Source organism: Pieris brassicae, chromosome 11 (assembly GCF_905147105.1).
Source record: "Pieris brassicae chromosome 11, ilPieBrab1.1, whole genome shotgun sequence".
NCBI classification, from domain to species: Eukaryota; Metazoa; Arthropoda; class Insecta; order Lepidoptera; family Pieridae; genus Pieris; species Pieris brassicae.
Genome location: NC_059675.1, coordinates 5,922,543 through 6,490,500, shown reverse-complemented (window position 1 = coordinate 6,490,500; position 567,958 = coordinate 5,922,543). Strand labels below are relative to the sequence as shown.

At 33.0% G+C, this 567,958-nt stretch overlaps 47 protein-coding genes and 3 long non-coding RNA genes across 104 annotated transcripts in view; 28 read left to right on the top strand and 22 right to left on the bottom strand.

Moving 5' to 3' along the window:
• Window positions 1-5,538: 5,538 nt before the first annotated feature.
• On the top strand, window positions 5,539-27,469 carry LOC123716320 (long-chain-fatty-acid--CoA ligase ACSBG2-like). Of its 5 annotated transcripts, none has more exons than XM_045672005.1 (16): window positions 5,539-5,638; window positions 12,354-12,429; window positions 13,058-13,259; window positions 13,440-13,574; window positions 14,001-14,202; window positions 15,150-15,251; window positions 17,029-17,178; window positions 17,613-17,722; window positions 18,164-18,304; window positions 21,667-21,732; window positions 23,060-23,278; window positions 23,497-23,731; window positions 23,993-24,133; window positions 24,316-24,441; window positions 25,021-25,141; window positions 26,859-27,469. In XM_045672005.1, exons 2-16 carry the CDS (start codon window positions 12,384-12,386, stop codon window positions 26,933-26,935), a joined length of 2,073 nt encoding a protein of 690 aa, XP_045527961.1. In that variant the 5' UTR covers window positions 5,539-5,638; window positions 12,354-12,383; the 3' UTR covers window positions 26,936-27,469. The 5 variants fall into 5 exon arrangements, with proteins under 5 accessions (XP_045527961.1, XP_045527965.1, XP_045527962.1 ...); XM_045672006.1 differs by lacking the exon at window positions 5,539-5,638 and adding an exon at window positions 5,761-5,928; XM_045672007.1 differs by lacking the exon at window positions 5,539-5,638 and adding an exon at window positions 5,761-5,932.
• A 969-nt stretch (window positions 27,470-28,438) lies between these two features.
• Window positions 28,439-40,396, bottom strand: LOC123716324 (patj homolog). The gene is made up of 17 exons (XM_045672012.1): window positions 40,210-40,396; window positions 40,033-40,123; window positions 39,733-39,889; window positions 39,328-39,491; window positions 39,030-39,156; window positions 38,313-38,425; window positions 37,480-37,616; window positions 36,845-36,993; window positions 36,201-36,278; window positions 35,380-35,581; window positions 34,448-34,612; window positions 33,942-34,081; window positions 33,016-33,201; window positions 32,356-32,504; window positions 31,475-31,604; window positions 30,023-30,189; window positions 28,439-29,329 (listed from the first exon to the last, which is right to left on the bottom strand). Exons 1-17 carry the CDS (start codon window positions 40,227-40,229, stop codon window positions 29,186-29,188), a joined length of 2,319 nt encoding a protein of 772 aa, XP_045527968.1. The 5' UTR covers window positions 40,230-40,396; the 3' UTR covers window positions 28,439-29,185.
• A 1,124-nt stretch (window positions 40,397-41,520) lies between these two features.
• Window positions 41,521-42,928, top strand: LOC123715913 (RING-H2 finger protein ATL8-like). Its single transcript, XM_045671283.1, has 2 exons — window positions 41,521-42,047; window positions 42,242-42,928. The coding sequence occupies exons 1-2, from the start codon at window positions 41,865-41,867 to the stop codon at window positions 42,470-42,472; spliced, it is 414 nt and encodes a 137-aa protein (XP_045527239.1). The 5' UTR covers window positions 41,521-41,864; the 3' UTR covers window positions 42,473-42,928.
• Window positions 42,367-49,774, bottom strand: LOC123715911 (zinc finger protein 592-like). 2 transcript variants are annotated; one of them, XM_045671280.1, is made up of 3 exons: window positions 49,753-49,774; window positions 45,409-45,566; window positions 42,367-45,299 (listed from the first exon to the last, which is right to left on the bottom strand). In XM_045671280.1, the coding sequence occupies exons 2-3, from the start codon at window positions 45,540-45,542 to the stop codon at window positions 43,517-43,519; spliced, it is 1,917 nt and encodes a 638-aa protein (XP_045527236.1). In that variant the 5' UTR covers window positions 45,543-45,566; window positions 49,753-49,774; the 3' UTR covers window positions 42,367-43,516. The 2 variants fall into 2 exon arrangements, with proteins under 2 accessions (XP_045527236.1, XP_045527235.1); XM_045671279.1 differs by lacking the exon at window positions 49,753-49,774 and adding an exon at window positions 45,812-45,960.
• Window positions 47,144-48,588, bottom strand: LOC123715912 (cartilage-associated protein-like). Its single transcript, XM_045671281.1, has one exon. The coding sequence runs from the start codon at window positions 48,405-48,407 to the stop codon at window positions 47,307-47,309; it is 1,101 nt and encodes a 366-aa protein (XP_045527237.1). The 5' UTR covers window positions 48,408-48,588; the 3' UTR covers window positions 47,144-47,306.
• Window positions 48,465-57,545, top strand: LOC123716471. Its single transcript, XM_045672235.1, is given in 13 exon segments — window positions 48,465-48,471; window positions 49,205-49,323; window positions 49,592-49,681; window positions 49,765-49,837; window positions 50,338-50,494; window positions 50,969-51,053; window positions 51,386-51,544; window positions 52,114-52,203; window positions 54,052-54,214; window positions 55,109-55,353; window positions 55,864-56,022; window positions 56,758-56,847; window positions 57,378-57,545. Coding segments are annotated over 13 exon segments (1,530 nt in total). The 3' UTR covers window positions 57,471-57,545.
• Window positions 57,546-87,971: 30,426 nt separating this feature from the next.
• On the bottom strand, window positions 87,972-130,136 carry LOC123716254 (band 4.1-like protein 4). 12 transcript variants are annotated; one of them, XM_045671904.1, is made up of 23 exons: window positions 129,789-130,136; window positions 120,146-120,255; window positions 117,078-117,182; window positions 116,393-116,514; window positions 111,865-111,962; window positions 103,552-103,672; window positions 102,659-102,746; window positions 102,311-102,463; window positions 101,236-101,390; window positions 100,533-100,630; window positions 100,165-100,179; window positions 99,649-99,727; window positions 99,532-99,552; window positions 97,746-97,934; window positions 97,115-97,264; window positions 95,896-95,968; window positions 95,334-95,419; window positions 94,229-94,411; window positions 93,357-93,485; window positions 92,426-92,659; window positions 90,657-90,888; window positions 89,476-89,648; window positions 87,972-88,983 (listed from the first exon to the last, which is right to left on the bottom strand). In XM_045671904.1, the coding sequence occupies exons 2-23, from the start codon at window positions 120,230-120,232 to the stop codon at window positions 88,968-88,970; spliced, it is 2,607 nt and encodes an 868-aa protein (XP_045527860.1). In that variant the 5' UTR covers window positions 120,233-120,255; window positions 129,789-130,136; the 3' UTR covers window positions 87,972-88,967. The 12 variants fall into 12 exon arrangements, with proteins under 12 accessions (XP_045527860.1, XP_045527859.1, XP_045527867.1 ...); XM_045671903.1 differs by having other exon boundaries at window positions 129,793-130,136; XM_045671911.1 differs by having other exon boundaries at window positions 90,822-90,888; window positions 129,793-130,136.
• On the top strand, window positions 101,970-104,995 carry LOC123716257. Its single transcript, XR_006754531.1, has 3 exons — window positions 101,970-102,258; window positions 103,577-103,726; window positions 104,578-104,995. It is a non-coding gene; the product is annotated as an uncharacterized LOC123716257 (long non-coding RNA).
• A 9,339-nt stretch (window positions 130,137-139,475) lies between the features above and the next one.
• LOC123716559 (regulating synaptic membrane exocytosis protein 1-like) lies at window positions 139,476-155,992 on the top strand. Its single transcript, XM_045672359.1, has 5 exons — window positions 139,476-139,676; window positions 151,234-151,390; window positions 151,524-152,335; window positions 152,865-153,009; window positions 154,086-155,992. Exons 2-5 carry the CDS (start codon window positions 151,237-151,239, stop codon window positions 154,214-154,216), a joined length of 1,242 nt encoding a protein of 413 aa, XP_045528315.1. The 5' UTR covers window positions 139,476-139,676; window positions 151,234-151,236; the 3' UTR covers window positions 154,217-155,992.
• A 509-nt stretch (window positions 155,993-156,501) lies between these two features.
• LOC123716523 lies at window positions 156,502-185,488 on the bottom strand. Of its 3 annotated transcripts, none has more exons than XM_045672306.1 (8): window positions 185,327-185,488; window positions 179,245-180,980; window positions 167,002-167,066; window positions 158,826-161,137; window positions 158,397-158,522; window positions 158,078-158,153; window positions 157,610-157,780; window positions 156,502-157,452 (listed from the first exon to the last, which is right to left on the bottom strand). In XM_045672306.1, exons 2-8 carry the CDS (start codon window positions 180,924-180,926, stop codon window positions 157,283-157,285), a joined length of 4,602 nt encoding a protein of 1,533 aa, XP_045528262.1. In that variant the 5' UTR covers window positions 180,927-180,980; window positions 185,327-185,488; the 3' UTR covers window positions 156,502-157,282. The 3 variants fall into 3 exon arrangements, with proteins under 3 accessions (XP_045528262.1, XP_045528264.1, XP_045528263.1); XM_045672308.1 differs by lacking the exon at window positions 185,327-185,488 and adding an exon at window positions 181,079-181,357; XM_045672307.1 differs by lacking the exon at window positions 185,327-185,488 and adding an exon at window positions 181,150-181,357.
• Window positions 185,489-188,356: 2,868 nt separating this feature from the next.
• On the top strand, window positions 188,357-194,697 carry LOC123716524 (neuronal acetylcholine receptor subunit alpha-7). Of its 2 annotated transcripts, none has more exons than XM_045672310.1 (11): window positions 188,357-188,435; window positions 189,358-189,497; window positions 190,041-190,085; window positions 190,319-190,428; window positions 190,869-191,049; window positions 191,122-191,197; window positions 191,324-191,518; window positions 191,829-192,025; window positions 192,252-192,463; window positions 192,736-192,838; window positions 192,915-194,697. In XM_045672310.1, exons 1-11 carry the CDS (start codon window positions 188,357-188,359, stop codon window positions 193,065-193,067), a joined length of 1,491 nt encoding a protein of 496 aa, XP_045528266.1. In that variant the 3' UTR covers window positions 193,068-194,697. The 2 variants fall into 2 exon arrangements, with proteins under 2 accessions (XP_045528266.1, XP_045528265.1); XM_045672309.1 differs by having other exon boundaries at window positions 192,252-192,496.
• Window positions 194,698-196,031: 1,334 nt separating this feature from the next.
• On the top strand, window positions 196,032-203,441 carry LOC123716532 (acetylcholine receptor subunit beta-like 1). The gene is made up of 9 exons (XM_045672320.1): window positions 196,032-196,144; window positions 197,752-197,888; window positions 198,533-198,687; window positions 198,853-198,943; window positions 199,032-199,379; window positions 200,017-200,210; window positions 200,531-200,689; window positions 201,072-201,333; window positions 201,939-203,441. Exons 1-9 carry the CDS (start codon window positions 196,084-196,086, stop codon window positions 202,101-202,103), a joined length of 1,572 nt encoding a protein of 523 aa, XP_045528276.1. The 5' UTR covers window positions 196,032-196,083; the 3' UTR covers window positions 202,104-203,441.
• A 202-nt stretch (window positions 203,442-203,643) lies between these two features.
• Window positions 203,644-212,902, bottom strand: LOC123716696 (DNA-directed RNA polymerase II subunit RPB1). 2 transcript variants are annotated; one of them, XM_045672553.1, is made up of 7 exons: window positions 212,756-212,902; window positions 211,126-211,395; window positions 210,677-210,983; window positions 209,516-209,807; window positions 205,768-209,195; window positions 205,310-205,501; window positions 203,644-205,164 (listed from the first exon to the last, which is right to left on the bottom strand). In XM_045672553.1, exons 1-7 carry the CDS (start codon window positions 212,900-212,902, stop codon window positions 204,035-204,037), a joined length of 5,766 nt encoding a protein of 1,921 aa, XP_045528509.1. In that variant the 3' UTR covers window positions 203,644-204,034. The 2 variants fall into 2 exon arrangements, with proteins under 2 accessions (XP_045528509.1, XP_045528510.1); XM_045672554.1 differs by lacking the exon at window positions 212,756-212,902 and adding an exon at window positions 211,613-211,716.
• A 142-nt stretch (window positions 212,903-213,044) lies between these two features.
• On the bottom strand, window positions 213,045-214,005 carry LOC123716271 (ubiquinol-cytochrome c reductase iron-sulfur subunit-like). The gene has a single exon (XM_045671929.1). The coding sequence runs from the start codon at window positions 213,899-213,901 to the stop codon at window positions 213,104-213,106; it is 798 nt and encodes a 265-aa protein (XP_045527885.1). The 5' UTR covers window positions 213,902-214,005; the 3' UTR covers window positions 213,045-213,103.
• A 1,671-nt stretch (window positions 214,006-215,676) lies between these two features.
• Window positions 215,677-219,290, bottom strand: LOC123716564 (potential E3 ubiquitin-protein ligase ariadne-2). The gene is made up of 8 exons (XM_045672367.1): window positions 218,861-219,290; window positions 218,505-218,751; window positions 218,019-218,194; window positions 217,667-217,852; window positions 217,195-217,380; window positions 216,985-217,101; window positions 216,343-216,495; window positions 215,677-215,964 (listed from the first exon to the last, which is right to left on the bottom strand). Exons 1-8 carry the CDS (start codon window positions 219,080-219,082, stop codon window positions 215,794-215,796), a joined length of 1,458 nt encoding a protein of 485 aa, XP_045528323.1. The 5' UTR covers window positions 219,083-219,290; the 3' UTR covers window positions 215,677-215,793.
• Window positions 219,291-219,411: 121 nt separating this feature from the next.
• Window positions 219,412-228,907, top strand: LOC123716067 (ATP-dependent 6-phosphofructokinase). Of its 3 annotated transcripts, none has more exons than XM_045671586.1 (15): window positions 219,412-219,539; window positions 219,682-219,992; window positions 220,101-220,305; window positions 220,679-220,833; window positions 221,586-221,694; window positions 222,068-222,256; window positions 223,164-223,307; window positions 223,586-223,720; window positions 224,389-224,552; window positions 225,106-225,247; window positions 225,594-225,776; window positions 226,113-226,182; window positions 226,496-226,720; window positions 226,865-227,066; window positions 227,931-228,907. In XM_045671586.1, exons 2-15 carry the CDS (start codon window positions 219,709-219,711, stop codon window positions 228,070-228,072), a joined length of 2,349 nt encoding a protein of 782 aa, XP_045527542.1. In that variant the 5' UTR covers window positions 219,412-219,539; window positions 219,682-219,708; the 3' UTR covers window positions 228,073-228,907. The 3 variants fall into 3 exon arrangements, with proteins under 3 accessions (XP_045527542.1, XP_045527544.1, XP_045527543.1); XM_045671588.1 differs by lacking the exon at window positions 221,586-221,694 and adding an exon at window positions 221,294-221,402; XM_045671587.1 differs by lacking the exon at window positions 221,586-221,694 and adding an exon at window positions 221,081-221,189.
• Window positions 228,908-230,519: 1,612 nt separating this feature from the next.
• LOC123716367 (translocating chain-associated membrane protein 1) lies at window positions 230,520-234,740 on the top strand. The gene is made up of 9 exons (XM_045672078.1): window positions 230,520-230,621; window positions 230,719-230,871; window positions 231,055-231,243; window positions 231,355-231,508; window positions 231,681-231,858; window positions 232,328-232,443; window positions 232,833-232,978; window positions 233,286-233,400; window positions 233,590-234,740. Exons 2-9 carry the CDS (start codon window positions 230,740-230,742, stop codon window positions 233,682-233,684), a joined length of 1,125 nt encoding a protein of 374 aa, XP_045528034.1. The 5' UTR covers window positions 230,520-230,621; window positions 230,719-230,739; the 3' UTR covers window positions 233,685-234,740.
• A 2,347-nt stretch (window positions 234,741-237,087) lies between these two features.
• Window positions 237,088-242,097, top strand: LOC123716632 (fibroin heavy chain). The gene is made up of 4 exons (XM_045672473.1): window positions 237,088-237,229; window positions 238,484-238,645; window positions 240,593-240,710; window positions 241,839-242,097. The coding sequence occupies exons 1-4, from the start codon at window positions 237,175-237,177 to the stop codon at window positions 241,963-241,965; spliced, it is 462 nt and encodes a 153-aa protein (XP_045528429.1). The 5' UTR covers window positions 237,088-237,174; the 3' UTR covers window positions 241,966-242,097.
• Window positions 242,098-248,057: 5,960 nt separating this feature from the next.
• Window positions 248,058-252,166, bottom strand: LOC123716091 (GATA zinc finger domain-containing protein 14-like). The gene is made up of 3 exons (XM_045671640.1): window positions 251,947-252,166; window positions 248,524-251,370; window positions 248,058-248,229 (listed from the first exon to the last, which is right to left on the bottom strand). Exons 1-3 carry the CDS (start codon window positions 252,041-252,043, stop codon window positions 248,216-248,218), a joined length of 2,958 nt encoding a protein of 985 aa, XP_045527596.1. The 5' UTR covers window positions 252,044-252,166; the 3' UTR covers window positions 248,058-248,215.
• A 3,668-nt stretch (window positions 252,167-255,834) lies between these two features.
• Window positions 255,835-268,451, bottom strand: LOC123716063 (serrate RNA effector molecule homolog). 6 transcript variants are annotated; one of them, XM_045671580.1, is made up of 16 exons: window positions 268,118-268,451; window positions 267,653-267,904; window positions 267,289-267,489; window positions 266,596-266,662; window positions 266,257-266,449; window positions 265,959-266,056; window positions 265,095-265,182; window positions 263,909-264,228; window positions 262,958-263,098; window positions 262,127-262,321; window positions 261,565-261,849; window positions 260,076-260,189; window positions 259,206-259,349; window positions 258,782-258,921; window positions 258,452-258,550; window positions 255,835-256,024 (listed from the first exon to the last, which is right to left on the bottom strand). In XM_045671580.1, the coding sequence occupies exons 1-16, from the start codon at window positions 268,255-268,257 to the stop codon at window positions 255,946-255,948; spliced, it is 2,556 nt and encodes an 851-aa protein (XP_045527536.1). In that variant the 5' UTR covers window positions 268,258-268,451; the 3' UTR covers window positions 255,835-255,945. The 6 variants fall into 6 exon arrangements, with proteins under 6 accessions (XP_045527536.1, XP_045527537.1, XP_045527532.1 ...); XM_045671581.1 differs by having other exon boundaries at window positions 265,095-265,173; XM_045671576.1 differs by having other exon boundaries at window positions 265,095-265,254; window positions 268,118-268,450.
• A 105-nt stretch (window positions 268,452-268,556) lies between these two features.
• On the top strand, window positions 268,557-271,013 carry LOC123716064. Of its 2 annotated transcripts, none has more exons than XR_006754511.1 (3): window positions 268,557-268,900; window positions 269,140-269,286; window positions 269,571-271,013. It is a non-coding gene; the product is annotated as an uncharacterized LOC123716064 (long non-coding RNA). The 2 variants fall into 2 exon arrangements; XR_006754510.1 differs by having other exon boundaries at window positions 268,557-268,962.
• A 60-nt stretch (window positions 271,014-271,073) lies between these two features.
• On the bottom strand, window positions 271,074-277,588 carry LOC123716714. 3 transcript variants are annotated; one of them, XM_045672580.1, is made up of 6 exons: window positions 277,397-277,588; window positions 273,527-273,671; window positions 272,240-273,261; window positions 271,889-272,089; window positions 271,522-271,641; window positions 271,074-271,449 (listed from the first exon to the last, which is right to left on the bottom strand). In XM_045672580.1, exons 3-6 carry the CDS (start codon window positions 273,228-273,230, stop codon window positions 271,220-271,222), a joined length of 1,542 nt encoding a protein of 513 aa, XP_045528536.1. In that variant the 5' UTR covers window positions 273,231-273,261; window positions 273,527-273,671; window positions 277,397-277,588; the 3' UTR covers window positions 271,074-271,219. The 3 variants fall into 3 exon arrangements, with proteins under 3 accessions (XP_045528536.1, XP_045528535.1, XP_045528534.1); XM_045672579.1 differs by lacking the exon at window positions 273,527-273,671; XM_045672578.1 differs by lacking the exon at window positions 277,397-277,588 and having other exon boundaries at window positions 273,527-274,182.
• LOC123716713 (sphingomyelin phosphodiesterase) lies at window positions 274,327-293,867 on the top strand. Of its 5 annotated transcripts, none has more exons than XM_045672577.1 (13): window positions 278,041-278,266; window positions 283,852-283,939; window positions 284,216-284,694; window positions 285,301-285,532; window positions 286,031-286,191; window positions 287,812-287,984; window positions 288,247-288,441; window positions 289,267-289,520; window positions 289,965-290,074; window positions 290,713-290,897; window positions 291,986-292,168; window positions 293,123-293,174; window positions 293,528-293,867. In XM_045672577.1, the coding sequence occupies exons 1-12, from the start codon at window positions 278,258-278,260 to the stop codon at window positions 293,142-293,144; spliced, it is 2,091 nt and encodes a 696-aa protein (XP_045528533.1). In that variant the 5' UTR covers window positions 278,041-278,257; the 3' UTR covers window positions 293,145-293,174; window positions 293,528-293,867. The 5 variants fall into 5 exon arrangements, with proteins under 5 accessions (XP_045528529.1, XP_045528530.1, XP_045528528.1 ...); XM_045672575.1 differs by having other exon boundaries at window positions 278,042-278,266; window positions 291,986-292,177; XM_045672573.1 differs by lacking the exons at window positions 278,041-278,266; window positions 293,123-293,174 and adding an exon at window positions 274,327-274,701 and having other exon boundaries at window positions 291,986-292,177.
• A 36-nt stretch (window positions 293,868-293,903) lies between these two features.
• Window positions 293,904-298,150, bottom strand: LOC123716716. The gene is made up of 2 exons (XM_045672581.1): window positions 296,888-298,150; window positions 293,904-296,575 (listed from the first exon to the last, which is right to left on the bottom strand). Exons 1-2 carry the CDS (start codon window positions 297,920-297,922, stop codon window positions 296,306-296,308), a joined length of 1,305 nt encoding a protein of 434 aa, XP_045528537.1. The 5' UTR covers window positions 297,923-298,150; the 3' UTR covers window positions 293,904-296,305.
• Window positions 298,151-298,391: 241 nt separating this feature from the next.
• LOC123716620 (zinc finger protein 708-like) lies at window positions 298,392-305,877 on the top strand. Its single transcript, XM_045672458.1, has 11 exons — window positions 298,392-298,664; window positions 298,790-298,984; window positions 299,097-299,124; window positions 299,576-299,810; window positions 300,172-300,396; window positions 301,140-301,313; window positions 301,920-302,123; window positions 303,391-303,561; window positions 303,904-304,093; window positions 304,604-304,765; window positions 305,734-305,877. The coding sequence occupies exons 1-11, from the start codon at window positions 298,542-298,544 to the stop codon at window positions 305,788-305,790; spliced, it is 1,764 nt and encodes a 587-aa protein (XP_045528414.1). The 5' UTR covers window positions 298,392-298,541; the 3' UTR covers window positions 305,791-305,877.
• A 4,179-nt stretch (window positions 305,878-310,056) lies between these two features.
• On the top strand, window positions 310,057-323,821 carry LOC123716656 (delta and Notch-like epidermal growth factor-related receptor). The gene is made up of 12 exons (XM_045672502.1): window positions 310,057-310,189; window positions 310,649-311,209; window positions 312,935-313,110; window positions 313,576-313,748; window positions 314,264-314,382; window positions 314,744-314,897; window positions 316,001-316,252; window positions 319,317-319,459; window positions 319,776-319,898; window positions 320,173-320,275; window positions 321,955-322,130; window positions 322,648-323,821. The coding sequence occupies exons 2-12, from the start codon at window positions 310,712-310,714 to the stop codon at window positions 322,861-322,863; spliced, it is 2,133 nt and encodes a 710-aa protein (XP_045528458.1). The 5' UTR covers window positions 310,057-310,189; window positions 310,649-310,711; the 3' UTR covers window positions 322,864-323,821.
• A 713-nt stretch (window positions 323,822-324,534) lies between these two features.
• On the bottom strand, window positions 324,535-393,990 carry LOC123716004 (protein grainyhead). 3 transcript variants are annotated; one of them, XM_045671463.1, is made up of 15 exons: window positions 393,932-393,990; window positions 391,693-392,324; window positions 357,289-357,492; window positions 351,157-351,316; window positions 350,397-350,810; window positions 347,828-347,982; window positions 343,468-343,630; window positions 335,295-335,406; window positions 331,869-331,963; window positions 330,254-330,310; window positions 328,736-328,834; window positions 328,281-328,615; window positions 327,842-328,043; window positions 327,352-327,416; window positions 324,535-327,037 (listed from the first exon to the last, which is right to left on the bottom strand). In XM_045671463.1, the coding sequence occupies exons 2-15, from the start codon at window positions 392,226-392,228 to the stop codon at window positions 326,896-326,898; spliced, it is 2,739 nt and encodes a 912-aa protein (XP_045527419.1). In that variant the 5' UTR covers window positions 392,229-392,324; window positions 393,932-393,990; the 3' UTR covers window positions 324,535-326,895. The 3 variants fall into 3 exon arrangements, with proteins under 3 accessions (XP_045527419.1, XP_045527420.1, XP_045527422.1); XM_045671464.1 differs by lacking the exon at window positions 327,352-327,416; XM_045671466.1 differs by lacking the exon at window positions 350,397-350,810.
• Window positions 393,991-396,274: 2,284 nt separating this feature from the next.
• Window positions 396,275-398,593, top strand: LOC123716615 (probable elongation factor 1-delta). 2 transcript variants are annotated; one of them, XM_045672448.1, is made up of 7 exons: window positions 396,275-396,410; window positions 396,594-396,680; window positions 396,763-396,852; window positions 396,996-397,184; window positions 397,708-397,843; window positions 398,163-398,404; window positions 398,513-398,593. In XM_045672448.1, the coding sequence occupies exons 2-7, from the start codon at window positions 396,594-396,596 to the stop codon at window positions 398,549-398,551; spliced, it is 783 nt and encodes a 260-aa protein (XP_045528404.1). In that variant the 5' UTR covers window positions 396,275-396,410; the 3' UTR covers window positions 398,552-398,593. The 2 variants fall into 2 exon arrangements, with proteins under 2 accessions (XP_045528404.1, XP_045528405.1); XM_045672449.1 differs by lacking the exon at window positions 396,763-396,852.
• A 603-nt stretch (window positions 398,594-399,196) lies between these two features.
• Window positions 399,197-406,850, bottom strand: LOC123716157 (casein kinase II subunit alpha). Of its 3 annotated transcripts, none has more exons than XM_045671749.1 (7): window positions 406,716-406,850; window positions 404,868-405,151; window positions 404,028-404,215; window positions 403,765-403,957; window positions 403,451-403,680; window positions 403,182-403,330; window positions 399,197-402,973 (listed from the first exon to the last, which is right to left on the bottom strand). In XM_045671749.1, the coding sequence occupies exons 1-7, from the start codon at window positions 406,780-406,782 to the stop codon at window positions 402,885-402,887; spliced, it is 1,200 nt and encodes a 399-aa protein (XP_045527705.1). In that variant the 5' UTR covers window positions 406,783-406,850; the 3' UTR covers window positions 399,197-402,884. The 3 variants fall into 3 exon arrangements, with proteins under 3 accessions (XP_045527705.1, XP_045527706.1, XP_045527707.1); XM_045671750.1 differs by lacking the exon at window positions 406,716-406,850 and adding an exon at window positions 405,504-405,729 and having other exon boundaries at window positions 404,868-405,290; XM_045671751.1 differs by lacking the exon at window positions 406,716-406,850 and adding an exon at window positions 405,504-405,728.
• LOC123716158 (cytoplasmic tRNA 2-thiolation protein 2-A) lies at window positions 399,654-401,336 on the top strand. 2 transcript variants are annotated; one of them, XM_045671754.1, is made up of 4 exons: window positions 399,654-399,915; window positions 399,994-400,355; window positions 400,541-400,807; window positions 401,122-401,336. In XM_045671754.1, the coding sequence occupies exons 1-4, from the start codon at window positions 399,654-399,656 to the stop codon at window positions 401,332-401,334; spliced, it is 1,104 nt and encodes a 367-aa protein (XP_045527710.1). In that variant the 3' UTR covers window positions 401,335-401,336. The 2 variants fall into 2 exon arrangements, with proteins under 2 accessions (XP_045527710.1, XP_045527709.1); XM_045671753.1 differs by having other exon boundaries at window positions 399,654-400,355.
• Window positions 406,851-407,120: 270 nt separating the features above from the next.
• On the bottom strand, window positions 407,121-421,328 carry LOC123716156 (trafficking protein particle complex subunit 8). 3 transcript variants are annotated; one of them, XM_045671746.1, is made up of 19 exons: window positions 420,940-421,327; window positions 420,676-420,837; window positions 420,298-420,586; window positions 419,836-419,989; window positions 419,681-419,768; window positions 419,346-419,437; window positions 418,636-418,821; window positions 418,168-418,268; window positions 417,491-417,739; window positions 416,410-416,692; window positions 415,561-415,746; window positions 414,720-415,020; window positions 414,219-414,504; window positions 412,213-412,336; window positions 410,853-411,060; window positions 410,317-410,534; window positions 409,422-410,203; window positions 408,851-408,965; window positions 407,121-407,443 (listed from the first exon to the last, which is right to left on the bottom strand). In XM_045671746.1, the coding sequence occupies exons 1-19, from the start codon at window positions 421,085-421,087 to the stop codon at window positions 407,303-407,305; spliced, it is 4,113 nt and encodes a 1,370-aa protein (XP_045527702.1). In that variant the 5' UTR covers window positions 421,088-421,327; the 3' UTR covers window positions 407,121-407,302. The 3 variants fall into 3 exon arrangements, with proteins under 3 accessions (XP_045527702.1, XP_045527703.1, XP_045527704.1); XM_045671747.1 differs by having other exon boundaries at window positions 419,346-419,434; XM_045671748.1 differs by lacking the exon at window positions 408,851-408,965 and having other exon boundaries at window positions 407,368-407,443; window positions 420,940-421,328.
• A 467-nt stretch (window positions 421,329-421,795) lies between these two features.
• Window positions 421,796-425,298, top strand: LOC123716225 (protein mono-ADP-ribosyltransferase PARP16). Its single transcript, XM_045671858.1, has 7 exons — window positions 421,796-422,054; window positions 422,345-422,489; window positions 422,581-422,736; window positions 423,400-423,609; window positions 424,163-424,343; window positions 424,618-424,788; window positions 425,037-425,298. Exons 1-7 carry the CDS (start codon window positions 421,927-421,929, stop codon window positions 425,201-425,203), a joined length of 1,158 nt encoding a protein of 385 aa, XP_045527814.1. The 5' UTR covers window positions 421,796-421,926; the 3' UTR covers window positions 425,204-425,298.
• Window positions 425,299-425,895: 597 nt separating this feature from the next.
• On the top strand, window positions 425,896-428,224 carry LOC123716470 (acetylcholinesterase-like). The gene is made up of 6 exons (XM_045672234.1): window positions 425,896-425,903; window positions 426,649-426,980; window positions 427,090-427,295; window positions 427,384-427,552; window positions 427,741-427,826; window positions 428,219-428,224. The coding sequence occupies exons 1-6, from the start codon at window positions 425,896-425,898 to the stop codon at window positions 428,222-428,224; spliced, it is 807 nt and encodes a 268-aa protein (XP_045528190.1).
• A 10,204-nt stretch (window positions 428,225-438,428) lies between these two features.
• Window positions 438,429-447,082, top strand: LOC123716195 (aryl hydrocarbon receptor nuclear translocator homolog). 4 transcript variants are annotated; one of them, XM_045671811.1, is made up of 14 exons: window positions 438,429-438,633; window positions 439,122-439,170; window positions 439,765-439,845; window positions 440,598-440,758; window positions 440,910-441,082; window positions 441,526-441,673; window positions 441,848-442,030; window positions 442,130-442,206; window positions 442,622-442,832; window positions 443,484-443,634; window positions 444,124-444,269; window positions 444,669-444,817; window positions 445,105-445,267; window positions 445,634-447,082. In XM_045671811.1, the coding sequence occupies exons 1-14, from the start codon at window positions 438,606-438,608 to the stop codon at window positions 445,813-445,815; spliced, it is 1,902 nt and encodes a 633-aa protein (XP_045527767.1). In that variant the 5' UTR covers window positions 438,429-438,605; the 3' UTR covers window positions 445,816-447,082. The 4 variants fall into 4 exon arrangements, with proteins under 4 accessions (XP_045527767.1, XP_045527765.1, XP_045527766.1 ...); XM_045671809.1 differs by having other exon boundaries at window positions 442,118-442,206; XM_045671810.1 differs by having other exon boundaries at window positions 439,753-439,845.
• A 4,383-nt stretch (window positions 447,083-451,465) lies between these two features.
• LOC123716252 (splicing factor 3B subunit 6) lies at window positions 451,466-452,237 on the top strand. The gene is made up of 3 exons (XM_045671900.1): window positions 451,466-451,666; window positions 451,758-451,876; window positions 451,950-452,237. The coding sequence occupies exons 1-3, from the start codon at window positions 451,637-451,639 to the stop codon at window positions 452,179-452,181; spliced, it is 381 nt and encodes a 126-aa protein (XP_045527856.1). The 5' UTR covers window positions 451,466-451,636; the 3' UTR covers window positions 452,182-452,237.
• Window positions 452,238-452,732: 495 nt separating this feature from the next.
• Window positions 452,733-464,191, bottom strand: LOC123716511 (tudor domain-containing protein 7B). 3 transcript variants are annotated; one of them, XR_006754568.1, is made up of 21 exons: window positions 464,011-464,191; window positions 463,259-463,352; window positions 462,932-463,146; window positions 462,721-462,855; window positions 462,369-462,524; window positions 462,064-462,228; window positions 461,809-462,003; window positions 461,359-461,573; window positions 461,137-461,251; window positions 460,925-461,065; window positions 460,753-460,844; window positions 460,105-460,267; window positions 459,063-459,299; window positions 458,564-458,763; window positions 458,139-458,286; window positions 457,521-457,732; window positions 455,999-456,209; window positions 455,545-455,696; window positions 455,073-455,233; window positions 454,552-454,626; window positions 453,872-453,998 (listed from the first exon to the last, which is right to left on the bottom strand). XR_006754568.1 is itself a non-coding variant. In XM_045672275.1 (20 exons), exons 2-20 carry the CDS (start codon window positions 463,341-463,343, stop codon window positions 453,757-453,759), a joined length of 3,240 nt encoding a protein of 1,079 aa, XP_045528231.1. In that variant the 5' UTR covers window positions 463,344-463,352; window positions 464,011-464,191; the 3' UTR covers window positions 452,733-453,756. The 3 variants fall into 3 exon arrangements, 2 of the variants coding, with proteins under 2 accessions (XP_045528231.1, XP_045528232.1); XM_045672275.1 differs by lacking the exon at window positions 454,552-454,626 and having other exon boundaries at window positions 452,733-453,998; XM_045672276.1 differs by lacking the exon at window positions 454,552-454,626 and having other exon boundaries at window positions 452,733-453,998; window positions 461,809-461,985; window positions 464,011-464,190.
• A 448-nt stretch (window positions 464,192-464,639) lies between these two features.
• Window positions 464,640-467,665, top strand: LOC123716514 (polyadenylate-binding protein 1-A). The gene is made up of 3 exons (XM_045672286.1): window positions 464,640-465,153; window positions 465,429-466,213; window positions 466,333-467,665. Exons 1-3 carry the CDS (start codon window positions 464,961-464,963, stop codon window positions 467,182-467,184), a joined length of 1,830 nt encoding a protein of 609 aa, XP_045528242.1. The 5' UTR covers window positions 464,640-464,960; the 3' UTR covers window positions 467,185-467,665.
• A 4,973-nt stretch (window positions 467,666-472,638) lies between these two features.
• Window positions 472,639-474,479, top strand: LOC123716515 (60S ribosomal protein L13). Its single transcript, XM_045672288.1, has 5 exons — window positions 472,639-472,758; window positions 472,886-473,152; window positions 473,490-473,639; window positions 473,769-473,921; window positions 474,330-474,479. The coding sequence occupies exons 2-5, from the start codon at window positions 472,910-472,912 to the stop codon at window positions 474,447-474,449; spliced, it is 666 nt and encodes a 221-aa protein (XP_045528244.1). The 5' UTR covers window positions 472,639-472,758; window positions 472,886-472,909; the 3' UTR covers window positions 474,450-474,479.
• A 2,256-nt stretch (window positions 474,480-476,735) lies between these two features.
• Window positions 476,736-481,406, bottom strand: LOC123716513 (zinc finger protein on ecdysone puffs). 2 transcript variants are annotated; one of them, XM_045672284.1, is made up of 13 exons: window positions 481,306-481,406; window positions 480,867-481,103; window positions 480,673-480,747; window positions 479,580-479,938; window positions 479,090-479,195; window positions 478,852-479,013; window positions 478,287-478,616; window positions 478,078-478,195; window positions 477,897-478,000; window positions 477,568-477,754; window positions 477,304-477,420; window positions 477,113-477,221; window positions 476,736-477,025 (listed from the first exon to the last, which is right to left on the bottom strand). In XM_045672284.1, exons 2-13 carry the CDS (start codon window positions 481,101-481,103, stop codon window positions 476,908-476,910), a joined length of 2,022 nt encoding a protein of 673 aa, XP_045528240.1. In that variant the 5' UTR covers window positions 481,306-481,406; the 3' UTR covers window positions 476,736-476,907. The 2 variants fall into 2 exon arrangements, with proteins under 2 accessions (XP_045528240.1, XP_045528241.1); XM_045672285.1 differs by having other exon boundaries at window positions 479,580-479,926.
• A 3,134-nt stretch (window positions 481,407-484,540) lies between these two features.
• Window positions 484,541-488,613, bottom strand: LOC123716516. Its single transcript, XM_045672289.1, has 6 exons — window positions 487,998-488,613; window positions 486,979-487,077; window positions 486,499-486,624; window positions 486,157-486,228; window positions 485,302-485,445; window positions 484,541-484,953 (listed from the first exon to the last, which is right to left on the bottom strand). Exons 2-6 carry the CDS (start codon window positions 487,057-487,059, stop codon window positions 484,870-484,872), a joined length of 507 nt encoding a protein of 168 aa, XP_045528245.1. The 5' UTR covers window positions 487,060-487,077; window positions 487,998-488,613; the 3' UTR covers window positions 484,541-484,869.
• Window positions 488,614-488,746: 133 nt separating this feature from the next.
• LOC123716512 (exostosin-1) lies at window positions 488,747-495,090 on the bottom strand. Of its 7 annotated transcripts, XM_045672278.1 has the most exons (8): window positions 493,983-495,089; window positions 493,626-493,827; window positions 493,321-493,440; window positions 492,607-492,924; window positions 491,298-491,419; window positions 490,196-490,376; window positions 489,279-489,523; window positions 488,747-489,042 (listed from the first exon to the last, which is right to left on the bottom strand). In XM_045672278.1, the coding sequence occupies exons 1-8, from the start codon at window positions 494,843-494,845 to the stop codon at window positions 488,862-488,864; spliced, it is 2,232 nt and encodes a 743-aa protein (XP_045528234.1). In that variant the 5' UTR covers window positions 494,846-495,089; the 3' UTR covers window positions 488,747-488,861. The 7 variants fall into 7 exon arrangements, 6 of the variants coding, with proteins under 6 accessions (XP_045528234.1, XP_045528237.1, XP_045528236.1 ...); XR_006754569.1 differs by lacking the exons at window positions 488,747-489,042; window positions 489,279-489,523 and having other exon boundaries at window positions 490,240-490,376; window positions 492,702-492,924; window positions 493,983-495,090; XM_045672279.1 differs by lacking the exons at window positions 488,747-489,042; window positions 489,279-489,523 and having other exon boundaries at window positions 490,264-490,376; window positions 491,281-491,419; window positions 493,983-495,090.
• On the top strand, window positions 492,038-492,925 carry LOC123716517. The gene is made up of 2 exons (XR_006754570.1): window positions 492,038-492,193; window positions 492,705-492,925. It is a non-coding gene; the product is annotated as an uncharacterized LOC123716517 (long non-coding RNA).
• A 965-nt stretch (window positions 495,091-496,055) lies between the features above and the next one.
• LOC123716305 (probable leucine--tRNA ligase, mitochondrial) lies at window positions 496,056-500,673 on the top strand. The gene is made up of 6 exons (XM_045671979.1): window positions 496,056-496,531; window positions 496,615-497,064; window positions 497,301-498,648; window positions 498,730-498,974; window positions 499,271-499,504; window positions 499,617-500,673. Exons 1-6 carry the CDS (start codon window positions 496,445-496,447, stop codon window positions 499,845-499,847), a joined length of 2,595 nt encoding a protein of 864 aa, XP_045527935.1. The 5' UTR covers window positions 496,056-496,444; the 3' UTR covers window positions 499,848-500,673.
• A 1,412-nt stretch (window positions 500,674-502,085) lies between these two features.
• On the top strand, window positions 502,086-504,525 carry LOC123716361 (FUN14 domain-containing protein 1A). The gene is made up of 3 exons (XM_045672065.1): window positions 502,086-502,350; window positions 502,423-502,618; window positions 504,193-504,525. The coding sequence occupies exons 1-3, from the start codon at window positions 502,208-502,210 to the stop codon at window positions 504,373-504,375; spliced, it is 522 nt and encodes a 173-aa protein (XP_045528021.1). The 5' UTR covers window positions 502,086-502,207; the 3' UTR covers window positions 504,376-504,525.
• On the bottom strand, window positions 504,521-506,170 carry LOC123716360. Its single transcript, XM_045672064.1, has 5 exons — window positions 505,977-506,170; window positions 505,637-505,818; window positions 505,022-505,120; window positions 504,852-504,944; window positions 504,521-504,744 (listed from the first exon to the last, which is right to left on the bottom strand). The coding sequence occupies exons 1-5, from the start codon at window positions 506,079-506,081 to the stop codon at window positions 504,540-504,542; spliced, it is 684 nt and encodes a 227-aa protein (XP_045528020.1). The 5' UTR covers window positions 506,082-506,170; the 3' UTR covers window positions 504,521-504,539.
• Window positions 506,171-507,487: 1,317 nt separating this feature from the next.
• Window positions 507,488-509,330, top strand: LOC123716176 (nuclear speckle splicing regulatory protein 1). Its single transcript, XM_045671783.1, has 5 exons — window positions 507,488-507,653; window positions 507,747-507,888; window positions 508,109-508,306; window positions 508,385-508,550; window positions 508,727-509,330. Exons 1-5 carry the CDS (start codon window positions 507,640-507,642, stop codon window positions 509,260-509,262), a joined length of 1,056 nt encoding a protein of 351 aa, XP_045527739.1. The 5' UTR covers window positions 507,488-507,639; the 3' UTR covers window positions 509,263-509,330.
• LOC123716175 (negative elongation factor D) lies at window positions 509,278-514,042 on the bottom strand. The gene is made up of 13 exons (XM_045671782.1): window positions 513,949-514,042; window positions 513,731-513,817; window positions 513,296-513,521; window positions 512,926-513,035; window positions 512,515-512,622; window positions 512,200-512,349; window positions 511,877-512,007; window positions 511,150-511,337; window positions 510,702-510,942; window positions 510,382-510,592; window positions 509,774-509,914; window positions 509,483-509,612; window positions 509,278-509,406 (listed from the first exon to the last, which is right to left on the bottom strand). The coding sequence occupies exons 2-13, from the start codon at window positions 513,785-513,787 to the stop codon at window positions 509,384-509,386; spliced, it is 1,716 nt and encodes a 571-aa protein (XP_045527738.1). The 5' UTR covers window positions 513,788-513,817; window positions 513,949-514,042; the 3' UTR covers window positions 509,278-509,383.
• Window positions 514,043-517,884: 3,842 nt separating this feature from the next.
• LOC123715938 (potassium voltage-gated channel subfamily KQT member 1) lies at window positions 517,885-557,746 on the bottom strand. The gene is made up of 17 exons (XM_045671320.1): window positions 557,540-557,746; window positions 556,934-556,989; window positions 541,432-541,611; window positions 538,620-538,754; window positions 535,709-535,791; window positions 534,814-534,989; window positions 532,374-532,502; window positions 531,945-532,055; window positions 531,224-531,411; window positions 530,312-530,463; window positions 527,446-527,544; window positions 526,507-526,577; window positions 524,631-524,758; window positions 523,375-523,471; window positions 522,795-523,090; window positions 522,183-522,289; window positions 517,885-521,205 (listed from the first exon to the last, which is right to left on the bottom strand). The coding sequence occupies exons 1-17, from the start codon at window positions 557,582-557,584 to the stop codon at window positions 520,958-520,960; spliced, it is 2,301 nt and encodes a 766-aa protein (XP_045527276.1). The 5' UTR covers window positions 557,585-557,746; the 3' UTR covers window positions 517,885-520,957.
• On the top strand, window positions 549,896-553,194 carry LOC123715939. The gene is made up of 2 exons (XM_045671321.1): window positions 549,896-550,524; window positions 550,622-553,194. Exon 2 carries the CDS (start codon window positions 550,885-550,887, stop codon window positions 553,000-553,002), a length of 2,118 nt encoding a protein of 705 aa, XP_045527277.1. The 5' UTR covers window positions 549,896-550,524; window positions 550,622-550,884; the 3' UTR covers window positions 553,003-553,194.
• A 4,904-nt stretch (window positions 557,747-562,650) lies between the features above and the next one.
• The window catches only part of LOC123716351 (solute carrier family 12 member 8), a 5,582-nt gene continuing 274 nt past the window's right edge, over window positions 562,651-567,958 (top strand). The window contains exons 1-11 of the mRNA XM_045672047.1: window positions 562,651-563,074; window positions 563,147-563,327; window positions 564,125-564,270; window positions 564,343-564,571; window positions 564,642-564,843; window positions 565,068-565,302; window positions 565,525-565,718; window positions 565,872-565,971; window positions 566,046-566,186; window positions 566,500-566,678; window positions 567,015-567,958. The exon at window positions 567,015-567,958 is cut by the window's right edge and continues 274 nt beyond it. Of these exons, the coding sequence (XP_045528003.1) occupies window positions 562,889-563,074; window positions 563,147-563,327; window positions 564,125-564,270; window positions 564,343-564,571; window positions 564,642-564,843; window positions 565,068-565,302; window positions 565,525-565,718; window positions 565,872-565,971; window positions 566,046-566,186; window positions 566,500-566,678; window positions 567,015-567,177 (1,956 nt within the window). The 5' untranslated portion in view covers window positions 562,651-562,888 and the 3' untranslated portion in view covers window positions 567,178-567,958. The remainder of the gene's footprint in view (window positions 563,075-563,146; window positions 563,328-564,124; window positions 564,271-564,342; window positions 564,572-564,641; window positions 564,844-565,067; window positions 565,303-565,524; window positions 565,719-565,871; window positions 565,972-566,045; window positions 566,187-566,499; window positions 566,679-567,014) is intronic.

The following is a 567,958-nucleotide window of genomic DNA, read 5'->3' as shown; positions in this document are numbered from 1 at the left end:
AAAAAGTGTCAATTTTATAGCTTAAAAAAGGGAGTAAAATATGTGTGGTTGAATTGGTTATCATCAATATAAAAATTCATTAAAACGATTGAAGGTATGCAAGAGCTATGGAAAATTTTGTCCCAAAAATATTCTTTTGATTTCATGCTTACGACAAATTTCAACCAGGATCTAGTCGAAAATTTCTTCGGGAACATCAGGAGCTTTGGGGCGAGGAATATTTCTCCTAACACAGTAAATTTTGAAGGAGCATTCAAAGTCTTGTTGCTTAATAATTATAACACGCCCCATTCAGTGCAATCTAATTGTGTAGAAGATACGATTGCCTGCAAACCTTAGACTTTTTTCTCAAAGCAAATCAACTGATAGAAGCTGACGTTCCCGAAGAAAGTAAAATTTCATTTAGGTAGGAATTCATACACGACGCCAGTGAAGGTCATTGTGATTTAGGACAAGGGGCATACGTTTGTGGCTGGGTCATGTCCAAGTGTTTGAAATTTATCATTGAAAGTTGCAAAAAAGATGTGTTAGGGCATCAAAATGAAACAAACAACAGCTACATGTGATCAAAAGAATATTTAAAAAATAAGAAGTGGTTAAATTAGGGTTTATTTGTTAAATTGGAGTTAGACCAATGTTTTAAGGAAATACAAAGTGTATGTGTGACACATTAAAAAAAATGATCCAAAGTGTGCTGTAAAAGGTATGATAAAAATGTACACTGACATATTTGTGTCATTTCCCTTCAAATGTGTAACACATAAAGAGGCTCTCAAAAAATTTTAAGAAATGACACTGAATGTCTTAACAGTTAGTGCATGTCAATCAACCAAATATTATGTGGAAAATTGACCTACTCTGGTGGTGATGAAATGAAATCATCAAAAAAATGTTTTTGTTAATGGTCTTTTATTTAATTAATTGTATCATGTAGGTAAATAAAGATTTTTGGCAGTTTATGGGTATTGTAAGTAAGTGGTTAAGTAAAGCAGTTACAAATAAATATTGTAATACAACCAATATGAGTTACTTTACTCTGTGATTAAATTTGTTCTCAATCTCTGATGTAATCCAACTTTTGACTGAAATAAAAACCATTTCTAACTCTGACAACAATGTAACCGAACAACGCCGCCCAACTATTGCTTCCTTAGCTCAATTAAAATCCTCTTATGCGTCACGAACGCGAACAAATAATCCACTGGAATTGCAGAAGCGCTATCTGCAATAAAAATGATTTAATCCATTTGCATAATAAATTTGAACCATTTGTCTCAACTCTGTCTGAAACATGGTTTCGCCCGGAACTGATATTTCGAATTCCAGGTTATGTTATTCTCCGACAGGACAGACCTGACGGCTATGGCGGTGTTGCCTTAGTCATCAAAAATAATTTCCCTTATTCCTTATTTCGACTCTCCTCATTCGGTGATGACTTGTCAGTCATTGCTGCTATTGTAAATAAAATTTGTATAGTGTCTATTTATTTTATCGTCCCAATGTAAATATTTTTTCTTATCTCAATCAACTGTTCTCCATCCTTCCAAGAACATTCTTCCTAGCTGATTTTAATTGCCAACATTAATCCTGGGGAAGCACTTCTTCCAACTATTATGGAGATCAATTATTAGATATTATAGATTCTCATTGTATCTGCATTTTAAACTCTGGGCTGCCAACTTGTGTTGCTGGTCCAAGTGAAGGTGCAAGTGCGCCTGATCTATCTTTATGTTCACCTGATTTAGCTTTAACTTTGGGCTGGCACTGTGCAGCTATGTGTTACACACAAACACATACATATAGTTAGTTTTCGATATCGATAAGAGATGGCGTTGTATGTTCATAATGACGTATAGATTAAGTTATGACAAAAAAGCTGTAAGATGGCTCTCTATTCCCAGTATATATTATATGCCTCAATATATCCCGCGAAGACGCTAGCCAATCACAGAAACAGCTTGGTATGTGCTACTTTATACAACAATATCTGGTGATAAATATAAGTTTGTTATAAATCAGGTAATTTAATAAATAGATGATTTGTATTATTAATAGCTTGAATTGTGAGTAGGTAAAGTAGAAAAAAAATTATGTATATTTAACGTAGTTTTGTAAATAACAGTTTTATTGACAAGCCTCACGATTGGTTAATTTTTCTCAAGTAATGACGCGGTAAAATGTCGGCGTAATTGATTAAGGACGGAACAAACAAGCGAATTTCATACATGACACAACGATCAAAACACGCAACTGGCGGCGGGAGGGATCTCTAAGTAAATTTTCTTGGATACCTCCATACCATTTTCCTTTAATTTTTTATCTTCTTTTCAAAAGGATGTCCATATATTTTTATTGAATTATTTATATCATGATAATAATATGTCATAAGAAAATATACCTCATTTCGTACATTAAGAGTATTAGTTCCTTCATATGCAATTGTCCAGGTGTACAAGTATTATTAAGTACCTTTACCAGTAGGTATGCCAGGTTCCATATTGAAAATGCACATATAGAAATATATACATTTTTAGCATTTCTCAGGTTGAATATGAGGTAAATGAAGCTATCATACAAATTCATCCCTATTTAATTTATTACCAGTTCTGATACCCTTAATCTTTTTAATGAGATCCCAAATTTGACTAATGGGTAGTTCTATTGAAACTGTTGCAAAAACCATTCCAACTGATTGTTTATGCTCCTTTATAGTGTGTTTTTTAAAGAATGATACATTTATAGTTGATGTAATAATATTCTGTTGAATCGTTTCAATACAATTTCCGCGCTTCGTTCGCTTTTTAACGGCTTGTTCACATATACTGTTCCACCGGGGGCTGGTGCTGGAACAGTCCATCATGTCATGAAATAATGAACCAGACAATTTACTAAACTATGTCCAATCTGTTTTATCATAAAAAATATCTGTCAGCGTGTTTATTAATTGTGTATCTTTCAATGCACATTGTAATTTTTGTTACGTTTGATAATGATAACTACCCAGAAACACCATTCACAAAGTTGTGCCACATGTCGGCTTACAAAGCTTAGATCTATTCCTGACGGGTTGCGTGTAGGGTTATTTACTGTAGTAAAACTACCACTATTCAAAATACATAAATCACATTCATCAATTATATTTTATTAATTATTCCCTCGCCTTTTTGTAGACCGACATCCAAAAGCAATATGATATGCATTGAAATCACCACTTACAAAAGAGGTTTTAGTAATTTTCTTAATATTGTGCAGTCTATTCATTCTTACGTAACATTCCTACAGGATGGACAACAATACACACAAAGAATAGACAAAGTAGTATTTTCTGCGTATATACCCTATAAGTTAAGTTAGGTACATATGAAAATGCAGTTGATAAGTGAAGTAATTTAATATTATTAAAATTTATATCTACATATTTATTAAAGTTTCCGCAGAAAAGTGGCGCAGAATCCTGCAAGAAACAGAGGTTTCACTAAGTGAAGTCTCTCACTTAGTGAAGAGGATATTATAGAAGAACAGCGCAAAATCTAAAGAACATTTAAAAAAAATACGTGTTCCAAATTCAAAATAATTAAAAAGTTGTAAAGAAGAAAAGTTTTTATGTAACACTATTTATGGCCAGACTACTTACTTCTGGCTATTGTTTGTATATATTCATAAAAAGTAGTACTTATGATATTGCGTTTCAAATATGAATATTATTTTCATTTAAGAACTTTGTAAGATGTTTTTTTTATGATTTGCACCTTTAACATTGAATTGCGCAATATGTAGAGAGGGTGGGGTATATGGTTGTGTATCCATTATGTTGATAGATTTTTAATAAGTATATCTTATATAATAAACGTTGTGATATGTTCATTTTCATTCCTATTTGAACCAGTGTTTGTACTAGGGCCATAAATACATCGCTGTTTGCAATTATTTGCGATTTTATATCGTTAATACTTACAGCCTGCGAGATAGGCTTAATATTTACAGATTTATTTACATGTTTGGGTACATTATTTACACTAATCACATTTTTATTTACAGGGTTGGAGCGTGGTAGAAAGGGATGGAAGTCATTATTATCTTTTGTGACGGCAAAGCTTGCATATGGTATTTTACTTTTCTTTTCTAGAATTTTCTTACTTATAATGGGATACAGTTTAAATATAGCTAAATGAGGTCCACTGCAATTTACGCAGAAAATCTAATTTGGTTTACTGCAGTCTTTATAGGAATGTTCACCTGATCAAATAGAGCAACGCTGTTTGCCATTACATCATATTTTTGCATAGTGATTACATTTAAAACATTGTTGGAGAGGAGAAACATACTCAAAAACTCTGTAAAAAATTAAATCATATTGGACACTCGGGTAAAGAATTTGCCAGAAATGTGTTGCTAACAGTTTGTGTGCCTACTAATTCATAACCAACCTTTTACATAAATCTTCTAACTGCAATTATCACATGTATAGAAGACGACTTAGTAAATAGTTCTTTCTTTAAAAAATTACCTGGAACAAATCTAATATTACCTGATTTTGCAATTTGAGCTGCTGGAATATATGCTTTCGTTGTGTATTAACTTGTTGGCCGTATTGTGTTGTTTAAAGATGGTAACAATGTTATTTGCGCTAATACAAGGCGTACCACAACGTTAATATTAGAATATTATATATTTAAACAGAATGGAGTTTTATCCCAGTCTGTCTTGTATGTTTTTGCATTCAATGAAAATCTTAGTTTCCGTATTATTAGAATTTTCTATATATGTATTTCCTATAATATTTCAGGACACATTATTTTTAGGACTGGACTCTCCAAACCTCACCTCTTTTACGTTATACCTTTGCATTTTTACCTTGAACAATATCGAGTGTTGACTATATTCTATATATAATGTGCTGTATGTGTACTTATTTTAAACCAATCAATGCTACATTGAAATCTGTATATGGAAGAAGAAAACAATACCACTTAGTAATAATGTTCCTTTTCGGATTATATTTTAGTTATAGGATTCTCCACTTAGAATACCACCCGAAATTCTATCCAAAGTATTATCTACTCATTGATTAAATTTTTAATGACCTTTAAAAGATGTCTCACTCAACGTAATGCACAACCTTAGTTATTAATGCAATAATAATAAGTAATAACTTAAAGTCACGCAAAGAAGTAAGAATCTTAAGAAAATACCTTATTTTAGTACCCATGAGCTTGATGTAGAATTTGATCGTTAAAAGAAATAATTTTCAAATATTTTAACGTATAACATAGTATTAGTAACGTATCACTAGGTACTAGTTCGTGAGATTTTATACCGAAGAAAAAATCATTGTTTAATCCACAAAGTCTTTTACCAATTTCTGCCTTACCCATATTAATTGGAAACGAGTTTAACCTTTTATTTGATATCTAAATTACTTTAGAATTATTAATACCGTAAATAAAAGGTGAGATTGTTAATTTCTTTTAATTTAATGTCTACGACTGACGCATCTACTTAGTAGATAAGATTTCCTGTATCTATAAACACTGATTTTAGTCAATTTTATAATTACCGATACGAAACTCTTGACGCAGAACCGTGTCGCAGCATATACTCAACAGACGTGAACTAAAAGAAAAGTATTTAATATAGGGTATGTACTTGTATATACTTTTTTCTAGTGTGGTACTAAAGTTTTTTTACAAGGTATTTAACCTTGCGGCAGGAAAATAGGAAAATCTAAGATTGAACTTTAAACCGAAATGTGATGTAGGGCAAGACGCCAGTTGGCTGGCGTTCTCATGCCAACGCGGTCGTGAGGCAAATTGGCATTTCTAATTTTCTATTTTCCGCGCATTTGAAAAGTAAACAACTGTGAATGATATAGTTCAAGCCAGTGATCTTGTGTGAGTGTGATACAAAGGTCGAAGTACTGCATTAACTGTAGGTAGAGATTGATTTCTTTAAATATTTTGCGATAACACCTATAAATTCTAATCTAATTTGGTCATATTTATCCCCACAGAACATAAGATATTGATTAGACACAACATTTACATCAAGTATTCAATTGTTATTTTAAAACTTGATTTAAATAAGACGTTTCATACAATGTTTAATTAAAATATATTTTTATTATTATTTATCTATAGTTATAGCAAAAGCTAAGTAATCTACTGATACAATTTCTCCTGCACGTTGTAAAATTGTACTTTTTTTCATTGTTAGATGGTTTGGTGCACAATACATAATAATGTAATTCTTACCGTTCATACACTTTATTAATGTACACGGACTACTTTGATGGTATTTACAGTATTTTGTCAGCATGCCGATGGACAGTTCAAACATATGATGAAACCGTTACAACCGTTATCTGGCCGACTTACCGATTTTTTCTGTTTCTTAACATAAATTAAATTTTTATAAAATTAGCAATAAAACTTGGTAAATAAACTATTTATCTATATTTATTATTTAAGTAAATGTACTTCTTGTAATGTAATACAAAAACAAATCATGTCTCCACAGACTAATAAAATGTTCATAAATAGTCTTTATTTTTCTACTTTAAAGGTTAAAAGATGGAAATACAGAAGATAGATTTTTAGAATGTCGTGCACCCAATTTATATCAAACCAATTCGTGATTCATGATATAATATCTTGAATGAAAATGACTCCACACAACGTCTTTTGGGAAGTGATTACTATCCAAGGAGCTATAGGTACGGATCGACCAAATCAATTATAAAATTGAATGATCCACGACTCCGAGATTTTTACTGTACAGTTGTCAAACTGATAATGTATGATGATAATGATGAGTTTTTTATCAAACATTTTATCGATATAAGCTACATATTGATAAGCATAGTTCTGACTGCTTCGTCAACCTCTTTTGGTTGTATAAAACTTCAAAAACCTCTCCAACTTTGGAAAAGCTCTCCAGACTTGTTTACAATTTGTATTATATAAAAACTGCTTGTAGGTATAGATATATTTCTATGTAAGATTACTGATGCTTTTGTTCATTCGCTATTTCATATAGTTTTTGTTTTTCAAAAACTAAAATTGCTATACTACTACGATGTCTCCTCTGCCTAATCTATGACTGTGATTTTTACTACTTACTTTAATTCTTGAACAACAATTTGGTATTGATTATTTATGTTATTAAATACTTATTATAATTTTGTTAATTATATAGATACTAATTTAAAATAACTAAATTGAATTGGTTGTGAAACAAAAATATTAACTACCCCGCAAATTGATAGAGACTGTTCGCTTTTCTGGAATAAGAACCGAGAAAAAGTACTACATGAAGCTAGATTTTATTATTTTCCAATATCTCTCCACAACAACCTTCATTAAATTCCAAGGGATAAATTAAAAAAAAAACGTACGGAAATTGGTCCAGCCGTTTTCGAGTTTTACGCTGGCAAAAATTAATTTTTATTTACAGAAGATTAGAAAAAATATCACTAAATTATATGCCTATATTGGATAAGAGATTTCATTACCCATAGTCAAAACTTAAATAGATTCTATCCTATTCTAAAATCCTTTTTAGAAATTATTTGATCTTTCTGATATCGAATAATCGGTATTCATTGTATGTACCCTTGCAAAATTTGATCTACGTTCATAGGTATCTACTTCTTAGTTGTATATTGAGTAACATACAATTTGTATTCAAAAATGATAACATCGGCCTTACCTACTAGGAAATTGTAGACGAAGAAATGTTTTTGTATATTTATTTTATAGACTATAACTACAGCTGATTATCATTATCTAAGTAATTTACTGTACGATAAAGTGGACTTTTACACCACCTCATTACCCGCTTTAGATACAGCAGGTTATGTAAAAATAATCGTAGGTAGATTAACTATTGTTATTTAATATACAAGTACTTATTCAAGTTTCCTTGATTTTATTACAACCCAAAGATACCTAGGTAACACTGAAAATTAAAAACGGCTTGATGTAGAAAGTTGCCAATACTTTTATTGTTTTTCGAAGTAATCGCCGTTCCCCTCTACACATCGTAGTATTCGATGGAACCACTGAAAAAAGCAGTGGTTTCACCATTCTTCCTTCCTTCCTTCTCTTCTGGCATTTTCGTACGCTTTTACCGCATCTTCAAGGCTCGTAAGGTAAGGTAGGGTGGACTCAATGTCCGCACTTAGACGCGTAGTCGATCCGTTGTGCGTAAAAGCCCTGGCTAATTTAGCAAGCCTAACTCCTTCCAGAAGCACAGAAGTCTCCCGGGCACTTCACAGGCTTCGCGGAGCGACCTCACTGTTCCGAGGATTTTTGTACGTTGATTAGCCACAGCCTCGCATTTCAGGATTACGTGGGTGACTGATTCCTCTGCGCTGAAACAGCCTCTGCACAAGGGGCTATCTGTCGCGCCTAGGACGAAAAGATGTTTATTAAGGAGATAATGGCCCGTGATTGTCCCTATCATTGTTTTGAGATTGGTTCTGTTCAGGTTTAGAAGTCGCTTAGTAAGTTGCGGGTTCACAGCCGGCGGAGCCATTTTCGACTGTTTGCAATCTACACTTCGCGACCATCGTTGATTCTGGAGTTCAGCGGATCTGTGGCGAATCCAGGTTCAAACTAGCAAGAAGGGCAAGGGGAGGAGCGGATGCGGGCCAGCAGGCATCATACCAGAGCCTCTTCTCGCAAGCTCGTCGGCAGCATCATTGCCGAGAGACACTGTGTCCCTTTATCCACTGTAAGGTAACTCTATTTGTTAGAGCTATTGCCTCCAGTGCTTCGTGACACTCCAGTATTAATTTACTGTTTATGTTTTCGTTACCGAGCGCCATCAGCACGGATGCACTGTCGGATATGAGCTTAATGCAAAAGTCATTAACTCCCATCCGCTGATTGCTGATGATCCATTAGAAAATTGTGCTTTGTGTGCCCAGAGGTAGGTGTATGTTGATGTTGAGATGAAAGGCGAAAATACCAGCGCCTGAGCCACACCCTGTTTTTGATCCATCAGTATATATACGTAGCTCATTCAGGGGCGACTGATCCTGCTCCTCTTCTCTCAGTTGTATAAGATATTTCTTGTTGAATATTAGTTGGTTAGTGATTCTGTCACATGGCGCAGCTATAAGAGGTTGGTACCCTATTGCCCTGTTGAGAATCACTGTGTGTGAGTTGTAATGGTTTTTTCCCCATAGATCCAATACCATAAGCCTGATGGCCGCTAGTGCTGCCTCCTGCTGTATGTGTAGGTCCAGAGGTAAGATTTGCAGGGCTATCTCCTTTTGCTGCGGTCGGAGTTGTTCTCATATAACCGCTAGCAACGGACAAGACAAGCCTTTAAGGCTCGTAAAGCGAATACCTCGAATTTTATCTTTAGTTGTTGGTTATAAATGAAAGTCAGAGGGCGCCAGGTCAGGACTGTATGGCGGATGACTCATTATCTCGACACTTGCCATAGTCAAATATTCACCAGTCCATGCGAAGGTGTTTCTGGTCGTCTATTCAAGTATGGGGAATCCATTTAGTCAAAGCTTCCTGACGCCTAAATGTTCGTGTAATATTTTTTGAACTTGACTCATACCAATGCCTAGGCTTGCCCGTATCTGCTGAAAGGTCACTCTCTTATCTTCCTCTGTCATGCGTCGCACAGCACTGATGTTATCTTCATTAGTCGCTGTTAAAGGATCTTCATTGAGATTGCTATGTCTACACTTAAACTCGTTAAACCAATTATAAATAGTGGCACGATGGGATGGGGTTTCATTAATAAATACTAATCGCAGCTTTGTTGTTGAGTAAGACCACAACGAAAGTCATAATAAATCATTGACCGAAAATTTTCTCGCGTTAGTTTCATTGTCACGTGTACCAAGAAAGACATTTGCCGCCAATTCACAAAAACAAATCACAAATTAATGCAATATACTACATTAGGTTACCAAAGTTCTAAAATTGAAATTCAAAAAAGTTTTCATTAACAATGTTTCCAACTGGCCCTTTCTAAACATTTTCAGTGTTAACTACGTAACATTATTCAGAATATTTTATTAGAAAAATCGATTTATTGATATATGTAATCGTTTGGTATCGATAAGGCCGCTCGTTGTTTAATTACTTATGTAACCTGCTTTTTTAACGTAACGAAGTCTGAATAATTAAATAATACTTATAACTCGTTCGAACGAGATCGTTAATTCGAGATCTCGTGATCTCGATAAAGAATTACAATCTCGCGAGATATCGGTACTTACGACAACTCGAGTAGTTTTCGAAATCCAATTGTTTTAATCGAACAAAATGTAATGATAACACGATAAAAAGAGTGCTATTAAAAGCAGTCCCATCTTACGAAGTGTTTCTTTGGAAATAGACCATCTCCAGTTGCTTTTCCCTGTCGGTCAATCTCAGTTTTAGACAGGCAAAACCTTGTCATTTTGGCAAAATTCCGACAGTTCCTCACACCGGAAAAGCTTTCTAATCTTTATGAAACTCTAGTCCGTCGTGTATGGAGTAATAGTCATATCTGGGCCAGTGCTGCCAAACGTCACCTGGGTGCCTTGGATGCCATTGAGAGGCGGGCTAAGAGAATTATAGATGGCGTTTCACTAGTTGAATCTAAATTTGAAACTCTTAAGTCGTGACCATCACTATTTAGTCGCCTGCTTCAGTCACAAATTTACAGTCAGGTTACAAATTTTTGCGATTCCTAAGAAGAATGATTGATTAAGTAGTGACTAAAGAAGCTTAGCAGGTCCGATAGTTCATGCTTTCTCTCTTCTAAGACTATTAAGTAACAATTTGTTTCAATTAGCACCGTCCAGTTATAGCTTCTTCTACCCAGTTACCCTTATTCGGACGTGTCTTAGAGTTAAAGGAAGTGCTTATAAAGTACAAGCTGTGTATGCTTCTGAACTCATTATGTCTGCATTTAGAATTATCTCACAATAAATATTAACCTATGACCGAAGATAAAATGACACCAGATACAGATGTTTGAACAGTAATATTATTATGAAAGTTTATCTATATCTAACATTTGATTTTTAATGAATTTGGTGCTTCTGGTTTTAACTTAGCTTATAAATACAAGCCGTTACGTGGCTGCATTAACATCGACTAACTTAGATAACGGAGGTTCTAGGCTTGATTTCTAGTATAACAATAAATGTCTACGCTGGGGTTCACACCGAACATATGATTTGTAATTACCTTGTAAGCATCAAAGTATAAAACACCGATGTCGTGGCGATAACCGTTTCACATAAATTATCACTTCATAGAGTAGATATTAATTACGGATATCGTAGATGATATATGAATCCACCGCATTGCTATTTTTCTCAATTTAAAAATAAAAACAGTAATACAAGAAGGTTTTTTTCTAGTATAAATTGAAGAATTTAATTTTTATAACGTAGAACGTTGTATCACTGTGTACGTTTTTGTAATGAGGACGCGCAACTCTATAATGGTCTTTAATCTGATGATATAGCGTGATATTTAACAACCAATAAAATATTTTTATTATATTCTATAAAACAAAGAAAAAACGTATTCGTCAGGGAAATAACATTGACATAACAATAGAATCTAGTGAAAACGTAATACTGTAGTTTTTATTCTGTTTCTAGATAGATTTTAGCTATTTTAAATAATGATTTAAAATAAGAATAAAAAATGCACCGTATTATCACTTAAGATCCGGTGGATGTATTAATTGGTAACCCTCATCGTTATCATTAATTAATCGATCATTATTGGAGCAAAGCATTTAGTGATTAATTTTTTAAACTTCCGATAAACTGGTTAAACTATAATAGGTGCATAGTTGTAAAAAAATACTTACCTCGCATGCAATAAATCAATTTCACAAATCGTGATAATAAAATAGTTTTATGCAACTGGTCGAAAAATAAACATGACAACAGCACAATAATGCAAAAAATATTACTAATAAAGTCTTAACTCTTCAAGTTTAAAATATAAAGATACATTTACATTCATGACGACTTGACTGAAATTTCCTGTTGTAAAATAATTATACAAAGCGTATCAAAACGTAACACTGTGCCTTTGGATTTATTGATAGATATTGATAAACATATTTACAACCTTTTTTATATCCGTATTAATCCTTTAAGACCTACAAAGGATTATGCATTTAGCGCTATAAAAAGATAATTGTTATTTTTATTATAACTGAGGAACCATGAGTTGCGTCAGAGAACTCGTGGCGATCGGTAGTGGCATTTTAGCGGCACAAGTAGTTATTAAGCTATTATTTGCGACCTCGCCGATTAAATAGCAGCTTCATGTCGTCTCTAAGTAAGTGTTTTAATTATTACCTCCTTCTAACAGGTATAAAAGGGAGACGTGAAAGTTAACACAATGCTTATTGTAAATGGTGTTGATAGTCAAAATAAGTACTTAAATGGTAAGTTTTTTTAAATATAAAATTTATACTAAGATTCATATAGTAGCACAAAGTTCAAAGTTCTAATGTTTATAATTAAGTACCGAAAGTGAAGTAAATTTAGAGAGCTAACAGCTATATGTAAAAAGACACTTATTAACGTTTATAAATAAGTATAAGTACTATGAAAGATATATCAGGAGCATCTTAATTATAAGAGACGGAAAAATTATTAGATCTGTTTACATAATGTTAATTTTGTTGACGTTATTAAATTATTGTTGTGGACAACATGAGGTAAACTGGAAGGAAATTTTAAACATCCTCTCATAATATCCTGTTTGCTTTTGACAAACACCTCATGTAGATATCATAAATACCAACATAAATAAAAATATTGATTATATTATATGCTAGAAGCTTATCTCACAAATTCTATATTTGATTTAAAAAATGTTTAACAGTGTGTTTCATTGAATCCAAGAAAAATTATAGGTGAAAATTTGATGAAGAATTATTATTCAATTGTATTAAATATCTGGTCATGCCCTGATAGAAAGAAAAACTATTAAAAGTAAATTCCATTTACACAGGAAAGAGGCGTAAGCACAATAATTTTGGTTATTTTTAAAAATAATTTCCTATATAGGACCAGACCAGTTAGTGCCTGTAGATGATTACATAACATGGAAACCAGACGGCCGCGTTAAGTTGCGTATGAGTAACAGGGGGTTTGCATCAGAACCGCCTATTTCCGTACCAGGTCTGCTTAGCAGAACTGTAGCTAGGTACCCCGACGAAACGGCTTTATGCACGAAACGAAATGGGAAATGGGAAAAACTTACATATAGGTAATGTTTAAATGTTTTTTTCCTCAAATATAATATGTCTATTCCTGAACGTTCTCTGTATCATTATTCTGTTAGTTATATGTTAATTATAATGTTGCTATATTAAAAAAATAGTAGGATTATTAAATTCCGATATCTTTCTATGCTGTGTATATTTAAATCAAACATGTTTGTTTTCAGGCAATACCAAGAAAAAGTCCGGACGATAGCAAAAGCCTTTTTAAAGTTAGGCTTAGAGAGATACCACTCAGTTTGTATCCTTGGTTTTAATTCTGAAGAATGGTACATATCGGACTTGGCCGCCATTCATGCTGGGTATTTATTGTTTTCAATTTATTATAATATAAAGTAATAATGTAAAACAAAGGTAATTTTTTCGTAGATCTGCAAAAATATGGAGATTAACCAAATATAATATCCACGAAATTAATTATAAACTGCATAAAATCATTTACATCAACTATACGATTTTGTATAAATGTATGTTTTCGTTCGATTTTGTTTAAAAGCGATAATGAATATGACATAACAATTTTGTGCTGACTCGAGTCTCCAAAATCCGACTCACATTACCTTTATTACCAGTAATCAGTAGATACCTACCTTAATCATTGCTTTCAAAATTTAACTCGTGTAATTAAACAAGGAATATAATATTTGTATTCACATATATAATAGTTGAAACACCAAATGACAAAGGATTCATATATTATTCGTGTTGACACATTTTAATACTTCCAGAGGCTACGCAGCAGGTATCTATACTACAAATTCGCCTGAGGCATGTTTCCACTGCTTGGAGTCCTCTCGGGCAAATATATGTGCCGTCCAGGACAAAAAACAATTGGACAAGATATTGTCTATTCGCAGCAGACTTCCGCATCTGAAGGCGATAATACAATGGGAAGGACAAGTTGACACCTCTATACCCGGAGTTTACAATGTAAGAATTTTTAATAAAATGTTAACAACGCGCTTAAAAACCTCAAAACCTGGGCTTTATATTCTACAGGAATTACTCCTAAAAGTAAAAGAATACTAAAGAATTACCTACGTGTTCAGCCACACCTGCTAGCTATCTTTTATATTATATTTTTGAAGTCGATTATCCCAAATTCATCATCGAAAGTTGGTCTTGGAATGAGATATTTGTCAAGACAAGGTTTGATAACATTTACTAAAGACAGAAGTATAATGGAAATGCTACACTTAATTGAAACTTTATCTCGAACGATTGTGAAGAACTCAGAAAAGTTCCATAAAGTTAAGAAAAACACTTTTTGAACGGATTAAAGCTATGTATTATTATTAAAAACTTATAATTATTTACATAATTCTAAATTTCCATAAAGTTATCAAAAACAATTCATATTACCAATAGCGAATGTGTATATCCAAAGGGCTCGATTTTAATTATCCTCTTCGATAAGTCTGATAATATGAGAACCAAACTATTAAACATATTGGAACAGATATGATTTTATCATTAAAAAATGACGTTCAATGTATGGAAGACGGTTAAGAATATCAGTTTCATATATATTTTTATTACATATTTATAAAATTAAATAATAAAATGGTAACTGTAGGATAAAACTATTGATACTATTAAATTTCATAAGAAGTATGATAACAAATATTGCCAATTTACATAAAATAAAATAGATGAAGACTTAAGAACGGTACTTGATACAAAATCTTTCGTCCTGGTTTTTTATTCCTTGATTATTCAACTCCTTTAATTGACTGAGCATTCAAAACATTTTACATTGCATGAATAATAACGCAGTTAGAACAATTTGTTTCGCATGCTTCTTCCATACATACTAAATTAAATGTAATAATATGAATATAATCAAAACATGACAGTAAAACTTTTTTGTTTGCCAGTGGAAACAACTCATGGAAATGGGTGCCAAGGAGCCAGACACGCAGCTAGACAACGTGCTCAAGACTATTGCTGTAAATGAGTGCTGTACCCTTGTGTACACTGTAAGTAACGTTACTAAATCTAGACGCTGGATCATACGATTTTAAACTACGTCTTAAAGGTCGATGGAGTTACATTGTAGGTAATGATCTACACGTGTTTATAATTATAGAACCTATCGTGTACAAATTAATAAATCTTTATGGTTTAAAACGAAACTGAAAAGTTTCTCTTGTCAGCAAATTTCCTTGTGTAGTTCAGTAGTAAAATTTAAGAGACGTTTTGCTCTTTACGTTTACAGTTGTTTACTCAAAACTAAGAATGGTCGAACTTTAGAGGCATGTTAAAAAGCGATATCAGGAAACTTTAAAAATTTCATATACCTTAGGTAGTAGATACACATAAAATAAATTATGAAATTTATATTGTAAACTAATTAAAATATCATGATGTTAAAGTTGAACAATGGTCATAGTCCTTCATTACCCTTAACATACTAAATTATATAATTGTTTGTATTTGTTATGTAACAATTACTAAAGTTCAGTTAAAATAAATATAATAATATAATAATATTTTATATATTATTTTTTAACTATTATTATGATAACCTTTCTTACGCGTGACGCCCCGTACGTACAAAGTGCAAAATCGTCCATGGTAGATATATATATCATTATATATTTTAGTAATTAGATCAATATAGATTATACTAGAAAAAAGCGGTTTATTTGTTATTACGTAACCTTTAGCTCTTGAGCTGATTAATTTTTACATTTTGCCAAAAAACTTTGACTGTGCTCAATTTTGTCAACTAATTAATAATCGATTACCAAATACAAACTCATTAATATCAAGATCTTTCATAAGCTTTATCGATAGGGAAATTTGTTATGATATTTTTCCTTGTTATGATAAAAATTGTGCTAATCATCATAAACTGTCATTACAGAGGTCGTCTTATATTTTAAACTTGTCCAGCCCCGAATTTACATAGGTAGATAGAAAAATAAATGTAATAGAGAAACAGAAAAGAAAAACAGTGCCTTACCCGAAGCACCTTGTACCTTCACTGTATTAAGCATGACAAAAGATTGTTTACGTCATAACTATAGTAAACATATTTACATTATTAATTATTAATAGTTTTGGCAGCACACGCCAAATAGTGACTTGTATCTGCAACGGTATTAATAGTATTTTTCTTATTTTTTGTGTGTTCCTATCATTCATCACAGACTTCTGTTCTCTGTGGAATGTTCTTCGTAATATAACGTTACGTTACGTTACGATAAAATGTTATAGGTCGCCGGTTTTAGAATACATCTCTGTACAACTCAATGATGCATCTGTTTTGTTTTCTTGTATTACGTAAGCAGATTTACTGCAATTTAATCCCCCCCCCCGCTCTTGACATGAGGAGGGGAAAAAGTAAACAAAGTTCTCCAAAATAATAGTAAGTACATATTTTATAGGAATCCTCGAAAATGCATTTCGTTTTCAAGCATAGACAATGTGTGGGTAATCTGTTTAAAGAAGTAAATAATTACTGACGTTATCTTAATAATTACGTGATAATAAATAATAACGTACGTAATTGACGTAATGTCTTAAGAGAAGGGAAATACCTAGGAGATGAGATTGTAAAACAAAACCGTTTGATTGGGATTGGTCAAACGGACTTAATAACATGACGTATCGTGTCGAGTGTGAATGCGTTTTGGACTAGAGATCCTGTTGACCAATCACAATTGATCGAATAGGTTTCATATTTCGTTTTAAAATCTTGACCTGACTAACATAACTTTATATTTTAAGATTATTTTTAATTTATTTTAGTCTGGAACAGTTAGTCAACCAAAAGCTGTGATGTTATCACACGACAACTTAACATGGGATGCTTATAGCTGCACACTGCGAGTAGATAACGTCCAACCAGCAATTGACAGAATCATCTCATATCTACCCTTAAGCCATGTAGCTGCACAGGTTAGTTTTATCAATTTCTTTTCTAAGGTTGTGTTAAGTATAATTTGAATTATTTATTTGTAGGTAGGTATAATAATATTAATTTGTTTGTAGGTATTAAACAAAATGACCTCGCAGTTTGCATGGGTGCAATTATATTGTTTTGATTATTATTTATCTTCCACTTTATCGGATTATTAATCATTTTTTTTAAATTAAGCAACGTCTATTAATAAATTATGTGTTGTTACTGTGGCAATTTTTATTGTTACAAGCAATAATGAAAATTTATGCCATATTGGGTTCACAACAATTAAATATTTGGGAGACTAGTATGTACATGTAGTATGAAATAGAGAATGCTGCGAACAATCTAGGACCTCCCGGTTCAGCTCAAATTGTACTTTACGCGTATACTTCTCATATATTTTGAATATTTGAATAATACTTTCCAGGTGATAGATATTTACATAACATTAGGGAGTGCCGTTGCGGTGTACTTCGCGCAACCTGACGCACTGAAGGGCAGCTTGTTAGAAACTCTAAAGGAAATTAGACCTACGAAGTAAATATGTATTCATTTATTTAACCATACATAACTCTTTCAAGCAGCTTGTTGGTAGTGGTATCAGCATACGACGACGTCATTCCTGGTCGTAGGTTCGACTCCTGGCTGTGCACCAATGAAATTTCTGTCTATATGCGCATTTAACTCACTCTTACAGTAAGAGTCACATCGTGAGGCTGGCATGGCTTAGACCCAAAAGGTCACGGACAGAAGGCTCACCTCACCTACTTGCCTATTATTCCTATTATCTAATTATCACAAAACAGATACACAAATCTGAGGCCCAGACCTTAAAGGCTGGTTTGTTTTAACTCGTTAAACTAAAAAGTCCAGTTTCATTATAATACAGTATGATTCTCATTTCTGAGAACTATAGTTCATATAACATATAACAACAAAATAGTTTACTACAAGATATTCAGAAGAATGTGTCCACAGGTTTATGGGAGTACCGAGAATATGGGAGAAAATGTATGAAAGAATAGTGGCAGTGGGGTCATCTAGAGGTGCAATGACGAAGTACATAGCAACGTGGGCGAAAAACCAAGGCTCAAAACATCATCTAGCTAGGATTAATGGGTATGTATTTAATTTTGCATATCACAGTTTCAGAGGACATATAAAACAGTTTTCTTATCTTTAATAAAATATCATGCTTTTACCTGTGTCTGTGCAGTTCTTAGCAGAGCCTGACCGTCTTGAAATTAAATTTAGGCTTACCTCATCTTTATATGACTATACATATACAAAACAGGTTACATAAGTTATTAGGCAAAGTGTGTATTTATAATTAACAAAAAACATAAAATTACGAAACACTGGAAATATACTAACTAAAACAAATCTAATATCTAAAAAAACATTAATAAAAGCTAATATTAGAGTTAATGAGTCATAATTGATATATTATACATATAAGTAGATTAAAGATATAATAGATACATAATTATTAAAATAAGTGAGAAAATTACTTTTACAAAATACTATCTGGAAATAATTCATATTAAACTGTTATTTAGGTACTATAAATATCTTAGATAACATGCAATGCGTCATTATGCTGTTTTTTTGACAAACATGTTTATTAAATAATCACTGCAACTATTTCACCAAAACGTGGTGGTTTTTTGATAACAGAAACACCTGATGTTAAGTGATACCGTCCTGCCGCCCATGGACATTTTCGATGCCTCTAGAGGGCTCGAGTGTGCTTTGCCGGCCTTTTGAGAACTGGTACGCCCTTTTCTTGAAGGACCCTAAGTCGAATTGGTTCTTAAATACTTCCGTGGGTAGCTGATTCTATATAGTGTTGGTGCGCGGCAAAAACTGACTTAAATAACGTTCAGTTGTTGAAGGACGCACTCGACTTCTGAGGAAGTGGGTTGAAATCTTAATTGACTTAAGTATTAGAAATCGAATAAACATTTTGTGCAAGAGCCAAGGGAATGGGTACACAGAAATTAAAATGATTACCTACTAATGACAGATTGGGGTTACATAAGTAATTGGTATCCTTATCTGTGTAAACGCTGCATTGATAACAAATGGATTATAGCGATATACGCTTTGATATCTTAAATCTAATTAATAAGGTAGAAATTCTATAAAGACAATGCCACCCAATGGCGCAAATCTTATTCAACACTTATATTGACATATGTAGGAAGGCAAAGTAAGCATTAACTCGAGACTCATCAGTAGGATGAGTCTCAGACTCAAGTTAACCGACTGTTAAGTAGATAATAATGCGCTTTATTTTCGCAATTTTACAATATTTGAATTTGATATAAATCAGTCAAATCGTGACCACGCTTGCTTTACATACAAAGGACAGTTTGCAATAAGCGAGCCCTCTGGCATTGAGTGTCCATGTGCGGCGGTATCACTTAACATCAGGCGAACCTCCTGCCCGTTTCCCCTACTATAAAAAACGAATTTGTAGGGTCACGTGTCAAAGGGATTTTGTCTCAGACCTAAGATTAGTTTATTTTACTATACCTATTTTGATTCTCACCATTCATAACGTCACATTTATTGCTGTACTAATGTATATTTTACAATACAATAAAAATAGTATTATTAATAAGTAATAATTTTTGTTCCAAATATAATTATTTTATTTTGAATTGAAGAAGCCGTTGGACGTAATTAATAAATAATTGTATTAGTATATTCGTATTCGTTGTTTTGTAAAACTAAGACCTCTGAATTGGTACGAATCATTTATATACCTAACGACATCAAGAGCCTGTATAATGCCGTTGACCTTGGGCGAATAGACGTGATCGCGCATTAATAAAAAAACACATAAATTAACATACAAAATGTTTGCATCAGATTCATATTTGAACTCTGTAAATTTGACCATATTTCGAAGTTCCGAAGAAAGCTTTATTGGCTACGCATTCGATTGCGGCGTAAGATGCACATTTTACAACTTCTATATTATGTTGTTTTTAATACTAAAACTCCTAGTTACTTAAAGCAAATATTTATGTTCCTCTCTGGCGGTGGTTTTCATTTGCGTTCCCTAGACAATCTTATTCTTAAAACTTCTAATACTGAATTCCATAACTCCTCCTTTACTGTGCTAAGTATCCTGCTATGGAATTCCTTACCAATTGATATCAGACGAGCTCAGTCTTTAAATTTATTTTAATATCTTCTTTTTGATAATGTTTCTTCTACCTCGTAATTACCTACTTATATATATTAATTGTTTACACTTGGATTAGCTTTTACATTTTTGTTTATACATATTATTTGCTGTACCTATAAGTCTAAAAATAGACGATTTTTTATAATATTGTATATCCAGCGTTACGAAAAAGCCTAAATTTTAGCACCTGCCGCGCTCTTAAAGATTAATTGAAATTAATTTTTGATGCGTGCAATGACCCAGTAATTAAGAATAGATGCAAAGTCCAGCTTGAATACATTAGTTTTTTTCATACATAATATTAGCGTAATCATGCTTATGCCGTATACAGCCGTATTCGATACGCAGAGATCTGTACATTTAACTTACATTTATTTATATTTTTATCAATATTTTCAAACTATTTCGTTTGATGGAATACGCATGTTAATCCCAGTGAATGTGAAATTTGAAAAACCCTATTCCACATATCGTATAGCTAACTATACATATAGGAACTATATAATAGAAAGCAGCTAATATATGATTTATCGTGATAATTTACACACCTACATAGGTAGGTCATAAAAAGTTCTCAAGCATTAAGAACATCTGGAAAAATTATAGAACATTAATAATTATCAAAAGATATAATCAGTTAATATTTATCATTTGTTTTCGATACCATTCAAACAATACATTATCAACCCTTATCTTTGAATACTGACTTATTTTAAGTAACACAAATACCTATTGTTATATGTAATTCTTCATTAATATAAAAATATAGGTACATAGCCTAAAAGTAATACAACTGATCATATAAGGTTTTGTCACGTTTTATTATATTCAAAGTAATACGAGAGTTATAAGAAAACATGATAAATGTCAGTTAGTGTTTAAACGAAAATCTATTTAATGCTTATAGCGTAGACGACGAGAAATCCTAAAAACTCATGAAAACATTGTGAGTAATGTTATGACTTAGGTTTCCCCACGACGCAGTGTGTCAGGCACAAAATGAGACCTACTTGCCTACTTAGAAAAAAAAACAAATGATTTGTGATCATACAGATACAGAATTCTGTCCTCAGACCTAAAAATGGCCAGTGTTTTTTTTTATAAAACGCAATTAAGTTTAATTCATTTGTAACGTACATTGCGTAATTATTAAGCAAATATTCGATCCTCCCATGCCAACAGGACATTAGCAAAATCCACTTTTTATATGTATATTCAAAAAAACAGATTCTAATTTTACGTATCGATTTCTAAACTCTAATATTCTATATTTATCGATTAGTGCCTTCTCTGCTGATATGATGGGTCTACCACAAGACTTTTCTATAAAGGAAATGTTACGTTATTGGTACGTAATGCGACTTGCATGTTGCATGTAAAAATGTAGAGCAAATATTCATTTTACATTGTTGCTACCTCGTAGAACTTAAACACGTAATACATATAATTACTGCTCTTTAAGGTTTGTTTAATTTATATACAGTTTGCATGACTTCAAACACAACAATAGTATTTTTTTGCTTTAGACAAGGAATTTATTAAATTGTCTGTAACATATAATTATGTGAATGATAGTTAATGATAAAATTATAATTATATGTTAATCATAGTTTAAACATAACATAACAAATGTGGATTTCATTATGTAATTGCATGACAATCATACATAGGCCGTTCAAGTATAACGTTAGCAGATTTACTACAATTATTATTTATTTAGATTTATTCCTCAATCATAAGGAATAAATTTATTTAATTAATTGTTACAGCTTAAATTGTCTAAGGTCATAATATCTACTGATCATTAAATGCCTAAATCAATATTTTCTTTACAAAATGTAAAGAGAAAGTTCTTGGCGATTTTTAATATTTTTAGTGCAATGTTTCTGGTCTTTAATTCTCTTAGAGACAATAATATCAAGTTCCTTATCGGAATTTGCTTGTAACTTATAATTACGCCACACTTCGTTTAATAACTTCTGTACAATTTGAATTTTTGTATGTAATTTTTCTAAACTTTCGAACAGGCATCTTAGAAAATGCATTTCGATATCAAGCATACAAAACTTGTGGGTTATGTGGAAAATAATTACTGGTGACGTTATCTAGATCCGGGGGCTCTATATTGTGATTACGAAAAGTAAAAGCCTCCCTGCCCCCTATAGTGCTTACGTATTACTTGATCGGCCCCATACCTATATGAATTGGTAGTTTTAAGTTTTTATCTAATATCGTGCTATAACCAGTAATTTAGTTTACCGTTAGTTTTAGTAATTTGGAATGTTGTTCTATGCATGAGACACGATATTATGAACAATTTTCTTTTAATTATAAAATTCCTTGTACACATAGGTTTGTTTTAGATTTTACGTTCATTCTTTATAACTAATGTGGATACAATTGTATATTTCTATCTTTCAAACGAAGAATCTCAAAACAAACTTCCTATTGTAGTAACCTGTAGACTAGTACCGAAATTGGCAAACTATTTCTAACTCACATTACTTAACGGAATCTTTATGTCCAACCCTATAATCTAACGATATAATCTTCCCTTATTTATTTTTGGAGAACAATTAATAACATTCTTTAATCGAACATTGGTCGTAATCTTTGAATAATTGCAACATGTATCTCTAATGACTAGTATAGAAATAAAATATATTTTTTCGTAGGCAAGAAGGCACTACTTGCGGTTACAAACTAGCAAAATCGCTGGTATTCGATAAAGTGAAGGAGACACTGGGCCTGGACCGTTGTGATCTGTTTGTGACAGCAGCGGCTCCTCTTTCACCCGATATAAAGAAGTTCTTCCTCTCTTTGGATATTCCTCTTATGGACGCGTTTGGTATGAGTGAAGCCGCTGGGGCGCATTCCCTGAGTAGGTATCCCAGGTAAGTTTTCATCTAAGTGATTACAACAGCCTTTTCTAGCAGCTCAAATTGTATCAAAGTTTTCGTTGATTATTTTAATTTTTGTTCCTAGCTTAGCTTCTTTTATTAACATTACTCTATTATTAAATATACTTTTTATTCTAAAAAAGTCGTTCAACGCTACGAAGTCAAATACTATGTTTTTCTATGTTTGTTTTAATATATGTAAACATTTTCAGATTCAAATTAGACAGCGCTGGGGAACTCCTCGAAGGAACGGAAACCACCTTCGCCGGTTCCGACAGCGTTAATGGACCTGGAGAGATCCTCATCAGAGGTCGTCATGTCTTCATGGGCTACCTTAATAGTGAGGAGATGACGAGAGCTGCCTTCAACAAAGATGGATGGCTCATGACTGGTGATGTAGGGCGGGTGGATAGTCAGAACTTGCTCTATATCACTGGTAGGATAAAGGTAAGGTTTATCAACCCACCATCACGTAACACACATCACGGAAACATGACATACTTTTTTTGCAAGATACGTTAATAAAATATAAACAAGTTCTTAGTTAACGTTTTAAAAAGGATTTGTTTATAAAAAAAAGTATGAGTAACACAACTAAATATAACAATAATAGGCACGGAAATGTAAACACAGTATTACACAAAATACAAAACAATTACAACGATGATATGATGTGATACAAATTGCAAACCAATCTTTTGTTTTTAGGAAATCCTAATTACAGCTGGTGGTGAGAATGTAGCGCCCGTACTCATAGAACAAACGGTACAAGCTGAACTACCGCACATAGGATATGCCGTGCTTATTGGAGACAGGAGGAAGTTCCTGTCAATTCTACTGACACTTAAGGTAACAAGTACTATATAGAAGCTAGGTTCTGAAATGTAATTCAAAAATTTAGCTCAAGATTCAAGAGTAGTTATATAGTAGACTTATAATCTTAGATTGATACGGGTTTAATAGATCAAAAGTAAATTATTTTTGTTAGTATCATAAAAATAGCGCAGTCCAAGACTAGTTATTTTTCCCAGGCCAAAGTTGATCCCAACACTGGCGATGTCCTGGACGAGTTGGACAATGAAACCAGGAAATGGGTCGCCGGACTCGGAAGTAAAGCTACTACCGTCAGCGAAATTGTCAAGTCTAAAGATCCTCTTGTAAGTACATAATTAAGATTCCATTATGATAGCTTGAATTACAAAAAAAAATAGAATATTAACATTACTTTAAAATAAATGTTTTTTTTCCTATATAAACATGGCAACACTTTAAATCCACCCTTTTATAATACAATTGTTGTGCTTTCACTACGTCTTCGTTTTATAAGTGATGTTTGTGTGATAACAGTCAAGAATAAGATGCAAAATTCGTCCACCTTAGTGCTTAGGTACTTATACCTAATAATATTTTTGTAGTTTTTATTTTATAGTTTATTGTTGTTTGTATTATCATTGTTTTTTGTGTACTTGATTTCGCTAGTCGTAGCCGCAGGTTGTAGCGACGGCACCGCATTTCCTATTTTTGTATGAACACCAATTTGTTTATTGTATGTATCATGTGTTTGTGTTGTTAATTTTGTGATCCCAAAAAAAGTACGACTCCCAAATCCAAAACGTTTTTGACACACAAGACATACTTAGCGTTAAGTATTTACTCTGAATTTATATAAAAATATTTTTACAATATGACTCTTATTAAGTTATGTCTATGTTTAACAAGTACTTCATCTTCAATAGGTGTACAAAGCTATAGAGGAAGGAATAACTAAAGCGAACAAGCTCGCGATATCAAACGCACAGAAAATTCAGAAGTTCGCGTTGCTACCCGTCGACCTATCCTTGAACTCCGGCGAATTAGGTAAGTGTATAGTCTAGTTGCGCACTAGTGCGCACGCGCATTTTTACTAAAGATATGTGCGAATTTACCGCGTTGAATTAATAAATATTTTAATTGCTATTGTTATTGTCAAACCAAAATAAGTGATTATTTTAAATAATGTAAATATAATTACATTACGTATTTTGTAATTTATGAATGTATAATTTAATACCTATATATACCAAAATTAGAACATAATACATAATAATATGTAGTACGTATTATGTTCCATATCCCGCATAATACGCTTTCTCGCTTAAGACGCGTTTTTGGTAGGGTCCCTGAAAAATCGTCTTAAGGTTGTATTTACCTAACAAATATGCTTTAAATGGATTAGGCATAGCAACGTGGTACTTTAAGTTAACATGTAGATTAAAACACTACCTTCTATGAGAGAGTATTTTTAGTTTGTTTGACGGACTAAAAATAAATAGCAAGGGGCAAAACTATTATAGATGTAAACTATATTTATTTATACTAAGTAGCAATTCAACCCATTTTTATAATTATTCCTACATACGCTATATTGCATGACTGATAAAATTTCACCACATCTAATTAAAATTTGTTCACCATATTTGAATTATATTTGGTTTAAAGTATTAAAAATTGGATTTGGATTAATATTATTCATGTACAATAATAATGTGCTAGCTGCCTCCGCGAACTTGGCTTTGAATTTTTTTGAATAAATAAATAAAAAATACTCGAATAAATTAAGCGCTCCTCAAGTTTTCCGCTTAGCAACATATCTTGCGATTCCTTTTTATTTATATTGATTAAAAAACAGTGACTGGCCGATATTCTCTGATATGTCTTTAAGATTAAATTATAGATGTAATGATAAATAAATTTTGCGCAACGAAGTTGTCAAGATACGATTTGTAGTAAACGTGAATAATCCCGATTTAACATGAAATGAATGAATGTTTGCTTTAAACAGAAATGTATTTATCACTAATGGCTTATACATGTAAAACGATAAATAAATTGCTTACAATCCCTATCGGTCATTTGAAGATTATGACTGTGCGTATATTGGAATTGATACTAAGTAGGATAAAATGGATTTGGAAGAATTTCATAGTACAACTTTTTCATTTGTTATCGCTTGGTACTAAACGTTCATAACGTATATAATTGAGAATTTAATTTTGATTTCGTCATCGATATTGGATACGAAGTTAATCTACTTTTAAAGATATTAAAAGGTAGATAGGTACGTTAGGATTTACTAACATTTGTTTTTTGCAATGGCCTACCATCCTACATTTTATTAAACTCTTTTGTCTCATGAAATTTGTTACGTTATAAAATACTTTTAATAGATATTAAAAATACATAGCAAAAACAATATTTAGAAATTGTATGACGTGCCTTATCAGTTAATAATAATTTTATCGATTCAGTGGATGGTTGGGCATTTGCATACAAGTTGCAAAGGCAGGCAAGATTATGGGGGTGATATTATATTATATTGATACCATTTCTGCCGTTAGTCAAATTCTACACATTTTTTGGCATAACATTTAGAGCTAAGTGCCGTGACTGAATCTTGAATGTATCCATGTGCGGCTAAATCGTCCCATAAAACAACAAAAGCAACTTTTAAATCTACTATTTAGAATTAATTTATGGTCCATAATTGTGTACATAAGCTGTGCTTTTGTTTTTATGTTAATTTTATCATTTTCAGGTCCAACGCTAAAAATCAAGAGAAACGTAGTGTACGAGAAATACAAGGACATCATTGAAGACTTCTACAAAGATTGATTAGGTTATGTATAAAAGGTGTTATAATTAAACTTGCGTTATAATTGCCATCTTAAAAATATTATATTCCAAAGTACTTATTATGTATTATTTTTATTTGCGTTCGAAAAACAACCAATCGTAAGATAGGTCTGACAATATTTGTTATATACGGTGATCTGGTATAGGTGCAGTCATACTGCATACTATGCTAAATTTTGTCAAGGTCATTGAAGATCGTATCAGTTTCCAACTATAATTTTGGTTCCAATATATTTTAGAAGTTTCCAATTATCTACAGAATAATGTAATATAAATCCAAGTGCCTAATTCTATAAGCTTTTTATCGCATGTTGATGACGTAAATACAATATTGAAATCAACATATCAAGGTATTCATGCAGGACGATTTTCCTATTTTATAAAATAAAAAACGCAAGTATTATTACGAACGTAAACGTTTTTGCTCAATAAGGGTGATGAAGTGTTGTGATCGGTTCTTTGATAGAGGTGTAAATAATATTTTCGTTACCTTAATATAAATTATTATAATAATTGTGTTTTATTTTGATCTTTCCTTACTCCTTTTGTTTATACTGTGCTACTCCAATGTTATTATTTAACAGTTTTAATCCCAAAATAATTAATCGTTAAATTTAAAGTTATTAAAAAATGCTTCATAATATGTTTAAACATATAATTAAACAAATTAGGGAACATTTTTACATGGCAGTTTCGACAATAAATACGTTTTTTGTCCATATGTCTCACCAGCCTTTCTCTATAATAAGCTTTTAGAAGTAGAGCTTATTCTTGTGTTATGTTTTTATGGCTATCAAAAAATAATAAGCTTAACTTTACCTATAACGTTCTAATCGAGATCAAAACGAGGTCAAAAGACGTATGGGCATCATGAGAACGGCTATGGACAAGATGCAAAAAATATGGAGAAATAAGAATATAACAAAAGCCACGAAGACCAGGCTCGTGAAGAGTCTTATATTCCCCATATTTCTGTACGCGGCTGAAACGTGGACCTTGCGAGATGTAGAAAGACAGAAAGAAGACGCTCTGGAAATGTGGTCTGTTTACAACAGTACAATCTCGCATCCTTACATTCTTCGGCCAAGTATCTCGGCATGGTGTTCAGTCCATAGAAGGCCTTATCGTCCAGGGGAAGGTGTAAGGCACTAGATCGCGCGGAAGGTCACCTACGCGTTGGACTGACCAGATCAAGTCTGCCGTAGGAGGTACACTCAATGAGTGTAGCAGGATGACCTCTAATAGGCAACGACGACGAAACGTCGTGAAGCGCATCACATTTGTCCCTTTTAACACCACTACTACATAGCGATCACGACCGCTCTGTCAAGAGTGTACCGGATAAGAAGAAGAACGTTCTAATATATAATTCAGCCACTCGAGTCTCAATTGTTTTATCTATTCGTTTAAAGACAATAAATCAGCCTTATTAAACGTAGAAGATGTTTTGTCTTTCAAACTCTCAATAATGAAATCACAATATATTTATTCTACTTTATTTTTAATTCGATATATTTGGAATGATAACAATTAATAATCATATATACTTATAATCCAACGATATTGGTAATAACGCCAATCATAGAACAAATAACAATAATACTTTTTAACTGTTTGAAATTTCGCCTATATATAAATAAAATCTCTTATTTCAATAAGTACAAAACCGATCACTATGGCTACAAAGAAGTATCAGCCGTAAAGGATATTTGAAATTCATAGTTTTTTGCCAGAACAAATATACAATAAAATCTTCTTATGATACTTTGTCTATATTAAATATAATCTGGCGATTTAGGATTTTTTAACAATTTAATACTAAACATAGATATAGGGACATTTACAAACTGTATTATAACTTGGCGTTTGAATTTACACTATTTGTAGCCATTCAATTCAAATGTATTAGTAATACTAATAAGTTTTTAGGGAACATTCTTTAAAATTTTATTGAACTCAACAAACGAACCGTCCAAGACCACCAAACTGACAATTGTCATTTGTCAAAATGATGGACTGTATATGTCAAAATTTATAGATGGCGGCGCGCAAATGCAATATTCGAGAGAATCTTTATACTTTATGGCATGTTGTAATTTTGGCGCCATTACATTGATCTATTCTTAATTAGGTTCAATTTATAAAATAAGATTAAATACTGTATGAAACTCACTTATAAACGAGTCATTGTGAATAAATTATTCATTTGGGTTTAGGTATTTAGGAGGTTTAAGCCGATGGCGGAGGTGTGGTGGGCGGCGGCGGTGGGTGATCAGCCAATGGCAAGGGCTTAGCCACTCCGATGCGGACCACGCCTCTTGGGGCGCCCTTTAGAGCCGCTACTGCCTGCTCTAGACTTGCGTTTTCCAAATTCTAGAAAATGAAAAAATAAAAAATTTAATGCACAACTTTTGTGGTAATCGGTAAACTGTAGTTTTATCCAATTTCAAAAATAATAATAATATAAAATTGTTTTAGGTCGGTAAGCACAGGACTTCCTAAGTAAAACCTGATATACGGAATACAAATGGACGACAAAGCCCTTTGTCACCCACAATAATCAACATCCCTTTAACTCGTCTATCCACTTATGTTTTTTTTGTGCAATAATAATACACTTTATTAACAGCCTCACATCAACTTCACACACAACATCACAATAACACGGTAGAACAAAATATAAATAAATATATAATATGTAAATAGGCGGTCTTACTGCTAAAAGCAGTTCTATCCACATGTAATTAAATTGAAGACAACCTTAAAAATTTTAAATTACAAATTGCATGCGTAAATTAACTTTTTACAGTTAAAAACTCGCCCAACGTTTTAACGAACGCATAAACACAGTCGTACTAAGAAAGTAAAAGAACTAACCAGGACAAAAAAAAATAAACCCATAATTCCTGAGATCGATCTCGAAATAGCGTAAAAGGGAAATAATTTTTCCCAATTTTGAATCATTTTGCATTCATGTTCCGCTCCTGTTAAGTTAAATTATCTCAATCTAGAGAGTAACATATCAAAATCTATATTTGTATATGTTAAAATGCCCCTAAACCTCACCTGATCATTAACAAATAGTAATCTATCCCCGGGTATAAGTCTTCCATCTTGTTGAGCCACGCCCCCCGGGACCAAGGAGCGAATAACGACCAACGTATGCGCAGGACGCAGCGGGTCCTGATAATCTAGGATCGAGAAACCTAGACCACGCTCGCCTTTTACTAACTCTGAAATAAAATTAACCTTTTAATAATTAGTTTTAATCCGGTAATATTAATATAAAAGATAAATCTTTTGAGAGCGTGATAACATAATATCACATGATAACAAAAAAAATTACAATTGTAAATTTAAAAAAGAACTTATAACGTATAAAGTAAAGTTTTGCGTTTATCTATTTAATAATAAAGATGAGATAACCATATCTGACATTATGAAACTATAAAATGTAAATACAATATAAATATAATACAATAGAAAAAAATATTTTTTTTTATTTTGTATTTATGATAGTATTATTCATTGAAAATTCTTCTTATAAAATAAAAACGAAATTGACGATATATCGATTGTTTACTTAACTATAGCATTATGAGCCGTATGAGTGGCTTTAGCGTGCGACTCATATCCTTGAGGTCGTAGGTTTGAAGCCCGGCTGTACACTAATATAGTCCCTATGTGCGCATTTCACACACTGTTGTTGGCCCCCTACCTACTTGCCCATAAAATTAATACGAAACACGTACATACCACTAAGGCACAATATTTTAAATTTGTAAATCCACTTTTTTTAAACTACAGCCTAACACGAAATTACATCATCTTCATATAATCTAGCTTCTACTTTAATTCTAGACATTGATAGAAAATGCATATTTATTAACCAATTCAGCAGTAAAAACTAATCTAACCAACCACTACAAAATAACCCAAATGATTACTCATTTAAAAAATCATATGGTTGTTCGATATAAGGAATATTGTAACATTTTTTTTATAGTAGTTTAATATATTTACGTTTGTTTCTGCGAGTAATATATTTAAACAAAAAAATGTGTGCGTGTACACTAGTACACGTAAGAAGTGGAACTTCTTTATGACCTTATTTTCCGAAAAATGATCTACTATATGCAACTTTACAGAAATTGGTTAGATAAGATAAAGTTTAACGAAAGTTATTATGAATACTACAATTATTACAGAATTTCATTAATTGGAATATAATTATTACTATGATTTTTATCGTAAATATATATTTCTATTATTAATGGCTTCGAATCAACCGCAATAGGTACAAGATAAAGATGCGCGTAACGGAAAAATGTGACGCGTAACCAAAAAATGTGACGGCAATTTTTTTTTACAACGCCGATAAAGAAGTTTCACTTCAATAAAACTTCAACAACTTCAATAAAGCGTATTCAATACACAATCTCACATTGCATATTATGTAATAAATTGGCGTTTATAACCGTTAAAAGGCTTATTTGACCCAGGCTCACAAATACTTACCAATAATCTGGGGCTCCGAAGACCACATGGCCAGGCCTGTTAGTGGTTCTAGACTGCGCGAACGAACCTTTCCTGTGTTACCGTCTTCGACACCTGCGCCTGCGCCGGCCAGACTTCCATCTGACTTTGCCTATAATAATAATCCCCGCTATATATATTTTTATTTTTAAATAAATGTCAATGACACCGATTAAATCCTAACTGGACACCAGTATTGTTGTACAGCTTGCCAGCCAGTGGACTTTATTATCGTATTTAAAATTGAATGACTGAAATATACCATGTAGTGTATGTATCAGCAAGCTGCACTAGATAACTAACTACATGTGAGGGTGACACCTAAGAATATAACCGGATCCCTAATCCCACAGATGTACCCTAATACATTAAACAACAGACAACAGACGGAGCCCTACGCGTTGGACCAAAAATTCAAGGTGGTGGGATTATTTTGAAACAAACGGGCAGGGTTACCACGATTATTAAGGGCTTGAAGGAATCTTCGCAACTTTGTTAACAATAAAGTTATTATTTATAAAATTCTATTTATTGTAAAATTAGTGACTATTCATGTTTTTGTAGTAGAATCTACTACAATCATCATTATTATTACAAGTAATTTGTAATTTATTAGTTCTCAAGACCAAGAATATTAAAAGAACAATAAACCAAATACATGTTAACTTATTATTTACTTACGTACTTATATTATACACGATGCCTAGTAATGCGTAATCTTAAAAGCTACAGAACCCATTTTGATAAAACTAGGACCCTAACTTGAATAATATAATAAACAACTGCAATCAAAAAGTATTATATGGATTCCGAGAAACAAACAAAACTGATGATTTCCTCTTTGAATTCAGTTAAATGTATACCTTAACAAGTGTAGGCGCAGGTGGAGTCAGGTCTATGGCTGGCGTAGGTCTAGGTCTAGCACAAACCATGCAGACCTCACTTGACAACTCCTTGAGAATAGATACGACTTCCAGGTGATTCATGCCTAGCAGTCTGTGGCCGTTCACCTCTGAAATACATCAATAGACGTATCAAAGATCAAAGTTATTAACATTTAGTTTATTAGTTTATAAATCTTAACTTTTATTTTTTAATTACTCATAAACATTATTTAACGAAGGAAATTTATTAGATGGCGTCCACTGAACTCACTAATGATATCGACGGTGATAATATTTCTCCGCCATTGATTTATTTTTATAGTTATTTCTATATTAATGTTTTGTAAGCCAAATATAGTTAAGGAACGTCCAGCTTTCAAAATAAAAGTATATATTTGCGAGCGTCACCGCCAGTTTACAAACAACGGGCGCGGCGCAGATAATGTCATTTCGTCACGTTTCACAATATTTTTTTTATAGATAACAAACAATTATTTGACAACACAAAGACAACAGTGATTTCCATAAAAAACAATATACATTATAAAATATCAAGTGGGTACATAATATATAATAACAGAAAATAAATATAGACAAATATATAGACTGTGATATAACACAACAAACATATTCACTTACCAAGTAACTCATCTCCGGGTCTATGGACACGTGCACGCCCCACTGGTCCTTCGGGCAAGACAGACCGGACATAGTGATGGGGTCGGACCTCTCTACCACCTTCCACGTCCACGGTGCCCTCCAGGGAGATACCCAGGCCTCCACCACCACGGACCACCACACCTACCACTATCTCAACGTCATCACCTGAAAATGGCAATTATCAGCCAACAATTATTACTTTATTAGTGTTTATGTTGTTATATACTGTCTAAATACTTTAAAATTAGACACATTGCAATGCTAACAAACTTAATTCTGTCGAATTCCTTGAAAGTAAACTAAGTTTGTGTAATGTAATTGATCCTTTAGCTTCTAAGAAATATTGTAAAATTGCCTTAAAATTATTTTTATTTTATTAGTGGTGGGTCAAGAGTAAATACAAAGGTAACCACCAAACAATGCGATTTTTAGATCATTTGTCAAACGCTATGAAGAGTAGACTGAACTTGGATTTAGGATGTGATTATCTATTGTCTTTTGTTAACATGGCTTTTACACATTAAGAAAACACTTTTTAAACGGATTGAAGCTATGTATTATTATTATAAATTTATAATTATTTACATAATTTTGTGCTTTACAGCGTGCGTATAAATTTAAAATTGTGTAAAGAATTATAAGTTTATAATAATAATACATAGCTTCAATCGGTTTAAAAAGTGTTTTCTTAATATGTATGCTTTTACTTATTTTTTGTGAGTTTGTACAAATTATCAGTGTGTATCACACCTATATAGTCATATCCATTGTAGTTAATCATTATTATATCCACGTTCTTTCCGTGTTATACTTCCTGGTTACTTGACATTTACCACATGCTAAAACGGTTCGTTTTATAAAGTTTAAAAACATATTTTCTATGTAAATAATATATTTCTACTAACCAAGTATAGCCTGCCACTTCCTCTTAATAGCGTCCTTTTGCTCCTGTGTCCGCGGCATCTCAAAGGCCGGCTGCGGGCGCTGTATCGTCGACACAGAGCTGCGACCGCTCTCACTCACATCGTCGACACTAGTCTCTGAACTGGAAATAAAGAAAATTAAATTACATGAATTTAATTTTTTTATCAAGTAATTTATTTTGCTTTTGCTAAGACAGCACATGAGCATACAAGAATGTATATATATATATATATATATATATATATATATATATATATATATAAACAATTATTATTATATATATATAATTATCCATAAATGGCTTAACTTAATATAAAAACATCTTCAGGGTAGCCTGCTACATGTGATATATGTAGTAGTAGGCCGTATCTACTAAAATGATCAATAAAACAAAAGTAGAAATGTTTGTCCCATCATACAGTAAAATATTTATTAACAGTCCGATTTTAGTAAATTAATTCAATGGAATTGCGGAATGTTAACGTACGTAGTATTAAGGTGTGTCATCTGTATGTGGTGTTCGCTGGAATCAGAGTTATCAGCGCGATGCATGTGCAGGAAGGGATTGCTGACATTCATCATTCCTGCCGCTGCAGTCTCACCTGCCGCTATTGCCTGTTGGAGTTGCTCGAATTTCGGACCACGAAGATATCTAAAAAAAAACATTTACTGTATGAAAGATGAGATAAAACCTTCTTGGTGTAAACATTCTGCTCGAAAGAACTAAATATTGCACTTCAATTCAAATAGCGTATTTGTTATGAAAAATAAAATGATTCTTAAAAAAGCGTTAAACAGTAAAATAAATTGTAAATTATAATAAGATTTTGTAAGATTTGCAGTAGATTTAGCATTATGTATGATGTAGTAAACTTTAATAAATAAATAGGGACTGATGCAACGCCATCTTGCCAGAAGCGTTGTGACGGGTTCTTGGAGTGGTTGGATTTAACAGAATTTAAAATAACAAATTGCATAAGGTTCTACAGACACTAATAATAATCTGTAATGGTTTTTAAAATGGTGTCAAATAGCCCATTGTGAGTGTGACGATTGTTCTATGAAAATTTTATGCAGTTCAGAATTAGTGACAACCTCAAAAACGTGCCAGTATTGCCTAGATGTAAGCCTCCATAATATTTACGTCTATTTACGCTAACTCCAACGATATAAAATGTTGCGAGGCTGTTTTACCTCAAGAGCCTGATTATATTAATAGTAATGAAAGTCATGATAAGTGCTAAATATTAATATACCCAAAAAAATATAGATGAATTATTCTTCGGACAAGATGTCCATTTATTTAGATGAAAAGTAAAAAACAAATGTAAGTCACACTCACTATGCTGGTATTAAATTAAGTCACAACAGTAAGAGGTTAGCTGTTAATATCAGTAAGTATTTTTGTCGTATGCTCACCTCTCAAGTTCTAGGGTAACAATGTTCCCACTCTGCTTGAGAGCGTCCACTGCCCTTTGGTTTGATTTACCCGCGAGTGAGACGCCATCAACTGCTACTATGCGGTCATTAACGCGCACTTTACCACTGAGAGCAGCCGCACTACCCGGAGTCACTGATTTCACAAAAATCCCGGACAATTCCTCTTTTTCACACACATACCCTAAAATGTAGATATATTGTAATGTTTCGCGCTTTGTTAATTGTTTATGCTAAAATCTTGGAATAACAGACGAAAATTAGCAAGAGTATTAAAAGGTATTTTTAGCCGACCAGGAATATGATTGCTTGGCTTCATAATTAAAGATATAACGTATGTTACTTCGTAATCTTCAGTTTATAAGGAATACAAAATGTGTACGGTGGTGGCTACACCAACTACTTCAAGCAACAATGCACCCCTTGGTGGGTTTTTGGTGTTTTCTGTACTTGTAGTTTATAATAATTATATTAAGCTATTAATAGACAAAAAAAACATGAAAAGGAAGATTTATATTTTCGTATGTATGTAAATGTGGAAGCCCTTAGAGGAGGCTTATGTTCAAGGACAAGCTGCTTAACAAAAACCAACCGGCTTGCCGATTAATTTTATTATTTTTATTTTGTATTTTACGTTTCTTATCTACTGGTATATTATTGTGTTTGTAAATCGTAAATTACTGGACCAATAAAAAAATAATTGTTTATTTTTTTATTGGAACAAATAAACAAAATTCTAGCCTTGCGAAGTGGGTTCAAGACTTGGTGTGGGTTAAGAATAAACACATACAGTTGAAGCATACCTGCTATGGTGATACCCAATCCATTTTCGTCCTTTTTAAGTTGCACGGTAAACCTATCTACTTCAGGTGACTCTGCGTCTAAAACATTACATTAAAAAATTTATAAGTGGTAAAAATAGTTTGTATTGTACTTTGAGTACGTTTGTAGAATTTGGGGTTAGTTGACGGTATGTATTATATTGTGACATTTAAATAATCTTTATTTAACTAGATAATGCGTCATAACAAAACTTTCAATGCATTAAATAACTTTTTTCTCTTGTTAGTGTCGTTTTTTCTACAAAATAATAAAAAATTATATCTAGTTACGCCAAAGAAGTATAACATCTAACGCGTGTATCTAAGTGCACACACGTTTTCCATCCTTCCAGATCCATGAGTTCTATAAGAATAGGATAAGACAGTTTTATGTATGTTTCATAGTTTTTTTATAATAATAATATAGCTTGTATTAAAGCGAAGAGTTTGACAATATTAAACTCAATACATCATAGTGATCTTGGCAAAAACTTGGCGATCAAAAAGAGAGGTGCAGAGTTTTTGGTATTATTTTAAAACTTGACGATCGTAATTATACATACCTATTACCAGTACCTATATGAATAAACGAATTTTAATTTGAATTAAAATAATAATGACCTCACCACTTTCTGGCGGCGGAGTGATGGACTTATCGAAGACAAATCTTGTCGAAGCCGAGTTGACATGAAGTGGTGTCGGTTGTGTTTGGAATACTTGCTCGAAACCGGCTTCCATGAGATAGCGGTCCAGAGCTTCAGGGCTTGACAGAAGTCTGTAAAAAAGTAATAAGTCCTAAAATGGGTATGACATGTTATTTGCAGACATGCTATCTTAAAATGTATAAAAAATGCCAATCTCATATTTTTTTATATAAAAGCATTTAAAATTAAAATTCGACCTTATAATTTATTGACAAACTCAAACATATAATAAATTAATATGAACATTTACTATGTGACAAACAGTATAGCACATCACCGCTAACGCATACCACAAAGTAAAAATTGGAGTGTGCCACAGAGAAGAGACGTTTACCATTTGTGTTCCACTAGTAAAAATGAGTATAGATACCGGCAAACATCTTGAACAAATGTCCTTCCCTGCGCTGAAGCGATTTTTAGGTATCACTGGGAGGGGGGAGGGGGAGTGACGTGTCGATCGCGTGATTGGTTGACGTTAGTGTCCCTTAACTTTCCCCCACTACCTTGTTTAATGCTCAAGAAGTTTGCCGGTATCTGTACTTGTTGTTGATTGTTACCTAGCCGGCACGACAGGTGCAGTTGATGGGTGCAAGGCCGCCGGGTCTACCCCACGAGCCACTACCAAACGGACACGAGAACCCGATGCCCGCAGCACCCCTGCCACTTGCTCAGACCCCATTTCCATGAGGCTTACCTAGAACCAAATCTTTGCCGTGTGAAACCTGTAACTCTTGTGGTAATTACCAATGTAAAGGGATGTCACAACTTATGAAAAAATAAAAAACTTCCTAGGCAGGGTCAAGTGGCAGTGCAAAACATGGGTAAGAGCACCATTTGCAATCCTTTAAATAGCCACAGAAATATGTAAGCATTGCAATGTCGCAAAGGATTCAAAGAATTATTGAGTTATATGGTAGAGACTCAAACAATTATTTCATTTTAATAAGTACTACACATAGCAATAAATGTATATGTATATTGTCATGACACCACTTCTGTTCCTTGAATGAACTAACAAAAATTTTACTATTTGTACTGGCTATAATTAATGTTTTTTTGTGTAATTCTTTAGCTTGTTGTTGCTGCTGCATGCTGGTAAATGAAATTAAATTTCAACTTGGTTAGACATCAAAAACACTTTTAGAATATTATTATCCCAGTTGTATTTTATATATAATATTACTGTGAGATAAATTACTTGCTTAGCAGAGGATTTAACATTTTTTTTAAATAATTTATCTTAATTATGAGCATTTAATTAACTATTTATAATTTAAGAACACAATAATTTATTATTAATTAATCTAGTATAAAAGTTAGTAGTAGTACTAAAATAAGTATTGTCTTGTTTTAGTTATTTCATTAGATCCAATGGAAACAAGTTACATACATCTCCAATTTGCAAAATATGGTCACCAGACTTTAATCTTCCATCACGATCAGCGACGCCACCGGCAAGAATAGTTTTCACAATAACACCACTGGTTCTGGCGCCAATTATACCTGGAATAAACATGCGAAAATCATAATTATATAAATGTATATATGAATATGTGATCAGTTTTTTTGTGGCTCCATCTTAGAACAATTATTATTGAATTTATAGTTACTTGTTGGTATAAAGCTATGCGTCATTACAATGATGACATTAGAAAAATTGGCATTACTAAATGTTAATTAGTAATTAAGTAATTGTTATTTTATGTAAATTGATTTCCATTATATTTCCATATTTAGTTTGAGCTAAAATCAATAATTTTAGCTCAAACTGCTTAATGTTTTCTGATGCATGAACATAAAGAAGGTCCATACTTCAGCTCCTCAGAAATAGTGATGAAATCATTTGAAGGGTCAATCAGGCAGGAGGCTCACTGCTGCAGATACTGCCGGTATCACTTAACAGGAGCCGATGGGGTCGTCCCAATGCCGAAAAATCCTAACTTCTAAGTAATGTATGTGTTTATTATAATTATGTATTATTAAATTAGGGAAAAGTAAACAATTTGCTAGATTTAACAAAAGTTAATAATTGAATCATAGTAGAGAATTTATAATCTTTGGAATTTATCAACAGACAAAAGTATTCATCTTTTCTTATACTACTTACCAAAACCAAGACCAGTGCCATCATTGACCAAGTTTATTATCTCAACTTGTGCCCAATCTCCAATGACAATATTATTAGTAGATGCCAGTGACTCGTCATTTCTAGCTATTTCCAAAATACCCCTTGTCTGAAATAGGAATTTATTTGACTATTGCAATTTTTTATTAAAGCTTTGTAATTTTTTTCGTTTTCCTGAAATTCTTTTTTATAAAATTATTTTGAATACAAAACATCATGAGTTGTATTCTATTATTAAATATTATATATATTATAAATTTACCTATATTTTTAAATATACCTGTTTTGGTGATTCAACAGATCCTGTATCAATTCCTAATATTCTTTCGGTCTCCCCAGAAGAACCAAATTCAAGACTTTGTGGTGGTGAAACCTGAGGAACTCTTTGTTCTTCATCTCCTTCATGAATTCCAAAAAAATTTCTTGTTTGTAAAGCAAGGTCACCTAAACATAAGATAACTAAATAAACAAAGACAAACATTTTCAGATTCATTCAGATTTGCATAATCAATTAATATTATTGGACCGTACCATAGGTAATTAGTGAATCTCTTTAATAAGTACAATTTCATCTGAAAACCAAACCCCACACCCCAAAAAGATTCATAAGTATAAGTTTATTTTATTATTATAAGAGTAGAGTGATTTTACGACTAAACCCAATTTATTCAAATCTAAAACATACCTGCAGGTGTTATATCAAAGTCATCTGGAATAATAGAAGGATGATGTGCAACCTGAGTAGCAAGCATGGCCACAGAATCCTGTAGTGTTACTATGCTCCTTAATATTGGATTCTCAAGCAAATTAATAAGCATATTTAAATCATCATTTGTTGCAGCCTAAAATTTATAAAAATATTAGATATATATTTTTATTATGAGTTAGAATTATCGCGAAGTCTCGTTTCTAAAACTAATAAAAGAGTTTGTTACAAAAATGTCCAACTAGGCTGATATTATACTTTACTTTATAATATATTTACCTTTAACTTTGGATCATCGCTCGTATCTACAGCTATTTTGACGCTTTCTAGTTGTTGTAATGCATTTGAAATATTCATCCCTAAATGCATACTGAAATGTAATTACAAATAATGATTTATAACAAACACTAAATGCATTAACACAATATGTATAAAATATGACTGTGTAACACTAACTTTTCGTGTGACTTCAGCATAACTGTTAGTCTTAGTTGTTATAAACTATATATTAGGAAACCTTACGAAATATCACCTTTCACCAAGAACTAAATATTTAATTATAAAATTTATCAAATATTATTAATTTATATATATATACGTATATACATTAGACAGTAGAGTTAAGAATTCTTGTACAGATATCTTTTGAGTTTTGGCATTTGGCACTTAAATGATATTGACAGAAGAGTGTGAGTGAGTAGGGTTACCAACGCAACAAAACACCTTTATTTCGGGGAAATTAACATTAACTTATAACGTAACTTTATTATTAGATGGTTTTTAATTCTTTTTATTTTACTTTTGTACAAAATTTCCTAATGCTTCCGACCTTATCAAGTTACGGAACTCGCGAAGGTTGGCGCAATTTTTTTTTCAATAACATATATTATTGGAGAATGTGGTGTTAGGCGACACAGTTTTAGGTTATTAGAACGGGATAAGCAAAATAATCGACAATTAAGCAAATAATTTTAATCATCCAATCCCGGCTATAGTCCGTAAAAATATTTCTGAAATTGTATATACTTCAAAATTTAGTATTTCTTTTATTTAAAATTTAAGATATTGTAGCCTGTAGATATAGGTACTTAGACATTATGCATGATCGCATGAAAATAGAGCCGTGGATTTTCTGAACGAAAACTACAATTCACTCATTCTATACAAACACAATGCAAAATGCTCAAAGCTCATGTCCTCAAAGTAACTCTGCCACCATATCATTGTGAGCTAATCGCAATAGAATTTATATGCAGTCTCATCAAAAGAATTATGAACACTATAAATATAAGCCAAGAGTCAAATAAAATCATTAATTTGACAGAGGCAGCCTATAGAACTCTGTAGAAGGCAAAAACATTGTGACATACCACCTTGAAGGTAAGTTTTGAGAATGAGACGTACGGACGCAGGTTCAATTCATTTTTGATTTACATATTGACTCAGATATTGAATGTAACAATACACACAATTCACACTCTTCAGGATAATATAAATAGATTCATAAATATTAATAAATTTCTTAAATTATACAAAGTAAATTGCAGTGTTTAATATTAGTATTAAACACGGCACACTTTGGTACCCAAATTGTAGGTCAATTATATAATTTATACAGTACTTTCAAGTTATATTACTCCTATCATAAAAATAGAATTTAAATAAATAAACTTGTTTTCTTTAGTCTGAGAAAATGTATGAAAATAAGTATGGCAACTTTAAGCTCCATTACCAACGTAACAGCTGGAGGTAAAATTGCACAAACCGTGTCAGGGCCAAAGGAAGAAAAAAAATTAAGAACGGAGTATCAACGGACTATAGATAGCCTAGTGTAGTACTACACTAGAGTTTAGTGTCTACATTATACAATATAACTCTTTACTTATGGTTTATTATTCTGTTAACTGTAGTATTTTGGTCATAAAATTAAAAAAAATTGTATTTATGTAGTGAGTTCTATTTTCTATTAAAAAGAACAGATTCTATAAAGGAATTTATAATAAACATTTAATATAAATTTTATCATAGTTTGATGATGACAAGTTGCTAATTCATTTATGAGATACATTTTCTAAGACCATTAACGAGCGAGAGAGAGAAGACAATTCAGTATGGCGGATTATACTACGATTGATTTAACAAATTCTTTGTGCTTAGTAAATCACAATGCTTTGTCTAATTTAATCATTGAATTAGATGATACAGACGAGTCATTTTCCGGGGATATAGCTTTTCAGAGTACACCAATCAGAGCTCCATCGAAAAAATTACGACAATCACTCATAAAAAAGAAGGTAAGTTGTTTTTTTTTCATTTGGAATTGCGATAAAAGAATATCCACATTCCAGACGAAACACTCAACCAATTTCCCTAGATGTTAACTTATTATTTTAGTTTTTATTAAATACAATCACGTAACTTTGTTATGATTTTAACTTTAATTGTGAGAATGAAATGTTTTTATTATCAATATCTATAAATTTTTCAGAAATTAGATAAATCACCGGAGAATACACCAGATTCCAAAATAGGAGAATGCTCTATTTGTTGTGAAAGATTAGGGAAAAGACCAGTTTCATCGACAATTTGTGGACATATTTTTTGCACAGCCTGTATTGAAACAGCATTACGTCATGATAAAAGATGCCCACAATGCAGAAAAACTATGAAAGGAGCATATAAATATCATCCAATATATATACCATTAGAATCTAAATGAAACAGTTTAAAGGAGTATATGTCATTTATTTAACTTAATACTATCCACCTTTTTGTATAACTACTTTAACAATTTAGATTTTCTTTTATTCAGATGTATGAATTAATAAATTGCTATTTTATATATAAGATTAATAGAGAACAATAGTCATCCAATGGTTTTAATATTTATAAAGGGATCAGTATTTTTCTTATCCATTTCCACTATTATCTGCAATCTTAATTTTAAAATATATTTAATGTATAAATTTGATTTAGGTTATAGCTAATTTCAATTATTCTGTTCTGTACATTTAATAAGTATAATTTAAACATAATGTGTAAATTTATGTAATGTGATATTATTTTATGCCAATAGCCTATATCATAACAGAAGGTTTTGACTTTGGCAACTTAGTACCTGTAAATTATAATAAATGGTCACTGCTTGAGGAATATTAAATGTCACTAGTATGAATCTTCTCATTTTAACTGTACCTTTGCCCTGTAATTTAAGTGAGATTGTAATTAAAATGTTATTACTATTTATACATATTTATTTTTCACAGTAAAATATTTCAGAAAAAGTTGATTTGGAATGGTTCAGAAGGGTTAACATAAATTTTATTTACAATCATCACATTCTTCAGATTTCACTGTACTTATAATGAAACTAAGGATGCTAGTTTGGTTTAAGAAGGAACTATTGAAAATTATATACTGTGGTAGATAATTAGCAAGCATCACATCTAACTACTGTAAAGCACAGGTTGTATAAAACATATTTTAAATATTCTGTTGCAAAAACTAAAAAAAAACAGGGCTATCTATCTTATCTGTTATAAAAACCTAACACAACCATACAATAAATGAGTTACAGGAATTGTATCATTACAGATTTCTATAGAAGAAAGGAGGAGCAGAAAGAGTTATTAAGAACAAAATTGTCCTGCTACAACATTCAAAAAATTGGAAAACATTGCAATTTATAAATTAAATATATGAAAGATGAATATAGTAATGTAATGTGAGGGACATGACACTGAAGTAGGTAATGAAAAGTTTCTTATATAACAATATTATCCTTTTCATTTTGTGGGCTCTTAGATTTTTGTGTGTTTTTAATTAAGAAAGCCATACCATGAACTCTATAATGTTTTTCCAAACTGTTTGAATCAATAAATTTATCTCTACACACATTGCACTGATTTTTTTCAAGTGGCAAATTTTCCTCTGGTTGGACTTTCATTGTTTTCTCAAAAGCTGTTTTATTGAAGCAATCTTTATTTTTAACATAATATTCTACATCAGATATATTGTGTTCCAATAGTAGGTGTTTAGAAAATGATGGTTTTACTGCTAAACAATTACCACATTCCATACATTGGTATGCCATATCAGGATCCCTGTGAGTTTTTATATGGGTTTCATAAGAGATTATATCTTCAGTATTATAGTTGCACTTCAAACAGTTGTAGGAATTTTTAAGTATTTCTTTTGTAGAATTATGAATGTTGATTTTATCATAGAGTGGTTTAATTGAACTTGGTCTTTTTTTCTGTTTAAAATGTTTGGTAATTTTTTTTGTTGGTGCATTATGTGACCTGTTTGCATATTTCTGAAAACTCTTCGAGTTTAATTTACTTACAACCAATTTTAAGTCTAAATATTTGATACTTTTGTGAAATTGGTTAAAATGCTTTTTAATATCTTCCCAATTTTCATTTACTTCAATTTTGCATACATGACATTTTATATTATGATGTTTATTAAGCTGATTACTGGATGTTTCCTCAAATATAGTTTCTGAATTGCCATTAAGAATGCAATAAAAACATTTCTTTAATCTTTCATGGCTCTGTTGCCAGTACCATAATGTCTTATGACAAGAATCACAATCTCCATATTTAACAGTCTTTATAACATTTCCTAATATTTTATTGGTAGTATAGGACCAATGTTTAGATATATGGTGATTGAGAAAATCATACACATTAGACAAAGTTAAACCACAACTCCAGCATGGGAATATTTGACTGTCACAATTTTTTTGAGTCTCCTGGAAGTGCTTATCAAGATGCTTATGAATTTGACTTGAACTTAGAAAATTTCCAGGACACTGCTGACATTCAAAATATGTTGGATACTTAGTTTTATTACAACATCTCATTACATGTTTAAGAACAGCATTTTCACTGTAACCAGCTAGATAACAATTAGGACATTTATATATTTTGTTTAAGTGGCAAGATTTCAAATGCATAAGAAAATTATTTGGATGAATTGCTGGACAAGTACCATTTATGCATTTTATTCTTGATGTTACTCTCATCATTTTAAAACCATCACAATCATGATTATATGGGTACATACAGGTTCTAAGGCTAAGGTATGCACCACATTCTGAACAAATGAATGGAGGAGTTTTTAAATGTATTCGGAGATGGGCAATAAGTGCACATGATGAGGGTAATGTGAATAAACACACAGGACATGTCAGCATTCTTGTTGTTTGCATGTAATGTAAAGCTCTGTCTTTTTCAAGAATTCCAGTAACAGCTATATCATCTTTACACTCAAAACATGGGTATTTAAAGTGTTTCGTTATTTGGGTATCATTTTCTTGGTTGTTTTGAGAACTTTGTGCCACTGATGTTATTAATGGTAATGGTTCCACCTTTATATCACTTATGTTTACTGTTGCAGTTTTAGTCACATGAGAGCGTATATGTGATAAAAACTGGCACCTATTAAAGAATTCATTTAGACACCCACAGTACCTGCACAAGTATTTGATCATGAAAGATTTTCTGTTTATATGTACTGCTAGGCTAGACTCAAACAAAAATCTGAAAAATAAAAACACCTTATTATAGTTTCACTCAAGTTATGTATAAATTAGTGAATTTTAAGTCTTATAATTTTACTTGTAATTTTTTTTTATTTTTCTATGCTCACCTGTCTCCACAATCAGTACAGGAGTGAACTTTATATCCATCAGTGGGTATAGGTATTTTATAATTAGGCATTGCCTTTGTAAACAGAATATTCTGAATACTGATTTTTTCATTCATAATTATATCAGAAGCCATTTCCAGATATTGAACAGTATACCTCTGTAAAATTAATTATCTGTCATTTATTACCTATATTAGGAAGGTGGTTGGTTTGTTTTACTATTAATTATTTAGTATTAGGTCATGCTTAGTTGTCAAACAATACTAATAAATCTTATATATACTAAACAATTAAATAGAAAGAAAATACTACAAAATAATTATATGGTAAGTGTTCATGATTTAGAGGACCTTAGTATATTTAATTACGTGTTAATTATTAATTTATTGTAATTATTTCGTACCTGCGAGTTTTTAATACTTTTCTATAAATTATTTGTAATTCTAGTTGAATGGGTATTCATAATTGTAAGAGTAGTTATTTTCTTTTTAGGTCGTCCACAATTTTTGACGGAAAGATAGTGTTGCAATTATCAAAAAATGTGTTTTGTATTGCCATAGTTTCAATATTTTTTAATTATCCTATTGCTATGTTACATAATATCTACAGTTAACAATGTTTATAAATAAACATACATACACAACATAAACAAATTTAGCTATACTAGTTTCTAAGATAATTTTTTATACTTAATAAACTCTGGTATATAAAACAAATGACCATAGACTATTGACTTACTTGTGATTACTGTTAATATAAGAGTTCTTACACTTGGCTATTTGTGTAAATAACACTATACAACGATTTTACAGAACTTTTAAAGTACACTATTTGGATTAGTGAATATGTGTGTGTATTGTTTATGAAAATGTGTGTGCTCGTTTGAGCACATTTTCATATTGTCACGCCTTTAAGGACTTCGTTGGCCAAACAGAATAATCATAGTTTGTCAATGATTTTGTTGATTTCTGGTTTCATTAATAAAACTGGTATTATTCTTAGACGGTTATCTTGTCAAATAGCCATAGAGCCTTGCAGGATCTGTTGAACGTTTATATATTCTAAGTATTATAATAATTAATAGTGTTGGTTGGGGTTTTTGCTTATTACTAAATATTCTATTGGAATAGAGAATATTAGACATTTGTTCTGGCCACATCCACGCTCGGCGTTTGTTGTTATAGACAAGAGATTTTATGAGAGTAAAAAGCGCCGTAATATGACTTATAATAGAAAATACAATTAAAGAAGAGACTAGAGGGTCAGAGCTTGCACAGCATTCATACACCAGCAAGTTTATTTATACTTGCTTATAAGCCTGAAAGGTGGTCTTATATCTTCATAATATTGTAATTTTAGCTGAAATAACTAAATAAAATTATATTTATTTTAATTCATTTATTCTCGGGAAAATTGCATATTATAAATTATTACGGATTTGATGATCGGATCGGCTAGTATTTCTTTAGTGTAATATTTTCATCACCACATAATACACTTATTTAATGGTTTGATTACTTATACTAGATATATGTCAGGTAGTTTTAAATATTACATGTATATTTTTATATAAGTATAGATAAAATGACGGCACTATTGGTATTATTTTATAACATTTATTGTTTAATGCCCCATCGTCTAGAACACAACATGGGTAATACATTTATATATATATATATATTTATAATTTTTATATTATATTTAATTTAATTATAATTATATATATATATATATATATAACAACAGCATGATACAAAAAATATTATCTACTAGTTGTTTTTGATTATTTTGACTAGTTGGTAGTTGTTATATAATCATGTGTCATCACTTAAGTTTGATAATAGGTATATTTGAATAACACGCTGACTTCATATTTTTGTAGTAGTTCTTAGATATTATTATACCTTATTAGTAGTTTCAACGTCATCGCTATGATTCTCTTGACGAAAAAACGTAATTAACTGTTTTTCATATGTGTCCCTTTTTAAATAATGAACAACATCCGATCTGACAACAAAGGCACTGTCATCAATTAATGTGCTGTAAATTTTCTTATTTTCCAACATATCTTCATCATTTGGCAACAGAAGTAAATAGGTGGCTACTGCTTTTCCCATGTCATCCAGCCTGTCTAAATTATAATACGATATTTGTATATAGTTTAATAGGTCGGCAATAAATTCAACACCAGAATTATAAAGCGGTTTCAGTTCATCTTGGCAGGTTTGCTTGCAAATTAGAAGTGACGCCATGTAATTTGATATTGTAATTGTTATTTCTGGTGACCACTCTTGTTCAGGCTGACGCTCGCATTCCATTCGACAGTTGTTTTCCCAAGACAGATAATCATTTAATGCTTCTTCCATATTGGCAATTGTTTCACCCCATTTCTTGGTATGATATGATTTAAGACCCAGTCTGTAAAGGATTTGATAGTCATCACTTTCAAGGTCAACCACCTCATTTATGTCAACTTCAGGCTGATTTAAATAGTAGTCTAAGTTTTTCTTCATTTTTGGATCGTCTGGATTTGTAACTAGAAATGTATAGGAAGCTGATGCTGCTTTTGACATAGCATACATTTGGAAGTAACATAGGTGCAAATATTCATATGGTTTTCTGGACTGCATATTAAAAATTATTGAATCTGATACATTATTATACATACGTACATCTTCAAAAGCGTGATTATTGCAGTTTATCAGACACTGTCTTGCGTTGAAATACAATTCATATATTTTAAGATCTTCAATATTATCTTGGATTCTTGTAAACTGAGCGTCATGCTTGCATTTAAGTCTGCAGTTGATTAAAATCCTTTTATAAACTTTATATAAATGTAGTGATTCTTCTAATTGCACAATACATTCAGACCATCTTTCATTTGAATAGGCTTCCACCCCTTTTTTGTACACTAGATCTAAAGATGAAAATTTTAAAGACTCCACTTGTATAAATGAAGCAATCAAAAGTATTATTCCGACCCTTGACCATAACATTTTAAACTTGCGATTAGTACTAAAATACCCTTTTGAAAAGTAATTACAACACCGAGTATGCACTGTATTAGAATTTAAACATTTAATAAAACTTTGGATATCGATACGTTAGAACAGTTAACAACTATTTCCTTTGCTTCAATTGAAACGTGTGAGCGCTGTAAGCTTGTTCCAGTTTCGAGATCGAATATCAACTACCAGTATAATTATTATTATTCCCTACGCTCCAGTTTTATCGCACACACGACATCTGTGCCACGACCCGACAACATCCCATCAAGTAATGTTTAACCTATATCGAAAATCTAAATTTCTAATAGTTCGGATAGCGGCGACTATATTTAGTATTTAGGTATACCTATTTGCATAATTTCAGGTTATTAAATATATTAACCTTCCTCGTGAAACACTTCGTTAACGAATAAAAAAATTTAATAGATCTAAGCTAGACCTAGACGCGGCGGGTACTTTGTTTTATACTTTGAAAAGATAGACATACATATTTTGTTACTTTAGTGAAAAAAAATTGTAAATATTTAATGTAATTTTCGCCTGCATAAAATCATACGGCGCTAAATTACAACAATCTAAATACTCTTAAAGCAGAGAGAAAAAAGCAGAAACTTGATTTGAGAGTGACTGGTAAAAAAGTAAATTCACTCCTAAGAAAAATGATTAAACTATTATATTTTATATCGCTTTAATCCCAAAAATCTATAAATATATAATACCTAAATATTGTTGTTTTTAAATCTCTATATTATAACATCTGACACGATTGAGCTGTCAGAAACTAGTCACCAAACTGCAAGCAAGTTTTATTTTATTTTTCATACCATATACGAGTATATAGAAAATGACGTACAATAATATGGTTCTCGTCGGTAATTGGAGCGAAGAAAGATTAAAAAACGAAGTAAGTATTTCTTAAGGCGCTAATACCTCAAGAATACCCTCTCCGTGGCTTATTGATCAATACTTGGTTAATTCAATTTAACCATGAAGTCCTGCGTTCGTTTATCGGCGAACTGCTGTAGAAAATTTTAGATAAATAAGCCAGATTTTAATCGTTCAGTTCAACAAAAATGGTGCGTAAAACTACAGCAAAACATTTTCCTTATATTTGTTATTATATCGATGCATTTAAGTAACAGTTTATCACAAAAAAAATATATTTTTCCCAGTATGACTTCAAAATTTTTTTGCGTAAAAGGGAAAGAAAAGAGCTATTGTTACAAAGGTCAAGGACATTGTTTAGTAATTTGCTAAAAGAGGTAAGTGTAATCTAACTATAATGTATCAAATCCAATTTCATAGTCAAAAGATCTTTAATTGACATACTCACATATTTTTACAGAGACCTCTGGCTATAAGTGGAACTTTTGCTCTCTTTGGGTATAATGTTCAGCTGGTTGCGTCTGATATGCCAGGTTGGTATTAAGCCGAGACTGGTCAGAATGTATAATAATTCTCCTAAATATGATATTAATATATTAAATATGCATTGATATTAAATTGTATAATCTAAAGTTTTGTGGTTAAAAGAATAGTTTATCATATTTTTTTGTATTTACTAATGCAAACCATAGGTAAACTATTTATCATAAAATGTTAAATTATAAATGTGAATAGGTTCTAACTATCTCTAGTTATCGTCGATTTTAACAATAAATTAATATTTACATAGATTAGTAAATATTAGTAATAATTAGTAAATATAGAACCTTTTTTTATAATTGTCCTTAATTTATCCTGATTCATTCGATTGTTTCACTTGAATTATATCGGACAATTAAGTAGCTTCCTGGTACTCTAGTAATTTTTTATTCTAAAGTATTCCTTTAATGAATTTAAACGAAAGAAGTTAAAAGGAAACCGCCATTACTTCACACATAAGAAAAATTTCAATATCAATGTGTATAAATCGCAGCTAAAACATGTGGAGGCAAACCTCAATATGGCCTGGCGCTTTCAAGTCTTGTGAAGGAGAGACAAGTTGACTTTATGGAAAATATTAATGACGGCTGTCTCATGACCCTATCGGCCATCACTACGCCTTGTTGCAGAAACACATTTGTTATCTTAAGGTAACGATTTACTGTGGAAGACTTGTGGCTCAATAGGTAACTGGAACCGGCCCACGTTGTCTATAAGAATTACCAGAACAGGGCATGGGAAGGATGTATTTCCGTATTGATTATTATTCTTTGAGACAGCTAAGTGATTTCTCTATGCCTATCAGGCATAAGGTGACAAATTTAGCATCTACCGTACGATCAAATCTTTAAGGGTTTAAGCATCATTCCGTAGTCACATGACAAGTAATGTTTCAATAAGATATTGTAATCTCTTAAAATTGTAACCAAATGGAAATATTGATTCAAGAGCTCTCAATTTATTGAAAAGGGATTTCACTGTTATCCTATACTTACTACCTATCTATAACCGGGTTTATAAGGAAATTCAGTTTTAGCTAAGAGTATGTTTGGATTTCTTTATCGTTCACATAGGTTAATTATAATATTGTTAAAGAAACAAGTATTTTAGAAGTTAATCCACAGCGTAAAGGATGAAAGCTTGCGAGGAGAAAAGATAAATTATGGCGACGAGTTTCTTTTAAGAGCTGAAAATTATGGTGAACCCGAGGTAAAGAACTACCGAGTTTGTGGACTTACGCAATAATATTAAATAATTATCTCGAACTTTAAAGCACGTACTAAAAGACCGGCAGCGTACGCGAGTCGTATTGCAGGTACGACGGGAGTCATAGGTTTCTTTAAAAAAATCCTCGTTAATTTCGGTTTTTTGTAGTCGATTAAACATTATCGACTACAAAATGAAAACGATGAAACAAAACAAACATAGCCTGTAAGTGATGTATAGAAACATAGGCTATGTTTGTCTATACAAGATATAAAAGTCCCAAAATAATTAAAGGACTGTAGTATATTGTATTGATCTTAGTTTTGTTTATCAAGGCAGCCCCGTTATATGTTCGTTACACAACGGAGGCAGTGCCCGGGCCGGCAGATAAGATGCCAATTCGACTGAGTTCTACAAAGGATTCCAATTGTCGATGGACTACGATGCCATTGCTAGCAAAAGACCGACTAGAAGGGCTTGGAAGTCCCATTAAGGTGCTTTGTCTAACGAATTACTACTAACATTACCTACCAATACACACATAGATTTTACTTCGTACATAAGTTAGATTAAGTAAAACAGCGTAAATGTGAAATGAAGCGTCGTTATAAGTAATTTAAGATTATTATTTCCAACTATCATTTTTCGTCGACTAAGACTAGATATACTTTTTTTCGATATCTTTATATATGCGTTCTATCTCGATTAGGATTTAGACTTACTGATTTTTATGACCTAATTATAAGAATGTTAGCTGTAAATTTTGGTACGTTTTCTCGATTATTCGAATATTCTTCATAAATATGGTCGTCATTCGACGTAAACAAAGTGCCTAATTAATATTGTTGATATACATTTGTATTGCAATATCTTCTTTTATAGGTCGCTTGAAAATGGTCTGAATTATGACGGTATCTTCTGTGATAAAAAATGGTTGAAATGCATAAAAACAGGTTTCTATCTGCGACATAATATGCTAACGAGAACTTTTCCGAAGAAGTATATATAATATTTAAAGTAACTAAAATATATGCACATAGTCAAAAGTTTTTACAATTTTCAGACGGGAGCCAAACTCATAGTTAAGAATTGTGTGGCTGACAAAAGTTTGTGTGTGATGAATCAGAATTGGATGCAAACCTTTTTCGGTCCGGTAAGTCGAGAAACTTCATAAGTAATCAGTTTAGTACAAGTATAACAGTAAAAGTTATGCGATTGAGGAAAATAAACTCAGTTAACTGATTTGGTAAGTAAAGATAACGGTGATGTAAAATACTTTGTTTCAAGAGTCTCTTTTCCTATGTTAGAGTTGTTGTTGTCATCAAATTGACGTTTATTTCAATAAAACTAATTAGAAACAGCTACATTTTTGCATATGTTACAATTAATAATAATGACAGTTAGTAAGTTAAAATACACTTTGAAACGCGTTTATAATTCCATCAATTGTGAAGTTGAATTTTAAAATTTAAAACTTTATGGGTGATTTTTAATGTGCAAGTGGAAACCAAGGAGGTTAGACACTTAAAATTTTAACATTTTATAATGGAACTCGTATTATAAGCAGTGTTACCTTGAGGCTACGCGCTCCACTAATCATGAACTCGCGTCGATAGTCATAATATTAAGGCGTTGACTTGATTCTTAACTAATTTTATATCTTACACGATTAGAAACTATTGCATAACTCATTAATATTAACAGTTGAAGATAATGTTAATAAACTAAGCAAACACCCTTATCTGAATATAACTTTATCACTTTGTTTGAGGTAATTGATTCATAATTAAATAAACAGGAGTGTGGTGTTACGTGTCGTGATTATATTAATATTCACAAAATGTACACGGCGGAGAATATATTCACTCTAGTTAGCGATGTCGAGACCAAAACTAAGGATTGAGGAGTTCATTACATGATATGTTTGTGCAAAATTAGTAAGTGTACGTACATAAATGTGGCTAAAATTTTAATAAATAATTTATTTTCTTTGAATCTTATTTTATCAAATGACTAACGTAGCTGTGATGGCTTATACATTAAACAACGATGTTGATAATGTGTATGGAGTTGGATAAATTTAAATATGAAATTTAATAATAAATTATATTCTTAATAACAATAATTCTTTAATTATATCGCTGACCTGGAAGTACTTTATAAGATATATTTATATAATAGAAAATATTTTATCTGCATAAAAAATATGTCGGTTTTGGTACATTAATATTACTTCGTCTTGTATGCCGCATACTTAAGGGATCCTTTGACTAAGAGCTTTTTGTAAAGGCTACGAAATATATTCCCTTGGGCTTATGTTTTAAATGTATCTAAAAAGGTTTTAGATCTGGTTTATTTGACACGTAGTTTCTCGTAATTATTGTTTCGAAGAAAATCAAAAGCCGTAAACGTTATAGGTTTATTACAGGCAAAGCTTTATTGTTTAATCTGTTTTTTTTATATAACATAAGGCAAACGGCTGATATTGCGTGATACCGTCAACCATGGACATTGACTTTTCCAGAATTCTCGCCAGGCCGGCCCTTTAGGAATTGTTATGCTTTTTTAATATTAAAGCTAATCTTCCAAATGGTTATTTCTTTTGATTTGAAACTAGTTAATTAGTATGTAAGTAACGTATCCAGGTTGAATTGTAACATTATTTTATCTATTATTTGGTGATGGATTTATGTCAAAATTGACATATAAGTTCAAAATGACAATTTTGATTGACAATAATTATATATAGTTATAATTTAACCATTTACCTACAACGATCAACTTTGCTACATAGTTTTTATTTATACCATATAACCATCGTTCATATCAAATAATGTCGAAACATGAAGAAGATAAAGGAATTGTATATTGCAACAGAGTACGTCTTGGTAATTGGTATGAAGCATCCAAGTTGGAAGAGGTTTGTAAAAGTAGATTCAGTTACAATGTGATTTGAAAATTTTATACAATGTAGCTTATATTTCCATACATTTCTTCGCAGTATAAACTTAACAAGTTTCTTGCGCAAATGAAATCGGGAAATTTAATGTTGGCTCGATTCCGTAAAATGACTGAAAACCTTAACAAACCAACTGTATTGACTCAGTCGTCGGGCAGTATCGGATTTGGTGCGAAAATAGCCCTTCTCGCTCCCCACGTGCCAGGTTAGCAATAAAATAAGAATGACGTTTTGCGAAGATTATAAGGGCCAAGGGTTCGCTTAAATAAGCATAAATTTTCGACTTACATTAACTCTGTGGAATAGACGATTTTTATTTTTTATTTTAGTCGACGATTAAAAGTATTGGGACCGCACAGATAATTAAATGAATAATACTCTAGTAAACTTTACTTTCATATACACGTGTAATAAGTACGTCATTAATAATGTATTTATTTTCTTCATCTATTAGTAATCTTACAGTAAACACATGACCATATTATAAAAGAAATCACATAGACAACACACGAAGCCAACACAGATTACATTGATAAACAAAATATATGAAACAGAAAACATAAGTACGTTAATAGATAAAAAGAAAACAATAATAACAAATTAGATTACAAACCTAAAAAAATGACAATAATTACTTAATATTAAAAAAAAAACACTAAATTGTTACTGCTAAACAAAGTCAAAGTCCCCCCCGCTTTTTCAAATATTTGCTCACATCCTCTTTAAGGTGGTAAATATCAACATCTTCATAAATTAGTGTCATAGTGTTAAAACTCGAAATATTATATTGCGAATTACACAGATACAGTGTTGGTATGGAACAATTGTTCCATGTGCCTCATACCTAATATCTTGTTTATTCGTAATTACGAATAAACAAGATATTACACACGAATACGGTGGAGGTATTCTTAGAAAAATAAATGACAGCATACAGATATATAAACTATCCATCCACCCAATTAGAATAGCGTTATTATTATTCGGGTAGTATACATTATTTTCCTTGAGTTCTACTTTAAAAGCCCATAAAGTATTCAATCACGCGGCGTCTATATTTCATATCTAAAACTTTTCACCAAGTTTTGCACATATTTAGCTTCAGATCCTCCTGCAGAAGATAAAAAAGGCTTATTATTAGGCGGGCGTATATCATCCAACGAAATCAATTATTCACAAGAGTTAGAAGATGGATGCGCTGTGGTTGGCTTATCAGAACTTGAACCGATGGAACGAAATACATTTATTATAATGAGTGCAGATTATTGTAATAGAGAAGGTGAACAACTTAAGTATAATCAAGAGTTTCTTCTCGCAATTAGCTCTTCTGTTGAAAAGAAAAAGGTAAGAAACAAAAAGAAAACAATAATAGTTTTAAATATCTAGATAATAGGAATAATTAAATATTTTAATAAATAATATTAATAAATCTTATTAGATCGTCTGAGTTGTACTTCAAACTTGTTAGTTTTCGTAACAGTTTACATGTAACTGAAACCTCTAAAACTTAAAGTAACTTAGTTATATAAGTTTATTTAAAGTTTATAGTGAATTTAGTATAGTTAGAAAATGTTGTTTGTTTAATAAGTTACAAATCCTTGTGTATTTAAAGTAATTATACCCTTCATGACCCTAATATTATTTATTATCATTATTTAATCTATTACAGCAATACTTAATAGTTTTTATTGCACGTGTTTGCTCGTATTTATGTGCTTTGAGAGTTTGTTCAGTAACCTTTGTTAAACTATATGCCTTAGATTTTGCTAAAACGTAATAATTTACGTTTGTGTGGTCATAGTTTATCGTTTGCGATTCTATTATAAAAAAATAATTTATTGTTATTTCTTGCAGCCTTTGTACCTCAGATACGATCCTAACCCGATCCCAGGGTTGTGTGGTTTGTACCCTCTGTATTTGAGCAAGCATTACGTATCGAACACTAGATGGCGCATCCTGCCCGTTCAGAGTCCTTACATAACTCGCTTTGAACAAGAAGGAAAACCTGTTATGGTATGTAATTATAATTTTTTTTATTACTTGGGGAAATGCATTGCGCATACCCAACTCACTGAAACCCCAAGGCACCACCAACAATCGCCTTAGGCGGAGGAAAAAAAATTGTAATTATAATCTAGTATCACTGCAACTATTGCGGCCTTGGATTCAGGCAACTAGGTAGCAACTTTCATTCAATTTTTTCCTTCACGTAAGTATGTAATTGCTCACATATGAAAAAAAATAATAGCAAACAGTTAGTCTGTTAAAATTTCTTTAAAAAAATATTTTAAGACTAATAAATGTAATGAAACGTGGTAAAATAAAGTAAAAGTATGTTTTCATTAAGTAATTTGTTTCAATTAAGGAGCAATTAACTTCAGCATAGAAATGTATTTAAAATATTAATTGCGTATTTCTTGTTAAGTGAAAATTGATTTAACTTTTTAAATATATAATTTGAAAGGATTCTTATTGTTTGGCCGTACATCGGTTTTCAAGAATTCATCAAAAATTTACAAACAATTTGCCAGTACTCACTTCACGCGTAATAATTTACACGATTATAAGTATAATGACTACGTCAGAAAATAAAACTTATTTAATTCACTGAAATCGAATTTAGAACGTAAATTTCCTTGGGTGGACGTTTTTTTGCAATAGATTTTATTTTCAAGTATCTTAAACCTGACACTTACGTAATTTTCAAACGTTTTCTATTTGATAATAGATACTACATTGATATTTCAGGTTAATCAAGACATTATAGTAAATCACTGTGCCACAAATGTCAATTTGGGTATAAATGTCGGTTGCTGGGTGATGGGGTTCTATGGAAAGGTAATTAATTAGCAAATTTATTGTAATAGTTTTATCCCATATTAACGTTTCAGGTTCGCTGGCGCTCACTAACTTTTGCTAATATTATATGTATTCGTAAATAACGGTGCAATGACGCTTGACATTGAAAGACGTTGTAGTTTCCGATTGAATCTTTAAGAGATCTTTTAAGTAGCCGTATCTGAAGGAAGGAAGGTGCTTCTACTGCGACCTAAAGGGAGGATCGTCGACCAGTCGTCGAAAGCAACAGTGGCTAATGTATACGAGGGTGGTCCAATAAGTACTTAGCCGCATCGCCCGATAGCACCACTATCGCAAGTACAATGTTACATAGCTTAAAACATTCTCGAACATGACGAATAATGCGGCTGTCGCCGCCACGGAAGCATGCTTTGCTTCAAGACGCCGTTTTTTTCAGACGTGTTAATGAAGTTGGAATATCCCTCGGGGTCAAGTGAATCGAACTCAAAGGAAATAAATCACCACTTTTCCAAAAAGAGTGTTTAAGAGAGTTTACTTTGTGTTTACAGGTTTGTACGCCAATTATGAAAACAAGCTTGGATGTTTACGGGAAGGAGTTACCCAATAATATTTGGCAAATTTATATTCCTATCGCTAGCTAAATCTTGATTGTTTCTGTTTTATAAACATTTAGTTCGGGGTACTGATTTGTTCTCAATAAATATTTTTAATCTTAAGCGTTCTTATCATTATTACAGACAATGGTAGACTAAGACTTGTTATTGTCTCATTTATTATACGCCACAATATCTAAAGATTCCCAACTTTTACGTTATCTTGGCGAATATGAATAAACCATGTGCTTCGTTATGAGATCTGAAAACATCATGAATCACAAATCAATCCCTTAGTCTAATGAGGAGTCTGAATACTTGTTTATATATAATAATCTTATACATAATAATTGATTTTCAACGTTTACCAAACATTTTTGATTTCTATTATGTTGTGTATGTATCTAATAGGCGTTAAAAACTTGTGATTTTGGATGTCGAACATTCACTATGGATTTTTACCCTGAAGCAAAAGGGATAAGTAAAAAGTTAATGTAATAGTTTTAAAAATGTTTTGTCATTTATTTGCGATGTAACATGAAAGTATTGGAAATTTAAAACTTATTGGTGTTATAAACGCTTAATGATTTACATACTGCTCAACACTGGTATTAAATGTTACTGTTCGGTTTCTAGTTAAATTTTACTTTCCAGTACAAAAAAGTAATATTGACGAATTTGTTGTACTTCAAGTTTAATTTAACTTTAGTTAAGCTGTAATTGGATAGTAAGAGGTGGCAAATATCTTAATAGGTCTCAACTGTAAATGATTACTAGAAATTGGGGGCTTAACAGAAAGACTACTAAAAAAACGTAATTTTCGCATAGTCTGTTTTCAATGAAAATATATAAAATACGTAAAATAATGGGGTAGCGGTCATCACGCTCGTTTGTGCATGAAATGTTTGTCAAGTTAATTATACTTTTTGTTTCTGTTAATTTGGCACCATTTCATGCGAAACCCAATTAAAATAAATACTGTTTTATTTATACAGCAGGCTTATCAGACGGGTCAATAATGGTCTATCTCTGTTATTGATTAACGAGAATGCTTTGAACATGGAGAAACAATAGAAACATTATATTTTGTGTTATTAATACAATTCTCTATTGTTTTTTCTTAATATCATGAATTTCTCTGTAAAATATTGACGCATTGATAAGTACTAATGGACTTTTCATAAGGACATTTCATCCTGCTTATTTCCAGATTTTAGTTGACATATTGTGAATGGTAATGAGAAATAAAGTTAAATAGGCCGTACTCTTTTGAAGTTCGAAGTATGTCGGTTCGAGCGCGTTCTACTTTTTCCTTAATTGCAAATGTGTATAATATCAGTGAAGAATTTATACTCGGTGATTTTAATACTAAAAGACATATTTTTTTCTAAAAGATTTTGCGCATGGATAAGGTTTTTTGAAATTAAATACCAAGTAGTAAAAGTATTTTATTCCGTCTTCGCTCTTAAAGGTATAAGACTGAAAATTTAATTAGTCAACGAGCAAGCCGACAGCATTTGCATCTTCATGTCTTTGTACTAGTATCATTAATATATATAATATTTCTTCAAAGCTTATTAAGCTGCCATACCTTGCTTTGCCATCTAGTATTGATTCGAGTGCAGGTATTTCCAGTAAATTGTTCTTGTAATGGCAGCAAAATTTCGAAACTAATATCCTTTAAGAAGGTCGTGGGGTGTACAGACTTGAAAGGATTCTAGGCACGTCCCGACTGACTCTCGCGTGACTGTGCACTTGCAGCTATTTCACGTGTTTGCTCGTATTTATGTGCTTTGAGAATTTGTTCAGTAACTAGCTGTATTATACGACAATTACTTATTCTAAAGTCCAGACGATCTTTTCCTTTAAGTTTTGTCGTGTTAACTTTAACAATGTGAATTGAGGTTTGTGTTATTACCAAGGACTTTCGGGGGTTTAATTTTAAAGAAATGCCGAGACAAGAAAAAAATATGATATTATAAACTCGCTCATCGTATAATTTGTTTTTTTTTAATTTTTAATATTTATTTTACATAAGCTAAAGGTAAAGGAAAAAGTACAAAATAATATAGCTGAAGATTTACATAAAAAAACAATTATTTATCTATTGTCTTTGGTTAACATAGCTTTTACACATTGAAAGAAAACAATTTTCAGCGTGACCATGCACGCTGTAAAGCACGCGAAAAGTCGGAAATTTTTAAATTTAAAATTATGTAAAATAATTATAAGTTTATCAAATAGTTTAACAAATAGTTTTAATCCGGTAAAAAAATTGTTTTCTTTCAATTATTTATCTATTTACATCAACTATTGATAAAACTTCGAGTAGCTATCTTTTATTAGTGAATATTGGGATTAAAATAAAAAGTAATATGGTTCAAAAGTTAAAAAAACCTGTGGCGCTACAATCTTTAAGTCCTAAGCCTTAATAGGCAAGTAGGTGATCAGCCTAAGACCCGGTTTCCTTACGATGTTTTCCTTTCCTCCACGTGTTGTGTCAAATGCGCATATATAGTACACTGGTTCACAGCCGGGGTTCCAACTTTAACAACTCAAGGATAAGAGTGCACGCTGAAGCCAATAGACCAACACTGCTCTGGTTCATAAATTGGTTTAAATTAAAAATTAATAAGTAAATAATCATAAAAGAAAATGTTTAAAAGATATCTCGTATGACAAGCCCACGGTAAGTTTTCACACAGTCGTTAAGATGAAAGTGACGATAATTATCGTCAATTTGCCACCCGTCCTCTGGCGGTTGCCGTGAAATGCCGTTCATTAACGCTTCAAATGGACTCGTTGACAATTCCAGAAAGTACCGCAAGAACAAAGGAAAAAAACAAAGAAATCAAGCTGGCATTGATGCTGCATTGTGCTCTTCACTCGATTACTCAATAGCTCTCTCGTTAATATTATCACAATATTCGTTAATACGCGAACTTTATCTGCGGAAATTTAATTGTTGCTTATTTTATTGTATACAGCGCAGGATTTTTGGAATACCTATATTTTGTGACTTTCGGTTACTATGTGGCGTAACGTCTGTTCATTTATATAGAAACGTACTCCTTTAAATGTTAAAAATTGCTAAACAAAGGTGTTTTAATGTTCCATGCTTCCTTAATTAGTTGGAAGTTCCAACGTTCTGAATAACTATGATGCTATTTAATGGGAGGATTGTGAAGCGTTATAATCTTCGTAATAAACAGAATCTTAATCAATTTACTGTGACTAAATTGTATTTTCCTCTATAACAACGACCAAGTTTATTATTTTGGGGTTTTTCTTTTTGTTTCAATGTTGATACAGATGTTGTTCTGCGGAGTTTCTCACGATAATAATTCATGGTTCACTGTTTCCAATTTAAATTAAATGTAACATTAGTGTTTTGAGTGCAATATTTACCTTTGTTGTTGTGTATCTAGGTGAAGTTTTTTAGTATGAATGAGTTTAATTGTGGAGTATCAAATTTATTTATTACGAGTTTCCAATTTGTTGCAGATGGTATCAGGTATCATTAATTGGCGAAATATAGTTTTAACTAAAATCACGCGGCACTGATAGGAAACTCAAGATAAAATACGACGTTTAGTACAAAAGGCTAAATGACGTAATACTTTCACAGAGGTTTTTGCATATGGTGAGTAAGTACAAAATCAAAGTATTGGTTTCGGTTAGGTTCGGTTATGTTTCCCATCGACTACATTGCTGGGGCGCCTTGAGTGCATGGGCCAAAATCTACCAGTGAAGGAAGGATACCTAAACCGTTGGTCAACCTGCCGGACGCTACCGCTGGGTCAGAGCTGATGTAAATAGATAAGACAGAGTCGAAGAGGACCTGCAGCAACTGATAGGCAGGAAATGGAGGGTAGTGGATCAGGAGTCATAGAAGTTTCTTGATTCGGAGGCCAAGAGTCATTTTGGGTCGCAGAGCTAGCGGGGTGAGTGAGTGAGTGCCGTGAACTAGTACACTTTATTCACAAACACTGTGATATTTACATACAATTTATTTTCCAAAACACAGTGTGAAAATTATTCGCGTAAAATATTTTCGCACAAATTCTCAATTAAGTAACGATGGGCCGTAATTTGCATGCAAGTATCATCTTCTACAAAACTTCAGACATCATTAAAACTTATTACGTGGAAGGATCCCTGTCACGGAAACCGAGAACCCTCTTAAATTATGAATATTTTTTTCAAATGGTCTCTTTTATCGTGACAATTATGGATTGAAGGTATTTCAAATTATCATATGGGAAAGGTATGATGTAATAATGTTAACTTCACTATATGAATAAACGAATTAATATACGTGACTTTGTTTTTAAAATCGACAAAGGGATGTTTTTGATCACATCACAAGGGTTTTTAAATTCGTTGTGTGAGTACGTAGTGAATGAAACTTTATAAAATTAACCTTTCAATTACAATATCTATGCGCGCTAGGCTCCGCCATAGATGGATTATAAAGTAAGTGATATATATCAGAAATTTCGCGGTTACTAGCGAAAAATTGCAATAGAAACTCTTTGGTGATATCAACATGGACGGTTCCATGTTGATATCACCAATCATCACCCTTTTTTGTACTGTTATGAATATTTTTTATTTTCTGTTTAGTAGACATAGAATGCATGCCACCTACTTGCCTTAAATATTACCAATCAAATAGACCTATCAAAATGTGCCTATTATATGCCATGTGTATCACATCATATCATATCTTACTCATGTGGATTTTCTTATACTCTGTCAATTCTCAAGTTATTTTTGATCGTAAGTAAAAAGAAAAAGAAATCACAATCTAGTAAACAATTCATCGCTGAAATTATATTTATTATTTTCCTTGTAATTGTAAATAAAACTCTTCAAATGTGAAATCACAAATCGTGTTTCATTTCAGGATTGAAAAAATAATTTTGATCATGTTTATTATCTCCACTTTAGCATTATTCTTTGTTATTTTATAAAACAGACTAATTAACTTAAAAAACTCATCGTAGAGAGGGTGCTTATTCATAATAAACGATGTCTTGCAGTCGTCTAAAATTCTAAAGTAAAGATTTCTTCTAGAACTTTGTCTATATACAAAATAATAAAGTTAGTGAGTATTGAAACTGTTACGTTGACTTACCAATTAAGGGATTAATTACATAATACATAGTAATGTTCAAGTTCAAGTTCAAATAGGTTAATACAAACAATTTTTGTAAATTTACTCCGGTAGACACTATGTATAAAGCCAAGTAAATATGAAGAGACTGGTTATTATCAACCTGAGCCAACTCTGAATCTACGAACGTCTCTAAGTTTTCCAATATCAACGTTATTAAGTATTTCGTTTCTGCAAACTTTCTGTGACATTTCTAATAATCCTTCCCATGCCAGATGATATTACAAAGTGAACGCAAAGCTTTCTCATATGTAGCAAAAATTGTTTGCAATACAGACTTTTCTAAATATGTTATTACTTTTATGCATATGATTCGAATACTTTTGATTTTTTAATTTTTTTATTGGTTGTGGTTAGAATATAATAAGGCAATTAGTTATAATTATTACAAAACGAGTTTTTAGCATTTGTAGCAAATATAAGTAGCGCTACCCTCTTTTATAGTGTGGTCTTTCTTTACAATAGGCAAGTAGGTGATCAACCTTCTGTGCCTGACAGATGCCAACGACTTTTTGTGTCTAAAGCATGGCGGTGTCATACAATCTAAGAAAACCCCTTAACCGTATGAGCGAGAGTTAAATGCGCACATAGACAGTAAGGCTATTGGTACACAGCCAGGGTTCGAACTTACGACCTTGAGAATGAGAGTCGTTTGCTATAGCCAATAGGCCATCGCTGCTCTGCCGATATTACACACATTTAAATAACAACATTTTATCGCATTGATAATTTCCATGACACTGTATTTCTTTATTAATATATATTATATCTTTTTGTTAATAATTATTTATTCTTCTTTTCAATAATTATTTATTTTGATCATTTATGTTTACATTACTATTTAGAATAATATTGATCAAATTAAATATAAAACGAAATTTTTAGATAAATATACACGTAATATTTTTATGTTAACATCGGCCTGTTGGGTGCGTAGTAGATATTTATATTCGTTGAAAAAAAAAACAAATGTATATTACGTATTTGTACATATTCTTAAGTTTTGGGTCAGTTTCGTAACTAAAATACCTCCGGTAAAAATGGCAGTGATTACTTACCAAGAGATGAGTCACAGGCTCGTTTATCTATTGTATGAAAAAATTAGGGGTTATTTCGTCGCTTATATTGTATTTTAGCGTACAAAGAAAAAGCATTTACATTGTATATAAATATGTACTTATTTTACATCTACACTTTTGGATAGTCAAGAAGCTTAATAAATAGCCAATAAAGCACAATAATTTAGACGCTTATATCGAGATCGCTTGAATCACGGTACTTCTAAACTTTATAACATATAAACATAAAACATATGCTAATTGCCTTAGTGACACTAGATTACGCACATAATTCTATTAAGAATTATGATTTATTGTTGAATAATTTAAATCGATTGGAGAGTTAATAGCGGGGTCCAATTAAACGTTCGCCGATGCTAAAGTAATCTTATTAAAACAATATTGAGCTTATGTTATTGCATATACCTACTTCAGTTTCATGGAAATTATCAACAATGACAAACTATATAATAAAATGAGACAGTTCATAACACATAGTATTCCATAGTATAATGAAAATTGTGGTATAAGTTTGAAAATTGGTAGACATACTTTATATTTTCGGATATTGATATTAATGATGGCCCATTGAAAAATAGGCGTTTTGAAAAGAAAAATTGCGAAGGATAGGCGTAGGAGAGATGTTTATTTGACAATGAATATTTATGTTGGTACCTTGTTTTGCGTGGGCACGCGTGAAAATCATAAATCTATCGTAAATCCGACAGATAGGTGATTGTTATATATTAAGCTATTCCTTTTCGAGGAATACAACCATTTGCGCCAGATATTATGTAAGCGAATATAATATTTATACGATTTGACTCAAATTCTGATTTTAATAATCTTATCTTAACAGTTCTAATATTAACCTATTTAATCGAAGAATAAGTTAATAAAAATGAAAAAAAAGCATTAAAATGTTATAAATATGAAATTGACTTTGCAATTTGCAGTTTAGATTTTTATTGATGGTATTTTTTTCCCTTGAACCTATCATTTTTGGAAATATATAAGGATAAAAATATTTCGATAATAACCGGCTTTCACAGTGGCAATTCTTTGTTACTTTATCATATATTTTATTACAGTAATAAAGTATTCCCGCCAGCTGCAGCAAGCTGTCGTCATAACATGTCATTTGAATGGAGGTTACGTGTCTTGAATTGGGGTTAAGAAGCCATTTAGAAAATTGGTATCTTAATATGTGTTTTTCAGGTAGTCATTGCTCTTAAGTCTATGATTTTTTTTTATATAAGGTAAGATATATATGTGTTATTTACTAATATACAATATAGCTTTGTTAAGAGATAAAAGTTCTTCCAATCGCTGGGCTGAAAAGTTTGTTGGCTGACATAGAAAACATTTTATTTTTGAATTTGATTGGATTATTCAATATGTCTTCGAGAGCGATACAACGATTATAGCAGTCATACGATTCAAATATTAACCTGCGTTGTTAATGTTTGAATTGAATTGTAATGTTAATAAAATTAATATTAATGTACATATACATACAACCATTTGCTTGAGTTCCAATACCGCATCTCACGTCAGTATCTGTTATAATACTTTAACAATTTCAAGTACGAGAATTGCTTTCTGAACTAAATCGTTCTTCATACTGCATAGTGCACCAGCAATTTTAAACTCTAATAGCGAGTCGTCTTTCCTTTGAGGCTCTTTCACGCCACGCTTTGTGTGCATTATTCATACATTCTGTTGGATATCTATAAAATCGAACGTTGTTTAAATGTGGTGGATATCTTGAAAGCGGAATTGTACTAAGGAAAATAAACTCCGTTTTTTTAAAGCCATGTCTGTTATACGCAGCCTGTATTATGCTTGATATTTGTATTTGGTCTTCATAAATATGGCGTGGATCAGTGCTGATAATAAATGTATACAAAGTTATTTGCATCTTTCGTTTCTCACCTATGATTATATAGTCTTTATTTCATTCGTTTTCTGTAGACTTCTATACTACTACTTTAAATAAAAATATCTGAAACGCTTTAATGTAACGCGATGAAAATGGGCTTTGTAATGAATTGATTTAAATGAACAATGTAGAGTCGGCATAGTAGAGTCATCAATCTCGGGAAGGGATGACACGAGGGTCCATTTACCGAAACTCTTCCACCGTGTATTGGTCGGTTGATAAATTGTATAAAGATTTGTATTACAATTATCGTAATGACAAAACATACATAGATTTACCAATTAGTTTATATAAATCTTGTTTAGATTTAAAGTCTTAATGATTAATTGTTTTTAACATTCATTAAATCTTTTCCCACCTATATTGAACCAAGGAAGAATATCTGGTCGCTCAATAAATGACTAGCTACCATATAATTGGGTATTTTTTTATTTAAAAAAATAACAGAATATATATATCAATTCTTACATATTGAAACATACCGTAGGATCTATTTCGGGCATAGTACTCTTTACATCCCTCCCTGATAAATTGATAGTTTTGATACTTCCAAATATTAAGTTATATTTACTTCATTCGACATAACTTGAATCCACAACTGAGGTTCTAAAATAATAAATCAACTACATAGTAGATAAATCTATTTTGAAATTAAGCTAATTTATCATTACGCTAATTAGCGCTTTGGAAGGAGATTTGAGTAAGGTATTATTATTAAGACAATTAGAAAGCGTCGTATGACTTTAACTCTACGAGACGGAACCTCGTTAGTTACTCGACCTAAAGCTACAGACTAGACATAATGCTACGGCGTAGCAGGTATTATCGGAATGAACGGGAAAATATTCTAGCCGTTTAACAAATAACAAACTTCCAAAATATAAATTAATTTATTGGAAAATGTTTGCCAACGTATGGCTTAACATAAAAGGAGCTAGTTTAGATAACTAGTTTTAATGTGGAAGGCACATTAAAACTAGTTATTATCATTAAAAAAAACATAAATAGTAAAAGAAAGAGTATGCATACCCTTATCCATAAAAATCGTTATTTATATTAAATATATGTTACGCCGTTTCGAACAAAATATTGATTCTTATATCTCTCAATTACGTTTTGTTAAAAACAGCTTTAAGCCTAGTACTTTATTGCCGTACCATGTGGCCACTTTTATTTATTCATATATATGAATAATATTATAGTAAAGGGATCAATGAACTATCTATAACATGGCAAAAGTGGATAGATAGCAATGGTACATACATTAATTAATTAAATATATTCTATTAAAAAAATCTACTACTACTTACTTCTCAACTTCATATGTAAGAAAATAATAATGTAATATATGACAACCATTTAAGATATAACTATTATGTATAATATTAGACAGTTTCCGTATTTAATGTGTATTAAAGTTTCCTCAAAGCGTATCGGAACGTTCGGGGACCTAGCAATTACTCTAATATGTAGTTCCAAACAGGACTTGATATAGATCCATAGTCGTAAGGACATATCGAGATGACTTTAAAATAAATTTCAATAAGCCGCTGCGGTCGGAGCCATATGTCGTACTTACATTTAATATTCGCTTCGATTTTTCAATAACTTGAGCATTTTGCTGAATACGTATGTTAACTTAATTTGTTGATATGATTTTGAAATACATTTTTCACTTATTATTTCATATAATCTGAATATATAACATTATTAAAGCGTTAACCAATAATTTACGAACTTCCGGTTTTAGGTAAGTTACGTTAAGGAAAGGGCTAGGAAAAAAAATACTATACATGAAAACTACAAACGTTTCCAATATTTTAAAATATTTGAAAAATCCGAAACACTTTCGTCCCAGACATATAAATAAATATACATATTTAAAACATAAATTAGACTTATTTTGAACATCTTTTAACTTTAAGTACTAAAATATTTACACCGATAAAACAGATTATTAAGTTATTTAATTAAATCCATTTTAAGTTTGATTATTTGTGTTCCCCAATCTTTCAGTACGTGATACATAAATATAAAATGTGATTAAATAAAATTTTGTTTTAAAATTTAAACATATTTAACAGTGTATTAATGAAATGAAACATTAACAGCACTTATGTAGTTCAGGACAAAGGCATATTTGGGAAGTGTGATTGTTCGGTACACAATTACATCAAAGGCTTTATTGAGTACGTACAAAGGCTGTGAGTTGAGATAAATAGTGAAGGGGTGACGAGCTCGGGTAGCGTAAAAGAGCATTTTAATATATAGACAAAGTGTCAGTGCAATATACATATATATATGTAGGTTTCTATTTAAGTACGTTGTTTGTTTAAGTTCGTTTTTTACACGGGAAATCTTGAAATTATTTTTATTCAGGTAATTTCACATAAATGAATAAGTACTTTGACATTTTGGGAATCATAGTATGGAGCAAAATAAATGTATACCAGTATGAAATATTTTCTTTGTGGTTTATTTAATTGTAAATTAAATAGAATATATTATATAACCATTTCTATTGTTTATAAGTTTGGATGCCACTGCAACAACTATTTACCCCTCAATTTACGTGTCGTTTGTTTTACGACATGTATATTATAATTTTAAATTCAACTATGATGTTAAGTTGACACAATTAAACGCATTTTAATTTTTATAATTTATAAAGTTATACATAGTAAAATAACCAGGACTGATTCAGAATAATTAACTTAGTAAAATAAATAATGAATAGATAAATTGCAAAAAAAAACTAATAGAAAAGGTAATAATAAATTTAACCTACTTCAAAAATCTGGAAACGGATCTTACTGATATAATTTACGTAGGTTATTATTATATATCAAGAAACGCATAAATATAACAAAAAGCCAGTTCCTGGAACAGGAACTATTGAATATACTTGATTTAAATCAAAATCGGTACCACCATTCGTTTCCGAGAAATTCGTTGGCAAACATACGTTTACGAACTTTTACACACGCGCTTGAGAGGATCATTCTGAAATATTTTCAATTGTAAATTAAATAGAATTTATTATATAACCATTTCTATTGTTTATAAAATTGGATGCCACTGCAACAACTATTCACCCCTCAATTTACGTGTCGTTTGTTTTACGACATGTATATTATAATTTTAAATTCAACTATGATGTTAAGTTGACACAATTAAACGCATTTTAATTTTTATAATTTATAAAGTTATACATAGTAAAATAACCAGGACTGATTCAGAATAATTAACTTAGTAAAATAAATAATGAATAGATAAATTGCAAAAAAAAACTAATAGAAAAGGTAATAATAAATTTAACCTACTTCAAAAATCTGGAAACGGATCTTACTGATATAATTTACGTAGGTTATTATTATTTATCAAGAAACGCATAAATATAACAAAAAGCCAGTTCCTGGAACAGGAACTATTGAATATACTTGATTTAAATCAAAATCGGTACCACCATTCGTTTCCGAGAAATTCGTTGGCAAACATACGTTTACGAACTTTTACACACGCGCTTGAGAGGATCATTCTGAAATATTTTCAAATGCCAATAATGTCATAGTATATTACATAGAGCAGTGTTGGCCTAGTGGCTTCAGCGTGCCACTCTCATCCCTGAGGTTGTAGAATCAATCCCCGGATTTTCGTTCTATGTGTGCATTTAGCATTGGCTCGAACGGTGAAGGAAAATATCGTGAGGAAACCGGCTTGCCATAGACCCAAAAAGTCAGTGCGTCAGGCACAGAAGGCTGATCACCTATTTCCTATTCGATTAAAAATTATTGTGAAATAGATGCCGAAATCTGAAGCCCATACCTAAAAAGGTTGTAGCGCCATTGATTTATTTATTTAATTAATAATATCACATACCCCCTTAGTTTCACTCGTAGGTTTTGAAATTGATTGAAATACATAAATAAATGTTGGTATAATCACTGAAATAAATCTTTTAATATAATTTAAGGAACACGTGCAAAGTCGAAATTAAGCTGATCTCGTGTTTCGCCACACCTGCTAAATTATTAATACTTCAAGACTTCATTCCGTATATTTGGGAAATCTTTGCATCAAATAGCAGAATAGTGAATCTTTTATCTCATAGCAAAAGTCTATGTGATATTCGACGGCTCAAGGGAAATCATGCGCGAGACATACCGTGATTCACACATATTACCTACATATATAAGATCTTAGCCAATGTATACCTTTACTAAATGTATTTTCTTATAATATAGACAGGTAAAAGGAATGTGAAACCTCATTTTTTTGTAATTAGCATTGTATCTATATTTCCTTTTTTATGTATGTATTCTTTAATCAAATAATTGTTCAATCAAGGAAAATATTTTCTTTGAAATACCTGTCAATAATATCCTGATAGAAATGTGTCGCCAATATCTCAACAACTTTTGAACCGATTTGAATGATTTATTAATATTTAAAAGGAAACTCCAGCCTAAATCTAAGCCCTGCCCACGGGAGTCAAACCTGGTCGTTCATGGAAAGAGTGAAGTCGAAGGTGACTATTGCCTAAAGAGCAATGGAGCCAAAGATCACTGACGTAACAAGGGCGTAACAAAACTTTCACCCATTTGACTTATTTTTAACCGTGTAGAATTAAAGTAAAAAATCTATGGCGCTACAACCTTTCTAGGTCTGGGCCTCAGTTATCTGTATCTATTTCACGATCATTTCTAATCGAATAGGAATCAGCCTACTCTGCCTGACGCACGCCGTCGACTTTTTGGGTCTATGGCAAGCCAGTTTCCTTCACCGTTCAAGCCAATGTTAAATGCGCACATAGTAAGAAAATCCATTGGTGCACAGCCGGGGATGGTTTTTACGACCTCAGGGATGAGAGTGGCACGCTGAAGCCACTAGGCCAAGAATTAAAGTTGCTTTATTAATATTATTATATTTATTTGGATCTCTTGATTAAATAAAGGCATGAATTAGGTTTATTGAAATGTGTGGAACCTACACATACGACAAGTACACGTACTTGTACAGAAACCATAATAATCGTAATTATACTCAATTTTGTAATTATAAATACAGTTCAAACCAGTAATATTTTTTTGATAGCGGGTAAAACAATATATATATATGTACGTGTGTATTAAAAAAATAAATGATGGCGGATCAGATACAGAAATCTGATGCCCAGACCTAGATGGTTGTAGCGCCGCAGATAATGTTTTGTCATCATTCATTTATTATACGGTACATAATTCTTTGATATAGTATAACTTTCAATTGCAATACATTACTATATTACATAAGTTTTAAGTATATCTGTATATAACTGTCTTATGTACCTAAGCAAGCAAGCAAGGCAAGCTTATGCATAGAATTCGTCACTATTATTTGGTTTCCAAAAATCGTGTTAGCATTAATATGATTAGTGTGTTCGTTTTCCTGTGTTGGACTTTGTGAAAATCGTTGAAATTCATGTCAATGGTAGAGAACGCACCTTCATAATACCGAATTCATTGAAGCGGACATACATTTCGGTCCGCTCTTTGTAAATTTTCTATTCATATAATGTCTCTTTAGTGAATATTTATTATTTGAATTTACACGTCATTGATATTATTTTAGAGTAACGGATGGTTTTGATTACTGAATGTATATAAATTTTGTTTTGAATATTTGTATGTGACATGATTTAAGATATATGCTTAATATGAAAAAGAAAATAAAACATATTACGTTTCTGTCGGAAATGCGTTTGGATATCTAAACACAATTGTTTCAGGGCTTTCGATTAAAACAAAAGAAAGAAAGTTTTTTTATTTTTTAATAAATTTGTTTGTTTAATAGACAATTTTAATTTATGTCGAAAAAAATTTGAGATAACCTATATTTACATTAGTAATATTCCTCTCTCTGTCTTTCATAACATCATACAGAATATAATATTTACGTGTGTTTATTTGATTGCAAAAGGAACACCACGGGAACAAGCGACTCGTTACAATTGTGATAATTATAACCGCAAGCTTGCTGGGAACTTATTATTGTGAAGATAATTGCTTGATATTGTTAAGATTTTGATTTATTTTATACAAAACCTGTATTTGTGAGATCTAATATCCTAGCCATTTACTAAATAACGATATGTGCCTTTTAGTAGTACCTATATTTTTAGCCTAATTTTTAAAAACTTTAAACCGAAAAAAGAATATATACCGCAATACAGTATTTATCATCTAAACATAAATAAATCAATGGCACTACAACCTTTTTAGGTCTAGGCCTCAGATTTCTGTATCGGTTTCATGATCATTTGTAAATCGAATAGGCAAGTCGGTGATCAGCCTTCTGTGTCTGACACACGCCGTCGACTTTTTAGGTCTAAGGCATGTTGGTTTCCGCACGATGTTTTCCTTCAACGTTTGAGCTAATGTTAAATGCGCACATAGAAAGAAAATCCATTGTTGCACAGCCTGGGATCGAACCTACCACCTCAGAGATGAGAGTCGGACGCTGTAGCCACAAGGCCAACACTGCTCCTTATCTAAACATAGCTCTTTAAAATAATCATTACTAACTTTACATGTGTACCATAACTTAAGTGATTACGACAATAGATAGATCACAGATAAGTTATTATGTTCAACGTTAATTTATTTCTCAAGGCAATCGTAATAGAATGCGGGATCACGATCAAATGCTCCATGATGGGCTATTGACGCTACTGGCAAACACACCAAAATGAGCTGAGCAGACTTCTCATTCGATACCCGCCTGCCTGGCGGCAAACTCATTTCTATTGAGTATTACCCAAATAGGATCGGTTCGGTTATGATAGTGCTTTATGACTATTGCAGTGATTTAGAAAATCCTATTTTTTATTCTGTTTTCTCGATTCGATATATTGTATTAGAAAAATAGGAAGCTTCGAGATTTTGAATTGAAATACCAATAACATTGAATAAATGAATTATAATTTTAATATTTTCTGTAGACTTACGTAGGAAGTGCGCGGAACGATTTTACTGCGACGTAGAAGGAAATTTGTATTTTATTTCTTATTTTGTTTGCGTGAAAATTCTCATAACTTTCTAAGTTCTTTTTGAAACACTTATTTTTTATAATGCAAACAGTGTTTTGCAAATGTTTAATAAAATTGCATTCAAAACGACAGCTACGACATAAACTGGTCTCACGTAACTTTTTCCAAAGATAATATAACAATAATTACTACTTATCACTAACCTGAAGTTTGGTTTTAAGGACACTTTTAATAACAATCATAGATAATATTACTTTCTGATATAATCGAAGTCTAAAATGGAAATCAAACTCTTATATATAAATATCGCCATGTATTTTGCGCGTCCATTTGCAATATACAAATGGCTTATCCATTGTCGAGCAAACATATAAAATATAACAGAGCTCGTGAAATTCAATTTACACCTCAATGCATACAAGGGTTTATGCAAAGGTATGATAGTAATATTGTTTGATAGTTACAATAATTCTCTATATTTATCAACATAATTGTTTATTCATATCAACCTGTTTATTAACTTATAGGTTTTTATACTTTATTTATTTCATTTAGCCTTTGAGGCTTCGTTCCCATAAAAAAGAAAATGTTTTTGTATATTGACCTATTAATTTAGGCCTAGTAGCTTCAGTGTACGACTCTCATCCCTGTGGTGGTAGGTACGAACCCCGGCTGTACATCAATGGATGCTCTGTCTATGTACGCATTTAACAAAGTCATAACCGGCACCTTTAGACACAAAAAGTCGACAACGTGTGTCACACACACACAAAACTGATGTCTATTATGAAAAACAAATGATCCCGAAACAATATCAGCAATCTGAGGCCCAGGCCTACAAGATTATACGTCACTGATTATTTTTAATCTACGATAGTAATGTATTTACCTGACATGTAAACTGTGGACATAAGTCCAAATCGCAGGATTGAAGAAATGTTTTAGTGAAGCTCCACAATAATACTGGCGAATTGAATGTGGGCCGTTTGGTGGCTTATCCCTGAATAAAAATATTTTGTCACTGTTTGTTGACTTTCATTTACTCCAAGTAGTCATAAAGAAACATCAAATAAATTTTGAAAATTAATAATATCTAGGACATTTCATAAATACTGTAATAAAATGTATAAAGAATATTGCTTAAAGGTTCATTCATATTTATATTTATATATACTTTTATTTTATTAAATGGGAGCGAATAACATCTCTGAAGTCATTTGTGCTGTGCTGTGCTCCAATGCAGTCTATGTCTATGTGCTCTTTTTACTCGCTCGTATGGTGAAGAAGACCATCGTCATGCCTTAGACCCAAAAAGTCGACGACGTGTATTGTCTTTTGTTAAAATAGCTTTTACACATTAAGAAAAACACTTTTTGAACGGATTAAAGCTATGTATTATTATTAAAACTTATAATGATTTACATAATTCTAAATTTTAATTTTTTTCCGACGTTTCGCGTGCTTTTCAGCGTGCGTGGTCACGGTGACTGAAGACAAAAGGTGTTAAATGTCAAAAGTATCACAGCTGCAGAGAAAAAGACGTGAAATGTGTCACCAATTTCCTATTAGAAATAAACGAATGATCTTCGTGATCATTTCTTTACATATACCCACATCACATTGTCACAAATACGGATATCTGCGCTCCAAACGTTCATCATCATCATTATGTTCATCAACAAACCCGAACAACAATGTTATTATTGCAAAAGAATAAAGGAAAAAGGTAATTTTCCGCTTGAAAACATCTTTAAAAGCATCACGAATTTACGAAAAAGATAATACATAACCAGTTTATATTGTGGTATTATACAGTTGAAGAGTCTCATTCCCCGTAATGGATATTATTGGCTTCAGGCTATGCCTGGTTTGCAGTCATTTCGAACCCTGTTTGTGGTTTACTAAAATTTAGATGAGCAAAACAAAGGCGACGTCTGTATCTACGTTATTTGTTAATGCCGAAACAGATTTCAGATTACGTGAATACCAAAGTAAGTAAACTTTTCGGTTAGTATTTAAATGAATACTCGGTTATCTGAGTCATTAAATTAGTCAAGTTTATCTATGTGCAAATCCGTCGTGCATGCATTTGAGTTCTCATTTTTATAAACGATATTGATGAAAGCAGAATCGCCGTCTGTACATTTTATATTTTTATAAAAAACGGCATTTAAATATTAATAATAATAATTGGACACATACAACATAATTTTTGGTATGGACTAATGGAGCGAGCTCATATATAAGTAAAATCTAAGAGTCATTATGCTTCAGGATCCGTGTATTCTCATTTGTATAAGGCAAGAGCTAATAGAATAAAATGAAGTCAATATGTTAAGATACTGAATACTCGGTCGGTCAGTAATGAATGATTAAGTGGAATAAGTGGCTTTATAAATCTATATATAGAGGCTTATACTCTGTTTTGTTCGAGATTCGAACCTTAGGGGTAAGAACATAATAAACGGTTATTGTTTAGAAAATATCATGCTTTGAATATCATTCACTTGTTAGGAGATTAGTAGTATTATTTAAAGTTAATTCCTTAGATCGACTAACATTTACAAGAACATCTATTATAATAGACAAATTAACATTTCTTAACCATAAGAACTCAATCGAAAGTACGTAAATTACTATTTTGTCTATTTCTGACAATTTTTATTCAGGTTTTAATGAAAAGAGTTAGACCAGGGCTTTCGCTAAAATGGTTTAATTAGACTGACTAATTTTTAAGTGACGTTCAGAAACGATTATGTAATTAATTTTATACATTATAAAGATTCCATTCGTACAGAACGTAAAGTACATATATACTTATGATTTTGGGCAGCTTTTTGATGCACGGTCCGATTCTTTATTCTTGTAAAAAAACTTGGTATGAAATTCTTTCATCTAGAAATCTTTTTGAAACATATAAGAGTTAATTAAAATTTGCTTACATTACGAAATACTACTTTGTATTTACTTTGACTGAAATACCTTTTTTCCATTATTATAATGTCCTGGAGTAACTTGACTTGTAATTAAAATCCACGCTTTAAAATAACGCCCGAAAAGAGAAAAAAATCACGTTTTTTCCTATTTAAAATGTTCATTATTAGAGCTTCATACGAGATTTTATCTCAAAGCAAACTAGTTCTTATAACAGTTATTAAAAAGAAATTATTATCATTATTTCTTGAACGGTGAAACGAATTTTTAAACAAAAAATCTTTACTTTGATAACTTGCAGAACTTAGTTTTGTAAATTATTTTAAAAGAGGTTAAATTATTTATATAGCTCTTGTGAATCAGAATATAATTGCTTTAGGTGTACTTTTTTGATATGACAACGATAACTCGAAAAATACATTATTGTAACGACTTACTATAAATATGCTAAAAATACTAAATTCTAAACACACTATGTCCATATACCAATATTTCGGTAGATATACACAAAACCCCCTAAAATAAGTAAGTATATAAACTTACAGTTATCCAAAAGCTGACTTTTCGCCAATAAAGCAAAGAATGACGTAAAACAATGGAAGGGTAAACTTGAAGAATGTTTTAATAGGGGTTAAAAGTTCGTCCTCTCAGCTTATCCTTGCGAATAAAATAAGATAACCTAAGGTGGGTTACATCTGCGCAAGTGTTATTCATTATAGTTTTTACATTAGATTTCGTTGAGCACCAGGTTGAGAAATGCGCTTCAGCGATCCCGCATTTACGAATGCATGTAACTGAAAGCATGTTGTGATAACTATTCCCTAATCGTGTTTAAAAATTAAAATCTCTATTACAACACAACATTCGAACACGTCACGTCATTTTTATCTGTTTACCTTATTAAAAAGCAATAAAACTAGTCTTAGCGTGCTGTCTACACTACCTGGTGTCATTTAGATGGAACTAAACATAGGCGTGTAGAATAAATCGCCAATGTAATTTTGAAGGGATATTGTGTTGACTTCCTCACCTGCTTCCTTTTCCATTTGGGTGCTTGAACGCAATCTTCTATAAATTGTTTTTCTGAATTAAATACCCTCGAGACACGTCAAAACTAGGTTAAACTTTCATTAATTTTAATCTATATTACTTTAATAAATAAGATATTTACATAGGACCGTCGGAAATAGGCTGTAAGCTAACTTTATCTTCATCTTAAAAATTAATTAGAAAAAGAGTCGACTTGTTATACAACACGTAGATCTCGATCCTTATGCAAATACGTTTCTCTTAGGTGCTAAAATACGCACACAATTCATTATGTGCCATACACATTCATTGGCGCTACAGCCTTTATGGGGTTGGTCACATTCCAGTATATTTCACTGATAATTTTCAGTTTCCATTCCTGAGGTCGCCAAGGCAGATATGACATCTGCTATGCGGTTTTATGCTATCTTGTTTCTTCAATATACGAGAACCTTCAAAACATATAAAACAAAGTTAATGGGTTTGAGCCATAGACGATCTTAGACGTAAAATATTAGACTAACAACATATTGAAGTATGACGAAAAAGCATCTTATGAATTAAACAACTATCTAAACTTTTAAATTATGGGACACCTTTTTATCGTGTATAAAGTTGTTATTACTTTCTTTTCTTCATTAAGCATTCGGTTTGTGAACGGCCAACTCATCGAGTATTAAAATTTTATGCAGTTTTTGATAATAAAACTCATTAGGTTTATTTTGATTTGCAGATGATTTTGTTGGCTATGGTATAAGTATAAAATAGGTAACATTTACGTATTGTAAACGGTTATAAGTATAATTTATACTAGGGAAGGTGGTAACTAAGCTGACCGATTGAAACGATAGACAACCCTCTTGCTTCAATACGATGGATTTAGCTTTATTACTGGTAATAAATTTACCCCACAAGCAGCTTATGTACATATAAGCAAGTGTTCAATTCCTTCTATTGATGTTGCCAAGTTTTGGAGAGTTGAAATCTTGCATGTCAAGCCGCATTGATAGGAACATAATCTTCAATCTAGTATAAACAGAAAACAAGCTCAAAAGGTTGTATCACTATATTAATAAACAACATCGTTAACCATTTCTCTACTTTGACGTTTTAGAAGAAGAACTCAGTGCTTAAAGGAAAAAGGAGAACAAATTACCAACGGTGATTAGATTTTTAAAGTGCTTTTATATGTGTGGGAGTTTTAAGATTATAATGAGATACTAACATACAATATTACATAATGATAATTTCATTGCTTTTAAATAAAATTAGAGATTTGAATGCATATACATATATCGCAGATATACTCGTATATAATTCATACGCCGTAATACATACCATTTTCAAAGCAAGTAATGGTTTATTTGTGAAAACTATTATCGCTATTGCCAAGCGCAGTCGTACATTTCAGACATACAATAGTATCTCATAAGTATTGGAGGAGTATGATCCGCTAATCACTTACGAAGGTCACTAGAGGGAGATAGAGGGAGAGGTTATTAAGCAACTATGGTGAATGATAATGGTTAATCAAATTTGACTTTTAGTTTATAGATAATTCCTCATAATCCAAACAATATTCATGTCACCAGTCCTCTCACCTGGTTTGAAGTATTCTTAGGCTATTAACTTAGATATTATAAAAACATTACATAGTACTGTTTTTACATAAATTAAAGTAATGCTTAAGTAATAAATGTAAATTGTATTTATATAAGGCGTACCTTCTGTCCGCAGTCGTCTGTGAAGTTGGAGATGAACAAAGGGTGCTGAAGACGGCTGGTAACAAGTTGCAATAAGTTTCACGGGGAAGGCTGACATCCAGTCGCTACTTTTATCTCAGTTAAAAGGCATTATTACAGTCTTTTTTTAAATTGTTCTTGCGCGGTGAATTTTGTTGTTAAGTACACCTTTATTTTCGCTTAAGTTTTTTTATTTTTACATCGCAAAGTGATAAGGGAAAGTATACTTAAATAAAATATTTATTGTTTTTTTTATATTTTAGGACTCTAATGTTAAGTAAAAATCAGTTTCAAGAAAAAGTAGTAGCATTTTATATTAACTCCACAGTCAAAGACACAATTCGATTTTCCGCTACAAGAACGACCATAAACGGGTTTTCATTCAAAATGGCACCTGATACTCGGAATTTCAATTTTCTAACCACTTTCATATGCTAGCCGGTAGATATACAGAAATTAATTCAAATGAAATTATTTCCGTATGAATTTAATGAACACGGGAAAACATGTAGCGCGGTTTGAAACTTAACGAAACGAAAATTTTTGAAATGATCGTATTATTAATTTTTAAATTATAATAATACATGATTATCAATTAACAAATGTTTAATGCTTTTACCATAATAAACTATATTAAAATTATTAAAACAAACTGTAGAAAGAGGGTTGAAGGAAAATTATATAAAATTAAGTTACCAATAACTTCCTCAGAGACATTAATTATTTAAGAAGTTTTAGCGTTTCAATTCCCCGTCCGCCTAAATCAATATTAATTTAGTGGTCATTTGATAAAATATCCTGGATGTTACTATTCAGAAAGAAATCAATTAGGTTCACTTTCCATGGCGTGTTGACTTTGTCTAATTGAAACCCAACTGCAGCAGACTAATAAATTATAGCCGGTTTAATTCAATATAACTATGGGTTTTACGGATTTAGATACAATGTATAACTACAGTATTTCAATGGCAAGCGGAACGCTGCACCAATTAAGGAAAGCTTCTATTACTTTGTTTTGGACATTTTGACGGAGTTATGTTTTGTCAGAGAACGTTTCATACAGTTTTATCGGAGCATAAATTCTTATAACTACCGAACTTATTCTAATGAGATACTTAAGGCAGTTATATTGTAACTGCCCCAACTTTAGTAAATTGTCTTCAAGTTGATACCTCATTGCAAAGTTTAACGAAAACATACAACCGAGCGTTATTAACTAAATTAAATTTCACCTCAGTTATTACTGTACAATTCATAAAATATAACTTTGCTAAAATATCCATTTATGGATTAAGTTTTCATTTCGATGAATAGAGACTACGTTCATAAAAACTATTGGTTTTGTCAGTGAAGCCACAAAGGTATGAAATGTTTCATTCCGTCATAATAAATTCATGCCTGATAACATACGTGCACGCTGATTTATTACTATCGGAGAGTAATGAAATTATTATATCAACATCGCGCCTCGCCATTGTTACACATTCCGTAATATAACGTGTTGCATGGGGATTTAAGTAGAGTCCCCCTGACAATATGTTATTTGGACAGTGGAAAGGGACTGAGCCGGCCGGCCAGACCTAGACGGGGCAATTACCACAATTTGCAATTAATTACTCCACGACACTGACCGCAACCCGCCTCTTAGCCACAGCCTATTGTAAAGCATTCATCAAAGTGATTTATTTTACGGAAGGAATTTATTTTTACAATCAATTTCATGACAGCTTAAAAAATGTTTACAGCAATCATAAAAATGCTTTGCGAAATAAAGTACTTAGCGAAATTTGAATAACGCTGATGTACAAAATTACGTTACTCGATCCGTGTATATACTTTACATTATATACTTTAATCCGGGCATAACTTTTTAATGAACCTTCTGGTTTGGATAGCCTTTTGTCGATATTCGACCGCTTGTAAAACCATATAAAGTATTTTAATTATTAACAACGAAATGCCTAATAAAGTTTCTCTTGTAATATAAAAGTATATGAGAATTCTTGATTGAACTTGGATTTTTACAGTGTTGTTACTGTTGCGGAAGTAGGATTGTAATTTACGTTGTTTGCTCCTTGTTTATAGGTAAAATATTAAGATGAAAGTTATAAACCAGGAGCTCAGAGATGGGCACTCAAGTTTGCTGCATCCTCATTGTTTTGAATGGAGCGCCTGGGGTATGGGCCACACACGGGCAAGTGACGGTGTCCTTATCTAGCGTCTACGAAACCAGTTAACGCTCCTCACCAAGTTATTCGGTCGGGAAACTTATTAGCAATTCAAATACCCAACCGCAGCATGGTTACTCCCGCTGAAAAGGGGATTCTCTTTCACATGACTGCTTTTGTAAATTATTTATTACTGTTTGGCCAGTTCAAAAAAGTGCTTTGTTTCTCATAAAACAGGTCACCAGTGAAAATGATCCCTAATATTCGGCGTTCCACCTTTGTCTCATAAGCGTGAAAATTAAAAAAATATATTGATTGCGTGGCATAGTCGGATTTTAATTTACTTTGTTCTCTTTGTCTTATAAACTATTGTTAGTATTGCAAATTAAACTTATACAAACTTTTTCAATTTACACAGAATTGCTAACAGGAACAAAGAATTATGTGGAAATTAAAGTCAAAAGATTCAACTTGAGTGTTTTCAGGTTAATTGCCCATCTCATAACAATGCGCCACAATGTAGCGCGTATTGTAAGCAAAAATGTTATTTTTATTAAAGTAACGTTACGAAAATTGGAATTTCCATTAGTTCTTATGAGAATTTTAATAAACAAGCTCACTATAATTTTTTCGACATCAACATTGCATTACGTTGCTCAATCACTGGATTGTGATGGAGTTGGATGAACTTGGCAAGAGAAGAAACAAAATACGATGGTTTGGCAGAAGCCGTTGTTTGATTACATTAATATAATTAAAGATTTGGAAATCACTAATTGCCCAGAGAAAATAAATATGGATTAAGGTTGATTTTGTATAAATTACCAATTATGAAATTCACTATAATTTGCGATATTTATTAGAACTACCTTCAGATACAAAAAAATCATCTCGCAACGATGAACGATCCTAGTCGTTCTTTAGATCCTTGAAGATTTGAGTGACCTGGGTTGTTAGCAATTACTGTAATTAAAAACATCTAAACGGAAGTAGGACTTATGAGAAAAAATTAAACTATGTTGCTGGCAAACAAATGCTCCATTACAACATTTTCAGCTCTAGTGTGTGCAGTACAACCTGCGAATAAAATGTTGCTGAGTCAGTCGATATTTCTCCACGAGTGAAATGACGTTTGCAATAAATTTTCCATACAATATTAACTTACGTTTTTTATAATAAGAAAAGTATTAGTTATACTGTTTGGTTAACTTACAATACACAAATATGAGCTAATTTTAAATTAAGCAGGCTATATGAAGTTAAAGTATCTATCAAATCACCACGTTTTTTTGTTTAATAAAATGTTTGTAAGTAGTTCAAATTACAAACTCAAAATATCTTTATTCATATATGCAAACAAGTACCCTTATGAACGTCAAAAATAAGTTAAATTAATTGTAAATTTACATTTACTATCAGTTCGCAAGTCAAGGGCGTAGAGCGGGTAAGAAGAAATAGCAAGAAACGTTCCGCCACTCTTTTTATTCGCCAAGTATTGAGTCATACAAATTGTTTTAACTGGAGCAACTCAATCCCAAGGATTAAGATCATTTAAGTTGAAACCATGTCTTGCAAAACAATTTGCTAAACTCATCATATCTTGAGATATTTATAATATAAACAGTCACGCTACACACGGTCGGACACAAAGCTGATGTCAACACTCGGTCTTGGCATCAGCTTTTTGTATCTGTTTCGTGATAATTTGTTTAATAGTCAAGTAGTGTAGTCAAGTGATCGACTTTGTGTGCCTGACACACCCGTTGACTTTTGGTACGAGTGAGTGTTATTTGCGCATATAAATTTGAATTAGAAAGTTATTAAAATAAATAAAAAGGACCTTTGTCATAGTGAAATATCATGTCTGATTTAGCAAGTATCAACCTTGATAAAAAGAGAACACCACGAATTCCGTCTATTCCGAATATCTTAGACTGAATAATCGAAAATGTGTGGCCGAGAACGCACAGAAAGCTACTACGATAATTAACTTATAAATAAAAAAATATAAATGCGATATAATAATGGCTGCAGTTACGAGACTTCACACAAATATATCTCTTCCTTATTAAACTACTTGTGTCTCATTTTTTTACAAATAGACTAGGTAGACGTTTTAATATCAAAAGTCGTCGCACATAGAATATATTGTACAACATACAACGTTCAAGCGTGGCAAAGTGAGGGTTTCCCGTTTATTGAATCACGAGGGGGGTTCTGTTACGAGATAATTGGAGAACCGTATAAAGACATTAATAACAAAACAGTTATTACGAAGGATCGAGACATCCGCTTGTTATTTCTAAAACAAGAAAAAGTCGAACGGATGTATTAAGGAAAATCACTCTTCGATGGGTTTTAATCTATTTGTCCAATGCTCATGTCCAAAAATAGGTGGGGTTTGTCGAATTTCCCGAACGATGAAGGAAAATTTACTGCCTTTTTCAGACACTACCAATTGTCAAAAAATCGCACTATATTTTTAATATATTTATATCAAACAATTATCAACCTTAAAAGGCCGGCAACGCATTCGCGAGCCCTCTGGCATTGAGAGTGTCCATGGGCGGCGGTATCACTTAACATCAGGTGAGCCTCCTGTCCGTTTGCCCGATTTAAAAAAAATATATAAAAACTCTCTCTCTCTATTAAACAATTTATGCACACGTTGTTAAAATTTATACCAAAAAGAAGCCCCCGGAAATCGAATTAAGCAACAGGTGCCCTATACAAAGATAATAAATCTCATAAATTATATTAATAGTTTTTAACCATTTTATTTAAACTATGTCCAATTATTTACGAAATACGAAGAGTACAAAATGGGAAACGCCTTCACTGTTCCTGATATAACAAAAACGGAACATCATTTATAATAAAGAATATTATTAATGTAGAAAGTTTTATTCGTAACGTCGTAAGTCGTCGTAGTCACCGGCTTACTTGAACTTCTCGAGTTATATGACAGGTTATCAGGTAGAGGTACTGAAACATTCGTAGACGTTTGTATGTAGTGTAACATTTCCTGAATGTTGGTACAAAGCTAAATCAGACGTTATTTCCAGTGAAGCCTTTAATCACCTAATGCCCTTTGATTACCGAGCACCTTACAAGGCGACTTATTCAATATTGAAGTGTGACATAGATTTACGAGCAGCGTAATTTATCACGACATTGCAATAACATGTATTTTTTTTTTCAATATATATTGCATTATTCGGTATTTGAGAATTGGCGCTTAGTATCCTCCCGCGTGTTAAATGTATTATTGAGCTCTTAGATTACTAGGTTTGGTGCGATATGTAATGTATAAAACTTATATACTACACTCTCCATAATAAACACCTAAAAAAATATTTGCTACCCAGTTAATGAGAAGTATTTAATATCTAAGTCAAAGCAAAGATTAATTGGATGAAATTTTTACAAAGAACTTTTAAAATTTGTCAAAAAATTAAACAACACCAAAGAGGAAATTCTAATTTAAAATCGAAAGCAATTATATTGTGTAGGCAAAGGGTGTTAATTTGTTTGTTAAATTAATTTTGACGTTGAAATATTTTATAAGGAAATCGCGTTCTAATTGAATTTAAATTTTAGCAACCGTGCATTATGGTATTGATTTTTTTAAATATAATAAGGGCCTTCCTTTGAAGTGAGAGACTCAAATGAAAACAGATAAAACGGTTTTAAAGTATATCAATTATCGATTATATTTAGCAAATGTTTAATAAGACAAATCAGAACATTAATATTTAAGATTTTGAATATTTTTGAATACTTATTTGCGTCGATCGCTTATTGGTTACACATAGCCTACAGCGTGGGCTTGGTTTGATTTCCGGAGTAAAATAAATTGAATTGGAAAAACACGCAGTTTTACAACAAAACAATCTAAGAAATTAATCTTTACTTTATTTCATACTAATTTTATAAATACATTTCTGAATAAAAAATATAACCCTTTCATTTAAAATTATTCGAATATTGCCATTCAAAGGCTCACATTGAAAGCGACATACCTGTCGATCTTTTGTAATGAACAGTATGCATTGGACCGAATAGTTTCCGCATTCTATTTGCACTTTTGAATGTCATTGTCACTGTGCTAGTTGCGAGTTATATTACGAGCTATATTCAATGTTACAATTTCAATATATCGCGATTAATTATGATAAATAAATTTGAATTTAACTTTATTCCAATCATATTATTTTGTTATAAATAACTACTTACTTAGACTTCATGTTATTGAATCATTATATCTAATAACTGATTAAATATCAAATGAAGTTCAAACGAACAAAACGAAATTCATCATTCTTGCTATTCAAAAGACAATAAAAATATAGAATTTATATTTCATGCTACATACGTATAATTAGCATTTACAATTTACTTAAAAACTCACCGGTACTTTTTACCAGGCGCCAACTTAAATCTTTAATAAGCGCCTGCGCCACACTTGTAGTGCCCTATGATGCCCCGTTTTACACACTTGAACCCAAGGTGAAGGTCTCTACTGCAAAGGGAACAAAATCGAAGTTGGAGGAAATACTCTTATATTTGTGCCGATTATTATGTTCTGCCTGCTCTGCGGCCGCCCCAGCTGTTTTGCCTGTCCGAAGGAGGCGAAACGGGGCAAACGTGTCCACACAAGTAGCATCACATACGAAGGCACGTCCCGTTTTCCAAGGGATCAACGCCATCCCATCTGTCCGCTTGCCATCTTCTCTTGCGATGCCTGTTGGGTTCAAAAAGCTGGAACATTGGCGGAGGCAAGAGAGCGGCGTATAATGTAGTTGAGCGCGGCGTGGCGAGAAAAACGACCTACACTCTTTTGTCAATGTAGGCCATGGTGTCCAAGGCTACTTACTTCAAAGCCTTAGTGATACTTATGGGGACTACATATGGGTATTCCTAAGCTGATGGCAATGCAAAGCGTCCAAAGGGGTGCCAGTGTTTGGCGAAGGATAAGCACTTAGCCAATGACTGGCTTCCCTAGACCAACAACCAAGAGAACAGCCCACCAACCTCTCGCGCGGTCGGCTATTGAAATGTGACCCAATAACTTTTGGATGGATGGATGGGTCTGGGTTGTATGAAAACCACGCGTTTCTGGTCTGTTAATTCAGCAATACATACAAAAATATATATATTTATAAGCATATAAAAGAGTTAACGTTTCTGCACTAACCATTTACCTATAATGGAATCGTTGAGTAACGAAAAGTGAACATGTGTAACAAGCAGTACAATAATTGTTCCACTTGTCGCGGGAGCAATATTTAAAATCTGCTAAAGCACGAGAGCGATCTTGAAAAGGCAAGGTTGAGGCAAGTTGTAGAGGACCGGCCCTACGTCTCTGCCGCAGCTTCGAATTAATTTTTCCAGGCAGTTGACTTCGAATGTGTTTCCGGCTTGCCTCAACTCGAAAGCAAACTTTTCGTGTTTACATTACTTTAAATTCTTTCAACTCCAAGCTTTGCTGACGATACTTAGCATAGTATCATTTACAGAGTATATTTATTTCTTGTTTCATTTTGCCTTTTCACTCAAGGAAAATTGCACTTCAAACACTTGTTAAAATTTTCCCCTTGTACATATTTGCGCCGTTAAAAAGATAGCGACGTTAATGTTTCAGCCTAGCGATCTTTGATTGCTGTTTTTAGGCGTAAGTTTCTACTTGCTAATATAAGATTAAAAATAATTTTACGTAGAATTGCTTTCTGAGAAAAGGAATCTTAAATAGTAGGCGAATACTTCTTCTCCTTGACACCAAAACATTTATACAACCTCCAAACGAGAACTTAATATTTGTTTTAAATAATGAAAACGAAGTTAAGTTATGAAATGACAAAACATTTCTATAAAAAAAATCATTCCTTTTTTAATATTCGGTTTGACTTGAATAATATCAAAACAAGGAAAATAAAATAAATATACATTTTAATACAGACCTCGTTTCGCTGTAGCAATAAATGCTAAATACCGGGGGCCATAAGCTCCCGCTTAAACATAATATATGATGTGCACTCAGCGAGATTACAGCCAAGGTGTCTTCCCTATAATGTTTAGAATACATACGTAGTATTTTGAATAAATGATATTTTTTATTGTTTCTCGTAATTAAATTATTTTTTCTCCGGAACTCTCCAATAAGGCACCAGGCAGACACATTCTGCATGTTTATCGTTTCATAAGCTTTCGTCATAATTAAACCATTTATGTAGTATAGTAAGTATTTGTAATTTAATAGAAAACAAATATTTTTAAATCAAATCAAAAACGTTTACAAAATTTGCGAAAGAGCAAGACTATGCCATCCTAAGCTGAGAAACAAACTTAGACAATAATTAAAAATTCAGTATTTAACTTTCAAAAAATACAGAATAGCTAATGAGCTTCTGCAAGACAAATTTCACTTCAGTCTAGTTTGAATCTAATTTATGCTAAAATGATAACATGTACGTCTACGCCAACACGCAATTTCACTTTCCAATTTACGGGATTGCCTTGTCTGCACTCTGATTTTACGCCTTTCAATTAACCAGTAATCATACACGCCCCGGGAACCCTTTCATTAAACACTGGTAATGAGTTTTCACCCTTCGTCGAATAGTGGACATCGGAGCAGACGGGATGGCACCGTTTTCGACTTTTTCTCATGCCAGCCAATTGAGCTCGAACGTAGAACATACGAGCTTTTTCAATACATGCATTCAGAACGGACTAACTAGATTAATTCTTTTTATCTTTTATAACAAACTTCGTCTAATTATTTGCATTTAACTCAGAAGTCATATGATACTAATACAGTTTTATGTACACGAGAGTACATCAAGAGCTTCGTGTATGTGGTTGATTCTCACAAAAAAAAACTTAATTTAATAGTGTGTATCAATTAATAATAATTCTTTGGGTACGACGAATAGATTTTGATTTATAAATTAGCTACTTTTATTAAAGTTTTCTTTTGTTTAAATTATAAATATTTTTGTGATTTGAAACGTATGCTAGGGGTTGTATTTATTGATTTCTCATGTAGATACTATTATTTTTATAAGATAATAATAACGATCGTAAGTACTTAGGAAAAAATGGGTTAATATGTATACAACTATACGAGGCATGAACGAATGTAGGCACGAACGAGGCATAACTGTCAGAGAATAAAACTTCACGGTTAATGAAATCCTCATTAGTAGTCCATTCGATATCTGCGACAGTTTAATTAATTCTCTATACCTTTGTCGAATCGATAATCGCCTTCGATATTAACATTCATTAGCAAGGAAGCTGATTAGGATTTATGTCGTTATTATACAATGCCCAGTATATTAAATTAGCATTGTGACATTTATGATACCTTTGTATGGACAGCACGAAATTTTATTATATAATTTATTTATTTCACTGTGTATATTTTATAAAATACTTTTTAAAGGATATGAAACAAAAAGTCGGTGGTTTGTAAATAAGAATTTTAATATTGAACATCATGAATTTACACATAAGTTACGAACTGGAATTTAGGGGTTGTAGAAATTTAGAAACCAATTTCAGTCTTGTACAGTTCTAATTGACTGTTAATTAACTTTTAATAACAACAGCATTTCAATTCTTATGCTTAGGCCGCATCGGGTATATAGCGGTTGTATCGCGTGAAGTTAGACGCAAGTAAATTAGTAGGAGTAGCCGATTACAATTTTCTCTCACGACTCTTTTAATTCGAAAACAGTTACACATAAATAATTTTAATATTCGTGAAGTTTGTTATTCTAAATTTAAAAATAAGCACTGGTTGTGGAACATAAAATTATCTTGAATACTGTAAACATCGACTACGAGAAAAAATCGTATTACAGCAGCCATTGATAACGACTGAATTTTGATAACCCTACGCCTTATACGTAACCTTTAAATCTACATAACAAATGTACACAATTACTTATACTTAGTACTTAGTATATAAGTAGATGCTAGTAATACGTCTATACCCGTTATGGAATAAATAAGTTAGAAAAATATTACACGGAGTACATACAATACATTTTTCTAAAACATTAATTTAAGCCATTGAATATTATTCAGACCACCCACTTCTCTGATAAAAAATAACCGAGGCTCGAACCCGGGATTCCGATATCCTGCGTACCAGAGCGAAGAGCATAAATACTTACAAAAACGAACAGTTCATAAAAAAAAGTATAGACTTAATTATTTTATTTACTAATTTTATACTCAAATACGCATACGTCTAGCAATTCTTTGGCACAAAAATATTTTATATCGTCCTACAAGTAGAAAAATCATCTTTTCCAGACAAAAGATTTTTAAAAGACATTGCTTTTTTATTTTACAAATATATTTACATAGAAATCATCTGCGCTTTCGCAAGCGTAGTTTATAACTCTGTGCTCATTTCAGTGCCTTTGCCATCCGACGTGTCCCCCATCTCCAGATTCAGTTGCTCTGAAGCCTGTTAAAAAATATAAAATACACCTTCTTCTAAAAACCTAGACAATTAGTGACATAAATTAACACAAACACAAATGGGTTCAGTTAGTGGTTAGTTAATTGTTAGTTAAACCTTCACCGGCATGCGAATACCTGCAATCGGGGTGGGGCGAACGTGCAATCATTCCGCTACGATGCAACACAAAGATTTTGATGCGACTACGACTCTTAAGAATTTTAATGTAACGGCAAAAATATTGGTATTAAACAGATTTTATTAAACTTTTATTTATTTGATTTTTGATTATAGAAGAAATAAAAAAGTGATATAAAAATAAAGATAGTAATATTTTATTAAAATCTGTTAAAATTTACAACGACAATAAATTTACATAGTCTGCACATTTTTCTTTTTTTTTTATAAGAAGCTACTTAGGAAACTAAAACTTAAAACCTACATCACACTATATCAATAAGGTCGTAGGTCGCATCACCTGTTCACAATTATACTTACTGTGTGCTTTCAATAAGGGGTTTAAGTATTATGTCGAGGGTGTTGTCGTGTCGTATATGCCTGGCGTGGGTCCGGGGCAAATTCGCGTTGCAGTCACGAGATTCGCGCGAAGGCCGCATATAACGTCTCGCCAAGGAAGCGCTGTCGCCTATGTTGTTGTTGCTAGCGTGTTTCTGCCCAATCATACGACAAACTACCGATGCGTGCAATTTACACGCAGTGAAACGGAACACTTCATACGTGACAAATTATTGATGGAATGTAGTTCTATGAACAATCTTGAGTAGGGTTTTAACTATCTAACTATTTTAATGGTCAAGCTATCGCAAGCAAACCAATTCACCAATTTATGTTCCGTTTCACTGTCAAATTAGAAATATATCAACTTACTTGTCAATATGAAGTTGATTTAAAATATACATATGAAGAACCCAAAATTTTACCCAAAGGCATAGTGTTCATCAATATTGCTTTCTTACAGAAATAAGATTAATATACCACAGACTTATTAAGCCCCCATTTAAAGCAAGTTCAGCGGAGCGTGATTAAATTTAAAATGATCAAGAGTTATGAAATAGAATTTACATTTTAAAATACTTCCGATTGTTCATTACCGGAAAACTCCGCTATCAAAAAGAAGTAATGAAATGGCCTTTATAACATAGCAGCAGCCTGTACAAAATTAACGTTTTAGTGGCCCAGAAACAGGAGCTGCGGTCACGGCAGCCCTCGTAATGTGTTTGAATTTATTATCTGATATATCTAGAAGTCAAAATACTTTATTTGAAATTACTAACTTTTGATTATATGACGCCCCTCACGTTGTTGTAATCGTTTCATAATATTTATATTAACATCAATTATAATATTGAATTAAAACAATAATCATATCCGGCTCGAAGGATCGTTTAGCATGAATTAATTAATTATTAGCTAGTATAAAGTAAGCTTAAACAGCTGGATAATGCACTCTAGAAAATCTTATCATGTGTATCCTCTGTGGGCAACTATACTATTCAGATGTCTATTGAATATGGCTTTTAACAAATTAAAGCCTTTATTGATAATATACCTTCCATCTTATAAAACTTAAAACATTTCTGACCTATTATGGTATAATCGATATTATTTTAGTTTAAAATTACGAGGGCCACCAATCGGTTAGAAAGCAAAGCACTCACGAAGAGAGAGAAGCCAGGGTGGGGGTGTACAGGCGTATGTCTCCTAGTGGCTGCGCTATCACTCGCCACGGAGATAAGTGAGCGCTGGGAGCCTGAAACCCTTCGGGGTGCAGCCGGTGGACGCCGCCACACCCCCACCCCCTCGCCAACCCACGCCCTACTCACAGGAGCCAGGGAAACGCCTGCGCCGCATTTCGCGCTGTCTGAAGATCTAAGGGAAATAAAGCAAAGCCTGATCATAATGACCAGCAAATCTCATCTTAATAAAGCTGGTAATAAAGGTTTTACCGAGAATCTAAATTAATGTTTTTGTCAAAGATGAGAATTTCTATGTGCCAAATAATTTATATTAAAGACGACAGCGACGATTTTTAACTTTAAACACAAATTTATCAGTAGCCCGCGGGGTTAGCCGGAGGAAAGTGGTAGCTTTCGATAGGTGAAGAGTGCGGATTTTGTTATGTCGTACTTTTCTGGCACACACCGCTTGTACGCAGTAGAGGCGTACTTTTGCAATGGGTTTTCGTTGAGTGAAGCACAGCGCAAGTTTTGTGTTCGCTTTGAAATCCGCCGTTTTAGTAACGCCCCGTAGCATTCAGTTAATTATGTCGTGGGTGGAAATTTCAGAGCGACAAGATGTTTTCTGAATCATTCAATTCGCCCACGAAATAGACCTGTGCTATCGTTTGAAACCACCGCCCGCGTCGCCGCTGCGGAGCATCCTCGATGATCAGTTAGATAACATGCTGACTCTTTCTGATGATTTTTTCAGAGGGAAATGGGATGGACAATGTTTTTTTTTAGTACCGAGTCTCAATTTCACCTCGAAGGGTACGTCAATAGTCTAGCAATCTAAAACAAAAACATCAGCAAGCTAAACTAAGTTACTGTATGGTGTGCAATATAGGCTAAGAAAATCATCGGGTCGTTTATCTTCGAGAATGACCGAGGTGGTCACAGTAACAAGCGAGCGGTATCTTGACAAGTCTGGTGTCTGGTTTCATCAAGATGGGGCCACAGCCCACAATGCTAGGGTCTCCATAGACACATGGACACACTAAAAGCGTTGTTTCCGAGAAAAATCATAAGCCGCTTTGGAAACATATTGTGGCCACGTAGATCTCCCGACTTAACCCCAGCTGACTTTTTTAATAGGATTATCTCAAAGCCACAGTTTAGAATAGCCCTCTTTCGATGTTTAGCAGTTGAAGAATAAAATAACGACAGAAGTGAGAGCCATATCAGATGACGTCCTGCGGCATGTCTTTGCAAATTCGTTAGTCCGCTATGAAGAGTCTAGTATGTATAATAAAAACACAAGTACATAAAATCCGCACTAATTCATTATAATTTACTGGAATTATATTACAAATACATTTTTTTTTATATTTAGTATTTAAAATCGGCGCTGAGACACCTATAAGCAGATTTTTGCTTTTTCCAGAACGATCCAATTATTTATTGTTAAGTCTATCACCAAGTCTTCCTGGTCTATACGCAGAGGGCGATACAAACTAAGCCACTGAAAAATCTAAATAAATCCAGGGTATTATAAATTTATCCTCACACATATTACAAATACGTATAATGGATATATTATCTACATATTTTTATACATTATATATGGCACCAAAAATCTACATAGACACGGACTAACCATTGGTTTTATAAATTTTCGCTACGTTCCACTTTTATCAGTATTTTATGGCTAGTTATTTATATATAATACCTATAAATCTGATGTTTTATAGGCTTATGTGTAATCTCACCTCTCGGATGAATATGCGTAGTCCTGGTCAGCTCCCAATCCAGAATCTGTGTGCTCGTGCGAGACTCGCGCGCTCCCAATCAATTCCCCGCTCGAACTATTGCTATTACTGTTTGTGACTGGACTATAAGGGTTGTTATTTACTGGAGTAGTCACTGAGCCCTTGTACCCATTGTTTGTGAGGAAATCGTTGCCTGAACGAAGCGCTGGGTCATCGTAGCAAGGATAAATCCGCCTGGAACAAATTTTTTTGGTTCTTTAAATAGTTGAGAATTCTGACATAAATTATTGCGGGATTTCTTTATGTGTTATAAATTTAACCACTTAGTAGTCAGTTGAAACGTTTAGTCAACACAAATAATCATGAAAACATTATATAATCCGCAACATTCTACCGCAGCTAACAAAATGAAACGTTGGTTGGATAGCAGTTTCTGATAAATTTCAATGAAAAATACTCTGAGTATCTATCATGTCTCATTAAATTTACGAGACTGTCTACAATATTACCTTTTATAGAGTTTATTTTATATAAAAATATTTGCTTGCTAAGACAAAGCCTTATCTTTGCTCATATCTAGAAATTTCGTACTGAAATATTTCCATAAGACGGAAACTGTAAGGGTACGGGATGTTTCTTAATTATTATTCGCATGGTATCGTCAACACAAAATGAAGTTAATTATGTGTCCGCTAGCTATAACCAACAAAGTATGTAATGTTACTGTACTTTTAGTACTATTTGATTTGAAAATAAGTATGTATACTACATACTTATTTGGTGTATTTAAACGAAGGCACAGTACCGTAAGTCGTTCCAAGTTATCTTAGAAGTTACAACAACGATAAAGTTGTACGTCATTAATGTCGTCAAAGATGAGTATCGTTTCAGAGGACAAAGCAATAAGAAGGGATAATAGGCAAAGTCAAACCTTCCATGTTTCTCGTTAGTCCTATGCGCGCTGAGAGTGCTTGAGACCGATCTGAGTGAGCCTTGATTGTGATTGTCGTGATCACTTTTGTGACCCTTCTCTCGCCTTGACAGAGAGCCGTGCTCATTCCTGCGTAATAATAAATAAAAGTAAATAATACAATTACTTTACTCTTATAGGTGATCGAGGGGCTGGTGACGTTAGATTCGATTTTGAAGAATATATGAAATTTATAATACTTATATAGAGGAGAGGAGAGGAATAAGTCTAACTAAGCGAAAAAGTTGCTCGACACGAACTGAAAAAAATATGTTGCAGGCACTTAGATAGGTAAAATAATTTTAAATGCTGAGAATTGTTGGCGAGAACGTCTTAATTCTTATTAAACAATATATACTTTTCGTAAGAAATCCTTCTTATATTATAAATGCTAAAGTTTGGAGGAAGTTTGCTATTGATTACGCCGTAGAGATACAATGGAAGTGGATGAAAATTTACACAGATTGATATAACAATCACTATAGTGTGAAATAGTTATATAGTTAATACGCGAGTGTTATAGTTAAGCGTAACAACAACAACTTTTTCGTGTATAGTTTAGTATGGGTATGTTCTTGAAGTAGTCTAAACTTTTAAAAGATTACATTAAAAAATGAATATTTTAGAGATAATATTACATTCCAATGGTGAAAGAGTTTTTGAAATCAGTCCAATAATTTTTGAGATGGTTTGTTACAAATTGTTTTGTATAGTTAGTAGTAATAAGATTAAATACTTGCCACGTTGGGGTGATTTTCCGTAATGGATAATTAAACAAATAAGTTCTATTTTACAGTGTTTAATTAAATACGTAGTAAATACAGAAGACTTACTGCTTATGCTTAGAGGTAGTCCGGAGTTTAGTGTGACGAGCGTGGCTGGTCTGAACAACTGTGTACGGTATCTCTTTTAACTGCTCTTCTGTCATACCCGTAGTATCCACAAGGGAAAACTCTAAGTGCTGTTTCAACTCAGTCGGCAGCCATTTTTTGTCGTTTGGCGAACCGGACCGTGATCTAAAGGAACATTAATACAATTAAAAGATGAACTTTTTTATTATTTAATAATTTTGTATAAAATTACATGGCTGAAGATGATGGCTTTACGTTACTGGTCTTTGAAGGACCCGGGATTAAAACTATTTTAATTATTTAAAAGAAATATATAACAGTTTTACGTTTTGATCTTTTGTTTATAAACTAAGAATTAGTTGATATAGTATTAAAAACAAACAGAAAAGAAATCGATTGTAAAACTATTTTAGTTTTAAGCTTAAGTCAGAATTTCTTTATAATTAACAAAACCTAGTCCGAATTTTTCAGATAAAAAGCTAAAGTATTTTTAAAATGGGTCTGTTAAACCCTAGCTTTACTGCTAACGGTTTGTGGCAAAGCTATCAAAGGTTAGGACGCGTGCCAAGTTGGTTCGGGTTAAAAGTTAAAATGATACCAGTTTGAACAAACTTCCCGAGCTAGATATAGAGGGCCATTTTTTATAAAATATTTTTTTATTAAAGCTTCACTATTGTTCTTGCTTTATTTCAGTTGACAGTAGAAATATTTGTATCTATAGTCTATAATATTTAACACACATGTACATGAATTAGATTATCCTTTGTTTTAATTGCCGATGTTCGAGAATTTAATCTAAATATAGATATCCACGTTACTGCTATTGATTCAAAAGGTTAATAACTCATGAAACCAATTCCGAGTCATCCATGTAGCCAACCCATTTTCTCTATAAGTTTTGTCTTATTGCTGTATTTAATTGTCAAGGCGGTTATTTTTATATTTAAATGGGTTTAAATCATCATACTTAAAATTTAGTCTTTATCTTTTATGTTTCACTATAAAGTTACATAATCGTAATAAAGAATAATATAATTGCATTGCATTTAACCATTTGCGACGTGTGTATGAGAATGTTAATATTTACCGATGTTTCCTGTGTCTTCGTGGTCTGTGCGATGATCGATGCGTTCCGATTTCCGGCTCCATTTGTGAACGACGAACGTTCGCAACCTGTGCAAATAAGTCTATGAATAAAAGTCAACACACACAGTCATACTGTTGGCTTTTAAATTTCGGTTGCATATTCTGTGACAAATAGAACAAATAGCGTATATTTGAATTTCGATCGAATATCTATATAAAACAAACTCTGTTTCCTGTAAGTGATGTACCTAGCAAGTAGCAACATTATCCGAACAAAAGTGTAGCTAGCAACGATATCAAACTCTGTGCATGTTTTATTTGTAATTATATTATTACAGACAAGACAATCATTATAATTATCAAATATCTCCACTACACTATGCACAATCCTAAATAAAATAAAAAACGAAGCGAACGACATAAACAAATTAAATTACTTAACAGTCTCAAATGTTTACCCATCCTTAATCCGACAATAACACTTAAAGCTGAGCACGAAGTAAATAATAAAGATAATCTGCATCATAAAGTTAATTAAAAGGGCAATCAAGCAGTGCACTTACTTGCACTCCAGCGCCCGCCGTCTGTCTTAATACTTCCTTCCATTGTGATTCCGAGTCGACTAGCTCGTACCCTCTGAAAGAAATTAAGCCATTAATAACCCGCAATGACCAGTTCTTCAAGATATAGATTGAAGTGCTTTAACGAATGAAGCCAATGGTACTTAAGTAGCTTTTTTCTATTGAAGATATGGTTTCCACGAAGTTTCTAGTGTATTTAAGACGCGTTTTGCTTGTCAAAGGTTTTTCAGGAAAAATAATATGCAATGACCAGTTCTTAAAGATATAGATTGAAGTGTTTCAACAAATGAAGCGAAATGTGCTTAGAAGCCATTTTTATTATTGACGACATTCTAGTGTATGTTATACGCGTTTCCTTATTCTAAGGTTTTATGGAAAATTGTATAAAAAGCGAATAGTTGAAATGCACTTGGGACTGTAATTGCTCAGGAACCGTTTTTGACCAATCAAGTAATTTTCTAATCTTATTTTAAACATATTTGTTGTATCAGTCTTTCTAGTGTAATATTACAATTATTTAATATTATAATAACACGTAATAGAAATATTTGGACTTCTTTATCAAACACATTTTTCATTAACGGCTGTATTGACCTCGAAAGTGTTTGATTCCGACACAAATAATTGTTTCGAAAACACGTAAGTCTGATAACGTAGTACTAAAATCAGTGGAATGTTTTCTCCATATCTACTTGGGCGGTTAAAGGCTTCTCTTAATATTGATTGGCTCATACTTTTAGAGCTAAAAGTTTAGACATTGTTTACAAATTATACACACATATATGCGAAATAGAAAATCATGTTACGCAAATATCTATAGTTTAAATTACAAAAAACATTCACAATTTTACAATAATTTTAAAAGGTTTTTAACGAGCACTTAGTATTCGAGGATTAGACACTCCAACCGTTATCGACACGCATAGTAAACAAATATTATATTTACAACATACATGTATTCTTTTAATTTTGATTATTTGATAGCTTAAACACTGTATAAAAACATATATGCTGGCTATCCGTAAACATGCGGACCGCCATCTAATAATATAGATTTTTGCAAGAGTATAAATAAGAGAAGAGATAATAAATAGAAATACAAATTAATTCCAGAAAACGATGTTATATTTTTTTTAATGTAATAATGAACAAATAACATAGAGATACATTATATGTCACGATATCTTTGTGAAATACTCACTTGGATTCAGGTTGTGATTCATCCCTCTCTGAAGCCGAATCGTTCTTATGACGTGACCGGTGACGTCGATGTTTTCGCCCGGACCGGCCGGAGCCGCGGGACAACTCACTTTCCGCATCTGATTGCTGACGCCGCGATCTATGTCTGTGTCTAGAGGTTTTTTTGTTAATTAATCAATATTTCTACCAAAACCACTCGACGTCTCTATTGCTTATTAATTCGCGTTTATATATTAATGTGTATTTACAATGACAATTTTATTAATCCATATACCAGTTCTTCAGCATGTTCATATACATCTACAATACATATATAACCTAGAATTTTGGTTTTTAAAACGACTTTAGTTTGGAAGGTAATTAAATATATATGGTACTAAATTATATATTGAAAAATATAAACATCTTTATGTTGGTTGAGTAAGGGATGTCTTCCAAGAAATAAAATCTAGTAAAATTGTTTTTGTTTATAGTATCTAACGATGGGAAAATGATAACCTCGTAAAACCGGCATGACTTAGACTCAAAAATCCACAGAATCAGGATAATAACTGATCACCTGTTCATCACTGATCATCAGGAAAGAAATCAAAATATCACTGGTTTTAAAAACCTTTTAAGAAGAAACGTACTTTCGATTTGACCTGGAATCATTCGAGCTCTGCGAATCAACCGAAGCTGATCTGTGTCTGGGTGCAGGCGGTGGTCTGTGGGCTGTTGGTGAAGCGGAATATAAACCACGACGGGCCGGCGCTGATCGCGTCGATCGCGGCGATCCACCCGTTGTATGTATGGGTTCACAGTTTGTTTCGCCGTGGATGCTATAAAATATACTACGCTAAGATATAATTTATTAAACTTGGAGTATAAAATGTGTATAGTGTATAGCTAGCTATTAAAATATGTTAGTCTATTCCGAAAAGGATAACAAAAAGCTTGATGATTGATCCTGCTTTAAAACTTCACGTTTGCAACATAAAATAGTATAAGATGTCTTAAAAGAAAGTTCATATTTAGTTGATCGATTAAGAAAGAGTAAGTCATGTATCAAAAAAAGTGTTTATTCATTATTAAAGTACACATTTTGGGAATTTATTTCTTAAAAATAATATCCTCCGAATGTAGACAGTGGTGGCTGTGGTGTACCATTTCATGATAGATATTTTCTTTTAATTGCGACAAAGAAGTCGGCTTATTGGCGTAGACTTAACCCCATAAGAAAAATCCATAGGGGTGGGTTAAAACTTGTATCAATAATGTGCATAAAATGTTAGTTTTTCTCGCCCGCGTTTTTTTTAGTATTATCGATTTAGTAGTTTGTCTATTGCTAGCGATCACAGCTTCATATCCATCTTAACTAAGAATATAATATGTTTTAATATTATTCTCAAATAATGAATTTATTGGCAAATATAGGTACTTATTTATAACAGATGTTGCATTTATTTGCATATATACTAATCAATTCAAAAGCCCATACATACGATGTGTATTTTAGTAGTGAAGCCCTATGCAGATAAATTTAGTACCAGAGTAGTACCACTGTTTATTCCGGAAAATACGTCCGATTTTATAGTAAGTGATAATAAAACAATGTTTTCAATAAAATAAAGCATATTTACACACTTGACATACTACCATGAAAATGCAGTCGAAGTCTGTAAAAGGCTTCAGTTTATTACAATATCCAGGTGCTCGTATGTTCCGAATGAATACGAGTTCGCTTCAAATGAAAAGTGCCACTTAACTAACGTAGAAGGCAAATTTTAAACCCAATATTTGATGTCCGGTGGCTTGTTGCATACTCTAACAGACTGACAAAAATAAAAATGTTGATTTCCTTCTGTTTCCCTATTCCTCAATAGTTATTCTAATATTACGTTTATAAATAGTAAAAGATTTATAATAGAAATACAAATATATTATTAACATAAATATTATATAAAATATTTCAACATCTTGAGTTTCGAGCGGTTTCCATAAATCTAGGAGTCGAGCTATGTTATTTTTTCATCACAAGGACAGCGACTACCAATTCCAGCTTAAATAAAAATTACATCAGCTCTCGAGACGGATTCTATTATTAATAGTCTTTATCCAATTATTACGTTAGTTAGTAACCTTGATCGACTATGTGTTTTTGTTCGTTCGCAATGCTTACTGATTACTAAGCGTTTCTTATTATACTCATTGAAACAATATGTCGTGTAAAGTATTGTGTAATGGTTGCAGTATTGTATAATTTCCTTATAAACAAAAAAATTGGATTGAAAAGAGTGGCAAAGAGAATATTGCCAGTTAACCTAGTCCGTACGCCCTTGATTTGGGAACTGGTAGTAAATGTAAATTTAGAACCATAATTTTGTATTGACGTTCATAAGTGTAAATTATCTATATGAAAATTGAAATATTATTTACCTTGCGCACTTCATGACAGCCCTGTAGCATATAATTCAGAGAAAATATAGTAAATTAAATTGATCAAAGATGTAAGTAAATTAAATTTTTTAAGGCTAAATTCTTTTGAATACTTACGAGTTGGGGCGATGCACTGAGGTAGGTTGTTTCATTTCAGGGGGGCAGTCTTTTATTCTTAAGTCTTCTAACTTTGGAACTGAAAATGTTTAGACTCCAATTAATATATATGCATACGTAATTTCAAATGTAGTGCAATATATGAAATATTGCATGCGTGTTTGCGTTGACCCTTACACTATAAAGATTTATTCGTTGTCAAGATTTATAAACTTGTTTTTGTGTTTAAGACGCTTTATAAATGTTACATACTAGATTATATATGTAAAGTAGCGTTAAAGAATAAACAATCCTTTATTTTTTCAACAAAATTATACTTTTCGCGTAAGAATGTAAATAGAACTGCTGCTGTTAGCTTAGAAGAGTTATCTAGACAACGAACAATTTTATTGCGTATTTGGTTAAGCTTTTTATCGTTTTATAATGTTTTTATTATAAAATATATTTTATTTAAAGTATCGTTTGTAACAAGTCGGTGTTATTGACGTAATTCTTATAATTATATTAATACATTACCTATAACCATGCAGGCTGAAAAGACAATGTATACATTATTTTCGTAGCACAATTATCTTAGGATAAGTTTAGTAAATAGTAGTAGTCCTACTAGGATTTAGTATAAGAGAAAGCCGTCTTACACTATCAATTATTAAGTCATTTATTACAAAGGCTGAACTGTAGATAATATTCAAGACGATCTCGAGAATTTGTTTTTTTAATATTTGCAACAAATAAACTCAAAAAGTAGCTGTAACATTATCCCTGAGTAACTAAGTATATATGTTCAGCCGCGCACGCTACTTTATTCCATTTAAATAATTATGTATAATTTGATTAAAGATAATGACTTATTTTATTAATATTTTTGAAAGAAATATTCTTACTGTCATGTAGAGATGTATATGAAGCATGCCGTATGTAACGCCTGGAGGGAGTCCGCGTGAAGTTAGGCGGTGGTCGGGGCCGAGCGCCGCGCCCGCTACTACAAAGATAAGCTTGTTGAAAGCCAGTAAACATCGTTTGCCTTATAATTCGTTTTGTTCCTCTAGCCTATGAATAATAGGACACTGAAAAGAGGCCATAGCTATTTTCCTGTAGGAAAAGTATTACGTTAAGTAGATTGGAAAACTGTGGTTTTTCATTGCGATCGAAGAAATCTGCACGTTTTTGATAAAGGTATGCGTTAGGCACATAAGTCTGACCACCTACTTGTCAAAAGATTATTAATGTCACAGGCGCAGAAGTCACCTCCAGCAGCGTTTTACACAACTTGCCCTTGTTGTTGTTGTGAGTAAAACAAACCCCTTCAGGCATTAAAAAGTTGATATAAGAATTCATAAGCCTTAGCCATCACAATGTTTACTATTAAAATACGAACTACAAATATATTTGTATAAATCCACACTGTATAGTTTTATGAATAAAAGAATAAGAATTTGGGTAGAAATCTACAAACATGTCTGAAAAATAAAGTTTGCTATTGCATGCAGCTAACACAGCTTCTAATTTTATATAATATATAATTTTTTTTATTTACATTTAAATATTTATGGTTATTTTAAGGAGTGATGTATTTGAATAATATACCTATTTCTCAATCTGGAACCCAATGTGAATATATCCGCGGAAGCCGGCGACGATTGTTGGAGGCGAAAGAAGTTATGGTGATCAGAACAACAACGCCATAAGTGCCTGCATGCTGCTCTCGTGGGAGATTCGAAACCGTAGGTAGATGTGTCATTCTAGAACCAAAACGGTTTTCCCGAGATACTAAGTATTTACCTCTTGAGTAAATGCTATCTCAGGTAAGAGCTGGAACAGCTTATAACGATTCTGTTACACCACGATGTTCGTTGAGTCGAATACTAGAAAAAAGTAGGAAATGCAGAGAAATGCCATAATTTCGGTTTGATCTTACGTTTATTTTCTCAACTTATATTCATCGTCTAATCTAAATTTGAGGCATTTCAGAATTTAAAATAGAAGTAACTAAAAGAAAACACAACGCCAACGAAGTCACGTATTATTACAATTTTAATAGATAAATTTAAAGAGCGACGACACTTTTATAAATAAAATTCTCCAGCTTTGATCAATGCTCTGTCAGAGAATAAATTTAAAAGCAATTTCAAGTTCATTCCCCTATTTTTATACACTTCAAAGGCGTATACAAATAAGGGTGGGTTATCACTTCACTCGACAGTGCGGTAAATGGCACGCTTAGTTCTCTGACTTATCTGTAATTGCCTGCTACGAATGTCTTAAGAAAACGTAGGCCACGTCTTTTGACAGACGTCTTATCAGATAGGAAAACGGGTCAAGCTTTCAATTCTCACAATGTTTATTTTACCAAATCTACTATTGACGTGTTACGCCAGATTTAAGTACTTTCTGACATTAATCACATAAAAGATCGCGAAGAAGTTTCTTTATGTTGTAATAATAAAAATGTGTATATCTTTTTTATGAAAAATCGCTGAAAAGCTCGCACAAATTAGTGCAGAGTTCAGCATTGTTATAAACTGTTCAGTACCTATGTATGCAAGTTCTCATAGAACAAAGTTATGTTTTGTGTTTCTAGACAGCTTATTTAGACTGCAGGACCCTGAGGTATTTAATAGCAGATAATATATACTTGTAGTTAATGCAATATCTCACTCACGTTTTTGTCAGCGACGCGTATCATAAAGTATCGTCCTTTGTAGTAAAGTTTGGAAACTCGCGGCCAATAATAAGTGGCAACTGTGTGCTTCCCTCGTAGAAGCAACAGGCCACTTGGCGCCAGTCCCAAAAAGTACTCCACGCTGTCTTCGCCCTGCATTAAATAGCTTGTTAAAAGAATAACAGTGTTGAAATATGGTGTCAGAAAGCCATTTTTGTGAACTCATATTACGAGTCATTAAATAACCCATTCTTTGCTTAAACAGTCATTCATTTTTTATTAACTTTATATAAATTCAATTCACAAAGTAAGATTGATTGAGTGATGGAGTATACGAAATATATTTACCAAGACAGGGTGGAGATCAACACCGTACATGTCTAGCCATTTCACTTTGTCCAAATAGCTTAACTCAGCCTGCGCGGGGGAAACACCACTGTAAAAATCGCAAAACATTTTCATTGCTGCTTTAGTATCATTTTAACTTAACTTAAGATCCATAAAAAAGTCTGATTACTATAATTTGACACATCCGTAGTACGACTGTTGCTTATTAATTAGCAAGCATAAACATTTCTCTAATTTTTCGTAGCTCTCTATAAGGGTGGGTTATATTTAAATCGTTTCGGGATTTTTCGAGTTTACTTAGACCTCATCTCTATTAGAAGTTATATTATTTTTTTACCAAGTCTAACTAGTTATAAACTAGATATGGGTGGTGCAACGTAAATTCAACATACAGTTGTGTCGTAATTTAAAATAACAAACCATTTATCAAGAAATGCATTGGGTGGCGCATTTAAACGATAGATAAACGCAATTTGCATGTAATTGTGGCTTTGCGATGCCAAATGCTTGCCGCGAGGCGGCATGGCGGATGCAGCTATGCTAGTCTTTTTTACTATTAAATCTAGCTTAGCTATAATGAGATACATTATAATTTATCAGTACTCTTTTATTATGTTTACAAATGACGCACTGATTAGACGTCTACGATAAAAAATCTTTTCTTTTTCGTATAACTATGTAATCTGTGTTTTTGTTTATGTGTAGCTGTTAGATTACCTTCTATTTATTTATTTATAATAAGAAAATAATTTAAAATGTACAAAAAATAATTTTGACTAAACTATTTTCTTTCTATCAGCATAAAAACACAGATTACATTGTTAAACGAAATATACGAAACAGAAGAGATTTTTTTATCGCAAACGTCTCATATTCAATATATCTAAACTTACCTAAGTGTCCTGTGTATGTCGGCAGCTCGCCCTTCAAGTTCAGGGGTTTGATGCGCTAAGAATCGGAACTCGGAAACGTACCCTGGACCATGTCGTCTTGGATCATAATCTCCTAGTTCAGCTGTAATAAAAATAATAATTGTTTAAAAATGCTACACAATTCCAACATTTTAGCGTAAGTAATAGGCATCCATATTATTTGAAATATCAGATTATAGTTTATAAGTTCCAAATGTATTTAGATATATTTTATGTTAGGTAAAAATATAGGTTTATCTTTTAAATAAAAAAAAAACAACACATCACTTAATATGTCGCTTTAATTCTTTGATTCAGCGTAAAAATTGCAATTCAATTAAATAGACAAAGACTAATCGAAGAAATAGGTAATCTCTTATGCACTCTCATTATTCTAAGAGCTGGCTTGACGTATCTGTATTTAGGCCATGTGGAATAAGCCTCATCTCTAATGTGAACAATACGTAGGTCATACGTCATACATTCGTGTGTACAATGACGACTTAAATCCCCCGTAGTAAAACCGTTTACTCAACTTGTAATTAACTTTACGATTATTATATTTAATGCAAGTGATTTTATTGTAATCAATTAATTAAATAATTACGATTAATGAATGAATGAATGATAAAGGAGAATAAAACCAGTGATATTAAATTAAAACCGTAATTAATATGTAATACATGAAGTATCGAATGCATCTCTTAATTATACTATCAAATTATTATAATTCGTTACGGCAGAGATGTAATTAGTAAGGAAATATTTTATTCAACGATCAGAAACGTTTGTAAAGAATCAGGATTAACGAATGTTCGTAACCTGAATCAAAACTAAGTCATGTACGTTTTATTATTTCACTATAACGATCTGTACCAAAACGTAATTAATTTACTTAAGCAGGGAGAATTGCCGTCCTAAATAAATACACACAATGTAATCTTATCCCAGACGATATAAGAAGCTTAATAGTGAAAGCTAACGTGTTGTATTTTCTCGATACTATAGGGAAGTGGATCACTAAGCTACTTGTGAGGGAAAACGGCGGATGTAAAGAGAAAAGAACTGCCATGTTTGGGAGACTAGAAAAAACTAAGGGCGTGAGTGATGCTGACACTTATTTCCCGTCGTTTATCTTTTTTTTCAGCTTCGGAAATCGCATCTGGTGAATTTGTGAAAAAGATTCTTCCCTAATATATGAAGATACAAAATATTTTTGGTACGATACGTTTTCACATATGTGAATCATTACGGCGATTTCATTTATAACACTTAAATCTATCCCATATACGAACTAAGACTAGAATATTAAGTTGCTTTTATTTTTAAAATACAACATGACTTTTTATTTTAATTATCCTAAAAAGTCAAAGGCTTTTTAAATGTGAGACAATAAAGTAGCTTATTTTTATCGCAATATTTAAGATGTAACTTGTTTTATTACGGGGTGGACGGGGAGCATAAATTTTAAAGCTATATTTAAACACTCGTCCAACCGCTTACACTCTTGAGATAGAACAATACAAATTCGACATTTCATTTTATTCACTCATTCTCACTAACTTTTATAATTTGAAAGATTGTAATTGTGTAAGCTTAAAACCTGTACCTACAACTCCAAATCGGTTCTAAAATCGGTTACAAAAATGCCGTTTATTGTGACCACAATTACATTGACTAACAACATTTTTTTATACATAGTTCTTTCCCGTCAAATTAACGGCGGTCCTTATAAGAAAATACAATAGTTTTGTTCTTCTTAACAATTTTTTTAAATACGTTCCTAACGATATATGTTTTTTTTTATATTTTGTAGTAATTCTAAGTTTTCATGCCTTAACGCTCGATTGAATGCTCTTTCAACCATCGCTTGCTGTCATTTACTTAAATATCTACGCAATTGCGCGTGATGTTGATTAATTTGTACTGTTACGAAAGAGCCATTGTCTACAGTCTACAATAATTACCAAACTGAGAACAACTTCGGGAACAGGTCCCTTAAGATCGATGTTCCCTAATAAATAGCACTTTGTTGTTTTATATAATGGTGTAATCCTTGTGGAAAAATCTATACAGCATAAGCAACATAGATAGGGTAGAACTTCGAACAAATACAACTTAGCAACAACCACAACCTTGGTTTACGTCATACCCTAAAACCCAAAGTTATTCCGACTCGTAAGGTTATATAAAACTTCTTGACCGTAGCCACTAGGGCCTTGGAGCTGGTCAGTCAGTGGTTTGACTGGTTGAGAATCCTGCCCTCGGAGGAAGGAGCACCTTCCTTCCTCGACATTGGTGACCTCGACATTATCAGCCTTAATTCGTTCTCATTTTGCATACGTAGTAGCAAAACCACTTAGGGTTATATTACAGTTTAAGGCACATTGTATATCAACGTAGCTATAACTAATAAGGATTTTTCAATGAGATAGTTATTAATTGTTTTTAATTAAACAAAGATTTCAAAAATGTTTAGTACTGAGCAGTCATAATTGAAGTGAAACTTCTGTATCGGCCTTGTAAGAAAAATTACCGTCACATTTTTCGGTTACGCTTCACATTTTTCCGTTACGCGCCATTTTTTTCTTGTCCCTACCATGGTGGATTCGAAGCCATTAATAACAAAAATATATAATAACGATAACAATGAGAGTAATAATTCTATTACAATTAATGAAATTCTGTAATAATCTTAGTAATGACGTAAAATGAAATAATTGATTATTTGTATTCATGTCTATGATAATAAAAGCCTTTTGTTAAACTTTATCTTAATTAACTTTATTTAACCAATTTCTGCAAAGTTGCATATAGTAATTTTTTCGAAAAATAAGGTTATAAAGAAGTTTCACTCTTACGTGTGTACACTAGACACGCACAATTTTTTTTACCACAGCAGATTTACAGCACAGTACCACAATAAATGTATTATCTGAATATAGCAATGATAATGAGTAAAAAAAACTAAATATTGTAATTACTACAGTAACATAGAACATTGCACTTACAAAGTAGTTTAGGGTGGGGTCGTATCTCTTGGGAGCTGAAGCTGGGACATTTGCTGATGCGAATGAGATTAGATGCAAACGATGTACGCTGAGGGCGCGTTTACCTTTTGAATAACCCATTCCTATTACGTTGTCGCTTGGCTTAATAGCAACATATAAGACAACCTTATAAAACGTTATCTAAAAAGTCAATTTGAATTCTAGAAATATAATACGAAATGATATTGAAAAAGAAATCAAAATGTACCAAAAAATGCTAATTTCTTTGACATACATATTATTAATTAATTAGACAAAATTCAAGAAAAGCTAAAATTTCTCACATAACAATATAGGGAGAGATTTAATTATGCTCCCGTATAATTAATACATAAATATTAATGGAAATATTCGAGTCAAGACGTAATTAACTGTCTTCTGGTACCATCAAAGGTCTTTCTTAATAAACAGAGCAAGTAAAAAGTAAGTTAGAATTGCTTATGTTCAGATGAAATAAATAAATTATTCCTATTATGAAAACCTCATTATTTTATAAAAGACATTCCCATTGTTACTTAATACTACCTCTACTTATTATAGAACCTGGATTTAAGTTATTACGGTATTTGTTGCCATGGTTACCATTCGTTATTAGGAAATAACATCGTAACCATGGTAACAAAGAGGGTACTAACTTTAATCCACGTTTTATTATAAGCGCGTAGAGGCAGCGAATGTTTCTTTCAAACCGGAAGTGTTTCATATTTTGTTGCGTTTAATAAAAGCAATTATATACTAATATATGTACATAAAGTTAACAGCTATACTTACTTTGGGTCAAAGAAAAATAATTTTTCAATTATATATATATAATAATAATAATGAAACACAAACCAATAAACGTGGTACAAACAAACTCTATTTCCATATCCCGCGCATTCCACATTTTGTTTTTTTCGTACTGAATTTGCCAACTGATCGTGTATTTGGTGTGTTCGTGATACCTATATTCAGCCAGTTATTTTAATACGTGTTTTTTACTTTTATAAAATGTATTTAATAAGTAAAAAAGTGAAAGCGTCAGTTTTGGGTTGCTACTTGTGTGGACGTTTGCCCCGTCAACGGTAAGTCTCGAACTTCAATATTGTTCTCTTTGGAGTAGAGACGCTTGAGCCGTGGGATTCAAGTGCATAGGCGCTAATTAAAGGGCTAAGTTGGCACCTAGTAGATGGTAGCGGTGACACCACAGCTGGCTTTCCTCGCTCAACGAATAAGTGTCGCAATATAGCGAGGAAATGCTGCCAGCGTTAAAGGTACACAGGGTCCAAACTTTTAAAATCTGCTTCTATTTAGATTAAGATTAAGTTAAGGGATTATTAAGGAAGGGGATTACGTTAAGGTTATAAATACTATTTATTTGATTGTTATAATTACTAATTTAATAAAAACGTTATTTTATAGGTATCAATTTTTTTATAGCTAAATTATTTTTTATATTTATTATAAAATTATTGTATGTACAAGTTATAATGATACTTATTATACTAACCACTGTCTATGGGAAAATACAGGCTATATATATACTGTTTCATAAAAGAAAATGACTTAAGAACAGATAGTTAACGAGTTTATGTTAAACCATTTTAATTACTTGAAGGCACTACCGCGCGCAATGAATTACGTAAAAATAAGAATTCTGTCTTATCGCAATGTGCAGCCACGAAAAACATTTCTAACAAACAGCGTCCGTCAGAAGCATCGAACGAGTTTCAATAGTACATGCCTAACAAAAGGTTTCATTGAACTCGTAATGAGACAATCTTAATAGAAAAAATCAATATTTTTGTTAATTCATGCAAATTCCAGTCATTTTACTATGGATGGCTAATTTAATACCGTGTAGTTAAAAAAGCGTTTATTTGTGTTATTTCATATATTCTACGATATTTAAAAATACGACTAGTAAAATAATACTTGTATGGAAATTGTATTCCTCAATTTATTTTAGTACACTGATACTGTTGAAGTTGACAAATGAGAGTCATACAGAATTTCAGTGGTTAATAGATTTGAATGTGGAATATAGAAGGGCATTGAATATCCGATAATTACATTTTAAATAAAATTAAAATTACTGCTTTTAGTTTCAATGTTTTTAATAATTGTATTCATTTGTTGTCAAATATAATTCTGTTTTTAGCAACCCATTTCCTTATAGGTCAATTACCGATTTCTTATAATATAAATTGTCTTATATAGTTTTGTACGAATATATCTAACAAATTTTACTAACCCAGAACCATAACACAAAATGCTTGTGAACAAAGTTTAGTTTAAAAATGTGAGCCTAGTTCTCAGAGCGCGAGGTTTGTAAAAACATTCGGCTTTTGACGGCAAAAGCTTACACAAGAGACTGGGCGTCTGTACGATATTTTTGCGGACTGTGTTGATTTTAAATATGCCAATCGAATAAGAAAATAAAACAAATCTTTCGTTCAGTACAGACCATAACAGATGTGTGTTAAAAAATGACGCTTTAGCATTTAACCTTTTATTATTATCACTTTAAGGCCTCCTTTACTCCTTCGTCACTTCTAGGCCATGACCCCAATGTCGCCAGACGTTACTTTTTTTCTCATTAGTCAAATATACGAAGTATTACTATGCAATTTGAATAAAGCATTTAAGCCTAAGCTTAGAGTAGTAAGTACATACTAACAGTACCATAGGTCGTATAGTTTATTTTTTAGATTATGTATAAGTAAGCTCTAGCCGCTCAGGAATCTTGCTTTGTTAAAAATTATACAGTTTATACTTTGTTAGATGACGTTGCTGATTTCGCTATATAATTTAAAGCATAATATTATTACGACTCAGTTAGTTCAATGACCTAAAATTAGTTAAGATATCTATTTAAAAAAAATGTAAAATTAGAAGCATTTTATACACATTTCTATTTTTGACGTTCATAAGTGTACATTGTGTTACCTATATGAATAAAGGATTTTGAATTTTGAATTAGCAATATTATTTAATTAATAACTACATTGTAGTGAAATGTTATGGCGTCCTTATAGTGTGTTTCGCACAGTTTTAAGTAATTAACTGTATCATTTTAACCTTTTAATTTTTAATTTATTATCACCTGCCTGTGTTGAGTGATAAGTATGCCCAGGGGAAATTAGGGGCATAACTTTTTATTGTGTAAAGGATTTCCATACCCCATTAGGCTGTTATTTGTTACATACGTTTGGCGTTAGGCCAACTGAACAATGCTTTCATCCACAACCTATTACAATAGGAACTGCTTAATATGCTCCTCAAGTTATCACCACCGTAAAATATCTGTACTTATACCTGACAGATTGTTATCGGAGTGACTACGTGGGACCTATGTAGGGACTATGAATAAAGGGCTATTAATAGAATAGCGATATAAAATTATTAGTTTGTACTTCTACCATAATTATAATTGAGTGCGCATTGCTGTGATAGCGTAAATGGTTAAGCGAATTCATGAGTTTTTCACTGTTCTTTGTACGGTGAAATAAAACATTGAGAGGAAATCATCGCAAGTCAGGTATTGGTTACTCGCCTATGAAGAACTATCATTAATAAAGCAAACTCATAAATCTATCTGTCTCATGGCTCGTTTACGTTCACGTTCACACGTTATTTAAAACACAATATTCATAGAAACATTGTTATATCAACTCCTTAAATGTTAAGTGATTCGTTTTTCAGTAAAAGAGTTATAAGTTATTAGTCGTTAAGTATGCATGCGTAAGCTCTCCAAAAATCTCATACTTAACTGATTAGCGTTGATTCGAGGTTACCTACTAGCCTTCAAGTCTTGATGATTCACATATCAGGCATATTATATGTACGAGTATAATAAATTATATAGGCTGCTTAATACCTACCCGCTTACCGTCTCAAATCTAAATATATGATTAGAGGACTGGACTTATGTGTTCATAAGTCGTACGCAGTACGGTACTGTGTACCTTACGCAGTGTTGGAGATGCTTCTGAGACCTAATATATATAGTTACACATTTCATTCATTCACTCACTCAATCACCTATTTGCACCCACACACTCACTCATGCACTCAGGGGTGTTGAAAACAGTGGAAAAATCAAAAACAAAGATAAATAATGTAATTAAAGATTATATATTTTAAGGAATTTATAATTAAATTTGTTATGGAAGAGCTGGAAACCTTAACACATGTATTTTTTTTTACTAAAAAGGGTTCCCAAATCCTAATTTTAATCTTGTACTTATAATCAATAAGTACATTTTTATTTTATTATTTATATAAGTATATCCATTAAATAAAAATATGTACAATAGACCCAAAAGAATTTTTCGATAGATCAGTCCGAAAAAATATCTAATAATCGGTTTGAAAGTATTTCATGCATATTAATAGTTTAAGTTATGCATTAATTTACATTAATTACGGTTATTTGAAAGTTTATATATTATGATTCAATCAAGTTTTGATGTTTTATGTAAATTTGTTCGTGATTATCAAATTGATTAATATAATTGAGACATTCAATATATTTTACCTTCTACGTTTACATGTCGAAATGTGAATGCTATCTATATATATATAAAAATGAATCACGGCATCACGCGGGAATGGCTGGACCGATTTTGCTAATTCTTTGTTTGTTGTGTTTTTTTTATTTTCAGAAGGTTCTTATGAAAGAAAAAATTAAGAAAATTTAAGAATACTTTTGTTACAATATCAATTTATATATATATATATTTATTTCAATCAAACTTTTTTGATGTAAGGCGTTTGACATAACATTGACAGAATGCGTGAAAAATGAATATTGTTTAAAACATTATGCTTCGATTGGAGTTATTAAACTGATAAAATACATATAAAATAATTGCAGTCCCTAATTGTTTGTGGCATTAATCTTGAACATCCATGTTTTTCACATGGCCGGAATACCAACAAATTTATATATGCGCCAGAAGAACAAAGAAAGAATGTTGTGTATCATAATGCATTTAGTTAATTAAACCAATTCGAAATCAATATTCATAGTTAAAACAGGACTACGTCTGTCGGGTCCGCTAGTATTTGATAAAAACATTGTATTTGTATAGCCTAAAACAAATGTTTAATTCTCCTTAACTCCTTTAATAATTATTTTTTCTTTAACAGAGGTTTATATCTTTACACAAGTTTCCATTGCATTCACAAATATATTAGTTACACACGTAATTGTTACGCAGTATTATTTCAGACTTCAAATGAAAAATAATAAGACACTTACATTGTAAGACATAGGCTGCAAGCTCAGCCGCGAGGTCAAAATTGACAGGCAGCCGGCCACGCAGAACATCTTGCTTTAGTTGCAGAAACAACTGGTACCTGGAAACAACGATTTCCTTTTTCATCTATTTATACAATCCCCCTTCCCATGCTTCAATGATCAGCGCAACCAGCTTGACATCACGGAGAAGACACAAAAACACAAAACCTTTGAGCTAGTGTAATCTTATCGTAAGTGTTAAGTGGATACTGTAGGTAAGTGCTAGTGGACATTGTGACATTGTAGATAATACTTTAAGAATTCTAATGAGTGTTTTAGAACATTAAATTTTAATAGAAAAACCAGTGGCGCTACAAGTCTTGGCCTCAGATTTTTTGTTTCGTGATCATTTGTTTTTTCTAACAGGCAAATAATTGATCAAGTGGCATTTTATAAGAACAGTAATAATAATTAAAAATTATATACTATACTATAATTATAAATTATATTAATTAAACAATTGTTTAAGCAGTGTAGATTTAATGCTAGCAGTATTTTCTCGCTGTATTAGAATAATTGTTCGTTGAGCGAGGAAAACACCGGCTCTGGTCACAGATACTACCAGACGCGAACTTAAATCTTCAAAACAGCATTAGTTTTGCCTAGATATGGTGTTTAAAATTTTGTGATATGTAGAAATACTTTTATAACATTTCAAATATGCCTAATAAAAGCACATGTGTTCTTTATGGTAAATTACATATTTTAGCTAGCAAATTAGAGTATACAAAGTCTAAAACAAAAATACGTCTAAAATAGTCCAAAAATTAGTGTGAAAACAACGACTTTACTTTGTTATAAATAAAAGTCTTAGAAATAAAGTTTTTATTTATTTACACTTCGTTGCCATAATAAAGAAAAATCATACATATAAAAAAATAAAAAAGCAGGTTACATAAGTTATTAGGTAACGGGTGGCCCTATCGCTAACTAGCGATTTCTTCCAGGCAACCCTAATATCGAACAATAAAAAATAAAAAAGAGGGTAAAGCACAAGAAGTGCATAATTAATAAACAAAAAAAACTCAAAATGTAACTATAACTAAAATTAAATAAAATAGAATCTAAAGAAAAAATATAAATACTAATATGTATAAACAAAAATGTAAAAGGTAATCCAAAGGTTAATTGAGTAAGAAAAATGATCAAAAAGAAGATTTTTAAATAAATTTAAATACTGACCTCATCTGATATAAATTGCTAAGGAATTCCATAGCAGGATACTTTGCACAGTAAAGGGGGAGTCGAAGAAATCAGTTTTATAAGTATAAGTAGGAGTTTCAAGAATTAGATTGTCTAAGGAACGCAAGTCAAGTTTGCTTTAATTAACTAGGAGTTTTAGGATTAAAAAGAACATTATAAAGATGTTGTAAAACGTGCATTTTACGCCGCAATCGAATGGGTAGCCAATTAATTAATATTAATCAAGCAACATTACGTACACTCACGGGATCGGGTTCTATATATAAATCTAATTTATCGCTATCTTCAGTAGGAAATAATAATATTCGCATGTTAATTTGAAATAATTAAATAGTTACTAAATTATTTCAAATATAGAACTATTATTTATATAGTCTATATAGAATGATTTGAAGTAAGATAGCGACAATATTTTTCACGACTGAGTTTTCGATCTGACAGAATATTTTAAGAGATATGAATCCATTAATATTTCTTCAGCCAAAGCGGTCTTAATGAAAGCGTCACGAAGCGCCCTTAGAAGGAAATTAAATATTAAAAGACCATCAAGTTAAGACTAGCAAAGATTTTAAACTGAGGCTTTATTTAACTTAAGGGTAGACAGTTTTTCGGAGGACTGACATGGCTTAGCGCCTGTCAGCGAAATAATAAAACAACTGCATCGGTATTTCAAAAATTCCCCTTGAATTTCTTTAACTTTTATAACAAAGTAAATGGAGATATCATTTGTATATATAAGGAAGCCCCCATCCAATTAAAATTGTTTATGAAACTCATAGGACTATTTTATTGAATGTAGCTAACTCACAAGTACTCTAATGCTGGCCTGCTCTATTCAACTATTCATTTTATCATGGTAACGTGTTTACGACCTTACCGGGCTTAGTGAGAGCGCTCTTAGGATTTCTTTGTTACTTCCCCTATTTTAACTTCATGTTATACATATTTATTTCATTTAATAAGTAAGTAAACACTAAAACCCACTAAGGGGTTAACCTTGGTGACTGAAAGACTAAATTAAAATTCATAATAAACTAAAGAGTTACAAAGAAATCAATTAATACAGTAACAATCAATTGTGTGTATCACTCATATCTACAGTATGACAGTTTTAAATAGGAAGCTTAACAATGAAATAGTTAAAACAATTTTATAAACTTATACAAATAATACGGAGCATGAAAATAAATATTTGTATTTTGATAAAGCATACAATTTTCAATTTGAATAACCTTTTTAACATATATATATATATATATGTGTGTGTGTACATCAATTATTACACGAGTTAAATTAATGCAAGGTTATTTTCTTAATAGAGCTTTTGAAAAAGAGATATGTTGCTCTAAAATGGAAGCTTAATGTATGTTAATGTAATTAAATCACTTCTTTATTAACATATGTATACTTTAAGTCAATCGAGTTCTCACAATAAACCTTCGAACTAAAAACTTTAATAAAGGGGCTGTAACTTAAAAATTTACTTCGACCTGACAAAGGGAGAAAGTGCTTTGTAAACGCGAATAGGATTTTACTAACTTTCACGACATCTTCTGTGAGGGGTTGATAGTCTTACTAAGGAACATCGTTCATAAACTTTGTATATTTCTTAGCATTTTAATTAAAGATGTCTGAATTGACGCTAAGGCTGAAATCAGATGTACAAAATCATAAGAAAATTTGTAAAGTAGATAGTTTTAATTAATATTAATAATTCACACATTTCATTTATTTCAAAATATTTGCGGCAAATTTTTGGCGGAAACATACATGCTACTTTCATTATTATTAAAAAATGAGGTTATTGTGACAACTGGCATGCGTTAATAATTGTTAATTTGCTATTAACCGAGAAGTTGACAGTTCTTAAGACGAAAGGCGAATACAAAAAGAGTTTACATAGCTTTAGTTCTTCAATTATTATTTATATATAAAAAATCGACCTTTATTAATATAAAATTTTGTAATACAATATCAAATAAATATCGTCAGCCTTACAACTCAGTAAAAACGCGAGTCGTTCATTAAAAATACCAAAAAACTTGCGTATTTTATATGTAACACGGAGGGTTTTTATTACACAGGTCTCGGACAGTAACGGACACAGCGAGCACTTACTATCCATAACTGTTACAGTTTCAAGGGTAGTATACTGCTGAGTGGACAGTTACACGTACAGGGCACATGTGTTTTATTATCACTTATAGTCGCAAACCATGCTTTTCGTGTTTCAAAAAAAACATTGTTAAAGTTTTCATTATTATTTCATTTATAAAACTAAAATATCATAGTATTGTGTAACAAAAGTGTTAAAATAGCTTTTACACATTAAGAAAAACACTTTTTGAACGAATTAAAGCTATGCTATAAAAACTTATAATTATTTACATAATTCTAAATTTTAAATTAAAAGTTTTTAATAATAATACATAGCTTTAATCCGTTCAAAAATTGTTTTTCTTAACTAAAATATCATTTAAGATACTTTAGATCATTGAAGAGAAAATACATGTTACGGGAGTAAACGCCTATACCACGATTTTTCGTTGTGCATTACTTATACAGACAGAAGTATATATTTTAAGAAGATTGGATGACAACCAATATAAATAAACATATGAATTACTCAATGCATTTTTTAATAATTATGTTTCATAATTTTACCTTGTCGTAACAAAGATTGTAGAGTGGTAAAAAGTTTTTACATTTTAATAAAAAGTTTTAAACTTTGAAAAACTTCGAGTCTTTGCAGTACTTAATCTGAAGTCCTTCATAAGTCACAACCGTGGAAATGTCGTTAGGTAAGATATTTCATATAAAAGCAAATATTAATTAACTCCGTAAAATGATGAAAGACACTTAAGACGTCGAATAACCGTAGATTTCTTATATTTTGCTCATACATATTAGTCTTATAAAGTAGTTATGCTCTGTGTTTGCCTTCTATTTCATTTTTTACGTCTTAGTCGTCTGGAAGAAACTGCTTTTAGTAGTAAGATCGCCATTCTCATCCTTTGTCATTATTATAATTCTTTTATATAATTGTCTTATATAATTTTCCACGTATATATTGGCAATTAAAAGTGGCAGTTTGTCAGTTCTTCAAAGTTCTTCTTCTATTTTGTTCAATTTATATAAGGGTAAACACTGTTGCAAATGTCAATAGGCATTAATTATCATTAAAATATCACATACATCTTATTATTTATATTAAAGAATAAAAAATATAATATGCATGGTCATGGCTCATGATCTCTTCGTAGATATGTATAAGTTATATATGTACCTCGTTATCTCCTCTAAGAGTTTGCATGGATCCGTTGCATAGAACTTGACTCCGAAGTAGAAAGTGTGGGTATCCGACCCACGCAGTTGACGCCGAAGACGTTTTCCGGCATCCAGCCAGTGCTAAAAAAATATCTAATTAACTTACCCATATAATGTATATAAGAGTAAATAATAAGTATATAAAAGTACTTTTAGAGAATAGACACTAACATAAAATTTTCTAATACATATATACTAACATTATAAAAGGAATGATTTTTATTGTTGATAATTATTATTAAGTTATTTTACTGCTGCTAGGTTATTTATTTACTTCCAAAATATTTAATATCTAATTAAACTAGCGTTCAAAGCCGGCTTTGCATGGCTAATAATATAATAATTTGATTTATACTATTATCATAGCAGGCATTAATAACCACAGTATAAAGTGATGAACATAGATTAGATTGCTCTATCTTTTTTAATAGTTTAAAAACATTTAACAAAAACATCCTTTTTTAAAGTGTTCTATATATAAATATAACCTTATGAGTATAGTATATACAGGATTATGTAAGATCCTTATTGTGTTTTTAAGATCAGTCAGTGTTGTAGCTTATTCAAAGCAAACAAATAATCAAATTTCTGGTTGTATTATACTGGTAGTAAAATTATAAACAAAATGTTTAAAACAAGCTTACCGTTTGGTTATCTTGGTCAACGTAGCGAAGTCCGAAATAAGCCGTCTCCAAAAGGTCGAGATGTCTAAAGACAACATCCAACAACGTTTGGCCCGTACTATTGTCCTGAAAACAAAACCAGTATTAGTATCATTTTATAGAAACTGTTTGCCGAGCACAAACAATCGCTTTGAAGAAACTTTTGAAGGAAAAAGATGTGTTATTTACTCATTCATTTTGTTTAGAAGTCCGTGAACATTTCTATTATTTATATTTGTACATAACAATAATAGTATGTGCATTAGTTTTGATACCTTAGTCAACAAAATTCAAATAATATACATATTTAAATAAATAGTGTTTCTCGAAACTTAATCATATTAATTAAATGTAAAACGGTTGAGCAGCAATCATATATAAAAATCATACCGATCAGTAAACGGCAGTTGATCTTTTAAAAAACTACATAAATAAAACTTGAAACGTACAAAATAGTAATAGCGAATAAATTAGTTTAACCGTGGAAAGGCACGCAAAAAATAAAAAAATCAGTTCGAAATCGATCTCCCACGGTTCAGCTATCTCCAATTATCATTTCTCGATACCGAGCTTTCCACAATTAAGCTAATTCGCACGCCAGATCAGGACCTGTAAGACCAGTAGTGATGTTGAACATAATGATGGGGCACATACAACTCTCACGCGTTTCAACACGGGATGATGGCTTATTATATTATAATACTTAAGAAATCGACCTCTTAATTTCCTGTGACAACGTATCATCTTAATCTCAGACTTCCTGTAACTTATCTCTTTAGATAATATTACGTAAAGTACGAACGATATATAAACCATGTGTTGAATATTGTATGGCACTAAAACGAACGCAGCTTTATCACTCAAAATTCAATTACAAATGTCATGGTGTTTATTTTATTATTCTGTCCACAAAAGTAAAATATTTGCCGTAACAAATTAAATCAAATACGACTAAGCGGTCAGTTTCGATATAACACAAACGGCATATATCAACATTCGGTTATTCTGCGTCAGTTTGTGGGATAATTGCGAAACAGTTCGTAGAGATGAATAATAAATGATTTAATAACAGAGCGCGTTTGCTCCGAGCGGGTATGTTCAGTTAAAAAAACAAGTAACGATTTGAAAATCTGACGGTAGACATGGTAGGTTCTGTATTGTGCACGCGATGTGCCTCGGGCCACGCGCACTATCTACACAAAACGACACTGTTTGTCGACAGAAACATTTAATTTTAAACTCTTCCAATATATAGCAACCCTACAATGTCGATGTTGCTTTAAAAACTACATTACCAAATACGTAATCCACTAAATAGCTTGATACAAAGCCACCCAAATACTTTTCTAAACTCCCTTTTATACCCAAAAAAATTACGGTTTTTGAAATAATCATAATTTGACATTAATCAACTTTTGTACTACTAAACGGAAATGATTTACTGTTTAACATTCATAAAAACGTGGAGAATTAAGTAATTACCCATCAATTAGACCCCGGGGAAATATTTTCCAAGTCATTGTTTAAAGAAATTACCAGGGTAATTGTCTTCGTTGCTGGGTTAAAGGCTGTGAACGCCTTCTATATAACAGGCACATCTAGATTCTAGGCAGTAGACCGTGAAATGTTGTCGTCTCAATTTCCTCCCGTGACAATACACTCCGCAATGACCCCGCAATTTCTACGCTTAGCTTTGCTCGTAAATTACTGTGCGCCCTAAGATTTATTTGAACGAGAGTTTTCATTTTAGTAATAGGAAGAGTAAACAGCAATCAATAAGTTCTGTTATATAGAAACTATCATTTATATGAATCGTTTGTATGAGAAAACTTGTCGTGTTTGTGATAAACGCTCCTTTTTAGATAAGGAAACTGAGAAAAGGACGGTGATTTATCTAAAATAACCATACAATTTAACGGAAACGTCGAACTCGTCGTCGGCACTTCGTCCAAATTGGACGATTTTAGCGCAATATATTATGGGCTTCTGTATTTGTTTCGGGAACAACTTACAAGTTTTTACTATTAAGATTTGGAAGAAATGCGAAAAGATTTTCCTTTATAATAACATTAAACAAATTTTGAATTATTCGTTGGTTTTCAGAACTATTAACTACTTCAAGTGGATTTCAATGAACTTGTAATTTTTTTGGGAAACTATGCGAGTAATAACACTAGAAATGTTAAATTCTTTACTATGAATAATTATTATTTTAATTATAAAAAATATTTTATTAAGGAAGGTTAGTAATTAAGCAATAAATGTCATTGTAGAATGCGTTTGTATAGTTCCATAGGATTAATTTACAGTACAATAACGGTCCAAGTTCTGAAATCGACCATGTTTATGCAAGGAGTATGGTTTAAGTAGAATGTAAATGTTGCCACGTGGGGAGGACAAGCAGTCCGTACTCGACACCCGCGATCCACTCTCACATTCACCACGCGACGACAATGCGAGCCAAATAGAATTTAATATTCATAGAGACGTACGATTCAGTGAATTCACTGCTCGCACCTTGGACCCGGGCCCCGCATATAAAAGACCTTTCTTAAGCCCCCGGGTGAACTTCAAATAATTCGCCTCAGAATAGCTGCACTTCACAAGTGATGGAATAGAAATGGAGAAAAAATCCATGCGTTGTTTCATGATACGGCGAAATTGGAAATACCGCTGGAGTCCCAAAGGGCGGCTGTGAGCTTTAAATAATCTTTTCTTTTTGATAAAAAAGCGTATTAGCCTCAGGAAAATATTAATACGTATTTCAACTGTATTAGAATAATTTTTGAGAAATAGTTGAGTCAAAAGTCCCGGAAACAGGCTTTCCTGACAGAAGGCTAAATATGATATTTGTTTTAAAAATAAAACAGCGACGGAAATGTGACTGACTCATCTTTACTGAGGATTTTCGGAACTATTTAACCATTATAGACATCCTACCCAAGATATTTATTAAATAAATTAAAATAGAACAAAACAAATGACGGTGAGTGTATATAACAAATTTCTAACAAACACAAAAAATATGTTTATCTTTATGTTATTTTTACCTGCATTTCGTGAAGTAATTCTCTTTCGTCGAGAAAAACTACACGACAAGCCAGAGTTCGCGGTGCAGGGCACAGACAATCCATCATTTTTCTAGCTTGGGCCGCTTCAACTGAAACAAGGAAAAGCCGAATTAATAAATTAAACAAATTGCTCTAAACTGGAACATAATAATTGCCTACTAATATTTTTAGATTACAAAATGTTTGCATATTTTGTGTTAACATACAAATTCCTTGTTAACGTTGTTTATCTTGTATTACAGGTATTCTAAAATATGAACGTATACATTTTCTCTCTCAAAGCTAAAGTTGTTTGAAGGCAATTACGGAGTTATTTGCAGCGAGACTCAATAGTAAAATCACCAAAGGGTTGGTCGAAACCAAATATATCCTCGTTAAAAGTTAGTCCAGGGAAACGCGAGTGCCGCTTTCTGTTTTAACAGTTTTATTTTAATTAGTAGCAGCACCCTCTCTAATAGGCGGATTTGATTTGACGGGATTTTTCAAGCTCATGTTGGCATACAATTTTATTAGTGAGTATTGATGGACGAGTATTGTGACTACCGAACGCCAGACTTTCCGCAGCTTAATTGAACTTTCCCTTTTCATCCTGCACGTTAATAAAAAGTACTCGGCTCTATCGGATTATACTTTTAAATCTCGTTTTGTGTACAGAGGTAAAGTATCTAATTATTCAATGCAGGATTGTAATGAGTTTGGAACTACACGTACAAACAAATAACATTAAAACACTGTGAAAACTATATTATAGTGCAAGACGAAACTTCTAACAAAGCAGGGAGCAAACTGAGAAGTTGGAAACAAACAACAAAGACGGCAATAGGACCTATTAATCCGAGCGATCCTGCAAGAGATTAAAGTCTCTATTGCCCGACATAACTTGAACCTGAAAGTTCCAAAATATTTTTAAATAAAACTATGATACGACCTAGGACATATATCATTGTTGTACATCAGAATTCATTACTTTTACTAACACTATGATGATCCTAGTTGACAATAATTTAATTGGTGTGTTATTGCCACCAGACGCTTGAGGTCTTTACTAACTGATGTAAAATACTATGAATAAATGCCTTTCATTGGTTAAAAGGAGTAAGCCTTTAAAAGGCCTTTAATCTTTATAAACTAGTGCTCGAATTTTTAAGTAAAATGATTCTATTCCAATTCTTAAACCCCTCTTTTTGGTAGATAACTTAGCTATCAAAGTATCCAGCCAAAGTCTGTAATATTTAGTTCATATATTTTATTTGAAGTAATAAAATCTATAATCAAATTCTTTAAAAGAAAATTATCTCGGTATATGTTAATACTTAAACTGTCTGTACTCCCAAAAACCAATATATATAACAACTTCAGAACTTAACGTTTTGCTTGAATATACATATTTTATATTTTGTGGAAATCGTAAAGTCGGTGCGAGAAGCTAGTATACAACTATGTGAATGCACTTATAGCGAAAGAACAATTGTGTTGGAACCACATCAGAACACATCGCTACAATTTTCTTTGTTTAATAATTCCTGCATTTAATAGTACTGTTGGGAACTCCATTGTATGTAACAATAAAAGTAATTTTCTTGCGTTATAACAGATAACACTTATATGGTTTATGTATTAAAGGAGAAGGCATTTCTTTTTGAATATTTACAATTCTTGGAATTTGGTTGTTTTTAAAAATAAAACTTTGCATTCAAATAAAATGTAAATAAATACGTTAAAATTCGTGGCGCGTTCTTTCTTGTTATTTGGCAAGCTGAGTGGGTGGCATAAATACATTTAACTTTAATAAAATACTCTAGATAAAATAATATAATGGATTCATGCTTCACGATGAATGTATTCTTGTATGGAACTTTTATTCGCACGACGGGATATTAATTTTTAAATATTTTAGAATTAAATAAAGTATATGCTAGTCGGAAAAACATTTTTTAAATCAGTGTAGATGTCTCAAATTTCAGCCGCTTTTTAAAGCACTTTGCTGCGCATTTTTTTGTGTGCGGCCAGTAGTGTTATTTCTGATACCTATAAGACCCATACGATTAAGGGGCTTTCAAGGAAAGAGCGTACACATTTTGCTCATTTTATCATACACCTGTAAGCCTCTTGGCGCTGCAGTGGGCCGCTGGAAGCATTTGTTTCTAAGCCTGCTCCTTTGCCCCCTTAAGATGAAAGTTATTCCCTACAAATATACTACTAAGGACAAACCCAAATACAAACCAAGGTGCTTTAAAATCAATTAACAAAGACCAATCCAGAATATTCCAATCCCAATATGTATAAAATGTTAAAGAGTAAAGACTGATATGCTTATTTGTTTGCTATTTAACTGACTATACACTTTTTTGAACAATGATTATACAAAATTCTGATTATACGTTCTGATTTCTGAGGAAATAGATTGTAACATTTACAAGGCAAACAGTATGAATATGATCCTGTGTACTCATATAACAATATATATACCTTCATATCGACATATGTTATCCATAGGTACATACAAGTAGGTATCCATTTTATCTTATAAGAGTAAATTATTTTATCTCCTCTATTATGTTCTGATTAATCCTCACTGCAAACCGATTGTAGCTATTGCAATTTGGTGGAGGTGTCTACCTCCTTTATATTTATACATTTGGATATAGTTATAAACAGGAATACGACAAAGTGACCAAGTCTTGGTTAAAGCTGATCGTGCACTGCCAACTAAACCAAGTTAAAACTAAACTCAGCGTACTAAACTAAAGTTGTCGGTCCACCAAAATATAAGCTAAAACTATGTTAGTGATGGTCAGTATGTGCTGCTCGTAGAACATTGAGTTATCCAGACGTGAGCAGAGACGAGCTTTGTCGAAAGTTCAGAGGAGGATTACAATCGTCATAGTAGAAGAAGATTGATTATGCTAATTTTATTAAAAACTACGCAAACACAGATACTGGATAAGTAAACACATTCAATGCTGGATACAAAGTAGCGCATTTGTTTAACGAACTAGACGATCATGTATCTAGAGAACAGTTTGATGACTTAATTACAGTGACTGCTAAGGCGCTAAGACTTATAGTAACGAATCGGAAAAGCTGTATCGCCAGTAGCGAGAGGCGCCAGAGGGGTAAGGCAAGCGATAAGGTAAGGCTCTTAGTTTAGGTTACGTTAGGTTAGTTATGAATCCGCCTACACAACTAAGTTAGTTCGACTCAGCTGGGCTAATTGACATAGCTTAGCTGGTATAGTTTGCGGTGTGAATCCAACTGTATGAAAAACTGGCGAGCTAAGCTAAACTAACTTAGTTTAGTTGGCGGTGGACGATCGGGTTACGAGTCCAGACATAGCGCGAATTGACTTCTATTTGTATACATTTTTTACAATGGTAAGTCATTCTTCGTCCTCGGCGTATGTCACTAAACTTGCGAATCTAAGCGAGCTAAGCGACGTTTACGTATACACCGAATATATAGAAGATTCAAAATAGTAATATGACGTTAGCAAAGTTAGGTGCGACGGGCTAAGCGGACGCCACTGCATGCCGTCACGCGTCTGCCTTGTGCATATTGATGTCCAGAGACACACAGTTTTATACCATACCCAAAGGAGTAATAGTTCATAGTGTATGCAAATGTACAACACGGCATCATCGCATCTTTCTGATTTTGTGTGGGTAATTTCAGGACTTATCAATTCTACTCTAGTTCATATAGGCGTGATTAGCTTAGCCATGTCTTGTCAAATGTGTAAAATACAGACTGTTATTACATAATAAATCGGTATAGATTACGACAATTTTAACACTTACCCTCAAATAAAACTTAAATCTAATAAATGAAGCTCATAGTGACATCCAAATGCAATTGAATATGTGTTTATGTGACATTCAATCACAGAATGATTAATGGAAGAGCTGGTATATACAATATACATATAGCTATTATATCAATTCACGTGTAGATCTATGTGGAGAACAGTCAATGCCCAATGACATACGTTTGACTAACAGATCGTGAATTCATTTATTCTACCGTCAATTTGTTGATAAAACGGTATGATGAATTGGAAACATTTTCAGTACTAAAACTAAATACAGATAAGTCCAATCTCTATAAAAGCTTTTCATACGAGTTACATATTTTCAACACTTTTACTAAATTAGTTATATATTCCGAAAACAAAAGATACACAAAACGCTTGGCTACGCAGTTTCAAAGACAAAGCTTACGAGCAAGTCATAATTGAGCAACTTAATAAAGAGTTGTGCGGAATGAATAATTTATCTAAAAAGTAATTTTGCGCACGAAATTTTCTGTTAAAGTAAAAATTGAACTGCCTACGTATTAAGTTAAATGATCCGACACGAATTTTATGTGGCAATAAGTTACACGCAATGTGTGCAGGGACATAGGTGGTGACGTTTCACGTTAGGGAATAAATTGATCTGAGAGGCCATATCTCGGCGGATGTCGCTCGTAAACCTCCACTCGACCACGCACTTTTCGCGCTTCCAATAAACTTGCTTTACCATCAAAAGTGAGTCAATTAGGTTTTCAAGTGTTTTATAAGCAATAAAGCAAATTCATTAATACAACTTCAACGTTTTATTTCAATAGTGCTATATTCAAATAAATATTGTACTATTATCTCCATATTATAATGAGCTGATGCCCGCGACTTAAACCAAATTAAAATAGAATATAATATTATTTTTAATATTCCGTACATTTTCGTTGATTTAATAAAGATGCCTCAAGGAAGCCGAAGCTTTTAATATCCGTTTCATAGTATATAAATATAAACTAACACTATTACAAAACAATTAACATTTGACAATTTCACCTGTCTCAGTTAGTTGTCAAACACCTGGTGGTTAACCCATGGGATTAATACATTTTGGTCACAATCACCTAAGGTAAACAGACGGAGTAATAAATCGGCTATATACCTATATCAAAAAGATCCTTTTCATCATTATGTAAAATTTGTTACGCAATAGCGTACAAAATTTAACCTTATATTATCTATTGGGTAAATATTAGGAGGCTCTTAATATTTTCCGAACTATTGTATTAAGATAAAGAAACAAATGTTACGACAAATATCGAAGGTATCCTTGAAATAAAGTTAACAAATGACTTGAACTCAAGTGCTTGCTTGGAAAGGAGCCAGAAGCACGAATTGCTTACGAATGATATAACGACATACGTTGCTAGAGTAAATTGTTCACAGTGCTTGGGAATTTTAAAAACTAGTAAATTCATATGTATCTAAAAATAATTGTAGAACAAACAATTTTCTCTTTAATATGTTATGTATTCGATGGATATTCACATAACCTATTAATTTAAACTAATATATGTAGTTACAGAGTTTTATAGGGACCTAAATAATTTGAGTTTCAATGTTTCAAAATTTTTTTAACTCTACATAAGGCTATCGATATAATTTCATGACATTGACATGACAAACATGACTCACAAAATGAGGCCAGAGTCGCCGAGCGTCTTCGGGCATATAATAAACGAATCGTGTGAATCAGAACTTAACTACTATTTTGACTTTGACTGGAGCCGTTTTTTGCCGCTGACTTACATTATTACAAGTAATTTCTTGACTCACAAATTACAGCAGGTAGCCAGCGGCGATCCCGATCTCGAAACAATCGGTGAGCCGAGTGAAGGCCCATACACAGTCCACGCCCACAGTTTAAAATTCTTAAAACTGGCATGGGAATTAACTAGTTCGCCGCACTGATTATTACAGTGTCTACACTAATAAGCGGACCAAGATGAAAATAGATTACCCTATAATGACTGTGCTCTGTGATTTCACAATTTGAGGTGAATATACAGGTAAACTTAAACCACATTATATTAAACTAACTGTATGTGCTTGCCAACAAACAAAAAACAATCCCAGTATTCAACGGTCTCCCCTCCGAGCTTTGTAGAGCACCTAGTAACGAAGAACCCTACAGATTACAGAGCTCCAGCGCTCATGCACTCACTTTGTATAATAAGGCCCTTCGCTCTAAATGTTTCAAATTAAACGCGATCGTCGCAAATTCTAACTTTCAACAATGAAACATCTTCGTTTTGTAGCTTGGCGTTTCGGGAACCCGCATAACGAGAGGCTAAATTAAATAACATCGGAACTTTGAGGATCTCAACGTCTGAAGTGGTGTACCGTGAAGCAGATGGAACGATATTAGTTCGATTTCTATCGAAAGTTTTGACCGCAATGTTCCTGACGGCCTCTCAGCGGCAAGTAGACCGCGCTTATGCGTGCTAGTTCACAATAATTACTCTTTATTTCTTTTTATGAATACTGAAAGCATTTGTTTTGGTGTATAGGCCTTTCCATAACTACTTATTTCAGAAACAGAAATGAAAGTTTTCATAAACTTCTATTGTTTCTTGTAAAGGGTTTTTAAATGGGTCACAACATGGATTTACAACAGAAACTTTTTACTTTTTAGTACAAATAGCAAATTCAACAATATGTTACTTACGTTACCAGTTTTTTTGAAGTTTTAATATTATTTTACCTATTTTTATTACAGCGTTATTTTGGACTAACTAAACCTAACTCTAAATAGTAGACGACAATGACTATTTTGCTGTCATAACCATCAAACCAATGCCTGATCGTACCTATGGTCTCAGGTCTGAGTTTTATTTTGACAAAAATATATAGTTTCAATATATATTAAAGACAATTAATATAAATACCAAATATTTTATTTTATTTTCTTACAAAGTCTATGCCACATTAGATACTTATTTTTAGTAAAATACAGAACTAATTCTTGTAGAAGATCGTCCACTTTATTCTTATCAAACGTATCATAACAAGTCCAAGTAGTACAGTAATATATTCTGAAAGTTATTTTCATTATACGTAAGCTCTAGTCTAGTCTTTGTTGCTATACCTCGTTATAAATTTGGAGCGAAGCGGACACAATTGAATCTGCTAATCGGAAATGGGCATTGTCCAACGATAGAAGGTACCTTTGTAGTAAATGCATGACAATCACGTCGCGCCCACGTTCAACTTCGATTTACAACATATATGTTACTGAAGTTATGTATACATTTTAATGTATTCTAGCGTACATATTAGAAAAAAATATTTAAACTAAAAACCGTGTCCGTATTGAAGATAACGCAGTAATGATAAATTTGAAAACACTCCTTAACATAAAGATATTTCTTATTAGATATACAAATATAATTTAATTGTGTTATTCGCTATGAGACAATTCTGGTAATTATGTCTAATATAAAAATGAAGTGCTTTATTAATAGGTGTAATTGAAATGTCTACCTAACATCACCGCAAATTTAAAGAACAACAACAATTTAACAATTTAAAGAACTAACAACTTTGTACTACCTTTAATTAAGAGTACATTTTCTGTGCACCAATCAACCGAATCGGCGCAACAAGTCTTATATTTTTTCTATATTTCTAGTATAAAAATAAACCCTTATAAACCCTAGACAAGAACACAAGACGATATTGAATTATGCAAATATTAACAGGTTTATTTATTTCCCCTAATTTATTCAAGACACCATCAAAGCGTCAATAAGACGCTAAAATATGCGCATTTTTTCTTCCTTTTAATTTGTCTTATAAAGCCGTATTTCATAGATGAAATCTGGATAAGGGAGTCGAAGTGGAATCTCGAGTACGTGGTTTCTAAAGTGGAATGCGATTAACAAATCGCAACGAGGACAAGAGGACTCTTGACCTGGCAAACCTCCAAAGTCGCGGTCCTTTAAAAGTAATTCATACTGTTATTAAATGGTCCCAATGTAATTACTTATGCATTAAAAACTTAATTAACCAAAGTCATTAAACAGCCATAAGTTCAATTAAAAATTAACCAACAGTTCTGTTATACGTGGATATAAAATAAGAAATGTGAAACAATTCTCATATCCCCTCTGTAATTGAATTTCTTTGATTGAATTTAAATATGTTTCTGAAACGTTTGAACGGTAATGGAAAACGCATAGTAATAAACGAACTCGACAATATTTTTATACTTTTCTTCTGTGTATTAACATTGCATATTAGCAATTAATTTGATATGAAATACTTAATTGAATTATAAAACCCTGCTTAATTAAGTATCCAAGAAAATAAATACAATTTGTAACGTAAAAATTCTAGAGAGAGTTTTATTACAATCTTACTTAAATAAACCGTGTTTTTTATGGAACGCTGTTATTTTTGGGTGATTTACTTTAGAAATCTAGCAAGCTTAAATGAATAGTCTTCAACGTACTCGATGTAGTCCTCCGTAGATATATGACATATAACTGAGACGCCACACATTCTATTAAGTCAGCCTTCTGACATGTAACAACGTATAAAATGGTTAATATATATGACTACAATGTAGCCTCGGAAAGGTACCAGATAAATAGGTATAAGGAAAAAGTCGGTGATTACTAGTTGTTAGGGATATAATTGCTTAGAAACGGTATTATTTAAAAATTCGATAGACAGTAACTGATTCATTGTCAGTTGTTTTCATGTCAATCTCGTTATGGATCACAAAATGACATTTTGTTAAAATTGTTGTATTTCGTGAAATACCGTGGTATGGCCTCATAGTTATGGTTATGTGATATTTTAATAAATTTTCGAGTTGACCTTTGCTGCAGTATTTAACAAAGCAGTGGAGGGATAAAAACATATTTAATGAATAAAATCCTACAGCAGCTGCAATTTTTTTTGTGGGATACAAGTAAAAAAATATATTGTTTAAGTTATCATTTATTTTATTTTTTATTTATTATTAATTTCATTAGCTTTTGCCTCTATTTAAGTTAATGAAAAGTGTAGATGCCGAGTAAGGTGGTAACTTACTCCTGCCTAGTAAATTCCCGTTTTTAATTGAAGTTGACTTCAAACAAATGCCTGGACCCAATAGGAAAATTCCTTTTTTGCAAGTGTTTTTTTCTAGATACGTCCAGTATTCTGAATTAATCGAGGAATTTGTAATTCATTGACGAAGCCTGGCCATTTCATGAAATGGGCCACCATTACGTAATAATGTATTAATTAGACCAAATAGGCAGTTTTTTGTTAAATGATTACGTATTTATTTAAGTTACAACGCGATTGAGGCAGGAGGCCCACAAAATAGATTAATTAGAATTGAAATCACGATTACCGATTGATACTTGAATACACTTCAACTTTGATAGCTAAGCACAAAACCAAACTACTTAGGTATTCCTAATGGATACTTCAATAAAGGTCGTCAAACTAGGAATATTATTTAAAAAGTCTAAATGGAGCTCAAGGATAATTTACGGTGGGTCAATTAAGAAATTTTATTAGATAATTGTTAAAGTGAGAAATTAATGCAAGAACTTCGTGACCGGCCTGCCATACCGGCCATTCAACTCTAAGACCTCGTGCGATGACCAGGCTCTGCTGCTCACAAACAATTGTCAGAACTAACATTTGATGAAACTAAGCCCTCCTCATAATTCCTCCCGCGCTCTGATTCACACACAAATTACCCGTTACAACATAAAAAAACTTAGCCCCGGCTACAATATACATACAATAGTGAAGTATTCTCTATCCAAAAAAAGATAGACGTACTTACAAATTCCAAAGGTCTATCCAGTCTCCACACTAATATCCATACGCGGGCCTGAACATAGTTTATGACAATTTCGCATTCAAATCGGACATGACTCGCGGAGCCGGTATTTTCTGTGCACTTTCACAGTACTTTCAAGAAACTTTTTACATGAAGATTTTAGTAAAGTCACTTATCAACCGGTTTGTCCATGTTTATTAGTTTCTCCATAGCAAGTTTATAAACAAAAGGTGGAATCGCGTATACGACTACCGATGAGGGTGTGACGTGCCACCTGTCAACACGACGTACAAATATTCACTGCCGCCTCGACGTTCGAGCAATGAGCGGATGGCGGGACTTTATGATGGCGGGGCCGCTCACCGGAGGCAAGCCGATCCCGCATTTACACCGGCCTCCCGCGTTCACATCTCAATACGTCATTTACAATCATGTAAATCGCTATCATATTTATTATTCTTGTTTACTCCTTATATGATGATCGCAACGCAACCCAAATATATTCAAAATGCAATTGAAAAAACATCATGGTATTCAGTACCAATTATAAGATTTTATTAAATTTTAAAGTGACATCTATATTTCACTTAAAAACAAAAACCCAAAGAATAGTGACACCTATTTCCAAACAACCGAACTACGATGAAATAAAAGTGCAGGGTGGCAAAACAATCTTAGACATCCCAGTAGTAAAATAGTTTCGCTAGAGTGCGCTAAACAACTTTACAGTATATTTCATTAATACGTAGTTAGATTTAGAACGTCTCAGAAAATTCTGACACCCGAGTGCTAAATAGAGGGCTACTTAGTAAGTCCTTTTCAAATGTTAATTATTTAAAATTAAAATAAATATGTCCTTCTCTAGACTTGAGAGATACAGAGCTTTGATTGTAGGAATTTGTTTTGTTCGGTTATTCCATTATAATGAAAATCTTGTCTTTCAGTTTGCTTCCTTTTTATAGTTGAAACGGTCTTAATCTATGGGACCAACATAAAAAAATATAAACAAGAGTTTAGAACGGTAGGATTTCTTACGCGATCTTGGTAGCTAGTTTTTAAAATTTTCCCTTGGGTAACGATTAGATCAACGCGAACGCTACCTGCCGTTACTAGCTTTATATGCAAGAAAAAGCGTTACAGGGGCTTAGTAATTAATTCTTATCTATAGATTAGGTTAAGTAAAATTCACTAGTAATAAAATATATCTAGAGGTACAAAATAACAAACATTAAAAGTAATATTTTATCTGTGATAAATAAATTTTGTCTGATATTATATCTTATAATAGATTGAAATTTTAATAAACGCGTTGGTTGCCAGTTTTAACTAGGTATGATCATTATAATATTACGATATTAACAATTTTATTGTGGTTCGCTTCGTCATCAATTGATCATTGTTATTCTATTGAGAGTCCTTAGGGCAACTTACTTTATGAGTCATCCTCAGACGTGATGACATGTCAAGTACATTTTAAGATTCACCATTTGTAACTGCAGCTTATGTGAATTTAGACCACATTAGTCATATGTATATAAAACTATTCACGTATAATAATATTGTAAAAAGAGAAGATTTTTATTTCTCTATCGATTACTGGATCGATTTTAAAAAATCTTCCACCGTTAGAATCCTCCAATCTTTATTTTTTTATAATTGGGTGGGAATTGCTAATGGAGTGAGGTCAGCCCTGCTTATGCACCAGTGTCCCAGCCAGTCAGAATCACCTGCGTCCTTTTCGTTCACCCTGGAACCTGATGCTCTCACGTGCCGACTTTCGTGCGCCTTAAAACAATATCTACTCACTTCGGAGGGAACCCGTATCGAAGTGAGTTTGTCTCGGAGCTCTAAAGTGGCCCTACCGGACTCGGGCATAGAGGAGATCCCTCTTGCCTGAAAATCAACAACGATTCAAGAAACCGAATCGGTGACCACTGGATCGATAATTTTCCGACGATCTTAAAGCAACAAAGTTGTGCCAACACGAGCTCAGAGCTAGAGACAGATGGAACTCACCCGATGGCGTACCAAATTGACCATCTTGCTATTATCTTGTCCAGCCATAAGTTCTGTTACAAATAAAAATGCATTTTTTAATGAAGCAATGTATGTCTTTTGTTAACATAGCTTTTACACATTGAAAGAAAACACTTTTTTACTGGATTGATAATAACCTTAATATTATTAAAATTTATACCTACATATTAAAGTCTCAGCAAAAAAAAATCTATTCGAAATGGCCACCTTCGGCTTTTATACAGGCCTTTAATCTGTTTGGTCATGTCCTCTAAAACTTACCATAATTTGAATTCTACAGCCTTGAGGTCTGAGCTAGATGAGGCCCAGTCTTTAGCTCTTATGAAGTCCAGAACGTTGTTTTCAAGCCAGGCTTGGGTAGTTCGTGCTTTGTGACTAAGTAATCTACCAGCTGCTGGAAAGTCCAAGGTATATTTTTTAAAAGTGTATTGCTGAGAGGTTTCACAATATGATCCAAGACTGTATCTTGGTACAATTTGACTGAAGTTTTTACTGCTTTTTTACAAAAATGTAGTTTTGTGACTCCTAGATAAGACACGCCCCACGAAACCATTACTGACGTAGCATGATGACCATGAGTCCCCTTCCAACCACTTAAGCAGCTTCATTAGAATTGTGAGCAAACATTTTATCATTTTGCTTATTGTAGTGTTCTTCAATCGTGAAAGTTTTTTCAATGGTAAAGAGGTTATTTCTGTGCTTTTCACGTCCAGGGGCTAGTCTTGTACATCGACGATAAGCATCGAGCTTCAGCCCTTTTTTTATAATAAGTGACAGAGTCCTAAGGTAAATCATCATTTTTCGCGATTTTTTGATTTGAACATACAACTGATACCAAGCTTTTGAAGTGCCTGGAATTTGACCGACGGCTCCATCCTCCATACTCACTTTGTGCAAGGCGATCACTGTAATTATACCATATTCCATATTGTAATTTGATAACTAACACGAAAAAATATGTGAAATGCATAATCGAAAGAAGTTTTAAAAATAATATAGGTGTTTCAATTTCAAAATAATTAAAAAGTTGAAAGAAGGCATTTACATTTGTAAGAGAACTTATGGCCGGACCAATTAGTTCGAACTGATGCTAGTCGCTGCTCGATGTCCGAAACCGAAGAGGTACTGATATTGACAGCGGCCACCATCGGGTTGTTGCCTAAATACGCCTTAATGTTGCGGTTTCGCGACCAGCCGGTGTTTCTGGAGAAGGAAAGACGTAACGTCTTAAACTCTAGTATATTGAAACTATGAACAAGTTCAGACTTGAACTTCGTAACCGCTTCACGCTGACGATTACTCAATAGAAGAAGAGTGGAAACGATTTTAAGACCGGCTCTTTCGTCTTAGGGCACACTAAGTACTCGTGCCATTAACGACCGTAGGAAAATCCTTACATCCCAACATGGGATGGAGCTAAAGAGGTAGGACGTTCCGATACTAAATGAAGCCGGCAGAAAAACCTGCTTTAAAAAAAATTATACGTTCTTTTCATACGTTTCACAAAACTTACATGAACTTTAAGGTGAAGCTATCAACTAAATACCGTGATTGATGTAGTATTTAAGGCATACTTTCATATATAAAATGTCAATTTATTTCCACAGGTAGGCAGGTTTACTGTTCTCATCTTAACGTTTGGCAAGAGGCTTACGCAACATTTAATGCATGTTTGTTCATAAAAGAAACAATGCAATGAAGGTACAATCGTTTCTGGTCCAAAAACTTTTGCTCTAGATGTATTTTACGACAAACGAGCTGTTACAATTTTAATTTATGAAACATTGCTACGCATTTTACTGTACCACTCACTAATTCTTAGTCAACTTTCCTACGCATATTTATCACATTATACTGAGTGGAATGGCTGGCTTGTGGAATCTTCTGCAGGGCAGAACGATCGAACGATCTGGATATTGTTGGACCGCCCATCTGAACATAGAAAGGGGATTCAATTGACTCTTAGGTTCCTTACTTATATTTTGCTTTTTTATCTTTGTTAACTTATTAATTATATCGTAAGCATTACGTCCGCCGTCCGTAATTCTTATTGAAGCCATTCATTGTTTGTGTAACTTGTTTAATTTTATCTGAAGTGTACCTTATTGGTGTGGCCTAAAAGAAATATTTTCCAAGGGGCACCTGGATTACTGAACAGAACATTTACAGATATTTAAGGTTGTACATTTATAAATGAGTTACATATAATCTAAAGCAAAACTCAAGTTGAACCGTAGAAATATTGAATTAAAAGTGAATTTTAAAATTGCTTGTAATCTTGTTGAGATATCAAGAGTATCAAGTCTACAAATTTTCACATGAGGCTATCAGCTATCGGATGCGGGCTCTCGAGCGTATTATAACGGCTATATGACACTTGATGTAAAATTAGTCATTCACGTAGAAACTGGCTGATTCCCATGTAATTTTATATTGTTGAAGACGCCGCGCCGCTCCTAATGTTAGAATTCCTCCCGCATGCTAATAAAAATATTTATTAGAAGCCAAACACATAATGGGCAACCTGCCTGCTTCCTGACCAACAATAATAGCTGTAGGCAAAATAACAAAGTATTGGCATTTGAAAAATATCGTAGTGCTCATTCAAAGAAAATACAACAAAAAACGAACGGAGTAAAATGTTATATTCTGTATTCACGTTTATTAAGTACTATAAAGCATACAGTGTAGGTACTACATAGCCCTTATTTTGTGTACATTTCTTTAAATTATGCATGGAACGATAGGTAGGTACCATCTTCCCACTTCCCACGTTCCATGGCTTGTTACCATACTTACACATCACTGATAATGGAAAAAAGTTGTTACTTTTTCACTACGCATAAATACTTGTTTTACATAACGTAATAATGGTCTTTGTTCAAGGGACTGTCTTAGTTTAATTGTCAGTCATCATCCGTTTTTTATTTATTTTATTTAGTTGAATATTGTTATTTACAGCATACAGATTATAAGCCAAAGAGACGATTAAATATAAGCAATTTTGTATTTTTCTACATAATGTTACTATGTTAATGAATTTTGATAAATCATTTTTGCTTTTTATTGAGAATATATATAATATGTTTTTTATTTGAGAATTGCGGACTTAAACCAGGAATTATTTGTATTGTAAGATAAGTAGGTATTCAAAGGTCAATGAACAGCTCGCTGGTAATTAGCAACATTCATAGATGACCTGAATTAAGAGCGATATCATTCTGATCTAAAAGATGTGATGCTACTACAGGTCGTGGGATTGTCTTTTAAGCTTTGTATTTTTTCAAGTATTTAAATTATTCTAGCGGTTTTTAATTCTAACTCTAGTTAATGATAACAGGTATTAATTACTTCGATTAGGTATTGTATTATATATATAGCTATGTATAATATTACTAATATTTTACTTACGTTGAACGTAGGCACATATTTTAATTGCCATATAAAATGAAATTTAGTATAAAATCCTTCATATTTTTTAAATATGTAAATAATTTTAAGAATATCGAAAAGGTTCATTATTAGGTTTATGTATACATTTAAAGTTTCAATCAACATCATCTGTTTAATCATTGTAGCAAATAGAAAATAACAAGAGTCAGGCAGCATGAAGGTCTTGCGGTGACCTTGAATTCGAGGCGCTCCTTACTAATAATGTTTACAATAATCATTATATAATAGGATTACATACAGCAATCGGCATAATGTTCTGTTCAATTAAACTAAATGTTTAGTAGGGTTACTAAATTTGGAAAATTATGTTCTACCTATACCTAGGCCTATGTATGTGTACCTACATGTAGAAAAGTGAAGGAAAGTATTATCAATCCCTAGATATTGAGCTACAAAAATGTTCGGATGCTTAGATAATAAGTGTAATAAGTGTATTAGTAGTAATTAAATTGAGAATACTTAATGTATGTAAGAACTATGAACCCACACTCAAAACTCTACAAATAACGCAGCTCAAATGTCATTTGTGTAACATTCCTTGAGAGGCGATGGGCTTGTCATGATTCTAAGAACGGCTTGAACTAAGAAATATTTGTGTATCCTTTGTTACAATACGAGTGCAGGAATAATGAGCCCTTTGACAAGAAATGAAAAGTCGGAAGAGCAAGGAGAAATTACATGGTCTATTGAACCAACCTCTAACTCCGTAGAAAAAAATCCAATCAGGGAAATTAGTTTAAAAAGTTTACATAAATTCTATTACACAATGATAATCATGTCAAAATATCTAAATTCCTTACTTATTGGAATAAAAATACGGTAGATGTGTTTACAAATATATTATAACGCTGAAGAGGAATTTTGTTTGGTTAAACGCGTTATTCTTAGGAACTACTAATCATAATAGCATTACTTTTGCTGTATTGTCCAAGTACTTACAATGCACAAACAGACTAACTTACACTACACCTTTAACATTAAACTTAATCCTTTAAATTAGGATAAAATTAACCTTTATTCACTGACAATTTACTAAATAAAAACTAGTGTAAGGGCTATATTTTAAAGATATTTATTTGTTTCTAAAATAAAAATATTGTTAGTATCTATTTATAAAAACATCTAAAATTTGTATAAAAACTACCAACTTTTAATAAAACCAGCGTTATTAGGACAATATTAGAATAAATGAAATATAGCATATGCCGAATTCGTGACTTACCTCTTACATAATGCAGGTTTGATAAATAATGATAAATAATAATCATGCGTTCACGTTTGGTCGTGATCAAAATCCACTACCAATATCAAAATACAGCCTGTTCCAAAATGATCTACAAAGTACTCTACGTCGCTATATTAAAAGTACCAGAAGCAAAGTGCAAAAAGATGTTTCCTACTAGAGGACTAACCACTTGTTAATAAAAGATACCGTTTTTGTTGCAATTGTTAAGTTTTTCTATAAAAATGGTTAATGGTAACATACTTCCTTTCGTATACGTTTTATTTTTCATATTTTTTTTTCTTTGATAAAATGCGCTCGAAACTTTGCCATATCTACGTAACAGAATGTCATAATTCTATAACCTTCCTTCAGCACCATTCGGTCGGTGAAGCAAACATAATCAAGCAGAAAAAGGTAGCATAATCTAATAACAATATCTTTTAAAAATCTTTACTTCTTAGAACGCTGATACGAACCATTGTATTCTTATCAATTTGCAAAAAGACACGGTAAAATGAATACGATAATACAATACGTTTCACATAAATTAAATAAATGATTGGAATTTCTATTCAATGCCAGTATGATCCCATTTAATAAACTGGTCTGTGCAGCAATTAAGAATTGCAACCTCAATTTCTCTTTTATAAAATTGAAGGAAAAAAATATCAAATTGGGTATTTTGATGATAACTTTGATAATCGTGGTGTGGTATATTAGTAATTATTTAGTGCTGTTACCTAGCTGTTAATTTAGCTGAAGTTACTGATTTAATCACCGTTAGTGTTTTCGATATCAAGTTATATTTCAATTGAATGTTATTCCTGTAAATTATACAACGTTTTATCAATTGAACGATGGTACATCGAATGACGGACGATTTTAGAATTTTATTCATGTTTAGTATTCTCGTGTGTCAGTTAGCTATTACAATATATCAACTATAGGTATTCAGATATAGCTATATATAGAAATAAATATTATATATAACATACACTCTCCAGACGCAAAAAGTCATATGTTCACACTTATGGCAAGTATATTGCATGTACAAAATGCAAACAGAAACATAAAATAAAACTATAGATATACAATAAATCCTCATAAACTATCTCGAGGGGTCTCCTAACATCCTGTATAATAGGTGTAGCTTGTTTAATAATTTGGAGTCGTGCACGTGCCCTCCCCGCACGCAGGAAGCACGCGCCACTAGTGACCGCCGCTATCCCCTCCAACCACAGACAACCTAAATAAATTTAGTTGTATGGACTGGCAGGATGTCTAAAACCTAGATTTAGGTTGATTTAAATTAAGATGTAATTTGCAAATATATGTAATATAATCTATGGTCTATGTTCCAGTAAAAATAGTCATAGTAGAACCCTTTTTTCGGTGTTAAAAACAAAACGGTGTTATTTTACTGGATACTTTTATATTTTTTATCAGAACATATAAGATAAAGCCTTTATTTTTGTGCCATATTTATCTAATGAAATAGAATCTTAGGCAATTATTGCTAAGAAATAGACGTACAAAAACATCCTAATAAGCAATAATTTACGTCCGAATGTTAATGACAGCCTTGTCGACAACGCATTCCCGGCGCCAGACTGCGGTATATTCCTCTATATTGTATAGGACCTTGAGGGCTTTCGTCTGACTTATTGTGCACAAAATCAATACCTCATTTACATAGGAACAAAGAAAGAAATATCTTTTTACCAGACCACTTAACCACGTTTCCTTGATAGATTACACTAGTTACTGGAATTATGAAACTAAATTATGACTAAGTTTTTTTTATCTCTCATAATTTCTACGCCTATACAAAGGAACTCTTAAAGTATTATTCTGTAGTAAATGTTTAGAATATACTGATAAAAAATGTATTATTACAAATTATAAAGGAACTAAATAAGATATGGTCTAATAATTACAACTTAAAGATTGTTTAAAACTAAATACATTTTCGGAGTATAATTTTTTTATAAATAGTAAATACTTCATCAAAACAAAAAGTCTTGTAGTAGCCCGCCCGCGGATTAATTAGTAACAGTGCGTATAACCTTAAGTTGCTGTTAGTTTACCGACGAAACAATAACTACCTATTGATTACCTAATTGCCTATAAGCAATGTTTGATGAAATGCAAAAATGGCATTAACCCTAGTAACTGTCGTCGCGTGTGTTTTAATTGAAATAACGAAAATATAATTTTTGGTTCAAACAAGTATACTTTCCACTTGACCGAAGAAACCCGCCTATGTCAAGTGTTAAAACTTAAATCAGGTTTTTATGAATGTGTTACGTCTGTTAAGAATCATTCATTGGATATGGTTGAATGGTTTCGGTTGAAAGGTCCCCCTGGGTGTCGTGCAGGTAGATAATGCCGCGGTACATTTCTTCACCCTCTCAAGGAATAGACAAGGCGTGTACCTGTTTTGCTAGCTATAAAAAGATTTTGATGCCTGTGAATATGCCAATAGGAAACAATAGTTTTTTTTGTGAAAACATTATCCCATATTCTATAAATTCCAGGCGGCAGGCATATTGCGAATTGCCAACTTTATATTTAACTACGACTTCAATAATTTGTTAAAAGTATTTACTAAATAAGATTTTAACTGGAGGACAATGTTTTTTTATTATATCAGGAATGTGTTAGTTGTAAAACGGGGGTATCGAACCCTTATAATTGAACGACGAATGACTTTTTTTTACTACCAATACATATACTAGAACTGCTAATTTACATTTATTTAATTTATTTCGTATTGTAACACTGTAGGCTTAAATTACTTATAAACCATAAGCACCAATTTTCTAGCTGTATCATAATAAGACAACAGTATAGAAATAACCAAAATAATGACTCTCTGACTACACTTTTATTCATAATTCACAGATAAACTCAACGTCAGACAGCGCGGGCTTATTGTAGTTTGAGGTTACGACTGAAGTTCCATGTTTGATGTTAGTGTTAGTTCAACGGTCGTGTGTAACGAACGTGTCGACGTTACGGCCGCTATATTTTATATTTTGTTGTTACTGAGATTAATTTTTAAATGCAACAGTGAATTTATACGATCAATTTTAAATGAATTATGAGTGCTTGTTAAATGTGGTCCGTACGTTAATTCCTTTTAATTGTTTTTGGATTTCATAATATTTGGGTAAGTTCAAATAATTTGAAATACATTTTGGTAATTACAAAATTATTACCTGAAAACATTGCACAGTTTTGGTAACATTTTGAATTGGAAACATATGATTTTCTCTTACGCAACAAATTTTTTTTACGCCAACCGTGAATATAGTGCACTTAAATATGTCTTACTTCACGAAGCTACACATGCTTACATGTTATATATACGTAGTTTTGTTTCGTATTTTTTTATATTAATTTTTTTGTATACATATTACAATACAATGATACACATACACATTACAATGATAAATTATATATTTATAACGTTATAAGTGTTTTTTTTAAGAATTATCAAAACATATTTATGCTAAACGAAAAAGTAATTTCCTGTATTAAATCAGCTGGAACGCTGATAAGTAAATGTTTTAAAAAACCTCGTTCGAACGTTCAACAAGCGCTAGGGCCCAGTCCCCTTGCAATCTGCCCTAACTACACTCCGCTACGCAAATATTAAATTTCTGTAATAAAACTCGTAAATCTATGATCTGAAGGATCAAATTTCCACGGATGTCTTTACCGAAGTATCGTAGGACCACCATCGCAGTGCATTGAAGTTACACCCTCGTTTTATTGCCTGTACGGTATGCATATTGTGGATAGCGCCTTACCAATCCATTACAAGATTAATCCAACGTATTGTTATTAATTCATTGTTGTGTAAATTAAGCATGTTATAAAACCACTTTTTATACCACTATCTGTCGCTCTATTGAGATTTATTTTAGTTTTAAAATGAACAGCTGTGCGAGTAGTGTTGGGACAGCTGTTATGTAAGATCTAGTAATTTTAAAGTAATAAAACATTCTATGAATTCAATAAGGTGAATAATATTCTATAAACTGACCATGGTATAAATCTCTTTTTAGGTATTTTTTAAAAAATTTTATTGGTTGTATAGGTTGTAAATTACTCAAATCAAAACATAAGAATTTTATATACATATAATTTTTAGCAGAAGCAGAAATGGAAGTTAAGGTCATTAGCGCGGATCCAAACACGATTTTCCTTTTATAGGAAACGAGTGTGGGATCGAATTAATAAACGGTCTCCATTCCGTCAGACATTTTATATATTAAAACTGATAATTTTTTATTACAAGGACTTGGTCTAAACTGGTAATCTATAGTCATTGATTGTTTTATGATGTTCTTTACAATTCAAATTTTATTTAAAAGTTTAATACTAATTTTTAATTTAAATATTGTGAGGTTCAATTAAGGTGATAATTTTTATTACACTGAAAGTACTAGTAACTTCACTGTACGTGAATTAAATTATTCGCATTAACCAAGTTAAAGTGCGTTCCCTAGACAATATAATTCTTGAAACTCCTCCTTTACTGTGCAAAGTTTCCTACTATGGAATTCCTTACCATTTGATATCAGACAAAATTCAGTCTTTAAATTTATTTTAAAATCTTCTTTTTGATCAGTTTTCTTCTGTCTCGTATTTAGCTACTTATACATATGTATATTTTGGTTATAGTAAGTGTTACATGTTATTTTGTGTTCTTTTTTGTTATTATTATGCACTTCTGTACTTTACCCTCTGTAGGTGTTTCTTTTTTTATCTTCCATATTAGGGTTGCCTGGAAAAATCGTTTTTTAAGATAAGGCCGCGCGTTGCCTAATTACTTATGTAACCAGTTTTTGATATGTTTGTTTTTGTATTAGGTAAAGAAGTGTGAATTAATAGAGTCCTTTAAATATAACTATTATCATATATTCCTTAACAAACAAGTTTAAAATTATGCTTGTGTTTTTTCAAGAATGCTTACTAAATGATCAAATGACTTGGCAACATGTAAAATTGTCAGTAATTGACTGACAATAAAATCATGTTAAATGCAAAGCCTAAGAAATGCAGGTTTCATTTAAGAAATTCTTTATTAGTCTTGAAACGTTATTGAGTGGCACTTTTACGTATTTAGTCGTATATTAGAACATATTATACCCGTGTATATCTTTGTATATTTCTATTCTCCTTGATCTATAACAAATGCCAATTCTACTTTTGGCTGGATACCTTTCACCTTAAACAAGTCACGACAATTATGATTCGCAAAACATAGTTCATAGCTTAGCTTATTGGTAAAATGTTGATTAAGATAATGCTGATAATCGGCTTCCAATTCCAGAAGGGATTCCCTAATGTTCCATATATAGTCACTAAGGTTATATACCTTAAGACCACGTTGAATTATAACGGGCACCAAGGCTTCATATCTCGATCAAAATAAACTTAACAAAACATGATGAACGAATCATGACATGCTTGTAGCTATAGTTATAGGTACGTGTACATAGGGAGTTCAATTTACAAATTACAATGCTGACGTGTACGAACAATACCATGGTTATGTAACGGTTTAGTATATTACTGCGCACTAGCAGCTATTTATAAACAGAATAGAAAGATAAGTTCATTTCTATTCTTCTTTTGTTTTTTCTTTAAGACTTCCAATATTTGACGATCTTGTGGACGACAAAGGCTGTATGCTTAATATATTTTAGTTTCCAATTAACAAAGAAAATATGAAGGCTACATTAAATTCCTTAAAAATCATAATATAGTTGAGCCCGAAGTACGTTTGTAGTTTCTGAGCTGATTAATGAACTAACATAACCTAACAACCCTAGTAGGAAAGTTTTATGTAGGGATGCATTCGATAACGATACCGATATTTCGGCGATACTTTGGGTTTGCCGATATATCAACATCGGCGATATTTTAATTGCTGACGACACTTTTCAAATTTCGCGCTTTTAAAAAACTAATGTAAACGCGTATCTTCGCGGATCTAATGCGTTGCAAACGAGGATCGGACTGTATATGCCCCTCTCACCCGCTTTTATTGTATTATTATTATTTTTATTGCTTGTATTCCAATTCGCTAGACACTTTACCTTTAGTTGGCTTTTAACTGCTATCGCGCGTAGTATTTCGATACATAATCAATAAAATACAGAATTACAAAAATGTTACTAAAATGGCACTTATCAATGTTAATTTTAATTATTGAGAGTTATTTATTTAATTTTAATTCTTAATTTGAATAACTAAATCTAATGTATGTAAATTTAAATGTATGTAAATAAAAATTAAAAACTTTAATCAAACTTGATGTATTTTACCTTTACAAAGTATTTGTCTAAGAAAAACAATCATTTCTTTCCTAAAATAACCTATATTAACACAATGTTAGATATGTATTGACAATTTTGGCCTTGTGGTTTCTGCTTGCGGCTCTTATCCCTGAGTCTGAGATTTTCACTATATTCAACACTTTCTCGTACGGTAAAGAAAACATCCATGTTAAGTCAAAGTCAAAATCATTTATTCATATAGGTAACACAATGTAAACTTACGAACGTTGAAAAGATATATATATAATAAATGCTTCTAATTTTCATCAAATCAAGAGTGTAGAACGGAAGAGAACAACTGGCAATAAACTCTCCGCCACACTTTTTAATCGCCAAGTTTTTTGTTTTACACAATGTTTGTAAGGTGTTGCAACCATTAACTATGTTCCACATTTTAGGTATTTAGGTAATTAATAATAATAAAATAAATTAAAAACAAAGATTTGTCCTCTATCAGCAGGAGGCATGGTGAAATAGGAGCACGCACTTACGTACTCGTAGGAACAACACGTAAATATATAATATAGTTAAAATAACTAACAGCAACACGAATTCAAGTCCAACCAGTCATCACAAGTAGCATCCGTTCACGAGAGACTGATCATCTACGTGCCTATTAGAAAAAAGGAATGATCACGAAACAGATGCAGCCCTAAAAAGTTTGGAGTGCCACTGGTTTATTTAAATATCTTATAGAAAAAATATTCGTCTTAATAGTCTTTGCTCTTAATTATATATTTATGACAGGTACATATCCTTAAGGATATTGATATTGATAGGACAGCGAATTGGGTTCCTTTAACTTAAGCGTCACATTCATTGAGTAATTAAGTGTTTATTCATTATTGGATCTTCATTTAATTAGTGGTATTGTTATTTTGCCCTTCTGAGACGTAATAAAGGATAAACAATGTTTTCCTGCTCATATTAATTATGCGTCACGTAAATGTTGAATAACAGTTAATACATTACATTAAATTATCCAATCCACATTCAATAGCGTCAATAAGTTCAAATACAAAAAGTTTTTGATAAACAGGAGTCACACAGCGCTGTCTCGACTCTAAATCATACCCTGACACACAATTAACTTGGTTAAAAGTGCAAATCTCAACCCAAAGTACCTCCGTTTGAATTCAGGCTTTGCACCAATGGATGTGTGTGTGCGCCAGTTAGCACGTACAATGAAGGAAAAATCACCAGGAAACTGTCAAAGACGCAAAAATATATGAGGTGTGTACGCAGACAAAACAGCTCATGTCCTATTAGGTAGGGTATGGGAGTTGAATTAGAACATAAAACTTACTATAACTCAAACTTGAGAGTGCTTAAGATACGCAATAAATATTTATAGGAAAAAAGATAATCTTGTAGATACTCTGTTTAACCAATTAACATTAAATCAATTTGAAACGTCATTCTAACAACCTAGATTTTATGTCACGATTTAGCATGCAATAAAAACAAGGCTAAGTAAAAATATTCATTTTCCTTTTTTATTCTGTCCTCCAATACATATTCTTATATATATTAACGCGAATATATTTATTTAAATATATATTTACAAAAATATTTTTCAGGCACTGCGGATTTCCTCACTATAAAAATCTTGAATAATTATATCATTGTATCTTGATACATTTAATGGGGTTAATGACTAGTAATTGAGCAGGTTTTAATACAGAGACTTTTTGTCCAAGCTTTCAATATATATAAAAATTATCTGCTGTTTTCTATTAATAGAATTTACAAACTCCAGACCACTGCAATCCTTTTATGATTAAACTTAGCAGCTATTTATTGTAAATTTATATTACACGGTACTATAACTGTTTAATAAGAAAATAACGGCCATCACTTGCCATCAATCACAAATCCAGCGCACGCAGTTTTCACTTAAGAAATACAAAGACGAAACTTCATAACAAAGAGTGGGAAGCAATTTCCCAGATTTCTTTCTATCTTAGATCTAGGTCATTCATTATGGGAAGACTAGAGCTGATTGAAAACTATTGTAAAGAACGTTGTACCGTGGTAATAAACCGTATGGCCTACTAAACATTACTTGCGATAAATTTATCTAAGACCGGTTTTTTAAATACATATAGTTCGCTTCTTATCGCTATTAAAGAAACAATTGTTCTTGGTTTGTAGAATATTAAAACGTTTAAAATACGATAACCCTAAAGGTACAAAGAAGAGTTATCTCATGAATATATAATAATACATATAATAAAAATAAACACGAAATGGTAAACCTCGTAGCTTCTTACAACAAAATGATATAATAGACAAAGAAATACTCAACACTATAAAGGCCTATATAGTCATCCCAACGTAAACACAATAATCGTCAAAACGGTGACTAAAAATTGTACCATATTTGATGCCATGATAAAGACTTTTTGTAATATAATGAAAACATACTTTGTAAGGACAAGGAGGTGGACTAATTGGTCCATAATTTATATTAAGGTCTAATTTACATTTTTTTTTAATTTAACAATAAAAAAACTTAAGTATAAAACATGTACAGACCGTTCGGAGATGGAAATTACACCGGTACCAAACATGGTACAAGTTGTCGAGTGACGTGTTTCTAATTATTGTATGGTGTTTAAAAGTTCTTCAAAAGTATAATAATAGTTCAAGTAAAATGAAAAGAACAAATAGGTATTATTCATTGCTTTTATTTATAAATAATATAGAATAAAGTAGTATTCTAACGAAACTCACAACATACAAACTTGAACTCTTGTATAGATATAGCGCATGATTTCCACATACTGTGTAAAGCACATTTATTCGGGATAAATGACAGATTGTGTAAAGTTAATGGAGGAATTATGGAGTGAGTAGTTGGTCCAAGGTTTAAGTGAGGTAACAATACAAATACGAGTAACATTCCCAAGGGCCCAGTACCACTATTGCTGTCACTATGCATAAATCTTAGTTACATTAATAAACGTGGGCGCAGCAAAACACGAACTCATACGATATTATGACAAATACCTAAGTTATACTTTTGTTTTGAAAACAATACCCGGTTCTAGAAACTTCTATGTTCCATAATATAGTTTATTCGAAAATTCTAAGTCGTACCCGATTTATTAATTTGTATTGAAGTATTTTGATTTACGATAATCAAGACAAATTTTGAGAATAGAAATTGATAAGTACATATGTACTTATCTGATAATAATAATAAAATAATGTTAAAGCCCTGCAACGCACTTTCAAGCCTCCGGGTATTGCAAGTGTTTATGGCAGGCAGATAGCGCTTAACTCTAGTGTCAAAGTTGATCGACCTACTGGATTTCTCCCTGTCTTATAATTTTTTTAGGGTAAGGGGGGGCGGAGGCTCTTTGTCCCTTTATTAATCGTGTTAATGTCAAAATTATTTTGAATTGGCTTGAAATGTAAAGAATAAAATTTACAACGGCTGTTGGTTCAATAGTGGAGTTTGCGAAGTTTTGAAACCTACAAAGTTTGAGTATTACTCATGCCCTTACGTTAGTTATAATTGAACCACTAACGAAGGAAACACGAGCACTTAAATAATTTCACACGTTTCAATGCAGAGGCAATGAACTTTTATACCGGAATCTTTAATTTGCATTCAATTCAGAATACAAAAACAAAATATTTTTTTGTTTTATTAAAACGTGTGAAAAATGCAATCTATATATGACGTTAATATTTATAAAAGTTTTCCAATAGTAAGCAGTAGTGAGCAATCTAGTCTATTGTAATGACTGCAGGCCAGGCCTCGGTTGATCAACAATCTAATCGTGGTAGGTACAATTATTTCCGGACTTAAAAATAAACAATAATATTAATACATTGAAAATAATATTTATTTAAAAATTACAAGTATATGAATGTTTTAGAAAGTAACAATATATTTTAGCAAGTTCAAAGAATCGTGTTAATATAGTGGGCGGGTATGATGAAATCATTATGTAGGTGTTTATTTAAAAATCGAAGTCAAAAATCAGAAGTCACATTACCTTAGATTTGTAAAACAAAATATTGGAAATCCTAGATCGGGTTAGATGAGACAGATCCAAATTCATATTATACAAATATTACAAACGCATCTACTACAAAAATATTTAACATATAACCTGTAAGGCTCACAAATGAAAGCATGGGTGTATTTTATTGCAATGCTCAGCGGTTTACCGGGTAAGCCTATTTACTTATAGGAGAATAATAAGAATCAATAAGGGAATAAGAATGCTAAATTAGTAATTTCAAATTTAGAATACGGTCACAGACTTTGCAATGTACGTCTGTTGCATAGACCATAAACAAACCGGAAGAGCAGTGACCAGCGTCATCCGAATTCGGCACACAACGGGACGCGACGCCAAATTAACTTCACTTTCCCACCTGACCGCTAACTGGACTCATCTTTAAACGATGGTAATTCATTTTGCATTTTTATTTGGATATTTTTTAGGCTAACAGTGTTTTTGTGCCAATTTTATTATCAATTTAATTACTAAGCACACAACAACTTTAATATAAATTTAAATTTTTATTACCGAATAAATCCATCAGATAAATAAATTATATACAAGTGGTAGTAAACAAAATAACGGTACAAGTTTAACTTTAAGCCTTATTTATCCAAGATTCAACCAATATACTTAATTCTCATAATATATTACGAAAGATTAACATTTGAAAAGGCTAAAATGTTGTAATAAATAAATAGAAACGCTCTTATTACCTACAGGTAATTTGTCTGAAGTTAATAATGTGGTCGTACCTTGATATTATATTAGTTTTTATTATTTAGCACAAACATAAATTTTTCTAAAGAAAAAAATTAATAATAATAGTTTATATATTGGAAACAAAATGATTTCTTTATTAGGTTGTGGATTGTTTTCATTTATTCATAATTTTGTATTTCATCTTTGCAAAATACACATTTTGTAGCAATTTCACGATAACTCGGCTTATAGTTACTTTGGTGAATCTATAATTTATCATCTATCCCCCTTTGTTATTGGACCCCAGAGAGGATTATCAGTAACAGAGATCACCCCGGATATATTATCGCCCTATGGCGACTGGAATTTAATCATGTCTGGACAATTAAATTGGCACAGCTTTTTATATTTTGAGATTATAGTTTAGACACTAAATATATTTACATATATCCAAAACTATTAGATATAATTAATACCAAAAACATGAATTGCTTGTAAATTAGCATAACAACTCTAGTAAATACAAGTAACGGACTTTTGCCAATTATGGAAAACATGTGAAGCTATGAATATAAAACAATAGTACAGTATTTTTTATAAGTGTCTTGCGAAACGTTGTAATATCGTAATTATATCTCTTTCTTAAATAACTGTATGTTTTATCAGATGGGTTTCACTAGATACTTTTATAAAATGCATATAAAATGCGAGCTAACCAGCGAGACACTTTCTTATCATAAATTGAGAGTATTTACGGCATAACATTGAATAGTTATTTGAGGCGTTATTCAAAGCCAGAATATTTTAAGAAAACTTCGTCTTTATCACTTTCGGGTCGCTTTACAAATAAATAAACGCGACCAAACATTTTTTAATTATTGTTATTATTTTATGTATTGAACTCTACCTATATTACTCAAAAGAAATACTATTTATCTTCCCTACATAAATCTAATTTTATATTTGTATGAGTGGAAGACCGCGGCCACCGGATATCCGCGACTGGTCGGTACATTCGGGTCCACATGTCTGTTCACTTAGGACTCGTAAAAGTAACTATTAAAATGTATGTTATCTATTTTATGCTGTATTAAGTTTAGTATTTAATAACGGTCCTACATTATTGAGGCCACGGATAGGTTAGTACTATATTAGCCTAGTTTTTTAATCATTGAACATTGGGCATACGAACGCGGCGAAGTCTAATTTCATAATGATTATGTCCCTACTAAGGCTTTATGAAGAAGGTCCTGGGTTCGATCCGAAACAATATATTTTATGTTGGTGGTGGCACAAACTACGTGATATGAAAAGGATATTAAACAAGGAGTGTGTGTGTGAATGTGCCCCATTACCCCCCAGTACCCCATCACGATTTATACACATTGTTATGTTATACTAGTTATATGAGCACGAAAATCTTTGGATGATTACACATAAAAGCTCAAATAGGTTTTATCTATAAATAAATACCTCTAAATCATCGATCCAAGCTCTTCGATATTTTAAGGGTTGTTATGGCTACATAGCAATATTCTATCAACTTTTAATTGTTATTGGTGTCAAAATATGCCTGATTTTTAATGATACAATTTGAACCATTCAAACACCATCATTACACAGTAGGCTGAGAATTTCGCTTCATAGGTAATTAGGTAGCTATTTCAACGCTTTCACGGATTCGCCTAGAAATGGTATAAATTGATATTTAAGGGTCAAGTGAGAAATATCAAATTGCATATGTAATCTAAAAAATCTATCTATGTATCTAGAGTGGCGGAGGGTTTATTGCCAGTTCTTCTCTTACGATCTACGCCCTTGATTTGAGAACTGGCAGTAAATGTAAAATTAGAAGTAGTTAACATGTATTTATTCATTTATGTTATTTATTGTATATTGTGTGACTTAAATGAATTTGAATTTGTATGAACAACTAATGCCGTATGGTTTTTTAACATTTAGCGACAATTGCCTTAATATAAAAAGTTTTCTCAAGACATGATTAAAGCTGCAAAGCAGTCGCGCGTATCTTGCCACGACTAATATTTATAATCCTTTCGAGACACTAGTATAGGATCTAGTACTTAACTGTAATTTTTAGGTCAATCCCAATAAGGTTGGTATTAAGACTGTTACCGGACGTAGATATTTACGCGACCTAAACCCACTCTATGTGGGTGTTATATGGTCGTCAGTTTTTATGCAACTTTATTACTACAACACACTAAAAGAATCTTTATACTTTAAGTCGCAAGATACATTATTGTTTTTACGATAGAACATTACACGGCTTTTCCAGTTTCAAACGTGTTGTTTTGACACTAAAACGCATTTAAACAAACAAAGCATTGGTGTTGTCTATGAGATGAACATAACCTCTATTAATACATTCCTTATATGTTCAAACGGTTATATTTAGCGATGCGTAGCTCCGACTATTAAATCATTAAACTCGGGCAATGCTCACATAATGAATGCGTAAGAGAAATGGCCTTATATGATGTTGTAAGTCTGTATAATTGTCGGTAAATATATTATTAGCCACTATTGTTAGATACACAGTAGTTGTTTTTAGGTATTTTTCTATTATACATGCGTACCTCCACTCCCGCGGCGTAATCAGATCTAGGTATTTTTGTTTATTTACACTTCTTTGCAATAAATACAGTACAATTAAAAATAATTAAATAATAAGGAGGGCAACGAACCTTATCGCCTTGAGTGATCTCTTCCAGGTAACCACTGTAAGTTACGTAAATATATTTATTCTTGTCAATTAAGTGACAATAATTGTCGATATAGTCTCTGAAAGATAACCGTCGTGGGATTTGTGTTCGCAGTTAAATTACTTTTTTTGTGTACACAGTATCGCCATTTTAGTTCAACAGTTCCAACATCATATTGACACTTTATATGAACAAATGAACAGTGTATATTCTTTGTGAATAAATGAAAGGACGCGTAGCAAATAAGAATTGTATTAGTTCAACGCCATGCCAGTTCTCTTTCCGCACAGACCCAACCACACTTTAAAACCTCAAGGAAATCTTTAATTTAGACCTTCTACCTAATGTTTAAAGACATTTACCACATCGAGAGGAGTTATTAAAAATACCTGCTTGTTTCCATTATTTCTTGTGGGATTTATATAAACATGTACTTCATTTTATAAGCCTTGTAACAGTTATTATAACAACCCACGTCAGTTATTACTTACGATACCTTTAAAGAATTTATAATAAACCTTAAGGTTCAATTTTATATTAAGTAATAAGTAATAATAAGTCTCTGTTGTGAGCTCCATGTCCTAAGCTACCACTACCTAGTGCAGCACGAAATTTATTGAGATTTAATTAAAAATAATATAGATCAGCGTTCTCATTTGAGCTCATGCCTCGGTCGAAGGTTTCTATACTCGGCTTATGAACTTTATATGTGCGAATTTAAGTCTCTCTAACGCGGAAGGAAAAACTCGTGAGGAAACCGCCCACCTAAAAAGACGATCACACCTAAAAAAGTGCACAGCAGGTTGATCAACTTTTAGAATAGATCACGGAACAGATACAGATTTCTGAGGCCCATACATAAACGGTTTTCGATCGTTATAGATATATAATATTTTGGTTCTAAATTGTCATAAATATGTTTTCAGAAAATGGGCGCACCAGCTTGGGGTACTCGCGGGGGCGGTGATAGGCCTCGCCTGCTGCGCATGACCCCGCTAAGACATAGCTTCGCAGCACCTGCTACGCCGCCTGCGCAACCACCTCGTACTCACGACTATGCGTCTGATGCTGATACCAAAAAAGGTATAGTTCAAGGTTCTAGGTGTAAGCTGTAAGGCGGAAGTTTGAAACAAAATATACGTCAGCCAATTTAATAATAATTTAGGAATATTTAACTAGTGTAAATTTTATATAAAATTACTCTTAAATGTTTCAGAAGAAAGCTGGAATGCTAATTTATCACAGCGATGGCGGAAGCTAAGACGTAGATGCTCACGGCTGCGACCTGGTTCAGGAACCCGTGAACCCAGCCCCGTTCGTCGTTCCCCATCGCCACCCTGTCCTCCACCACACTGTTCACCTGCTCCCGCATCGAAACTTTCCTTCAGGCATCGAGGCAAAGTTTACACTACAGCTTCTCTTCGAGTCACTAGTGGAGCACCTGATATTCTCAGAGCACTTGGAAAATTAGGCGGAGGGTTGAGAAGAAGGGCTCTGTCAGCACACGATGTCTTAACACCGCCACAACAACAGCCTTCAACTTTCTATGTTCCTAGTCCTACAGCTATACGAAATCCCCCTTCACCATCCCCAACCAGACAAACCTCTACCGTTCGTAGACGCTGCAGCTCTCCCAATATATATAGAACGAAAAATGGTAGAGACCGAGCTCCTATGAATCAAGAAGATGAAAGCAGAGATGTAGTAGACTATTCATACGGATTAGAACGTAGAAATAATAGTAGAAATGGGCGAAGTAGACCGTACAGTGAAAACGTTGAGATACCTATTTATAAGAATGGATACGACCGATTGGCTAGTGATACTGAAAGGTTATGGGAAGAACCGTACAGATTGCCCAGAGTTCAAATGCGACAGGATCCAATCCAGCAATTAAGGAATGGTGTTTCCGAGTTGCGTGTGAGTTCAACGCCTCGGTCTGCAAGACCTCCTGTGGCTTCACCTACGACTCAGAAAACACCTAAACGACCCCCAATTCCTGAACCTCGAGACACACACACTTTTGAGGTATTTATTTGTTTTTCAATTGATTTAAGATGTAATTTTTGTTAAAGTGGTCTGTCAGGTGACTGAAAGTGGTTGTCTGGAAGAGAACGCTCAAAAGCGACAAGGCTGCCAGTTGCCCTCCTTTTCATTTAATTATGTCAATTGTATTATGTTTCTGCATCGAAGTGTTAATATATATATCAAATAAAATAAATAAATATATCTTACGTAACTATTTATTAATAGACCAACAAAACAACATCGGTCAAAGTTAGTATGTTGGTCGTAAAGTAAAATAAGTTTAATTTCTTACCATCCCTTTGACCTAGACAGCATACCTAGGACGTTATCTAATATAATATTTTAGATTATTATCTTATATAAAAATTTAAATTAAGATAAACTCCCATCATTTAAATTATCTGTCAGAAATGTCTTTCTATAGGACTGAGTGTAAATATCCGTGTTCATTTTTTTATTTACCATTTATTACTATCGATTAATTATTTACAGTAAATCAACATTGAAGGATACCCTTGAACATTTTCAGGTGCGTTTCACAAAGTCAGCTGGCGGTAAGGGTCTTGGGTTTAGTATCGTGGGAGGAAAGGATTCACCTCGAGGAGACATGGGCATCTTTGTGAAAACAATATTCAACAACGGTCAAGCCGCGGAGTCCGGTTTACTTCGAGAAGGTAACGAAATTTCACTTAAAATTATTCATATACGAAAGTGTCAAACCAGTTGTCCAAACTGGATTCTATAATTTTCATTAATAATGCTTTAGGGCAGTGCCTCGAAGTTTTATATAAAAAAAATATTTTGTATTGAGGTCCTTATTGAGGTCCGTCTCGCTAAATAAGTCATCAATGAGTTCAGCTTATGTTTATTGCGAATATATATATTGATATTTTTCAATAGACATGGCTGAAGAGTAATTTAGATGATATGTCTCGTGTACATACAAACAAAGAGTTCAAAGTCTCCTTACATAATGCAAAAGCTATTATGGATTATTGTGTAACGTGCACATTCCTTACTGTCGGTTAATAACAGCTGCATTTCACTGCCCTCGTAATTCAGTTTAAACCACCTGTCTACATAATTTTTTAAACTTTATATGAAGTAATAATTCGACATTTTGAACTATACGTTACCATATACGGAGTATTATGAAGTCGCTTTATTAAAGTCGTGGATATAATGAAATGATTTATTGATTGTTGATACAGTATATCAAAATATACAACATTATATTATAAACAAATTATACAATAAATATTGTAGGTAATGGTTGTTGAATATATATACGTCGAAACTTTAATTTTAAGATTCAAAATATTAACAAGTTATACAGGTGTTTGTTTACGAGCCATAGATTTTTCAAATAATTACACATAAGAAATCTTTTTTTAAAATTTCTAAGTGTCTTCGTAATAGTTGACAGGTTTTATATGATAATAGGTTCATTGATAATATAGTATATTTAATAATTAAATGTTGATTTTTAAATGTATTTTTTTACTCTCTCAGATAAATGAGTTCTGGATAATAAACATATGTATACATGACTACGTATGTGTTAAAAAAAACAAAAACGAACCATAACAAAAGAGTAGAGTCTGTTGTGATTTAAGTTAAGCTTACTTCGGAACAATTCATTCAATAAATTTCTCAAAAAGTCGTTTAATAATAAGTTGACTTCGAATATCCTACCCCTAACATTAACTCTTTCCACTAAGTTAAACAAACGACTTTCTCCATATTTCAGGTGACGAAATCGTAAGCGTAAACGGCCGTGGGACTGCTGGTTTGACGCACGGCGAGGCCATACGGTTATTTAAGGATGTCAGAGCAGGCCCGGTCCTCCTTCGCGTAGTAAGAAGAGCTCCGGCCCGCTGACTGCCCTGCGCCTGCTGTGGCGAAGAGCCACTCCAGGCGCCTTACTATGTCCCTGATTATTCTACTATTTAGATATTGTAATGTTGTTATTTTTTAAACGACACAGTGTAAATTGTGTCTTTTAAAACACTCGTTGTGTTACCGCCGACCATGGATACTTTCACTGCCAGTAGGCAATTGCTATCGCGAATGCGTACCGACTTTTTAAAATCATAATTGAAATGAAGCTAATTTTAGTCAACTAAATAGCTACAAAGTATTTGATGTTCTATAAAGAGTGGAGTGTATATTCCTCCCATATTTTTATCTCAACATATAAACATCTATTTCCATTTTCCACATTTCAGTTATAAACAAAATGATCTTTTTAAAAAGTAGATATATTTACGATTATAAATAAGTACTTTATTTACATTTTAAATAACTGATGGGTTCAACACACTTATTGCTAATAGTAACTGAAAGGCGTACGTAAAGAATTATATTGTATAATATAACTTGAATGAACTCATACAATATATAATATTTTAATCGAGTCGATTGTTAAGGTGTAAAATGAATAGTGTACATAAATACAATACATATAGATTAAATTATTAGAATAGCAACACCTTATGAAATATTTGTATAAAATAATAGTACAAAACTTAATATAAAAATATACGTAAAAAGTTTTTATATTGTGTCATTGGTACATACGCATTCTATTTAATTGAATACAAATATTTAAATTTATTTCCTTTGTAATTCAGACCCTATTTTATTGTCTGTGTGACAAACATGAATAATGATAATAATTTGGGCTTACTTGCTAAATAATAACAAAGTTGTTCCATTGATACAGCATTTTCATTTACAATAAATACCACGGAAGTAAATAGAGAATTGTTATTCTTCTCTAATAAAAATGTATAAAGTGGTTAGTTTTCCGACTTAAATGCTTTTTTTGCTATTTGAGTCTGTGATAATTATTAATAAACCAAATTTAAATATTAGGTATAAACTAAGTGTTGTAATTTTAAATAATTGAATCAGATTTGACAGTATTGGTACCGTAGCTGTTCCATAAATTAGGCAACTATTACACGCAATGAAGACATTTAAACAACACTTGTGTTTTGCAGCATATAGATAAGGCTTTTACTAAAAGAATGATAGTCTGGAGACCAAATTGTAATATATAAGTGAAGCTTTGTACACTTGTGACCAGCGCCTGAGTAACTTACATATATCATATGTATTTTTGATAACATTATTTTATATAAATGTTCTTAAAATATGGTCAAAATGTAAAAGTGTTCATTAGATAAAGCTTTCTGTTTTATGTTGAATCTGAATATATATTGCACTTGTTTTTATGTTACTTTAACTTAAATGTTCCAAACTCAAATTTTAAAATAAAATAAAAAATGGGCTGTAAATAACAAAACAAGCACGATTTCACGGCAACGTCTAGTCATCCTTACGTTCCGATTCTCCTAAAAGTACAAGAACAAGTTTTAGTACCTATTTGAATTGTTAACTTGTATAACCTATTTATTTTTCAGTATATTACTTCGTCAAAAATTCCTTACTAATACCACAATATGTGTTCATGGTGAGGCGTAACTGACCGAATGACCGAGTGTACAAAGTTTTGTCACCTAGTGAGCAAAGATTATAGATATAGCTATTTATTATGAATAAGAAATAATTTATAATAAATGCCTTGATTAATTGCACAACTAACATATTTTTGCATTTTTTTTTTATAAAATCTTACCTAATATAAAAATAAGTATCGTAATATATGACAACGAATAAAGAGAAATATATAAAATTAAGTGTATTACTGCAAACTAAATTATAATAATTGAATAGTATATCAATCTCATGACATATTTATATTTAGCTAATGTGAGTTTATAAAGTTTCTTATATTTAGAATATAATATATTGTTTCGATAAGAAAATGAATAATATATTACCTATATATAAACATTTTTTGCCGCGCCTACTGAAAAAATAGCCTGCCTTAAGATGTTGTTGTAAGTATAGATAGGTATAAAATTTAATAGGAAGAGTATATAAATATGAATAGTCAATGAAAAAGAAGCGAATTTGTTCCTCCAATATAACATTCTGGGCTTACAGCACTTATTACTTTTATTATACTTTAATTGAGATCTGTGTAAAAATCTTTATCAACCAAAAATGTTAATAAAAACAACTTGATTTTTAAGAAAAATTTATTATAAAAATAGCACTTATTTCAATGTATAATTTAGGGACTATAAATATTATGCGGTTACACTTTCAGTGTTTTAACGATATTAGTAAAATATACAAGTTAGAAAAATAGGAAATGTAACATCTATTTACATGTATTAGAAAAATAACTAACAAGATAACATTATTATTCAAAGTTAGGAATGGCAAGGCATATGTTAACTGGTATTCAAAAATTAATAAAAAAAAGCAAAGTTACTATTGCTATCAATAATGAAACATTCGTAGACATAAAAATAATGTGGTCTACATTTTTAAGGAGTGAGTTATTTATAATGGATTAATGCAAATTTTAATATCTGGCAATAGGAATTTTGATTCCAATGGCACGCCCTTAATACAAATACATATTGTATAATTCCTAGATCATACTTACAGCTACTTTACTTCAAGACTAGTATTTTAAATAATAAATAAACATTTGAATAATTCAATTCAATTACAGTCTTCGGGTTTAACTAGGATTTAACGCTTAAAACGCAATCTGCTTCCACGGAATAGACAATCTTTCACAGACCACAGAGATTAATAAGATTTCAGCACAAACCTCATTCTACAGAAATCTCATCTGAACTAATTACCAGTGGCCAAAATCTAACACCAACAGTTTAATTATTTTAAAAGGTCCGATTGCTATTCGTAAACTTGCTTGTCACAAAAAAAAACTTATTTTCTTCCTTCAAAATTCTAGCATTCAATATGAGACCACACCATAGTATTGATATTTATACCGCTGACTGTGATTGATGCAATATTATGTTAAGAGCCACTGGACATCTTTATTTATCTGTATCCAAGCTAGTTATTGGAATTTATGGGGTTTTTCAATACTAAAGCAACTTGTCCAGCAGGAAGAGCTTTTAAAGCCGCCCACGCTTGCGTACGTGTGAATCCTTCGAACGATTGGCCTCCCGCTGAGAGAAGTTCAGCACCAACCAATACACGACCGCTTTGAGCTGCAGCGCCACCTGTGATTCAGACATAAAGTAAATAATAGCCAGCATAATTTAATTTTAGAGGCTATTGATATATTGTATATATGTTGCCTATTGAACAACGATAATAATAATTTCAATGATAATCTTACGTAGATCAAACAGATTGAAATGCAATAATGATGTTTACCTGCAAATAGTTTCTTAACAGTAAGTGGTTTGTCTCCATTCGGCGAGTCCCTCCCACCATCAAGTCCAAATCCTAACCCAGCACCGCCACCGGCTTTTTCCAAAAGGACAGTTACTTCTGATGCATTGGTTTTCTTGTCATCCTTGACAATGGTTTTGCCTTTCGACTCCGCTATAAAAAAATAATTCGTTTGCTTTATATTTAGATATTAATAATAATATTTAAAAACGTGAAGTTTGTAATGCTATCAGATTAGGAGAATAAAAGACTATTAGGAAAGAAGAGTAAAATAAAACTTCCAGCCGGTCGTTCGACCCCATCATTCGTCTTTTTTTTTATATATCTCCATATCTCATGAAAAAGTATTGAGCAAAATGGTTATGCCAAGCGCCTAAGCCCGCCATTTTTACAACTCGGACGAATTAAAACGTAAAAGTATCTTCTTCAAAAGTGAATGTATAAACATACCTTTGTCAGAGCCGCAATTGTTAGAGATTCCGTTTCTTTCATTTTCAAATTCGATTATAACCTCAGAGCGTTGCTCCTGTAAATAATATTAATATTTGTGTTCAAACGATAAACCCTCAAAAAGTCTTTAATGGTTATATAGGTGCATGCTAATAATAATAAGCATTAAAGTGCACACTATAAATATATATATAATATTTTTATAAATATATATATATATATATATATATATATATATATATATATATATATATATATATATATATATATATTCCAAATTTCACTGAAAAGCGTATTAAGTAATAAACTAATATTTTACCTTTAAAATCGTCACAGACTGCGCATGTGTAAGGCCTGTCATTGGGCAGCCGTTAATGCTTTTTATTTTTGTTCCCTTTTTTATTCCTGCCTTGGCTGCAATACTGTCTGATAAGACACGATGGACCTACAAATAACATATTATTGTCAATATTACTTCTTGTTCTTCTCAGTTAAGATGCCATCTACTTTTTGAATCCGAAAATGAGGGTATTACTGCAACTCCAAAAGAAATTATACGATATATAATTACTGGAATCTCTCAATCACGATTGCCCGTCTACTTTGCGTAGTCGGTTCATTAGAAATCATACATGATAAAATGTTTTGAAGTTCTACGGTAAGAGTTTATTATGTTATAATATTTTATGTATTAAACAAATTGTGCTAAATTAAATTAAGGTACTACGGTAAGGTAATAACTACTCACCGTAACATCTTTTGCCTCACAATCTGTACCTCCAGCTAATATAAGACCTACGCCTGAACCATTTTCTTTTTTGAGATGAATTATCTGAGTTTCAATTTTACCAATATCTTTACATTCGTGTTGTTGCGTATCATTCTTAGGCAACTGAGATGATGTGATTTTAAGGTTTAATGGTGTAGTAGATTTTACATTGATTCTACTTTTTAAATCTTTCTGCCCTTGTGTATTAGTATTAATATTTTCTTCATTTTTCACGAATCTATAATTATGATTATTTAGTGTTGTCCCTGGATAAACCTTGCTGTTTTCGGAAGAAGTCTTCTTACTTATCCTATTATAATCATCTAGTCCAGCTTTATTAATCTCGCTCATTATTTTGTCTTTAATGACTTGTGGAACTTCGTCATTTCTATCATTTTCAACTGGTACACCATTTTGTTTTGTTTTATTATTTGCTGATAAATTTCGTTTTAATCTAGAGTTCTTAAAATCAGATTTTCTTTGCCGAATAGTTATTTCACTTTCAGAGTCGGAGTCACTTTCAACAACAATTTTATTGCGTCGCCTGCTGTCGCCTTTATTCGTTATGACACTCACATTTAATGGGAGCGTAGAAAGGCGTTCAGGCGGTCTAGAAATTGGGCTAGGAGATCTGTCATGAGGCTCATGAGAGAATTTAGTTTCAATTACCGGAGAGTTAAGCTTTGCATCTCTACCACTCCTACATTTTGCAGAAGCGAGGATATTCCTTCTATTTATTGTATCGACGTTATAAGTTTTTGAAACTCTTCTCTTGTCTGAGTCTGCTACAGAACTTTCTAAAGAACTACAACTAGCCTGCGATCCGGAGGTTGCACCCGATCCAGCTGAAGAACTGAGAGATACATTTGTTTCTGATGATACAGAACGGCAGACCTTCCGTTTAATGTATTCGTCGGAATTTTTATCAATGTGGATTGGTTTTGCTAAAAAGTCGGACTTAACGTAAGTAGCATAGTGTAAAATTTTAGGTGACATGCGAGAGTTGTCAGATTCCACATGATCTAAGTGCTGCATAGGCGATGAAGCTGAAGATCGATAGCTGGATTGAGTAGAACTCATCGCTGAATCATTGTCACTGTCAACCACCTCAGTTGTAGTACAAATTTTAACTTCAACGTTCTTAAAGTTGTGTGTATTATTAAAATTATTTTTATCGTATTGCTTATATACAAGTGGAGAATTAATGTAATGTGTTCTGGATAACTCTGCAGAAGCCCTTAAGGGCTTGTGCAAACTTTGAACAGCGTTAATTTTATTTATAGTTTCCACTTTTTCAGCAAATTTTCTTTCTGGAGTAGATTCTTTAGATAAGCACGATGTCGGTGTATAAACTTGCAATGACTTCCTTTTAAAAGCAGGCGAATACTTGGGGAGATTGTTAGGCAAGAAATTAGTTTTCCATTTACTATCATTGAAAGTTAATGCTCTAACATTACTGACCTTAGTTTCACTCTTAACTTCTGGTTTTATTGATTTTTGTAGGAACATTTTCGATAAATTGTCTTTGACTTTTATTTCAGGTAAATCTATAATGGGTGCTTGCATTTCAGGTATAACTAAACCTCGTAACTTCGACATTGATTTTTTTCGTTGTTCTATTAAATACTCTAAGTTTGACTTGTGTGATCCAGAATGTTTGGAACTATTATCTTCACTAATACTGCGTCCATGGAAAACAGGTCTTGTAAATGTGGCCTCTGAAGCTAAAGTATTTGTACTGCCATAGAATAATGGTTTCTGTAATACTTGTTTTTGAATACATTTTATAGGTTTAGTTTCTATTATTGTATTTTCACCACCACCTAAAACCTCAGGTCGTTCTGTGTGTCTTTTATACATCCGTGGTGTTTCATCAAGATTATCTTGTGATTTCGTGAGACGCCTATCTAACGACGATATTTCTGTATAGTTTTTAACACAAGGTGTAACACTTTTTCTTATAGTAGAGTGAGATCTAACCGGCAAAGTGCCACATATTTTGTCTATGCGATCGGAGGATATTGCAAGATCTGATGAAAACATCGCTATTTTATCCTTTACACTGGCTTCGCTTCTCGCATCTTGAGATCTAGATGTAAATGAAAGACGTGGGCGAGTGGTCGGCCAGTTTGCGGGCAAGCGTGGGGGTAATCTAGTGGGTAAATCTGGTATCTTCTCAATCGCATCAGAAGGCGTTTCCACACCATCGGGAGGCTGTCGAGGACACGTCGGTACCGGTGCCTCGTCATTTGAAAGGCTTTTGTCTTCGGCATCGCTGCGATTTAGGCGCTCTGAAACATACATTTTACATAATTAATACAACTTTTTCTTATTTGAAACATAAAGATATAAAAAAACATCTTTATAATTGAAATAGATTCATAAAATTTAGTTTATTTCCATTGTTCGCGTTAAAAATATTATAATTATGAAGGGCGAATAAAAATATTGAAAAGTTACTCTACCGTTTTTCGATATGACGACGATAAAGTGTATGCTGCATTTACAAAAAGTACTAGACAATTGCTGCACTGCTTACTGAAATACTATTTTTTTTTTATATTAGACAGTCAAGTCAAGGCAAATCATCAATTGTACTTGGCTTGAAATATTTACGCAAAAGTCAATATTGGAAATATCTACATGATTCACTATCCTATTACAGTTGACCATTGACCAATCTCGTGCCTACTGTCTTTGCACTAAGTTATGCGTCATTTATTACCTCACCATTACAAAATATATAGATGATGCACCTATAAATAAGCAAATAATAGACGTAATGACCATCTAATTATGGATACGTTCAAAATCATTGTTTGATGTAAATTACGTTAGCATAATTATCGATACCTTCCTTTTCTTCCTCAATTGGGTACAGTTTCAAGTGCCGAATATTAACAACAGTGTAGGTCTTCGTTTGAAATATTAATATATTTTTAGTATACATTTATCACACTGACTTCATATAGCAATACTTTAACGCAAACTGAGAGTAGGTTTTGCCTATATGGCACACTTTGAATTATTTGCACAACTGTTTTAAATGTTTTACTAATATTAAAATAATTATAATAATTTTCGTTGAACTCTATAAAGGCATTGAATTCATTTGCACAGTTGTAATTTCAAAATACTTTCGATTACTCCCTACATATTATAAAACGGAGCAATTAAATAAATTGAATATAAATAGAAAATCATAAAAATCAATCTAGGAACGGAAACATAAATAAGTTTTATCGAGATGCATAAAGCAAGTTTTGCTGTCGGAAAAATGTTACTTTTAACCAACCTTCAACAAAGGAGGGTCGTACGTGGTAAGCTTTTTACCATAGGGCTAAAGCCGAGTAAAAAAAATTTTCCATTGTTCAGATGAAAAGACAAGTTTTTTCAAACCCTTATGGGGTTTGTTAGGTCTCAGAAATTTGCAAAAAGAGGATGTACCTCACAATTTTATCTACGAATTCCATACATAGACTTACTTTTCAAAAAGTGTAACAGTAAAATCTTGTTCCCACTTCATATTAATTTAACATTAAATTTTCCATACCAAATAATATTTGTAACCTTTTTATGAACAAGCCTAAAATCAGTGAAATTTAGCTGATTTGTAATGTTCTCAAAGGAATTTTTATTCCTTAAAATCAAAGGGTTTTACCTTTTTTAAATTTATATTATTAAAATAAAATATAAGTAAAGAGTTTTATTATAAGGGTTACGATATAGAAGGAAGAAGAATTCCGAATGTAGAATTTAGAATAGTTGTCCCCAAAACTTCTCTTCTATTGTTCGCTTTAGCAAGTTAGTTTTACTTGTAAGCTATATGTACAAACAAATCTGGATTTTAGAGAAGGTCAGTGTCTGCCAAATATTTCAAATGGTTACCAATCCAGAGAATTGTATCTCCATGATATAGATATTTATTTTATCATACTAATCGTATTCTCTATAGGCCAGAAATTATTTTATAATAAAATTGTAATATTTCAACCATTTTTACATATTCTAAATTTATGATTATTTTTCTTATATTCTGTATTATTATACACGCTATAGGGGCACATTTTTTTATAAATATACAAAAATGAAAAAATACTCCATTTTCGCTCATTTATGTTAAGTACAATTAAAAAATATTAATTTTATACGAAAATGGAATTCGAATACCCTACAAATAGTTATTTGTTTTAGAGATAAAACAATATAATAGAGTTATGAATTATCTCTATAATCAGTTACATTTCGAATAAGTATTTTGCTTGTAACTTTAAAAATATACCAACCAAGTAAAGACATGGAGCGCCTCGGAAGCCTCCTTGTGTCCAACATTGTGTAACTTTAATCTCCTGAATTAAAATCAAATTACATCAATTCATAACACTGCACTTTCGTTTATAGAACCAGTTTTCGGTTCACGTTCATTCACAAACTTACTTTCATCGCTTTGGGAAAAAAATCCGAAAACAATGTGTGAAAAACAAAGGATCGAAAAGCGAGACTCAGCCGAGGAAGATCGAATATGGAATGCGGAACACTTCCATTTCAGTCCGAAATAACAGTTATTTAACATAGGGCTGCGTGTGCGCTTGCGGCTTGCGCGTATGAAGGCTAAATCGGCGTACGCGGTACCGCCGCGGCGGAACGCGATGCACTAAGTCGCCAGTTTGCCACGGACTTGCAGAATTTTGCAGCGTCGCCGCCCTTGACGGGGGCGTTGCTCCGAACCAGGGACGGACACGTCTCCCCGCACCCTCCGCAACACTAGTCACCACTTACAGGACCTCACTGCTAATTCACCACAGTCTGATACACTTCACCTATAATACAGTTTGGTTAGCAGTAACCGAAGAAAGGGAAAAAATATTATTAACTTCTTTTTAAGTTCGATAGTAGACGTTAACTTGGAGCTGTGAGCTATTTTCATAATTAAATGTTAAGGAACGTGTCGCTTAGCAAGTGGTCAAGCCGGCTTTGTTCTAGTATCGATTTAAGTGGACCTAAGCATCGATCACTAAATCTTTCTATATTTAGAGGAAGGCGGAGGGCGGCGACCGAGCGCAGACGGCGCCCGCGCACTACAGATGTCAGGGTCGCGACGCCCTGCGCCATGCTCTACTTCCGTTAATACGTTTTTATTCTCAAGCATTAAAAAAGAAGTTAAAATAGGTTTTAAACCTATTCAAATAGCCCAAAACTTTATTTTGTTAATTCTCATTTAAATTACTAGTTATAAGCAATTAAGGTTAACTTTATTATAATTTCATTTCTCCGTAATTTGTCCGCAGTAATTTAATAGCTAAAGTTAAGCACATCGTAAGGAATGACGTAGCTTTACACGGAATGCGGAAGTTAACTTATTACAAAATCTTTGTAATTTGTTTAGTAGCAATTTGCAACAGCAATACAATTATACAATCAAGGATTGACCCAAGTTAATCAGCTCCGCCTATTGCATAAAAATGCAATAAAAGCTTCGTTTTATGTTGGCACGAAGCCTATGTCAGGTAAGTTGTTTATCCATTAAAATGAATTTGGCAAGCTTTCATTTAATTCCCTCACGGTCCACTGCATACAAGTTAAGCGGAGGCAACTGAGAGAATGCGCAAAGATGACGTCGTCCGGAGGCTGGAATGCCGCTGGACCCTCTCCTCCCTCGCGACTCGCAATCTGAACCGCTCCGACGTGTTTGCTAACTTGTTTGCACATTTTTTTACATTCCCCTCTTGCCATTAAATACTTTTAAATATGTATTTATAATATCATAAAGTGCGTGCAGCCTGTACGCGTGGGAATTCGTTCTTAATACTCAATGGAAACGAAAGATGCAACTAAAAGATTGCCGGCCCAAAAGCTATCATCTCATCTGATCGCGTACTTGATTGATACTTGAATCAATTAATTAATGACCTTTAGCCAGATCAGCGCTTGAAATATCTAATAGATGATCCGGACATCTTGAATATTGAATAATCATCAGTTTCATCGATTATTTAAATAATAGACTAAGATTGAGACTATGAGAGTAAAAGAAAGTTCAATCGATTTCACTTTCAAACTAAATTAACTTTCTCCAATGACATGTCTTACATAATATTTCTAAGATAAAACAAGCCATAATCGCAACATTTGTAACTAAAGGTCGTTAAGTTAAAATATAAATCACTTTCATTGTACTTTAAATAATGCCGACACATCATTTATATTTTAAGAAGGAATTCTATTAGTGTGACTTTAGATTTTTGAATGAAACAATAGTTGGTTATTCGACGTTTCGAAGTTTTTCTTAAATATTAAACCAAATGCGTAATACAATCGTGATTTAATAGTCCGAGTTACATACACCGAGGAGTCTTTCTGAAGTAAACAGCTCAGAATATTAAAATAACCAAACAGACAGACAGCCTTCTTGTACAGTGAAAGAACAGCCAATCACTTTCAATCATAAAATGTCAATCTGAAATTGCAATTTGCGGCATGCAAAATGTTGAACAATGAATTCTGAGGCAGGTCGCGGACAGCAGGAATTCAGTTCGCCTTACTTTCCACAAGATTCTTTGTGTTGAAGGAAATTTAAAATATTTTATTAACAAAAACATCGAATTCCTAAACGATTACGTAATCGTTTCGTGAAGGCAAACACTTTACTTAAATATTTTTAAAAAAGTTTCTTATACAAATTATTAGGCTTTACTACCTTATAATAAAAATGTCATTAATAGCGGAATCGAAAATGTCAATCATTAGTAATTAAATATGTTCAGTATAAGTTCTGAAGTAGGTAATTTTCCTTACAATTTACTTATATGATATATAGTTATAAACGTAATAGGCTTACTTATATATTTTACTTTAGTAATTTTTTTTATCAAAACCAATTTAAAAAAGCATCAATTCATTGCAACGGAAGAGGAAATTAAAGGAATCGCCAAGCTTTATTCAAAGGAAGTTAAGTAAAGGTCACACCATGTGTTGGCAATGAACAGGTGCCTCGAAACAAACGTTGCAAGGTGCCCTTTTGTAAAAAGATAGCGATAAAATAATTCTAACGAACGTTGTTAAAATTTCTGAATACCTGAATTAAGATATTAAATACAGTGTAAACTATTTATAACGACACTGAAGGGAAAGTTTATTTTATGCACTTATAGAGAATTGTCGTAAAATGGACAGAAGAAAAACGTATAAATAATCCATGATTCCCATTTATTAGTCATGGTCAACAACACGTTCAAGCAATCCCTATTTGTAAAGAAAAGAACGAATTTCTTATAAATTTTATTTCGGGCTAGGATAATAAAGCGACATGCAGAGTATGTAGAGTGTATCATTGTATGAAAGACAAGCTAAACCATCTAACAATGAAGCTGAATACTAGTTAAATAATGTATTTTTTATTATTATTATATAGAATAACTAGGTGAATATTATATACAAGTATAAAAAAATATTATCTGTTAAAAATAATTGTAAAAACAAGACAGTTGTATGCATTGATTTATGAAAATGATAATTATGTCCCATTTAAAACATCAACATTTAACAATAAATGTATTATTTAATATGGCTTGTTATTATCAAGCAAATCTAAAAGTACTGTTTCTAATTTTCTATTATTTCTATCTAATCATCATCATAAAACCGTTTGCATAAATAATTTGAAATTATAAGTCTTGAAATCGTCTTAAAAGCTAAATCAGTATTTAGTATCATTAAAATCAGTAGATTTTAATAAGTACGTTTTCGTCTCTTTCGGTCTCAGCGCAGACACAATGTCAGAAAGAGACAAACGAGTACTATAGGTGTATAAGTATGACTAAATTATTTTTATTAATAAAAGGCCTTAGTTAGCACTTTTTATAATAATACGTAGTACATTAAGTCCTAAGTCGAACGTACGGTCAAACAAGTAACATTAAACACAATATTTTTAATTAAATTTTAATTTACATAAAAAACCATGTACGTATGCCAAGTTGAACTTATATACAAGTGCACTGTCGAAGTCAAAGAATTATATTTACAAGTATGATTAAAGGTCATGTGAAAGGTTAGATCGCGAAACTAGTTTTACGTTTAACGTTCTGGAATATTAGACGCGAGAATTGAAATACGAAAACATGCGCAGGATAATTAAAATAAAATCTTTACTCACCATTCCAATAAAGTTTGTCGAATGATGACTTTCGTTTAGGTGAATCGTTGTCAGGTCGTTGTTTCCTGCAAAAAAAACAAATTACTCGTAAAAGTTATCATCACATAGATCTTGGCATGTTTGCAATTCGATTTCCCATAACGACATTTATTTTACAAACTACGAGTTAACGATATCTCGTTAACACATCTGTTCGAGTAAAACCACTTATTTACTAAATTTGTTCCCCAGAAAAATCGTCCCGAAGACCGTTTGTTTTAACGATGATTCTTACTTACGATCTAGGTAATCGGGCTTCGATGGACTTACCAACATCTTCGGTATTCGGATTCAAACCTTTTGAGTAAAAGCAATAAATAAACCAAGTATAGCTAAATAGGCGAAAATAGGAAAAAATAGGTTGGGTACGAATAAATATCCCTTTAATTTGATATAGTAGATATAAAGTGATCGTAAGATTTTATTACAAGGATTTGTTTATAATATTATTATTAACAACGTAGCACGTGCCTTTTAATAACATGTTATCGTCACGTTCTTACCCAGAAGTTGGCTTCATCGAATTCATTATGGGAATGTATAATCCACCATTTACGGCATTAACCAATGTCTAATATAGGTACATACTCTTGTATCCGAAAAGATACATTATGGATATATCATAAATTAATAAGCGTAGGTAATTAAAAAATCGAGTTTACATTATAAATTTAGTATGTAAATAAAAAGAATGAACGCAATTTAAAATGTCAGGGTCCATCGCTGTCAGGGACTACCTGAATGTCAAAATACTGTTGTCACCGAAACATTAAACCAAAAGTTTGAAATGGCTTTTATAATAACGCATATGAGATGGTTTTAAAATGATGCCTGATTTTTTCGGGCTACTATGGGATCATCCATTAATCACGTGAGGCTTAAAGGAAGGCGAGGGGGTTGGGGAAAATATTATGTACAGTGAGATATTTCAACCTTTCAAACAAAAAAAATCAGTCTGATTACGGCAGATCTTTGCTTTAGATTCAACTGTTTTCTTAAGTTATATTTTTTTAACACAAAGAAAACAATCCATAGATGTACATCTGTAAGTCGAACACACAAAGTCGATTCACAACCCAAATCCATATTACATTTGTTATTTTGTTACGTTTAACTAAGATTTTCAAGGGATTCACCAAAATTTAAAACAGACAAAAAAGTACTTTATACTGAAAGAACCATATGCTTCGAAGTATAAAACGTCTCCTTGGATTTTTTAAAGAAAAAAATCAAATCAAATTGATGTGTTATTTAACACCATGCATCATTATTGAACGACCCTTACGTGTAATTCTTACGTAATATACGAAAGGTTGTTAATATTTTTCTTCGAAACGAGACTTAGTGCTAAGTGTGTTCTGTATGTCCAAAACGTATTGGATATTGACAAAAGGAAGACATAGTTCGTATTAAGTCTCGATTCTGAATCTTACCCTAACCTAACGTAGCAAAAGTTCCATAAGTAAAAGCTATTGAACCTTTTAGCTATTAATAGTATAGTTTAACGCTAGATGGCACTATACTCAAACAGTTTTAATAGACGCTTGTGGCTTCTATTAAATAGACATTTTGATAATTTTTGTCTATTTAACATTAGTATAGGGTACACAACTTTTTTCATAAAATTTAAAAATACCCAAAGCACGTAGCTTGTTAATGCCATAAATAAATGTCTAAGTGAGGTTTTTTCTATGAAATACATATTCATTTATAGTATTGTTTGTATATATAAATTCGCTGACGATATTTTAAAAAATAGTCGTATATTTAAAATCAACCTTTCACTTTGGTGATCTGGTGGCCACCAACAGTTTAAAAAATAAACAACAAAATTCAGGAAGTTCGGATTTTTTTCATTTGCTACGTTATGTTACTGTCAAACATGACCTTAGCCACATCACCAGACGAAAAACAATGGCAGTAAAAAAACAAAATGACCATTACTAGAACTAGACTAAACTATTAAAAAATGTGACCAACTTCCTGCTAAAACTAATCTTTACTATTCTACCAATTTATTTACGTCTAAAGAAAAATATATTCTCTATATAAATAAATGTAAGTAATAATAAATATCCAATAATGTAGTCTATATACAATTATCAAGTGTTAAATACTTTGCGAAAGTAAGCTAAGTGTGTCCTAGGTTAACCACATCGTGATACCTCCCCTCTCCTCTCCACCACAGTGGTGCTGCACCTCTCAAGCGCATACTCTGCGTTCACCGGAAAACCTTCACGTTACATTATTTCGTCGCAAACAGACCAATTCAAACAGAATTAATAAAAAGAAATGAATTTATACGCAGCTAATTTAGTTATCTGTATATAATTTTTACTCTTTATGTCAATGGTTAAGTTGCAGATTTTCTGTGTCTTAGCTTTGATTTCCGGCGTTAAACATAATTTAGTGAGACTTGGAAAAATCTACTACAAAACTGATGAATATTCCTTCCTATTGCTCCATTTTTGAGTTTCAGGACTTCACAGTGACTTTTATGCTAATTCTAAGGAAATAATATCGCAAGTGGTAAGTACACCAGACAAAGTCGTTGGCAGTAGGCAGTCGTTCATATATTATTAATAAAAATAATTGCTCTTGTTGAGTGTTACAAATACAATTTGGATTCTCTGTATAACATTTTAATACGGTGGAATGCGAGTAGTTCGCCATGAACCCATAGCTTTAAATATCTATGCTCTTAATCGACGGCAAGTTACGTCTTACATTGCGTTTCAAATGATAATCAAGTCTATCTCGACCATATCGAATATCTTAACGTAATAAAATTAATCTTGCGTAGTGCTCATGCTAACCATGCGCAAGCATTTTAAGTGCTCGATACAAAAAGGTGGAAATGTCTTTATACAAAGAATAACCGATTCTGCTTTATATAAAATGATCTACGTATTATTGATTCTCTGCCGTTGCAAGTATTCATAAACAAATTTACACATTCGGATCTGTTTTGTCTTCTATAGTTTAATCTGTACAAATTAGTAAAGGCAAACGAAAATATAATTAATCATGACCTATTTAATAATATCTAATTAGAAAATTATTTTAAGTCTATTTGGTTCAACAGTAGCCTTTCACATGAAAATAAATAAAATATCAATGTAATTTTAATCGTGTTCCACGAGCCAACCTACGGCCATAGCCTTAGTAAAAGCCAATCTGAAGGGACAGTGTAAGGCAACCCATTGCAAATTGCATGATCATAATTTTAACAAGATTAAACTTGACATTTATCCATTAGCCTTTTTCTTTGTTTGATCAAAAAGGAAACATGTTAATAATAATTTATCAAGATTAAACTTTAATACGGCATCAGATTATCCTTTGACTTTAATATTGTTGTTGCAATTGTAACACAATTAGCTACTAATAATAAAACTGAAAAATGCTATATTTATTAGGCCAATGGTTTCCTAGAAAACCTGAGTTTATTCGCAAAAACTCCAGCTGTGCACCGATAGATTAGATAATAGATTATTTTTCTATGAGCGTATCTTATACTTGTAGATTAACATCGTGAGGCAACGTACTCAGAACCAAAAATGTACAAAATGTGTCTAACACAGTCCGACTAATAGTTTATAAATGCGAATGATCGAAGAAACACATGTAATCTAGAGCAATAAGTTTGTATTGCCATTAAATTATTATTTTTGGTTAATAGTTACTTGCTAAAGAATATCATGTAATTCATAAGTTACACAATAACGTAGTTTTACATAATTAAGATCACTATAGCATATACTTTTTATAACAGTTTTAATTTTTACATACTTACACATAACAATAAAATTTATTCCAAAATAAAATCTTGAATAATGCAATTTTTCCCATATAAATATTAGCAAAGAATCCATAATTGTATACAAGACAAAACATAATGTTGAATAATTATTTAATATTTTGGTAGAATACACGATTTAATAGACTGATTATATCTGTAAATTGCCTTCTTGGGACAAACCGGAATCCACAGGCCAGTCCATGTAGATAACATTGAGCTTTGCAACCTTCCATTTTAGTCCATGATATAAATAAACTTGACTTGTTTTTTCAATTTATGTTTTAATTAAGACAAGCTTATTATCCTAAGCTCATCGATAATAACTTGATGTTTTAAAATTGAACTCGATATTATGTTTTAAACTCACTTATATCGTATTTGAATTGCCTAAAACACTTATTTAGAGAATAAATACCTCTTATACAATATAAAATTTCCAAAAAAAAAAACTGATAAATTCGACTTCAGAAGTACGCACATCTAATTACGCATTTGATTTAATCTTATTTGACCAATTAACCGATAAACAATTCATTCAATGTTAAACATTAGTTCAGGTTTAGATCAGCCCCGGACTTAGGTTTAGGACTTAAGATACTTCTAAAGGTTTGGTTTAGAAGTAGTAACACTGCTTATGTTTAATATTCTTCAAGAACAACACATTTTTGTAGAACTATATTAAAGCCGTTTTATAATATGATCACTTGTACCATTTTTCTCACTTTTTATTCCGATCCTGGTATGTATTCTGTTATCAATAACAATTATTACATCCAGCGCTCCTATTTTCTCACAAGCGCTCATCAATTATTGAATAGATTTGTCATTAGTATGTTACATGATATTTTTTACAACTGTAAATGTATAATTTACAGCTTCATGAGAGGCGGGGAATAAGGTACAAACTGCAAAGATCAGTGCAGTACCGTTAGAACATTTCTCAGAAGCTTCATTACCTATAAGACTTATCTGAAGGACCGCCGCAAAAAATGTATTCGCTCCCACACTGCACTTCGCCAATGTACGGTTAAGACGTAGTTATCTTGAACATACCTTTATACTGAAAATACACTTTGCCTAAAAGAAATAGTTATACGTACGCGGTACGTTATATTATAAGTAAATAGAGTTTGTTTGGTTGTACGGACAGGTTAATAAAGACCATATCGTCCGTTTGTTTAAAAAGTTACCCAGTGCGCTAATTATTTTTAAGAGAAATTTGCTTGTGGTCTTCAAGGCACGTTGCCATTGGCTATAAACAATAATTATTTTAAGTTGACATTGAAATTTTTAAACTTCTTTAATATACTGTGAAAGATAAGGAATACATTTTTTAAACTTCTTCAATATACTCTAGTCTTAAATAAGTATTTGCACATACAAGCTTTAACCAGACCTTCAAAGAATTTGTTAAATAAAAAGTGGCCTGATACCTAATCTTGGTCAGTATGCAGTTTTACATCGGTATTTGCTATTTAGTGCAAATTGCAACTGTTTTACGCAAACGGATGACCTTATATAGCAACGATAGAAATTCAAAACACTTTGGTAATTCACTGCTTATAACCTGCATTTATTTTAATAAGACACTAAATATCCGTTCGCCGTCGAATGCGTATTATTAAATAATATTTCATAATATTTAACAGCTCCTGTGGAATTCCTGTTTAATATATTTAATAAGGATTTTTTGGAGCTGATTCCAACCAAACCAACCAACCAGCCAACCAAACGTTCCCTGTTCTAATTAGTTGACACACACTTACGTGTAAATTAGAAAACTATTTGTCTTCACTTAGTTTAAAAGTATGCAAATAGAATAGTTGACTTTCATCAAATGCGTTAATAAGTTAATGGAACACGCCTGTGAAGTGGGCCGAACATCGTGTGCGAATGTCATCGATCATCAATCAGCTTGGGCTTTGCGAACAAGGTAATTAACATGTTAATGTATAATTTACCTATGTCGCAATAGGTTAATGCTGTTATTCGAAAGGTTAATGTTTCTAAAATTGTTAAAAATAAATAGGCACCTACTCCAGAGACGAGAGCGAAGCCCACCGCTTCCGCCTCTTACTAAAGGAATTCACCGAGATGAAGCTGGATTGCGGATATGTAACCGCATTACTACAATTTCGCAAGCTTTCCCAGCATATTCTATTTAATTACTCTGCATTAAAAAAGTCTTTCATCTTGTATTCGATCTCCGATTGTATCGTAGGTGCCAAAATGTTAGTGGAACATTGATTGTATCGTGATCGATGCGCATAAATTTTAACATAGGAGAAAGTATGCACGTTAATAACAGTATTAGATGTATTGGATGTCGGAGACAAGGTCCGCGATGCAGGGCCAATCGGCGCTGGCGCAACGTACCGTTAGCGGTCAACTCCACATACCTCTGCCGCGATCAAATCATTTAACCGGAGATAATCTTCAAATCATGTCGTATTTATTATCGGCATTATATGACACTACATTATAAACCTTGTTATCACAAGTTTTTAGAATCTACTTCGTACTGAAGTTTGAATTCGAATAGGTTTGTTTAAAATTAAAATAAACTAAGCAAATGAAGTGATTCACAGCAAAATAAATGCAAATTATGCCGCATATTATCTTTGTAGTTTGTACAAACATTTCTTATCAGACGCCGTAAGTAGCATGCAACTAGTTCAATGACCGATGGTATTTAGAATTTACAATTGATCACAACCTGCCCATTGTCCTAGAATTACATACTTGTATAAGCAAATTCTTGGCAAACTGTCGCAATACCAAACGCTTTCCATACGTTGACAGAATATTCCGATAATAATGTTGGGATCTCCTGAGCCACAGTAGAATGAGGTATGTAAGCGATTAACCTCGAATAACATCGATGCGTCTTACAATCCGCGCTGAGAAACAAAAAACTACACAATTATTATTATAATTTATGCCGTGTATAGGTTAATTCTGGGACAACACCATTCTCTAACGATCAATTACATTGAGACTCTAAAACTGATATCGTAATGCCCCATATTCATCACGTTTTCTCTTACAAATTTGAGAATGTGGGACGCAATCATGATGCGGACGTTACTTGATTATCTCGAACATTAAGTACTTGAAGACCACAATGCAGCCAATTTACATAGCAAGTTGTTGCAAAATATTGTGGTTCATATTTATAAATAAGTGAATGTGAAAACCTATTTTGTGTTACTCAATTATTAGTATGGATTTCTTAATTTACGCAACTTGACTTAACCTACATTTTATTAGGCCAGCATATTAGGTGAATACGAGAATATTAGTTTTTTAAAACTGTCCTTATTTAATTTTACGGAGGGAAAATAGTTTCTCCTCGTTTTCGATAGTTCTCCTATTTCGACAGCATTTCCAAATTCACAGTTACCTTCAAAAAATATTTGAATAGAACTTCGATTCGTTTTAGTCTCGACTCTTGATATTTGAATCGAAAAATATTGAATATAAAATATCTTACAGATTTGAAGACCTTCGGGTTTTGATTGAGTTCAATATAATATTTGACTGCCAAGTTGTATATTACGAACCGAAATATGAATTTTGTGGAAATAAAATATTTGCTTTAAAGACTGCAACGGCTAGAACAAGCTTAGAAATTTTACTTTTATGAATATTAAAAAGATTCCTTTAATGAATTTGTACGAGACAATTAACAGCTAATTCATATTACTAGAACACTTACGCGGTGAATTACTTATATGAAAACGCCTATTGTGTATATTTTGTTGTACTCATTTTAAAAAATCAATAATTGTAATATGATATATAAGCCGAACAATTTTCTATGTTTCAAAAACATAAAATGACAAATTGAAAATAGAAACTATATGAATTTGCAATAATATCGTATACTGTTATTGAGTGGGCTGGGTCACTTGGGTAACATAGTGGCAATTAGAAATGGTGAATATTGGCTGCTCGACCGTTCGGCGTTCTACAAAGCTTTTAAAACTATACATAGTTGGCAGTTTATGAAATTGTATTTGAAACCAAATTTCTAACTTATTTATTTTACGCTAACAATGAAACTTGTTCACTTTTTTATATGCTTTCATTTGTTTTCACAAATTTTTTTAACAGTAACATAAATGTAAAGGTATGTTTATGTAAAATAATATGTTTTTTAACTAACGCATAACTGAGCGCAATTGATTGTTGGGAATGCATATAATGCAGTTCATACACGAAAAAGTAAGAAAAAATACAGATTATTAATTTAATAATAATACATTTGGTTAATGGCGAGTCTGACTTATGCAGTCTTTTTGTTTTTCTAAAAATACTGACTCTGATGTATCAAATCGACAAATTATTTTTGTGTTGGACTATAATTTTTCTAGGAATGCTATATCTATCTGTAGATGTTTAAACATGACACTAACGCAAGTGAAAACTTGGAGCACAGCTAGTCGTAAAACATAAAATCTCCCAATTGATCAAGAAATAGATTTGATACTGTCAAAACAAGAAACACGTCAGTAAACATATCAACTCATATTTCAATTGCGTGCGACCTGATTAAAGCCTGTCTATACATTCCATTAGAATAATTAGTTACACGACATTCAATGATTGGCAGAATTTGCAATAGCAAAGGGACTGATGTTATCAATATTAACAATAATAGATTATCGCCTACTACGTCAACAGATTAAAGCTGTTACTGTATTGGAAAATCGAAGCGCGTTAATACAGTTTATTTGCCTTTTCATATATCATACTAACGATGCACCACATGGGCAGAAGATTTGTGCATTTACGTCTGAAGCCTTTGGTAACATTTATTTTTGTTTAAAATATGTTTTGATGTACTAATTTTATGACAGAGGTTTTTGTGACATAAACTCGGAAACTGACCTCCAAATCATGATAACTAGGATATTGGTTTTTGATTCGTCTATAGGCTTTCATAGCGCAAAGTTAAAAAGACATTTTTTTGCTATTACTTCTATTTTATGTAGATTAACTTAATGTAATCATTTAGTTTATTTTCTAGCAAATTTATTAAAAAAGAAGTGTGATAAAATCAATTTCTAATAATGTACCAAATTGGTACCTACATATACTATCAAAGAAGATAACACAAGATGGGGGTCAAAGCTAGCTCATCGGCGAAACGAGCTTTTTAAATCAGATAAATGTGAAAATTTCTGATAGGAAAAGTACACAGTGTAAAACGAATTGGATTTTATACAGGTACCTATATTCACTCGGAATATTCACATCAGATTAATCTCACGTTTTTGATGTCGCAGCTTCAATCACCTGAAACTTTTGTCCTTATGAAACTTTTCAATATTAACGTAGTAAGCTTATACATAACTACTCAATTGTACTACTAACAGATATCTTGACATAATTGGTGTATACTTTAATATAATATCATTTTTATTAGACACCTATTAAAAGTGTGTATCATTAGAGTAGTAGGCATTTTATAAAATCTACATACAATAAAATCCCCAGTTTGCAAGTGCTCAAGTACCTAGATAGGTTACAAAACACTAGGATTACGTTACTATACCTATATCCCTAGAAATATTGCTTGCATTCCTCAGCATGTTTAGGTCGTTGCGGTCATGATGTCAATCATGTTACGAAGATTCACAATAGTAAATCAAAACAAACCAGTTAACCTACCTTCTAACGGTTCTCAATCGAGATGCTATCAATACATTTTTATTTTAATGATTTCTCTTTCTTGTTTAGGTTAACTTTTGTTTCTATTTTTGTTCGAACAACATTCGTTTAATTAGTTGTAACTAAGCTCACTTTTTCTTGTTTAGGTCGCAGTCCTTGCTTTTTAGTTAAAAAAATATCGATAAGTTCTTACAGCTGTTTATTTCCTGAACAATACTTATTCAACTTTTACAATATATAACAACAAATACATATTTTTAAAAGCTTAACAAAGTACCACCGCTTCAAGCATTTTTTTAAAAAACAGCAAAACATCTAGGATGTATGACCTAGGAAATTCGCAATATCGTAAGTACATTGATTCTATTATCTTTTCAAAGGGGTTCTATTCACGAGTTTAAAGCTCGTGATGTCGGCATAGTGCTATGTAGTGCCTATACATGTCGGCGGGCACACAATGGCTGGGTGCACAAGGCTGCATTTTCAGGGTGAGCGGTGCCGGAGAGCAGTTGCCCGTTACCCCCTCCCTAGCCATTGTACTAGTTTGTATGAAAATACAGAAAAAACTTTCCATGTGTGTCACCACTCCGAATAAAATTTTATTTTCTTTCTTTACAATCTGCTCATAGCAACTAGTGCCATTGTTATCAATTCCATAAACGATCTAACTTCTGTGTATAGCAAAAGCTATTATATTCATATAAATAAATTCCGATACAATATTTACTTTATTCAATAAGACTTTTGGGTTAGGATACTACTAACAGTGGTCATTTTCTCATGTTTAGAAACAAGGGGTCTGTAATATACAGGGTATAACTAGTAAAAAAGTAAGTTATTAAATAAACCACTATATATAAAATAAAGAAGAGTATACACACGCTTCATCGGCAGTACCAAAGCGTTTAATTGAACTGAAGATTAACAAATTTGATACAGCAGATAGAACAACGAACAACAAAATAACTTTTTCTGTCGTCATATCTGAAAGTTTGTCGAAATAAATCTAAATTCGAATGCAAATAGCAATGATATTTTAATTTTTATAATATATATTAATGCTTTATTTATAATACACTCAACAATGGCCCTTATGAAGTTAGTTATACTAATTTAATATATATACCAACAATGATAAAATGACGTGCACAAACGATAACAATATCATATGCATAAGTTTAGATCGTAAACGCCCACAGTATCAAATACCGACAAATCAGTTCATAATTAGCATTTAAACGAAGTAGTAGAAGTCTCCCTGTGAAGCTGATGTATTATTAAACTAGGCGCAGTCTGAATCTACACCCTTATTTGCATTGTCTATAAAAGTTATGCTATTTGAATATTCGTATTTCATTTGAAAACACATAGTAAATCTAGTTTAACGTAATTATAACCATGTGCATATTGTTTATTGATTGGTTTCGGTTACAAAATCTGGATTCAGGTCCCATGGAATCAAAAATAAAAAATGTGTTTAAAAGAAAGATGTATTGCATTTTTTTTTATCTTGTTTTTTTTTCATTTTAAGCTTCATTCAATTTTTTTTTAATCGTATACTAAATAGCAATTTCGTATGTTTCAATATTTATATATATCAACCGCGGTAAAGCGTATCTACTGATTTTTATATAAATACAAATAAAACCAGTAAATAACGGACGTTTAAGTTACTGAGAGATAATTGCCAAAGTGAAAATATACTTTCTTTTGCATTGACTAGTAAACTGGTTGAAAATTTCCCCTTAAGATATGCAATGCAATATAATATTGTAAAGTATTTCATATTTATTTTATACATGAGAATAAGTTTATTCATTTCTTATTGTTTACTTGTAAGTTTTGCACTTTCAATTGTCTCTTTTTAATATTTCCTTTACTACCTGGAACGTGAAATACTTAAATATCATAGTCGGTTTGCGTTCATCGACGTACAGCGCTTAATAGTGCTGACCATATGTATTATTTATTGAAAGAAAACGTATTTTTTAATTAATTTTTAATCTTTTAAGCATACAAGGATCTTTTCTAACATATACAAAGCTTAAGCTAGTAATAACGATCGTTAAGTTCTGTAAGGCTTCTTTTATTTTTTACAAAACATAACGTATCACTGAGGAATCCTGCGCCCATACTGTAGCTGTCTGTATCGCTTTTGGTACGTAACAGAGTAAGGGCCCTGCTGGCAAAACTAAAACCAAGCCGTGATCGCCGTACACTATTACTGCGTACCGAAATTAATGATATTGGTGAACGACAGAATTGCAGTTACCTGACACATTATGAACGGGTCAAGCTCACAATCACCATATTTTACGACTAACGAGGAAGCGAAACTAATAACGGATACGTATAACAAATCTCTTGACCGCATACTATTAGCAATGGAATGCTATTGTTTACTAAAAGAGCAACTGTATTAAGCATTTACCTCACATGCTTATTAAAAATTAATAATATCCATAATTAACCTTACCTAACCTTACATGAAAAATTTAAAGGTGTGATGTTTATGATGTTAATGAACTATGCATCTTATTATATGGAGTAAAATACTTATTAGTATAGTAGTTAGTTATTTAAATAATTTATGGCATTCATTGATAACCACGTTTGGTTACTTTCTGTTCACATAAAAATATATTAAATTATGTGATTCTCCGACATTATGATTATATGATATTATAACTCTTTATTAATTACAAATTAATACAATAAGTACTTACGCATTATCAGTGACATCGGAAGATTCATCCAGTTCCCCTATAGTGTCGAGAGAAGCACCGGAACCATCTTCTCGTGGGTCAACGGGTGGCGGGGGCGGCGCCGTAGTAGGTCTTATGCAGGTTTGAGTTTCATTTGAACTCTCTACAAACTGGTTTTTCGGCACGAAATCAATTAAACGAGGTAGTATTTCAGGAACTGCAGGTACCTCCAATTTATCGGCAGTTTTATTATTCATTTCAGCCTCCGACCGTTGAAGCCATGTTTCAATGCAATTTTTCTTTGTCGGTGTTAAAAGCTGATCGACTATTGGATTTGGAGGCGGTTCTGGAATCGGAATCGGTTTACGTTTCCTTTCACTTGCAGACCGTTCCACTTTTGTATTACGAGGCATTGGCTTGGGCTTTTCTTGAACACCGTCTTGTTTATTTGAGACTGTTTCCTTTTTTTCGGCTTTAGGCATAATATTTTCATCTGTGTTATTATTGTTTTTGTCACTTTGCAGTTTTTTATTACTGATTAAATTATTTTCTTCGGAAACTTGTAAATTAGCAGACGCCACCATTTTAATTTTTAAGTTATTGGAAACTAAAGATTTATCTAATATCATACAATTCTCGTTTATATCGGTTTTCTGTTCTTTTAACTTTTTAATTGTCATATCTTTTAAAATATTATCATCGATATTCTCAATGCTATTTAAAACTTTTTGTATATCAATTGATTTTGGTTGCATAATAGGTGTTGACGGGATACTATTTTCAACAGAATTTGCCATTGACCCTAATCTATCAATAACTGTTGATATTGAACTTCCCGTATCGTCTGATTCTGCATCAGCTAAAGCTAAGCAACGTTCCCATTCGTTAGATAACAAATCAATGTAAACTTCAGCTTCTGGAGGAATTGCTTTACCATCTGATAGTCGACGAACTAGGCGTCGCACCTCTTCGGGAGATCCTTTCTTTAAACAAGCAAGGCTTTCTTTGTTTTGTCTAAAAAGGTGACTATCAAATGAAGATTTACGAGATAATTTTGTAACATTCGTATTTTGACTGCTTGTTAATTTTTCAGTTTTAGTCGGTTGGTCTACATTAATAAGAGCGTTTTGCTCACCAACAGTGGGTAAAGTAGTTTTATCTTTAAAAGAATTTTTCTTTCCTAATTTTCGTGGAGGAACCGGTGGTGGTAAAGATGTTGGCCTTGTTATTTCATTTACCAGAGCTGTGGTAATTGGAGCTTCTTTTTCGTTTAACATTTTAATATCCATTTTGTCACTTGACTCAAAATGACGCACGAGCAGAGTTAACTTTTCATCTGAATCTTTAAGCCGACGTACACAATCAATTCTGGTAAGCTCGGAAACTGAAACGCCATCTATAGCCAGTATTTCATCGCCAGGTAAGAGATTACCCCATGGGGTGATCGCGTTCGCTGCCGGGCTGTCATCAGCACATGATTGAACGAGTAACCGCCTTACATTCTCAGCAGCAGCAGATCCACCTTCAAATTTAAGACCCAGGCCAAGCCGAGCGCCTCTTGGTCTCTGAACAGTAACTTCTGCAGCGCCACCCGCCGCACCAACTGTAAGAACAGTAACAAAACTTGGATCCAGTACTGGAGGCTTATTTTCGCCTACTGGTACTATTGTAATAAATTCCTCTTCTGCTGCACTTGTCTCCATACCGCGTCCGACAAGCCGCAACCTTTTTATATAGGCCCAGCTTTAAGTCCCAATCTGAAAAAATAAGAAGGATAATTTAAACTGATTTTATTTATTATGCAACAATGTACGTAAAGCGTCGATTTAAATCACATTAGATTGAAATAACTTACAATATTAACTGCTATGTAACTTTAGAGCTGGCTAAACTTATATTTGTCTTTATTGTTATGGCCTTACTCACGCTAAAAGAAAACTTTCGATCGACTTGAAAGTATTACAAGCGTCAATGAACGAACAGCCACATCATTGGTGACGGAGATGTGGGTCAGTAGTATGAAAGCCAATTGCAGATGTGGTTAGCCAGGTTTGTGGAGATCGGCAACGTACAGCCAGCCACCAAGAGCCAGTCATTGTTATTATACACACTAGAATTCATAATCATAAAAAGTCATATAAGTTACGATTAACTACTCAAGTTTCCGTTAGCTAATTACTTATTTTATCTTGAAATTTAAGTCACGCTACATACACATGTTAATGTGCGTTACAGAAATTAATTAGGTATGATTTTGACTACAAAATAAAGGAAGTTTTATTTCTACATACAGGATATAGTGTGTTAAACTTCTATCAATAAACGACTTCCCACATAGTTCCAGTTAAGATTGAAAACAATTCTAAAGTTATTGATACCGTTCAACAATCATTTAAAACCAATTCACGCAAAAGAGTATTGCACTTCACAAACGACCTCGGCATGTATTCGCCAAAATGAGAATGTTGAATCAGGGCATACATATTATTTTACCGAATAAACAAAGAAAATATGCGCGTACCAAAAATTACATGAAACAGCTGACTACAACCAATAGGTTGTTGTAATTACAACGAAATGTGTCATAACAACAGCAACATTAAATTAATCAAGATATGTTATTGGATAGAACTCGACGCCATCAAACCGTTACGTGTTAATGTCACGAGTTTTATACATAATTTTGACTTGATTGGTGATAATGTTAACATTTATGAATATTTATGTATTTCTAGACTATTGTTCCTCTGAGAAATATGATAGTTTCACAGTCAGTGAACAACTGGGCTAAAACAGTTCAAATCTTAATTTGAAGGTTGGACAATATGTATTCAAATTTCAAACACATGCAGAACTTCAGACCCGATTCTTATTCTTTATCAAGTGTTTATGTGGTATTGTGTCTGAAATACCATACCAGATAGAATATTATACTCACGTTTTAACAACATCATTACTTAAGTGAATATTTTGTATATGTTTTGTCTTATTTATAATTATATTATATTTATATGGTAACATAGATACTAGAGATTAAACCATTATCGGTCATTACATATTTATTCAGTTAAACAATACATACACGAATGCACACGCGTGTTTATGTAACACTTTTTATCCTCTTTAATAGAAAGTGAATTTTTTTTAAGATTGCCAATTACGTTTCGTTTAAAATGTGTAAAACAAGGAAATTATTATTTTTAATGTAAAAAAGTGTATTATATAACAACTATACATTTATAGTTTATACAATTTCTTCGATACTACCAGTAAAATATCTTATTTAGCACTGGAAATCCGAGAATTTTCGAAAAACAAAAACAAAAGTACAAGGTTAATCTCCTTTCACATCTTCAAGTGTTTTCCTGTACCATTCAGATGCGACCCGCAAAAACATTACAACATCCGTTATTATGTAAAATATTATAAATGTTTTCTAAACATTTTGCAATTTAATATTGGCTTTCGAACCTGTGACTCCAATGGCACGCGACATTTACATAGTAGCTCGGCGGGTTTAGTGTCACACCAATCCAATTATAATGTTCATTTCATAAATATAGCATTTTATGTAAAACTACAGACAATCTGGAACACTTGAACTGAATAGAAATATATTTATAAATTTAATCATAAAACTACTCCTGAAATTTTAGTCGATAGGTGGAAAAACCATTACTATATACAGGATGTCCCAAAAGTCGACGTCAAGTCGAAATTTTCTCATAGGTTACATAAAACACTATTCGGGATGACGTAAGAGAAAAAAATTTGGCAAAAAGTAAATATTTGTAACAACAGGAATGAAAAAACTGTCACATGGTGTGCATTTTCTGGAATAACAAAACCCTGTATAGTCGTATTTTTCCTATAAACAACTTAAATAGGAAGAATACGTTTATTTATGTATAGATAATGTTTCTAAGAAAGGCTATACAGTCTTGGAATCACAAAGATTTTTTATTAAAATTATATAGAAACTAGAACATTTTCTGTCGTTTCTGTTGTGTGACATGTTTACAGTCTTTACGTGATAAGGTAAAAAAACATACAAATAATTCATTGGGAAGAATGAACTGTAATAAAGGTTTTGTAATACAACGATTGGCTAGTAATAAAAACCACATCATAACTATACAAGTGTACGTAAATTGTTTCCACAGATGTAGTTAAAAAAGTAACGATATATGACAATGATTTTATCAACGCAAAATGCGTTGCTACAATTTTTAATTATATTCTTATTAAGATTTTATTCGGTGCTTTTTGAGACATTCTTCACTCAGTCTTAAAATTCTGAACCTTTGTACAAAAGTTTGAAGTAAATTCGTTCGTCTTTAATTATGATTGAGAGCCGTTAAAAGAGTGTAAATTATTAATAATTTAATTTATTAACCGTATTTAAATACGATTTTATTATATTTTCACCCGCCACTGATTTGAGAAGTACAAATAATACAATATACTAAATTGGCCTGTGGTTGCAATAATTTTCACCTCCAAATTATGCTGTGTTGATTACAAGTCGCAAAAAATATAGCAAATGAGTCTTTTGCCCTGAATATCATTATACATACATACATGAAAGATCTTCATTAAAAACGAGTTGTTAGTTTTTGCCAATTGATTTGCATATTAAATACTTTTATTAACTGTTACTAAATTGGTTCCCACACTAATCTTATAAATGTAAGTATAATAAGTTCTGATCATATAGATAAATTTTCAACATTGCATGAATTATTCATTCAGTATAATCATATACTATTATGAGACACAATATGAGTAATAACAATCACGACTGTCGTTATACTTTATAAGAATGTAATTAACTAGTGACGCAGTTAATAAATGTTAATAATACTAATACTTTGGCTCGTTAAACTAAATCACCAACATTTTCGTTGGACTAATGAAATGAATTTTGTTTGTTGATAATTTGTACTACTAGTCGAAGATTTACTGAGATACCTCGTTTGATTGTTACATCATACTGCCTGACGTTTCGTAAAAAATCTTGTTATAAGTATCGTTTTTATCACATCTATGACATTCATTCGGTGGTTTTATCACGTTCGTTTAGCTAAATAGAAGTGATTTGTTGATATACAATTTCAAATTCGTTTACCTAAACGACTTTTTCATCTTATAAAAATTAATTATATCCAACTGGCAAAGCTCAAGATTCCTAGTATTTAAGCTTGGTAGTTTAAACCACGAATGACCAGGCGATGGGCGTCATTCGCATGACATCAGACATTGGTTACGGTCACGTTGCAAAGCTGAGTTGAGGTGAACATCCTACTGCCTCAGATCTATTTCCAAATTCAATAACAGAAACTCGTTTTCATCTACGTTATTGATTTACAGTTATGCAGAAATAATGTCTCGAGCCTGGATTACCCTGAATATGTTTTGTGTTTTGCCTAGTACTATTTGCTTTTAGTATTCGATATTTTGTACATTAAAATTTTAAGGTTGTATGGTAGGTATGGAGTATTATTAGATAACGATTATTTATTACAAGCAATAATTTTTACTTACAGATAAAAGGTACTTTGTATATTTCTACAGTCAAAACAAACTGAAAAAAATTATTTTAAACAAGGATACTGTAAATTTAAGACAAAAAGAAAAAACTACCTAACAATTAATAACTGTTGGTCTAAACGTCAAGGCTTAAAGTGAATATTGTAGCTAAATCTGCATAATAAACTAAACAAACTGAATATTAATCAGAGATGATTTCATTGCAAGAGTTATACAAGGGAAACAGCAATGATGACTGCAAAATTCCATTAAATAATTCGGTTTACAGGTATTTTGTTACCTAATATCGTAGAGTTCTTTAAACTATATCGCAACTAATCAATAAAATATTTATGAACAATATATTGGGCGGGCGGAATAGGAAATTCAAGCAATACGAGCAGGCACAGAGGGCGCGTAGAACGCGTGAAAAACCTGGACACGGGATCGTAGCAACCCGCGTAGCTTCCCGCCCCCCTTAGCCCATTAAACGCACGCGGTGCTCATTTCGATTCCACCCGCTTCCCGCGCGGACTTGTCCTATATATCTAACACTCATTTTCCTTCTACTCACCACAACGGTATTCGTGTTAATTTATCTTCAAACAAATCACGCTCTCATTCACGTTAGTCACTTATAGTGAGTTCACAGCTCAAACATTTTAGCGTCGCGTTAGGAAAATGAAAATAAAAGATGAATGGTATAGCGCGGCGCGGCGGTGCGGCTCGGTTCGCACACGGGACAGCGAACAAGCGCGCGAGTGCGTGCGCGCTGGCGGCGGCAGCGGTGGGGTCGACCGGTCGGCCAAGCTCTCACCGACCGCCCTGCAACGTTTGCTATAATCGCACTTGACACGGTCTCGTGTTCTTAAAGAAAGTTTCGCATTTCTATGTCATCCGTTCGCGGAACATGCGGAAAGCAGAACTTAGATCGGTCTCCTATTCAAACAGATATTTTGTTTCGAGTGACGTCTGTTAGCTCGGAGAAGCCAGCACAGATTCTAATTAGATTAGATTATTCCGTAATAATTCTTACCTACTTGGCTTCGTAGATAAACGCTACCATTCTAAGTGGTGTAAGAATACACATCTTAATGGTATTAACTCTCATCATTAAGGATTTTTTTTATTCGCAATATAATTTAGGTTCTGGTAATAATTTGACAATTTTACCTTTTCAGCTCGACTCTACGCACAAAGTAGTTTTACCTTATAGTACGTAATTACATAGATGGTACCCGTATATGATTAACGAAAATTTTATCTAAATCTTACATACAATATAATCAATCAATACATATCCATAGCAGTATTTACATTGGTTACAATATATTATTTGAATTTGCTTTTTACCAAAGTAAATAATTCATCAAAGAAGTAAAATCAATTAGCAAGTCAATTTAGGTCAAAATTTTCAGACCAGTGGCCATGGAAAGTCATTAATATGTAATTTACGAACGGCTCTTATAATACTTTATTCCCATTTTACCATTTAATTTTTATTCTTTGACTCACCTCCGTTTATAACATAAAATCAATGTTTTATTTTGTGAAACACTAACCCGTGTTTTAATAATACATTGATTAAAGCATTTCATTTCACAAATTAAATTTCATCCTTCGATAAATGTTCTCGGTTTTTGGAAGATACTACTGAAATAAGTTAAACCTGAGTTATTTAACATTATAATGTAACTGCCCTGCGTTATTAGAAGATAATAAATTCAATATCAAACACGTTCCCATTCTTGAATTTTCAATTTCCTCCTTGTTACTATGGTTCTTGCGTTATGGAGTAATTTACTGGTATGCAGTTGATGTTCAGTTGCAATTCAGCGTGTAATGTGCAATTTGTCGCTGGTCATTCCACGGTCACGCGACTATATGATTCGTTGACTTCTTAACTTCCTCTATCGAATTCAAAAAATATAAAGATATTTTTTTTAATTATAAATGGACTCTCTTTTAATTCAGTTGTTTATAGCTCTAATTCTATTCATGTGCTAAGAGAACTTTTATTTGAATAATAAAGATGCAAGTGAGCTATTCAAAATATAGTTGTAATGTACCAAAATACATTTTAATTACTGTTCTTTGATCAGCCCACGTCTTCTCTCAAAGCCGCACTATATTCATTGTCTCTGCCAACGCTACGTGGAGGCATCCAACGCATCCCATAGTCTCCAATACTCAGCTTACCCGTAATTTAACTTTTAACCTTTACATTTGCCATTTTATCTATGAAAGAAATACTCTCTGTTTAAGCTCAAGGTTTTGTTGTTTTGTTTTATAAAAACATTATTCATAACAAAAAATCGTCCTATTCCGATGACAAGCATAACACATACGAGTAAGGTATGTCCTAGGACCTAGGACATCTCTTTGTATATTCACAAAATTAAATAGAAATATTTCTATAAATAATATAAATACTTATTCTATACATTCAGATGTCTATATATTATACGACCATTCTTCTTCGTTCCTATCTTAACGTAATCTTTAATGCAGTTATGGCAGTCAAGTTAACTAGGGCCAAATCGCTATAAAGGGCTTCTATATTCTTTTATGTAAAACGACAGCGTCTTATTAAAGCCTTATATGACTCACTTTAAGAGTTATTCAACTATAAATAAATAATACATTGCCGTATTTATTTGTATTATAACAAAATTATACTGCCACTATTAGGGATTGCAGAAATTCAAAATCTGACGCGAAATGTATAATTTTCTGAAGTCTTAGTGATGCTGGCTAGGATGCAGTATAGGGTGAGGCTTGCGGGGTGTGGGAAGAAGAGGGCAGGGGGTGACGGCAGTGCGGGCGGGAGACGGCCAGGCCGCGGCCCTCATTGATCGGGAGCCGCGCAGCATCCCCGCAGCCCGCATCCTCGACTCGACACTACCACAAATTCCTACACTCTAAATTTGAATTGTTAGAACTCAAAGTTTAAACACCCGATTGTTTCATATGCATACGGGTAAGTAAGCGCAGGCAAAGCTCCAAGACTACTCTGGATTTAGTTTTTGGATACTTCCTAAAATTATGAAAAGACAATACTATCACAATAATTATTTAGAATTTACATGAAACACAATGTATATCAAATTTCACATTAAACGCTGCATCCAAAACTCAAAAGCCTGGAACATAAAAATTACAAAGGCTCTGAAATTAGCATAATTAAAATGTTTGGAGAAGCGGTGTCGGTCGTTGCGTCGTGTCGCTGGTCGGGGTGGGCGGGCGGAGGGGCGGGCGGAGCGTCGCTCTTGAATGGGCGGCGGTGCGGCGGCGCAGCGCGGCCTTCCGAGCGCCAGTCCGCACACCGGCGGCTCCGCTGCCCCACGGTCGGCCGCATGCTCCACACAACAATGCTCAAAATCACAACATAACTGAACAGACCTAGCGGTGACGTTGCCGGCGATGCTCGAGAATCGGACGGCACGCGTGGCCGTCGGCGAGCGGTGCTAGATAGAGTTTGATTTATGAAAGCCATAGGAGAATTAACTTTAAGGTGATCGTACTAGCATCGGTATAAAGGCGCGTGTGCGGATGGCGCGGCGAGGCGGCGCGGCAGCGCGGCGCGCGGGCTCGCGGCGCTGACATGGCCGGCGGGGCGCGCCGCGCGCTGCCGGCGGCGCCCGGCGCCCTGCTGCTGCTGCTGGCGCTGCTCTGGCCACTGGGTGAGCTCATCATCACACTTCGTACCATGTACCATACACCCCGTAAACAACATACTACATCGGCACACATTTATTACTGTATCTTGAATAGTTCTAATAAGATATATTTCATTGATTGCAATAAGAGGACAAGCGGTAAAATACTTTTTACTAAGATTCAAATAACTGATCCGCTTAAGGTATACAACAAAAGTAGTACAATTAAATTCATGAAATGTATATACATATAATTACTTACCAACCTCAAGACTAGAATTATATAAGTCGATTTTACTTTCACAATGCAGATATAAAATAAATATACTTACATTAAAAACCATCAAATCAGTCATTTAATTTTCTATTCAGTATTATATTTTCTTATCATTTTTGATGAATACACGCTAGTCGGAAAGTAAAACCAAAAAATTACAACATTTCTTGCAATATGTTAGGATATACTCTACCTAAATCTTCAATATTTAATAAAAGACTTCGTTCAGCGTATATAGATTCGGCGAATACTTTGTTATATGAACCAAATGACATAATTGATTACAAGCGTAACATCTGCAATGCATTACTGCAATTATTTTAATACTGACCATACGTTATATAATGATGTAACCAAAAAAAAATTAACGTCGTCGTCCTGATACATTAAACTTTTTGAAAAACGCAAACGAAACGATATCCGCAACAGTAGCCAATTTATTCAATTATAATTCTCCAGTGTCACAGTCATTTCTCATCGTTCTTCAAATAAAAAATAATGGTCTCTATGTTTAGGTCATAGTCGTATTGGTTCGTATGTCACTACTTATAAGATCCACTGTCTTATATAATTTTGCCATCGCGACCGTTATATCCCTTAGATAGAATAATACTCGTCTCCTGTCTCCTAAACTCTTGTATCAAATATAATAACGGAATGATATTTAAGGGGTGTTCGGTGGATACCACGAAAAGCGGCTACTGCATCATCTGCTAGACCACTATAACGTGTTGGAGCGACCAGTCGTCAATGAAAGCGATCCTCTCCAACTGTCTTTTGGCCTCACACTCATGCAGATCATTGACGTGGTATGTATTTTACTTCTTCATAAAATTTAATGGGCTTTCTCGATATAAGCTACATTTTCCAACATGATTGATAAGTGATAACTGATTAGAACGAACACTGTCCTTAAGTTACTCTTAATTTGACTACAAGTAACAACATCGTCCAGGGTTCAAGAAGAGGAAAAATAAAACACATAATAATATGGCCCCAAATAAACATCATATTTTAGTAGATATTGTGAATATTTATTCTTTATGTTCAATAGGATTACTATTCTCGTATAATAAATTATATTGAAAACTTGACGACGGTGATTTACCTGAATTAAGTTATTATAAAGTAAGCCAGAAGTTATTATATTTTACAAGTGTGTGCACATTATCAAATCAATATATTGTATTTAATAATAATTGTACGAAATAGTAACTTTCGTAAACTTCATTTATGGTCAGAACAAACGTTAGTTTATTGCGTTAAAAACCTCGTAGTCAGTCATCCGTCACAAGGTGCAACTGCCATTAAAGAATATTATGCTAAGTTTTGTAATAACATTTTGTTTGCAGGATGAAAAAAACCAATTATTAATCACCAACATTTGGCTAAAACTCGTAAGTATTTTTTTAAAATAAACCCCATTTAAATGTACTAAATTTCATTAAAACGCATACGATTATCAAAGTAAATACGTATTTATAAGATCAGATTAAATCATTATTAAACTTGTAGATAAGATAACAATGAATTTTGGTGCTCATTTTAATCTGCATAAATCTGATAGAATATAAATTAAATATTAAATTATTCGATAATATAGACCATAACATATAGGATTTTTCAATAGGAATGGAATGATATGAACGTGAGGTGGAATACTTCTGATTTTGGAGGTGTCAAAGACTTAAGAGTTCCGCCACACAGATTATGGAAACCAGACGTCCTTATGTACAATAGGTATGGACCCTGTGCTAAATATATATATATATATTTGTAAATTATAGTAATTGCTAAATTATAGTAACACATTAAATAATTCCTTTATTTTTAATGATTAAACAAATAACTGTGATGTCTCTCTATGACCACCACCATTATACGTATTAGGACTGTTAACGGGCATCACAGTACGAAGGAGCGTACTAAAACTTACTCACAAAATCAAACTGTTGTGTGTGTTCACCCACCGCTAGGCAAACAATTTTTGTCTAATAATAATATGCTTGATAATACAACGACGAAGTTACTGCCACATATCATAGCAAACTTATAGGAAGTGAGAGAACGCACACCTCAGAAATAACAGCCTATCAATGCCGTGTATAACTCATACTTGACGTTACCTCCTAGAATCAACACATTTTCTAAGTATTTACACAAACCTTGTTTCAAAACAGTGCCGATGAAGGTTTCGACAGCACATATCCGACTAATGTAGTAGTACGAAACAATGGATCATGCCTCTACGTTCCGCCGGGTATTTTTAAGAGTACGTGTAAGATTGACATCACCTGGTTTCCTTTTGATGATCAGCGTTGCGAAATGAAGTTCGGGAGCTGGACGTACGATGGTTATCAAGTATGTACATTATTCAGCCAATTACATATTATATAAATTATGAATCAGAAATAAAACAATTATATATTTTAGTTGGATCTACAGCTACAAGACGAAGCGGGGGGTGATATCAGCAGTTTTGTTACAAACGGAGAGTGGGAACTTATAGGTGAGTTAAAACTGAAATTATGATAATTATTATTAATAGGTCAATAAATACGATTACACAATCCAGGTACCATAAGCTTTAGTAAATCTTAAAATTGTGTAATTATTCGATTAATATTTCTAACAGGGGTACCAGGCAAAAGAAATGAGATCTATTACAACTGCTGTCCGGAACCATACATCGATATAACCTTCGCTGTAGTTATACGGCGGAAAACGCTTTACTACTTTTTCAACTTAATTGTTCCGTGCGTGCTAATTGCCTCTATGGCTTTACTGGGTTTCACCTTACCACCTGACTCTGGAGAAAAGCTGTCATTAGGTATGTATTTTTTCCGGCAAATTAATTAACTAGTATCATTTGATACACATATGTAGTTTTGTCGTAACTAAGTACGCAAAATCACGGCACGTAATCGACACATATGATTATAATTAACATTTTTTCCGTCTTTTGTTTGAGGTTTTAAAGACCTTACGATTATCCAGATTAAAGAAGTAACCCGCCTTGTTCAGATCGAATACCGTAACCCGTAACGTAAATGTTTTTTTGTTATAATGACTGACTTTTCATTATTTTTTATATTTTATCCGTTCCGAGAAATAGTGAATTCACATACTTATCTACACAGGTGTGACAATTCTGTTGTCTCTCACCGTGTTTCTGAACATGGTAGCAGAGACAATGCCAGCCACGTCGGACGCGGTCCCACTTTTGGGCACCTACTTTAACTGCATCATGTTCATGGTGGCTTCTTCTGTGGTCTCTACTATACTTATATTGAACTACCATCACCGGCATGCCGACACGCACGAAATGAGCGATTGGGTTCGTTTCTTTAATTTTCTATATAGCTAGTGTATAATGTCTCCAAGGATTTTTTTCTAACGATTCTTTCTTTAATCTACCATTTATATTAATAGAAAAGTGATAAAGGCTCTAAAAAAATATATATATAAACTAATTAGTTGTCTCTTTAAACATTAGGGTTATACATTTCACAAAATTTTAATAACTTACACAGCATCGGTAAGAAAGTATTTTTTATAACCAGATTCGCTGCGTGTTCCTGTACTGGCTGCCGTGGATCTTGCGCATGTCTCGGCCGGGATCGGCAACCACACCGCCACCGGCCCGCGCTCCACCCCCGCCGGACCTGGAACTACGCGAGCGATCCTCTAAATCGCTCCTTGCTAACGTTCTCGACATCGATGACGACTTCCGGCACGCGCATGCGCAGCAGCCGCCCTGCTGCCGATACTACAGGTCCCTCGACGATCTACACGAACACTACTCGCCGTAAATAGAACGGTTTTTAAAACCCCAGCCTCGAACGTTCCGCAGTCACCCGGCCCTAACAGCTAAATTACATCAGAGATCATTAGAAATATCGTCTTCATTTCTTCTGCTCGGGTCTTGGGTCTTTTCTGTATCATTATCAGCATAAGTCCCGTAGTGCCCTACGTTCCTTCGACCAGTAGTTTTTTTTACTCTATATTCGTAACGAGTATCTGTTTTAAAAAGATTGCCTCTTTCAGGAGCGGAGAAGAAAACGGGGCAGGTCTTGCTGCACATAGCTGCTTCGGTGTCGACTATGAGCTCTCCCTCATACTTAAGGAGCTTCGAGTCATCACAGACCAGGTACATTTAATCTTATATTATTAGGAAGCGGTTTGGTCACGAATTACAGAATAATAACCTGAACGATTTGTTTAAGATGCGCAAAGACGACGAGGACGCGGACATTTCGCGCGACTGGAAATTTGCCGCCATGGTCGTGGACAGACTGTGCCTTATTATCTTTACCCTGTTCACAATCATCGCCACGCTAGCCGTGCTGCTGTCCGCACCGCACATCATGGTGTCGTAGCGACCCGCCCGCCTGCGTCTGCGCATGCGAAACGTTCTGTGATACCGCGAATATTTGTTAAGTTGTGATGTGCGAACCGGTGCGGGCGCCGATGCCGCGGCGTGGAAGTTGCCGCCGCCTGCGTTGCCACCCGCGCCTCTTTAGTCATAAGTAACCGCTGACTGCCATCCCCACGCATTAATACTGAAACTGCCTGTTCTTTCTTATTTTATTTCTTCGACGCCTATTCCTTACCCTTTTCATAAATACGGACATCTTGTGACGCATCAACTAAGTACATATGTTCTTCCGAGAAATCACCGTAAATAAACGATATTTCCCCAATCCAAAATCATGAATGGTTTTCTGACTAATCGACTGATTCGATTACGTGGCAGTAATTATCATATCTGGCGCGAAGCAGCGACCAGGCTTTTAGGATTCCACGCTAGTATAGTCGCCATTACAGGAGATCACAATTAGTGACTGTGATCGTAACGGAAAATTGTAGCACAAAAATGTCTTCCTTCATACCTTTTTACGATCTGTCACGTTAATGTATTACATTGTTAGAGATCCTTCTTGAAACTATGTACAGTTTAGTGATCGGGCAGACGATATCGGCCCAATTGTTTCTTTCTCGTTCGATTCCGTGAATCGTGGTTATGGTCCCTAACTTTATTTTCGGACATATTTGTGTCAGTAGCTAGTATAGAACTTTACAAACAATGTTGTTTCAATTGGTACAGGTTGTGATACGCCTCGTTGTGAACGGGATGATATTGTTATAAATAATAAAATATCCAAAGCTATAGCTTATTAAAACGCTCGTTAAAATTGTGTAGTTAATGAAATCATTATTTTATTAAAATCGTACTCGGTCTTTCGAAACAATGTTATACAATTACAATACATGATATCACGTTTGTACCTATGTAATTTTTTCGATACAATCGTAAGTAATGTTAAATTTTTGAAGTTTCGGTCAAAATATATATTATGTAAAGTTATAGCCATTTTTCCACGACGTCGAATCAAACTCCATTCAAATTGATTCATTATCCAAACGTTGGAACGCAATAATTGAACTTAATTATACCTTGGGATCATCTTGTGACGGTGCCTGATAATGGTGATAGACGTTTAGATGACTTCATAATCGCTATGACGTGCATATGTTATCCGTTTTCATGGACTCATTCCCTATCCATTTACCTGCCGTCATTCCCTTAAATGATTTGATTCATAAACGTGGAAAATATATATCCTTTCTGAAAAGGAAAACGTAACGTGTTGACAGGAGCTGCTCGGATACATAATCGTGCGATGTTGTACCCTCGCAGAGCTCCTCCTATGTTTTCCTGGTCTGAAACAAATGCTGCACAATTCATAGCCGTTCCTTTGGAAGTTGCGGAGCGAATATGAATAAATGCAGATGTTTTCCATCGTTCACTTGTTATTTTTGTTAACCAATGCGATCATCACAATTGTGTATCAAACTGTTCGGATCCGCGCATTATTTTGTTTACAAGAAAGCTGTCTTTGATAAAAAAGTAATGTGCGGTGTCTCGGCGGTATTGGGGCGACGTTCGTCTCCATAAATTGTTCAATTGTTAGGGTTAATACTCTGAATTGCACTTTGTTTATTAAATATAAACGAAATAAATTTAGATTGTTTTATTTAAGATTTTTTTCGCAAAGTTCTTCTATTTTCACGATATTATATTCTTCTAATAGCGGACATAATATAGGAACTGTAATATAATAAAGAATGCCGAAATGTTTAGCCATGACCTATATTCCTTAATCGCCTGGGAGCAGGCTCTGTAGCTGAAGACAATCGATGCGTTCCCTAGGGACAACAGCACATGCGCAGAGGTCCTCTTGGAAACACCAACGCAATACTGCAGATACTTTTCCCATCAAAAAATAAAAAAGCATTTGATAAGTGGCTAAGAAAAATGATTTAATCTTTATTGAAGGCTTAAGAAGAAAAAAAATTGCATTGCCTACGTTTATTATTAATTAATATTTTAGTATTACGTTGTTGTTTTACAATAACAGCACAATTGTATTTACTCACTTTCAAACATCAGAAAAAAGCTTCGAGATTCAATTCATACTGAGTTCAGCTTAGCTTTAGTTTGGGGAATATTATGAACGGATGAATATTCTTTTCTTTTCGGCTGAAAACATCATATAATTGTAAATCAAAATTAGGAGTGGCTGTTTAATAGAAATGTATGAGATATGCACACTTACCGTGTGGCATTAAGAAAGATGTAAGTAAGTAAATATAAAATGGTCCCAATAAGTATACGTAGTGTTTATGCAATAATTTAAAAAATATATATTTATCTCAAAAGTTATTAAACAGTACAATAAATATAAAAATATTATGTTTCTAATATTTAAATCCACGGAATTAATTTAAACATATAAAATTATAACTATACTAAACTTATTTACACTCAAACAAGAAATAATTTTGAATTACCCAATAAAAACACTAAAGTCATTATGATATATGTTGGCTTTTTACTGAATACATTTCATAATATTATGACAAAATACCATAGCATATAGTATATGTATAATGGCTTTTCGCCTTCCTCTCAAGTATCTGAATTAAATGAATTAATACGTCTATATAAAAGTAAAGAAACTAATTTAAGCTAAGCTTATAATCAATTAAATAAGGACGAAGACCAAGGAGATATAATTAAAAGCATGAATATGTGAAGGTTACTGTAGGAATATGTTTTTGATTCGTATTAACTAGCATCATTAGCTGTATAAAATTAACAGTCGTGGAAATTTAAATGCAAGTACAAATTATCAGCGTATAAGAAATCATCAGGTGATATTTGTTAAGTTATATTTCCATCTACCAGGCTTCGGATGTATTTTAACAAGCAGCCTCTTTAGGTTAGGAGATAAAGTAAGGTTGTTATACGGCGCAGGGCGTGCGAAGTGCGTGTCGGTAAAGGCGGCGATTCGCGACTCCGGCGTACGGCAGTGGCCGCCGCTCGCCGACATGACGGCTGCCTCGCGCGCCCCGCTACTCGTTTTAGCGTTGCTTACCGCACTATATACAGGTAAATACACACATTTATATCTACTATACTCATTAAACAATACATAATAAATATCCAAAAGCCCTTAACGCGTCGAAAACGACGACGACCACCTACAATTAAATCACTATGTTTTTTTTTATTAATTTGTCAAATTAATGCCAATAAATATATTGGTAAATAGAATATAATTAATATATTTAATCTTAATAAAAGAGGTGGAGAAAGAGTAAGAGGTTATGATGCTTTCAGTTTAAAATAGTAAGAATAAGTTACAACGTAATTAACTATTTCTTCCGAGTGCTTAAACCGATAATTACATCATAAACGGAATATAAACATAATTTTATACATATATAAAAGCTTACAAGTTGATCCATAGAGTTTATCTTGCGTTTTGCTCATTATTGATCTGCTCCCGTTGCAGCATCAAGAGGAACGAATGTTATGAAATTTTAATACAAATTTATTTCATCGGTATTTTAGTACAGATCTGTTTTCTACACTTTATTATAAGGTGTTACCTGGAAAAACCTCCATCAAATCAAAACACAATCAATAAACAGCTGTGTAGGTAATAAATTAATACAGACATATGTACATTTATATGTAAATTTTGTTAGGTAAAGCAAAATAAGCAGTGCATAGACAATAACGAACAGGTTAATACTCCTAAAAATCATGTGTATGTTATTAGCACGAATTTAATTGGCCTATGTAGTCTACACTTATATTTCGTTCCGTTTTATATTATAATTACTTAAATTAGTGCCTATGGACATCGTGATAATTTTCCAACTGCCTTCTTCATCTACCGCAAAGATAATCAAATCAAATATAAAAAGTCACAGTATAAGCCTTCGTGTAATAAAGAAGATTTCTTAATTTGAATGAGATCGATAGTTTGGACTCATTATTAATGTTTCTTTCGACAAGGTGTCGAATTATGTACTGGTTATGGATGATTCAACTGGTTTTGTAGAGCCACGTATGAAATTCTAAAATGACACCCCAGACTTATTCTTGTTTAGACTTAATTGGATTAAATTCAATATACAATGACTAGGTAACCACTAAGTAGGTGCTTAGAAAACTGGTCTTAACCTTTTATAAATATATACAGTTACATAGATTTAATAAAAATACGTAATTTATAGAGGGCAACAATCGTGTTTTGATATAGATTAATAAATTGTGCAAACAGTATCACTTTTTCATTGAATATATAAGGCAGGATTTATTATAATTATAACTGTAAATTATATTTCCTCCTTTTTACATAAAATTTATTATTTGCGTTATATTTATTTCGAAATGACAAGAAATGGTATGGTATGGTATAAACAATCTTGTAAGACGGTTAAAACTTATATTTAATGTGTATATTTTTCTACTTTACATGGAATTGGAATCTCCAATTTATCGCATATTTCCGATTACTTTTAAATGTAGTTACTACATAATTACAGTAATTTCAATGAAAAAATAGTTAAGTATCATGGCATCAAAGTCAGCTCAATTAACACTGATGTGTTTGGAAATTATATTATATTAATTATTCCGTTGTATAAAAGTAATCGGTATATATTTTTAGGATAATTATTTATACATTCGATAATTATTTACAGGATGGTGTTCAGAAGACGAGGAGAGGTTAGTCCGGGATCTATTCCGTGGCTACAACAAACTGATCCGACCAGTCCAGAACATGACACAAAAAGTGGACGTTCGGTTTGGCCTTGCCTTTGTTCAACTCATCAATGTTGTGAGTAAAAAATAAAAGCTTCCCACGTTGATCCCACGTTATTCAAGTTTTGATGTTTATGCAATTATGACGGAGCTTTAAGCACCAGGTTGTTGAAGTAAACAACTTTTTAGTACTTCTAGTCGTGCCTACCACCTGTGTGTTAAATGGGTCATTTGAAATGTTTCTTATAACTAGTAAAAAGTAAAACATGCAGTTTCTATGAATAAATGACCTCCGTTTAGCCAAATACAATAGTTAATATAAACATCGTTTAAATTTTAAGTTGTTTTAAATAAATCATAGTATTAGAATTATATAACAACTAATTATAAATACATATATTTTATTGGTTAAATTCGCGCGACATGACGTGCTATTGCATTAATGGTCACAGAGGTATAAAATAAAAAGGTTCTTATAATTTAAATTAGAGTATGTTCATATGTTGAGGCCTATGTCCTAGGACAAGCTGTTTAAAGAAAACCGGCTTGCCGATTAATTATTAGTACAAAATTTTAATTTTAATTTTAGTTTTTTTTTTGTATTTCACGTTTTTTTTTGTACTATGTGTGAAATACTACAGCAATAAAGGCTTTTATTATTATTATGTTCATATGTATAATATATGAGGTATTGGTTCATTCATGATAATATTTTCGTAGAACGAGAAAAACCAGATCATGAAATCGAATGTATGGCTTCGACTTGTGTGGATGGACTACCAATTAATGTGGGATGAGGCTGACTACGGTGGTATCGGAGTACTGCGACTGCCACCTGACAAAGTTTGGAAACCGGATATTGTGCTGTTTAACAAGTAAAAACATTTATAAAAGCTTTTACTTTTTTATACTATTTAAATATATGTATATACATATTATAATATTATATTATTTCTCGGGTAGTGATAGTCTACATTCATTTTTATTATCTGCATCAACGGACAGTGAGTGAAGAGACATTACATTACATTTTTTTATAGTGCCGACGGTAACTACGAAGTGCGCTACAAATCTAACGTCTTGATTTATCCTAATGGCGAGGTTCTATGGGTGCCTCCTGCCATCTATCAGGTGAGTTACGTAACATAATTCCCCTATCAGTAGTATTCTTTAATTAAAATGAGTTCTTTTATTGAAACGTTGCAATATGTTTTTTCAGAGTTCATGTACTATTGACGTTACATATTTCCCGTTCGATCAACAAACTTGTATTATGAAATTTGGTTCATGGACGTTCAATGGCGATCAAGTATCTTTAGCACTGTATAATAATAAAAACTTCGTCGATTTGTCTGATTACTGGAAATCAGGGACATGGGACATAATAGAAGTGCCCGCCTACTTAAATATTTACGAAGGCAACCATCCTACAGAGACCGACATTACCTTTTACATAATAATAAGAAGGAAGACGCTTTTTTACACTGTCAACTTGATATTGCCAACGGTATTAATTTCATTCCTTTGTGTGCTGGTATTTTATTTGCCCGCTGAAGCTGGTGAGAAGGTTAGTTATTTATTTTAATATATTTGTGGTTATGGTAAAAACCTCACCGAATTAAAACTCTTAGGATGACAATACAAGGATATGCTTCAGTTATATAAGTAAATAGGCATGGCACGATTTGTAATAATAGCCAAACAAGGCTTAAACGTCAATAGAAATATATTTTTGTATTTTATTATACATGTGTATACATTCTTATTTTTAAGCTTACGGCTGCATTTTACTGTCTGTAAGTGTTGTGGAGTTTTCAGTTAAAGGTTTTAAGAGAAGATATAGGCCTAGTTAGCCTACATTAGAATGCGACTGTGAATCGCTGTAGATATATTAATATTTAAGTTATATAGGTACATATTCCACGGTATTAAGTAATTTTTTGTTAGAAGAATATTTGACGGCTAGAAGACACAATGCTATATAATATGGTAGATATAGATTTTGGTATCAAAACTAAAAAGTAGTAAAATATGTATAGAATATATTCTATAGTTTGATTTATTTCTAGATGGAAGTTAACATTGACTAATCCGACTTTCATAACGCAAATACACCAAACCCATTATTCGTTACTGGCGATCACAGATGATCCATTTTGGACTTAAAATTGCACGTCACTTCAAAACAACTTACAAACTTACAGGTTACATTGGGTATAAGCATTCTGCTGTCGCTTGTGGTGTTCCTACTTCTGGTGTCAAAAATTCTACCACCAACGTCTTTAGTGTTGCCGCTTATTGCGAAGTACCTACTGTTCACATTCATCATGAATACTGTCAGTATTTTAGTCACAGTAATTATTATTAATTGGAATTTCCGAGGGCCGAGGACGCACAGGTAAACCTTTATGAATCATCATACTATCTAATGTATTTTAATAAGGTTGCCGAATCTATAGTTTGAAAAAAAAATTGTATTTTATTTCCCTGCTTCCTGAAAGCTGTAGGTATCAATAAGAAATTTAGTATTACATAATTGGTTACAAGAGAAGGTTTCATGAAAGAATCAGGCTATGGCTACGACTATGGATAAGACATATACGAGTATGTCAACTACAATCCACTAGTATTTAACGACTATACATAGGTAAAGTTCTAATTGCGTAAAAAATAAAAAGCAAAAACATTAATCCTGTCAATTAATCTTTTGCCTTGCAGAATGCCACTTTGGATTCGGAGCGTTTTTCTTAACTATTTACCAACGTTGTTAATAATGCGTCGTCCTCGTAAGACTCGTCTTCGGTGGATGATGGAAATGCCAGGAATGGGTGCCCCGCCCCATGCTGCTGCACCCCATGACTTGCCTAAACACATTAGGTAAAAAAATCGGAGGGATATATTGACGTCTGCTACTCGAAAGCAACGTTTGTGTGAATTGCTATATATATAATTCTCGCAAAGGCAATATTACCTATTAGCGTATAAAGAGCGTTTTATTAAACAACGATTCTGAAATAATTGTTTTAATAAAACAAAACATTTTTTTCGAATTTTCATAAGAATTAGTAAAATAAATGATAACTCTGCAGGGGTTGAGCTGAAGAACCTTTCGTAGAACAATTTTTTGCAGCTGATGACCCCATCTAACCGCTAGTTGCATTTGATCCATGACTTTTTGGCTATCCTGTATACATATTACTAGTATGGTTTAAATCCAATTCTATTTTTTTAACAATTATAACTCTTTGGTGATTTTCAGTGCTATCGGGTCTAAACAAAGCAAAATGGAAGCTATGGAACTTTCCGATTTGCATCATCCCAATTGCAAGATCAGTCGAGCAGCTGGTGGAGGAGAAGTCGGTGCTTTGGGAGGCTTAGGAGCACTTGGTGGTCTTGGACTAGGAGAAAGAAGAGAATCCGAAAGCTCTGATTCGCTACTATTGTCCCCCGAAGCCGCAAAAGCCACTGAAGCAGTGGAATTCATTGCAGAACATCTACGCAATGAAGATCTTTATATTCAGGTAATCAATCGTTAAAAGTGTTGGCCTAGTGGCTTCTGCGTGCGACTCTCATACGTGAGGTCGTAGGTTCGACCCGGCTGTGCACCGATGGACTTTCTTTCTATGTGCGCATTTAACATTCGCTCGAACGGTGAAAGAAAACATCATGAGAAAACTGGCTTGCCTTAGAACCAAAAAGTGCACGGCGTGCGTCAGACACAGAAGGCTGATCACCTACTTGCCTATTAGATTAACAAATGATTATGAAATAGATACAGAAATCTGAGGCCTAGACTTAAAAAGGTTGTGGCGCCATTGATTTAATCAATCGTTAAGGGTGCTTTTAAAATAACACTTTCCTCTATTGAATCATAATAGTGATAATATATACATATATTTAAGCCAGAGAATGTTCGAAGCAATTTGCCAAAATAGTTTCAGGCTCGCAAGTAAAAAGTTAAGCTATAAAGTTGCATTCTCAACTTCTAACCAATGTAAACAGATTACTTAACATTGAAGTCAATTATTAGAAATCTTTCATCCTCTTATCCAAGCAAATTATTACTTAAAAATTTCGAATTATATGAATATTAGTAAATTAGTTATCGTTTTAATTTGCATTACAGACCCGCGAAGACTGGAAGTATGTCGCAATGGTTATTGATAGGCTTCAACTCTACATATTTTTCTTAGTTACCACAGCTGGTACTGTCGGTATTCTAATGGATGCGCCACATATCTTCGAGTACGTTGATCAAGACCGCATTATTGAAATTTACAGAGGAAAGTAAATCATATGCTTCCAAAATCACATGAATTAATCCTTTAAAATTGTTATTTTTGATAATTTAAGCAAATTTTAAGAGCTTTAATTTTCGTATCGCTATAACCTAAAATAATAAAACAAAGGTATTATGTAGCCAAAGATGTAATGTATAGGTAATGTAGGCACCTTCTAAATAACTTTGAATAAGAGCTATACAGTGTCTTTAACATAATATTTGTTCTTTATTATGATTATCTTTTAGTAGCAATTTCATATGGGTTTAAGAAATAGTGAAGAAAAACTCGGAACATTGATCCAGAGAGATTACTTCTCACTAAATTATAAAACTCTATATAAGATATATTAATCAGTTAATTGTTATAGTATGTTATATTCAGTAATATATATTTATTAGCAAGTAGGGTATATCTAATTACCACATCCTAGTTATTTACATAGGTATAAATCGCTACTAATTGTACCTATAAGTATAGGTTTAGTACCTATCAAAGTTTATTGTATAATATATAATAACGTACACACGTAGATTAAAACGTAACAGATAGAATTATAAAAGGCTGTGTTCGTTTTATTAAAAATCAAAATATGAAATAAATTGACAACTTTGTGTAAATTTTTATATCGTCTAGAATATGATTAAGAAATACTAGTATTATAATTCATACTGATTCTGTGGTAGCGATCTTTTCGTACATAACAGTCTGTCAAAACCCGAAATTCTATTATCATTTGAAATACACGAAAAAAATTTTTGAAATTGGGGCGCTGATTGAAACACGGTTGATTTAAAGTCTGTTGTAAATAGTTTTTTTTAATCATCGTGTTGAAAATCGCTACTACTAATGTTTAAATAGATAACTACTAAATAATTACGCAAAAAAGTAAGATCAGAAAGTCATTTGCAAAATTTACATAATATTCAGTATTCAATAATTAAATCGAAGTAAGAATATTTCATTAATAGTGTGCTTTTTTACGTAGACATGTTACTTTAAAAACTTGTTGTATAGTGCCTAAGTTCATTTAATTGTCTTCCTTGTAGAAATTCTAATGTATTTAGCTGATTTTCGGTAACTTTGTCCTAGTTTATAACTATATCTTTAGGAATTTGGCTGTACTTGCCTGTTACCCTACATAATATGAATTTAGAAATATTACTACTTTATGAACAATTATGTATTACGTATAAGATTCTAAAACTAGAGTTTGCCTGTGTCCAATGTTTTTTATGGAATACCATCACGTGCCCCAAAGTCTATAATCCAAACTAGTCCAAAATATACAAGTGCATACATTATGTAGGTTTTTGACTAGCCAATTAGGCAATTAAAATAAACTATTAAAGTAACTTATCAATTGTTTTATTAAAAGTCTTATTAGGTATGTTCAATAACTTATATGAAAAATGTATATGTGTATAGAAATCAGTTTGAGACTTAGGCCCATATGTACTCGCTGGATTATATAAAAATACCAGGGCAATAATTATATGAATGCGAAAAATCTTGGCTGTGGCTGAATATTTAAAATATTAAACAAAAACATTTTTAGCAAAACATACTTTATTTGATCTACACAATAACTAGATTATAGTATTGCCTAAATTAATTAAAATAAGTTATCCTAAACACACATTTTTTTTGCCAAAAGGGTGTCGGACACTGATTCATCATCGTATTTTGCTTTAAATCTAGATGTTAGAAAAAAATCAAGAAACTCGTAATTCGTCACAACAGTTTTACATTAAGTTACTTTGAATATCACATCTTATTAAATTAGCAATAAAAACAATGTGCATTTTTCTTTAGTTATTTATAAAGATGAATAAATCTTAAATTCAAAGTACTATCCAGTCCTTATATATAAAAATGAATGTAATTTTTCCATCTCGTTATTTCCATACTCTTTAAAAAAAGTGTCTTAACATTATACAATTCAATCATCATCTTCTTCATAATTAGGTGAAGTAGGTGTATAAGTTGGGGATGTAGGAGAAGTTGGAGAGTAAGTTGATGGTCCACCGGAAGCGGGAGAGTAGGCCGGGGATGATGGCGAATAATTATTTGAGGTTGGCGTGAATGTTGGCGATGTTGGGGAATATTTAGAGGAGGACGGAGAATATCCAGGAGATGAATAGTTTGGTGAAGACGGTGAGTAATTTGGTGAGTAATGCGAGCTTCCGGAATGTTGAGGCGACGAAGGAGAGTACGCCGGGCTTGGTGAATATTGCGGGCTTGTTGGAGAGTACTGAAGACTGTTCGGCGAATACCGAGGACTGCCTCCCGATACGGATGGCGATGTCGGAGAATACTTGGGAGAAGTCGAAAAATATTTGGGTGACGAAGGCGAGTAATTGCGTGATGTCGGTGAATAGTTATTTGGTGAAGTCGGAGAATAAGAATGATTTGTTGGTGAATAGGCTGGTGATGTGGGCGTGTAATTTGGTGATGACGAGGAGTAACTGTGAGCCTCAGAAGTGTACACTGGACTATTCGGAGAATATCTCGGTGAAGACGGCGAGTAGCCCGGAGAAGTCGGCGAGTAAGCTGGACTCGGCGAATAAGACGGGCTCGTCGGAGAATAGGACGAGCTTGTTGGTGAGTAGCTCGGTGAAGTTGGTGAATAACTAGGAGAGGTTGGGGAATATGCCGGGCTAGTAGGTGAGTAACTCGGGGACGTAGGAGAGTAGCTCGGCGAAGTAGGTGAATATGATGGGGATGTAGGCGAATAGCCGGGGGAGGTTGGAGAATAGCTTGGAGAAGTTGGGGTGAAAATAGGAGAGGTTGGGGAATAGTTAGGTGACGTTGGAGAGTAGGACGGGCTTGTAGGTGAGTAGTGTGGGGAAGTTGGGATGAGACTGGGGGACGGAGCAGCATAGACAGGACTTGTGGGAGAGTACGACGGAGATACGCCGGCTGGCGAAGCGTAAGGTGACAACGGGGCTCCAGGAGAACCAGGAGAGCCTGGTTGTGGCGACCAAGCGCTGCTATACGAAGGAGACATACCCGAAGCGTCAGATGCACCTGATGGTGAGAATGATGGACCCGGAGTCATACTGCTACCCACTGAAACAATACATCAAATTTGAGATACGACATTACTATGGTATATTGAATATTTTAAAAGCATTAGCAAATAAATAACACATGAGCACAAAAAATAGTTAATTCACAGCTAAAGTTGTAATAGTTTTTATTTTACTAAACTTACCCGGTCCAGGAGACCAAACACTGCTACCATAGCCAGGAGTATTCTGGTTCGACCAAGGAGTCATAAGCGGAGTCATGGATGGTGTGCCGACTCCGAAGTACATTCCGCCACCTACTCCCAAGCCTACGCCCAAACCACCCATTTCCATACCGTGCTTACATTTTTCAGCATCCAGTAGTAAATCAAAACATCCTGAAAATTATAACATTTTCTTTTTGTTATGTTGATGTTTAATGAAATAAAAGAATGAAAAGATAATTCTTATATTAGATAAGAATTATCTTTTCATATAATTTTGTTTTAATTTTATTGTGACTGCACACCGATGCTTTAATACATATTTAATTTAATGACTAGCTGGAGTGAATCTCTTATTTTTTATGAACAAAAATATTTCGCTTAACACACGTTGCTAAGATTGTAATTAAATAAATGTAGTTACTTAATCTGACACAAACCTGTTCCCATTCTAGGCAGTTGTCCCATGATAATATTCTCAGAAACGCCTCTCATAGGGTCTACTTCAGCGTGGCTTGCAGCGTCGAGCAATACGTCTACAGTTTCTTCGAAGGAACATCTCATCAACGCGCCAGTGTCTTGCCTGTTAATGCCGTGACGAGTAATAGCCATAAGGTGACCTTTAGCAGTCATTACGTCACAAAGCAAAGCCAAGTGGCGGTAGTTTACGTATAGACCATAGAACTGCAATACAGCATTCATTTCTTTTTCAACAGATTTTCGTACTGCCTCGATACCTAAAACTTGGAATATTTCACAGATATCGTTACTGAAGGTTCTTATCGGGTCTACATCTCGCTCGGAAAGTACTTTCATCAAAGATGTTCCATCCGTTTCCAACAGCCACTCCGCAATTGCCTTAAATTCTCCCTGTTCCGTAATAACTATACGTTTCTTAGCTTCAGTTTGTGGCAAATGCATGTACACTTTTGCTATCGCTTCAATACCTTGTAAAGTCATATCAGACAACATATTTGCTTCAATACATCTGAGGAACATATCATCTTCCATCTTATCAACAGTTTCCTCGTCATTGTCTTGGAATTTACTCTCTTCATTGTTCATAATTCTTATACGAAGAACAAGTTTTTCAGCATTATCGTCATTGAATATACAGTTAAGATCATCTCCAAAGCCCGCATTGATTTTTTCTGCAATTTGTTCCATAGTAAGCTTCTTGTCGGTCATTCTCTTACGGTCTAGCTCAATACGCAACAGCCATGGAGATATTTTGGTGGGATCAAAGTCAGGCATTTCATAGTAAACATTGACAAACTCTTGATCTTCACCAATAACAGTATTCTGTGGGTCTGGATCGTAGTATATAGCAGTGTTTGCCGTTACTTTTCGTAAAGTTGTGTGTTCCAAACGACACAAGACGTTTTTAGCTTTTTCTGCATCTCGAGCAGCTCCGCCAGTTAGAAATACAGTGAGAGAGGGAGCTTTAGGCTTCTTGGATATATTTATAATTTCTTTTAGACGAGGCACACCGAGAGTTACGTTTTTGGAGGAGACTCCAGCAAAGTGGAAGGTGTTCAGTGTCATCTGAGTAGCAGGTTCTCCCAGAGATTGGGCGGCTAGGGCTCCTACCATTTCACCTGGATTTGCTTGAGCTTGTTGAAAACGAGTTTCGATTTCTCCTATCAACCACTCGAAAGCTTCTGTTGAGAGCCGATAATCTTCTGATACAAGCTTAGCGCACAAAGTTGATCTCACAAGGCATTGAAAGAGTAAGGTTGCATTTTCATTGGCTTGTTTCGAAAGGCGATCCTCTCCAGCCACAATAACACATTTCTTTAATAAATCTCTTACAGATTGAATAACTTTTATTGGACTTAAATCAGTAGTTGATCTTTTATTAATATGGAAAATTTTTTGCACATTCCAAATCATTCTCTTGAAGTTACAAGGTAACACAACTTTTGATTCTCCACTTGGGAAAATTTCTCGCAACACCGATCTGTCCTTTCCTAGTTGATCCCACTCGCTTTCTAAATCTCCAATAACATATCCTGATTCTGTAAGTTCTTTAATGATATCCTCATTGAAGATTCTCTTCAAGTATCTTTCATTTGTGGGATCAAACTTAAACTTCTTTTCAAAAGCTTTATTTGATAGCTTAATTGTTGGCAGGTTTTGGAACTCGACGGTTTCTCCCGCTAAACCATCTTCTCCATAACGTAACTGGATAAGTTGACCAACAGAATTTCTAACAGTGCCATCATAATTAACCATAACAGACTCCATAGCCTTTATGAGACGCCGTTGAATATATCCAGTTTCAGCAGTTTTTACAGCAGTATCAATGAGACCCTCACGACCTCCCATAGCGTGGAAGTAAAACTCCGAAGGTGTCAAACCAGCAAGATATGAATTTTCTACAAAGCCCCTAGATTCGGGACCATAGTCGTCTTTAATGAAATGCGGCAACGTCCTTTTACGGAAACCGAATGGAATACGTTTACCTTCCACATTCTGTTGACCCACACAAGCAATAACCTGAGAAATGTTAATGTTAGACCCTTTTGAACCAGAGACCACCATAGCTTTGAGGTTGTTGTATTCAGTCAGAGATTTTTTAGCTGAACCTCCAGTTTTATCACGAGCGTCATTCAATATACGATTTACTTGATTTTCGAAGGTTTGCCTCAGGGTATTACCCGGAGTCGGCTCCAATTCCATATTGTGGGCTTTCTGTATAACCTCTATTACATCATCTTTGGCTTTCACAATAGTATTTTTAATTTCTTGATATGTTTGCGGATCGGCAATAGTATCTCCAATACCAATTGAGTGACCTTCTAGAAGGAGCCAGTTGTTGATTACTGTTTGAATATTACCATAAAACCGTCCTGCCGTTTCGTGTCCTAACTCCAACATACAAATATGTAGAAGTGATCCAGCCGAGGCACCAAGTGATTTTTTACACAATATACCCATTAATAGTTCTCCATGGTCTACAATAACTTTTGTGTCTCCCGGCGATATCCATTTATAGGGGCCGTCATCTTCTTCATCAGGATGTGTGGAATGTGTTCTAATCATATTCACATTACCAGGAATGATCAGGGTAAATATTTGTTTGCCAGTCCAGAGCGGTGTTGGCTTCAGAATGCAAGGTTGGGGAATTTTGCCATCCCATGTAGGCAAAAACATAAGAAGATTCATTACCTGTTCTTTTGTCAGAAACACGTCTCGTTTAGTCATTTTTCTAACAGCTGTGAGTGTGTCCTGTACAATACCCATGACAGGTTTATTTGCTTGAGGCGTTATAATCTGTCTGGGTGTAATATGAATGTTTTCAACTTCAGCCCGTGTCTCCATTGACTGCGGTACATGCAAATTCATTTCATCACCATCGAAATCGGCGTTGTATGGCGAAGTACAACTCAAATTCATACGGAATGTTGACCACGGTAAGACTTTAACTCTGTGACCCATCATACTCATTTTGTGAAGTGTCGGCTGCCTATTAAATATAACTAAATCGTCGTCACGCAAATGACGTTCAACTTTATAACCATACTGTAAATGAAGGTCAGAAGGTTTGGGATGGAACCTCAAATCAATACGTTCTCCATTGTCTCGAACTATGTATTTAGCACCAGGATACTGCGCGTTTCCTCTCCTTACTAATTCCTGCATTCTATCAATGTTAAATGGTGTCACTAATTCTGGGAATGTTAAATTTTGAGCTATAGACCTTGGAACCCCCACTTGATCAATACGAAGATTGGGATCTGGTGTAATGACAGTTCTGGCTGAAAAATCTACACGCTTCCCCATAAGATTTCCTCTGATTCTCCCCTCTTTTCCTTTAAGTCGAGCTTTAATGGCTTTAAGTGGCTTTCCAGATTTCTGCATAGCTCTGTAAACAAAAAGAACCCATATATATTTCTATCAATATGTTATACAAAAAACACCAAAAACTTCTGTATATCCTGCAGACAAAAGTATGTTATTTAAAGTTAAGTGCTATCATTTTACTGGTTTGTTATGCAAAGAACTAAATAAATAAATATTTATAATTTTTAAATAAAACTTCTTAGTCATAAACTGATTGACTGACCACAATAACACAGACAACTGAATGACCTTAGCAACAAGAGACTGCCACAAGATGACAAATAACTATTGCTTTTACTATTTGAGTAATTTTAATCACAACAAATAGGCTCCAGAACTTACTTTGGCATGCCAGGCATATCATTATCTACAAATGTGGCAACATGGAACTGTAACATCCTAATATTGTCGGCTAAAACATGAGCTGCTGCACCAGTTTGTTCATTCCTCATCAGTTCATTATTTGCTTTAATAATATCAGCCAGTTTATGGGTCAAATCATCTTGATTTTTGGCAGACCCAAACATGACAACCGCAGGTCTAACAGACAATGGTGGAACAGGTAAAACTGTTACTATCATCCAATCAGGTCTAGCAAATTTTGGGTCCATGCCCAGTATAAAGGACTCTTCATCTGTAACAAACAATAAATAAAATAGTAAATTTATAAATACAGTGTATACTCTATATAGTGGCATTGTCATTCATACATGTGTACATTGTGTTACCTATATGAATAAATATATATTTTTGACTTCGACTTTTAAGGGACTGCATATTTTAAACTGCACAATTCTCGTTAAATGTAGAGAAGAAAAACATAGATAATCAATGAATCCTACTTATTAGTTATGGTCACCAACAGTCTACACATGCAAGCAATACCAATTTGTAAACAAAAGAACGAATTTTTAGAAAGTTTGTATAAATTATGCCAACAATCAAGTTTATTGCAGGCTAATAAAGTGACAAAAGAATGTACAGTTGTGCAGTTTTGACTAATTTTAGTAACTTAAAAAGTACTTTATTACTCCATTGTGTTATTAAGAGTGGGTTAAATGCTATGTAGACTGTATCATTGTATGGAAGACAACCTAAACCAATCAAAGCAAATTGATTTCGACGCTTTAGGGAGTTCATCATTAAATCAAGATATAGATGTTATGTGGAATATACACTGTATTCATTACAAGGCCAAAATAATCTAACTAATGGTCTTTATATGCATAGTAAGCATTATTTTATCATAATTATCAGTTTGTCTAAAACAATAAAAAGTGGATACCAATTACTCTATTATTATAAGTGTCGTTTAATAATATATCATTATATTATCATTATCCATAAGTGAAATTAGTTTGATGTTATAATAATTAGTAGTTTATATGTAACGTATACAGTAAATACAGACAGTTACTTAGTTAATTATATTGCCTAATATGAGAAAATTATAAAATAGACCAAAACTTGATAACCATGTACTGTATGTAGACCCACAGGTACCTGTTATTTGTTTCAATATTTCCCAGACCCGTTCTGCAGTTATAATAATTTTTTTCTCTTGAGTATCTTCATTTGCATGTTTCCATTCAGCTGTGAGGTCTAGACCTTGTCGTCTGATTGAAGGCTGATAGTGACCACAACCGCCATGACCAGAGCCTTTTTTACCCTCTTCACCTTCTTTACCAATATCCATATCTTCACCACCCTCACAAATATTTTTTCCTTTACATAAGTCATAAACATAAGTCAATCGTTTACGTGGTTGCCCTTTAGATTTCATTACTACTTCTTTAATTTTGGGATTTGTCTGAAATGTCCAAATGAGATATTATTTATAAGTGGACAACATCTACTCTTATTGCTGATAAGCAGTCTCTTGTTAACAAGTAGCTGCTTATTTGTTACATTCAACAATATAAAATATTAAATAAAATAAAAATATCCCTCACCGGACTGACAAGAAGTTTGGAACAATAAAAACAGACACATCTCAAAATTTTTATGGTTTTCGTTATGAATCCTATGTGGAATACTGGCTTGGCCAAATCTATGTGCCCAAAATGACCAGGACACTCAGTCATATTTCCAGCACAAGTCTGACATCTAGATGTTCTATCGATCACCCCTTGTCGTGGGTCCATAAGACCTCCAAGTTTTGGTCGTCCACCCTCCATTGTTTCTGGGAAGCGAATGCCCCCTTCCGTGACAGACATACGACGCTGTAAATATTTTAAATTTTATAACATTCATATTCAATACTGATTTTGTATTAAACTCTGAAAATACTAAATCATTATAAACTACGTTGTCTTAGATTAGCTGAGTGACTTTGAATTATGGTGCAATAAGGAAAACGACACATGAGGAAAGATTTTACGTAAAAATATTAAATAAGCTTAATTCTAAACTTATACATTTTAGTTTTCATAAACTTACAATTTCATCTGGGGATAATATACCAAACTGCACTCGTTTTACTTGGCGCACAGGCGCCTTCGAATCAGTCGTAGTCGCCATTTTGACGACAACTAAATAAACATAGATAGTACCGTAAAATATACACCAAAACCATAGAGTATAGAGAGTGCATTATACGTCATTATATAAAAATAAACAGTTAAATTTTTTTTATTATCTTTATCAATAGTTACTTACATTTCAATCTAAACGCGAGCATTATAATAATCTCAATAAGGAATACGAATGATTATATTTATATTTTCATTTAATTATGTATATATAATCTGCTTGTTCTTCAAAATAATGGAATCCATTATTAATGGCCAGCTCCTAAGATATCTAGATGGGCCAGCTGATTAGCGATTATGAGTACGGTTTTTGTCGTGTTCATAGGCAGAGGCAATTGAGTTCAAGAGAGAAGCGCTAGCGGTTAGTTTGGAATTAGCGAAAGCCTTCGATCGGGTGTGGCATAAAGCGCTTCTCTCGAAGCTTCCAGTCTACGGGCTTCCCGAGCAATTATCCAACTTTCCGACCGGAGCCCCAGCTTTTCGACGATCGGAGTATCAAGATTGTTATCGATGGAGCATAATCCGACCTTAAATCCGTAAACACTGGTGTCCCACAAAGCTGTGTCCAATCCCCGACCCTGTTTCGTCTGCATATCTATGATATGTTGCAACTTAGCAACAATCATGTCTATGCGGATGACAGCACTGCAGAGACTAGCCGGGCAGGTATTTCATGGGCAGTTGTCGATGAGAACCGGAACAAACTTTGAAGTTGAAACTCTACTACGTGGAGTCTCGGACTGGGGTAGACTAAATCGAATCCAATTTAACCCCAAAAAGATACAAGTTTTCCGCATCTACCGCTAAGAAACACACTTCGTCGCTACGCCTTTTTTCGAAGACACTCTTCTTAAAGCCACAGCCAGTATCGGAATACTTGGCGTTGACATATCGAACGACGTTCAGTTTCGTGGTCATTGGGAGGGAAAGACTAAATAATAAATTAGCCTCCAAAAAGCATGGTGTGCTCAGCAAGACACGATGGTATTTAACTCCGGGCACCGCAACTATATAAAGCGCAAATTTGGTCCAACTGTAGTACTGTTCTCACCTCTGGGAGGGAGCTCCCCAGCAGGTGATCCTTCCTCTTGACCGTATTCAACGTAGAGTGGTTCGAATGGTCGACGACTAGTCCCTCTTCAAGCGGCTCCCCAGTTCTGTCGTCCGCATAGCAATGCATGGTATTGAGTTGCAACATATCATTAAGTAATGTGAAAATTTATATATGATTATCATATTATTGTTCATATTTTATATGACGTTTATTGTATCTATATGGAACTAATAAAACGTACACAATGAATGCCCAACAAATACAATGCCGCAATAATTATTTCCACTACCATTTCAAATTATTTTATTATACTCATTAAACAATTTCAATATATCCTTGAACTACCTACTCTCCGACTAAAATCACATTGTCAGATAGAAACCTATGAGAAGGTACTTCTAAATTAGTAGGTGCTGGACCTTTTCGAGCTCGCCCTGCATTATCATAGTGACTTCCATGGCAGGGACAGTAAAACCCTCCAACGTAATCACCACTGTTTGGAATAGGAATACATCCTAAATGTGTGCATATCCCTATAACTATCAACCACTGTGGCTTTATCATCCGTTGTTCTGGTGTTTGAGGATCTTTAAGTAAAGAGAATGAAGTGTTGGCCTCGATACTTATTTCATTATTAGTCCTGTGTTTAACAAATAATGGCTTTCCTCGCCATTTGTATGAAGAACACATTCCTGGAGCAATGCCTGATATATCCACTTCTATAGTAGCAAGGGCAAGGACGTCAGCTGGGGCAGACATGAATGTCATAAAATGAGTCAGTTCGCTTTTTAAACCGTACATTGCACACATCGACCCAATAAATCCAATTACATTTGTGATACCTTGTTTTGAGTATCCCGAATTCCACGACGTTCTATTGATGTCTTTAAACTGATCTTTTCTATAGTAATCAAAATTGGGAAAATCCGTGTCGCGATGGAGGCGTGGATAATCCTTTTTAAAGCGAACCTGCGTGTATAAATTTAGAATTGTCGCTGGATTTTTAGGACATGTTTTGAAATAATGATTTCGATATCGTTTATCATGATATACCGATAAAGTAGGAAGTTGCCGACAGCAAGAGGAAATCCAGACCTTAACGGTGCCGTAACGCAGCAAACACAGAGTTGATAAAAAAATCATTTTATTGTGGTTATTACAGATTTTTATTTAGATTACAAAATTATATTCTTTTACGAAAATATTAATGTTAAAGAATAATGTTTACGAAGTTGACATTTTAATGATCCCTTCAAAAATGTCAGTTCCAAATATAAAAATGAATGGTTTTAATTATCTATTGTTAAGAGCGTTGTTCGTCGTTACTTTTTCAGTCACAGATTTTTCATTTTATTTCTAAAATTTTTGACAAACATGAATGTACATTGTACAACTTACTACTTCTAATAATGTATCTCGTTACGTATTTTAAGATGTTGACTTAAAATAAGGTGAATAACTTTTGGTTCAAAAAGAGTACAGCTTTCAAGTATTTCATAGGTGAAAAAAAGTAGAAAAAACTGTAAAAAGATTATTTTTCTTTTAAAACATATTTTTCTTCGAAGTGAATTTTTTTTTGCTAAATGTATTAATGTATGTGTAATTAGTAATGTTCGTCTAATAATGTAGTCAGTCACATCCGAACAACTTTCATTTTGCATATTACATATTTTGACTCTTAAGAAGGTAGATGTTTTTACAGAAAGTTGCGACTTCTCACTGCTCCAATAACCATTCCAGTGAAAATACACTTTCAACAGCAGCATTAGTGCATGGACAACATAAGGCATTTTCTATTAAATGTTTTAAATTTTCATGTGGGATATGCTACTTTAAAATGCCGAATGATTTCTACCCATCTTTTGTTAAGATGGGTTGAAATCATGTTAATGTTCTATTTTCTCTTCGACCCATTTCTTCAATTTTTTTTTCATTCAATTAAAATGGAAGGTGGAAAACCTTTAAAGGTGGGTACCTCATGAATTGAGGGAAGCAGATCAACAAACGCGCGTCGACTGCTGCGTTACATTACTTAACCGGCACAATAAACTTTACCTGTGATGAAAAGTGGATCCTCTACGATAATCGAAACCGCTCATAGCAATGGCTAAACCCAGCCGAACGTGCCAAATCGTGCCCCAAGCGAATTTATCCCCCAAAAGTTACTTGTGAGTCTTACGTGCCGGGGTCGTTCACTATAACGGCATACATAGACGGCAACCATGAGGGAAAAGCTAGCTGCTAAATGACCAAGACTGGTCAATCGCTCTAGGCCGCTGTTTCACGATAACACTAGACCACATACTGCACAACAGATTGCTACCGAATTAATGGAGCATCCACCGTACTCCCCGGACCTTGCTCCAACAGATAACCATTTCGTTCGAAATTCATTAATTTCCATCCAAATATATTTTTTATAAAAGTGATCAATGAACTACCATGGTAAAAGTGCATAGATAGCAATGGTACATATATACTTTGATTAATTCTATTTAAAAAAATCTACTTTTTTTCCTCCCATACAAAACGCCAGTTTCATATTATGTAAGAACCTAATATTAGTTTTTTGTTGAATACTCTACTAGTGAAGTCCAGAGACAGCAAGCTTCTATTACCCGTTTTATATAGTTTTCTCGACTTTTCACCTGATGCGACTTATTTACCAAAGTATGGGAAGCCTATGGGCGTAGGGTTAAACTGGAATTAATAAATGTATTTGTAGAAGCTTGAAATATTGCCAGATTTCTCCTAATTTGTTAGTACCTCCTTATCTTATATATTTTGCATAGATATTCTGTAAATAAATTAATATCTTCTGTGACGATGTTTATTTTTTTGTAGTTACTTAACGACCTGTTCATACCCGACACTCCGCATATACATAATTAAATAAATCAAAGGCTAAATAAGCTGTAAATTATCTATTTATTGCAAAACCACTTTAATAAATATACTTTGGCGAAACAAAGATCTAGCATTTAATATAATACAAATGTGCCTTGCTGTATTCAGTTTCAGAAGTTAGTGATAAATTACACTTTGCTACTAGAGGCATTGTTTATATTTATATCTAGGAAGTCCTTGAGCAATGTTGTACGTCTTTTTTCCGCGATATCCATTTGATTCTCCAAGTCACCCCTATCCGTGGTTTCCGCCCTTTCTACTTTCCAAGATAGATTTTCGATTTCTGCTTCTAACTGCGCCTGTAAATAGATTTTTTAAGAAATGTAGTAGTCTTCCAGATAACCAATGTGAAGAAAATAAATAAATTAAACAAGATGAGCGCAAGAAGTGCAAAACTACATAAGATATATAATAACTTAGACATGGAACAACGAAATTAAAACAGATGTAGATAAAAAGGACACATTATATACAGTTTAACTTACTTAGCTTTTTAATATTAAACCATCACAAAGGGAGGTCTCAACAACTGGTTAAATTTAATGATAGCTCATATGTAACTAATTTGTAAGTAGGTTCTTGGTTTAAAAAAAATATTTGTTTTTGTATACATTGATGTAGATGTACAGATACAACTTTGTTTCACTATAGGTCCATCATAAAGTCATTACTATTACCTGCTGATATTCAAAAAGTTCCTTCCTCGGTCCATTATCCATATAATAGGCAAACGGATATGTATACTGTAAAGTATAACGACACCGCTTCAATAGCTTGGCTGAATCCCATAAATACTGCCAATCTATCCATGTCCCTTCTCCAGCCATGACCTTAAAATACGAAAGAATTTACTCAAAAGCTATACAAAAATTCCATTCTGAAAAACACAGGTTTGACTTTTTTAAAGAATGGAGAGAAAATTGTATCCTGGTCTTATTTTACATTCATTTACAAATAAACATAATATAACTTAATATTATCTTTGCTTTACGTGAGTAGTACTAATTTAAATAAAACTTGAACAGATATAAAACCGAATTAATTACTTTATGACCTGCATATGCAATACATATACAAAACTTTGCGGTATAGATGAGAATAAAAAATACACTAAACCAAAAAAAACATTATAACAAAACTTTAACCCTTAATTGGATTTCAAAAGATTGTGTGTTACTGGGTATTATTATAGTTTGATTTTGAATTGTGTAATTTCAAAGAGACGTGATCAAAATCGGCGACAGATTAGTCTTTCTGTATATTTTATTTGGTATTTATCAGACAAGTCTCCAAATATTATAACAATAAAGTGATCTTACCTTTTGGTTAATACGACTTTTTAAACATGCTAATGTCTGCTCCTCTAGTTTAAGAGACCGTGCATGATTCTCCCATCGCTCATAATAATGAAGATATTTTTTTAAAGCTTCTCTAGCCTGTAAATGCATTTTATACTAGTAAGCAATTGATCAGCGTTCTAAGGCTAATGTTTATCTGATTAAATTTCTAACTCAGTTGTCATTTATTACCTGTGCATGTTGACTATCACTAGCCAAATTTGGGTCTTCTTTATAACGACTGCACTCATAGTATTCAGAGCCATGACATTTCCAGTCACCCAAACAAACCCAACAGAAGTCATGACGACATGACCCACACTGCATGTGATTGCAACCACCATTTTTTTCAATACATATTTGACATTTAGGACAATCCTGTAAATTTTTTTTATCTTTATTGACAGACAATACATAATATAACACTTTTTTCATCAGAGAGGTAACAATACATAGTAGCCATAACAAATATGTTGAAATGAAAATGTCTGAAAAGTAAGAATGAAACATCCACAAAAGTTCCTAAGGGCAAATTTAAAAATTATCTTCGATCTAATTAGATCTTACATTAAACACTTATTTTAAATGAATTATTGTGTTTTAATAAGACTTCTTGTCAAAGCATTTCAAGTAATAAGTACCTCTGTAAATTATCTTTCAATACCTTTGTATTAGCACTTATATAGTTAGCAGTCTCAGAATCATCAGCACATTTAGTCAGCCAGAGACGTATTGTAATACAGTCTGTTGGGGCATGATGAGGTGCCCCGCAAGAGAAACAAGTCAACAATTCACAACCTTGACATTCTACACGGCGTGCGCCTTCGCGTACCCACGCTCGAAATAACCACTAAAAAATTATTTAGTTTTATTATCTATTATTAGTAGTATACCCAAAGAAGAAAATAGAAATATTTCCTAGGACACAAAAATATTTTAGTTTAGACACAGAGAATAAAAATGTTTTTTAGTGTGTTCTAAACTAATGAAATTTTGATGAACGTAAATTATAATACCTGACAATTAGGTCCAGGGCAAAATCTCAATTGAGGGTGAGATTTCACATGATCTTTGAACATAAACTGTTGATATCTATCTCTTACAGATGGTTTAGTGACATGGGATAAAACAAAATCTTCAGGCGCTCTTACTTCACACTCAGGAGCCATGCATTGGATAGTATTAGATACACCTGGTAAAAAATATCATTTAATGAAATATATATTCTGTAACTGTCAAATATTTTTATCTAGCTTTATCAGCTATCACTTGTATACAAGGTAAAGTATTCCCTAAATAATATCTATTATAATTTTAGACAATATGCTAGAAATAACAAGACCTTTAGACGATAATGTTTCAAAACTTACAATTACAAAATAGTTGTCTTAAAAAAAATATTTTGTGTATGAGAAATTTTCAGAAGTTCAGTAGGACTGACTAGACAGAGAGGTGAAATTTAAGTATATCAGTAACTATAAATAACTGCTTAGTAAAATCACCTTGCATAATTTGGACATCAAAGTGCATCGCCCAACAATCATTGCAAAAATAATGTCCACAAGCCAATGCACTAAATTTTTGCAATAGAGTTGTGTTAGCACATACTGCACAATGTGAACCATTTGAGTTCCCTGGTGTAGACGGTACACAGGATTTTACACGGCTAAAGATTAGTACTTCATTAGGATTTTCTTTATACTTATTTATAATCTCTTGTGCATTCCATTCATAAGCATGCAGAATCACCTGTAAATTTGATAAGAAACTAACTTAGGTATATTGCTTATATATAATACAGCTTACTATAGCAAAATATTTTTGTAAGTAATACATGAATAAGATTTACTGCGTCTACCTTAGCGAGTGAAGGCGTTATTTGAAGGCTATTACTGAGTAATTCAATAGACTCATTCAGTAGCTTTTCAACTTCTTCAACTCTTAAGCAGGAGAACAAAAAGTATTCAGGATCAGTTTTACTCTGATCAACGCTGTCCATATCACAATCATCTACCTCACCATAGTAATCATACTCATCACCATCATTATCTGAATACTCCATATCCGATTCCGCAGACATTTTGTAGTATTAATTTTTGTATCACCAAAAAAGAAACAATAAATGCACCATCGAATATATAATAAAAGTTGATAAATTATTACAAATGCACAGTAAATAAAAATAAAGCTTAGATTTCTATTTTTTTCTATCTTTCATTTTGTGCACTATATATTTTATTTTTTCCAATGCAAAGCGCTAATCGCTATTCGCAGCATATCGTTTTAGAGTCAGTTGTCGTTTGACATAACATTGATATTTGACTGATTTCATTTTAGAATTTTTAGTTGATACTGACTTGACTTGACGTCGGTTGTTTATTTAATCTATGGAATTTATGTTCTTATTTTTCCATACGTATATTTCAATGTCAATTCAATTTCACGAAATGTACAAGAAAGGTCACCTTGATGAAGTTCACCTACTGCGATTTTCAAATTCGTTAGTTCTCTGAAAGAAATTTCTTTTAGACAAATTGGTGCGTAAAATCTATAATTATAAATTAATGTAAACATAAATTATTCTGTGTGATTGTAACTAAATACTTTTGTAATAAACTGGTTAAATCTTCTTCATACATTTTGCAATAAACGTAAAACAATATTATTCTATTGTTTTAGGTGTTTTAAAAGTTTTGTAACATAAAAATGGATAGTACAAAGACGCAGCGATTTATAGAGCGAGGCTCTCATAAAGGGAAGGGTCTCGCAGTATTTACGAGTGGCGGTGACTCTCAGGGTATGAATGCAGCTGTACGCTCCGTGGTTAGGATGGGCATCTATTTGGGCTGCAAAGTTTACTTTATCCGCGAGGGATATCAGGGAATGGTAGACGGCGGTGATAATATAGAGGAAGCTAACTGGTCCTCTGTTAGTTCTATTATTCACAAGGGTGGTACCATTATTGGTTCAGCTCGCTGCATGGATTTCATGTAAGTTTTTTTTTAATTATAGCTGTTGGCATAATCCAACTACGTTTTAAAATTTCAAGCAAACCTATAAATCTGTTGCAAGAGTATAACTATTGGACTACTTTTTAGACAAAAAGAAGGTCGCCTTAAAGCTGCCTGCAACTTAGTAACTCGTGGTATTACAAACTTAGTTGTTATTGGTGGAGATGGCTCGCTAACTGGTGCTAACCTCTTTCGTCAGGAGTGGTCTGACTTGTTAGATGAGCTTTTGGCGCATAACAGGATTACTAAAGATCAAAGAGAAAAATATAAATACTTGCATATTGCTGGACTGGTACGTTTAAATCTTATGCATATGATAAATACTTAAAACTGTGATTCTGATCTTAAAGTGTTTATTAACTTATATGAAGAAAAACATATAAGTTAATGAACAGCATGCGAAAAGTCGAAAATTTAGAAGTATGTAAATAATTATAAGTTTTTTCCGCTATACATAAATAAATAAGTATACATAGCTTTAATCCGTTCAAAAAGTGTTTTTCTTAATGTGTAAAAGCTATTTTAACAAAAGACAACTTATATGAAATTTTTGTAACAAACAAATCTTATAAATTGTGGTCAACTACTAAAATTTTTGTAGGAATTTTTTATTCCTCAGAATTTACATAATTTTATGAGAATCATAAAATGAACTTTTATTTAAGGTGGGCTCCATTGATAATGATTTTTGTGGGACTGACATGACAATTGGTACAGATTCAGCCTTACATCGCATTATTGAAGCAATTGATGCAATTGTTAGTACAGCCTACTCCCATCAAAGAACTTTTATTATGGAAGTTATGGGTCGCCACTGTGGGTATGTTTCAAAATTATTTTGAGGTTATTGTAAAGGAGGAAATAATATTAATGCAGTGTTTTAATGGTTGCCATGGTGAGAAATCATTTTGGGTTTGACTATAAGGGGCTTAGTGCAGTCAATAATAAAACTATTAGCTTAATGTTCACTGTCAAACCATACACATAAGATTGAATCAGAGCCAATTCAAACATAGCCTTATCTGATAAAATTAATTAGTTAAGATTTAATAAAAATTTCTTGATAGATATCTTGCTCTGGTCACGGCCTTGTCATCGGAAGCAGATTTTGTGTTTATTCCGGAAGCACCACCCGCTGTTGATTGGAGAGATAAACTTTGTTATAAGTTAGAGCAGGCAAGGGTTTAATTGACAGTCATGTATGCCCCCTTGTTCCTATCCTATGTATTGCTCATTTGCTAGTTGTTTCCTCTTGAATGATAACAAACATCCCTTTTTAGTTTTCTTGCAGTGTACACAGCACTATGTACGGATGCTACTTATAGTTTTATTTGTGAAGACCCAGCGCCCCTCAATTGGGACAAAAAGATGTGTGCAAAAATAAAAGAGGCAAGAAATAAAATCTTGTTTATGGGAGCAGGATCATAGGTTTCATTTCATCAATGAATTGGCTCTTTGTGGTGTTTAAATTCTAATGTGTACATTAAATTATCTTGCAAAAATGTAAATGTACAAATCGTTCACCGGGCATTATATGCATGATCCATTATGGTCGGGTGCTGCTTGTTGCAGTTATCTGGCACTAGTTGCCGCTCTGGCGAGCGAGGCTGATCAAGTGTTCATACCTGAAGACCCTGTTCCCCATAATTGGGTTGAGAAACTTTGCAAAAGATTGCAGCAGGTATGACCTTAATTGAGTGGCACTGTTCGATTTAACGAACCTTGTATTAACTGTGTTGCTGTAAGTTGAGTTAAAATCAAACTGCTGACTCTATTTTATAATTTTTCTTCATGACATAATACATGTTAAAAACTATCTTAACTTCTCTTCTTAGCAGTTTTTGCCTTATTTTTTTCGCGTCCTTCTTGCACATGATACACAATTATTTGACATTATGCTTTTTCGTTATCTTCGATATGCATGAGAGCTTGGTATTGAGGTTCGGGAAAAACTTAATTATTCATTACAATCTTATCATGGTGTTTTAAATACTATCATGGAATATACACACGGAAGAATTAAGATATTGTATTAAATGCAGCTTTTTAAATAGGAACGTAAGTCTGGTCAGCGTTTGAACATCATAATAGTGGCAGAAGGTGCTATTGACAGAGAAGGCAAGCCGATTACTGCAGAACTGGTGAAAAAGGTTGTAGTGGACAATCTCCAGCAAGACACCAGAATAACTGTTCTAGGACATGTCCAAAGAGGAGGTTCACCATCAGCATTCGACAGAATATTGGTAAGAATTTTGGCGTTAAACGTATCTAAAGTAGGTGGCGATTTAAGAGCCGATACTCGAAATTGTAACTTAATTATAAATAAACTTTAAAATTTCATATATTTTATTAAAATGCGAACACTTAATATCCGACTTTTTACGTCATAATATATAGTGTACGTATTTTTAAAAAAAGATCGTTCTAGTAAACTATAATTCAAAGGAACTATATGTGCATGACCTGGGTCACGTATACACTGAGATCGTATCATACGTGATATAGGAAGGCATTCGATTGAAGTGTCATTGACCTCTGGCTTGTCTGACGACTCTGTCCACTTTATAGAATATGGTCTTTGACAAACTTACTTAACAAACGTTCCCATTATAATTGCTTTTAGGTTACTGTGTAATTTTTTCTTTGTAAACTATGAATGAAAGTCGCCCTTCGGATGATTTTTATCAATAGGTTTTCGGTTTTTTTATCAATTGGTTTCAATTTAAATTCGTTATGTATGTTTTGCTCAGTCGAAATGATTTTCTTATTAATGAATTAACATTACATAATTAAATAGCGTTTTTACCACATTAGGGTCCACCGTATGACTAAGAAGGTGACGCAATTGAACATTGGCTACTTGAAACAAATTCTGACGAAATAGTGTGAATACATTGAACTCGGATGATCTTTTTGCGTTTACTGAGATAATATGATATGATAGATGAGTAAAATAATGGCATCCTTAAGCATATCCTTAGTTCGCCATCGTAACTAAGGACTAAGTAATTGATGCTACTACTCATGAGCTATAAGACTAATTATAAAATAAAATTAATCCGTTAAAAAAATTTGCTATGTCTGCCCACACGCCTGGTTAGTTTTCATGACTTTACTCGATTTGTATTAGATAATAATATCCCTCTTTAGGGTTGTCGGATGGGTGCCGAGGCAGTTATGGCTTTGATGGAAGCGACCCCGGAAACGGAGCCATGTGTTGTATCTTTGGATGGCAACCAAGCTGTCCGACTACCGCTCATGGAATGCGTGAGGCGTACTAAAGCCGTTGCTCAGGTAAATCATTGTAAATTTCTTTGTTCGTATAGAATCTATAATATTGCGTTAGTTTTTATTTTAATATAACTTCTAAGATATTTACTTAAACTACTCAGTGTAAATTGTTACCATAGTGTGCACGAAATTAATAAACAAACATTTACCTTCACTAAACCTTAATATACAAGTCGCTGTGTTTGCTCTATGTAATGGCTGTTTAAATACAAAACTTATTTCATGACTAAATGATTGATATAGAAATAAGGCTAACCAATTGAAGTACCTTTACGTTTTAGGCAATGACAGATAAAAATTGGGAGCTAGCCGTGCAACTACGCGGGCGTAGTTTTGCACGTAACCTGGAGACTTACAAAATGTTGACTCGTTTGAAGCCACCTAAGGAAGCATTTGACGAATCTGGAAAGCCTGCGGTAAGCACTTTTCATCGTTATCTATTTATCTGTAACTTACGTTGTTCTGAGACTACGAAAGCAGAGTGGGACGGCAAAGAAGGGTCGGGTTCACTCGCCGTAAATGCATAAATAATAATCTCAATAATAATTTAAATTTTTTTAAATTTAATTAAAATTATTGTATGGATGTAGTAAGTAAAATTTGCTATCTGCACTTGGTACTTACCCTTCTAGGATCTTGGCCAAAAATACATGGTAGCTGGCTTGGTTAACGCCAATTGAATTTGTATGGGAATGGCATCGTAAACGAGCGTGATTTTATTTCATTCTGTATATTTCATACCAAAAGTATCATGTTGGTCCTTTGTGTACAATTTTAATCAAATTGATTGGCGCTACATTATTTAGTTTTTTGTTTCCTTGACTTTTTAAAGGTTCACAGTATTCTATGGCCTTATTGTCATGAAAATGCCTAAAACGATCATGGTGGGTACTAGATACAATAAATAAGTCATTCTTCATACTTTCACTGTATGAGCATTAATTGAGCACATGGATTTCAAATTCCATTGGTGCAAAGCCTGGATCGGAACATACGTAAAGCCTGGCAGTCGCGGACCTAGGCTTATTAGTATAATATTTACTAGGGCCATTTTTCCCAGTAAGAAATTTTCTATGGCTTTCAGGAAGGTTTGACATTGGCGGTGATGCACGTAGGTGCGCCCGCTTGCGGTATGAACGCGGCCGTGCGCTCGTTCGTACGTAACTGCATCTACCGTGGTGATACTGTGCTGGGCATACACGACGGTGTGGAGGGATTCATTAGCGGCAATATCGTTAAGATGGATTGGTAAATTTATTGTGTTTGTTTTATTTAAATGTGTATATTATATTTAGGCGAAGGCCAAAACCTATAAATTTATATTATGCAGAAGCTGTTCCGGTTTCAAAATATATTTCCTGTTTTAAATTTTAATAAATATAGAAATAGAAATTTGTTATACAAAAAAGACACACTTGAGTCACTTTGATATTTGTCTACACGCGTCATACGTGTCAAGAGCTAGTTTGAATTTGTAGATTCCATTTAATATTCAGAAAATCGTCTCCACGGCTGCATTGGATATTTATACCAAATTGTGCCTTAAAAAGCTAATTAACCAAATAATCTAATCAGTTATTATCAAATGTCCTGTAAGACTAAATGGATTTGCTAAATCATTATTACTTATTTCATCAACACGTGATTTAACAGCTTATCAACCTTGCCACCAAAATAATGAATTATAAACGCCTTTTTGAGTTTACCAAAAAGAAGAACAATTTTTTTTTATATTTTGAAACAAACAAATTAGTTTCCCTTCATCGCGTGACCAGATTTTTTGAACTTATTTTTGTAATAGGTCTGATGTAACCGGTTGGGTCGGCCAGGGAGGTGCGTTTTTGGGAACGAAACGTACTCTTCCAGGAGACAAGAAAGGGGAAATCGCAGCGCGCATAAAACAATTTAATATTCAAGGATTACTCATCATTGGCGGTTTTGAGGTAATGGCAATGGAAGGATATTTTAATAAACATTAAATAAATTTTATTTTATTTAAATAAGTGATAATTAATTAGTCAAATTTAACTGTTTAGATTTGTATTGTATTTTTTATAAACTATAGTTAAATCAATTTTTTATAAAGATGATTGTTTTCATTTGCAATACAATTGTTTGAATATATTTTGTTACAAATGTACAATAATAAAACGTTGACTACATATATGTAACACCTCTTATAGGTACATGCCAAAAGTCTCTATACATTGTTATTTATTTTAAGTATATATATAAAATACTAACTATATATATTATTAAAAAATATATTTAGTAATTAAATTATTTCAGGCATACCAAGCTGGTTTAGAAATGTACGAGTCGCGTGCCCAGTATCCCGAGTTCCGTATTCCACTAGTTGTGATTCCAGCCACTATTAGTAACAATGTACCTGGAACAGATTTTTCCCTGGGAACTGACACCGCTCTTAATGAAATCACGGAGATCTGCGATAGGATCCGCCAATCAGCTCAGGTAACAACTAACCAACCAACTAGCTCTAGCGGAATTGTCATATGATTCCAATGTTACAATCTAAAATAAAAAATATATGTACTTGGAATATTATATTCCTAGATATTTTGACTTATTAATTATGTTATTATAAAAATAATATTACAAAAGACCGTGAATTTACTCATTATGTTTGATAAAAATTTGATGTAGGGTATAAATGCTTCATTAAATATTTAAACTGTACTATACATAGAAGTAAAAAAAATATATAAAGAGATCCTTAACTAAGAATACAGATGAAAATAATTTATAAGAAAGAAAAAAAACCATTTATTTGATTAAATGCGTTTTTAGGGAACAAAACGTCGAGTGTTCGTCGTGGAAACGATGGGAGGATATTGTGGCTACTTGGCGACGTTAGCTGGTGAGTCAATTTCGCAGCGGTAGTCCAATTCCATTAGGCCGTAGTCTGAATCGTGACGTAAGAGACTTCGGAGTTAATGTCTGAGCTATAAGAACCATATTAGATTAGTTAATAACTATAGAAACACTTCACAAATGCTGTTTTAAATTATGTTAATTCATTTAAAAATTCAATTTCAAGAACCCAGCAAAACGCGATTGTGTCACGTGACTGACCGCTTTTAATTTTTTTTTATCGAAACAAACTGCAACTCGTTTATATGATGATAATTTGTGAATGAAATTTAAATATCCTCCTTATATTTGAAATTTAGGTCTCGCTGGCGGCGCAGACGCAGCTTACATCTACGAAGAGAAATTCTCTATTAAAGATTTGCAGCAAGATGTGTACCATATGGCGTCGAAAATGACTGGCGGAATTCAACGCGGTCTTATACTAAGAAACGAAAAGGCCAATGAGAACTATAACACAGACTTCATCTATCGCCTTTACTCTGAAGAGGGCAAGGGACTTTTTACTGCTAGAATGAATGTATTGGGTAAGATATCGTATTTATTTAGGATTTATAATATAACAACATTTTAATAACTTATGTTTATAATTAATGGTGGTTATCTTTCATATAAATAAAAATCCTACTAATTGTTTTTTATTTAAATTTAAATAATAAACATATTCTCAGGCCATATGCAGCAAGGAGGTTCCCCGACGCCATTCGACCGTAACATGGGAACCAAAATGGCCGCCAAGTGTCTCCACTGGCTCGTAGAGACAATACAAAAGGGACCCAATAATACCGCAGACACAGCCTGTCTTCTCGGAATCGTCAAGCGGCAATACAAGTTCACACCCCTTGAAGAGCTTAAGTCACAGACCAACTTCTCGTACGTATAGACTTTCTATAATGTTCCGCTAAAGATTAAAGCCTTTAAGCCATTTAACCATACTCCTCCAAAACGGCTCGACCGATACTAATTAATTTTTTTATGCATATTCAGTAAGTCTGAGAATCGGCTACTATCTATATGTCAAACCCCTAAGTGATAAGGGATTTTATTTTTTAATTTTTTATATTTTATGATAGAACATACAAAAATACATACAACCCTTAATTATCACCCCTCTACGATCAACCCCTATTTTTATTATAGTAGCTAGTTGTTATATAATAATTGTTTTCCTCTGAAACAAATCCAGGAATCTCCGTTCAATACCGTCTAAACCAACTGTTTTATAACTGAACCACAAAGGCCAATGAGTCACCAACAAGTCAAAATATCACTATAAAAGTAAATTATAATTGCTTTTGTTTTGTAATCGAGCCAGAATTACCAAAGTTACAGCGTTGTAAAGTTTAACTGTTTTTTTTTAAATTCTTGTTTATGCGCGCGGCACTGCGATGACGTTACGATGCGATTGTCATGTATAGAAGCATAGACTTGCAGCGTAACATGCTTAGTAGGATTTGCCATGGCCGTAATTAAAATAGAAGAAAAAAACATTTCTCGAGTTAGCTAAAAAATATTGATGTGATATAGATATATATATGTGTAATCTGATAATACACTTACACTTTTAAATGTTAATAAATGTCATGATGAACAAGCCTATTACGTATGGTTTACAAAATTAATGATCTCGATACTAGTATTTCATTCCGGTTTAAGCTTTTTTGTTTTTGTAAGTCATGATATTTGATGTAAGTTAATGAACAAAACATTACACTTCATAGATTTTTTTATTTACAGACAAAGGGTGCCAAAACAACAATGGTGGATGAAACTCCGTCCACTGCTTCGTATTTTGGCCAAACACGATTCGACCTACGAAGAGGAAGGAATGTACATGACAGTCGAACAGGGAGAACTCGATTCTGAAAGTGTTATTTAAACTTCTAGTCAAAAGTATTATTTTAGCTGATTTTTATGTAGAAAGACATACTATATTGTCATTAATAAGTGTGGTATTAAACTGTATGAAAAGTTAAAAAAAAATACAAATGAAAATTTGATATTAAGAAGAACTGCCACTTATATAAAATTTAACATCGCTTTTGCACAGATTATGAGAATTATTTACAAAGTAAAAAGTTTCATGAAAATGTTTTGAAACTGATCTGTTAATCAATGGTAAATATATGTATTTAAAACAGCAACACGAAAAAGACAAATTAATATTTTTATTTTATTACAATGAATATGTATATATGAATAAATCAAATTCAAATTAATTGTATTTTGATGCTTACTTAGTTGTAGTAGTTAGATGTGCATTGTTATAGCAATAGGCAATATTAAGCAATTAAAATATATAATTACAAAATAGCTATCTTATTTTTAAATAAAGATTGTAAATGTTACTTTGTTTCCTGTAAATCGTATCATATATTTTTTGAGATTACATATTTAAGTGAGATTTTTAGCTACTTTTTGTAAGCAAAATGTTTTAAGTGGTCTTTGACTAGGATAACTTAGGCAATTTTTATAGTTTATTTATTGTCACTTTATTTGTAGGAGTAAAATATTGTATTTAATACTTATCAATATGTAAAGAGCTAAGCCGTTGACTGTAATTGAAAAGCTATTCTCAAGTTGTTTTACATTTACATTGGTATAGCACAATTGTTTGTACGATCTTGTAAATTTTAAGCAATAGTATTATTATGAAAATATAATATTTTTTGTTTAAATCAAAGTAATAAATATATGCAGTTATCGTTGCTTAATTGATGTTTTACTTTTTAGCTTACCTGGGATTTAAAAGTATATTCCATTTATCAAGGCCAGTGTCACTGTCTTTCGTGCTGCCGTTTAAAAACAATATATGTTATAAATATAGCAACATTTTAATATGGAATTTTAGGTTGAATAGTATTTTCATAGTACGGGGGACAAATGGGCAGGAGGCTCATCTGATGCACGCCGCCCATGCACACTCACACAGCCGGAAGGCTCGTAATTGCGTTGCCGGCTTTTTAGGAAATGGTCCGCTCTTAGGACCTTAACAGTTAGTTCCTTGAATTAGTTCAGAAATTTATAAGTGGGTTTCACTTAGCGGTGGTGCGCACAAAATATCTTATCTCAGTAGTGAAACGTCGGATGTACCGTCTGGCCTTGCTGAGCATACTAAGTAGAAACTTAGTATATTACTAAGTAGGTACCGTAACCCCCAAAAGAAGAGCTTCAAAGTGATCTGTGCCACACTCGGTCGAAGGCTTTTACTATGTCCAAACTTACTCCCAGACCCTTCCTCTTGGTCTCAATTACGTAAGTTAAATCAGGTCACGACGAGCCGAGTGGTTACGACGGTAATTATAGCAATGGCTTCGTCTTGGTCTCTCTTTCTTCTTCCTTCCTCCTTAAATCGTCACAGGTAAATATTTTAAAATTTAAATGGCCTTTCTTATTAATAAGATGTTAATGAGTATTAGATACAAAACCAATTACCAATTACTTACCTGCTACAAGAGTAGCAGATGCTACCGGCCCCGCGCTCGAACGTATGCGTAATAAAAAGATAGTAATTTACATATCAGCGTAATCTATCTTGCTTTACTTCCACTTAAAAATATAAAACTCGATATCTTCACGTTAAATCGTAAAAGTGAGTAGGTATTTTACATTTATTTTGCTACACGTGCAATTTGTAAACAAAAGGACGAATTTCTTAGAAAGTTCGTATGCATGATGCCGACAGTCGAGTCGAGTTTTGCGGGCTAGGATGATAAAGCGACAAAGGAACGTATACGCAGTTTTTAATAAGTTTAGCAACTTAAACAGTACTTTATTACTCAATTGTTGTCGCTATCGAGAGTGGGTGTTTTGCTATGTAGAGTGAATCATTGTTACGTGGATTCATTGTGATGTTACATGGTGTTAACACTATATATATGAATCTAGGAAAATACGTTAGTCTGTCTTTGGCTGAATTGATCATCCAAAACGCATACAAGATATATAATGGATCGGTCTTACTAAGACGGGACCAACTCAATACTTAACAATATGAGTATGTATAACAGATGCTTGCTCTTAAAATTAACAAAAAATGCTAAATGTATGACCTGTATAAAGTGTGATATACCTTTGGAATAATATTTTTGCATTTGTAACCATAATGCAATAAGAAAATAATGTACTTACACAACTAAACTATGTTATTGATTTACATAAGGAATAATAAAATAAGGTCATTTTATTATTCTTAATTCTTAATAACTTTCTTGAAGTATATTATTCAGAAGAGATACACTATATTCTTCATCTACATTTTCATAATCTTAAGTTTATTGCTAGTCTATAGTCTGAAGCTGACTGCGTAGCCAAGTGAAAGTGTTACGTCTACAGTCACGTCATTCGTCAAACGTCAGTGATCGGTCTAAATCTGTCAGAAACAGGATTGGGAAACAGTTTTTGGTGTCGTGTATTTAGTGTTTTACGGTATAAATTTTCAATCAAATATTTAGTAAAGCTTAAACATATGCCTCTAAATGGTTTAATATATAAAAGTAATATTTAATACATTTATATTTTTCAGAATTAGGTTATCACCGGAAAAATGGTTAAACCCGCAATTGGGAGAAAACCTAACAAAAACCCACCAATTTTAAGCCATGAATTTGTTATACAGAACCATGCTGATATAGTATCATGTGTTGTTATGGTATTCCTGGTCGGGCTTATGGTACAGGTACGTGATAAAAAGTTTGCCACGTAAGCTTTACGGTACTTTCGCTGGTTGTTGTTTTGCACTGTCAGGTCATCATTTTGATTAATTCTATTTGTATTTGTGTCTGCTCTGTGTATACAGAGTAACAGTTGTTGTTAATAAGGTAATTTCACCACTTTCACTTTTTCTGACTCTTTGTTTCAGTCTACAAGCCCAATAGCAAGTCTCTTCATTAGTTTACACCATAATGTCAGTGGTGTTGAACCAACCAGAGAAGCTCCCAAAGGAGAACTATTTTTATATGAATCGGGATGGAAAGATGGATGTGCAGTCTTCTTTTATTCACTTGTATGCGTTGTTATGCATGCAATAATACAAGAATACTTTTTGGATGTAAGTAATTTAATTCTTACATTATCAAACATGTTACTAACATATCCTTGATTAACTTAATTAGATACCTTTTTATTTCACTTTAGTATAATTGAAAATATTTTTTTTTAGAAAATATCAAAAAAATTTCATTTGTCAAAATCTAGGCTGAGTGCACTAAATGAATCTGGACAGTTGGTTGTGTTCCAATTGATGACTCTTGTATGGGGTGGTGATGCTATCTTAAGAGAAGGATTCCTCTTTAATATCCCCCAGTTATGGGATGGTGAGTATTATTATTTATGTACATATAATTACCATATGTCAGTTTTATCTTTTTCAGTTTTGTAAATATTACAAACATTATATATACACTAAAATTTTGCTGTCTCTTATTTCTTACATGGTTTGTATGAAATATATACTATGAATTAATTAAAATATCAATTATTTTTTAGGATATCCTAATCACCCAATGACATTTTTGCTGAAGTTGTGGTGGGTTGTCCAAGCTGCATACTGGATCCACACCATTCCTGAATTGTACTTCCAGAGAGTGAAAAAAGATGAGTGGGCAGGTCGCATAAGACAAGCAATTGTTGCTTTCACATTTGTTGCATTGGCATACTCTTTCAAGTGAGTGCAATTTGTACTGTTACCAACTGTGACCAATCATAATGAAAAAGGTTTTTACTTAATGGGGAAGCTTTATAGTTGTCACTTTCAATAAGGCAATTGTTTCGATCTTTTTCTAGGTTTACTTTGTTCAATATGAATACAGACATTAGGCAATTGAAAACAATTAATGGCTACAAGAAAATCTAAGATAAATATTAATATATTAAAATAAATATATTTGCTATTCAAATGCATGGTGGTGTGATTTAGTTAATCTTACTATCCACCCTTATTTAATCTATGCTCTGGGGCTGACTTGACTAATAGGTTATACCATTCCATTTTTTTTTTCACTAGCCAGATGTGATTTACCACTCTAGCACTAGCTATGTGTGCTGAGCACTAGCTCTGCACACTTTTCACCAAGTTGGATGCGGGTAAGCACCTACCTAAATTTTATAAAAAAGGAATAATAATTGCCCTTCAGGTTCCAACGTGTTGGAGTTGCCCTGATAGTTCTTCATTCGCTTGCTGAGTTTATTGCTCACTCCTACCGCCTCAATACCATTCTCAGGGGTGAACGAGAGGACTATATAGACAAGTGTAAGTAAAAGAACTAAACATTGCATGTTTTGAGAACAATGGTTAAATATATATTTCTGTATGTTTCATTGTTTATGTTTTATAGGGAAGTAGGTGATTGGCCCCTTTTGTCAAACTGAAAACAATTTGTCTTGTTCATTGTTAGCAATTCGCTAATAATGTCGTGATATCAAATAATCCATCATTGTATATTATTTATGGTGTGTACATAGAGACGATTTTTTTTTTATATGTAACTAACGTGACCCAACAAATCTTTAAATTATTCCAAAAACAGACGTAATCTGATTTTGTGAACCATAGTCACCGTAACAAATAGTAAAATTATTAACTATAGTGTGAAAAATTAGTTTTTCATGTTATATGAAGTTTTTGTTATTTATGTTTAGTTTTGGGACTAGTCAACGGCACAGTGTTCGTATCAGTAAGACTGTGCTCGTTGGTACTTGGCGTGCTTACTTTCTACTTTGGACTTGCTGGAGCCGCGCCGCTTCTCGTACGCGTGGCAGCCCTTTCCATTCTTGTCTCTTTCCAGGTGAGTTTCACTTCAATTAAGGTAGTTGATACATCTGATTTACTGTTACATAGTTCAATTATAACCTGTTTTACGATATTTTTGTATTTCGTGTTATTAAACTAAAATAGACGTAGACCATTGATGCTGGCTGATAAGTGTGGGTATACAAAGCCGCTTTTGCCTGACATGACATCTAAGTATCTCAATTTTTTGTCCATGATTCCAGATTGATTCTTATTTGAAAAATACATCAATATTTGGTGATGAATAATAAAATTGTACTTTTTACAAGTACATCTATTTTATACTGAATCCTGTTAAATAGGTATACCTGATGTTCAACTTCATCTCTGAAACGATGAAGCAACGCCAGGAGGCGCGCCAATTGGCTCAGAGCAAACCCAAGAAGGAGAGGAAAGAGAAGCCTAAAAAGGAAAAAGGTATCTTTTAAGTCATCTTAAGTTATCCGTTAAAAATTTCCTCTTAATAGCAATAAATAGTTGATATAAACAAATTTTTACTATTTCTTTATGTTATATGTTAACAGCATATACATTATATATATATATATAATATAAATAAACTCTAATAGTCTTATTTGATATAATAATGTTGTTTGTTAAATATAGTAAAGAAAATCCAAAATGAAGAATCTGATCTACCCGAAGTTGACCAAAACACCAACAAGACATTACGGCAGCGTCCAATTGCCGCCAAGAAGTAAACGTCATTTATAAACCGATGTGAGCACCTTATTTATGACAAATTTGTTTTATACTTATATTTTATTAATGTTAAATATTTTAAATTATATACTTGCTCACGTCGCTATATTGGTTGTATTTCCAATTTGGCCCTTGTAACCACACAATATTTGTATTGCAATATGAATGACAATTTTTGTTATAAATTAAAACATCGGGCCGGCCATGTCTAAGCACAAATTTAGTATTTCTGTTAATTGCATTATATGTATGACGAAACAAAGTTATTATTTGAGATTCTATGCATGACACTGCCCAATTGTGAATGTCTCGACTTACAATTTTTTAACATCATTCATTATGTATAGAGGATACAGGGTTGTAAAAATATCTCTTTAATTGTAAAACAAACTAAATAGGTTAAAATTGCAGTTTAAAACATAAGTGACAGTAAATAAAAAACAACGTTCTCTGTCAAAATGATTATATTTTCAAGGTTTTCGATCGGCTTTTTTTACCAATCTCTTACCCGACATAATGTCTGAAACTGTTGACCAAAGAAAAATTATGTTTCTTGTAAACAGTTTTAACAGACTTGGAGATCGTAAGCCAAATGACGAGATGACAACGAAATTTAAATGGAATTAAAATCTATTTGTCAAAATATGCCACTTATGTTTTTAACGTGCGTAACGTTGTTTATAAAATATTGATAAGTATACCTAATACGAGAAATTCCATTGAATGATTTTGCATGTTTTATCGAATTCCAATAAATTGTTTTAAATTATTTATATTTTATTTTTTATAATATTTTTATATGACTTTCGTATTTTTGTAATGATATCTCCTCTACAGTGTTTCAAAGGTTCCGGTGCTGTTTTAATACACTATTTTTACATTGAAAGAATAATAGTTTCAGCTGTAAGTTATTTTGGACTGTGAGAATGTATTCGTGATTGTCATTAAATTAAATGTTAATAAATCTTCCTAAAACGTGCTCATGACTTTATTTTTGAATAGTAATTCAATTTTAAATGCTTGTTTTATTTCAAAATAAATTTTTGGATACTTAAGTCGTTGTTTATTTTACGAAACCTTAAGCTTGATAATTTTAAACACACTGCGGACAATATATAGCTCATTAGAAACTTATTTCATAATCCCATAAGCATTTTCCCTATCTTAAAAAGTTATCAATCAAAACACCATTACTTTGTAACGAAACAAATAGAAACTCTACGCTTACTATGAGATATTATATTTCTTTCCTTGTGATTTAATCTGAATAATGATCTAATGAATACCAGTTATTCGTCTGAATCGGTTTCGCTAATCAATATCTTTTAACATAACAGCTAATAACACATGAATTTACAATTGCTTAGTTTAAATTTTGAGAGATTTGCCTTCTAAAGTTTTTATTGCAGCGGTTTTGACAAGTACAAATTAGTCCAGGCGATGCTTTTACAAAGAGGTTCTCTATTGTTTCCTAATTAATGCACATCCAAGGCAGACTGCTATACCATATTAATATTCATCTTATCTGCTGTTAAGCCCACTTTAGAGCATGCGCGGAGGTATGTGAGGGCCGGCTGCATTTTGGTTATGAAGGCCTCCATTCCGGCCGAGCTACGGTCGCTACAATAGCCTGAGCTGAGCTGTAAAGGTCCCGAAAGCCAACAGAAAGATTCCATACAAAAAAGTTTTAGTTTTCCATTCAGAAGATAATATATTTTTTTAAATATATTTTGGTCTTAGTGAAATGATCAACTAAAATGAAGACAATTGACTATTTGGTATAATTGTATAGAACAGACTCTACAGAAATTATTGTACGCATTGAGCAGGTCCAACCAACCCTAACATTTGAAATACGATAATGTATGAAGTAACAACACTACAATATCAAATTATTAACAAAACTACCTACCACGGATCTCAATGGTTCGGATGTAATTCCGTTTTGCAATACAAAATTATTATTATTTAGCAGTGTTGGCCTGGTGGCTTCAGCATGCGTCGCTCATCCTTGAGGTCGTAGGTTCGATCCCCGCCTGTGCACCAATGGAATTTCTTTCTATGTGCGCATTTAACATTAGCTAGAACGGTGAAGGAAAACATCGTGAGGAAATCGACTGGCCTTAGACCCAAAAAGTCGACGGCGTGCGTCAGACACAGAAGGCTGATCACCTACTTGTCTATTCGAATAAAAAAAATGATCATGAAACTGATACAGAAATCTGAGGTTCAGACCTGAAAAGGTAGCGCCATTGATTTATTTTATTTGTTAATACAAAATTATTACTAGTATAGTAATACGGGTTATTACTATGTAGGTAGTAACGATACTAAAAACTAACTATAATTAATATTTAACAGAAGACATATATTTTTCATTCACTTTTCAACTTTGAACACTCAAAATCTAGTTCCATAAATCTACCTTGTTATCCATAAAAATAAAAACGATATCACCTTACAATTGAGTTTTTAAATGTCCAAAAGTATTGTTTTTACCTTCAGCGGAACTGAGATTAACACACACATTAAACAAAGGAGAGTTGTCTTAGATGACATCAGACTGCAGTTTTATTGACTTAATTATTGTGAAATATTATCTACATCTATCAAAAATACAATAACCACTTCAAAGTCATATGTGACATTTAAGGTCTGACGTCAATGGGATTTTTCGACTAACGCTGAAGCGCTGCGTTGCTTCATTCGCCTATCCTACTCACCAGCTAAATAAAATATGCCCTCGATAATATGTTGTATATTAAACCAATATCGCATTTTATAACATGTTTCATATTAATTAAATTAGAAAGGACAATTTCAGCAAGGTTTCTTATTATGACCATTTTATTTACTTGTGTATTTCCTCTGGTAAATCTTTAAATGTTTTCATTTAACTATCCTGACAGACAAATAGATTTTTAGTATTAAGTTTTATGTTGTTTCTTCGTAAAGAAACAAAGGCAAATTAAATAACTCATGTTATGGGTTTGTACTGGTAATCGATATTTTATAATTAATATTTTTGCATTTTTTTTACAAGTTTTTGATATGATTTTCCCCTTAAATTACTGATAGGACTTTGGTTACCTTTAATGCTTTTAATTGTAATTTCATCGCCTCTCAGATACTGAGAAACTCGAGCAACATTTTCATCCTTCAAGGGTAGATAGCGTAAAAAATGATACAAAAAGTTTAAGCATTTTCTACAAAGAAAATTACGGTTAGATGGACCTTTTAAATAGCGGCAAATAAATACGAACATCTAATTATAACAGCTTCAATAGAATTTGAAAACGGCAGCTTCGATTTTTTTGTTCTAATTTGACAGGTTCCATTTGAAGCAGCTTTTTGCTAACGTAACCGTTAGGCATTGAAAGCTTAGATGCGATCAGGCGCAAAGTAGTAAATACATATAAAACGGTTGTGGTCTAAGAGACGAGCCAGTTTCAAACCGCTGTCGGTGAAGGTACGACGTTAGCCTGAATAATGCAAACCGTCACATTACTTTTGTTCGCGGTCGTCTTGACCGTGGCTCTTGCAGGTTAGTGCCCTCATGTTTTTGTCGCTGAGTAGAGCTTGCTTGTGCTTACAATAACCCCTTAAGGCATTTAATATTTCCGTTCCGAGATAATACGTTGACTCATTTTCAGTGGCTAATTATCGAACTATTACTAATCTATATTTAACGGGTTTTCATTCGTGCTAATCTACGATACGCTACGCAGACATTGCAATTACATTAACATCATTCGTAGCCGCTATAGATTTGTATTTTTAGTTAAAATACCAATATATCTTATGCCAAAAATACTTTACAATACTAAGAACTTTTATAAAAATCGAACAATATATTATTATTATAATGTATTTACATACACGATGTATTTAGCTGCTGACAACATAAGTCTTATCATGTTTAGGAAAAATATACAATATTTATTGATTAACACGAAGGCACATTTCTCACAATCGTGCATTGTAAATATCTGTATCATATTATATTTTGATATATTTTGGTTTTTATTTGTTTTAATAGATAAAACAGCCAGGTGACAAAAGACACAAGTAACTTACGAAAAAAAAAGACATTCAACCAACAACTTTTGAAAGCTTATTATTGTACGACAACGTTTTATATACAAATATTAATACTTTGTAAACTTTATGAGTCGATATTATTTTTTTTACATGAGTAATTAATAATCACGAATTTATTTAAACTCCATTAAGTCACGACACGGAAGATAAGATGACTGCTGATGATCTCAGATTTTTAACAAGCCTAACTTATCCTTGGCTATGTAAATTATTTTCTATGGCTATTCAATGATTTTTTGAAAAGGTCAGTTTAATTATATAATTAAATAATACGAACCTAAAATATATGACTAACAGAAGTATTGAAATACGCTTAACAATCTTTCGTTCAAATAATTATATTAATATCGCCGACACTTCATGTTATTTATAAATGTCACATCTGTATAACAACAGTGTATATTTTATACACATTGTAATTAAAATATAGCTTGTGTCATTATAGTATTAAGTATTCTTGGGTAGTTAGGTAGTTAAATATTAGGCGAGTTTCTTTCCATGATCAAGTTGATCCTAATGAATAGTGATATCCTAAAAAAAACAACTATATTATATATAACTACATTTTATATACTCTATCAACGGTTTGACCATTTATTGGCTACCTACAATGGACTGACCGCAAAGTGCTTTTACTGTACATTCTCTTAGTAATGGTCATATAGCCAGAACACTGCAAATTCAATTTACATTCCAGAGGGTCAGTACTACGTCCCGCGCGCCTACTACACAATAGATGCAGAGGGTCATCAGTCAGCGCCAGTGCCTATGCGCAGGCTTCGACGCTCCCTGAATCCTTATCCGACCCCATATGGAGGAGCGAATGCCGAAGCAAACGCGAACGCTGAAGCAAATGCCTGTAAGTATTTCATGAAATTTGAAACGAAAAGCCATTTTTAAAAGCAAATTTTGAATTTAATTCGAATATATTTCACGTAACCAGTTTAAATAAATGGCGAGCTTGCCTATCGGATTAGACTTTAGCTAAATCGTTTTGTCCTATGAAATTCTGGGCTTTGCAAGAAAAATAATCCGTAATGTAACGTGCCAGGTACCAGGCTATTATCTAAACACTTCAGCATGGCCGGAAAGCAATAAGTAAGTGTAGAAGGATACTTTAATGGATGTTGAGAGTCGCAATTGAGAGAAACGTAAAAGTTGTTGTAAATAACCTTACAAAAAAGGAAGTAATTCAGTTCTATCAACACGGTTATGGTATTTTATGAAAAATTAACAGGGCTATAGGTACATTGCTTATATTTACTCAGTTGCGTTGTCCAAACAATTACTGTTAGTTGACCACCGTTAACGCAAAGACTACTTGTGGTAACTGAAGAGGTGAATAGTTATTTGTTTGTGGGAACACTTTTCAAATTAGAAACAACGGAAAATACTACATGATTGACAAAAACAGTATTTCCTCGTGGATTGCAATGACTCAATTTCCGACCATTCTCATGTATTTTTGTGGTATTAGAGCGTTGTCACGATTTTTTAATTAACAATATACGGTTGAGCTGGTCTTCGTTTCCTGTACCATGAGTTTTTCTTTATACGCTTGAATTCTAATGTGCTAATTACATACTTGTTTTTTTATTTATAGCTATTTGTTGACAAATTATTATCAATTAGCTTTTAGGATAGTGTTTGTGATGCAAGTGCCTTCGCCTAAGCCTTCATTTAAATTCCTATAACGGTATACATGTTAATATTTACATTAAAAGCGGACGTTGGTAATCAATTTGCAGAATTTACTTTCAATGCATAATAAGCAACTATCTTATTCGCGACCACGCACTTGCTGTTCGATACAATCACCACCCTGAAGTTTACAAATAAAGTCCTTTTAAAGATCGACATCGTCTTGACACAATTAAAAAGAGTATATAAATTATTAAAAAGCTATGTACAGAAGGCCAGAGAAAGAGAAGAGGAAGCCAACAAAGAGAAGAAGAAGAGTCAACAAAAAACGTATCAATTTATTCTGGAAATTTCTTCTATTAAAACAAAACATAGTGTGCGGAATTTTCTTAATGTAAATAAGTTTAAAATATGCATGCCCTAGTTTGGTATTAACATTACACGTTATGTAGTGAATGAAATTAAGTGTAACAGTAGAATTGAACGTGCAAGTCTGGTTCGATTGCTGTCGGCATCGCGTTATAACGGTTCTTAGGCACTACTTATTAGGTCAATTGTATATCTATAACATCTTACATTATCACATATCTAAGATAATCAATATGATAAACATTAATTTTGTAACTAAATACAACTTCTTTGCACTGTACATTTTTACTGTTTGTTATTTTATTGTACCTCGAAAGAGTCTAGTCACCCACAAGTCGCACAACACAGTGATGTCTTATTTTGGGGACCACCGTTAACAATAGAATAAGGTTCAATTAATAAAAAAACCATTGAAGAATTTTTTTTAACTATCAAATATTTGTAAATAATAATTATCTTCGTAATTGTTCAACACAAAATTCTCGTTAAATATTAAACAATCTTGTTAAATAAATTTTGTGAATTGTGTGATAATTAGTAAGTGGTTTAAGTTTTAAAATATAACTTTTTATAGCCCTTTTGGTCATATGCTAGCTCACATACACTTTATTCAATTCATTCAGTCATTGAAGGCATATTATGTTTAGGTTTAACTATAATTGTATCCATTTTCCGAACGGGAAACCCCATAGGCGGAAACGAAGAACGTTCCTTGTCAACTAACGTCAATTTATTTGTGTCTATTAGTACTTAAAATAAGCTCAAATATTTCTTAATAAATCAATTTATATTACAGGGGGTGGTGGCAGTGCTAATGCAAATGCTCGCGCCAACGCACACGCAGGCGCAGGTTCTGGGGGCTGGGGCCTTCCTATTGGAGCTGGCTACGGCGCTGGAAATCCTAACGCATTAAGGTAATTATAGTATAGTTTCATATTTTAAAACAATAAGCAACCACGAATTTTTAAAACTCAAAAATCCATCTCAGAATTAGGCTTAGTTTCTACAGCGATATTTACAAAACAAATGAAGAGAAAGTAGTGTTTGTCATGCAATACAAACAAATTAGTAACTATAGAAATTAAGAAGGATATATATTATATATCGTTTTAATAAGGACCCGCTAATTAAGTAATATATCGAATGAATAATTAGGTGATCTATCTTATATTCCTATATACGATTACCTATGCACACAAAATATGTGTGTGTGTTCATATCTGAAGCCTACCTATAAATAAAAGTGTTATTGGTAGCCAGCACTATTTAATTTTTCGTTCCTTTGTATCAAAAATTTACCTATTGTATGTTTTAGGCACTAATTGAAAAGCAACATGCGACATCGCAAACTAACAACTTGGTGACGGCTCATTCATCCACTGCGCGAATTTTCCATCAGTTGCACGACAAGCCGATCGTGCAATCACCGTGTAACTGCCGGAAGATACCTTTTCTTGTATTTAAATAGAAATTAATTTATGTTTAAATAAAAAAGTACTTGTGTATGTTTTTCTTTCTTACAACCCATTATTATTTATTTCTGCATTGTATATAATGGAAAACCTAACCTATAATATAAGTGATCGAAAAGAAAACATTTAAATTAAATATAAAACTGATACATTCCTCACTCATTCCTTGCTTAAGTCAAATGACGCTTCAATGTTAAGCTGTTTCAATGTTAACATTTCTTTTATAATTACGCATCCTCATGACCTACCCCTAAACCACAACATCGTACACAGATTTTCTTCTAAGAATGAGTCCCACCTATCCTAAAATGTTTTTTATCCATTACAACATTTAAACGGTAGAAAGAATTTTTTAAAGAAATCCCAGAAATTGATTTAGGTTATTCTATAATAGTACAAAATAGTTAGGAAAATTTGCTTACAACATACAAATGCAAAGGAAAACATTAACTGTTGCTTGAAAATTTGTAAAGGCGTTAACAAAGAAGATTACAACAAAAATCGATTACTATTAACTAATCTATACTATTTTTCAATCTAATTTATTGCTCAAGACATTTCGTATTTCAGCTATGGTGAGACCCGACGCCAGTCAGGTCCAGTTTTCGGAAGTCGATCAGTCAGCGCGGGTTCGTCTGTAGGAATTGACTCTTCCGGCAGAGGATATTACGACCAATATACTTCTGTTGGTAATTAAACCCTTATATCTTATCACTGACAGTTCCTCTTTATCCTAATTTAATTTAAATTTGAAGATTAATACTTCGTCAGTTTGGGTGAATGAGACCTAATGGGTAAGGTATACAAATAAAATATTAATATATATATATATATAGCATTTTATTCATACAAATTCATTGAAATAAATAATCAAAAAATTTCTTGTGCTTTAAGCTTAGCGTAAGTAACGTAATAGTGAACCAATGGCAATTCAAATAAAATATTCCTTTTTTAAGTTCGTTAGTACTTAAATAGTGCTTTAATACTGATTAAAACTGCTACATCGTTTGAACACAAAATAAAACCGAAAATAACTTTAAATTACCCGTAATAAAGATACAGTTACTTTATTTAATGGTTAGGTAAATCCAAGCGATTCAGTGGTTTACTATATTGGTATCCAGGCTGAGGTGCAGGCTGTGGCACCGGTTGTGGCAAGGGCTGAGGTGCGATGGGAACATTTGGTGGTGTTATTATGACAGCATCATCAGTAAAACCAATATCTCGAGCGAAAGGAACAAATTGCGGAATATTCTGGGTATAAAACTGTGGAACGAATCTAGTCGGTGGGCCGTATACAGGTGCAGGATTTGGCACACCATATTCCGCTTGTATCCTTCCAAATTTCAAAAATGGAAATTTATTCGTTATTTTACTCCACCAGTCGTTTCCCCCGACTTGGTTACTTCCTCCATCTCCCCAGAATATACGTTGAGATGGTTCTAACAAAAGATTCGGACTAACTTCTACGCTGTACGGATCATTTGGTCCAGTGTTATAGGGCGTCTGCCGCTGCACATAATAGCCTAAAGTATTTCCTGAAAAAGAAAAACAATATTAGTAATGAAAATAGGTTACTAAACTAAATTGAAGTAACGTAGAATGAAGTAGGATTTTGTATAGAAAGCGAATGAATTTACAAAACACTAAAATGCGTAAGTGCAATCCGATGTCGTGCTCGTCCGTCGAAAGCTTTCGTTGTTGTTACTATATGCAATACTTTTGTATTTAGATTAACCAATATAAATAATTTGGTATTAATAAATAATCCCACCTGCGATACAGCAGATTAAAAATGCGATCGATGCATTCATTTTCGTATGGGTTACTAAAGCACAACTGCGTATAAATGTTACTCGTCTTTGCCTTTATACCACCACTATTTGCTGCGAAAAGAAGACCTTGAAGAAAAATTCTCGTAACCCAATATTGAAAGTATGAGGTAATGGTGAGGCTCACCCAGCGGCGGATGGCATGGAGTGGACAATGGGCGCGATAACTAGGTGACTCGTGCTTCGCGCACACAGGCTGAACTTTTTCGGTATCATGTAATATTATATAAACTAATTTTACAGTCACATTACAACACATCTGCTTTTCACAATCAATAAATAATCCGATCTGAAATTAAATGACACCCACTTAATTACGTAGCACGGACCAAAATTAAATTATTTAGCCTTAATCTGACACTGAAACCTTGGTATTAAAGATAATGTATTTAAAAGTCACCTTAATATACTTTTCGAGTTGTTATCCATACCATTATGAGACGATACTTATAATAAATCTTGTTTATTTTGGATTAACTTATTGTCTTGTTTTGTATTCGGTTCATTCACATAAATTGAAAAGCTTTAACTTAATGTTAAAGTTCCGGAATGCGGTGGTACTCAATAACATTTATCAACGCTTCGTAGACTACGATCATAGTAAAATAGATTTAGCTCGATATAGAAAACATCATGTATACAATAGCGATTCGTGAAAAATGCACTTGAAAACGTGCGTGTTTACCTAACATAATCGGCATTATTCATAAGATAACGAGTGTTTGTCTTCGATGGTTGACATTGTCGTCCATAGAATAGCAGTTTGCAACACATTGCTCAATAGAGCTCGGAGTACAAGAACGGACTTGATAAATATATATTAAAAACTGGCCGATGTTTCCATATATGCGCGAAAATAAGATAGTATATTATCAAATATGTGAATCACGGCTACTATCCCTTAAAACAAATACAATAGAAAGCCAAGCCTTGATTGTATTTGAATAATGATAGTAAGATAATGTCGTTCTAGTTTTACGTTTTCATCTATCAATTTGCACCGGTTGGGTGCAGTAGTGTATTTTTTGGTTTGAAAACTTTATTGATATTCAGAAATCAGAACTAGAAACTGTCTACGTTTGAATTAACCCGAGATCTGCATTCAGCTTTTAAGCAATAATTCTTAACATGCTAAACAATATTCAACAACACAAGAATAACCTCAGCTAGAATCATAAATAAAAGCAACTTTTAGACATATAACTGGAATAAGACTTAAGATTCGGTAAGGATTAATAGGAAAGCTTAGCAAGCAACAGAAATTGTCACGGTAAGTCTTTTCTATTTTCTCTCGATCTAACTTATACTTAATCAATCCGTGTTACGCAGTTTAGTCAGTGGGTCAAAATTCTTGTGCCTGTCTGTTGACATTGACAAAGCTTTAACATTTATGAAATATTGTAGATAAAGTATATTTGTCTGTCGCTATTCCAAATAAAAATGATTATGTAATAGATAGCTTCGGCAATTCGTAATACCGTGTTTTTGAGGCTTCTTTAGATTTGTAACGATCTTGTGTGAACTTCGTTGCCTTTAATCATAAAAAAGCAGGTTATTTTTTTTCTTTCCTTTAATAACAAGGCTGGCTGGACACAAATTCTTGTATATTATGTAACTATATAATGGCGAAAGTACGAGCAAGTGGCAAAACCAGTGGCGCTACAACCCTTGGTCTTCTTTAACTTTAACTTCTATATCTGTTTAACTAGGGCAATATAGTAGAGCTTAAAGGTTACCATAATTCCGCCAGTCTGGTATTCCACCTATGGTTAAAAACTGCTTAACCTTTTTGGTGAAAACTGGAATATCTTGGAACTGAGGGAGTGTTTTATATTTTGTTTCGGGAAACAATTTCTTAATAGTAGAACATTAGGTATAGGCACAAGATTGTTTTAAAACAAAAGTAGGTCGTTGATAAAGAGCTTGGTTTCGATTGAAAATAATCCAGGTTCAATAACTGTAAAACAATATTGGTTTCGATTTGAAAGACAGAGAAACAAATATGATTAGTAAAAAAGGCCTGTGGGATAACGGGATTTTAGTTTATCTTGTTGACTGCGTTGTACTAATAGATAACAGGTACGTATGAGTACAATGTAATTATAGGTAAACAAAGCTGGTTCTTCCAACCACTCCCAATTATTATTTTTATAAGATGTACTTTTTATCTCCTTAAATGAACGTAATCGCGAACGATTAAACAATGCCTCTTGAAATTTCGGTCACAATATATTTCGTAAAGATATTTAACCTATAAGGTTGTATGTACGCAAGAAGAAATCAATCAGAAGGCATATATAAGCTTTCGGCGACAGACGATTTAAGCTATGGTATTTCCAATTAAAAATACGACATTATTTTTCCCTACACTTCTTTTAGGTATATTTTATATTTACATGTATTAAAATTATTTTTATATCAACCTAGATTTATTTGTATCATCTCAAATCTTGTATATTATTTTTGTTTATTGTATTCAAGTAACAGGTTCATTTAAATATGTTATCCGTGTCTAATCTAAATAAAAAAATTGAGGAAAAATTTCCAAATCGATGGAGAGATATGTAAAATATAAATGTAATGATGATTCGTGTAGCCAATATGGGTCGACGGTTACATCATTTTACAATGAATAATTTATTCAAATATTCTGTAACATTGAACAATGGAAGAGACTGCGTGATTATAGCAGATATACAATCATCTAGTGATTTATGTCCTGATTCGTTTATATTTCTTGTTTATATCCTAACACTAAGTGCTACAATAATTATATTAAATTACACATAATAGTCCTTTAACATAAGTCTTACATAGTTTGACCAAGAACGTTTAAGAATGTCATTTAAATTTTCTTCCAATACTAGTTAATTCCTGGTAATGGTTAATAAGCCTACTAGTGAATGGCATAAATCTTCCGTTAAAGCAACGGAGGTCGGTTCAAGTATTGGAAAATAATAATTCTTTATTGGTAAGAATACGGTGTACATTATATTCTTATATTCTGCCACACCATGACGTAGTATAGACGTTAGATAAAGTTTGCGTCGGCATTTTGTAACATTGTTTGAAGTTTCATCGTGCTTTCCTGAATGGGGCCTGTTTCATTGTTTAGGCAAGTAGGAGCAGCCTCATTAACCCAAAATAACTTACATTACGCCGTAAATCTAACGTCTGTGATGTACTGAAATGGTTTTACAAATATTTCAGTAATAGTATTTTTTAACACATGTCCCTGGTCTATAAAAAGGGTCTAATTAGATACAAAACATTTTTTTTTGAAACGTAATTATAATTTTTTAATTAATTATAGTTTTTTTACTATTAATTATTAAGTTTTATAGGAAAGCGGCTTGTGTTATCTATACTTTAAACTATTTTCAGATACTATTCATAATAACTAGCGTAGATATACTTAACTTTAAGATTGTGACATAGAAATTATATTTAAGAATCGTCTTAGACATTCACCTACTAGATTTTAGTCCCGTCAAAAATCCAAGTACTTTAAAGATAGATAAGAAGTACGTTAATAATAAAAAATAACTTGTCTTTCAAATGCCTTAAAAAAATTAAAAGGAAAAAGATTGTTTAAAATTTGTTTTAATAGAATAAAAATATTTTGTAATTTTAATGGGTCTGTTAAAGTTGAGAAATGTTTATTGTTAAGTAAATTTTGGGACTATTTTGACTACCATACAGCGTATCTGGTTTGATTTATTTTGATGGCCTTATTTTAAATCCACAGTAAGGACAATACATTGCAAGCTTGATCCTATTCTTATATTTTTATTTTTATTACTTACTTTATATCCGTGATTATGTCACGGAGAAATATTCACACATTTTTCCCTATTGTCCCATTGCCACACTAAGGCAATCTTTGGACGCACATAAAAGCAGATTCGATTAAGTGGCAACAAGTAGGGAACAAATCGAGTATCTAATTACCAATAAAGTGGGGATGCCTAATAGCGAGTAGAAGTGGGATCCACACGAAACTGGAGAAGTTCAAGACTGAGTTTGGGTTGTTGTTCCGCACAAATATTTCCCATTTCCCCGTGATTTAATTACTTTCAAAATGTATTCTGAATATGAAGTTATTGTTTTTCTTACGATATATTAGTATTATAAGGAGAGCGTAGCTTTTAGCTAGCAATATTTATATTTCTGGAACATAATGATGAATCTCGGGCGACTCATAGGCCAAAAATATATAATTTTTATGTTTGGTTGTACTGGACAGTAAGAAGAAAATATTATTAGGTCAATCTCTATCGAAAGGTAAACTTGTAAAAATTACAAATACAAGGCATATTCACCAATTGCGAAATGTATACAAAAGTTGTACATCAGAATTAGCGATATTTTATTTATTACAGGTTTAACACGTTATCGGCAACATCTCTGTATGACATTTGCAGTTTTACGTCACAATAATTATGTTCATAGCATAGTTCTAGTTGGTATAATTTTGTACTTCGACCATTATTTTTGGCTCCCACCATTTCGTTTCATTCTTATGGTTTATTTATTAAGTATGACTCTTTAATCACACATGACTTGAATCTATACCTTGGTTATCTTCATCACTGCCCTGATTTGGGATGCAATCGGTCAATTTTAGTTCATAAATGAAGTCAAGTCAAGATAAGAATAATTTTGCAAGTGATCTCTATAAATTGTATCTTCATTTACATATTAACATTGACATTGTATGTTGTAGAATGACAACGCGGATACAATCTAAATGAGGCGTGAGGCGGATATGACATCACTTTTTGTTAATATAATCAAACTACATATTAAAAAATGATTTAAAAAGAAATATTAATATAGATTCTAAGATTTTAGTTTTGTCTCTGATTTCGAAGTAAGCGTAAAAAATATTTATTTAAATAAACATTTTGTTAACACATTGTTATTTGAAAATGTTAAATAATGAAACAAGATGAAAAATACTCTAAGTCATTTATTAAAAGACAAAATCTAAATATATTATTTACTTTCTAATTAATTTAAAGTACTATTACCTGTCTCACATATATTATAATCACAAAAAAACTACAAATTCGATAAGACTCGCAGTGACGTAAGTATTTCTGTTTCAGTCTTTTATTTCCATGTACCTGAAATGTAGAATAAATATAAATTGTAATTTTATAGAGAAAATACTAAGTCGAGGCTAAAAATTGTAATTTTACTTCTGTGTATTGTAAACAAACAAACATAACTTTATTTTCATATGTAACAAAAAAAAATATCTTATTATAGTTTCGGCATGGTTTTGGTTCCGAAGTTAAATTACACTGGTATCCAATTAAGTTGAATCAATTGTAATTTGTAATAATTAATGTTTTCTTATTGTATAACATTTATGCAAGTGAGGTATATACAATTTCAATTAATAGCTAAACCCTTACCTCCTTTAACTGAAGCTCCCGCTGAAGCATGAGCACTAGCAGTTGCTATACTGCTTCCATGAGCGTAATGACCAGCAACGCTCTTTGCTAAAGCTGTCGAACTTGCGTGATTAAGGCTATGTTGTACTCTATTACTGGTTTGCCCTAAAGTGGCGCTTTGATCTTGACCGGCTCCATTCGACGAGCACCCCGTATTGCAGCCTCCGGAATGACTGTAACTGCCTGACCCAGCAGATGCAGATGCTGCTGCATTTGCATGATTTCCACCAACACCATTAGAATGAGGCTGTATGTGACTTGGGCTAAGGTTTCCAAAATCATTTCTATGTTTACCAAAGGCATTTTCAGTTTGGTCTGGTTTGCCTTCGTCAAAAGGTTTAAAAAGGCCAGGTGGACCGCCAAAGGACCCAGAAAAAGATGCAGCATTTGCGTTAGCTTCGGCTGCAGCATTAGCCCCGGCGTGAGACGTACCAAGCGCTCCAGATAATCCATTTTGAGTGCCTTGACTAGGGTTACAAATACCTTGACTAGGGTTACAATTACCCACTTTTGGAATAGTTGGCGTTATCATAAATTCATTCGGCTTCAATAAACCAGCTGGACCGCCAAATCCACCGGTGTAGGGACGTTTATTTTCATCGGATTGAATATTCGCAACAATTGGAACTAATGGTCCTGGTTTGTAAAAATTATTTGTATTAAGTGGCTCTTGTCCTGACGTTGATGGTTGGTTTGAGTGAGCCGGTAAGGATGGTATAGAACTAGGCGCTATTGAAGTTTGAGGTGGTGAAAAGGTATTTTGAGGAGCATTATGATTTGCATCAGGATTAATCAATATGCTACTGGTAGGTTTATCATTATTATTGACACTAAGGATACCAACTGGCCCACCGAATCCCCCAGAATATATTTTATTTCCTTTATTTGATAACAAAACTTCGGAGTCTGTTTTTGATGGAATATTTTTTTCTATTATGCTACTTTCTGGAGAAGTAGGTTTAATTTTAGGACTGTTTTCGTAACCAGAATGGTGTTGGCAGTTTGGTGTCGTACAACCCATTTGATTAGTTGATGGAATTGGGGGGAAATATGAAGGTTTATTTGAGTCAATATCCAATGGCCTGTTTGAAATAGGGTGGCTGGATTGAGGAGCGCTGGCGCAATTACCGGAAGCACAAATGAGATCGTCATCAGACCCGGAAGGACTATTTATTTCAGAGTTTGAAGTTATTTTATTAGAATACGAAGGGTTTGATGGGAAGGCGCCAGAACTACTTGCATGACTGGGGTAAAAGGAGTGCCCTGAAGAAGGGATTTCATGAGAAGGATTAACTTCAGATCTTGGAGGAGTACTTATACTTGCATCGAAGAATGTTCCAGCAGGCTTCGTAATAGGATTTAAATTCGAAAGTACTGGTTGATAAACAGGCTTATTAATGCCGCTTTCAGTGGGAGAGGTAGCAGAATTGATATTAGGGTGATGTAAATTATCAATATTTGAAAGTTGAGGTCCCGTGGTTTGATGAGAAGGAATGTTGTCAGATCCTTCTGTTCCAGTTTTATCGGTAGAGCCGGCTCGTCTGTTAGGGTAGTAAGACGAATTTAATTCAAAGTTTGGAATATTGCCAGATCCGGTAGGAACGCTTGGCATGTAAGAGGAGCCGGGAATAGTTGCAGGATTAACTAGTTTATTGAGCCCAGATGATTGTTGATCTTGGGTATATTGCGGTGTTTTGGCACTATCATAAGGTTTTGGAATATCAGCGTTTAAAATTGGTTTATTTATTTCATGTCCGGGCCCAATATGTGCAGATTCACCTTGATTAGAAGGAATATTACAATCGTTAGAATTGCACAGAGCAGCTTTGCCTGATGAATCAGTAGGCAATTGAAGGGTGGTCGATGGTTTATTAGCATTCAAAGATTGTAAAGTTTTTTCGTCGTTATTATGATTTTGAACATGATTAGCAAACTGACATTTGCCTGATGTACAGATAGGAATTTCTTTTTCGACATTTGTTTGAGGTCCCAAAATAGGCACATTATAACTTGATGGTTTCCGTTGGTTGGTAGAAGTACTCAATTTACAGTCATGAGTAGCACATGCTTGTTCTTGATACGTTTCTAATGTTTGTTGGTTTAAATTTTTATTGTTGATATCGTGCTGGTTTAGAGGAAGAAAACCACCGCACGCAGGTCCTTGACAATCTCCTTTGTCATTATAATTATTTACTTGTTTATCAAAAGGAACAATAGGCGAGCTTTGTTTCAATCCAGTGTTTATATCTAATTTGTGATATCCATTTTTGTTTATTTTTGTCTGATCTGAATTAGTTAGCTGAGGTTGATTGATAGAGAAATCATTCGAATTATCTTCATTAGATTCCGAAGATAAATTTCCCGAAGATTCATTGTTTCCATTTGTATTTGTCCCCCCACACTGACTACCAGTGCACTTCTTTACAGAATTTCCGAAGCAATTAGGTCCATGGCAAGGCTGATCAACGGTAAAAGGAACATTTGCGACAGCTCCAGCTGAGGCGGATGCACCGGCAAAATTATGTCCCCCAAATCCACCATTATTACTTGATCCATGACCAGACGGCCCAAAATCATTCTTTACTCCATTTTGACAATCTCCTTTACATCCAAATGTTTTTCCGAAATCAGTAACTAGACCGGCACCTGCACCACTATAACTGAAGGAGCTAGAGCTTGAACTTGCACTTGATGAAGCGAAACTTGATGATGATGACTTCGAGAAACTGCCAGAAAATCCAGATGCGGGAACCGTCAGTGGAGCGTGGGGCAGTGAGTCAAGAGAACCGGCGCTAGCAGTTGCTTCAGCTGAAAATAATAGATGTTAGTTCTTTTTTTCAAGACATATTTTATTGAAGTAATCAATGAGAAATTGTTGCTTTATTTACTGCGATTTAGGTATGCTGAGTACGTTTAAAAAAATAACTGTAAATATAATAGAAAATGAATAAGTATAAACAATAAAGTAAATTAAGAATATTAATTTCATAAATAAGGAAGCGAATAAAATTTTGGAGCTCTAAAGATTAAGATGTTGCTGAAATTACATTAAGACTTAATAATAACACTTTATTTATATTACAATATCACATAACAGGACAAAAGGTAAAATAAAATGAGATGAAGGACGCCGATGACCATATAGTTTTTATGGGAATATACTTTTAAAATATGAAAATAGTATTGTAATATTAATTTAAATTAACTATAATGTCTTTCATCCCAAAATACTCATACTTGTTTTATGTCGAATAAATGTATATGGATTCTTATGTTTTATGCAAGCAACATAATCGAATCATATTTTTTGTTAAAAATTAGACGGTTATAGTGTTTATTGCATTTCATATAGACGTTGATAACACACAAAAAAATGTACTGCACCTCTTGCAACGGCTTCACTTTTCGCGCTATATCCATAGGGCGTCGCAGTCACTAAGCTCAAGGTTAGCACTAAACAAACCGACACCGAGAGCTCCATTGTAATGAAGCTTTACGAGTATAATGTTGTTATTATGATACTGGCTAGCTTTATAAAGCGATACACAAATCGTAGCATAGGTATAACAAAACCAGTTGGCGTTTACTGCGAATTTGAACTTGTAACAGAGTTAAATGTGCCTGTCTCGCATATTATATAAAAAGCAGTGCGGTCTGAATGACAATAACAATAAATAACGATTTATTACTCACGCTTAATTATTTTCCTTGAGGTGATCGGTATTTCCACGTAAGAGCTTTAATTAAAGTTTAGTATGTGTGTATTAGAGCAAGTTTTTAAACATATTTTGCTCTTAAAAATTAATAGGAAACACAATAAACTCAAAAATGTACTAGTAAGTATCAAGTTTAATTTTCTGTTACTTAGTAGTAAACTGTAATTTGTCTACTCAACATCCCTGTAATAGATGTTTTTTCATTTACTTCGATAAAACCAAAATCACCTTAACTCGTATAAAAACAAAACAAATACATAACGATCATAGTTCATCTGATGTCGGGCGTTGTCCTGTCACTCTATACTGTATTCATTTTGACAACATTTTAAATGAGTGACCTGTCGGTTGTTGTATTGGAGATCGCGTATTAGTATAAATTGACTGATTACACCAATGGACCATGACGCGTATTCAGTGTAAGCAAAACACAATATACATATGTAAATCTATGGGTGTGCATAAAAAATGTGTATTAGTATGATAGGCTTAGTCAGACGAAACTCCCACATTCCTTATGGTTTTCACCGTTTCAACTCCCTAGTTTAATGGAATTATTGTCCTATCTATGTATCTGTCTCTACAAAGGAGTAATAATTAAATACTATCCAGTTACGTACGAGCCCCGAGGCAAAATAGTTCGTCTAGTGTGAAATTTTCTCTGTGAGATTTTTTCCAACTTCATTATTTTTGTATATCTATATAAAATATTAAGCTGTTCTACTATCACATGTCGCGTTACATATCCCATTTTTTAATTATGAACCAATACAATATTTTAGCTTTTTAAATTTATACACATCCTGTTTTAAATTCGAAGAAGTCATAAGAAAAATAGTTCGTTTAATTGTTAATCGATGCAAAAGAGTTCATCTATCTCTGAGTTAAATAAGATTATTCCTTCTTTGAACTATTATGTTGCATAATTTAAATTTGTAAAAGCAATTCTGTATCATCAAGTGAGACAGTATAATTTCAAATAACAATGGGTCGTGGCAAACCCGAGTGTAAAGGGCTTCGAAAGCGAATAGTTTGTGGGGTCGAAAATCAAGTTACCAAATATCTAAAGACATGATACTTCCCAGGTCTATAGGCCAATCTATCATTCAGCACGATAAAATAATAGAACGACTTCTTGTTTCAAGAAAACTGGTCGACCATCACATCATCGCATCACAAGTGCAGTAGAAAACAGAATCCTGAAGTAAATTATCAAAAATAATCGTCGTGCTCGTGCTTGTGAACTCACGTTGCAATGGTAGGACATGGTTCACAAAGACGTCTCAGTTGATGCTTGACTTGCAAAAGAGTCCTAACAAGAATGGGTTACGGATTTTACACCGCTAAGGAGAAACCACTGTTGACTGCTATACAAAAGAAAAAGAGATTGAAGTTTGCTCGTGATCATTTCATATTCATATATTTATTTGCATTCCAATTTAAATTGGACTTCCGATCAGTGGCGTAGTAGTAGTAGCACAGTGAAGTTTCCGGCGTCTCTTATGATACGGGGCTGCATGTCTGCACAAGGTATTGGTGGTATGCAGTTTGTGGATGGTTCTATCAATGCTGCAAGGTATCAAAACCTTTTGGAAAATAATTTATTTCCCTCTATTCCGTCACTTAAGCATCAAGATTCCTTCATTTTTCAACAGGATGGTGTTTCCTGCCATACGAAACCCTATGGCGGAAAATAAAAAAAAGTTATCAAAGTCTATGAAGATCGAAGAGCGACTTAATGGTTAAACTCTTGGCTGTCTGGGAGTCAATTACGCCTGCGGAGTGTGCAGCGTTTGCAGTTTTTTTTGCATCAAAGTGATGTTTTTTACTGATATAAAATAACATAAAAATTATCAGCATTGACTGAGAAGTGACATCAAACAAATATTGCAAATACAACATTAATAGGACTAAGATGATTGAAACTATTTGATAAATCAGTATATACGAATTGTCTTATCATCGAGGAATGAAAGTTTAGAGATGCATATAAATCCCCTTATTTTTAAAAATTATACAGCGCAAACCTTTAACTTGTCCAGCCTTGAAACTAACAATACTTTTACCTGTGTTTAATAAAAATACGTATACACATATAGATACGAAATCCTGCAAATATAATAATTACGTACTTATTCGAAGAATTTTCGTCAAACATCTTCATAACGTAAACGTAAGGCATGTCGTGAAACCACACAACTTGTAAATGATAATGTGGTTGTATACATAATTAATTTTTGTAATTAAAACACGATAGCCTTGTGAATGTGAGTGCTGAATAAACCCTTCCAGCTCCCAACTCTGCAGCCTTTTTTAAATCTAGAGTTGGTTCAGAAAATAGCCGAGTATGGACTTAGTTTTGAAACGCAAGAATTTTAAGTTTTAATAAACCTACTCGAGTTATTTATTATAAGCACAAAAATAATCATAATCTAAAGATCTTACCATTTCCAATAATTAACCATATTAAGTTACTTCTAGCCATGGAAACGGATAAACGTAACGCTTAGCTACTCACTTTATTCTGCTTTTTATAATGATCGAGACATGAAAATAATAAATGACAACCCTGTTATTACATTATAAAAGATGCTTACATCCGGGACTAACACATGTCTTCACATTCCATACTATATTTGTATATTGTATACTTAAATGGTACAGAAATACCCACTATTACTTCTTGTTACATCTTAGTACGGCAATAACTTACAATATATGATAATAGTACCTTCCAAGTGTCAGTACTTACTCATGGGTAATAACTATGATTACGTGTAAGCGGAACATAACTTATGTTATTCAGAGGTCAAAATATCAATAATACTTACTGCAAATCCGGATACATTTTAATGAAATCGCCAAGGCCACCCTAAAGGTTGGGATTATATTCAAAAAATGACTTTACCATTCTATCGTTTAACAATTTACATTATACAAAATCGGATTTTCCCCGACACCTTGTCAGTTCGTCGAACTATTCAAGGATTAATGACGTTTGTATGAACAATAGAAAGGACTGGAATAATAGTAAAATAATTTACCTCTGCCATCATAAGTTGATTATCTTATAAAGACAACTAGCATACATTGGTATTCACATAAATGAGTATAATAACTTTTGTGGTGGTTTTCTAAAAATTTTAATTTTCAAGTTTACGCATTTACAATGATTATAAAGACCGAAAAAGACACCTGTGACGTCTCTGCAAATTCGACGAAAACGACATTATACTGTGTAAAAACTTAAGTGTTGCCTATAGCGGCAAGACACTTTGTAACCAAACGCAACTAAAAGCCATTTAAGATTTAAATTTCTAAAGTTTGGCCCTGCGATGGTACGGACCTTATATTAAGTTTAAATGTAGACCGATAAGATAAGAGTGACTTATGGCCCAGATTTAAAGGTAAATCCTTAAAAACCACTTAATTTAGAAGTTGTTTTATATTATTAAACAAGTAGTGCAATCTAAGATCGTGAATATACCGGTTTGACTTAAATAATAATTTGAGAATTGTTGCCAAGCGCTCGCGGAGGATAAATAAAATACCAAGATGTCAAATCATTTTTTATGACAAGCAAACGTTTCATAGGCTAATTCTATATACATTTGAACATTCTAACTACGTTAAAATTACTTAACAACTCCAAAGCTGCTCGTCCGAATTATATGAACTCATCGGGTTCTCTTGGGGCGTCCAAATCTCTGTAGTGTATTACCGGACGAAGGTCGACGCCGCCACCCCTTTAAAAATGAATTACCTATGAGCATTGTAAAACGCTCTTGTTCGCTTTGCACCTCAAAAGACAGAAAATCAACAGTTTTGTACTTTATAAGGTCTAAATATATTGATAACAAACTGACTGTTGATACGGTGTACGGCATTTTAAGAGCAGAACGAAGAGTATTAATGGGTCGATTTCATTCATTTATTCATACTCTACAAACCAAGCTTGCTGCACTAAGCATATGACATTAGAAAACATTATATTTAAGGCTCTACTTGTCATTCGAAATGTACCACTATGGGACAACAACTTTTTGGCAGCGTTAATCTTAGCTTCCCGGTCGACTAAGGAGAGATGCGAGGTTTAAATAAAAATGAGAATATTTCGGACACTTTATTGTAAAGTTAATATACATTTACATAGAGATGTGACAAATATACATATCAATATTATTCACAATATAAGAGTCAAAAAATTTATTTAAATAAAATTGTAGAATGATGATGTTCACATAACATTGTAATGTATAATTACTATATATTTTTAGTTTTTCAGAATATGTCACCACTGTCCGGGAAGTCAAGATCGTTGTATGCAATAATAGGCCGGGAACGATCCACATTTTCCCTGTAATTTATCGTTGCAACTCACAAACTTGGTTTATACATATTATGCAAATTAAACATGCTAAAAAGATTAAGATGTCCAAAATATAGGTGTCATGTCCCAAAAGATCAATTCTGTCAATCCTGCTACGACCTATACACGTTTAACAATCACCATGTGAACTAAGTTCTCAATTCAATAAGAGCAAAAAGTTTACAGTTAATTTTCTAACGTAGCCACTGCATACTTGTATAAACTTTTAATATCCATGACATATGGATAACAATAAAATAAATATATTAAAAAAACTATACAGATACACATATAGGTATTTTTGGATCCTGCTTAAGGGGATGTTCATAGAAGATTTTAAATACACGAAACAAAACGCTATGGCTACATGTCTGTCTTTATCGACATTCGCAGTGCTTTTAACTATAATATAATTTTCAAATGGAATTATATTGTTATGCTATATTTAAAAATGCACCGCCATATTTTTTCATAAAATCAGTAGATTATCTTTGTAATCTTTATGAATGTTTATGATTCTCAAATTGTTCACACGGTTATTGTTATATATTGTTTGTATTAAATATTAAAGCAAGGGTAATAAATAAAAAATAATAAATACGAAACAATACATTTGTAAATGCTAAGGTCAGGCTGTTACATTATTCAGTGCTATTACGCATACGAATTGTACATATAAATAAATGAATCATAGCATTTCTCAGGCCTTTGTTAGGAATATATTATAATATATTTATATTTGAAAACAATAATAAATATCTCACAGTAAGAAACCTGCACATTAATTTAAACAAATTGATTGAACTATAACGAATAGCGAGACCTCCACTTCATAACAAAACGTATATTTCCTTAATATATAATAACATATAGAAGACTTTAATATATAAGTAACATATACATACGATATATACAAGTTATAATATATAATTGGTCGATAAAAACGACCATCTAAGGCCGTGTTTCCCACGCCCCACAGGGGGTAATTTGATTGTTAAGGGGGCTAATCGAACAACTTAAAATATATTTTCTTTTCGTAAACCTTAATTCCTTCCTAAAATCTGTTTCTAAGTGAACATTTTTTTTATGTTAAAAATAATATGTTACATAGGGACATAGGAATTTTAAAAAGGCTGAGGTGGGCCATGACACAAAAAACTTTGGGAAACACTTATATAAGGTAATTGTATAGTGCCCGTAGGTTATCAAGATACGCAGAGCATTTTTTTTTACTAAGGGCAGATTCGACGAATTTGAACTTTACCGCATAATAACTTTTTAATGTGTTGTTTTTTAGATTAATTTCAATAAAAAAATAGAGAAGCCACTTCCGATTGTGGTAAAGTGTTCGCAGATGAACGACATGTAAACCATTCAAAATAGGTGTGACAATTGAACAAATGAAATTCTAACGGCCTAAAACGGAAACTTCCTTAAATTTGGAAATGTTACGTTTTATTTATTTTTCCATACCATTACCATTTAGTGAGAAAATATTGTATCTTGAAAAATAGTTTTGATATTTTATATTTTAAAGAAGGGATATAATATGTAACGTATAGCATAATAAATTTATTTGTAGGCGTTTTAGTAAAGCTTGTTCTACAAAAATTTTGACAGATGAAAGATTTTATTACTAGACTACTGTTAAATAAATAAGTAATCATTATTTCTAGTATTATGGCTTACAAAAGTAAGGTCGTATCCGCCCTTAGTACCGCCGCGTACACGCGCGAACCTAAGCGTCTACATGAAAATGTTACCAACGTGCCGATACCAATAATACAATATACGTATACGTTACCTGGGTCTCGAGAAACGTGGGGGCCTGGGCGCGTAAGGCGCGGGTGGCGCCCACCCGCCCCAGCCCCAGCCACGAGCTGCCGCTCCCCCACCGCCGTAACTAAGAGATAACAATGTGGTTAAATTATTCTGACCTAATGCGCAGTCTTACCTAAAGTTAAGGAGCAGTTAAGAGCTGCAGTATAGACAGCTTTACGTGGGAGGCACGGGAATGTTTTCACTTCCAGCACTTACTCTCTTTTCCACCTAAGGGCTACCGTCATTGTTCTTATAAAAACCGGAGCGTTTTCTAACCCACCATTCGTGACTTAAAAAAAATGTATAAACTTACGGCGCGGGTGGAGGGGCGTGGTGCGAAGGATGTGGCGGGGCGTGGTGCGAGGGACGGTTCGCCGGCTCCGGCTGCTGCGGACGGCGGACGTCACGCACGTACGCGTTGAAGTACGATACTTCACGACGGACTTCATCCACCTATAAATTCAATTAATAAAGAACGAACTCGATCACTGGCATGATATGAAGTGAAAAGTTTTTACCAATAGAATTGTAGCCAGGTTACGTAAATACATCAAAAAAGATATCATAGAAGATTATTTTTACAATTAAAACATATTTTATTACTCCCTGAATGTAATTTTTATAGCATGACCATTGCACCGCTCATATTTATTTCATGACGGCACATTACTAGACGCTTTATAACGTCATCAATTGCTCTTAGGAATATGAATGGTGACATAAATGACTATTTTTACCTTCTCTCCGTGCTTGTTGAATATGTGTTTTCTAATGAAATCCGGGCCCTTGAATTTCTTCCCACTAAGAGGGCACAACCATTTATCCACGGCCAACTCTTGAGTATTCGCTTGAATAAACTTCTCGACTTCAGCCTCAGAATCCTGAAATAATCAAAACTTTACACATATCTCCATCCATATGGTCATTTATCAATTAAATAAACACTCAGAAATTACAAAAAAACACTTAACCAAGACGCTAATAAAATATTGCTTCAGAAATCTCTATAAATACAATTTATACATAGCTACTAGTTACCGCGAACTTCGTTTCTAATAGTGATTTTACTAAGCCTACCTTTTTAGTACATACGAACGTGAAAAATTTTGCTATGCTACCCCAGAGACTGTTCAGTTATCCGGAATGTAAACTTTTTAGGTTTTTCTGTGGATATTTCTCTATATAAACCTCAGAGTTCAAATCATAATTTTCTAATTAACATATAAAATATAGAGGTTGATAGTATAGGCGTGAAAATGTTTATTTGTATGTTGTATAATAAAATATTTTTTTGGGTGGACACCCTTTATCACTTAGGGGTTTGAAAGATAGTAGCCGATTCTCAGACAAATTTAATAGGAATCGGTCAAGCCGTTTCGGATTTCCGATTTTATATATCAGATACATTTAACTTTATTGTGTGATAATACAACAAAACATCAACATTTATTATTTATGTAAAAAATAATTGCAACTATTTATAGCCTTTAAACCATAAAAGAGACACTTTATTCTATTAAGATTATTACATACATTTTCAGTCAATAATGTCTCTATATACCAGTGGCCCCAGAATGCTTAGTTTAAGTATATATTCAGGATATTACCTTAATTCCAAGTTTTTGCAACTCATCATCAGGTAAAGGTTTGACATCTTGCAAGAAAGCGGACATTTTACTCTCGAACGTCTTAATGTAGTCTTGAATTTCTTGCTGCGTTGGCTGTAGGACATAAAAGGTTATCTCATTAATACACAATGGCTTAAATGTGATTTGTATTCAAGGAAACAAAAGAATAATGAAGTGTGAAGTGTCAGAAACTAATGTAAGAATATAATATGATAATTAACTACTATCTGATATATTGTAATTCTATTCAGGCAATTCCCATCAGAGGAGCTTTATCATCTCAGCCAATTACTTTCTGTTAGGATGCTGTATGTCCTAAGTGTAATTTTAAAAGCATATACAGCGCTTCCGTATGATAATACGAATTAAGACGGATGTTGTCGTCGGTCTGTAAGGACTGACTTCGGCAGACGCAATATGCAAGCAGACTATATGTATAATAAATTAAATAGGCGGCTTAATATCTACCCGCTACTACGATTAGAGGACTGGCTTATGAACACATCTTACGCAGTGTTGGAGATGCTACTGAGACCTAATATAGTAGTCACATACTTCATTCATTTACTCACCAACTCACTCATTCACTACATGCACCTACATACTCGCTCACGCACTCAGGCGTGTTGAAAACAGTTGAATAAATAAAAACTAAAATCAAAGGTTAGATTATATTTAAAGGAATTTATAATTAAGTTTGTTATGGAAGAGCTGGGAACCCTGACACAGGAATTTTTTACTTAAAAGGGTTCCCAAATCATTGTAATGCATAATATTAGTGAATAAATATTTTTTTCGGCCGCAGATTACAGCATCTGTTTTAAGTTACTTTAATAGACAAGTACTACACGCAGAAATCAACTTGGCACCTGCGTGGAATGTGCTTCCCCTCCCACCGCACCCCACCGCCTACTTATTTGTACGTTGTTATTGTATTTATTTTATTAACCTATGTATATAGAACTGTTACCAAAAAATATACCTACATTCAACCCCCTTAGGGAGCGTTCAAGTATTATGTAACTTGGGGGGTAACCTAGTATAAATTGGGGGAGGGGGGTCCTCTTGTAAAACGTTACGATGCGGGGCGGGGATTGCATTACGCGTTATTGTTAATATTATTCTCGACTTTCCACCACCCAATGGTAAGCTCAAAAGAGTCAATTGGGGTGGTCACGGAACGTTTTATTATTCGATACATAACACGTTACAGTGCGTTTTATGGGCGGGGTCAAGAATCTCCAAGGGCCTTAAAGATTACTTGATTTTTTTATGCAGTTCTGCATCACTATGACGTCATTACAGCGAGGTGCCTAGTCCAAGTGCTCTACTACTTCTGCGTGGAGTAGTAGAGCAAGTGTTAATTGCGCAAATAGAAAGAGAAGTCGATCGCACTACCTTAGGGTCACACTGCTCATTACCTAAATCACTTGAGTATAATAATTTTTCTATGGCCTTTAATTATTACCTTATTAATAGGTGGTCCAGACCTCGCATGCATTATCCCACAGCGGTTAGGCATTTCATCCTCGTATGGGTATTCACAGTGGTTATAATAATCCACCGAGTGCACGATACGTAGATATAAAACTAGCCGGTCAAGAACGCGCATCAATTCTGGGTCCACCTCCTGCCCATTTGCCTCAGTTGTCGCTTCTAGACCCAACAACTCCTCTTCCTCGGTTGATGCTTCTTCAATCAAATGCTCTGTTATCTTGTGCAAGACTGGATTGTTGGAATTGAAGTTTATGCTCTGAAATTTAATTTTGTTACATTTCGATTTATGGCAATATAAGAATGTTCAATTCGTTCATTTTTGTATTAACTCAATAAGGTATAGGTAAGGTAGTTCTGAATGGTTTCTAATTCCTAATAACGACCTTAGGTGTCTTTTTTAGAAGTGGGTTAAAAATTACACTCAACTATATTTCCATACAATATTGTTTTTTATTCTCAAACAGTATCACTATATAACAGTATTTTTTTTATGGTTAACATTCATAATTTTTAAAGTGTGAAATAGAACTTACTTGTTCACCAGAGTTATTCTCTTCAATGGACTCATTCCCCCATAACGAAGTCCGTGTGTCCAACAGATGCGCTAGCCTCGCTGCGAGTCGTGCGTCTGCACGCATTACTACACGTTCTATTGTCACACCGCTCACGGGCCGGATGCGACGTTGCAAATCCCGGTTGACTATTGCGCCCAATTCACATTCACGCAACTAAAAATATAGTTTGAAATTATTAATCACTAGATCTAAAAAATGGGGTAGAAATATATATTTATTTAAAGATAGATAATAATAACGCTTCATTCATATATAAAATAAATATTAATAATATAAAATTAATCACAACATTCTACATTTATTTATTTATTTTAAGATTCAAACACCTTTATGACTGTAGCAGTAAGAATATATAGAGATAATATGAAACAATATTGCCTTTAAAAATTATAAGTAATAGCATACCTATTAGTAAGCCTGACAAAGTCGCCAAATTCCGTCATTGAACACTTAACGTAAAGAGCAGTTATGACATACGTAATTAAATATTTTATTAAATAAGATTATAATATAAATTCAAAAACTACTGAATGGAGATTAGACCATGTCATTGATATGGTTTGTATAATTTAACGATAGTGATATCACATGTAAGCCAATATAAAATGGAATCCAACTGGAAGCGTTTTATTTAACAGGGAATTGAAATTGATTGTATTGTTTCTAATGGCATTCTCAATACTTTGAAAACCCTACACAAATTGTATAATACATATAATATATCGACACAAGTAATCTAACCAGACAAAATTCTTACATGTATCAAAGTTTAAATAAAAAATTTGTTACCCTTATATTGTTGAGGTTCCAACAAATGTCTTTAATGTTGACCTCGCGTCGGAAAGTGACCCACCCACGACGGAACCAACGCCGCTCGGGCAACGGGTCAGCTAGTGCCACACGCAGAAATCCGCCGTAACGTTTACACATCTGGAATACAACGTATTAAGATATAAGACACTACGGTTAAGAGTCAGAAACGAGACTTATGGCTTACGCCAATACATTATAAATTACCTCACGTTTCTGAACAAACTAAGTATAATTTTTAATACATAGAATCGATTAGTTAACGTATTAGTAAACTTGAACAGCGCTCGGTGGGTGTATATAGCACTAAATAGTACAATTTATGTGAAAAAAAGACCGTATAATCTCATAGAAATAGGATCAATAAAAAAATATTATGATGCTGTGATCGTAAAAAAGGTAAATTGACTATCATAACGCAACGTTTCGTCTTGCACCCTCATCAATTTTTCAAACTACTAAGTGTTAATATTTTTGGTTAAAAATAATAAATTGTAATAAAATGTTTCGAATTACAATTACTTCCCTTAAAGTTTGAAATTTCATATAAAGGCGTTTTGACATATTGCGTTCAAAGAAACTTCATTTCTCAAAGTAGTATTCACTTAGCTAGAAATTTTGAGAAGTGAGTTATGCACATCGTGTTATGATTTTTTTTACTACTACTATATTTATTTTAGATTAGGAATTTAGGATACAAACCAAAATATGGATAATACTAATACTCTGATAATATTGTTGTTTAATTAAAGATTTGCTTTTTTTAGTTAATATGTACTAAAACTTCTGAATGGATGAACGGAAAATGCATCGTTTTCGAGACAAATTACAATGATAATATTATTATTGTGTAATAAAATTATATTCTAATATAATATAGATAATTTAAAAAAATCGAAACGTATGTGATTTAGAAGATAGAATACTCACAGCTTCAACCTCCGCTTTGGTGATGGTTGGCGCCAAGTTTCTCAAGAATATTGACGTTGTTTTGTGCAAAGCTCGTACTTCTTTCTTTTCAGGTCCTACATCATTGGCTTCTTCAGATTTATCATCGTCTTTATCCTTGCGAGAGTCAGTTTCTATCTTTTCAACTGGAGACTTGGACCTACTTTTTGCTTTGGGCGATTTTACTGGGCTTTTAGACTTAGATTTCGATTTGGATTTGCGACGAGTAGACTCCCCTTCATCTTCGGAGCTTGACGATGAAGAACCTGAAGATGACGAGCTTGATGATGAGCCAGGAGGTGCTACAGAAATAAATCAGATTTTATCAGTAAAATATCAACTTAAGCATCCACTAAATATATGTATTGCACGATTTCAACTAACTGACTTTCCCTTTTTTTAAAGTTGGTTAAAAAGTTTTTTCCAGATATGTCTTGGCTGCTTTCCTTACTTAGAGGTTTTGTATGATTCGCAAGTTAGTTGAGTAAGGATTTAATAGTATGATACACTTAGTCAAATTTCTAAATACAGTGGAATCTGTATAATTCGAATGTCATGCGAAATGCAAAAAAGTAAAACAACTTCGAAATACACATGATTTAACTGCTGAAATCTAAATGTATTTACGATTAATAGAGTCAAATTTGAATAAAAATTGATCATAAGTTTTGTAGTATATATTTTTTACATATTAAAAATAATTGCATATTAATGAGGTAAACTGTAGAATATCCGTTATCTTCTCTTAATCTAAACTATTTGCAGATTTTTTATAATCATATCGTTCAGAGATCGTTAATTAGAAAGTTTTATGAAAGATAAAAACGAAAAATTTTATTGCTATTATTTCGTGGCATTCCAAGTGACGTCATTATATTTTACTTACTACGACTTACGGAGAATCCAGTTTGAAATTCGCGTTAAAGGGTATATATAAATATATAGAAATTATATATATATATATATATATATATATATATATATTATATATAGAAAAAACATTTTGTTCGAGTTACAAAGTCTAAAGACCGCGTATTTAGGGTACGGCGAAAGGGAATGGAAAATTTTCAACTTACCGAGGATTTCGACCTAACGAGGTTCGAGTTATCGAGAGACCACTGTATTTCCATTTACAAATTGAAATGTTGATTAAAGTTAGAACACTTACGTGGTTCCTTTTCAGGCACTTCTTGGTCTGGCTCAGTCCCTGGTGGAGTATTGTAACGCGAGAATAATTTCGCCTGCTCCTGCAATTGCTTCAAATGAGGATCAATCTCCATAGTCAGAGGCGCAGTTGGCTTAGGGGATTCAGGGTCTGATTTCTTATCCTGAAAGTAACTCTTTCTAAACTAGCCTATCTTTGGATTCTTTAATATTTTATTCGTAAATGTAACACGTTAGTTTTAATTCCTTTTAATAGGATTTGTGTTGGACAGCTTGTCTTTAAATGCAGAACTTAAAAAATTTGCTTCTTACTTAGTATAAGTGTTCATAACTAAGCAAATATTTTGCAATAAATTATTTATTTCCTTTAAATCTACCTATATTTACTATTATTCATTTATTAGTTTAAAAAAAGTTGGATAATCAATTTTATTTTATATGCATACCCTGGTATTGCAAGGGCATTAGCCTCATTTATTTATTGTATAAGTGTTCTTAATTTTGAAAAATGCAAATAGCTTTCTGTAGTCCGCTTTTTATTGTGATTTTAATTTTATGGGAGCAATTGTTTTTAAAATACGTATTTGTATTGCAAATATTTGATTTAGATAAGTTTTGCATGTTCTCCCATAGCTTGTAAGTCCATATGTTATAATGGATTCGGCTAGTGCTTTGTATAATAGTAGCAGAGTTTTAAGAGGTATTTTATTTTTTATTAAAGTGAATTTGGCAAGTATCGCTCTTAGCCTATCACAGACAGAGTTAATGTGCATTTTCCAGGACATTCGATCATCTAATGTAAGCCCCAGGTACTTATGGTTATGAACTAATTAAAGATATATATTTTAAAAATAAAATAAATAGGAACCTTTTCAGTCTCCTCTTTGTCTTCTTTTTCATCCTTCACCTTGACAGCATCAACATCTATTACAACTGCTTTCTCAGGTTCTGGTTCCGTTCTGTTGTCTGAAATAAGGAAAATATGTTTTCAGAAATGAAATGAATATTAATAAATTGTAATGTGGTCTTTTTATTCATATTTTTAGGTACATTTAACAATACCATATTTAATATGACTTACTTTGAGGGTCATCATGCATACCACCATGTTTTTAGCATGGATAAAATAAAATCACAAGAGATTTTGATATAAATTTTAGTCCTACCTTGTTTTTCATTGTTAGCATTTTCAGATGGAGCTGGCTCATCTAATATTTTCAAATCTTCTTCTGTTCCTCCTTCTAATTTTATTACAACAGTGTCAAGCAGTCTTATCAGTTTATCTGACTTGTCAACGTCCACAGACACTTTGTCAAGTTCACCTTGCTCTAATAACTCCAGAAACACATTCAGACGATTCTATAAACATAACAAACCATTTAATTAAAAATTTAAAAATAAAATTAAAGATTTTTTTATACTATTAACAGTATATGCAGTGAAGAAGAGTTTTGGACTTTTCATGACACAGATAAACAAAAGATACTAAAAGCGTAGAAACCAACCTTAAGTGCAGCCAATTGTTCCTCTTTACGCTTAACAGACTCCTCAGGATGGTATTTAATCTTGAACCTATTAGACAAAAAAAAATTAACAATAGTGCAGGATCAAAACATCGAACAAAATTACCAACATTGATACAATGCTGTTATGTTACGATGTTACAAGTGAATACCTACTTCCTTTAACCTGTGAATAGTGAAAACTAATATGAAAAGTTAAAAATCTCAATCTCACCTGTTCCACACGTGTGGAATCATTTCCCTACCCCTAACAATAACGGAACCTGTAGCATTGCGCGCTACAGGTCAACGCGATATTAACTAGCTACACACATTTTAATTTAATATAGTTGGAATATTTTCTTAACGACGTCCAGTAATTCCACATGCGCTGTAGACTGTAGGGAAAAAAGTTAAAATTAACAATTGCATATTTAAAAGGTTCCATGCATAACAGACTGTTGGAATTGAATAAATCTTAAGGATAAGTTAACATTATTGCATGGAACCTTTTATAGGCATATACATGAAAAACCTATAATAATATTTTAGACAGTAAATTGGAATGAATTGTAAATCAAAATAAAGCTTAGTCTGATGTTTACAGTCCTTTGTTGGTCTACAGCCACTGACATATTCTTTTGTTTAATATTTCTTAAAATTAAGTATATAATTGATGTTGCTGAAAATACTTACCACTCCTCATCCTTATGAGCAACAAAGAACTCATTAAGTTGCTGTCTTCGAAAGTCTAGCTTGTATTCATTATACTTTGTAATAGCATCATCAACGGTTATTGAATCATCTTGTGCTGCGAGGAATGCCTTGAAAGACATCATGGTGCTTGGACCGTCAGTTGGACCCGTTGGTAATACAGCATCCCTAATATCATAATTGCTGTACATATTAAAACATTATTAATTACTTATTGTATAGTGTAATCAATGTCAAGTTAAATCAATAAATTAAACCTGATGCAATAAGTTAATTTAGTCTAGTAATTTTTACAAATGATTTTATTGGGTTTTAGTGATAAGAAAAAATATGTAATAAAATTAACCTAGCAGGAACAGGAGGCATGGGTTGTCCATATCCTTGGTGTGCTGGGTGTGGACCAAAATGATCATGAGCCCAACCATAAGAGCCATATGAATCATGAGGCATCCCACCATATCTTCTATCGTCGATAGGCCAATCTGGTCTTAATCTCTTATTGGGTGGGCCTTCACCTCTCACAGGAGAATACCCTCTACTGGCGCTGCCTCCTCCTCTATAGTCTCTATAGTCAGGGCCCGATCTACCTCCTCGAGACCTAAAATAAGGACATGTTTGAGGATTATAAGATAAGAGGACAGATGACATTTATAACATGCTGTACCTTACAACCACCGATGTTCTTTTAACAGCTTTAGAATGCTGGTTAGTAGTCTTGGAAGGGTCAAAGGATTGGGACTGGGATCTGGAATAAATTATTTTAGCATGGAAATAGAACGTTAGAGGAGCTTAGACAAAATTGAGAATGTACCTCTCAGACCATTCTTCACGGCCACGACTGCGTTCTTCTCTTCTGTCGCTGCTGCGATAGCTACTGCCTTCGGCGGCTCCTCTTTCGCCACGAAATTTATCGCGTCTTTTCCGATCATATTCGTCATCACTATCCGCCATACTTAGTTAAAAGAGTAATGTGGTAAAAATAGAGATTTGGGGCTTTAGGATTATGGTATTCAATGAAAAATGCGTTATTAGTAAAACGCTCTAAACCGTGCAACAATTGCAATATGCAATTGCAATTATAATTTTCAAGAAGCCTAAAGCCAGCACGACGTCCGACTAAAGAGTGTAAAACTTAATTATCTGTGGTGCATCGTGCGTCTGACAACGAACCACAGACCCTAATAAATTATTAGTAACGAGTTTAGTTTAAGAACGCTACATAAGAAGGGGGCTTAGACAAGATGGCTTAACAGTACTGTTTGTAGTAAGTCGAAAACTAAATTTGTGTGAAAATGACAACTCCTGTTGACTGTCGGTAACCTAGGCCCAAAAGGCGTGAGTCGGGATACAATAAGCGATGCCATGACAGTGCTACAAAAAGACACACATTAATTCTCACGTTTTTCGATAGTCAACGGCCAATTAATGTTTCCGCAGCGTAGAAAAATCGGGATTTATCCGCCATATTTTTGCGTGATCTCAAAAGACACACGAAAGTTGTACTGACTTATTGCAAAGTCAGTACAACTTTCGTGTGTCAATTTTAACCGTTTTAACGAAAAGTTTTTTTGTGATGTTTTAGTTTTAAATATATGTAATTAGCTTTTTTTAAACGTTCTCGTTTATAATTATGTAAACTACAGTTCATATTTTCAGGTTAAGAGTTTTAGTTTTTCAATGAATCAATGTGAAAATATCAAGAATATCAAAAAATTAATACAGCTAAATATTTATTACTTTAAGCTATAGTTTTCTGAATCTGATTGATATTTATATTGCATCTAAGTTAATGAAATCATTCTTTAATTTGAAAATACGTTATGTATATTTCAGATGTGAAAGCTGACACTTATGAACATAATTAGAAGTTATAAATATATTAGAAGCTGATATACATTTGATTTAAATTTATCAAATCAAGTGGATTTATGCATCATGAACTTAGGAAATATAAAATCTAGTGAACAATACTAAGTAATAGTAAGACATTTTCTTTAATTATTTATTACTAAGTTAATATAGAGAAGTATATTATAATGAGAAGTTTGAATTCATGTTAGTAGAACCGACATTGTTTGGTAATTAAAAACTTTAATTGATAATAAGCAGCAAAGTGACAAATTAAGTTTATTTTTAAATTTAGAATAAACTAAAGAGTTTTAATATTAAAGTTACCTACTGAATAAACCTTGGAACGATCTTACACGAGTTTATCAGTTTTCTATTTGATCAAAGTACTAACAAAATAAATATTTTCTTTTCAGAAAAAGAGAAGATAACAACTACAAGTATTAACAGAAACCACTAATGGAGAAGTCGTATTAAAGTCTAACCTTTTAATAAATTTAAGTGTTATATTTTGTACCTACCTGAATAATTTATTGGTTGGTTAAGTAACATTACCTAAAGAACAGAAAACAGTAACTCAAACTAGGTTCTTCCACATTTAATCTTAATAAGTTCGGCAGTTCGAATGTCAATGAGATATTTATTATAAACAAACTTTATTATGAGAAGATAAGATGTAGATTTTGAGAAGAATTATATCTTTACAATAACTATTATCATTTCCAATGTTTGCGTTAAGAAAACAATCCATGCTGTTTAATGGCCCAGGATGTATCTTTTTATAGTAACTGGAGGGCTTTTTCTGTTATGTATCAAATGCATGCAGGTATATATACCGTACTTTGTAAGGTAACAATTACGACAACTACAACTACAATTTAATGAGATCATCACAACATCTAACATTAGGTTTTATGAATTAAATTTGTCTTGTATGTAGAATACTTTTCGGTATCCAAATGGCTAGACCCCTAGGTAACTTAAACTGAAATTAAATTTATGGGTAAACATAAACAGAGACTTTTTGTCCATTTTTCAGCTTATTATTTTAAATTTTAAATAAAAAAATTTTATTAGGTTTATAAATGTAACATTAGTGAATAAATTTAATCATGGAACAATATGACGGATTAGAGTGCTACGAACAGCCCGGTACTGTAGTGTAGTAACATGTCTCTTGGATGCGAACGAAACGTTTTCGACAATACTTACATAAAAGCTGTAGTGTGTATAGAATACATTTCGGTAGTAATATGGCTAGACCCCAAGAGAAAATACATTTTTTTGTTTTAAATGTGTAGCTCTATCATAGATGAATATCCGTCAGACATCTTGTGTCTATTACTCTTAGGTATAGACTAAAGAATTGTTTGAGTGTTTTACATCAAACCAAGCTGTTTATTTTTTACACTCCCAGCTCCCGCTTAAACTTCAATTGTAAGCGAGAAAGAAATGTCCGAGGTTATCATTTTCCCCGCTTCAGATAGCGGGGAAAATACATACAAAAATTAGATTAATATCAGGTTTTAAATCTAAATTGTTACTTTATTATGTGATGTGAAATTTTGAATATTTTATTTATTTATACATAAATATGGATCGAATCCTTCCTTTAAAATGTGTAAGAGGCAATTAATAGTTTCTAATATTTCATGCTATTTATTTTAGTCATTAAGCTCTTAGTTACATTTTATTTTTCAGAATTATGGATCTTTATCCATATAACTTTCTATATATTTAAAATCTACCAGTTTTTTTTAAACCAACACAACACACCACAGTAACGCTAGGAGCGTAAATTTTAATTTTAGTTATTGTGTTTCTCTCGTTATCTTTCAAGTTATCTAGCTTAAGTTGCTTTCTATTGTTTTGGGTGTGAAACATTAAAAGTTCATAATGTAAGAAATATGTGAATTTATTTAAAATTTATATTATGTGATGTGTAAAAATAAATCCTTAAACTGCAATTCATATTCTTATAATACACTAGGTGGGGTTGTAGAATCAATAAGTGCATAACTAGAAATTTGTCAAACAATTTAGGCAGTTCATAGTTAATATTACTTTAAGAGCACTGTATTTCGTCCGTATTATCGCCACAATCGTCACGATTATTACATCGTAACTCCAATGAGACACAGCGTTGATTAACGCATTTCAATTCATGAGCACCACAAGCCGCGTCACAACCATGGGGCTCGTCACTTCCATCGGCACAATCGGCGAAACCATCACAAAATCGCGATGATACAATGCACTGGCCATTGTTGCATGGAAATTGATCATCAGAACATTCTGTAATCATATATATTTTTAGAATGCATGCGTGAAAAGTCACAAGCAAAAGCATTTATACGAATTACATACCCATAGTACAGTTGACTTCATCAAGACCGTCCCAACAGTCAATGACACCATCACAAAGTTTTTTATTTGGAAAACAAGATAAAGAATGTCCACAGCGAAACTGTTTCGTTAAATCACATTCTGGGGATAAAAATATATATTTATTTCTTAAACACTTTTAAATAAAGCTTAACACTTATGCAACTACTGCAGCATGCTTTTTAATTTGTCTTTAATTTGATTCACCATACGGTAACATTATAGTATTAAAAAATATTAATATTACAGATTAGATGAAATTTAACTTTGTTAGAAACTACACTTAGGACAAAAAATATAAATACAAGTAACACCTATGGCAATGTTTACAAATAAAAAAATTTATTACCGCATTGTTTTTCATCAGATCGATCATAGCATTGTATGGTGCCGTCACAACGAGCCCCAGCTGACACGCACAATCCGTTGCGGCAACGCCAATCTTGAGGTGAGCAGGTTTCCAATGTTAAAAGACGACAAACTCGTATTCCGCGTTTCTTATCCACTAGTTGACATGCCTCAGTTTCTAGAGCGCAGAGACCACCGCAACCTAATAAAAAATAAACCTCTTTATCAATTATAATCCAAATATCTTCCTGTAGAACTAATTACAGAACTACAACTACCAGTAAAAATATAACTAAACCGATTTAACTGATTAAAGTGAAGTATGCTGTTAAAATTAAGTTTGTTAAATTACCTGTAGGGTCTTGAATGTCAGTCGCTATTTTGCATATTGATGTCCCACTTTCTTCCTCTAACATACACACTTCATTACTTTGGCACCCACAAAACTTCTGCGACAAATCCCTATTAATTATTTCTTTTGGCAATTCCCTTATCGGTTTTATTTTCGGATAGGTTTTTATATTTTTACGAATTTTTACTATAGCTTCGTTTACAATTAATTCTGTAGTTGATAGTAATTTATCCGTAGTTGATTCTATGACATCAATGTAGGTCGTCGAGTTTGAGTGAATATCAATAATAGATGAGGACGTTTCATTCACATCCACATTTACACTTGGCACTACGGTTATGCTAGTTTTATTCTGTGCACGTATGAAACTAGGAGTAGAAAAATTAACTAAAACCAAACATATCACGACTACAGCCACAATCATTACACTTATTGAGCAAGCTTTAAGTTGAGTCCTCTTCTCTGTCAGACTTTCAGTTGACGCAAAATTAAGGATAGACCTGAGACCTTTGAGGCTTTTTCTTAGCCTACGCCTATCTAAATTACTATTCGCAGAATTGTATGTGGAACAAGTATATTTTTGGCGGAAGCTGCTATCGACCTGTCTTGAAATCGAAGGAATGTTCCGAGCATCATCGTGTTCTTCTTCAATTATAGCAAAATGTTCGTGTAAACTAAGTTCAATATTTTTAATAACATTTTGATTGCATTTCGGAGTTGAATGGTTTCGAGGCAAAAAATTTGGATCAACGCACGGTGATGTTATTTCGTAATTTCTTATTTTTCCTGTACAAGTGTAACAATTGGATATTGCCCTGTTTTCAATAAACGGTGTTTTTATTATCTGCCTTCTCAATTCACTATTGGTCCAAAGTTGTGAATTGTAGAGAGTTTTCCAATCTGTAGAATAATCATCTGTTCCACGATCAGTTTGTACTGTGTTTTGGTTTGAATTACTATTTGATAATGTCATATTATTACTTATGATCATATATTAATAGATGTCATCTCCGTAACATTATCTGCAAAATACATATCATGATATTAAATAAAATCAATTAAATATCTGTAAAGTATGTTATTAATAAATAGTAATTTAATTATATTTTAATAAGATAAACAATAATGCGTCAAGTAGATACCAAGTAATCAGAACACTTCCAAGTACAATTCTAGGTCATTACTTGACTGTATATTAAGAGTTTAAAAAATATTACCCAAATAAATATAAACACTGATTACATTCAGCAATATTGTTAACGAGAATATATTTAATATAATACTCACATGTTATTCAATGTACTTATAGCATTCAGAGTACGACTTTACGCATGTAAGTACTGAGGCACTATAATTGTATAGCTGGACTGCCATGTATCGGACTACCGTTGCCTGTGACAACGTCTAAACAACTTTGCCTCCAGCACCCTGACTAGTGAGCATGTACCGTAATACAAGTTTGAAAAGAGACAAATATTGTGTCATAAGCCATGTTAAAAAGAGACGTAACAAGGGGTTGGCAGTGTGTGGTACACAGGTGTTCACTGAAGAGTATTATCGTTATGTTTTTACGTATGCAACTGAATGACCATCTGTCCTCATTGCCACCCTCAATTGCACTTATAATAAGAACGCTATAACGACAAGCTATTTGGGGTAAGGGCTTAACTTGATCGCACCAAGGGCAGTGTCAATTACGATCATTAATTATCGAAACATAATACGATCTTTTAAATTCATAGGCTTTGGCTTAAATTACATTAAAAACATATTAGACCGGGTCTCTAACGTATCTTTTTTACAAGACTTAGTATTTGAAATGTCTTTTTGGTCAGAAATTTTATCATCACGTTAACTTTTCATCAAAAACCAGCGAAGGCATATTTATAACTGATCCTACCTATTGTTTATACTCAGTCAATTCAACTAATTTATAATGATTGTTTTAATAACCTTGAGTTCCAATTACGTATAAGCGCCTCAGTTGCAATCATGTAATTAGATCCTGCATAGATCATGACAATATATTTTATAATCACATTTCCTATCACAATTCCGTGGAACATATTGTTAATGCGCGTTTTACGGGCATTGGAGACTGCGGGGTTGCGTATCGCGACTGCAATACAAGTGCAAGTGCAATACGCAGCATCGCGGTTGCAGCGGAGTCCGTCACAGCAGCGGTGCGACTGGTATCTAGTGGCTATAGCCTCGCTGCGGGCTTCGGTCCACAGAAGCCACAACTCTCACTGCGCGCGCCGAGAACGGTTGTAGCTCGCTATTATACACGCGACTTCAATAATTCAGTATTCTGCCACAGAGCAATCCACATGCGCGTTTCAATCAGTGTAGTTTCTCTCGAAAATAGTATGTGAATGCGACGAACTTCGAAATTTGGTGAAGTGTGTGAAAGTGTCGCGAATAAATTCTTGATGAGATCCGATTATTTTTTATAACTTAAGGTAAGTTGAGATTTAATAATACGCGTTAGACACGAAACATAGACAGTATTAGAACCGATTCTTAATGGATTTTACTGTTGGAGATTGAAGTTCTAAGCAGTGGGTCAACAAAACCGTGATGGCCCACTTCTGGTTTACGCGACATTCAATGTAAGCTATTAGGCATACCTAACGTTTCATTGCTCGACATTCCGCTGACGCGTATAAGTAAAAAATAAAGACTCAAGTACACAACAAATAAAATAATTGACTGAGGAGAAACAACTTTTCCTGAAAAGTAAATGTTGCGTGATCAATTTCACACGCTGTATTTTTGTCTCGATGTCATCGCATCGCTCTACACGTAACGAAATTATAATTTGGCGGTTACTTAAACAATTTTTTCCTATTATACATTTTTTTCTCACCACAATATAAAGGTCTTTTTGTTTAAACACTAAATTATTGTTTAGATACGTTACTGAAGTTAGACCAGCTTTTGATACTATAGTAAATATGCGTTAATTAAGTTATTTCATAGCACTATTCTTTTTTATGACTCACTTTATATCATAAATATCGTATAAGTCACATAAGATAAATTCCTTTACTTAAATACAAAGTTTTATTAGAAATCTTAAAATATCTAGGGAACGTCATTTCCTGAGCAGCGATCAAATTGTTTGTATCCTCTTGAAAACGGCTTTGTTCAATTTTTATTACTAATTTTGACTTTTCTTATAAAATTTACTGCCAAAATAGATGTGTCTTGGTCCATTTTCCTCTTTTAATTGTTCGTACATTAATAAGGTGTAGTCTGCATTGTATTTATAGGCAGAATTACTTTGACTTTAGTCGTAATTTTTAATAATAACCAAACCTATTTTTATTTAAATATTGACAAGTTGTTCATGCAGTAAAGAATAGTCCTTCTGGAACAAAAACCAGCATATCCTTAACCAATGTTTAAAGTAGAAAATTCTAAAAACTATGTCATCCTTTAACAGTCATACCTACCTACTTTCTTTAGCTATCTAAAGGAGGTTAACGGTAAAATTGGATGACAATAGAATCACAAGTGGACATTGTTTTTAATATGTATTGAAATCAATACTAAATGTGCTCTGCATAACATTCTACATGAGACCTAACAATACTTGTAAATAAGGAAAACATGGAATATCCTTTTACAACTTAACCAAAAAAATATTCTAGTCGGAGTTCTAAACAACATTATAAATGCTATAAGACTTTTTTTTATTGTTATATCCCCTCATATTATAGTGCAATCCAAAACACGTTTATGCAAACGCAATAACGAACAGTGGCCCATATAAATGTGTCTTTAATAAGCGTCTTTATTATGTCACGATGAATGGCGAAAGTATGGCGGAGGTCAAGTGACACTTGTGAGAACCGTACAATGGCACTAGCCTGATGAAATAGATAAGTGCTGATTAATAGACCATAGCTTAGAAGAATTTTCAATTTTTAAATATATATTTATAGGTTTGATCCCGTTTCTTGAAATATGTAGATTATTCCTTATCTATCCTTATTCCTCAAAAAATTAGTCTTTACTTCAGAAAAGATCACTTGCCCTTGGTATTGTAATTATTCTTTGTTGGATGTTATATCTGATTGAAAGTAATGGAAAAAGGTACTTTTGTTTTCAATACGTTTTTAGAAATAGCTGAAATAGCCGAACAAACACGTGATTCACGCGAAAACACGGCAAAGGGATTAAAAATGCACACGCATGAGGAATCAATTAAATTAATAATTGCTCAAACATGCAAGCATCTCGAACTAGTTCAATGTCAGCAGTAGTCCTTTATTTACATTACAGTATTGTAATTTCCGATTAAATCTCTTTCTATCTTAAGATTTGTATATTGAATATTTACTAAATATCCAAAACCTAATTTATTGGTACATTTTTATATAACAAAATGTATTACACTTTTGTTATACTAACAAATTAGTTATAGTAACATAGGTACTCTTACCTTTAGTAGGCATCAGTCTCACACAAACAAGCATTCCCCTCAATAAAAGAAAGACAACTATTCATTTATAATAATAAATAACTGTAAGTTAGTACGAAGTTTTTGTGAGAAAAATAAATTAAGAATATTATTATTTATTAGTATAAGGGAATTTTGTAATAAAAAAATATTAATCCAATTAATTAATTGAGTTAAGTTTTCTTAATTACTGTTCATTATATGAGGCATATTTTGATTAAATATTTAATGTTATACTTTTGATTGATGTTCTATTAAATTTACCGATGTAATTAGGCTGTATTCTTTGTATCGGTAACTAGGTTATCCAATTCTTTTTAACTAATTATTGATCTAATAATAATTCTAATTAGGTATTTGTCAAGAAACAAAGTCAAGTACATCACGCGATCTAATGACGTCTTAGATAAAGATTATTAAAACAATTTTCTTTGTCAATATGTCATGATTTAGGTTACAGTTATTATCTTTGTAGAAACGGAGGTCAGCATTGATTTTTACTATATTTTAACTGGGGATGGTTGCAATAATATTAAGTCTACTACCAACTGCCGATATTACTTATCGTGTCAGCGTATAAGAAGTTTATTATTTTACAATTTATATGACGTCTAAATATTAGTTTGGTGTTTTTTGTTACGAAATAGGTGAGTGACAATTACGTTTATTTAAGAATTGAAACAACTTACCTTCTATAAATGTCCAATCCAATATTTATTTTTGAACAGCTAAGCACAGATTGTGAATTTTTATTTTATGTGAGGATGGTCCTTTTATTCTTAATGGTTCACTTATACGTATTTGTTTATGACACTCAAACAGTATAAGCAATAGGTGCCTCGAACATTGAATAGCAAATGAGAAAAACTTCGCACGTTCACTGTCCAATAACGTTCCTTAATAAGATCAGTGATCACATTGTGATATGTAGGTGACAATTAAATGTTACTTTGGTGTATGAAATTAGCTTGATTTTTATTTCACCGTTATTTATGATCTATTTGAAAATAGTATTTGATCTGAAAAGAAAATAATAACAAGTTCTTACCAAAAATTACCGTAACAGTTATTTATGTAAGAACATTAAATAACTAAATTTGGTATAATTTTTTATGTATCGTTCGCGTGAAAATTTTACTTATTACATATACAAATCTTAACGTAATTTGTTATCTGTGTGTCTATAGTAATTTAAAAAAATTAGTCAGTTGATGTTATAATAAATCAAATTAGGTATCTAAAATCGATGACGTAATATTTCTTTTTAAAAATATGAGAAATCTTAACGAGAATCAGATTTATTCTGAAGTTAATAAAGAGTTTCTTATGTTAGGGTTGATAAACTATGTGTCGACTGTGAAAAACTTTCGCGTCTATAAGTGTGAATATATCACAAATAACGTGTTTTCTGCTTAAAAGTGAGACATGAGAAAAGTAAAAACTAATAAGAGACGTGGTCAGTGTTCAAAATATGTTATGTGGAAGCTGCTAACGAATATAATAGAAGTGCATTCCTTTGAGAATGTAATGCTGTACAATAGGAAATCTGTATGGAGAAAGTGAGTTCGATGAACTAAACGAAAGTATGTATCTGCTGGAACAAAAGGGAGTCTGGATTGCGTTTAAAATATGCTTTTTGCATCATGATTTTTACTTACTTTAGGATTAAAACAGATAGACACATATTTAAAACAGATCATTCAACATTATTTTTAATATCGATTTTTTATTTAGTTACTAATATAGCGTACTTCCTCGACAATATAATGAGCAGTAAATATCTAATTCATACGGCCGTGAATATTTCAAACACATTCATCGTTTTATAAAATATTATAGTACTAAATAGAAAAAGTATCTATTGGTATATAACAAAACCATCTACATTATGCCGATGTTAGTAATTTTATTAACAACCTTAAGACAAGTAAAAAATTGAATTGACACAACTTAATTACGTAGAAAAAATACTCAATTAACATTCCCAACTTAATTACAATCAATCTAACTACTTTTTATTTAAGTTTATTTTTTAAGTTACTTACCTCTACTAAGTACTACTATGCTCTCTCTCTTCTTAATTTCTGTAAATCAGTGCTGCGATAGATATAGTGACATCAGTCCTAATTAAACCGATTTAGTTATAGTTACCTATTTAACAATAAGTTCTGACAATTAATTATAACACAGGTATATTTTACACTTGTTTATTCAGAGCTTTCTCTACAAGCTAATATGAATCACTTTGCAACCACGGAGTACAAATTTCGTGACCGCAATGGGTAATTCAAAATGTCTAGTCTGCAATTTGTAATTTGCTTCTATCTTCAACATCTCGTGTTCCTATTTAAGTAATATATTTTTTTTACTTCGCCTTCGTAATACTTCGTCAAATATTTTATATATATTGTTTAATATCAAGGGATGGTCATTACGAGTAACGTTAAGAAGTTTATCAATTTTTATAACACTATTATCAATATATTAAGTTTATTATCACACACTTAAAAGTACAATGACTAGAAAACAACAACGATAAATGGGATTATGTATTGGATAGTAGAAAACTAAACCAGTGCTAGATGTGGGCTAAAGTAAAAACTATCATGTATTTTCTCTTGTAATACCAGTATACAGAATTACATGTATGTATAAATAAATAATTTTATTTTTTCTTCTTTCTATTTAAATGACAGTTTTCTCTATTATTTTTCGTAAGCTTGTAAAATCTCCGGTCATTTAGGCTGCGTGCTCCCGAAAACAAATATTTTACCTAGAAGTAATGCATAGATTAGACATGCATTAGGAAAATCACTATATCAATGTAAGATAAAGTTATCATTTTTCATAATAGTCCCGTCCGAAATTAGAACCAAACTTATGTTCTTCGCGTATCCTTTTCCTTAACGTGTCCGCCATAAATTGAGAAGTTCTTTTATGTTGAGTTAAAAGTGGCGGGTTTCCACACAAACTACGTTGGTACTTTGTGTTCTTATTCTTTCTCTCGCTCTCGTTCTTCTCTTGTTGATTGAAATATTTATATTATATTTTTAAATGATATAGTTTCTAAAGCTAAAGCTAAGCTTTAGGCTCCACGTGTATGAAAACAGGAGAAGATATTATATATTTTAATAATTATATTCGTATTTAACTGACCGATAAGAAACGGTATGATTAGAAAAAACAATAAAGAGTTATGTACCGCTACATGCATTGTAACTGTTTACAGCGCCACAATCTATGCGATATCTCATTAAAATATACACCAGTATTATATAACCATAGAATTTAGATTTGGTGAACTTAAACAAGTAGCCAAGTTTGGAGAGTGAATGAAAGTAGTCGAGGCAAAGCGCGGTACTAGAATGGATTTTTCGAGATCTAAAATTGATTCGGTTTGTTAAAAGCTGTAAATTAACTTTATACTGGTACAAATTTTGATTTTAGCAAATAAAACAGGATGCTGTAAAAGGAATCTTTAGCCTATAAAGGTTTAAAACACTGAATTAAAAAGAAAAGTATACACATACAGCTACGAATCATACATTAGAATCAGTCTTGATTAACGAACAAAATACGTAGATCTATAAACTGGTATCATAGATAACTAAAACATACATCAATTACCGACCAGAGTAAGGCAGGTAAATATAATCAGAGCCATCCAAATAACCATAATCCATCCTACGAAATTTCGAAAATGTATAGGAGACATATATATCAGTTGCAACCACAATAAAATTAATTTTTGCATCTAAACCAGCTAATGATTTTGGTCTGTGTGAATAAATGAAAATATTATTGATCTACATTTTTTTAAAGGAAGGGTTCGATAAAATATCACATATCAAATTAATCTTTAATTATGTAAATAATTTAATACGACCTAGATATTAGCTAAGTATTGCTGGGTATGGAATTACAACAAGTATACAGCCACTGTGTTACATACAATTAAAGTAATATATATGTTGGCTTTATTGACAGATCCGCATTAAATTGACACGTTATTAATGCGGAAATGCCTCTTAATATACGCTGTATCTTTTTTTCTTAGTTAAACAATTTACCTAACTATACCTACACAATCCATTTACACATATAACAGGAATTTTCCTTTTAACTAAAATATTCAGAGATTTCACATAACAATAACAAAAAATACTAGGGGTGCTGAATAAAAAGAGAAACTGAGTATGACGCAATTGCCTTATATTGGATGCTATGTTTATTTTCTAAAGCTATAGCGCTGTTGCGTCGTCTTGAAATTTATGGCCCTTGAGATGTTCCTTAGGCCGCGGAAATATGTAAAAATCAATCACCGGTGAATATAGACGATGGTCCAAGAATTCAAAGCCAGCTTCTTGAATAGCAGCCATAGCAACTCTGGATTTGTTCGCGGGGACGTTATCTTGGTGAATCAAAACTTTATCGAGTAGTGTTTTGCGTATTTCATGTGGAAAAATTGTTTTTTTCTGCCTATGAAAAAAGTCCCCGTTATAGGCTCTATGATTAAGGTATTCGATCTTTTCTACCTTCTACCCTGTACGACTGTTTTTGTTTACGGGTCAAAATGGTGAAGCAATGTTTCAAAGTCGAAAATCAGACAAGATCTTGTATCAAACCCAAACAGAGCATTGTGAAATCATTCTTGTTTGTTTCTGCGCGTCGGAAAGAATTCTGAGCACTATGTTACTTTTTTCATACCCAAATGGTTGTGTATAATACACTTCTTATCAAAATCTTTATATCTTCTGCCTACAGTTGAAACATTGTGCTGTAACTCATCGTTTGTTCAGTTACTACTGATGTAGGTTTCTTCCTCGCTTTTACTCAGAACACCAAAAGCGTGTGGAATGATAAGGAGCATGAACTCCTAATATTATTCTAAAGTCTTGAATTCACTTGTGACTTTTGTTTCGAAAAACAGAAGACAATTTATTGCTTTATTATTATTACTATATCTAATGACTGGGTTATGAGTGCCAGTGTTTATTTTTTACTTCCAAGAAGAATGATCCGCATTATCACTATTTATTGGACGCCTCTCGTATTAAAAAAAAACAGGAAAAAATTGTATATATCGAATAGCTGCTTTTGTATTAAGAAAAAATTAACTATATTCATATAAATATGATTTGCGGAAGTTTGGCTTATACATCGCAGATTAACCCACCGATGTTATAAAATTAATCCCGGCAACTTCTAGATACTATAAGAATACTTATAACGAAAGAAAACCTAACCTAATACAGAAATATCGACTTTGTTTATGTAAATATTAGAGCTATTCAAATCTTACAAGGAAAGCAAAGTGAGCAACGTAGGTTTTATTTGATTAATATTTGGCCCATACGTAAGTAAACATATTAACAAAGTTGCCACAATAACTTAAATATTAACGTGTAAGTAAGGTGCACACAATTAGAAAAGAAAAAGTATGTACATAAAATTCATTGCAAATATTACTTTAGTTGACTTATTAAGATTTCGCCGTATATACGACAAGAATCGAGTCTCAAATCAGCTTGTGTTAAATTAATTAAAGGAAAGAGATCTAACAGTGAACGTCACGTCGCAATATCAATTTGCAAATAAGTTATTGTGTGCGCTTCAGTGCAAAACGTGCGATACCGGCGTCACTTTCTTTCCAGCAAAGTCAATGAAGCAAGGAGAAAGTGGCGACCTCCACGTCCGTATTATAAAATGCTGACTCACCGACTTACGAAAATCGCCAACTGTTGCATGATGCCTCATCTGGTTACATCTTGCTATACACTTTCCTTTAACGCACGGTTCGAATACTATGGAAAATTCCACTTGGAAATAGGATTTATTTCACGATCGTTGTTGCAAAACAGAGAAGTATATGATCAACATGTAAAATTTAATGCAAATACATATGTAATAACGATTAGTTACCCCAACTACATTTAATATTTAGTGTAGACATGTTCTTTGTATAACGGCAAGATTCCGATTTGTAGAACAAATTAAAATCGGAAGTAGTTTTTAATAACAAAACGTTATATTATTGTTTCTTATGTTTTTACAACCAATTTTTACAAATGTACTCGGCTACTTTGTCTTCATTATGCGTAGAGAGAGATTTCATTTTAAATGCAGTAAATGGGTAATTACCATCCCACATCATTTTTTACCTTATTATATTCAAAACATACGGTCTAAATTATGAACATGTACCCATGACACGATTGCGTTAGTGCGGGTTACATTGTGTTTATGAAATAATTGGCTAATGGTTTAGAAAAATTCTGCAATAGGATAAACTAATTTATCTTACTGATATGCTCTATACACTCATATTTGTATGCGAAGTTTCTGTCCCGCCAAAAGTATTAAGCTATTTCTCCAATATAATTTCAGAATGTAAATCTTTCAACGAATATATTTGTATTAATTAATATGGCAAATAAGTGATTTGTTAATTAAATGTAGGCTCAAGTCAATTTAGATTCTTTTTTTATTAATTGTACCAATCTTTAACACTTTTCATAACCAGTAGGTACATATGCCAGTCTAGAGGCACGTTGCGTATTCAATGCGGTAATACAACTTTATATATATTTTCCATAATTTAAATAATAACATGTCGATGAGATATCGGCAAGGTCATTGAACCAGTAATTTTATAGTCCTTATCCTTATAAGAAATATTCATGATTTTGACGCCATAAAAATCTATCAGTTATTATATTTTATGACATAATCCGTTGGCCTACTTTCTCTTAGATTATAGTGGGAAAAGGATTTTTACGAGACATTTTATTGCGTTTGGCGATTACAATAAACTATAAGTTAATTTGAAACGTTTATTTACAACCATATACTAAATTAAATATATTAAAAAACACATTTACCGATGCACTATTGGCGATATAAATTATTTCTTTAGAAATCCCCAAGAGGAAGGTTAATTATTCCACAATATTTGAGTACGTCCACATAGTGCTATTTCGTACATCGGACGACCTCGATGATTAAAGAAGTGTCAAATGTCAAATTAGCTAATACTTCTTCACTAAATTCCCATCGAGGAATCTTTATTTAATAACGAATTTAAAGTAAGTTTTTTTCCTTTTGGACACATATGCTCATAAAACAAATTACAATTCATTTACAGATTTCCTCTACGCCCCTAGTCATGGTTATTAGATTACCATGGCTTCTTCAAGCAGTAACTCTCGGCCTCACAATAACCTTAGCATCAGGTATGTTAATATATATAATGCTTCCTATATTTATTACATAAAAAAACAATCGAATAGCCTTATATACTTCCAATATGATTTACAACATTCTTAATTTGATTAAATAACCTAATAAGGTATATGATGTTAATTTTTATTTTCACTTATTAGGTACTAATTTCTTTCACTATTTCATTAATTTATTTTTGAAGCAGTTTCTTAGGATTTCCATTGCATAACCAATTTCTGTGGGATTCCATATCAACTTTATTACATTTATGATTTTTCCCCTCACAGGTAATCCATTATTTTTACAAACAGGCAGAAATATAAAACCGGTTATCAAATGGAGTCAACCGATGGACACCTGGAATTGGACAGAAGAGCCTCGCAATGACGAAGCTTTATTTTCGCCATCTAACTTTACCCACAAACTACCTCCTACAGCCAATGAAACGGAACTCATAGCACACATGGCCGCCTTAAAGCGAAATTATTCTCGACTTCTTTGGGATAGTGATAAGAGCAGTAATCTGCCGCTTTTCGTCGATAAAGCGCTCAAGCTGCTGAACCTAAAACAAGTTTATTACGAAGTGGAACATTCTGTTATGTCAAAGGTTTCATGCACAGCGTGTAAGGCGGGGGCAGGCTTGTTACAACATTATATGCGGCTGGGTAAAAGTAAAGAGGAGATAAATAAGATGATTTATAAATTTTGCGTCTCGCTGAATATACAATCAGCCAGAGTCTGCGATGGAATTACGCGGCTATTTGGGGTATACATATAATCTGATATTTAATCGCATTAATTGTACAGCATAAAATATTGATTCTTTTTTGAAAAGTGAAACTTCTTGATCGGCATCGAAAAAAAATTTACCGTAACATTTTTTGGTTACGCGTTACGCGCCATCTTTTTCTTGTCCCTGCCACGGTTGATTTGAAGAGATTCGAAGCCAATAATAACAATAATATATATTAACGATAACAATGATAGTAATAATTCTATTACAATTAATGAAATTCTGTAATAATCTTAGTAGTAAACAGGTAAAATGAAATAATTGTATTATTTGTATTCATACCTATGATAAGAAAATCCTTTTGATAAACTTTATCTAATTTTAACTTTATTTAACCAATTTCGAAAAATTCGAATCAATTTTCGAAAAATAAAGTCATGAAGACGTTTCACTTCTTACGTGTGTACACTAGTACACGCACACATTTTTTTAGTACTCTACTCGCTTATATTTTTCTGTTTGTTTAAAAAGTACTAAATTGTTTGTTACAGGGTTTTCATAAGATTGCTTTGCTTTGAATTAATTGCTTAGTGAATATGAGGCTTTTTTTAACTCTATAATAACAAGAATAAATTTCAGAGTGAAGTAATCTACGTTCTAAAGCGAGTGACATATGGCCCAGACGAAATATGTAGTTTCGTGATTGGCGATGCTTGTGGCGATGTTTATAACCCGTACCATGAATGGGAAGTAGCTTTCCCGCCAGTGCCAAAGCCGCCGAGACATGATTTAGAAGCGCCGATCGAGAAAGCGCCGTCGTTTAAAGTACTGCAAATATCTGACACTCATTTCGACCCGTACTATGCTGAAGGTAACCCTTTGTGCATCTTAATTTAAGATCTGCATTTGTTTTATATAATTTATCAAGTAGGTATTAGCGTACAGTGCTATGTGTTCGATATTTTGGTGTAAAAGTGTTTTCTATTGCATACATTTAGACAGAAAAATGTATTGATCACTTAACACACGACTTCAGTCCGTTATCAATATATCATTTTACCACTTATACAATTATTGATATACCCATAAATTATATTAACCAAAAATTACAAGTCTATTAGATATTCAGTTGCTAAACGAGTACATATAAAGCGAAAAAAGGACGCATTCCACTGAATAATGTATACTTGTTCGTCTACTTTAGAGAGTTGTGCATCGGACCTTGATTGCATTGTTAGAAACGCACAATGCGTGTAATCGGAGGTCCTGGGTTCGATTCCCAAACAAGCTATTTTGTATCGACACAAGCTAACATGTAAAAGGGTCTTCTCTATCAACACCAATATTTTACTAGTGTTTTCTTGTTCAGGATCTAACGCAGAATGCAACGAGCCCTTATGTTGTAGAGCATCAAATGGACCAGCCTTGACCCCTGGAGGGGGCGCTGGCCGTTGGGGGGATTACCGGAAATGCGATACACCGAAACGCACGATTGACCATATGTTGAAGCATATAGCTGATACGCATACCGTAAGGCATTTAACTTAATTCAATGTAATGCAATACTTATCGTTTGTCGTACGAAATCTAAAAGAAACAAGTGGCGCTGCAACCTTTTAGGTGTGCAGGTGGAAACAAATACATTAATTTATGTATTTGTTTCCTTGATAATTTGTTTTTTCTAATAGGCAAGTAGGTGATCGGTCGATCGATCGATCGATCACCTTCTGTGCCTCATGATTTACCGGAAGCATGTCTGCTTTGACTATATAAGCTCGTATAAAAATAGTAATATAAAATATACTAGTATTTCTTTTAAGTATATCTAATCAATCATCAGAGCCGTGTTGGCCTAGTGACTTCAGCGTGCGACGCTCAGCCCTGAGGTCGTAGGTTCGATCCCCGGCTGTGCACCAATGGATTTTCTTACTAAGTGCGCATTTAACATTAGCTTGAACGGTAAAGGAAAACATCGAGAGGAAACCGACTTGCCTTAGACACAAAAGGTCGACGGCGTGTGTCAGGCACCGAAGGCTGATCACCTACTTGCCTATTCAATTTACAAATGATCATGAAGTAGATATAGAAATCTGAGGCCCAAACCTAAACAGGTTGTAGCACCATTGATTTTTTTATATGTAATCAATATATTCAAACAAATAGCAAAAACGGTAAGTAAGTACGTCTTCTTTCTATAGAATTGGGGGCATTTGGACAAAAGTTTCTATAGAATCTTGATAATATAGCGCCTTGACACAGGTTGTCATAAAAAAAACCAAGCCTTTGTAGTAAATGTTCGCAAAATACATTGATAGGCAGCTGGTTCCACATACCAAGTGGTGCGCGAAAAAAAAACACCACTAAGCTAAGCTAGTCAAGTCGACTACAGTAAAATAAAAAGATGTATATTGATGAAAAAGGGATTGCTTTTCATTTCTAAATAGTTGACCCTACGATGAAGTATGTCTAACATGATACCGTACGTCATGTAGAATGTGCTAAGTTAATTAATGGCGTCGTAGGTCAAAGTATCTATTAATTGTTGTTAAAATGGTTGATACGATTCTTTTTTATGTTTCCAGTAATATAACAGTTGAGAATATAGTATTGTCTTTTGTTAAAATAGCTTTTACACATTAAGAAAAACACTTTTTGAACGGATTAAAGCTACGTATTATTATTAAAACTTAAAATTGGTCACCGTGACCACACACGCTGAAAAGCACGCGAAACGTCGAAAAAAAAATTTAAAATTTTGAATTATGTAAATGGTTTTAAGTTTTAATAATAATACATAGCTTTAATCCGTTCAAAAAGTGTTTTTTTTAAAGTTGATAATATGTTTTATAATAAATATTTATATAAACTTCTCTATAAAATAATAAGCATCAATATAGTTCTCACATAAAACTCTATAGTACTTAAGTACGTTTTTACTTATGTCACTGGCAATCATAGTATCAGCTAGTAGGACTGAGCACATCGGTTCCCCAATTTTAATTTTAAGGATAGTCACCATCAATATATTAATCCCATCAAATCATGCATAAAAACATAAACTCACTCACTTGTATTTAATGACTATTGTCCGTAAAATCGATATGGGAACTGGTAATAACGTTTGAGTTAGCCACTTAATATTTCTTGTAGGACATTGATTACATTTTATGGACTGGGGACCTGCCACCGCACGATGTCTGGAATCAGACGAAGGAAGAAAATCTTAAAGTTCTTCAGGAAACAGTCGCCCAAATGTCAGATATGTTCCCTGGTGTACCGATATTTCCCGCCCTTGGTAATCACGAATCATCACCAGTGAACAGGTAATTATTTATTTTTTTCATATTTTGTTATTTCAACTCAATTTTCACGTGATTTTTTGTATTATTGCCTTTTTGCATCTTCGTTCATACTTTTACTTAATAAGATTGTTTTTTCTTCTCTGATCTCTAATCTATCAATAAACAAAAAATTATCAAATGGTATCAAAGGGTATACAACCCTTGTATTGAAAGCATAAAGATAAAATACATCTACCTCTTGGTTGAAAAAATCATTGTAATTTAAAAAGCTAAATTCTTCCAGTTTTCCGCCACCATACATATCATCACCGGAGTCTAACATAGGCTGGTTATATAATGAGCTAGATGCGCAATGGCGAAGGTGGTTACCCGCTGGAGTCTCTCACACTGTTAGACGTGGTGCCTTTTACTCGGTCCTTGTAAGACCTGGATTCCGCATTATATCCCTCAATATGAATTATTGTAATAATAAGAATTGGTAAGTACGATTCTAGATCCCAATGTGAATGATGGTCTCTCAATAGTGAGCTACTGCTTAGTCGAAAGATTAGTTTGCTACCGAAAACGTAAAAAAACTTCTTCTTAAGTTTATAAAATTTTAAACCAATAAAAAATAAAAAAAATAAACCGATTAAAAAGAAAAAATTAAAAAGAAAAAGTTAAAACAAAGTCAAAACCAAAGCCACAAAATCAATCACTAAATAATTACTATACAAATACTATCGAGCTTTTGGCTTTGTTAGTGCCCAGTTTTCTGGGTCCATTCCCGGATGTCGTATAAAATATTTAAAAAATTGAATATTTCATACTACTTCTTTATGTTCTGTTAAAATATACCAGAAGCGTATTTTCTTTAATTATAAGGAAATAAATTTGTAGAGAAGTTAAGTAAAAGTTAAAGTAACGGAGAGACTACCATTTCCGTGGGAACCATGTAACAATAAGTGCGAAATTATATCTAATCGTGTAAAAATACCATCTTAAGCCATATTACACTTTGTATTTGTAAACGGAAGCTGTTTTTGTTGCCTATAAATGGAAATTCATTGTAGTAACACCTTTTGAAAATATAATTGTTGCATTTAGTAAGGTTAATGAATCAGTTACTATTAGATGAGCTTCTTGCCCGTTTGTCCCGTATTTATAAAAAAAAGTAACGTGTGATTTCACTCCATTATCAAAGGCCCTGGTACACCATAATCGCTTTGTGGTTCGTATAATATTTACAAGATAAAGCTCGCTCAGAGTCCGAGATGAAAATTCGAGTCTTATAGATTTTGCATCTTCGATTTTGATATTTAAGGTGGCTGCTATTAAATAGTACGGATCCTGCGACAGAATTACAATGGCTAATATACGAACTTCAGTCAGCTGAATTCAGTGGAGAAAAAGTTCACATAATTGGCCACATTCCACCGGGACATTCGGACTGCTTGAAAGTTTGGAGTCGGAACTATTACGCTATAATTAATAGATACGAATCCACGATAACCGCACAATTCTTTGGACATACTCATTTCGACGAGTTTGAGGTTTTCTACGATCCGAATGATTTGGGTAAGTGAAGAACGTGATTTATCTTACCTAAATTTGAATTAATTTTAATAAAAATCAAGTCTTGCAGATTATAAATAGGTATAACTTTTATTATTTATAAGTGATATCTCTTAGGTTAAGACACACGACTCATTCGTGTTAAAAACGTTGCTTTTGACATACGGAAGGCAAAAGCCAAGTTTTTAACGCTCGCACTAAGTAAACCTTCAACTAATTTGTTGGCTTTTCTTAAAATAAAGGAAGAAAACTACGCTGCCTAAATAATACTCATTCAGAAAATTTTAATATATAAATTAGTTCAAACAGAATGTAGCTTTCAACAAGATTTAATAATACCACTTGTATTATTAGTAGTTGTATTAGTGATCAACGAAACCTCATTCACATTATATTTAATAATAACTTTTGAGAAACTTGTTTTTTCGAATAAAAATTTTCTTTCAGGCAGAGCCACAAGTGTAGCATACGTCGGTCCATCGGTTTCGCCATATTATGATTTAAACTTAGGATATCGAATATACTATGTTGACGGGGACCATGACGCTACAACAAGGGTAAATTTTATAAAAATATTTTATTTCAAGACATACTTTATGAATTCTCTCTGATTCTTTCTTAACAAATTTTTAATTTCTTTTAAAATCGATAATTTTTTTCTCCGGGTGTAGACCCCTTTAGTTAAGTCCTATTACTATTTATAATTTATTTTATAAAAAAAAATAGCCTTGGATATAATTTGTCCTTAAACACGTCGAGATTTGTCTGTACTATTAAAGAATACACACTAAATATAGAAACAGGAATAGACACAGATCTATAAACAATTTGCTGTAGTAAAAAATAACGACTCGTAGCAATTACTGCTAGTACTTCAGGTAGTAGTTAATTACGTTTAAACACTTTTTAACGTATATAAAACGAGTGGCGCGGCAACTGGAGATTTTCTTTTTTGTTTCTTGATCACTTTTTTTCTTAACTAGATAATAGTCGGTTACCTCGCGAGTTGTTACTCCACCGTACAAGCGAGTGTTAAATACGGTTAAAATAATATGAAAAATAAAATAAAGAAGAATACAAAAAAGGAAATGTCCATTGACGCACTTCAAGTTATAATAATAATATAATGCATTTATACCGTTACGAAATTGTATTAAAATACGTAAATCACGCACAACTTTCATTTATTTTTTAGCTGGTGGTTGACCATGAAACATGGATTATGAATTTAAAAGAAGCAAATTTGTTTGGATATCCCATTTGGTATAAATTGTACTCGGCTCGGTCGGCGTACATGATGTCTGCGTTACGACCCGAGGACTGGGACAGATTCATAGACAATATGACTGAGAAGGAAGACTTATTTAATTTATACCATAAGTAAGTAGCGAATCTAACAGATAGAATGAGATTTTTTTTGTGTTTATCCCGTATTGCAATATGTAGGTATCTCTAGTGACAATATAGTAAACATTATCTACAATTACTGGATAATGTATTGCCATATAATATAGTTAATAATTTTATTGTTATTTATTATTACCTTTTGAAAATCAAACTTAGGTTTGATTTACGTGTTAGAGTCAGTCAAGTCAAGTCTTTTGAATAAAAATATATTTAAAAATCGAAAAAGATGAAAATCTTTTCAAAAATGTTATTCTTTTGTAGAAAAAACGACACTAACAATAGAAAAGAATGTGTGCGTGTACTAGTGTACACACGTAAAAAGTGAAACTTCTTTATAACTTTATTTTTCGAAAAATTATCTGATATATTATGCAACTTTACAGAAATTGGTTAAATAAAGTTAAAATTAGATAAAGTTTAACAAAAGGCTTTTCTTATCATAGGTATGAATACAAATAATACAATTATTTCATTTTACCTTATCACTACTAAGATTATTACAGAATTTCATTAATTGTAATAGAATTATTACTATCATTGTTATCGTTAATATATATTATTGTTATTAATGGCTTCGAATCTCTTCGAATCAAGTGGTAGGGACAAGAAAAAGATGGCGCGTAACGGAAAAATGAGACGGTAAATTTTTTTTCAACGTCGATAAAGAAGTTTCACTTCAAAAACTAAAATGTTGCCTATAGCTAACTCCAGAGTGTCGGTTTTTTGTGACGATGTGCGCGCGGATCGTACAAATTTACTCATCATTTATCCCCAACGCGCCAAAGTACCTATAACAAAAATTTTGTTCCCTTGAAAACTGAATAATTTAAAGTTAAGAAAACAAGCGCCTAAACTCTAAGCTGGTTTCAGGTTATTTTTAATTTTAATGGGTCCCAGAGTAACAATTATTGAATACACAGACTATTATAGAATAGCTCTTATTTAGATAAATAATATTAAAACTTCGTTTGCCATATTCTTTATATAGAACAATAAAAATAATTTATAGTTAATGATTTCAAGAGACTTGGCTCCATAGAGTACATATCAATATATTCCAGGCATTATTGGAAAAACAGTCCGCGTCGTGGCATATGCGATGGGGAATGTCGAAAGCGATTGATATGCGACGCACGCTCTGGCCGTTCCCACGACAGGCGCGCGTTATGCGTTAACATAGAAGCAAGAATAGATGGGGCCTCTCCGACTCCCCAAACATGGCGCGCCTGGTTCTACAATGGCCTGTCCGTCTCGTGAGTTGTTATGCACTTCGACTCATTCGCTTTTATCGTATTGCTTTATCGATCTGTACATATTTTGCACTTAGTATAAGTTGCTGGTGGTACTTTTTGTGGATTACAGATGAGCGTTCTGATTGACTACTACGTCAAATCATCTGTGGACCAAATAAGCGCTTTTTGACGTTACTGCACCTAGTAATAGTTTTTGTAAATACGCACAAATCTTAGGCACAAACTATATAAACAATTTAAGAATTATCTGTCTTATACTACTAAGTCATATTTTTAGGTTCTCTTAGAGATTGCTGAAAACAAAAGCCGGTAACCAGATGTGACTTACAGCTTGCCTGTAACACACTTAAAATTTAGAGTTATTAGTTTGCGCCCAATGTTAGCCTAGTGGTTTTGCGTGCGAATCATGGTCGAACGATGAAGAAAAACATCGTGAGGAAACCGGCTTGTCTTAGATCCAAAAAGTCGTCAGTGTGTGTCAGGCACAGGAGGCCTACTTACCTATTATATTGAAAAATGATCATAAAACAGATACAGAAATCTGAGGCACAGACCTAAAAAGGTTGTAGTGCTCCAAAGACAAAAGACGATGCCCGTGCTTAATAATGTCTCTGAAAAATCGACGCCTTTTGTGCGCAGACTTTATAATTATTTTTTAAATAACAATCGCTTAAGAATTTTTGACCCTAGGTATCACATTGTTTATTTTTAGTAGCTATTTTAAAGTTCAACATAAATAAATGCAATCGACGAGGCATATCGTGGGCGTATGTTACCTTAAATTTGAATTGCACCGTGCTTTAAATATTTAATATACATATAGTGATAAATAAGGAAACACTGAGACAGTAAAAGTGTATGCTTAGGATCTTCTAAGTGCAACACAATCGGGAAACGAGGGTGGTTATTAAACTATATTTACTAATAAACTTTTCTATCTCACAGACCAAGTGTAGAGCAAGTTTAGCGGTGGTGGTTTTCAGATGCAATATACGAGGTTTGTTTGATTGCTTAATCCTTAGCCTTAATCTCAGGAGTGTTTTTCTACAAAAATGATGAATTTTATGATAAATAAAAATCTAAGTAAGTTAAACAAATTTAATTTTACTGCATAACTAAATGGTTGACGGTGGCACTCCAGCACAGGTGGCGGTAGGTAGAAATATTAAGTTAATGCTTGTACTCTCCTATACAGTAGTTGTTAATTTGTATATAAGCTATGCAATTTCAATTTCAGTTACTTTTATATAAATTTCAAATTATTTATTATAAATACAATTTAAATGTTTCTTACTTACTCGAAATTCCTTACCACCATATGTATTTTATTGTTACGTTATTTTTTTCCAGAATGTCGATGCTCATGCAGATACCTCAAGTGGCATACCAGATACCAAAGTTTGTAATGGGGCTCGGTTAATATAAACACAAGTCAATTGTCACCACCGGACACGTTTCTTAATTAACAAATATTTTTACTATTTAAATGTCCGCCGACTAATTACTTTTTAGAATAAATCATTACAGCTTTAAATATTGGTGCCTTTCCGAGGTTATTTTTATATTAAATGTCAAATTATATAAATGCCATCATATCTTACCGGTGGTCACATTTTAGTAATAGTTTAGTATCGTAAGCGTCTATTTGTACATATCGTCTGTAAATGTTGTAATTAAATTTTTGTTTGTATATGTGTTAATTTCCTTAGTAAAATGAAAACAAACCCAATTTTTATACTTTTATTAAGAAAGAGAGCATTTCAAGAAAATCATTCAGAAATCACATTAAAACAATATTTACATTAATCACTACAAATACTAGGGCAACAAAGTATAAGTAGACTTCCTACTGAATCAAGATAAAATTATTATAGAAATCAATCAAAATATCAAATTATAACTAAATCTAATCATTATAATGAAAGAATTATTTACAAATAAATAAGATAATGTTTACTTTTTAAAGTAATTAATCATTGTCTGGCCTGTGAAAACGGGATTCGTAAAACATAGATGTCACAATTGTATTGTTCATACAAAAAAAAGAAAAAATTGGCATAATCCAACATAATGTACATAAGTGGAGCTTCTTGCACAATTGCTAATAAATAATTCTTTCTGTGGTATAAAATTACATTTCTATAGCTGAGCCTGGGTATGTTATCTAGTCAAGGTGAGTTCTTCTAGGTCTAGTCCTTATCGAGTGCCAAATATTCATCACCAATCAAATAAAATATTGCTTCTAGATATAAATCTATGTTTTGCAACAAGTACAGCGTAATCTGAATCTCGTATATTTTAAAGTGATTGATAATTAAATAATTGTATCAAAACCGAATTAATGTAAACCTTCTCTCAACTTTTCTCAACGCTGGGATTACGTCGATGATGAAATACAAAACTGCACATATTTTAAATATTTTAACACAGTTTACTAACTAGGATATATTATATTACATTACCATTACAAATACTTCAAAATTAAGGACTATGACTATCAATGGTGCAGGTGTTTTGTTATATATATAAAGTTTTGTAAGGCCTCCGAAACCTGTTTCTCAGATCGCTTAATTAGATAAAAAGAATTCAATATTCAATGACGGTTGGATAAATATTTTAAATTCTCAGACAAAGAAAATTATTGTTCTGATACGATTAAATCTAATAAAAAAATATTTTTAACCTTTTTCTGAAGATAGCTATAATCTAGCTTACTTCCAAATGTTCATAAAAAAAAAGCTTTAAACAATGGGACATTAATAAGTTAACAGGCATTAATTATAACATGAGAAATTAAATACTAAAAAACCGTTAGCGTCTCACTTCGTACGCGTTTAATTTGGAGCAAGAAAGGGACCTCTTAACGGTAAATTGTAGAAGGCGACACCAATTCAATTATAAAAGTATTTTTGAAATAATAATTATAGTTTAACGTATAGAAATGCACTGTGTACTAACAACTTAATTGTTTCATTGAGTATTTTAAAAATGTAATGTGATGTCCAATTAAAATGACTAATTGTTTGATGTGATTAGGTGTATTAAGTTTAAATCAGAATATAAGTTATGGCTATTTTAAATTGATAAGACTAGAAAAAAAGAGTATTTTTATAAGAATGTTAATAAAATTACAATTGCTACGGAATATGTAGCATATAATGTATCTGCATGTATTAATATAATGTCATGGAAATCATAAGTAATTCAATCTATCAAGACGTAATAGTAAATTGTCTTAACAAATTTATAATATGGAACACACCAACATACAAAATTTCACATTTATAAATTAAAAGCAGTGATGTTTTTAAACCGATTGAAGCAAATTAAAAACTTATTCTAATGAGTATGCTACATAACTAAAATGGCGAATGACAGTCTCAGGATATTTAGATCTGACTGAATCAAGGCAACTATAAAACAAAATTTCTTCTTTCTTTAAGTTGTATTAAAAATTGTGTGTTACTAGTACATTGAGGAATTTTAAGCAATTTTATTTTATATTTAGCCTTAGTAGGTAATAATTACATTACCAGTTTACTAGTTTTAATGTGTTGAGAATTTTTAAATATTTTAATATGTTAAAATAATTGATGGAATATCACAGGAACACTTGTACATTGTCAGCTAGTGGTTTGAACTAGTCTTAAATGCTTTTGAGACAAACAAAAATATAACCATAAAAATCCTAATTCTAATTTATTTACAATACTTAAAACTAACCATTTATGGCAAATCTATCAGTCTGTCATTAAATTACCTTCAAATTTTAAAACTAGTAAAATGTATTGATTTGTAAAGCACAAATGTATCATTTGTGAGACGCCCTCGCCCACCTTATATGCTATTTTGAAGATGTTGGTCCCAAAAATTATAATAAAACAAAACCGCCATGGTATCGTAGATAGACCATACAAATGCAGCCATTTTAAAACATTAAATTATGAGGTAAATAAAATGCCGTTATATCCTACATCAATAAAAATGGCACTAAATCAGACCCTAGATAACTCTATGTACTTCAAAAAACCCTAATCTCTTAAAAATGATTTTGTAAATCAACAATCTTTGGACATGGAATGCAATGATAATAACGAATCACTGGGATACTTCATTCTTATACTTAAGTCACAACAGTCGCCTCAGGTTTTTTCGGCTCTTCTTCGTGCCAATAGCATAAGTATTTTTCTTCCGTTTAGAAGGGCTAGGGCCATCCAAGTCATATTTAAAGCATTTCTTACCTGGATGTCTGTCACATTTACAGAACTTACAATACTGGTAAGAACAAGTTACACTTGTACATTCCACCCATTCTTCTCCAGAGCTTTCTTCCGTTACCTTGGCAGGTTGATGGCATCTCACACAAGACAGTTGCTTTCGTAGATCCAATGATGCAGCCTGTAAATGTGCATAATGAATTAAAACAAAACACAACATTTACACAGCCATTATTTATACAGTCAAATAACATTTCACTTCACATACCTACATTGAATTATTAACTTACCAACAATTTGTCAAAGAAAAAATATAAAATAACGGATAGAACATATGCATCATGATTTAGTGAAACTAGGACTGGTCAGTAAAACCACCAATAGTAATTCTCTATATTTGTTTTAAAATTTGTTAAGACTTATGCAACTTATAGTTTATTTATATTACTATAAAAGGTCCATGAACTTTACAGTCTACATTTAAACACCTCACCTTTGTAAATCTCTTGAATTTAATAGTCCTTGGTGTATCAGGTGGACTAACTGGTCGAGTTTTAGAAACTATAATATTATTTGTTTCTGAAAGTGGCTTTTTCTGATGCGATCCAAGAATTTTCGGTTTAACATCTCTGTTTTCTACATTCTCCTCTACATTTCTGAGAAATGTTCTGTACTCCAAAAGTTTACTTGTTTTACTTATATTTTCCCAGACTGTTAGCCACAATGGGCTAACTAAGGTAAAATTAAAAATGTCCTCATTAGATAAGTAACTAAATATCTTCATTAATGGAGGTCTCATATTGACCTTCTCATACAACATCTTAATAATATCAATTTTCTGCTCAGGTCTAAATTGAATAGATTTCACTGCCTTTGACTTAGTAACTTTAGTCACAGGTTGCAATCCTTTGGCTTCACACGAGAGTGAATGGATAGCAAAGTTTAACTTCTTTGCTGGTCTCTTTAAGCTTGTTGGACTGTTTAAGTGACAATTTGTTCTACAAGTTTTCTTTATTGGAGTGGATGGAAAAGTATGACCTTTTTCATGAAGATTGTAAAATTCATGTAAATCATCTGTGTGACCAAAGCTCTTAGATGCTTTTGGTTTAGTATCATTAAATTTTAGTTTTCTTAAGCCACCAGCTATTAAGGTTGTTGGAGTAGGTATGGAATTATATGGGATATCAATGTTCTCTAACTCATCAGGAAACGGTCTCTTAATGCCTCTTCGACCTTTTGGAGAATCTTTAAAAGAATCATTATTTCTAATACAAGCTGAAATGTTGGCATGTGATACAAGGTCATCGGGAGATATATTGAAGTAGTCTACCTGATAAGGACCTCTGAAGCATATCCGTCCTTTAATAAAAGTGGAGTTGATACTATCATTCGATACTTCGGAGCATTCTAGTGAGCCAGGGGTAAAAGATGTATGATAGCCACTATCCTCACTTTTCCAGTAACTACTGCTGTTATTGTAAGAGATTCTAGGTGACAAGGGCTCAACAAGTTCTGAATGAATATCCATCTTTCAATTCAACATTAAATCCCCTTTGGCTTGGTCTCCTTTTAGTTATGTCTGGTAAACATAATTGTTGTATTAAGCATTTGTTAATATAAATTTACCTTCATTTCCTAAACCACATCTTGCAACATAAGCTTAATCGTTTTAATTTACAGAACTTAGGAAAATAATGTACCATGTAGCTTTGTATTTACGTTAGACTTGTAATCGTTTAAAGTTTTGGAAGCCATTATTTTGTGAAACAGATTACAAAGTTGACAAAAAGCGCCAGAAAAAACCACAGCGTATTATCAAGAAAAATCGTTTATGGATAAACAGACTACTAATATTTTTATATAATTTAAAAAATATTTAAATATTTCCTCTATTTTTCATATTATAATCTATGCTCCTTGCTGACAAGTGTCAACTGTCAGCCGTATGATCCCTGTTTCTGAATTTGGTACTCTACAGAGTTTGTTGTGCATTTATTATTTTTAAATTTATCATCAGTTTTTTTTACTTTGGTTATATTTAGGAGTAAATTTAACATAATTTTATAATGAAATGCATCGTTCATATTATGAGCTAATCTTTTATTTAAGCTAAGAATTAAGATTCAAGACTTCTGCATTCGATAACCATGGCTATAGATGTAAAAAAAATATGTCGCCTCTGTGCGAATAAGGATCATGTTTTAAAAGATTTAAGCGAAGAAAATAATAAAAATATACTGAAAATTATACAAGAATTCATACAAATAACCGTAAGTAATGTTATAAAATCAAAATGTAGATATACTCTCTCACACAGCACAGCTGTTTCTTGCTAAAATCAGAAATGTCTTCATGTTAATTTACTTAGTTTAAAATTAATAACTCCTTTACTTAGATATCTGAAGATGACACACTTCCTACAAAAATTTGCCTAAATTGTGAAGAAAAAATGATATCATTTCAATTATTTGTTTTGGAATGTTATAAAGTTCAAGAAAATTTACAAAATATGTGTGCAAGGGAAGATGAAAAGCTTGAACTTAAGCTAAATGACGATTTAAATTATAGAATAACTGAAATTAAATCTGAGGTAAGCAACAGCATTTATTAAATTTTTAACTATCTTACAATATATTTTTATCTTACAATTGTTATATTGTGTTCAGTTCATATTTCAAAAACAATCATGCAATATTTTCCAGGTTAAAGTTGAAATGGATGAAATAGTAGGTAAGCTTTTCATGTTGTACTAAAAATAAGAATTATTACATAAATTATTATTATGTATAAAATAATTTACTGTTGCAATTTTCTCATTTAATACATGTACAGATAAATCTTTTTAATGCGAAACATACTAAAAATTTAAAACAAGTAGTATAATGTTTCAAAAGACTTTCCCAATTGATATAACCTACATGTTAGTTTACATAGCTGATAATGATAGGTTTCATAGCTGAGAGATGATCTTATAAACATCAAACAAGCATTGTTTTTATTATGAGAAATATTTTTTTACCAGGGGTATATAAACAGGTTATAATCCATGGAATAAGTAAATGGACAGTAGTCCATAGTATAGATTTAGAACTAAATATTATTTTTATAAGTTACCTATTGTACTACATACAAATATTGCTTTAACTACTTTAAATAGTTCACAAACAAATAATTATTACAGCCACTCTTAATAATGAAGCAACCTACTCTGATGTTGATGATGACAATATAGACTATGATAATGACAACAATGAATGTGATAGTGATAGTAGTGATGGTGTTACACTTGCATCATTAAAGGAAACTAAGGTTAAGCAAGCTTCATGTATCAAACCAAGAGAAATGACTGATAGAGATAGGGAAGAACTAGAAAAACTTCTTAAGGATCCAAGAGCCAAATTGAAGAATTTTGTTAAGTAAGTGTCAGTATGTGGCTTAGTTGGTAACTCTCAGAACTGAACAAAAAATACTTATTTTCTGTGCAACAGAACTTGTTTCTACCCTAGTGCTAATGGCTCTGGCAAATCATAGAATGCAGCTCAGTACAGAATGCAGACCCATTAGAAATCTTATCAAGATGTTTATGGTTAACAACAATAAGAATATCTAAAGATTTTTCTTAAAATATTTCTATAGTGTAAGAGTTGAATTACATTTATATAATTATTAATAAATTTTGCTATGGTGATTGTAAGAAGCAATATAAACATGCATTTATTACATTTGAATATACATATTGTAAAGATTCAATTATTTTGTAAGATAACATACTTCCAGAATGTCTTGTGCAGAGTGTCCGAAACGTGTGCACTCCTGGGAATCGTTGCGCAGTCACTATTATACTGTTCACCAGAAAAAAGTGTATACATTTTGTATATGTGGCTTTGTTTTGACTTCAAAGAGCGCCATCTATAGACACGTAGCTGAACATAAATCTCGACCACGACGAGGTTCAAGGAAATCGTCCAATCGGAATTCAATAAAAGTCACAGATCTAATTAGGTATGTCCAAATTTAATATTTACAAAAGAAAATCTATATTGGTTAGAGATACATTAGACAGATCATACAGAACAGATTTATTTTTCAAATTTAAATTTAAATTTTTCTTTGTTTGACTTGGGTGACAAAATACGTTAAAGATAATAAAAGTTCATACATGCATTGAGTCTGTGCGGAGGAGAAGCGGTGGTTACGCAAATTAATATAATTATAATTTGCTACGCGTTATTCCATTTATTTCCTATTTTTGTAAACATTAAGTGTCAGGATGATTAAGGTCGAACTATAATAATAACGGTTATCTTTCCACACAAACTCTATGTATAAACCTTGTAATTTAACCTAATTTCATAAAGTTTCAAAAATATTCTTGAAATCTTATGAAAACTTATTTTTTTATCTTAAAACTATTTATTACACATAATGTTGACATGGATTTCTTTTTAACACCGTCATACATCACCACCCAGAAACTTTTTAACCAAGATGTCTTTAATACTCTATTCCGTACACTACAACACATTATGACCTAATTAATTAAAATATTTTATGAACAAAAATAAAGCATTTTTATATACATCTAATAATTATTTTCAGAAATCAAGTTTTTCGTTGTTCTAGCGTTTTTTTCCTAAACATGATATTATTGTCTTTAGTTTACGCGAATATAACATAGATACACGCTGCTTCAATGCTTATAGCAATAATTATTATTTAAATGTATAGAAAACATGATGTTACAGGTTTAATTGTGAAGAATGTAATCTAGACTTTTCTAGTTGGTATAAGTTAAATACACATTGTATGTGGAAGCATAAAGCAACACCTATAGTGCATTGTAGTTGCGGTATTTCACTTAATTCAAGAACCGTTATGTACAAACATATTCAGGACCACAAGAGTCCAGATGCATTACAGTAAGTATTTTATTTATTAACTTGAAAAACCCTATATCTTTTATTCCGTAACATACACATATTCCATCCTTTTCAATCAAAACTACTTCAAATCTCAAGAAGAGATTTAAATGTCTGTGGTCTACTCTCTTCCGAAAGATGTAACCTTGATTTACAAACATACATAACTTAGAAATTATCGTGATATATGTTTTATTAAATATGTATTTTGTTTTTATTTCTTATTCTTTAAGCGTTAAATAAATATATAATATATTTGCATTTTTGAAACTTGAACTGACATTATATCTGGGACTTGTCCCATAAGACCCTCAAGTGTTTTTGATTGTATGACATTTTGTCCTTATAGATATGTGTGTTCATCCTGTGTCAAAAGCATATTTTCCAGAAGAATATACAATTTTTTTTTGTATTTATGAAAAAATGTGTCGAAACATAGTTAAATTCTTAATGGATTAAATATCAAATAGGCAAATATCTCATTATTCATACTAATTATTATTGTAACTTTTCCTTCTACTCTTGCTGTCAACTTGAGTTTACGCCGTCATGAAGAGTGAAGGTTATATTAAACTTATGTTTAACGAAAATAATAAAATATTCCAGCTGTGACCAATGTCCAAAAACAGCGAAAACAATGGAGGAACTTCAGAGACATAAGTTAAGGCATATACCGAAGTCCGAAAGAACATTCCCGTGCTCTTCATGTGATAAAGTGTTTACGTCGAAAGATCTAGTCAAATCCCACGAAAGATCACATGTACCGATAGAGCAGAGGAAAATATATGAATGTGATGTTTGTAATGAGAAGTAAGTGTCATGTTTTTATTATATAACATTTAACATTAGCTCGAACGGTTAAGGAAAACATCGTGAGGAAACCGGCTTGCCTTAGACCTAAAAAGTCGACGGCGTGCATTAGGCACAGAAGGCTGATCACCTACTTGCCTATTCAATTTACAAATGATCATGAAACAGATACAGAAATCTGAGGCCCAGACCTAAAAAGGTTGTAGCGCCATATGTATTATTTATGTCAAAACTTAATACAAAAATTTTATTCAGATGAAAGAGATCGGCCTCATATAATAAATATATGAAAACAAAGTGTAAATTTTTTATTTATAAAAAAGCCAAAATACATCAAATAATTCCCAGCTAGGAACAGTGTTTATGGGAAAATTCAAGTGTCGTTTTTAGTATTTTTCTTTACTAATTATTTATGTTTGCCACCGTTAAACCTACCCTGAACTTTAACAAATATTTCAAGATCATAAACAGCTGAATAGGTCCAGGCATTTTAGAGTTTTAGCGCGACAAACGAACAGCAATTAATTATAGATAAATGTTCGATAGCGCTACAACTCTTATAAAATTTGGCTGTAGATTTCATTGCATTCGTTTCGTTTATATTTTTTATAGAGGTGATCACAGTGTCTGATACGTGTCATATATTTTTGGGTTTTATGACCAGTTTCCTCACGATGTTGAAATCAAAGTCCTTAGGGTCGTTGAAGCCAACACTGCTCATGACGTCATGTATTTATTATTTACCTTTAATCTATATATATATATATCTTGTGTGTTTGTAGCGTATAAACTCAAAAAGATTGATAGAAGAATACATTGCTACATAATGCCTAAAATAAATGTCCAGCCCTTCGTACTACGTACGTTGAGACAAACTGCTAGTTGTAAATAAATTAAAAGAATTATTTGATTAAATTGGCCCTACTCAGCTTTACGTAAATTGCTTGATTGATATGTAAAATTTTGGATTTGAGTCATGCCGGTTTCCCCACAATGTTTTCCTGCACCGTACGAGCAAATATTACATGCGCACAGAAAGTCCGTTGGTCCATCGATGGGGATGAGAGTCGCACGCTGAAGCCACTAGGCAAACACTGCTCATATATAAGTTCACTTTAATATAAAACTTCTTTAAGAAATATAAACACGAATTCAATACATTATTTACATCAATTGACATTTAATTTCAGCGTGGTCAGCGAGACACGAGACGTTGAGTTGTGTAATGTAAGAAATTTTCCTTGAGGTTTATAATATTTGTTTACAGATTCACCACTCGTTCATCGGCAGTATCTCACAAGCGTATAGTCCATGAGAAGATAAAGAGCTATGTTTGCGATCAGTGTGGATATGCGTGTGGTACTAATGGTGAATTGAGGCAACACCGCGCCATACATAGTGACGATAAACCTTACACATGTCGGAAGTGTTCTAAAGCGTAAGTTACCTTGTTATTTTTAAAATATATAGTGCCAACATTTAACGCTTTATTGAACACTATAAAAGAGTACTTTATCACTGCAAAATGAACATTGTTCAAATCATGTAAAAATTAGCATATCAAATAAATAAATATTTTGTTTATTATAAAAACCGTAATTGTGTGAAAGTTAGTCACGTACTCGGTATTTGTTTATTCAAAGAACAGCTTGTCTCCCGGTCGGATCGTGACCTGAGTTCGAGCCGGAAGAAAGTAAGATACCGTAGTTTGAATATCGGCTATTATTGTAACTTCACATTTACAACGGCGTTAATTAAAATATTTTATTTAAATTTACAGCTTTAAAACGTATTCAAATCTAAAAACACATATGGACACACACGAAGAGACGTCGTATGTATGCTTCGTATGCAGTCGCGTACTTAACAGTCGACGTACGCTAAGGAAACATCTCCTAGTCCACGATGAGAAGTGTTCGCATGTCTGCAACTATTGCAATAAGGCGTTCAAACGACGACAGACTTTGAAGGTATTTTTAAGAAATATTCATAAGTAAATATACATTAAGATTGATACATAAGTACCGGACCGGAATTTTATAATTTATCGTTCTAAATGTACCACTTTCTTTGCAAAAGAACTTTATAAAATGTATTTATTTAACACAGACACATATTGTGATTATAGAAATTTGTCCATCTCAACGCTTGCTCGTTCAGGCTGGATAACTAAAATTTAAAAAAATATATTGATACCTTGTTCACCTGCATCATGTTTATTTACTAAAAACCTTTGGCATTTTAGCTATATAACAATTAATAATAGGAAGAGTAAAGTATAAGGAAGTGGAGGCATGCCTTCTTAAATTGACATGTGTCAGGCACAGAACGCCTATTTTACTAAAGAACATGAAACATAAATGTCTGCCCCACGCCTCATTAATTTTAGTTAATTATTTAACATCACAATTTCCCGTGTTTCTTCGATATGGATAAACGCTAATGATAAATTTCAGTAAAATATTATTGTTTGACAACAGGTACACCTAGCAATGCATACGGGCGATAAGCCTCTATCGTGCAAATGGTGCGACGAGCGGTTCGCGTACGCGTCTACGTTACGCTCGCATCGCTTGCGTGCACATCCCGACAAAATGACAGTTCAAATGAATGACTGCTACTCCGTACAGCAAGTTTCACAGGTATTTATTTAAACATTTCTATATTTTGTTATGTTATTATATTTACATCCTACAATTAAGTATTTATTCATGCTGTAGATTACGTCTAACTTTCTTTGTTTAGAAATTGTCAGTTAATGGGAGTTAAACAGGCAGCCCTCGGGATTCTCTAGTATTATATCATTTTACTTATCTATAGTCTTTAGTCATATTACATTATTTATTATATTGAAGAATGAAATGTCGGACATGTCAGCGTCGTATAACTTTAATTTGTCTTAATATAATTAAATTATATATATATATTTTCACTCCGATATAACGGCATGGAAAAAAAAATCGGTCAGAATAGAATTAAATATTTTTTTAAATCGTGAAAAACTTGTCATTACTTACCATAATAAATTAGATGCTCCAATAATATTGACCTAGTATTTTTATAATAAAAAATATTTGATTACAAAATGCCATTAAAATGACTATGGGGAAGTTGCATTTTTAAACAAAATTATAATAACTAATAATAGTTATAATTTATTTATTTCGCGATCCTGCAGCTAACAAACATTATATATAATAAACAGACATTACACTAAAAATATAGCCAAAGATGGAATATATAATATTTACCCATAAAAGTTTCTAACATTTACAAAAGAGAAAAAACAATTAGTCAATACATTTAACTAAGTAATGCCTTATTTAGCTGTATTGTGTGATGGTGTAAAAGTGTAGGTATGTATGTGGAGGCGTGTGTGTGGGGTGTACTAATGATGCACTACCATTCCGCGTCAAGGCTTAAATATTGGTCGTTGTATATCTGGGCTGCGCGATACAAAACTGAGTTACAAAACTTTGTCAACTATTGTGTCAATTTGATTATTATATGGTAATTAATCAGTCAATTAGTATTTCCTTTCCCCATATTATTAAATTGGCTTCACTTAGGAACGAAATAAAATAATAAAACTTGTGTACTTTTGTTTCAGGATTATCACAAAACCGATGCGACTACTTTAAATGTTCCGAAGAGTGATTTACAGTAATTATGTAGATTTATATGTCAAGTATCAGTATTTCTTTTAAATAACAGATATGTCAATAATGGTTATACAGTGAATAAATTATTTACATGAAAATATTATCTTTTAATGATAATTTTTTTTAAATCAAAGTATAAATTAGATCATCCTTGGCTGTTACCTAAGCTAGAAGCTTTTGCCCTGCCATGTCTTTTTTTCCTTGTTTAGTTTCTTATGTATGTCGTTATTGCGAGCATCAATGAGCATCTACATTTCAATTGGTGTTTGTTATTGGAATATTCCAAAAATACATGCTCGTCCAACTAGCCAAATGAAAAAGTTTACTTTTTACTATATAATTTATTTTTATCTATATACAAATATATAAAATTTTAGAATATCCCAAAAAAAAAAATTGAAATTGTTTTATATAAATTTTGCTGATGTTTGGTGGGATATTTTATTTACTAAACTCGGATTGAATTATTTATTGAATAAATAAATATTATTCCATTATTTTTGAGAACAAGCTATTGGGCGATAGTTGAACGGATCAGAGCAATCGCCTTAGGCTTCGAAGGTATTAAAGCGGTCTTCCAGGACTTCGGAACAGTGTCGAGCGAGTACAGGTACCTGAAAAGGCTCGTTAGGAGCGGGGTAGGAAGTACGCAGCACAATTGAGGAGTTGCCATCCGGCCCGCTCGACTTATGATTGTTCAAGGAAGATAGTGCTCTGCGGACAGTACGTTGCTAGAATATGATTTCCGGCATCAAAAAATCACACTGCGAAATGGTTTGTGACAAAGTCCGTCCTCCAAAGTTCAGTTGGATGCAAAGAGACCTTCTTCTTCGCGGTGTGGGCTAGAGTGTCATCCTCGAAGGAAGGTGGGCCTATCCCTCGCCAAATCTGGCAATGTGCTCTGACTTTGCCTTAGCGATTTCCCGTTCCCGCGACCTGAAGGCAGAGTTATATGTTTTTTTTTTTATATTCGCTGGCATTGGCATCAGGAAATGTCGTAGCTTCTGCCCATGCTTTAAAAAATTCTAGCTAGCGTGTCATCCTCGAAGGAAGGTGGGCCTATCCCTCGCCAAATCTGGCAATGTGCTCTGACTTTGCCTTAGCGATTTCCCGTTCCCGCGACCTGAAGGCAGAGTTATATGTTTTTTTTTATATTCGCTGGCATTGGCATCAGGAAATGTCGTAGCTTCTGCCCATGCTTTAAAAAATTCTCGCTTTCGACGCGAGGTTACCTTGCTAGAACGTTTAAACCAAAGCTTTGACTTTCGATCGGCACCGCAGAAAATAGAATAAAGATACATTTCAAGCCCTGCAGAACCACTTCGGCGACAGAGTTAGTGACGGAATTTGGGGCAACCGACGAAAACCATATAGGCCGCCTAGGGTAGGACGGAAAGAAGGACCGTATCCCGTCCCAATCTGCTGACTTATAGTGCCAAATAGGGCGACAGCCTGCAAAGCAGGGCCGTGAAGGGTGCAGTTGGCACATTACCCCGGACTACGCATTGATCCGACGAACCTAGAGGAGGGTCGACGGAGACTTGGCAGTTCTCAGTATGTGAGGTCAATAGAAGGTCCAACAAGGTTTTATGACACAGGGATCAATGGCGACAAGTCGTAAGCTAAAGCAAAGTCGTGAAAGCGTCCCGAGGCGACGAGAACAGATATCTTCTCTGACGTACACGCAAACTCCCGCCCGCGGTAAAAATTAATGTTTAATTTGTAGTCCGGATATGAAAGGTATGAAGTTTCAGCCGGGGACGATATCTCGGTAAGGAAGAATAAGCCCGGCTTCGCAGTTCGAATATATATATATATATATTCATTCTTTTTTTTTTGATGGGCTCCGGAAGTCTGACTCACCTACCCGCTTCTCAGTTCAATAAAATGAAGCTATTGCATTACTTCACGCCGGTTTTCTGTGAGACAGTGGTACGGCCCTGGTCGTGTCTGCCCATTTGGCTGAAGCCTGAAAGCAATGGGATGGCCCTCTCACTAGGAAGCGGATTGACTAATTGCACTAATGAAATAACCATGTCACAGGTTATTGCACCAGTAGGCGATGAACTCATCACGTCCCGACGCTGGTAAAAACGGTAGGAACGATTTTAATTAAACTAATTAATAACATTATAAACATTTTCTTATATATGTCAGGTATAAAAAATTGTATGCATAAGCTCCAAAGAACACGTTATTCTCTTACGCCACAATTTCCTTTTCAGACTACACATTTATTCATGTCAACCTTGCGTTGGATACTCATTGTGATGTCACTGACACATATTTCCACGCGGTTCCAGTTCTTAAGCAGATACATATATATTAAGAGAGTTAAGTTGCTTACATTGATATCTTTACTCGGTATAAAATAAAAAGAAATAAGTGAGCGTGTACTGTGCTGCTACAACGCTTCTTTTTGACCTCAAATATCTGTACCCGTGTCCTTGGTAATTTATATATAGGTATAGGCCAGTAGGTGATTAACCCTCTGTTGCTGTTCGTGTTATGCTGGTTTTTCTTACATTTTATTTACCGTAAGTTCTAAACCTAACTTTAAAGATGTGGAACTAATTAAATCGGTATTTGTGTATGAAACGTATTGTCAGCTATAATTTAGAGTCATTCTGTTCACATATATATATATATTTATAGCATAGATTCGGATTTTTTTTAGCTAAACACAACGTCACTTGCCAATACGTAATGTGATAGAAATGAAAGATATACAGTGTAAACTTGAGTCGATTGTAGTCGATGTCTTTTGACACTTTAAATTTTTATCCTAGTCCGCGTGAGTACAAAAGATGAAGTCAGAAAATAAAATATGAGTCAAATGACATAAAAACACCCAAGGAGCGGAAGTACAAAGTTATATAGATAGCACATTCAAATTAAATCATATTCAATTTAAAAAGTTAAAATTGAATAAGTATAAATTCAGTTTAAAATTAAGTCTGGTACTTACGTAACTATACAATTTCCAAGATTTACAACTATCAACCCTAATGACATTGAATTCTAAGGACAATAATTTGGTATAACAAATAACTGGGTAAAGAATTAGAAGTCCGTCGCCCGAGTTTGATGATACTGATTATGTAGGTGTCTTGGGGAACCTTGATTGGAACAACTCCAAGTGATTTTTGCTGCCGGAGTTGCGTCTAAGTATTCTACCTAACCCTGCGTCTAAGTAGTCCTACATAATCAGTATCATCAAATTCGGGCGACGTAATTCTAAACCCAACCCAATAACTGTTGAATCGCCAATTACAAATTCCTCGAAGAGGTTTCTATTTGACAACTTGTTTATTCACTATTTCCAACTGTTACTCGAGGGAGCGGTTACGGTGATACCTCAATCGTACCTTTTTGTTATATTGTTTAAAATAGAATATTGATTTGATAAGGTTAATTTCTAAATATTAACTTTATTATATTTTTTATAATGCAATTGCATTTTTTAGAATAGTAATCTGAGATATTTTTAATATTCCTCATATCGTTTCATTGAATCGAAGCTTTGATTTATAGCAATAAAGCGGGCTCATATTGGGATGTTCGAGGGCGATACTGAATTTTTCGAATATTGGTGTCGATCTATTTGGAAATAAAAGTTGCCAGTTAAGAGATTGGCAGCCGGCCAAACCCAAATCCCTCACCCCACCCCCATACGAAATAAATTACGCTCTACGAATATTGTATTCAATGCAAATATTGCTGAAGGCCGGTTCTTTACATAATTACTGATTATTAACAATGGCGGGTAATATGAAAATAAAGTAATGAACGGAAGTATACTGTTTTATTTAACTTCTACCCAAAATATTCGCTTCAATATTTTAAATTTCTTGTCTAATAAATCTGTTATCATCATACTAAAATTACAACAAATTGCTTTATTTTTGTTCAATCTAATTTCAACTTTATCAGTTGAATGCATACTCAACCTTCAAATACACTAATATTTATAACCTGCTACGAAATCTGAATAAATGTTTACCACGTGCAAGCTCAACAACATCTAGCCGTTAATAGATTTGTAGGAGTAGATAATAAATTATAAATATCAAACAAATTTGCCATGATCCACCTTAATGCGCACAATGAAAGCTTATTGTCGGCTACTTAGCTTTAAGAGAATCTTTGGCATTACAAGCGCAGAATGAAATTAAGTGAAAATACAGATGTATAGAAATGAGTTGGGTGCGCAAGTTCGGGGTAGCTAGCCGGTGGAGGGGAGAGCCGCCCGCCCGCAGTGTCGCGGAGGCTGCGAGCCCTAGCACCGCCCGCCCTGCACGCTGCCCACAACATTGGATCTATTGTTTTTATGCAAAACATACGTTGGTAACATGAATGTGATTTTATGCATGGATGACAGCCGTGGGACGTCAATGGAATTAAGTAAGCTAATTAGCAGTTATTTCGTTGTAATAGTTTCTTTATTTTTAATAATTGATAAATCTATAGGTTTTAAGTAAAAGTATTGTTATTTACATTTTATTATTATTTAACTGTGAAGAAAAATTTTTGTATTTTAATTTTGTCGTGTTAGAGAAAATTTAAGTGAATTGTCTAGAAAAACACTTGGTTAAGAAACGGCGTCTACTTATCACGAGGACGAGGCTTTTCCAATTATAGAGTTTTTCTTAGAAAAGTGGCCGTACTTGCAACTTAAATAACAAGAGCTTTGAGGTCACCTTTTAGAAACTTCACGTAAGTGCTCCTTATCTTTAAGGATCTAAGAGCACTGCGATATTTATAGCTTCAAGGAGAATATTGCTTGCCTTTATTAAAACTTTCCCTTGTTTAATGTAAATAAATATGTATTATTAAGTAATATATTTATTTTTATTTTAACAGGAAAATAATAAGGGATAACAAACGAGACTTGGTGCCAAATCTACTGTTATTTATATTTCCACAATGAGTCATACCTATTTCCGAAGTTTTACATCACGCGACATGTCCTTGGTGCCAATAGCTTTTGCATTAATAACATACCTATCTAGTGCTTGCGGTACAACCTTGACGCCCAAGCCTGATACTACAGTATCATTGAATATTCACGAGGCTATATTTATTCCCTCAACTGATCATAGTATTAAACCATTAACGCCAACAGAAGGTTCGGCTGATATTACTTTAGCAACAGAGGAAAGCGTTAAAACAACAAGAGCTTACGATGCTACAGAGAGGCCTGTAGGCCGTTTAACGACTCAAGCGTCTCTCACAAAAGGGTTCGTGAAAAGTGCAAGAAGGCAAAAGTTAAACACTATTTCTAGTGCACTAGAAAGCGCAGTGCATCCCTCTGCCCGGCTTCAAAGTCGCCTCGAGGCGATAGATTGTGATTTGCCCGTTCTGCCGAGAGAATCTCGTTTATGGAGGGGGAACGAAACACACGAATTGAATTTGCCTATAACGGTAAGATTATATTTCTCAACGCTTTATGTTTCATTTTATTCGTTTTTAGATGACTGATCTTAATGTAATATTATTGTAAATGTCCCTCTTTCTCAAGATCCATTAAAAGCGGATCTGTTCATTCGATAATCATGTTTCATATAAATGACATGCTTAGTAAAAATACACAATAAATATTAATACATTACGTAGACAAATTTGTAAGTTATCAATGACATCAATCTTTCATACTTTGTAATTTACCCTTAATTAAGTCTTATAAGAGGTAAGGTGAGCACCTTTCCACTTATAATATTTTATTTTATTTTTCGTTTATCTATCTGATATAACGTGCCATATTAGGCATTATTTGCATTATTGAAATTGTGTATACTTAAATCAGCAACAATGAATAGTGAATAGCTTGTTACTAACGCGTTTATAATAAATGATGACTTGAGCGATGCCTTTGATGTAATCATATTAAAAAAAACGTTTTATGTGATAAAAGTGATACGACGAGAAATAAATAAAGTTATGCGTTTCATCTGCGAAGCTTATAATATTCTCCTCGAGGTTGATCGTGACGAGAGTAAGGAACAGAGCGAGGTCAAATACATAAGCAATAAATTGTCTTACGCTACAGAAAACAGAGTAAATGGCTACGATCTTTGTTGTACATTATTCTAGTAAAAACTTTGACAATCACGAAAGAATAGCATAACGTAACTGAAAATAAATTGGGTTCAGAAATATATTACAGTCTGGAATAGCAACACTGTTGCTTTTTGATATGAATGAAATCGCTGACAACATCTAAGTTACTTGAGTTTTAAACAAAAGGGTTTATTTAAAATATATGCAAAATTATCTTAATTCGTTTTCGGGTATTATACCCAAATTATTTTATAAAAATAAAGAGCGTTTAAATAACGATCGTATAACTTATAATGTTTGCTCTTACCCACTGTCAAAACTCGGTGTCGAATACGAATTAAAATATAAACTATGATCTTTTTTTAAACACTTTTCTGTCTTTATTTTATTATTTATACCTTACTAAATATAAATAAATACTACAATTTAACAAGCCAAAAAGAATTGAGACCGTGACCAGAGATGTAACTTAGTTTGTTATGTATTTTTTATACTCTCAAACACATGATAACCATCAAATACTTATGAAATATGTAAGAAATAAGATACACAGAACTTACAATATCGCCCGCGATATCGCAGCACACAAAGAAGTCCCAAGCGTCCGTGAATATATAAAAAACAACCTTTCATATTGTCTGATGTATAAAGTTCAGTAATTATTGTTTACCAAAAGAAAATTGTTTGGCAAACGCATGTAATCGTGATAGATGTATGCTCTACTAATCATAGAAGTCATAATTATCCTTACAAATATATTAAATGTCCATCAATAATAATAACAGAAACTGTTTTGTGTGCTGATATTATTGATGAAATAAGTGTAAGGAGATGCTAAATGCCTGCTTAATATTCTTATCGTTTTGACGAGGAAAATATAAAATACCTTAGGTATTAGTCTAAAGTTCAGGATTGTATCAGATTATAAAATATGTTTTTCAAAAGCCTAATTTATTTTAAACTCCTTAATAATAATAAAAATTGGTTCCAATTTGTTAAACGTTCCAACTTATTACTCTAGGCGAGTCGCGTGTGTACATATAATTCAATGTATATATAGCATTAAATACGTGTCACTTTCCGGCAAAGGGGTGCGCGGGAGGAAGGGGTGGCGACGAGGAGTGCCCTCAGGTCATCGTGTCTTGGGAGGGCTCCGCCGACATACAGAGTGGAGACATCCTTATCGTCCGCATCTCCGACTCTTTGTTGCTCGATGTTCACAACGACTCCAACGACGCGAACTCATCGCAACCTGCCCTCGAAAGGTTAGTTAATGAAACCTTCATTAAAGGCTATCGTTTATTAGTTCTATAAGCTCATGTGCTTTTTATAATTTTATTTATCTCGTAATATAGAGAAATATCTCGAGTTCTGAAGGGTGATTAATGAATGCTGGTTTTTATATTACGTTACCACTACTCGCTAGTAAAAGCCAGTTTACCAACCGACCGACGATACTCTAATTAATTGCGTTGTGAATGTGATGTGAATTGTGATTATTACAGTTCTATAAATAACACGTAACAGTAAAAAAAATATTACACCTTTATCGATACATATTTAAAAATGAACATTAATAAAAAATATCTATTTGAAGCTTTCACCTCCCCACATCTATCGCCTACATTCGCTTTCAGACCGCCCACTTTGGACAAGCGTATTAAAGTTCATTATATATCTAGCTTTTAGGGTTCATTAAGCATTCTGTTTCTACGAGAGTGGTTTTTCAGGACACATCACTTAGCCCTTCAGCCAGCCGTATATCAGGTTACTCGACAAGGACACGAGCACTGTGATGTTTCAGAAGGAATGCTACTTGATATTACTCCCTTGGATGAGCACGCAGCGAAACTATTTACTCTATACGATAAAGATTTAACTGAAGGCGTCAATTTGTTAATAGGTATTGTGGTTATTCATGCTATCTTTAAGGTGTTTTTTAATTTTATATTTAGAATTTTCTTGGTTATTTTTGACAACTAGTCTTATCAGTTAATAAAAATAACATATTTAACAAAACCTTTAGTATGGTATATTTTACTAGCTAATATCGATCAATTTAACTGTGAAAGGAAATGCAAATGTTACATTCAACACAGTTAGCCCGGCACAGGCTTTGTCAGATATTGTTTATTTACTTATTTATTATTCCTTTACTCTTGTACGGAATACGTTAGTTAAACTTTGATAATGTGCGTGACTTGTGTAAATTTGGTGCTATCAAGTAGTAAAACGGAATAAACCCAGTATTTCAACGTCAAACCGCAGGCAAAGAGCATTTATGCGTGACGAAAGCCATTCTTTTACGTTGTTATAGCCTTATATTACGTTTTGATGGTATTACTCAAATTGTGTCTTTGTGTCACAAACCGTACATGTAATAATGGACACATAAAGGAGACAATAACATTTTTACAGTTGTATCTGAGAATTGGGGGTCACAATGCGTCCGTTTGAAAGTGACCGTCAAGTCAGATAACTGTGGCGAGTCTCAAGATTGTTCTGGGAAAGGAGCATGTTACACAAACATATCCATGGTAAGGTCATGCCGTTTCCTTTTTATTTAGACTCGTGTTTGTAAGATTTAAAAACTTGATTGAATGTACTGACAGTCCAAATTGGCTACTTTGGTTCTTCAACTTAATAAATCAAAGAGATAATAAAGTTTCAAAATTCGAATTTTCTAACTAGCGTTATAATTTATAACTGGTTATTACCGTATGGTATAATTTTTAACCCCTTAATCTATGGCCTTCAATAAGAAAATAAGTTTTCCTGTTTGACTGACATCATTGAGCTAAACGGTATTCTGATTTTGTTTATATAATGTGTAATAGACATAAAATATGTTCAACGTCAGGATATTCAACACAGACTAAGTTGGCGGTTCAATTATAGGAAGGTTACGAGTGTCAATGCTGCCCAGGATTTATGGGGCCACACTGCGAAGACAGGGACGCTTGTAATCCATCACCATGTTTGAATAATGGCATATGTGTCGACCTCACGCAACCTCTCAACGGAGCTAACTATCACTGCCTATGTCCATATGGTATTTACCACAGAGGCTATTTTTACATATACATATATATATATTATGATGAAACGTTATAAGACAACATATTTAACCTTTAGAAACTTCTTATTTGTTCTCAACCCTCTTACATTTTCATTGCATATTTGTAATTTTTTTTACGTTCAATCAGCAATCTATGTATTTACGCTTATTCAAAAAAGGATTTGTTGATCAACGGGGATTAAAATTAGCTGAGGTTGGAACAAGCAATAAATTTCCGTTTATATCGCGGGGTTTACTTTGAACAGTGCCGAAAATAAATTACATTTTTCGGTCAATTAAATTCCAATGTGACGTAATCCGTAGCCGTACCAACCGCGTTGTTGCGTAACGTCCAACCCGCTTTGCGGTGCCTGGAAATGGTTTTATATTCAAATGCGGCTAAACAATTACAATGAAGGTTTTAAGTCTGACAGATTGTCATATAACAAATTTGATGATAACTGGTTATTGCATTGGTCGTATACGGTAATTAACGATTATCTCTTATTTTTATTTTTTTATGTTCTTATGGCTATCCGTATTTTATGCGAAATTATTAAAAGCAATTAATGTGACACAATTCACTTAAAATTACAAAGCTTAATTAAAGCTCAACTTAACGTTTGACATTTATCGTGATTGGCCGTTATTAATGAGAACGCTCGGACGCTAAAGGACCAAGCAGTGAAATCAAGATTCATTAGTTTGGTAATCTTTTTGGGAGATTTATGTGTTAGCGTTTTTCGGCTAGATACGACATTAAACCTTTCTAATCCTAATTAAAAGATAACAAGAAGTTAATGAGAAAATTAAGGCTCACTTTGTTACGTTATTTAAGTCGTGGCAACAACCAATAATGTGTCATAAACGAAGTGTAGGTAATTTACGACTGACGAGTATATTTACTAGAAATTCCTTTAACTTAAGTTGTATAACAGTATGCCTGTTAAAAATACTACTTTTGTTATAAAAATCAAGATCTCAATCCACATAATTAAAACAAAAATATTCACAAATAACACAAGCAAGATCACATGTTCCTTTCCATTACACCATATCTAATAAATTTCTTAATTTTTGAGTATTATTTTCCTCAGGCTTCACAGGTAGGAAATGCGAAAAAGATCCATGTTTTTCCTCACCCTGTCTTAACGGTGGGTCGTGTATGAGCATGGCTATGAATGGTTCTACTACGTTCCATTGCGCGTGCACAGATGAATGGACTGGAATGCACTGTGAGATGCCATCCACGGGCGGCGCCTGCGCAGACAAGCCTTGCGTAAAAGGTTTATGCGTTGAACAAACCGATGAAGAGGATGGGCCGAAGTATCGTTGCTTCTGTGAGCCTGGTGAGAATTATTTTAGCTTTAATAACTTCGTTAAGTTACTGGGTTTACTCGCTTATTATTTCTCAATATTTAAAAAAAAAGTTTGTTTCTTCCATATTTAAAACACCAAACAAATATAAAAACTCTTCCACAAACAGAAACCGAAATATGCTTAAAATGTAATTGTTATATATATATAACATTTTTTCTATAATATACTATATAGATTTTTTCTATAATATATTATAGAAAAAATCTCCAAAATTTGGTATGCCCCACAAAGATAAGTTTGCATTAACATTTTTATTAATTAATTAAATCTGTATATTCCTTTGTGTAAAGCGATATAATTTTTTTTTTGCCTAACGATCGATATATAGCCTGCTTATCGTTTATTAAGAGTCGTTAATATTTTAAAGTTCATCATCGAAATATGTTAAACAAGCATATAATATAAACACTATATTTTCGCTTAATAATATCATATGATAATGAATTCGATCGTCAAAACAAAATTTTGAAATAAAATATCCCCCTTCGTGAACTTATTGACTCGTGAATATTAAAATCCTGTCGAATATGATTAAGGTGTAAAGTAAGGTGTGTTCGTGGTCTGGCTACTAAATTAGACTAGATTTTCATCTATTACAAATAAAAATGCAATTTTTTTAAAATGAAGTAATATAATATTATTAAAATTGTATACCCAAATATTTATTAAGGTCTCGTTAATAAATAAAACAATATTCTATTCGAAATGGCCACCTTTGGCTTTTATACAGGCCTTTAATCTGTTAGGCAACGAATCAATGCATTTACACGCACAGCTTCCAAGGAAAATTTCGCCACTGCTTGCTCCAAAGATTTTTAAAGATACTCAATGTCGCCGTGTCGTTTAGAGCAGGCCTCCAAAACTTACTATAATTTGAAGTCTATAAGCTTGACGTCTGGACTAGATGAGGGCAAGTCTTCATCTCTAATAAAGTCCGGAACGTTGGTTTCAAGCCAGGCTTGGGTAGTTCCCTTGTGACCAGGTGTAGAATCCTGCTGGAAAGTCCATGGTATATTTTAAAAAGTGTATTGCTGTGAAGTTTCACAACTTGACCCAAGACTGTATCTTGATACACTTTGGCTGAAGTTTTCACTCCTTTTCACAAAATGTAGTTTAGTGACTCCTTGATAAGAACGAAACTATTACTGACGCAAGACGATTACCACGTGGTATCGACCATTTGAGCAGCTTCTTTAGAACTGTGAGCATACACTTTATCATTTTGCTTTACCTCTTTATCATCTATTAAGAGGATATTTTTGTGTTTTTCACCTGCGTATCGCGACAGAAGGTGTTTTGGTGAAGCCACTCTCTTGAATTGTAAATATTGATTTAGGGCATTTCCGAAGATAAGCACCGAGCTTAAGGGGTTATTTAGTATTACGCGACGTTCGATCGACGATCATTTCTTGCGATACGATTTTTTGCTTCCTAATGGCGTTTCGACGAATTCTGGCTTTAACAGCAAATCAGCCTTTTCAGCCAGTTCTAACAGCATGACGCCGCCCCGATTTTTTCTGGTCTGTGACAGACGAAGTGTTGTATCTTTTGATAGTACGTACATAAGTACGTAGTAGTAGATATACGAACATACGACGGATACCAAGTGTCTGGAATATGACCAACGGCTCCATACCCACTTTGCAAGGCAAGGCGATTACTGGAATCCTATTTTCTTTAACACCCCATTCCATATTGTAATTTGATAATTAATGTAAATGTGATCTCGCAAAATCGAAAGATGGTTTTACATTAATTTACGTGTTTCAAATTCAAAATAATTAAAAAGTTCAAAAAATGCATTTTCATTTTCGACTTATGGCCAAACTAGTTATTTTTAATTTTTTTTTTGTAAAAGTCAGAGCGAAATAAATATCATTTTCATTTGTATTCTCTTCCGTGCAATATATTATTACCGTTATGGAATATAAATTTCATTATCTTTTTGTGATGGACTTTACATAGGAAAGATTCGACATGCGTCGTCCTTAAAAATATCGAATAATAAAATAAAATCAGTCCGTAATCAGATAAAACTGACCTTTTTGTCAGAATCTAAAAATTTGTTCATAAACTGAATCAGTCAAAGGCAGGTTTTTTATAGAAATTTTCTTTGAAGTTAAAAGACGGTTAAGAACTCTACTTTTATACTTCAAACAATTTGTCTTTCCATAAAACGGACAGTTTTACGGTCTATTTTATTGCGCAGTACGAATAACGTCCCATACCATAATTTCCTTAGGAATATTCGCTTATCACTGGGTGTATTAAATCGATATGTAGCGTGAATGCATTTTGGCATTATGCCATTTAGAACGTACGCTGCTTAGTCAGGATTGAAAGATAACAAAGCCTCGAACAAACTTATATCTAGTCACTATCATAATGTCGACAAACGTGAAAGGAAATTTCGCTCAAAGTCAGCCAGTCAGTCAGTTCGCTTCGTATTAATTCCATGTTGTTTCATGAACAAAAAATATCAATTTTATTCATCCGAATGAACTGGGTGCAGATAGTAATTTAGTTACTGCGAAAACGGTCGATAGTTGACATACTGGTTTGGCAATATTTCAGAGCTACTAATTGTTCTTATTTTATTTTAGCGTTTTTCATGTGTATGATATTTATTCTTTAAATGGGAACATTTTATTATAAATGAGTTTTAATTCTAAACGAATTCTCATGTAGATATGGTCCTATCTACAATACACAAAATCTAATTTTAACAACTTTAATTTCCCGTTTATTATATTTTTATTGTATTCAATACTAGTATTTGAGTCTGAAATAAACGACTCGACGGGCTATACTAAATAGCAGTATATATGTGAATGTAGTTTATAAATTTTTGGATGGATAGATGTGATTTGAACCAGAACAAAGATATCCGATAGTTAGAAAATATTGCGTACATACGTAACACGTAACTACTAAAACGTGCCCGTCTAAGAAACCCATGAAAATAATTTAATTAAATTAATAATAATGCTGAATAATATGTTATACACCTCTCAAAATATACATTTGTATTAGGGTATACTGGAGACAAATGTGAATTGGAATACAATGAATGCGAGTCGTCTCCTTGCGCGAACGGCGGCACTTGCACTGACCGCGTGGGAGGGTTCACTTGCGCATGTGGACGAGGCTACAATGGACCGACTTGCCAGTTTAAGGTAGCGTTTTCATTAATAACCCCCCATGCATGAGACGGGCACATTTATGTGGATTTTGTAGGCTCGATTTTTTTTATCAGAGGTACGAGCCAAGTATGTTTATTTTTACGTGGTGTTAATTATGAATCTGCTGATAGTTCCTCTGCATGACAGCCATGTATAGACTTTAAAAAATATTTGTGATATCTTTACCAGTTAAAAGTAAAAATTAACTCGCGCCGTGCTTAGGAAATTGCTTTATGCATTGTTCTTGTTAAAATATGTAGAGTATTTTTTAGCTTTTAGTCAGTATTATAGATATCTTTGTATTTTGTAGGTGGACCTATGCTTACCAGACCCCTGTAATGAACACCAATACTGCGTAGACCATGGTAACAGCTATACATGTGAATGTCCACACGGATTCGTTGGTGAAGAGTGCCACATACCAGCCACATCGGTATGAGAACTTTTAATGTGAAATAAATAAATTATTCATCATACTGCGCTTTAACTGTTATTGAGAGAGAGAAATGTTAGTACATTGTGACTAAGTCATCACTATTACAAAAAAATGTTCTGCTACATCACATGATTCAACTTAATATACTTTGACATGCAGAGTGTGATTAAGTTGTTTCATGTGACGTAAACTTAATTCAACGTATATTGGTGTTATCTACTCTGTACGTTCCGTAACTGTTTTATTCTTGCTTACTTACTTTTCGTTACAGATCTGCGATAATAACCCTTGCGCTCATGGTGGTACCTGTTGGAGTGGAGTAGATTCATTTTATTGCTCCTGCAGACCGGGATACACAGGCCGACTATGTGAAGGTACTATTCAAACTTTTATTAATCTCTACGTATTTATCTATATATACGATAATTTTTATTATAATAATCCAAGGAAATAAATTAGTTAATTTAATTATACTTATTCATATCACTATCACTAAACATGTAACTTTTTTAGTCTCAGCCGAAAAAAAACAATATTCTATTCGAAATGGCCACCTTTGGCTTTTATACGAGCCTTTAATCTGTTTGAATGGGATTTCCTTCCCTAACAGCTTCCAAGGGAAATTTCGCCACTGCTTGCTCCAAAGATTTTTAAAGAGAATCGATGTCGCCGTGTCGTTTAGAGCTGGCCTCCAAAACTAACCATAATTTAAAGTCTAACAGGTTGAGGTCTGGGCTAGATGAGGACAAGTCTTCAGCTCTAATAAAGTCCGGAATGTTGGCTTCAAGCCAGGCTTGGGTAGTTCGTGCCTTGTGACCAGGTGCAGAATCCTACTGGAAGGTTCACGGTGTATTTTTAAAAAGTGTATTACTGAGATGTTTCACAACATGGTCCAAGACTTACTGAATACACTTTGGCTGAATTTTTCACACCTTTTTCATAAAAATAATAATTTCGTGACTCCTTGATAAGACACGCCGTACCAAACCATCACTGAGGCAGGATGATGACCACGTTGTACCTTTCCGACCACAAAAGCAGCTTCTTTAGAACTGTGAGCGTACGTGAGCACTTTATCATTTGCTTATTGTAGTATTTTTCAAGCGTGAACATTTTTTCATCGGTAAAGAGGATATTTCTGTGCTTTTCACCTGCGTATCGCGACAGAGGGCGTTTTGGACGATCCACTCTTTAATTGTAAAGATTGATTTTAGAGTATGTCCTGTATATCAACGATAAGCACCGAGCTTCAGGTCTTGTTTTATAATATGAGAGAGAGTGCTAGCGGGAATCTTAATTTCTCGGATTTCGACAAATTATGATTTTAACGGCAATAACACCCGTTTCAGTTCTAGAGGCACGTGGCCGCCCAGATCTTTTCTAGTCCTCGACAGAAGAAGTGTTGTCTTATCTGTTGATAGTACGATATAGGAACATACGGCGGATACCAAGCTTTTGAAGTGTTTGGAATATAACTTGGATTGCAGGATCACTGCAATCCGATTTTCTTTAACAACCCCATTCCATATTGTAATTTGATAATAAACACGAATAAATGTGTAAAATAGCGGAAAATCGCATGAAGTTTTAAAATAATATACTTGCTCCAAATTCTAATTGATTAAAAAGTTGAATAAAAGAAAAGTTTTTATGTAACAGTATTTATGACCAGACTAGTTACTTTGTGTATAAGCGTATATTCCGAAAATAGTTTTATTGGATTGAAACCAGTAAAAGTATGGCAAATACTTGAATCATGATAAGACTGCCAGTAAACATATTCAAATTTAATGGATTAGCCGGCCTTGTTGCCTGTTATGTGTCAGCTTTTAATAAATATAGATTAACTACAATCAATGCAACGATGCTCGTAAATAAAATGGTCTTTAGAAAAACTATTAATCTTATTTGATTATTTATAAAGTAAAATAGTTTAGTTTAGCGTAAAAAAATAGAAAAATAAAACAAATCGTGAGCGCCTCGATACTAGTCCTTGAGGTGTAACTGACAAAAATGTGCGCATAGCAACCAATTAGCTATTTTTATATTTCAGAGGACTTTATCTTGGAGCCAGTGATAGATGGTGACGTAGACGTTGACTCTGAATCACAAGGAGGAGGATCTGTGCGAGTAATGCGGCTGCCTCTTGGCCTGTACCATGATCGACTCCACAACGTCTATATTGCGGCTGGGACCCTCGGAGCGGCGATTGCTATTGTCGGAGTTGTGGTAAGTGGTTTTTCTTGAAGACACGGGTTTCGACACATATACACATTGTATAATTGACTATATCCTGGTTATAGCAGTAATTTTTTTTATTTCCGTTATGTCAGGTCCTAAATAGGCCTAAATTTAATTCACCGTGTAAACGTTATGTAACGATGATAAATATCTGCTTGTAGTAGTGTTACATTTGGATTGCTGACTTAGCTTAATTTTTTTTATATATTTCTTATTAAACATTAGGAACGATCGCGGTTCTCTTACATGTATTATACACGTTTTCAAAATATACTAACGGAAATAACAATCTATGAGTGAAAACCCGTTATATGGTATCGAGGAAGAACATTATTGCGTCAATACATCAATAATTTCTCTGATAAGCTTTTACGCCTTTCAAACGCAAACAATTATTGTTTGGCCAGGAATAGAGCCTAGTGACTGCACCTTTGTTTACAAAAAATATAATGTTAAAGGATATATCATTAATGTCTTTGATACTTATGCAGTATTAAAATTATAGGTAACAGCGTGTCATTGCCGCGTGAACAAAACTTACTCTCGCCTGTTATCCGGATTATCCGCACGAGTCTCCGAAGCTGGTCCTCCACACCACTGGCTCCAGGACAAACGGGAACCGAACCCCGCTCCCTTCCAACCTCCTACTTCTTTCGACACAACAGATATGTACTACACCCTGGACTTCAGCGATAATCAGAGCTCACCCCTTATTCAATAGCCATTACTTATGGACTGTTCCGAAGGGGAACGGTTCAAAATACAAATATAAATGCTTGTAGTGCGCTTGCGCTGTAAGTCATTGTCTTATTATTTTAGATGTGGAAAATTATTTATTCTGACAAAAATATTATTAAACATTCATCTTTAATTTTATAAACTATAGCTAAGCATTTAAAAAGCTTGGAAACAATACTCTTATCTTAGTTAATTTTAACTCGTCCTTCTGATATACAGAAGGTTCACCGTAGAATTTATCCAATATCATATCTTGTATTTCTGTCCTTAGACATTTATGTTCTTCTTAACGGAATTGTTGTTAAAGGTGACGAAAGTATTCAATATTTTGTTAGTGAATTGTTTTAATGCAAAGATTTTTTCCTTAGTTTTATATACTGCTATTGCAATGTAGATTTTAATCTTGGCTTCAAATGTGTAGGAATTCATATCTATAAGCAATAATTGTGGCTATTTTATGTATTTCAATTAGTTTCTTAGATTAACTGTGGTATAATTATAAAATATGTCATGTAGCGTACAATGTTTTTTTTGCGCGTGATTTCAATAGTTCTGGAATATAGGTGTGATATTATTAAACTATTAATTTATTAGTCAATAAATTATAAAGATTCGAAAAATGTACTCTTTGACTTTTTAATTAAATATTCTATGTGTTAAATTAATTAAAAAGAAGTGACTGAAGTTCCTTTTGTTATCGAGGTTAAGATGTTTTTTTTTTCATAAATCTAAGTGCCTCCGAGATACAAAGCATTAAGGATTTTGATAATCCAACGATTATGTATATTTTTAAATTTCTACCATTTACTAAGGAGTTTCTCGATTTGAAATGTTTATGCTTTGTTAGTTTAAATTCACTATTATCTTTTGATCATTTATTAAGTTTTTATAACAAGTACATGTTGTTATAAAAGTATACGTATATTTCGCCTTAATGCTTTTCATGTTCGACTAAAATTTTGATGTAAATATGTGTGTTGTATTATTGTTGACAGTCATTAATAAAATATGTGTAAAAAATGTTTATGCTTCCACCTTTTATCAACTTCAAAATGTTATTACTTATAACATTCTATATTGAATTTTCTATTTCACTACCAAACATCGTAATTGTGGATGGTGGTTATATACGTGTATTTGATATCTATGCATGTAAAATTAAACGACATTTTGTTTTGAAGAAAAACATTTTTATTTAGATCATAAACTTTGATAAAAATAATTATATTAATAATATTTTTATGACAACTTACAAATATTCATATAAAAGAATAACGTAACATCTATTTAATATTAAGTACATTAAAAATCAACGAAAATGTGCTACCACTTTCGGTACATATAACTAGTGTGACTCCACGAGGTGGCGTGCCCACGCAAAGCCCGCGGATTTGTTATCCACTAGAATTCGGTCACAGTGTCCACATCTCATCATTCATGAGTACATTTCACATCGAGATGACCTCAAGAAAGCTCGAGTGTCTGTTTAAAATGTAAGAATCGCAGACTTCGTCACTGAATAGTACGACATTTATTTGCGAAGCCACAAAAGGGATTTTTTTGCGTGACTATAACACGATAAGACTCAGAAATATCTCTACAATTTTCAAATAACTTCCTCAATATTCACCGTGCCCTATATTTTTTTTATTCCACGATGTTCACAAACATTTCATGTTATAATTTAAAGCTTCTATTTACACCGCACTAACACCGGAAAGGAAAAGAAAGTGTATCTCGTTCATCGTTAATACTAAGTGGAATGTTTTATAATGTTTCAGTATGTTTTGCACTAGCTTTCTTTAAATTCCACCTTAGAAAACTGGAGTTAAGTAGAAACGTCTGTGAACATTGCACGATAAATATGTATCAAACATATCAAACAGCTCAAAGCTTTCAATATATTATCGGATCGATAGTTACAAAGCAGAAGAATATGTTACACTCAATCTGTTAGCTACGTAAATATTAGTTACAGTTGAGTTTAACATACCTTGTTTACGTCATCGATATGATATATTTTGATTACATTAATTCCGTCTTACACGTATCAAATAACAGATAACTCCAATAAACATGATTGCACAAGATCGCGTACGCATGGCTGCTGCGCGGGTCACGCCCGTTTACCTAACTACTACAATACAACTGATTTGCGTACTTTATTGCTACTGACATTTGTGACTTATGACGAGATTCAGAATCACGATCTAAAATCATTGTAAGTTAAAAACATTAAAGCTGCACAATTTATAATATAAGTACATAAATAAATAATACATCATAAGTAAGTAGGTATATAACAATGTTAGAGTCCGCTCCGCGTGAAAGGTAAATGCAGACTTTGAGCAATGCGATGCATACAAATTATATAAATTCATAGAGAGATTAAAATTTATAAACATAGTGGTTAGACATAACGAGTGATAACGATATGGAAGAATTAATGAGGCGCAGTCACGGCGCAATCACAATCATATAATTTCCACAGAAATATGTAAGTTGCAAACTTAATAATAATTCGATACCTGCAAACTTGACAGTATAACTACGCATACCCTAAACTAAAATCGTTAACTATTCTATGTCATAATATGGCAGTTAGTCGAACCGTCAGCTCTCGGCACTCCACTTAATATTATATCTTGGGCGACTTTGTCTGCGACCAATGGAATATCAAAACAGAACCTGGTTCTGAATTTCGAATAAATCGGTGGACAACACTTAATATAAATTTTGTGACAAAATTACATCTTATTACAGACATTAGCATCGGTTTATAATGGGTTATATATTATTATATCATACGAGATTCATGCAAAAATATTAAATATTTGATCGATATTGTCATGGCCCGAAGGTAAAATATATTATGCATAACATATCTAAGTAAGTAATTGTACACAAACCACTCCCGTTGATGAAATTATTAATTCTGCTTTGACGACTTGTGACTACATATAAATGACTACTACATATTAAGCATTGTAAATTATGCAAAATGGCCGCTAAGACTCATTTAAAATTATAATTTGTTTTATTGATTCTACTATTTTATTAATCAGTACCCTTTTAATTTTTAATTTAGTACCCATGTAGGTATTTTGCGAGTCGAATAAATCACGACTCTATGTAATTAGATGTGTGACTATAATGAATACTTGTAATAAAATGATAATTTTATTAATTTGAAATGGAAATTACCATTATAGTATTAGTCACAGCGCCCACGATACGGAAATAATTTGTGATTGAAACTAATCCTAATATTACTTTATCTAAGTGCATGAATTGAGCGAGCTTATAAAGCAAACTTATCTCATAAATCTTAAAAAAGTGGATGGCATTTAATTTGACTTAACTCACTTAACATAAAGATAAACATTAAATATAATAATGACAAAGACATTTTCATTATACAATCATGCGTAGATGACCTATCTACAAAATGTTTGTGACAAGAATTTCTTACTTTATCATCATGGCAAGATATAAAGGTACCTGTTGAAACGATAACTACATAATTCTAGAATGATAACAGATGAATGGCACACACGTTAAATCTTCAGCAGTGATTCACTATAATTTCACAACATAATTAAATTCTCTCTGGAAATTTTAAAACTTACTTTCGATACACAAGCCATCACCGTTACTGTGTGATTGTTAAGGCACTAAAAGATATATACAAGGCAGCTCGCAACAGCGAGACAGGCTTTCAACCATTATTTGTGACATTTGTTCATTAAGATGAGTGTTGGCGATGAACCACTTATAAGTAAATTTCAATCTGAGATCGACGACATCTTGAGAAAACCTTATCTATAATTAGTGAGTTTAGAACATGGAATGTTACAAGTACGTTTTTGAGTTCGCCACAACTAACAATAATAATTTATGGGACTTTAACGAGTACCGAAAACGTGGCAAACCTGTTCGCGTATCACATTGTCTTTACAGTCCAGGTAAAAAATAAACCTCATAATTATCTGGTATTGTCGGGTGATAATCGTAGCTAATGTTCAGTGGGCAACTCTACGAAAGTAATGTCGTAAAGAGGCTCGTCTTCGGTGGAGCCCGCGGGCCGCACCTCCAGTAGGAACAAGTCCTCGTTACAATAGTACGCCAGCATTTCATCGTCAATTTTCGCCGTAATCCTATAATTAAAAGCACACATTAATCACTAATACGCATTAAATCCCACTTGTCAACAATTTTTATTTAATTTGTTTTCCATTAAGTATGATTAATGATATTAATAAACTTAATTGATAAGTAATTAATAAGTAAAAATGTTTTCGATTGGTTTTAAAGGGCTTGGACAAATTTTAATTAAGCATAAATGGGAGTTTTTATAGTTTTAAAAAAAGCAATGTGAAGTTAGTGGCGCGCCCTCTAGTGAAGCGAGACGTTACAACGCGAGGCGGCCGAAAACTAACAGAACTTTCAGATGCCAATGAAAACCACTTACCCTTTCTTGTTCTTTCGATAAAGATTATTAATTGCCGAACTTGAAATTTTGTACTTATTCTCAATCTGAAAATGAGCAAAAATAAAAACGATTACATTGGGCCTTTGGTTATGAACCGAGACGTCTCGTCTAGTGGTTTTACAAAGAGAGAGAATCGCGAAGAAGTTACCGAAGTCTAAAAATCGCGGAACGAGGCAGCCGCCGAGCGCGGGTGTTAATTACAACATGCAGTTATGATGGTCGTGTATATTAGACGGGTTATGAAGCGCCACACGGTTACACAGCGGACGAAGCGTCTCGATTATTTTCGTTTACGTTAATACTAAGTCCGAAAACGAATATCGATACGAGGAACCGAGAGGAACTCTCGTTCGTCTTCTGTTAGCTGTCATCACCAAGGTTATTTACGTGCTTTCGGTGTTCTTGATACGTAACGTTGATTTTACCAATGTGACGTATCAAGGTTTAGGGGTATTTAGTGGGTACTTACAGCGTGAAGAAGACCCTGGGTGGTGGGAGGGACGACGTGCAGGGGCGTGTAGACATTATCTGTGTCTTGACGGACATAAAGCATGACGCGCTCACTAAGCGGTGGTGTTGACGTACGTGCCCTCTTGCCAAGCACACCTTCCAATTCTAATGAATCCTTACGATCACTGTAGGGTGATAGGCCTCCAACATCGGACCGATACCTGTTGGGGATAAAGCATTTATTTAAATATACTATAATCAATATAATAATCGTCACACTTTGAACGTTCATGATTGAATGTTATCTAACCAATAAAAAGCTTGGTAGACATTTATTAAGAACTCTTTTAAACCACAGTAATTACCACTCGGCAAATAAGACAGCCTTTAGAAAACATGGCTATAACTTTTCGTGCACTAAATTTGGAAAATTGCATACGATTAGGTTAAATACTTACGCAGGCGCATCCGGTGGGAAGTGGTTGTGGAATTTTAGCGCTGGTGCTTGAGGCTTCGCTGCATGCAATAAGAAAGGTGACGCGCCCTTGAGATGGGCTTCAGCTAATGCTGCTTCGTCATGCCCATAGAATCCTTGTATGTCCATGCCAGCTAATTTGTCTATATCTTCCGCTGGGCTAAATAGTACAGGAGGTTTCGATAAATCAGCCATAGAGTAAAACTCGCTTCTTTCAGTAACTGGATGATAGATCTCATCAAGCTTCTTTCTGTTCGTTGCCGACATTTTTCTTTTTGCCGCTCGTCTTTCTTCGTCACGTGTTTTTCTCTCTGCACCCTTTAAATCAATAAAAAAATTTTTAGTCGAGCCTTGAGATTAACACCAAATATATGAAAAAATAAACGAATTATTTTTAACTATTACTGACTTTTAATAAATAGAGTTCAAAGAAATTACCTTATCACAGAAGACTTTTATTTGACAGTAGCCTCTGTGATAGACTTGCGTATCCCGAGGATCCTCAAACGTGTCAATCTGGATGTGCAGTGGTAAACCCTGTAAAACAAAAATAAATAAGTACTTCACCAAGTGGTTTTCCTTTGCTTAGATTGTAATTTTCTACGCCTTTCTCTAACCATCAATCGTGGATCTATGCAATGTAAGCAAATTACTCAAGATATTTCACGCTAGAACACCGTATAGAGCTATCATATTTAACAAGAACCGTTTTAATAGACACACAAGGGATAATTATCGTGAATCTACGAATAAGGAAAATATGCACGTGTCTGAGTCGAATCGTATTAAAAGTTATAATTGCGACTATTCGAGGTCGTCAATAAAGCCAATAATCGCTCCGAAGTTATTTAAAAGTTTTGTTGTTATAAGGACAACCATTTTAAATAATAAATGCTAATATGATCATTTGTTCTCAATACAAATATGCAAATGTAAAACGGTTGTTAAACGGTCATGCTGCAGCTACTAAACCTATTTTGATATGTGTTGGTATAATGATAGTTACCAGATCCCATTTTTAGCACAAAGGACACTCGCGAAATTTGATAAATAATTAATGACTGTAAATTACCTAAAAGTGAAAAGCTTAACACTGATCCTACACAGTAGGTATTGCGTTAAAAAAAACAATTTGGACTATAATTAGTCGTATAAATAAAATAAACCTAATATTAATAAGATTGTTAATGTGCCTAAGCTTCCGTTTTAATAACTTTATGTAAATTATTGTAAATGTGGAATTTATATTATTGTGAAATATTACAAATAGCGGGTTTATTTAACGCCCGTGTCTACCACGTCGTATTAAAACTATATTTATACCCTAAGATATAAATAACATTTAAAACCGATGAAAATATATAGAATCTAATACAAAATAGATACTTAACGAGAAAGACTATAGTCTTGTTATATTTATAGTAAAATGATGCGCCTCGCGTCTTCGGCACAGTATTAGCAGTAATCGACCTCATGTCGTCGCGTTCAATGTGTTAAGCTTAATTAAAATTTTGTGGCATAAAAACATTTGAATTATATTCGTAAACTAGACATGCTCAATAATTTCCCACGGTACAAGGCAAAGAAAGACTATGCTTGTTCCTGTTTTATTTGCACGATAAGCTTTTTTTTTAAATTACTAATTACGAAAATGTCGATCCGCTCCTTATTGGAGATAATTCCGAAACGGATGTCGGACTTGTAACTACATTTTAAGACTATAACAAATGACTTGGAAAAGAGAGAAATATTTTAAGGTACCAACTTTAATCTATAGTCACGTTTTTGAAGTATGTTAAGATATATTTTTAAATTTGTTTTAATTGTCTATTTATTAGTTTTAGTTTCATATACTATGTAGGTTATATTGTAAATAAATATGTTATGTGTTGGAAATAAATAGATTTATTGTGCTAAGTATTAAAATAAGTATATATTTAGAAAAGTTAAACTAACCTTTACACCCTTTTGACTGCTGAAGTCTGTACTTAAACACTGGACCGCTATATTTATCTGAAAAGAAAAAAGTTGAATCAAAATGTGGACCATATTAACATCTCTTTATAAGTACATAATATCAACATTGCCAAACATGGACACGAGCCGTGAATAAAACAGGTAACAAGTGGGTTTTATCCTAACAAAAAGATAGAAGGGATTTTTATTAAAATCCAATATGAGTATGTAATAGCTTAGGGTTTTTGCAAAGCTGCAGGAGGCGTGCAGGGCGGGATACTCATTACGCTCTATGCAAATGACGCCTTGCGTTTTTACTAGACGCCGCACTACCGATCACTGTCAGAGCACGCATTATCTGTCGCAAACTACTTGCATCCGCCGTACCCATGGAATCGTAAATAATTATGGGTATCGATAACCGATTATTCGTAGTCCGTCGACTAGATGCTAATTTTAGAGGTATTTCTTTAAGTTGAATTATAGTAGTTGAAGAAGTATAGTTGTTTCAAGAAACATGAAATAAAAAATAAAATATTTTTATTATAGAATATAAGATACAGGTATCATTTCTATCGATAGACATCCCTACCCATCGACAAATAATACAGAGGGAAAAAGCCGGCATCAAAAATCATCATACAAAATGACTATGGCAAGTATCACCTGATCATCAATTTATTGTCATTACGGATCAAATTTAGTAGTACAGTCTAGCTTTAAAAATACAATAGTAAAAATTACGTAAGTGGATTCTCTTCTACCTAGAACTAATAAATATGTTTTTATTTCACGCTAAGCTGAGGCTGAAGGCTACATTACACTTAATTTTCTTTTAATACTGTTATTTTTTTGGAGATAACACTTAAGGAGTTCATTCTCAAGTATTAAAATTATCTTAATTCGATTACGTGTAATAAAATATAACGTAAATTCCGTTTTGTAAGGGAACTAACAAAAAAATATCTTACTAAAAATTGAATAATGCAGAAATTACGATAATAACCATAAAACGTTCGTGAACATTATATTTTTTTGCAATTAAAATAACAGTTGTGCAGTACGAGTTTTGCCTCTATCGCTTGAAGCTTTTTGCTCCATTGCCGCCGACCCCTATATGGTTTCAGGATTTTATTTAATTATCCTTCAATTTTGTAATTAAAAACGTGGCTTGGGTTCCGATGAAGCTAAAGTATAAATGTAATGCATAACTTTATGCGAGTATGGACTAAGCATGCACATATTTTTGCATTCATAATATGCGTTTTATTTTGTTTGCTACGGATGAAAAACATTACAAACTTAACGTCTTAAATATTGTAACGCAACCTCTAAGCTTTAGCTTTCAAGTTAATGCTTTACCATAAATGTCTAGCTAGTATATATGGTCCTATAACCGATTTAGAATCACGTTGGTGACAAGCATACTTTTTATGCAAATTATTGTTTTTTCAAATAAACAATAATGTATTTTAAAAAACACACCTACAATAAAAACTCTTAACAGCTTTGATAATTTACCTAGTAATTCCACACTGCAATTAAATGTTATATTTTTCAAAAGTCCAAGGTTCCACGAAACATACGTCGGTAGATAGTATCAATGTATGCTTACCTTTGCAGCGCTTTCGAGTGGGTTCCAGTACACAGCTATCGCGTTGTGCGCGACCTCTTCGATGCACCCCGCGAGACCAATGCTGTTCTTTGTGTCTGCAACAAAACCAACATTAATCATGTCCTCAGCTAACTGTTCAGTAATGGTTGTAGAGATTTCGATTAAGATATCAACGCACAATACGTCATCGACGATGGAAATTTATTTGCTGGGCGTGAATAATCGAGATAGGATCGATTCTCCGTCGATTTTACCTAAGCTTAAGGTGTCATTATAATTAACTAACACAATAATTTACATTAGATTGGGTTTCTGCCTGCGTTCTATGTTTCTGCAGAGCAACGACATGTGGATGAGATGTTATTAAGGTGCCGCCTTACAGTTGAAATCTGAAGTCGTGTTTCGATTTTTTGGCTAATCAATGATTAACTAAATTGCGGTTCTGAGAAATAATATAATATTTTTCTGTAGCATTTGCATAAGGATTATCAGAAAGTAATTAACTTTATTTATCCATTTAATAATTAATTAGCAATAAAATATTCATGATTGATTTGTTGCATTTCGAGTTTTTATACAGCCTTATCTATTATCGAAGCAATTTAAAGACAGAAAATGTCAAATTTTCGTACGTAAATAATTGTTGTTTTTGTATGTCCATGCGAATGTTTATTACTCAAGTATTAGGAGTGCATTAGTAGACAGGCGGTGGTCGTTAGTGAGTAATAGCCGCAAGATCTAGCCGGGGCCAGTGCGTGGGCAACCTTCACGACAAAGTTGCATGCAAACTTTAGTACAATCGAGTAGTAGTATTGAATTACGACTCTTTATATAATTAAAATTTGGAGATGTAAAATCCTTCGTTATGTGAATGAAGTAGTTGGTTAGTATTGCGACGAGGCTCTACAGGAAATCATTTAACAATACCAATTCTTATTTCTAAGACTATGTTTCACTATACTGCATATTATAAGAAAATTTAGGGGGGGGATGTAGGCCATTTCTCTAAATATTTATTTGTTTATGGTCTTAATGACTGTTTTACACTAAGTTTCGAATCCTAATAAATTTAAATCATCGATTTCTCCGGTCTGTATGTTTATCAACTGTGGCAGGTATCAGCATATAGACAATCTGTGCGGTCGCGCGGGCGCTGACGTGTTTACGAGACGCCGCCCGCCCTCAAACACCATATTGTTTAACTATCTCTTACTTTACGTGTAAATGTCACTGCGCAAATTCACACCTACTCGCACTTGTTTTACATAATTGTTACTTGCAATTTTACAAAATGGTTAATTCAAATCAAAGCTGTGTAAATTATTTCTGCAATAATTTTAGGTAACAAATCAGTATCAGGTAAAATGAAGTAAGATGAAAGCAACTAGATTCAAATGTTACTGATCCAAATTATACGAAACCAAATCTTGTGGATTAAAATATCGTATTTCTGTCTATCGTTAATAAAGGCCAATGATGCGTAGCTAATGCTACAACTTTAACAAATAAAAGTTAAGAAGCCGCTTTTCGCTGAAACTGCCGGTTGACACGCGATACAAGAAGAATCCAAAGTAATCGGAGAAGTTATTGTGTGGAAGCGCGGTGCGTTGCGTTAACACTCCCCCCCCATTCCACCTTCCTTCCCCCTAGAGCCCGGTTCGCTGCACTTTCACACGCCCGCGCACAGGTGTCCGGTGTCGCCCTTGAAGCTACTCTAACTTTGCATATTTTATGTTTCTTTCATTGCCATAAATGATGAGACTATTCTTAATGGTAAAACGGTAAATTCATTATTTATTGTGATATTTTTAATGCGTAAATTGAGAAGTATTTACAGGTGCAATGTGACTGACCCTATTAATTAATATAAATTGTAAATTATTTTTATTTAAAATCTTATCGAGGAAAACATATTTCATGTCGGTTTTTAACCGAATCTATTCCAAGACATAAATGATAAAGTAAAAAATAAACGACTAACATCGAGATAAAACTCAAAACCTTGACATTAAACTTGGCCCGCCGCGCGAATTAATGGCTTCCATGTTTTTATTTTCCTTGAGATTAGATTTATAGGCACCGTTTGTGGGTACGTCGTCACTCATTACGAATGTTATAACGTATAAGCCTTAAGTTATATTAGATTGTATGGAGTGTCATATATCAGCGATGTTTACTTTAACTTGGGCGATTAATAAGCGATGACGCAATCTTTTATTGGCGAACATCGGGGAACGTAATTTTCCATTAGATTGAAGAGTAAATTATGTATATAGGCAGAATTATTTTCATAGAAGCCTGAGGTGCGGGGAGGTTCGTCGCGCAATTAACATGCTAATGAGCGCGTTCCGCGATATTATCGCAGTAATTATGTCCGCGCGCGACTATATTGTACCCTTGCTTATACGCTCCTCGTTTCAGACAACGATTTCACAAGCAATCAATGTTATCAATATGCACAGTATACAAAGTTTACGTTGGTATTTCCAACAGGTGTTTTCGAGTCATTCAAAGACGGAGATTTCTCACGAATTTTTACGATTTCCTGTTAGCCGCATAAAAGTACTGGGTATCTCTATCATAACGTTTTATTTAGCCTCATCTATGTAAATTATCACTTTTCTATTTTATCTTTAATTAACTTAAAGTATGTATCATTAAGAGTGTGTAATCTGAAACTACGACGGAGGGAAAGGCGAGATGTGGCGCCGCGTTGGTTATTTTTAGGCTTAGGATTGATAGGTTCATCGTTCGGTGTAGGCTGAGTGCTTGATGTGCGCGTTATTTATGCAAATGCTCTAACGACATATAATGCTGGGTAGCAGGGTGCAAGAAGTAGGGTTATCACTCGCATCGTCTAGAGGTTATTTTTGTACACATAATATGTGGTTATTTAAACTGCTAGTTACAAAAAACAAGCATCTAATTTAAATTTACCTAAACGCAAGTACCTCGAGAGTAGAACTTTAAGTTTGAGAGTCTGAATTTGACTAGAAACAGAGTCAAGAATTACGTTTCTTTCATGATGCCAGCCCTAGCTGGGTGCATCTCTGCGATCAGCCTGCAGCACGGTAATTAGGTCCTGCGTGCCGGGCGAGCGCCGCCCGCGCCGCCGCACGCAACGTTCGCCATGTTTCTGTGTCGCCTCGAGCACGATTATCCATGTTTTTGTTGAAAATATCTTTGCAGTCTCCGTATTTGCTACCGTCTGACCATTGCCCTCTGCCACTGAGTGTTTCGCAAGATTTTCACGCAAAATTTTCCTTGTGGTCACTTCATTTCATTATAATGATTCTTTGTTCCATCAATGGAATGCATTTTATTTTCTACATGATATTATAACAATGTTTTGTTTATGAATAAAATATTCTAATTTTCAAGTACGTTTAATAAGGCAAGGTTGGCTTTGAAAATAAATAAGCTTACCGGCATCTAATATCCTTTGTTTGACAGAATGTTGTCTTCCGTGCCAAAACTGCCACGCCTTGATCTCGTCTTCAGGGGATTTCTCTTCTCGGAACATAAGCATTACAACACTCTGCAACAATAAAAAAAACTTAAAATCAATATAACCATAATGCATACTTTATTAAATCTTACAAAACCTAGGAGTTATAGAAATTAATTTAGACATCTGATGCAAACGAATAATATTATGACTACTTTATGTTTTACCTCGATTGCCGTGAACATAACCATCTTTGTTATTACATAGTTATCTCGTAGTTTTATATGGTTATTATTTTAATAGTTAGACAAGTTTCTGACTATGGTTTCATTCAATATAGATCTAGCTAAAGTGTGCACCAAATCTATGACAAAGTAGTACCTTTATTTTAAATTCCCACAAAATCATAATATATTTAATGAAGATGATGCTTTAAATAATACTTGCCATCGGCGAATAAGTATGCGAAATATGTTGTAACGATTTCTATAGACAAGTTAGAAAACGAAGTGAAAAAGAAGTGGCTCGCGCCAGGCGTGGTGCCAACCAGCCTTATAGGGCTAACGACGAGAAAGCACTGATTGATGGAACTACGACTCTCCAGTCGTGATGCATCCCGTTCTACAGATTCAATATAAAGAAGGCATGGCATTTTTTAAAAAAAAAATATTTAATTCCAACCTTTGAGGTTGGATTTTGACATATGTACGCATCTATTCACAACTGAAAATAAACCGTCAAACTTTAATAATATTGAATCAATATGTTAGTGTCAGTAAATAGCATTTCATCTATAAGCGGGGCAGGCTTTCTCTGTGTATCAGCCAAAGCGTAAAATCAACGGCACCACGCATATTTATAGATAGCCCATGTATTAAATGATAACGGTGCACGCCACCTCTACTCCGTCACATCAATGCAATAAATATAAACATTTACTGTTTTATGAGAATTCCGCTGAGACACAAGTATTTTTCGAAATACATAATGCATAGTAACAGTAAACGCGCGTTTAATAGGTGTATCGAGTTGACAATCATAATCAAACTAAAGAGGTTTATAGGTTTTATGACGTTTATGTAGTGTTTGTTTTGTATAATGGAGCTATTATGTTGGAGCTAAAACAATTTTACTTGACTTACGTTAGTATTAATGATTCATAAACATTACACAACTAATTTAGAGGCTGTCTGACCGCTGCTGTTCTCGTGATTAAATGCCTGTTTTAAGGCAGCAATTGATCCTAAACAATATAACCATAATATGAATCTCAGCAAGTTCTAGTTTAAGCGGCAAACTTATATATATATATGCACATTTACTTGAATGTATGATAAAAGCTGCCCAAGAAAAAGCAACATAGTCAAGCCATCTAAACAATAATTATTACATTCAGCATCGATTATTCTATTAATCGTATGCAAAACTAATGAAAATAGTTTCTTTTCAAAAAGATATTACGATTAAGTATAAATTAAGGAAGGAACTTCTACCAAATCTTTTTGATTTACACTTTAAATTACAGTAGCGTTTAATGACGTATAAGGAGATATTTTGTGTATTAATTAAATATAACATTGAGTTTATTATTAACGAAGTTTCAAGTACGATAATATGTCGATAAGATTGCGTTCGCCTTTTTCTTTTCAAAATAGCTCCAATGTTTCATAATATTTCTGCCTTCTCGGACCAGTTATCTTCTGTTTTCGGACCGCCAATTAATTAATCGAGTGTATCGATACTCGACCCGATTTCAGGAGCCGAGTTCGGTTGACAATCTCAGTTATCTGATTAAGCACGCTTTCTCTTGCCCAGCCCAACTCGCGTCACACACGCCCAAATATTATGTACCTCTATCGGTTACGTTCTGACCATTTCAAATTATTTATTTCATCACTTTATATTAACATTTGTTTCAGCTATCGTAATTTAAATTAATACGAACACTTATCTTAATGTATACGGGAAGGGCACAACAACACGACGATATGTTAATTCTTTGCCTAAATTTTGTTGCAATCTTATACAACGTAAAATTTTCCATATTGGTTACATTATTCACCTAAAGACTAAAGACTGATATTTAAAAAATTGATTAAAATTAATTATTTGTCTATTATCTTCCGTTACGGTTTCATGGGCAATACAAGTAGTGCGTAACGTAAAACAGCGTAACTGTGTTATGCGAGTCCACATCATACGGTTATCGACGAGCTAATGTAAACGCGTGCAAATGCGTTGAGTAATCCTAATATTACGCGTAAATCGGTTCGCTTTTTGTACGTCTCGACTTTCCTCGTTAGCAGCAGTGCATCCATCAGACGCTATCTGCTTTATGACAATTATTTATGTTCTACGGCAAAACTATTTCGCTCACCGTTGAGCTTTATCGATAGCGTAAAAGTAATGTCTGCCCTGATATGCTCTATCTGATACGAATACGTCTGTTTGTTAAGTGCACCAGTTGTTTGTGCTAGTTGTTTTAACGCCTTGGTTATTTGCTGCAAATGTTCTCTGAATTGAATGCCGGTTTCGTCATAAATTCTGAACGGAGCTGTGGGTGTAACTGCAGTTGTCTACGGTACGCGTCGGTATTTATTCTAACTTCACTTATATAAAATATATGTCACGGTTTCTTTATATATTTTATAAGCATACCTTCAGATGTCTAAATGAAATTATATCATAGACAAATTAATTATTTACGAAACATATTGTCCTATTGTACATATCCATCAGAATCAGCCATATAATTATAGAACAAAACTTGGATATTTACGTTATCTTCAGTATCAATAGATCAAGTTCATTGCAAAATTTTACAGTTAAATCCCTAACTACATTATTGCATTAATTAAGATATAAACTGAAGTAAGATAAAATATAGCATACAAAGTTCGATTACATTATCAGCGACAGTCATTTACCGCTAAACCTCGATAAAATCGGAGCAACTCCTGCGATCCGTCGAGCGTCGGATTAACATCCCAAGGCGCGTGTAACACTAATCTGCTTAAATGTCGAAAGGAAATGTCAGATCGTAAAGTGCAGGGCTCTGTAGCGTGATGCAGCTTAGCTCGTCTCTACCAAGCAATCAGGCATTCATAGAGCTTTCAATATTACTTTGTTATCTTTGTGAAGCAGACTTTTGCATTTCGCACTATTAATGTATTTTAATGAAATAGTTTTTTAGTAGCTATACGCCTGAGTTCTTTTCAATCGCAGTTACTACTAAACGAAAGATCTTGAGTAAAAACAGACATCATGGCCTGTAGAAATATATTCAGCTCGTAAAAATTATGGCTAGAGTTCTGGAGACAATTTTTTTCGATTCCCTTAGAGAGCGGTTTCTGCTATTTTATATTATAGAGGTCCAAATATTAAACTAATGTGGTTGAACGTCGCAGCTGCCTGTTCACCGTGCGCCGATGCTATCAAGGATTGACGCTAAATACGCGCGCCCTGTGACAGTTCCAATATTGAAACAATGACGAACTCCGCCTTACGTAATGCCATTTGTGTCCAGCTTAACTGTCACTCAGTGATGGAATTAAACCTAAGTGAAAGTCAATGTAAATATATGAGCACGTCTTAAAGATAAGATTAGAATATATATATTTATAATTGATTGAGTTAAATGCAAGTGTTACGATAAGTCTGCTTTCAGTAGTTACGTGATTATTACCGAATAGTACATAATGTTTCGTAAGTAATAGTTATTAGCAGTGTTATGCGAATCTGAAATCGAAGTGGAAAATTCATGCTCTGTGGAGCGATGCGTCTTTCCTTTTGTATCGAAGACATAATCAGACAATGATTAACTTTTATTTAGGACATATGAATATATAATTAAAGGTATAAGATAAGTTCACATTAATGTGTTCAGCTTCATTGGTTTGCGTCGTAAATAAACATTATATTCGTGTCATTATTATATGTTTCAAGTAATTGGTATAAGGTAGAGCGCATTATCACACCAAAACAAAAACCGCCGCCTGGATGCTGGTAATTGCAATTTCATTCATCTTTCATGTCAAAGTGACGGTTCCAGGAATTTTACAAGCAACCAAAAAACTGAAATGCAATTATAATGTCGAGCAAATAAATGGCTCAAGTTTTAGGCACTGCAATAGTTAAATACTAATAGTAATAACCTTCAGAAAATATTTGCTTATTTAGCTACCTCCGCTTTTGATCTTACCACCCGCTGATAAGAACTAGAGGTTGTTGTTACAACCAAAAAATTCCTCAATTATCGTACGAGATTGTAAGGTAATTATAGAACCAAAATTAAATGGATATGTTTGTATAATTATGTGCCTTATATATAACCTTGGCCATCTTTTTTATAGAACATAAAAGTACACACAAACACAAATTATAGTAATAGCTTAAAGGAATACCGTTACCAACAGTTGCTGAATAATTTTGTTATTTATAATAATTAAAGTGAGATGGGTCGCGATGTAAAAGAAACAGATGATGCCTCAGAAAAGGGTGCAAGCTAAATTGAGTCATCTCAACAAGTGATTGATTACCGAAATGATTGGCCTCTTCCGAATGCATATCTTTTAACTTTTTGCCGCGTAACGTGCTTTTTTACTTCTGAATACGATTTTAATTCCACGTGAATGCGCACGGTGAGAAATACGTTGCGACTCGTATGACAGCCCTTCACTTGTCGGCATGGCCGAAATGTGTTTCCGATGGTAGTGTGATGATGCATACCTATATACATCGGTATAATCTCTCATCGTGTATAGCATGTTAAGTGTAAAAGGCATCATTAGCGTTTACCGTAAAAAGGCAACCGGAGCAATCATTAAATTCGTAAAATGTTACAAAAAGAAAACAAAAACAACGACATGTCTCGTTACTTGAATTTCCGTTGCTACGAAAGTGAACACAATGATGTCAGTTGCGATAAAAACTGAAGTAAAAAATTATTACTCTTAATAATTGACCATTGCACTCATAGAAGCATTTAGACGTATTTTGTGTTATAGTACGATTTGACTGTAATATAAAACAGCAGACGTAAAAATAATATAATATATAACAACTACTTTATAAGGTACACTTTTTAAATTTTGTTATCTATTATAATTATAGTGCAACGTCGCTTCTGTTTTCTATTAAATACAATATTTTTTAACTTATATTACTTTTGCATATGGATGAATATTATATTTTTATTCACACTAGCAATTACTTGTTACCGACATAAATAGTTTTTTATTGATAAGCGGAAGCTAGTGGCGCATAAAAGTATATTAATTAATGACATTGGTATATTAACATTGAGTTTTATATATCTTTTATACATAATTATTTTACATAATTAAATTTAATTCTTGTAACATGATATTGAGACGTGTTTTTTGTTGAAATATTGAAATGATAATCGCAGGTAAATGGTAATGGTGTACGTCTTGCGACCCCTCAAGTGACGTGGAATATAAAATGAGGTGACTGACTACATACGAGATGATTAATTACCACAGCTTTGTATGATTGATCGATTTTCTTTCACGATCTTGGTTGCAAAAAATCATCAAAAACAATCCTTTCGAGTGTACAAACGTCTCCATGGAGAACATTTTAAAATAAAATTTGTCATCTCAATTGAGATGTAAATAAAGTAATAAACAGAAAGTATACAGCGTGCGAACTTTAATTTAAAATTATTCTTTCGATGTATTTCACATAGCCTATTCCCGTAATAATTTATAAAACAAAGGAAAATTACTCGAAAACCAAGATACTCCTGCGTGCAACAAAACTAATTACATTTTTGCCACGCACACTAAAAAGTTACAAATTATTTACTAAAATTGTCGTTTTTGTTTTATTATTTAAACGTTTGAAGACACGCAACATTACACGTACGCTCGTGAGAATCTGCTATGTTCCTATTTTTTTTAATATTTTGAATTATCAGAGTCTGTATCTGGCTGTGCTGGCAGATTTATACTTGGGAAGTATGACGTCGTCGTGTTATAACAAAGATTAATGCACGCTTTAAATGCTTATAATAAAGCCATTAAATATTTATACGTAAGAATGTATCGTTGTTTTTCTTTTTCCAGCTCGTTAAGGGAACACGGTGTTTGCCGTATTGGAATTATTTTATCATAATACAGTGGTTATTGTTATGCCGATATTATCCGCTAGCCTCCTGGGGCGGTCATTGTGTTCCTATATGGCGAATGTCAAAAGCGTCGTCTTAATTATCAGGCGCGGCCATACAATACGAACTAGATTCGAACCAGATAAGAGCTATATCTAAGTATTGAATGCGGCCGGACTCGCGGCCCACTTACTGCCTTAATAATAACTTCAACCGTGTGTCTCATTGTATCTTTGATTATTCCGATCTAAGCATTGAATCGAGATAAGAATATGAAGTAATAAACGCATAGCTTATTTTGAAAACAAAACAATTAAAATGAGAGTAAACTGGATTTGATGAAATCATTTCATTACTTGTTTATAAAACTCAGTGAGAAGGTATTTCCCCATTTAAACAATGATAGGTTATTATCAAAACAGGATTAACTTGATTCAAGCAGCTGTATTTTCTGGTTATTCAAGCAATCTTGTTAAATTATTATAAAAAATGTTATTGCAATGCACCACTGATCTATTTATTATATCATTTCTTGGGAAGTGGGAGAACAATAAAGGGATTTCCGATTTCCACGGCAAATAATGGATCTGGAAAGAGACAAAGGTGTAGCACCTTTGTCTCTGCGCAAGGTCAACTTTTCCCACGACATCTATTAAACGACTTCAATCACGCGATTCGTGTTATTTAATTAGGACTTTACTAGATCAATAATAAAGTGTAATTAAGAATATTACTGTAACACCAATTAAAAATGATTATGTTCAGCATGTTATTGAAAATTTCAACTTCTACGGTTTTATTAATCAACGTCTTATTACCTGTATAAATAAATATATCTCGTTTAAAAAAAATATTGGTATTTTACCATAAAAAGTGGTGGTTATGAAAGTGAATACGTGAAGGTAAACATGAAACCAGGAGCGGTGAAACTAATACTTGTGGTCAGGCACAGGACGAGTTTAACATAAAAGAACTAAATACATATCATTACTATGGTAAAATGCAATAAAATGCAGTGTTAATATTATATGCAACACTATAAAATTCATTATATATTTTCATCAGTTTTCACTGCATGATAATTAGGTATACAGGTTTGAATATCATGTTTTACGGTCATTTGTGTAAGTACGTAAGCTTTCTAAGTACCAAGTGAGGTAAACATCCGGCCTTTAACCGTTAAAGGCTAAGGCTCAATCGACTACTCACAAATATATGTTTGAATTTACAATTCACGAGATGAAGCTAAAGCTGGTTTGAAATTACCACTTTGATATTAGGATTTAATGTATCGATTACTTCTAAAATTTTAATTTTGTTTACAATGAAAGCTTCACCACAATTTTTTTTAAATAAATCAATGACCCGACACGATAAGAGAACAATCCTGTTAATACCTTGTCTTCTTTGTTTGTCTGTAATCTTTTGTTAAGTAATTTTAATAGTTTATATTAAAAATAGAAAATGATCGAACAAATTGTAAATCTCTGGCTGTCCTGTCCATCATGTTTTTACGGTTAATCAATTTTAATAAACGATATATACAGATGTATATTCATATATATATATATATAAATAATACAAACATATAATATATATATATATATATATATAATACAAACTCCTAATTTTAATTTATAAAATAAAATAAAGCAATGGCGCTACAATCTTTTTAGGTATGGGCCTCACATTTCTGTATCTGCTTCACGATTAATTGTTAATCTAATGGGCAAGTAGGTGATTAGCCTTTTGTGCCTGACACTCGCTGTCGACTTTTTGGGTCTAAGGCAAGCCGGTTTCCTCACGATATTTTCCTTCACCGTTCGAGCCAATGTTAAACGCGCACATAGAAAGAAATTCCGTTGGTGCACAGCCGGGGATCTAACCTACGACCTCAGGGATGAGAGTTGTATGCTGAAGCCACTAGGCCAACACTGCTGACAATTTTAATTTACTATTATAATTTTTGTTCAAATATTAATATAATTTAATATTTGAACAAAAACATGAATAACACTTACCTTAACCGTTTGATTCTTGAGCGGTTTATCAGGATCGTGGATGTACTCGAGCGTAATGCCGTAAAACTGGCCTTTATTGATGTACGTTATTCGGTCATCTTCACGTCGTTGCGAACTACTACTCGCCGTTTCTAAGTGGTACTTGAATCCGTACGGTGAAAACCTACGGAAAAAACACAGCATTAGCATACCTGTCAAACTGTAATCAGATAAAGTGTATGTCAATTGTCATCGTATAAAGATGAATGGATCTAGATAGCGTAAAAGTTGCTACGTTACGAAGTAGCCCAGTAGGCACAAAGTCGTTGTTTAGAAAACATGTACAGTAAAACCAGATTTTTTATATAAAAAAACGCGATTTCTTCTTTGAGATAGTTATCATCAGAAACATGCGACAATAAAGTTTCCCTGAAGTGTAGCAATAAAAGAGATGACAAAAAGTTGAAATCTTAATTGCACCGTCCGCAAGCCTGCTGCGTCATTATATAAAGACGTGAATTTCCACATCTCAGCATGGTAAAAAACTATATTTTCTCGATATTTCCTGCGGTACGCAACGGAAGGGAAACCCCCATAAAACTAGCTGGATCGCGTGCTGGGTGTCATTGCAAACTTATTGCGTGGAAATCGCGACAAAATTATTCGGTCTAAGGCCCAGGAAGGCCAACACCAATAACGTGGCGATCTCAATCCGCGGCCCACGCCCTCAGAGCCTGCGAGACCAATTCAGTCCCCGTCATTATCAGTACACCTCATGATTCAGTCCCTTAAATTACGCAACACGATAAAAAGCTATAAATCCTCACGAAATATTTATTCCAACAATAAATTGTAGAACAACGAAATAGATAGCAAGCTTGCAACGACTTAGTTCGAGTGCTTACACCATTACTTAAAGCTTATTGAAAACAATTTGGTAAACAATTCCTCTGATGTTTGCGATTTAACTGAGTTGGTACTGATAAAGGCTGTGCAATGCAAACTCGGTCCGACATTGACGGATCGGCCGCAGCGGTGCTCGCCTATCTGATTCTCTCTTACTGAACGTAATTTCCATTTGTGACGTGGCTTTCCATTGTCATTGCTGCATTATTTTATGTTTCTTAACTTTGAATGCATATCGTAAAAAGTTTTACTAAGCCTACAAATAGGATGTTCGGAGATACAAAGAGTGGACATAAAAATCGCGCCGTATATCGTCATGTATATATTTTATCACCTGGGATTCAGCCATATACAGTAATAAATAACGTATTGTTTTCCAATGAGGTTCATTACAAATTTCAGCAGCACAGGAGCCAAAAAAAAGATACTTCCTGCGTGAAGACGAGAGCCTTTCATGAATAAATCAATCGATGAGGCGCGGAAATTGATGAGTGAGCAAAAAGCCTTGGATTGCAGCGACAACAAAGTGCTCGCAATAAAAACGCACAATAAGATAAGAGTGCGCAGGCGTCCTGCGGGGCCTGTGAGCAGCGCCGCCAAATTAGATGCGCATAAATCTGACCCTCTGTGTATTACTTTACCACTCACTATGATAGTTCGCTATATTTATTCAGCTTTGTTTAGATGGCTTATACTTATGATACCACATTGCATTTCACTCATAAATCTAAAAGAAACTGCAATCGTAAAACTGTAAATTTTGTGTATAAAATAATAATGTGATTGTTTTTACCCGTTCTTAATAAACGCACATCGACTTTACTAGCTTGAACTTTTTTTCGTCATCATTTTTCTCTTGCTAACACTTCACTATATATTATATTATTACTAACATACCAATCGCAAAATTCAACCTTACCGGTTGATTAAATTGTCAAATGTAAAGGGATTATTATTTTTATACTTGTATGTGTTCAATTTAAGTACGAACATTAAAAGTAAAAAATGTCTTAATATATAAAAGGAATGCTTTCTGTAATCGTTAACATATATGGACTGGATGATGTAAGGATCGCGTGCAGACCGCAATCCTGTATCGTCAGTATGATTGCATTTAGTAATTAGTATCTATGTATATATAATCGTATAGATTAAGGGTAATGTATAAACGAGAAAGATTAAACCACTTAGAGGTGTAGAAGCAATTCATCGCGCAGGAAGTAATTTGAAAGTCTCGAAACATTTCAAGATGTTAAAAAGTAATGCACACATTTAAAGATTGAGTTACTAGAAATGAATTCCTTTTCCTGACTGGAATTATACTAGAAGCAAACAGTGAACGGGAACTCCATACCAGTTTCGTAAAAGTGGAAATGTAAATACCATATTGTACTTTAATTTACCAGGTTATAATTTTTCAGTCCATTAAAACCTAACGTATGTTAAGTACGGTTGGTTAATTATACGCTGTGAGAAATATTGTTTTTAATTGTTGTGGCAATATAAATATTCGCCTACAACAACGTACTCCGTGGAGGTTTTTAGAGTCGGGTTAGGTACCAGTCGACAAATTTTAGAACTGCTAAAATATAGCGACTGGAAAAGGTAATAAGTTTATTTGGCGAGGAAATTTTTTCCTTATACAAAAACAATCAAAAGCTAATGTATTGTACATTAACAGCTAATTGATAAGCATTATTAACAGCTAATTGATATGATAGCAATGCTAATAATTTTCGTTTAATAAAGTTCGTAAATATTCTAAATCTCAAGATAAATATTAAAGATATATTCACCAAGGGCGTTAAAATAAAAATGTTTTACTTACTTCCTGTATTACCTTGAAATTTCCTTTGAATGCATGAAAAAAGGAAAACATAAAGAAGGTAGTTTCGAGTAATATTTATGGCAGATAATTCAACATGTCTAATAGTTTATAGATATTGAATCGAGCGTATTTAACAATTAACTTAGTGATAAGAAAAAAAAACACTTTAACTGGCACATAATGTCATCGCATCAGGGCAATAGCCTCACAAAAACTTTAGTAATTTTCTTTTATTTAAAGTATAGAAAAACGTTGAAACGTTGTTGCATGTTTGGTGAAAAATCCTAGGTTTGTAATAGTTAGATAAGGTTTGTCAGTTGACTCAATAATTCTTTAACCAAATAAGATGTGGAAAAAGTCTTGTCATCGTGTAAACAAACGCAACAAACAACATTCTTCCTTAACATTTATTTATGTTTTAAAATCCATATACCTCTATAGTGTATAACGAAAAAACATCCTAAAATACTTAGACTACCACGTGCGTTTCCACTTATTTTTTGACAACTATATTAAAAACCCACGATCTATTAGCGTCCTAAGCCTACAGACAAGGTAAATGATATGTAACCGTCCGTGAAACAAAAGTTGTTTACTTTTTAAGGTAATTGACATTTCATTCAAATTGGTTTTGACGATGTTCACTATCGTATCGAAACGAACATTACTTGGCAATTGTTAACGAAATAAACTTTCATTTGGGTTGAAGAAAACGTTATTAATATTATCTTATAAATGTACCGAAAATCTTGTTATTTTAAGAAATTTATACTGAAAGTAATCTCAAACGAATTATAGTAATTAATATGATTCGTGTATTTGACTTATTTATTATTGTATGTTAGTCATTAGAAATACCCCATTGGTATATGAAAGTACGATATAGGAGATACGAAATGATTAACATGATTTGCGGAATCATTAACTACTTGTACAACAGTATTCAAACTGTAGTTAATTAAACTATTTTGTATTCTTATTATATACTCTTAGCTTTTGTTTTCTTAATGTTTGTATTAATTCGTTGTTATTACTTATTTTTACTGTATTATATTTAACTTTTATACGAATTTCTTGTCTATAAATTCATACAAGGATTAAGCAAGCTAATTATTTAACATATCATTTAGAATGCCATTCGGCAAATGTGAGCTACGTAAAATATGCGTTAAAGAATGTGATTGTGCATATTTTAAAGCAGTTCTGCTCGCTACGTCTCATGTTCAATTGTACGTTTCATTAAGAAATAGCTCTGAATGCTAATTAATTTATCCATTTGAATTTGTACAGTTTTACGTAACTAATTAACGCGCAAAGCGTAGCGTGGCTCGTAGTTTTAGTTTCTACAAAATTTAACGAACATAAGATGTTTTAAAATATTAAAATTAAGTTTTTGATGCCATAAACAGGTTCCAATTAGAAGTCGGTGACGTATGATACAAATGTAGGATGGTGAATTGAATCTTAAGTGATCCCCTGAGGCTTTATTCGTAAAGAGATTATATATTTGAATTAGTTTAGTATTTTTAGCAAGTTTGTTAACAAAAAAAATTTAATACCTATATGAGCCTTTCAGTATTACGAATGAAGTATACTATGTCAAACATAATAATTAAATTCTAATGTAAATTATAAATGGATACTCACACTTTAGCAATTTGTATTTTATCGGCATCATTCTGTCTACCGAAATCGTGCCAGGGTCGGGTGCGCGGCGCTTGCGCAGGGGAGTGGTGAGCTGAGGGAGTCCCACGTCCATCGTCTCCCACTGGCTGCTGGCATATTACTGTATACTCGAACGACTGTAAGAAATAGTTGATTACTATGCTATCTTGCATTTATATAAAAGCATGCATAAATAAATTAATTCGATATATTGTGTTTTTTATTATTATTTTGATTTTGTTCACACGAGTACTTCAAAAGAAATGTATCCTTTTATGATCTTTTATCTTTAAAAATACGATTTGTCCCAAATGCTTAAGTCTGTAGTAATATTAAGTTGATTTATATTACAATACCCTTAATTTACCAAGCGTTGTTGGAGGGAGTATAAATATTGAAAACAAATAACAAAGCATAACAAAACCTCGGGTATAGTATACTATTAAAGTGATTTAAAACAATAATAAAATTATGGTTAGCTTTGAATTTACAATATATTTAATATACCTAACTAGCAATAATTATATTTTTTTAAATCAACTAAAACTTGATATAATTCTATGCCCGAATATGGTACCGGTACTAAAATACTTAACACTCAATTCAATCAACAACACTTCACAATATTATTGTATAATTTTTAAAGTTTATGAACGTAAAATGAATTAATAATTGAATCAAAATAAATTTATATAAGTATTCTTATTAGGAAAAAACATACTGTAATGTGGTTGATGCGTGTGTAATAAATAATTCTTTCTACGCAATGGGATCGCATGCGATTATCTATAACTCCTAACATTAAACTATATGAATCTGATGTTCGTAATACGATAAAAGCTTTATTTATTTATATACAAGACGTATAATAATAAAAAATTAAATACGTATAATTTCACCATTTCCACTAGTCCTCATCATCAGATCATAAATAGTTAATGTACTCCAATTATTTTTTCATCTAATCTATTATAACAACCTCCCTAGGAATCTACTATAGAACATATAATAATATATAACAAACGTTTTAACAACGCGTTCTTACGTAATCATGAAATGTTCTATTTTATTTTGGCATTAAGAATTCCCTATTTACTTAGGTAAATTACATAGAAATTTGTTATCATTAATTACATCGGTATTCCGGTTTAAGTCAGCTTAGTAAGATTTAGTTCGAGACACAAATTGAGCCAACGTAATAATCAAGTTAAGTTTATTGAAGTTAATTCCTAGTTAAGTACAATAAACAATAAAGCGTTAGAATCGACAATACTCGTGAGCGCCACACCTAGTAGTAAGAATTAGTCCTTCAATACCATTTATCTACTAAACCGATTATATTTCAACCATGTCAATTTATTATTTTAAATATGTATGTATTAATTTATGTATAACAGATTGCTTCTGAAGGTCTCACATGGCGAATATTATATGAAATGAAACTAGTCACGCGCCTCTACATAAATATTATGTTACATTGTTTTTCGAAGACACTCACATACATTAAAAAATCTTTGATCCTAACAATGTATTTACTAACAATACACTTTTCATTTATATGCCTCAAAATATATTTTTGTAACTATATATAGATTCTACTTCTAATCTCCATGACTTCTTTGTTACTGAAATGAAAAGCATTATGTAATGATTTCATTTGTACCATTAAAAATTACTTATATTTATTAATTAATCAAAACCAAATTCGTAATGGATTCCAAATATCTAATTAGTTAAAAGTATTTTTAAAAACTTTATCCTATCATTAGGCTTAATTCGAATATCTGCTACTCATCGCACTAACCGTAATTTAAAAGTTTAATTAGTTAACTTATTTGGTACTTATTTTATAATCAACCATGTCTAGCCTAGATATTTTGGCGTCCCTTAAGTTTTTTTTTAAATTATGTCTATTAAATACGTAACTATATTTGAACTTACATAAAACTAAAATGTGTATTTAGCATAATCAATATTAACTCATTTCTACTCGCCGTAATGGAAGTTATGTGATCGTTTTGTTTTGTTTACTTTTTTGTTCGACGTTTTCATTGTTTGAAGTCTTAAGCGGCTTATTACTAAGCGTATTGAAAAATATATATAAAAACCAGTGACCAGTGAGAGCGGGGGGCTTCTCAGAATGTAGAATATAGGAACCATATTTAAAAATATTATTTAATTTCTTAGGTGTCTAAGTCAGTAATCATTTGAAGATTTTAATTTGTAAATAATATAGTTCTTTTGTAGGTTACTGTAATAGTTTTTCAAGACGTATTTCAATGACTAGACGTACTAATGTTAATTCTGCCAGATTATTCTTATTTGAATAAAAACATCTGAAAGTGTTAAATGACAGAAGCGCGTGGGACATCCAAAAAGTCAAAGAATGTAGATTTATAGTAAAAAGCAAATCCGTAATTTGTGTCATTTGGTAGAAGTACTACATTTATCTTCCTTGACTTTTTAGATACATTGTGTTTTGCGTGGCTAGCATGAATTAATGTGATTGGGAAGCCCGCCCGCCCGCGCCCGTGTCACTCGTGGCACCGACCTGCTGAACGGCTGTGTGATCTCGAGGAGTAACGGCATCAGCTCCAATGCCACTGTCCGGTGAAGGCAGATCAACCGTTAGGCCAGCTGCAGCGATCACACTTTTGCTGTGGTATCTAGGCGCCGCATAGCGCTCACCAAACGCCGAGGCGGAAGGTGATTCCGTATCACTATAGGGAGGTGCAGCTCTCTGCTGGTAGCCATCACCGACGAAGTATTCTCTATAATAGGGCTCTCCTGAGAAGGTGGTGGACTGCCGCGTGTACTGGTCTCCATATGGTGTGGGACTTGGGGTGCCCGGCGGAGCGAACATCTGTGCGGCGTACATGGCCGCGTCTGGCAGCAGCGAGCCTGCTGAAGAGGCGCGCGATGGCACCGGCGATGGCGATGCGGCCTCGCCCCCCTCGACCGCCACCTGCGGACACACGCGCCTGTTACACGCGCTCTCCCACGACAACTGTCCACTCCGTAACGTCGACGCGTACATGCCGCGTCAAAGCACAGTTCACAGCTCCTAGCACTAGTTGTCTATACACGATCACTTATCAAACTATCCCGGATAGTCCTGCGGTTCACCTGTAGCGGTGGACGCTGGGCGGGCGCAAGCCGGCCTGACCGGGGCGCGGGCGGGCGCTGTTAGAGCGACTAGAGCGAGCGGCTCGCATCGTACGTGAATCGCAACGAATGAAACATGAGTGACCGGCAAAGAAAGTGTGTAAGTGCGTGCGCGCGCGACGGCGGCGAACGGACGTGTGACGCACCTTGTGTCGCGGCGGCTTCAGCGCGTGTTCGGGCTCGTCGACCACCTTGCGGCTGAGATCCTCGGGCTCGCGCTTCACGAGGCCCGCGTGGAGTAGACCCGACAGCTCGCCCAGCTCCGCCCCGTGCGCTCCATTGGTTGCCTTCAACGTACCGCCGGCCCTGCGGAGGGGAGGGGCGTCATTGGCGATACTGCGCGCGCGGCGCTATATTATCTACTTTGCAATGCGCGCGCAAAATCACTTGTTTAAAAATAATTATTCAAACTTAGTATTTAATTACTAATTTACTACATTAATCGGTAATTCCAATATTTAGAATTTCAAGGCTATTGATATATCTTGTATTTAAACATTTACATTAAAGTATCTAAAACTCTTAAACCTGAAAAACGAATAAAAAACATTAAATACAGAAAAAAATTATATTATGTAACATGCAATGTGCATGTGAGAAAGATACTTTCTCATTAAGCAAGGATGAATGTTATTTATCTTATTACACGACACATGCAAAAATATAAAAAAGTGGTAGGTAGGTAGGTAGGTACTTAAAGGAACAGGACAGGACATATGAAACTCGCATAGACGAACTCTTGGGGCTCTACTTATCATAGAGAGGCTATATTACCACATTAAATTCTATAAATCATATTGTAATTTTAAAAAAAATTCTCCTGAAAGATAATTTTATTAGGGTTAATATTTAAAGATCTATAGTCCTTGTTAGTATCTGAAACATCCCATTTGTAAAATAATAGGTCATCTCACCTAGCATACTTAATTTAAAGAAGTTGAATGATTTATTTTTAAATAAGTATGAGTACACTGGTGCCTACTTAATTACCAATGCCTATGTATTTCGAAAATGATTACACAGCAAAATTTATTTAAAATGTCATTTCGGGATATTCTAGAAAATGCTGTCACAAAATCTACACACCCCAATCCTTTCTTTAGAAACGATCATAAAACATGTCAAGGTCATTTATAAAGTTATTTATTTTGTCAACTTCATAAAGTTTTAAATTTTGTTAATAATGACAACTAAATTAAGTTTTCTTCATTTATTCATCTAGCTTTAGTCGGATGAAAAAAATATTTATTAGGTTTAATGGTAATTCACGATCACAACATATAATGCGAAAAAAATATCTTAAATCTTAGCGCTAATAGCAAACTGTCAAACCCTTTGTTTTTATTTTATTTATTTTTTATTTTTTTATTTATTTACACTTCGTTACACTACAAAATAAAAATAAAAATTAACATAATTAAATCAAAAGGAGGGCAACTGGCGGCCTTATCGCTTACGAGCGATCTCTTCCAGGCAACCACTGTGAGTAAAGAAAAAAATAAATGTATTAAATAAGATAAATATTTTTATGTGATTGTTTACAATGTAATAATATTAAATCACCCATAAAGTGTTGTTGTTGGGCTTTGAACATTTAAGACTATTACAAATACCACAGAGGCAGTTACATTAAATTCGCTTGATTTGTTCGCACATGAGACGTGGACATCTTTGCGGGGCGCGGCTTTCGTCGGTGTCAGTGCGCCGATTTATGATAATTGAAGGCGTGTTTCATTGGCGCTCTGATGTTTATTTTAGATAAGAATCCCTGTTGGCACTATTTCATGCGATTCGGTCAGGACTCGACCTCCCGCAAGCTGATCCAGCCGTGTCCGATTGCAAGCCGTGTCCGTCTGCCATCGCTCATTCTTTACGATTTATGCATAAGTATTGAAAATATACGAGTGTGAAATTTACATGTAATAAAACTACAAATTTTAATTAATTCTTTTTAACTTCAAGTAATAAATTATTAAGGGAATGTTTTGACATTCGATAAAAAAGACTGATGTTATTACAAAAGATGCAAATTAAGTTCAGTTAATCTGGGTACAGCATGCCTACGGCGAGGTGGCAAACTTTAGTTATTCATTTGCGTTGAGTACAATGCGTTGTTTGCTTGTCATTTATTGTAAGCTTACAGACTGCCTTTCGTCGGCAGCTGAGCCCTTAACATTATTTTAATGCAATTGACATTACAATAATACATAAAACACTCCAAGTAAAGACATATTTAAAACTTAACTGTTTACTGAACATATTTTAAATAAATTTATAATCTGTAAAATATTTTAATTAAATTTAAAAATAAATAAATATCATTAAAAATAATAAACAGACCTTCATTTTGATAATATATTTGTATCATACTAATTTGAAATAGACGATGTTATTCACTCCAATGGATATATGGTGAATGAATATAATTCTGAGATGTTCAGTTATTCTCTCAGTCTCTCAAGATCTATAATCTGATAACAGTGTCATGTTGCAACATTAGCATTTCACTGCTTAATAAAATAGGAATTCACCTTCCTATCTACCTACTTTTCGAATGCAAATATAAAAATTTCTATGAATGGATAATCGCGACCGTACTCATATATCAGATGCGATCGCCTTTATAATTATTTGCAATGTTTACTTAACACCCTTTCACACATGAAGACACTTTCATAATGCTCTCCACCCCACCCCTCGTGAAATGAATCCGTTACATTTGTGTCGTCTTATCTGATACTAAATTGATCGCATCTAAGAAATCTGTTTTCTAAACAAAATTCTTCGACATACGCGCCACAAGCTAATTATGCATATCTAATGTATTAATTAATTACACAGGAAGACATAACCTCAATAAATTTAATTTACTACATTCGTTGTTGATAGCATATTTAATATCTACAGTTAGGTATGTGTTAAAAGCAAGAAGTATGTTCACATTATAGGTTAAATGTTTCTTAAGTAGTTAAGGCTTTAATTGATTTAATGTAATGTTGTAGCTCTCGAGGAGATATAATCTATAAATAAATAATAATTTCTTATTCTCGACATAGCAGTTATTCTTGGACTACGTAGACGATAAAAATCAAAGGCGACGACAGTTAAACATCGTTTGACGAATAGATTAAAATCTATCAAAAGATAAAGCCAGATGAAGAAGGCGCTTGCAGCGGATGTGAGTAACGTAAATCCATTCTATTTGAATATATCATTCGATAAAATGTAGGTTTATTGCTACTTTTCTCACGGAACTGATATCTAATATATTTAAAAAAAAACTTTTAATTGAAAACATTTCGCCATTTGTCCAAGCCATTAAACATAAATATTTGATTGCGTACTCGACTTTCCAATTTAAGGCATTTAGTTTTTTTCCTATACCTATAGGTCGAACCGTTAGGTAAACATTTTTGTGGTACATGTGCTAGTAATTATTAGTTAAGTTGAATTATATAAGTCTCGTAGCAATAACCGTTTGAAAACTTCAGCTGTTCCAGTATAGAAAAGAAAGGATATAACAGATGTCCCAAGAATGGTCAAGCCCTGATTGCTCGATGTCCGATGACCATCGCTTTAAAGGAACTTAACAAAGTCTATCTTTTTACACATTATCTTTTCAAGGGGACGGGTGATTCCAGGGGAGTTGAATGGTATTAACTGCTATGCCACTAACAATACAGATATCTTCAAGAGGAACCGGTTTCAGATGTAAATGGGTCACACGGTTCCAGCTACCGAGGTTTGTAAAGAAACCGCGACATTGCCATTTTAAATATGACTGTTTTTATTTCCGAAGTAGGTATCTATTAACGACAATTGTGAAATATATTTTGCAAGTATATATTTAAATATTATTTAAGTTCCTCAAAACGATTTGATGGGATATTTTACGAGATTAACATTTCAAAATTATGTATGTAAAAGTCAAGCAAATAAATTGGAAATTATGTGTATGAAAACCACTCGAGATATTTTATCGCACAATTTTCCTATTAGATGCGAAAAGGACCGTGGGGGTCAGGAGGTTGAGGCTGTCCTAAGGCCATCAGAAGGCGCGTTTCTTTGCGTCGCACTAACGCAAATGTTCGACCTTATATTATTATTAGTTGTGGCGGCTGTTTTCACCTAATACTCGACGTACATATTACAAGATAACTAAGTCGCCCGCGCACGACACTTTTACGAAATGTTACCGCCTACGATGCTCGAAACACAGTGCACTAGTTAATTTCGTTATGTATTTATTCCATTCAAATATCACTGGCGATTTAGACAACAGAGAGCCGAAACTGATGCTCTGGCACTAAACTATATAATGGATTAGCATACAAACGTGAGCTGCGACACGGCAGACTCGGATGGGTGCGGGCGAGTTGGGCATTCGTTATAATATTTGAATGTATGAATGAGAAATAGCTGCGCTGGAGTGGGCGCGTGGGACGCGTGCCGACAATGCACAGACAAGTCCTGGGCGTCCTTGTCAATGTGAGCCGCTTCCAGCCACATCCGTCTCATGTCATTATTTGTATTTATGCACTCCCGTACATAGTGACGGAGATGACAAGCGAAAAACCATCAGGAAGGTAGAATAAACTATGATGCGATAGTTGAGTTGAAAATATAAAAGTCATGACGTGGAGCAGAACTTTTCAGTTTCGTTTATTTGATAAAATAAGTTTATCGGTAAAATAAGTTTTACGTGCAAAAACTGATTAATCTTCGAGCTGTCTCATAAAACTACGGCTAAAATATATGGATTCCGGACTATTATGGTCTTAATAAAGCGAAGAATATATTTAAAAAAATTGTGAATTAGAACTAGTTTAACTTTTTAATATCGTGTTTATGCAGTATAATAAAATTTCCATAAAAGAATAAAATGGAATATAGTAGATCTGTTAACATTATGCACTCCCTTCTTTTGAGAATGTGTCACGGCGTTTGCTCATTTTTGTGTCGCATTCAAAGGATGCTGTTAACAACCACTCTCAAAGAGCGAGGATAATTTGATCGGGGTCGTGTTTCTATGGGAATACCGTTGAATGCATTATCACTATCATTTTAATACGCGACCTTTGGAATATTTGGATTTGAAACCCACGACAAAAATTCAAATTATATTCATTATAAAATGATGTTAAAAAATTACCTATTATTTAATAAGAGAGATTAATTAGATTTTAAGTATTTTTCATATACTAGCGACATACATATAAATATATAGAAACGAATATCATAAATACAATGGAACATATTATCTTCAATAGTAATATTTTTTTAACATTATTGATTAAATTGCCAATTGAACAGCAAAAATATGTTAATTTCTAACATGATATACGCGAAAAAGGGGATAAGACGCTCCAAGCAGTTGCGAATTCTTTCGTTAATCTTGCTATAGGTATTCAAATGAGCGCTTATGATTTATTGAGTGGAACATTAGCATTTTTATTATTTGTTATTCTTACACCTTTCGTTAGGGCCGGAAGCCACGCGGCCTGTGTCTCTGTCTAGTGAGCCGTGAGACTCGGCAATCTACACAAGGAACTGCATAAAAACTGTACTACACTTACTACACAAAAGGCGAATATTAACATAGTTTACATATAAATTTTACGCGAATTCATTCTCTTATTAAGAGCGCCTCGATATTCTTCGATTATAATAATAATTGTACCGGTGCACAAACGTTGTGATGTACTGCCGTGAGAATCGACAACTGATTTTCCACAATATTTTCAAACACTGATAGGCATCCATTTATTGTAATTTACACCTCAGGGCTTGAATATAGATTAAATGTCTTGTATGGAAAACATCGTATGCTGTATTTTTGTGTAATTAATTAAATATAGCGATTCACATAGAGCACAGTAACGCCTAGATTTGGCTTTTACATATACAATTTAAATGTTTTATTATTCTTGAGAATGTTTCAATAATTTTCAGTTAGATGCATGCAGTGACGGAAGTATTACAGTGACAGTAGCAGTGGCATATATATTTTTCACTCTCTGTATACTTATGATGTTTCTTATAATTTTTTGCGCTTAATGTAAGCATATAATTTATATAGAAATTTAGGACTATTCTTAAAAGTGGTGGAAGAGATATGTATGGGTATACAATTATGTAATTTATATCAAAATTATAATAGAACTAAGAACATGCACAGGTATAATAAGGTACTATTTTCAAGAATTCACCTGTAGCATTTTACTTCACTTAAGAAAAATCGCTGACGTGGCATTATATTTTAAAGCTTCATTACTTACTGCCATACATCCTTATGAAGGGTTAAATGAGTATCTTGTCCGAGAGGAGGGAGTTTGTAGTAATCTGTGACGAGCGACTGTGGCTGCTGGTCCTCTGCAACTCCCAACACTGCAGAGGTGGCGGCACTCAGAGGATGCTCTGGACCCGTGGTGTAGTAGGCTCGCCAGGAATCTCCACTCACTTCCATAACTTCTTTGCGCCTTCTATTGACAAAACCAAATTTGGGTTAGAAAAAATTATGTTATTTATTAATATATTTTACATAACATTTACTCTATATCTTAAATAAGTCGTGTAAAATGTGTGTGCATGCCTGCCAAATTATGTTTACATTAACAGTGCTTAAAGGTTGCAGTGTTGGCCTAGTAGGTTCAGCGTGTGACTCTCATTCCTGAGGTCGTAGGTTCGATTCCTGGCTGTGCACCAATGGATTTGCTTTCTATGTGCGCATTTAACATTAGCTCGAACGGTGAAGGAAAGCATCGTGAGGAAACCGGCATACCTTAGACCCACAACATCGACGGCGAAGGTTGTAACGCCATTGATTTATTTTCTTTTAATTAAAGGTTGCGGGTTACTTATGGTTTTCCTAGTTTAAGTGCACTCTGCAAATATTTATTGAAAGCACATATATTATATATTTTATAATAATTATTGGATTTCTTTTTTTCATTATTATTATTAAAGTAAAAGTAATTTTAGTAAAGAATAGCTTTCCTTTCCTAACCTAACCTTTCTGTTTCTTTTTTAACGTTTTTTTCGAAAAGGAACAAAAGTTCAAATTAAGTTAAGTCATCACGTGTTTTGCTATTCAACGTGCATACAAATGTAAACAGTAACTTCCATAAATATATCGAATACAGTTCCAATAATATTAATTATTATGAATATTATTTGAAGCTTAATGAATAAACCTTACACGATTTCTTAATTTCATCGCTTTAAAAACTCGTCTGTATTATGACGTTTAAGCCCGCATTGCTTGTGGTATAACATGAGGTCATTTTTCATTGAGTCTATTGAATGAATTGAAGAAGCAACGTGAAATACCCGTAACGTAGTTTTACGAGACTGACTACAAGTTACGAACCAGTTATTAGGTGTGACCATTTCGGTACGAATACTGACCTTTGTAACCATCTGCAGTCGTCATAATGTGACGATACAACGTACTAATTGTTGCGTACATTGAGTGACTCAGCAAGCCTAGTGGCCAGTTCACCAAACAAGTTATCAGACAGGATTAGAACCTACGTTGCGATCAACGCTGTCCAGCCTCTGGCTTAGATGTTTACTCATTATGCGATGTTTACAAGGGTATACGCTACGCTAAGTGCTCACTGCACTTGCCACGTAAATTGTGTGATGATGATTCAAACCCGTTAATAATATAAGGATAATATGTCTTAAGGTGGTAATTAATATTTTCTATAGTGCCTTAGTAAATAGCTAGAGTTCTCTAGTATTACGATGGAAAAAGTTTTGGATTTGTTTATAAATTGTATAGCTATGTAGTGCTTATACGTAATGGAGGAAACTTGGTACCACTCAACCTGAACGTAGAACAGGTCCACCACACTTGCAGAACCGGAAGGATACAAGGCAAATCCCTGTTCCCTCGCAACCAGTTTAGGTTGTCTGACGTCATACTCAGCGGTATACGACGATGCAAATAAATAAATAAAAAATGTTGGAAGCACGCGTCGGACGAGTTTGACCGGATCGTAGTTCTACCTGATTCCTGTTCCTGGTAGTTTATTGATTAATCTGGCGGTCATGAATTAATACGAAAATTCCGTACATTGACTCCGCAATCCAAGTTAAAACAGAATAATCGAACTACATGCAATAATAGTAACTAGCAAAGGTAGGTGTGGCTTCCTTAGAAAGGGCAGTTGTATTGGGAATAACTGTAGACGTATCATTTACAAACAATTCTGAAAAAGCTTAGATAACAATACAGTACGTATGGAAGGATCTATGTTATTATAACAAGGCTGTACATTGGTTATCTAACTGGTAATCATATCTTATCAATAACTAGAATATCTTGCTTCTGGTGCTAAATAGGCAAGGCGTGAGTCATTTGACGAGTTAACTGGCCAACGGGTGCACCACGTGAATGAGATTCCGGTAGGTGCTCACGTAAAAATCGTGCAACGAATCTAACAGGTTTGCTGGGGTCCTTGCGAGGCCACCGGGACTGGTCTAACCTGCCCTGCGCACCTGAACCTCGAATTTCCGATCGGTCTTCTAACACGTTTATTTGCGACCGTAAACACACTACCGTTTTTTCACCTACTATAGCTGTGTCTACAAACGGTAAGGTATCGAAAGAATTTGGGACAAACAATTTGAGCAGTCGTTCTAAACAACGCTGTCAAATCGCGCGTCTATAAATAATTAATTGATTACTCTGTTCATTGTTGTGAATTGTTCGCTACATTTAAGCCATTTCGCAATTTGCTTATTCGCTGCGTTTGTTTGATTTTGACTATTGAATGAGGCGATTAGAAAGTATAGCGTGCAGCTGTCACGAAGACGTGACGTATGCTAGAGCGGAACGGATGCTTTGAGCAAAGGGTTGGTAACGTTTCTGTAACATCAAACAAAGAATCCGATGCGGCTATTTATTCACGACAGTCTTAAAGATCTTGTCCTCAGTATAACGCTTGCGTGATACTTAAGTGGCACATTTTACCTGCATTTTAAAACCATAAGATGTCGACGATTAAAATCGAGTCGACATACTAAAAATATTGGTTTGATATGTAGATGTAAAATCAATTAACTATGAGTCACATTTATCTGAGGTCGTGTCGCATGTACAGAGTGTCAGAACGGCGCAGGCGGCGAGTTTCGAAAGGCCTCGTCCATGTCTACGTCCGGTGTCGCGTCCATCTATCGATCATTCGGTTCGTTAATAAATAACACGTTGGCGTCGTCCGTAGCTTATCTCGGCTGCTCGGGCATGTGGAAAAATTTGGTGTAGGTGTCGTAACGGAGCACGCACGTCGCAGCATTGCGTGCCGGAGCTCGCCGCCTGCCGTGCTTATCCTCGTCGGTCGTTGCCTCGGCCGCTTCGTTATTAATCTTTTAATTAAAATGCAACCAGACTCCAGCATAGTTTAATTGCTATTTAAGTACCAATTATACTAAATTGTTCCAAGCTTTCCGTTAAAGAGGCTGATTAAAAATAACCTTTGTATTTCAACTTAATACGTTTTGGTCTATCATTAGGTTTACAGTGCGAAAGAGGAATTTATTAAGAGATTTGGTTGCTTTTCTTGATTTTGTTGCTTCTACAATAAATGTGAAAAATTATTTATTTATTTCAGGTATTTGATAAGAATGGTTTAATACGTTTATTTGCCAAATTGTAGGAAATATATTAGATAAATAAGAAAGTAAGAATACCTACAGAAAAAGGTAGTAACGTTAAAATTTTCCTAATTATGTGTAGTATTAAAAATGTAGAACGTAGATATATAGATGAAACTCCTAATTTGTTACGTCATCACATCATAGGTATACAAAACCATGACGCGGAAAACCTAAGATAAATAATTGTGGAACAGGCTATGCACCTCTAGGCAGGTGCAGGTGTAGGGAAAGTGCAGGGAGTGGCTCGTATCACGCACGCATTATCATCTATGATAAGAGAAACTAGTATCAATCCAGCTAATGATTAATTATGGAACTTATATCACTTACTTATAGGAAGACTATTATATTTTAAATTATTTCGAACATACTTAGCTGTCTATATAATGGAGATAATGATGAAAAAACGTCTAAAGATCTTAATTTGTTAAAGTAATCACTTACTAATAAAACTGTTTTACGCTTACAATTTTACGTTCCTCTGTTTATACATAGTTATTCTTCTTAATTAGGCATTATGTAGCTACGATCATTATTATTATTTTGTGTAAAATAAAGTATTTATGAATAACAGATAATAAAATAAAATTAAGTAACATATTTATATCAAATAAGGTATTTATAAATTCCGAGTCTTTATAATAATTAATTGATGATCAACCACAGTTTTCCTGTGTATGTGAATAATCCTTCCAGCAAATTAAAAACCAATTTCACAAGTATTAGAAATAAACTCTTCTTTCACAAGTTTTTATAAGTATCACATTGACAAATAAAGTAGTTAATATATATATCATAATAATACACATCAGTTAAAAATCTATACGACATAGACGCGATGAGACTCTTGTAATTCATATTTTTTACATCAATATCCGCACAACAATACAAAATGGAATGCTTCTTGCTATTTGTCAATTAAAGAATTCACTGTATCAAACTGCGCTCTTAAAGCATCAAAAAATAAATTCTTCATACAGGTATAAATAAAGGATGACTGAGCTACATCCAGCACAGAATAAACTGAGTAGCATTTTCGACAAACTTTTTGCAGCTTGACGAGGAACGCATATGCGATGATTCATTCGACTTCGTTCCCGTATATGTAGCCAGCGTTATTATTTCTGTTTTCTTAGCATTATATACAAGAAATGGTTTCTTGGAAATACGCACCCACGCAGATTAAATATGAAAACTAAGTTATATCAGGAGTGGATTATTTTCGAACCGATTTGCTTTCCATCTCTTGTGTTGCAACAATTTTGTTTCAAACTTGAAACCCTAAATTGGAAATAAGAATGCTGGTCCACAGTTAATTACAATTGTGAATAATTTTCTTTAAAAAATATTACGGCTATTTTACGTATTATTATTACTACTACTACAACATATTATTAAAATTTATAGGAAAAAAGTTGTTAACGGAAATGTCTTGAGCTCCTTCATAACTCATAAGTTGGCTCTTAACTAACTGTATTGAAAATGCGATACTTGACGTGGACATTAATTGAATAAAGGAACTGTTCCTTTTCACAGTTTTTTGTTAAAACCGTTGACCGTTGATTGACACTAGTCGCGAACACCATGTGATCTTATTGAAATATTTTAAAATCTGCTCAGTAGAGCGTGTTCTGCGCTCATTGTTCACATGTAAATATCAAAATGATATGAATGGACAATAATTTCATTTCATATGTTAGTAGTATTGTTATCCCAACTAACATCGAGTTTGTACATTAGGTCGGCTACAACTTAATAAAAACTACTGTTTGAGACAATTAAAACAAATAGTACTAACATAATTTTTATATTCATATGAAGATACAAGACAAAGAAAAAAACAGAAACATATTTTACAATTCCATACTTAATACATAATGTAAAGGTAGTTATGATTGATGAATCAAAAGCCGTTATATTTTGCAAATAATTCACTGACACCCTGTTCCAATTACGACCCTGAAAGGCTATAAAAACATACAGACGTGTATCACAAATCATTTTAAAATTATCTTTAACGGCCTTAACCACAAAAACATAGCTGCTAAATAATTCGATTCAGCAACATCTTACAAATCAACTATCAGAAATAACATCACCACAAAAAGTTGTTTATTAAATTTTAAAGTTATGCGTGGATTATGATCAAAAGAACAAAAGATAATTGCACATGCTCGTTATCGAAAACATAAAAATAGTTTCTAAGTAGATATCGTTTTATTAATCATTATATGGCAGACAATCATCATCAGATTAGGTTTCATTTTTAAATACACTAATTTTAAATATAATTTTATTTTAATTTGCATACTTGGTATAAGTGTGAAACAAGAGATTTAACCTTTTTGGGATATAAAAAACAATATATCTGAATTATACTAGGTTGGCTACCTTAAATAAGCATGAAGGTATAAATTAACAACAATGTCACATTTTGTGGAGCACAATGCGTGCTGCGATAGCGCAGCACGCATTGTGTAGTGCGAATTGAAACAGGTTGTGGCTGGCAGGTATCTATATTGTGATTTATGCCCGATTATTCTATACTCCACAAGCTATAATTAAATCGCGAATCTATTATGTACCCGTTCCCAAAAGATCGCTGACACGGCCCACGGAAATAAACCAAAAGTGATTTAATACATTCAGTAACAGCTTTGTCCAACTTAAGAAATTTTCGATAAATTGTCTTAGCTATCGACACGTCGCAATATTTCAGCAAGTTTTAAGATTTACAACTAGACAAGGATAAGGCTAGAATTTATTCATCGGTCCCAAGTCTAGAGCATAATCAACGCCTTCGGAATGTACGTACCGTTACGTCAATAACGCTAATAGCCTGCAAACCGTTCTAAAACAACATTTAAAAGTGTGCGAAGTGTTTGTATTGGTTGATAGAAAAAGTCAACAATTCAACAAGATGATGAATTAATACGTATGTATCGTATTAAGATAAATTATAGAAGGATGCCAAAACAAGAAAAAAACATTAAGAAGAAGGAAAGGAATAAGATATAGGTATGTTGACAGATGCCGGTGCCCAACTACGCTACAAGTTTTTAATAAGTACAAAAATTACAGACAACTCGTCTGCAGACCGACAATTGTGAGAACGCGATCAATTATCTTTGTGCAAATAGTAATAGTTACGAATAACGTACGAATTATCTGTATATGAACGTTTTCATTATCGGTTTGCAGTTAAAATAGCACGTCAATCATTTTACGGAGTAATCAGCGATAGAGATCGTGGGGCTACGGTACGGCTGGAGATGGCAGGGCGCTAGATAAGCTTTTAATTACACTAGACGCCTATTTACATACCGCAGATGATATAGGCGGATATCCCGCAATTAGAAGAACCTCTTTTACAGTCATTTATGCAATTTCACACCTAAACACATAGTGAGTGATCAGAAAAACTAAGAGCAAACAATATTTTCTACAAGTTTTATGGTAGCGGTTCATGTATTTTAACATAACAAAAAATAAGCCTAATAATTTTTAATAAACCTATGGTTCGAGAACGTGAAATTTGTGTGATTTGATATGTGTAAAATTACGGCAACAACATATTTCCTAAATTAAGAATTCTAAAACAGAAAAAACGCATATATTTTGATGATGATTTTGGATTTTATTTATGGTTAGGTAATTCTAGTGTGTAAATCTTATTAACTTGACATGTAATCATATTTTTATAATTAAGCATTTATTTTGAATTAGTTTTATTTTTATGTAATAGAAATTTCGAAAATGGATTAAATGTTATCTCTAAGGATGTATTTTGAATGTAGGAAATTGTTACAATCTTATAATACGCCAAATCGGCGCCTGTTAATTGCGCAGGTAGATAATTTATGAGCAGCCTGAATACCTGTGCGATTAGCCTTCCACTGCCACTCTATAACCCCTTAAACGAATTAGTATCCAATAAATTAGAGTTTCTTAGTACACGAGACAATCTTTAAGTAACACGCACGAAATAATTATACTGAAATTTGTCTTGTCAAAATTGCATTTGATATTACAATAAATATATCCATGATAAATCTTAAATTATCGCTTTTACCATATTAATTTAGATTTACATTAAGTCCTGCAAGTAGCAAAATATTGATATTTATTTTCACAATTAAAATTCCCCATTCAAATTATCAACCAGATCTCGACGCAGTAATCTGACGGATAATTGATATGGCATATCTACACATATGCTCATAAAGTATAGGATTTATTAAAGGTTATATTGCTCAGGTTTAATTTAGTAATTTACACGCGATAAAGTAAAGCAAAAAGGCTTAATCTAAATGCAAATCCGATAGGTTCGGCGGATGTCCATGATAAATCAGCCCCGCGGCTGCAAAACCGTTATGTGCCGACACTCAAGTCTCCCTATACCGTGTGATTTGTGAACATCAACATAATTCTCATCTTAGTTACCAACTTCAAACTATTATAATTTTTGGAACGCAATCTATGAAGTCGCGTTGGTAAGATTTTCAACAATGAAATTGTCTTGTGAGACTAATAAACTAAAAACACATTCTTATTTGAAATTTGTTGACTAAAATGACTAGCAAAAATACAAATAAGATATAAATTTTCTATAGGAGTTATTTAGTTTGCCAATGATAATTTGATCTTAGGGAAATCTAAAAATATTTATACAAACTAGAGAGTTTTTTAACATGTAGTTATCAGATAGAATTTGATGTCAAAAAGTTTTATATGTTTAAACCACAATTCCCAAATTTAAGCAGTATTTACTTCGTAAATGTAGTTATTTTATCATTGTATGATAATATCCGATTGTTACCCGCTGTGTATTAAATTAATCTGTTGTGTTCTTGAAATTTATGACATAAAGTTGGGTAAAATATAAACGCTAATTAATTTGTATCAAGAATTATATCAGACCCATTAATAAGTGTCACACTACCTTTATCTTTGGAAAATTTGCTTGCATAATAAAATAATCATCGAATTAGTATTGTTACTTTACTGTACAGAGTTGACGAATAATTAGTAAGGACGTTGGTAAAGGTTTCTTATAAGAATTTCGAAACAAAGTCATTCTAGCGTCGGACTGTGGCATAAAAGTTTTAATATAATTTGCGAAAATCTGGATTGGAAATAATTTTAGATTATAAATCGAGTAGAAAGCGGCCGTTAGTCTGGATTATCAATAGTATTTATAAACAATCTTTGTAAATAACGTTTATACATGCTGATTAAGTTAAGTTTATGTTTTTAAGATAAGGAAGCTAAAACGTTAGATGCTATCTTGTTTTTTATAAGAGCTTTGATGTAGCAGCTTATTAGTGTGTCGTATTTCTTATGAGAAAGAGGTAATATTTTTATGCTTTTTTTTTATTTATATCGAAAATTAAAGATCAACAACATATGAAAGAAAAACAACGAACCAAACTATTTTTTGAAATAATACTTTTATAAAAATGTACCAAGAATGTACTCCGTATTACAAATTGCATAAAATAAAAGAAAGACTGTTATAAAGTTAATCTTCTTCATAAAAATATTGTTTTACTATAATCGGTACATAAAATGATAATACGTTTCTATCTTTATTTCGTATTCCAAAAAACTATATATTTATCCACGAACGTTACTTTGTAATCAAAGAATAGTCAAAGTGAAGCAGTTATAATAAGATAGATTTAGTTTTGAAAAATTATTAAGCAATATAACATACGATTTTTAAGAGATGCATGTAATTAAACAGCATAATCTTCATAGCTACAAATAGCGTTAAATCGATGTGATCGTGTTTTCAAGTAACTCTCGTTAAATGTGGAGCGAGAAGTTCATTAATGGACCTATACATTAATTTACATCTTAATTCCGCTTATTATAAATATTCATATAACGATAATACTAGTCTTATCTTTGTGTCAATAACGGTGATATTAGCTCTGTACACCCATTACATATCTACTTAAGAATATTTCTAACAACACTATTGCAAGTACAAAAAAGACGATGAATTGACGATCGTTTTAATTGGAAAAACAAGAAACAAAATTTATTTTCTTGCAACAAGATCGTTTAACTCTAATAATCGCTAATACTATATATCTATAGACGAAATATTATTATAAATAGCATTCAATTGACAATCTACATTATTCTTAGAAACACAGTTTTATTTCCTCAAGCTAGAATTCAAAGCGTTGTATGAATCACTGTACTCTCGCAAAGAGAGAGTGATAAATAGGTTGATTTATGTAAGTATTTTGATTATTTCAACCAGGTGTAGAAACATACATTGTCTATAAAATGAAAGCTTAAGGCAATACAGGGGTCAAGCCGAGAGAAACGTTGCATATGTACTTTATCATTTAAATGTCGAAGTCAAATCGTTATTTATATTTAATAGAAAAGGATGTCTAGCAATTTCCGCTCAATTAAATATCTAGCGTTAATGGTTCTAAATTCGAAATTGTTTCGCCTTCCTCAGAGACTGATCTAAAAGAATCAACAGTTTATATAATATTCTGATGGCCATATAAAATATTAACATACTAACTTGCAATTTTTCCAAGAATTTAATAGAATTCGATTAAAATCCCTTCGAGAGGCTGACTAGTAAATAGGTACAGAAGTCACTTAACAGTCATGAAAGGGACGCAATTTTATGTAGATATAAACACTTATCGCATACAATTATGCAAATATGCATATCGATTATGGCCTAGTAACCACAGAGTAAGGACAATTTATAACTTGTAATCCTCAACTGACTACGTCCAGTAATAATTAGAAGTCCCTCTAAAATATAAAGCACTGCACCTAAAATCATAAAAATTATACTGCTATTATTGTAGGTACGGCCTTGTGTAAAACTCATACTGTATAATTTTATAATAAACAAAAAAACAGTAACAACCTTGGTTTTTGCTTAAAGCAATCGCAATATCATTCTTATTGTGTTTATTTTATCAAGTTTATAAATTAACAGCTCGTAATGAAAACGTTTAAGTTATGTGTAACTTAAATATGTCATTTTGGTATCAGGTACTTATAATATTACTTATGCAAATATATCGCATAAGGAAAAATAATAAACGATGTCGTTTGTGGTATTATTTTATTTGATACGCAGTAACGTTTAATTACATGTATATATGTTTCCGGACAGACTAAAATTGTATTAAAGTTAACATAAACAAAGTAACGATCATTGGTCACAAAACCATGCTTTTCGTTCTATTTACCACAGCATGGTCTTATACATTTGATACAGAAAGGACTTATTTACGAACATCCCGTGGGAGACCTATTGCAAAATCATATACATTGTAATTTTTCACCAAAATTCTTTGTATATGCAATTATAAGCGCATTTTGCTCGACGGTCTGTCATTAACTTAAACGTACGATGTTATTTTAAGGGCGGTAATGGTCGCTCCGGCGGCCGCTGTTTTTTCCGAGCGCTCACGGAAAGCTATGCATTTAAACGCTTGAATTATGAAATTACAGTATTGAGTGTAAACACAAGTATACGTTAAACGCTGAGAGTCTCAGCAGTAAGTGGCAATAATAATTCTACCTAGATTTCATAAAAGGACAACGGCCGTTATTGCAATAAGAATAAATGTTAAATATATTATATGCATAGGTATAGAAGATACGAACATTAAGAAAATAACGAACAATCATTCATCATCACAAAATGTTTTTATTAAGATAACTATATATCTATAGTAGTATGTAAGTTCGACACCCAGAAACAATAGACACCCGTAGATCATAGCTATATTGATTCACAAAGCGTAAATTCATTCTGTTATGACAGGTAAACATAAATTCGCGACGGGACCCATGGAGGCTGCAAGACAATGACTCTCCCTTTTGATGTGCGAGACATTATCATAGGCCGGTATAACGCTCATGGACAGAACGCTAAGAAAAGGGATAAAAAAACAACAATAGTGATGGGGTTGCCAATGTCTTTAATTATACTAGAGGCAAAATGGTCAAGTGTGCACCGTGTGAAATTAAAGCAACTGAAGAGCTGTAGTTCTGGTAGTTCTGAGGTGCGGTAGCAATGGAGAAATTTTAGTTAAATGTCTTGCTGTTTTAAGTACATTGTTACAAAAATTAATTAACACTATGAGATTATTTCACCACCTGTGAATAACCACAAAATTACGGGTTCTGATCACAGTGGGCTAGCCCTAAGCGCGGGAACACAATAAGTGTAGAGCACAGCTATGAAGCTGATTGCCAAATTATAGGGTAAGGTGTCATAACTACGAGCGCTGAGGCAGGCGACATTTGTACGGTTTTGTTGTTTACCGCAATTTTTCTCGATTCATTTTTAGAGAAATCACATATCGGTTGTCAAATTGAGTTTTATTAAGTTTTCATATCAGTAGGCTCTATTGCGGGACACTACCGGATAATTTTGTAAAAATAAATGTACAAAGGCCATGCCACATGCAGAATACAAGGAGAAATTAATTTGTTAGATTATGAAAATAATATCCGGTAAAAATATTAAACAGCAGTATGAGCAGTGTTGGCCTCAGCGTTCGACTCTCATCCCTGAGGTCGTAGGTTCGATCCCCGGCTGTGCACCAATAGATTTTCTTTTTATGTGCGCATTTAACATTAGCTCCAACGGTGAAGGAAAACGTCGTGAGGAAACCGGCTTGCCTTAAACCCAAAAAGTTGACGGCGTTTGTCTGGCACAGAAGGCTGATCACCTACTTGCCTATTCGATTAAAAAAATGATCATGAAATAGATACAGAAATCTGAGACCCAGACCTAACAAGGTCGCCATTGATTTCTTTTATTTTTAAAAATTTTAAACAAAACAATATCAACATTTAAACATTCTACTTATATTGGTCCAGTAATAGTTAACGTGTTTCTTTGTAAAGCACACTGCAAATCTAAGGAAATACAATCCGCCTGCGGGAAAATTAATTATAATAGTGCTAGTACGTTAATGACAACAAACGGTTGCACAAAAACCCTAAAGCGTTGCCGACCCTAATGAAGGGTTGAATTTAAGAAAGCAAAATAAAAAATTAAGAATCGCCCCGATGAGCCATTATCTTCGCATGTTAAAAATAATATGGTCATAGGGTAATGTACATTCATGCGAGCCACGTCCAAGAGTAAATTTGAATATTTCATTGTGTATTGCCCCCTGCCTGCGCCGGACTTCACACGCTCATAGCTTCGTCAGGTACCGCGGACGCCCTTCGCTAATCGCTCCCTAGCCTTAAGCCATCCGCCATATAATTAAATATTGCGATCCATGCGTTTTAATCATTTAACCAGATTTAATACAAATACAAATTGATATACTTAACTAAAAGTTAAAACTCTAACATAATAAATGTTGGTTTTTAATAACTTAGTTTCATCAAACGAATCTATATCGTCATTGATCTTATCTTAATGAATACTTACATTGCACATGAGATATTTAGAAACACTTTAGACGAGTAAAAAATTATTTAACGGTGTCAATATGTTACAGTACAGTGGGTTTGTCTCGACGCATCAAATTAGCTAACGTCACAAAACCAAATGTCAAGACTTGTCAGTCTCAGTATATTTGGTAGATTCACTGATATTGTTCAATATACTGATTGCTAATAATAAATTGTAGAGTATTGTTACCTTTAAATAAATTATAAATCAATTTTAGTTGAATATACCGTTATAAATATAAAATGTTTTGTTTGTCTTTCGTGTACAACTTAATATAATACATTATTTTAAAACCTTGAACCAATGAAAAGTTAAAAGTGTTTGTGACATTCAATCATGTTTTGAAATTAAAAGCCATTTAGAAAAGTTAAGAGGACCCCATAAATATAACATTCCGAGTTGTTGCACAAGCTCCCATCTGCTATTAAATTAAGATAAACTAATGTGCCTTTAAGTGAATTAATTTAAGTTGTAATTCTTGATTTTATATTGTAGTTGTGCATGTTTATACCCCACGCACTATTTTGCAAGCTGTCAAATTGAACTGTGTAATTGTTGAGTTCATTAAGGCGTGTTTAACACAGTCCTGCGGGTTCTAATTAATTTACTGGGCGTAGTTAGGTGTCAATAACGTATTCAAATCTCGATAATATTCGAATAACAAACAGATTCTATTTTAGCTGTTCAGGAATGATAATATTTATATATGGTTAAAGGCATCATCTGGTATTCGTATACGCCGAGTTAGCGTTGGCCTTAGAAAGCTCGCGCACCAATAAATATTCGGCCGATTATGATCTACGGCGCGTAGCCCGTAGCCACAATACATTCGAGTATGAATCAGACTTCCACTCTTTACTTTGATATTCTACAGTAGTTCATCTGAGCTTCATAAATTTGCTGATACAATGTATGATTATAAAGATTTATAGTTTTTGAAAGCTAATGGTAAACTTTCTCAAATCTATTATGGACGGGCAATTTAATAAACGACATATTATTGAGGTTCAAGATACTCGAATGTTATCTCTAAATGTTTTTGATCATAGACTACAAAACTCACATATGTCATAGAGCAGCTAGTTAAAAACAAATAAATAGCTTGTTATTTTTATTGCCTTTACAAGTTTTTGTTTTTTTACTTGAATTGGTCGGAATCGAATAAAGGTCCTCTATAATCTAAAGGCTTTACGTCCTGCGCCCCTTGATTTACAGTGTGCATAGATAGCTCTTAGGATTAGTATAACAGAGTAAAAATGTGTTTGCCTATACTCGATTGTGGCAATTCATTTAATTAAAACTATTAAATCATTCACGTTATACATAAACAAGGAGATATTGTTTTTTGTTTTAATCGCTGTAGAAAATTAAGAATAACCAAAACGTGACTACTGACAAAAGTTGAATTAATTCCATTATATGATTTTATCCATTATATGAGCTAATAAGCTATCGGCAAAAATCCGTCTTATTTATTGCGGCTATTTATGCCATTATATAAGTTCTTGTGAAATTATAATTCGTCAGTACATACAAGCTCAATCTACACATGTGGTCTACTTGAGGTAACTTTCACGCGAGCCGGACACACCCATATTAATTGCTCCCGTTCTTCGGCGAAGCCTTATTTATTGCCTTCTCAAATTGTATTATAAAAACATTATCGTATGAGTTAATAGCATACATTAAATCTGTGTTTTTTGTTGTTGTTAGTGGTTAGACACAATTTTTCAAAGTAACGGATACAAGTTAAGTCTTCGTGAGAAAATTCCTCTATTTGACGTTTCTAAACCTACACGAGGGAGTAAATAAAAAATCAATTATTATTGGCTAAACAAAAAACGGTCGCGAGCCGATGTCAACGTTTTTAGAGGAATAAACATTAATTGTTTGCACAACGACCACTGCCATAACTAATATTTGATATTCGAAAATACTATTCTAATGTATGTTGTGCTACAAGGGATCTACCTGACTCGTTCCAACCATTTGACACTTTAGCGGCTCTTTTGGTGTCTGCCTATTATACGTTAGATGTTTTAGTTTTTTCATTTACCAAATAATTTTTATTCTTCGTAATTCAGATATGTTTCAATTGCAAATAAAATATAATAACTAGTTAAATGTTTACATAAGGCACTCCTAAAATTTATTATTTATGCATGAGCATGGTTTGGAATTTAACAATAATTGTTTCGGATAAGTCGGCACAGTAGACAATTACAATTCAAAATGAAAAACCATAAAAGTTTTATTAATTAATGTATCTCGTTAGTGTATCTCGAAATTAAAAAAGTCAATACATATTCATTAAAATCGAATACTTGATGGAATTTATGCTTGATTCTTTTAAATTTGACACAGATGCCGGCTAATATAATGCTATTAAGTTTTTTATAATAAAATTTTAATAAATAACACATTAAGGAAAAACAGCTACGCTTCAGGTCTCACGGTCAAACTCGCAATAAATTTGATTTCGAGCGTCGACCAGGCCGGAGCGTAACGCGGAAATTCTATGCCTACTATTTTATCTAACTTATTTTAAGACATATCAACGAATTATATTTTACTGACTTTCGCGTTAACGTTCAAGCAGAGCAAAGAGTTTAGTATATTTACTTTCAATAATTTATACTTGCCTTTAGTAAGTAAATTTGGTATATGTTTTAGTCGTTAATTATCAACACGAGATGCGTTGAAAGCATTTAACTCAATAAACAACGCATACTAAAACAGTGGTATATTACTTTCGGAGACTTGAATATTGTATTTACACTTTTTATATAATGTATAAATAACTAAATAGAAAATGGAATTAATCTTAAAAATTTTGTACCTGTGTCTAGTATCTAGATAAAAATAATTCAATATAAATTTGATCAAGTCAGTTTATATGTAATAGATGGTCATTTGGTCATGGAAATGGTCATTTCTTGTAGTGGAGGAATAGCCAAAGATAATACCTGCCAAACAAAATAAGTAGAGGGGCAAACTGGACACCCTAAAATCACCATCCGAGGGCGTTTCGCATCGCACTGGACACCGGTCACTTCACAGGTTCAAAATGGGGTCACTTTGGTCCACCCTGATACAAGGGTTGAAACTGATTCTACTCTCAGTCCGATGCCAGCAACTGTGTGGACTGGTTGCGATGTAATTTACTACTGTACAATATCGTCCGCTAGCCCCACAATTCGAAGCTTTAAAGGGTGACAAGATAACTTTATTGTTTGGGCCCTTCTTGTTGGTTAATATAGACTTATTATTAATTTTACGATTTTAGGACTTGCTTCGAAAGCCTTTAAATATACATATGAATAAATTCAACCAAAATGATTTACGTTTCTTTTTAAATAATATTATTGTGTATTATCTGTACGTGACTTAGCTATAGCTTTTTATAAATAATGTGATATTAGCGATGTCTACTCGAGGCTTTAGTAGACTTATAAATAACTTTATATTCATTACTGGATTCATAACATTGCACTCTATGAATAAGTAATACGAGAGACCTAGTTATTCCCTTATGGAAACATAGAAAATCTCTTGAAAGTTTGTTAGTTAATAAAGAGAAATGAAGTTCAATAAGAATTTATCTTACCTTTTTAAATATCGTATGTATATGTAAGTTAGTATACTAAATATTTTTATTAGTATTTAAGTTTAAACTAAGCTCCATTAAAAACTACAGAAAAAATATTTATTTATATAACTGTAGATGTCATTTACAAAGTCTTCAAGTTACATCATAATTCACATTCATTATAATAAAACAATTTGCAATATTATATATAAATAATGACATCGAATTTATTAAATAGCTTGTGAGAAAAAATAGAGCGATATAAACATTTACGAACATATCAAATTGTTTAGGAATAAAAAGTATGGACTTTGGAGTTTAACGTTGATCGATGGCGCACTCAATCTGAAAGACTCTATTTGTTCTTCAATCGGACTGTTATATTAACAATCAGCACGGTCTCGTTATTAAGCAAAATCAATCTCAATCGAACTTTTTTTTTAAATATTTGATGACTTATGTTTATATAAGTATATTTATGATAACTGATAAAAGATAACTTAAATTATAGACCCACTATCTGAGTAAAAAAATATAATGTTACATTACAAATAATTTTAAAACATATTCTTACTAACACAATGAAGTGTCAGATTGTTATTAAAATTGTATTTTCTTAATAGTTCAATCAATATTGATAAACAAAAATACCTAGTTAGGGTAAGGGTTCATAACTCCAGTAAAACATGACTAAGCGAGCGCTAAGTAAAAGCTGGCGTGTTACGCCTTTTCGTTTTTCCTGCAATATATGCATACGTTGACTTTTCCTCACCGCACTAAATCCTCAATGGGGATTTTAATAATTTAATAAAAACTTTATGTTATTGTAACTATTACTACAACATACATAAGACACACATATATAATTTATTAATAATGTGAATACAGAAAGGTTTTAAAAACTTACGTGTTTTTATTAAGATTGACTGATATATTTATTTTTTATACTACTCTAATTGCTTATTTACCGTCTACAATATAAATCAGACGTTTCTAAAAACTAGTTACTTAATTAATTATATGATAAAGAATTCATTTCCGTAATACAAGAGCAAGTAAATGTTATTTCGTCTAAATATTAATGTGGAACGCTTAAACATTTTATGGCAATATTGCCTTGAAAAGATGCTGTAGCCGATGTAATGTATAGATAGAAATTCGAATAATTGATATAAGTTATTAGAGCTCCCTTATTTTTAATAAAGAAACTGTTTGCAACGAAGAAAATGCGGATAACCTATTTCAATACAATATACAAGTAAAACTAGTATTTTTTTAATATTATTTTAAGTAGTTCGGATAGGTATAAGAAAACGATTTGTTTTGCTATATTTTCGACCCATTGAGCTAATCATACCTTTTGACGCGATAGTTGGTTTGTATACATTATAGTCTTGCAACACAGGGAGATACAAATTAACGTAAATTACCATTGAATCTTTTATGAAGATAGATTAATAATGTATCAATAATTAGTTACTTAAGTAAAGAGTGATTTTCAAATTCATAAAAATCGATTACTTGTTCGATAAATGCTTAAAATAAATCATATTAAGTACCAACAGATTGTTACTAGTATATTATTCAAAACAGTTTCAAGGGTATAAACTCAAATAAAATTATGCTGATAATAATATTTAAACGCAGATAATTATATGCAAAACTGACACAGCTTAGAACTGATAAAATTCCTCACCTATTATTATCTATGGACCAATTTCCGCATTACCTACTTGACAATATAAACAGTATATATCCATTTAATATACTGTACTACTTTTTAAGATTTTATTAAAAAGGTTGAATAATAACTATTTATTAACTTTACATACAAAATGGCGTTGTAATATTTGCTCTTCTTATTTCTATATGGTATCTTAGTACTTAGTGATCGATACAATTAACTGTTAATAAGAATTATATCTTCCAATTAGACAGCCCTAGTGGTGCCCACTCAAAAGCGGCTAATAAGAGAAGCTCAAGCTCCAAAGCTCAGTCGTCGAGATGGATTGTCATAGATAATATGTCATGTTAGTTTTTTAAGTAAGTAAATACATTACAAATTCACTCAATGAAATCGCTAATGGAATACTAATTATGTTTCCTATTGGAAAAAGATTATCCATCAATGTTTTAAGATACGTCTAGTTACATGTGATTGAGACCGTTCATCTCATAAAATAAAATTGCCGTAATATTTTGACTAATTAATAATCAGGTGCCATTACAATTAATAACACCATATGAATTTCAATAACGGAAACGACGAATTTATTGTGTGAATATAAAATGTTATACAAAACGCGGCCGATTGAATCGTAATTATAATTTAAGCAGTACAAAGTGTAGCACATTTTTTCAGTGCCTTTTAAAATGAGTTTAAGTATATACTAAGATAAGTATACACTTAAAGTACGTGAGTAATGAAACCAAAACCCGACAAGCAGAAGGTATGAGTGGCGTAACGAGCACAGACACCGATTTTGGTCAATAATCGCCATAACTATACTGAGTACTTTCGCGTACCGAATGAAATAATAATTGGAGGGTCCGTTTTATCACATTACTGTTCTCCGAAATACCTGAACAGTTCTTGTGTAAGCCATTCACGTCGTGCGCACGAAAATATCTCAAGTCCATGCCGAGTCCGCTTAATTATAGGTAGAAAAATAAATTCATGGGAAGTTTGCCGCTGAGGATTCTTATCTTTGTTATTTTGCCTAACCAACGCGCAAAAAATTATAAATCTCTCCAACGAATTTCCATTCTAAGAATCGACCCCTTTCTCTTGAATGAAAGGCATCTATAAATTGACAAAGAAGGGGTCAAGCATTCTGAAAGCCATAACTGCTGCTTCCCACACTGGTCAGTACTGGTCATCGTTGGTCATCAAACTCTTTGTTAAGAGCATTGTCTCGTCTATAAAAAACAACCCTACTTTGAGAAGGGATTTCAAAGACAGTACTTACTTACGTGACACCCCTTTCAATAAAGAACGGTTAGCAATTTCAATGTATTAGATGACACACAGGTGTGCTTTTATATTTCGTTTGCCTATTATCTCTGTTACAACTTGGAGCATAATATTTAGTTTTCTCACATAGACACGAAACAATACTAAAATGTACACATTTTGTTTTTAAATATTATAGAAGAATTTTACGTTTTCAGTTACTTTAGTCTCAATATACAAATTATAAATTAAAAAGATTATAGGTTTAGTTTTATATTCCAGCTTAAAAAATTATTTAAAAAAAAACTCTTACTGAAAAACTTACCGTAGTTCTGTAAAACATATATACCTTTTAATAATGTTAACATTATTGCTAATAAAACGTGTAGAGATAGCGCGGTTCATAATTTACAAACATTAAAGCTACGCTGAGTGTACGGATTTAAATATTAGATAAAAATTCACTAAACACATAAATTATTTTATATTTAAATGTTTGGCTTTATATTTGGTAATGACGTGGAAAGATTCAAAATCATTGAAATAAGATTGGTATCATTAAGGTTCGCCGTATTGATTATATAATTTACCGGTTTTATCTTATACAAGAGCCTGATACACGAAATAAATACTGACAAGACATGAGAAGTAATGACTAAGGATTTCAGTTTAGGGCATTCGAAAATCGACTTTGTTACTGCTGTATAATACACAAAATATGTTGTGTGATCGGAGCTTTCTTCTACGCAATAAGACGGACAGGCAGTGCGATTTGTGCAACGTTGCAGCTTATGTCCTATATGCGATGTTACTCTCATAGTATTAACACCCAGAGAAAGCATGATCGTGATAAGCGAGATAGCGGCGATAAATTTATGCGTCCTTTGTTTCTTTTCAACGATTTATCAAAAACGAACCCTTTGTATCCGTGTAACGTACAGGGGGCATAAACGGGTCAACTTGGTCACATCAAATGCTATTGTTACCGTAATCTATAGGCATTAGATACCAGTACAGTATGTATAGGCAGCCCTCTAACCATTGATGTTTGGGTAAATATTACTGTCATAGACTAGATACCGCATCAACCATCTAGATCCCAAGTCCAAATAATTATTATTTTGGTTAATATACTTTTTATGCGATATTAACTAAACTACGGGGGATATCTCATTTTCCTTTTCTATAAGTTCTTGGTTAATTATAGGTTATGTGAGTCTTATTTAAGCTAATTGATTCTACTTTAAATAAAAATATGCTCATTGTGTGCAAATTTCAAGACAATTTATGGCAATTTTGATATTCAAAAAATAAGAAACGACACTTGTTCAAAATGCAACAAACACCTTTTATTTTTAAACAAAATTATTTTAAAAAATTAATTACCTACTATTTCTATAAAAATAGCAACCACGTAAATAAATCAGTATAAATATGTTTTTATTTTTGTGTCAACCATCGCTTAGGCCTTGATGGCAATCATAAATCTCATTAGTGCGCACAAAATGGTTATTTTATACGATCAGTGTTTACTGAAGGCTGTATTTTAAAAATAGAATTATATTAGTAGCCGCCTATGAAATACTAAAAGCCACTCCCATGGGCAGTAATTTTTATATGAAGCGTCTTATACAAGAGCGTGTCGCAGTAAATCATGTCATTTGACAAGCATTGATAAATTGACCCGATGCACCTAGCGTAAGGCTGTTCATAACGTAACTATAGAGTAGGTGTACAGCAAAATTATTACGTCTTCCTTTTATCCTTTATATATCCAGTATTCATCTAAGAATTTCTTAGTCTGGGAGTAATTAAAACTATAAGTTTAGTTTGTCTTCAATCTTCATATTAATCTACGATTATACAGAATGGAAAGGCATAAATTTTAGCACATTGTTTAAAGCATGCCATCAAATCTTGGGTGAAATACGACCTGGTATTGGTAATCCATTAAAAGAATTGGTTTATACATTAAATTTTTACTTTTTATATTAAGTCATAAACTTTCTATTACAAGTAAATAATTTATAATGAACAGATTTTTTTAATAACATCTTTCATTCTCAAATATTATCCTAACGGAATACAGCGTTAAACTTCATATCAAGAATTCTCGTGTTTATGACAAAGTAATCGAAGGCAAAGCTTTAATTGCACACGCAGTATACATTTAAAAACGCATGGCATTTAAATGCCAATTCAGTTGCCATTTAGTACAATCTGTACGAGACGTGAACCTTGAAAAATCTGACAGTTCCTCTGCACTACTGCAACTATATTAAGGATAATTTCATATAAGTGATTATTTACATATAATCTTAATACGAGTCTTACTAAAAATATATCCCTTACGTACACATAAAGGATTCTTCTAAACTAACCGCTTAGGAATTGAGTGAAATTCTAAAGTTAAATACAGAATGAGATATTATTAACTCGGTGTTCCTGAGTTTGTTCTTGGCAAAATTATTATTTGTCTGAAGTCACACAAAGCTTATTACCTCTTTTCCTTAGAAATGATTAATGAAATGGACTCAGTAATAGGACTACCCCATACCTTATTAGGGCGTTACGGAGCCTTAAACAACAAACTCTTTCCTGCTACGGCTATTCTATGGCAAAAATAATGCTATGGCGTAGTTAATGTGGTTTTGATTTGCTCCAGTTCGATAAATTTGTATGACTCAAAGCTTAGCGATTAAAAACAGTGGTGGAGAGTTTCTTGCCAGTTCTTCTTGCCCGCTCTACGCCCTTGACTTGCGAAGTGGTAATAAATGTAAATTTAGAATTAATTTAACAACTTTTCTGTTGGCGTTCATAAGTGTACTTGTTCACCTATATAAATAAAGTTATTTTCAGTTTGAGTTTGAAGAAGTCTTTGGGTTCTTCATATCAAAGAAGTAGAATTAATATTATAGGATTATCACCAAGGGCAAAACTAATTATCTAAGACGGAATTTTGCATACGCCACAAATACAAGCAATATAAAACGCCTCCTCAGTTAAGTGAAGTAAATGATAAGTTTCCATATCACCTTTACCGGACATAATGGTAGATATGTACGTAGAAAACTCTTCAAGATAGTAATCATTTTTTCTCCGTAACGCTAAATTGCGTTTCTAGTAGCTGCATAACACGTTTTAGAGGCAGTTTAGAGATGTCTCTGAAATGGTACTCGCTTTGTTATGACTGATGGCTAAAGATATCCTTTGTTAAAAGTATTTATATGTTGGAACTCGCTGGAGGTCAAAGAAATTCGACATGTAGTGTTATATCTAACTTTATGATGTGCCTCATTTCTTTGAAACTTTATCTCATAAATAAGAATGTGAAAATATTTATGTACAGTTAAAATAATTACAGCTTTACGTTAGGAGAAGTACTGATGACTTATAATTATGCTTCATAGATTTCCTAGCATTTTGAACTTAGGTTCGTTTTGATGTCATGGTGATATCTACCCATATGGTGATTAAATTATTAATTATCTCTCTTATTGGAGATCAATGATTGTACGATTAAATTTACACTTTCTAATAAACAGTCGCTACAGATCAAAGTAAGAATTAGTTATAAACAACTAGATATTTTAATTGTTATTTTATGATTATCGCACAATCTTGAGAAAACTGTAAAAATGCAATTAAAATACTGTCATAAATGTTTACAATGACAAAAACATTTATTGGATGGTCAACTACAGCAGCCGCCCTTTCACCGTCTGAGCAAGCGCAATAAAATTTATGAGGTTCTATTTTAGACTTAATTATAAAAACGATTATCTTCCAAATCTCCGAGAGAGGATTATCAACCGGATATAGGCAATATAATAATTTAAGGTACATTTAAAAAATCAAATGCTATTAAATTTTCTTATAAGTATAACACACAAGTTTCCAAATTCATTATTTTTCTGACAAAACATTTACTTTCTTTATTAACAAATGTGAAAACACAAAACGACAAGGTATATTAATCAAATTCATCCAAAGCGAATTTGCAATCGTAACGAATAACTCTTAATGAACCGTTTAACTGCGCGCTTAGAGCTTTGATAATAAAAGCACGATCGTTTTTCAGATGGCAGCCTTACAACGGTGACGAATGGCAACGAGGCAACGGGGAACAAGATTTATGCTGAACTAAATTAGCACTAAGGGCGGAGCCTTACAAAACGCATAGAGAAACATTGCTCGTGTTATGTTGACCTATCATTCTAATCGTCTCGGTACAAGGCACATACACTTGAAATTTGACTTTATAAATAGCACCTCCCAATGTCAATAATTGGAGGCGAAACGAGGCTAACTCGTGTGACAGCGATCGAATAAACAACAATACAATCAATATATTCCGATGTCAACTTAAACGTCCTTGCTTTAAATTTGAAATACATTTATTGATTGCACATACTGAACTAAGTGCTGATGATAATTTTTTTTCTACTTGATTAGAGAAGAGTTTTCAGGCAGAATCCTCTCTAAAAACAACAAAGAAATACTCATTGTAAATCTGAAAAATTGTTATTCCATTCCTTATTAAAATATTTATACAAAACATTCACAGTATCTATCCAAGCTGGGATTTTATGAGTGCTAATTAAACTTCTTGTTTTGCGACTTCTCTCTTAAGGTACTGAAACTAATTATTAGTACTGAACTTTTTATCAGACCCTCGAACAATGGGAACGTGACTGTACTAGCGATCGCCGAGTGTATTATAAGCCCAATACACATCCAAAGCTAAAGAGCAAATTCATTGCCTTCTTTGTACAGGCATTTGTACAAACAAACAAACTTAATAGGCCCGATAAGAAAATGTCATTGCGATATGCGTAAATATCAAAACAATATTGATCTCAAACTTCTTGAAAAATGTTAACAGAATTGTAAACGGCTGTGACTACGGCCTGTGGCGCCGATTGCTTATCGAAATACCTAAATAACTGCAATTTGTTGTTGATATAAATACAGGCTGTTCTGATTAGAAACTATTTCTTAACGATAAATTATTAATCACTGGACATTACTAACTATTCATATACAAAATTTTATCATCAAATTATTTTACCTTACGTAACAAACTTATGTCCAAGCGTCTAAGTTTCGTTTAAAATTTGATTAATTTAATCTATTTATTTCATAATATTTTTACGGTATTATATATTTCATCATTAATTGGACAGTTGGACTAGTATTAATTATATTGATTGCATACACCTAAAACTCTTAAAGATAAGTTAAGTGACAATAGGGTGTAGCAGCTAATAAATATAAAATACGAGTAAGAAAAGCAAAGTGCAATAAAACGGTTTATCCAGGGTTTCAAACGAGAGTCAATAAAACGTTTATGGTAGTCTGTACTGAATGACCATAAATTGTAAAGATTAAGGTCAATAATGCGATGGATATGATAACTGCCAAGAAAACGCTGAGCGCTCTACAACTTAAATCTGCATTAACGTTCATTTTCCACTTGCAGCGTCATTTTAATTTCATACGTTTATCTGATAGCTAAATATGCAACGTAATTATAATTATATTGCAATATTATTCTTGTTTTTATATAGTAACATTATGTAGTCCGTGGCTATAATAATGAACGAAGAAAATACATCAGTTTAAGAAATAGGTTATAGTATTTAATGAAGAAAACAGCCGAATAATGACTGCATTGTAGTTTGTTATAAAGATTTTTTACGAAATATTTAAATAGGTTAAAAGCAAACCTACATTTTGGAGTAATCTATATTTCCAGCGAGAGTCTCTTTGCTAAAGGTTTATTGAGTAGTTTTTTTTTATGTATCAAAAATCTAAATAAAGATAAAACTTCAGGAAACAATGCAAATTTAGGAAGTTATCAAATTATACTTAACTCAATCAAGGTCTGAGAGACTAAGCGAGCTTTGACACAAATCTTGTTGGATACAAATTTAGTTTATGAGAATTAGTTCGAGCAGTTTATAAAAAAAATCGGGACGGAAAACATGACGCGATGACAAACCAAAAACTTATCCAATGTAATACCTCGATAAAAACCGTGCTACCAAAGCCAAAGTAGATATAAATTGATTTGAAGATATTAATTTTAAAAAAATTTCTTGTTATTAAACACCACTTATTTAACACATGACACAAACATTTTTTAAATACTTGTATTCTTTATCGTAGCCAAAATAAAATAAAACAAATACTTTACGAACATGTTCTTGGTTCAAGCGCCATCTCTTGTAGTTTAATTGAACTACAATATACTTTAACTATGCTCGTACAGAGACATCTACCAGTGAGGTTAGGAATAATCAGATATGGCCCAAAAATTACGATTTATCTATACAAAAAAGAGTAAGTATTTTTACTCTTTCTTTAGTTTTTGTGCATAATCTCTTTTTTTACGTTGTGACTACCTACCTAAGTCAACCTTTAAGAGGTTGAATTCCGATGATCCACCATGATAAAATCAGTTTTTATCGTATCATGTAACAGACAAATATTTATGGCCACATATAAATAACCACAGTCATTAAACATTTTCCAGTAAAAAATCCTAATCTTAATTCAATAACAGGCAAATATTATTGAAAAATAAAAATAAGTCGTCAAATATAACGATCTTTATTTCAAACCTTAATGTTAGTAGTAAATCTTGATTAATAACATCTACTTTTAATAAACTCTATCATTATTATGTGTTTTTTTTTTATAAATGTGATGCCATTTAAAATTAAAACACTGTGATTGCTTAATTTTTTTGTAATATAACTATTTTGATGTCTATGATTTTTTGTTTTCTGTGCTAATATATATATATGATTTTATTATGAATTACGTTAAACTTATAATTCCGGAACTAATTGCAAATTGCATAGTTGTCAAGACAGGAAAGCAAGGCACCCAACCCAGGCATAGGTAAAGATACTGATCAACTACTTTCTAATAGAATTTAATTCCCACACATTACTTATATGGCATAAGATAAGATATTTTTCCTGTTATTTGCATATTTGTAAAAATAGAGTATTTATAATGAACTTCCAAATTACAATATTAAAAGAACGCATAATATTTAAGAAGTTATTTTTCTCATTTATCTATTTCTATTAATACAAAAATAGATAACGGACAATACGATATAAGTTGTAGTAGATGACGTTAAATTAAAAAAAATATGTTTTACAAAATCTAGTTACACTTTCACTAGATTATTTCCGACTTATCGCTTTTGTGGACCATTATAATCAATATAACTTGTTATTATTGCCCCAATAACGAATATGAAATAAATTAAGCACATTATTTTCATGGCCTAAAGCAAGGAAAATTAAAAAGTAAATATAATGTGCTTTCAATCGCTTGCTTTCGTATGCCTGGAACAAATTCTACTTATTTGAACATTTGCTGTCATTAATTCTCATACTTTTTGATATTTCCAATAATCTTTAAAGCTTCTTCGGACAATCAACAAAATTACGAACCAAACCTGTTTTTCTTTAGTTTTATGAATAAATGAATGGAACTTGAGACCTCCTTGAGCACACATGCATGCAACGTATACGCTCCTAAGAAAACAACTAAGCATCAGAAGCGTTGTTAGAATGACAAAATTTATAGATATAGTTTCATGAATTAGAGTTTAACGACATGCTACTCTAATTAGCTAAATGCTATTACGATTTCTCGTATTGAGATTCCCTTCAAGGGATCAGAACAAGTTTTCAATTTATTTTTATGAAACTGGTTATATGTTGACTTGTTGTTTTAAATGAAGACAGATATTAACAGTAAAAATAGCGAATACAAAAAATGTGTGACGGTAACTAAATATTTTATGACGTTTGCCATTTTCTGTTAAATTTTCAAGATTTGAATAGAATGTTTACATTAAGTCAAAACTGTCTACTTTTTTCCTATACGTCCTTTTAATTTTTAATAGATAAATTAAAAATATTATGAAATTTTTGTTTATTTTGAAGAAAAAAAGGTGTTAAGGAAAAATCATTTATATACTATTAAAGGCTTGTAGTACGATTAAAGGTGAGACTATGTATAAATTTGGACTGAACAAATCACTGATTTAAGCTTTTTTTAAAGAAAAATCAACAGCCTCGCTTTTTAATGCATGGGTCAGTCTACTTTCACAAAGTGGAAAAAATATTAAATGCTTGAATAAAGTGCTATTGCAAATTCACAAACCCTTCAAGAGAAAGTCACCAACGCCCTGTTATGGCTAGTATGGTGCCGCATTTCTCATTCCAAAGCTTTTCTTAAGACATTAAAGTGTTAATAAACTGAGATATAATACCAATAATGTTATAACATGAGACAGACATTAAGTAACGCTTCCTTAACATAAATTCTTAATGAAATTTATAGTTTGATCTAACTATGTTGTAAAATATATATTTATAAATACTTTATACATAATTTTAATAGGGCCTTAAGTGGGCATTATACGTTCTATTTGTGTGTACCTACAGCTTATTTACGCACTCGTAGATTACTTTTAAATTTGGTTAGATATTAAAGTCTACAAAGATTTAGGTATCTTACTTATACGTACTATGACACATTACTTGTTTCTTATTTTGTAACATTCTATATTGCGTCATATATTTTGTGTATTATAAATAAATGGCGATTTCTCGTAAGCAGCGCGCAAGGTCCACACTTCGTTTTACTATTATGATTCATTCGACGATTGCTTATATTGATTGTTATAAGTATGTATTAAAAGAGTAAGGAAGTGTACGAAAATTTGGTGTGAAGCCAGCGCATCGCCGCAACGTTATGACCTCAGGCAGCGCACACGGCAAGGTCACGAACGCGCGTGCGCGCTAGTCGTGACCCGCTCGCGCGCCTCTCGCCTTTGTACCACAAAATTCACACAAGACACGATGTGCCCAGGGTTCATTATCATTTGTAAACTTCCTTTATACGTTACCATAGAACTATATTCCAAGACATCGCAAAGATCGACGGTTAAAATATTATACTCACGTCTACATTCACAATTGTACAAATTATGTCACTACTTAAGCATTTGAATCGCGGCATTTAAAAATTGCCTTCAACTAAATATATCGTTAAACCAATGCTATAAGTTGTCTAAGCGGGGTGCTAAGAATAAAATAAGTGGAATAAAATTGTTTTCGTTAATATTGGTTATTATTCCCTAATAATAATTGCTAGGTGAAATGAAATAAATGGCTATTTTATAATTGAAACAAATAATATAATATTGTGTGAATATACGAAAATAAATAAAATTTGCGCAATTTATTTTAACGAGACGAGAATGTCAATCGTCAATATCCTTTACATTAATTTAAATAGTGGAACTTACATAATGTGTAAATCAATACTGAAAAAAGCGCTTCCTATCCTTCATTAATAGCCATTTTAAAATTTATTAAAAGATACTAACTAGACACTGTTATTGATAAGTACTTTTAAAGCGCAAACTTATGATTAATATAAGTAAGTACATATTAATAAGTGGACAGAATCAAATCATTGTTTATGCGATTACAAATCTTTATACGACAACCACTTCGATAATACTTATTAACGTATTTCTTTGTATATGTAGATAGAAAGCGGTTACAAGTAACGGTTAATTGCCTTGTACCTTATATGTTAGGAGAGGAGATGACCAAGAATGGCATACATTATTCAAGGGGATCATTTACATCGCTGCGCGGTGCAGACGTGGCGGATCGCGTCTCCTTGTACGTAGACAGAGGCTCGCTCGGCACTTACTGTACAAAAAACAATTCCATATCGTCCCTTTAACTCTTTCTTTTTTAAGCGCGCTATAGGTAAGCGAATTCCTTGAGTACGTCAAGAAACTGTCCTTGCTTCGCATCGGGCAAAAAATAAGCGGTAATTATAAGATGCCGAGATAAACCATTAAACACGCATATACAAAAATGCTCTACTCCTTAAAAGTGTACCGTATCCGTTGTATCTTTTTATGACGCAGTAAATTAATAGTGCAGTTCATAAAAAAAGAAGACATACATAAATATGCTAGTTACTTAAGAATTTAACATTAATTGCTTTAAAAACAATACTTGTTTTGCAAAGTCTATATACTATACCTGATGTTTTAGCATTCATGATATATCAAAGCACACGCTGCGATCATGAGGTCGGGTTTTCGCTTCATTAACTTTTAAATAAACTACCTAAAATGAATATTACGTGGATGTGAGTGAGAGGGGTACCCTTGAGCTATAGTCCTTGCAACAATGTCGCTTTTTCGGACCCTGCCCAATGTTTACACTACCCACTACTCGAATGTAAACACAAGTGAATGTACAACCTTAAATAAGTAGGTATGTCAACAAAAATAGATCGAGTTGTCCGGTGTGGTATTTCAATTTATTCCGTCTTAATCGCAACACTTTAAATATTTAATTATTTACCATTTAATCTAATATTAAGATAAGTAACCTCGATGTAATATCTATATTTGAAAATAAAATATAAAACATTTAAAATTAATAAACTTTATAGTACATCGTAAACCATGTTATAAAATTTAAAATTCAAATCGCGTCGCCATCAATTCAAGCTAAATTAACAAAAAATACAGAGCAGAGGCTAATATTGCTTAATCTGTGAGAAACACATCTTTCTGTTGATTTTATACGACCGCGTCTTATCTTTCCATTACCTACATTATAATCTTTTTTTATTTATGTTGGGTCGTTATATTAATGAACAAATTGAAAGTGAACAAAAACTCTAATGTATATAAAGAAGGATCATTATAGAATGAAAATATTCTTATATAGTACTAAACTATCCAACTAAAACTAACGAAAGGGAAAACAAAATAACTCGAACGCATTTACCTACCTCTTGGTATTATTATTAAAATGTCGAATGGTATAAACGAATGGAGTTAATAAAATCGAACATTCATATTATAAATACATATATGGTAAGGCTAGCCTTGTTGACGTCTGTTTCTCTCAGTCTCACAGGATCTCTCTGTCTTTATCTTACTAATAAGCTGCTGCACACACTCAAACAACGCACCCAAACAAACACACCGTGTAACATTATGTTCACTATGTCAATGTGATGAATAAAGAGTTTCTCCGATTTTACGAGTCAATGATTTTATAGATACGTATCTAAATCTATGCAAAGTTGTTTAATCGTTTTGAAACTCTATAATGCTATAATGAAATACATAATTTAAAGTTCAATTCTCATGCAGACTACAAAAACTATTTTTGAAAAAGCAATAAATACCATTTCCAGTTCCTAGTTTTACTACATTTTACATATAGTGTATCGCAGTAGTAATACCTACGAACAACAAGAATAGGATTTATTAATAATTAATTTTACGTTTTGAAAATTTATGTAAACGTTTTTTGCCAAAAGTAATAGATATAAATTACATTGAATTAAAATGCAAGACTTGCAGGTGTTCGGCCTTTCGTGGGCGATAGATAGTACCCTAGCGTTATGTAATTAGAGTAGATAGAAATTATTTTAAAACGAGCTAATTTCCGGCGTTTTAAACTCCATTTAGAGCGTAAAAGAGAATTACTCAAGATAAATACGGTGATTAATATATATTATTATCTATAGATATTTTGTTTAAACTAATATTGAAATGGTGTCAGAGATTCTCACTATTGAAAAATTGGTGGTTGCCTATGGACTTCTGCAAGCGTAAGTCTCCTACTAGACTTTTATTGAATACTCTCAAATGAGAAGTTAAGTTAGCTAACATTTATCTCACTTTAGGTCATACTAAAGTTTGTCTTATGCAGTATTCATTCGTGATATTATTACACACAATGTAGCCAAATGAATGTATTAGTTCTAACGAAAATCTAATCGCAAAGGAATCCCCGACAAAAAATCTAGATATCGCTTTGAATAATAAATAATAAAATAAGAAATGGCGTTAGAACATTCAACTGTATAACGAATTAATAAGGCATATATAAAAGAAAATACATTGGAGTTTTGATAACATAGAATTTTTGGAAAACCGTAAACAATTTTATCATTTTATTTAAAAGTATATTTTTTATAATACGAAATGATAAAACTAATTTGTAATCATGAATGTTATGGAATATGGAATGTCTTTTCTTTCGACATTTAGACGATGTTCGTGATAGTTTTGTTTGAATACAAAATACGAAAATCTTTTTACAAAGATTCCATCCATCACATTCGTTCGCTATGAAAACGTATTTGAGATATCAGTTCAGTTTGTATTGCCCAAAGCTTTGTCTGTGTGTTCCTGATTCATGTGTGAGACAACCTGCGATGGGAAATGAACCCTTTATGCGGGGGAAACGTTTTTTATTTGCACTCGGACAGCGGCAGGTAGAAAGGATGATCGTTAATTTTTAAAGGACATACTGAACTTTGTGTTTATACTTTAGGTTATTATTATTAACTTCGAAAGATGTGAGGGTGATGTCATGTGTTACAGCTGTTTCGTAAACTGAAATTATCCTAACCAATTGATTGATTTTTCATATATGTGTACCTTATTAATGACCTATCTCCTTACATAACACATTGATACAATCTTATAATTATTTTCAAATTACCTTAAAAGTTCAAGCATTTTAACTTTTCTTTCTTTAAAATTCATCGACAAAACCTTTACACTGCTAAAAACTGTGCGCTCGTTGAAGTCTTTCACTAGCGAGTCAACGCATCCCGCTTTTGTACGATTATTGACCTTTTAGGACAATGAAAATATGTATTTACAAAAATTATTTATATGTAAGATATACATTATAACTATTTTAAGAACTGAACATCATATATCTGTTTTGGTGGTATTAAATAAAGAAGTTCCGCATTAAAGATAACGTTACGAAAATTACAAAACTTAAAAAAGAAATTACTTTTAACGATATGTCATTAAATAAAGTGAAAAGCATGACTGAATTCCAAAGTTTATCACATAACTAAGTAAAATAATTACATTAAATTATAATTATTGGGAAGAAGGCGATCGTAAGCTCATCTCGAGGGTTCACCGCAGCGAGTGCGAGGCAATAAAATAAGAGAAACGAGAGAGGGGAACGCACGAAGGGGGATCGCTGTCGCCCGAGTATCGAACAAGGCATAAACTTTAGCGATTTAATTTAATATAATTATTAATTGAACTTATACTACATTATCTAATATGTATAACTACTTTTTCATTATAAATCAATTGTTAAATATACAGACGTCTTTAATTAAGAGAGAAACACAAACAAAATATAATTGTACCATATCAATAATACAAAAACGTATACTATGTACATATTTTACTTGATAGATAATAAATATTATATTTTAAAAAAATTATGTGTTATATACAGAAAGTACAAATAAAACGCTTATTGTTTGTACCATATAATAACAAAAAGTCATCATTAAAGCCTTGGAGGCGCGGCGGGTGAGGCTGCGTTGCCTCTCGGCGTCCTAAACGATTCAGCCGAGTTTTTATCACTCACCTACCAATCCATATCGAGATTATTTATTCATTTTAACTAAAAGCTTTTTTTATACTGAATTCCCTATCAAACCTTTAGATACACGATGAACGCAATTATAATTAGAAGTACCTTTATAATCCTACATTTGCCTATCTTAACAACAGGTTTTTATGGACATGAGTTTTCAATTCACTGGAGATATTAAATAAACGGTTGTGTTACAGGTTAGCCTATGCATTGACATTTTTGTATATTTATACAATTATTTACAACATTTGATATGATTTTCGTACTATATAGTAAATAGGTAAATTTTGTCACATGAATGGGATAAGAGAGCAGGCAACGCCGAAGATAGTTAATTTACAATAGATTAAAATACTTCAATAATTGAAATTAATAGACACAAAATTAAAAAAAAACTATATCTATACATATATATATGTGGTATAAATATATCTTTAATAGGTTAAATTAATCTATAACTGTAGTTTATTATATGTTCATACAAAATGGTATAACCAAATTCAGAGGATCTAAACAAATGTGTTTAAGGGTATTGCTCACAAAAATAATGAACAAAATTTTGGTGTTTTAAAGTTTCAAACTTTATTATATGACTTGACTCTTTAGTATCAATTTTGATTATCGACTACGTAATAATTTAATTTGCTACCAAAGCATTTAACACAACGTTGTGAATGAATACATATAAGGTGCATTACTGCGATGTAGGATTGTTAGATTATTTCTTTTGTCTTCAAGCCTCGAATCAAACCTAAGTGCTAAATGAAACAATACTACTTCATTATATACTTTCCTACAGTCGAACAAAGAAATTAATTATTTTTGAACATTATTTAATGTATCAACAATGTAAAAATTAAACTTTACCTAACATAGGTGACGTTATTATAATATTATGAATTGCAAAAGACGGAAAAGCTAGAAAATACTAATAAAAATCAATATCTTTCAATTGGTAACTATTAAGACTGATTAAATAATGGAACTCCAATAATTAGTAGTTAAATTAAAGTTGGTAGAATACGTAGCATCGAAATGTGGTCGCATGGTGCGAGAGAGGCTTGGACTCGGCAAGTTCAAGGTGAGCACGTCTCTCCACCCACACAAGCCGCTCCTAGTGCCTAGTGCTACAACCGTTACACTGGACCTTAGAGATATACTATACGAAATACGCACCCTACATTATTACATATTACTTTATGCAACTTTGTATTTCACTCATTCCAAATAAAACCAACTCCAATGAAAATAAAAAGATTTACATAACCTATCCATACTAATATTGTTAAGCTGAAGAGTTTGTTTCCTTAGTGAATTAGCGATTCTCATAAGCGAATAGTTTGCATGAATAAAATATTTTTATGTTCGGTCAAGTCAATTTATCAAAGAAGACATACACAACATTACCCTATAACCGAATTAACTAGGGTAAAACCGCAAGCCACAAGTAGAAAACAACATAAAATATGCTACAGTAAGTTATAAAAAGTTTGTAAATACCTAGGTATCGTGATGACTTGCCCCAATTCATCCGCCAGCACCAAAACTGTGCCTTGTCCGGGCGCTCCTACGACAACTGACACTCCTCCATCTACCATGTGTCCACTGCCGCTAACCAACTGTCCATCTTCAAGCTGACCACTGATCATTTCTACTCTTTTCTGATCTGGCGTAGTGGTATATATAACTGTCTCTTTATCATCTTCATAAATGAGATCTATAGGAGTCTTTTCGTCAATCGACTCCATTCCCTGGTCATATACGTCCGGCTGAACTGGTACTTTGTTATCGGGTGCATACGCTGCCAGCCCATGCGGAGAATGGCGATAAGAGTGAGCTTCAGGCGGGTAGCCGTCGTCAGAGTCCATTTCTACTTTGTGAGGATAATAGTCGTGCGCTGGCTGCACAGGCGTCATAGTGGCAAGCACGGCATGAGCTGGAGCCGGGGACCGTGGAGTTGAAGAGGGCGACGCGGCCGCTCTGGGTGTACGGGCTCGCTCGTCGCACGCGCCGGCTGGTTGCGGCGACGCGGACATCTCGCCGCGTTACTCGTTGGTTGGGACGTCTTTGTGCAGGCGGAGGCGCCACTCAAGAGCGCCCCGCTGTCGAAAAATGACAATTCTTTCTGGATTCTGCAAAAACATCCCCGTTAAAATATTAAAACGTATAAAACAAATTTACCATCAAAAAATATTTCTTAATACAATACCATGCTCGATTGTGCCCAATAGGTATTAAAAGTTGTTTGTTTTGTTTATAAAATACTAAAACAAAGAACAAACAAAGCAGGTAACAGCTGATTCGAGTCCAGTTAGAGCAGAACAAGTATTAAGTGGCACCTGACCGGCCCGAACTCGTTCAGGAACCACGTCTGGCGCTCAGAAGCACCACCATACGGTACAAACTGGAAAGACTATAACACATCCACGTGGTTGTCGAACTTGTTATACCCTTTATATAACAATAACATCGAGCAAATTTTAGTCACCAAATTTATAATATTTCTTTTGTACAATTCAGTCGCTAAACTTATTGTATTATAAAAACCCAATCAAAAATAACAATCAATGGAATAATGAATACTCATAAAAACATGTACAAAAAACAAAAGCACAATATGCTTTAATCTAACAAATTTGAACGAACTTTCTGATCAGGCAACAGAAGCTTTCATGCTGAACCTATATTACGGTGACTGCAAAGGCATTCAAGGGTGAAAAAGAGACAAAACATTAGCTTTTGTTCCTATAAACTTAAGTATTAATATATAAGCTAAACAAGGATGGATATATGTTTATGAATCGGTCATGATGATTATATCTGGCCAATGTTGAAATTCGATATAATTTGAACAAGAAAATTTATAGCCTCATATTTTTAATGTATAAAACGGTTTACACTTAAATCTCCACCCCAGCTAAAACATCTGACTAGATATATTTATTATAATTGACGTTTTAATAGCATAACTATTTTTATATTTCAAACCGATCTAAACGCAAAATAAAACATTAAGCTTATAGCGAATATACATTCTATATTATTTTTAACGAACAATTTCACGATATATACATAATTACGTTGCATGTAGCCCCGCGCTATACCCATACGTTTATCCATATATATGTAGGTATACTGTATAAAGGTTGTTGTCTCGCGGCAAGAGGAAAAATAAAAACACAAAAAGGCTCCGCCGCGAAGTTGGAACGTCGAAGTGTACCTACGCTCGCACACAGATAAACAAGCAACACTACCTTCTTAAAAAGCTCGCTTGCTGCATGCCGATATAGGAAACTTACATTAAAATTAATTGAACATTGATATATTTGTAGGTACTGGTGGCCCGATGTTACCTTCAATGTATCTTTGTTTTATTTTTCAGCCATATACGATAGTGAAAGGAAGCAAAACCAACTCGAGTCAAACTCAAAACAAATCGTTATTCCACGAATGGAACTCCTGTTAAAATTCGCCATTGCCTCTAAATCACTGAAATGGGAAGGAACACAAACGAGCACGCTATTGCACTGAAACTAAGGTCGGGGGCGGTAAACGTCCTGGCGCAGATCGTCACGCACGCGCGTCAAACTAGTATCGTGACGTCACAGCTCGCCCGGCAAATTCACAAAACCGGCCGAGCTGCTTAAGCGAGTACGCCAGCAAGCGTCAAGCGGCGCGGTGCAGTGAGGAACGCGCAGTCGACCGACCCCGACGCGCCAGCGGAGGGTCACGTACGTACCGTGGCCGGGGGCGGCGGCTCGGGCTGCGGGCGGCGCGGCCAGGCGCGGGCGCGGGGACTGAGCACACGGCGAGCGGCGCTACGGAGCGCGGGCGCAGGTGCTCTGAGCGCAACAGCCTCCGCGCGCGGACGCCGCGCCGCCGCCTCCCCGCCGCCCGCGCCATCCACGCACCAAAACGACGAATTTATCTTCCGTTCATGTAGGAGCCCTCAACCCCAATCACTCTCCTGGATATAGAACTTTCATTCCTATAGAAATCGAGTCATTTACTACATAGTTTTATTCATTCTATATTTTTAAAACCTTTGGTATGAAATTTAATACTTTCAATAGTAATTACATAATTATAAAGAATTGAAAGATTGTTACAATCAAACGTTAATGAATAAATATAATCAATAGGTATCCAACGAAGTAAATGAATTACGAAAGAATTTTTTTATTTAGGAAAGAGAAACGTTCGCAACATTCGAGACACCGGTTGGCTTGTACGCCTGAGGCGATGAATGCCGCCGCTTCCACAGTATCAGTTATAACACAAGCCATTACTAAATTTGCGATCCAAATACTGAAAGTTTCTCTGCGAAACTCAAGTTTCACTCATCGACAGTGTCCTTATTCACCTTAAATTATTATATAAAAAAAGTTATAATGGTGTTCAATTTATAAAATAATTCAAGATCTAGCCGTTTAATATTATTATAGATTTCTTAAAAGGATCATCTGGCTTAAAGTGTAGACAGGTATTTATTAATCAAAATGATGATGGATTGAGGTATATTTGTTTAATATATATTTTAATTTATTTCGACATCGTAGATCTGAATGGACTTTTGAATCGAGTTGATAGTAATTAGAGAAAACGTATCAATATATGACAGAATATCATATGTAATAATTTATAGAAAGGTTATCCTTGAGGATACAAAAACATTGTTTTACAAGGCATTTAACATAAAATATAACTAGAATAAAACCTTTGATACTGCATCGAATATAACAAAACAGCTGTCATGGTATATCGTAATTTACAAACAAAAAAAATTATAGCTGCTACATTTAATTTAATTATCTTTAGAAAATAATGAAACTTTTATACACATTCCTTTTTTACAGATAAAAAAAGTTTTTCATATCTTATTAACGCATTCAGTGTTTTCGCATAATATTTAAAGATTTTTACCACGTAGATCAGACAGACACACACTCCTCCAGCAGTGTCTGTATATAATATTGGACTTGCATGTGAAGAATTGAAAACATATTTTTATATTTCTACTGGTGTCTACAATACATTTAAATATCATATCAATCAGATATATGAATGGTTGGTCAGCTTTTTAAATTATTATAAAATTTAATCAGGAGTCCTCACTTTAAATACTTTGCGATGTCTGTATCTGTACTGATCGTGACTGTAAAGAAACGAGGAGATCACGATTTGCTTACTTCATCAGCCTTTGGAATCAGTAGAATAGTTCGTCTGCCGCATCTGCTGGATTGCTTAAAATACAGAACAAGAGAGGTGTTTTATTAGGCTAGTATCATTATTCCAAGACCTTCAATCTCGAATGTTTTTAATTTTCATTAGCTACCAGAATTCATGATTAACTAAATAATTGTCTCAATCTCTTTAAATTAAGCGGCTTTTATTTAATGAAAAAAAAGCGTACGACTAATGCCATAAGTCTGAAACTAACAGCACAACACGCGCTGGCATATAGAAATTGGAATATGCACTGAACTTTTCGTGACCCATAATTATCATTAATGTTTTAGTAAATGCTTACTTAATATTTAAGAAATCTGAAGGGTTGATGACACTAATTTCTTGGTCTTAATATAAGAGAGCCGAATATACAACTTAATGAAACAAAATACAAAAATATATAAATTTATATAAATAAATAACTGTCAACTCACGACGATTACAACAATCTGATACTATAAGTTTTTTTTAAATTGAACAATGGTAGATCATGTAAAGTCTTGGGGCAGTATAATAATAAACATAATAAAACTTGAAATTTTTGTGAAAACTCAACATTAAAAGAAAATAATTTAACTTAAGTAAAAAGTTATAGATACTAAGGATGTACACATATATTAGATAATTATACTCACAAGTAACATTTTACCTAGGTAGTTAAAGAATGTCGCTAATACATATTATAGGAGAAACTGCGGTAGTCGATCTCTCTCGTAGTTCTTCGATTTTTTTCAGTATAATCTATAGATTATATTATTTAAATATATATACCATAAACTCAAAAAAAAAAATATATATATATATAGGCATTGCTTAATTGTCAAAGTCAAAACGTTTGATCATGACGTTCCAAGTTCCAACTTGTCAAACAACGACACGAGTTCTCGACTTTCGTTCTATTAAACTTTTGACCTTTCCCATAAAAACGTTGGCTTAGTTGGAAACTATCTTAAAACATCGAATTTAAATTGTGTGATTTAAGGTCTAAGGTGTGTATTTAAAATATTATTTTATCGACTATTTCGTAAAAAAAACTACTTAAATTTGTTAATAAATAATGGGCTTATTCTAACCTCGCAATCTCGAACTTTTTACTATTGTTTGGAAATTATTGAGAGTTTTTTTATTACAATTGAAAATATACAAAATAAATGAATTTGTAACCGTTTCAGATGTCTGTTTTAATGTATGAAAAAGTTTGGCTGGACAAAAATGTGTATAATGAGGCAGAGAAAAATTACTATGAATCCCTTAACAAGGTGTGTTTACGTTTTTTCTTTAATGAAAATCTTAATCTTAATTCGTAACTGATCTTTCAATAAATATTTTATCCGTGTTTAGAGTCAAATAACTCCACTTGTGGTGGTGGGATCATCTCTTGCTAGTGAGGTTGCAAAAGCAAGACAACACATTAAAAATTCACTAGAATGCGTAAGTAATGAAAATTACTTCATCCATGTACATTGTTATGCAATATAGTTGATGCATGTTATATTATCTGGGCTGGAAATATAATTCAATATTATGTTGACAGTTAGCAACATTAATCCACAATCAAGTTTTAATTATTTCAGATGGATAGTGTTGCTTCTTTAACTGGAGTACCTAATACTGAGATCAACTCAAAATTAAACAAATTGGTACAAGAAAACTCAGAGCTAAAGAAGGCAATGGAAGAATTACGCAAACTAGTGATAAGCCTTCAAGCTAGAGTAGATGGTCTTGAATCAACTGAAGCCAAACCACAACAATCTGCCTCCAAGGTGATTTAAATATTTTCTATCCGTGTTGGTAGTACCCTGTTTTTATGTTAATATGGTAATCTATTCGGGTTTTCAAGTAAACTTTAAAGTCAATTACAATTTTAACTTTTATATATCTTAATATATAAAACAAAGGTTTGAACACTTATAACTCCAAAATGACTGTCAAACTTTTAATTTTGTAAACTCTCTTTAATATTTAAATGATAAAGGCTTTGAATTTACAAGATATATCCACAATATGCGTATATTATATATTTTGAAAATGTAGAATAATGTTAGTAATGAATCATTCATATAATATGTATTGGTTGTTAAATATTTGTACTTGAATTCGATAAGTATTTTGTATAGACTAAGAAAAATAAACCATAATTTTGACTTATGTTTGTGTAATATAAAGTAGGGAAAAAATATTTATTTTGTACATTCTATAGTAAGTCCAGCTAATCTTTAACACAATATACATTAACTGTTAGGTGGTAAAAAGTTCACTGAGTTAATAGTAATACTATAATTTTAGGTTCAGGCAGCAAAAGAAGAACAAGAATCAGATGATGGTGTTGATCTATTTGGATCTGATGATGAAGAAGAAAGTGCTGAAGCTGTTAAGCTCAGAGACGAAAGACTTGCAGCATATAATGCCAAGAAAGCAAAAAGTTGGTCTCATTTTAATTTCTTGAATTAAAACTATGGTCATTTACAATACAGTTAAGCAGTGGCCTAGTGGTTTGGTCTTAGACCCAAAAATTCACTATGTTTTTCTGGTACAGAAGGGTAATCAAATCGGCCTTCAACTTACCTATAGAAAAAAAAAGTGGACCAAAACAAACAAACTGTTGTTTTGCTACTGAATTATTGTTACTAATTTAAGTATATTGTACAAGACATTTGTTTGCATAGCTTTATTTATTTAATCAGATGTTTCAACTAAACTATATACTTAAAACCCAAATAACTATAACACTTTTTTTTCAGAACCTGTACTTATTGCCAAATCAAATATAATTTTGGATGTTAAGCCTTGGGATGATGAAACTGATATGAAAGCAATGGAACAGGCTGTAAGGAATATAAGTACAGATGGCTTACTTTGGGGTGCAGCTAAGCTTGTTCCTTTAGCTTTTGGAATCCACAAGCTTCAAATTTCATGTGTAGTAGAAGATGATAAAGTATCAGTTGATTGGCTTACTGAAGAGATCGAGAAAAATGAGGATTTTGTAAGTATTATTTGTTTTTCAAAGAGGTGAAGATATGCCTATTCTAAATGTTTAATTGACAATCGACTTTACTGTAAAGTTCATAAGACAAACACTTAATGCTTCCAGGTACAAAGTGTTGACATAGCTGCCTTCAACAAAGTCTGAGTTTGTAATGTTTTACTTAAACAAATAAACTATATTTTTCTATACATTTATTTTATTTTAACAAGTACATATGTTTCAAGTTGCATAAATTCATGCCAAAAAATTTATTGCAACACCTTACATACATTGCAGTGTGGAAGTCCAAGTCTAAAATGGCGACCGAACCCGACCCGTGCGTTCACCGCCATCTTGAAGCTGTTACCATTTTTCTATAGTTTGGCTAGTTAGTTACGTACCGTAATAATTTTTTTTATTAAACTATTTTAAATTACATACAATTAGCTACGCAGGGTCAACGTCAAAACTTGTTGAAACAAACCCCCACCTAAACATTTGGGGTAAAAGAGGGTCGCAACGTCAATTACTCAGTCTCCTTAATGACATTTGGCCGAACACCACATTTTAATGTTTTTATGATATTTCTTCTTAGAGTTAGAGAGCAGTAGTTATGTTTTAAGCTTATATGGTTCCTTATCATACTTAACAATCTCTCCAAGTGAATATCAATAAGTAAGGTATATATAAGTATAAGTAATTTTAATTAAAAAAAAACACCCACCATATTTTATCACGCACGCAATAATTAAGGACTTCAAGACGTCTTCACCATTGTGAGAGAAAGCGGGAATTAATAAAACAGAGCAATATTCAAATAGGATTTATTGTGTTTCAAACGATATCTTAAGTTCTTACAGCTATTCATTCACACATACATAAGATTGTCATGTAAGTTATCGGCATATCGCGCGCCTTCACCTATATTAATTTGGGATAACCAGGTAAGCCATGTCAGTGGTTTATATAAAATCTGAACAAACATACAGTCTAGTTAATTTCCATATCTTATTTAAGGGCTATCTATGGCTATGAGCTTGTTATTATATCATATTATGCTTGTGCCAAAATTAAATGTAAATTTTAATATGGTCTTAGGTCTCAGTCTGTGGTAATAAATGTCAACTCAAATGGTATTATTTAATTTAACACATCTGTAATCTGTAACATAGTCGAAAATCCAAATCTTAACTTCAACCTATAAATTTGGAAATAAAAATCCTTTTTCCATTTATTACATACAAATATAATATTTAAAAGCTTTGAAATGTTGTGCAAGAAATGCAATAGTGAAGGAACATTAGTTATAAGAAAAGTCTACTTCTTTTGTGATGCATGTTTCATAGCAAATATAATTCATAAATTCAGGGCATGTATTGGTAAAAACACAAAATTTTACGATAACAAAACGTTGATTTGTTTATCGGGTGATATTTCTTCTACTGTTTTGCTTGATTTAGTTATGAATGGGATAACTTTAAATACTCATAAAAAATTAAGAATTTCTCCAGTATTTTTACATGTGAATGGTAGGTTTTGTTACATCCGCTTAATCGTTTTATACTATTTCGTGGTATTCCTTTACTTTAACTGTTTATTGCTTATAGGAATAGTTTCAACTGATGACAGTGTCTGTAACTTTATCACGAATCAATGCAAGAAATATAATGTTGATTTAATATCTATGAACATTTCCAGTATGATTACTGAGTACAAAAATTATAATGAAGCAGACACCACTGTGAAAAATAATAACTTCAGAATGCCAACTATAAATAATTTTATAAATAAGATTTCACCCTCAGCAGAAAAAGACTTTTTATCTAGAATTAGGCAAAAAGTATTATATAAGATGGCAAAAGATTTGGAATGTAATTCAATATTTACCTCTGAAACAAATACCAAGTTGTCAGCAAAATTATTATCAAATATTGTGATGGGTAGAGGGTCTCAAATAGAAAATGATATTGTAAGTGCTTTAGCGACTTTTTATGAATTTATTCCTAAAATTGGAAAATCTTAGTATTTACTAAGGAAGTAATTGTAGTGTTACAGTAGTAATTGTAATAATCTCTTTTTGTTTAGAAATTAATTCAAATGAGAAGTAAAGTAATAATAAATACTTATCTTTCTTAAAATACCTTAATTTTTTAGGGTTTTGCTGATTGCCGTGATAAGGATGTTAAGCTATTAAGACCAATGAGAGACATAACAGATGAAGAATTAAATCATTATGTACGAATAAGGCATTTATCATTTGTGGACACATCCGTTTCAGAAATCGATTTACAGTCACTCATAACAAATTTTATATCAGACTTGGAAATAAATTCTCCAGCTACAATATCAACAATATGTAAAACAGCAGATAAAATTAGTTCTGCTGATGATAACACTGGTAAACCTTGTCGAATATGCCAGGTAAATAATTTAATGGATTTTTAAACACAGTATATACTCCATGTGAAAAATAGCAAATTTTCATTATGAAGGTTTATAAATTTACACCAAATTTCACCTTGTAAAATGTGCAATGACAATTTGTATTTCGTTATTATCCCATAGCTAAACATAATGATACATTTTACAGGTTAGTGTTAAGTCAACTGTCCCCTTTAAAACCAGTGGCCATACTCTCAATATATAAGTTAAATTCCACCAATTACTAAAGTTCGCTAATGGTTTCATCATTGGTATTGCTATTTAGGTATTGTATAAAAGTTTTATGCTTTCAGAATAATTTAAAAACAAAACTTGACAAGTTGACTGCTACTGATGCTACAGCATTTTCAAAAGTTGTTTCTTCTGGAGAATACAATGCAAGTCTTCTAACTCACAACTTTGAATGTGTGACTAAAATGGAGGTATTTCCTCATATATTTGAAGAACTCTGTTACAGTTGCAGCAAAAATTATTATGAATTTAAAACAAATATACTAATGCATTGAAATTTTGTTTTATTCACATAGCATATGATTATAAGTACGTCATGTGAATGTTCTTGCCACTAAAAGGCAAGCACCAGGCTGTACTAACAGATAATATAATACACACATTCCTTGAAATGGCTGGTTTTATTACGAGAAATTTAAGAAATAAATTTAACAATATTTAATTTCTTGGCCATTTTTTTTTATTTGCACATTCTGGCCAACATATTTAGTAAAAGTAGCTAACGATTTATCTATTTAATTACGTCTTAGTCATATTAAAAGCTTGCCAGTATATTTCCTGTGGCTTGTGTTATAAATTAACTATCTTCTGCTTAGGTACAGTATCTAAGTACTATATTTACGATTACTTTTTGTTTTTCAGCATTTATTTACATTTTAAAGCATAACTGTAATATTGGGATCTATGTCTTGTCATGTGTAAAAACTCTTGAAGTACACAATTAATATACCTTAAAAATTAAAAAAGTTTTATATTAAGTTCACACAAAGTAACATAAAAAAAAACTTTTTATGTACCAAGTGCAGTCCTGAATCTAGACAAGTTGAAATAAGATATGATGCTTCGAATTGCCACTTTATAAGCTATGCTCCTCTAGTTAACTAGTGCTCTATATTATGCTGTTTGGAGAGAAAAATCTTCTTAAGGTTATAATTTTATTGACATAATTTGGGATGCTGCATGTAAATATTACACAAACAAATGTTATAAGAAATCCAAACATATCAGGCAAAGTTAGTCTGTTTATTAAGAAAATTTTGATGTAACAACTTCAAGTCATTACATTAAAAATAAATTATAAAACAATGTAGCTCACCATATTTGCTGAAGACTGACTCGATTTAACTATATTATATTTATAGGGACAGCTAACTTATCGAAAATATACTAATAGTAGCAATGTTATTGAACATCACTATTCATAATAATTAACTTTACTGGTATTCCTTAAAATCATGTATAATGAAAAAGTTATAATTTTGTATTTACTCACATATCTACACTTTTATAAAATAAATACAAAATTTCAACTCAAGTACCAACAAAACATAGTTAATAACCAGTATCTAAAAACAGTATGTGGATGTTATCAGTATCATATCATACAAGTAATTACAATAATACCATAGGTTAATAAATGCAAAGATCAAGTGCAATGAAACTCCAAAATGTATACCATATAAAACAGAAAGATGATGGATCATTTTATATCAATGTAACTACCATTTCAAAATTCTCCCAAAAAAAAGCTTTTGGGCTGATGAGGTGGTTTTATATCAGATGAAAACACTTTTAAAACAATTCATTAACCAGATTTTACTAACATTTAAACACTAAAGTATGTCTTTCCAAATTATACTTTAAAGTAGAACTGGAATAGAGTTCAAAACAAAGGAGTAATTTCTCAATTGTGTCCCTTCTGTATTTTTTATGAACTCCATTAGCGTAAAGTTTCGAATGTAAATCTTCCAGAGTCTTGTACGGGTGAATATATATATATATCATAACATACTGTTATAAAGAGCATTATTTAATATTTAAAATATTATTCTTTTGCATTTATTGCCCCCTGCAATGCATTTGGAGTTGGTGAATTAGAAGATGCCATTCTGCCTTGCTCCTTCACAATGGGATCTGTAAAAATGAGATTTATATAATTTCAGATCACTTTTATTAACATATTAGTAAGTATGCTTATTAGTAAAATTATAAAATATAAAAAAAAACTTTTTGTTACAACCTTAATATTATAAACTATGATGTACATTTTCATTTGATCATAATATCTATAATTTATAAAATCATAATTGATAAACATTTGAGTGAAATTGAAAGAACTTACAAAAGTATGGATGGTCCATAGCTTCACGAGCCGTGTAGCGCTCATAATGGTCATAGCGCAAAAGACGGTCCAAGAAGTCTAAAGCTTCAGGAGACACCAAGTGCTGATTTTCTGAATGTACAAATCGATCCCACCGTTTACGAGAGTGCCTGTAATAAAGGAGAATTATCTAATTTTGCCTTTTCTTTGATATGTATATTAATATAATTTTGAGTTATTTTTAGTTAGATATGTATATAAATATAATTTAAGTAAAACAAAGTACTGACCTTCCAAGTATATCATTGTAACGTGGATCCAATTCTATGTGATACTTATCTAAGTATTCAAACAATTCTTCAGTGCCCAGCACTTTGACAATGCGTACAAGTTGGTCATAATTATCATGTCCATGGAAGAATGGCTCCTTACGGAAAATCATGGATGCCAACATACATCCTAGTGACCACATATCCAATGAGTAATCATACATTTGATAGTCAACCAGGAGTTCAGGTCCCTAAAAAATAAATTTAATGACATTAAAAAACTTAGCATTAATTTTAGAGTATAACATAGCTATCTGTCAAGTAATATAGCTTACCTTAAAGTACCTTGAAGCAACACGAACATTGTATTCTTGTCCGGGATGATAAAATTCAGCTAATCCCCAATCAATGAGACGTAACTTTCTATTATCATGATCAATCATCACATTGTGAGGCTTTACGTCTCTATGCATTATGCCCATACTGTGGCAATAATCTAATGCTTTCAAAAGTTCATACAGATAATACCTGAAATGTTATATTGTATTAACAATTATTACAATTTTAGCATAGTAAACTTAATGATGACAGACAGTACCTTATATCATAATCTGTTAGTGTTTGATAGAGTTGTTTAAAATCAGTGTTGTTGACATGTTCAAATATAAGTGCTGGGGTGCGGGATACAGGATCCTTTACTACAGCTTGTAATGATATTATATTTGTGCCTCCTCTTAAATTTTCTAATATTTTAATTTCTCTTCTTATTTTCTTCTTCTTAACAGGCTATAAAACAAAAATCATAAGGTTATATATATAAGTGGCAATGTACTAATATGAGTTCTGTGCAACTAATGTGGCACAGCACTCTCAACACTGACAATGTCCTACCATGATTTCTCATTAATGCTTCCCTATAGAAGAAATAAACATAGTGAGAAAACTAGCATATCTCGAAATCAAAAATTTAAAAAATGTATCAGGTACAGAAGATGGATCACCTACTTGCCCTTTTTAGAAATAAATACAATATTGACTCTATATAGATATGCAAAAGAAACTGTCCATCTTCCAATGTTATATGAAAAGAATTTTACATTGTATGGACTTCTAGCAAACCATTCAGTCCCAGTAATTTTGCAGTTAAATCTTGTGATATAACAAGTAGTTTACACTACAAGATAAAACTAATATTACTATGCCAATTGACTTAATCTTGTTAAGACAAATCAAATATCTGAATAATAAATTTACAAGCAACTTGTTTAAGGCCATAATACAACTAAACACATAAACTTAACACCATTATCTAATGCACTATGTTATTTTTATTAAGATTAATTGACTAAATAGTTCAAAATGATAGTGTGGCATTTTAAATATCTGCTGCATCAACATTTTCTAATGTGACTTTTCAAAACTTTAAAAACAAACTTACCTTCAATATTTTAACTACACATTTTTCATTATTTTTGATATTTATTGCTTCGAATACTTCACTGTATTTTCCACGCCCAAGTTTTCGAACCAACTCATAGTCTTCTTGATTACCCCAGTCTACCACAAAGCTTTCGTAATCCCAATACTCTCTGGGCTTTTGTGAGTTAACGTCGGCATATACCCGAGCTCTACTAGGTACTGCCATCGTATGATACCTCTGCCAACCTAAGGTTTTATCGACGATGCTTTTACCAGATATCGCATATGTCTTGAGTAATGATACTGTGAATAAAAATATTTTCAACGTCACTTCTTATGTTTCACAATCACTGGTTATTTGATGTTTAATCTTTCAAATTGTCACTGGGGATCATTACTAGCGATTACGAACAATTACGAGTCACTTGTATTGATGTATAACCTAAAAACGACATCCAACTCGGTTAAAGTAAATAATTTTCAGCAAAATAACAATATATATTACTAAAATCGCAATATGTGTATATACATTGCAGATACACAATCGATAAATTTACTCATGCTTTGATGACATGAAATAAAATTTTGAAAGTCTTCACAGAGAAAAAACGCACGCCATTATTCGTAAAATGATCTAATGGAGGAGATTGCATACCTAACACATTCCTGCAGTTATCCTAAGTTTTAACAATAATTACTTCGAGCATACATATAGGTCTTGAAAATAAACGATTAACTTAAAGTTCAATATACAAATTACACTTCTATCACATAACCGGCACAAAACCTGCGAAATTCAAGATGGACGCCCATCTATCCATTTAGCTACCAGTCAATTCCACTCTGGCGGCTGGCCGTGGCCATGGCCAAGTACGCCCGGAAGTGTGGTCATTTCTTATTTTTAATTACCCATTTAGTTGAGGTGACTCGGAGCACAATAACAATGTAAACAAATAATTACATAAGTGTTAAACATCTTTAACCAATTAATTTGATTATTACATAAAGTACTGAATTAGTATTAAATGATATGAATAAAAAGAAATAAAGAAAGTAAATATGTATGTAGTTTATTGCGAAATATTGTCGACAGACAAAGGAAAAACAGAATTATGAACCTTAGGTAATACAATTCGGTTTTAGAAACTTATTAATAGTGTTAAAAACTATTTTTAAAACATATTTATATTATATCTTCGATGTAAAGAGTGGACAAGTTTTTAGAGTAATACCACAATTTATGGTATAAAAAACTGTAAAAACTTATTATTATTATATTATTTTACAACTTTCACCGTTTTACCAACGAAACTTAAAACTATTATAGTTAGTACTAGAAGCTATTATAGTTTTAATTATTTATATTAGCTTTATATAAAATTGTTTGCATCTCACATCCTAAATACTATATTATCCATCACATCTAAATATTATGCTATTTTTAGCCGTTAAATGCTTGAGTTAAAGGAAACGATTCAGCATGGTCACACCGATAAAAACGTCAGTTGTCACGTCAGTATCATTCCACCACAGACACATAATACGACACTATATTACTATAGTATTTAACAACTGAAAAACCTCTTTATAAATTCTACCCTAATAGCGTTGTACACAAATAATATTTCCATAATAATAAATAAAGCTGTAAGTTCTTTGGTCTGTGTATGATGTGCTGTATATTGTACTGTGTAGCACTGTATTACCAAAAATAACTATTTTGTTCACCATTGACCGCTTTAGAGTATGCTCATTCAAATGTCTCTCATAATTACTGTAAAAAACCTATATTACACATTGTCTAGTAATGACACGCTACGGGACTCTATAAAGACTGTTAAAAACCACAAAATAAGTATTTGCTTACCATAAAGTAAAAAAAAACCAAATACGTATTCTGATTTATATTGATATTTCATATTTGCTTTCAACATAGACACAAATACAAAGAGGTACTGCTAAAGATAAGCCATGACCAATACAAGTTTTTATGAAATATGATTGATCTTTAATAAACAACTATGAATATTCATATATAAATTATATTTTAAACTGTTTGTTTTTGTGATACTGAGTGCAAACGAGGTCTTGTCATTGATCTGTATCCAACTAAAGGCGAAAGAGGAAGGTTGTTCGCATTACACTAGTTAACGTTTTATATATTTCTATTAACGAACGGAACGATTAAATATATGAAAATCTAAAGAAGCAGAGGCTATTTTTCTGTTTCCATTTTATTTAATTAATAGTTTCTTAAATAAAAGTCGCTGCATCTCACTAGTATCCACTTTTAATTTACGACAGCTATAAAATCGAAACGATTTTACTAAAGGAATATAACAAAAAATTAAATGTTTATGTTTTGAGCCATTCATAGCACGTGAAAATTTATATTGAAAAATACTTAAACATATTATCAATAAATAACAATTTGTTTGCTATTACATTAATAATTTAACCGGCTTGTTTAACAACTAATAAAGAGGTATTATTAATAAACTGAGTAGTAGCAACTTTGTCTGGTCCAATGTTTGTTGTAATGGAAAAGGCAGCACCGACGGTATATGTACCAGGAATTGCACATAAGGCGTTTACCTGGAAAAGAAATCATTTAAAGACACGAAGCAAGGAAGCAATACATATTGCGTCCTTATATAATATGAAATTGACGTTTTGGCATTTGTTTTTCGATAACTATGATTCATTTCATTTTCTCGTTTTATTTTTTTGTTTGTTTGCGTCCCTCTATAAAATAGAAAACATTCCATTTTATATCGCGTTATTTACGAGCACGAGTTCCACCGTGGCACCAGTGCTACAGAAACGGCTCGAAGGATTAATGATGTGTATGGCGGCGGTGTGGGAAAAGAAAACACAGTGCGTTTCTGATTCCAACTCTATTGTTCTGGATTTTTCGACATGCAGAACAAGCCCCGTGGACGGCCGGAGACCAAAGTTGATACCGACTCACTTTGGTCCACTCCATCCACTTAAAGCAAATTGGGAAGATGAAAAAGCTTGAAAGGTACCTCACGAGTTGAGTGAACCAAATCGACAAAAGCGCGTCGACAGCTGCGTTACAGTACTCAACCTGCACAATAATGAAGGGATCTTAAATCGAATCATTACCTGTGTTGAAAATTCAATCCTATACGATAATCGGAAACGCTCATCGCAATGGCTGAACCCAGCCGATCCAGCCAAATTGTGCCCCAAACGAAAATTTACTCCGAAAGTTACATGGGAGCGTTTCGTGGACTGGTGCCGGGGTCGTTCATAGTGAACTTTCTTTAATCTAGCCAGACATTTACAGTAGATGTCTATTATCAGCAACTGCAAACCACGATGGAAAAGCTAGCCCCTAAACAACCAAGGCTGGTCAATCGCTCTAGACCACTGCTGCTTCATGACAACGCTAGACAACACACTGCACAACAGACTGCTACCAAAATAGAGTCAATAGGAATGTCTAAGAAATCCACCTTACTCCCCGGATCGTGCTCCAACAGAATGCCATTTTTCTCGAAATTTGGATAAATTGCAAGGTAAAAAATTCAACTCGGATGGAGCAGTCGAAACGTCAAAGATTTTCTTGATAAGCGTCCGAATGTTTTTTTTAGTAAAGGGATCAATGAAATACCTATAAGATGGCAAAAGCGCATAGATAGCAATGGTACATACTTTGATTAATGAAATATGTTTTGTTAAAAAAAATCTACTTTTTGTTCCTCCCATACAAAACGTCAATTTCACATGTAAGGACCCTTACACAAGTTCATTGTCTAGAAAACGTTGTCTGATAAAAAAAATTAAGTGTAAAATACACATACTACAAAATATGGAAAAATACGCGTATACGACCTTATTTACGTACAGTTTATATAAAAAAAATATACCAATTTTTGTATATATGTATATAGTTATATGTAGAGGTAATAAAATCGGTTTTATGTTTCACATTCATAAGAATGTGTTATATTATTTCTTTTAATGTCTAAGTACCTGCAGTTTTCGAGACTCAAACTTTTGTAAAGTCACTTTTAAACCCAGCTCTTTTGAATCGGGATCAAATCCATTATTTAATGCCCCAGCCCAGCCCAGCATGCCAGTCGACTCTCTAAAAACCACAAATATAGAAGAGTATATTAAAAGTAGTAACACGCAGAGATCCAGAATGTTTAGAAAAACTGATCATGACATGCAGAGGGGAGGCCTTCAGACCTCGAGGCCGATCCCCTACTCACTGGACCGATCAAGCCAAGGGACACCTTACAGGTCTTACCATCACCTGGGCGCAGAGGATTGCCGAAGACAGGGAAGAGTGGAGGAAGTTGTGCAACGCCACTAACATGACCTTCAGAAATGAAGAGTACACTGAACAAGAATTAAAAGGTATTCTAAATGCTTCTCTACGTTTTTATCGTGACAATAGTTTTGTTATGATATAGCTCGAACAGATTTCCTATAGCTAAACCTATAAATACATTGAACTGTCTTGTTTAATAGATTCTAAGATTATCAGCAATGTTAACTTGATATATAGAGTCTACTTCCTAATTAAGGTATCTTTTACCTGTTCTGTTGTTTGAACATATCAATGAATACATTCACAGGAACCCCATAGCAGTTAACTATATTCACCGCTATTGGTATAATACACAACTTCTTTCTTTTAAAATTATGATTCACGTAATTTGAATGCTCAAGTTTCAATATAACTACAGTTGACTTTTCGGTCTTCCCTTTTGGATCGCTTAGTTCCAGTTTACTTTTAAAATCATCAACTAAGCCGTGATCTATCTTCTCCCTGTTCCGTGAAATAGTTTTGCTAAATCCGTCTAGCCAGAGACAATGTTGCCCGATCGTAGTCGTTCCGTTTTTATTATTATATGCTTTCCACCTCAAAATAAACATAGATTGGATCAATCCCGTTCTATCTCCATGGTTGTTTGGGGAATCGAAGTTATCTAAAAGGGACGGTACATGGTCTAGAACAAACTTGGAAAATGGAAGTTTGTTAACAGAATCGACGTTTGGTACTCCATCCTTGGATACTTTGAGACATGAATTTATGACTTCGCCCTCTGGAACATCTTGAAAAATTCTCACTGCTTTGAATATAAGATGTAATCGTTCACGTGCGATCAATGAGCTATTAACGTCTAATACTCCTGTGATATCAGTTAACTTCCACTGTCTGCTTAAAAGCGATACTTCTAACACATCAAGGGATATATTTTCGTCTTTCTCATTGCTTATATTTTTCACTTCTACGGCGAACCTTGTGTTCTCCAAAACCTTGTCATCGCTCTCCCCTAGACATCTTCGAGGGGTGACTAACACTTCAACAACGTCCTGCAAAATGGAATATAATTTTAACTTATTTATTAATATAGCCTGAAACTTGTCAAATCATTTCTCGAAAATCATAAAAGTAGTAACATAAAGAATGTTTTGCAATTACGTACTTTCGTGGTAAAGCGGAACACATGTCTGAGCAGCCTATAGGGCCGAGCTCGTAATCCGGTCTCATAATACATGAGCATGTATAACGTTGACGCTGCAGAATGCGGCCTTAAGAGCAGCGTGCCCGTACATCCGACTCCCGCGTCCGCCCCTCGTGATATACAGCGTACACGCCGTTGCGACGCTTGTAAACGCAATTGGGCTCGAGCAGTACGTTCATCTGTTTTATTTTTATAGAAGAAACTTTTAAAATTTCATATGCCATGCATTAATTAATTTTGAAGATAAAATAAAGCAGAGAGCACATTAAAAATTTATCACCTATAAGTACGAATACTCTAATTCTGTGTGCGACATTTTACATACTAAAAGAAAACAAGTCATAATTAAAAAGATTGAAACCTGCGAAAACTATTTCAGAATTTCATAATGTTGTATTTACAATTTAAAACACATTGTAATAATTTCTTAAGTAGCTGACGTACGGGTTCTGCGGTCATAGCTCTTATACTAATCGTATTATTTTAATGATACAAACCTGAAGAATCAGGTGGTTCTTTATACTTGTCTTGATACAAATACTTGAAGTCGTCAGTGTCATCCGGCGATACTACGTACATACATTCGGGGTGAGATACGGCTATATGCAAATTATTCATTGCAGCAGGACCGACATTACGAAAGTCCATATCAACTGTTAATATTTCGCCACTTATTACGTCTGTGTTTGTTTCCGCGAATGTAACCTTAAACAATTTGAAGAATTTTTGATTTCGCGAGAGGGATTTTTTTATACTATGCAAAATTAAGTTTTCGACATACATCATGTATGTAAAATATATCCCTGTAAATAGGTATTGACTGACTTCGAACAAAATAAATAAGAGTTCAATGTAAAAAAATATAGTAAAACGCGCATAGAAGACGCAGCTGCAAGAGCAGAGCATTTTAGGCCGTTCGTGGAATAGATAATTTCATGATATAACATGTTTAAATTGCAAAATAAATAATAGCAAGATCACTGTACTCTTATTTGGTTTAACGAACACTATGAAATTATATTATATGTGTCGGATATATAATTATATTATATATGGCGTTACCATTAACTGCATATGTTGTTAAACTATGTCACAAGGCTTATAAATTAACAACGTAAAAGTCAAATAAACTACGTACTAGTTAAAAACTAGTAAAGTTTTTGAACTGGATGAAATGTGATTTGTGAGCGATTCAGGGGATGGTTAATCACATATTAGAAAATAGTAATTTCCAGAATTTTATACTAGTTTTCAAGAGGCTGAAACATTTTTTCAGGCATTTCCCGAACATGCGTAGTACCACTTGGGTACAGTTTTCAGAAAACGCGTTGTCAGACCTTGTTATACCCTTTTGATGAAGGAATATTTTACACAGAATTTTCTAGGTGTGGCACAAGGACGGAATGATACGTGAGAGATAGGGAAAATCGGAACCTTCTCGAAGCTAGACTGAGCACTCTACAACGCCATACGACAAGGACGGAGCAATGCGGGAAAGAGACAAAGAGTACGGACGTTCTAGAGTTGCGCAATAGCAATCCCGCCTAGAGTGTTCTCAAATATTGTTCAAAATTATTCCCAAGCGAGCCGAAATGCGACCAGTTAGTTTTAGATTCGAATGCGATATCAAGAGATAAACACCGAAGCGATAAAATGCGAATAAAGTGAAGACAAGTGATAAAGCACTGTGTGAAGTGTGCATAATTAAGTAATTAGTGACTGTTTTGGTGTGTAATATGGCGATGGCGAATAATTTGTGCTTATAAATTCCGCATTGATTTATCAAGAAATAAACCTTGAAGAAATCTACAGAAAGAAATTTTCCATCCGATCCTAGCTCCTAACAATATATATTACCTGTAAACACGGAGCGTGATCAATAACGGTTATGTGCAATCGTTTATTGGATCCATTTAAAGCTAACTTTCCCATCACTGCTACACTATTCTCATTTTGTCTCCTATCGCTTGCGTTGATCAACCTAAAATTATTAAAACTATTAGCCAAATTTGTCATCACTATTATTAATACAGTTTCTTTATTACTTTTGTGTGTAAGTTTTTAACAAGAAACCAAAATTGAATGTCGTTGCCTATTAAGTTTCAGCTCCTATTTAGTTTATTTATTTTCTCTCTCTCTCTCAATGTCCAGTTTCCCGTCCAAAGTACTGGTCGTAACCATATATTTTTAGTAATTTACTTTTCTATATTACATTTTGCTAATACTTAATTGAGAGTTATGTTAATTTAAGCTGGTTTATTTATTTAAGAGGCTTTACTTTAATATTAGGTCCTTACATATGAAATTGGCGTTTTGTATGGGAGGAACAAAAAGTCGAATATTTTTAAATATAATATATTTAATTAATCAAAGTATGAACCATTGTTTTCTATGCCCTTTTGCCATCTCATAGATAGTTCATTGATCCCTTTACCAAAAAAAACCAGTCGGACGGGAATCAATAAAATCTGTGAAGGCGATTTGGACTGCCCCATCAGAGTTAAATTTTTTCCCTTGCAAGAAGTTGTCCAAATGTCGAAAAAAATGGTAATCTGTTGTAGCAAGGTCCGGGGAGTACGGAGGATGTCTTAGACATTCCAATTGAAGCTCTTCTAATTTGGTAGCCGTCTGTTGTGCAGTGTGTGGTCTAGCGTTGTCGTGAAGTAGCAGTGGCGTGGAGCGATTGACCAGCCTAGGTTGTTTAGCCGCTAGCTTTTCCATTATGGTTTGCAATTGCTGACAAAGACATCAGCCGTAATAGTCTGGCCAGATTTGAGAAAACTGCAATGAACAATACCGGCACTAGTCCACCAAACGTTTACAAGTAACTTTTTCGGGGTTAATTTTCGCTTGGGGCAGGATTTGGCTGGCTGGCCAGGATCCAACCATTGCGCTGAGCACTTCCGATTATCGTAATGAATCCATTTTTCATCACAGGTAATGATTCGGTTTAAAATACCTTCATTATTATTGTGCCGATTCAGTAATGAAACGCAGCAGTCGACGCGCATTTGCCGGTTTGCTTCAGTCAATTCGTGAGGTACCCACCTTTCAAGCTTTTTAATCTTCCCAATTTGCTTCAAGTGAATTAAAACAGTTTTATCACTAACACCGCAGCCTGCAGCTAACTCGGACGTGGGTTGCGATGAATCCGCTTCCACAATAGCCTTCAGTACTTCATTATCCACCAAAACGAACTGTGTTTTCTTTTGCAACATGACCGCCATACACATCATTCATCCTTCGAGTCGTTTCCGCAGCACTAGTGCCACGGCGGAACTCGTACTCGTAAATAATGCGATACTTTAAGTTTTCCATTTTGTAATATGAATGACGCAAACAGAAAAAAAAACAAATGAATGACGGTCATCGAAGCACAAATACATGAGTAAATAGCTGTACAAATTTGAATTTGGAATTCCATACCGTACTCCGCGGACCTTGCTCCAACAGATTACCATTTTTTTCGAAATTTGGAAAACTTCTTGCAAGGGAAAAAATTTAACTCTGATAGTGCAGTCCAAATCGCCTTCACAGATTTTATTGATTCCCGTCCGACTGGTTTTTTTAGTAAAGGGATCAATAAACTACCTATGAGATGGCAAAAGTGCATAGAAAACAATGGTTCATACTTTGATTAATTAAATATATTATATTTAAAAATATTCGACTTTTTGTTCCTACCATACAAAACGCCAATTTCATATGTAAGGACCTAATATATTATCTTGTACACATATTTTAAGGACTTGCTTAACACCTTCTGTCGGCCTGACGAAGAACATCAAATAAATAAATCTTTTTCAAATGCAATTAGCTAGAACTCTAGGTCTTCCTTATAAAATATATATATAAATACTTACTTGTATACAAAACCCTGTATATCCAAGAGTCCGACCTTCAAAGGCGTTATCGTAAAACTGACCATTTTCTGGCATTCGCCTTCCAAGTGTAATGATTTTATTTTTGGTCCATGTATAACGTTACTCTCTAATACTTGACCAGCTGCAATGCTGTATTCATTATTATATATCTCTCCCTGAACAACCCCGGAAGAACTAGGAGTAAAATTCCAGAGTAATTCCATATCCGTTAGAAGTAACGGAACCTTCAAGGGATTCTTTAAAGTAATAGCTACATGTATTGGTTCTGAAAATATTATTTATAAAATCAGTAAATTAAACGTCAGTAAAGTAAAAGTAAGCAAGAAATACCGGTTTGACTTTTGCCATAACAATTCAGTATAGTAGGAGCTGGAAAAACAAAATAAAGGCAACGTAACCTTGGTCAAATGTCAAAACGACATCTAAGCTTGATTTCAGTAGCAAAACAAAGCAGAGAATATTAATTTAAAAATAAATTACCTCCTTGCGGCACGATCGGACTACTATCATTTTTCTGAGTATACAAATCTGTTGTTGGTTTAAAAATCATTGGAACACTGCCTTGCGCGACTTGGAGCAGACTTTCTTCTAGTTTACTCCAATATAAATTGTCGGTTAAGTCGGAGATATTATTAAATGACACCGAAGTGGCCGGCGTTCGACCAGGGGATGATAAAGGTGAGGGTCCAGCGCATAACACAGCAGTTTCTTCGCCTATTAATAAAGGAACGGGCAACGTCGGCAAACGTTTTTTGAACTCCTCAGAACTTTCTACCCATTGCTGTGAATAATTTAATGTAGAACGTAGTATTAAAAGAAATTACGCGTTAAATCACTTTAGAAATATTCAATTAGCTGAATGATCGATACAGATACGTACCAAAACTAAAAACATGCCATTTGTTAAAAAATATTACGTATTTCGTACATTGTAGAGTTCACATTGCGAAAAGTAAATAAACAGGATTTTCACATATTAAAAATAAATAATTCACCATAATTAACATTTATTAACTTATATTCAAATCTAATTAATAACGCATTAAATATTAATCTTAGTAACACTACTGCGATTGATCTTCTTTCTTCGGGTATCAAAATACATATTTGGTAAAAAAATATTCAACATTTATAATTATAATGTAGCCATTGCAGCTCGTATACTACAGCTCATTTAACGCACAAATCTTGTCTTGATAGATAAATGATAAATTCGTAAAACCTGAATATCTGATTCACGTAAAGAACGATCTTATCGATGTTCGATCGATCTTGCTATTTCTGAAATTGTCAAAACACTACCCCAGTAAAAAATACAAACCTGATGTGCAAGCATGAATTCCCGTAGAAAGGCATCCTGTTGGGTTTCAGGTTGTTGCGAATCTCGTGACAGTGGACCAGAAAGCCAGCGGGCAGCGTCGGCTGACATTTTCAAGGAACCCGCTAAGCGCCCCAGGGCGAATTGAACGTGGTCTGTGGAGAGACGCCAACCACTTTCTTGGTACACCTAAGGACACATTTTATATAATCAATACAATGGACTTCCTATGTCCACATTGAACTCTCGCTTGTACGGTGAATGAAAACATCGTGAGAAAACCGGCATGGATTAACCCAAAAAGTCGTCGGCGTGTGTCAGGTATAGACGGCCGATCATCCTCCGATTAGAAACAAAAGACAACAAAACAGATACAGTGTGAGGCCCAGATCTAAAAGTTTGTAAATACACTGATTATTTGAGTAATTATTATTTAATAATAGAGTAGTTGCAGTAATAAGTTTTTATTGTTAAATTAAATAGTTTTTGTTACCATTGCGTTCGCCATAATCGTTAAACATTTTGGATACAATAATTATGTGAAATGTGTAACCTTTTGAAATAAATAATTAATTGCAGCATGTAGGTATAAGTAAATGATATGGACCCAAGTACATACATACAAATCACAGTAATTGGTTTAAAATAAAAGCACTAGATACACAGATATCTATAATAAAAGAGTCTCATTTTAAAACACAAAGAAATCACAAATTCGTTTACTACAATACTAACTCGAAGATGAGACGACCTGTCACAGTTACACACCTATGTTAGTACTTACTTTTAGTATTAATTGACATACGCACAAAAATGCAACAAAGCGATAAACCACTTAACCATTAAAATTACCTGATATGCTTGCCTATAACAGCGGTGAGCATGCTTCTTCTGTCCTGCCTTAGAAAACCTGTGACCAGCCAGGACCATGTGGAATGCATATTTCCGGCTCATAGTCTTATTACTTGGGCCGAGGAGAAAACATAGAGCTGCTTGTTCCAGCAACATTGCGCTTCGAAGGTCACTGTCTTCTGACGTCATTCTTATTAGTTGTTTTGCGGCCTCGCCATGTAAACCGTGGTGTAATAAACATGGGATAGATAATAATGTCGCTCTGACTGCATATTGTACCATTCTGAAAGTATACACCACCCTTAGCGTGTGAATACGTTGCATCGTAGTTGTGTTGCCGTAATAGTAACTCCTTGCCCTTCTCGCTAGTGCAAACCTGGATTCGCCAGACATCCGCTTAACTCCAAAATCAGCTATAGTCGCGAAGTGCGGACTACAAACAGTCCAAAATGGCTCTGCCAGCAGTGAACCCGCAATTGACAAAGCGACTTCTAAGCTTAAATAGAACTAATCTCAAAAAAATGATAGGGACAATTACGGCAATACGGAGACAATGGCTCCTTAATAAACATATTTTTGTCCTAAGCGCGACAGACAGCTCCATGTGCAGAGGCTGTTTCAGCGCAGAGGAATCAGTCACCCACTCCTGTAATGCGAGGCTATGGCTAAACAACGCGCAGAAATCTTCGGAGCTGTGAGGTCGCTCCGTGAAGCCTGTGAAGTGCCTAGAAGACTTCTGTGCTTCTGGAAGGAGCTAGGCTGGCTAAATTAGGATAGGACTGATGCACAACGGACCAATTATGAGTTTAAATGCGGAAACTGAGTCGAATTTGAGTCTTAATAGTAAAATGTAACAAATGTATGCATTGGTGCAAAAGCAAATAAAAAAAAAGATCGCAAATCGTAATCCATCATCAGATTATTCTGTAAAATTTGACATTATCGGTTAAAATTACGTTTGAATATTTTACAGAAGAAATATCCTATTGTAAATGTATATAAGTAAATTAACTGTGTCACGGCAAAAATTACAACAAATTAAAAAATGGGATGAACATTCTACGGTAGTAGATAGACTCACCTACAAGTATTCAAATACGTTACGATGCTTTCTTCCATATACGCATGTGTTTTGCGATTCGCCTCGCCCGACATAAAAGCACTAATAGCGGCCATTTCCAAGGCTCCGGCGTAGCAAAGCCAAGCGCTATCCGCGTAAAACTCTCTCTTCGCTGTGTGGTACGCGTCAAAAGCTCGCTGCCATTGACCACAAAGAAACCAAAGGTCGCCGAGACGACGTAATTGTAACTCTGGACAGTCACTTGAATAGCTAAAATAATAAAACAATCGTATTGGATAAGAAAGCGACGCATAGCAAGCCGTTAGCCGTAATTGTATATAAAACAATATCTTCGAAACCTTCATCTGTAGAAATTTACTCCTTCAGTAATTAATTTTTTTTAACTTGATCGTCAAATTGAAATCTTCGGGTTTTCAGTCAGTTTAAAAGATGCCCAAAAATACAAACTGGTATATGATATCAAAGTAAATCAATCTAACTTTACGAAAATACTAACTAAATCACTGTTGAATTATAACAAAACAAGTGAGATTATTCTTTCATGTCTCTAAATAAAACCGCATTTTCAAAAAAAAAAACTGTCATTAAATATATTAAGAATTTATTAACTTTATTTTCGATATATCTCTAAATGATTATCCCTCTTTCAGTCAAAGTCATAAAGTAAATGTACATACATTACTGTATTATTAACTGTGGTGGTACCGGATTTCCCAGTTGTAAACCATCTTTTTGTAGCTGATAACAACGATCGGCTCACACCTTTTTTATTAGCAACCTTGAAACGTAACGATAATTGAATTAAAATACTATAAATGTGGCACCACAGGTAATATGCGTAACATAACGCATAAAACTCGTAGTTGTAAGGTTGAAATCCCGACATTTCGGGTTGGAAGAAACCGACGGCTGATCACTTGCCTTGCGTTAAAAATAATTAAATTATGATATGAAACTAGTTCGAAAATAGAAAGCTATGTTGTGAATACAATTTTCTGATAAAAAATAAACACCGATGTAAAAAGTACACAATCCAACTAGTGGAATAATTTGTCACCATTATTGATTAACGTAAAATCATTTAGTTCTGATCAATTTATACATTCTAGTATTTTTGTTTAAGATATAAAATTTATTTTACATACCACTTCTGTAAGTTGAGCTATTTGTTTCTCTATATATGGAAGTAAAGCCTTTGATGCATAGTCTTGAATGAACTTTTTTATCGCATCAATATCATTGTTATTGAGAGCTGCTCCATGTATATCTGCATTGTCAAACGGTTTGCCTAGAACATTCACACTTTCCGAACTACCAGAAAATGAATGAGTCTGAAAATAATATAATATCATTCTTTACATATACCATTACAAATTTTATCTTTCTGGAGACCTAGTCAATGGAATAAGGATAAATACAAGAGCAGATCCAGGACGAAGTCAAGAACCCCTGGGACCTAGGACTGTGCCTTGTTGTATCACATTTTTTTTATAAAAATTGTGATACATATAACATCTATGCCCATATAATATAAAGCTGTCCTTAAATAATAATTATTTTGTTTTATATTCTAACATATTAACATCTGTAAGAATATAAAAATAGGAGAAAAATAACACAAGACCTGATGTATGACCTAAAGATTTACTAAGAATAAATTTTGAATTAACGTAGAGCTTGTACAACTCCATTTGGTTGGCATACAAACACAGTGATAAAACAGTTTAATTAGAAACTATTTAATAAGTATAATAAAACTAACTAGTTCATTGTTCATCACTATAACTTTTGAAATACTATTTACAAATGAATAGGTGTGTTTTTTATTAAAAATTAAAACTTTTTAAAACTTTACCTGTAAGCTATTGGCATTATCATATACATCACTTTCGTTGGCCGTCAAAGGGTGTGAACCATCTTGATCAGTGATAGTAACTGGTTTTTCTTCTGAAAACAATCAAACTATTGTTAAAAGTATTACTATAATTATTGTTATTGATTTTAATGTAACAAGAGTTTTTCATAAAGTCTCTTAGTTTATGCAATAATATTGTATTCATTCCAACTTATGATAAATTGTTATTAGTCATCAAAAATTACAAATAAAATTTTCTTAAATCAGTTCAAAGTACATAAATCTTACCAAATAGCAATTCACCATAAAAATTTATGACTACTTTAGAACATTACCTGGTGTTACAATATTTTCCGTTGAGACGGTTGATGATGATTCTTGCTGAGCAAATAATAAATTAGATGTAGATAGTGACAGAGTTCTCTGAAATAAAAATTAGTGTGATTTTATTTGTTTAATTTATCAATTTTATTAGTAAAACAGCTATTACCGATACAACAGGTAATTCTGAAGGTTTCTTATAACAATTTTTCCAATAATCCACTGAGAGTTTAGCATCTGTGGTCTGCCTTGAATTTATAGTAAGAAGAAAACAATTTACTGCACCAAATGTCTGTTTCATTGTATCAAATGCAGATTCAGCTCTGAAAAAGGATTGAGAACAGAAATAAAAGAATTGCTATTTCATACCATTAATAGAGTTACACCCATAACTGTTATAATTATGTAAGTAGAATTAATAACTTTCAAAGTTTATTGTAAACATGGTTAATATGTAAATATTAAACTTTAGTGGAGCATCCAGACATGCATACTTCATTACTCTACCCCTATCTGGGAAAAACAAATAACAGTAAAGACCAAACAGAGAGTACTTTAAAGTACAAAGGTTGATTCAGATAAAATTTATTAGTGTTTTGCATACATATGTGACTATATATAATATACTTACTTTTCTTTTGATACCAGAGATGCATCATGAAGAAGCAAATATGACTTCAAAACTGAATTATTAAACCATTTTGGAAGCTTTGGTGGAGTAACATTTTGTAATTGAGCACACTGTTGATTTAAACTGTTGTATGTATCAACAATATTTTCATCTAATGTTGATGCCACTATAATACAGGACAAGAAGTGTTTTGTAAACTCATGGTCAGAAGGAAATTGCACTTGAAAATAGGTTTCTCTCCATGCATCAAACCATGGTGTTTCTTGTGGCACATCAAACTTGTGACCATCTGAAAATTTTATATAATTTTCAAGAGTAGTAAAACATAATATTATAGTTATCTAAAAGGCTTAGAATGAATGATTTTGAATAACATACCAATGGTCTTAGGAACTGTCTTATCATCATAGTTAAATAATGCAGCATTATTTAACTGCCTTCTAGCTTCTGTTGGTTGTAACGGTTTCCAATTAACATCTCTGATGACCAGCTTCCAGTTTTTAACAATACAAACACTACCACCTGGCTCCCGAAACTGCCCTGTATTTGAAATCACTTTAGTAGTATCAAGTGAGAATGATTGTGGCCAACTTGCTTAATATGAATCCAATATCATTATTTTAAAGTTAGTAGTGAGTTTACCTTCCCAATTACACGTCGCAAAAGGTTGCAATAATTCAGATAAAGAAAGGTTGTTCTTTGATACAATATTTTCCACTTTAGCCGAGCACAGAGTTGCTACTAGAGGTGAAAACGAACTCTGGATAAATTCTTGAGGTGTTTTAGACATGACTAGTTCGGGATTTATAAATTACACGGCAGAAATATGACATTAAATTTTTAACATATTGTAGAAGATAGTTTAATTAAAATAATTAAAGATCCCATATCACGTATTTTCATTAGACGTAAATCAGCATAAATAAATTGTATTGGTAATGAACAATTATTTATAATTAGTTCCTATATTGGACTTAATATGAAATAATTAATGAGTAGAAATTTTATATTTTTACTTTGTTTATTAATTTTTCTTTCATTCCGTATGACATTTGAGAAAGTGAAATAAGTTTTCACAGACTGTGAAAATATTAAATTGACACCGCCTTTAGAAAACCTTTTACTATAATCTGTGCCATGCGGCACAATAAGACCATCTTACGTAAGACAAGGTGGTAAAGTATAAAAGTTTAGACTGACCGAGAGCAAATAATAACATTAGAACGGCGCAAAATTCAAAGAGGTGGAGGCCATGTATTAAGTACATAATACAATTTATTAAAATTAAATACATCTATTTTTTTAATACGTATGCTTAAGAAATAAGCATATCAAGTTAAATTAAAAATAGGCAGTAAGGCAATGTAAATAAAAGTAGATGTAGAAAGAAGTGTCAGTCAGTATCAGTAAAACAATCCCTTATATAAAATACAGTTTTTTTATTACCTATGTTTTTGCCAGAAACTTAAGTCTATGAGTTACTACTGGTTTTAACGTTCTTATTTTAAAAAAAATTGTCAGTCCAACATCACATAAACTTTCCCATTATTTTTACCGTATATACACAAAATAATCTAAATTATGCCTTTTGTTCTTTAACAGCTATTGTTGTAAAGTAATTTTTAAAATATGGATGGAGAACCTGAAGCGTTATCAGATACAGGAACGAATTGTAATTTCGCATCCGCTTCCGAAACTCTTTCTGACAACATTCAAGCAAGACTCGATTCATTGGAAAAGAAAGCTGTCCATTTAAGGTTTGTATTAAAATTCAACAGTCTTCAACAGTCAACATTCAAAATTCAATAGTTTTACAAAATAAAATTGCCTTCGTATGTTATATCTGGCTGCTAAGTTTCAAATTATCATCTCTGTTACTGTCAATTAACAGATATTTGCTTTACTTTTTAATATAAACAACTGTTTCGTCTCTACTTATCAGCTTCCAAAGCAGCAATTAATATAACGTCGATACTAAAATGTTTGCCTTTTGGTGTGTTACTTAAAATTACTATAAAGGGATAAAAAATCTATGAAAATTTTGCAGATTAGTATTAGAAAAAGACTTCAAAGCCGCTGATATAAAGTGGAGTCTTTTCGTGGCGGCAGCATTTAGTTTTCGATACGAAAGTTGTTTGAGACCATTTCCGCCGGCATTTCTGAAAAATGGCGTTAAAGACATGGATGAATTAGTACGTCTTAGACATATACTTGTATAAGTAATAATATTGTCAATTAAGCCTAACCTAATTTTAAGTTTAACAAAAATCTGAATCATTTTAGTTAAGCGTCGTCACGGATGTTCCGGCTTTGGATCTGGTTTTACAACAACTAGATAATCTTGACAATTTGGAAAATATTAGCGATATTATAGATCTACTATTCTACGTGCTTGTTAGGTTAAAAGAACCAAGTCTGAAAACAGTGGTGCCAGAATCGGTGAGAAAACTATTCTTTAAAGATTGATTTTTCAGTTGTTTATTTTTTATATTTATTTCTTGACCTCTGTTATATGTACATAAGACGAAAAAACTTCTCAATTATTTTAAACATAAAAGTTTACTTTGATAGATTCTTTCGCTTACAATAGGTTTAGATTTTTCTGTTTAAAGATTACGCACGTACGTACGCCTTTTGTGATCGTCACTTAAATTTAAACCTCAAAAACGGAAATGAATATCTTTCTATACTCTCTAGAGTCAAGGCACTTGAAAAAGTAAACAATATTCGTGAACTAGAGAAAAAAGTTTTGTTACCACCGAATGTCTGAATTTCCATAAATAGGTGAAACTGATAAAATCTTAATGGCATAAACGTGATAGGAATTGTCGACATGGCACATCGTATCCTGTTGCATGAAAATGGGACTACGGCTTATTTTACGCTAGCTTATCATTTATATTTATAATTTTATATTTCATTTAGATTTCCATTTAGGATATATAAATAGATAGGATATAAAAATGTTGGATGTTTTTTATATGATTTTTATATGATCTTGCACAGGATGAGGATCAAAATTATAGGAAATAAGCTTACATAGCAAAGAGAAACTTTTGAATACATAACTATTACCTATTTCACGACATACCCCTTTTTCAGCATGAGGCGATTTTAATAAATGCGCATTCTGCAAACCCAGCACCAAAACCTCAATTTATTTTCCAAGTAGTCTATTCAACAAAGTCGAATTCAGAAATAAAATGGAAGGAGTTATCGAAAAATCACAAATTATTCTATGCCTATCACGGGAATCGCTTAGAACATTTTTACTCAATTCTTAATTTTGGACTTCAACAACATTTAAATAAGGTAAGTGTGAAGAACCAATCCCATAATTCTAAAATCTGACTTTCTTGATTTTTATATTAACATTATTTCATAACATTATTTTAACAATAATTATAGCCTATGTTACTCAAGGGATAATGTAGCAGTAGTTTTTGAGTTTATTAAGAAATAAAATAAATCAGTGGCGCTACAACCTTTTTAGGTCTGGGCCTCAGATTTCTGTAGCTGTTTCATGACCATTTGTTAATGTAATAGGCAAGTAGGTGTTCAGCTTTCTGTGCCTGACTCATGCCGTCGACTTTTTGGGTCTAAGGCAACTGTTTCATCACTGTTTTCCACCGTTCAAGCGAATGTTAAATGCGCAAATATAAAGAATGTCCATTGGTGCACAGCGGCGGATTTAATTGACGACCTCGGGGATGCGAGTCGTATGCTGGCAATTTTGAGTTTATTATTAAGAACATAAATTCTTTCCTCTGTAAAATATTTGTATATAGGAATTAATGTCTCCAATCTATTTTTTTACAGAACTTTAATTTTCATTTAACTTTAATTAATATTATTTTATGCTTAGACTACGTTATTGGGTAACGGTATACATCTTTCGCCCGAGCTCAGTATAAGCATGCCTCATAGCTATGGTGGATTCGGCTGGGGTGCGAGTTGCATTGGCGGACATTTATCCTGTGTCGCACTGTGTGAAATAATAGACACTCCCGAAGGAATCAACTACCAAAGACCTGTATCAAACGAAGGTTCAACATCTTTTATAAAATAAATAATTTTTTTAATTGTTTTTAAAGTGAGACGAGAGCGATAAGGATACACAAGCAGTTTTAGGCTTGAGCGCGTCTATGAATGCGGTAATTTAATTTTTGTTGTCGATGTTCCACATGCGTAATCAAAGCCAATCTTAATTATCAGGCTTAATAATAGAATATTAATTATATTCGAAAAGCATATAATAAAGAAACAGATAAATAGATTCTATTTGTATATAAAGTTTCGCTATTCCTTTATATTTAACAGGGGATGGTCGTTGTAAAGATGATAGTGAAGAGCATGGAGACACAAGTTTTGATCAGAAACATATAAATTACCTTGTCACTAATTGCGATTTGGTCCGAGTGCGATATTTACTTGTTTATGCTAAACAACCTGCATCTATGAGATTTCCTTCGTCAAATACAAATAGAAATGGTAAGTTCTCTATAATTATAATTGATACTCAATTAATTTCATTATTATAAATATCGAATTGTTCACATTCTTTATGCAAATTTAAGTTGTAACGAATTATTAAAAAGACAGTTAATTTCGTTTCATATTTATTTAATAAAAAGTTTATGACTGGAAGCAATTACAGATGGTGTTCTAGACAAGGAAGGAAGACCTATTTTCCCGTTAAACAGATTTAATTTGTGTTAATTGTCTATTATTGCTTTCAGCTGGTGGCCTTCGAGAATGGGTCACAAGACACAAGTTGTTTTCAATCCTACTTGGCTATGGACTATTGCTCGCGACCATTGGTTTCGCCAGTAACCAACCAGTTAACTATTACTACAAGATGATATTAAAGAAACTAGATGTAGCACTTAGTAACGTGAAAGTGTAAAATTTTTGATTTTGTACAAATTTTTTGTCCCACTTTTGTAACTACTTATAATGTTTTTAAACAAATTGATTAAATAAGATATGCATAAAATTCTTTACCTGTTCTTTATATAAAGTTAATATCCGATTTTTGTCCTTTATAAAACAAACCTTGCGATTTTTATAAAACTGCTGATTTCTTAAGTAGCCCAGCTCAAGACGGCAGTGTTATTTGTACAATAAAGTACTTTATATAAAAATGTAAGCTAATGGATCGTGTAGAGTTTGTTTATACAATAATCTGTATTACTCTTTTTATAAATCAAATTTGATGCTGGTCAAATTATTTTAGAACAATGTCTGTGCCTATTATTTTCACGCATCGAAGCATTCCATTGTGTCCTTTAAATTTTTACATTTTGTCGTAACGGATGTACAGCCATGGACCCGTTACAAACACTCTCATTACCATTGCTTTCAATCATTGGGTATCTAAATGTTGCTGAATAACGTCAGAAAGTTATTATGATTCTAATGAAAATGTTACTATGTTCACTATTGTGTATTCTTACGATAGTTTCCGGCCAAGATCCTGTAGCAAATATCGCTCAAGGCCGTGTTGTTGGAGTGAGTATCAATATATCTTTCTAGTGATGGTCAAAAAGTATCAAGTATGTTTTATTTTATTTGAAATTCATAAAAAGGTAGTACACAATGTTGAGGCATTTTATTAGTTGGTAACATAACTTTTGATTATCAACATTAATACATAATTAATTATAGATAAAAGTGTTTATGGAGAATTCTTTAGAACCAATTGAAATTTACTTTGGTATACCATACGCAGCTCCACCAATTGGAAACCTGAGATTTTCTGTAAGTATCTATTTAATATATAATAGAGATTATAATTATATAATGTAATAATTTTTAAGCTATCAGTAACCCAACGTATAATTTATAACGACTATACTACGACCTTAACTTGCGAACTGGCAGTAAATGTAAATTTGGATTCAATTTAACATGTTTCTGTTGACGTTCATAAGTGTACTTACCTATATGAATAAACTTATTTTGTGTTTAAGTTTGAGTCTTGCCTGCATTAACTCATATTTTTTTAACCTTTTAACTAATGAGGATATTTTGTTTGTTTTTTTAAGCCACCAGAAAGACATAAAGATTGGAAAAGGACTTTTTTCGCCCACCGTATAGCGCCAAGTTGCCCACAATTAGAAACAGACAGTAAAGATTCCAGTGAAAATTGTCTGTATTTAAATATATGGACATCGCGGGTGAGATGTTTTTATAATTGACATTCTCCAATAGGTCAGTCAGTCGGTCGTTAATTCTTTGTCGTCTTCTAAAAGCTTGCTTTATTGATAACTATACGCAGGTTATCGCAGGTACAAACAAATAGAAATAATTTTTCGTCAAAGTAGGGCTCATATCTAATGTGTTTTTCAGGCAGAGAGTGGATGGGCAGCTTCAACCCGTCATTATAATATTTTACAGCGAGACATGGACCGGGGGTAGTTTAAACCTACCATGTCAAGAGTTAGCATCTGAAGGCGTGGTAGTTGTTACAGTGGCTTATCGACTTCATCTTTTATCATTTTTTACTCTAAAATCAGTGATAGCTCGAGGAAATCTTGCTTTACTTGATCAATACATGGCGTTATTGTGGGTCCGGGAGAATATTTCCGCCTTCGGTGGAGACCCAACGTCAGTAACGCTCTTGGGTCACTCGGCAGGCGCTGACAGCGTCTTGCACCATCTGGTTTCACCGAGAACAACTGGTGCGCAATTACATACCTTATTAAGTTTTTTAATTAACACACATGATAAAATATATTAATATTTATTATTAAATTCTGAATAGAGCCTATACTCTGCTCTAACTTTTAGGGTTATATCATCGAGTCATAATTATGTCTCCGAGAAATATGTGGCAAGGAATCTATGAGAATCGTAGTGTAACTGCAGGCGAACAAGCGAAGGTTTCAAAAGAAATTGCACGCGCTATGGGATGTGTGAACTATACTTCAAGAGATGAAGATATATTGCAATGTATGAAAGATAAGCCTTTGGAAGAGATGACAAAATTATTTTCAGTAAGTATTTTCGCGTTTACTTAAACGCTAAGAACTACTTAGTTTCTTTTTATCTACATTAAAAATTATTACCGAAATCGTTTTTCAGAATACCACATTGGAAAAATATATGCAACCTACCTCCGACGACTTTTTACCAGAATCAATGCAGTATTTACCTTTTACTTTGGACAAGGCGATTAGACATCCAAGTGGATTGAATATACCAGTGGATATTATGATTGGCACTACAGATCTAAACAGTTTAAGGCTTCGTGGTAAGCTTTATGTCTTTTACCCATATCTTGTATGAAACTTACATTATCAAGTAGGCACTTGAGAACCAGAATAAATTATAGAACATGTACCTAATATTGTTTTGTTACTCGGACCTACAATTCTTGTTTTTGAAGCACAATAATGTTTTTCGTTCGCGATTCATTCATATAAGACTTTATTTTTTCAGATAGTCTATTCAAGAGCTTTTTAAGGAAAACTTACAAGCAAATATATGATTTCTCTACGGAAAACGTTCTACCAAATATTCTGCAAGTTCTTTTATTGAAAAAATCGGAAACTTATCAAACGGTATTTCAAAATACTTTTTTTTAAATATTATATCATCGTATATAAGCATTATTTTTATTATCTTCTGACATTTGCATTTTAATTAGTTACAAGAAGCAGTTCGTTGGGAATACTGGAATAGAATACAAGAAAATATAGACAATTTTGGCGCATTGGAGTCGCTTGGTTTTATGGACTCAGTTGTAAACTGGGCTATTGGAAGTTCTTATTTAGCAGAGAAACTCGCTGCACAAGTGCCTAGAGTGTATGTTTTCCGATACTCTTTTCCGTCGAAGGTTGACCTTTACGGTAATCGCCTAAATTTCACAGGTATGTGCTTTAAAGTATAACTGTATATATATGTTAATAAATTACAGCAATAGGTGTCTATGTTTTATAAGGATCTGTACATATATAATTACTAGATGACCCGGTGAACTTTGTGTCACCTACATATAATAATGTCAAAACTTAACACAAATTTTTCAAACGGACAGAGATTGGACCTCATATTGCAGGTCCTCATGGACCTCATGACGGTTCCGCACGTGTACTGAAAAACTATTTTTAATACAGTTGCGAAAAAATAAGCAATTTAATAAAACTATTTGTTTGTTTCGCTTCTCTCCACGCAATAAATTTGTCGTATATGGTAAAATGTTATCCGAAGCATTTTGTGCAATTAGACTGAGTTCGGGTGGTGTTCATTCAAATAAAATATCGTCATCATTACTCATTTTGTGCAACAAATAACTAAACTAGCAAGATTTTTTTTGTAAAATGGCGCCAACCGTAAAAGAATATAATCAGAGAGTTTTTTTTTCTTTACCCATTCTGGATAGGCAAAGCGATGGCCATTCCAAGCCAAGCCAGTAGTCAGTACAATTTTTTTGAATGAAATGAAATTTAATAAGATTATATTAAATTAAACCTAACCTAACTAATTGAATCAAATTATTAAATATGATATTGAAACAAATTAGTAGTTTCTTTTTCTTTTTCATGCATATATATGAATCATAAAAACTTTTTGTTTTTTTTAGTAAAAACTTCGTGGTTGGTTTTTTCTTTTTAATAGACATTGTTTTGACAGATGGGAAAAAGAACGCACGAGTGCGGAAAAGGTAAAGAAAAAGCACGGGCGTTTAATAGCCCATATCCTGGACGCTATACGTCGCTGCAATATGCCACTTTTTCAGCAACTGTATTAAAAAAATAGTTTTAATACACATAAATTTAAAAACGAATCTATATAAAATACCAAATGTCGTTGATATTGCTCTTAACTTTTTAGGAGCAGTTAACGGCGCCGATCTAATTGCTTTGATTGGTGATGCAATTATACTTCAAGTCGCTAGAAGACCTCCTACTAATGATGAGAAACAAATATCGATTTTTTTTCGATATTATGTAATTAATTTTGTGAAGTTTGGGTAAATGTATTTTTTATAGAATAGTCAGCAAATAATCAGCCACACTTATTTATACAATTTATAAATGTTACGTATATAATATATATCTAATAGGGAACATGCATATTTTAAAGTAATAAAATATATAAATAATCTCGGAAATATTTAAATTATTTTTCCACCTAGTTTTTAAATATTAAATAAATTTAAGCCCCTCAAGAAACGATATTCAAGTCCATAAAATAAAATTTACATACATATTTAAATTTTATTTGCTATGCATATCGTGGAAGAAGCTAAAACCTCTCCTTTTTAAAAGAACATCAAAGACTCACTAATACTTTGGCTTGAAATTCTATCATACAAAAGTACTCCCGAAAATATCATCTTGAAGATCATAGTAAGACATTGTCTAGAAACCTTTTCTTATCCTAACATATATTGCTATATGCCTATATCCTAACTGAGCTGTCTACCCATTGCGGTTTTACTATGTTTTATAATACATGTTACAACTATTTCTCACAATTACAAGTAGTAGTTAATAATATAAAAATCGCCACCGTTAGATCCAATGTTATGTCACCTGAAGTCACATTTAATTTTGAACAAAAAAAATACCTTTTAGTATAACGTGTACATAATAAAGTTTGGAGAAAAATATATTTGTTACAAATTTAAATTTTATGCATATTTCCTACTTGAATGACAATTTGGCCCAATGTATAATTTGAGATCCGAGAGAAGAGGTAGATATATATAAGAAGCAACGCAGTAATATCATATTATGGTAATAATTATAAGCAATAAGTAGTTTTCATAATTATGTTGGTATAAAACGTCGGAAGTGTATTGCAAAGTTTATAAGAATTTTAATTATGTATCTACTTTAAGATGGGCTAAAAGAACGCTTTGGCATAATACTCGTATCTAGCATAAAATTCCATTCCTGTCACGTCGTCGTTGTGTAGAATATTAAAATAATTCGTGTTAGTCTACGTACCTGCTTACGAACCTTTGTTTCTTTATTTTTAAATGTGTTGAAAATTATAGCAATCATACGGACTGATGTCGATGACCTTATATATTGTTACGAGCTAGGGGATCGGATAGAAAATGCCGTGAATTTATTCAAGGGTTTATTTCTTGAAAAATCAATGAGGAATTTATGGCACAAAATTAATTGCAGAGATTCACTAATAACACACAAAAACACAGTCACTAAATACTTCACTTATGCACACTTCACACAGTACTTTATCACTTATATTCACTTTATTCGCACTTTATCGCTTCGGTGTTTCTCTCGTGTAATCGCATTCAAAACTAAGTGACTAGTCGCGTTTCGGCTCGCTTATATATCCCTGGGAATAATTCTAAACAATATTCGAGAACTTTCTAGGCGGGCTTGCTACTGAGTAGCGATTGCACAATTCTAGAACGTTCGCACTCTTTGTCTCTTTCGCACGTTGCTCCGTCCTTGTCGTACGGCGTTCTAGAGTGCTCGTCTAGTTTCGAGAAAGTTCTGATCTTCTCTCTCTCTCTCTCGTATCATTTCGTCCTTGTCTCACACCTAGAAAGTTCGGTCTAGAATATTCCTTCACCAAAGGGGTATAACTAGGCCTGAAAACGCCTGAAAACGGGTCTCCTGAAAACTGCACTACTCGACTACACATGTTCTGAAACCGACTGAAAAAAGGTTTCAGCTTCCTGAAAACTAGGGTAACATTATGAAAATTACAATTTTCTAATATGTGATTGACCCTCTCCTGAAACGGTCAGAAATCATATTACAGCTTGCTGAAAAGTTCTCTAACTAGTGGAAAAATCTAGAAACATTGCAGTCGACCCGTCTTCGTAACACTACCCCTTCCTTAGACATGCTCGTCCCGAGCATCATTACATCCTTTATAGGGAGCCAATCGATTTATGTGAACGACTTTCGGTTTGCTCCTTAAACCACCCACTTTCTTTATGCGATAGGTAACGTCATTTATCTTCGTGACTATCGTGTATGGACCGTCCCAGTCAGCTTGAAGCTTTGGTGATTTGCCTTTTCGTTTTGTTGGGTTATGGAGCCATACTTGCGAGCCTTCTTTAAATTCTATATGATTCGTCTTTCTGTCATACCTAATCTTCGCAGTCTCACTTATTTTGCTTTGTGATACTCGTACGTGTTCATGGATTTCATCCAGTTTATTACGCAGATCCGCAGCATATTCTGTAACACTCTCCGGTGTGTTAGGTGGTCGCCCAGTTACAATATCCGCTGGTAATCTAAGTTGTCTCCCAAACATGGCTAAAGCAGGAGTAACATTCGTGGTTTCATGAACCGCAGACCGGTATGACATTAAAAATAATGTAATATACTTGTCCCAGTCTTTTTGATGATTGTCCACCAGTTTTGCCAAGTGCCTTTCCAAAGTTTGATTGAAGCGTTCCACCATTCCATCTGACTGTGGGTGATATGGAGTAGACCGCGTCTTATGAATTCCCATTAATCGGCATAATTCTTGAAATAGTAGAGACTCAAAATTTCTTCCCTGATCACTGTGCATTTCCAAGGGTACTCCAAATCTAGAGAATACGTCATTTACAAGTATCTCAGCTACTGTAACTGCCTCTTGATTGGGAATAGGGAATACTTCGGGCCACTTCGTAAAATAGTCCATAACAACCATGATGTACTTATTTCCTTTTTCTGTTAACGGAAATGGTCCAGCTATGTCAACTGCTATCCTCTCCCATGGAGCTCCGACATTGTATTTCTTCATACTCGCTCTAGTTCTCGACTGTGGGCCTTTAACAGCTGCACAAGCTTTACATTTTCGAATCCAGTCTTCTACATCTTCGAGGCAATGTATCCAATAAAATCTCTCTTTAATTTTCAAAAGAGTCCTTTTTACACCTAAGTGTCCGCCTGATGAGCCGTCATGAAACATTTCCAATATGTTGCGAATCTTGGATCTTGGCACAACTAACTGTAGATGAGATGCATCCCCACGAGCGTTTTCCCATTTACGACATAACACCCCATTATGAAGAACTAAGCTATCCCATTGAGCCCAGTAACTCTTGGTCGTGGTGCTAGTAGATGCAACATCATTCCATCGCGGCTTTATAGCTGAAGTTTTCATCCAGTCCAGAATTGGTTTAATGTCAGAGTCTTGTTGTTGCTCTTCTTGAATTAATTTACCACACCAATCTGGACTAATGGTATCCGTTCTTAGTATCCTCACATGTGCAACCTCTCTACCATCGTGTCTTGTACAATGTTTACAGTCTTCTTCACATGGCCTACGAGACAATGCATCTGCGTTCCCGTGCGCTCTACCCTTGCGATGTTCAGTAGCAAAGTCATACTCTTGCAATTGTTCGATCCATCGAGCCACTTGTCCTTCTGGGTTCTTGAACTGAAGTAGCCATTTTAATGCAGCATGATCTGTTCTAAGACGGAACTTGCGACCTAGTAAGTATTTACTGAAATGCTGCAGCGTCTTCACAACAGCCAGTAGTTCCCTCCGAGTGACACAATAGTTTCGTTCTGGTTTCGATAACGACTTGCTGAAGTAGGCTATTACTTCCTCGCGATCACCTTTTACCTGTGATAGTACACCTCCGATGCCAATTCCACTGGCATCTGTATCTACCACATATTCGCAATCATGGTCCGGGTAGCCTAGTATCGGAGTCTCACATAGTCGGTTCTTGAGCTCATTAAATGCAACTTCACACTCTTCATCCCATGTGAATTTCCTCTTCTCTTCAGTGAGTTTGTGAAGAGGTTTTGCAATATCCGCGAAATTTTTCACGAATCTTCGGTAGTAAGAGCATAAACCTAAGAAAGCACGGACTTCAGTTTTATCTTTAGGTACTGGCCATTCCTTCACCGCAACTATCTTCTCGAGATCTGTTCGAACTCCGTCCTGAGATATAATGTGACCCAAGTAGCTCACTTCTCTTTTGAAAAATAAACATTTCTTTGGACTTAATTTCAGGTTGGCTTTATGAAGTCTGGTGAGCACCCGTTGCAGATTCCGTATGTGATCTTCAAAATTTCTCCCAATGATGACTACATCATCCAAGTACACTAAGCAGGCTTGTCCTATCAGTCCTGACAGTACTTTCTCCATTAGTCTTTCAAAGGTAGCAGGCGCATTGCAAAGCCCAAACGGCATAACTTTAAACTGCCATAGTCCTTTTCCAGTTGAGAACGCTGTCTTCTCTTTATGACTTGGGTCTATCTCCACCTGCCAGTACCCACTTTTCAAGTCTAAAGTTGTAAACCATTTTGCCCCACTTAAGGTATCCAAGGTGTCATCTATTCTAGGTAAGGGGTAACTGTCCTTCTTTGTGATATCGTTAAGACGACGGTAGTCGACGCAGAACCTTAAACTGTTATCCTTTTTCTTGACTAAAACTACTGGAGAGCACCAAGGGCTGGAAGATGATTCGATGACATTATGGTTTGACATTTCCGTAATCATCTTATCTATATTTTTTTTATATGCGACAGGTACTCGTCGCGGTCGCAAACGTATCGGTCTTTCGGTTCCAGTCTCAATTCGATGTTTAACGACACCTGTCCTTCCTAGATCTCCATCGTGTGTAGCAAACATGTCTGAAAATGACTTCAATAGTTCCTTTGCTTTCAACATTTCTCCTTTCGACAAGGATTCCTTACAACCCTCTAATACTTCTTGAACTATATCTCGTTGTTTACTGACTGTACTATTTTCAGTGATGGAGCTATAGACGTCATACCCACCCTGCAATGTATTACCTTTTAGAGAAACTACCTCATCTCTACACTTGAACGTACCGTTCTCCAAGTCAATCTTACAGTTGTAATGCTTCATGAAGTCTAAACCGATAATACAGTCATCCACGATGTCAGCAATAACCACCTTATGTCTGTATGATCTTCCCCCAATCTTGAAGGTAGCGATACCTTCCCCTCGAACGGTTATGTGCTGACCAGTAGCTGTAAGGAGCTGTACATTTCCACCAGAAAGGCTTTTGTAAAATGACTTCAGAAGTTGGTATCTAATTACTGTCCGGGAAGCTCCAGTATCAAGGGTTAACTCACACCTACATCCGTTAACTTCTCCATCGATAACAATGGTATTCCCATCCTGAGTTTGAGTGATCATAACTTTTGGGGCCTTCCTTACAGAACCGGTCAGCACCCGCCCCTTGGTCCTGGCTTCTACTCGTTTCCCTGCCGCTGTTCAGCGGCAGTCACACCCGCTGCTTCCGGTTCCTCACGTCTAGTCTTTATTTCGCCTCTGAGATCTTTTTTAGGGCATGAAAACCTCATATGTCCTATTTCCCCACAGAGGTAACAGGTGGGTCCACGTTGGGAACTTGGTTTTTCCGTGACAGCCCTGATGCGGTTAGGTCGATGATCCTTGCAAAATGCTTCCACCTCCAACGCATGGGCAAGAGCATCCTTAAGGTCCTTATGGTGACCAAGGTTCACAGCCATTCGAATTTCACGGTCTCGAATACCGTCGACAAAAGCTTGAACCAACATCTTGTCTGCAACATCTGGTGAGGATGCGTAGGCCTTCCTTACCAGCTTCTCTATTTCAAGTCCCCATTTTTGCAAACTTTCATTTGTCTGTTGTATTCTATCCTTCAATTGCGCCCTATAAACGTGCTCTAAATGTGCGTCTCCATACCGTGATTCCAGGGCATCTAGCAGTTGCTTCAACGTCACCTTACCTTTCTTGGTATCTAATATGGAGAGGGCTTCGTCTCGCAGTCCCAGAATAAGGGCGGTAACAGCTTGATCGTCAGTCCACCCGTTTGACTCTGCTACAGTCTCAAACTGCAGCTTGTACGCGCCCCAAAAAGATGTACCATCAAAGGGAGGCACTTTCAGATTTCCAGGTGCTGTTACAGTCGTGACAACACCAGTGGTCTTCAGGCATTGGATTTCATTTTCTATTCCAAGGATACGTTTATCCTGCGTGGATAGCTTACAATCCATATCAGATTCCAAATTCTCAATCTTTTTATCTACCTGTATTTTCAGGTCACAAAGTTTTTCTCCTATATGGCGAGCCTGCTCCTCTTGACGTCGTGCCTGCTCCTCTATCATGCGACGTGTCTGAGCCTGTTCTTCCATCATTTGGCGTGTATGTTCTTCTTGACGGCGTGCCTGGTCTTCCATTATTTGTCGTGCCTGTTCTTCTTGACGGCGTGCCTGTTCTTCTTGCCGGCGTGTTTGTTCTTCAATCATTTGGCGTGCTTGTTCTTCTTGACGGCGTGCCTGTTCTTCTTGCCGGCGTGTCTGTTCTTCAATCATTTGGCGTGCCTGTGCCTGTTCCTCCATCATTTGACGCAGAGCAAGAAGGATGTTGGCCTCGTTGCTTTCGCCCATCCCACGGTTCGCATCAAAACTTTGTCGTCGGGCGGCGTCACGTGCTGATTGCGCCCTTGTCTGCACTCCCTCCGCAGCTGGAGTCTCTGCCACAGACTCCTCTTGATTCTCCCTTGGAGTAATTGGCATTTTTCTATCCCACTTCTGACACCAAAATGTTACGAGCTAGGGGATCGGATAGAAAATGCCGTAGATTTCTTCAAGGGTTTATTTCTTGAAAAATCAATGAGGAATTTATGGCACAAAATTAATTGCAGAGATTCACTAATAACACACAAAAACACAGTCACTAAATACTTCACTTATGCACACTTCACACAGTACTTTATCACTTATATTCACTTTATTCGCACTTTATCGCTTCGGTGTTTCTCTCGTGTAATCGCATTCAAAACTAAGTGACTAGTCGCGTTTCGGCTCGCTTATATATCCCTGGGAATAATTCTAAACAATATTCGAGAACTTTCTAGGCGGGCTTGCTACTGAGTAGCGATTGCACAATTCTAGAACGTTCGCACTCTTTGTCTCTTTCGCACGTTGCTCCGTCCTTGTCGTACGGCGTTCTAGAGTGCTCGTCTAGTTTCGAGAAAGTTCTGATCTTCTCTCTCTCTCTCTCTCGTATCATTTCGTCCTTGTCTCACACCTAGAAAGTTCGGTCTAGAATATTCCTTCACCAAAGGGGTATAACTAGGCCTGAAAACGCCTGAAAACGGGTCTCCTGAAAACTGCACTACTCGACTACACATGTTCTGAAACCGACTGAAAAAAGGTTTCAGCTTCCTGAAAACTAGGGTAACATTATGAAAATTACAATTTTCTAATATGTGATTGACCCTCTCCTGAAACGGTCAGAAATCATATTACAGCTTGCTGAAAAGCTCTCTAACTAGTGGAAAAATCTAGAAACATTGCAGTCGACCCGTCTTCGTAACAATATTTAACAGAGAATGACGAAAAGCAGGGATAACAGTAAACGAGTAAGAAACTGGTGCATTGGTAAAATAAATACCTATAATTACTATGAGTAATGGGTAAAGAAATATTTGCGCAGTGGCCACTTATACCTTTTGTAAATGCCTCTACTTCAATCAGCCCACAAAGGTTGATTTAAGAAAATTGGTGGATTTCAGTCCTATAGGATTATACACGGCCTGCCATTCGAATTATAATTGTAATTAGTATAGTAATCTGCGCGAGTTTAGTTTTTCTGAATACATTAAAACGTGCTTAAATCGCGGACCAAAGTCGATATTTATATTATGTTTATGAAAGTAGGAACAAAAAATAATGTTTGATTCTTTAAAATAATTATTTTGTTCATTCAGGTCTCCTACAACGCAAGAAAAATGGCCACGGTTCACGGAGAAAGATAAAAGTATCTTCGAAATTTGTGACAAAGAGATTTATAATTATTGTCGTTTCAAAAGTGTAAAGAAAGACATTTTCTTTTGGCTGCAATATTTACCGCAACTAGCAAACTCTACACTACGAAATAATAAATATTCTGATATGATAGTTGGGTATGGAGGTACGTTAGAACCTTGACTTTGTTTAAGAATTAATGTTTTTAATTCACCATACTCTTGGCTAATAATATCTTGTAACTTCCTATTGCTAAAAGAATCGTAGACGTACACGTCTTACTCATTACGATCAATAATTCCAGATGAATATCGACTACGCGGCGGCGTTTACGCAATGTGTGGAATCTCTATTATACTCCTTCTGATGTTGTTTACAAGTGGACTACTTCTGCGCACAAGACGCTTTTATCGACCATCGTCCGTTGATTCACAAATTGCTTATTAGAACCCTTTTAACAATTACATAATCTTAACGTACCTAACTAACGTAACTATTAATTAATTTTTGTAAGGTAAGAAGTTACCTTTGGTTGTATATTTCAAAGAGATAATTTACATCAAAAAGGTTATGATATATAATTAAATACACATTTAAAGCAAATTGCGGCTCTTAGATTGTTTAGGAAATAATTTTAGGCCTAAGTATTTAACTAAGCCTAAATAAAATATTTGACATATGCAGATGTTTAATTTCTTTTCCTACATTATTGATATTTCACGCATCATTCGCATACGAAAGTGTGACGTTTTTGTGTTATTAGTATACGTAAAATTTAGTTAATATTGTACAGTTTGTGAACAATATACAGTCGTTAATGATTCATACGTCAAAAAAAGCTTTCCTTCTCTTTCTTTCTATGATAAAATTGCGACCAAAAAAACTAACTTCTTCCAGTTAATAAAACCCAAGGGTAAAATTTCTCAAAAGTTTAAGTAAGTTCCTGAATTTTCCATTTTATGCAATGAGTTTTGTTAAAGATAACACGACTTCTATCAAAATAAACTAATTGTTTAAAAAAAATGCCTTTGTTTAACTTATTTATTAATCAAAATATATTCTATCTTGATATTATTTGATTCAAATATGAAATAATACATGTAAACAAATCGAATTCTTAACATTCATTAAAGACCATGGTTTGGTAGTGACAACCCATCGATCAATACGGCAGCCATTTTATGTAATGAATCTAGCATGTACACGTATAATAATCATGTTATAGAGTTTTTGGTTAACACACAAACGACGTTGTTTTATTTTAAGCTTTATAGTCTGCTATAACACGAATGGTTGGATATTCTACATAAAAAGAAACATTTTATTATAAACTAAACTCACAGACTTCATATTCTGTGGGAAATCTCTTTCCCTGTGTTTTAGTCTATACCAATTTTCGAGATCTATTCACAATGGATTTGTTTTTTGTGCAGTGTGTCATCTTGAATGAAAAATGAAAATGGCGCTTGTGTTGTGTTAAAATTGTTAGATAAACATTCTAAAACTGTGTGTTTATTGTACTTAAGAATTTTATTAGTGATAGTGGTGATAAATTATTAACTAAAAAGTTAATAAAACGTGGACTGATGCGTGTATTTACCCATGTCTGCCGTGGCTCCCACAATTCCCGGTTGGTTTAGAATGTTAATTTACTTGTTGCAGATAATATCTTATGTACTATTGTTTAGAGTTTTCGTATTCAGGTATTGTACAATTAATAAACCTGCTCTAAAAATTGTATTCAACAACAACATTAACTACAAAAGTTAAAATCACAAATTGTATTGACGTTGCTCAGGGCTCTCGGAATCCGCGTGACGCGTTGTTAAAAAATTTATAACGTTGAAATGCTGATTCGATGATTTTATCTGTAGAAGTGTGCATATTCAATTAAATTTAATCCGTGATATGAACATCCTTGCTTTCAATATTTTTGCCTAATTGCAAATACTGTGATTATGTTGCTATTGAGTTTAAACCTGACCTATTTAAATCATTAGTTAACTACTACTATAAGATTTTTGTAATGCAAAAGACACATATATTAGTAATTAAAAGAACTATAGCTGCCATTAGTTAAATTGAAATGTTTATAATGTTTTCCTTTTTCTACTGTAGGGGTTGACCCAGCAAAGGAAATACAAAAACGTCGAGCTGGTAGTGTTGGGTAAGTCTCTCTGTATTTTACAGCTCTAAAATAAACAGTTTAACATTCATATATTTAAACTATTTATCAAATATAATTTTACCCCTTTGTTGTGTTCTGTTGTTGAAATTCAAATAAGTATTTTCTCACAATATAATCAATCAAAACATATAACTCCATTTCATTGTTTAGTTGAATTGATTTGGAAGGCACAAAAGTCTATCTACTTCAAGGTTATACATTTTGAACAGCAATCCCATAACACATATATATTAGAAAATTTTACTCAAGTAATATAAATTATATTGTATAAAAAGAAGATACTAACAAACGCTTACTCAAAGTTGTAGTAGCAAGTACCTGCAACGTAACTACAGAACTAACTTGAATTATAAAGTAATTGTGACCTATTACCAAAACTCATGGTGATTTATTGCAAGTATTAAAAACTATTTCATTTATTGTATATCATTAATAGTTTTTTATAATTACAAAAATATAAAATAATAACTTTTAAAGTAAAGAATATATTTTTTTTTTCATTTACTGTAAACACAAACAGTTCACATATTCACCTTAATTTATTTATTAAAAAATAACAAGTCTGATTATCAGGTCCGATGACGACGACGCAAGTGGTGGGAAATACACAAGGATGGAGGAGGACAATATTCAAGATAAGGAGAGATTTGCAAGGTATATTTTGCTCATTATAAATTTACAATTTCTTTACCAAATTAATTACCTTTTATATATATTATATTTTAATTAATTAAATAAAAATAGATATATATATATATAATCATTAAATTAGAATTCAGTTTGAAAGTTATTAACAAAGCTTAATAGCTTAAAAACTATTAAGCTTTGTTAGCTAATGAAACAGTTTAAAATTTATTTAAAAAAATTTCATTAAGAATAATTTCATTTATTTAATTAAATCATATTTCAGAAAGGTAAATTAACTTAGAACTTACTTTATAGTTTTATTCACGTATATTTAGATGTACAGGACAATCAAACTTATGTATGTTTTAGTTACAAGGCTACTTACGATTACGAAAAAAAAAGTGTGTGATAAATCAATGTGATACAATGCCTAAACTACACTATGAGAACAATTTAAAAAAATATTAGGTTCCCAATCATTGTTTTGATTGAAAACGTGTCTTATCACGCAAGAAGTTTACTTCGATATTAACTTTTTCGTACTTATGATAATTTTATGCCATGGTTATTATCGCCGATCTATATGGTTTAAAGAGACAAGTATACAAATTTCATAGTATGGTATCATGTTATAATCGAAATACTGTGTGAAATATTAACTAGGACAATCAAGGTATTTAGGATACTTTTTTAATTGAATCACCAGTACGTATGTACATCATACATATTTCATGTAAAACTTTATATTGATCAGATACTTAATGTAACTATTGTTTCAGCCGTGAGAACCATTGTGAGATTGAACGGCGAAGAAGAAACAAGATGACGGCTTATATCACGGAACTATCTGATATGGTTCCAACATGTTCGGCTCTAGCACGGAAACCAGACAAGTTGACAATACTGCGTATGGCGGTAGCGCATATGAAAGCATTGAGAGGTAACGCTAAAATGTACTTTAATTTCTGAAAATCATTCTATAATTATATAGGGGCGAAGCTTTCATAGTCTTTATATTTCTATTGTTATTAGAAGATATCAAATATATACGTTGTCTCTGAATTTATTTAAAAACAATAACTTTGTTATAGGTACTGGTAATACCTCAACAGATGGTACTTATAAGCCATCGTTTTTGACTGATCAAGAGCTGAAACACTTAATCCTAGAAGCAGCAGATGGCTTTCTCTTCGTCGTCAGTTGCGACACAGGTCGTGTCATATATGTTAGCGATAGTATAGCACCTGTACTAAATTATTCACAGGTATGATCATTTTATTTTATGGTGTATTAATTTTGTTAACGAATTACATAGGTTAACTGACCCTTTTCATTGTCCGTTAAGTGAACTATTAAAAGTTCTATTATTTGTTAGTGCCTATAGTAGTTAATTTCTTGTATTTTTTCATGTAATTTTGTTTTCCTAATTATTTTCTTAAGTTTGTTTATTTCGTCTGTAAATTTTATTTACTATTGTGCACTCTTGTCAATTTAGGGTCGCCTGTTTGGGGAGTGTTTTTATAAATAAATATTTATTCCAAATAAACATCACTACAGTTTAATGAAGTTTACAGAGGTAATGGCTTAGAAAATTACTTAATAATACCACTCACTGGCAACTAAAAGCCCTACCTACTCTAAAATTACCCTATAATATGATTAAATATAAGATACCTTTTTTCTTATTACATATATTTTATATTATAGGGTGAATGGTATTCATCATGTTTGTACGACCAAGTTCATCCAGATGACGTTGAAAAAGTTCGGGAACAATTGAGTACTCAAGAACCACAAAACACTGGCCGTATATTGGATCTTAAAACTGGAACTGTCAAAAAGGAGGGTCACCAGTGTATGTTGTTTTTTTTATATTTTAGACATTTTATTTATACATATTTTTAACACTTATTAGCTATTTATAACTAATCAGAAGGAGGTATTCATCCAACTTTCTCTTAACTGTCTGTAATAAGTAAAACTCAATAAAATAGGCCGTATCTTAACATTTAATATTTGTATTTTATAGCATCAATGCGGCAAGTGATGGGTTCGCGACGCGGATTCATCTGCCGTATGCGCGTGGGTGGTACAGCTGAAAGCGCGCACTTGGGTCGATTGCGCGCGCGCAACTCCCTCGGCCCCTCACACGACGGACACAACTACGCAGTGGTACATTGCACCGGTTATATTAAAAATTGGCCGCCCACAGGTTTGTGTAATGAATTGTTTGCACTGTTATTCATAATTTTTGTATGATAACAATAACTTCAATATTTTATGCGTTTTGGGAAATCAGATCTGTTTCCAGGTATGCAGATGGATCGGCCAGTTGACGATGAGCTTCACGCCTCTCATTGCTGTTTGGTGGCAATTGGGAGATTACAGGTTTTGTATTGCTTTTATATTTAAAATTAACATTAAAAACCGTTATAATGATGAATGCATTTATTAAAATTGGTATTGTGCGGTTGATTGGCGTATGATTAATTGTATAATATATTTTTTAAAACAGATACGGACTGAAGATTAAATGTTAAAGCAATAAAGCTATTATGTTGTTGACTACTGACGATTGTCTGTAGTACTTCCGAGTTTTAGCTTCAAGGTTTTTCAAAGGTAATTGTAAGAACTGCGGCTCCAAAATATTTGTCTTGTCATGTGGCGTGCTGTCACCCGGAAAAATATTAATTTGCCGGGACTCTCCGAAGTCGTTTGTTAACACACGTTTGTCTCCCGCCTGTGTAAATACGTTAATCCATACGTGCACATACATGAAATTTATTAAAAAATCTTAAAATAGGTGACATCAACACCAAATGCAGCTGAAGGCAGCCTCTGCAGTGGCGGAGTAGAGTTTGTGTCGCGTCATTCAGTTGAGGGCCGATTTACATTTGCGGACCAACGTGCGGCCCAAGTAATAGGCTATGCACCGGCTGACCTTTTGGGAAAACTATGCTATGAGTTCTACCACCCAGAAGACCAGCAACACATGAGGGATAACTTTGACCAAGGTGACAAAATTTTTCAAGTAAAATGACAAGTAATTTACATAATCGTTCTGTCGTACGTATCGCAAGTGTACAGGCATGCCGTGGTCTAAAAACTAATTAATAAACCTGGTGTTTTTTTTTACTATGCTTAAAAGTTATATTTATATTTTTTCACTACAGCATAATGAGCTATATCAATATGTCAAATTTTAATGAATATAAAATGTAGTTATTCAAAATATGTCAATTTGTAACCCATATAATGTTACTTCCCCTTACTATACAAAATAAGTGGCGCTACAACGATTAAGGTCTGCTCCTCAGATTTCGTTTCGTGATATATTTTTTCTAATAGGCAAGTAGATGATCAGGCTTATGTGGCACACGCCATGAACTTTTTGAGTCTAAGTCGATATTTTTCTTCACCACACAAGCGAGTGATATGCGAACATAGAAAGTCCATTGATGAACAACCGGGGTTCGAACCTACGACCTGAGGCGTACATTAATAACACTAGGCCAACACTGCTCTCCCCGTTACTATAGTCATTAATAACCTTCACTTCCCTTTAAAAGCATTATAAGATTTGTAACTTATAACTCATCGCCAAGTTATAGTTGTTAGTGATGTTGTTATTTATATTTTCATATCACACGTAATTTCTTTTTCAGTTTTGAAATTAAAGGGCCAAATAATCTCTCTTATGTACCGATTTCGGACTAAAAGCAGAGAATGGGTGTGGTTAAGAACATCTGCTTTCGCTTTTTTGAATCCTTACAACGATGACGTTGAATACATCGTGTGTACAAACACATTGGCAAAGTGAGTATATGCAATAATTTAATAGTATTTTTACAAATATTTACTGTTTTATGTATGTTTAAGCGTGTCCTTTATGATCAGTAGTACCTCATAGGCATGAATAGTAAATTACGAATATGAATTTAGTTCTAAAAACAGGCAACAAATCTTTGACACTATTTTTAACACTTAACGTCAGCATTTACAAGACGCTTGTCCTTACAAGCCTTACCTGTAATCATTACATGTAGCTTCAGATGACATAAAATTAATCATATATATATTACATATAAAATCAAAGAAATGACGTTCTTCTATTAGGAGTGGGCACAGCGAATAAAAGCGTGTGATTCCCTTAGCACGAGAACAAAATTCAAATTCATAGACGTTCTAGTTAGTAGATAGTCTCATAAATGTTTTTGTATCCATGCTTGTAATATTCCATCCTGACAGGACTAACAACTATTCAGACCCGTGGTTAGAAATGGTAATTGAGATTTATATTCGTAGTCGTTCCCTGGGCAGTGCGGGTGGCGAAAGCGTGTCAGAAGAGAGCTACGACTACCACTTGCGACAGCGAGACGTGTATCAGGCCCCGCCTCTACACCACGGTCATCACGCGCCCCCACCTGCGCCTGCGCCTGCCCCGCTACACAGTACGTATACGTTACCAATAAACGGCACTTGAATTTAACTTAAACGACAAATTCAATGAAACTAGATAATAAGTAAATGATGCATTAAAAAAACGTGTTTTCGCTTAAATTTTAAGTAAAGTGTAAAACGGAATGTAATCCTATTTTATACAATCCAAATATTTTAAAATAAAATTAGGTTAATTTGTATTAATGAGTTCAATTTACCAGGCTACTCGCGCGACTCAAAACCCTGGAGTTTTACGTTTGAATCCCGGCTGCACACCAATGCATGAAATGCGCGTTTTGAGAAATACATTGCAAAAACCGAGAACATCAAAGACCTATAAAGTTGACGATGTATGTCAGGCACAGAAACTCCAATAAATAAAAATTTCTCAGTTCATTTATAATTGCCAGGTGCTACATCGGCTGGCACGGCAGGCGGCGTAACTGCGAGGTCTCCAGGTGAGGCCGTGGCCGGAGCGTACGCCCACTACGCGCCCGACTATTCACCACATCGACCCACTAACACGCCACCTCACACCACATGGACCACGTTGAGACCGGTGAGGATAAACTACTAGTCGTTATAAGGAATCCGTCGTTTTAGCGTTGTCAACTCGTCACAAACAGAATCGTGAAAAGTTAACTATAGACAAAAGTATCAACTTTTTGAGATTGCTATCTCTCAGAAATAGCCGATGGCATGTAACTCTTACTGTTTAATGCATACTTTGTTTAGGGTTAATCATTTGTACAATGTTAAAGTATTTTTGTTCTAAAGATCAATAATAATTTCCGACTGGATAGGTTAATAGACGAAATAATAAAGTAAATATAAATTATATTTCAGAGCGGAAGCGGAAGCGGAGCGGGGCAGAACGAGAGTTACGCGTATGCGGGGCCCGAAGCAGCAACGGGGCCAGGAGGCAGCCCTGCCCGCTCTCCTCCGGCGGCTCCCCCTTACCTACCCCCTGCGCATTATCACCACAATCATCATCCGCATCCCACGCACGGTACGTAAATCTTCAACTATAGCGGGCAATAATATTCATACGAATCTATTTCCTTGATCATCAGTGATCAGTCTTTAATGTCTCAACACGTTGTTGACGTCGTAACCTGCCGTATTAACATATGTTACTACTTACTATAACTTGCACATAAGCGTTTCACATCGAGGAATACTGGGTTTAAAAATGAACTATTATGTTTTCAGAATGTCTTCTCTATAATCTATTTGTTCGATAGATCCTATATATTTTTATCTCTTAAAAATAAATAGGTTAGTAAATAAACCAACCCAGAAAAACCTATTTAAACAGTCACACTATTAAATCTATTAATATTATATGCCTGCATTAAAATAAATATAATTCCAGCGGGTATGTGGGCATGGCAGGGTGGGGCGGGTGCAGCGGCGGGCGTGGCTGGTGGGGGGACGGGTGCAGAAGGCACCCACGCTCCACACGAGCTGTCAGAAATGTTGCAAATTCTCGATCAAAGCGGCACGGCAACCTTCGAAGACCTCAACATCAACATGTTCAACTCCAACTTCGAATAATACTGTATACATGTATAGATAAGTTAAGTAACTTTAATAAGTAAGAAATGTCAAAACTATTGAGCACATTCTGTGCTTGTTCAAGTTCTCGGTTCATCCACGTGTTTAACTATTGCTAATGGTCAATAAATGGAGTACACGAAATCCCTCTTGTTATTAGATGTGTTGAATAATTCAGTTTGTATTTTTTGTACACTGTGACTTTGTGAACACAGATACACTGAACATAAGAACACAAAAATTAAGTTGTTGTCCTTTAATGGCTGCTTTTTATTAAATATGTTTAATTATTGTCATTTTATGATTTGTTATGATCTGCAAAATGTTTCAAATAGTATTATTGATTTTAGGAATGTATGAATGAGAATATTGTTCTAAGTACATTGTGTATATAAAATAAGTCCAACTAAATACTTTGTATACATATATTGCGAGCGTATCAGATTAATCCTAAATATTGTTTTTCTTAATATTGAAAAGTTTTCTTTACATATCGTTCATGACAACAGTTATAAATTCTTAAGGGTAACACAGTATGGCTCGTAGTATCAAGTGTATATAAACTATTTTTCTAGTATTTTCATTCACCATATTAGTGTAATTAAAGGTATAATAATTTAAAATCTATAGATAAAGTGATTTTTACCATGTGCATTCCAATTTTTAATCAAAGTAATGACCAATTTATATTAAATTTCTAAATTTGATTTGTTTGGTAGTTTTTGCCTTATTTTTATTTTATTAGCCAAAATATCCAACTCTGTTTCTAATTTTTTATATTTTGGTTCACTCTTTAATGATGATTTTAATATATTTGGTTAACATTCGAGAGATATCAAGTAATGTTTCATGTTTGTCATTTATGTTGGAATTTGAATGGAAAAAAAAGATTTGACATAGTTATACCGATTATGGACTACATAGAGTATACAATTAAAAGAACTCATGACAAACATAACATTGTGTTAATTTAAGTTTTACTAGGCTGTTCAACTTATAGCCTGGGTAATTCTTCTGTATTAGTTTAATGCATCATTAATAAAGTTAATGATTTAGGAGTACATGGCCATTCAACCAAGCTCGACACAATTTTTTTTTTGGCCCTACATAGTTATGGTAGATATTAAAAATATATAATTATTACTAGAATGGTTTTTAATTACTAAGATTATTTTTTTAAGGAAATTTAAAATAGTATTGCATTTATGAAATGTCTTATTTGCATATTTATATTATTTTAATTGATGAAATATACTTTTTATTGATATTCAGTTTTTTATTTTCGAAAAACTACCAATGCTAACTTATTTATTTATCAACACTTCGTTACATTACAATATAAAAAAAATGTACATAACTAAATCAAAAGGATGGCAACTGGCGGCCTTATCGCTTTCGAGCGATCTCTTCCAGGCAACCACTGAGTAAAGAAAAAAGTATTAAATTACATAAGATAGGCAAGAAGTGCAAAAATACATGTTGTACACAGTTATTAAGACAAAACTAAAAAGATGATACATTAAAAGTAAAAAGACACATAAATCACGATAATTTAAGATGTGTCTCACGTCAGTAAGTAGTTAGTATAAAAGCTAGGGATAGTGTGTGCGAAGAAATTTAAAGGACTAAGTGTGATTAAAAACCCATTTTGTCCGTGTGGACCATGTATCGATTATAAAAATATAAATCGCATCGAATTTGCAACATTAAATATATATATTTTATTAAAAATTTAAGTTGGCGCCTGGTAGATAGTACCGGTGACCCCAGAGCTGGTGCATTCCTCGCTCAACAAATATCTATCGCAATTCAGGGAGGAAATGCTGCGTTAAAGGTACACTTCCACAAGGACCAAACTTTTAAATATGTTTTAATTTTCTTTTTAACTATTACTATGTAGGTTATAAATACTGAATATTTTTTGATAAGTTAATATTTTATTTAGATATAAAAGTGTGGGTTTCTTAAAATATAAAAACGCAACAAAATTTATGTTCGCCTAAGAGATTATAAATCCCATTTTGTAAGCTATAATTATACGAGTGAAATCTAAAATTATTAGGCTCATTAAAAGAAAATAATAAAATGAGTTTGTTTCAGGTTTTACTTGATTGACCACTTAATAATGACTTTTCTACAATAGTGTTTCAATCTAGTGCGAACCTAGCCCACATATATCGAACATCAGTGACGAGATTAAATTGTTTTTATGAACGAGATGAAATTCAATGATGTTACTTAGTGTCGATGTTAAGATGTCGGTCATGGATCTTTCTATTTCATATTTATGGAAATTAACATGAAGCTGTAGCCAAAATTTTCATATACTTTGAATTGATAACTGTTTGATTATACACACTTTGATCAAAAAAGTATTTCTTTTATTTTATATCTTCACGCCTTTCGCCTAGGGTAGGCTGAGACAGCCTACAGTGTTTCAGACAGTTATCAACTTGAACAATAAACTTTATTAACTGGAGCAATAAAGTTAATCAACTTGAGCAATAAACTTTATTAACTTGAGATATAAACTTTATCAACTTGAGCAATAAACTTTATTAACTTGAGATATAAACTTTATTAACTTGAGCAATAAACTTAATAATAACTTGAGATATAAACTTTATTAGATTGAGATAAAAACTTTATCAACTTGAGATACACTGGCGTAACAATAGGGTGGCAGGGCTGGCAAAATGTCACGGGCCCCCGGCCCAAGAGGCCGCGAGCTCCAAAATTTGTTAATTTTATTTCATTGTAAATGTATACGGGTTTCCTTACGTTTCCTTTACTCAAAAGCTAGTGCATAGATGATGAATTCATTGAGATATTATGGGCTATAATGCTCTTCCAGTGGAGATATATATTTATCATATGATACAATGCCATAAATGCTGCTGTGTTGGTCATACCAAAGTTCAATGTCGTTCTAAGACTTCAAAATGTTATAACTGTGGAGATCAACATGCAGGTGTGTCATGTGACAGGTCAGATAAAGATCCTCTGTACTAGTTAGGGAGCTGGTGAGCATTTAGATATATGATTTGCACAAGTTTCACATCGAGGTAGATTGCAGTTTACGTCAGTACGAAATGATTTGGTCCAGTCAATTAAGGCCCTACGTCGCTGCGTTTTCGCGTTACAGCCAGTTGAAGTTGCTTAAAAAAAGGGGATATTAAATATAACATTTGCACATGTATGCCTCTATTCATGGTCACGAACATCTTGGAAACGAAGAAAATCGAAGAGGCAGACATTCAGGTCTCTGCATTATCATGGGACGGAGTAGTAAAAATGTTAAAAAAAAAGCTCTACCAAGTAATTTGCACACGATTCTCACTGCACCCATTCGATTCATTATCAATCCGTGGATACGAAAAAACACTAGACAGACATTTTGCTCACTGATTTTTAGGTCTATAACTGCTTTTCTTTTGTATTTGCTTTTCAGCGTGGTAAAATTGCTATAACACCGCCGGTGGTATCCTGTCGTGTCACTTATCTCTCCTGGTAGCACGGTATCGCAAAATTTTAACTTCAATTTGTACGAGTCAATAATATCTGTGATTAAAAACCTAACAAACCTACCAAAGATGTTTAGTCCAGTCATTATAGTAAGTTCACCTCAGAATTTGGGATACCCAGCAGTAAGTCTGTAAATAGTGGTATATTGACACCCTAAAAGTTGTCTCAAAACCTACATATGGTAGGGTGTAACCAACTATTAAATTTCAAGGTCAAAGGTCACAAAAATCGGTTTTTTGCGCTTTTTTTGAAATATCTCATTTCCTATGGGTTTTTTGCTATTTGTATTTATTATCAATATTGTAGAATACAAAATTCTCTACAAATTTTGTTTAAAATTTTTTTTATACGGTGAACCGTTTTCGAGATAGAGGGCGGAGAGCGCGCGGTCACCGCATCACTTCAGGTCAACCGGTGCCTCCGGTTCAATAAATAAATGATTATAAATATTTGTCAATTTTTATTAACTATTATATTATATTTAACTAAAATTGCTGAATATCTCGTGAAGAATCATTTCGAATGGTTTATAGAAAACAATAATTTAATAGCCAATAGTTAATACGGTTTTTGTTAGTCAAAATCTACATTTGATAATTTAGCTTCATATATCTACAGATATTCGTTTAGCTTTTTCGCGTGATGAAGATGTTGTAGCTGCCTTTTTGGAAATTTCTGCCGCCTATGATAATATGAACATTTCTATTCTATAAATTATTAGAGCTAGTGGAAACGTAGGAAACGTTATTAATACATTTTATCATCAATTTACTAAGACTAACTAACTTTATTTACAGAAAGATGGTAAAAGTACTGAGTTAAAGCTGTAAGCTTAAACTGTACAGTTTTAAAGGCCTTCCCCAAGGTTCGGTACTTAGCCTACTTTTATATAACATTTAGACATATGATTTAGAATCATCTATAAACTCCCATATAAATGTGCTTCAATATGCAGATGATGTATTTTTTTATTCCATAGATAAATCTATGGATAAGGCTTGCAATTCCATGTCTAACACTAGTTCACTTAATTGTCTTAATATCTGGTTGGTTAAAAAGTACTCAGATCAGTATCCAAAAGTTCAATAGTCGTATTTTTCAAAAAAACGTACAACACCTGTCATAAATGTGACCTTCAATGGTCAACCTAAACCCCTTCAAACAAAAAATATTTTTTTAGGAGTTATATTAGTTTCAAAATTGTCTAGACTTGCCCATTATGAACATGTTGTTATGAAAAGTGCACAGCTGCTTAATATTATGAAATGCCTCTCAGGTGTATGGTGGGGTGCTCTAAGGCAATTTCTAAGTGATCGTTTCTTGTTCAAATCTATGCTGTTTTCTAACCATCCCCTACATGGAAAACTGCATGAATTGAACAATATTATTCATACATCCCGTTAATCAAATCATTACCATGACTAATATAGGCTTTCGTAAATTTTTAACAATACACAGCCGCATTCATCGATCTCCATTATTACCTATATTTATTATACAATTTAATTCTTTAATTCTAGATCCGGTAGATATAAGATATGATATAGGCAAGCAAGATATTCTGAATTCAACTCAGGATCCCCAGTAAACCAAATTTCACTTCTATCTTTTCCAGAATGCGTTTAGGACATGTATGTACACCTCATCGTTTCAGCAAGGCTTCGTATTGTTGATAGTAATATTTGTGAGTGTGGAGAAGATATTGGTGTCCTCGATCATATTTTATTTTCTTCTTCCCAAAATGACCGCACCTCCTTTCTGTATGCCTTACAATTACTACATGTTCCGTTTCCGACTAAAATCTCCTGCCTTTTGCTTTATCCTTTTCTGTATTATAATATATTATCTTCTTTCATAATCAGTAATAATATTAAGATGTAATATGTTTATGAACATATTTTGTTCATAACTAGACTAGCTTATCCCTTTGTTTTCTTTTGATGTCTTTGTTTATTTTTTCTCGCGTGTAGTTTCTCAACCTTTTACTTAAAACTGGCATAAAGTTTATTGCCATTATATTATTAAAAAAAAGTGATATTATTTAAAAAAATGAAAGTTTTCCAAATAACTTATGACTTAAAGGTCTATGTTACCAGGTCATAAAATTATTATGACAGATAATTATTCTGTGACAGTTCAAGTTTCTTGCACGCTTGGAATTATCAATAGTAAACTTGTTGAAAATTGTAAATAATCGTGAATCAAGCTAATTTATAAGATACATTCTGATTCTGTATAACGTGGAACTAAAATAGTGTATCAGAGTCTAGAAACGAATAAATTAAATACGTGAAGGATGGCTTTAGCTCTGCAAAGGAGAGCCAATGTAAGTTTAATATGGTGCTTTTCTATAACGCTTACAAATCAACAACTTTTATCATTTTGTAGCGTATTGTCAATAATATATTCTTTTACAGGTACGGCTTCCTCCGGAAGTTAATAGAATACTTTACATTAGAAATCTTCCATATAAAATATCTGCTGAAGAAATGTATGATATATTTGGAAAATATGGAGCTATAAGACAAATTAGAGTGTAAGTGAACTTGTAAGTTAATTCGATTTTTGAAAGACAATATGCATTAAACCATTTGTATTTATGCTTGCAGGGGTAACACACCCGAATCAAGAGGGACAGCATTTGTTGTCTATGAAGACATATTTGATGCAAAAAATGCATGTGACCATTTATCTGGGTTTAATGTATGTAATAGATATTTGGTTGTCTTATACTACAGATCTAATAAAGCATTCAAAGGTATAGATATTGATAAGAAACAAGAAGAAATAGATACACTGAAAAAGAAGTATGGAATATCTTCAGAAGATTTAAGAAAATAATTAATTTTAACATATAAGAATATAAAATAAGGTTTATAATGTTGTTTCTTTTTCTCAAATGTTGTCATAGATGACTTTAAAGGTGTGTTCTTAATAAATTATTGCTGATGACAAACCTGCAGTGCAAATTGGTTGTTTATACGACAAGATGCAAAGTTATCCTTTATTTTAAAACATAGCTGCCTTAATACTTCTTACACTTTTTACATAAATTACAATAAAAACCAACACAACAGATTATTCTAAATGTAGGTTACAAAGCTAATATCTAGTTACTTGTTGCAGTATAGTAACAAGTTCTGATGCTCCATTTAGGTTGTATTATAAGTGATCAAACAGGTATATATATATAAAAAGCCTGCGGCATAGCCCTTCGTCTAGATTTCAGTTCTGTTTATTGTTTTCCTTTTTAACAAAACATTCAAATAAATTTTTGATATACAGAAGTCAAACTTACAGTGCACAAAGTTAAAGCCTCAGGTCATTTAGCCACACTGCTACCTGGTAATATTATTGCTATACAAAAATTCCCAAATAAATAAAAATAATCATTAAATTTTAGAATCTTTATTTAAAAGTCAGGATACAGCTTCAGTTTAAACAGGGTATGTATATATGTAATCTGTTGTATTGAAATCATTTAGACTTGAAGGATTCACTAACATTAAGAAATCCCTTTGACTATTATAAAATAAAAGTATTTCTGCCAAATATACATGTAACTTGCTATACCAATATTAAAAGTCCACTTATGAAATATTTGATTATGTTTTGCAAAATAATTGATTCTTAATTCACATTTTTAATTTACTCTCACATGAGTGTATACTTATAGACAAAAATCTAGCAATTAGACCTGAGTATTACTATTTCTTTATATCACCCTTTCAAGTCAAAATACCTCAATATTAAACTAAGAATGGAATTTTTGTCAATTACTATTTAACAAAGTGGAATATACTTAATCCATACAACAACAATTAACACAAAATTAAAATAAACAAGCAACAAGGGGATAATAAGTTTACCTTAATAAAATGATTACTTTTTGATTACAAAAATGTTCTATTTATTTTGGAGATGTTGTAAAATCAACAAATTTTGTGTGCTTTGTCAAATGTAGAAAACAATGTTAGACTTATTTCTCTCTTGACTTTCTATTATTAATTTCTGGTTTACTATTGAGATACAAGGTGCAAATTATAATATTTTAATATGCATTGAATTAACTCTTTAAAATAAATGGTTTTATCTAACGCTAAAAGCAAAGCCTTTAATGGAATAGAGCATAAACAAAAGAGTTTCTTACACAGTCTCTATATTCTGGTAAAATATAATCAAAGCCAGTTACAACAGTTCCAGTTAATAAATCCAATATGCATCTCACAAATTTAGTTTACCAATGAATAAACTAGTATATTTTGTATTGGTTATAAATTCTGTCTCATATGAATCAATGATTTGGTAGATAATTACCTAATTAGCTTTCTGGAACTAGAATCGGTCATAATTTTGTAATATGAGTGCCAACAAGATAACATTGCAGAATATGAATAAGTTGTTATAAATACTAGATTATATGTCAGATATAGAAGCAGAACCCAACCGTGCTCTTTCTTCAGCTACAAGTTGTTTGTTTAAATAAATGTCTTCATCAGTGGAAGTGTCTATTAGGTCTAAGGTCAATAAAGGTTCACTGGAGTTCAGTGGGTCTTTGCTGACTTCCTTACAAATACCAACAAATTGCTGCTCAACACATAACTCTTGGAATCTAATACAGTCTTCTACACTCCAGTCTTGGTGAAGCGGCCATACGTCTGTAATGGTTATTATTATTATTTACAGATGAAAAATAACTTTTCATATTCGAATTACGAACGTCAAAGCCGTATAATAGCGTGCATAAAATGGAATAAAATAAATTCACATACACATACTCAACACTCAAAGAAAACAATATGATTGTTAATGACAACAAGATTATTATTAAATCTATGCAAATCTTTGTCTACGCCAATTTAGGCGCCATTCATACTTTTCTAATACGTTTTATATTAATCAAATGTCAACCCTGCTTCAAGATATAAGAAATTCGTGAAATGTGCTTAACTATGTAGTAAAGAACTCGTATTTTTTAACCGTCATTAAACACTACTCGTATTTTTAACTTACTAATTTTAAACTACTGTCGATGTACTGTACGGCGAAGGGGGTATTGTTAGGCAGCGAAAAGTATTTTTGTTATAATTATCATGAATTTAAAGTCAATAAACACGTCCAGATCTCATCTACCATTGTAATGTCGTGACAGACTAATCGTAAAATCTGTAAACTACATGAGGGCTACTATAAAAAAATACACAGGAAAACCTTGAGTTTCTAGGGAGACTTGACGATTTAGAAATGGGAAGCGCTGACATACTGCCAGCACATTTTAATAATGAGCTGTGGAATAATAAAAATTAAATCTTTACGCATACAAAACGTAGCTTTACTTCTAAACTAGTAAGTTGCTACTTTACATTTTTATACCAGATAAGCCCATTTCTACAGGTTTAATATTAGTTTACAATAAATACAGTCGCAATTCTATTGATTACATTTTTGTAGGTGGTATCATTACCTTGGTAAAAATCCTCTTAATATTTAAAAAACTACAGAACCAATTTTGATGAATTTTGGACTGTTTCATTAATTGAAATTACTTGTTTCAAATCAATAAATCTCGGCGTCTTAGTTTCCAAGAAATTGGTGAACATATCTATGAAATTAAGCACAAATACCAGGAAGGATGATTTCTTTATACACTATCCCATTTTACTTGACCAGCAGAAATGGATTTGCTCTAATTTTAACTTAATTAAGGAGACTAATAAATGGTATTGTAATACCATAAAGCCGCGCTTTGATAGCCTGCGGCGGTAATGTCCTGGCAAGTGGAACGGTGGCAGGCACCGGACGCAATGCTCGAATGGGACACATCGCCAGATCGCCGTAGTCACAAAAGTACACGGACACCCGGTCGGATAACACGCTGCTCGCTATTATTACCCTGCAGAAATATTTGTTTTTATTTAATAAAATTTAATAAAATGTTGAAAATGAACATGTATCAGAGCCTTCTTAATAATTATGAACTAAAGGGTGAAAATTTAAAGCCAAAAACTGATTATTAGTTCAGAGTCGCCAGTATACAGTTGCGTATGTATGTTTAAATATTTATAAAGGAATAATTTTTAACTTGTTATATCACAATAAGTTACAAATAAAAATTAATTTGTAGATAAACTTTTAAAAGAAAGATCAAAAGAAACCAATCATTATATTTTCCTGTTTAAATTGAAGGTATATAAGAATGTATACCTATACCAAGAAGAATCCTTTTCATAATAACCAGTGTAAAGTTCACCGCTTGTCGGATTAGTTGGTATTTCATCCTCAGGTATTTTAGGACACTCCTTCTGTAAGTCAGCCATCATTGTTTGGAGGCTATGTCTAGAACTATTTGGCTGCACCTACAAAAAATTAAATAATGGTAATTTAAGATCGTAAGCAAGAGCGATATGTTGAATCAAATCGTACATAAAATTATTATTATGGAATGGGAAACTTTATCAGCACCCTGGAGTATTTAGAACTAAAACAATATGAACAACTATTTGTTACCAGCACCACAATTATACTATTGTATTGGGTAAAGAATCGTAATAGAAAGTAAATATTTGACCAGAGTATCAAAAGCTGAAGGCTAGCACCCTTAGAATTGCAAAAGGAAACTTTGATTATAGAGATATATTTCGATTATATTGAGACTTACAACAAAGTTCCATGGATTAGCTGCCATAGCAATTTGAACATCGAAGCATTGTCCAACAGGAGGCAGCGCTGGCGGCGGTAAGGGACGTGACTTGTCTTCAGTCAGGACCACACTCTTTGGCCCGAATATACGTTCTTTTTTCTTACTCAACTCTTCTACATGGTTAGTGGCCTCCTTTTCTTTCTCTCCTGCCACCAATTTTCCACTGGAACTATTAGACACGTTACTGTATTTGTGTAATTAAATCAACAAACTCGGATATGTATGGGAAATATTACATGATCCCTATTCAGAAAAGAGAATGTATATTTGTGACGTCGAGAATAATTTATTGTTATTTAGTTAAAATTATCCATAATATATGGATACTCCACATTCCAAGTCGTTATATTGTCATTATAATAAGCGAAACCACGATGCCTTGATTACCCTGAAGCAAACTGTTAAATTAGCAAAGATAGTTACTTCGAATTGGTTACGAATTTGAAAAAATATATAATTAAGACCACGGGATCTAAAAAATATGTTTTTTTTTTCAATATTAACAGTTTTGTATAGAAATTTATTCAAAAAGAAATGGCTAAATGAATATTTTTATCAGTCTTATATTTCAATGCATAGAACTCGTTTAAATGTGTAATTTTATAAGTATTTGTTTATTTCTACGATGTATATTTATATCCCTTTTATGGTGGTCATGACACATCATGCGCTCCTTCAATATTAGTTTTTTTAGTTACTAACCAACTTGAGGTTTTGTTACCTACTTGACTCTAAACGCCCTTTCATTTCACATGTAGTGGTGTCTTTCAAGCTGTTTTAATACAAAATATTGGCAGTACCCATTAAAATTACAAATTTAAATTAAGAATTAACGATAAGAATGTTAATGATGCCGAACACGTAACTGAAGTGAAAGTAGCGGCCGCACGGTCGCGCTCCAATTACAGGTCAAACATTCGGTCACCGGAATGCAACTCAATTTCTTTTTTTTTATGTATAATGTTTTTTAGATTCAATCATATAAGTATAATAAAGTACAAATATGTAAAGAAAAAAACTTAGGCTTTATTTATATTATAAAAAGAACTTTGTTGCGTAAGTACATTTAAACACTCTTCGGCACACATAATTGATTTAAGCTCGTTATGTACATATGTACTGCTTTAATCAAATATTCAAATAAAAGTTCTTTAATCACAGTTTAAAACACTTTATAAATAAAGAGTCAGTGTTTAGATGCATTAGTTATTAGCATACAATAATTTTCATTACTATAGGGAATTATCATACGGTACCATTGAAGACTTTATCGAGTCATTGGCTGAGTTAATAATGAACATTTGAGAGAATCAAGCAAGCAATTTCTATGCTTTAGTAGGTAATCCGTCGTAATACCTACTACCTACCTAGGTATAAAAAACATTACCAATAACGCATATATGTATGGGATATTATTATAGACCTTTAAACTACAATAGTAACCTTATAATAATTACACACGCGCCTGCGTGGTACTTACCGATGAACATACTCAGTGCTGATAGAATGGTTGACGGAGACCAGTAGTTGCTGTGGCGTGGTTCGCACGAAGAGTTCGACGTTGGTGGGCGTCGCGTTCGTGTTGTCGGGCGCGACGCGGCACAACACGGGTTGATCGATTAGCAGCTCGCGAACACGCTCCACCATTGCGCTCGCCGCTTGTTCCGCCCCGCCCAAGCGCACTTGACGCGCCTACGCATATCATTAACATTTTTTCATCATTAATATTTATACAAGCGATGGTGACGGTAATCATCTTGGAATAGAAAAAAAGGAAAGCTTGACTTTTTGCCGCTACGATTTTCCGTGAAATCGGTTGATTTTTATGCAATCAAGGGTTCCAGATAGTAGCCATTGTAGTATCTCCTAGTGGTAAATATAGTTCTTCACAATAGGACGTTTGTTGAAGTTTTGACATTTATGAGTTATAGGTTTTTTCTTACTACTATTTAACTTCAAAGTTTTAGGAGCTTCTTCATGGTATAAAATATAAATCTTTATATTCTCATTTTACACATAGTTTTATCCATGGATAACGCATAACACTGTTCGTAATCAAGTAAAATACTTTCATTAAATAACATGTATTGAGTCAGACCTGATAAGGGTAGACGTTAAGCGCCGGCGAGAATGATTGCAAGGGCACGAGCGATGAAAGTGGTGCCCGCATCACGAGACCGCTGTCCACTAATTGCGTACGAACCGTGCCTTCTCCGTCTAGGCCGCTGATAATCGTACATCGGACCCTGTAAACATTACTTGCTATAAAACTTCAAATACGAATTGAAGTTTTAGACGAGCATAATTATATCTTCAAATACTTCTAAAGATGCATAAGTTCATACAAGATACTAATTAATAAAAGGTTTTGAAATAACAGCTGGAAGCGATAGCCAAAATGTTTCGTGCGACACTTTCATTATTTTATTTACTTTGTTATGAACAAAATCAAGAACTATTTTTCCACTGTCCTTTTTATATTACTTTCGTTTCTCGTCACGTCATATTGCAACAGATAGTTACCAGTCGCCAGCGAAGGTACGCACGATGTATAGAGTCCCGGGTTGCGTCGGGGGCGCTTGAGGTGCAGCGGGCAATGGCCGGCGGTAAGGCCCCGAAGTTAGTAATGCCAGGGCGTTGCGAACTACGGCCGCTCCACCAACACGAGATACCCACACACGCCCATCATCAGTCACGCACCCCACTTCTACCTCGCACAACTCCTATAACCATCCTTATTCATTACTTATTCAAAAATTAGTTACAACTGTCCAATTTGGCACCGGGACCTCAGAGGATATTTTGATAGTCGAGTAGACAGCCATAGAAACTAGACTATACTAGACTATGTGAACAAATATTATTCCATTTAAATTTTTGGATTAATATGGTCAACCAAAACTCTATCTATTTCGTGTAAATTGCGTTAATATTATCAAAGAATGAAGTAAAGATTTACTGTAACATTGTTTTCACATCATGACACGTAAGAATAGCATTCAAACAATAGTACTGAAAATACCTTAGTCAGTGTAAAACCGCCAGCAATACAGAAGTCGTGCACTATCTCCTTATTGAGGTTGAGGTCAAGTTGTGTAGAGGTGTCAAATAGGACCACTGCCACTGCTGGGTCATTGGGGTCAGTGCGAGGTCCAGGAGCGGCCACCAAAACCTCTCCCGGTAACCGTTGCACGACCAACTCATCACCTGTAGTACTAGCTGACAACTCCTCGGCACCATCTAACCGGCATAGGATTGCCTGAATATCCAGAACATTAAAAATATTTTTTAGGTCGGAATAAAACAAGATATTCAAAAAAGATTTCTCAAAGTGGAAAATGCAATTTACATAAAAGAATGTGTGAAAAAGTTAAATTATGTCTCCGACAAGGTCTAAACATCATCTCTATGATAATAAAGAAAATTTGACTGGAACGTGTGTTTCGATACAAAAACCATATAAATTGAATAAAAGAAATGGCCGAAAAAATGCACTGGCGACTTTTTAAAGTTTATAACACAAATTACGTACGACATTTTTCATATGTATATATGTAAAATACGTCGACGTAAACAAAACATTTTTAATATGCCCCTAAATTCGTAATTAATAATAACAATAATTAGAACCGACTTGCTAACCTCCTTTACTTTAACTAAGTGGAAGTATCTACCTGCTTTAGGAATAGTATAACTACATACTTTAGATTCTTATATAACAATCAGTCATTTTTATTAAAAGAAATGGCTATATGACAGTCAGTTACTTTTCAGTACCATTAGAATGATTCTTGTGATAGAAATCGAACAATATAAATGGCTTCATGGATTAACTTTACTAATTCAATAAAGCAATGTCGATTTCAAATAGAAAATACCGGAGTAAGCAGGCCATTATATGTAGTTGCAATTTTATTGAAAAAATGACAAGAACATGTTAACAGATCAACAATTAATTCATCTAATACGTCTCTTAATAGAGGCAATCTATCAAAAACAATACGTCACATTTATAGCAATTATTTGGAAAATATTATAAAATGTAGTTATAAAACAATGCATACTTGAGCAGGTAGTCGCCTAAATTGCGGCTCTAGGACTTTTATTTGGTTTAGATAGACGACATCATCATCCCCGTGGTCTCCAAGGAACACGGTGGCCGTATCGTCATGAATCTCCATGATTTTAGCGCGCTGCCATCCACCATCCTCTAAATTCACCGCATACCTTCCAAGTTACCGTATACTTTAATAATTAGTTTTCTTGTTTCGCTCTTTTATAGGCTAATGCCGAACGAACTTCTTCGTTATCCAAATCGAAATGTAAGAGTTTTCCTAATTATTTTAGCAAAACAGAGAACGCCAACTATGTTAGTGATTTCTTTAATAAATTCGGAAATCATGTATATATTGGCTTAAATCATTGACAAAACTTTTAAATCAGAAACACATTATTATATCGAAACGCATTGGCTGTTCTACTTTATATGAGTGATCGACTCTTGCCTAAAACATGTCACGATGAGAAATAGTTTAATACTTAGTCTTTATTCTAAAAACTAAATAGGACGAAAACATGTTAACAGCTCTTGAAACTATGATACAAGTTTTGCGGTTTAGCGGACCCCCGCTGATTTCCTAAAAAATTTATTTGCAGATGTCGGATCCGCGAATGAATGAGTTGTTTTGTAACTAATTTAGTGTACTACTCACCAAGCGTTAATAAAAACCATAGATTTCTCTATAGTTGTTCCATTAAAGTCGTAATACTTTGCCATATCCGCAAGAAGTGTTTCAAATTGATCCTATAATATGAAATATTCATAATCATTTTCAATTAATTTCTTACATTAAAATTGGCTAAAAGCGAGATTAAAATACTTACACTATACTCTGAACCAATAATTCGAAGCCAAATTTCTATACTGGAATTAGCGACCGTGATAAAAACATTCCAAAAGTCCTCTTTGGGAAATTGTAAAGGTGGCAAATCGTTATCCATATAATCAGTTACGCTGCTGCTAATCTGTGCACAAAATCATATAAAATCCGCGATACGTGTATTGTAATTTTACTTATGTATTTCAAAGAACTTACCTCAGAATTACGGAATATCAATACACGCCTATTTAAAACTTTTTCCATTATGATCTTTGGACATTTCTCTACTAATTCCAGCCAATTTTTGGGTAAATTTTCTTTATACTTTTCTCTAAAAGAAATTCTTACATTAATAAATTTGATTGGCTTGATATACCTACTGCGTAAGCATGTGATAAACTAATCAAGGCTAAATAATTAATTAGTCTCAATATTCACCTATATAAATGGGGAATATGGCTAGCCCAAACACCAGCTTCATGTTCAAACACAACTTCTGTTAGACCAAGCAGCGCTTTATTATTAGAAGAAGTAGGAAGCCTTCCCGCGTCAGAACTCTGAATAGCGTGGAGCATTTTCTCAGATGCAAGTTCTTTTGAAAGATCCTCAGAAGAAGAAGGTTCCGGGTATGATGATTCTAAATACGAACCAACCTGTCAAAGACAATCAATGGTGTTAATCATAAATATATTTACTGTAATAGTTATACAATACCTTTAAATAATTTTCAAATTGCCAAAGAAGTGAAAAAGAAAAAATAATATATTTAGGTTTGACAATTTTAGTTGATAGAATTATTGGCAATTCTTGTCTTCATAATGAGTTAGATATTTTCAAAAACAGCTTAATTCAACTTCTAGCATATATTATGTCCTTAATGATTCTTACCTGGACCTTACAAGCATAGTTTGGGCCCTCTTTTAGACTCAGATCTTGAACTTTAAAAACTGGTTGCGGAAGACCCAGCTCCTTACAAATCCATTCCAGTCGTACTATAGCTGATGTTGAATCGGGCGGAGGTTCTAAACTACAAGCCACTGCATGTGTTACTGTATCGTTTGCTACCTGAAAAGAAAAATAATTCTAACTGGTAATATAAAATTTTATTTACAAGCCAAGTAATATACATGTATTTTAATTTACCACAAAATTAGTTGTATCGCATTGTTCCTTATGAGCTGGCAATTGCAATGGAATCAGATCAACTGTATTCAGTCTATCCATAAAGTTTGTTAGTCTTTCTGATGCTGGTGTTTTACTAGAACTCCTAAAGTCAGTCTCTTTTTCATTTTTTGTGGAATGCTTAATCTGAAAAAGGAGATATAATATTTACATTTTGGAATGGGTCGGGCCTTTTTATCAGTTTGAAATTTTTATTTCTGGCTTCTAAGGTACACACACAGCTTCTTCAAATTATAATTAAAGCTCTTTTGTAAAATTTTGTTTACCTCTGCACTATACGTGATTTCCGGTTTTATTTGAATATTGCTCTTGGCATTGACAGCACTTTTATCATAATTTTCACTCTTATTTCTCATCAATGGTTGCTTTGAACTATGATGAGTATTGGTTTTCGTTTCAAATGATTTACTATATTTGTTAAACTGTAATTACACAAAATAGTGATAAAATGCTTTTAAAATTAATATTAACATCACATGCAATATAATAATTGTTACATAAATTAAAAATTACATTCTAATTAATAATCTATATTGTGACCTTTGTAAAATACTTTCTTATTAAAGTTTTTTTTCAATATTACATGTGTTAATAATTTATATTATAAAAATAAATTACTTTGCCGTTATAGCTGTTATTGTTATTATTATATGGGGTTTTAGCTCTGTACAACATGTTATTGCAGTTTGATTCATAACTTGATAATGAAGTAGACTTCCTCCATGATCCTTGTTTGGCTCTAGGAAAACGACCCTAAAAAAAGATATATTGAGATATAAAGAAAAATAAATTAGTATGAACTAGATTCAGTAAACCATAGGTCACTCACTGGAGAGTTCAACTTTGCTGGCTTTTTATTAGATTTTTGCCGAGATACCATTGTTGCTATATGTTGAGTCTCTCGACTTGCAATTGCATCAACATACCACTCCCCATTAATTTCTTTTAATTTAAAACCAGGGACATCTTGGAATAGTTTATCAAGTGTTGAATATCCTAATCTTTTATAAGGTATAGCTTCCCCTTGCAGTTCTCTGTAATCACCTGGGCAACAAAAATATAAGAACTGTAAATAGAATATATTGTATAAGGAGTATATAAGATGATTCTGATTCATTTGCTATTAACTCTTTAACAATAAAGTTCAATAACTTACGGTTACACTCTTTGAGAGTCAATGCTCCCTTAACTGAAATAAGAGTTGCACGTAAAGCCTGAATAATTTGGTCCTTGTCAGCCATTGCCAAGGCCTGAAATCATTTTAAATTAACTGTCTATATTTTGTGTGAAAGTCTGCAACACTATCTTATTTATACAAATATGAAGGGGCCTCATAATTGCTACACAAGATCAATAAATAATTGCTGTTTGATGTTTTATTTGTTATCATTCAACAACTAAGCCACCAATTGTCAGTAACTGCAATATAGTGAGCATGTAGATGTATTTAGAACAACTGAAATCTAATAATAAATAATAATATAAGCTTTAATACAATTTTACTATAAATAAGCAATGTTTGGCTAAATTTTCCTTAATATTTCTTAAAAGTTTGTTTAATTTGTATAGAGAAAAATAAAAACAAATAATATTTATTATGGTGGAATATTTGCAAGATTCACTGACAAGTTTGACTAAAGTATTAGTTTCTTGTAACAGTATTAGATTATGGCAGACCTGGGAACTGGGAATATAAGAACTATTCATAAATATTATTATTCATACACATGTAAAATAAAGATATCTTCTTAGTCGTTTTAAAATGGTTTATTTAACAAAGAAAAATAAGGAATAATTTTACAATATTTCACCTGCTGATTGCAAAATAATAGTATTCAGCGTACTATTGAAACATATTAATGTCGTTAAGTAAACCAAATCCCATATAAATAAATATATTGAACTTACTTTTCTTCTACCTGCCTATCATATATCAAAATCACCGGAAAGACAGTAAAAGAGTAGACACTAAAACTCCAATCATCGATGTAACCAACTAGCCAAGACTTGAATCTTCTTAATAATTCTCGAGATATAAAAAAATCGTTTTTCGACTTTCGTAATTTAGATTAAAGATCTGTCATTGACGTTTACATCCACAGATTAATAATAATAATGTGGTGGTGCTACTTCACTTGTAAAAGCCTGTGCCTCTCTAACCTTCTGTGATCTCATATATATAGGCTTTAAATTTTTCTTAAATAAGTTTCTCTATATTTAAGCTCGATAAGTATCGAAGTATATATTGGATGATCATCTTTATATAGAGCAAAACTTTTCTATTCCTTTAGGCTGTAAGTGTAAATTTAAATGAAAATGTACTAAACTTTTAGACTTATAGATTAGAAGAATGAGGTAAATTTTTGGCCTATTGAATAGCGAAAAAATGACATTAAAATATTTGAAAATAGATAAAAACAATATCAAATAAAAAAATTGATTTCCATAAAACATAAACTAAAGTAGAATTTCTAAACGTATTCGAACGTGTTCGCTTCCCTTGTTTTTTGGTTGTTCGCCATATTGGATTTTGCCCAAAGGCAAAACGTCACCTTTCCTTTGGTGAGCAAGGTGTGTTCACGTGAGGTTGTGTGGTTCCTCAAAATAGGTCACACAATCTTCACAATTTCGTGAAACATTGTTCTAAAATATAAAAAAAAACACAAAATTACAAAAACCCAAAAAAATAGAAAAATTATATAAAATAAACGGGAATCGTTCAATTATAAGTTAGTGTGCGTAAGCGTGCAACGTGGTCTAAGGAATGCGATAGATAAGCGTCAAGAGAAAGTGAAGTTGCTTAAACACCAGAGACTTATTAATGCTATATTTTTTACGATTCCAATAAAATAATTAAAATGAATCCCGGGCCACCAAATTACCCGATGGCATCTCTCTATGTCGGGGATTTGCACTCTGATATTACTGAGGCCATGTTGTTTGAAAAGTTTTCTACAGCAGGTCCTGTACTCTCTATTCGAGTATGTCGTGACATGATAACTCGTAGATCTTTGGGGTACGCATATGTGAATTTTCAACAGCCCGCAGATGGTAAGTAAATACAAATAGTTTTTGGTTATTTTACATCTTTGCTTCATCATCAGGTTTATTTTTATTTACTGGTACCGGTTCTTAACTACTATTATTAACAAGTTTGTAAAGGGTTATAATTTAGGCAAAAATTTGGTCTTCGAAATAGTTAGGTAATTTTGTTTGTGTAAGACTGTATTACTCATACGATTCAGTCTTTAACCATCTTACTCAACATGTTACTGACCTAAAGCAAATTTCAACTAAAATATTAATACTCTTTTCTTTTGTTATAGCTGAGAGGGCCTTGGATTCTATGAATTTTGACATGATAAAAGGTAGACCAATAAGGATTATGTGGTCGCAGCGTGATCCCTCTCTACGTAAATCAGGAGTAGGAAATGTGTTCATTAAAAATCTGGATAAATCTATAGATAATAAAGCTATGTATGATACTTTTTCTGCCTTTGGTAATATATTGAGTTGCAAGGTAGCTCAAGATGAAAATGGGGGTTCTAAGGGATATGGATTTGTTCATTTTGAAACAGAAGAAGCAGCTAATAAATCAATTGACAAAGTAAATGGTATGCTGCTTAATGGAAAGAAAGTTTACGTTGGTAGATTCATTCCTCGTAAGGAACGTGAAAAGGAATTGGGAGAGAAAGCCAAGCTTTTTACAAATGTGTATGTTAAGAATTTTGGAGAAGACTACTCTGATGAAATGCTTAAGGATATGTTTGAAAAATATGGACGCATCACAAGCCATAAAGTGATGTACAAAGACGATGGAGCTTCTAGAGGTTTTGGATTTGTTGCTTTTGAAGATCCTGATTGTGCTGAGAGAGCTTGCATGGAGCTTAATGGAAAAGAACTTGTTGAAGGCAAGCCATTATATGTAGGCCGAGCACAAAAGAAAGCTGAACGTCAAAAAGAACTCAAACGTAAATTTGAACAACTCAAGTCTGAACGTTTAACTCGCTACCAAGGTGTAAACCTTTATGTCAAAAACTTGGATGACACAATTGATGATGAACGTCTACGTAAGGAATTTGCACCATTTGGAACTATAACATCTGCTAAGGTAATTTTTTGCTCTATTATACCCCAATAAAACTTTAAAGATCTTATACTTCTCCTTTTCAGTCAGTAAATTTTATTATTCTATGTTGATGTTTAGTAATATTGTAATTGTTTCTACAGGTAATGCTTGAAGATGGGCGCAGTAAAGGATTTGGGTTTGTATGCTTTTCATCACCTGAAGAAGCTACTAAAGCTGTTACAGAGATGAATGGACGTATTGTTGGCACTAAGCCACTCTATGTGGCATTAGCCCAAAGAAAAGAAGATCGCAAGGCTCATTTGACTTCACAATATATGCAACGTATGGCAAGTATGAGAATGCAACAGATGGGACAAATGTTCCAACCTGGTAGTGCTGGTGGTTACTTTGTCCCAACAATACCTCCTGCGCAAAGGTTCTATGGTCCAGCACAGATGACCCAAATTAGACCTTCGCCGCGCTGGACTCAACCTCCCGTAAGACCTAGCACTCAGACTGCTGCTTCTGCTTATCCAAATATGCAGGCACCATTCCGTCCAGCACCTCGAGGACCAACTCAAGCTACCCTGCGCACATCACTAGGTGCTAGACCTATTACAGGCCAACAAGGTGTACCAGCTGCAACATCTATTCGTGCTCCTATTGTAACAAGTGGACGACCAGCCGGTTACAAATATACGTCCAACATTCGGAATCTTCCAGCACCGCAACCTGCAGTTCATATCCAAGGTCAAGAACCTTTAACTGCAACTATGTTAGCTGCTGCTCCCTTACAAGAACAAAAACAAATGTTAGGAGAGCGTTTATTCCCACTTATTCAAAGAATGCATCCAGACTTGGCTGGAAAAATAACTGGTATGCTGTTGGAAATTGATAATTCTGAGCTTCTTCACATGTTAGAACATGGAGAGTCTCTAAAGGCTAAGGTAGATGAGGCTGTTGCTGTTTTGCAAGCTCACCAAGCTAAACAGCAAGCCACAAAGAAGGAATAATTTTTTTGCTCATTTCGGAGCTGTTTATTTTTCTTTGCTAATTTCTTTTATTTTTGCTTTTTACATCATAATGTAAAGAGTCCCGGTCATAAAAAAACTAATAAATAAAAATTGTAAAAAAAAAATTAAAATATGTGGAAAGCATTATTCCTAAACACATTTATAGCATAATAGGATGTGCATCCACAAACAAAAACATTGCAACTGTCAACATTTATATATTGTCATTATAGGCTATATTATTATATATAACTGGGCACCTTTCGACTTTCTACTTTGACCAAGAAGTTTATTTTAAGTTAAGTCTTTAAAGTTCACTTTAATTTCCTTATCCTTAATATGGAGTTGGCTTTTGTTCTTGCAATGTATTTTTTCTGCCAGTTGTGCATTGGATATTTACCTACCATGTATTGAAAACATGGTCGCCAATGTAACTGGCAATATGTATTCCTTTGTTACATATTATATTTATGAATAAAAATGTGTATTTTATTTCATAATGTTAATCATAAATTTCATTATGAGTAATCATATTCTTTAGTCATAATGTTAAATGGTTTAGATAAAGGTATAAGACTATATAATTTTTTGTAATATTGGTGTATTTGTTGTAGTTTAAAAATACAACTGTTTCCTCATTAAACTTTTACTAAAAAAATATATGTTGAAATCAGTTTGTGATTTGTAGAGGCTTAGATACTAATTTTCCAATCTGTCTTATTTTAAGGGTTAGAGAAACTTATCGTAATTCTTAATAGCGATTCGAATGATGAAAAAGATTCAAATCAGTAACATTGCCCTTGAGAGTTTATAAAAAGATTCGCCGATATGTATTAAATTAATGCTATGCATAGCAGAATGGGTATAAGAAATTAATGGTTTAGCATTATTCAACTTTTTGATTGTATATACCAGTTGCTTTATTAACACTATTAAATTTTCCACATAGGTTTGAAAATTGAACATTATTAAGTTTGTTGAAATTTCCAAAACTTACAAACAAGAAAATCAATTGGCAACAATTTTGCTTGTTTAGTTTGAACCTGGAAACTAAAAGATTCACGCCAACAAAAAGACAGTTTTTAACCTCAAGCTATATTTTAATCAATAAAAACACTACAAAGTGAAAAATAATGCAATTACTACATTAATTAACTATAAATAAAGTTTATAATAAATATGTTATTGCAAGACCAAACCAATTTTATTAGGTCCTAAACTAGGGCATCTCCAGTTATACAAATAGTATTGCAAATTTCCATCACCAATACCAAATTTCAGAGGTTCCAAGAATTCCTTGTTATCCATCAGGTCCAATGCATTAAATACATCAAAACCTAAATTCTTGGCAGTGATAAGAGCGTCAAGCATTAAATCAACCCATGGTGTCACCGTAGATACATTATAAAATGAATATGCAGCTTTCAGTGTTTTGTGTAGAGGATGATAGACCACAGTGGATGGGAGAGTATAGTAACTAACAAAATCAGTAATTGAACCATCTTGTGCCTCCACAACAAAACTATCTACTATACCAGCTATGGGAGTAAACCAATGCTTGAAATCATTTTCAGTAAATATTGGCACCAGATCAAATTTTTGCAAATAATCATTTAATAGTTTCACAACTTTGTCACTGTCTTTAGTTTCCATTTTACGAAAACCAGGTGTCTTAGGTAAATCTGGTAATTTAAAAAGTTTAAGGGTTCTTTGCATTGTCATATTTCTAGAAAGGTGGCTAAATTTTATATCAATTAACTTCTTTGGGTTCAAGGACCTATGCCAATACCTGCATGTTCCTATGGGTTTTGGTAACACAATTCCAGCTGTGTATACTCCTTGAAAGATACCTTCTAAATTAACTCTGCGGGTTATCTCTCTTATAAGCACAGGTGCTACTCTTTTAGCACGAAGCTTTTTATGAACACACAGAAAGTTTATTTCTACAACTGTTTGGACTTTATCATAAATTCTTAATTGAGCTGGAATTGCTGAAATAAAACCAACTAAGCGGCCCGATTTTACAACACGTACACCACAGTGCCAATCCATTTTCCAACCAGGAGGCTGTAAAGCCCATTTTAAGAACTCCGTTTGGTAATCAAAACGGAACATACAATCATCATCTTCTACATAATTTTCATTCAGTAATGTGTAAAGTTCTTTTAACACCAAGGGCTCATTTAAATTTAAAGTGTCCCATTGGAACCCGTCTGGTAGTGTGTAAGGTTCCTGCCTTATTTCCTCAGTAGATTTAGGGCCCTCAATAGGTTCATTAGAAAGAATTTTTTCATCCATTTTAGGAACTGGTTGTGTAGACCAAAACTGATACGATTTATGTAAAGCTTCCTCAGTTGTTTTAGCAGGCTTTTGTTGCAAATTTAAAACTTCCATAGCCATTTTAAGATCTTTTACATAAATATTTTGCTGCAAATCAGTAGAATTAGGGAGCGCAACCGTACCTTCCACGGCCGGTGCTCGATGGTCTCCATCTCCGCTACGCTTTTTCTTATTCTTATTTTTTTTCTTTGAATTTTTCTCGTCATTAATAATTTGAGCATTAATTTCTTGGCTCACCTTATTATCTTCCATTTTCACCTTTTGTTAGATTAATAAGTAATAAATTTAGTATTGTTAGTGCCGACCAATATAATTTACCCAACGAGCACAGATTAGCACTAAATTGATCGTTGGTTACGCTCTCTCTCTTAAAAATTTGACATTTACTACTGTGACTACTATGCTTGCGACTAGTGTTGCGCAACTCACACAAGAGGCACCTCAAATGTCACACTCAATACTCATAGTTGTGAAATGTCGAATCACCTCAAACGTGACACATTTTGTACCGCTTCAAACTCGTTGAGGTAAGTTTACTATTATTTTTAAACTGCACCATGTATCTTAATTTCTACTTAAATTTTCTTACCTCTTTTTGAATAATACCAATTTTATTTATCACATGTTTCAAAAACTAATAGCAGGTAGTTCAAAAGTTTTAATTAAAATTAGAAATATTATTCTGATTTTTTTACGCAGTGGATCGCGATAATAGTAATTCAGATTAATATATTTTATCTATAGATGTATTTATAGTGTAGCTTAATATCTTAACTTAATTAATAGTAATCTAAATGTATATTTAATAATCGGAATAATCCAAAAATATAGTTTTATTTATTAAAATATCAAAAGATATCTGTTACTTTATTTGTTATGTGGCAACCTCAGTCACTTCACTCCACCGTACCCCATAACCACACGTATGACGTTTCGTATCTAAAGGAACTAACAGTACAAAATAAGGTCCTCAAATAAGGTGGGACATACAAACAATTCAATTTTGTTTGTCCTACCCATCCTCACTTGGCACAGGATTTTTTGATAAGATATAAAGCGGAAACACATTATGAAATCGTAACCCGACGCAACATGTCGATGTACATTCCCATGAGACGCTAGCAAATTCAGAATTCATTTAGCCGAGAATAGTGAAGGTCTTTATAGTCGTGTGCTAATTATGCTATGGATTTAATATAAAGAGTTGGATGAAGATTTGACGCAAATTTTGTGTACATATCTGATACTTAAACGACTCAAGAAAAAAAAATACTAGGCGTAACAGGGGGCTTAGTCAAGATGCCTTAAGAGTAGTGTATGTAGCCGAACACTAAATTTTTATAAAAATTTGTCGACATGAAATAAATCAAAAGAGAAGTACATGTGGTGAATAACATACTCTATATCCAGACTTAATTAAAACTTAAATTATTAATAATTACTTACTTTCGGGTTACTAAAACACATTTTGAGGAAATACACGAATTTATTAAACAGGATCTTGCTATTTGTCTAAAAAAATAACTTATAAAATTATAACGATATCAATAGAATATTATTAAAAACTTAGCTATATGACTAAAATTTTCATAAAATGCTTTTAAAGTGTACTATTCATTCTGCGACTCTTCGGTTTTATAATTCTGTTTTGAATAATTTTATTACCAGTTATATTTATCGGAGTATTCAGAATTTGTTTACTGTTATTTAGCATATATTCATTTCCGATTCATGTATAAGCTTGTGTTATTGAAACTCAATTTCAGCTTGGTCCGTTTTAGGTAACTTTTTTAGTTGCTTACTCATTGATAAAAAGAATAAGTCATTGTCGTCCATATCTAATACTACTCTCTTCTGTCCCATTTCCTGTTTTGTTTTCATTACATTAACCATTTCTTTTATTATATTATGGTCATTAATTTTTGTTTGAAGATCTCAGAGCAGGATTTTGAGTAGATGCTCTTGCAACAGCCAATGGCGAATAATGGCCTTAAAGAAGAGTCCCCGGAGTGGGCGAACGAATAGTAGAAGGAGGTGAAAGATTCTTCAGAAAATTGATATTCTGAATCGTGTGTGGAATGTGTCATCATTTAATATTCTTAAGTTTGTAACTGTAGATCTCCCTTCATCATGTGGTAGAAGAAACTTCATTTACTTTTCCAGTTTCACAGGAACTGTTACATCTGGTGCTTGACCAATCTTCTTGCGGCGTCTTTTTAATGCATTGGTGAAGTAGTTTCTTAATTTGTTCCACTTATTTTTTATTTCCTAAACTAGAAAAAAAGATGATCATATGAATTACAGGATTTTAGCTGCAGGTAGTTCATTCAGAACGTTGGGATTAAACTATAGCATGGGATTCAGTATCGTACGACAAATAGTACAAGACTTTTGCGATGAAATCTGAAAGAAAATGGGTCCAGTCCATATGCCAAAACCTGCAACTGCACTGTGGGAAGAATCGGAAAATGGTTTTAAAGATTATTATGGAATTTCTTCAATTGATGTGGGGCACTGGATGGAAAACATCTTACCTTATATGTCAACAACGCAAAGAACAAATTCAATCGTACTACTGGCATTAGTAAATCCAAGATATAGATTCTTAGTCATACACGTCGGATCGTATGATAAAAAGACGAGACTGCGTTGACTCTCGTATATATATAAAAATATTACTATAAATGCAGTTATATAGGATTTTTTTAAAATAACAAAGGCCATTCTGAGTATAAGGCAAAGTTTCTTTTTTATCAATATTCAATACATTATTGACGTACAGTAGTCAGATTAAAAATTTATTGAACTGAAGTCATAGTTCGCGCTGAGTCTTGTTTTAAATGAACCTTACTCTGAGTCTCATTTCTGAATCTTACCATACCCATGCCATATCATATGTATTATATGTGATAGTTAAAGTAAGAAATCGATTGTAGACTATAAAAATATCAAAGTTGAGTTGCTAATGGATAAGTAGTCCCCTAATGTTTTTTTGATGACTTACAGTCCGAATCCATAAATAAATTGATTTTGTACACTTCCTTTTTTTTGTTATTTTCCTAACATGATTAATGTCATCATTCCATCAGGCTATTAAGGTGAACCAGGTTAAAAACCCAAGTACGAGATTATCAGATGTGTACTCTGTACTGTGGACGAAGAAAAAGTTCTATAGGTGGCAACCCTGATCAAAATTCTTATTTTGTCTTTTCAGTTGACGTTTTTCTCACAGTGGTTAGTGAAATATTTATCTTTTGTTATTTTTGCTATCCTTTTACTATTAGAATTGTTTTGTATATTTTAAATAACTTAAATGTGTTAAGTTACAGTAATTATGTATATTTTTTAAATTTGCTTTTAGGTAAAGTGAGAAAACTAACCAAAAATGGGGAAGGGAAATAATATGGTGCCTAATGGCCATTTCCATAAGGATTGGCAAAGATTCGTGAAAACTTGGTTTAACCAACCAGCCAGAAGACACCGTAGAAAGCAAAATCGTATCAAGAAGGCTAAAGCCATTGCCCCACGTCCCGCTGCTGGTCCTCTCAGACCGGTTGTCAGATGCCCTACTATTCGTTATCACACAAAAGTGCGTGCTGGCCGAGGATTTACCCTCAGAGAAATCAGAGTTAGTATTAAATTCCTTGCATATGTAGCCTTCTTAAGTAACTTAACAGTAATAATGGTTTAATCATTAGGTATCCTACAGAAAAAATATTGTTATTAAAAAGTTAGTTAAATGCCAGCCACAACTAATCACAATAATTATTATTACTTGGTGTACATCAATAGTGTATATATCCTTTATTTACAATCTATAACTGTGAGATTGTTATCTTTAAAAAAAATCTAAGTCGGGTAAATGTTGGCCACACTATTTAATTGAAATATAATTTAAAATTATATATATATAGTTAAAAAAGGTTTTTATTTGTAATAGTTATCATTTTCAATTATTGTTTCAGGCATCTGGCTTGAACCCAGCTTTTGCCAGAACAATTGGTATTGCTGTGGATCCACGTCGTCGTAACAAGTCTGTTGAATCATTACAGATCAATGTACAGAGGTTAAAGGAGTACCGTGCTCGCCTTATTTTGTTCCCTAAGGGCAAGAAGGTATGCTGGAAGTTAAAAACAATTAAAGTTTACTTTATAATGAATGATTACTTCAAATATTTTATTTTTTAAAAGTTGTTTGTGTTTATATTGATTAAATTAATATCAGTAAGTTAATGCTAATTTCAGGTTCTTAAGGGTGAAGCAAATGAAGAAGAACGTAAATTAGCTAAGCAACTGCGTGGCCCTCTTATGCCAGTACAACAATCTGCTCCCAAGTCGGTGGCTAGAGCTATCACAGAAGAAGAGAAAGACTTCAAGGCTTACCAATACTTGAGAGGAGTATGTACAATTTGATTATGTGTAATGTAGATTAATAGAAAAGGACATTTTCTGCCAGCCAGATCACAGATATATATGAAATGACGATAAATGAAATCAAAATCCAGTTTTGTTAAATTATAAATGAAACATATTTTTGATCTGATGAAACTTAAGTCTAAATCTGTAAATTTATAAAGAGTAGTTGGATCAGAAAAAATATCTTTAATTTGATACTTGATAAAAACCATAAGCTTTTACAAGTACATTATATATTATGAAAAAAAATTTTTTTCTGATTTTCTTCACTTGGCAAAAACTAAACTGGGCATTGTTGGAAATAATTCCATTAAAATAAACTCCAAATAGTATGATTGGTGATTCAAACATAAGTGTTATAGCAGTTCCTGAAAATGATTCCTATTGCAGGCCCGTTCTATAGCCAAGCTGGTTGGAATTCGTGCAAAGAGATTGAAGGATGCTGCAGAGAACCCTGATGATGTTACTAAGGCCCCAACTGCTGCTAAGGAACCTAAGAGTAAAAAGTGAATAAAATAATACAGATTTTATCAAAATTGACCTCTTTTATTATTAATACTATTCTTTACTAGACATTTCTTAATAAAACCACTTGGATTCTTTTGGCCCCAGAAAATGGAACCTATGTAGTCTTCTAAAACTAGTTAATTAAGTGTTATAAATAAATCTTTATCTACCTTATCTAAGCTACTTGTTCATCAGCGCGACATGTTTGAAGAAATAATCTGTTCACACCAAATATCACAGAGTTTACAACCTTACATAACCTGATTAGTAAGCAAGTTATGGAACTAATTAATAAAATGTTTTAATGACTGATATTTACCAAAACAATAGTTTTAGTAAACTATATATTTATAGAGCAAACGGGTAGGAGGCTCATCTGATGTTAAGTTATACTGTCCCTTGACTTGTGAACTGGTAGTAAATTTAATTTAATTTTTTTTTGATGTTCATAAGTATACTTGCTTACCTATATGAATAAAGATATTTTGAGTTTACTGACGCCCATAGACACTCACATTGCCTGAAGGCTCGCAAGTGCGATGCCGGCTTGTTAAAAATTGGTAAGCTCTTATTAGAGGACCCTAAGTCGAATTGGTTCAGAAATATTTCATTGGGGTGCTAGTTCCACTCAGTGGTGGTGCGCGGCAAACTGTCTATAGAAACGCTCAGTTGTGGAACAATCGACGTCGAGATGATACGGTTGGTATTTATTATTCTGCCTTGACTCCCGATCATGAAACTCAGCTGCAGGATAGGTTGGTCAGAACAACTAATCTGAATACGGTCAAGCAGAAGGACGTGGTATTGTACTGGGGAGCTCGCTCCAGAGTTGAGAACAGTACTCTATGTGGGGGCCGAATTTGCGCTTTATTTGAATTACAAGAATTGCAAGCAGTGGACCGAACTGAAGTACCTTCTCGCCTTGCTGAGCAAACCAAGCTTCTGTGGCTGGCAACTTAGGCTTTCCTGCCAAATGACCACCATACTGCCAGTATTCTGATGCTTATTCTTAATCTATAGCTTATTTTTTTGCGGCAAAGGTAGATACGACAACCAACTTGAAATATCCATTCACAATAACATCATGGTACCATGTCCTTTCAACCATTTTTATTTTCAATGAAAAATTATAACACTTCTATACAAAGTAATCATAATTTTTACTTGAATCACGGGCATGTTTTTTAAAGAGGTCGTATTTATGCAATACGACCGCAGATTTATGTATATAGTTCCTTACATATGAAATTGGCGTTTGTATGGGAGGAACAAAAAGTCGAATATTTTTAAATATAATATATTTAATTAATATATGAACCATTGTTTTCTATGCACTTTTGCCATCTCATAGGTAGTTCATTGATCCTTTTACTAAAACCATTGTTTTCTATGCACTTTTGACATCTCATAGGTAGTTCATTGATCCCTTTACTAAAAAAAACAGTAGGACGGGAATCAATAAAATTTGTGAAGGCGATTTGGGCTGCCCCATCAGAGTTAAATTTTTTCCCTTGCAAGAAGTTGTCCAAATTTCGAAAAAAATTGTAATCTGTTGGAGCAAGGTCCGGGGAGTATGGAGGATGTCTTAGACATTCCAATTGAAGCTCTTCTAATTTGGTAGCCGTCTGTGGTGCAGTGTGTGGCTAGACCACGTTGTTGTGAAGTAGCAGTGGCGTGGGGCGATTGACCAGCCTAGGTTGTTTAGCCGCTAGCTTTTCCATCATGGTTTGCAATTGCTGACAATAGAAATCAGCCGTAATAGTCTGGCCAGATTTGAGAAAACTGCAATTTACAATACCGGCACTAGTCCACCAAACGCTTACAAGTAACTTTTTTGGGGTTAATTTTCGCTTGGGGCAGGATTTGGCTGGCTGGCCAGCCATCATCCATCATCCAACCATTGCGCTGAGCGCTTCCGATTATCGTAAAGAATCCATTTTTCATCACAGGTAATGATTCGGTTTAAATAATAAAATAAAATTGTTTATTTCGGAAAACATGGTTCCATAACTATGTTAGTAATTACAACTTAAATCTAAGGGTTAGTAGGTTTACATATAATTTATATATTTACAATACAGGATTAAAGTTATTATATACTCTACTAAAGAAATATTTCCTAGTCTGAAATATTGTTTCTGATCGCTGACCTGACATGGTAGCGCACGCTTCTGGGTTATTTTCTTCCTTGACGAATGATTATTTCGTTGACTAAAACATGTATCTGGCATACTCTACACAGAAGAGTTGAAAATGTGTTTTAGATATAGAAAAATAAATAAAAACTCATTTAAAGGCAATGTTTTTTATTATTGTTATCTAGAATAATTGTAGCAGATACTACATACATACCTAACAAATATATTTCCAAACAACATCATTATTTATCCTTAAGTGACAATCTACGATAGGGTTCCTAAAATATATTATTGTGTTACAAAATTTTAAAAGTACAACACTTCTAAGCAGAAGCACTAGCATCAACCGCGACTTTTTCGTCGGCAACAACATCCTCTTTGGATTTGTTTTCCTCTTCTGCAACGGGTTTAGCTTTGTCGCTTTTACGGAATTTGTCATATCTGAAATTAGGCAAAACATTTGAAATTGTTTGCATTAGTGTAGATGGACTAGTAAAATACTAATTGTAATAGAACATAAAATGTTACCTTCCAAGGTCCTCCTCATCGTCGCTAGCCTCATTGCCTTCTGGGTCTACTTCTCGCAACAACTCTCCTATGTCTTTATCAACATCAGCCCATAGTTTATCCTCATTTCCTGAACACATGAAGAATTATATAAATTAATGTTAATTTAGTTTAAGAGATGATAAGAGAAATATAAACTTTTATTAACTTACCAGAAGCATTGACAGAGTCATTTCCATTCTCTACCACCTTTTTTTCTCCAGAAGATTCAGCCTTCTCTTGTTTACTTGTTTCAGAAGTTTCTTCATTAGAAATTTCCTTCTTTACCTCTGCAAACGGATTAACAATACTTTGTAAAATTATACATAGCAGAGGTTATTTTATATCTTCAGCGTGCTACTCTCATCTCTGAGATCGTAGATTTAAACGTCGGCTGTGCACCAATAAAGTAAAAATATATAATTTTTGATTATTACCAGCATGGCGATGTAACTGACGATGTATGCGTTCAGCTTGCTTACGCAGCGTGCGCGTGTCTCGGTGTTGCACATAGTGACGTAGGTGGATACGCAGACGGCAGTGACGCCGGAGAGCTTCCGCTTCCTCACTGCTGCCAGTCTCAGCTCGCGGCAAGTACGTGCGACAAAGAGAACACCACCAAACCTGGTTGGACAATCAAAATACAACACCAAATTTAAAATTAAGGTAAACGAAAAATTTATTTATCTACTTACAAAAATTTATTCAATACAATGTTTTATTAATATTAAATATGACAATTATTTTAATTTAATGAAAACCATACCTCTATCTTTTTAATGTGTTCACTGCCAATGTTCATTTCAACTTTGGGTTTTGTGGTCTTTTCTTCATCCTTCTTTTCAGTGCCCGAATCTTCATCTTCAACTTCTGTAATCATGAATTATATGAAGATGAATTACATTTTATATAGTCAATATTATGCAATAAGTTAATATAAATCTTACCATCAACATCACCAACAGAATCGAGGGTCATGAAGTTGTCCAAGTCCACATCCATTCCTTCATCACCACTTGCTTCTGCTTTTGGACTTGCACAACGAGCACTCTGATTAGCCTTTCTCTGTTGAATAAGGATACCATAATTTAAAACATTATTAAGTATTAAATCAAAAAAGATGTTAAAATTATAAGTAGACATTTCTGTAACTAACCTTCAGATGTTCAATTGAGCAAATATGGTGCTCATAAATCATTGGCGAACGGAAGGTTATTCGACAGATGCGGCAGAATGGCGTCAGGAATCGTTTCATAGCCCGGTGGGTGTCAGTGAGGTTGTGGGCGTGCCTTGTGGTGCGGTGGTTAAGGCGGCAGATCAAACAGAAGTTAGTCCTTGAAGCCAGGTCAGCACCAGCAGTGGCTTCCAGCTCGCGCTGGGCCCGCCTCTGAGCCACTCTCATACGCAGTAACTGCACCTTATGGCGCCGAGCCACGCCGCTCATAGCGGTGCGATGTTTCAGAGACAACAGATGTTTCGAGTACACCTGTTTAAAAATGAAACATGTATTAATAAACTTATACATAATAAAAAGCTATTCATAGGTTTATCTAAAATGTTAATTATTTATGTATTATTTTCAGTGTTGATCTTATAAATTTCCAGTGAGTATGAGAAAGATTTGTGTGAAATTTAGTTGGGAGTTTGATTTTAAGAACATTATATAAATCAGAATAATAGATAACGACAATCATTACAAGAAAAAACCGTGTAAAACTTACACTGAAGTTGGTGCACTTCTCCTTGCAGTGTACACATGTGAAGTTGACGTATCCAGCGGCGGCAGTGGTAGTGGCAGCTGGTGCGTCTGAGCCCGCGTCTTCTTCCTTTTCCGTGTCCTCTCCTCCTTCTTCTCCTTCGCCCCCAGACTGCTCTTCCTCATGCTTTAACGTATTCATTATTCACCTATGTTCAATCTAGATTCATATCCGTTATTATGTCTATAGCAATGTGTCATACCTTGGGCGATTTGCTTTTTGACTCTTTTACTTCTTCCATAACTTCTTTTTCATCAGCATCCCAATCTTCTTCTGTTGATGAGGCCTCTTCTTTAGATTTTGCAGGGCTATCATAACAATACTCCAATTATAAAGGAATAAATCAGTATACTTTAAAAAAAACCATTAATTGTCATACATCTAAAATTCATAGTAATTAATTATTTGGCATATTGCAGTGAGGAGTCCTAAACATCTTCATATTTTTATTTTGTCTCCTGGATGTCCAACAAGCAGAATTATATGTATATGAAATTTTGGATTGTCGAGAAACATGTTTATAACACATTCTCTTTAATTCATAAGTAATGGTAATTTTTATGTTGATGATTCTCATTTCATTAAATAAAATCATACATTAAGACATTTTCAAATTCGAGCTAAAAAGTTCATATTGGCGTATGTGGTCAATTCGGGGACAGCATGGCGTCGTAATATCATAGTCAAGTTACCTTCTATCTTTGGTAGATCTGAAAGTACGCGAGTACGTAACCGGTCTTTCAGTGTAGCGTCTAGTGGAGAAAGAGGCACGCGATCTTGGTGCTCCGCGATAAGAGGCTCGCGATCGAAGAGTACGGCCGCGGAAAGAGCGGCGAGGAGCACGTGGGCGGCCGGCGGGGCGCACCGGCTCGCGTGGCGGGCCCATACCGCTCGACTTGCGAAAGCTCTCGCGAGCCGGTGATCGTCTTCTATCCTCCCCGCCGAACGACCTTCTTTCACCACCGTAACTATCTTGTCTACCGCTGTACGATCCGCCAAAGTGTCCGCCGTCATGGCTACGTCTATCGCTCGAAGAGCCCTGTACATAATTCTGTTTTGACGTCGATCTTTTCTTTTGAATATCAATTTTGTCATTGGTCAAGGAGTACATAAACAATAAATATAGGTGAATACTCTTTCCTTTTCACATTGAACTCAAGTTTGGACCTTTGCTGGTATAAACTCATAATTTTAGCTGAGTAAAAACAGAACAGTTGAAATGTTTTTTTGTCAAATTCTTAGGATTCGAATTATCAATAGTTTAGGTGTGAACGGTTATGTCATATGTCATTTAACCGCATCATGGTATATGTTTTTATTCCACAGTAAAAATAAGTTCGAAAAGAATAAACAACAACATATAGCACAAAGGTACTGAATGAGGCTCAGATGACAACAAATTTTCTCATAAAAACTTCTCAATTTATACCATTATTTCATTTCTAATTATATTAAGGATTCTCCTATAGTAGGTACTTGATATAGATTTGAATTGGCTAGATCTCCCTTATATTATCAATACATTGCTTTATAAGTAATTTCCCAAGTTAATAAACAAACAGAATTTTTCTAAAAAGCTTATTTCATCCGCATTTTCCTTTTCTTTTAATATCCATGGTCTGAAATATCAACTGTAGTATATTTGTATGAAAATTCTTTGTTTCTATTAATGTTACTAATTTTCACAAACTACGTGTTAACATTCAACAACAACAGCACTACATATTATGTCAAATCAGTTCCATCATATAAAGGAAATTTTTCTTCACTGCCTTATCTACTAACCTCAACTCTCATTCTCTTTCGTTCAGGAGATCCTGAGCGACTCACATAGTCACGATTAGAATAGCTTGTAGAATCCTAAAAAACAATCATAATTATAGTGTAAAAAAAATTGGGTGCATATTGGACTAGCTAATGCTCGCTCTTCTAAATCAGGCTGATTAAAGGTAACAGATGATCAAAAAGTTTTAACATACCGATCTGTAAGGCTTCTTATAAGATTCATCCATTCTATCGCGACCAGATGAATACCGATTACTGGTATTTGAATTGTAGCGGGATTCGTTATTATACGACGTATATCCTCCACCACCACGTCCGCCACGGCTCTCATAGCCACCACGATGATTGCTTCCACGATATGGGCCTCTGTAACCTCCACCTCGACCGCCATAGCTTCCTCTTCCTCCATAACCCCGACCGCGAGATGACATCTACATATATTAAGTACTGCTTTAGTATTGAAAATGATATTGTTGTAACAGTCGTTTGGTAATAAGAAAAATAGAACTTAAGATACCACACCGGCAAAAAATGGCGACGAGTTGAAACGCAAGAGTTCTGTCATTTAATCTAAAGGTAAGTTGTTCGAGAGATATCTTGTGAAACATATTACAAATACATTATTTTACTTACACTTTTAGATTAGAAGATAATCCTAACAAAATAGAGATTATTTAAATTTATTATTTTTGCACTCTAACGCGGAACGCCACGAGAACGCTTACACTTAACCACAGATTACGCAGATTTGACAATATAGAGGCCACTCTCGACTATAACCAAAAGCACAAATGTAAGTCACGCCATTATAAGTTCAGCCCCTGAACTAAAACAATAATATATATTATTTTAATACCTCATAATATTCTATTAATAATAATTGTATGATAACTTTACGTACCTTAATAAACATAAACATTATTGAACTAATATAATTTGACCTGAACTTACCTAAAAATAAAATGAACAATATTACTTCTGAAATGAATACCAAATTAAAGCACCATGCTTTCTAGAAATTGTTTTATCTGCTGTGCGGCTGCGTTAATTTATGTATTAATTCTTCATGTCATGCTGGACTTTGTACCAAATTTGCGAGTGATGATGTGGAAACAGAACATGAGTTTGATAGCGACGATGACATTGGATTCAATTGAACAGTTCAACATGGCAGGAAATACGGCAAATCTTCAAACCTACATCGAAGTAGACATTTGCCTGCTTACAACGGCTTCACTCACAGACAAAGAAATTTTGAATTCAGTGAGAAACACTGAGGATCAAGAACAAGGAGATGAAGAAGATGAGACGGATGAGCTTGAGCCTCCGCCGAGCATTAAAGAAGCTCTGGTAGCAGCTAAAATATTGATTTCTTAATTAAGATTCCGGTAGAACAATACTTGCACTGCCCTACAAGGAAACGTGGCAGCACTGCAAAACTAATAGGGAAATTCCCTGTCATTGTCATCGATCGAGTTAGTCGTAACTCGAACAAATAAAATAGAATTCTATTCACTATCAAACAATAAGAAGTTGCTATACATTTATTTATTAACACTTCGTTGCATTACAATATAAAGATTTCACATAATTAAATTAAAAAGAGGATAACTGGCGGCCTTATCGCTTAGAAGATAAAAAATAAATGTATTAAAATAAATAAGTTAGGCAAGAAGTGCAAAAATACATATACACATTATTAAAACAAAACTAAACAGGAACAAAATAACAAACTAAACTTAAAGAAAGGATACATGAAAAATAAAACAAGCACATGAATCACAATAATTTAAGATCAGTCTCACGTCAGTAAGTAGTTAAAAAGAAAGTTAGGGATACGAAGAAATTTAAACGAAGATAGAGAAGGAGCTAAACGGATACGGATGAGAAGGGAATTTCATAGCCTAACTGCAGAGACTTTAAAGGATTCGCCAGGAAAGGAGATGTTAGGAGATGGGATTACAAGGATATAGTTTTCGGAAGAGCGTAATAGTTATGGGCTTCCAAAAAATTTGAAGTCATTTTTGAGGAGTTTTAGGGTCGAATAGGCTGGAATATAAGAGACGGAGAATATGAATATGAGCATCACGTCGCTGACGAATGGGTAACAAGCCTAGCCGCTTACGGAGCGCAGAGATATGGTCGTACTTTCTTAGACCGAATATAAATCGGATACAGACGTTTTGGAGACCTCCCAGTTTATTTAGCAATTCAAGTGTTTCCCAAACTTAAAAAAATTGTGTAGCGCATTTACTTGTGACTCATGATTACTTACTACAGTGGCGAACGTTTTTTATTCAACATTAAAAATAAATTAAGGAACACGATGGGCCAAGAATGTCTTAATCATCTCACTTTGTTGAATATCATTTCATTTGCTTTAAAAAGTTTGAAAGTGTTATCTCTAAATTTGCCGATATTAAATCTAGAAAAGTTGATTTGTAACAGTTATGTCATATTTAATACCATAAACCTAACCTTAAGGAAACCAAGCACCCCTCGCTGGCTTAATCCGGCACTGATAATGGTGGTGTCGATTCAAATTTAGTTAAGTGATTTTAAGATGCGTTATTTAGTGGGCTAAAACTCATTTATCAAATGCATATGCTTGTTGTTTTAAGCTTTCTTAATATCATGTATTCCAGTCAAGTCAGTTCAAGGAAAGAGAGTTCTTTATTTGGTAAAATTATATTGATAAGGTGTCATTCGCGAAACTGCTATTGTTTAAAAAAATATTTATCTGCCGAAACCTTAATAACTTTTATTAAGCATTGTTTTTTAAACTTTTGTATGGTAATTTTGGATAGTGGAAATCCCATACTAGACGAAATGATAAAGTTATACTACTGTCTAAGATACTAATTCTCCAAAAATTGCGTCGTAGTCTAATTTTGATCGAAATATAATAAATGGGTAATTTATATAATGATAATCAACCTTAACACTTGAAGTATGTTTTCGTGTTTATAGGCCTGGTATTTCATAGGCAGTTATGGCAACTTGGGGGTGTTCCTCCCAAATTTAGGAGAAACATTTATTAATTGGAGTTTTCTAAGGGTTCAATTCACGGTTAATATATATAAATATATTAAAACGTATGATTTATCTTGAGTTCGATATAATTTATCTTGAGCCTGAAACTTAACCAACAAACTGAATAAAAAAAATAAGTAGGTATATAACTTAAATAAAATAGCTTATAATACTCTAAGATCGAAAAATGACATGAAAAGTAAATGAGATTAAATCAAAAATAAATATGCCAAAGTTAAGAAAAACTAAATTTGAGAGAACGAAAGTTAAGAAATATAAAATGAAAATCGTTTTATTTCATTGTTATTAGATCATGAATTCATCTATGAAAATGTGTAAAATACAGCTGCATGAACATAACAGCTAGTTGATTTCTTTTATTCGTATTTGAAATTACCTCTCAAACCACGTGTACAACAATAAAATTAGGGGCATTTAAAGTTGATCTTAGGGGAAACATAACAAGTTCAAAGGAACGATGCCATCTTGAATAAATAGCGTTTTAGTGATTTTCTGTTTAATTTGAATTTTAAAAAACGTGTGCCTATACTAGTGTACACACGTAAGTGAAACACAGTACAGAAATTGGTTAAATAAAGTTTAAAAAAGGCTTTTATTAACATAGACATGAATACAAATAATACAATTATATAGTCAATAAAATTCTATAGTCACTGTCAGTTATACTTACTTGATTCTATAATTTGTTTGTAAAATCTTGTCAAATAGACATTAATTAAATCTTTTACAAAACTAAATCAGGATATTATCGCATAATGCTGTAAAGGAGTCACTTGCTTAATAATATAAAAATATATAATGGTCTTCCAAAACACAGGAAAATAACGACTGTAAAATAATGCAACCATGGAAAAGGGTTATATTTTTTAAAGTTTTATATCTAAAACATACCTACTCAATATCTACAATTGAACGTCCTAAATGATTGATTTCCATAATTCTTTTTAACGTGTATTTTTTGTATCGTTAAGTAGATAATAATATACACGAAGTGATAAATACCCATAACTTATAGAATGTTGCGTTGTTTTGTAAATGCGATGTATGTGTACTAAGGATGTTTTATGTTAAAATACAGGAACAACTAAATACTATCTTTATTTACATTATTTATATTAATATGAATTTCATACTAGGTAATATCTAGTGACTGTTCGCTCTTCTAGTTCTTTTTTTCTTATCTCCAAATAGTTCGTTCCAATAACCTTGTATGTTATTCCATGAGTCCTAAAAATATTTTAAAAGATGTATATAGAATTAATAGGTTTTAATGTAAGCAAGCTATTGCGTGCCACGTCTTTCGTAGATATAAGTATAGATTTTGAACGACTATATTATATTTTGTACTCACAGTCGTCCAAAATATATATATCTACTTGTACTACTACTAACTATCGACTTTAAATCATACACAGATCTTAATTTTTTTACCATTAATTTTCGCCTCACGAAATGCAACTCATGTTCACCCTTAAACGTAATTTTGCATTTTTTCCCTTTTATATTTGTTTTTTATCTTAATATCGGCGGAAACTTACAACGATACACTTGGAATAAACAAAATATAATAGCTACCTTTTTAGCTTCGCGCCATTCTAAATTTCTCAGACGCGCCAAACCTTTTAGGTTTCGATCGAGAATATTTAAAAATTCCTTCCTTGTTATTTTTGGGGATGGTGAAGTTCCATTATTAGATTTATCTGGAGGTGGTATTACAACCTAAAAAAAAAATTCTCACTACTACTTAATTTGCCTATGCCTATTATATTAATACTATTTATTAGAACTATTTCATAAAGTAGTATAAAATAATAAATAATAATATTAATATGTACATACATGAAAACAACAATATTTTGTCAAAATGTAACTAAAAATAAATATTTTATTATGGTGATAAAATAGACGCGAGAGTCGGAATTCTGAAGTCAAACTTTGATCCTTATTGTTCGCAAACAGTGTCAAAAGCATTTATTAATAATCAATGTCAACTTGACAGAGATTCTATATAATGACCACATTTCAATAATGTTATAACATATAAAAATATAGCTTAACTTAAAGTATAATATATGGGTAAATCAAAGCCCTGGGATATATATTAACTTAGTACCGGATCAACTAATATGCGTCGATTATCGCAGGTGGCAAAATTATTTTTATTGAGAATAAAGTTTCAAGTTCAGGGTAGAAACGCCCTCGTCTGTTGACCTCTATAATAAACTGAAAAAGTACCAATGGTTATGTAGTTATTAATAACAAAGAAACTGACAAAGGATAAATGCCGGGTTAACCTTGCTAATAGATCAGAATAATCCGCAAATACTTAAATATTAGGAAATAAATATTTTACCTACGATATAAAGCCTTGAATTATGAATACTACTAATGAGGAATATTTAACTTTATATTACCTAATTATTTCTTTACCTTTTCATCTACAAATTGATTATTCACTAGCTCGGAAATCTGGTTGTATGCACTTTTTGTGTCATTAATTTCCTGAAAAAAAAAATATAATCAGTATATATTGTTTTACTTAAATTCGAAAAATACTATCAAATACTATTTCTAAATTAAAAATAAAAATGTACGGCAGTGAAAATATCACATAACACTCTCCAAAACAAAACAAAAAATACGTATTTTGACATACGACATCTTAGCTTAATTGAACTAAGATTTGTGGCTTCGGCTTAAGCTTCGTTTGGTTGAATCGTAAAATATTTTATGTACTAGTGCCGTTAATGTAAATGATTGTTTTTGACTTACTTCCAAAATAACACTAAATATTGTTCCGAAAAACCCCCATTTTGGTTTTATTGCCGCAGATTTTCCTGCTCTTACAGAAGATTGCCTCTGAAATCGGTCTTGTCCGATGGACTCCTCTGCCGTGGGCTGAAATAAATTTACGAGGAAACCAGGTAAAATTTACAATTTCCTCACGAAAGTATAGTTATTTGTAGTACTGGTAAGCAAGCCTTGGTGTTAAGAATAAGAAAATTTAATTTCTAAAAAATTCATAATATGAATTTAATCAATATATATGCGTTATTTATCTAGCTTGGAGAAATTGAGAAATATGCTAATAAACTACTATATGAATCTTGTGTATTAAAATGTTGTTAATAATAAATCGAATTTCATGTTTATATAAGATATAAGGAAATTTAATAAATTCAACAGGATAGCTGGAGACATAGGTACCTACCTATTAGATAAGTTTAGTGATTATATCATGACCGTACTAACCGGTTGTGCATTAGCTAGAGTTGCGATAACTGCCACTATCAGGATACTGGCTAAGATGTAATCGATGCTTCGTAACACCATCTTGAGTTTACTGGATCACTTCCCACAACATAAGAAAGAAAATGTTAACACTGATATTAATAAGTTATTTATTACATTTTGAATTATAATCATGGATTAATTAATAAAACATGTAACTCTCATGCAACAAGGCATTTATTATTATTTACATAATACTTACTTAGCTAAATATATATTTATTAAGAAAATATTTGCAAAATTACTCACAAAATACTTAAAATTATTTGATATTAGCATGTTTAGGAATCGGACGGAAATAATGTCAGAATAATGTTTAATAATACGATTAATACTTTAACTTTTTCGAATACCTTTTAAGCTAACAGCTAAGTAGTAAAGGTCAAAAGTTATTCATTAAATATAGAGCACACTAAACGACTCTACGCAGTGGCGTAGCATTTTGTGTGCGTTAATGTCTTTTCAACAAGAAAAGCAACCTAGCAGATATACAATTCATCAACAATAAAAGATCGATATACGTTGTGATATGGGGACCGATTTCTTTTTAAAGATATTAAAAAAAATCTTATCTAATAACCATAGTTGTCAAACAGGCTTTAATTTTAAATATAAACAATATTTCAATAATCTAATTATATTACCTTATTCGTAATATATCTTAGTAAATTGTCTTGCGTATTTTTGAGGTCGTTAAAATAAACTGAAGGTTGTTACTTACCATTCACCCAACTGTTGCGGAATAAACCTACATACATATAGAGGTACTTATAATGAATAAACAATTATACATTCTTCGGGTATCTGCTCGTTTAGTCATTTATTTATAACAAAATCACCTACTACTTAGGATTTGATAATTTTCTAAGTACTTCTTCGAAAAATAATAACATAATTAAGTAATCGTCTATGAAAATTAAAGTACAATTACAACATGAGTTGAAACTACTAATTTAAAAATTATTTGCCCACAAACTTACCGTCATTTATTTCAAAATGTCCATTTGGGTTTAAGGTTTCAATGTTATATACGGCTTAACACTAATCACAGAACAACATCTTTTTAAATTAAAAGAATTTCATCAAGGTTCGTAATAAAAAAAATTGTCGAGGTTCAAGATTTACTATACTAGATATATTACTGGTGTAAATTAACTGAACGTGTCCACTCGAATGAAGGTGGTAGGCAGTGTTTCGTTCGCTGCAATATTGCTTGGCGTTATTTCCCGTCGGTACACACCATTCGGGCCAAGGCCACTTGTGTTGCGAAGTGTTATCATGTTATGTCAGCCGCGTTCTACTTATGCAACGTTTACCAATTCAATGCACTTAGATGACCCCTGTCATCCGTTTCTTTTAATTTTGTAATTAGTAAAGAATATGCTTTTTGTCAAAAATACCATGTAACCAATTATTGGTAAGTTTATTTATGTGTTTTATAAATGATTACGGTATATCTATGTTAACATCCAACATGTGCAGCACATGGCGAATAATCCGCAGGTATCTATCTGCGTATGAAACCCAGTGAAACAATTTTTTTATAAATTCCACTTACGACAGAAGAACCTACTTTAAGAATATAACGGATGCAGAACTGTCTGGTTTCTGCGATTTCAAACAGTATAGCTATATTGATTTAACCATAACAAAGCGTTATTTAAGTATTTAGTGTAGGAGGAAAGAGGTTTATAGTTACTAAATTTAAAAATAAAATAAAAACCAAATAAAAACATAAAAATGTAAGTGTATATTATCAAAAATTGGTCTAAGATTAAAATATTATTTACTTTCGAACAATTTTAATTTCAATAACTGGCATAAGGGTGTACATTAAACGTAGATTATGATGTGACTAATTCCATTTTTCTATACTTCTTTCTAAGGGTGGAGACTGGGTCTTTGAAAAGTATAGGATCCAGTCTTAATACGGAACGAACAAGCGGCATATAACCCCATGCGGCGGCGAAAGTGTTCAAACACGACTGTCGCTGGACGAAATGTTCGGGATCGGTCCAAGAAGTCCTAAAATAGTTTTAAAAAGACATTTGTTTACACATATAGGCAGCGACTGTAGACTTGTCCCAAAATCTCTAATGTACCTAATATGCTTAATTACTTACCTAAATGAAATATTACAGATCATTGAATTAAAGTCACTAAAAATGTGACCTCTGCATATCAATTTTTATCATCGAAATTAACTAGTAGATGTATTTGAGTCGTTTAATCGTAATTGAATCTCGGAATAAAGTACATACTTGTATCGATGATGAGATGTCTTATACCGCCTGCGTTGGGCGAGCTTAAGGGGCGGACGGCGCGTCAGATGGGCAACGAGACAATTAAGGAGGATGTCTTCGCAGTTGTGAGCGCGCCGCACGGCCAGTCTTAACGCGGGCGGGGCTTCTGCGAATTGGGCTAATGCCGCCCGATGCACCAGTGCTGCTCCTGGTAGCACCATAGAGTAGGAACCACCCCATTTACTGCTGTAACCCCATGCGCCCTGTTCCAAACGCGAAAGTATTTTATAAACCATACACTTGTATAAAGTTATTATGAAGTTCTCAAGCATTTTTTTGACATTGGACCTTGGCTTATGATCGTTATAATTGTAAACACAGTAAGCATTATTTCGCTTAGGTACTAAGTTTGTAGTTCTACAAGGATCAAGTACGACCTCATATACCAGCTTCTTTCTTTTGACCAAATTCAGGGATTGACGGATTTTCCAATATATTACTGATTGAGTTGATTCCCTTTTTCTACGCAGAGAAATTGCGTCTTAGCGTGTATTCTACAAAGTGAGTATAACTTATGTAGAGTATAGCAGAATTGTTGAGATTAATCCCTACAGCCTTGTTTCATCACCGGTGGCGAAATAATTTCAATATTTCATCCGCAACAACTTTAAGGCTGTAAATCTTTCAGTCCGCTTCCCGTTCCTTAGCTAACTAGCGAGCCGAGGAATAAGCACCCAATGGATGACTTCTCTTAGAGGAGACTTCGAAATCTTTAAAAAAAAGGACTGTACTCCTACTTCAAACCGGCAACGCACCTACTAAATCCGTAAAGTCCATGGATTGCCGGAACTGCCTTTTATGATTGTTCTGGTAACTCGTTTGCCGTTTTATGTTATAAAAAAATATAAGGAAACAAATGGAAATATTACACGTACCTTCGATTCATCCCAAAAGTGATTTCTCGCCGGGTAACCAACAATGCGTTCAGGGAATTGTTTCCATACTCGAAAGGCAAAATCCAATTCTTCGGCCAAAAGTGGCGCGTCACCGTCCAGTGAAAACACTGCAGCTGTTGGAATCGCCCATAGTGGCTGCCACCTCGCTGATACTCCTTCCCTTTAAATATATATTTTTGAAGAAAAATCGACTCAAATTATTAATATGAACTGTAATCCATAGTGCATGACCACATATTTTATAAAGTGGTGTCGCAATATAAAAACACAAAGTCTTTTAAAAAACATTTTTTTTATTCCTGCTTGGTGTAATGAATAATTATATAAATATTTATTTTGAACGTACAAAACTATTACATAAAAGAAATTATTTGGTCATCGTTATTACAAAAACATAAGGTTTAAGTCAAATAACATGAATAACTATTTCCCATATTATAATTTACATAAGAAATATGACATCTATATCTGACTGGTGTTAGGTAATTCCCTAAGAACCTTGGAATACATAAATCGCCATATTTTCTTATACTGAATTATTAACTATAAACTTTCACTTGTTTACACACTTTTATTTTATTAGCTGTTATTACGAAATATCAAAGCTACTGTTTATATAAAAATTTGGAATAAACAATCGGTACAGTCAATCAGAGAATGAAATTTTAATGTAAATTCTCAACCAGGATATATATATATCTATAAGAAAACTGATTATAAAATAAAGCCTAGTGACTAGGCACTCGAGTCAATGGACTATGGACGCATTTCCATTTTCCAGGCAATTCAGCATTTACCTGTTAACAGGTTTGCCATATTGTAAAATCAATGGAAAATAATAGTAGAAATCTATTACTTGGTACTAAATTAGTTTCAAATTTTGTTCTACATCATAAAATGTTGTTGAACAAGTCATGTTAAACCTTGGGTTATAAAATGTTGAGAAACTGTATTTATTAACAATTTGCATTTTTTGCTGAATGCTTATCACATCTCTATGCTATTGTTCCAGCGTCACGTTTATTTTATATATAATAATTAATTATTAAAGCATCATAACATACATTGGTAGTTTTCTCACCCTGGATAGTGTGTGGTAGCGTCAACTACTGTGACAGGTAAAGGATCTCGTACATCGCCGGCCATTCGCAATAATGATTTTAAAGAAGGCGCTGCACGCTCACTATCCCACACCAACACAACCTACGAAGACTTGTTACTTATACATAGTAGATTTTTTTTTAATTAGGTTAGTATGTTAATATAATCTAAAAAGAGCTGTGTTGGCCTAGTGGCTTCCGCGTGCGACTCATATCCTAGAGGTCGTAGGGTCGATCCCCGGCTGTGCACCAAAAGACCAAAACATTTCTATGTGCCCATTTAACATTCGCTCGAACGGTTAGTAGGGGAGACCAAGCGAGGACTCCGGGATTTAGTACAGCGTGGCAGATTAATATACAGTATGTACCTGGTTAAGTACCTCTACCAAATATAAGCCCCAATATATTATATGGCCGCCCGTCAAGGATAAGGGATCAGATAAGTAAAAAATAATAATACTCAGAGATTCTCGACTGCGTCAGATTAAGGTCTCTCTGAACTAACCTCACCCTGAGTTAATTACATGCTAAGTGTATATTTCACTAATCTGACAATTTGCAAGTGACGTAAAGACAGGGGAGCGCTGCAAAGTTGTAAAAAAAGAACGTCATCTCGACATTCTTGAGCGTGGCTGATTTTTATTTTATTTTGTAGGAAATAATTCAAGTATGACGATAAATATATAATCTGACAATTACCACGAGCCGAAGTAAGAAAAATTCGTCGATAAAGTTTAATACGTGCGGTCAATATTAGTTTAAAAATATTAACTATGAATAATTTTAACACAGTCTGTATTTTGTGGTGAAACTACTTTAGGAATATCATTAAAATGTACATTAGAAACATGTATAAATATTTTAGAATATGGTCGAGGTAAACTGTTGGTTCCGGTTAATTATTCTTTAAGCATATTTTAAAAATTATTATATGATAAATCCAAGTTATACTTTATATAACGTATTATATACTAATTTTTGATATTTTATGAGCTTATGAATCAATGAAGTTCGAAGATTTAAAAAAATATTATCACATTAGACGAATCCCTCCGTATAATCGTGAAATTATGAGACATCACGTCTAGGACATAAAGATAAACCATATATATCTTAATCTGACGCGCTTGAGTATTTCAAAATTGCACCGGTGCAGGAAAACATCGTGAGGAAACCGGCTTGCGTTAGACCCAAAATTACACAGATGGCATCTGAGGCTCAGACCTAAAAAGGTTGTAGCACTATTGGTTTAATATTTTAAATACTTTAATATAAAGTTTGATAAATTACCTTCTCACAGAATTCACTACTAGCAATATTCCCGAGTAATTTATGTAAGGCAGGTGATGTAGCTTGAACATACAAGAGAGCTGTAAATGTTTTACCAGGAGTAGATGGTGGAGCAATTAAAGGCACTGATGGGGCTGGAAGAGGCATCGGGGACGAAGATGGGGCAAGAGGAGGCTCAGGGGCACACACACCCAAAGGCAGATGAGCCCGGGAATCACCATAGTTTGCTAATGTTCCCAATGCTCCTGGAGATGTGTTCCATATTAATGCTTCTCGATGTCGGGATGTTCGATGTGCCATTATCCTTTCCAATATAATCTTTAAAAAACGATATACTTTATATATAAAATCATAATTAAACTCAATAGTTTTATAGTAAAGTGTTTATTAATTAATATGTGGTTAATTCCTAAATATGGAAACAATAAATTACTGTTGTGGCTATCGACACAAATTAGTTTACCTATTTAAATAATTATTTCTTTTTCTTTAAGGTCTCTAGCATTTTATTTAAATCAAGAATGTACAATCTAGAATTATTAATGTTAAAAATATAAATAAGAATTGCTCCTAATTAACAAATAAATTTACATAATAAAAGCAATATCTTAAGGTAAGGTAGGTGAACATTTGCATTAAATGTGCTTATATTGTCTTGTGTCAACTGACACATTAAGTATAATATTAACATAACTATATATAAAATAATAATACCTCAATAGTTGTAAAAACTATTTTTTCAATTGAAGAAAAATATTGTTCCCATAACAGCTGGGTCTGTTGTCTTAAAGCAAGCACACGCTCTGGTGGTACAGATCTTACTAACTCAGGTACCTAAAAAATGTTTTAATGGAAGCAACTACAAATTACGTAAATATTTACTAAATAGTCACTCTAAAAAATTTACATCATTTGTACACTTTACCTGTATTTAAGTGGTATTTTGTCTTAACATTAAAAGATAAAGATTTTTTTAACTCCATTACAGTTAAGTTAAAATTTCATTAAACAAATATTACCTGTAATAAAAGACGTTCATCAGCCCAAATAACTGCACGCCTCCAGTCAATTCGTTCATCAAATGGTAGCCTCCATCCATTACTAAGAAGTACAGGTACACAACCAGCTGCCAATGCTTCCAAGAATCTATATGAACCAAGACGCCTTCCTCTAGCCACAAGGCAAAATGTGGAATTAGCCAAAAGTTGTTCATAATCAAATCTAGAAGAAATAAGATTATCATTTAACTTTGTAGAAATATATTTAAAAAAAGGAATAACTGAAAAACTACATATTAAGTAAGTAAACTTTGAATGATTAAATTATTTATTTTCTGGATTACAGATATTTAATTTTAATATTGTGGATATACTTACTTATCATACTCTTTATTGTCTTCATCACACCTTTCATCTCTAAGATCTTTCCAAGATTTTCCATGTCTACATGTTGTAACCAAGATAAGATTATTACCATCATGAAGATGCCATAATGAATTTCTAGTTTCACTGCCAATACCATGTACATAGCGTTTACCTTTAAATGCAAGTAAATGTCGCCGCGGTGCAGGAAAAGGATTTGCAGTTGCAGCAGGAGGTGTACCACCTCTCTCAGGATGCTCCTTATGAAATAGTGGTAACGATATATCAAATCCCTCTCTAAATAGTGCTTCTGAGACACTGGCTCGAGCCAAGATAGCTTCACCTGGATCGAATCCCAAAGATCCTTCTGAATAATCTGGCCAAGTACCAGCATATAAATTAAAAATTAAGTGATTACGTCCATTTTTCCAATGTGGTAATCGTGATAGCCGGGATGCAACATCTGCCACATGTTCTGAGGATAAAGGGTCTGCGTCAAGTGTGTCCACTGCTGGTACAAATAAACATGCCTCCGATGGATCCCGCGTTGCATATCTAGATTCGCGAATTACTGACAGGACTTTTCGATAAGTGGCACTAACAGGGCCATCTGTTGGATATACATAAACTTTGGGATCACTTCCACAATTAGCATAATTAAAACAGGATTCCATTCGACATGACTTTCTTTTTGAATCTGGATTGCGTTTGAGAGGCGACGGAGCTTTGTAAAGTTCTTCTAAGTTCGCAAAGCTGGGCAGGTCAGTGCGATAGTTCTTTTGAAAACTTTCAGTCTTCATACGAAATCCGCAAATGCAGCAATACAATATTACTATTATAGATAGTGTAAGAAGAATGTAACGTTTCTTTGCTTGCATTCTAACTTTCTCTATAAATATTTACATCGATTATCTTAGCATTTTCCGTATTATTACAACTCCACGATCGATCCGCTAAAACTATATCTTTAAATTCGCATTTTCGAAACAAAGTGTGTATCAAGTAAAATATACCGGTACAACTAATTCCATTTGAGTTTAAATTTAATATTTCTTTATGATTTAAATTTTTATAGTTTCATTTTTCTTCGTAAAGATACCAAGTACAAACCAATTACCATAGAGTAACACAAGGAATGATTATATTTACTCTTTAGTAGAGTATAACCTGTAGACGTCTATACTCTGATTTTTAATTGCGTAGAATACTGACATTTCATAAGTGTTGTTACTAAAAAAGTTCTCCACCGAAAAAAAGGAAATTTGACCCATTAGACGACAATAATAATAAAAAAAATTCGTTTCAATACGAGTCTAAACATTGTACATTTGTACATACATCAATGTAAACCTTAATATTTACTCCAGTGACATAATACAAAAATAAACATTTCAATATTACGAACAATATTATATCGAATTAACTTTCATTACTTTAAAGTTAATTCGATATATTATTTAGCTGGCATCACTGCTTACGCCGATTCTTTAATTATTCATGTCAGCGCTGATGATGATGATGATCAAGATAGTGATATAAGTATTAATGATAATTTAATAAATATATGTTATCTTTACTTGTACGTTTTTTGCTGTTTGTGATGAAAAAGCACACAATTATCACTCGCCGTAAAACCACTTTTAATGTGAGCACCGTACTTAATAAAATATATCTATTCACTAACAAATAAAATGTATGTATAGACTCCAATGTTCAGACTCGTATTGAAACGGAAAAATTTGCCCGGCCAAAAAGTTTTGTAATCACTGATATGTAAAAAAATTATAACTCAGAATTCAAGGGAATTAAAAATCTGAGTATAACTTGCTTACTTAGTAAGTAACAGACTTTTTGGCGTTTGTTTGAGCCGAGCGTAGTTTGTATCCTTGAAGTTAGTTAGTTTTGTTATCAACAGATTTCATGTTTTTATTTGATGATAGTTTTTTTTATATTATGGCAATAGTTTTAACTTTATGCCAGTTTCAAGTAAGAGGTTGGGAAACTACACGCGAGAAAAAATAAACAAATACATCAACAGTAAACAAAGGGATATGCAAGTTAAAAACAAAATATGTACATATACATATTACATCTTAATATTATTATTGATTATGAAAGAAGATGATACATTATAATACAATAATTTGATGATAGTTTTCCGTCTTGCAAATCCCTTTAATTGTATCTCTACTTGACCTGTGCCATAATCCATATTTATGTAAGTTTCATCTCTGATCTGTATTTTTGACGTCTGACATTGACGTCAGAAAGAGATGCTAGTAATATCAATTATCAAATATTTAATAAGTACGTGAATTGAGAATTGTGAATTATGTAGAATATAGATATTCTTATACTCGCGATTCTTATCAGACACCTTAAATTTAAAAAGAAACTTACGCAAATAAATCAATTGACAATAAAATTATGTACTAAATTAACTCTTAAATCCGGTAGAAAACATAAACTTTTAAATTATGTTAAAGATTTATATTCGACTTTGTAACACGCATGGGTCTCGTTTCAAACCTTTCGTCAGAAACAGAAGCAGCCTCGGCCTTTGGGTTAGTTATAAATAATCATGCCTTGAATTAAGAAGGTGTTAAATCAAGCATATCAGCTATTTATAACATATTTTATTATTCAGGATAGTAATATTTCTACTGAAATAAAATTGAAGATCGAAAGTCACTGGTCCAATACAGTGTTAAAAAATGAAGAAAAGGAAGTCGAAAATAATATGTACATTCTTCCCATGTTCCCTTACCCATCTGGAAATTTACATATGGGTCATGTAAGAGTGTATACTATATCAGACACTATAGCAAGATTTTATAAACTGAATGGTTATAATGTAATTCATCCAATTGGATGGGATGCATTTGGCCTTCCTGCAGAAAATGCTGCTATTGAACGTGGTATTCCACCTCAAGTTTGGACAAAGTCTAACATAGATTCCATGAAAAAACAATTGATTGATCTTGGGTATAACTTTGACTGGAGTAAAGAAATTTCAACATGTGATCCAAGTTATTATAAATGGACTCAATATATATTCTTAAAGTTATATGAGAATGGTTTAGCATATCGCAGTAAGGTAAATGTTGTATTTAATTGTAGCAGCTAATAAACCTGAATATGAAATTATTAAAAGTATCAAATGTACAGCATTATAATATAAGGTTTAAATTGACTGGAAACTGTTTATACATGAATACATATATGTCTATGTTAACAACTAAGTTTATGTGGATGATTTTAATAGACATTGACTCTATTTATTTTAAGTTAATTCTCGGCTTGTTTTGTTAATATTTTTATTGAACATTCCAGGCAAATGTTAATTGGGATCCGGTGGACCAGACTGTTTTAGCCGATGAACAAGTTGATGAAAATGGCTGTTCATGGAGATCTGGAGCAAAGGTGGAAAAAAAGATTCTTACCCAATGGTTTATTAAAACAACAAAGTATGCTCAAGATTTGTACAATGGTCTAGATAAAAAATATTTAGAAAACTGGAATGATATTATAAATTTGCAAAAACACTGGATTGGTGAGTGTAATGGTGCAGTAGTCACTTTTCATGTTGAAGTAAATGGAGAAAAGAGACCTTTAGACATATGGTCTTCAGATCCATACAAATACTTACACGCTCAGTATATAACTTTAAAGAAAAATCATGTTATTTTACAAGACCTTACTTTGGTTGAGAAAGAAAATTTAGCGTGCTACAATCCAATAACAAATAAAGAAATGAAAATTTATGTCTGTGATGGTATACTTTATCCAGAGGAAAAAGAAGTATATTTAGCTTGTCCAGCTATTGATTCTGAAGATAGAAAAATATCAGAAGCACTAAATATTCCTTTAGAAAAAACAAAAAGTATAAATATTGACTATGAAAATATAAAAGCAATAGAGATAGCAAAAAGTAAAAATTGTGGTGGTTATTTTGTCAGTTCTAAACTGAAAGACTGGTTAATATCAAGACAAAGATATTGGGGAACACCAATACCTATTATACATTGCAGTAAATGTGGTACTGTACCAGTTCCATATGAACAACTACCTGTAAAATTACCCCAAAATTGTTCTGATGTTAATAATATATTCACATTGTCTAAATTTAACGATTGGGTAAATTGTAGATGCCCAAACTGTAATGGAAATGCATATAGAGAAACTGACACCATGGACACATTTGTTGATTCATCATGGTATTACTATCGATTTTTGGACTCATCAGATGAGAATGTACCATTTGAAAAAAATAAATTGATTGGTAAAATGCCTGTTCACTGCTATATTGGTGGCAAAGAACATGCAGTACTGCATTTATATTACGCTAGATTCATGAGTTATTTTCTGCATTCCCTTGGATGGACACCTTCAAAAGAACCCTTTAAAAAACTGCTAGTCCAAGGCATGGTAATGGGTCAATCATATAAAGTAAAATCTTCAGGAAAGTATATTCCAAAAGACAATGTAGAAAAAGTTGGTAAAACATATATAGAAAAAGGTTCAGGTGAAGCTATTTCAGTACAATGGGAAAAAATGAGTAAATCTAAACATAATGGTGAAAATCCCATGAGATTATTAACAACATATGGATGTGATACAACACGACTTCTGGTCATAGCTGATGTGCCACCTGCTACAACAAGACATTGGTCTGATGCAAGTAAGAGTGATTTTACACATTTGACAATTGTGCCTTGCAGTTCTTGTTCTGAACATACTAAATAAAATTGTGATTTTCTAGCATTACCAGGAGTTTTAAATTGGCAACACCGGCTTTGGATAACATTACGGGAATTTCTGACTCACAGAAATAATCGTGATTTATTTAAATTCAGTAACCTGCAACCTGAGATATTTCAGGAAATTGATGGTAAATTGCGAGAGTCAAGAAATTTCTTTATTGCAACAACAACATTTCATTTTAAATACACACAAAAATTAAGTGTTGGAATATCTCAATTACAAAGCTTAACTAATGCTTTAAGGGTAAGTTAAATTAATCATATGCTATATATATAGCATTATTTTTCAGGGCAGGAAGACTATTAATACAAGCAGCTAAATTTATTATACACTTATGTTCTAAATTTTACATATACTATGTTGTTATATTAATGCTTATAGAACTGATAGTCAAAATAATTATATAATCAGTTTAATAAATTTTCTTATATTATAATTAAGATTGACACTCAACATGTAAAGTGAAATGGGATTGATAAATCCTTCAATATGTGAGACTATGACCCAAAATATAAATTAAAAATATTATTGTGTTACAGAACAATGTCCCAGCGGAGGTCATAGCAAAAAGCAAAGAATTTGAGTTAGCACTAGCTAGCTTAATAATAATGCTTTCCCCAGTAACACCACACTTTTGTTCAGAACTTTGGGCTGGCCTAATGTCTGCTCCCAACAGAATCGGTTCTAAAACGCAATTATCGTGGGATGCACATGTTTTAAAACAGAAGTGGCCCATTGTTGACAGCGACTTTCCATTATCTTTCCAATGTAAAGTAAGTAACATAGAGGCTTTTTTAACTTGATATATGAGAAAAAGTAATCTAAAAAAAAATATTAATAAGGTACACTAAATAACTATAATTGTTTAAAAGTATCATTTTTCAGGTTGATGGTGTACATAGGTGTGAACTGAAAATTCCAGCCTTTGAGTTACCTCATCTCACTGAACAACAAGCTTTAGAAATTATGTCCAAAGAAGAAGTAATTGCAAAAAGATTGAGAAGGGGTATTCTAAGAACTAAATTTGAATTATATCCTGATTGCCGAGCTATATTGAATATTTTTACTAAACAAAATATATCTAAACAAACAAAAAAACTTGAGATGCAAGTTTGAAGTGTATCTATTGTATAATTGATTTCGCTTGCCCCGGGAAACAAAGTAAAGTGTCGTAAACTACTATTACGACTGTTTTAATGTTTTCTCATTTTTGACTTCCATGATATATACGCTTTTGCTCTGCAGTCTAATTAGATTAATTACTACTGCAATGTACATTTAGTTATTTTTTAACTATTTACACTAAATACATAACAATTTTTAAATCGTCGAATAGGAAAAAAAATTAATTAGATATGTATAATTGTATATATAATGTAGTTAGTATCCTAGTAATAATAGCATTACTTTCTTTTCCTGAACAATATAGATTTTTCTTTAACGACTTTGTTCCCCGGGGTAAGCGATTTTTAAATTATAAGATGAAAACAATACAGAAATCGTTGACTAGTCATGTTCACAATTTGACAGTAGGTACTTTGATTAAAATTAAAAAAAAAACTAAAGCTTTTAAAATTAGCATAAAAAAAGTTAGGAATTTTGGTTTTTGTTTGTTTGTGAATTAACGAATAAAACCACGAACGAAGTAAATATCAATCATCATAAATGTTATAATTATGTTATTTATAAATGTCATCTTGTATTTAATGATTCTATGTTTTATTAACTGCCACGCTTTAAATTTCCTTATATGCTTTTACTAGCTACGGCTGCAAGCACAACGGCACAAACGTACAACTATAATCTTAGGCTAAGACTCTGTTTTAATAGTGAGATTTGATATGCTAATTAGTTTACAACTGTCGAACTCGACACATGATTCTATAATATTAAATAAATTGTAAAAATAAGTTTTAACGAATTAATAAATTAAAAACTATTATTTTTATATATTTTAAACAAAGTTTTCTGGTGCTGTGTTCACATTTATTAATGTTTTCGTCAAATTTTTAATAGGACCTATCAATATCATCAATGTCTTTCAAAATTACAGTTATATAAAATGTTTGGGGGTAAGTATTACTAATTCTTATACTATATATACTATAAATTTAAAGCATATTATTTCTTATAAATAATATGCTTTAAAAACTCGCTGAATTGTGACACATGTTGGCGAAGAAAAGCTCTAATGAAAACTATGAATATAATATTGAAAATAGCCTGAAGGCATCTTTTTCCATCTAGATGGCATTAATTCAGAATACTTTCAAATGGCTTATTATTTCAAAACATGAATTTCAAAAATACCTGTGTTAATTTAAAGAAACAAAACAGCAGAGAAGAATAATACAATTCATAAAAATAATATGGCAAATTTTAATTATAATAAATACTAGTGATATAGCATACTTAGTTATTGTAAAATGAAGAAACAGGCGGCGGCCATTGTAGTTTTTATCTACCCGGTACTAAATCCTAAGAAGGTGTAGGTGTGTAATTCATTATGAAGAAGTTGCAGGAGAGCTGTAGAATACACTACCACACCACTACCAATCAAATCGGGCGGAATCTGGTTTAAAATAATAACAGTACTCATTAGTATTATTTGTTATTATATTAAAGTTTTATTTTGTATTAATTTCATATTTATCTAATATATAAAATTCACGGTGTTTGTAATTAAACTCCTCCGAAATGGCACGACCTATTTTGTGAAATTTTGTGCGATTTTTGTGTTAGGTCTGCGATCGGACAACATAGCTATTTTTCATCCCCCTAAATGTTAAGGGTGGTCCTCCAGACCTCCAGTTTTATTTGCAGGACAACATTTTTTGTTTTTATTTTTTTATGGTACTAAAAACACAAATTTCTTAACGATGAGCCAAAATTAAAATATTGAAAAAAAAAAACAACTATCGTATTCACAGTTCTCTATCATTTTATTATTAATCTCTGGCGTGCCGTATAATAATATGGAGGCGACTGGCAGCGCCGTCAGACGTCAACTGTTACAGAAGATAGATTTAATATTTAGCTAATAATGTAGGTTGTATAGCAGTGTTGCCAGATCAGAGGATCTCTCCCTAGATTTTGGGGTTTTCTCAACCGACTTAGGGGTTAAGAATATTATAGTGGAAAGGGAAAAGTGGTTTTTAGGGGAAATTTGGAACTTAATTTAAGTACGAACATATCGAAAGAATAGGATCCATGTGGTTAACTTTAATACTTTTCGTAATGCCTTTTATTACCCAACAATCCCAATATGAGCGCCTCTTTGGAGAATCACGCAATGGCCTAGTATGCCACCATCCGCTTGGTAAGGGCATCCTAGGGGGGAAATCAAATTAGTCTGGAGGTACGTCACCAAGACCATCTGGCAACACTGTGGTACATTGTCTGGTTGTGTTAGAAATTAGAATAAAAAATCGGGTTTCATCTAAGATATACCTTTAGCCGTATTTATTACATGAAACATGGCTAAACCCAAAAATGAGGACACCTCGGAAGAAGCCAAGAAAATTGTTGATGATGCAAAAAATTTCATTGAAAAGGCTATTACTGATATTGGAAAAACATCTGCAACAAAACAGCTAATTTTAGGAACTGCGTCAGGGTGGTAAGTCATATCATTGATTAGTCATTGATTCAACACTTAATCTCCACAAATGTAAATTCGAGATGATTGCAGGATAACAGGCTTTATTTCTATGAAAATAGGAAAGCTAGCTGCTGTAGGCCTTGGAGGTGGTGTAATCCTATTGCACATTGCTAGTCAAAAGGGCTATGTTGACATTAACTGGGATAAAATAAACAAGAAAGTTGACAAAATTACAGACAAAATTGAAAAGGAAGCTACAGGAAAGTCACCTGATTGGTTTGAAAAAGTCAGTACTGATTTAAATATTAAGTGCTTGACTGCATCTTTTTTTAAATTTATAATTTTGCTAAGAACACAAAACCTTTTTGTTACAGGTATTTTTATTTGTCAAAGCTAATTCATATTATTCAGCAGGCTTTGCAGGAGGATTCTTTTTCGGAATTGCATCTTCATAATTTTTTGGTTTAGTTAATGTGAGTTAAGATATATATATATATTAAGATGCAGTCAAGCAATTTTTTTTTGTTATTAAATGTAGATGTATTATTCCACTTTTATATAATGAAATATTGGTCATATTTAACCTCAACTCTGAGCTGTTCATGTTTAATATAATCAATATAAAAATGTATAAATTTTTAATTTTGTAAAACAATATAACAATTTTTTTGATGTAACAGGAGGCAAACAATATGCTTACCTGATATTAAGTAATACCGCTGCCCATAGACACTTACGTTGCCAGAATGCTCGCAAGTTTGTTGCCAGCATTTAAATTGGTACACTCTTTTCTTGAAGGACCCTAAGTCGAATTGGTTCGAAGTTACTTCACTGGGCAGCTGGTTCCACATAGTGGTGGTGCATGGCAAAAAGTGCCTTTTAAACGCCCGGTTGTGGAATGACGGAGGTCGAGGTGATACGGACGGTATTTTGCAATTTGCCTTGACATCCGATAATAAAACTCAGCTGCAAGTATTAGAGCAAACAACACTTCTGAACACTCCCCATGGTAAATGCGGTAGACTATGCAGAGAGATCCAACATCTATACGCAATGCCAAGGGATCAAGCAGCACTGAAAGTGATTGGTCGTCGACGATTCGAATCGCTCTTCGTTGACATATTCAACAAGGTCAAGTGGAAGGAGCTGGTAATGGGGAGCTCGGAGTCTCGCCTTGCTGAGCAAACCAAGCTTTTTGGAGGCTAATTTAGCCTTCCCTTCCAAATGACCGCGTAACTGAACGTCATTCGATATGTCGACACCCAGTATTTCGATGCTAGCTGAGGCTTTAAGAACGAGTGTCTTACGAAGAGAGGAGTAGCGGCAAGGGCTGTTTTTTTTGCGGAAAACGCGAACAAAAACTTGTGTTTTGTTGGGATTAAATTGGACTACATTTAGTCTACCATAGTCTCCATGTAGCAGTTTCGTCAGACACAACTTTGTTCCAGTACTTAACAACAAGTGCCTGGCCAGTGTAGAGAGTATCCCCAGTGTATGTTATCTGCATAACAGTGAATGTTGCTAATTTGCAAAATATCAAATGCAGAATAAACAGGCTCGGGGATAGGACACAGCCTTGTGGAACCCCAGCATTCACGAGTTTAAAGTCGGAACATACTCCGTCGTGATGACCTTGATACTCTGATCAATGAGAAAAGTGGAAGAAATGCAGTTGCATCATTTCTTTGGGGAGCCCATAGGCTGGAATTAAAGTATACATTGGAATTCTAGTATAAAATTGATTTAATGATGCTCTCAAATGGCACAGAACTTACGAACTATGTCATTATGCAAACTAGAAGATAATCATTTAATGTTTGAATTGTATTCACTAGGGATATATATTAATTTAAATTTCAGGTTGAACGATTTGTTGATCGTAAGATGGATAAAGCTGAAGAACTAATCAAAAAAAGAGAGAAAAAGGCTAAAAATTGGTACAATAATTTTGTTGGTGATGACCAATACCGTGCCACTGAGTCCCATGTCTTCTTAGCTTCATTTGCAGCTGGTATGGCCATAGGCCTACTTTGTGGTCAATAAAAATGTATTTAATCATTCAAATTTACATCTTAGAATAGGCTATTATTAATCATAAGACCCTTCTCATTATTGTAATAAATATTATGTTTGTTTATATGTAACAAGTATTATTTATATATAGCAGTTTTGTTTTAATAAATAATAGTAATAACTAAATCTTTTTATTAAACATCAGTCACATTCTTATAATGATGAAAAAGTTCAATAGGGGTTAGAGTTTCTAAGAAGCTTGTGTAAGATTGAATATAATTTCTTCTTATTCTTGTGGCAGCTCTTTCATATTGGCCTTTTACCCCTCTTGAAAGTGCATCCCATGGTATTATATTTTCAGTACTTCTATTCAGTAGATTATAAAAGTCTTTGCATGTCCTAAAATAAAAACAACTAAGAATTTGATTTTTAAATTTCTATTGAAATTTCTCAAGATTGTTAAAAGTATAGCATAATATTATTAAAATCAAGAGGCTAAATGTTACCTAAAGGCAGGTGGAGTTGGTTCAAGCATCAAAGCTGGAAGTTGTTCAATTAAGGCATTTTCTTGCTTTTCAGGCTCATACAAAGGCAGTTGTCTAAAATTATAATCAATTTATTAAGAAGATGACTCATTCATAAAAATATAACAGTGACAATAATGACTAATACTTACAAAGAATTTGATGTCATGCTTGTATTACATTTGGTTAAATCTTTACACTCATTACCAATATATTTTGAAATATCCTCATTAGAAAAATTCAATAAATTTCTGCAAAATAATTAGTTAATTTAATTATGTTAAATATTCTATTCATATAATTAGATTAATAACAGTGGGCATGGTATAGAGCCCTTTATAATTTTTGCTCCCAGATATTTTCATCAGGGGCTTGTCTCAAAATCACTTTTCAACAGGCTACCTAATGCCAAATGATTTTGTTTCAAGCCTAGACAACTGGTTTATGCACCATTTCTAATCTAATTAATTAAACGCTGTAGTTTCATTGATATCAAATTAGTGGCCAAACATATCTAGTTGTTAAATGCTCAGTGGATCCAATGTATAATTACCATAATAAGTTAATTGCTATATTAATAATTACATGCTTGTAGTCACATTAAACTAACAAGTTATTTAATTTGAAACTTTGATTTATACAGTTAATTCATAGTTAACTATATAGAATAATCAAACATTTACTTTTTCTACTAATAAACGTAAATTACTGCCCAGATTAGATCTACTTTACCATATATTTGGACATACTTTACAGGTTTAACTTACATTGAATTATTTACCTCTGCCTGTCTGAATATTTTCTTAGAAACTGGAACCACAGTTCTAAGCTTCTCTGCAAAGTTTTTCTTTAACTTCAGTTGTTGTCTTTGAAATCGTGTTGTTATTATTTGCTTTTTCTTTGAATTCAATTTTAACCAGGATATAGTAGCTTCAGTTATTAAGTTTTGCTGTAATTAAACATAAACCAGTTAACCAAGTAAGTGTCAGGTTAGACAGCAATAATAAAACTGCGATGATGATTAATGTGCATAGTCTTAATAGTGCATTTCACCATTCAGGTGGTGTGGCTAGAAACAGTTCTGATAAAACACATAATTAAGCTTACTTTTCTTATTATTCTGCCATGTTTTCCTTTTCTTAATTTCTTCATGGAGAATAAGTATACATAATATTCTAGAACAGATTTCGGCTTATTATTACCAAATCCCATTGTTATTGAAATTATCCTTAGAAAATTGTAGGCCTGATTTTAGTCTATTTAATATTTTTCTTTATTGAAGTCGTATAATATTAATGCTGTTGTTTGTATCTATATAATAATTTACTCTATGGTTTGTATTCTATCCGGATTGTCGGACCATAGATGATACACGTGTGTATGTTTATCATCTATGATGATTATTATAGACTATACAATGTATAACAAGCAAGTATAATTTCTCATTCATAAGAAATTGTTTTCCAAAATAATAGAAACTATTGTCAATACGGCTTTTGTCGTGGTCGCTCAGCTGGTGACCTTGCACACCATACACATAGATGGGCAGAGGCAATTGATAGAATCAACTAAAATATGTTTGTCGCGTCTGTGTTATGTAATTGTGCGTAGAAAGAAAGGGACAAATTTATATTTGACGGTATGAAAATTTGTCGACAAATTTTCAATTTTAGTTTTCGACTTTCTACATATACTTTTAAGACATCTTGACTAAGCCCAAAGGCATTCTCCATACTAATGTTAAATGTTTTATTCTTCTATGGTCTAGATTGAAATCACAGAGTACATTGTTAAAATTAAATATATAATCTAATTATGATACCACCATAGATGTAGTGGTGTCAAAACTTACATTTGATCAGTTTACTTTAGTCTAGAGTCTATTCTAATTTCTACTTTATAGTTTATGTGTGGTTTTTACTTTTAACTATAACTGTTGCCTTTATGTGGGTACCCTCACATAAAGGTATTACTGGTAACGAAAAAGCAGACAAAGCTGCATATGAAGGGATTAACACTCTTAATGTCAGAAATGTGGTACAGGTTCCTATGACTGATTATTATTATATCAATAACTCGATAAAAAATTTATGGACAACATTATGGGAAGAAGATCAAAAATTGAAAGGAAAATGGTATGGTAGTATACAGGAAAATTTACATATAAGACCCTGGTATGATGAGTTGAATACTAGCTGTATCGTGAGTCGTGAGTTCGTTACCACAATCAACAGATTGCGCTTTGGGCATAACACTGCACCCGCGCACCTCGCTAAACTTAATATTATAACTAACAATATTTGCTCTTTCTGTAATAATAACGAGATCGCAGATAGCAACCATATCTTTTTTAAATGCCAAAACCAAATATTCATTTTTAATAGACTAATATTGGCAAGTGAAATAATGGAAATTAGTGATCCCTCCCGCCGCCAGTTGTGTGATTTGCTCAAAAACAAAAAGTGTTATAGTGCATTATATAAATACATCAAAAATACCGTGGGGAAGATTTAAGAAAACAAGTGAAACGATAGAATAACATGTGAATTAGTGACCGTAAATAAGACTTGGCTTAAAGGTCTCGTTACCAGGCCATAAAATTATTAAAAAAAAAAAAACTTTTAACTATTGGCTTAAAGGTCTCGTTATCAGGCCATAAAATTAAAAAAAAATCTTTTAACTATTAAGTTTTAACTCTTATGAGCTCGAGTCGGGAGCAACACAAGATATATGTACTTGCATTATTTAAGTAATCTAACCTAATTACATAATGTCTAACAAAAAGTGAGAATTTTAAGTTACTTGCCGTAATATTCAAGAACCCGTAATCTTTGCGGGTTCTAGTTTGCATTGTAATGTTTATTTTGTTAATTTCAGGTATGGCCTCATTATCCCTGAGAAATCACATCTGCCAACATTCCAGGCATCACGTAATGTTTTTGGGAATGATTCTGACTCGGAAGATGAATTTAAGAAAAAACATGTTCTATTGAAATCAAGTGATGCTTCTATAAGACAGGTATTCTGGTTTTTTCAACAACTACACCTGTTATTTTTATTATGTAAACATTTCTTGTTAATGTTAATTACTATTAAGGCAAGAGAAGCTAATTGGATGCATTATACTTGAACTTATGTTTAGAAATAAATTTTTATTTATTTAAGACAATAATAATACACCTCTTTGGTTAGAATTTGTGAGTTGAACATATCATATCAAAATTTTCTACAAATTTTAGAGCAAAATCGAACAAAAAAAGGCTATACTAGAAGATCCAACTGTTTACCAATATGATGAGATTTATGATTCTATGGTTATACAAAAGGAAAATAAAGCAATTAAGAGTAAAGAGAACAAAAATCCTAAATATATAGAAAACCTATTAAAAACTGCCAATAAAAGGAAAATAGAGAATGAGCGGAGGATTGAGAGACAAGTAAGGGATTAACTGTTTGATAAGTATGACTAACAGCATTAAGTGAGTATTAAGTAATCATCATTTTTTATCTTTAAGATACAAAAAGAGAGAGAACAGGAAGGTGAAGAATTTGCTGATAAAGAAGTTTTTGTTACATCAGCTTATAAAAAAAAGCTTGAAGAACTGCGACTAGAAGAAGAAAAAGAAAAACGAGAAGAATATTTAGAAAAAATTGGAGATGTTACACAACAACAAGATTTGGGTATGTTTTATAATTCACAATTTATAATGCTACTTTGTAGTCTCCCATATACATATTCAATTTAAGAAATAATTATTAATTCAATCATTTCATTCATGTAATCATTTTGACTGTAGTATTTTATACGTTAATTAAGAAAAGTTTTATTTATTAACATAAATCTGGTATAAAATCAGGTGGATTTTATAGACATCTTTATGAGCAAAAGCTAGGTTTTGATAGACCTCAAAAAGAAGATAGTAATGAAAAATCTGAAGAAAAACAGTCTGAACTTTATATTGAGAAATTTCAAGGAAATAAATCTGACAGCTCACCAGTTTCTAAGAAAAGGAACTATAGAAAACAAAGGAAATCATCACATGGTGCTAATATATCAGAGGGTGAGATAGAAGATTCTGACAATGAAATAAATAAGAAAAAATCTAAACAGACAGAAGTAAATATTGATGCAGATTCAGACTTCTCAATTGACGAATCTAGTGATGATGAACAAAAGCCAAAGACTCCTAGTTCAAAACCAACTGTTGAAAATGAATTTAAAAAACCTGATAATATTGAAGCTAAAGGTGGAGGAGCTGACAGCAAAGTTGAAACAAAACTTAAAGAAAAAATTAAATCTAAGCTTGATATTTGGAAGAAGAGAACTGTTGGAGAAGTATATGATCAGGCTTTAAAGAGGTATTATGAGAGGAAAGCAGCTAGAGGAAGTTAAGAAAATATATTTGAATTTTATTTAAGAATTTAATAATTGTAAAACTAGGTAAAATATTTTATATGTATTATAGCTAATAAACTTAAATTAGTTTCCTTTATTCATGATTAAATACTGCAACTTAGTAATGTGCCTTGCAATGAACTGTAACAATAAAAAATATAGTGCTTAATAGTTTTTAATATATTATGCAATTAATTCATGATGAAAGAATACTTACCAATAAATTCCGAAACAGGATCATTTTCACCTTCAGCCCTCATAGTACCTGTAATTTCTTCATTTTCCACCATAGGTAATACCAATTGTACAAATTCAGGAGTAAATGGAGGAGCTATTGCATCCAATACCTACAAAAAAGTATATTTTAAATCATAAAACACTAGAATTAAATTTACTGCACTTGTATTGTAAAATTTGAAAAACAATGTGAGTTACATTATAAATCATGTTTTTTTGTATTGTATGCACCCTGGGCCTGTGGACTGTGATAGTAATAAAATATACTGACCTCTGTCAAAAAATACCTAATCAAAGATAGGTCGACATCTCCGCGGCTTGTACAGTTTTTAATATACAGTAAAACTGGAACAACACATCCTCTACTTAACAAATTTACCATGCGGTCCAAAAGCATTTTCCGCAATTCCAACTGTAAAATAAAAGTTATTATAAAACTACATTGTTATATAAGAATTGCTTTTCTATTGCTAGCAATTTGGTTATTGATAAATGTGTTTGCTAATGTTAGTTATATGTATGTTGTTCCCAGAAATAAGTTGGTTAGTGCATGTGTACTATACATGCATGAACTGCTTGTTTGTTTTTTTTTGTTGAGGAATTCTTTGGGAACATTTAAATTTTTTTTAATACCTAATTGTTCCATCTCTATAAGTATTGGTTACTCATCCAAAAAAGACATCGTTTTACGCGTCTAAGATGTAATACTATGTGTATACAACTACTTGTATACAAATACAGTTCAGACTGTGGAAGAATAAAACAACAGCACGCGAACGGCGTCGGCTCGGGTCCCGGGTGCCACGCCCGTAAGTGGATAAACGGCCAATGCCAGCAATATACAGCCAACTATAGCATGTAGGTGCGCTAAGGTAGTACCTGAACTAAAATTTCCAGATCTTCTTGTTTGGATTCAAACAGCTTTATTAATAATTTTAACAGTCTGTGATGGAGTAATGGGTGACAGGAAGCAACCTCGTCCAATAATGCTAAGTGCACAGGACAATGTTCTGTGCACAACTTGAAGTAAGATGGCTCTGTGACAACACATTCTACCCATACAAGCACTCCCATTCCTACAACTGGGAATCTGAAATCAGACTTATATTCATATTGAAATACTATTACAACTATTGTTATTATGAGTTGTCCTCATTAAATAAAAAAATAATAATTTGTGATTACATAAGATAATATACCTTATACAATGATAGAGTGAGGGTAATTCAGCAATCAATTCACTTGAACTCACGGAACTGCAACAGACTGCATGTATTTTCTCAATTGCTTGTAATGTTGGTTTTAATTCATCTTTAATCGGTTTTCCGGGGGTCACACCTTCACACACTGACGCCGAATAGGCCAAAAGGTATGTGTACTTTGACTTATGTTCAGGATTTAGCTTACTTCCCAGCTTATACAAAGAGTCCACAAGCAATTCTAAAATAGTCGACACATGATAATTATACAAATGTTAAAATAAATGTTTTCATCATCATGCACCAAATACTGTCCCTCTTGTACAATATCCTCCCTACTTTTTTTCACATGACAAAGTACAGTTACATGTTATTTGGGTAGTTATTACAAAATCCGTACTAGTTATAATAGTAGCATTTATTAAATTAACGTTTTGCATCCATTTACCTAAAAACTGTGGTATCCTCAGTAAATGTACGGGCGGTGGTTCCGGCTGATTATATGCGCGAAACAGGACTGATATATCTGCAGGGTTTAGAGCTCCACGAGATAACATGGCTGCCAGCGCTGTCCGAGCGCCGCGCCAGGACTCTCCCGCTGTCAACGCTAGCGTAATCGGCGTAACATCATGACCACTGTTAAATATTAAAATAGTATGTTGATGTATGGTAATTAATGTTTGTTTAGCAAAAGTAGGAATCAATGCTCAATAAGTGTAGGATAGGTTTGCATAAAATAAGGAATGCAAGTGTTGTGCAAAAGAAGAGAATGTAGGTAAAATTACATGAAAGGGCATGTGGAGATAGTTCATTAAATAATGTGAATGAGTTGGATATTTAAAGCGAGTGGGAATGGTGGGATAGAGGGCGGTAGACATAATAATTATAGGAGATAGGTACATTATATTATTGAAATGGGCCCATTTCGTTCCCAAAGAATGCATGGTGAATATAATAAGAGTACAAAAGATACAAGATATGCAATGATCATAGCCTGTGGAGAAGGGTTTTTATATTTGAAAAACAGAAATAACTTGACAGTGTCACCTATAGGGTGAAATTGTCACACATTCTATTTAACTATTTCAAACCTACATATATGTCTGTAATCAGTTATGTTGAACTAAGGAATGCTTGCTTATTATGGAACAAGTCAAAAGGTCTTGAAATTTTACCTTTGTTGTGCACATTTTGTAATTTCTTGACTAAGTCTCTTCATAATGGATCCTCCCCTCTGTTCTTGAGATAGAATGTGAACAATCACTTGACTGTACACATAAGTGTGAGCACCATGACAAACCATTTTCTGAAATGATTTAACAAAAAATTCCTTTGTCAAAAATGTGTATTCAACATGATTGATTTTCCAGGTTGCCTGTGTTCAATTTCTGTCAGATTATCATTGCATATTTATATATAAATATTCCTATATATGATATATGCAAACATTTTATTGATTTCCTATACTAAGTAAAATTGGTTTCATTCAAATACTTACAGCACACTCATTAACACTATTTTGCCAATCATCTGAACTTTGCAAAAAGCCAACTATAGCTGATTTTAAAACTCGTGAAAATACTTCAATTTGTTGAGCAGCAGTTGAAATGCTGGTTATTTCGCCTTGAAAACCTGCATCTGATATAAGCTGAAAAATTTATTAAACTTTTGAATAGAAAGTGATTTAAGAATATATGTACGGATTATTTTGTAACTTACACTTGAATATTTAAATAGAAGGAAATGTTCTTTTTCTCATATTATCAATACAGTACAGAAAAAAATATGAATCAAATTAATTGCATAAATGTACCTTTATAGTAAAATTCAACATAAGACAATCTGGATAATCCTCGGCCAATCTGTAAATTAGGGACCTCCATGTTGGATGTTCTATCATTTCTGTAAGCCATGCAGGGGTCTAAAAGATACATTATTGTTTGAAATCAATAAAATGAATATTGATATATTGGAATGTAACACACACTTTTAGTATCTACCAAACAAGATTATAATTTAATGGTACAATTTAATTAAATTGATTGCTTTAAATAATTTTAGAACACTCAACCAACAGATATTATGAATATAATATTTGCTGGCTATTATCTTTTGTTCAGAGACTTTTCATAAGTCCAAAAATTTAATGAGTGTCCATTAATAAATTAAACAAAAAAACCTACTTTTTATTTAGTTAACAAGTGTGTTTTAAAATGCTACTTACTTCTCCCTCTTCTGTGAATATTGTATCTGCCTTTTTGGGATCAAATGTTTTAATTATCATTTCTTTCAAATGATTTTCTACCATTGCTTGAACTTCAGTGACTTTAACTTCTATAAGTAAAATATAGAGATATAGAAATATTTACAAGAATAGTAAGTATAAGTAAATTCCTTTGTTGTTACTGTATAAATAACTTAATAACTGTAATAAATTGCTATCTGTGATATTCAGGTTGTTCACAATAATACCCATGCAACATCTAACTAAATTGTTTTCTTGCAGGTTTTTATATGTCCACACAGACATTTATATATAATAATCTTGAAACTTTGGTAAAATTATCTTTATTTTGAATAGAATAGAAATTTACCAGCAAGAATCAGCCACTCTGCTAGTAAATTTGCCATCTGGGCAACAGCACTATAATTATTAGACAGTTGCTCTATAACTTGTTCAGGGTTTCCACCAGCTTGAAAGTACCTCTTAAGTTGGCCAAATATACCAGGCTCCATTATGTAATCAGGTGTTTTAAATTTTTCAAGGCACTCTTGCAGCACTTCTTCCGGGTTATCAATAACATCTTCACCATTGTCATCCTTAAAATGTAATGAAATATATGTATTTGTGTTTGAACGTCAATATAGTAAAAAACAGTGAAATTAGACCATTAAGGTAGATTTCGGTAGTATAATCGTGAATATATGTAGTATATAGTGGTTATATTCTTTAAGCTGAGTTCAAGTAGAAATGCTTAAAGTACGAAATGCTAATTGGTGTATCTTAATCATTCACATTTAATACATACGTCATACTGAGCGTTGGATGTTTCCCAGGACCGTTCATCTTCATATTGAGTGGGCATCCTAAATAAAACTTACTTCACAAGGTACGCCTGGAAATAAAACAACACATATTTATTTAGTTATAAAATCAATTATAAAATTGAATAACTGCTACATTGTTTACTTAATATAAACAGTAAGGTATCATATATATAAGAAATGTAAAGCCACGAACTCTTACTTTTAACAAATCTACTACTTTGTTTTAAATGTTTACTTATTAATAATTAATGCATTATTTACACCACAGAGACAAACCAAGTAGAGATAAACACCACTGGAATACTGACAAACTGACACATAACACATCGTGAAGATTTTAGACTTTAAAAAAAAATCCACAGACTAGGAAAACCATGTTATGTATATATGACTTGGATTAGTACATATATTTATCGAACATTAGTGTTCCATAATATTATAATAATACATATACTAATATTACGTACCTATAACTGGGACAGGATCACTTTGCAACGGGCCTGACTTAATAACGCCAAACGAATGTGTTTAGAAATGGTCACGTGACTAAAGCTTGAGTTAATGTCTTTCTCATACAAATGCCTTTAGCGGTGGCGAGCCACGGCTTTCGCAAGTAACTTTGTCTCAAGCCCATGAAGACGAATGGACTAACGACTCTTATAGTACCAAAGTAATGCGTATTAATATAAATATTGCTATTAATCATATAATTACTTTACCTAGTGACCTTTATCTCACTAACTATATATTCAGATTACAAGTTATATATGTATAAGTAAAGATATGCAGGTGTTAGATGCAATTCATGCCTGAACTTCATACTAGGAACTCTAGGAAGCACTACAAAGTCAGATCAAATGCACAATAACTATTATTAATAAATAAGTTAGCGTTAAAGATTACAAAATATAACTATGTATTTAATGGATCTAGAGACTACATGAACTCTGTGAATTTAGGGCTTTTTCGCTGGTTATAGGTTATACTTAATACAACAATTAACGAAAGAAAAATGTGAGCGAGTGACACATGATTAAAGTTATATTTTCTACTGTTATTGTTTTGAAGCTGCTTTCAAACAAAAATATTAATTATTATGAAATTAATATTTTTGTTTGAAATATAAGTTCTTGCAAGGCGGCCTTGCGTCGTAAGCGAAAATGATTTGTTTGAAACGTGGAAGGAAGCGGCGACATTTCGTAAAGCCAATACAACGAACTTAAAAAAGTATATAACTGCTTCCAGGTTCTTCAAACAAGATCATGGTAAAGTATAAGCACATTACCACATTTGGTGAGAGATTGGCTTGCCTTCCTTCGAGGACTCGATTTTCGTCCCGGTCTCACCTGGTGACATTATTGTATATTTAACACCAGATGTAGGCAATTGAGTCCATGGCCCTCTCCCTAGCTAGCACTAGTGGTAAGTTTGGATGGCCTCGCAAGGCTATGTCCTTTCCCAGACCCTCTTTTTTCTGCATATCAATGATATGTTGCAACTAGCAACATTCATTGCTATGAGAATGAGCAGCACTGGGGATAGTTATTACACTGGCCGTTCAGGTATTGTAAGGCAGTCGATCAGTACCGGAACAAAGTTGTTTCGCGTTTTCCGCTTTCGGACGTCGCGTCGAGGCAAAATAAGAAAAAGAAATTCCACCCGTATCACCTCAACGTCCATCGCGTCGTTTTACAATGAGCGTTATTTAAGATAATTACTGTTTAATTTGTACATGCTTCATTCATTATTATGTTATTGTTATACCATACTATAACTTAAAATATGCCATTATTATGTATTAATAGAACAAGGAAATAAATTTATTAAACTGATTAATAAATGAATAACTACAAAACTATTTATAAAGGTAGTAAGTATTTGAAAATGTGTAAGTATTTTATATATACCGCACAAACAACTATTTTTATAACTTTTATTTCATCTCTATAATTAATTATTCCGATAATTTTTACGTGTCAGTTTGTAATTCTCAGTGACTCTCGACATATTTTAGCCAATGTTTTGACGTAGTATATCTCTTTATTTTTATACAATTAGTATTAATATAAAGATATATTTATTATTTCATTTGGTATTTGGTAGAAGGAACCCTAGGATGTGGATACTATGTTTCGGGCCTTTTTTAATCAAAAATTAATTTGAAGCCATTGGTTTGGAGCTTCATTTTAGCAAATGCGAACTTTTTATAAATAACTGCGACTTGAAATTTAAATGACAAAAAACAATTTTTTTATATTTTGGCTCTAAATATTAAAATAGTTAACAATTTCTGAATATATTATTGTATTGTATTGTATTGTAAAAAGTCCACAATGCTTTTTATGTATGTGCTCCGTTGCTGCACCTTTTGGAATCAACCTGATCTTTTGACACGAGTAGATGACGTAATCAAAATTAGCTGAGAATCGATTCTTAATATGCAGCCGAACGAGCAACCTTGGACCCAAGCATACCCATCCGTTATGTTGGTTTAGGGATTCGCAAAATTTCCAGTGACGCGTTACCAGCCTTCTTATCTTTTGTTCATAGTTCATCAAATCTCATAAGTAAAATTTATCATCATCCCCTTTAAACATTGAGATTGCTGGCTTGGAAGAAGCTAGAAACGCTTTCTTAATAGCAGGCCCAGGTCAATTTTCATTTTTTTCTAAATTACAGAGACAGAGAACACATAAATTGCAAATTGACTTGTTACAATATTATGCGCTGTAGTACAGTATCCGCGCGTTCTCGGCTTTTGAGCATTTGTTGAGCCTGACCCTCTTCGAATTGCAACCTGTCTACGGCTTGGGGCTCCGGTCTGCGCTCCAAAATAAATAATAATAAATGTCCCTGTGGCAATGATGTCGACAAGCTAGGACATCACGGACTGTCATGCCAAAAAAGTGCAGACCGCTTCTCGAGACATGCCGCACTTAACGATATCATATGCCCTTGCCACCGTCAACGTGCCAAGTCTGCTTGAGCCGAATTTCAAAAGACAACCGCAAGAGACCGGTTGGTATGAGTTCCATTGAAGATGGGCCGGGTGCTGGTATGGGATGCAAGCTGTTTAGATACACTGGCCCTTCTACTTGGACCCAACAACAGGGCTGGTGCGGTTGAAAAAGCAAAAGCATGCAAATACAGGGTCTAGGCTTCGAATATGATTTTGTCCCATTCGGTGTCTAAGTCTGTGGGGTCCTAGCGCTATAAGGCTTTTTAAGGAAATGGCAAAACGGTATCCTTAGAGGCCGGATTAACTTTTTAAGCAGGTATCAGGGTATGATGTCATCGTAGTGTTTGTAGCTGACTCTACAAGTTCATAAAATGTACAGAAGATAATCCAAAGTATATAATCAAAGAAGTCGTACCCTTAACCTTGTCACTTAAGTTATTTGAAAATAATAATTAACAGTCTAATGACAAAAAAATTACCTAACTGAAATATTGTAGAATTTAATAATATAGTCCTTTCTAATTTTTCAACGAGAATGGTGAAATAATTATTTAAAGTTTATTTATCTTCTAATTGTTCAAATAATTTTTTAATGTAAGAGTGATAGAGAATTTTTTTTAAAATTTATCCCAGCTAATAGCAGTAATATACGAATATAATAATACGAATTAAGTGTTTTAAGAAAACAAATTTACGATATAATTTATAATTTACCTACCTACTCATATTGTACATGAGATAAATGCGTAAATATCTCAAAACCTCTGCTGAACCAATTTTCGAAGTCGGATAAAAATACGGAAACGTGTACAATAAAAAATGTTGTACCCACCTAACCCTTACCTGTATAACTTTATCTATTATCGTAGATACTGGTATCGTTATATTTCATGCTCTGAAAATTTGAGCAACAGATGCCTAGTATAAAACACTGATTGTACGGATTCGCTTAAATAGTATTTTCAGTGATAGACTTTATAAATTTAGGTACAAGTAAGTTTGTATCGTTTATTGAAATAAATACAGCAGGCAATAGAATAAATGAAACCAGGGGATGGTTGTTCTTCAATTATAATATCTTTTTGAACATAATAATAAATAAATAACAGATCCAAAAAATAACAATATTAAAGTGTAAATAAAATACTACTATATTCAGATTGTAACTTATTTTTATTTGCGCTGTACATACACGTAGGTACTCATGTAAATGTATGCTATATATATATATAGGCAGAAGTTATGAAATATAAATTATGCTGGGTATGTAGGACGACGAAGTAGAAATTTTAAATATAGAACAAATTAAATGTCCATAGAGCTGCCTGCGTTACGATGAAGGTAATAAAAATGTTTGTTGTAAAATCTACACTAAATTTTTGGAATTACAAAGGCCTTTTTAAAGTGCTCAATTCTTGGTCTACATTCTGCAAATTAAGTTCAATTTATACTTATAGATAAACTAGTATGCTATTAAAAATACAAAATGGGTTTTAAAATATCTACCGTTACTTACCTACAGAAAAAATACATGTTACTATGACGTTCGAAGTAAGGTCTAGAATGTACTTGACAAAGTATTGGCTTAACTATTTATCTACTTATTTTTTTTAATCTGAGTTACAATAGATCAGAAATATTCTATTAATAACAAAGAGGTATGACAATCCTAGAGCTAATATTACTGTAATTGCTGTGTACAATACTATTTAGGCAGAGCTAGGTCCCAAAGTAGCACTTAGGTTTAAGGCAAGGGCCTTTAATATTATATTGTTTTCTTTTATAGCTTAACCTTTTCTTACGTAAGCGCATATTTTACTTATTACTTAAGATATTACAACTCTACTCTTATGCATACTGAATGTCAGGCGATTTTACCCTGCTTTCTTAAGTAACATTTCCAAAACTGTAAAATTGGTACGAATAGGAATCATTTGGTGAAAATAAAACATAATCACTTACTATTTTTTAAATTCACATTAGTTAATAACTTAATGTGAAGGAAGTAGCTCGGAAATGTTGCTTGCAAGAAAAAAAAGAAACTCACATTTTACGATCCATAATATAAAATTGAAGCAATCTATGAAGTGAGTTATATAATCTGCAATTATAGATAATTGTGGCCCGGATGGTCTTCATCGCACCTTCAAGGCAATAACTACAGGGCTAGTTACAGAAGTGTAAATATGGTCATAATCGAAAGTGTATTTTAGTTCATTCGAGAGGAAATTTTGGTCCCACAAGGTGGTGCGACTGTTTACTAAGGTACTCTTGGTTTAAAGCCGGTTAATGTGATTTGTTTGAAAGCACTTAGATACCGCACTCGCCTATTCGCCAGACTATATATGAGATTTCACAGTTTTTTTATTAATTGCTAGTAAAAATATTTAATAATCTTAAATATATATGACAAAAAATTATATAAAATAGTAGTTTCAAAGACTATATTTACAGGGTACGCGATAAACTATGTTCTCGACGAATTTCGGCTCAAATAATACTAATTTTTATATAAGTGAAAATTCTATCAATTAATAGGAGCTAGTTAGAACATAAAGTTCCTACTGAATCTACCTCTTTAATCTCTTATAAATATATATTTAAGGTTACCAGCTCTTATAGAATACCTTATAATGTAAGAAAAAGGACGTATGTTATGTGCATTAATGCTCTACAAATGAAATTATTATTAACTATCACAGCTCAATAAATTATTAGATGCTTAAATTACTGTTTCATTACAGAAAGAGCTGCTATTACATTTACTCATCAACTATACAAATATTAACTACATAAAATATTTTTAAACAATTAGTAACTTCATGAAAATTTTAATTTGTTCTAAATGATTAAGTTACTACGAATTTGTGCATAGGCATGTATACTATAGTGCATACACAATGAGCGTCACGTACATCATGCGTCCCCGAGTGTGGATCGTCACTTCAACAATCACTCACTTTCGTTGTTATAAAGTTTGTATATATCTATAATTATATAATATTATGCCGACCAATTCATCAACGCAGAGACATTCCACGCATTTTAAACATACATATATATGGTTTTACCAAAACTCCATCTTTGAAAGTGACTAGTGCATACAAAGTCGCAATCAAAAAATAAGTTTTCTCACCACTAGGATAAACTTAAAGCAAATTAGCGGTAACAGAGTAAAATAATAGTCATATAAGCTTTAATAAAATATAACATAGGTGGTATAAGAAACCGCTTGATCCGCTAGTACAGGGGTATGTTATTTGATTGGTGTTTGTCGTTTGTGGCAAAACTTTTAAAGGCCGGCAACGCACACGCGAACCCCCTGGCATTGAGACTGTCCAGGGGCGGCGGTAACACTTAATATCAGATGAGCCTCCAGCCTGTTTGCCCACTGTTCTATAAAAAAAACTTTAGCATTTAAAACACTGAAGTCTTTAAGCGCAATACAATAAGGGTAGATGTTTCTGCAGTTGTTCAGCAGGTAAGTTTGCATCGTGGAAAATAAACACTTGTTATAAATATCTATAAATAATACTTTATAGTAGTTATCACGTTAGCTGCTGATAAGATTTAAATAATATGCACTTAACTATGTACAGTGCTATTGTAGGTAACGTTACACCCTATATTTATTATTTATTACAACACAATTTACTCAACATTTTATTGTAATACTTCGTTGTTGCATGTTGTCGTAATAAACGCATTTTGCAGTCACGTATAGGCACCGAGGTAAAACTGAAAGGGTGCAATTGTCTATTGGAAAAATCATTATATGAAATACTGTTTGTATAAACTTTAATTCCATTAAAAATAGTTATATTTATTTAGTAATAATTATATCGACGTTATTATATCAAAACAGCAATCGTAGAGATAGCTGCTAGTCGCGACCTGTTATTACAATAAGGTATCACCTAAGAATTAGTCTTTGATATTATAGTCAAAACGCTCGATGCTGACATTTTAATAAAATTATTACATTGCCACTGAGTTGGTTAGGAATTTAATGCTAGATAAAAGATATAAACTATATATTATTATTATTAATAAATTAATTATTATTATTATAAGTATAAAAATGGGCGATTGCTTCAATATAATATCGGTATCGCTCAAATCATCTAAGTTGGTGACGTCACTATAATTATTGTTAAATAATTGTGAAAGTAAAATAATTTTGTAATCCACCGAATATAGTATTTCATTTAAATATATTGCTTGTTTCGATCACTTTTATAAACATGTCTCATACATCGGGGCGCAATAGATGTAAGTCAACTGCTACGTCCCGCCTTTGTTGACGCAAAATACGGGGCTGATGGGGCGGAGGCACTGCATCTGCGAGCAGGGCCGTCTCCTCAGCGAGAGAGTCACCAGAGCCGTAGTCCCGCTCATCCGGACCTTCACCCTCGCACCAGGAAGGGGACCCCGAACTATCAGACCGTGTCCCGCCAGCTTCCGTTTCAACCTCTACGGAACAACTCGCGCATACTTCTGAAACATTTTATGAAATAATCCTACTGATAATTCATTCATCATATTTGCATTATTATGTTTCAGTTTTATATTAATAGATTGACATGTAAATGTGTTTATAAAAATGTTGAGCCCATCCTTTTTATATTATATTGGAACAAGACTAATACACGACAAAGACATCAACAAAGCTCATAAAAGATATAAAATACAAATAGTAAAAGTTGATACTGAATTTAATTATTCAGTATTAAGAAAGGAACCTGAAACTACTTGACTAATCACAATCATGCTTAATTAAAATCTATAAAACATAAGTAAACCTAAACTTTTAAACGTCGTTCATAAAACAAAAATCTAATTTACGAGAACTACACGTTAGAAAAGTTCGGCATCTAAATACAACACGTATTCATTCAAAGGATCGAGTGGGTATAGAATGAAACTATAACGCTTTCGCATTCCACATCGAAACGGCAAGGTCACTCACGCAGTCGCCGGCCCACTAGAGGGCTGGCCCACGACGTTGTCGGTCAGAGAGACGTCGACGAGGAATAGTCTTCATAAGATGCTGCAATTTTTTAATATTCTCAAAGTTATACCTGGGGCAATGATAACGTTTCACGTATAAAAAACAAATACCACGTTAGTGACATTATTACATTTTTCGTTCCTACGTAATCAACTTTCAACGTTTTGAATTAAGCTCTTAAAAGGCTTAATAGACATACACGCATATTAAGTGCTCCAGCCCGTATGCCTGTTTGGGGCATGTACGCAAGTCGTTACTAGTGTTTAAGCGTAATACTTAAATACGCGTTCGGACTGAGTCTCAAGAGTGTCATAGTTTTGCATGCAACAAGCGGACGTACACGCCTTGTAAAACGATAAAGTCACGCTTAAAACAACGTTGGCTTTTATGAAGATAGTTATGTGTATGGAGATGGGTTAAGTATATTTCGTAAAATATATGGAATCAAAATAAATGACATTACCAGAGCTATCTGTTGTGAGCCTCGGGGGAGTATCTTCCCTGTCGGTTGGTACTACAATCACTACTTCGTCATCTCTTGGAGACTCGCCATTTCGACTTGATGATGTTCTGAAAGTGTATATTTTGGTGAACTGAAATATCATAATATTAGAGATATAAAAATATTCTTAATTTAAGTGACATATATATTAAACGCTATATTTGGCACAGAAGTATCCTGATTGTATGTACTAAACATCTAGATAAATTGTGTATCTAGATAAAAGGAAAAATAGAGGACAAAGAAAAACAAACATTATCCTTGTTATTTTATCTTTTTCTGGTGAATTTAGTGGATCAAAACGACAATGGTATATTAGTTCAACGTCTAGAGATAAATAAGTAGGTATTTCACAACTGTTACGATTAATTTCATAATATTATTAATACCAATTTTTATTTTGGCTGTGAGAAAAACCTTGACATAGCATCACCAAAGTATTATAGTGTACTTTGTTATTTCTCGTGTGGGATCAAGCCAAGCCAGTATGGGGTAATTATTAATATGATAAATAAAAAGTAATGTGGCCATATTGTAGGTTTTTATAGGTAAAGCATGAAATTAAAAACTTACTTTACTATAACTTTCTTGCGCATGAACCTAGCGCCCAAATCTGAGTATCCTCTATTCATTGGTCTTTTAAATGCAATAGCAGGAATTGAAGCATGAACTGGTTGTTCAAATGTTCGGCATAAAGGTGAATTTGGTTCTGAGTACTGTTTCTCCGTAATAGCTGGTCGGGTGTGGCCGTCCCCAGAAGCTCCACCTTTGGCGTTACTGTTCGCTTCATTACATATTCTTCGCGCTACTCGTCTATCTTCTTCATACATCTCTAGTAAATGGTCTAACTTATTTTCTATATCATCTACCTGAAAGTATAAAATTGGGGCTTTCTTCGACTAACACATAAACTAGTGGTGATGAACGATTCATAAACGAACTATAGCCTCGAATAAGTTATTATCTTTTTTTATAATTAAGAAGTCATGTTGACATCAATATATCTTTGAGGCTTTTAATCCGGTAACTATTGTTATAAATAATACTAGTAATAAATATGCGTTTATATCCCTTACCAAAAGTTTAATTAAATATTTATAAACAAACACATTGTAACTCGTTTTAAGTAAAAAATTAAAAACATCTGACTCACTTGTCTTTCAATTTTAACAACTCTAGACGCTAAGCTTATTTTAGACGCGTAGACATCTTTTGCCTTTGAACCTTGCTTGCCGAGAATTTGATCTAACCTAGATAAAAAATAAATTTCATAATGATTTTATCAAACGGTGCATAGTGTAATAAAATATTTAAATATTAATTAATTCATGTCAGCCTCTAATTATTTCCTTAAATATTGATTATCATAACACTTTAGTTGACTGCAAGATTTCTTTTATGTTTTTTGTAGTTGATTTTTCATTCCTAACAAATGAAATCATACTAATAATGTACCTAGAAGTCAAAGAATGTATTAGCACACGATATGAATAGCATATCAAAAATAGACAGGCGTTATTTACAGTTAACACTGCAAAGCATAATTATTATTTGAACATTCGCAAATGTGAAAACATTGGCTGATACATGTTCTATTCAGCAATCAAATTGTACCTATTCATAGCTGGGTGTTTATTTTTGCTTACTAAAATAGTGATTTACGAACATTAACGCGAATATCAATCGTAACAGAAACATTACTGAAATTAGTTTTATAGTAACGTAAAATTCAATAATTATACGTATATAAAGTTCACATAAACATAACCAAGAAAGATCCGTAACGTACAGTGTTAACTATTTTTGTTAAAAAAAATCTTTAACTTTACTAACGAAAGTTTACGTATCGAACTTAATGCAACACATGCCAAATATCAATAAAATATATTTTTTTTTTGATTCAAACATTAGTTTATCTATAAAAACTTTGACACTGTCGTTGCATCATCAGACGTTTGTGGTAGATATTCATAATTAAAAGGCGTTGTCAACGCAATTAAAATAATTATGTTACGATATTTTAGGTTTCACAAAAATATTACGTCATTTTAGACAAAACTGTTCTAATGCAGCTTTGTTTTCACATTCAGAGTTGAAAAATGAAGCTTTAAAAAGATAATATACAAATAATAACATATTCATGCATCAGACAAGCAATTTAGGTAATAAATATGTGTAAATGTGCAAAGGCATTTTGCAATTAATTAATAGAGTTGGTAATTTTTTTTAAGATAACCTAAATTATAAGTGAGGCCAATTTAACAGTCGATTGTTTTAAAATGAAAACATTAAACCTGTACTAGGCATATAAACGTGGACACTCGAAATGAGACAAAAGTAACGCAACGAGCACAGAGCGTTTTTATATTTCCTTATAATAACAACTCTTTTGTCTCGGGTATTGCTCACCTGTACTGTAGGTTCTTGGTTCGGTTAAGGAGATCTGCGTGTCCTGAAGAGTACTGTTCAATCACGTCTTTGACGTCGTATGGTTTCAATGCTTCTCTAAATCTCTTGCGTGCGACAAAATACTTGAGCTACACGAAAACAAAATATCTTCAGGACATATGCGTCACATACATTAAAGTAAACCCTTACCGTGATAAGTCGTCCCTTGTTGTCTACGTTAAATGAGTTGGAACTTTTAATTACTTTGTTATCTTATAGTTTCGTATTTCGTAGTGTTACAATGTTGTTTTAGCTTGTATCTGTAATAGTACGGACGGAGTCTATGGTTCGTATGGACGTAGATTTATGTAAATAAAGAAAAATGTTATGTGTATAAGTTGCAGGTTAAAAATTCAGTGGCCGGAGCGAAGGTTGGACTATAAGATAATATAATAACTTACTACGCTTAGTCATGCTTTTGAAGAGAAATTTACCAATTTATGATTAAACTAGCCGGAAGAAAGGAAACAAGGAGAGGTAAATAATAGGTAAAATACAGTAGAAATTTTCTATGTTTTGTTTCTACTTGATCAAACGGCACAAATACGATTCATTCAAAGTCACTGATTATCTCTACTGTAGGTAAGAATACCCTAAAAAGATTTTAGAATACCCTAGAAAGATATTAGTAAATTTTTCAAGACAATAAATGACCTTTAATGATAATTGTTGGAAAACGTATAAAATCGAGCATTCGAGCAAACTACTCTAGATTTATGAAAAAGTTTTAGACCATACTACTTTATGAGGTGTAGAGCCCAAACCATAAGGAGTTCAAACTTTAAGTGAATACAAAGGCAAATTTAGGGGATAAACTGAAGATAATCATCGCGTTGCATTCACACTGACTGACTCTACCGTAATTACCGAACATCAAATTGATATGAAGTCAGGCGAGCCGAGATTGAGTTTACTTTTTGTCTGTTGACCGTAACTCAATCGGTGCATATGCAATGCGTTGGTAACCTAAGGAATAATACCTATTCTGGACGTTTTTCACTCGGCTCAGCAGATCGACGTGGCCAGCGGAATATTGTTCAATAACGTCCTTTACGTCGTATGGTTTTAACGCTTCTTTAAATTTACGTCGGGCCACAAAATACTTCATCTGTTAAGATTTTATAAGACCCATAAATTTTGTTATGGTTTGAAAGCTCTAGTCTAAAAATAAAAGAACTCGGCAAAGCTTTTGATCCAAGTTTTAGATGTTAGTCAAAGAAATGTTATTTCCCCGTAAAAGGGTAATCATGAAAACTTAATAGGTAAAACTAGACTTAACTTTTCAACTTCTTGAATATCTATAAAATATTTGATGCGATCTACTGTAAGGCAACGATAAAATTGAATCGGATACGAGGTCGGTAACGCGATGGGTGAAGTGAGAAGCGATTTTTAAAGTTATCATTTATTTAAGCACCTAAAAGGAACTTGGGAATTGGATGAGGCCGTAGGTTAAGCAGAAGTTTGGACACAGTAAACATAATTTAATAATTCAAGATGCTCCTTGATTAGGTTCTTCGCTTTGTTCGTTCTTTCATTTCATTAATATTATATTGCTGAGTAATAAAATGCAGTGTTGTTTTAGAAAAGGTATTTTAAGTATGGTTTTGTATTGTTTTTAAATAGAATATAAAATGGATTTCCTTTTGTTTAAGGCATGTAAGAATGTTGTTTAGTACACTACGTTGGGATACTGGAAGTGTGTGAGGCACGTGAGGTTCGTAAATTTAAACTTAAATTATATTTCATTATCCTATAATATTAATATTAAATAATCATATTGTTATTTAAAATAGAATTTCATAAAATAAAAATATAAACTTAGGAAATATCTTACCTTTCTTATAAATCTAATTGCTGCTTTATGCCGCGGAGTTAGTGTAACACAGCGGGGCTCGTCCTCTTCATCTGCGTAAAGCAATTTAAATCATTATATTTGGTCGAAATTATTATTATTTTATAATACATACAGATGACGCGCTTTGTCTGTACAATGTTAAAGCCAACAAATTTCAACCTGAGATATATATATTTTTTCCTCCTTTCATCTCCATGCCATTAGATAAATAGATATTAAAAGGATTTAGAATGTATCATTGATGTTTAATAAAATTTATAATTTTGAGAATAGCGATTATTATTGAACGCATTTACACTGGAATTAGTACAATTATATACTTTGATACTATAAGTATAATCCTTACCAATTTAAGAAAAATAATTACCAACTATTTTTTTAACGGTTATTGTACGCTACAACCATTACTCAAAATAGAAGCACAATTCCTTTAAATTTATTTATTCTAAACGACATCGTACTGCTGTGCAGTTCAAAGTCTGGTCAACAGTCTCGCCAGAACATTGTTAGGAACTTTATGACACTTCTCAAAGAGTCAACACAAACAAGCACCTACCAAAACTTCGTAACTGATGAACTATGGCTGACTCCTTACTCTTGTCCGTAATCCGTTTATTATTGATATATATTGATGAATTGAAAACAATTTATTAACACACTTCAGCTCCTAAGAGAACGGGTTTACTTTTAATTCGACTGTATTCAAATTACCGTATTCTTGATCAATGAATAAAACGCATCATAAACGCAGTCCACACATTTCCAAATCGTTTATTGCGAGACAAAAACCATGTTACATTACTCGTCTCTTTACGCTAAGGTTAGGTTATTACCTTTATAGGTAGGATTATTTGTACAATTATTTTTCGTTTGATAATTCTAAAATGTGTCTCATGAGCCACACCCCTTAACGCTTACCATTGGAATTTTTGTTGGAGAGCGCTGTTTCGGCCACCGAGTCGTCGCTACGGGCTGAGTTGATATTTCGAGTGCACCCTGAGTGGTGAATTGTAGCCCCTGCCAACCCATACATACGCTCACTTTGACATAGGACCCATAGTTTCTAGTATATATAGGATTTTGATGACACTTACTTTTAGATCATTCGTTTTTAGTATTTCACTATTGGCCATGAATGTTGTTTTTTTATTATTATTATTTTATTGATAATATTAACTCCAAATTGTTAGCTATTTTTTATAGCAGAAGCAAACAGAAAAAGGAGTTATGTAATCATAATTTCTTTATACGGCATAAAAATATCACCTAAATAATGAGGTCAATGCAGTGGTTGTTAATGTCTAAGCAAACTATCGATCCATTTGTTATCTCTTTCTTACCCAGGTGTTACTGTTATATGTTTATGAAGGGTTATTATAGATCCAAATAGAATTAAATCAAATTCGCTCCATTAATATTTTTAATTCACCTTTCACGAAGATCTAATGCAGCTACTCAATTAATTAAGACCAGTGAGGTCGAGTTTCAACAGAATGAGAACTTGTTAGTAATCGATCAATATATAAATTTATTGAAAAGTTATTAAATTTATACATTTTAATAAGACTCGTTGATGTATTTCGGTTAAATATTTTAGTCCAAAGAGTTAATAAATTTAATACGCATTGCACTTAATTTTTGATAAGCGAAATGTCAAATGTAAATATTATGTATAATATATGATAAAATATATTTTAAAAGCGGTTTTTAATACTTTTTATTCTGTTTCCTGTTTAAAGAAAGAATTATTACCATTTTTTATGTAATTGATGCGCTTAGTTATAATCAAAATTTCGTAGCACTGCTCTTAGGGAGCAACATGTCTACGCTAGAACTAAGAAGTATTCCAATAGAGTTCTGTTGGTAACAATGCATAACATTTACCCATAGTTTAAATTATGTATTATGTTTTTATAATGATTTTTAAAAAGGTAAAAATTGAAGATTTTTTAAAAGTTTTCTTAATTACTGAAGACAATTTTAACCTATCTACACTTTCAATATAAAAGTGAGAAATATTACTAGACTTAAAGGGGTTAAGGTATAAAATAGACAGCAATTTTCCCTTGCTGTAATCGGACAAAGAGAGCCCTACAAATTGTCCATACGTCTTAATATTTTTCCTTGGGTCAGACCTACTTCGCCTCTTGGGAAATCCAACAATGCAATACAACGCAGAGTGCTTTTTGATATCATCTGACTTATAATAAATATGAATTTAGCGTTAAATTATATGTGGGATGAATTCAATTATAGGCCATTAATCTTGACCAATTCTAAAACTATTTCATAATACAGTGATATTAAACTCTATTTATAAGGCTAGTATAAAGAAGCTATTCCGTAACTTGATATTTAATTTGCGTTGGCCTATCAAGTAGAAAACTTAAATATAATTTCAAATGTTTAAGGTCGGTACAGGTTGACTTGGAAATCATATAAAGAAAAAAAAACAATTGTTAATTGTATTTATATACCTAATTGTCTACCTGGCATGCAAAAATAAATGCAAAGCGGTGTTATTGTATAGGCTTTTTAAAATCGAAGCTTAATTAAAGCCATTCCAGTAAGAGAATTATGCTTGTTCAGTTTATTAAATCAGGAAATCATTTGTGTGAACTGCGTTCTATGATGCGAAACAGTCCTAACTAGCTAATGATTTATATAGAAAAAGAAATATGTCGAACTGAATCTCCAATTTCTTAGGCTACTTGAGCAGTAAACGCTATCAAAGCAGTTCAGGTTTTAGAAGGCATTTGTTCTTCAAATGGATATAGTAAAGCTTATGAGAGCGGATCAGTTAGGTATTCGAAGCGTTACGTACTACGCGGGTGCATTTTATTTCAAAATAGTGAAAAATAGAAAGAAGTACTTAATAGACCAGCAAGTGTTTCGAGCTAACAGATGCAGTTTGTCAGCCGGATTTAAGACATCCTATCCGGTATCAATGCTGCTACGCCGTTCGTGTATACACATCATGAAAGGTTTGTCTAAATAAAGATAATAAACGCAGCTTTCTTGACTTTAACTTTCATGCCATAGTGCCGTCTAAAAGATGAAGAACAAAACCTTGAAAGCAGCTTTTCCAACAATGAAGTAGACAACACGCACGATCCCCTTCCGTAGTGCGATTATCTATGAAACAGGGCATAATATCATGTCACCCTCCATCTACTAAAATAAAGATATTTGTGATATTGATGTGACAGTAAACTGTTGCGTTTGGAAGTCGATACAAAAAGCAATCTTTTGTCATAGTTTTATCTTCATGTTTGTGGAATGGCTGTGGCGCTATGGTCGGTAGTTTCGTGCTATGTTAGTTGAAAATCTACTTCGACGTGTAAAGTTTAGAAACTGTTTTGACGTTGATTAATTATTTTGTTTTTAATGTTATTTTATCAATACAAATAGATCTCAATTTCTATGAATAACAATAATCGATCGACGTGAAGCAAAACAATGAAAACCATAGAAACACAAAGACTATATTTAGTATCGTTAGCATATTAAAATAAGGATTGTATGTACTTACGATATCAAAATCTATTAACGTCAGAATTAAAACAAAGTTTTTAACTTATCGCTATACACGAAAAACAAAAGCACACAAAAAAAATACAATCTATTATGTTACCATATTTAATGTGTCTTTGTATATCTCCGCATATTAAACACAAATCACTGTACTCTTGAGTGTAGTAAAATGTTTCTATTGTACACATGTAATTAACATTAACAATGAAATAAAGTGATATTTATCACTGTTTTCAATACAAATGCTTACCGAGATTTTCTGCGCTTGCGTTGACGTCGTACCGATGTGCAGGCTTCGAATGGGGTGCGGGTGAATGCAGGGAAGAACTTTTGTGTCTTCGAATTGTAGGTAGACGCGATACAAAGGAAGCATTGTTCTTGAATGATGCACTCATGACCCGACTGTCAAACGTATACCTAATTAACGTTTACTTTGTATTTCGTATTATCAACGTACGTATGCTTAACGTTTGGAATGCTTTTTATGACGTGATTACTCCACCCACTGAATAGATTAGAGTTATTACATTCATAATTAGTAAAGTTTATAGACACGCAAAATATTGCATGATCACGAGATACTCATTATTTTTATACACTTTATAAAACAGACGATTTTTATATGGTATTTTTTCATACTTATTATAGTTCATACATTAGATACGCCAGTTGCCCTCCTTTCATTTAATTATGTTCAGTTTAATATTGTAATGTAACGAAGTGGTCATAAAATAAAAATGAATAAAATAAATACTTTGTTTAATATACAAGAATTAGATAAATCTGCGACGAGTGTGGAGGTAACGCGTCGTATATGAGTCGATTGGTAAAATAAAGTAAATAATTTTACCATTCTTAGATATTTTAGTCCAGACTCTAGAGTCTAGCTATAGTTTTAAATTAGCACCACAGTTTTTATACCTATTGAATATCAAATAAAGATTATCATAAGGCAAATTTTTCTTATAATATTTTATTTTAACATATAACTAACATTACTAAATAAAGGCAATTTAATTAAGAAACAGAATCCCAATATGTCATTTCAAAATCGTTATCAGAGTCAGCATTACGAAGACTTAAACAAAAACTATGATTATAAAAATCTCATCCTATCGTCAACAATGGGTGACCCCTCCTTATGAAGGTGATAAAATCTCACCTAATTTGAGGGCTTGGTAGCGGTATCTGATGTATCTTCCATGTAGCGACACTCATAGAGTGCTCATCAGCGGCGTAGCACCGCCATAGAGCTTGTATAAGCGTAGCCGCGGGCTGCCGACGTCTTATCATGTGCTTTTGCCTTTGTTGTTGTTGTACTTTAAGGGCAAAACCCGACCCTAGTATGCCCTATCCAAAAAAACCGAGAAGATATTTAATAGGAAGATAATAATTCAAGAGTTTATAAAAAATATAAATAAAAGTACTAAGCTTCACATAGCTGTAGAATGTATTATCCTTATTGCTGCCGTAGCATTATGAGTAACAAAAGTGAGAAAATTATTTGAAGATTAACTTATCTGTTACATTATTAATTGTTTTAGTTGGACTTTTGAAAATAATTGAGAGACAATCATTTCTTAAATGTGAAAGTAAATATTAGTCATTAAATTAAGCAAGGTGATGGAAGTGTAATAGCCAATATTGTTAACGAGAGAATTACAAATACGACCGGCCTTTATAAGACATTGGTTTAATTTAATACCATATTTCTTACTATGATTGCGATGTCATTTCCATATAAATGTCTACGTTTTATAATAGGGAATATTATGTTTAGTAAATAAATAGTAAAATTATTTAATTATTAATTAACTAATAAGCCTACGCTTCTTACAAAATCAGATGAAATGAAATGCTGTAGAAATAAATGTCATACTTACAGCAGGAAGAGCAAAAAATGATATTCCTAGAAGAGCACAAAATGAGGCAATGAGTTTTCCTTGCCAGGTTTGCGGTACCATGTCGCCATACCCCACGGTGCACAGCGTGATCTAAGAAAATTACTTAATGTTTACTTATTCCTAATACCAATGAAATGTAATTATGAATGACCTTGCCTCCATCCTCTATGAAATAACGAAAATCTCAAAATTTGTCATAAAGTACTTTGGTTAAGTTTATGAGACATGAAAAGTCGTGATTTCTCATGCAATTATTTTTTCCTTATTTAATGAGTCTTAATATTGTATTTATTTATAGTTGCGACCTACTTCTATTATTTGCGTAATATAATTTTGTGTGTAAAATCTAAAGATGGCCTTCATCCCTTACAGGCAATGTCGATCAATATTTAGTGGTTTCATACTTACAACACCCCACCAAAGAGCTTCGGCGAAATTCTTAAATTTGGTATCAGCAACATCCTTCTCGGCCAAATAAACTAAAAACGATGCAAAAATCAGTCCCAGAAATCCTATATATAACGTAGTTATCAGTTCCTGAAACAAACAACATTTTTAAAATAAGACAATCGGTGGTTGACATTGTCATCTGTTTTAGCTGGGCTCTTCCGTACATCAGTTTTATATATTAAAATGAAATATTTAAAGTATATGCAAATTACTTTTATATATACTAGATATAATTTGTGGTAAAGTGTCCTTATGAAGAGAAAGACCCATAAAAACCAATCTTTCGGTTGAAGCTTCCAAAAAACAAACGAAGTACCTAATTTTAATAATATTTTCCTGTTAAATAAAAAACATCAATTTCTAACAATAATTCGATGCTCCTACTATAATTTGACGATTATGAATAATAGAATTGATTTCTTGAGATTATTTCGTGCGACTTAAGAAAACAGTAAGATGCCGCGCTTATTACGAAGACTGCACCGGTGTTCTGAATCGCATTACTTTCCCCATTATTCACTGAGCATTGTAATACAGCCAGATTCTTCTACAACGGCAAAGTACAATTTTCTTCTATTCATAGAAATGTATCAACCAAACAATAGTTTTTGTATTTACTTACTTTCTCTACCCACGATAGATATTATACCAAGTTTCTTTACAAAAAGACTTCTATTTAAAGCATGTAAAGTTTACTTGAAGTATAAGTATGTTCAATATTTCACGTGGTGCCGTACAAGTGACGATAACATCGACAGATGGATTGAAACGTTTACGTTTTATACCTATATTAAAAGAGGTCAAATACCTAATTTTAAAGGAGTACTGGAAAATTTATATCTTTAAAAGCTCGATTGATTTTTTATCTTGTTTTTGAAGCAAGCATAATTACGATCACGTACCTCGTGACCTTTAACTTTATCTAAAACGTGTTCTATATAATTTAATGTGCTATAAGGTATTTAAATTTATGCGCTCTGTTTGTTACTTTGTTAAAATAAACCTATTGATATTATACCAATAAGATTAACGAGGTACACCTGAATTGTAGAGCGATGTACCGAATACCCTAAGTAGTAAATACAATTCACAACCACAAACAAACATTCATGCTTAAAGGAATCTGAATAGGGCTAGGATATTTCGACCGCATTACACAAGGTAAACGTAACAAAGGTTTTGACTTACGAAAAATGACTCGCTCGGATCACTTCTATGGAGGAGACGAGTCGAACAAAGAACGCTGATTTAACATAGCTCTTTGTTTTACAAATTGACGCTAGGAAACAACTATCAATACAAACATATTATTTTATGATGAGATTAGCTCGTTATGATAAAAATATGAATGTTTATTTGACACAGATCGCGGTTTATTCAAATTAAATCATGTTTAATTTACAAAAGTATAAAACTAAATAATTAAATAGCGATAAAAGCTGTATCATTCTACGTTTGTTTATTTGATATAATTTGATAACTGTTTGGTTAGTCTATTGACTAACAAATATCAAGACGTAGGAAATTCCGCAATTTCTCGGATATATCTTTATTGATGTATCACATATGCTTACATATACTCAATCATGCCAGCTTAATATGAAACTATTGTATGACTTTGATTCCTTTGCTATATTAGATATATACGAACCCGTAAAGGAAATTACGATGTTCCGATACTAATTTGTATACCGTATCTGCTACGTCACTATAAAACGAGCGCTTAAATACTTAGGTTATAATAACTGTGATTTTTATTACTCAGCTTAAATTAAACAATAGTTTTAATAAAGCTAGACGTTTTTAAAACTTTAAGTTAGTATTTAACTTAAAGTTTTAAAAACGTTTCGACCTTTCCCTTGAATTTGACTTGGTACAATTGTGGCAAATACCATTTTAATAATAATTTCTAATTATTTAAATTATATTTTTTTTGACGTGGACGAACTGTTAATTGTTAATAAATGACATATTAGTATCGCTTGATTCAGTATTGCGAAATCATCGTAATACGTTTATTATAATACAATTATGTAAAATATAGACATTTTGAAAAGTAAATCTCTCCACATATTGTATCTGTTTAAAATTACCTAAAATAATTAGGTTATGTTATTCCGTCACTAGAAATATCTAAATGTACATCACGCACATTCATTTTTCAACACTACGTAAACAGTGTTGAACAATTTATACTATAAACCCACTCATTGTCATGTGTGTTTGTTTACATACTATTTTTGAAGCATGCAGCAGTGAAGTATATATGTATCCGCAGAATTGATAAATAAAAAGGAAAGGATGCTAACCTAACGTGTGCTTCGTGTTTAAAGACATAATTTTTACGTCTGAAACTAAGACTTACGCTTATCTACAATATATAACATAGGTGTCGTACCTGTCTGTGTGCGTAAACAACTGAGCCTAAAAGTTTCCATGTACCCCCTCGTCGATCCATTCGCACCATTCGTAAGATTTGGAAGAATCTTAAACCGCGCAACGCTGACGCCGCAAACACTTGACCCGAGGATCCCATACCCAAAACTACCATAGACGCTATGATCGTTGTAAAATCTAAAAAAAACATTATTAGGCACATGATTACATGACTTTTGGTTTTCCGTCGTGAGAGTTACTCAATTATAACCGTTTCAAATAGCATGCAAGGTGCTGCAGGTGCATTCCATTTTCATAACTTTATTGAATTTATATTATTAAGTAATGTTATTAACATTAAATATACTGTAAACTTAAAGAAAGGAACTATGGATTGAAATGATAATACTTGCAATACAGGATCTTTTATTATTTTTAAGAAACTTGTGTTGTGTCCGTTACATATTATGCAAATGTTGAGAATATGGTAATATTGTAAGGTTTTGTGTTGTGTCGGATGAATTTACATAAACAAATATGTTGTTTTGGAACGTATGTTGGTAATAGATATTCAGATTGGTTTCGGACCGCGACCAATTTCACTTGCTAAAAATAGCAACTAGCCTTTTGCTAAGGTGAACGGCTCTGTTTAAAAATATCATACGACAAAAACTACTAAAAGACATTTATAGGTCAAAGTTGAGGTATAATATTATCGTAAAGCAAGATTAATAAACCCAAGTGGGCGAATCGTGTAGCTATATTTTACGTTACGACGGCAAGGTAGTCTCTGAGTGGAGCAAAAGGACACCCTGCTGCTATATTCCATGTATAGGCGACACGTAAAATTCAAGCTTTCTTCCAAATATAAAATCTTCGGTAAGTTAATAAAATTCCAACATTTCTGGATATCTTACCGATTATGCAAAAAGGCCGCCTTAAAAACTTGAGGCGGCCCATTAATCCTTGATACCGAGAGCGACATCCCGACGACCACAACCTGCAATAAATTATAACGATGAGCAACGAAAACAAATACATAATTATCACAATATATAAAGTCATAAATTAAACCTTACAAACAAAGTACGCTATTTTTGGCTTGTACTCCGCAAGAGCTTGTTGACCAACTTAGTAAGGAAAATAGCTCGGTAAATGTTCGAAAGCCACGCTAATTAGCAAGTCTCCCCTGAGGAACACAACTTACTTATAATGCATTACGCAATACCGGTGTAGCTTGATAGCTACTTGTTATGCACTAAATATAGTATGTATTTTTGAATCTAATATTATTACTGCAATCTATATGAGCACTTATTATTTAATAATCATTTACCATTTAAAAATAAGACATTTAAAAGCTCAGACAGCAAAAAAAATTATACACAGTTCCAAGTAAAATATGGATGTATTTTGAAAGCAAACAAATGATTATTATTTATAATACATGGTTTTGTAGAGCTATTAGCAACAATATATATCACTGACTTACATATTGATGAGCTTTATGTTAAAAAGTATTCATAATAATTTATTTATAAACGTTTTCTATAAAATCTTTAACGTGAAAAATTGCCTTTCGCATTCGTTACGTTAATTCGTATTATAATGACGTTATTTCTAGCTAAGTTAAGTCTGGATTTATGCAAGTTAAATTGAATCTGTTTATTTATATGAAATAATCTCAGCTTGCAATGTTAATTAAAAACGGAAAGTCGAGCCAAAGAGTCTGATTGAATAATTAAGTCTCTGTTGGGTGGAAGCGTCATTCTCTTTTTAGAGTTACTGACAGAAACAATTGTTTATTAATTTTTTTGTAATACAATATTTTTAATTAATCAAAGTATATACCTTTGCTATCTATGCGCTTTTGCCATCTTATAGGTATTTCATTGATCCCTTTACTAAAAAAAAACCACTCGGATGGGAATTAATAAAATCGTCAAAACCGGTTTCGACTGCCCTATTAGAGTTGAATTTTTCACCTTGCAAGAAGTTATCCAAATCTCTCAGAAAATCGGTTTGAAATGATGCAATATGTTCGCCTTATTGTACTCGCGTTTCGATATATTGAGTGATATTCCCAGAGACCTTTCGAAAACAACGGAAACGGAGCATACAAACAAAGGCTTTTAGGGGGCTTAACTCTAACATCCACGCTGTCCACTTTCACTTAGAGACTGCAAAGCTCGCCTTGCTGTATCTTACCGATACTCAGATATTCAGATTGAAGGAAGATACTTATGTAAGCTTTGGCTGCACGTAGACTGCGATGACCATCCGCGACTCTATGCGCGCCTGTATAGGTCCCATAGAGGAAACGGCTACAAATTCACTGCTCGAAAGGATTCCGACCGCTGAAATCGTAATACTCGGCGATTTCAACGCCGACCAAGTTAGTAGATTGGGATTGGATGCGGTCTTTTTGAGTACTCCAAATGCCGTCGCTGACTCTGTAGCCGAGGTAGTCCTGCAGAGAATGGAACTTTTTGTTTCATTCTCTGCGGTGTCGGTCGGTGGCAGTTCCCAGACTTGGTTTAAACGTTCTTCAATGACGGCCTTGCGTTGTAAGCCTGAACTGAGGCGGGGAGATCCTATGATGCGACTATCGGCGAACGTAACAAGCATACAACTCAGCGTCCAGGTCCCTAAGTCCGATATTGTCCCTAAGTACTGGAAGACAGCTTTATATAAATATATATATATACATCTGATCCCTATAAAAGGCGATCGCTCTGATCCGTCCAACTATCGTCCAATAGCTATAACCCCCTTGTTCTCCAAAAATAATGAAAGCATTATTAACGGCCAGCTCCTGAAGTATCTAGAGGGCTACCAGCTGATTAGCGATTATCAATACATAGTCGCTCGGCTGGTGACCTTGTATACCTTACACATAGGTGGGCAGAGGCAATTGAGTCCACTGGCGGTAAGTATGGACATAGGGTTTTAATCTATCGATTCGATCGGGTGTGGCACTGCAGAGCACTGCTCTTGATGCTTCCAGCCTATGGTCTCCACGAGAAATTGGATCTCTAGCTTTCTTGCTGATCGGAGCATCATGGTTGTCATCGACGGAGCATATTCCGACCTTCAACCCGTGAATGCTTGGGTCCCTCAAGGCCCTGGTTTCTTCGACCCTGTTTATTCTGCATATCTGTATTGTCTTATTAATTTCTCGTTTCCTCTCAAAGTGGTGAAGACACGTCCTTAATTATCGCGGTAAGTCTGCTCGATGGCTTTAAGATAATCTCACCAACCTAGATCCTTTGACCCTACCCGTTGGGTTACGTCTGTTACCTTAGGTCTGTTGGTGCAGACATCCCGTACTTATGTACTTATAAAATCACTATTTATGTGTTAGGGTATATCTGTAGAGCTTAGGGAGCCTTAGGGTTGTTAGATTATTCGGTCTCACCCTCTCATATATTTAGTTATATAGTGCAACTTGCTAAATACATTCATTAACCAGATAATACTGACATTCGTTCCATATAAATTTAAATAATCAGTTCACTGCTTGCAAGCTGTTCAGTTGTTTATTTTAAGTTTCATACTTCTTATACATTAGGATAATATACTTAATTTTTCTTTTACTATGGAAGCTGGAACAGATAGCTTATAAGCGACAAGACAGTAGGCCTCTGTATTTTAAATGAACTATATTTTGATTGCTATGTATTTAGGTGTAAAATAAAAATATATAATATAAGTACTCTTTAACATAATAAATCCTCAGTAAAGATTTTTGTTACCGATGTTTTTAATAAAGTTCAGTTTACAGAAGCATTAAATAATTATACTATACATATATTTGATATACCTTACCGTAAACAAAACTCTATAGCGAACCACACGACGACTACGGCCTCCATATAGAGAAGTACAATGCCAGCTTTTGCTTCGTATTCTTCTATAGTGGAGAAAACCGACAGTGACAAACACATGAACACCATCAAGAACCTAAAAAAATGGTTATTTCAAGTAATAATTATTATGTACGCTAAAATTTGTCTTTTCTTCATTGAAGTAAAACTATATACGGACATAAACGCGAATTTATTACATTATTTACATTACTCGACGTTATAAAAAAGTGTGTAAATGAGTAGTACTAGCAAAATACCTTTCTAAAAAAGGCGTAACGGAAGAGTCTACGTAGTTGTATTAATGTTGAAATAAAATCGTAAGACGTTATGAATTTTTGATGGTATATTCATCTTTCTCAATAAGACTAAATTTTAGACAATACAAAATACAATATACGAATCTTCCTTGGATATTTTATTAACATTCTATTTATTACAAGTTCTTGGCTATATTGTTTTTTAGGTAAGAATTTATAATTTACTTTTTTATCAAGTTGTATGTATTTTATTTGATAATCAAATTGATAATAAAATGTATCTCAAAGTTGAGAATAACTGGCAGTCAGAGTTCCTAGCTACTAGTACGGCGCATGAGAAAAGTTTATGAAAAAACTCAGCGCCACGAATCCTCACCTACTTATTACTTATTCTTGAGTTTTCTTATCAACAGGATAGAAAAACTTTGATGCGGGCGCCAATAGTAATAAGATTCGACAAAAACAAAAATAGTACGTTTATTTGTGTTTCTCCATACTTATATTATTATAGATGGCAAAATCTAATAGATTGATAGTAATGTATCATTTTATTAGCTGGGTTAGAATGACATTGTGACCGTGAACCAAAACTACCTACTTTAATTATGGGGGTCAATTTTTATTAAAACTATTTCTATCTTCACTTAGACTAAATACTTAACTTTGAAATAGTATTTGCTCATTGAGTATTTAAGTCACCTCAAATTACATAAAAGGAAATATGTAAAAGAATTTCCTCAAAAGCGTATAAAATTCATAAATAAGGGTGAAAAGGTTGGGTCTACGCTTCGTAACAGAATGTGAGCGTAGCGTGGACTCGACATGTTTATTATTGACACATTCATTGCCTTCGGAAACTGCCTTTACCATATATTTGGATAGTCTGCACTGGGAATTGGGGACAAATAGTTTACTCTATGGACTATTTTCATTGCACCAGAGAACGTCGTTTAGTCACAAAGGTATGCTGCAATATAACTACCATAACTCCGCGTCTGTGGCTTGTAATACACACTACAAGCACTAGGTGATCTACTTGTTTAAAAATATCAATGAAAAGGAAAATGTGGTGTGTGACTTCAAACACAGAATATTGTACACTATAATATACTTGTTGTATTTTAATGACAGTTACAGTTTACATAACCTTAAAATAAAACAATATTTAAATTAGTATTCACGTTTAGTATTTTCCAAATAAACCAGCACATGGTTGGTAATTCAAGTGCGTTTAATATATATATAGTTATATATAGTTGCTATACGATTTAAACCGCATTTGATCCCTCAGAAAATAGATTCACGATTAATGTGAAGATAGCGTATGTAGGTAAAATGATTGAAAATTAATTACTATGTTGAATATTCCGCACTAATGTAATAGCAAATTCGTAACATCCCTTGTTGATAAGTAATTTATTGAAAATTTTAAATATTCAGTAATTGTATACCTTCGAAATATGATTTTTAGCTGATAGCATTAGTTTGCATATTTACACAATTTAAGAAAAGAATTATAATTAAACGAATGCACAATTTTTTACAAAACACAGAACTTATGACTTGTGACAACATAAAAGGTGCGCCATCTATCACTTTTATTTCTATTTGAAAAACCACACGCTTTTTATCATGTGAAATCGATTTTTTTTATTGATAAATTAAGGTTAGTTTATGCCATTTAATTATGAAAAATAACATCGCTTATATAACCAACGCGGCTTCGTTTACAGGCCAACATCCGGAAATCAAAATTTTCAATGACTTATTCCAGAATCATCGAGTCTATAAGCCGCAATTTCAGTCCGTATAGCGCGCTTAAGGTCTTGAATTATCCGGGGATTAGTCGCATACACTTTTCCTTTAAAAAATCCCCAAAGAAAATATTCAAGCAGTGTTAAATCGCACGATCTCGGGGGCCAATTTACAGCCCCCCAGAATAGGTCTGCCGACTTCAATTCTTGTTTTAATGGATAAATTCCATGGAGTATGGGTGGAGGTTTAAATCAATGTGTAAAATCCGGCGTAAAGTGGTCTCAGCGATGGCCAATTGTTTCAAAAGTCGCGTAGTCAAGGTGGTTGTCTCTTCTCCCACAATTTCACTCACTGCGGCTATGTTTTAACGAGTACGAGCTGGGCGAGCATTGGAATGGTCTGCGCCCTTTAACCGAACCAGTTTCTTCAAAACGTTAAACACAACGAAATCCTAAATAAAAATAAATGTAGGGCGTCCATGTCGGCCAAAACTAGTGTAATGTTAGCGAAAAGTATTTTTTATATTTCGACTGTTTTCGTAATAAGTTTGGAAGTTTGAACCAAAATGTGCTGTTGTGTAGTAAGCGAATCCATGGCTTTAAATGGCATACCGTTGCCAGTTCATATATGACATGATTTTTGAATCACATGGTAGTACATAAACTCATAGGTAAAAAAAGTTATAGATGGCCCACCCACTATAAAGGTATTTGTTAAGGAAGTAATGTGAGTAATATATATTATAAAAATGGTACTTACACAATCATATGATAACAGACGGCCTTAAAGCCCCTGGGCCGTTCTAGGAAATTGTAAAATTTAGATTGAAATCGACGGCAGCACGCGTCGCGTCGCGTGGCGCGGTAGCTGATGGGTTTGCCGAGTAGCGACATCCGCGGCGTCGCCAGCCGGTCGCCCGCGCCGCCGCGTTTACACTCACTGTAGACAATATTCTTATATTAGATAAGTTTAGGATACGGATGGAACGCTCTTTTTAAAATTAGAATGTTATTGAAATATTAATTTATTACAAAAAAAAAAAAAATATTCTTTTTTAGATACTAATAAGAATACTATGAAACGTCAAAAGTTAAGTGTCCATAAATTACACAAAAAAATATTAAATATCTCTAAGTATAAAATATACTATATTTTGAATTTCGAATATTTCTAAGAAAGGTATCGTTTTAAATTTTGTATTAAGTGTATATTAAATCTATGTTCACGTTTCAGTAAAGGTTAGTTTTTGTTCTGGTACAAAATACATGGCAAGTATTTTATAGACTCTTTCATAAAACTTAGGGTAGATTTTTGGGTAATGCTTAAACGGCGACATACAAATATTTTACCAAAACAACATGATGAATGCGATGCCCTCTAACCTGTCGGACATCAATTTAGTGCGTGGGCATCTTATAAATAAAGTAGCTCTTAATAAATTAAATAGTTATAGTAGCAGAATATTTCTTGTCAAGCGAGGGCACGTGGAATGGCTATGGCTTTTTAAGATAATATGTAATTTAAATCGAAACTAAAAGGCCCCTTTAAATTTTATTTTAAAGATTAAAATTACTTAATTTTTTTTAAGTTGAAATATTATATATATACTATTTGATATGGGTACAAAAATAGTTTTACACAGAATATAAATAAATGCTCATGCCCATTTACGAAAACCAAATTCTCCGCCCTAAAAAACCCTAATTTAGATGCTTCCTACTTTGCGCCATTGTATTTGATGTCGTATTTTTATCATAATATGTAGACAGCGGTTCGTTGACGTGCGGCTCGTTGAAACACTCCCTTCATCAATGTTTTCGTTGTTTTAACAATTGTTTGTTACAACTCGAAAAACGGGTTTTCGTACATTATAATATATTGCTGTATGTAGCAAAATGAAAATTAGAATGTGTATTTTTCTTTTTATTGTCGTGGGACTGGCATAAATCCTGTATATATAACAATTTACTACAATGTATAAGTTGTAAAAGTTGGCCTTATCAGGTAGTAGTTATTGCTATATATTCAAAACCTAGAAATGTCTTGCACAGAAAAAAACTTTGATTAACGGATTCAATCAGTAAGTAAATAAACTGCTTTCAACTGCTAAGGCAGTGGAAAGTAGTTCTAATAGTTTCAAAAGATAAAAATACTTATACTAGTCGTGCACGTTAAGAATATACCTCAAAATATAATAAACAAGCAGAGCCAAGCTTAAGAAACGATTTGAAGCGAATATAAAAAAGCGATTAGTTGTAATAGTCAAGATTTCAAATTGAATTAATTTCTTATAGGGCGTGGGAGACGGTTTTTATGAAGCTTGCATGCGGTTAATACTTTTGGTTTTGTGTGTTCTATTTTGAATGTAAAACCAATTAGCTAGAAATAGTAAATGTTTTCTAGTAACCTCGTGATTGATAGACGTCTATGAAACGTTTTTTGTGTATTAATTATTTGTATTCGTATGTAAGGATAAATCAAATAAGTAAAATTGACACAGTTTTATATGTATGGTATGTCATCGAAAATAAAGTTGTAGTATATAACATTTAGAAGTATTGTGAAAAAACAGAAAATTGCTTTTTTAAATTAGTTTTTTTTTAAATTTCGTCGTAATTTAAATAAACACAACTTTAGGATAAAATATATAATTATAAATCAAAATATTAAAAATAAGGGTTCTGAAAGTAAATAATTTTTTCATTTGCAAATTTGATAATATATAGATAATAAAGTTAAAAACGTATTTCCTTAATTAAAATATTTTTATATTCAAAGTATACAACTTCAGGTCTAACTCATATAGGTCAGGTGTCATTGAAAGTTTTTTAGAAAGCGAACTTCTTTGTTGGTTACACTAGTGTACTCAAGTTAAGTAATTTTATTTGATAACAAGCGCTCTTGTTTGCGTTCAGTTTATTTTCTTAATCTATGCATATACATTTCTAGAGCTTCTTTACGATTCAATGAGTCGGAAGCAGTTGAAATATTTTTCTCAAGCATGCGTCGGAAATGTAATGTGAACTATTGAAAAACAAGAACTATCAATAGCTCCAGCAACTTCAAAGAAATTAAGAAATGTAAAATTGATTTAGGCAGTTTTAAACAAAAAAAACTGACAGATGTTTTTTCTTCAAAATTTAAGTTTATAATTCTACATTTAGATATTTTTCTCCCCGATGAAAAAATAAAAAAAAATAAGTTTACTTTTCAACAAGATTTAAAGAATGTAAAATAATTTTATATTATACAAAAAGTTTCGTGGCTTATTTTTTTTATGAGATGTAAATGCGATAACGCAGGCCGGCGCCATGGATGTCGACCTTGACGCGGGGACTGCGGGGCTGGGTCTACACTCAAACCCCTCTACCATTCAGAGGGGTGTAGCAGCCCTGCACACGCCCTTAAGATGGGCCTTTGGGGTTCGCCAAGGCATTCAACCCATAGGACCCAGGATTATTCAACATAAACCTCCATCAAGACCTGCGGTTCCAGGCATCTCGAGTCCGAACCCCATTCTTAGACCACCGGCCAGTATACAGTCAACCCCTGACTTTTCCCTCAATCGCTCAGCAGCCTCCTTCTACAGAAGGAGACCATTTCACGCCAGGCCTCCTCACTTCCTAGCATGGCCAATATAATACCCGGTAAAGTGAGGTCCGGCCATTGGGCCGGTAATCGATCATTGGATCGATTCCAGGTCATGACGTTCCCTGGTCCCTCTCAGTTCGTGGCTTAGTTGATATATGAATTGATTTATTCATTTGACCTGGCTCATAAAGAAAACTGACAAGTGAAACAGAGAAAAGCGGAGCCATTACAACGAATTCAAAAACATACTAATATTCCAAACATATTAGTTAAGTAAAGATAGTCATGGTAAAAAGTTTCAGTTCCATCCCAGAAGATATTAAAAATCTTGTACGAGCCAAAGCTGTACATTTTGCTCACTCAGGCTATCTTAGAATTATAAGCGTGATGATCCCTATGTACGTGCCAAGGTTCGTACATTCTTGCTCGTTTACAAGCTTGACAAATTCCTATGTTTGTACGTGCCATGGATGTACATTTCGATCACTTATAAGCGTGACGATTTCCCAAATCGTCGGAGTTACACCCCGAGAGCATAGCCAGACGTAGGCACTCTCTTTGACTGTTAAATTGTATTCATTCGGTATATAGCAATTAGCACGTCATTATTTCGCTCATATTCTATTGTAACACGCGAGTGGTAAATATAGAGTAAATCAATAAATCTCTATTATTTGAAGCATCCCGTTGACCCAGGAACCGTACATTTTGGTCCTTCGAGCTATCCGGGAATAGCGGGTCTTTCGCGTTCAGTTGATCGCGTTCGCGTTTTACTCCGTTTTCCTGAAGATCGGCGCCGTGGAAAAACATCCCACTGCTGGTTCGTTGGGTCATCAAGCAAATCAAATACCATCATCCGCATCAATAGAAAAGAGGAGAGCAACGTTTTTAAGGATCCAGACTAGTCCAAATATATCGGCGTCCTTTCAACCTAGAACAAGGCGACGGACGTCAATCTTCAACGGAGAGAGGTAAACTGCAGTAAGCCCTCTCCCAACTTTTTCAAGAATCCAGACGGATCAATATATATCGGCGTCCTTTCAACCGAGAACAAGGCGACGGACGTCAAGCGCAACATAGAGAGGCAAGCGACAGCGGTCGGTACAGTAAGTCCTTTCCAATTGTTTGAGCGCATAAAATTTGATAAATATTAGATTTATAGCATAATAACTGCAATCCCTTTCGAATAGGGGCACGTTATACAGCACTTTTAAACAACATTTATTGTTGACTGGGGCATCTTATTGGATACAATAAATCATTATGGATAAATTATACCAAGACCAACTAAGAGTATGGGGGGATATTCAGAAATTAACAAATAACTACAAAAAGGACGGAGCAGATAGAAAAAGAAATCCCGACTACTTTCAAAGTCGACTGTTGCATTTGGAGGAATTATGGAACAAATTTCAATGCAACCATGACCGTATGCTTATAGAATATAGCCAGGATCATAAGTACTTTCAGGAAATGGAATATGAACAAAGCCAGGGATCATACCACTCAATAAAGGAAACATTGAGTCAGGCCTACCAGGACATTTTACTAAGAATGGAAAAGCCTAAGGCCAGCACTAGCGTTAGCGAGTTCGAGGAGCAAGGAACGTCTGAAAGACAAGAATCGGCCCAGCAACAACAAGGGTTTGGTATTAATACTATCAAGCAGAAGGGGTATTCCCAAAGGATTAAGGATCTGCTCTGCAAGCAGGAGGCATTTTTTAGGTCCTCCGATCACCGTTCAATTGAATGTGATATAGACTCCATTACGGAAAAATGGGAACTCGTGGCAGAATTAGAGGAAATGAGGTCGCGTTGGGACGCGATTTATAATAATCACATAGAAATAGACGCCGAGCTCGCGGGAACTTTCCCCGAATATCAAGAAAAATATTACGAACAGGGAGCCATATATAGGCGCAAAAGGAAGGAGATAAATAACAAATTGCACTCTATCACTCCAAATGAAAAATTAACTCCCCGTATAGAAATACCTATATTTAACGGCAGTTTTGAAAAATGGGTATCATTCCGGGACTTATTTGAACAAGTTATCCACAAAAATTCAACCCTCTCTAACGCAGAAAAAATGCAATATTTAAAATCAAAATTAAGAGAGGAACCAGAGAGGCTTATAAATCAATTGCAAGTTAGCAACGAGAATTATGACGCATGTTGGAAAATTATCACAAATAGATATGACAACAAAAAACATATTTTAACATCGTATCTAAATAGTTTTATGCAGCTTCCAAAGATTGAAAAGGACAACCTGGGGCAAATTAAAAGACTTCACGATGTCACTTTGGAATGCTTGAATGGGCTCAAAAATTTGGGGATTTGTGTAGAGCATTGGGATACCATTATAGTTCATATTCTGTCTCAAAAACTAGATTACGACACCTATCAAGCATATATTGCATCACTAAAGCATCCAAAAGAGTTACCAGTGCTTAAAGATTTAATTGATTTCCTGGAAAAAACATTTACTGCCTTGGAAACAACAAGCAACAAACCTCAGCAGAGTCTTGTTACAAAACATCAATATCGGTCTAATAATAAGCCGATCAACAATAAATTCGTGTCATCGCAAGTGAGTAATCGAGGCCATAACAATATTGTTAAAAACACGTACTGTAAAATATGCAAAACAGCTAATCATGTCACGTTTAATTGTAAATCTTTTATAGCTATGAATCATAGAGAAAGGCTTGATACAGTTTTAGCATTACAGATATGTACTAATTGTTTATGTGACCACGATGTCAAGGATTGTGTTTCACAAATCAGATGCAGAGTTTGTTATCAGAAGCATAATACAAGGTTACATAATGCATTAAATAGTTCGAATTCACCTAATCGCCCGTCTACAAACAGGCTTCAATATCAAAATAGTAATTATACGAGGGAGCATTCAAAAAGGGTACATACGGCATCTAAGGATTTTTCAGAAGTCCTCTTAGCTACCGCAAAAATTAAAGTGTTAGGGGTTAATGGAAAGCCTTACCTCATGCGCGCACTTATTGACCAGGGGTCTCAAATATCAATAATTAGCGAAAAGGCAGCACAGTTGTTGAAACTAAAGAGGGAAGGCTGCAATGGTGTTATCTCAGGAGTGGGGGAAAACACACAACGAATCAAGGGTCAGGTTACATTGACCTGTACTTCTATCCATACTAACTATACACTAAAAACAAGAGTTTTTATCATGAATAATTTAGTACACAAATTGCCAAATAACTCCTTTAATATGCCGTCATGGCCATATATCAAAGACATCGAATTGGCAGATCCCGAATTTAACAGAAGTAGTCAAGTAGACATATTATTTGGGGCCGATGTCTACGCCCAAATTATGATGAGTGGAATATTAAGAGGGGAAAATCTTTCACAACCAATAGCACAACAGACACGATTTGGATGGATCTTATGTGGAAAACTTAAGTCATATCAATGCAACATAATACTAAATAACACTGAAGATTTACAGAAATTTTGGGAAATAGAAGACATTGAAGAGTCCCCATCCGTCGTGTCCTCTGAAGACCAATATTGTCTTGAGTTGTATAAGAAAACAACACTGCGCCAAGCAAATGGAAAGTACAAGGTTCGACTTCCGCTAAAAGATAATTTTAAGGAAAGTTTAGGTCTGTCCAAACCAATGGCGGTAGCACAATTTCACAGCCTGGAACGGAAATTAGCGAAACAGCCAAAAACTGCAAGGCAATATAAGGATTTTATAAATGAGTATAAAGACTTAGGGCATATGTCTTTCATAGAAAACAAGGGTCCGGAGATTGGGTATTACTTACCTCATCATTGTGTTACCCGGGAACATTCGGAAACTACAAAGCTGCGTGTTGTATTCAATGGATCAGCAAAGACATCAACGGGACTTAGTTTAAACGACGTAATGTATACAGGTCCCAACCTACAACAAGACTTACAATCCCTTATATTAAAGTGGAGAAGATTCCGATATGTATACACCGCAGACGTGGAGAAAATGTTTAGAAATATTGACATTTTTGAGTGCGATCGGAAAATGCAAAGAATTATTTGGCGAAATTCACAAGGTCGACCGTTACAGGAATATGAATTGACAACCGTAACGTATGGCACAAAAGCGGCGCCCTTTTTAGCCATGATGACTTTAAAACAGCTAGCTATGGATGAAAGACCTCGGTTTCCACGGGCAGCGGAAATCACAGAGCAGGCATTTTATACAGATGACTTAATATATGGGGCCCATTCTATAGAAGAAGGATGCAGCATGGTAACGGAGTTACAGGATTTGTTGCAGTCAGGGGGTTTTACTTTAAGAAAATGGGCTTCCAATGAACCAAGAATACTGAAAGAGATTTCGGAAAAAATTAACCGAGATCAAAACCAGCAAATATTTACGTTTAAAGGAGATCTTATTTCAAAAACATTAGGGGTATACTGGAACCCGAAAGAAGACTGCTTTATGTTTCAATCGTCATTTGATTTCTCGAATAAGACGACCAAAAGAGCGCTTCTATCAGATATATCGAAGCTGTTTGACCCACTGGGTTGGTTAGCTCCTGCAATTACAGCTATGAAAATAATTTTTCAAGAAGTATGGAAGCAAAACATTAAGTGGGATGATCAAATCCCTACTTCTATTTTGAAAAAATGGAAGCAATTTAAAGAAGAAATAGAACTAAGTATTTCTAAAATAAGGATCCCGAGGTGGTTGCAAACTAGTCCGGACAGCACATTAGAGCTACATGGATTTTGTGATGCATCAAATAAAGCATATGCCGCAGTTATTTACTGTCGAATAAACAACAAGGTTTCATTGGTGGCAGCCAAAACAAAATTGGTACCCGTTAAAGGAAAAATCTCTATTCCGAGAGGTGAATTATGTGGAGCGGTTTTATTAACAAAGCTGTTTAATAAAGTTAAAGCATGTTTAGGGTATAATAAAATTAAATGTTACGGTTGGACGGATTCCATGGTAACCTTGGGGTGGATACAGGGACAGCCTGAGAAATGGAAGCCATTTGTAAGCAACAGAGTCAAGCAAATTGTTCAAGATATGCCGTCAAACACGTGGCGCTATGTTAAATCAGAGGAAAACCCCGCAGACTGCGCCAGTCGTGGTATTTCCGTCAAACAACTTGAAATGCACTCTTTATGGTGGAATGGTCCATCATGGCTTCCTTTATATAGGAATGACAAGGAAACTCAGTCATATTTTACGAAGGAAGAAGAAAAAAATCAATATTTAGTTAATATAGTACAAGGTACAGATAACACAGTAAAGGGAATAATACAAAACTGCAGTAGTTTCTCACGGGCAATCAGGATAGTTGCTTGGATATTACGGCTTTTACCAAGAAATAAGGATAAAAGGGAACGATACCTTACATTAGCTGAAGTCAAGGAAGCGAAACGGAAGATAATTCGCAACGTACAAGAAGACGACTTCTTCTATGAGATAGAAAAGTTGAGAAGAAAGGAGAGCATTAATAAAAGTACACTAATTGCATTGAATCCATATCTTGGACAGGATGGCCTTCTTCGTGTGGGGGGAAGGTTGCGAAATGCCTTCATTAGTAAAGACATGCAACATCCCATTATAATTTCACATGCTGGTAGGCTGACTGACTTAATAATAGACCAAGCGCATAAGCTTACCTTTCATGGCGGCCCTCGCCTAACATTATCACTTATCAGACAGAAGTACTGGATTGTGGGCGGTAATAGAGCAGTAAAGAGGCAATTGAGATTATGTGTAACATGTGTTAAAAACAACCCTCGGATGCAATATCAAATAATGGGCGACTTGCCCGAAGCTCGGTGTAATCCGGCGCGACCCTTTAAGCATACTGGAGTTGACTTCACGGGATATATCCTAATAAAAAGTAGCAAAGGACGAGGAATCAAGTGCACAAAAGGTTACATAGCCGTATTTATATGCATGGCTACAAAGGCAGTGCATTTAGAAGTAGTATCTGATTTAACCACCTCGGCCTTTTTAGCAGCATTGAAAAGAATGGCGGCCCGAAGAGGGACTCCGGAACATATTTATAGTGATAATGGCACAAATTTTATTGGTGCCAATCGTGTACTTGACTCCGGGTATGACGAATTAAAACGAGTATTCGCAGAAGAACAATTTGCCACCACAATTACGGATATGGAAATAAACTGGCATTTCAATGCACCTGCATGGCCCTCTGCTGGCGGATTATGGGAAGCAGCTGTTAAAAGCTTAAAGGCTCATACAAAGAAGGTAATCGGGGATCAAAAATTCACATATGAAGAACTTTCGACACTCGTAGCGCAGTTAGAAACCTGTTTAAATACTAGGCCTCTATGTCCAATTTCAGAAGATCCGGAGGATATTAATTTTCTAACACCAGCTCATTTCTTAACTGGGGGCCCTACACTTTCATTATTGCCCACCGAAAATGACTTAAGAACGAGATGGTACTTAGTGGAGAAAACTTTCCAAGACATATGGAAGAGGTGGCAATCGGAATACTTGCCTACATTGACATCTCGAAGTAAATGGCAAAAACCACGAGAAAACTTAAAATTACAAGACTTGGTCGCTATTCACGACGCGAATATTCCTCCCGGAAAATGGGCTATGGGCAGAGTTGTAGAATTACATCCAGGCACTGATAATATCGTCAGAGTAGTTTCGCTAAAGACAAAGAACGGAGTAATCAAACGGCCAATTGTCAAATTAAGTCCCTTGCCAGTGCAGAACAGCAGTAAAGAAGCAGCCGAAAACGAATCAAACATATCTGCAAAACCACGGCCCATACTACGAAAGGGTCTCGGTAACGTTTTAGCGATAATGCTTTCGTTTATATTTTTTTTAACATACGTATCAGCTACGCATCCGGAAAATTATAATATAAGTACATTCAACAATAATAAGGGGTTATACTTAGACAAAATAAGTAATATGCAATTAATTCAGGAAAAATGGAGAATCGTTGTCTACTATGACATGAAACCCTATTGGGAAGGTGAAAAGGCATTCGAACAATATTATAAAACTTTACAAGGCATGTGTTCTGCCCTCGATGAAAAAACACATTGCGAAATTACTATGAATCAATTACGTCATAGCTTCGAGGAACTCAAATACTACGATCAGGTGTTGCTTACGCAGCACCCGGGCACGCGCTCGAAGCGGCGTCGGCGCGGCCTTATCAACGGTGTCGGATACGCGGCACACTCCTTATTCGGAGTATTGGACGAATCATTCGCTGAACAATATCAAAAGGATATCTCTTTAGTTAAAGAGAATGAGCAGCATTTGGCAAACCTGTGGAAAAATCAGACATCAGTTCTGGAAGCGGAGTACAATCTCATGAAGCGGTCAGAGGAAGAAAATTATAATTTACGAAAATTAATAAATCGACACGCAAATGAAGTTAAGAAGGCAATTACTACTCAAGTCACTGAAATCAATAGACTAGAGCGCATTACTCAGTTTACTCTTGACAGCATTTCAGCAACAAACGTACTTGCTAATTTAAGGAATATGCAGGAGTATCTGATTGACACCATCACCGATATTTACCATGGTCGATTTAATTTTCACCTTATTTCGTCGGAACAATTACGCAGGGAATTAAATATAATATCCAATCATATTTCAACAGATCTTTCTTTGCCAATTAATAATAGTCAAAAACAATTTGGCAATATATATAAATTTTTAAGAGTTAAGGCAAGGATGCTTTATGAGCAATTAATATTGGAAATCTCGGTTCCGCTTGTCAGCCGAGATGGTTTTGAAATCTATAATGTGATTTCTGTTCCTTATAAGAGTGACGCACTTACGATGGTCAAAATTGTCCCTATTTCAGATCTCGTCGCAATAAACAAAGAAAAAAATTCATACATACAGATGTCAGAAAATGAATTGCTATCAAGTTGTGATTATTATTCCGATATTTATTATTGTAACCTACCTAAACTGTTTTATAATATGAAACCAGAAGATAGCTTATGTAAGACAGGAATGAAAAAGCAATGTCAGTTTGAGAAAATGCCATGCGATAACGAGTGGATTGACCTGAATAAAAAGAATACATATTTATACTTTTGTTGTGATCGGTGTCCATTACATATTATGTGTGGCGATCAAATTTCTGCAGAACAATTAAATACGACTGGATTAATAAGCATAGGTCATGGTTGCATGTTACGCAACAAGAAAGGTGTCATTTATGCTCATAACGAGTATCAGAATGTGCTCAAGACTGGACCAATGGTTTATTCGCCTTATATGGATTCAATTAATAATATGATAAATGTGTCCTTATCCTCGGATGTTATTGAAAATTCAAAAAACAACTACACAATTAATAGTCTTGATAAAATAGGCACGGATCTGGAAGATATGCGAAAGGAGGCTCCCATAATTAGTAGTGTGACATTTCACGACGTACATCAGTATATTGCCTTATACTCTATTTTGGGCATCTTCGTCGTGGTAGGAGCGATTCTATTGTTGCGGAGGTTTCGTCGAGCAGGTACGGTAGCACCTGTCCAGCAGATACCATCTGGCCAAGCAACAATTCCAATACAGAAAACAATTGATGGGCAGCAGGAGACGTCGATAGCGGCATTGGCAGCAGCAGTGGCAGCCAGTCTCGCAATGGGCTCTACAGAACCCACCCGGGACCGGACTCCGATAGGTCTTAGTGTTAGTGATAGTGCCGTGGATTGGTGTAGGAAGTGTTAGCATAAGTTTAGAGACTTTAAATACCTCCTAGAGACTATTAAGCACGTAATGGATTCATCTTGTAAAGCACTACATATTCATCTTGCACTTTTTGCCTGGGGGAGTATGTACGAGCCAAAGCTGTACATTTTGCTCACTCAGGCTATCTTAGAATTATAAGCGTGATGATCCCTATGTACGTGCCAAGGTTCGTACATTCTTGCTCGTTTACAAGCTTGACAAATTCCTATGTTTGTACGTGCCATGGATGTACATTTCGATCACTTATAAGCGTGACGATTTCCCAAATCGTCGGAGTTACACCCCGAGAGCATAGCCAGACGTAGGCACTCTCTTTGACTGTTAAATTGTATTCATTCGGTATATAGCAATTAGCACGTCATTATTTCGCTCATATTCTATTGTAACACGCGAGTGGTAAATATAGAGTAAATCAATAAATCTCTATTATTTGAAGCATCCCGTTGACCCAGGAACCGTACAAATCTGATAAAGACAAAACGAGAAAATGAGGCATTTCTCAAAATGTTTTGAAAAAAAAAACATCAGAATAACCAAACTAAACAACTGAGGAGAGATATCAAAAAACATACACACTTCAATAAAGAGATACCTAAACCAATTAACTTCTGATAGTTCTACCAACTACTCCGTCTGGAAAGTGATAGAAAATATTAAAAAACCTACAACACATATTCCTCCCTTACGAGAGTCAAATGGGCCTTATATTGACTTCAATATGTTCAATATGTGGAAAGTTGCGGAAGTTATAATGATTCTCAAGCCAGGACAGCCACACGAAGTAACGTCTTACAGGCCAATCTGTTACCTGTTATAGCAAACTATTTGAGAAACTCTTTCTCAAACGTCTTAACCCTATTATTGCAAAAATGCAGCTTCTACCGGATTAGCAATTTGGTTTTAGAACACAAGAACAGAGTGTCTTCCCTTTAATAGAGACTGCAAGAAGTGTTATTGGCACATCGTCTTGTTAAAAATCCTTATTAGTAAATAAGTTTAGACTTAAATTATTTATTAGTCTTCAATTAGGCTAGATCGTAAAGTTTTATGTCTTTGTAGACATATCCTCCTGTATTTTTAAATTATTTTTCTTCTTAGTTCAAACGGAAATTCAAATTGAATTAGTGTGGAAATGGTAACTTAACTTAAAATAATAAAAGTACTTAATTTTTTTTTAAATAATCACATCCAACAGTTTTACATTGTAAAAGTGAGTATATTTTTTTGTCTTAAGGGGAAAATAATGAAAGTAGTTAAAACTTAACCTATAAGTCATAACTCAACAAACTTTAAATATTACTGAAATAGTTTGTATTAGTGGCGCGGCGCAGGTGCCTTGCAAAGTTTGTGCATTTGTGATAGGCGAGGCGTCATCTCGGCGCGCTTGTGTTCGAGGTGGGAAACCTCGACTAAAACAATAATATGTAAACAAATCAATTGAAGATAATGGAATTGTTGCCAAGCGTTACTGTTTACTGACGTCGAAAATCTTCAAAGTTTATATTCTTAACCTATGTGAAATGTTAGAAAATATCATTTTAAATATGAATCTAATTTTACTGTTGTAACTAGACTACATGTATACTATATCGTAACAAACCTTTTGATATAGTAATTTCACCACACAAATAAATTGTTTTTTCTCTTACAATAGGTCTCTTCTACATGACATAATTTAAGAGAGTTTCCCAAAGCTAAAATCATCTCGTATAAATGTAAGCACGTGGCATTAACTTTTACATAAAAAGATTAGTGAGTTATATAGTTTATAACACACAAGAAACACATGCGTAAAAAGTTCTTTTATAGTTAACGTAAAACAATGCAATAAAATGTGTATTCTCATTGTGAGAGATAATAAACTCCAAAGTGCTGGGTTCAATATTTTTCCTTTATATTTTTTGACAAGTACATTTCATTTCATTATATTGAATATATAAGAATGTTAGAGAACAATGTGAACTATATATATACCTACTTCTCTAGCACAGTTAGTAATTTTGCTGGGCTCGAATACTCGAAACCAAGATATAGTTGTTGTAACGTTTTATCTGTTTTAGTCTTAATTTGTTTGACAAATTCATAATATATTAACATGTATAGTAACACAAAATTTACTGTTATCCAAGAGACAAAGCATGGATAACTTATTTATTGCGACAACAAGCTTATTGTTTATTTAAAGATGACTTGGTTACAATGTCAACGTGACGCAAAATTGAGTTCTCAAACTCAAGTTTCCCGTGATGTCATTTTGAATTATTCGCGCTGCTATGAATATATATAACGTATTTAACTGTGATAATTATCTTATATATGAGATTTCCCACCTTACGTGTCACTTTATGTCATTCTCTTAGGTGATATTTACCGAACAAAGTTGTAAGATATATGTTGTAGGTATGAAATAACGCAAACGAATGACGCTCTAAAATACGTTACAATAAAATTTAATATGATTTCTTAACTATAAATCCTTATTTAAATTGTATATACCATAGAGACAAAAAATCTGTAGATTTTTATGTATACACAAGAAAAAAGGAACAATTAATAGGGAAAATGTTTTAAGTGTTGACGTATTGTAGTGTCGTAGCCTAGTACTACGAACATTATTACGCCCACACAAGTTATCTGCTAGTGGTTACGACTGTACCGCAAATTGGAACATATTAACTGAATCGTTTAGATATGATTAAATATGATGCTTGCCATGTAACTTCGTTAAATAATTGCATTTATTATTGTTTATTACATTTTTATCATAGACGTACATTGGCTATTAAATTGAGTAAATTAGTCGATTCTGTTAACAATAGCAAAATAATGAATGATCGGATGTAATTTAATTTGAATTTATCTGGAATTATATTGGCTTAAGTAGAGTGGTAGACTTATGTACCATTATCGAATTAATTTAAAGAACAAACAAACGCGAGGTAAATTAAAGATGGTCTACTTTAAATTGGCATCACTTAATACCTCTCAAAAATATAGTAACATATAACAAACAGAAAAATGTATATATATAAATATATGTATTTATGTGTGATTCATGTAGCGATGTAGATAAAAAATTAGATTGGTGTGGGTAAGAATATTTAAGAATAAAGCTCGACTCTCAACTTAATTGACGATACACGTAAATGTATAATATAGACAAATGCTCGGGATGGAACGGACGACTTAGTCCCTTTGAGAATTACGTAAAATAATATGAAAATTCTGGAAATAGTAATTATTATGCATAGGTAGAGAAATTATAATTTGACTTTGTGTTATACGTATGAGTAGTATATGTTTCTTTATTATTGAACCAAACATAATAACTCATGAATTATTCTTCAGTTCAATTCAGCTTCAGTCTAAATCCAAAAACGATTAGTTTTTTCTTACTACGTATTTAAAAGGAGGTATCAAACGTAATTTTTTATATTTTTTCTGATTCACACAGTTATGGAACCATTATGGATTATTTTAATGTATTGGTATAATTTAGATTACTTACATAAAACATAATCACAAACATTGTAGTGCTCTAAATTTCTAAACTAGGGATAAAATTTTTGCACATAAGAAATATTTACAAAAGGTCTAAATAGAGGAAAGTGTATTTGAGAAAAATCGAACTTTTAGAAATGTCAGTTGTGTTAGTAAAAGTATTAAGAAACGTTAGCCTAGAAACACAAAAAAAATCAGCATTATAAATATAACTTTGCTCTATCAGTTACACATACAGTAGGTATATTATTCGAGGAATATAATAGTATTTTATTAAAAAATAATGGAAGAAGGATATGTTCATTATTGAAACTAAGTAGGAACTACAGCAACTCATATTAAATTTTTAAAAATAAGTGTAGTGTTACTACGTTTGTCTAATTAATAATCAAGAAGAAAACTGTATTACCTATGTCGAATAGCATCTTCGTGTACCCGAACGCGCCGTGTTGATTTCATTTTCACCTAAACATTTATAAATATGCCAATAAATATTAAGTAAACAGTGGTTTAAGATAAGGTTTTTCTTTGAATAGAAACTCTATTTTTTTACGCAAATTTCACGCCTGTGTTTAAAGTTGAACCTTTTGTGTACCTGACATGAAAATGTTAGTTATAAAATGGGGATTAAATATTCTCGAGGGGATCAAAGACAATTCGAGTAGTGTTATCATGTATAGTTTTGAATTGTGTAAGGAGAATACTTAACGAAAACTTGCGGCGGCGCAGTTGATCTAAATATAATGCCGTTATTAAACCCATGTAATTTAATGCGAAAAATCTCTTGAACCCAACACGACTACGCTTAATAGTAAACTATCGATCCAGATTGCCGAAGGGCACACAGAGCGACATTTACAGATCATTGTAAGCATTAACTCGTAAAGTGATTGCTTACCAATAGTAAAGGCATCTCATAAGGTGCATAGAAACAGCCATGCTACAATATTCATTCATATTTTTAAGCAAAAACGATTTAATACTGTCAGAAACACTGTAAAAAATCTATACATACCTTAAATTTTACAGCCAATCTAAATAACTGAAAACTGGCATCCATAAATATTTACATTCCTTTATGTCATATAAAGTGTAAGTTAAGGAATAGTGAGTGAGCACGGAGTTGTCGCGATCGTAATATTGCATCGAAACGTGGAGTGCGCGGCGCGTGGCGAGCGGCCCCGGAGCGCCGGCATAATACCCGCCGAGGGGCGGCAGTGCGGCGCCGCTACGTCTATACGCGCCCTACGAGCGCCGACTGCTGAGTGCTGTTCGCCGGCTGATGAGCGCCGTGGCCGGCGGCCGCCCAGGGTTGCCAGTGTAAACTTCACACGTCTGAAATACCATTTTACTCCTAACAGCGGAGAGAATATATATATCTACGGTACGGTACGGTATGCATACAATTTTAATTTGTTATTTGCAGAAAAGTCACCTACGAATAATAATTGCTTTCTCTTCACGGCATACCTTGTCATTTGGTTCATTTAGTATATTAACGATTGTCTTGGATATTTTTATAACATTAGTAAAGCATCTTATTTTATTTCTCCACCGTTAAATATTTGTAGATAGTAGTGTTCAGTCGCAATTATATTGAATTATATGATTCTTAATTGTTCTAAAAAACCTAAATTATGGCAGCTGCTTTTACAATAGCAACCCTGTTGCCTAACGGCCGTAGTTGTGACGCCACAACACGCCCGCACCGTGGTACCGCGCCCGCCTCAACGCCACCGCCCAAAGATTTATACATAATAATAATTCACGTAAGATATTCGTGAATTTATATTATTTGACTTGTATAAACAACGCTATTAGATGTAACTTAAATTTTATTATAATGTATAAAAAAACGTACTATGCCGAAATAGCGTAGTCGTACTAGGAATAACGACACTTGAATAAAGGAATTCTATAAAAAAAAATAATTAACGTATTTGTAATGTTTTCTTAATTAAAATTATTTATTTTTAAACTATTGTGTAATAAAGAATAAAGTAACAAAGATGTTAGTCGCGTCTGTACCCGCCCATCGTACGTATGTATATTCAGCCCTCACCCGTTTTACTGCTTTTAATTGCTAACCATCTCTGACGATTCAGGTCATCTTCCTTGCGTTAAATTCCTTCCCTAACGAAAAATTCATAATTTGAATATTCAATATGGCCTCGCTGTTTCAATTTGTCTGAAGATTATAATGTAGACTGTTAGCATAAAATTTTTCCTGTTTCTTAAATTCAAAGAGTAATTGTTTTAATGACGTTGACTCTATGTTAGTGTTTATACTCGTATTAAGTTAAGCTCTAAGGTATATGTTATTTCTAACATTGAGTGAGAAAACAAGAAAAATTAAAAACTAAAAAATATTTTGCGCTTCATCCATTTAAGACTTGAGCCCCAGATTTCTGATTGTTTCGTGATTATTCGTTTTTTCTAATGACCACGGTAGTCAGCCCTTCACCGTACGAGTGTTGAATACACACAAACAGAAACACCATTGGTGTACAGCCGAGGCTAGAAAAATATCTAATTATAGTAGGTCTAAGTTACGAAGTTTGCAATGTCAGCCCAACCACGCCCTGCTCCTGGGGCTGTTGTCATGATACAACATGACAACATCCAAACCAGTCAAGTTTGGATTATCTCTTGCATAAATGGCCATTCTGAATAGAGATCCCACTGTGGCTAAGTGAACCTTGTAAATTTTATTGTACCATAAATAAACTTAAATTGCATCTATCTAAATCAAAAGCCGTAAATTTGATTTCCTGCGCCTGTCGCATTGCGATGACTGTTGACTATTTAAAGCAATGTCACAATAATTTTCCGTAATCGAAGCATAGAAAGCTATTATGCGGTCGTTAAAACCTAGACGAAAGGAATTCTTGCCACCACATTGCATGATCAAGCACCCCTCTCCACCCACTTGATGTACTCGCAAATGGAAAACTAACAAGAAGTAAAAAAAAAACATTATACTTTATATTAACTATTACGGTTTTGTAGTTTTTATTACCAGACACGTTGATTGATTTGTTATCTTTCTGTATGGCTTATGTACCTCGAAAGTTAGAAATAGGAAAAAATACCTGCCTCAACCGTAGTACGTAACTACTTTGTTAGTAATAATGGGTAAGTAGAACACTGGCCTTTTATATTTTTATAAAAGTAATTTTCCCTATTAAACTTTGCATACTGTTAAAAATGTGTATATACCCTGATTGGTATTGAGAGCGAATCGATATTGGTTATTGAAAATCGTTTGTAGTGTCAGCCTATTAGTACAGGCCGGATAGATAACAGGGCACGAGCGCACGAGCCTCTTGTAATGAGTGCCGTAAACGCCATAGCTCATTAAATGTAGTGGTTTGAAAGTATTACATCGTCGCTGTATTTTAATACATGTGACTGAAATTATCTGCAGATAACATACCTTTTATTGAATACGAAGATTAATTTTTGTTTTAACAATTCTTATACTTATACGGCCGCTTTCTATAATCAATTACAATCCAATTTTTACTACCTACTAGATATTTTAATCCATTTCTCATAAGCAACTTACAGAAAACTTCGGCTAATTAAAAAAAAAATTGTGTAGCTATAGAAAAATTTTGGCATATAAACAATCAACCGTTTTTTTGTTCGTGTCATTGTGCATTTTGAAAAGCCCTAGGAGTTAAATATTACTCCTACTATTATAAAAGTTAAGCAGCAAAAACCTTTCACTGATCAATACCTACTTAAAATAAAGCAAAATGGGGTAGTCTATGTTATAGAAATAAATTCTGTATTGCAAGATGTGGCATTATGAATTAATAAATGTTTGGCACATTATTCGAATGAGCTGTCGCGAAAACGCTTTTGATGTTTTTGGAGCAATTTAAAATGTATTTACAGTTTGACTGACGAATTTCTTATACTTCAGTGACCTTTATAAATTATTGTAACAAAATCTTTTAAGTCTTAGCAAAATACTAAAAACTACACGACCAAAGAATAAGTGGTCGGTAATAAAGACAAGACTTTTAATTCAATAAAATAAAAACCTATTAACAAGTGCGCCCTCCTTTTGGGAGAATCTCGGCTAAAATTCTTCTGGGTTTGCTTTCCACGATGTTTTTAAAAAGATTTAGCTCTTTTTAGCTCCCTGATGTTTTGTGGAGCAGGTTGCAGTGATCTTACTCTGTTTGGAACATCCCAGACACTCTCAATTGGATTGAGGTCAGGACTTCGAGCTGACCAATCTAAACGACGGATCCCAATTTCTTGCATGTATGGATCTCAACTTGCCAGGACGGTGCTGGAGAAAATTGTAATTTGCATAATGTTGCCCTAGTTTTCAGGAAGCTGAAACATTTTTTCAAAATTTAGTCAGTTTCAGAGCACTCTAGAACGCCGTACGACAAGGACGGAGCAATATGCGAAAGAGACAAAGAGTACGGACGTTCTAGAATTGGCTAATCGCTACTCAGTAGCAGTAGTATCCCGCCTAGAGAGTTCTCGAATATTGTTTAAGATTATTCAAGAGATAAACACCGAAGCGATAAAGTGCGAATAAAGGGAATTGATCAAGTACTGTGTGAATTGTGCTTAATTAAAGTAATTAGTGAGTGTTTTTGTGTCTTATAAGTGCATTTCTGTGATTAATTTTTGTTCATAAATTCCTCATTGATTATCAAGAAATAAACCCTTGAATAAATCTACGGTATTTGCTATCCGATCCCCTAGCTCGTAACAATATTATAGTTCTAATTCTTGGCGGAAAAAAGTAGGTCCAAGTTTTCTTCAAGTATATGTAAATAGAAATAAATACTTTTATTTATAAATAACAGTATAAATAGACAAAATATGTAGAAATATATAATAAAAATGGAAGGACACGAGGGGGGTGTGGTTAACCCGCCCATATCGTAAAAGAGATCAAGGTGGCGGCTCGAAGATCTCCAGGATGTTTCTGATATTGGTGGCGGGGGTGGTGAGAAAGACTTATTATAAAAGATTATGCCCAGAAAATTCAAATAATACGGAATTTAAGATTTTCATTGAAAGCAAAAACTTTCAAGACAGACTGGGAAAAAAATCTCTAAGGTCATGAGGGGCAAGGAGGACTACTAAGAGTAAGTTCCCAAGTAAAAACACAGAGAGCGTCTGCTCTGCGCACGTGTGAAAAAAACAGTTGGTTACTACAAAACCACGAGTTCGCTGAGAATTGTTATAGCGTTATGGTGTCAAAAACTTTTGTGATAGGCTGTCAGTGTTGGTGAGTGTAGTTTGAACCCTATAATTTGAGTAATTGTATATAATCTTGTATAAACTCTACTAATTATATTTAAATGGATTCGAAACATAACCTACAAATTCATAAGTGGGGGAAGGGAAACTACCATGGCCAGGGAAAGAGGAACATAAGTTTCCCTTTCCCGATGACAGAGTTTATAAACCTTTTGAGACACACTTTTGAACCTTTACAGAAACATGCAAAATGCCTAGAAATTATATACGAAAAACTGACAATGCCTCTTACCCGTTGGAAAAATTATTAGAGGCCGTAAGAGCCGTGGCTTACCCAAATATCTTGGGAGGAGTGTACAATACGTGTATTGTTATTTAAATTTGAGCCGATACTACTAAGAATATTTTGTTGTGTAAGTATATCAAAAATTACCTCGCAAAACTAAATATAATAATTAGCAATATTTGCACTTTCTGTAATTCAATTCAAAATGATAATTATCCGCAGTCATAATGATAATGATATTAATTTATCCCTAATGGGAAAGGCAACCGCAGTCATAAACCGTATTTTCTTCAAATGTCACAACCAAATTTCATTATCCATAGACTATATAGTATTAGCAAATGAAATAATGGAAGTTATAGTCTATATCTTGCGCCACCATCTCTGTGATTTGCTCAAAAACAAAAAGTATTATCTTGCAATATATAAATACATTATTAATACCGTGGGGATGATATAATAAGTGAAACACTTACACATAAACACTGAATAACAATTAACAAGTAAAATTGCAAAATTAGTGCCCGAACCATAAGACCTGGCTTAAAAATCTCGTTACCAGGCCATAAAATCTATCTATAAAATATATATAAATTAAAAAAAAAAAGTTGTTCAAACTACAGTTCTCAATCGTTCTGTTTTCCGATGAAACAATTTCTAGTATTTCAAGATTAATAATAATCATAATTAATTCGTTTGATTGACTGTTAACTACGGAGGAAATTAAAATGAATAAAAACTGAAATATGATACTTTATTATACAGATTGATTTGTAATATCACACAGCTGATGACGATTTCATAAAATTTTCATGAGATAAACAAAGTCAAAATTCCATTATGGACCAAAATAATAGAAGAAGAACTGATTTAGAAGTAGCAAGTTTTGATAGTGGTGAACCGGGATTTGATAGAGCACGCATGAGAAGACAATCAGGAGGCTTTGTTGACTTAGGAAATGAATCACAATACGGAACTGGTGGACACCAAGCTTCAGGAGCTAACGAGATATTTGCTGACGTTCAGGTGCTATAGTAGCTGAGTAACGATTTTAACAATTTATATAAGCTTTTACTCATTATATATCTAATTTTACAGGGTGATGTGCCATGGTGGAAGTCCAACTTTTTTATTTCTCAGCCAGTTCTGTTTGGAACATGGGATGGAGTATTTACTTCATGTCTTATAAACATATTTGGTGTTATTGTATTTTTGAGATCTGGTTGGATGGTGGGACAGGCAGGCTTAGTTAATGCTGTCTTAATAGTAGTTTTTACAGGTACAGTGTATTATTACATCACTATTATCATAACACAATCTTTAAAAATCTTCTTAATTATGTTTTTTTAACATTTGAGATCTAATATATAAAATCTGATACCTCAACATAAGTCAACAAATAATATCTGCTAAGTAACTCATACATTATTAATAATTAGGTTGCCTATCTGTCATGTTTATGTTGTTAAACAATAAAATGTCATATTAAATAACATTGATCAATTTATTATTTATGGCACTTGTCACATATTATTAAATATAGTCCCTAGCCTATGTCTGTCGGTATAAATACAATAAACTTAAAATCTATAAAATATCCCAACTTGTTGGTGTGCAAGAGCATAAATTATTACCCCTACCCAATAAGAAACCTCCTATAGGAAGCCCCAAAACATTTTAAACAGATCTGTATAATCAAATCAATTTAACTAATAACAAATTAATGTGCTTGCTAAAATGGCCCAAGTTGAGCTATCAAGGTCCTTCAGGCCAACAGCGACATTACGTTAAATAATAACTATGAAATGGATTTTCATGGATCTCACACTATTTTAAAACATCTAGTGGTATTCCTGTGGAAAGTTTGGTAATATATTATTAAATATTAAGTTCTCATGGTTTTATGTAAAATCTTGCCAATATAAACAAAATGCACCTGGGAAACTGAGTAGAAGTTACTTTATGTTATTTATTTTCATTATGTAATGGATGGTATATATTTCTTACTTAGGATTTTCGAATATTTAATAATTAAATTGATAATATGTAACTTATCTTATTTTTAAACATTTTCAGTATTTGTTGCATTGATCTCAGTTCTATCTGCTGTTGGGATTTGTGAAAGATGTAGAATTGAAAGTGGTGGAGTGTACTTTTTACTAGCCCATACTCTTGGCTCTAGAATGGGTGGAGCATTGGGAATGGTTTACTGTTTTGGACAAGTATGTTTCTTTATAGTATTTCTAACAAGAAGTTGCTCTATATTTAATAATGATATTGAATTTAATTTTTAGGCTGTTGGATGTGCATTAAATGTGTTTGGATTCGGTGAATCTATGGCTAGTCTTGTTGGCACAGATAATACATGGGCGGCTCGAGGATTTGCAGTTTCAGCTGTGCTCCTATTAGGCACTATAAATATTGCTGGAGTGAAGTGGGTCATAAAGCTTCAATTTGTCCTACTTCTTATAATATTAGTTGCTGCGCTTGACTTTTTCGTTGGGTCGTTTACAACAGTACCAGGTATGTTGATTTAATTAAATGGTTACGAATTTCACTAATATATAAGATTCATAAATTGTTTTTCTTTTAGATGTGGAGTTTAAAGGTTGGCTTGGGGGTACTATAGGGAATAATACTTGGGCAGATTATCAAGATGGTTATACATGGTTTAAATGTTTTGGTGTATTTTTCCCTACTATAACTGGTATTTTAGCAGGAATAAATATGAGTGGTGATTTAAGGAATCCATCTCTTAATATTCCTAATGGTTCTCTTGCTGCTATAAGTACAGGGTATGTATTAACACTAAAAAAAATTTATATCATAGATTACATACCTTTTGAATTATGAGATGGTGTGTTGTATTATAGCTATCATTTGTAATAAGTATTTAATTATTATTGTTGTGTGCCACAAAAAGGGTTATCATAGAGTGACAATTGTATTGAAAGCTATTTATTTTATTTTACACTTTGAAGCTTTTTCTTTTCTAATGAAGATATAAAACATATTTCAGGACATTTTTATACCTTATGTTTGTGATAACGTTAGCAGCAACTGTAACAAGGGAGGCATTGCTAACAAACTTTTCAATAACAACTGACATGTCAGCTGTAAAAATACTGTTACTGGCGGGATTATATGTCAGCTCCATGAGTTCTTGTTTAGGAGCCATGTATGGAACTCCTAGAGTTCTGCAAAGTATAAGCAATGAAAAAGTTATTCCTGGATTGGAGGTCTTAGGCCATGGGGTATGTTTGTAAAAAAATAATATGTTATGCATGTATTGTGTACATTTTCATTAAAAATCAGCAAGGAATTTTATACATAATTAACTACAAATTTTAGTTTTTTTGCACAGATACATTCTATACTGATAGGATGAATAATGCTAATATATACCAATCATTTGTATGACACTTTTAATTTTTATCCATATTTTGATTTTATCATTCCATTAATACCACTTACAGAGAGGACCCAACAAAGTGCCTATTTACTCCATGATTGTTGTAGCAGTAGTGACGGTAACATTCATCATCATAGGGGACATCAACAAACTTGCACCAATTGTAACCATGCCCTTTCTGATCACATATGCTAGCATTGATTATTCTTATTTTGCCCTTGCTCAAACATTTGATTTGCAACATCGACGTGAAATGAGGTATGGTTTGTTAATTTCTTCCATAAGTCATTATTCAGTGACTCATATTGTTTGTTGTTAAGCCCCTAAAGAAAGTTAAATTTGTCTTAGATTCCTTGTTTCAAATTTGTTATTTTTTTCATAGCAGAGATTTTTTAAATTATTATTCTATAGATTTCAGGGACACTCGCAGCGAGACCCACAAGTGTACGGTGCAACTGGAAGTGACCTAGATTTATTGTTTCCTGAGAGAATCCGACATAAAACTGTTGGGGTAAGTTTGTTTAAATAGCTAAAAGAAAATTCTTGTATTGTGTATGATTTTATTATTTAAAATGTATATTTCAGGACTTCACACCCTCGCCGACTGATTCGGCGATCATGAATGGTCGTACAGCAAATGGAGAGGTTCGGCCTTCAATAAATGTACATTCTAAAAATAAAAATTGGTATTCTCATTTATGTAACAGATGGCTTTCACTTGCTGGTGTAAGTATATAGAAAAGTTATGACTAAACTATTATAATTGCAGTGAATAAAATTTTACACTGCTCTAGCCTATAAGTTTTAATATAAATTTTCGTTCTTGATCTTTTGCATTGCCTCTTCAATTACTGATGATCGACAGTCAGTCTCCGAAATCTCTCCTTGTTCATTGTCAATCTAAACAGTTGTTCTGACTTGACTTGACACTGATTTGACTCCCATCCAATCTCTGTTTACGGTGGATTTGGCCTATATATGAAACAGTAGAGGTATACTTGTTGGTATGGACAAGTATTAATATCATTATCATTTTTAGGTGGCAATTAAGCTTCTACTCATGTTCTTAGTTCATTGGATGTATGCAATTGGCTGCTTGCTTATTTTGTGGCTGTTATGGTTATATATTGGAGCAGCCAATCCTGCCGTAAAGCCAGGCCGAGCATCGGAATTTCGGTTCTTTCATTGGTTGAAAATATCCTTCTTACAAGCAATTGGGTAAATATAGAACATAATAAGTATTTTCATTCGAAATGATAATTAAGTCATTCATTTTGAACAGTAAAATTAATTAATTTAATTACCTTAATGAATATGGTTTAATGACTATTGAACTTCTATTGTATTCGAGCTTAACTTAAATCTAATTGTTTAATTATATTCCATTAAAAATATAATCATGTTTAATTATGAATTATATCTCCAAGACTGTTAATAAAATAAATCACCTAAAAGATAATTTATTTGCAGACTGATCAAACTAAAAATGAATATAAAGTACTGTAACATTACCTTATTTGCAAGCTTTTGAGTTTTGTTATTTATAATTTTCAGAAAGCGACCGTTAGAATATGAACAATTAGTGGTAACGCCAGTCCATGCCGATGTTTCAATGGAACAGGAAAGACTGAACGATGACAATGAAGACTTCGCTTCTCGCAGACGCTACCATCAATCTACTGCCCTACAAACGCACCTTGTCAGTGTCGATAGCTAATTTATTATTTGCGATATTGTTGACTGAAAACATAAATCAAAATAACTGTCACATCATTTTTTTTATTCTTTAAATATAACATTCTAACATTGATTCGAAATACGTAGAGCGATTGTTATGTAAAAAGCAAGATTTTGCGCACTTAAAGTACTAAATCTATTAAAATTGGAAATGCGAAATGCTACAACGAAAAAATATAGCGCAAACTTATCTCTAATCTAAATCAATCTTATTACTATTTAAAATAAAATATGCGGGCAGTTTACTGTTACCAGAACATATTGTGGTAATGAGAGAGATTTGGTTTGTATCTATGGTCCATATTAAGGAAATGTAATGGCTAAACTAAACTTTGATACAACTTATATCTAATAAGATCAATCAATCTATAGAATCATACTCTTTGTTAAGTAATTTGAGGAAACAATTACTAAGTTATTAAAACTTTACTTCCTTTCCTAAGAACGACGACCAACCAATGCAATATTAGATGCAAAAATTTGATATTGAGCAATGGTAAAGCTTTGATAACCTGTGCTTGTGATAATATGAACTAAACATTGTGGCCACTTTTTAAAATAAATATTTGAAGCTGTATCATAAAAACAATGATTTAATCAACTTTGTTATATGGTAGATTTATATTTTTGTAAAAATTAGTATTATTATTTATTCTTAACTGTAATAGACAATTGTTTTTTACTAGAGGTCTTTGTATCAGTCACATAGTAAGAAATAGGCAAAAATACTATCCTATAAGCAAGATATTATTGCAATAATA

What these genes read in the sequence shown, in the direction of transcription:
- LOC123716511 (XM_045672275.1), bottom strand. Translation starts at nt 463,343, where the DNA reads ATGGCTGACAAGGACCAAATTATTCAGGCTTTACGTGCAACTCTTATT. An exon ending in CATATTCCCCATTTATATAG is followed by an intron (nt 461,252 to 461,358) that starts GTGAATATTGAG and finishes AATTTCTTTTAG; the next exon opens with AGAAAAGTATAAAGAAAATT. An exon ending in TTAGGCGACTACCTGCTCAA is followed by an intron (nt 459,300 to 460,104) that starts GTATGCATTGTT and finishes CTGGATATTCAG; the next exon opens with GCAATCCTATGCCGGTTAGA.
- LOC123716514 (XM_045672286.1), top strand. Translation starts at nt 464,961, where the DNA reads ATGAATCCCGGGCCACCAAATTACCCGATGGCATCTCTCTATGTCGGG. An exon ending in TTTTCAACAGCCCGCAGATG is followed by an intron (nt 465,154 to 465,428) that starts GTAAGTAAATAC and finishes CTTTTGTTATAG; the next exon opens with CTGAGAGGGCCTTGGATTCT. An exon ending in GAACTATAACATCTGCTAAG is followed by an intron (nt 466,214 to 466,332) that starts GTAATTTTTTGC and finishes TTGTTTCTACAG; the next exon opens with GTAATGCTTGAAGATGGGCG.
- LOC123715911 (XM_045671280.1), bottom strand. Translation starts at nt 45,542, where the DNA reads ATGGCTTCTGATATAATTATGAATGAAAAAATCAGTATTCAGAATATT. An exon ending in TGTACTGATTGTGGAGACAG is followed by an intron (nt 45,300 to 45,408) that starts GTGAGCATAGAA and finishes TTTATTTTTCAG; the next exon opens with ATTTTTGTTTGAGTCTAGCC.
- LOC123716620 (XM_045672458.1), top strand. Translation starts at nt 298,542, where the DNA reads ATGGCTATAGATGTAAAAAAAATATGTCGCCTCTGTGCGAATAAGGAT. An exon ending in AAGAATTCATACAAATAACC is followed by an intron (nt 298,665 to 298,789) that starts GTAAGTAATGTT and finishes TCCTTTACTTAG; the next exon opens with ATATCTGAAGATGACACACT. An exon ending in TAACTGAAATTAAATCTGAG is followed by an intron (nt 298,985 to 299,096) that starts GTAAGCAACAGC and finishes AATATTTTCCAG; the next exon opens with GTTAAAGTTGAAATGGATGA.
- LOC123716656 (XM_045672502.1), top strand. Translation starts at nt 310,712, where the DNA reads ATGAGTCATACCTATTTCCGAAGTTTTACATCACGCGACATGTCCTTG. An exon ending in TCACTGCCTATGTCCATATG is followed by an intron (nt 314,898 to 316,000) that starts GTATTTACCACA and finishes TATTTTCCTCAG; the next exon opens with GCTTCACAGGTAGGAAATGC. An exon ending in TTGCTATTGTCGGAGTTGTG is followed by an intron (nt 322,131 to 322,647) that starts GTAAGTGGTTTT and finishes TTAAAATTATAG; the next exon opens with GTAACAGCGTGTCATTGCCG.
- LOC123716063 (XM_045671576.1), bottom strand. Translation starts at nt 268,257, where the DNA reads ATGGCGGATAGTGATGACGAATATGATCGGAAAAGACGCGATAAATTT. An exon ending in CCAAAGCGGAGGTTGAAGCT is followed by an intron (nt 263,099 to 263,908) that starts GTGAGTATTCTA and finishes GTTGTATTCCAG; the next exon opens with ATGTGTAAACGTTACGGCGG. An exon ending in AGAATAACTCTGGTGAACAA is followed by an intron (nt 261,850 to 262,126) that starts GTAAGTTCTATT and finishes ATTAAATTTCAG; the next exon opens with AGCATAAACTTCAATTCCAA.
- LOC123716615 (XM_045672448.1), top strand. Translation starts at nt 396,594, where the DNA reads ATGTCTGTTTTAATGTATGAAAAAGTTTGGCTGGACAAAAATGTGTAT. An exon ending in TAATGCCAAGAAAGCAAAAA is followed by an intron (nt 397,844 to 398,162) that starts GTTGGTCTCATT and finishes CTTTTTTTTCAG; the next exon opens with AACCTGTACTTATTGCCAAA. An exon ending in TCGAGAAAAATGAGGATTTT is followed by an intron (nt 398,405 to 398,512) that starts GTAAGTATTATT and finishes TAATGCTTCCAG; the next exon opens with GTACAAAGTGTTGACATAGC.
- LOC123716320 (XM_045672005.1), top strand. Translation starts at nt 12,384, where the DNA reads ATGCTTATTGTAAATGGTGTTGATAGTCAAAATAAGTACTTAAATG. An exon ending in TAAGCCATGTAGCTGCACAG is followed by an intron (nt 17,179 to 17,612) that starts GTTAGTTTTATC and finishes AATACTTTCCAG; the next exon opens with GTGATAGATATTTACATAAC. An exon ending in AAGGAAATGTTACGTTATTG is followed by an intron (nt 21,733 to 23,059) that starts GTACGTAATGCG and finishes ATTTTTTCGTAG; the next exon opens with GCAAGAAGGCACTACTTGCG.
- LOC123716067 (XM_045671586.1), top strand. Translation starts at nt 219,709, where the DNA reads ATGGATAGTACAAAGACGCAGCGATTTATAGAGCGAGGCTCTCATAAA. An exon ending in GCTCGCTGCATGGATTTCAT is followed by an intron (nt 219,993 to 220,100) that starts GTAAGTTTTTTT and finishes ACTACTTTTTAG; the next exon opens with ACAAAAAGAAGGTCGCCTTA. An exon ending in AAGTCACAGACCAACTTCTC is followed by an intron (nt 227,067 to 227,930) that starts GTACGTATAGAC and finishes TTTTATTTACAG; the next exon opens with ACAAAGGGTGCCAAAACAAC.
- LOC123716523 (XM_045672306.1), bottom strand. Translation starts at nt 180,926, where the DNA reads ATGGAGACAAGTGCAGCAGAAGAGGAATTTATTACAATAGTACCAGTA. An exon ending in CGACAAACTTTATTGGAATG is followed by an intron (nt 161,138 to 167,001) that starts GTGAGTAAAGAT and finishes TGTATGTTTCAG; the next exon opens with AGCGCCTAAATCGCAGCGAT. An exon ending in CAATTGCGGCTCTGACAAAG is followed by an intron (nt 157,781 to 158,077) that starts GTATGTTTATAC and finishes ATTTTTTTATAG; the next exon opens with CGGAGTCGAAAGGCAAAACC.
- LOC123716091 (XM_045671640.1), bottom strand. Translation starts at nt 252,043, where the DNA reads ATGGAGCTCTCGGTGTCGGTTTGTTTAGTGCTAACCTTGAGCTTAGTG. An exon ending in AAGTGAAGCCGTTGCAAGAG is followed by an intron (nt 251,371 to 251,946) that starts GTGCAGTACATT and finishes TATTATTTTCAG; the next exon opens with CTGAAGCAACTGCTAGCGCC.
- LOC123715912 (XM_045671281.1), bottom strand. Translation starts at nt 48,407, where the DNA reads ATGTTATGGTCAAGGGTCGGAATAATACTTTTGATTGCTTCATTTATA.
- LOC123716324 (XM_045672012.1), bottom strand. Translation starts at nt 40,229, where the DNA reads ATGCTGAAGTCACACGAAAA. An exon ending in GAAGTGGCAGGCTATACTTG is followed by an intron (nt 33,202 to 33,941) that starts GTTAGTAGAAAT and finishes TGCCATTTTCAG; the next exon opens with GTGATGACGTTGAGATAGTG. An exon ending in TACTATTTGTTAATGATCAG is followed by an intron (nt 29,330 to 30,022) that starts GTGAGGTTTAGG and finishes TTCATTTTCTAG; the next exon opens with AATTTGGAAAACGCAAGTCT.
- LOC123716559 (XM_045672359.1), top strand. Translation starts at nt 151,237, where the DNA reads ATGGGCGCACCAGCTTGGGGTACTCGCGGGGGCGGTGATAGGCCTCGC. An exon ending in GAGACACACACACTTTTGAG is followed by an intron (nt 152,336 to 152,864) that starts GTATTTATTTGT and finishes GAACATTTTCAG; the next exon opens with GTGCGTTTCACAAAGTCAGC. An exon ending in GTCCGGTTTACTTCGAGAAG is followed by an intron (nt 153,010 to 154,085) that starts GTAACGAAATTT and finishes TCCATATTTCAG; the next exon opens with GTGACGAAATCGTAAGCGTA.
- LOC123716564 (XM_045672367.1), bottom strand. Translation starts at nt 219,082, where the DNA reads ATGTCTGCGGAATCGGATATGGAGTATTCAGATAATGATGGTGATGAG. An exon ending in GTGATAGTCAACATGCACAG is followed by an intron (nt 217,102 to 217,194) that starts GTAATAAATGAC and finishes ATGCATTTACAG; the next exon opens with GCTAGAGAAGCTTTAAAAAA. An exon ending in AACTTTTTGAATATCAGCAG is followed by an intron (nt 215,965 to 216,342) that starts GTAATAGTAATG and finishes ATCTATTTACAG; the next exon opens with GCGCAGTTAGAAGCAGAAAT.
- LOC123715939 (XM_045671321.1), top strand. Translation starts at nt 550,885, where the DNA reads ATGGGCAGAGTTGTAGAATTACATCCAGGCACTGATAATATCGTCAGA.
- LOC123716271 (XM_045671929.1), bottom strand. Translation starts at nt 213,901, where the DNA reads ATGATTTTTTTATCAACTCTGTGTTTGCTGCGTTACGGCACCGTTAAG.
- LOC123716361 (XM_045672065.1), top strand. Translation starts at nt 502,208, where the DNA reads ATGGCTAAACCCAAAAATGAGGACACCTCGGAAGAAGCCAAGAAAATT. An exon ending in TTAGGAACTGCGTCAGGGTG is followed by an intron (nt 502,351 to 502,422) that starts GTAAGTCATATC and finishes AGATGATTGCAG; the next exon opens with GATAACAGGCTTTATTTCTA. An exon ending in CACCTGATTGGTTTGAAAAA is followed by an intron (nt 502,619 to 504,192) that starts GTCAGTACTGAT and finishes TTTAAATTTCAG; the next exon opens with GTTGAACGATTTGTTGATCG.
- LOC123716252 (XM_045671900.1), top strand. Translation starts at nt 451,637, where the DNA reads ATGGCTTTAGCTCTGCAAAGGAGAGCCAAT. An exon ending in CTCTGCAAAGGAGAGCCAAT is followed by an intron (nt 451,667 to 451,757) that starts GTAAGTTTAATA and finishes ATTCTTTTACAG; the next exon opens with GTACGGCTTCCTCCGGAAGT. An exon ending in GCTATAAGACAAATTAGAGT is followed by an intron (nt 451,877 to 451,949) that starts GTAAGTGAACTT and finishes TTATGCTTGCAG; the next exon opens with GGGTAACACACCCGAATCAA.
- LOC123716714 (XM_045672580.1), bottom strand. Translation starts at nt 273,230, where the DNA reads ATGATCATAAGTAATAATATGACATTATCAAATAGTAATTCAAACCAA. An exon ending in TGACATTCAAGACCCTACAG is followed by an intron (nt 272,090 to 272,239) that starts GTAATTTAACAA and finishes ATTTTTTATTAG; the next exon opens with GTTGCGGTGGTCTCTGCGCT. An exon ending in ATCTGATGAAAAACAATGCG is followed by an intron (nt 271,642 to 271,888) that starts GTAATAAATTTT and finishes TTTTATCCCCAG; the next exon opens with AATGTGATTTAACGAAACAG.
- LOC123716713 (XM_045672572.1), top strand. An exon ending in ACCATGACGCTACAACAAGG is followed by an intron (nt 290,075 to 290,712) that starts GTAAATTTTATA and finishes TTTATTTTTTAG; the next exon opens with CTGGTGGTTGACCATGAAAC. An exon ending in TACAATGGCCTGTCCGTCTC is followed by an intron (nt 292,178 to 293,527) that starts GTGAGTTGTTAT and finishes ATTTTTTTCCAG; the next exon opens with AATGTCGATGCTCATGCAGA.
- LOC123716716 (XM_045672581.1), bottom strand. Translation starts at nt 297,922, where the DNA reads ATGGATATTCATTCAGAACTTGTTGAGCCCTTGTCACCTAGAATCTCT. An exon ending in AATTCAAGAGATTTACAAAG is followed by an intron (nt 296,576 to 296,887) that starts GTGAGGTGTTTA and finishes GCACATTTACAG; the next exon opens with GCTGCATCATTGGATCTACG.
- LOC123716513 (XM_045672284.1), bottom strand. Translation starts at nt 481,103, where the DNA reads ATGTCATCTCGCGGTCGGGGTTATGGAGGAAGAGGAAGCTATGGCGGT. An exon ending in TTCTGTTGGTGATGTTGATG is followed by an intron (nt 478,001 to 478,077) that starts GTAAGATTTATA and finishes TCATGATTACAG; the next exon opens with AAGTTGAAGATGAAGATTCG. An exon ending in GATGAGGAGGACCTTGGAAG is followed by an intron (nt 477,026 to 477,112) that starts GTAACATTTTAT and finishes GCCTAATTTCAG; the next exon opens with ATATGACAAATTCCGTAAAA.
- LOC123716512 (XM_045672278.1), bottom strand. Translation starts at nt 494,845, where the DNA reads ATGCAAGCAAAGAAACGTTACATTCTTCTTACACTATCTATAATAGTA. An exon ending in GACAATAAAGAGTATGATAA is followed by an intron (nt 493,828 to 493,982) that starts GTAAGTATATCC and finishes TATTTCTTCTAG; the next exon opens with ATTTGATTATGAACAACTTT. An exon ending in ACTTTTGGGATGAATCGAAG is followed by an intron (nt 489,524 to 490,195) that starts GTACGTGTAATA and finishes CGTTTGGAACAG; the next exon opens with GGCGCATGGGGTTACAGCAG.
- LOC123716632 (XM_045672473.1), top strand. Translation starts at nt 237,175, where the DNA reads ATGCAAACCGTCACATTACTTTTGTTCGCGGTCGTCTTGACCGTGGCT. An exon ending in CTTGACCGTGGCTCTTGCAG is followed by an intron (nt 237,230 to 238,483) that starts GTTAGTGCCCTC and finishes TTTACATTCCAG; the next exon opens with AGGGTCAGTACTACGTCCCG. An exon ending in GAACGCTGAAGCAAATGCCT is followed by an intron (nt 238,646 to 240,592) that starts GTAAGTATTTCA and finishes TTTATATTACAG; the next exon opens with GGGGTGGTGGCAGTGCTAAT.
- LOC123716360 (XM_045672064.1), bottom strand. Translation starts at nt 506,081, where the DNA reads ATGGGATTTGGTAATAATAAGCCGAAATCTGTTCTAGAATATTATGTA. An exon ending in GCAGAGGTAAATAATTCAAT is followed by an intron (nt 505,121 to 505,636) that starts GTAAGTTAAACC and finishes ATTATTTTGCAG; the next exon opens with AAATTTATTGAATTTTTCTA. An exon ending in AGCATGACATCAAATTCTTT is followed by an intron (nt 504,945 to 505,021) that starts GTAAGTATTAGT and finishes TTATAATTTTAG; the next exon opens with ACAACTGCCTTTGTATGAGC.
- LOC123716367 (XM_045672078.1), top strand. Translation starts at nt 230,740, where the DNA reads ATGGTTAAACCCGCAATTGGGAGAAAACCTAACAAAAACCCACCAATT. An exon ending in GCATTGGCATACTCTTTCAA is followed by an intron (nt 231,859 to 232,327) that starts GTGAGTGCAATT and finishes ATTGCCCTTCAG; the next exon opens with GTTCCAACGTGTTGGAGTTG. An exon ending in CCATTCTTGTCTCTTTCCAG is followed by an intron (nt 232,979 to 233,285) that starts GTGAGTTTCACT and finishes CCTGTTAAATAG; the next exon opens with GTATACCTGATGTTCAACTT.
- LOC123716524 (XM_045672309.1), top strand. Translation starts at nt 188,357, where the DNA reads ATGGCCGGCGGGGCGCGCCGCGCGCTGCCGGCGGCGCCCGGCGCCCTG. An exon ending in GGACGTACGATGGTTATCAA is followed by an intron (nt 191,050 to 191,121) that starts GTATGTACATTA and finishes TATATATTTTAG; the next exon opens with TTGGATCTACAGCTACAAGA. An exon ending in CGGAGAGTGGGAACTTATAG is followed by an intron (nt 191,198 to 191,323) that starts GTGAGTTAAAAC and finishes TATTTCTAACAG; the next exon opens with GGGTACCAGGCAAAAGAAAT.
- LOC123716225 (XM_045671858.1), top strand. Translation starts at nt 421,927, where the DNA reads ATGGATGGAGAACCTGAAGCGTTATCAGATACAGGAACGAATTGTAAT. An exon ending in AAGAAAGCTGTCCATTTAAG is followed by an intron (nt 422,055 to 422,344) that starts GTTTGTATTAAA and finishes AAAATTTTGCAG; the next exon opens with ATTAGTATTAGAAAAAGACT. An exon ending in GTCAAATACAAATAGAAATG is followed by an intron (nt 424,789 to 425,036) that starts GTAAGTTCTCTA and finishes TATTGCTTTCAG; the next exon opens with CTGGTGGCCTTCGAGAATGG.
- LOC123716195 (XM_045671807.1), top strand. Translation starts at nt 438,606, where the DNA reads ATGTCTGCCGTGGCTCCCACAATTCCCG. An exon ending in TGGCAATTGGGAGATTACAG is followed by an intron (nt 442,207 to 442,621) that starts GTTTTGTATTGC and finishes ATCTTAAAATAG; the next exon opens with GTGACATCAACACCAAATGC. An exon ending in GAGGGATAACTTTGACCAAG is followed by an intron (nt 442,833 to 443,483) that starts GTGACAAAATTT and finishes TTTCTTTTTCAG; the next exon opens with TTTTGAAATTAAAGGGCCAA.
- LOC123716156 (XM_045671746.1), bottom strand. Translation starts at nt 421,087, where the DNA reads ATGTCTAAAACACCTCAAGAATTTATCCAGAGTTCGTTTTCACCTCTA. An exon ending in TAGCTCAACTTACAGAAGTG is followed by an intron (nt 418,269 to 418,635) that starts GTATGTAAAATA and finishes TTACGTTTCAAG; the next exon opens with GTTGCTAATAAAAAAGGTGT. An exon ending in ACAGTTAATAATACAGTAAT is followed by an intron (nt 417,740 to 418,167) that starts GTATGTACATTT and finishes TTATTATTTTAG; the next exon opens with CTATTCAAGTGACTGTCCAG.
- LOC123716515 (XM_045672288.1), top strand. Translation starts at nt 472,910, where the DNA reads ATGGGGAAGGGAAATAATATGGTGCCTAATGGCCATTTCCATAAGGAT. An exon ending in TGTTCCCTAAGGGCAAGAAG is followed by an intron (nt 473,640 to 473,768) that starts GTATGCTGGAAG and finishes TGCTAATTTCAG; the next exon opens with GTTCTTAAGGGTGAAGCAAA. An exon ending in CTTACCAATACTTGAGAGGA is followed by an intron (nt 473,922 to 474,329) that starts GTATGTACAATT and finishes TTCCTATTGCAG; the next exon opens with GCCCGTTCTATAGCCAAGCT.
- LOC123716696 (XM_045672553.1), bottom strand. Translation starts at nt 212,902, where the DNA reads ATGTTGCAACTCAATACCATGCATTGCTATGCGGACGACAGAACTGGG. An exon ending in GATATGCCTGGCATGCCAAA is followed by an intron (nt 209,196 to 209,515) that starts GTAAGTTCTGGA and finishes TTTTGTTTACAG; the next exon opens with AGCTATGCAGAAATCTGGAA. An exon ending in ACTGCCTAGAATGGGAACAG is followed by an intron (nt 205,502 to 205,767) that starts GTTTGTGTCAGA and finishes TATAATTTTCAG; the next exon opens with GATGTTTTGATTTACTACTG.
- LOC123716158 (XM_045671753.1), top strand. Translation starts at nt 399,654, where the DNA reads ATGTTGTGCAAGAAATGCAATAGTGAAGGAACATTAGTTATAAGAAAA. An exon ending in CTCAAATAGAAAATGATATT is followed by an intron (nt 400,356 to 400,540) that starts GTAAGTGCTTTA and finishes TTAATTTTTTAG; the next exon opens with GGTTTTGCTGATTGCCGTGA. An exon ending in AACCTTGTCGAATATGCCAG is followed by an intron (nt 400,808 to 401,121) that starts GTAAATAATTTA and finishes TTATGCTTTCAG; the next exon opens with AATAATTTAAAAACAAAACT.
- LOC123715938 (XM_045671320.1), bottom strand. Translation starts at nt 557,584, where the DNA reads ATGGATGCCAGTTTTCAGTTATTTAGATTGGCTGTAAAATTTAAG. An exon ending in CATTTTTTGCTCTTCCTGCT is followed by an intron (nt 531,412 to 531,944) that starts GTAAGTATGACA and finishes TTTTTTGGATAG; the next exon opens with GGCATACTAGGGTCGGGTTT. An exon ending in TTGTTAAAATTGAAAGACAA is followed by an intron (nt 523,091 to 523,374) that starts GTGAGTCAGATG and finishes TTATACTTTCAG; the next exon opens with GTAGATGATATAGAAAATAA.
- LOC123716254 (XM_045671904.1), bottom strand. Translation starts at nt 120,232, where the DNA reads ATGATGGATTGTCTGTGCCCTGCACCGCGAACTCTGGCTTGTCGTGTA. An exon ending in ACTACCTCTAAGCATAAGCA is followed by an intron (nt 93,486 to 94,228) that starts GTAAGTCTTCTG and finishes ATTATTACGCAG; the next exon opens with GAATGAGCACGGCTCTCTGT. An exon ending in TACGCATATTCATCCGAGAG is followed by an intron (nt 90,889 to 92,425) that starts GTGAGATTACAC and finishes CATTATGATCAG; the next exon opens with GCTTTGCTTTATTTCCCTTA.
- LOC123716175 (XM_045671782.1), bottom strand. Translation starts at nt 513,787, where the DNA reads ATGCCCACTCAATATGAAGATGAACGGTCCTGGGAAACATCCAACGCT. An exon ending in GAGGATACCACAGTTTTTAG is followed by an intron (nt 510,943 to 511,149) that starts GTAAATGGATGC and finishes CGACTATTTTAG; the next exon opens with AATTGCTTGTGGACTCTTTG. An exon ending in TCACTCTATCATTGTATAAG is followed by an intron (nt 510,593 to 510,701) that starts GTATATTATCTT and finishes GTCTGATTTCAG; the next exon opens with ATTCCCAGTTGTAGGAATGG.
- LOC123716004 (XM_045671463.1), bottom strand. Translation starts at nt 392,228, where the DNA reads ATGTCCGCGTCGCCGCAACCAGCCGGCGCGTGCGACGAGCGAGCCCGT. An exon ending in TGAAGCCGCCGCGACACAAG is followed by an intron (nt 350,811 to 351,156) that starts GTGCGTCACACG and finishes GTGTGTCCGCAG; the next exon opens with GTGGCGGTCGAGGGGGGCGA. An exon ending in CACTCGAAAGCGCTGCAAAG is followed by an intron (nt 330,311 to 331,868) that starts GTAAGCATACAT and finishes TTTTCTTTTCAG; the next exon opens with ATAAATATAGCGGTCCAGTG.
- LOC123716532 (XM_045672320.1), top strand. Translation starts at nt 196,084, where the DNA reads ATGACGGCTGCCTCGCGCGCCCCGCTACTCGTTTTAGCGTTGCTTACC. An exon ending in GCTTACCGCACTATATACAG is followed by an intron (nt 196,145 to 197,751) that starts GTAAATACACAC and finishes AATTATTTACAG; the next exon opens with GATGGTGTTCAGAAGACGAG. An exon ending in TTGTTCAACTCATCAATGTT is followed by an intron (nt 197,889 to 198,532) that starts GTGAGTAAAAAA and finishes ATATTTTCGTAG; the next exon opens with AACGAGAAAAACCAGATCAT.
- LOC123716516 (XM_045672289.1), bottom strand. Translation starts at nt 487,059, where the DNA reads ATGGTGTTACGAAGCATCGATTACATCTTAGCCAGTATCCTGATAGTG. An exon ending in CTCTAGCTAATGCACAACCG is followed by an intron (nt 486,625 to 486,978) that starts GTTAGTACGGTC and finishes AATTTATTTCAG; the next exon opens with CCCACGGCAGAGGAGTCCAT. An exon ending in ATCAATTTGTAGATGAAAAG is followed by an intron (nt 485,446 to 486,156) that starts GTAAAGAAATAA and finishes TTTTTTTTTTAG; the next exon opens with GTTGTAATACCACCTCCAGA.
- LOC123716305 (XM_045671979.1), top strand. Translation starts at nt 496,445, where the DNA reads ATGTTAAAGATTTATATTCGACTTTGTAACACGCATGGGTCTCGTTTC. An exon ending in GTTTAGCATATCGCAGTAAG is followed by an intron (nt 497,065 to 497,300) that starts GTAAATGTTGTA and finishes TGAACATTCCAG; the next exon opens with GCAAATGTTAATTGGGATCC. An exon ending in GCTTAACTAATGCTTTAAGG is followed by an intron (nt 498,975 to 499,270) that starts GTAAGTTAAATT and finishes ATTGTGTTACAG; the next exon opens with AACAATGTCCCAGCGGAGGT.
- LOC123716157 (XM_045671749.1), bottom strand. Translation starts at nt 406,782, where the DNA reads ATGTTGAAAGCAAATATGAAATATCAATATAAATCAGAATACGTATTT. An exon ending in GTGTAGTTAAAATATTGAAG is followed by an intron (nt 404,216 to 404,867) that starts GTAAGTTTGTTT and finishes TTTGTTTTATAG; the next exon opens with CCTGTTAAGAAGAAGAAAAT. An exon ending in TACAATGATATACTTGGAAG is followed by an intron (nt 403,331 to 403,450) that starts GTCAGTACTTTG and finishes CCTTTATTACAG; the next exon opens with GCACTCTCGTAAACGGTGGG.
- LOC123715913 (XM_045671283.1), top strand. Translation starts at nt 41,865, where the DNA reads ATGGCGGATTATACTACGATTGATTTAACAAATTCTTTGTGCTTAGTA. An exon ending in AATCACTCATAAAAAAGAAG is followed by an intron (nt 42,048 to 42,241) that starts GTAAGTTGTTTT and finishes TAAATTTTTCAG; the next exon opens with AAATTAGATAAATCACCGGA.
- LOC123716176 (XM_045671783.1), top strand. An exon ending in AGCGGAGGATTGAGAGACAA is followed by an intron (nt 508,307 to 508,384) that starts GTAAGGGATTAA and finishes TTTATCTTTAAG; the next exon opens with ATACAAAAAGAGAGAGAACA. An exon ending in TACACAACAACAAGATTTGG is followed by an intron (nt 508,551 to 508,726) that starts GTATGTTTTATA and finishes GTATAAAATCAG; the next exon opens with GTGGATTTTATAGACATCTT.
- LOC123716470 (XM_045672234.1), top strand. An exon ending in GGTTTCACCGAGAACAACTG is followed by an intron (nt 426,981 to 427,089) that starts GTGCGCAATTAC and finishes TCTAACTTTTAG; the next exon opens with GGTTATATCATCGAGTCATA. An exon ending in AGATGACAAAATTATTTTCA is followed by an intron (nt 427,296 to 427,383) that starts GTAAGTATTTTC and finishes ATCGTTTTTCAG; the next exon opens with AATACCACATTGGAAAAATA.